The sequence below is a fragment of the Chrysemys picta genome, chromosome 9 (genome assembly GCF_011386835.1).
Source record: "Chrysemys picta bellii isolate R12L10 chromosome 9, ASM1138683v2, whole genome shotgun sequence".
NCBI lineage: Eukaryota > Metazoa > Chordata > Testudines > Emydidae > Chrysemys > Chrysemys picta.
In genome coordinates this window covers 61336388-61896317 of record NC_088799.1, presented here as the reverse complement: position 1 = coordinate 61896317, position 559930 = coordinate 61336388, and the positions used below count along the sequence as shown (strand labels likewise).

The window sequence follows — 559930 nt, the reverse complement described above, 5'->3', positions numbered from 1 at the left end:
CTCTTCCCCCATCCCCTCTCCTCCCACCAGAGACCCAAACTAGCTGAGATCTCTCCCCTCCAATCATAAAGACCGGGACCAGCCAGGAACTCTCTCCCCGTCCCCCTTGTATTAACTTAGATGAGTGGTTCTCAACCAGGGATATGCATTCCCCTGGGGATATACAGGGTTTTCTAGGAGGTACATCAACTCATCTAGATCAGTGGTTCTCAGCCTGGGGGTTGTGACTCCCAGGGGGGTCGCAGGATGGGTTTAGGGATGATGCAAGTGGAGGACTGGTGTTAGGGGGTGGCAAGTAGGGCAGTTGTCCCAGGCTCCACGCAAAGCTCAATTACATGCTTCAAGCCCTGGGCAGCAAGGCTTGGGTTTCAGACTCCTGAAAGGGGTACAGTAAGCAGGAAAGGTTGAGAACCCCTTAGATGGAATATATAGGCCCGGAGAGTCAGAGGTGTTGACATGATCTGTCATTGTCCAACATTAAGCAGTGTTAAACATGGTTTGGGGTGTGATATACAGAGACATCAGCTGCTTAGTGTCTGGGCAAACATGCCATTAAACAGCCTTGTAAACTTTTATTAAAGATCCAGAAAAGGAAAAACAGTTAAAGCATTTGAAATGTAAAGTATCAAGTAAGCCTTTCATTTTAACAGCATACCTTGGCCCCATCCCTTTTCCCTATAGCTGGAGAGAGTTTTTAGCAGGAATCCCCTGCCCCCCTTGTTTGACAGTCTCTTAGGGGTTTTGAAGATGACAATTACTCTCCTTTTTGGGGAAAAAAAGAAGTTAGGTAGAGATGGGCTGGGGTTGTTGATGTTGTTAAAGTTTGATCCCATTTCCTAGAAGAAAAAACATGACAAACATACAAAAGAGGAGAGAAAAGAACAGCAAAGATAGACAATGCAGCTTCTGCCTCTGGTGTTGACTCTCACTTATAACCTCATTGCTTGAAAATCAGAGGCCCAGCACATGGTTTGATCAGCTACTCCAAGACCTGGCAAACTTGTAACAGCATTGGACTGTTTAGGGCATTGCTTTTAGCTTCCTCTTTCTGGTCACTGGCTCACAGTAGTGTTGTAACTTATACAGTCTTGGCTTGGCCAGACTCTCATTAGACAGAAGGAAAAAAAGAGGGATAGGAAAGAAAAGAAATAAGGTAGTGAAGGAAAAGGACACGTTGTGGGGCAGAAAAACAAAGTCTTACAACCCAGCCAGAGCCAGTGGATGTGGTGATGTTATCTGGGTCCTGCTGGCCTGGTTTGATCAGGACATCTTTCAGGATTGGTATAAAGGTCTAGCATCTCAGCTGGGCTGGTGAAGTTCACTCCAATAGCCAATTTTTCTCCCCCAAAGTCTCTTTAAGGACTCCAGAAGGGAGTGATTGATGGAATAGCCCGTCCTTTCATTGTTTTGTCCATCAAGTAGGTCTAATCTCTTGTGCAACAGTTTTAGTGCATTGATTTTTGGTCTCTTGCAAGTTGCTGTTCTTGTTTACTAGGCATGATCTTAACACAGTCTGAGTTATAACAACAGGCTTTTTTGTTTGGATTAGTTCAGTCTTGCTGTCTGTCCTTTGCATGTTTTCCTATCAACAGTTGTTGATATATTGTGACATTTTATGAACTTACTCACTTCTTACATTTTGACTCACAATTAGGGTAAATTTGTAGGCCCAGTTATCACACCTCCCACTGGTGAGACCCAAACCAGCTTCTCCTTCCCCTCCTCACCCCACCAAAGAAACTGGAACCAACCAGGCCCTGCCCTCCCCTCTCTGTCAGAGGGCCAGGGAAGGCTGGGACCCCTGGTTCTTCTGCCAAGTTGCCCTATCCCATACTTGCCGAGCCCAGTGTGACCATTGCAGCTGAAGGCTCCAACATCTGCTCTGCTGCTTCCCGAGCATCAAAAGTAATAGGCTAGGCTGTGGCTGACACATGCCGCTGCCTACAGCTGTATGAGTGACCGCACCAACCATCCTCTTCCTCCCTTTAAACCCAGTGCCCCCTAACTCCAAGCAAGGCTGGCTGTCAGGAACTGAAGCTGTGACAAAAGCAAAAGTCTCCAGAATATTGACAGATTTATTGAAAAGTTGCAGTTTAGCAACTTGTCATAGTAAAGATTGAAAAATCTTCATGAGAACTAAAAAGTTGCTAGATTTAGTGACAAATTCTCTAAATTGGGAACGCTGCCCCAGGCCAGGCAAAGACCTGGTTTCTGTGCATGATACTGTGTTTGCTTGCTGGAGAGACCTTCCTGTGATGAATGGACATAGCAACAGGTACTGATCTCTTTCTGTGTACCCACACAGGGGGCTTCTTGGCCCCCTTGCTCCACAGGCATCCTCTCTCTCCGAATAGCCAACCAGAGCATCAACATTCCAGGCCCCATCACCCCAGATAACCTCTCACCACATAGCTACTTTGCTCTAGTTTCCTTGGCTTGTTGATTAGCAGCACTACAAAAACATGCCAGTGGCTGTTTAGTGAAGCCCTCCCTGTGAACCCATGTAGGCCCTATTGGTGCATTTGTCTGGTTGGTGTAGCATATCAGGATTTGGACACCCAGTTCTCATTAGATGTAATGGGATTCGGGCAGCTTTGAAAATCACCTTGAATATCTAAGGTCCCCCAATTAATATTGAGCACTGGATTCTTCATTGCTGACATGCCAGGAGAGGTTGTAAGATGGGGTGATGGTGATGCATTTAGATAATGGATGTAGATGACAGCAGCTGCACTGAAAATCAGACTGAAAAAAAAACAACAGATTTTGAGGCCAGAGATTTATTCCTCAGATTCATTATTTTTAGCAGGTGATGATCTCACCATTGCTGTGTTTGAGTCACCAAGCTGTGAGTAATGTGACTGACACCAGACCAGGGAGCTGCAGCAGGGCCCCTGTGCTTGTCTCCTAGCCCTAGACACTGAGGTTCTGATGCTACTGGGATTGCTCAGTCTGCTTGTTTGCTTGACCTCCCCAGAACGCTCCTCCACAGCACAGCTGATTTAGCAGCAGGGGCTAGCTCCAGGCTCAACCTGAAAGCAGCAACTTCCTTTCTAGAGTATGCAGGGCTAGGGGCTTAGGCATTTTTGGTCACTAGACTGTCCTTTTCCAGGGGGACAAGGTGGGTAAGGTAATATCTTTTATTGGACCAACTTCTATTGATAAGAGAGACAAGCTTTTGAACTACACAGAGCTCTTCCTCAGGTCTAGAGGAAGAGCTCTGTGTAATTCAAAAGTTTGTCTCTCTCTCCAACAGAAGTTGTTACAATAAAAGAGATTACCTAACCCCCCTTGTCTCTCTAATATCCTGGGACTGACATGGCTACAACACTTTTCCAAAGAAGCGGGAAATATCTTAATTCAGATTATTATCGCAATGTTCAATTGGAAAGGATGTCCCCCATATGCTTTAGAGAAAAGAATAAATCACCCTCCACAGCAACAAATGGGACACCTGGAACATGGGCAGCTGTGTAGCAGCAACAGTACAGGATAGGAAGTAAAGAAGAACCTTGTATTTATCTAAAACTGAAAGGGAACATTAGTTAAATTCATAGATTCCAAGGCCAGAAGGGACCATTGTGATTATCTAGTCTGACCACCAATGCAGGCCAGAGAACTTCCCCCACAATAATTCCTAGAGCAGATCTTTTAGAAAAGCATCCAATCTGGACTTTAAATTATCGGTGATGGAAAATCCACCATGGCCATTGTTAAATTGTTCCAATGGTTAATTACCACTTGTGATAAATGAAGTGGGAGGGGTAGCTCCCTTTTATGGACCCAGTCAGCCAGTTAGCTATAAAATCCCTCTTAGTAACTGTTCTCTACTTGCTTTACCTGTAAAGGGTTAAAAGCATCACTGTGATGCATAGGTAAAAGGAATTGAGTGGGCACCTGGCCAAAAGAGCCAGTGGGAAGGCTGGAACTTTTTAAAATTAAAACAAGACTCCCCTTTTGTCTGTCTGTTGTTGTTCTTGGGGAGAAGCAGACAGGGAGCAGCAATTCTGTAAGAAGCTCTGGGCCAGGTAGGAAAAATCATCAGTATCATACCTAGAAACTATGCATCTAAAACCCCAGATATGTAAATAGATTAGGAAATGTCTAAAAAGATCGATTAGGTTTATCCCTTTTATTTTTTATGGCTTGTGTATTCCTCTGTGCTAACCCTAGGTGCTTTTGTTTTGCTTGTAACTTTTAAGCTGGACCTCGAGAGCTATTTTTAATGCTTAAGTCTTATATTTGCTCTTTTTAAATCTAGCAATAGCCTGAGTTTTCAGATGTATTTTCTTTCTTTTTAATAAAATGTACCTTTTTCAGGAACAGGATTGGAGTTCTGTATCTTAAAAGGTTTGTGCATGTGGGGTTTTTTTTATCATCTGGTGGCAACAGCTGATTTTCTTTGTTTTTTTCTTTCTCAGCTCTTCCCTGGGGGGCGGAGGTGAGTGAAAGGGCTTGAGGGTACTCCACAGGAAGGAATTTCCAAGTGCGCCTTCCTGGGTCCTCAAAAGGTTTTTGCACTTGCGTGGTGGCAGCATCTACCCATCCAAGGTCAGAGAAAAGCTGTAATCTTGGGAGTTTAATACAAGCCTGGAGTGGCCAGTATTCATTTTTAGAATCCTTGTGGGCTCCCACCTTCTGCATTTGAAGTGCCGGAGTGGGGAATCAGCCTTAACACCACTGTTAAAAAGTTATGCCTTATTTCCAGTCTGAATGTATAGTTTTAACTTCCAGCCATTGGATCATGTTATACCTTTTTCTGCTAGACTGAAGAGCCCATTATTAAAGATTTGTTCCCCATGTAGGTATTAATAGACAGTAATCCAGTCACCCTTTAACTGTCTCTTTGTTAGTTTCAAAGAGCTCAATCTATTTAATTTATCACTATAAGGCATGTTTTCTAATCCTTTAATCATTCTTGTAGCTCTTCTCTGAACCCTCTGCAATTTATCAACATCCTTCTTGAATTGTGGATGCCAGAAATGGACACAGTATTCCAGCAGCTGTAACACCAGTCCCGAAGACAGAGGTAAAATAACTTCTCTACCCCTACTCAAGATTATCCTGTTTATGCATCCAAGAATTGCATTAGCCCTTTTGATCACAGCATCACACTGGGAGCTCATGTTCAGATGATTATCTACTCCCCCAAAAATCCTTTTTCAGAGACACTGCTTTCCAGGATAGAGTCCCCCATTCTGTAAATATAGCCTACATTTTTTGTTCCTACATGTATAAGTTTACATTTAGCTGTATTAAAATGAAAATTGTTTGCTTGTGCCCATTTACCCAGCAATCTAGATCAGTGACCTGTCCTCTTCATTATTTACCACTTCCCTAATTTTTATGTCATCTTCAAACTTTATCAGTGATGATTTTATGTTTTGTTCTAGGTCACTGATTATATCAAATAGGATAGGGCCAAGAACAGATTCCTGCAGGACCCCTTTAGAAACATACCCACTGGGTGATTCCCTATTTCCAGTTTCCATTTTGAAACCTGCCACGTTATTTTTATATCTGTGATGGTCTGGTCAGTGAGGGGAATAATCCATACCAGTGAGGGGCTGTGTCACCACCTGTCCTGTAACACTGGGTTCCTCACTGCTTTGCTGCTGCAGCTCCCAACCTGGGATGCCCCCACCCAGCCTACAACCATGCAGATCACACCCTGAGTGTCTGTGTGTAGCTATAGCCTTGGTCCAGCAGCAACACATCAATCAATCACACTCTGGGTTCTACCAGCTTTGTTTACAACTAGCAAGATGACCCCAACACACTCCCAGTCCTGAATTTCTCGAAAACTGTGTGCACTGAAGTGTCCAGCCCTCTCCTGGACAGCTCAGAGAAATAATGAGGTTCATTGCTCCTGTAAAGAGAGAGAACCACATCACAGTTTACTATCTTAACTGGGAGTAAATACACCCTTCCCTTTAAACACAGGGCTGAGTTGGTTTATGGTAAGAATGAAATACATAGGATTAAGTGAGTTCATATACAAGGAATTAAGATAGTTACAAGTAAAACAAAATCTAATTCTGAAAGTCCAAAACAATCTAGCAAGGTACAATCTTTGCCTAAGTCGGTTTCTCACCTTTATTCAATTCCCAGAGATTTCACCCTCTCCTCTTAGTTAAAGGACCCATCTTTCTCATCTCACAAGAGCTCTGTTTCCATATGTCTATCTAGTGATGATTGCCAAAGGTGGCTTCTGAGTTGCTTATATTTTTCAGTGATGTTTGAGAAGGCAGGATGACCTCATGCTGTTCTTTCCTTTCTGTGGGCTTCCTATGCCCCTTTATGTAAATAGGACTTCCACTGTGCTTGATTTACATAGAATAGTGGTAAATAGTTGTGACATTCCCTCCTGTCTGGGCAAATTGTACAGCCTAATATAAATGAGTATCCATAATTCCTTATAGTGTTAATATGTACAGTTTACAATATTAATCACTGGTGTGTCAGCTTTCAGAAAATACTTCACTCTATACACATTTATAATATAGTAATATTGTATACAATCAGTTGCTTATCACTTGAGGTTCAGCCCTCCTGTCTTCATAGACCAGTAAGCCTTTGCAATGTAGTCTTTGAAAAGTAAAACCCAGACCAAGCTTCTCTCCTCTGATGGGTGTAGATGCCAGGTTCTCTTCTCCCCTGCTTGTTATGTGTGAGGTTTGCCTCCACCCCTTGTTAGCTTGATGACTGTTTATGTGATATGTAACTATGTTCTCATTATCTTCAAAGTGTTTTGGAAATAAATATCCAATGGAGAAACCACATTCCTTTGTTTAGGGTAACTCCTCTTTGACTAGCCAACACATTTGAAGAACTATAATTTCAGTTTATGTCCATAATTTTGCATTAGTTGCTTGCACCTACATTACACAGTATTAACCAGTGAGTTATGAGCTATCCAATGACAATCTGTATCTAAAAGGTGTCCTGTAGTAACAATAGTGAGTTGGGGTACACTGGGCTGGTCAGGCCAACTGAAACTGACTGCTAAAGAGCAGAATGCCACTTTCCCTCTGCCCTAGGGCTGTTCTTAATGTCACTATCATTCTAGTTTTTTGTTTGTTTGTTTTTTAATCAAAATGTCATGCAGAACCAGAAAGAAGCTGAAGATTTTATCCTGACAGGAATCCTAGGCAGAGCAATACGTGCAAGTCAGCCTGTCCTGCACAGAGAGGGCATTCAGCTGTTGTAGAACAGCTACAAGGATCCCTCTCACCAAAGCATCAAGGAATCAAGTCTCAGGGCATGACAGCAACATGCCCTTTAAACTTTACCTACGGTTAATCTTTTACACAGTGAGATGAACAGCCAGCCAGCCTGAGGCTTTGCTGAGAGCCAAGACCCCATTTCTACAAGCATATAATTACTCTGAATCCCCTGTTGATAAGCAAAGAAAGACTCAAAGCAGACATCAGTGATACAAATTTTATTTTGTTAACATTAATTTATAGTGAAACAAGCAGGTGTCAGTCTTATACAGGCACAAAACCCTCCCCCCACAATATTAACCTAGAATGCACAGCCTCCGTTCAGCAGGGGCAGACATTTTTATTGTTAGCGTCTTGTGTGAACTCCAGTTTCTGCACTTTTCCCTGCTGCCTCTCCATATCCCGATAGAGCAGGGACTTCTGGGCCTTCAACCTGCAAGCCAGGCACATGAAAATCGACTCCACATTCTGACTCTCTTTGGGGTCCTTGGCTGACGTTTCAAACAAAAGCATGTTGTGAGCATCAGCGAATTTCAGGGCCACGCTGGATGGCACCTGAATTTGTTCTCGTAAGTCACACTTGTTCCCAACAAGCACCTTGGGGACGAAAGGGGGCACAGCATGCCCATTGCATTCCTCAATCCACATCTTAAGATTGGTGAAGGAAGCCATCTTAGTGACATCATAGACAAAGATGACGGCATGCACATTGCGGTAATAGTGTTCTACCATGCTCTTCCGGAACCGCTCCTGGCCAGCTGTGTCCCAGACCTGCACCTAGAAAACAAAGCACAGTGTGCCTGAGGCAGCCAAGATGTAGCCCACCCCCACGCAGGCCTTGGGTCCCGGGAACAGGCAGTTTCTTGTTTGGAGAAGCTGGGGGCACAGAGACTTAGGGCATTTCCTCCCAGTCTATATCATTCTCAATATGTACATAACCCTTGTTCAGCTTGATTAGTGAGGCTAGACAACTGCAGAGCTCCACATAGCTAATTCCCCTTCACCTCAGCTGACACTGCTGAGTCCAGCACATTTTGAGAGAAGTCCCTCCCTGGGCAGCCCTTTGCTTTACCTGCAAATGGTCCCTGTACTCTGGCCCAGAAGCCTTGGATTCCTTTGTCCTTGTACTGAGCATGGTTTGCTCCAGGCAAAGTGGTTGTCTGGGATTCAATCACTCTTGCTTAGCACCTATCTGGTAGGTCCTGTGAGCTGCTTTTTAAGAGAGAGTTTCCTCTTCTAACCATATTTCATTGCCATCTTCACCACAGCAATAATGTGCATAAAACACCTGGCACTTCAGAGGCATTTCAACACCAGACCAGGCATTACTCCACCTCCACCAGCCAGAGCCGTCCCTTGGGTAGGGCGAATTGGGGCAACCACCCCAAGCCCCATGCTTTGAGGGGCCCCATGCTTCAATAAAATCGGGACTGTCCCAATATTTAGCCCTTTGTCCCACGTCCCGACAGATTTATGCCATTTGTCCCGATAGTCAGGTGAAGTGAGTGGGGTAAGAACGTGAACGGGGAGGCGAAGGGCGGATAAGGAGGAGAGCGGCGGATGGGGGGGAGCCATGCAGCAGATGGACGGCGAGGAGACTAGCGGGGATGCAAGTGGTGGGCGAGGAGGTGGGGGGGAGGAGGAGAGCGATGGATGGGGGTGCACCCTGGACAGATGGCGAGGAGTCAGCAAGGACAAGAGCGACAGGCAGTTTGAGGGGGTGGGCGCACAGCGAGGAGACTAGCAGGGAGGCTGATTTGTCCCAGGCCCCACACCCCCCTAGGGACAGCCCTGCCGCCAGCATCCTATTGCAGAAGACGTGAAGAACCCTGTAATGCACCCAGACAATTGTACAGTGATGAATCTGGAGGGGGAAGAAATAGTAGAATTCCTTCCCGACCCCTGCAGGTGCACCCTGAAGCCTGGGATTTGATTATTTCTTTTTTAAAGCTGCAATAGCTGCAGACTGATGCTGAAACCATCTGGCTGCCTTGTCAACCCAGTGCCAATATCTGCAGCAGGGGAGTCTCAAGCTGGGCACACACTGGCAGAAAGCAAGCATATTTGTTCCTCATTTCTCTGCCATTCAGTTCCCCCTTGCACTCGAATCACGGGGACGGCATGAAAAGGAGGGGCTGCTCTGGGCTCATTGTCCTTCAGACCCTTCTGTCCCCACCCTCTCACACCCCCTCTTTTCAGGCTACCTAAGCCTCACTTTTCCCCTCTGACAGGAGGTTAGCCTGGGCTACTAACCCATCTCCCCTCACTGCTCAAGTGTAAGCAGCTAGGGGAGAACAGCAGGCTGGACACTTCCCAGGCCTGGAGCAGCAACACTGGCTTCAGGCCAACATGGGGTGTAAGTTGCACTAGCAAGAACACAGGGCTCAGGAACAAAGCTGACTGCAAACATTTTGACCAAGCTTTTTCCTGTCGAAAGATGCCGTTTTATCACCACTGAAATGGTTCCCTGGGTCAGGATGGACCAGTCAAACTGAGATGCAGAGCAGCCAGGAACAGCCCACAGTCCAGTGGGCAGAGCACTCCCTCAGGGAGATGGGAGGCCCAGGTTCAAATGTCTGCTCTGCCCAATTAGAAGCAGAGACCTGGGTCTCCCACATCTCAGGTGGGCATCCTGACCACTGGGCTATAGAGTGTCTCCTGTTGGAGTGTTTCACTTTGTATAACTAATTAAATACTCAGGCCAGAGAGAGGGACACAACAGCTCAGTGGTTGACTCTCGCCTGGTTTCTGAGCCTTTCAGAGTTGGCTGCACTGCTGTTCCCCCTTCAGAAGCCCTCAGACTGCTCAGCCTCCAGGGGTCACTCCCGCTGCAGCATGCCAAGCCTACCAATCTTCCCTTGCTCTCTGTTACCTTACCCATCAAATCAAAGTTTACCAGCCTTAACCATAGAGCTTGGATTACCAGAGTCAACCCCCTGGGCAGGCAGCCAGATCCAGTCCACATACCGTATGGATGTGGACTCGAGACGAGTTAACATTTTGCAGAATCTCAGCTTTCATTTAAAAAGGTAGTTTCTAGCCCACACATTTGCAAAGGAAATTCTGAAAACACCTGAGTGCAGCCTAAAAGCTCAGAAACCAGGAGTCAAAAAAACAAACAAACAAAAAAGCATTCAAGATTTTAAATTCTCATGATTTGGGGGCCTGGCATGTGATTTTGGAATATTTGGGGTTGTGATAGTGAAATGGTCATCTCCTATGGAGAAAGTTTGGTGCAAGCTGCAAGAAAAGGGGATTGGCACCCACACAGAGCCAGCTGCTCGAGGCCTGTTCCCAGCGTAGCCATTAAAGACAGACACAGCAAGGAGCATCCTACTGGGCTGCCAGTCCCATGCACAAGCTGCAGCAACTAACCCTGCCGTAGGCCTCGAGCCACAGTCACAGCAAGTGGCTGGGTCCACAGCTCTGCTCTGCAAACTGCCCTTTCCTGGGCCTACACCCCAGCTCCACAAAGCCCCACCTTCCTCAGTGGCAGGGTCTGGAGCATCTACCAGCTCCTTCCTACAAGTACTCACTATCACTCCCCCACACAGCTCTCTTGATCCAAATCTGGGCATACTGGACCTTTCCACAGCATTCTCACCTCCTCCTTCTCCACAGACCTTGGAACCTCCCAGGGGGCTGGTACATGGCCCCCACTTTCCCAATGCCCTCATACCTCAGCACCTCCAGTACTCTCTGCCCCTCCCCACCTACCAGCATGCTCCCTCCCTACCAAACCCTCATACATCTCCTGCCCTCCTGTACCTCTCCCCTCCCCAGCCCCCCCATGTCTTCATAGTTCCCTCTCCCTCAACCGCTCTCATCCACTTGTACCTCCCTGCCCCCCACCCCACACAATGCTTCACCAATGGCTTCAGACCTCCCAATCCCCTGGATGACCTCGTAGCACCCCTCCAATGCCCTCGTAGCCCCCCGTCCCCTCCAGTGCCCTCCTACACCTCTCCCCTCACCTGCTCTCATACCTCCCCGCCCCCTCCTGCCCTTCAGTGCCCTTGTACCAATCTCCACTCCCCTGCCCACAACCCCTCCTGCCCTCCAGTGCCCTTGTAGCCCCCACCCCTATAACTTGCTGCTCCACTCGCTGCTCTCCCACATGCCCTTGCCACCCCAATGCCTTTGCACCTTACTGCCCCTGCTCTAACTCTCCACCTCTGTCCCCCTCTCCACTCATGACCTCCTATCTCACTGCCCCCCTAGCAGATGCCCTCATCCCCATGACACTTTCATACCTTGACACCCCCACATACCTCATCAACCTCCACTACCCCCATAACTCTCTGACCACCTAGCTCCCCGCTCCATTTCTCTCACACACACCCCAGCCAACCTCCAGCCCTCTCGCCACACACCTCCACCCTTCTGCCCCTTCCTATACCCACACCTGCTCTTTGGCCTATGCACACACTGGATGTTTCACACCTGTAGTGCCCCCCTATCACTCTCTTTGTTCCCCTTCTCTCCCTCTGCTGCCGGTGCTGTGCCCCCATTTCCTTGTACCTCACCAACCCCACCTGTTCTCCAGCATCCCCCTCTCTCTGCCCCATGCCTTCCTGTGTCACCAACCTCCTGCTTGTTCTCTACCTGTTCCCCCACATCCTTACCAATCCCCTCACTCCCCATCCCTCACCGCCCCCCATCCCCTCCTCCCTTGCTGCCCCTGCTCCTCCATTCCCCCCAATCCCCATCTACCACTACCCCCCACTTCCCCATTTTCCCCTGCTCCCATCGCCACTACGCTCTGCTTCCCATCCCCCACTACCCTAACCCCCAATTCCCTCCTCCTTCGCTGCCCCTGCTTCTCCATTCCCCCACTCCCCATTTGCCACCACCCCCTGCTCCCTCATTCCCCACTCTCCATCCCTCACTGCCCCATCCCCTCCTCCTCCATTCCCCCCAATGCCCTCTGCTCCCCCATCCCGTCTGACTCCATCTCTTACCACCACACCATCCCCACAGTTCCATCCTCCCTCACTGCCCCCTGCTTCTCCCATTTCCCCACTCTCCATCTACGACTACGCCCTGCTCCCCCATTCCCCAACTCCCATCCAACGCCATCCCCCGTTCCCTCATTCCCATCCCCCACTGCCCCCTGCTTCTCCTCTCACCACCCCAACCCGCCAATTCCCTCCTTCCTCACTGCCCCTGCTCCCCATTCCCCGCCTCCCCCACTGCTCTGTTCCCCCAATTCCCTCCTCCTTTACTGCCCCTGCTGCTCCCCCCATGCTCCCTGCTTCCCCATCCCCCTCCCCATTCCTCCCCGCTTCTCCCGCGACCTTGATTTTCTCTCCCTCGATCTCCACCGTCTTCTCCCTGAAGTCCACGCCGATGGTGGCCTCGGTGCTGGCGGGGAAGGCGCCCCCGCAGAAGCGGAAGGTCAGGCAGGTTTTGCCCACGTTGGAGTCGCCGATGACGATGATTTTGAAGATGCGGACCCGCAGGTACTGCTCCAGTGAGGCGTCCAGCTCGGCGGCGGCCGGCCCGGAGGGCTGCATGCCGGGCGCTGCGCGGAGCCGGGCGGCGGCCCACACACAAAGGCAGGAGGCAGCTGCCGAGCGTGGCGGATCAGGTGGCTGATGCATATTCAGCGCGGCGGAGACCCTCCCCCTGGCCGGCTGGCGGGTGGGGCCGGCCGCGGGGCTCGCCCGACCCACGTGTTCCCGCAGCGCCTGCCTGCGGGCCAGCAGCCTGGCACCCGGGGCACCAGGCCCTGGCTACTCGCCAGCGGAGCAAGGGGCAGCCCCGGGCGCGGACTGCCACGCCCCCGCCTGTGCCTTGCCCGGGCCTCTGTCCAGGGCCGGCTCTAGGTTTTTTGCCGCCCCAAGCAAAAAAAATTTTGGCTTCCCCCCACACACTCCTGCCTCCCCAGCTCTGGGCTCCCCCCCACCAGTGCTGACTCCGCCCGCTCCCCCCTCGCTTCTAGCCAGTCCAGCGCTGGTAGGGTTGGAGTAAGCAGCAGGGCTCCCGGGCCGCGCCTCAGCCCAGGGTCCTTCCAGCCAGGGCTCCTGCCTCCAGGAGCGGCCGGGATCCAGGAGGGCAGAGCAGGGGGACCGCCCCGGCAGGGGACTGAGGAGCTGGGGCAGGGTAGCCCCAGAGGGAGCAAAGCCCTGGAGAGCGGGACGCAGGCCCCCCATGGCAGCGCCCCGGGCACCGGTCCCCACTATGGCCCCGCTGCTGCTGCTGCTCCTGGCCACCCTGCTGCAGTCCCTAGGCAGCTCAGACCGCTTTGCCCAGCCCCGGCTGCGGCACTGGGGGGTGGCCGCCTTGCGGCACCTGCAGGCAGCTTCCCCCACCCGGTGGCCCCCAGCCCGAGTGTCCCACGCTTGGAGCCCGCTCAACCCAGCCACAAGGTGCTGGCGTTGCTCCCCGACATGAACCACAGCGGTCCCAGGGTGCCCCCCCCACGCTGCTGCTGGCAGGGTTGGCTCTAGGCCACCCTAAGCAAAAAAAAAAAAAAATGCTGCCCCTGAAAATGTGCTGCCCCAAGCACATGCTTGGTTTGCTGGTGCCTAGAGCCGGCCCTGCCTCTGTCTGTGGGAGCCCAGCCCAGCAAAGGGCCGCCGCGGGCGCTCGGATGCTGTGGGCCAGGCCCTGTGCATACATATTGCAATCAAAGGCCCAGGTGGGAGAAAAACTCTTTTGCTGACCGGCTAGAAGAGCTCCCACCCAGGGCCCCGCTCTGACTCTCCCAGCCCAGCTCACCAGCAAAGCCCAGGCAGGCCTGATTATACTGGCGGGGAAACAAGCAGCCAAATGGGGCACACAAAGAACCTTCCCTTCCAGATCTCTCCAAAGCCCTGCAGGAAGCAGGAAAGGGCAGCATTCCAGAGCTGGTCAAGGATATTTTGCACCCTAGGCGAAACGTTCACCTTGCTCCACCCGCCCCCCCAACCTCCGAAAACTAGTAAACTTTGCATTATAAACAGCCTGTCAGAATGGGTAACGGCTGTTGTAATGTTTCTTTTTTACCTTTAAGGCGTTTCAGTTGTTTGCCACTGCCTCTGATGGTGTCCCATTCAAAGTATTACTATACTATTGTGCAAAGCTAAACAAGTCAGCCTTGCATTGCATCACCAGCCAGGTATCAGGGGGTAGCCGTGTTAGTCTGTGTCAAGGCTGTATCCCCACTTTGAACTTTAGGGTACAATGTGGGGGCCTGCATGAAGACTTCTAAGCTTAACTACCAGCTTAGCTCTGGTCCGCTGCCACCATCTCAAAGCTAATTCCCTTCCCTGGGAAGCCTTGAGAAACCTTTCACCAATTCCCTGGGGAATACAGATCCAAACCCCTTGGATCTAAAAACAAGGAAAAATCAATCAGGTTCTTAAAAAGAAGGCTTTTAATTAAAGAAAAAGGTAAAAATCATCTCTGTAAAATCAGTATGGAAAATAACTTTACAGGGTAATCAAACTTAAAGAGCTCAGAGGACTCCCCTCTAGTCTTAGGTTCAAAGTACAGCAAACAAAGATAAACACTCTAGTAAAAGGTATATTTACAAGTTGAGAAAACAAAGTAAAACTAAGACGCCTTGCCTGGCTTTTTACTTACAAGTTTGAAATAGGAGAGACTTGTTTAGAAAGATGTGGAGAACCTGGATTGATGTCTGGTCCCTCTCAGTCCCAAGAGCGAACGAACTCCCAAACAAAGAGCACAAACAAAAGCCTTTCTCCCCTCCCCAAGATTTGAAAGTATCTTGTCCCGTTATTGGTCCTTTGGGTCAGATGCCAGCCAGGTTACCTGAGCTTCTTAACCCTTTACAGGGAAAAGGATTTTGGAGTCTCTGGCCAGGAGGGATTTTATAGTACTGTACACAGGACAGCTGTTACACCCTTCCCTTTATAGTTATGACAGTCTGTATCTACAAAAACAACAAGGAGTCTGGTGGCACCTTAAAAACTAACAGATTTATTTGGGCATAAGCTTTCGTGGGTAAAAACCTCACTTCTTTGGATGCAACCAGCCAGGTTAGGCAGAGTGACAAATCCCCCTTGCCCCAAAGGGCCATTATCCCCTGGTGACTACTCCAAGTCTATAAAGCAGACTTTTAAGGTAAATACATTATTCTTTCAATATTACCCATGCACACATCTCACAAAGATTCTCACTGCCCTGCAGTGCCACACAAAGGACGGCTGTAGGCGGGAAGCAGCAGCAGCAGTGCGGCTTCTCCTGCCCCATGGTGAGCTACGCTCCCTGCCTGGCCCTGCTGCTGTGGAGGCTGCTGTTGCCCTGGGCTCGGGCCGACCGGCTTCCCCTGAGCGGCGCCCAATTCCTGCTGCTCTTGGCCGGCAGGGGCGGGGCCCCAGCCGAGCCCGGCCCCTTGCGTCTCCTCCGTGGCGGTGCCCCCCACCCGCATCCCCCCGGGTGGCCGCAGCCTGGGAGACCGAGAGAAGTAGCGACCCCCAGGCAAGCAGGGGAGACTCCGAGGTGAAGAGGCTGCTGGCATGGGCCGAGCGCTGGAGACTGACAGGTACCTGCCCCTAAGCAATAGTGGGAAAAAAAATGTGGGCACCGCTTTTTGGCACCCCCAAATCTTGGCGCCCCAGGCAGCCGCCTAGTTCACCTAGTGGTTACACCGGCCCTGAGCATTCCCCTCCACCTCCTCTGCAGGTTGCTGTGGGACCAGTCAGGCTGGAGCGAGGTGAACAGAGCCACATTTGCACAGCTTTCTTGACCACAGCAGCATGGCATCTAGCCAGCACTGGGCTGGCACCATCAGCACGTACCAGTTGGCACCCCTACCTGCTCTTCTAGGCCCAGTCTCTCCCGCTCAAGTGAAGCAGAAGCAGGGTAGGCAAGATAAGAGGCGGTCTGTGGCCGGAGGAAGGCTGACCCGGATCACGAAGCTTAGGGGGCCCCAACTCCCAAGGTTATATGCAGGACAGAGAGCGAAGTGACATTTACAGCAGACCAAAGTACAGACATGACTGTGTGCATCCAATACAGGAATTCATTCTGGGCACTGCCAACACCTGTGACAGACACACATGCTGGGTCTCTGCTAGAGGGACCATCAGCACATGCCTGGGATAGGTGTCATGGAGCCACAGGGTCTAGTCCAGACATGGGCAAACTACGGCCCACAGGAGCGTCCTGCCCAGCCCCTGAGCTCCCAGCTGAGGACCTAGTCCCTAGCCCCTCCCCCACTGTCCCCCCTCCCCCGCAGCCACAAGGGCCGCACTCTGGCCCGCTGCTCCTGCTGGGCAGCATGGGGAGCACAGCTGGCTCTGTCCAGGTGTCCCGGCTGCAAGCTGCTGCTGCTGGTAAGGGGTCGGGGGGGTCGGGTAAGGGAGCAGGAGGTCCTGGGGGGCAGTCAGGGAGGAGGGGGCGGTTGGATGGGGTGGAGGTTCTGGGGGGCGGTCAGGGGATGGGGAACAGGGAGGGTTGGGAGTGGGAGTCCCAGGGGCCTGTTAGGGGTTGGGGATGTGGATAGGGGTCCGGAAGGCAGTCAGGGAGCAGGGGGCGTTGGATAAGGGGGTGGGATCCCAGGGAGCAGTTAGGGGCGGGGGGGCCCTGGGAGGGGGTGGTCAGGGGACGAGGAGCAGAGGGTGGTTGGATAGGAGGTGGGAGTCCCAAGGGGGCTGTCAGGGGGCGGGGGTGTGGATAGGGGTCAGGGCAGTCAGGGAACAGGGGGCTGGGGGCTTGGATGGGAGTGGGGTTCCAGGGGGGTGGTTAGGGGCAGGGGTTCTGGGAGGAGGCGGTCAGGGGCCAAGGAGCAGGGGGGAGTTGGATGGGTTGGGGATTCTGAGGGGGGCAGTCAGGAGGTGGGAAGTGGGAGGGGGCAGGTAGGAAGCAGGGGCCAGGCTGTTTGGGGAGGCACAGCCTTCCCTACCCGGCCCTCCATACAGTTGCGCAATCCCTATGTGGCCCTCGGGCCAAAAAGTTTGCCCACCCCTGGTCTAGTCTATGCCCCAGCCTGTAACCAGTCCTTTGAGAGTGACCCCTTCAATTTGCTGGGCCTCAAGGACCCACATTTCCACAGGGGCAAGCCTATGGCCTCCAAGACTTAGAAACTAGGCCTTCAGGCACCAGCAATCCCTGTCTCTCTCCATGACTCCAGCCAAGCCAGACTCTTGCAGAAGGCTTGTACTGTGCCACTTCAGGGTTCAATGCTCTCTGTGAGTATTGGCAGCCACACCAGGCAGACTTTTCAAACAAAGGCAATGAGTTATTAGTCACTTGGCTACAGAATCTGACAATCCTGCGGTTAGCAGAGAGAGGAAAAGGTTAAGATAGAGTTCAGCCTGGCCATAGTCAGGCCAGGGCTCCCTTGAGCCATGCTGCCGTTGAAGCCATCTTGGCTCTCTGTCACTCTCCCTTTCTCCTCAGTCCCAGGTGAGAGCTCCCACCTCTCTCCCTAACACTATCTTATACCAGCCACCCGATACCTTTCAGTCCATCATCCAGCTCCTGCAGAGCCATACCAAGATCGCCTGCCAGAGAGTCCCATGGATAAGTCCCTTTTTGTGGACCCTTCATTGATACGGGTAAATTTCAGCCAGTCCTTTAATGACCCATTAATTCCATCCCAGTTACATGACACTACATCTCATGTATCCCGTTCTGTCCCAAGAGCAGCTTTTTCCCCTTTTGCACCTACTGGGTAGCAATGCAAGTACATAGGGAAACTGAGTCACATAGGAATTAAAAATATTACAGAAAATTCCCATTTCATCACATAGGGCATCTGAGGGCTTGTACCCACTACCACATATGTTGGTGTAATTTATGTCGCTCCTGGAGGTGGCTTATACACACCCCTGAGCGACATAAGTTATACCGACCTAAGCGCCGGTGTGGACATCGCTGTCCATGGGAGAGCTTCTCCCGCTGATATAGCTACCATCTCTCACTGAGGTAGAGTTATAGGCTGACAGGAGAGCTCTCTCCCATCAGCGTAGTGTCATCACCAGACGCAATACAGTGGCACAGTACTTCGAGTGTAGACAAGCCCCAAGTCTGATCCTGCCTCTGGCAGGTGGCTCCCCTGGACAATGCTGTCTCTGCCCTCTCTCCTTTCCCACTGTAGGCTCAAATTTCCATCATTGTTCTTGGATCCTTTCAGATAGTTTGGGGGAACCTGTCTCCTGCTCCTTGGTATGTGAGGAAGAGTCCCTCCACCTCTGCCCAGCTCCTCTGGGTTTGTGCCCTGGGTAGGGTCACTCTTCTGCCTTCAGCTGGATGCTCAGTCTAGCATGATTGATACCTGGAGAGGCATCTCACATTGGACACCTTGGCCCCAGCTCTCTTTGTATTGGAACATTTCATGTCACCTGTGCCCCCTCCCTTGGCAGGACAGCTGCTTTCCCCCCAGCTGCACAGCCTCTTGGCTGCTCTCCCCCTCACTCTGTTTCACATGATTAATTTATTCTTTCTTCCCCCTCTTCCTTCCTTGGCTTTGCCTATGCTGGGGATCTACTTCACTTACAGCCAGTGCCGGCGTATCTTCACCAGTGCAAACTGCCATTGCAGACACGGTGAAGCTGATTCCTAGGGGCCTTGCTGCCTGCACCACTGGCTGGCACCGAGACAAAGCTGAGCGCAGATAAGACCTTTGATTTCATCCTCCATTGCCCACTCTTTTATACTGGGGTCTTCCTTAGTGCCCAGGAGTCTCTGCAGTGCTCCTTCACTCCTCAATCTCCTGTTCCTTTCTCTTTGCCTGCCTTTCCCTCCACAAAAAGAAGAACAGGAGTACTTGTGGCACCTTAGAGACTAACAAATTTATTAGAGCATAAGCTTTACCCACTTCTTCAGATGCTGTAGTCCACGAAAGCTTATGCTCTAATAAATTTGTTAGTCTCTAAGGTGCCACAAGTACTCCTGTTCTTCTTTTTGCGGATACAGACTAACACGGCTGCTACTCTGAAACCTTTCCCTCCACAGCATCTCTGGGGGACACAGCAGCTGCTCTCTATTAGCACTGGTGAAGCTAAGTAGTGACTGCTGCCCGTAGGGGCCTAGCATGACTTCCTGGAGCAGTGCACGCAGGCTGCACTGCAAACTGTGCTAGCTAGATAGTGCTGCAGCCCTTCCCCCTCAACCCTGTGGCTTTGTGAATGGCTCTAACACCCTTCACTGTAGTCAAGGAAACCATGCTAGAACCCCGCTAGTAGTCATGGCTGTAGCTAGGAGGAGGATTCTCCTGGCCAGGACTCTAAATGCATACAGGAGCAGGCTGTTGAAAGGCACTCCGCTGCTGAAGGGATGTACACCCCAGAAAATGCTGGTGAAAAAGACAGTGCAGCTAAGAAGGGGATGGGCGAAAATGCTTTAAGGCATTCTTTGTTTGCAGCGACAGTGAGGAATTTAGAAGTTTCCAGTCACTCCCTTGGAGAATATCCGAGTACTCTGGTGACCCGTGCATTAGAAACACACCCAGAGGATTCTAACCGCCCCAGGGGAGTTTGATGCAGACTTTGACTGCAGGCTGCACTGGGAGAGCTGAGGGTACATCTCCACTATAAGAGACCCACAGCATGGCCTCAGCTGGCCCAGGTCAGCTGACCAAGCTTGTGGGGCTCAGGTTGCAGGGCTAAACATTGCAGTGTAGATGTTTGGGCTCTGGATAGAGCCCAAGCTCTGAAACCCAGGGTGGGGGTGAGGGGTCTCACGGCCTGGGCTCCAGCCCGAGCCCAATCATCTACACACCAATTTTTAGCCTCGCAGCCCGAGCCCCGCAAGCCCAAGTCAATAGACCCAAGCACTGAGATTCATTGCTGTAGATTTTTATTGCAGTATAGTCATACCCTGAGAGCCAAAGGAGTCACAAACCAGCAGGAACAAGAAGGGTCTAGTTATATAAGGAGCCCAGATGAGGCTTGGACAGAGCAGCGGCTGGAGCACTTCCATATGCTTCTGGGACGGCTTGTGGTGTGCAGTCACAGCTGTGAGGTAAAAAGAACAGGAGTACTTGTGGCACCTTAGAGACTAACAAATTTATTTGAGCATAAGCTTTCGTGGGAATGGCTGAGCCATTACAAACATTGAATCTATCTCCCCATGTAAGTATTCTCACACTTCTTATCAAACTGTCTGTACTGGGCTATCTTGATTATCACTTCAAAAGTTATACTTAATTGGCCTCTCAGAGTTGGTAAGACAACTCCCACCTGTTCATGTTCTCTGTATGTGTGTATATATATCTCCTCAATATATGTTCCATTCTATGCATCCGAAGAAGTGGGCTGTAGCCCACGAAAGCTTATGCTCAAATAAATTTGTTAGTCTCGAAGGTGCCATAAGTCCTCCTGTTCTTTTTGCGGATACAGACTAACACGGCTGCTACTCTGAAAGCTGTGAGGTAGATGCTTCATTGGACAAGACCCCATCTGCACTTTTGGGCTGCACATGCAGAGGTCTCACCTCACACTACAACTCTGATGAGTCAACAATATGCTATATTGGCTTCAATAAGTAGGGGGAATCTAACAATTCTGGAAAGATGCTGACAGACTGTAAGGAAATTGAGAGAAGAGCAACATGAAGGATCCTGAGGGAGCAATTTGTGATGAGATATTAAAAGAGTTAGATCTGTAGAGCTAGGGAATAGTTCCCTAAAGGTATCGGATATAAGCCAGCCAGATTCTGCCAGCTCTCACAATTTGATCATAAATCTCATGATATTTGGTGTTTTTCCTAAATCCCCAGATCCTGGAGTCAGGCAATTACGGAATAATCTGTTCTCACTTTTACAGTCCTTGTTTTGAAGAAAAGTTTTTAAACAAGATCCCACAGGCTCAGACACCAAAAGGCAAAGAAACAGAACCCCACCTTTGGGTTTGTTTCCTGGATAAGCACAAACCTTATGAGTTGTAAGCCAACCTCACAACTGCTGAGCACAGGGATAGGCAATACTGGGACTGCTTAGTGTAGAGCAAGGGGGTAGAATTAGGAGGAAAGGGGGGGGTGGGGATGATGAAAGGGAAAATACAAGCTGAAATCAGAAGACACCTTCCTACTGGTAGGCTGCAGAGACAGAAGCCCTAACATGGAAACGTGTTCCTGCCAGGTCACTGTCAGGAGTCATTTCAATTGGTGAATATTCTACAGGACATGGCCCTACTCTGACCTGGGGAACTGGCTGGGACCAGCACTTAATTTATGCCAGGGCTTAGCCCTGGCACCTCTAGGCTTGTGAGTTCATAGCTCCGGCACCTCTGGGCTTGCCACATCGGTTATGAGAGTAAAAAAATTGCTTGACCCCAGCACCTCTTTCATTACAAATTAAGCACTGGCTGGGATCCTCTGGATTTCTCCCCACCATGTTTTTCTGATCTCCCATGCAGTACTGCCAACCCCCAGCCCTCAAGAACCATGAATCAGACCTCACACAGTCATAAGTTTGGCTTAACAATAATGAGATTTTAAAAACTAATAAAGCTGTGATCCTGTTGATTTGCCTCTGTGTTTCAGCCATTAGAGGTCACATTTTTAAACTTCCCTGCATTGAGGAGGGCTAGAGACTTACTTTTTGTTTTAAAATGAAAGCTGAGATTCAGCAAATCCAGCCACATGCCCAGCCAGGTCCCCAACATTTCTACCATAATAGGTGAGTAGAAAAACCTTTGGGGAGGATGTCCCTTCTGGCATCTTCCCACCTCAGCAAGAAGCAGAACAGTGTTCTTTCAGGGGGATCCCATTAAACAGTGATGGTCCTAGACCAGGTCTGGATTTAGGAGATACACAGGAATCTCCAATCATTATCACGGGGTGACTGGCTCACCCTTGCACTGAAAGTGGAGAACCTCAGCAGTGCACAGGACTCAGCACAGGACAGCTGCACTCGCCCTTCACCTGTGGAAAGAGCCACAAGTGAAATGAGTCTGGAAGGTCTCATTCAAATTCCAATTTGTGCACCTTCTTAAATCACTGCATTGTGCAAGAGGCAAGCCCAGGAGCAAACTAGGGGTGGATTGTGCCCCTCATGACTGGGGTACATTAGCAGAGCTGCCTGGGGTCCCAGCCCTGAAACAGCAGGGGGCACGTGGGTCAGGACTGAGAGGCACGCGAAGTGCGGGAATGAGGTAGTCATATGCACACATTGATACCCCACCTGCATGGCAGCCTGCTCCCTGCCACAGGGTTCTCTTCCCTCAGACACCCTTTGCAAACTGAATGCAACCCTGTCAGCAGGGCCCCTTCCTATCCTTCTAGAACATCAGGACTTTGCTCTTTGCTAGCTTATCCACACATGGAGTCTCAGGTTCTCACTGCCCTGTGTGGGAGGGTCCTGGCAGGACCTCTGGGAGACCTGCTTGCCAATACAAGGCTGAACCCTGAATGGTAGCTCTCCCCACAGCGCAGGGGGAAGAAATGCTGGGACAGTCAAAGAAGGAAAAAATGGCTCGTGCTTAATATTGGTATGTAAATGGTCCAAGTTAGGCACTGCACTCACCCCTTCCTGGAATGAGAAAAGGTCTGGCTTTGCTGAGGAAGCTTCCTGCCAGGCTGGGTTAAGGGACAGCAGCACAATGGTTTGCATGAGACAAGGCCTTTAAATGAAAGCTGGAGATGGGAAAGGCAGCAAAGGTGGAGGGCCCAGGGAGCACCCTCCCAGCCAGGATCTCTTCTTGCACTCAGGGGAAGGGGATGGTTGTTTCTGGGGGATTTTGCTGTGTTACAAGGCAATCTTCTCGAGAGAAAGTGTGTTCTTGCCAGGCCAATGGCCCATGGGGAGCAGCTACCACCCATTGTGGCTCTAGAGGGTAAAGTGGGACTAACCCTGCCCCTGCTCAGACTCCCCCTGCCCTGCTCAGGAGAGTAGTGGCAGGCCCCTCCCTCTTTGGGTGGAAGGGTGGAGCAGCCATGTCTCTATCAGTCCCTGGCTCAGAGTGCGGCCACCAACTCTTGCTGGTGGCCGCACTGACTCTTTTTCCTAAAATACTTAATTAACTTTACAAAAACAAATAAATATAAACGCCCAAATCATTATAATTTATTGATGTAGGATTTGTTTGTTTTTTGCAGACACGATAAAAATAATGGTGTGAAAAGTGATATTTGTATGTTCGTTAGTATCACTTTTCACATCACATTTAGTAGCTAGCTGGGAAGCTGCTATAAGTGATATTAACAAACATACAAGTATCATCACTGCCTCCCAACTAGCTAGTAAGTCTGCTGTGAGAAGTGATACTTGCATGTTTGTTAATATCACTTTTCTCAGCGAACCCCAGGACAAATTAAGCCCTGGGTGGGGAGATGGATGCGGGGCTGGGAAAGGCAGTGGGGGTCCGGGGCAATGGGGGTGGTGATGCAGGGCAGCACATCCATGAGCAACAGGGAGGGAGGGGAAGAGGCCAATTACAACTGCAGCCTGGCCAAGGCTACAGAGCATGACAATAGACACTGGAAACTAGGCTTCATCCAATCCTCCTAGCAGCCCCACGTCCAGACTGAACAGCAGCAGTGACAGACTAAACATCCTGCCTGCACATGGCCTCTGGACAGATGAGCAACTGCCCCAGAGTACAATTTCATTAGCTGTACGATGGTAGTACCTTCCTGCATCTCTCCCACAGCATAACATCCCACAGCTCTGCAGGGCAATTGGTCAGACTCAGCAGGAAATCTACACTGCATGCGCTCCAACCCATCTGCAACCCCCAACGCAGGAGGATGAAGCTACTAAACACATGTAGGGGCCATTGTATCCCGAGGACAAAAGAAACTAACATTCTACAGCCATCAACAGAGCGCTCTTGCAGCTATCACTGCTGCCATTGATGCCAGCAGGCAAAGGCACCAGCCTCAGCACTGAGCCCAGCACAGGGGTGGAGGGATAGCTCAGTGGTTTGAGCATTGAACTGCTAAACCCAGGGTTGAGAGTTCAATCCTTGAGGGGGCCATTTAGGGAACTGGGATAAAAATCTGTCTAGGGATTGGTCCTGCTTTGAGCAGGGGGTTGGACTAGATGACCTCCTGAGGTCCCTTCCAACCCTGATATTCTATGATTTAAGCTTCAGCATCCAAAGCCCTGTGCAGAACAGCTGGCTACAGGGTTTGGCACAAACCCCAGTTCCCCTCACTACCCAGTCATCAGCCCTTGCCCTTCTCACTTCAACTCTCTCTCACACCTCTGACCTGCTAAGTCAGTCAGCAGGTCTGAGTGCCCCCAATGGCTCTGGGTCCTCTCTGCATAGAGGTGTTAGCAGGGAGGGATCTCACCCCAGAGAGGAGAGGCCACTCAGGGGGACAGGCTGCTGTGCTCTTGCCCAGATGTTATTAGTAGAATGACCACCCAACTCCTCACATTAATGAGAGAGGCAGACAGGGATGGAAAAGGAAACTAACTGGGTAAGAAGTGGGGGTGGGGTTAACTTTTCAGAGCCCAAATATTATTTAGAAAGGGCCGGCAGCAAAGATCTACGCTTTTAAAAAGGAGTCCGGCATTATCCTAATCCCTTTTCATGTCCCACCCGCACAGCAGAGCAAACAGCAGCAACATTCCAGCTCTGTGCTGCAATTCCAGTTCACCCTCCCCATGCTGACTGAATCAAAGAGCAGCTGAGGATGTTTACCAGCAACACCATCATAGAACACTCCACTCAAAACCCCACAAAAGACAACAGGCCTGGCTCATGCTCCTGGGGTTCTATCACAATGAGGTATTCAGGCCTCCCACTCTGGCAAGGGCATCCCAACCAGGAGGAGGCTGCATGAGACCCACCCCGCTGATGTCTGATCCAAGGAGCTGCTAACTTTTTTTAAAACATACTTAAACAGAGACAGATGTTCTGGGTGTCCCTGGAGGTTTTATTCACAGCAGTTATTTGTCAAGGTCTAAGGCCTTTGATTTCCAGCTGACGCCTTCTTGGTGTTTCCAGCCTAGGAAATAAGGCCCCTGTGTCAGGGCCAAGTCTTCTTCCTTCAAAGGGACATGGCTTTCCATGGTAGCGAGGCAGAAAGGTCAAGTCTGTGAAAGCCCTTTCCTCAAGCTTAATACCCAGCCTGGAAAGTAACTTGTCCGCAGTGGCTGGAATCACTGGCTGCAGCAGAATCCCATAAATCCGCAGACATTCCAGAGTCACATGAAGGACTGTGTTAAGCCAGCACTTCTCTGCAGGGTTGTCTCGGCACAGTTTCCAGGGCGTGTGTCTCTGGAAGAAGCCATTGGTCTGCCTCACACATGCAACAACAGATTCTAAAGCCTTGTATATTTGGAAGTGTTCAAAATAATCAGTCACTTGGAGAGGCAAGCGATCAACTGATGCTACCAGCTCGTAGTCCTCAGCCAAAGCCCTACCTGAGGCTTCCACATCCATGTGGTCAGAGCTCTTTCGAAAGCACGACTCTGAGAAATGTGGGTAAATCCCACTGGGGTTGATGCTAGGGGCTGTACAGCGGTTGAGAAGCCCCCCGAGCGCATCCGCCAGCTCAGAATTCACCAGCTTAATAACTTTCTCCTCATAATAGTCACAGTCTCGCTCAGGGACACCTTGCCTTAGCAGGAAGTACCTGAAGCCATCCACCGTGTACTGCTTGAAACATGCCACTGGATCCACCACATTGCCCAGGCTTTTCGACATCTTTTGCCCATGGACTGTCCAGTGGGAGTGCACATAGATCTGCTCTGGGGGATCAAGCCCCACAGCCATGAGTAATGCTGGCCAGTAGATGGCATGGAACTTGAGGATGTCCTTGCCAACAACATGGTGAGCAGCTGGCCACCAGGCATGGTGTGCATCAGGGTAACCCGCTACAGTCAGATAGTTCACCAAGGCATCTACCCACACATAAATGGTTTGTGTTGAATCACCAGGGACAGGGATACCCCACTGTAATCGGCTTCTCTCACGGGAGACAGACAGGTCTGGCAAGTCCTCTTCCAGCCATCGGAGCACCACCTGGTAGAAGGGCTCAGGGGAGATGACATGCCGATTCCCCTGGAGCCACTTCCGTAACGGCTCTTGAAATTCAGACAGCTTGAACATGTAATTCTCCTCTTTGGTCCAGTGCACCTGAGAGTGAGAGAGAAAAATGAATTACAACCAATACCCTTCACTACGTTCTACAAGAGACACCCATAGCTTTGTTAACATGGAGTTATGGTTGTAGACATCCAACAGTGCTTGGTGCCCTTTAGGCCCTCCCACTGCACAAGAGCTTAATTCTCAAAATTCGAACCTTGGAAAACCAGGAACTGCAGAGACATGGTGAGGGGCGGCTCTATGTTTTTTTGCGCCCCAAGCACGGCAGTCAGGCAGCCTTTGGCGGCACGCCTGCGGGCGGTCCATGGATTTGGCGGCGTTTCTGCGGGTGATCTGCCGGTCCCGCGGCTTCAGCATACCTGCCGCCTAATTGCTGCCGAAATCGCGGGACTGGCGGACCTCCCGCAGACACGCTGCACTTGCTGCGCTGGTGCCTGGAGCCGCCCCTGGCCATGGTCCCCATACATTTCTACTACAAGGACTGCACCTCTCCCTCTGCTATCTGCTTCTTATTTATATCACCTGTAAGTGACAACAGATGTTCACCTGGCACTGTTGTAGCTGGCATTGGCAAGGTATTTATGTGCCAGATATGTTAAACATTCGTGTGCCCCTTCATGCTTCGACTTGTAGACTCTATAATTCTACATTTGTAAGTTGCATTTTCACAATAAAGAGATTGCACTACAATACTTGTATGAGGTGAATTGAAAAAAACCTATTTTTTGTTTACATAATGTAAATATCTGTAATAAAAATAATATAAAGTGAGCACTGTACACTTTGTATTCTGTGTTGTGTTTGAAAGAAATATATTTGAAAATGTAGAAAAAATTCAAAAAATATGTATAACGGTAATAGAATACCAATTTAAATTTAACAGTGTGATCAAAACTGAGATTAAGCATGACTATTTTTTTAATCTAGCGATTAATTACAATTTTTTTAAATTGTTTGACAGCCCTAATTTTTACATATAGGAAGCTTTTCTTGGTGCTGAATGCTAGCTCTCAATACCTACAGTGAAGTGACATGTGATTTATGTGGTTATTGCCCTCTGTTTTGTCCCCATTTGTGCCCAGAGATTGGTATAAGAAGGTTGAGGTTTTAAAACCATCTCCTTTTAGAGTATTCTACATCTCCAAAATCCTTTGACTGAGGCTAGGTCTACACTACCCCCCTGAATCGGCGGGTAGAAATCAATCTCTCGGGGATCGAATTATCACGTCTCGTCGGGACACGACAATTGATCCCCGAATCAACGCTCTTACTCCACCAGCGGAGGTGGGAGTAAGCGCCGTCGACGGGAAGCCGCTATTCGCGTAGCTGAATTTGCGTATCTTAAATCGACACCCCCCCCATAGTGAAGACCTGCCCTAAATGAGTGCATATTTAGACAGCTAACTCTGCTGCAGCCCATGAACAGACTCATCAAATTTCAAGCTGATCTAACCATACAAGAAAATTCTAGAGAGATTTGAAACTTCAGCTTCTCTCTTGCTACATTAACTATGAAACTGCTGTTTCTCTTAAACAGGCGGTCTGCTGAGCATCGGTAAGGGGAGCACAGGGTGGGAAGGAAGACGAGAAAGCACCTGCACACCTGCCCTGGCCAGCGAGGCAGGGAAACATCGGGCCATGCTAAGAGGAGGGCAGGAAGGAAGGCAGCGCAGCTCAGTGTTGTACCTGATGGCCGCTCTCCAGCGAGACCTTGCAGGGGCGGCCCTGGGCATCGGGGCGCTCGGTGATCTGGCCCTGGGTCAGGAAGCACTCATCCGGGGTGCAGTACCAGCCCTCGTAAAAGTCCTTGTAGAGTAGCCCGCGGCCCTGCAGCGCCGCCCAGAAGCACTGCACCGCCCGGTGGTGGCGCGGCTCCGTGGTGCGGATGAAGTCGGTGAAGGAGACGGCAGCCCGGGAAAAAAGGTCGCGGAACAGGCCGGACACGTGCGCGCAGAGCTCAGAAGGAGACGTCCCGGCCGCTGCCGCCGCCTGCTGGATCTTCAGCCCGTGCTCGTCCGTCCCTGGAACAGCCAAGCGGGGAAGCTGGGTGCTGGGCCAGGGGGGCTGCAGGGCAGGGGTATCCGCCTCCCGTGGGCACTGCCCAGCGAGCACGGCACCGCCTGCTCGGTGGGGATGGAGAGTTGCCAAGTCCCGCACCCGCTGCCGCCGCAGGGATCCGCTCCCGGCCCGGGGCCGCCCTTAACCCGCTCCCGCGCTCTCTCCGTTCACCACCCCCGGCCCCCTCCCGCTCACCAGTGGCGAGGCGGCCCGGGCCCGGCCCCAGCAGGCCCCGATGTCGGTGCAGCGCGTCGGCCAGCAGCGCCGAGTAGAGGTGCCCGATGTGCGGCGGCCCGTTCACATAGAAGATCGGGGTGGAGAGAAGCCAGCGGCGGCCGGGCCCGGAGCTTCCCCACCGGAAAGGGGCCGGGAGCGGACGCCGCGGCGGACGGAGAAGGCAGCGCGCCGGTAACGACAGCATGGTCAGACCGGCGGCCGCACCATAAGAGACGGGGGCAAGAGCGACACTTCGCAGCCCTGCCCGCTCGCGAGAGATGAGTGACGCGACGCGAGACGTCTCCTCTCGCGGACCATAGCGCTCTGCGCGTGCGTCGCGGGATCTCCCAATCGGGGCGCGGCGTTGCGAGCGGCGCATGCGCCGAGGGCAGGCCGGGGTCAGTGCACAACGGAGTGGAGGCTGGGGCACGCTGCAGCCATGTTCCGCTGCCGAGTGGCCGCCGTGGCGGAGAAGCTGGTGCGGAGCCTGCGCTCCCTGACCCCGAGGCCGCGGGGCCGGGCGGCGGCAGGTGGGTCGGGGTGAAAGACCCCCGTTCCCGGCCGCCCAGACACCGGCCTATCCGAGCATGGTCACGATCTTCGCGGGGCGCCCCTGGGCCAGATCCCGCCCTACAGCGGCTCCGGGCCGAATTCCCGCTGCTTGCGGGAGCAGGGCGCTGCCAGTCCCTCGAGCCCCCGCGCCCTGGGGAGTCGAGCGGGGCCGAGCCCCGCCCCTGCCTGGTCTGAGGCCGGTGCTGAGAAGTACAGCCCGGCGCTATGCCGGGAGCCAGGGCCTCCGGGGAAGTGGGTGTGTGAAAGCCGGACGGCGGGTGGGGAGGAGCCAGTGTCTGCCTGGGCACTGCTACTAGCTGAACAAGGCGGCTGCGGGGCACCAAGGCAGAATGAGTTAAGCAAAGGCAGCCAAGGTAGTAGATCAGTTCATGGAGGGTGGGTCCATCAGTGGCTAGTAGCCAGGATGGTCAGGGATGCAACCCGTGCTCCAGACACCCGAACTCCTGATTGTCAGAAGCCGGGAGGGGAAGTGGGGTTGGATCAATTCAACTGCTCTGTTCTGTACACTCCCCTTGAACTTCTGGTACTGGCCACTGTCTGAGACCAGGTGCTGGGCTGGATAGACCATTGGTTTGACTGAATGGCAGTTCTTGTATTCTTACCCCTTCCTAGAACCCGATCTCATTGCTGTCAGCCAGCAGGGCTGAGGATGGTGACTAGGAGTTGGGCCTCCAAAGAAATATTTTAGGTGTGAAGTGACAGTCTTCTAGAGCGCCTTGCAGCATTGCCTGCTGAATGGCTTTCGAGTTGAGTACCTCCTAGTGGAAGAGACAGGATGTGAGTGAGTCCTCAAACAGTTATTTAAGTGTGGTGTGAGTCCTAGAAACTTTGAGTCTAGAACAGAAATAAAACCAATGGGTTTTAATGGTAAAAGTTAGAGGTTCTTAGCTGTGTTGCTTTTTACCCACTTCTGTGATCTTTTGCATCAGAATGTGGGTAGTGAAAAATAGCTTCCATGGCACCATTAAATGGATTCTTAGCACTACTGTGTTTATCACTGTTTATCGTCCTTGAGGTTGTGACATCTCTGTGTGAGGGCTGTTTAAGGATGTAATTTTGAGCTTTCAGAGCATGAGATTAGTGAATGAAGTCCCCTGTGCAACTTCCCATTCCATTAATCTAATTCTGTGTTGTAGGAAGGCCATCTTAATCTCCAGGATTGAGAGGTGAGATTGCTATTTCCTTACGAATGAACTATGAAGCAACACACACAGTGTGCATTTGCTTTCTACTCCTCCTTTGATAGAAGGACTTGAAGAGGATCTCAGACTTTGTTCTGCTTGTCTGTCCTTCATATTGGGAATATCAATATCTGCTCCTCGTTTCCTTCTTTGTTAGCAGTTTCTGGCAAGCTCCTTGGAGGAGGATGTTACTGATGTCACACAAGGCTATAACCTCAGCTTCAGCTCCCCATGCTCCAAAATGAGGTGGGGAAGGAATGCTGATTCTCAGACTGGAAACTGACAGCCTAAGACTATTGTTTGTGGTCTAAGAATCAGCATTCTCTCTTGTCTTCCCACCCCTGCTCTCTGTCAATAATCTGGTCCTCCAATGATCTTTCCAGAGCCCTTTAAGAAAGAAGGGAGAATCTGATGTTTCAAATATGGAAACTGTTCTAGAGTGGGGGGAGAGGGCTTGCATCTGTCTTTGAACATAATAAAGGAGACTTTAGGCTTCATAGTTTACCTTTAAGTGATGCCCAGGCCTTTGGACCTTGGTGCTTAGAGATCTCTTGGCTTGAATTCATCTTCTCTTGGTTTTGTTTTTGGGGACTTTTAAAGTATTCAGAGAGGTCTGCATGAGCAGTGAAATGAAAATGCCAGCAAAAATTTTTATGGCAGATCCTTGCATGGAAGCAAGTTATTCTACACTATCTGTCCTTGTGTTCTCCATTTACTTTTAACATCAGATGTTAACCTTTAAGGAAGTGGCATATTCTTTCTCTTCCAGCATATCTTTTGGTAGAAGAGATTTGCCCTGCGCCTCTCAGGTCACCGATTAAGATGAGTGGCCTATTGTTGTACTTCCTGAAAAAAGGGGGTTGTCTGTAAGCGAGGACAGGTCTGTCTCCCAAGATCTGTGAGAGTAAAGGATCATCTTTCAGGATAGGTTGTAGATCTCTGATGATGCGCTGGAGAGGTTTTAGTTGGGGGCTGAAGGTGACAGCTAGTGGTGTTCTGTTATTTTCTTTGTTGGGCCTGTCTTGTAGGAGGTGACTTCTGGGTACTCGTCTGGCTCTGTCAATCTGTTTTTTCACTTCAGCAGGTGGGTATTGTAGTTTTAAGAATGCTTGATAGAGATCTTGTAGGTGCTTGTCTCTATCCGAGGGATTGGAGCAAATGCGGTTATATCTTAGGGCTTGGCTGTAGACAATGGATCGTGTGGTGTGTCCTGGATGGAAGCTGGAGGCATGTAGGTAATTAATTAATTGGCCTCTCAGAGGTGGTAAGACAACTCCCACCTGTTTATGCTCTCTGTCTGTGTGTGTATATATATCTCCTCAATATATGTTCCATTCTATATGCATCCGAAGAAGTGGGCTGTAGTCCACGAAAGCTTATGCTCTAATAAATTTGTTAGTCTCTAAGGTGCCACAAGTCCTCCTGTTCTTCTTTTTGCGGATACAGACTAACACGGCTGCTACTCTGAAACTTTTCGTTGTACTTCCTGAGCATTGCCAAATTAATAGCCCAGAGAATCTTGTTAATTATCTTTTCATTGAAGAGTGGACATGTTTTCTAACAGCTACTGAAATAATAAATCTATAATTCTTTTAGAATCTTGTTGCCTTTTTCTCCCATTCCTCCTCTAAAGGGTGACAGATTTGAACTTTCAGCTTTCTTGATTTCCCCCCCCCCTTCTCTTCCTTCCTGAGGTGCATGACATGAGATAAGCACTATGCAATGTTGCCTCCTCACTTTCCCCATCTTGAAGTTTGACTCTTACTGCAAGGATGTAAACTGGAGAACTCTAAGTGGAAAAGGTGCAGCAGAGGTTTCAAGACTAGCCTTACAGTGCAAAGGGTGTGAAGTTTGCTTTGATGATAATGAAGGGAAATGGACACAAATATAGTCAGCTGGCCATAGTCCTGCTTTCCATGCGCTGCAGCCAATCCACTTCTGATATTCTGCTGCTGCCAGTAGCCTGGTAAACTCAAAATATCTTTTATATGTATGTTGTGTCGTTGTTCCATAGAAAGGAGCTACAGTTTTTATTTAAACTTTGAAACTGCAAGATGCAGATTCCATCATTTAGCGTAAGTGATCTTGCCTAACAAGACTGTTAGTGCTCTTCGTGGATGTTCCAGACTAGATAAAAATCTTTAGTATTCCTGAGTGTGTGAAATACTGCCAGGGAGGGAGAGCAGGGCTTTAGTTTCAATTGAGTGAGTTCAAGGGCAGTGAGGATGAAATTCAGCAGAATTTACTTTGACAAATGAAAGAGTATGTCGTGGAAAGCTGGGGGAGAGTCTCTGAGGAGAAGAAGAATGATGTTATCTTCTTATTTCTCAGCTCAACAATGAAACAGCCTCAGGAAGGTCTTGGGCCCATAGTCAGACTTGGAACCAAGGATGAACTGGGAAACTGACTCTTGCTTCTGCAGTTTCTTGTAGGAGACTTATGTGTGTTTCCCCTGACTGAAGCAAATGATCCTGGTTTGCTGTTTTGCTTTAAGTCTGATGATGCTGAATCCCACGCAATGGGCCAGGCTGGGAAATCCCTGTGTACTGACTGCAGGATGCAGGAGTTGGGGGATTCTTCTTTGTTTTTCCTCTTTTTTTTCCTGTGACCCACAGTCACAACCTGGGCCATATTCATCTAGACCTGTAAACTGGCTTGCAGCTGATTCCAGGCTGTGCTATTGCAGCTGCTGGCTTGAGCCAGAGGTGAGGGGTTTGGAGTGGGGCGAATGGGTATGGCACTAATGGCAAATGCAGAGGGGCAGTGTTCAGGAGGAGCTGACAGGGAACCAAGGTAGTCATGGTTTGGAGGTGTGGGGCAAATCAGAGGAAAAGCACTGTGCCTAGCTTCTTGGAATGAGGGGCTGGGAGGGGGCTCTGTAGGAGAAAGCAGACTGGTGCTTGGCAAGGACAGAGAGAGGCCAAGTGTTCGTTTATCCACACTGAATTTTCTGGATATAAAAATTAGTGTTTCCTGTGTGCACAAAAGCTTGTCCCTCCTCCATTGTTCGCTATCCTATGTATCCCTCATGCAGGAGAGGAAGCCCTGTTTTGAGTTGCTATGATCTATGAGAGGAGGGGGCGTGGGGTCCTTCCTCTGGGCTTTATATGCCAACCCAACTTAAACTTGGCACTCATTTAAAATCAGGGAAATTCCCAAACAAAGCTTGTTTTAATAAGTTAATGTTGAAAGTGTGTTCCAGTGGACTCCTCCCAAAATAAATCTTGACCAAAATTTGACACTGTTAGAAAAACCAGAAAATTAAAAATTCTGGAATTTAACTGATTCACGCCTCACTCTCACACTGCCCGTTTTACACCACCCAACCATCTTTAACTGTCCTTCTAAAACTAGTGAAGTTTGTGCAAAGGTCAAAATGACAAATGACTAGGAGTTCATAAAATCCTGTTTCTTATTCAGACTCCATTTCTATGGTAGTATAGCAGAGACACAGTGCAACACTACTCGCTACAAAACTTGCATTTGTTAGTTGCTACACATTATTGGTAATGGAGTTAAAAATACAAACTTGCAAGCTATACCCACAATTATATAACCCTTTAACACCATAGAGTCAGCCTATCTTATGACACCACAGATCAGTTGTGTTTCCACTCTATTTCACCAATACATCTCACTGAGAAAATGTACGGAACTTGGATGTAACAATGAACCTGAGACTCTACGCTTTGAAATATTTACTATCCATTGAATAAACAACATAGACCTAGCAGTCGAAGAAAACAACTTACACTTATTGGTGTAAATCAGGTAAGATAGTAAGTGATGACAGAACGATGGAGAAGATATGACAGTGGATCCCTTAAATGTTAACTTCCCAGACTATAAAAACCCTACACCTTTGAACAAAGAGGGTGTAATTTTTGGGTAGTAGATGGACTCTAAAGCACACTTTCAACTTTAACTCCTTTGTTGGAAAAAATCCCCCCAAACCTTCTTATTTGGGAGTAAATATTACGAGGTAACTTTTGGTCTCAAGCCCTGCCTAAATTTTGCAAATGCTTTCCATGATTGCCAGTCAGGTCCTCCCCTCTGCAGTCCTGAGAGCTCTTGTGTAAATAGACTGCTGCCAGTGTTTTCAGCACAGTGTTGTTAGACCTGCTGTGAACAAGATCAGGTGATGGTTTACAAACTCTGGTGATCTGTTAACAAAGTTAGGAGCCTCAGTGTAAACTGTTGTGGAGATGAACTGATGGTAGCTACAGCAAGACATTTTGGAAAATTTCTCTAGTATAGACACAGCTTGTGTGTGACTTTGAATTGGCTGGCCAGGTAGGAACCGGTCACTTTAGGATGCTTTCCAAATTTCTTGCATCGTGGATAAATGCAGACTTTGGATGGGAGCGCCTACATAGGACTTGCCAAACTGCGTCAGATCCATGGTCCATCTAGTCTAGTATCATGTCTCGAACAGTCACCAGCACCATGTACTTCAAAGGAAGGTGCAAGAAACCATGCAGTAGGCAGGTGCGGGATAATCTGCTCCCCTTGAATGTCCATCCTAAACCCTAATAATTAGAAACTGGTTTAAATCCCAAAGCAGGAGGTTTGATCTCAATTCCCACACTTTTTTTCTTTTTTACTGTTATTCTCAGATATCTTTATAAATGTCCAGTCCTTTTTTGAGTCTTGATAAGCTTTTGTCTTCAACAATATCCTGGGACAGTGGGTTCCACAGTAGATGTGTGAAAAGATAGTTTCTGTTGTCCATTTTGAGTTTGGCACCTTTCAATTTGTTTGAATGTTCCCTTGCTCTAGTGTTAAGAGAGCTTCTTGGTTAGGAAGCTTGGTCTCCCTGTGAATGTAATGGAAACAGTGGAGCAGGGAGCTCTGAAATGGATTTCTTCATTAGTTGGAGGGCAGGAGCTACAAGGAAGAGCCATGTGCTCTGGTATTAGACACCTAGTGTGGGTAGTGGTAGGGGTCCCTCTGATATCTGTAGTGATGAATTCTGAGTGTTCTAACCCTAGTTTTTCCTCTTCTGGCAGAGGCAGATTTTCACTTGTGGCTGTTCTTGGCATGGCAGTTTTTTGGGAAATCTGAATTAGTGTGCTCATAGCAAGTCTTGAGGCACATCAGACATGCTGAGGCCTTCTAGGTCTTGTACACATTACAGATTGTTGCTGTGTTTGAATGTGGTAGTGAAGAATTGAGTTAGCTGACACATTTTTCCTGGACTATCCTGTCAGCTAATTTAATTCTTCAAAGCCCTATTCAGACAATCACTGTGTGTCATGTAGACAGGGTTCTATAGGTGGCCAAGTAAAAGGAATCCCAAAGGATCAGTGCCTTGCTTTCAGCAGGAGTGTAGCAATGACCTTGGAAGGCCATTGGAGAATCTAGCAGCACACGTCCTTGAAAGTTGCTAATGTTTATACTGGTCACTGTTATGCAAATGTTTCCCTTCTACTCCCCTATTTTTCATGCTTACAAATTTAGGAAAATTCTTATTGTGTTCCTAAATTTTGCATGTTGATCTCTACCTAAAAGTGGCCTTTTCATAAATTGGAGCAAAATTCTTTCAGTTGATTTTGAAAAATTCCTTTTTCCTGTATTAAGAAAATCTAGCCACTTTTTTTAAAGAGAGCTATATAAAAAATGGCTGAAGATTTAAACTTGGCATTGGGACAGTCCTCCTTGAGAAGTAGTGCCTGTACTACACACAAAATACCTTGGTTTTGATTGAATAAAATAGTTTGAAAATTGCCTGCTAAGCCTTCACAAGAGAAAATTAAATTTCCATATGCACACTCAGGAGACATGGATTGTTCGCAGCTAGTTAGATACATGCACAGATTGGTTCAAGACGCTTATGGTGTGGCTTGTGAAGTCTGCACAGATTGGAAATTTTGCTAGTCTAGTAGTTATTAAAAGAATTTACAAGCTCTGTAAGCTTAAAATTAAAGGGAAAGAAGTGTGTTAATGCAACGTTAACAATACATAATTGACTGCTGCATTCACTGATGTGATCCGAATATTCCAACATTACTCAGCTGTGTTGCATTTAAGTACTATTTTCTCTTTCTCTCTTGTGAAATATCTAGGTTCCTAGAAGTACAGTATATGAAAACATACTGTATGTGTAATGTGGCCAAGTTAACTTTTGAATTTCCTGATGTTTTATTATCTTAACTGTGGTATAGTGTGAATACCATTTTTTGTAATATTTCAAATTCAATATAAAACATAATAGATACGTGTTTGATTCACAGAACTATTGGTTGACCCTCCCAAGCACCCTCTTCTGTGTCCTTTTCTCTCTTGTCTCCATTCACCTCTGTTGCAGTTAGGCCTCTCCAGATGCAGCCAAATTTTCCAAAAGTGGCCACTGATTTTAGGGGTCCAATGTCGGGTACCTGAGGCCAGACTTTCAGGGGTGCTTAGCACCTGTAGCTCCCATTGACTTCAATTGAAATATTGTGCTAGAACAGCATGTTATGGGACACATAAACCGAAAACCAGACAGGTGAAGGGGATCACCATACAGGCTTTGTCTGCCATGCTGAATAATTGCATTCCGATGGCCTCTCTTTGAAGTTGAGAGAGTTGATTGAGTTAATCAAGTTGGTCTCTCCCCTCACCTCCATGCACTAACAGCAAACTTCCTGAGATAGCAGGGACTGCTCTGTCAGGGAGACAAATGCCTTGCCCCTCTGCTGTACACTGCTTCTCTGAGATTAAGAAAGTTCCTGCTGACACCTTACGTGGGACTGTAGCTGTTTGGATCACCAGAATGAGGGCCATTGCCATTTAGTCCCAGTAACAATCCCCCTTCACTCTAGACAGTATCTTCTTTGTCTTCTGTTTGGAATTGGTTTTCATGTGGCGATAATCTGGGGTAATATACAGCATCTGGCATTAATGTTTGTAGGAAGCATGTCAGAGTTCTCATTTGTAATGATTTTCACTTGCAGTATGCAAGTCTACTGTAGGGAAGGCATCATGAGACTCTGTCCAGCCTGCTGTAGCAGCGGCTGCAGAATTTTTGGATGCAAAAGGCCACAGTGCTGGGTCTGTGTGCTGAGCTGTCCCCAGACCCCCAGCACAGAGACACCAAAATGAGAGCTGCATTGACAGTGGAGAAGAGTGGTGATTTCACTCTGGAAACTTGCAATGCTGAACTGCTACCAGTGAGTGGGAAATCATTTTGGAGTTGGAAAATCCACAGTGGGGACCATTAATCGTCTCCTGCTACTCAGGACTGTGACTTTTCGCAATGTGTGGGACATGGTGGATGGCTAGGCAGTGAGGGGTTCCCAAACTGTGGTGGGGCAAAAGAGCACACATGTATCCCTATTTTAGCACAAGTCCACCTTGCAACAGAGACGTCAACAGAAACAGTTCCTTTTCTGTGGTTAAGCAAGCATTGGTCAGTCACCGGGAATGCTTCACCAATGCCAGTGTAGGCTGGTCTGTGAAAGTACATGATGCTTGCATCTTTAAGAACGCAGGGCTGCTCAGAAAGCTGCCAGCAGGGTCTTTCTTTCCCGACTGGCAGCTTACCATTGGCAATTTTGAAATGCCAGTAGTGATTCTGTGGGACCCAGCCTGCTCTTTGCTCCCCTGTCTCATGAAGCTTACGCTGACCACCTCAAGACCACTAAGGAAAGACTCAGCAGGTGCAGAATGACTGTTGAATATGCTTGTGGTGGATTGAAGGGACGCTGGTGGTGTTTACTCACTAGATTAGATCTCACTGAGAAAAATATCTCAATGGTTATAGTTGGCTGTTGTGTCTTGCATAAAATCTGTGAGGCAAAGGGGAGGTGAAGCTGTCATGAGTGGCTGTCTGCTGACTTTGAACAGCCAGACATAGGGACCATCACAAGAACTGAGCATGGAGCTAGTGAGGGTTGCTTTAAAAGTGCTGCAGTAGGATGCTATTCTGGAGTGTTCTCTAGCCTTGAGCTGTGGGTGCTGCTAGGAATTGGGTGGTGCCTGCTGTCTATTTATAAATAGGACTGGCTGTTTGCCAGGACGTGCGTGCACTGTGATCATGTACATTTACAAGTACTGTGTGCTTTGTGCGTGTGGTGTGAAGTAATAAAGATAATCTCATTCTCAAAAAACAGAAATTTATTGAATTGCACCAACAGCACAGGAAAAATCAATGTGCAAAAAGCATGTGAGGCAGTACAAACGTTAATTGTAAATTAATGGAATGGAACTTGAAGATTGGAAAGGCAGCAAACATTTCTGCGCATTTGAATGCACAAATGTAGTCGATTGTGACTACATGTACACCAGGCGTGGGTCTCTCCGGTTAGAGTATCTGAAGTTGTGGTTTCCCTTGCTGTCCCCCAGCATGGAGTAGCAGGGATAAGGATGTGGCCCAGGATTCTATATGGTATGTAGGGAGCTGGAGCTGGAGTTCCGGGATTTTTGGACTGGTAGCTCACCAGGATCTGCAGCATTTGGGTTTGCTGCCTGAGAAGACCGATTACACCTTCGTGCATTTCCCTCTCCTTTTCCTACTGGGACTCTCGGGCCTTTCTCCTGTCCACTCTTGCTGTCTGCCACGTTGGCCCTCCAGGCCCTTTTTATCACAGTCTGATGCAGCACTGGATCTTGCTGGACATGTCCTTCCTGGTCCTCTTCTTTCTCCTCCTTGTCAGGGTCAGGCGTTCTGTGAGAGTGGAGGGGGCAGCCCTCAAAGCCTCCATGCCAGAATCTGCTGATAACAATAGTCAGATGTGCCATAGGGTTTAGAGCCACTACAGGAAGAGAGAGATTCAAAACTCCCTTCCCTTATTCCCATAAACACTTTTAATAAGACATGCTTATTGACACTTCAGCAATAGAGTGCCTGGGCACAGCTCCACTCTCCAGCCCTAGGCATGGTGAGTATGGCCCATCCGGGGCAAGATGGCAGGTTGGGGGGGGAAGGAATTTCAGTTGCATGAAACAATAAAATTTCAGTCCCTATTCTAAGGGTGGGTGGGAGCATGGAGCAGTGGCACTGAGTACTGGTCCTGTTTTCCACGAGCAGTGGAGGTTTTAGCTGGTATCTAACTGCAGAGTGTAACAAAGACGCAGAGGGAGCGGCTGCTACTGGCGTCCTGAAGCCACCCGGGTCTGTATGCTATTAGCCAGTTTACTGCAATGGTGCCAGCTGAACTCATCACACAGTGGTGTGGGAAAGCATCCTGCCACAGAGGAAGAAATAAGGCAGCCATCCCTAGAAACCTTCGGCAGAGGATTGCAGAGCATCTCTGTGAAAGTTTTATTGAGGGACATCCCTATGTACATAAAACCAAACTGCCCTGCCTGGCTCACCCTACCCCCCCCCCCCCACCTAGCCCAACAGGGAATGAAAAGTAGATGCCAATTCTACCTGTTTGTTTGTTGTGCCACTAACTCGTCTCGTCTGAGTAGAACAATGAAAAGTTGATACCTTTGTCTTGACTTGGGGATGGGCCGGGCACCATCTTTAAACATTGTAAGGAAAAATACATCCCCATGCTTACCTGAGGTTCCTTCCCCTTCAGCAGGCTCATCCATGTTTGGCTGGCAGGACTGGCTAGACTGGGGTGGAGTCTCAGGCAGGTCCTGGCTCATGACATGGCTAGGCTCCTCCTCAGCTGCATCTCCCCTGACTCCTCTTCCTCCTTACTGTTCATGACAGAGGGCTCTGTCTTGGGCTCCTCTGAGGTATCCATTGTGGTCTGTGGTGCACTACTGGGGCCTCTGCCAAGTATGGCATGCAGCTCATTGCAGAAGTGGCAGGTCTGTGGCTCAGCAGCAGATCAATTGTTGGCCTCCCTGGCCTTGTGGTGCATCTGACAAAGTTCCTTTGCTTTCACATAGCACTGCTGCCAGTTCCTTCCATACCCCTTTGCCTGCAAACCCCTGTGCCTCTCTTTGCAGGTATCCACAGTTCTGTGTCTGGTCCATAGCTGTGCTTGCACAGCCTCTTCTCCCCATAGGTGCAGGAGTTGCAATGCCTCCCGTGTACTCCAGTCAGGAGTGGCTCTGGCGCATGGAGCCAGCATGGTTGGTTGGGCAGTTGCATAGAGCAAGGGGAGCTGCTAGGTATACTTGCCAAGGTGGGCTATCAGGAAAAGGCATTTCAGAAATATGCAGGGGGCTTTAAGGGTGGTGGCTTTCAGTCTCTGACCCCTGGTCAGTGGAGTTTACAATTGTGACCAGGGTGATCACTGTTGCAGGGAATGGGGAATTGTGGGATAGCTGATGGAGGACTGTTAGGGTCAACATGGTTCATGCAGTGCCATCAACCTCAGTAGTTCAACCATGGCTCAACACTGGGAGGTGGTCTTACTATGTCACTGTAACGGGGTGCTGATGTCAGCTGGAGACTAATTTAAAGGTAGACACATGCACAAATAAGTTGACACAAGGTGACTTGCATCGACCTAACTTTGGCATGTAGACCAGGCCTTAGAACCATCTATAAGTTGTTAGAGAGCTCAGGGGGAAGCTTGACTTCTCACAGAAATACTCACCGGTTGCAGGGGAACCCTGCTGACCCCCAGCATGTGCAAACACAGTTGCAGCTAAGAGTTTGATCCCAGTATGGACAGGGTCTAAACTGTGCTGGAAATTCCTCTCCTGTGAACAAGCTATTTGGGCAGTACTGTATTCAATAACGGGGGGCTGTGAGGGAAGTTTGAATACAAATTCCAAAGACTGAGTACAGTAGCAGTTCCATTTTCTGCTGTTGAAGGAGGGGAGGTGGGATCTCAAACTTAGTGTAGTAGTCTCGCTTTAGCACAAAGTAATTCACTAGGGTCAGTCAAATGTGGTGTTGGGCTCTTCAAACAAGTAGCTGATTTACTTGGCTTTATAATACAGTTAATTACTTTATACCTTAAAATATTACTATGTATTGACAATACTTTGTGTTTTGTTTAAAAACATTGTGTTCCTTAGGCAACTTGTTGCAGCGATGGAATGTTCCCTTAAAACTACAGATGAGCAGACAAATGGCTAGCTCTGGTGCACCTGGGGGCAAAGGCGATAGTTCTGTTTTTGTCCTTATTGTGGGCTTATCAACCTTAGGAGCAGGTGCATATGTAAGTAGAAAGGCGGTTCATGAAAGAAGTTGCAACACAGCTCCTGTTAAATGATTACTTTCTCTTGCCTCCTTTGCCTCTTACCTCTGCTGTTCTTTCCTGCTTTGGAAAACTTCCTAGGAATCTGATGTCCAAACTGGAACTGGCTGCAAATTAACCAGTATTTTCTCTTGTCATTTCAGTTACCTTTTATCTTTACTAGAAAAACATTATTTTCTATATCCTGTGATTAACCACAGCTCTGTCTGTCTCTCTTGTATGTGATAATTAGAACATAGTTCTGATGGTTTATCCTTTGAGCAACAAACTTAATCAGGCCATTGCTTGCCAAATTTCTTTTTTAATTTCTAAGTTTAACTTCTGCATTTGTCCCAGTCTGATATTTATAGACCTCTTTTAACCTCCCTTTATGTAATAGAAAAAGAGCAAAATGGTTCAGCCAGGCTGAGGTGGTAAATCAGGTTCTAAGGCAAAGTGAATTAAGACACAAATAGCGTTTGGTAATGGAGAAGTTCCATTTTAAGGAATATGAATCTACTCCTTTGAAGTTCTGTTTCTTACAGAGAAGCATTGTGTATGTTTTTATCTACAGTTGATAGTCTTGATTTAAAACATCAAACACAAGTATTCCAAATACTTAGTGTGGCTATTGCCCTAATGAAACTCTTCACATAGATGGGGAGCCTGGGAAATAGAACTTTTGTTTGTTAAATTTGGGGGAGAAATGTGGTTTACCTATTCCTTTGGCTCTCAGGTGTGCTCTGCCACCCTCCTCCCCAATTCAGAGATGCCAGCTCCAACTGCCTGGCAAATGTGATCTGACCTCTGTCATGGATCTGCAGCCAGGAAGTAGAACACCTAAATGGGGAAAGGTCAGAAATAATTCTCCCCATCAAATTTTAGAATAAATAAGTCTGCCATTCAGGAACTTCCTGAATGTGAAAAAGCTTCCTTGGGGAGTAGAACCACGTGTTAAATTGTGTGCTCCTCTAGGAGGACTTATTTAGCAAGGAAATACTGTGGAAAAGTTGTTAGAACAAGGGGCTGGGAACAGTAAGACCCATGTCCATGGTTTTTCCACATTAGAACAAGCGTGTGGCCTGGGGGGTAAGCTGCTTGCCTGCCTAGTCTCCTTTCCTGCTGGAAAACTTCAGTAAAAATCAGACTCGAACTATAAAGTGAGTCCGGCGTGTGAACTGATGTTCCTTGAGAGATACACATACCCATCTCCTTCCCCAGCTGCACACAGGAAAGCAGACATTGCATCAGAGCGGAGCCTTTCTGGTTAGAAGATGTTATGTCCACTTTGAAATGAATATGCCCATAAGAAAGGGAAGAGGCTTTCATAGTATTTAAGTCCTGAAATGATAAATATGTATTAGCCACACTTCTTTTGACCAACAAGGTAACTGAAAACGAACCCTGCTTTGCCAAGAGCTGTGTGATGAAGTGTCCTCATTAATATTCAGTACTCTTTCCTTCTCTTTTCTTTCATTGCCTGTCTTCACCTACAGTTTTGCAGTGTCATCATCTAAGACCCCCATCTAGATCTCTAACGTCTACAGGTGTTCCTGGGAAAGATGGCAACAACCTAGTATACTACTTAATTGTAGGAGGAACAGTCACTGGGGCAGGAGCTTATGTAAGATGCTTGAACTAAATGCATTTTAGTGGGCGGGTGGGTGGGGGATACCATGGCATGATTTAAATCTTTGTGCCTGTCATATGTCTAATATCAAGTTAGTCATATAATAACTTAACTAAATCCTATGATAAGTGTCCTCTCTGGGGTTTTATTTAAAGGGACATTGTCAAATAGTATACAACTCCAAATTTGATCTGTCCACACAATTCAAGTCTCTGATGGGGAAACTTCCTGCTGAGTTTAATTTTTTGACACTGAATATCTAAAGTCAAAATAGCCAGAGCTTGTGTAGGACTGATTGTGTCTTTTGCTTTTCTTCATAGCCAGCAGGGAAGCAAAGTTAATTAACAAGTCACATTACCAGATTTATGTTGACATCATTGAGCTGGTGTACAAATAAATAGGCTTTGCAAAATTTGATTTTCATTTTTTATAATTTTGACCAATAATATACATTTTTATTTTTAAGTATTTTTTCCCCAATTTTTGTCATTTCAGATTTTCAGTTGTGCAAAATTATGGGGTGCCCAGACAATATTTTTCTTAATGATAGATATTGATATTCAAAAATTAAAACTTATATATATGTTAAAACACAAGTTGTCAACATTCCATCAAAGTATACAAAGTAAATATCCTTAAATCAGACTCATAGTTCTCAAGCAGCATTTGTCTTTGCCTATCTGTATATTTCAGTTATCTATGGACATACTTTTTCTTTGGTTGCATGTGTGGTGAAATTGACGTTTACCAACATTTACTGATGATCTAATCCTTCCAAGCTTACAAATAAGGAAGTAACCCACTAACTTCAAGCTCCATTAGAAAAAGGGGGGCAATTCATTTACCTACCTTTGTAATCATGCTACAGAAGGAGCATTAAATAAAGCACTTCTGTCAAATAGCTAAGAGAGTAGCTTTGTTTTTTTATTATAAGTACTTAGCAGTGTCCCTTTGGAAAACCTATCCAGAGGTAGTGCCTGAAATAGTTCGATCTAATATGTGTACCTATATGTATCTGCTTTCCTAAATGGTCAGATTTTGATTTGTTGTATGCTTCTTTTTTAACTCATTTCTCAACTTCACACTATTCTACCTCTCTCTAAAACACAGAGGTAGGTTTACAAACCTTGGGTTTGTACAATTGATTACAAGTAACAGTATGAAATGTTTTATGCTAATTCTTCTTAAACAGTACTTCTATTATGCTTGAAGTTTTGCTTCTATCCCAGAGATATGCTTTTGTCTGCCTCTGCTTTTTATTCATGTTCTGCATTAAGGTTGAAATAATTTGGATTTCATTTGAGACTTTACCTTACTTTGCTTCACTATGCAAAGCTTAATCTCGGAGATAAGTAAAGTTTGAACTGTCTAGGCAGTAGGAGAGATGCCAAAACATCAAGAGGCTTGTTAACTTCAGTTTAAACAGAGTTTGGATCATGTAATATTTTGCTAATAAACTGTTAAATGTCTTCAGTGTCATTTGTTTTTTGCTGTTGCAGCTTTAGTTGCCCTGACTGGCACATTGCACGTTGAAAAGATCCAAGTTTGTATGCAATTTTAATGCCCTCTGAGAAGGGTCCAAACCATGGTGTCTAATTATTGTATGTTAAATTTTAGCAGTTGCTTTTCCTTAGAGCATTATGAGAGATGCAGTGCATGTGGGATTTACGTAATCACACAAGGCTAGGCAATACCTTCAGACAGTTAATGTGCTTCCCTTTTATTTATTAGCTATCTGGTGGGGAGTGGGTGGGTGTGGGGGAATACCTTGCTATGATCCACTTCCAGAATGTCCCTTTCTCTTCCACTCCCCATGCACATGAGAGGTTTTTGAAAACTGGTTTTGGAATATATCCTCCATATATGTTCTCTGAATAAAAGTCTCCCAGAATACAGTCTGTGCTCACCTATCCTTTTCCTCAGGTCTCCACATATTCCAGGCTGACTTCTCAGGAAATCCCTGTGGGGAAAGGTGTTCAGCTGAAAGAGGTTCCAGGTGTTTAGTATCAAGTTCCTGACAAAAATCCATGTTCCATTGCATGGATGTGCTGACACTGACATCTTAGCAGCAGACCCTAGAAGTGTCTGAGAAACATTTAAAAGATCTCATGTGAATTCTTTTCTAAGCCAAGACAGTTAAGTTATTTCAGAGCCTCCAAGGCCTTTGTCTAGACTAGGATTTAAAGAGGTGTGATTTCAACTTGCTAACCTCATGCCTTTAAGTGCTAGCCTACACAAGGCTCAATTCCCTACAAGTTTTCCTTGTCTTGGGACTCAAGTAGTTCCTTGGATCTCTGCTTTTTCTGGAAGATTTTGTCTTTCCTCCAAGAACTATAAAAATACTTTTCTCCCTCCTTGAGACTCACAATGACTCCCAAGTGCTAACTGATAGGGACCATTGCACATTCCAAGCCAGTCATGCTGCCAGGTCTTCACCCAATGTTTTCTCCTAAATGAGACCGTACTCTATTTTTGCCTTGTTAAGACCATGAATCAAGGATTTAGCTCTGTCAAAGTTGGGCATCTTTGCTGCTTCACCAATATTCTTTAATCACAGTATCATTCCTGTTGTAGAAGATCAAACTCTCAGTACCTATGCTTTTTGTGGTGCTGATTTTTACAGGTAGTAAGCCACTAGACGGATTTAGATGACTTGGGACTCTAGCGTTAAATGTGTAGGCGTTACAGTATTTGGGGACAGCGTGAATATTTCACTCCTCCTCTGAAGACAGTGAATTTTTTTGTTTCATTGTGTTCTTCCATCTCTAACTGAGCAATCTCTCTCCACAAGCAAGGAAAAAAACATCACCTTGTTGTCCTCTTCCTTCACCCCATTGGCTTAGAATACATGTTGCAGTTCTCCAGCCAGAATTTCTCCTCTTTCTCTTTCCAAATAGAGAACAAAAATGAGGGGGGTTACAAGGCAGCCGTCTCCTGGCATCTCCCAACTCTGTTCCATGCTCAAGGGTCTTCTCCATCATAGATATGAATGGTCCTACTCAGCAGTCGTTGCCATCTTCCCCAGTTAGACTCTGGCTTGCCGCTTTAGAGCCCTATCCAGCTAGTCCAGGCTCTGCTGTGCTCTTCTGCTGTGCACTTGGGAGCTGCTTTGCTTTCTGTCTGCTTTTTCTTGCTGCAGCTTTGTGTACATCCTGTCTTCCTTCTCTGCTCCAGAATAGCTTTCTGCAGACCCAGTCACTTGTCCTGCCATGGCCTACCCTTGCAAAGAGCCTAGAGGCAGTCTGTATTGATGTCAAGAATTATAACGTTCAAAAAACAGTCAGAGAACACTTCAACCTCGCTGGTCACTCAACTACAGATCTCAAAGTCACAATACTCCAACAAAAAAAAATTCAAAACAGACTCCAATGAGAAACTGCAGAATTGGAATTAATTTGCAAACTAGACACCATTAAATTAGGCTTGAATAAAGACTGGGAGTGGATGGGTCATTACACACAATAAAACTGTTTTCCCACGCTATTTTTTTCCTCCCTACTGTTACTCGCACCTTCTTGTCAATGGTTGGAAATGGGCCATCCTGATTATCACTACAAAAGTTTTTTTTCTTCTGCTGATAATAGCTCACCTTAATTAATTACCCTTGTTACAGTTGGTATGGCAACACCCATTTTTTCATGTTCTCTGTGTATATATATTTTCCTACTGTGTCTTCCACTGCATGCATCTGATGAAGTGGGTTTTAGCCCACGAAAGCTTATGCTCAAATAAATTTGTTAGTCTCTAAGGTGCCACAAGTACTCCTCGTTCTTTTTGTATTGGTTGTGTTGCCTTTGTGGCAAGGCCCATACAATACAGTCCATCTTGGAACAAATCTTCAGCCCGACTCCCAGACATCTGCAGAAATTCTCAGTCCATGATTAGGAATGTACCCAGACAGTGGAGATGCTTCATCTCATGAATAGAACAGTGGAAAAATCTGAGATTCCTTAGCTACATGCATTATTTTGTAGACTTACCTACACACGCATGTGTTCTCTTTTAACAATGAGCTCCATTTTGCTTCATTTGTTTAATTGATGGCTCTTCTGAGTGAGCAGAGTGGACAAAAGCCTATCAATGAGTTGAAGCACAATGTTAAATTGATGCAGTGATATGCACATGGTAGATGCGTAACTGCCATCCACTTTTCTCCTCTCCAGGTGTACAAGACGCTGAAAGAAGACAAAGAGAGATTCAATGACCGCATCGAAGCAATGGCTATGAAATCCCAAGATGTGAAGTCCACCTCTGGTGTGTAATAGCCTATCATAGCTACGAGCTATATCCCAGTTTTTAGAGTCTCAGAAGAAAGGGTTTTTCTTAAAAGTGATCATGATCACTTGGGACATCTAAAACTAGACTGGACAAAACACTCTTCAAAGCCCAAGGTAGCACTAGGCTAGGACAGGAGAGCACTTGTCACCCGTTGGTGTGTAAGCCTTTGGTACACTCAGCCTTGTGCTTTCAAGCATGCACAGTGGCGCTAGCCGTCCAAATGGCTCTCTGTAAAAGGGCAAGAGGAAAGCATAGGGAAGTTTCTAAACACCTTTTCTTGGCCATCTGGTAGCACTGTTTAAAAAAAAAAAAAAAAAAAGCTTAACCATATTTCATGTTTCCTGGAATTTGTAGATCATCCCCTTCCATCACTTTGTGAACCCAGCAGCACTTTGTGGTCCAAGAGACACTTCCAACTCACTTTCCATTTCAGAAACTATATTTGCACAATTACATTTCCCAGTTTAATTTTTATACTGTCAAGTGTCTCCAACTGCTGCTGAAATGGCAGCTTGACACAAAGGCCCCTGCACATCTTTTAGAGCATCACTTCTCAAAACTGTGGTCCGTAGACTTCTTCTGGGCCAAAGAATGAAACCTCTTGAGAACTGGCCAATGGGGACTGTGGGTCCTGGGCAGTGAGAGGTAGGTTCATGAGAGGTGCTCTCTTATGAAACCAATAGGAAGAAAAAGTTGTTGATTCACTGCATTTTGGAGGATTTGTAGATTACAGCCAGAAGATACCATTAGATCATCTGGTCGCACAGGTCAACGAATTTCACCAGTTACCCTGGTATTGAGACCAATAACTTGGACCACAGCAGATCTAAGCCAGAGCTGGGGTTGGGGGGGAGAACTCTCTAGGTTAAATGTTGGAACAGCAGTCTAATGACAGAGGTTGTTACTAGAAGCTCTACCACCTTCATTGAGGGGAGCTTGCTGATCCTGAGGAATCCAGAGATTAACTCTGAATTGTGGCTTCCCAAGTGCATTCTTGTTAGTTTGCATCATGCTGAATTAAGTCTAGTATCTTGTCTCTTCCAGAAATGGGTGCTGCCTCCCAGGCCACAACAGGTGAGAAGGAATCCAGGAATCGCCCTGAAAACTCTGAACTCGGTTTTATTTCTGTATGCAGGATAGTCAAATGTTCCTTAAAACAGGGTTTGAATGTGTGTTGGAGAAACACATTCCTATGAGCTGGTCTCCATCTCAATATATGAGTAAAAGAAAACATCCCCCAGGATTTTTTCCTGGTGGTTTCAAGTATTCCATGTATTTGGATTACTTGCAAGCTGTGCACTAAATGCAAGAGCGAAATTTTGATCCTGCCTTTAAGTGATTCTGGTTTTAAAATGTAAAGATTTCCTACATCAAAGATTTAAAGCAGCCACTTGGAATTTGGCATCTTTCAAACATGTCTCTATGTTAAGTGCTAGGATATTACCAGGATCAAGTGCTGCTTTAGTGGCCTCATCTCCCTGGTGTTTGAGCATTTTGCAGGCTGTGTGACTTACACAGATGTTGCAGTACTTCACTTGCTCAGCATTAACCAGTTGTTTGATCCTGTAAGGTTCAAAGACATTGAATCTTTGATGCTTTGTCTGGAATAAACTACTATCCTGAGCTATAAGGAGAATGTTTGTCTTACCTGAAGCTTTTAAAGTTGCATGTTGAGTGCCAACAATAAGCTTTGTGGGTCCTTGAATATGCTGCAGCCACTTCACCCAGCTATGTGAATTTAAGCAGAGCTTTTTTTAATGGAGGTGTTCTAAATATAACAGGAGCCTTGATGAACATTTGAATAGCAGTCTGCCGCTAAGTACAGTAGCAATGCTCAAATGAGTAAGCAACTCCATTTAATGCCTAGTAACAGGATGTCCCAATGCAGTTCTAGTTCAGCCTCATTATGCAGGTTCCTTTAACTAACTCTCTTTTTTTTTTTTTAAATAGCAGAGCAGGGGTTGACAACAGCTGAGCAGGGAGGTGAGTGAGCACAAGCCCGACAACAGACGCTATCTTATTGGATTCTTTTGTTCTGTCCAGAATCCTCTGCTGTGCCTTAGATGTGTTGGCTCTGCAGGGTAACTGGGTAAAAACTTGATTTAGTCACTAAACTTAGCAGGCCTGACTGGCACGTACAGGGAGCTAGGTATGCGGAGTTAAGAAGCAGTTTTTCCATAGTATCTCTTCTGATGCTAACTACACCTTGAGTCCTTCATTGTTTCAGGCTGTTCCTTGGTGAGGGTAGCGTCTCCCAGAATGTCATGTGGGATTTGAGAAGCAGCCCTCTGGGTGAGGAGATGGGAAAGAGCAACCTTTAGTGAATATCTAAGGGACAGCAGCCCACCAAAGAGAGTTACCAGTATTTGAAATGCAAAAGGATGTCATGATTCTTTCAAGGGTGAATGTTATCCCTTTGCTGTTTGGGGGCAGGCAGTGTTCCTGGTGGAGCTTTGTTGCTGTATTCACAGCAGGCTGTCTGATATGTTGCTTTGCAGCTCCAGAGACAGATCCAAGTGCTCGCCCTGAATGTCCATCCCATGCTCCTTTTCTGCTAATTGGTGGAGGCACTGCTGCTTTTGCTGCTGCTCGATCCATTCGGGCTCGTGATCCTGGGGCTAGGGTAAGGGATGTGCACAGCTCTGCTCTAGAGTGGGGCATGTCTAAAGCCAGATGATATGCTCCCTTTAGAGCTTGTACATTTCATTCTGCCATTCTCAACTTGTAAACATAGTTGAGGTTGTTAATGATTTCCCACGTTAAAGGTGCTGATTGTTTCTGAAGATCCTGACTTGCCATATATGCGTCCTCCTCTTTCCAAAGAACTGTGGTTTTCAGAGGATCCGAATGTCACAGAGACTCTGCGATTCAAACAGTGGAATGGCAAAGAGAGAAGGTATGTGCCATCTGCATGCAGTGATTAATGGGAATTGAATTAATTGCTTAATGTCATTTTGAGTGACCAAACTATGCTCACCTGTAAGTCATTGGCAGCCTGCTTAGGTGCGTGAAGACCTCCGGGCTTAAAATTGAGCATATTTCCATGCACTTATCTTCACTATGGATGGACAGCCTATTGAGAATACATATCCCACCATGCATTGTGGCTAGACTGCTCAAGGAGCACTCTGTGCTGGTACATGTAGTTTTCAAGAGTTACATCTTCGTACTGAAGATAACAGCTGCAAGCTGCACTGTTGAGCTGCTTAGTTCACTATGTACACTGACTGCATCTAGTCCCTGGCTTTAAATGCTGAGATTGTGCACAGACTTGTCAATTGGAAGCACCAAGCAACAGACTATAAACCTAGGATGTTGCAGTGCTGGAGACCATTATGGTGAAGTGCCTGTGCAGCGCATGAGTGTCTTACTGTTGCCCTAAAGCTGTATCTTTCTCTGTCTTCAGGGAAAATACTGAACACTTTGGAGCTGGACTGTATAACCTCCAAGAAATGAACATAAAGAACTTGATGCAATTATGTGGTGCAAAGCTAACCTCCGTGCAATTTTGACTAGAGCTGTATGGCTTCCTCCATTGCAGAGCATTGCTGTACTAGTGCTTGATTTTGAACAGTATAGACATCCCAGTTTTATGAAACAAAATCCTTTCTGGAATTTGCAAGGGAAGCGTGTTAACATATCAGAGGTTGTTTTTCTCTTTGTAAAATCCTGTATGCGTTTCGATGTGTGGGTGCTCTTCCAGTCATTGAGTAGCTGCTAAAGTGGGAAAACCAGTGATACTGTATATATTGGAACACTTTTTTTTCTCTACAGTATATATTTTCAGCCACCTTCTTTCTACGTACCTGCTCGTGATCTGCCTTATATAGAGAATGGTGGAGTGGCCGTCCTCAGCGGCAAGAAGGTTGGTACAGCATTAATCAGTGTTACAACACCATACATTTACACAGTGCTTTACAAACAGGAGAGCTTACAGCCTAAGAGTCTGTCTACACTGCATTTTAAAACCCGCAGCAGCAAGTCTGAGCCCAGGTTGACAGGTGCAGGCTCGTGGTACGCACTAAAAACAGCTGTGCAGACATTTGGGCTGGAGCTCCAGTTCTGAAGCATGGCAGTGGGGTGTTACTGATGCTGCCAAGCACTACCTGACCCTGTGCTGGTGTGCGTAGTTAGCTTTAGGAGCCTCCTTGCAAGTCTCGTGGTTGGAGTGAGTAGGGAGCCTGGCCTCTTCCTTTGAACCTGGCTGGCCATTCCTTCCTCTGTACACCTGGGAGCTGAGCCCAGATGGCCTTTGGTTTCAGTGAGCCTGTCTGTCCCTGGAATCATAGCAGGTGCCTGATCTGCATTCCCCTGAGAGTCACTGATCATGAAGAGGAACAAGCCTAGGGAAGGTTCAGTCTGAGCTTCGAGCTACGGCCAAGTTAAAACCTCTTGTTAGTTCTGAAGCCATGCTCCCTCCCTGGCTTCCTTTCTCCAGAAAAGGGAGCGTCTACAGAGAAACCTTGTTCATGCTAATGTATCTTTTGTGGCTGCTTCTCTGCCTGGTAAACCTATGCCCACTGATTAGAGAGCCTACGGGACATGTAAACCGGAGCTGCTCTCTGCATTGTGCCTTGCAGGTGGTGCATATGGATGTTCGAGGCAATGTGGTGAAACTTGATGATGGAACCCAGATATCCTATGATAAATGTTTAATTGCCACAGGTAAGTTCCATGGTGTGTCGTCTTCCCCTGACATGTTAATTCTTGGGCTGCCGGTAATGTCACACACCATGTTGGGGAGGTTCTTTGTTCTCTGGGACGGTAATACAGAACCCTTCAGCTGATGGGGACTAGAACCGAGCAACCTTGTCTAGGACAGTTACATGGACAAGGATGTGCCTGATGGGAATCTGTCTGGTCCAGTGCAGTCCAGCTCATCCCATGGAAACCATGGGATGTCTCCGTGCTCCGCTGACTGTGCCACAGGACAGCAGGGGAGGCATGCTAAGCCATGCCCAGCAATCTGAGAAGAGACTCTCGAGAAGATATGGGGAAGGAGGTTCTTGTTTCAAATCTGACATAAGGCTGAGTGCCAAGCAAGGCTCAAGGTCCTGCCTGCCTGAGGAGTGAGGGGGAGGATCTAACTCCAATCCCCTCTGTGGGGCATTGCTGCTATAGCCTATGATTCTTAGTCCGGGCTGCCAAACTCTTCTGATGGAGAAGGCTGGATTCCCTTTTGAATCATAGTCAGTGGGCCAGGGTGTGACATTAGGACACAGTTCATGGCAGATCACCCATGATTGTGCAACCCCCCACCCCTCATGGTAAGTGTAGAATACTGACCTTAAGGTGGTAACTAAACTGTTTGTTGTTACCTTACCTATTATTTCATAAATGGAGATATCCCATCTCCTAGAACTGGAAGGGACCTTGAAAGGTCATCGAGTCCAGCCCCCTGCCTTCACTAGCAGGACCAAGTACTGATTTTGCCCCAGATCCCCAAGTGGCCCCCTCAAGGATTGAACTCACAACCCTGGATTTAGCAGGCCAATGCTCAAACCACTGAGCTATCCCTCCCCCCCCTTTGTTCAGTACCTTGCCATCTTTAGTGTTACTTAGTGGGAAAATCATCTGTTTGACCTGTGTTCCATTCCTTCCCAATCCTCCTTCCTGAGTTTCTCTACCTCTTTCCTGGTTTTCCTTCTTTTTTCTCCCCCTTCAATTTCCTCCCTGAAGCTGTTCCACTCCCTTCCGCTAAAATGGTTAGCCCTGAAATGGCTAAACGTTGACCTTCAGGGTGCCATTGTAAGGGTTTAGAGTTAGCCCCATTTACAGATGATGTATGTATTATATTGGTTACTTAAGAATTCTCAGTTATCACTCTGAGGTTGGACAGGTTCTTGTCCCAAAATCAGCCCCAGTATTATTAAAATTACTGTTCGGGGGGGGCCCCGATGTGCACAGCTCCAACACTCACACTTTAGGAGCCCCTCTATATTTACAGTAGTTTAACACATTTAGCAAAGTCCCAAACTCTCTAACCCAGCAAGGTAGGTAGAGATAATACAGACTCTCCATCTGAACATCCACAGACTCACACCTTCCTTGCAGAACAACCTGAAATGTTAGCCATTATCTTCTTCATCACCATCACCTTCCTCACCATCTCCAGTGGCCATCATCCTGGCACCTCTCATCTCTTTCTCACCCCGCACATAGGATGGGCTACAACTTGTATAATAGGTTATGCTGATGCCACTCTGTGTAATGCATATTCAGTAGGGGTTTCTCCCCTCTTCCTTGTTTGTATTTCCTCACCCTATTGATGTTGGGGTGCCCTTCTCCTATAGGTTAGTATATTCATGATCTCATTATCATATGTCAGTTCGTTGTCATGGCACTCTTGTGGTCAGACATCTGCAGATGTTCCCATCCTCTACAGCTGGTGTTAGCTCATGTTCCTGTGGTTGGCTGGTGTCATTATGGACAAACTTCCCCCTGACACACTCTGTTCCCAGTTCCCCAAAACTTAGGGGTGACCATTAGGCCATTGACCTGTGCCAAACTTCATAGGCCTCAAGCCTTACGCTAACTGCTGAAGCCGATGTTTTACAGGGGAGAGGCCTGTAGGTTCCTTGTGTTACTGCTGAATAAAATAAATACCACAGCTAGCTCTTTGGCAGAGGTCCCCAAACTTTTTACCTCACACCACCCCTCACTGTGTCCACCCCCCACCCTGTGGTGACGTGGCTCCGGGACGGAGGAATACATATAGGGGTAAGAGGGTCGAGGCTGGGGCTACATCTGGGGGCAGGGACGGGGCCAGGAGTGGAGCCCTGGATGTGGGGCTAGGGTCAGGAGAGGAGCCGGTGGGTGGCACTTCCTCCATGCCCCCCACCCCCCCACCCACCGGTGGTGTGCCCCACAGTTTGGGGACCTGTGCTCTATGGGCTACAGTTAACATCCCAATGAGATTAATGGAGGGCAAGGGAGTCCATCCCTCTGAATGCTTGTTTCAGGCTGTCTGCAGACTCAGGCAGACATCCCTGCATTGGTTACACTTGAGACACATTTAGAAAAGTTTCTTCACAAACAGGGCTGAAAACTTATGACCTCCCCACCCCAAGATTCTGCATGTTCTGAATGTCCTGAAGGCTGTGTAAATACATCAAATGGGTTGTATTTGGCCACGTTTGACACTTAACAGAGCACAGTATTTTGAGCTCTTTAGTGTTGTTCATACCCGCTGATGAATTTGTCAATTGTCCTTGTCCCATTTGACAATATTGATTTCTTCTGAACCCTGTGTTTTGAACAGAGTTGAGATGTACACGAGTGTGTCTGGTGGGAGGGGAGGAGCAGGGGGTGGAATAAGTTCTGCGGCCGTAGGAGCCCAAACCCAGATTCTGCAGCTTTGCCTGGAGGGCTAGTGCTCTCATCTGAGTGTTGTGTTGCTAGTTGTGTCTCCTCCTATTATCAGGTGGTTCCCCAAGAAATCTTCCTGCAATCGAGAGAGCAGGGAAAGATGTGCAACAAAGGCTGACGCTGTTCCGCAAGGTAATTCCAAGGGGCTTTTTTCCTTGTGTGCTCTCCAAAGCCTGTCATGATGGGGTTTGTAAAAAGCAACAGAGAGTCCTGTGGCACCTTAAAGACTAACAGATGTATTGGAGCATAAGCTTTCGTGGGTGAATGCCCACTTCGTCAGATGCATAATGGGGTTTGTTACCCTCAGCCTGTGCTAACTCTGCGCTAACTCGGATTCTTAACAGATCTTGCCCATCAGGGACTGGTCAAGGTCAGTAACTAGAAGGTCCCTCATACGGCTTTGCTGGCCACAAGCGAGCTGACAGGATAGCTGTGTTAGCATCCCAGTACCTTGTCCCCAGGAAATTAGAGCCCTTGCTTCAGGATTTTAAAGAGATAAATTAGGGTTGCAGTAGCAAGTAATTATACACTTCCTTTGCATAGGACTTTCTCATATCTCCCAAGCATTTCACAAGCAATAACGAATTGAGCACCCTCCAACCCCCAGGAGGGGAAGGGTGGGGTTATCCTTATATTAGATTGGAACTACAAATTAGGCACAATAAGCGTAAATTATTTTCCCACAGCCATATTGGTTGAGTCAAGATATACTGATTCCAAGTCCAGTGCAGTAAGCACAAAAGCATTCTGCCCTTGTCTTCTCTGGCCCAGATGGATTAGAGCAGAGGATTTAAAAGTCTAGGAAGATTCCACTAACCACGTGACCAGCTATCTTTGTTAGACAGTCGCAAGTGCACAGAAATTTCAGTTTCAATGGTGACTAAATGTGAGTGGGGGATGGAAAGTTACCTCCTTGGCTCTTGCTTCCCTCTCCTTAGCCCCAGTATGGTGTATGTCTCCTGGGTAGTATCCCATCCCTGCTTGCAGAGGCCTTTCCTATATACAGTTCTGTTCTTCCTTGATTAAGGGCAGCATGATTAATAAGTAGGGCCCTACCAAATTCACAGTCATGAAAAACACGTCACAGACAGTGAAATCTGGTCTCCCACCATGATATCTGATCTTTTGTGTGCTTTTACCCTATACTATGCAGATTTCATGGCGGAGACCAGCATTTCTCAAATTGAAGTCGCGGTATTGCCACCCTTACTTCTGCACTGCCTTCAATGCTGAGCGGCCAGAGAGCAGTGGCTATTGGCCAGGTGCCCAGCTCTGAAGGCAGCACAGCCAGCAGCAGTGCGGAAGTACGAGTGGCAATACCATACCATGTCATCCTTACTTCTGCGCTGCTGCTGGCGGCGGCTCTGCCTTCAGAGCTAGCATTCTGGCTAGCAGCTGCCACTCTCCAGCTACCCAGATCTGAAGGCAGTGTCGCCACCAACAGCAGCACAGAAGCAAGGGTAGCACTACCGCAACCCCCCCTACAATAACCTTGTGCTCCCCCCACCCCACCCCAAAAAACTCCTTTTTGGGTCAGGATTCCTACAATTACAACACCCTGAAATTTCAGATTTAAATAGCTGAAATCATGAAATTTACAATTTTTAAATTCCTATGGCCATGAAATTGACCAAAATGGACCATGAATTTGGTAGAGCCCTATTGTCAGAACAGAAATTTCTTTAGATTGACCCCCTACAATAACGGAAGGTACTATAATGCAAGTATATAAACTGATGCACCCCCATCCCTCAACTTGGAATGCTGTCCAGTTCTGGACACCCCAGCTCGTTGGAGACTGTAGAGATGGGAAAAGCAATGAAGATGATCAGAACCATGGAGAGATTTCCTCAAGAGGAGAGATCAAAAAGTTCAGAGAGGATACTAATAAAAGGATAGGATGGAGCAAGGAATTAAACCTGTAGATTTAATGACAGGCTGATGAAAGTGCCTGAGCTTTGTCTACAACTGCATTTTACCTTGTTGGTAGTATGGGTACTGTTGCACCATTGCTAGCAAACAGGTACAAAATTTCCTTGTGTAGACACAAGGAAATTATTGGCATCTGGTACTAGTCAAGTCAAGATGCTGGACATTTGGATTGATCCCGTATGCAATTCCAGTGTTCTTATGCTCTATGAAATTATAGCTAGGCATAGACTGAAAGGGCAGTCAGTCTGTGGTTCAGTGGAGAGTTGACAGTACAAAAGTAATACCCATGTTTGTTTGCAGTCCCTCCTCTTCCTGCTACTGGAATGGTGGAGGACGAAAGGCTGGGCTCAGTGGACTGCTGGTCTTGCTGGTTTAGGTGCATTGTGTCTGCAGCATTGGTGGTGTTTTGAAATCTAAATGGGAGGAAGTTGGGGCTCTGTTCTAGTTCAGTCACTGAACCAGTGATAAGGAGCCGTGCTGTGTGCTACCGATTGGCAGACCAGCTTTTAGTCCTGAACTCCTGCTGAGCGCCTGGAGGGGATGGCATACTCAGCTGGGGAAGGGAGAACGTGAGCAACATGGTTCTTGGTTGCTTTAGGGTGATATGTGGAGGCCCATTTGGAGCACCATTAATTGGGATTAGGCTTCTTGGCTGGAGGGGAATTGTTATGAGGAGATGGTTCACCCTGGGAGTGGGAACGATCTCTGTGCTCTGGATCGCTGCAGGTGGGTCAAATCAGACTGCAGTGGAAATTCAAGAGTTACTGCTGAAAGTACAGAAGGGGAAATATGTACAGCTGACTCTTAGCCCAGAGAGTGTTTCCTGTAATTAGAGTGTGGGACCGATTTCTTCATGTTCACAAATCATTTGGAGGGAGGTCCTAGAGCAAAATGCTATCTGCTGTTGTCACTGACTGGGGCATCTGAAATGGAAATAAATCTTCTTACAGATTGAGGACTTCAGAGCTCTAGAAAAAATTTCAAGAGAAGTCAAGTCCATCACCATTATTGGCGGCGGCTTCTTGGGTAGTGAGCTGGCCTGTGCTCTGGGAAGAAAGGGTGAGTGGATTGCACCAGGCCACTTGCTTCAGTCTCTTGCACGAGGCAGCACATGTGAGCCTGACACGTGAGACTGCCATATGTCAAGAAACCCCTGAGAGACCCAAGCTAGAAAAATCTGAGGGCTTGTCTATTCGAATGCTTAGTTTGCAGCAAGCTAGGGTGTGACTCTACCCCTTGCTAGCCTGCCTCTCTGAGTGGACCCTGCTGACGCGAATTAATGCTTCCTCAGTGCACTTTGGCCTACTTGTGTTTCAAAGTAAGGTAGGTGAAAGTGCACTAGGGAACTTTTAGTGCATGGCAGCAGGGTTCACATAGACCAGGGGTGGCCAACCTGAGCCTGAGAAGGAGCCAGAATTTACCAATGTACATTGCCAAAAAGCCACAGTAATACATCAGCAGCCCCCATCAGTCCCCCACCACCACCATCCCCAGCACCTCCTACCTGTCAGCAGCCCAACCGATCAGCACCTCCCCCTCCCTCCCCATCTCTCCTGCCCACCCCAAGCAGCTATTTTGCAGAGTACAGGAGCCTCTGGGATGGAGGGGTGAGGAGCAAGGGTGCAACAGGCTTAGGGGAGGGGGCGGGAAGGGCTGGGGGCGTTGGGGTAAGGGGTGGAGTGGGGCGTGGGCTGGGGTTGAGCAGTGGAAAATTGGCACCTGTAGCTCCAGCCCTTGAGTCAGCACCTATGCAAGGAGCTGCATATTAACTTCTGAAGAGCCACATGCAGCTCCGGAGCCAGAGGTTGGCCTCCCTTGACATAGACGCTCATTGTGCAACAGGCTAGTGTGGGGTAGATTTATACCCCAACTTGCTGTGAACTACATATTCGTCTGAACAAGCCCTCAGATTATATTCTTCCCTCTTCTCCCCCCACTTCTGGCCTTATTTTGGGAAGGGAAGGCGGGGGCTCGGGTTCCCTGCCAGTCAAGGCAGTTGGCCAGTGGAACAGATGTCTGATGTCTGCCTGCAGTGGTCCGGTGCATTATCACATGAACTCTTGGCTGGCTGGGTAGACTTGTGAGGCTCTCCATTGCCCCCCACACATCTCCTTAGCTAATGGTCCAGTAGTCCAGGGCCCCAGAGTATTTTGAAGTGCTTCCCAGTTCTTTGAGCCTGGCTCTCGTGGGCTTGCTGTCTGGAATAGCAGGCAGGTTTGAGTACATTTGGAGATCAGTGCTCCTTGTGGAAAGGTCAAGTTTGCCTTGTAAATGAAGCCCCACTCCAGTAATTCTCCCAAAGGCCTGTGAGCACAAGCCCAACACTGCTGGTTTGGGTTTTCACTAGCAAGTGTGCATACGTTCTTGAATATCTTCCTCACCTAACTTCTGCAGGTCTCCTAAGGAATAGGCCTCTCTGTGTGGATGTAATTCGCCCTTGGGGCAGTTAAATGGACACCGCTAAGACTGTTTTAGGCAAACACAATCTGTGTGTAAATCCAGTGTCTGATCCCACAGAGTGCGCTGGTGCCAGTCAGGGATCCAGACAGTGTCTGACTCCAAAGGCCAGAGACAGTTCCTTTGTTACTCACCTGTGAAGCGAACTCTGGAAGCCAGGACACAGGGCTAGAGTGACTTGTGTCTAGGAAATTGCAGTAATAAAGGACTTGAACTCCTTTTGTCTAAGCAGTGTAAACTATCATGAAACAAGCATAGAAACAGTTTTGCCTAGCTCCTCGTTATCCATGTGGTATAAAGGGGCTGCTCTCTGGGTCTCTTCACAGTACAAGCCACAGGGCTGGAGGTGATTCAGATGTTCCCAGAGAACGGCAACATGGGCAAGGTCCTGCCTGAGTATCTGAGCAACTGGACAACAGACAAAGTCAAAAGAGGTAAAGCTGTTCTTTAACCCCTTCCTTTCTTCAGAGCTCCTTCTCCTACAAGGTAGCCTGTGGGAGCAGTAGAGTAGATCCATCCTCACGAGTATTACTCTTGTAAAGTATATGACAGCAGCCCTCCTGGTGGTAGAGCACTACCGTCTCATAGCTCGTCCCCAGCGAAGAGCCTCTACCTTTTTGTCGGTGAACTCTTAGCCAGACATCTCCTTCCATGGGAATTGATGTCCTCACTGACACCTTTGATAGTGTCACTGATTCCATCTTTCATGCATGTGCTGTAGAATCTCTAATCTGATTAGGTTTTAGGCTTAGCTGGTTCTTCTCACTTGGACCTGATCATACGCTCCTTTGCATGCAGCTCTGGAGCTATGGCTGGACTTTTGACCCTCTCTGTGTCCCCTCTGAGGAATGTCCCTTCCCTCCAGAGGAGGGGGTCCTGCTTGAGCATTTGCCTAATACTGAGAGGGGATTTCTGGTGCAGAAGAGGCACAGGTTCGCTGCCAGGCAACCCATGAGCAGAACAGGACATGTTTTGTCTAGAACAACTGGTCTGTTTAGGTGGCACAAAACAGCCCTAAAGCTGGCTTACCTGGCTGCTTGAGGATTCCCTGGGTAGCACAGAGCCAGCATGGTGGGTCCTATGGCACCTGTCCTCCCAACCATTTGTGCAGGGGGCATGGTCGGGGTACCCTGTCCATGGCGATCTCTGTAATTGCCCTGAGGCTGTTCTAATTTGTGGCAGGAACAATACTAGCAGCCAGGTCGCCCCAGCATTCTGGGAGCAAAGTGTGGCTTCAGGACTTGACATCCTACCCCTCTCCTGAGCTGCATCGAACACAACGTCCACAGCCTGGGATTCTGCCTCTCGTTTTGTGCCTCAGCCATCTAGCCTGGAGTAAAACTTGTGGAAGAGGGAACACATCTTGCACAGCCTCCCATCTTGAGCAAACAAGGCCCTGTTTGTCCCTACTTGACGGGATTAGCAGGCCGAGCTGATAGGGTCTGAAGTACTTTTTTCTTCTTTGTCATTTTCCATTGAGAATAAGTTCTTGTTCTCTCGAGGGTTGGGATGGAGGAAGGAAGTGGACTGATCACCCAACCCGCTAGGGAGGCAGAATAGAGCTAATGGGCTTTTGGGCGTGGGGCTTAGCCACAGGGCATAGTGACTGACAGGGCTGGTCTGCTTCTCTTCCACTGGTCCTGGAACATCCCTTGTACGGTCTGTGGACCTGGCTGGAATGGAGCAATATCTAACCTATGTATCCATTATAGTGCCTGAGGACTGGAAAACAGAGCACCCAATCCCTGCATGTTTCTGTGCATGTAATTTGCATCTCCTTACAGTCAGTCACTTGTTGCTGTAGTTCCTGTGTTTCTAAACAATCCTCTTCAGACTCGTTATAGTGGAACCTCAGCATTACAAACACCTCGGCAATGGAGATGGTTTGTAACTCTGAACAACTCGTTATGGTTGTTCTTTCAAAAGTTTACAACTGAACATTGTCTTAATACAGCTTTAAAACTTTACTATGCAGAAGAAAAATGCTGCTTTTAACCATCTTAATTTAAATTAAACAAGCACAAACATTTTTATTACCTTGGCAAATGTTTTTTAACTTTCCCTTTTTTTTTTTTTTTTATTAGTGTACATTTAACACTATTGTATTTGCCCTTTTTTTTTTTTTTTTTTTGGTCTCTGCTGCTGCCTTGATTGTGTACTTCCAGTTCCAAATGAGGTGTGTGGTTGACCGGTCAGTTCATAACTCTGAGGCTCTACTGTAGTTGGTTTCCTTTCTGTTCACACTTTTACTCTGGACTCTGTGGATCCTGTGTACAACAAAGAGAAGCCAGTGTCCCTTAGCTGCTGAGCCATTTGCAATTCTGCCTGGTACAATCAAGAAGTGGTACATTGCTTGCATGTCTGCACCACACAGTTTGGCTTCCTCTGAAATCTCTGCTCTTCTCCCCCGGCCTCCAGTTGAGTGTTCTGTGTTTTGTTTCCAGAGGGTGTTAATGTCATGCCCAATGCTGTGGTGAAGTCCGTCTGTGTCTGTGGGAACCGGCTGATAATTAAACTGAAGGATGGAAGAAAGGTAAATGCTAGGAGCAGGTAGTGAGCCAGACACTTTGCAATGTGAAGAAGGAACCAGTAATGTAACCAGTCTGAATTTCTGTCTCCATCAGGTGGAGACTGATCACATAGTGGCAGCAGTGGGCCTGGAGCCCAATGTGGAATTAGCAAAGTCTGCTGGCCTGGAGGTGGACTCTGATTTTGGAGGGTTCAGGGTGAATGCAGAGCTGCAGGCACGCTCCAACATCTGGGTTGTAAGTGTGTGCAGGTGGAAGATTCTTCTTTATCTGCTGTTTATGTTGCAGTGAATAAGCATGTACGTAGAACTGTGATTACAAACCCAGTTTAGGTGAATGGGTGAATTGTGGGCTGACAATGGTAGAGAGCAGCAGCGTCTCAGCAATGAAGCTGTCTGGAGCCTTACCGGCAATCTTAGATAGCTCATTAATGCACGGTCGCTGGCACACCTTGTTCCTGTAGTCAGAACTGTGTGCAAACTTCTACTTGACAAGTATGAGCACTAAATGCATGAGGAATTGGCATATCCCAGTAACCCCTCACCTCTTTGTCTAATGCCAGAGGAGTCCTGTGTTAACACACACAGGTCCCTTTGGCAGGGAATCCAAACCTCCTTGAAGTGTGATCAGCATGACCACAAAACTATCTTAGTTTTCCCGGTTCTGGCAGAAGTGCTGAAGCCATGGAGACCTGCTAAATCGGAGGCTGTCCTGCAACCCTTTGTTTTCTTTCCCTTTATGGTTGGGCAACATCTCCCATCATTCTTTTTCTCTTTAACTTTCCTTTTCTCTTGTCCATTTTTCATTGTGTGCATCTCTCTTTAAGGCAGGAGATGCTGCCTGCTTCTACGATATCAAGCTAGGCAGAAGACGCGTGGAGCATCATGATCATGCTGTTGTGAGTGGAAGATTAGCTGGAGAAAACATGACAGGAGCTGCTAAGCCTTATTGGCATCAGTCAATGTTCTGGTAGTTTTACTCCCTCTTTCTATATACCTTTTGTCACGCTGTCCGGAGTGGCTTACAAGTATGAGTGTCAGCCTCAGGGCAGACTGTCACAGAGCAGGGCACGAGCCCCAGATTGGTTGTATGTTCTTTAATTAGATTTCCAGTAACAAGTGTGAACTCCCAACATACTAGTCTTACCATGGAGTCTCAGACAGTCCCCTTGGGCACGCCAGTCTAAAGCTTGCCTTTGTGATAGATAGTCCCTTACACCAAAAATCACAATAATATTCAGTTTACTCCCAGTCCCAACGGACTTACCCAGGTCAGTTGCACCCAGATCTCTCACCAAAGACCACCCTTGTAGCTAATACTGTAATGAACTAACTAAAGATTTATTAACTAAGAAAAAGAAATGAGTTATTTACAAGGTTAAAGCAGGAAATATACACACACAAGTTAGTCTTCCATTCCAAATGATAATAGAAACTTCTGTAATTAAAAACTTGAGATGTCCTTTAGGGCTCACCCAAGCTCAACTGTTGGGGACTCCTTGCCTAGGCTAAGAAACTCGCCCCTCAGAGTTCAAGCAGCAAAGGAATAATCAGTTCTCCTTAACAAGCCTTTTTATTCCCTTCCCCCAGCATTCAAGCTGTGATGGGATGAGGGCTTGGGCATGTCCCCTCCTCAGAGCTGTGGGGGAAACAATCAACAAGGCCTTATTCCACAATGACACATTTGGACACAGTAATCCTTCCTGATGGGCAGGGGATAACACCTCTTGTGGTGAATGAGTAATTCACACTGGGCAATGTTTCTCCCCTGCCTGGGGGGATTTACAGTCTGAGCAAATGTTTAAACATTACCTTGTACCATGGGAGCAGCTGTTCTAAGTAGGATTAATACATGCAGCATCCTACAAGCATTCTATTTTAACTGTACTAACCCACGGGCGAGCCAAACTGGGTCTAGCTCGGCATTTGTCAGTGTGTGGTGGCTAAAAGTTACTCTCCAGTCCTTTGCTGTGTTGCCAGACCAGGTACCGCGGCGTACCATGGCATAGCGCTCACTGTGGAGATCCTGTGTATTTGGCCATCCAGAAGCACATTTGATTGCTGAGTAGCTCTGTGAGGGGTGGTGCATTGCAATATTTCACTGTGAAGTAACAGGCAAGTTTGCTAGGTCATCCCCCCCCTCCCCTGTTGGGTTAGATCTACACTTGTCCATTGAGAGCTGTGCAGCCAGAGCCCCCTGCAGGTGCTGGCTGGCACCTCTAGTATTCTGCCCACCAGGTAACCCATCTCGGCACAAAGTTGTTCTGGAGAAATTGGATGTTCTGTGGCCTCAGGTTTCTTTTAAATCAATCAGATTGTTAAATGGCTAGTTAAGGTTTCAAACTGGGACACTGCAACGGTCTGTTTCTGTTTATTGGTAGGAGTGACCTGGGCCCTGACGTCGGATATGAAGCCATTGGCCTTGTAGACAGTAGCTTGCCCACTGTAGGAGTTTTTGCGAAAGCAACTGCGAAAGACACACCGAAGTCTGCAACGGAGCAGTCAGGTAGGGGAGCGGTGTTGCTGGAGGCTGTACAGCTGCCTGTAGAGGTGGTAATACGTGGAAGGATGTCATGTATTGAAGGCAGTCACTCCACTCCCCTGTGGCAGGGGTTTCAGAACTGCAGGCTGGCTGAGCATCAGGAGACACCTGCCCTTTGAACTTGGCTCGCCTTGAGAGTGCTTCTGGCCACACCACTCTGGAGAGGGGAGCAGCACCCTTGTGGTTGAGTTCTAGGCAATGTCGGTGTTCCTCTGGTCAGGTTGAGATCAGTGATCTGTGCATCTGGGGACAGCATTCTCCGTCTAAACAAAAAATAGAGAGTTTCAGCTTGAATCTCCTCTGCCTCATGCAGGAAGCAGTGTCCAACCTTCGTCCACCACAAGGCAGGTCATTTTGCTGCAGGGGATGAGCTCTGACCAAAGGTTTTGGGGGTGGAGGGGAGATGTAGGAATGCAGTTTAGTGGCTCACCTTGGTATAAAAATTGTTGGATAGCAATACTGGGGATGCTGCTGTGACGGCTCTCGGGATACCCAGGACTGAGAACCACATTGTTATCCCTGCCTCCAACATCAAGGAGCCTTGTGCTTGGCTGGGTGCCAGCTCCCTGCTAGCCATCCAAGCACTTTCCTCTGGGCTCTGCCAGCCCTTTAGCTTGCAGGGTAACAATAGGTGCATCTGAGTCCCTTTGAAGCGTTCCCCTGTGATAGCCAGCTCCTGACTCTGGCTGCTCACAGAATTACCAGGTCTGCTGTTCCCAAAGGAACACGGTACACCCCAGTGTGCATGATTCCACTCAGGATCAGCCCTTTGCTTAACATCACAGCACTTTGAAAACAAGAATAAGTTTATCACTAAAGACTAAAAATTCCAGAGGTAGTAAGTAAGGGTCTTGGAAACAAATGGTTACATATCAAACAAAATTGTACGGCACTTTCTAGAGACTACACTTAACGAACAAGTGACTCTCTTGTGTAAAGAAGCTTATTTCACCTAGGACATGTCTCCTCTTCACAGTGGTGCATTGTATTTTGCAACATTGCAGCTATTGGCATGGTCTGGATAGGCAATTCAGAGCTCTTATAGCAGGCTTTGCCTTGCAGACTAAAAGCTGCACTCTTGCATGACATTTCCAGTGTGCGACTCTCCCCTGGGTTTGGTGGGGTTTTTTTTGCTGTAGGGACTGGCATCCGCTCAGAAAGTGAAACAGAAGCAGAAGCCTCTGAGATTACAATCTCTGCCAGCTCTCCCTCAACACCTCAAGTTCCAAAGCAAGGAGAAGACTATGGCAAAGGGGTCATCTTCTACATCAGGGATAAAGTGGTGGTGGGAATTGTCTTATGGAACATCTTCAACAGGATGCCAATTGCTCGAAAGGTCAGATGTTTCCTTTCTATTGATGAGTGGTTGGGGCACTTGAGTTCACCAAGTGTCATGTATGCAGCATGTGTCGGCAGCAACCGTACATATCAGAGCAGCAGAATACATTTTCATAGTAGGAAATTGTGGCTAAGTACTAGAATCTAATGTACCTTCACCTGCGATGTCTTGTCCTGTCTTTAAAGCCAACTGGGAAATAGGTAGACAGGCTATTTTTGTAGGGAGAGTAACCCTATCTTTATCCCTTGCCGGACATTCTTTCTTGCCAGGGGACTGTCTTTTTGAATGGATCATAGGAATTGCCACAGCAGACCAGACCATTGGTCCATCTAACCTAGTTATAGTGTTTCCAGCAGTGGCCAGTAATAGGTGGTTCAGAGGAAGTGTAGGAAACCCCCTATTGGCAACTAGAAATGTGGACTCCACATACATAGCGTGTGCAGCCCTCAATGCCCTCTTCTGTCTCCTCAGATCATTAAAGATGGAGAGGAGCATGCTGACCTCAATGAAGTAGCAAAGCTCTTCAACATCCATGAAGATTGAGCCCCTGCTCCAAGACCCATCTGGCTGGGATGCATCGGTGTAAGTGGGGACGCACATGCTGCAGACTGAGAGCTCGCCCCGCCTCAGAGCGCTGACTCTGTGTTCCGAGTACTTTGTGAATATTTCCAGTAATCTAGAACTCTAACATTTGCACCAGTAAATAAAACCAGATTCTTCTAAATTCAAGGCCTTTTTCCTAAAGATGTGAGTTGTTGTGGGAAAATTAGTCACTTGTTGTTTGCTTCACTAGGGTGAAGGCAGTGGTGTTGTCTGCTCCCCTAACGTTCACATTCTAGCAGCCTGCAGAGCTACCACCTGGGATTGAGTGTACACGTTCACACAGTATTACCCTGGGTGTTTGGCACGTCCATCCTTCGCTTGCTTTAGGAGGGCAGTTCTTCAATTCTTGTGTTTCTAGAACTCCAGGCTACCATCCTGAGATGCTGGCTAAACTACTGCAAATTCAGATAGAGGACTTTATGCAGTAAGAGATGGGGAGAAGAATCTCAAATGTGTACTTAAAAATCACAACACAGAGTTCTTGCACTCATTATCAAATATGTGCTCCCCAGGCAAGTACTTATAGGCTGGGAACAAGTCATCCTTTAACCTCTTTTAAGCTAAATAGATTGAGCTCCCTGCATCTTTCACAGTAATGCATGTTTTCCATTAATCATTCTCATGGTTCTTCTCGGAACCCTCTCCAGTTTATCAACATCCTCCTTGAATCGTGGACACCAGAACTGGACATAGTATTCCTGCAGCAGTCACGCCCGTGCCAAATACAGAGTAAAATAACTTCTCTACTACTTGAGATTTCGCTGTTTATGCATCCAAGAACCACATTAGCCCTTTTGGATTGCACTAGTAGCTCATGTTCAGCTGGTTTGAGCCATGATGGATAATCTTTTTTGGAGTCACTGCTTCCCAGGATAGAGTCCACCATCCTGTAAGTATGGCCTACATTCTTCTTGGAGTAATTGCACATGTCCATTCCACTGTAGGTATGTACACCCCTCATGCACAGTTATTGGAGAACTTTTTTCCCTCAGTGGTACTTGTTGGGGCAGCTCAAGTGCCCTCTGCCATTCTGCACCACTGTTTGCAGGTATAAGAGGACAGAGCCACCCTCTCCTCTCCTTCAGTTCCTTCTGACCACCAGTGGTGGTTGTTGGAGCACTTCTGGTCTTGCTATTGCGAGTTTTTCCCTCACCCTTTGTATATTGTTTTTGTTCTCTTAGTAGTTAGCTAGGTAAAGAGCACAGTTAGTGCTTGTGATAGGTTTTAATTTTAGGTCCAATTTGGACCAAATTAGAATCTTGGTACCAGGATCAGTACTGTAGCCATACTTCACTTTCTGGGGGGTTTAAATTCTGCCAGCTTTGTGCTAAGACAGTGCTGGTCAGCGACCCCCCACCCCAGCTGCCTAAAATGTTTGGAGAAGTCCCACATTTTTCTAAAAAAAGAGAGAGCAGCAAGATTTAAGTGTCTCCTTATGGAGGTGGCATTCTGCTCTCCATCAGAGCTGTCAGGTTCAGAACATACTCCAAATGCTGCACCTTTGGTACAGCACACACCACCCAAGATGTCTTCAGCACCTCATTCTGTGTCTCTGGTACTGAAGAAAAGACGCACATCATCCCAGGACTCAGTACCCCATTCAGCAAGATCAGTGGTACCAAGGCCATCTAGAAACACAGACTCTGGAAGAGACTGAGGGGAAGCATTCCTCATCTAGAAAGGGGATAGTAGATGCTGGAACATGTGCCAGGTCCGTCGATGCTGACCCCTGAAGTTCCTATGCAAGATATCAAACCCAAGACCCAATTCCAGTACTGACTATGGCAGAGGTGTATGTAGCTGCTAAGAGAAGTACTCAACCTTTCAGTACCAGTGTTTCTGGGCACTGGAGTGTCTCCCTCCCTGCTAGGACCTCCACTCACCCATATCAATTGACTTACTTGAGGGTGCACCGATATCATCAGCTCTGCAGACAGCATTCTCTGATGACCAGGACCAGGACTGAGCAGCTGGAATTTACTCAGACAGCTCCTCCACCACAAGAGACAGATCAGACATTGCCTCAGCATCATGATGTGTCTTCTTCATCGCCAGATGAGGTTATGGAAATGGTGAGTGATTCACCACCACTAGAGGCTCACCACAGGCTCACCAAGAACTGCTTAAAAGGTTGGCCTTATTGTTAGACATTCACTCGGAAGAGGTCTGCAAGAAATCCCACAAGCTAGTGGACGTATTAACTTTGATGGGGCTCTCCAAAGCGGCACTCCCGATTAACAGAGCAATTCTGGAGCTGATCAGAACACTCTGAAAGACCCCTTCTTCCCTCCCTCCTATGGCAAAATGGGCAGAGAGGAGATACTATATCCCTTCTAAGGATTTCAAATACCTCTACTCTCACCCTCCCACAGGTTCTTTAGTGGTGGCGGCAGCTAATGAATGGGAGAGGCAGGGGCATTGAGCATCGACATCAAAGGGGAAGGAGTTGAAGAGACTGGACTTGCTTGATCGTAAACTTTATTTGATGGGGGCTGCAACTTAAAATTGCCAGCCAGCGAGCTCTTCAGCTCTTCTACATCACTGTGACTTCACTCTGTGGGAAAACATCATGAAGTTTAAAGACAAGCTACTGGAGTTCAGTGTGATGGTGGAGGAGGGCAAGCTGGTGACCAGGGCAGCTTGGATGCGACGGACCCAGCAGCTCAATCTATGGCATCAACCATATTTCTGAGTAGATGTTCATGGCTGCAATCTTCTGGTCTCCCTTCTGAAGTACAGCAGACCATCCAAGATCATCTGTCCTTTGAAAGTGAGAGGCTACATAGCATAAAGGATTCCAGGGTAACTCTGAAATCTCTTGGAATCTGTACATGGGTGACAGAGGAAGCAGTTCTGGCCCCAGCAGGCTCTCAGATATCAGAGTTTTATACCTTGGCCCCACGACCTGCCAAGACAAAGGTGCAGGAATTACAGGAGGCGATGAACTAAATTGTAAATAAATTAAATTGTAAATTAATGGAGATATCCCATCTCCTAGAACTGGAAGGGACCTTGAAAGGTCATCGAGTCCAGCCCCCTGCCTTTACTAGCAGGACCAAGTACTGATTTTGCCCCAGATCCCTAGTGGCCCCCTCGAGGATTGAAATCACAAGCCTGGGTTTAGCAGGCCAATGCTCAAACCACTGACCTCCCCTCTCCTCGGCTATAGCAGGTTCCTCTCGACCACCGGCCCAGTCTAAACACACATTTTGACAGTTTGTTGAGGGCAACATACAAGCTCTTACAGACCAATTGTTTATTCCACTTCCTCCATACTTGGACTCTCACCAGATAGGAGTACAGTGGGTCCTAAGCATGGTGGATCTGAGATGCTCCTTTCCTTTCTAACCGCCATTCCCGCCCTATCCCTCGTGAGGGGCCACACTCCTGAGACCATTCTTCAGCAGGAGTCCAATCTCTCCTTCTAGCAGGGGCCATAGAGCAAGTTCCTATGTTCCTCAGTGGGAGGGTTTTATTACCTCTATTTCCTTATTCCCAAAGCAAAAGGCTATCTTAGGCCTATCTTAGATCTAAGAGAGTTTAACAAGCATCTGAAGAAAATTAAGTTCTGCATGGTTACCCTAGCTTCCATCCTTCCTTCCTTGGAACACGGGGACTGGTATGCTGCCCTCGACTTAAGATGTTTATTTGCATATAGGGATCTGTCCAGGCACCAGCAGTTTCTCAAGTTCATAGAGCCCACTACCAATTCACACTGCTGCCATTCAGCCCATCAGGAGCCCCTCATGTTTTCACAAAATGCATAGTGGTAGTAGCTGCGTACCTTTTGGGATGTTGGGGAATCACACATTCTCCTATCTGGACGACTGGTTCATGAGAGGCTAGTTTGAGTCTCAAATAGTGTCCAGCATGACCATTATCCAATCCACCTTCGATTGCTCAGTCTGGACAAATCAATTCTGGAACCTGTGCAAAAAATAGAATTTATCAGAGGTCTCCCGGGTTCTGCGAAAGCCAAAGCATTTCTGCCTCAGTCAAGGTTCCAAGCGCTCCATAGCCTGGGCATGGAACTAAAAGCACAGTCCGTTACCACAGTGCACGCTTGGAATGGCTAGCATTGGTGTATGGTCCCAATCAACATTATCTAGGCAGACATCATCCAGTTTTGTCCTCCCTGGATTGGCAGACTTGGAAAGTTTGTATGGGAGTTCCCTTCCTTTCCGTGCAACCATGGGAACTCAGCAAATTCAAGGTTTGTGGTCTTCACAGGGTCTGAGGACTCTCATAAACATCAGGAAGCTACATGCTGTCCATCTAGCCTGCTCGGCTTTCCGTCCACGTACTGAGAGAGAGAAGCTGCTAGTGTTAACGGACAACATAGCAACTGTGTTCTATGTAAACAGTCAAGGAGGGGTGCGTTCATCGCAACTGTGCCAGGAGGCAGTTCTACTGTGGGAGTTCTGCATCACCAGCTCTATTCACCTCAAAGCTTCTTACACCTCCTAGGAGAGCAGAACACGGCAGATCACCTGAGCAGGTCCTTCTCCACTCAGCTGGAATAATCACTATGTCCAGATGTGGCCAGCCCCTTCTAGCTGCGGGGGGCTCCCCAAATGGAGCTGTTTGCAACAAAGGCCAAAAGAAAATGCCATCAGTTCTGCTGTCAGGGAGCAGGGGACACCGCCTGGGTCGTGGGCAGAAACTTTCCTGCTACCATAGAAGAACTCCCTGCTGTATGCCTTTCCTCCATTACCATCAGTGTACAGAGTCTTGTTCAAGACCAAACAGGACCATAATTACCTCATACTAATAGCACCAGCGTGACCTTGGCAATCCTATTAGTGTTGTCAGTGAGAGCTCCGCTGCCTCTCCTGTTGGCTCCAAATGTGATTCTCAGAACCATGGCCATCTGCTCCACCCCACCCTGCAAGCCCTTCACTTGAGAGTGTGAATGCTTCACGGCTAACCCAATTAGAAAGGGATTGCTCAGAAGCCGTTAAGAAATGCTTCTGAGTAGCAGAAAGCTTTCAGCTAGGCATACGTACCTGGCCAAAGGGAAACATTTTTCTGTCTGGTCTCTCCAGTTCAAGCTTCCATCACCCACATTTTGGGCTGTCTGTTGCACCTAAAACATCAAGGTTTGACACTTCTATTAAAGTACAGTTAGCAGCTATTTCAGCTTTCCACCCTTCAGTAGGTAATAGACTGCTTTTTTCCAGCCCCATAGCTATCAGATTTCTAAAAGGGTTAGACATGTTATACCTACTGGTGCAAGAACCTGTGCCCTCATGGGATCTCCACCTGGTGCTAGCAAAATTAACGGGACCTTGGAAACTCTTGCGTTTTGCTCCCTACTCCATTTCTCTGTGAAAGTACCATTTCTGGTTGCAATAACCTCAGCAAGGAAAGGGAGTGAATAACGACCCTTTTCTCAAATCCTCCTTATACAGTTCTCCGTAAGGATAAAGTTTACCTCTGCCCTCACTCAAAATTCCTGACAACTGTGGTTTCCTTTTCCTACAATAACTGGGCAGTTTATTTGCAAACTTTCTTCCCAAAGCCTCACACACAGAGATGAGGAGAAACTTTATTTGTTGGATGTGAGAAGAGCTTTAGCCTTCTACTTGGACTGCACCAGGTCCTTTAGATCTCAACACCGTTATTGCAGTTGCAGACAGAGTGAAAGGCCAACTGGGTTCCACTCGGAGGATTTCCTCCTAGATTTCTTCTTGCATTTGTATGTGTTACTAATTAATGTCGCACCATCTGCTAGGGTCATCTGACTAGATTGGAAGCCGCTTCGGCAGCTTTCCTGGTGCACATACCTATTTGAGACATTGGCAAAACGGTGACTTGGTCATTAGTGTATCCTTTTGCTGCTCATTATGCCATTTCCCATCAGTCCAGCAACACCACCAGTTTCAGGCGGCATTTCAGAGAGCAACAATTGCTGTTCAGGTAGACTCTAAGCCTGCCTCCATGTGTAGCTGCTCATGTGTCACCTACAGTTTAATGGACATATGCAGTCACGCAAACTAAAAATGGCTACCTTCCTTTCCATAACTGTTGTTCTTTGGATGTGTTGCAAGTGTCCATTCCACGACCCACCCTCCTTCCCTTCTCTATTGAATCTATCCTGTAAGAAGGAACTGAGGGGAGTTGGAGTGGCGCTATCCTCTTAGATCTGCGCCAAGCCACACTGACAACTGCCACTGAGGGGAAAAGTTCTCTAACTCTGCATGAGACACATGTACACTTACAGTGGATTGGACCTGGGTATCACATCTGGAAGAACAACAATCACAAAAAGGTAGGTAACAATTTTTAATTTGTTCCTAGATATATCCATCTACATTTAGCCATTAAAATGCATATTGTTTGCTTTCCCAGATTACCAAGCGACCTATCCTCATCATTTACCACTCCCCCACTCTTTGTGTTGTCTGCAAACTACTTCAGTTGTGATTGTTTTCTCTTCCAGGTCATTGACACAGATGTTAAATAGCGTAGGACCAAGACCCGACCCCTATAAGACTGCACTAGAAACATGCCCACTCAATGATGATTCCCCGTTCACAATTACATTTTGAGACCTATCAGTTAGTCGGCTTTTAATCCATTTAATATGTGCCTTGTTAACTTTATATTCTAATTTTTTAATCAAAATGTTGTGGTACCAAGTCAAATGCCTTACAGAAGTCCAAGTAAATGACATAAACCCTATTACCTTTATCAACCAAATTTGTAATCTCATTTAAAAAAAAAATCAAGTTAGTTTGACAGGATCTATTTTCAATAAACCCATGATGATTGGCAGTAATTATATTACCCTCAAATTCTTTATTAATCAAGCCCTGTATCAGCCATGTCATTATCTTGCCAGCTATTGATGTCAGACAGACAAGATTCAGAGTAGCAGCCATGTTAGTCTGTATCCGCAAAAAGAACAGGAGTACTTGTGGCACCTTAGAGACTAACATATTTATTAGAGCATAAGCTTTCGTGGACTACAGCCCACTTCTTCGGATGCTATAATTACCCAGGTCATCCTGTTTACCCTTTTACCCAGTTGCTCCATTAGCTCAGTGGCTCTCAACCTTTCTAGACTACTGTACCCCTTTTGGGAGTCCGATTTGTCTTGCATACCCCCAAGTTTTACCTCACTTAAAACTACTTGCTTACAAAATCAGACATAAAAAGACAAAAGTGTCATGGTATGGTGCTACTGAAAAATTGCTGACTTTCTCATTTTTACCATATAATTATAAACTAAATCAATTGGAATATAAATCTTGTACTTACATTTCGGTGTATAGTATATAGAGCAGTATAAACAAGTCATTGTCTGTATGAAATTTTAGTTTGCACTGACTTCGCTAGTGCTTTTTCTGTAGCCTGTTGTAAAACTAGGTAAATATCTAGATGAGTTGACGTACCGCCTAACAGACCTCTGCGTACCACCCCCCACCCCCCCCCGGGTTACGCATACCCCTGGTGAGAACCACTGCTTTAGCTCACATGTCAATGTGGTGGATCTAAAGGTTCCAACCCTGTTGAAGGAATTTATTTTTTCAGTTTGCTTTTTAAAAACCTAGGAATTTCCCCACACAAGCCAAACAAAAGCTCTACATTAAAAGAACATGCAGGTTGCAAAGTGAAGCACCTGCAAGGTAGGAAATGCTGGAATTAAGGCTGCCTGTTTAACCTTCATTTGCCCCCTTTTGAATGTCTGTGTTGCTATACAGGAGCTTGAGCTGGAATCCCTTTGCCCTGCTGGCAACTCACTTCCCTGCCTGGTCTTCGACACCCGAAGTCTCAGCCTGATCTCGCTGTACCCAGTTGCTGGGGGAGGCTGGGGTGTAATTAGGGCTGAGGAGCTGTATCTTCAGTTTAATCTCCTCTCTGGTTGGTGATTTTTCTGGTTTTAGACTGAAGGGAACCTGCAGATTTTGTCACTGTCATTGTCGTTGTTGACCCAGGACCGCTGAGCTATTGAACTCTTCAGCATACTCTTCCACAGCAAGCTGGACAAGCAACATAACCAGCTTGGTAAGGAAGGGAGATGCTACATTAGTGAGAGAGAGCAGTTACTGGGTACCTGGGAAGGAGGAATGTCAGACAGGAGCGTGTCTGGTTCACAGGGTGTGATGGGTTGGGTCACAGAAACCACCTTGGGACTGCCACCTGATGTGCTGAGACTACCTCTGAGCCCGTTTTCCCTGCCAGCTTGGGGCTTCAGTACCCTGTCTTGTTGAGCTAGACACGTTAGCCTGCTGCAAACACAGACCCAGGTCTGAACCACATCCCCCAAAAGCTTCAGCCTTAACAGAAAACAGCTTAAGAAGTGCTTCTGTCTCTAGCACCCAGACACCCAGCTCCCAGTGGGATCCAAACCCCAAATAAATCCATTTTACTTTGTATAAAGCTTATACAGGGTAAACTCATAAATTGTTTGCCCTCTAAACCACTGATAGATATGCACAGCTGTTTGCTCCCCCAGGAATTAATTACTTGCTCTGGGTTAATAAGTAAAAAGTGATTTTATTAAATATAAAAAGTAGGATTTAAGGGGTTCCAAGTAAAAACAGACAGAACAAAGTAAATTACCAAGCAAAATAAAACAAAAACACACAGGCCTAAGCCTAATACAGTAAGAAACTGGTTATAGATGAAACCTCACCCTCAGAGATGTTCCAATAAGCTTCTTTTACAGACTAGACTCCTTTCTACTCTGGACCCAATCCTTTCCTAGGGGATTTCTCATGACTGCTGCCCCCTCTGTTCTGTTCCACCCCCTTCTATATCTTTTGCACAAGGCGAGAATCCTTTGTCCCTCTCTGGGTTCCCACCTCTCCTTCTTAATGGAAAAGCACCAGGTTAAAGATGGATTCCAGTTCAGGTGACATGATCCCATGTCACTGTAAGACTTCATTACCTACTTGCCAGCGCACAGGTATATGGGAAGACTTACAAGTAAACAGACCATTTACAATCAATTGTCCTGGTTAATGAGAGCCATCAAGATTCCAAGCCACCATTAATGGCCCACACTTTGCATAATTACAATAAAACCTCAGAGTTATACTTCATATTTCTAGTTTCAGATACAAGAATGATACATTTATACAAATAGGATGGACAAGCTCAGTAGATTACAAGCTTTGTAATGATACCTTACAAGAGACATTTTGCATGCAGAATATTCCAGTTACATTATATTCACACTCATAAGCTTAGTTCTATAAAGCATTATGGGGTGCAACATCACACAGGAATGTTTGGTCATGGAGGAAATTAGCTGCCAAATTCTTAGAACCCCTCTCTGAAAGCTCCTGAGCCAGAGGGGAGGTGGCAGCTAACTAGAGGAAAGCAGCTGTTCTGATTCTCAGAAAGGAGAAGCAGTGTGATCCTGGCTAGAGCCAGCTGGCAGCTAGCCCTAGAAACTGACAGAACTGTGGAGTTGGGACATAGACTGCGGAGCTAGGGGCCCTCCTGGTTTAGGGTCCAACCACTTTTTGTCTTGCCAGGTGCAAGGTACTGAGTTGTTTTTCACTTTACATGTAAAAGAATCTGCCATGCTGCAACTGGCACGGGTTCTGCGTGCATCATGCCCAGGGGCACCAGCAGGCAGGCAGCAAAGTGCTGCTACAGCCAGAGGCCACTCAACACAGTCTGCCACCCCAGGCCTGGAGCTAGAGCAGGGGTTCTCAGGACACATTTTTTGGTAACTTCAGAGTGAGGCCACCAACTCTTGCTGGTAGCCACTCTCACACTTTTTCCTAAAATACTTAATTAGCTTTAGGAGAAACAAATAAATATACACATATACATGTCCAAATCATAGTAATTTATTTATTGCTAGCCCAACTCCTGCTTGCAGCCCCAGCAGCCAACACCAAGGAATTGCATCCAGGAACAAGAGGGAAGGGGTCGGGCCGCTGCTTTGCCCTCCCCCTCCCCATCACAGCCCAGGAGGCTGTGGCTGCAAGAAGAGGCTCTGGTAGCTGCATTTGAGAAATGCTGAGCTAGAGTGACCCCTGCTGGAGCAGCCTGGCATGTTGTGTTCCCATTGCCCCAGGCAAGAGGGGTGGGTGGATGGCTTCGCCCACCCCATCTCCCCTTAAACCTCGGGGTGATTGCGCAGCTAAGTTCCCCCTTACCCCTGGCCCCGCTGTGGGAGGCAGGAGCTGCTGGTGAGGTAGATGGAGTGGAATGCAGACAGGATAGTGGAGTTCTGTGCCCTGAGCAGTGTTACAAACTAAACCAGGGAAATTAACCAGGGCTTGGAGGAGGGGAGAGTGGGAGCAGCGATACTATCCCCAACCTCACCCCATGACAGCCCAGAAGGAGATGCTCCTCACAGTAGATTGTGCAGATGCTCAAATGCGACTGTGTGTGCTTCGCAGGGCTCATTGGGTTGTTGCTCTTGGGTGTATTTTTCCAGGGACTCTCCACCTGCAGGTCACTGCATTTTCAGTTTGCTGCTGTGCTGTAATTTAGAGAGGATCCCTAAGTGCTGTTAGTCCAAAGTTGTGAAATCTCTGGCCCCTAAGTCAATCAGCTGTGAAAAGCCCCAGCTTGCAGCAGAGGGGCTGTCTTGTGACCCAATCTACAGATTATGTATTAATTCTATTGATTACTTAAGAATTCCCCATTTTAACGCTCTGAGGTTTGACAGGTTCTTGGCCCAACATCAGGCTGAGTATTCTTTAACTCAATGTTCAGTGGGGAGTCCTGCTGTGTACAGCTCCAACACTCACACTTTAGGAGTCCCTCTATATTTACAGTAGTTTAATACATTTAGCAAAGTCCCAAACTCTCTAACCCAGCAAGGTAGGTAGAGATAATACAGACTCTCCATCTGAACATCCACAGACTCACACCTTCCCTTGCAGAACAACCTGAAATGTTAGCCATTATCTTCCTCATCACCATCACCAGTGGCCATCGTCCTGGCACCTCCCATCTCTCTCTCACCCCGCACATAGGATGGGCTACAACTTGTATAATAGATTATGCTGATGCCACTCTATGTAATGCATATTCAGTAGGGGTTTCTCCCCTCTTCCTTGTTTGTATTTCCTCACCCTACTAATGTTGGGGTGCCCTTCTCCGATAGGTTAGTATATTCATGATCTCATTATATATGTCAGTTTGTTGCCATGGCACTCTTGTGGTCAAACATCTGCAGATGTTCCCATTCTAAAATATCTAAAAGCTGGTGTTGGCTCATGTTCCTGTGGTTGGCTGGTGTCGTTATGGACAAACTTCCCCCTTACACACACTGTTCCCAGTTCCCCAAAACTTAGGGGTGACCGTTAGGCCATTTACCTGTGCCAGACTTTATAGGCCTCAAGCCTTATGCTAACTGCTGAAGTCAGTGTCTTACAGAGTACAGGCCTGTAAGTTCCTTGTGTTACTGCTAAATAAAATAAATACCACAGCTAGCTCTATGGGCTACGGTTTGCAATTCAAGTTTGTCTATGAGGAAGCCTGGGGTTGAACAGGAGCTGCTAACCTAAATTAAAAGCTAACTGCCATTTTAACCCAAGTGAAGAACATCACTTTGCTTGCAATGTAGACACAGCTGGAGTGCTGGCAGTATGCTGTGCAGCCCAGCAAGGAGGGGCTTTGCAGCCACAGGCTTGTCCAATAGAGCTGCCATGTGTGACTCAGCTGCTCTGTATGGTGTGTACCATCCCCAGTCAGAGCAAGAGGAGGGTGAGGTCCTAGAGTGACGCAGGAGTGCGGAGCTCAGCCATGTCTGCAGCAGCTTTGATGAGTCTAAGGGGACTTCATTTATCAAGTTCAGGACAACACCACAGGGGGTGTTGGTCAGGAAGCCACTTGGCCACAGGCCTCTGGAGCTGGGATCTGCTTCCAAAGCTGGTAGAGCCTAGGCTGCAGATGAGCAAAGATGATGTTGGGTGAGCTTCCCCCTGGCACTTGCCACCCCAAATTATTCTCAAGGGTCCCTGAACTTATAGGTGCTGGAGACAAGGGAGGAGGGGCCCTGCCCTCCCACTTTTAAAAACCTGCACTTCAGACACTGAGTCCTTAACACGCCCAGGAGGGGGAGTGCAGTGTGACCAGGAGCCAGGATCTGCTCTGTGGTAGGCCGTGTACCATGGCAGTGGTTGCTCCTCAGCACCGGGGACCGGCCAGGGAAGCTGGATGGACCCATCAACTGAGGGCCTTGGCTGGCCAGCAGGGAGCGTAAGGGGAGAGCCTAGGGTGGTGGGAGGGGCCCCAAAATACCCACCTCCCCCCCACTAATGGGACCCCATAATGCCCCATGGCCCGGGAAGCTGTGCAAATATAATGAGCCCGCATGCCCAGGAGCTGTATGCCAGCAGCTCCGGGGAATGAACCAGACTGTCCTGTGGCTGGAGCAGGGCCTCAGGCTGGGTTTCCCTGGGGTGGTGCTGTCATGATGGGTGCCGCGTTTCACCTCTAGGTGGGACACTTCACTCGCTAGCCGAGTCGGCTACCCATTGAGAGGCCCCCCCAGCTGCAGGTTCCGTCAGCACAGCCCCAGCTCTCTAGCACACCAGCCAGCAGCACAAGGGGAACCGAGGCCTTAGCCATGCGGGCAAAGCATTCTCTCCAGAGGGGAGACGGCTCTGGAGCCAACCTCCAGAAGGAAACAGAAGGAGTTGGCACTCGGGGAACACTGCAAGGTCTCCCTCTTTGATAGAGCCTTGGCAGCACTAGCCGGAGGTTTCACCCCTCACCCAGCACAGGCCAACCCCACCCGCTCCAGCCCCAGCCTCCAGGAAGTCCATGTAGGCCTTCCCTATTGTCACTCTGTGTTCCAGGAAGGTGCTCAGATCCTGTGGTTGGTGAGGCAGATCCTAAGGTAGATGGACTCCTGCAGGGACCAGAGGCAGCAGCAGCAGCAAAAACCCTGAAAACAGCATTGGCTTGGCACTTTATTAGGCTCCCATCATCCAGCTCACCTGGGCAGTCCCCACTTCCAGCCAGCCCACACCAATAAACCCACTTCCCCTCATTGCAGCAGCTCCATGGGCTTGGACAGCCATAAACAGGGGCTGCGGGCTAAATAGGAATGTGGACCTGTAAGGGAAGGGGGGGGGACAGGTGGGAGCCACACTCCAGTGTGTGGTTTGTTCGACCCTGACACTTCTTTCTGTGGTGTTCCGGTATGGCCAAGGTCGTGTTCCCCCTGCCCTGCACGCAAGGCCTGGCCCAGTGCAAACAGCATGGACAGAGCCTGCTACCTGCTGTCTTCCTGCCCTGACTGGGACTCTCCCCTCTGTGGCCCCACAGAGAGCATCTCTCTGATATGCCTGCACAGAATCTGTCAGCTACTCATGCCAGTGCCTGCTCCACATAGGAGCTCAGACTGTGGATTTGCTCCAGCTCCCTTTGCCCATTAATGCTCTTGGTGACATTCATGCCCTTCTCACTGAGGTTACTTTCTCCGGCCCCCTTGCTGCCCTGGTTCGTGTCTGCCCCCCCCTCGCAATCGCCCTCTAGGTGCTCTGGCTGCCTGTGTTGCTCACATGCTGCTACCCTTTGCAATAGCCTTTGCTGGTCAGAGTGGGGAATTGGGTGGGGTGCAGGAGGGGGGAAGAAAGGCACGTGGCTTAAAGGCCTTGGATCTCAGCAGCGAAGAGGGCAGGAGTCGGGCTGACAGGATCCAGTGCTACTGCATTGAACAGAGCAATACTTGATGTGGGCTCCTGTGTGCTGGTAGTCAGGTATGAGTGTGCATTCTGCCCCTATAGCTGGCCAGGCGCTGCTACTGATACGTCTCAGAGAGTTGGTAGCTGGGCACTGGGTTACTTCAAATCCAGCATCCAAACAACCCCAGGGGATCAAGCTGGGCAGCAGCTTTAGGGCTCTCACTGGTGGGGTCCAACAAGGCTGTCTCCTTTGCCCCAGCCACGTTAGCATCTCCCTGCAACCTCCACGCGGCCCATGAGATGTCATGGCCCCTACTACAGCAGCATGGAAGCCTCCGAGAACTAGTCAGAGTCACACTGGGATGGAGTTGAACCCAGCCAGGTGGAGATGTTAGTGATGTGAAGAAAGGGTCTGCCCTCTAATCACACCCTAGGGGCACACCTGGGCACATTCCTGCTTCAAGAGGACAGGGCCCTGCAGCATGTGCAGAGTGTAGCTCAGAGTTCTGGCCTCCAGCTCTGACTTGGCTGGAGCTCTGCTTTAGCCCTGGGTTTTGTGCTGCTGTGTGCAGAGATTCTGTGAGGGGGCCGGATGCATTGTGCACATTCTGCCCTCTCACTCACTGTGCATGCTGAGTCCCCCACCCCTCTGTTTTGCACACTTGGTCCCCCTCACTCAGTTTGCAGCTTAAGGGCACTAGCTCTTGGCCATGATGACAGCTGCAGCTGGGTGACTAGGGCTGTTTCCCCATCGCACTCTCCTTCCCTCGCTGTGGATTACAGTCATCCGGCTCACCTGGTATTTGCATGTCTGCAGCGCTTGTCATTGGCGAGGGGAGCCAGAGGCGGGCCCCGGGGACACGCCCGGCTCGCTGACTCACTTGCACAAGCCCAAGTTGTACTTCTCCTTTTTGAATGTCACCACTTCCCCATCCTGCTCGGACAAGATTGCTCAGGGAAGCCCTCGCTTCCTGCACAGCTTCTGGGGCTCCAGGGACCACGCACAGGAGCATGGCCGCGTGCCCTCAGGTACATGGCTGGGAGACAGTGCTAGGTGGGCGGGATTTGCTCCACTGAGACCTTGCTGGGTGTGAAGGGTGCCATGGGGGCAGGTGCTGAGGTGGGGACAGGCTGGGAGCGTGGGCGGCCAGCAGGGCTTTCTTGGGGGCACTTGGCCAAGTATAGCAAATGTGGCTGGGATCCTTTGCTCATGTGCCCTGCCTGGGGCAGAGCCTGCTATTAACCAGGAAGTGACACAACCTGCCCTGCAGCCTCTGGCACTCGGAACATTAGCATGTGGGTCCTCACCCATCTCCAGCCCTGAGGAAACTCACCTCAGAGCAGGCCACCTCCCCCCAGGACAGCCACACACCTGGGTTCACTGTCCTAGTCTCACTCCCTACACCCAGGGGTATGGGCATGCTCCCTCCTCACCCCCCAGGAACCTGCCAGCCTTGCTCCCCCACACCTATGCTCACCTGTGCTCCCCACCACACATGCTGCAGCCTCACTAGCTGGCCTGTATGTTCACAGGGACACTCCTTGGCTGGAGCACCCAGCCTGCCCCTCCTGTGGGTTAATGTTTGACAATACATTGAGTCAGTCACTGTAATCAGCGCCCCAGGCGGGAGGGCCGTTCACCTTGTACTTGGGAGATGGGGGAGTCCCTTCCCCATGCAGTGAGCCGGCTCTGGAGAGGGGTAGAGGATGAACGAGACTGGCCAAGGCCTGCCTCAGCCTCTCCTCCAGGTGCAGTTGTATGGGAACCGAGCGCCGTGTTGCTGCCCCTCAGAGCCCAGTGAGGGCTGTATGCACTCAGTTGTTTGGGCCCAGCAGGGCTTGGGCTGGGGCTGCCCGGGCAGGGCCCTGCCATTGTTGTCTAAGGGAGTGGCTTGTTGCAGCTGTTCTTGGCATTGCTAGGGTCCCTTGTTTGTTTGAGGGGCTGCTGAACACCCTCCCAGCGAACATGGCCCCAGCTTTCACTGACCAACTGCACAGCAGCCCAGCCCAGCACCAGCTGTTCCGGTCCTGGGCACTGGACGCAACTGCTTTCAGAGCTGAGTTTGGGGCTGCACCTAGGGTGACCAGATAGCAAATGTGAAAAATTGGGACAAGGGGTGGGGGGTAATAGGAGTCTATATAAGAAAAAGACCCAAAAATCGGGACTCCCCTATAAAGTCGGGACATCTGGTCACCCGAGCTGCACCGGGCCTAGCTTTGAGCCCAGCCTGGAGCTCATGAGCAGCTGGGAGGGCAGGAGCCATCACTCAAGGGCAGAGTGGTTCTGGCTCCAGAGCCTTCTTAGCCAGAAATTCTTGGATGGGAGCAGCAACAGCAGTTCTGCTGCACACGAGCCTTCTCCTCCATCTGATAGCAAGAAGGACTCCCTCCAGCCAGCCCCTGGAAAGGCCCGAACATAACAAAGGCAGGTACCTCCTAGTAATGGCTTCCAGGCAGTGTCAACATCTTGCAGCCAGCCCCCTACAGCAGCTAGCATCACTCATGCCTTGCTGTGGTTTGAGCAGGGAGGGGTTCCTGACAGCAGCCTACTGCTGCCAGCACGGATAGGAGCCCTAGCGTAGATGGCTCCCCTCCACCCCCATTAACACTGTGTCCCGTGCAGCTCCCCAACCCCCCACCATGATTAACACTCTGCCTCGTACAGCCCCCCACTCCCATGGCATTATATAGTGGCACTATATTTGCTGTATTATTATCTATCTCTTTCCTAATGATTCCCAACATTCTGTTTGCTTTTTTGACTGCTGCTGCACATTGAGTAAATGTTTTCAGAGAACTACCCACAATAACTCCAAGATCTTTCTTGAGTGGTAACAGCTAATTTAGACCCCAGCATTTTAGATGTATAGTTGGGATTGTGTTTTTCAATGGCCATTACTTTGCATTTATCAACACTGAATTTCACCTGCCATTTGGTTGCCCAGTCACCCAGTTTTGTGAGACCGTTTTGTAGCTCTTCACAGCCTGCTTTGGACTGAACTATCCCAATGCTGTCCTGCTGCGGGGGCTGATTTCCAGCACCTGCCTGCTGGGCTCATCTCTAAACAGGGCTGGCTGCTCCCCAGCCTGCTCCTTCACTCTCACTCTGTGACCCTCTCCCCAGGGGGAGGCGCTGTCTGTAAGGACTCCACATTCCCCGCAGAGCACAATGGGAACACCCTCCCAGCCAGGCATGGTGTGCTCTTCCCACTCCTCGGCCTTAGGCGCTGTCTCAGCCACCGCCCGCTGCTAACACACAGCAAATGCCTGGAGTGTCCCCATCACAGTTGCAGGGTCACCACTATCCTGCTTCCTCCATTCCCCTAATGCTGGCTGTGGAGGGCAGAACACAGGGCCAGTCCCTGCTCACTCCTCGCCATCCGTCCAGGAGCTGGGCTCCGAACTCCTGGCTCTAGGATGGAGACATTGGCTTGGCTCTGCTGTTTGGAGGCAGCGGAGCTGCTGCCCGATTGGAATCGTTCCTTTTCCTGTGTGGTCGAGTCCAGCCCATGTGAGGCAGTGCTGGCAGCGCTGAGTGCGTGATCAATTCCTCCTTCGTTAGCACTGTCTGTCTGAAATCCCACAGCTGTGACGTGAGGCAACGGTCCTGCAGCAGCAAACTCCCAGCTCAGCACTGCTCCGAGCCCCGGTGCAGCAGCTAAGGGGCGGAGTGGGAGGAGCCCTCGCTTGTGCTCAGCAAAGTAGCTGAGAGCTCATTGCCCTGGGTCTCAGAGCCGCCCCTGCAGGTATAGCAGTGTGCTGTGTCCACAGTGCCATACCGAGTGTACAGCTACTCCAAATCCCCCACCAAACATGGCCACTAGCACCAGCGTCTTGGCTGAGCTTGCTCACTTTGACTGCATGGGGCAGGGGCTTTCTCACAGCCCGGCTCTGAGGTTTGCTGTTGCGCTCGGCGCAGACCACAATATGCAGTCGCTCCCCTCTGTGCTTGGACCTTTGCCGATGGTATGGCCTAAGCTGTCCATGAGCCCAGCCATCCACATCAGCTGCCAATCTAGGCACTCAGCTCTTATGGCAGGGGCCCAGTTCCCAGGTGCACTCCGGCAGCACAAAGCAGCTGGAACGCCAGCAGGTCCGTCCCACTCAGGATTTCCCCTGTGTTGTATGTGAGGTGGCTGCTCCTGTCCACACACACTCACCGTCACCATAACTTGGCCGCAAGAGGAGCCAGTCTCTGCTGTTAGGTTGGCCTGCAGCTCCCTGGAGATCTGAGAGTCTGTTACTCTGAGAGCATCTCCCCTTCTAGGCCGTCTCACAAGCCGCTCTGTTGTGGGAACACAGTATCCCTCAGAATGGGACTCCCAGGCCTAGCAGCCTTTCCATGGGGTCCCAGCTCTTAGCCATGCACCTCTGCCCAAACCCCAGCCCTCCCTCCTAGGGGGGCAGTGGTAGCCCTGGGAACAAGCACCGCCCTTAACAATAGCACCATCCTTTTATCTAACCCAGGTCATGCCAGGAGCAGAGCCAGGTCAGGATCTCTAGAAAGGTTACACAGACTCCCTCGCCCCCAGCTAGACACACATGGACTCTCTGCCCCGCACCAATGCAAATGCCTCCCGTCCCGGGTCAGTCCAAGCCAGGTGCTGCTGGGTGGGTGGAGTTCAGGATGGTTGGTCGGTTACAATCCCTCATCTCCAGGATGAGTTTATGAAAGTCCCCGTTTGCCAGCAGCTCCCTTCCTGCCCTTGCTCAGGGCGCCAGCTTCTTTCCCTCCTGTTCCTGTGTCTCCTCTTTCAGCCCTTCCCCGTCCCGCCCAGTCTGCTCCTCGGCGCCACCCCCCACGGGTCAGAGTTAATTCTGCGGGGTTGGCTGGCACTGCCCTCACAGCCGATCAGGTTTGTGCAGAGTAGCAGGGAGGGGGAAAAGAGGGAGGGCAAGGAGCTCCACACTGCGCTGATGTTAAATGCCACCAGGAGGCGCTCTCCACTTCGCTCAAACGCACTGGGTGGCTGGAGCAGTGACAGGTCAGGAGCAATGGAAGGCAATACTGCCTGCACATCCCTAGAGTGAGCTGGGACATGCAGCCCCTGAGCCGGTCCTTCTGCAGGCTCCTTGGCTGCCCAAGCCACCTTTGGGCTGCCTCTGTTCTTGGGCAGCCAGGGCTTGCTCAGCCTCCGAGCGGCTCTACCTTGTGCTCAGGCTGGTCCATGGTTCCTGGGAGTAGAAGGGGGCAGTGTAGAGACCAGCTGCCAGTCACATGCTCACTGAGGAGTCCCTTATGCCTGGGCTCTCCTGAGTGGGAGGGCAAGAACTGCTACCTCAAAGGCCCCGTTATGGTGCCAGAGCAGGCAGGGGCTTTAGGGTAGCAGGGTAGCAGACTCACTGAATAGTCTCTTGTGCACCCCTTGTAATTCTTCTGGAACCCTAATTGGAATTCTGTTAATCAGTGGTGGCTGGGCCCTCTGCCCCCTGGATATTCTCTGGGGTGTGTGAGGGAGTCACAGAGCACATGCCCAGACTGCCCGCATACGGTGCATTTACTAACACCTTGACATGCCCCTGCCCCATATGGCCATGTACCAGCATCCAGACACTCTCAAACCTGCCACCGCGGATGCATCCCTCCCTCTGGCTGCTGTGAAACTTGCCGCCTCTGGGGTTGCAGCCAGGCAGGCGAAGCCCCCAAGGTGGAGCCTGAGAGCAATAAAAATAGCTGGGCTGCTGATTTTCAGCGACAGCAGTGCACACAGCTCTGTGTTTAGGGGAAAATATCTCCCTTTATGGGGCTCGCAGCCCAGATGCCGCAGCATTGTGCTAGGCCAGAAAGTCTCAAGGCAGAAGAGCTCAGCACCCGTGGGCAGCCAAGCTGAGCTCTTGTGAAAGTCTGACTCCAAGTGACCATAAAGAGAAATGAAACCGACCATGCTCCTCTTCTACCACAAAATGCAAACCCGAAACCAGCCCCATCGGTGAGGAAAAACACGTGGCTGCCTGCCCTTCTCTAAATAGCCTAGCTAGAACCGTGCTTAGAGCAAGGTTCTTCTGACAGCACACACTGGCTGCCCTCCTCTCCCCTGTCCCTTAGAGCTGGTCCTCCTCTACCTTAGTGCTGTCATTCACATCTTGGCTAAGGTGACCACATTTTCCAGATCAAAAACAGGGACACTTTTGTGGCAACCTTAAGAATCCCCACAACCCTCACCTCAGCACCTTTCCTGCCAAAGGTGAGCTGCTCTGCGGGGCTCTGGCATTGGGTAATATAAACACATAGCACAGGCAGGAACACGCAATGTTTTTTTTAAAGTCCCAGCTCCTGGGTTCAGGTGAAACTAAAAATCTCAGCTTGCATTAGAAAGTCAGTTTCTAGTCCTGGTGATTGCAGAGAAAAGCTGGAAACCGTGACCCAAGAGCAGCCTGAAGCTCACATATCAGAAGGCAAAGAGAAATACGCAACATTTATTATTTTAAAGACAGGCTCATGAGTTTTTGGGGCCTGATTCTTGATGTTTGATCACTTGGGATTGGTGACATGGCACAGAGTACACAAAATATATTAACCTCTGCCCCCAACTTCTCCTTTAAGAGAACCACACATGGCAGATGCCAGTCATGGGATGCAATGCACTCTTGGCTGGTGCTCAGAGAGATGGAGTGTCTGTACTGAATAGAACAGAGCAGAGCCCCCAAGTTCCCAAGGTTTGTCTACACTGGCCTTTTCTACCTCTGGTTAGGCGTTTGCCAGTTAAGTTGAGGCAGGTAACATGTTGGTAAAGGCTAGTGTGGACACTCTGTTGATGTCTGCGTGTTTCCCTAGGGCTCAGTCCTGGGACTGGAGACTGGATTCTTCCTTCTGAAACCTAAGAAATCAAATGCAAAGAACTGTGTTAAGGCAATATATATATATTGGATCTTTGAAAAGAGCCAGTTTTCAAATGCTGGAAGCAAAATTGAGTGTGGGAGGAAAAACATTTTCTATTAACTTTTTATTCAATTTTTTAATATATATATATATAAAAACTCAAAGATAAACTATACAGAAATGTCTCATAATATATTAACCATTTGCTAACTAACCTTAGCTATATTTGAAACAGTTAATTATATCTGTAATATGAAAGGTTAAAATATAAATCAGTTATTTGTATTGCACATGCACAAAATTTGTTTATAAAAATCCAGCTAATTAAAGAACTATTATTAAATTAAGATAAAAAATAGAAGCAACATTCAGAGGGAGATAGAACCGAGGAGGAAAGGAAGTGGACAGAGAGGAGGGTGAAGCGAGGGGGGTGGCATGCATTTAATAGGGTCATTCAGATACTTCCAGGGAAGCATCCCATGACTCTGAGAATTTTTCTTGGGTATTTCTGTTACGGTATATGATGCTTCCCATCTTAGGCCATGATCCAGTCCTCAATTGTTGGTTGCTTTTTGGATTTCTATTTTTGTAGTACTAGTCCTTTAGCAATTTTTAGCCAAAGTTTTTCAGATTTATTCAGCTTCCTATTAACATCCATTAGATTTAAAATAACAAGTTTAGCTTATAAGGCAATTTTATTTGATAGGAAAAAATTAACTGCAATTAATTTCTGCCCAAAACATACAGATGCAGGAGCATTCCCAGAACATATGGGATACGTTAGCACCTGCTGAACCAGCGCCAACATTTGCCTGGCTTAGTGGCGCTGGTTTTGAACAGTCAGAGATGGGTGCAATGCAGCCTCCATATGATTTTGTGCTGGATTAAGCTTAAACAGAGAGCCAAGGAATAGGTCAGAGCATTGGCTAAAATTTGTTTCCATTGATTAGGAAAGAACAATTGGCCTCGTTGCTCCTCCCATTTATTTTTTAGAGAATCTGTGTTTAATTCAGATTTGCTGGCCAAGTTTATACATAGTGTTACCATAGGACAGGGGTCGGCAACCTTTCAGAAGTGGTGTGCCGAGTCTTCATTTATTCACTCTGATTTAAGGTTTTGTGTGCCAGTAATACATTTCAACGTTTTTAGAAGGTCTCTTTCTATAAGTCTATAATATATAACTAAACTATTGTTCTATGTAAAGTAAATAAGGTTTTTAAAATGTTTAAGAAGCTTCATTTAAAATTAAATTAAAATGCAGAGCCCCCCAGACTGGTGGCCAGGACCCAGGCAGTGTGAGTGCCTCTGAAAATCAGCTCGCGTGCCACCTTCGGCATGTGTGCCATAGGTTGCCTACCCCTGCCATAGAACTTGGCAATATGGACAATATTTGGAGAAATGAAAGCCGTTCAGGTGGCTCAGGGGTAGTGTAGGGATGGGGGCCAAACAAATGGGAGATTGCATGGATGTATTGCCATTCATATTGTCAAAGGGAGGGAGGGAGGTATCATTTTCTATAAATTGGCTGATGGTCAAAATCCCTTTCCTAATCCAATCTGGTTGAATGATGGGGTTGCCTGCTAGGCAGAGTTTTGAGTTACCCCTGATAGAGGCCTTGGTGTGTAGAAGGGGGTGAACTTTAACTTCAGCAGACATCGTACACCAAGTGTTTCTGGCTGCTGTAATCTGGTTGGTAATAGTTGCTCTTTAGGGAATCGGTCATAATCCTAGTGCAGTGCACTGGAAAGGGGTTAAGGAGTGACCAACTAATTTTCCAGCTGGAGACCATCAGGGGCTCCACAGCACGAGGGAATGAGGTGCTGTGCTGCTTGGATAAGAATTATTGCCTGATGTTGAAGTGCAAAGTTGGGAAATCTGAACCCACCTGTATTGACAGGGAGCTGTAATCTGTGTAAGGAAATTCTGGGCTTGTTGCCAGCACCCCATAAAGAAGGGCCTGGAACTGGTGTGGATTTTGGTAAAATAAAAGGAAGGAATATGGCTATGGAGGGAGGTCAGAATCACAGGGATCCTGGGCAGGCCATTCATTGTAATGATGTTGGTTTGTCCTCAAAAGGGGAGATGCAGTACCTGCCACCTGTTGAAATCATTTGCTAATTGCATGATTAATGGGGCTAGATTAACCTGGACTATGTTTTTAATTTCCTTAGGGAACAGATGCCAAGATAGCTGATGTTTGTCTGTTGCCACCTAAATGTCCCTATAGGAGATCCACTTCCAACTAAATCCAATGCGATCTTCATTGCTTTCAACTTATCCCAAGTGATCTGGTAACCAGAGAATTTTCCAAAGTTATCTATTGTTTTTAGGATATTTGGAATAGATTGATCCAGATGTCGTCTGCATATAGAAGGATTTTTGTCTCCTGAGACCCTTATTTGATCCCTTGTCATTCCCTAACTAGTACTGCAAGTGATTCTAATGCTAAATTGAAAAGGAGGGGAAGAGGGGGCATCCATATCTGGTTCCCTGAAACCAGGGGCGGGGCGGGGGAGGGGGGGCGCTATGCTATTTGTTTGAGTACAAGAGTTGGGATTGGAATATAACAGCTTTATCCAGGAAATAAAGAATTTCACCATCCCAAATTTATCCAGGGTAAGCAACAGGTATTGTCACTTCACTCTGTCAAAGGCTTTCTCTGCATGGAGTTAAATGATTGGGTTGGAATTTCTAGAATGCCGGTGGAATGCCATAACGTTAATCAACTGACGTTTGTTACCTAAACCAGGCCTTTTTAAAATAAATCCCACTTGATTGGGGTGAACCACATCATTCATTACTTTTTCAAGTCTCTTAGCCAATACAGGTATTTGTGAAAGCATTTTTGTATAGGTACTGATTAGAGAGATGGATCTGTAGCTATTACACTTTCCCACATTGTTACTTTCTTTAAGTAGTGCTAATTAGGGCTTCCCTCACAGAAAGCAGCACCATACCTTTCTTTTTGCGCATCTTTGACCATATAGAATAGCTTAGGAGCTAGCATTTCTTAGACTTGGATAGAATTCTGTTGGTAGGACACAAGGGCTGAGGGTCTTGCTCAGACTCATTAACTCCATGGCCTTAATTATTTCCTTTGATTGCAAGGGAGAGGCTAGTCTGGCCTACTCCTCTTTTGAGGTTTGTGGGAGTATAACAGTTTTAACACAAGTATTCAGTTCTTCTGGGTCAGGTGGTGAATCATTACAGTAAAGAGCCTGGTAGAATTTCAAAAACTGATCACTGATCTTTTTTTGATTAGTAGTAACCTGCCCTGGTGCTGATTTTGAGTCATACTATTTGTGACCTTTGACCTCTCACTTGTAATCTGTATATGAGAAAACTCCCTGCTCTCTCCCCAGACTCCCAGTATGTTTGTGTGAGTCTAACAAGAGTAAATTCGGCTTGTGCTGAAGTCGATCTATTTCCTTGCTGCCAAAGGTGAATTGTTTAAGATTTCCTTGGGTGGGACAGTTTGCACATTCTAAAACCAGAGCTGGAGTTGTTTGGTTAGCCTGGCTGGCTAGCCCTCTTCCTGTCAGCTGAATAGGCAGCGGTCCTGCCCCTAATAAAAGCTGTTAGTGGGTGTGACTATCCAGATTAAGGAATAGCTGTGTCACCCCGGCCCTCTCACCTGGAGTGCCATTTACCATGCCTTGCTGCTGAAGCCTCCAACCTGGACTGCTCACAAACAGTCTCCAGCATGTAAGTCACTCCTAGCCATGTCTGTGTGTGTGCGGCAGCCAGACAGCCAAACCTTGGCTCTTATCAGCCTGGGTTATGCTGCAGGGTGACCCCAACACATCCCCAGTCCCAGATCTTCCCCCCATAAATGTATGTCCTGTACTGCCCAGCCCTCTCCTGGACAGTAGAAACATGTTAAGTCCATTATTCCTTTAAGGGAATAATATGCACACAACTTGTTACCCCAAATGGAGTTACCCAGACACTTCAGCTTGAACACACTGGATTAGACAAAACAGTAAAACAAATGTATTAACTACAAAGAGAGAGATTTCAAGTGAGTACAAGTAATGAGACATAAAAGCCAGAAATAAATCTATGATACACCTATAAATCCATGGTACACCCAGATCTTGAAGACTGCATGCAGATGTGGTCGCCCCATCTTATAAAAAATATACTGGAATTGGAAAAGATTTAGAAAAAGGCAACAAAAATTATTAGGGGCATGGAACAGCTTTCATATGAGGAGAGATTAATAAAACTGGGACTGTTCAGCTTGGAAAAGAGATGAGTAAGGGGGGATATGATTGAGGTCTACAAAATCATGACTAGCCTGGAGAAAGTAAATAAGGAAGTGTTATTTACTCCTTCTCATAACACAAGAAATACGGGTCACCAAATGATATTAATAGGCAGCAAGTTTAAAACAAACAAAAGGAAGTATTTCTTCACACAATGCACAGTCAACCTGTGGAACTCTTTGCCAGAGGATGTTGTGAAAGCGAAGACTATAACAGGGTTCAAAAAAGAACTAGATAAATTCACGGAGGATAGGTCCATCAATGGCTATTCCTAGGCTCTGTTTGCCAGAAGCTGGGAATGAGCAACAGGGAATGGATCATTTGATGATTACCTGTTCTGTTCATTCCCTCTGGGGCACCTGGCATTGGCCACTGTCGGAAGACAGGATACTGAGCTAGATGGACCTTTGGACTGACCCAGTATGGTTGTTCTTATGTTCTTAAATGATTACAAGAAAAATAAAGATAAAACACTCATGCCTAACTTAACAAACTACATGAAATTCAAAGCAAAGGTTTCTCATCACATGCTTTCAACAGTCTTACTGACCAAACTCTGTAGATCAGGACCCTTCCCCCAGAGTCCAAGAGCTGCCTCCTTTGTCTCTTGAAGTGCAGGGAATGCAATAGGTGGGGAGAGAAAGAGGGGTGCCTTGGGATGTTTGTCCCTCCTTTTTATAGTTTCAGTCCCCCTCTTGAAAAACATTTCCAGATGAGATCCAGGAGACAAAGAATGTATGTGGAAGGATGTTCCCTGCTGTTTCTTCTTCACCTGTTTGAGCTGCCTTTGTCTTCCCTTCCTGCTTGAAGTCTCTGCTTACTGCATAAATGCAAATTAAGGCAAGCACACCTTCCTTTCTTTAGGGCAGACCTGTTTGCCGACTTGTGTTTGGGCAGGGCTGTGGGATTTGGAACATGTGTTAATAACATCATGCAGGGGAATCTTATAACTTCACATACAATGTTGCCACATATGTTTTACCAGGACAATACATCCAGCAAATTATCAGTTTTCAAATGATACCTTACAAGGCATACTTTGTACAAAGATTATTACAATAGTGAGGAGGATGTGAATACAGGGGTGTTCCATCATACACAAATGTTTATCTTTCAAAAGAAAGGAGTTCAGTCTCCAGCTTTTACAAGTCCAATTTGTCTTGGCAGTGGAAAAATTTATTATAATTGTTGCATGATCAGAAACCATGATACACTTGATTTAATTATTAAGTACTGAGTCCACCAGATTCATAGAAATCAGGAAGAAATCTATTAATGAATATGTGGAATGTAGGAAGGAAAACCAGTAAAAGCCTTTGTTGCAGGGTTCTGCAACAGCTATACGTTTTTAAACCCTAATTGCACAATGTATCTTGTATGTTTCTAGCATGGGATTGTGTATGCTAGAGTCTGCCTCACTTGTCTAAAAAATGGTCCAACATCTTATTAAAATCTCCTGCTATGATGAGTGATTCTAGTGGGATATTAATTAATTTGGCAAAAACTTGTTTTAAAGAATTTGGATCCTCTTTATTGGGTCCTTCTGTATTAATCAGGGCATACACAGCGTCAGAGATCTTAGCTCTCATCAGCAAAAATCTACCTTCTTCATCTTTGTTTACATATAGAATTTGTACAGTGAGTCTTTTGTGAAACAATATTGCCACACCTTTGGCTGCAGAGGAGAAATTGTTAAACACTGCTACCCCCATCCACCCGCTCTTAAATTTCTCTGCCTCCCAGTCATTAAAGTGGATTTCTTGGAGGATGATAATATCTGCTTTCATTGTCTTTAGGTGGTTGATAATTCTTTTTCTTTTTATCAGGTGATTCACCCCTTAGATGGTCCAGGAAACACAATTTATAATATTAGCCAGAAGGAGTGTTTAGGTCAAAGATTGCTTTCTCAAGTGCCTGAATTGTGTCCTTGCTTGGGCCATTGTTAGCTCCATGTCTAGGCATGGTATATCTGGGTTCCCTCTCTCCATCCCAGGGACATGAGGGAGAGGGGAAAAAGGCGAGGTAGGGAAGACCAGGAAAGGTAAAAGATTAGGTGTGATGTGGGAAACAGATAGGAAAAAGAAACAAAGTGGTCAAAACTGACCAAGGATCACTTTAAAATACATGATTCATATCAAAATGTAAATAGGACCTAAGTCCAGGAGGTTTACCAAGGTTGGCCTTGTCACTCAAATGTGAGGGAAAAAATTAGACAAAACAATATGAATTATAATTAGGAATTGTATAAAACAATTTTTAGATGCCCAAAAAGATCACAATTCTGCTATCACATAAAGCCTCTTCCATTAAAAAAAGTCCTCATTAAGAAAGAAAGTGAAAGCACCAATAACAAATACAAATAAAATACAACAAATGGAAAAATGAGGACTCTGATAGCAAATGTACAAATCAGCAGTTAGAAAATGCAGACAATTGACAAAGAACACCAAAGGAATCAATGAAAAATCTACAGCCAGTGGGTTGAAGGACAATAAGAAAGAATTTCTGGAATCCATCAGGAACAAAAGAAACCTAAGAAATGCTATAGAACTGTTACTGGACAAGGCCATTAAAATTGTCACTAATGGTGCAGAAAAGGCAGAAGAGTTCAATAAATAGTTCTGTCTATAGAAAGAAGCAAGATGATGTACACCTTACAGTGACAATGAAATACTTTCCATTCCAATTGCAACTAGGCAGGATGTTAAACATCAACTACTGAACTTAAAACATTTTTAAATCTGCAGGATCAGATAACTTACACTCAAGAGTTTTAAAAGAATTGGCAAAGGAGCATCTGAGACATCGATAGTGATATTTAACAATTCTTGGAATATTGGTAAGTGCCAGAGGACTGGAAAAAAGTTAATGTCATGCCTGTATGTAAACAGGGTAAATGGGATGATCTGGGTAACTACAGATGAGTTAGCTTGACATTGATCCTGATCCATAAGTATCTAAATATGGAAAATATGGAGGAGATCTCTGAGAGCAGAGGACTCTTTAATGTAGCAGACAAAGGCAGAATAAGATCCAGTGGCTGCAAACTGAAGCTAGTCAGATTCAGACTAGAATGGGGCACAGCAAATGTTTAACAATAAGAGTAATCAACCACTGGAACAACTCATCTAAAGATGTGATAGATCTTCTATCACTTGAAGTCTTGTCATCAAGCCTGAGTGTCTCTTTCTGAAAGCTCTGCTCTAGTTCAACCCAACGTGAGGGGCTTGTTACGGGAATCCCTTGGTGTACTTCTCTAGCCTGTGATAGACAAGTCTGACTAGATGATCATAATGGGTCCTTCTGGCCTTAAAATCTTTAGGTGAATTCCTGACCTTTTGGAAATCCATGGGGGGTTTCCATTGACTTCAATGAGGCCAGGATCTCACACTATGAGATTTAAGGCTGTACAACTGGGTGCTCAGAAATCAGGAGATAGCAAAGTTAAGGTTGAACACACAACCTTACTCTGTGTACGCAGTATAGTACAGTCTGTAGGGGCACAGATTATTTTAGATGCACGCTTTTCTACTGCCTTAGATGCACACCTCACATGTCTCAGGTACAGACAGTGGCAAAGTTAATTTGGGGTTGGTCAATCTATGCTCTGAGATGGGAGGTTTCTCCCAGGCTGGGGAGGGGGTTTGACCCCCAGGCTGGAAGAGTTGTTCCCAAAGCAGGGAGGATTCTTGGGGTGCGAGGGTGCCCCATGCAGAGATCTCATTGCTGTGTTACATCCAGGACTCAGTGGATGGAAGAGCCACATGTTTCTGTGAGAAACAGCCACGTGTCGTCCCCCCCAGCCCATCTACCACTGACAATCTGTAAAGTAACCATGGCCCTACGCATGCTGCATGTTCTGGGGTGAGATCTGCTGGGAGCTCTCCCAGCTGAGAGACAGTCTGGCCCCCCAAATGGGGATTTCATTGCACAGGCCCTCCTCTCCTACACAAGAAGTGGAGCTTGCAGGCACAGGCTGTGCAGGAGGAAAGGGCTGTGGCTGAGCCTCTTTCTGAGCCTCTTCCTGCCTGGTCTGCACAGCCCTGTCTGAAGGCTCCCCAACAGGAACACAGCGCAGCATCGTAAGGAGTTTGCCGTCATGTGTGCGGTCAGCAGGGGAGACGTCCCGCAGCTGAGGCATAGGTGAGTGCTGTGAGCTGGAGGCTTGGCACAGAACTTCACACATGGTCATGCTTGCCGCTGACAGAAGCAATGGGTTGGCTTGGTGCTTGGATGCCTTAGGGCTGCACTCAAACAGCTGCACAGCCCCTGCCAGGGCCGGCTCCAGGGATTTGGCCGCCCCAAGCAGCCACAAAAAAAAAAAAAAAAAAAAGCCGCGATCGCGATCTGCGGCGGCAATTCGGCGGAAGGTCCTTCGCTCCTAGCGGGAGTGAGGGACTGTCCGCCGAATTGCCGCCGAATAGCTGGACCTGCCGCCCCTGTCCGGAGTGGCCGCCCCAAGCACCAGCTTGCCAAGCTGGTGCCTGGAGCTGGCCCTGGCCCCTGGGACCCCATCTGCAGCAGCGATGTAATGTCCTGCCAGGCACTTTGCATCCTGCCCCCCAAGGATGAGTTCAGTCCCACGGGTGGTCAGGGCAAGCCCCCAGAATCACAGAAATTAGAGCTGGAAAAGCCCTTGTCTAGGGAGACATCCAACCCATTCTCCAGTGGCCATGGCAGCATTGCTCTTCACGGTACATTTTCTAGTGTCTCTCATGTAAACCCTCTTTTAAACCCAGCCATGGAGCTTCCAGCCCTTCCCTCCATTAATGCATGTCCCTGACATGAGAGATGGGCTGGGGGCATGGATCTCCTGCATATAACAACGGTACATGTGGGGTTGTCTTGAAGGAGCTGCAAAGGACAATGGTCAGAGGTAGAGCCCTTCACAGGATGGGAGAATAGCCCCCTGCACCAGCCTAGGTCCCTGAATCAGGCCCCTGAATGGCTGACCTAGAGGTGAAAGGCTCTTACCCCATCTCTGAGCTGCCCCTGAGCCAGGCTGAGTTGAATTGGCCCTGGGGAGGTGAAAGGCCCAGCCCTCATCTCTTGCAGCACCCACTCCTCACAACATGTGTTTTAAATGCTTGATCCTAGACAAATGCAACTTGTTACCATCCGCCTGGGAGAAAAGTAACCTGAGACCCAGCTATTCAGCATGGCAGAAAAGGGGGGAACAGGAGTGGCAGGAGAGCTGGACACAAATCCATGGTGTGAGTGTGGGTGCTAAGGTAGATCACTGTGGTTCTAGGCTGCATGCTGAACAGAGAGACTGCCTACCGTGGAGCAGGGTGGCCAGAGTCCCAGCTGGGGTGTTACTGCCCCTCTCAGAACCAGAAACGAACCCATGCGAATTAGTGGGAATGCGAGGGTGACGAACTCCTAGTTTCTCTGATCTGTGCAGAGAGACTAAGCGAATTCAGCCTGGCTACCCAAAGGCTATCAACGCGGAAAAGGAAGCAATACAAGGCAGTTGGGCAGTAGTGTTTCTAATGGACCCATCACTACAGTAAGTAGGTGCCAGAATTAGGAGCAAGGAGACGAAATCAAGAAAATGAACATGCCGCTGAATCTCAAGGGGAGGCTTCCTGCTTGGGAGAGTGGGATAGAAGCCCCACTGTTTTGGCTTTTTAAAACTGGAAACTATTCAGAGACAAATACTGTCAGTTAGGCGGGACAATCTATTTTCCTCAGAAAAAATCGCAACAAAACGCAGTCTATCTAGGAAACCATTAGATTGTTGAAGTTAAAGTTCCTATATCAGCCTTAACTCTGCCCCTCATCCCAACCACCGAGGAGCTAGATATTCCGATGACATGATCCTCACTCACACAAAAGAATTGTCGTTCCTGCAGTATGGCCTAGCCACATCTTTATTACAGCAGTGTCCCAAAGCAGTGCTCACTGATAATTTTTTCAGTTTGATTCTCTGATGGAAAAGACTCTTTGTAACACTCTGGCTAAATGTACGGCAGGGAACATCTGCAAGCCTCTCTCCTGGTCTCACACCACTGTTCTGCCACCAAGGCTAGATCCACAAAAGGATTTAGGGGCCTAATTGCCATGTTAGGAGCCTAAGTCCAAAATGTAGAACCTCACAACCCCTGCTCAGCTGCTGCTTTGCCCTAGAGGTGTGTAAATTCCCATGACACCTACGTTTCTGTTGGTGGCATGCACAAAGCTACCTAAATTCTGCTGCCACTGAGCTGCCCAGTGTTTAAGCCCTGGTGGGATCCTCAAACTAGAGGTTCCTCCGCCTAGCTGGCTTGCAGAGCCCCAGCCAGTAGCAAGGAGGCTTCCTTGGAGCACACCTACAGAATCAGCCCCTGCACCAAGCCCCTCTGCAAGCCATGCTGGGATGTGGGAGACCCAGGTTCAAATTCCCAGTCTGCCCGAGTCAGAGAGGGGACAGTAACTTAGGTCTCCTGTCTCCTAGGTGAGCCCCTTGCCCAATTGGGCACTTGGGGGCAGGTCTCTCCCTGTTGAAGTTGTTCCATGGGGTATAGCACAGAGCAAGTGTCACTCCTGTGTTTCTAACCGCACCCATGAGCTCTGATTGGCACAGCTCCCGAGGTGTGGGTCATGGAAAACTGCCACCCCCTACTGGTGCTTTCTAAAGAACATCAAGAAATGTCACTGAGCGGTCTGAGGAATGGCCCTGCCATAGAAATGAGCTGCAGCCAGGTGCTGCACATGGGTCACGTGAGGTTTGGAAGAGACAATGGTTTTCACATGGACAGGACCAGTGGCTCCAGAAGTGCTGAGTGAGGCCCCTGCAGGGTCAATGAAGTTTGTTCCCAGCCATTTCCAGGCCTTGTGGTAGAGCCGTTCCCAGAAAGAGACGCTGCCATTTTTTAAGCTCTAGAACTCAAACCCCAGCTTGTCAATGAATGGCAGCTTTCCCAAGGGACCCCCAGGAGCTGCAGTCCCTGAAGTGTCCCAGGAGACCCGGCAAGAGCAGGCTTAAAATGGAAGTGTGGTAGAACCTAACCTGTGTAGTCCCTGCTCCCTGCTCTGGGCCCAGAGAGCTTTGACTTCTATTAAATGGTGCCAAACGCCAAGCTTGGGCCCTACCAGCATGGCTGAGGCCTGTCTGGCAGGTCCTGCCGTTGTCTCTCGGGTCTGCGTATTGGGTGTCCTGGTGATATCTGGTGCACGGGGTGCAGGCAGCAGAGTGCTGGGGGCAGTTGCCTTAAACACTCCTACAGCACAGACTTGGGGACTGCACTTACATTTCCAAAAGGAGAGGAACCCTGCAATGCCAGCCTGCACTGCACAGCATCAGCTCTCCTCCCGGGCTCCTCTCAGCCATAGTGTTGGAGCTGTGGGGCACAGATCCTGCAAGGAAAAGCGAGCCGGAAAATCAGGAATCTATTAAAAATAGAGAAAAATATCAATGGGCAGTGGTGTGTGCAGGAGGCTCAGGGCATATGCACCACAAGGGCATGTGCAGGGGGCTCAGAGCGTGTGCACCACGAGGTCTGAGCAGGGGGCTAAGGGCGTGTGCACCACCAGGGCTGAACAGAGGGCTCAGGGCGCGGAGTGCTGTGCAGGGGGCTCAGGGCACATGCACCATGAGGGCTGAGCAGGGGGCAGTAGCGGTGTTTTTATGTAATACCGGTGTATAATGTGCAACAGGTGTGTGTGCAAGAGACTCCTAAGAGAAGCATGTGGGCATCATAGGGGGTGAGAGCTCCAGACAGCGGGGCCTGGGGCTCTTTAGGCTTTGTGACTTTCCCAAGGGGACAAAGCTCAGCATGTCACAGCTGGAGGCCTCTGGAGGGAGCATGCTGTGAGTACTGGCTTACCTGCTTACACAGGCGTGCTTGGTGTCATGATAATAAATAAATGGAGATATCCTATCTCCTAGAACTGGAAGGGACCTTGAAAGGTCATTGAATCCAGCCCCCTGCCTTCACTAGCAGGACTAAGTACTGATTTTGCCCCAGATCCCTAAGTGGCCCCCTCAAGGATTGAACTCACAACGCTCGGTTTAGCAGGCCAATGCTCAAATCACTGAGCTATCCCTCCCCCCTGATGTGGACTGGTTACAGACATTCCACCCCAGAGAGAGAAATAAAGATGTGTTCTCTTTAAGAAACTTGAATGGACTGCCTACTCTGGCTGTTCTCTGCTCAGATAACATATATGACACACAGCGCCACAGTTAAACATTCCCTTCCATCTTCCCCTTTAAGTTCTACATCCCCACCATTTTCAAAATTTACTCTCTCGCTGGCTTTGAAGTTCAGGAGGTATCAGTCTAAGTGTCTCTGAATCGTAAGGGTTTTCTAATGACAAGACCTGAACGAATAACAACTTGGTCCTCTGTCTGTCCATTAGTTGTAACGACTGGCTCTGGTCGATTTGGAATCTTTGAGTCTTCTTTTTCTTATTCTGTACCCGCCATCTGTAGCATTTGCTCTGTTGATGGTTCTTTAGGAGGAACAAACTGTAGATGTCAACGGTTTCTGTTAAACTCTTCACTGTTGGTCTCAATCACACATAATCTGAGTGATTATTTTTCTTTATGACAGCTGGACTTGTCCATCCTTTTTCTCCTTCTAGTTTGACACGAACATGGTCACCAGGTTCTAGACCTGACAGGTTGCTGAGTGACGTGTTATTAAAGTGTTCAGAAACTCTTGTTGCCCTGTTAGCTGATGCGGCTACTCTCTTCATGTCTGGGCACTTTGTAGCTAGGTCTTTTTCCGAAGTCAGTGCTGTAGTTCTGAGTTGTCTCCTCATTAGGAGTTGTGCTGGACTATATCCAGTAGCTGGTATCAGAAGAGCAAGGAATGGATCGTCCTGCAGTAGGATTTTCTTGGCAGTCTGTACAGCTCTCTCCGCCGCTCCATTCACTTGCGGGTAATGTGGGCTGCTAGTAATACAATCAAAATGACATTTCATTTGGAATGACAAATTCTGCTGCAGTGAATTGTGCTCCATTGACCGTCACTAGTTGTTCTGGAATACTGAAGTGAGTAAAAGTGCGCTTCAGTTTTTTTATACCATTGCAACATATTTTGTATTTCATGTACATTATTTCTACATACCTGGAAAAATAGTCCACTCTATGGTTCAGCATTGTCTCCTAAGCATTGTCTCTTATTTGTACTGGATCTAATTTCAAAAGTTCAATATCATCAAATATTGAAGAACTCTGTTGAGTTCTTCATCCTGGTTGCCATGCTGTGGCTGAGAAGGTTGTTGGTCTTTGATCCTTTGATCACATGCATTCTGAATGTAAAGCTTTTATCTTGTAAGTTGTTTCTGTGGTGAACTGGCCCATGCAGTTCAGAATATCTCCAGGGCTAGTCAGAGCTGTGTCAGGTGACTTCAGCTCTGGGAGGGGCTGAAGGTGATTGGAAGTCCGTTCTGAGATGACTGTGACATGTGCTCCTGAGTCAATTTTAAAGTCAATAGTCTTTCCATGAATATTTAGTTTCACTCTCCAGGTAGGCTCTGTGTCATCACACACGATAGAGCCCGGGAACAATATCTTCCTGACTACCTTAGTATGGGGAACAGCTGCAAAATGTCCATATTTTATGAATTTATGACATTTTGCACCTTTGGCTAGACATACATCTCTTGGGCTATGAATTTTCTCACACTTTGTGCATTTAGTCTGAAAGTCTTTGTAGTTAGCCCAGAATTTCTCCCTCGTTGCCTCAGGGGTTTTATGATAATGACTTCTAGCACTTCTAGCTGCTTGTTTGCTGCTTCTAAGCTAGTTTCTGGTTTGTCTAGTTTGTCAAGTTTGTTTTGCTGCCACAAGTTCATAGTTTGCTTTGCTATTTGAATAGCTGTGTGTCTGTTTTTAATTGTAATGTCTGTTATGTCAGTATTTAATTGTAACTGCTGTGACCGACTATCATTTGTAAAGCCAATAACCAATCTATCTTTAATATTTTCATATTTTACAGGCCTCAAATCACAGTTTTCAGCCAATGCACGTGAAACTCTGATAAAAGATTCAACAGATTCCCCAGTTGTGGAATTCTGTGGTGAAAACGTGCCCCTTTATAAACCACATTTCTCTGAGGCGCAAGGTGTGCATCAAACATAACCAGAACCCTTTCCCAGTCATCTTTGTGACTGTCTTGGTAAAGGTAAATGCTCTGCCAGCTCCCTCATAACATACTTTACGGAGCATACCTGGATGTCTCCAGTGTTCTTGTGGAGTTTGGTTTCAACGTGAAATCTTGCAAAATATTGCTTCCAGTCTGTCCATTGTGAAGGTCTGTCAAAGCTGAAGTTTCCTGAAGTTGAAGTTCTCTGGCATGTTGGTGAGAGCGACCCTGCAGCCTTTGTTGCTGCTTTCCTTCTGTTTCTGTTCTCTGGCACTGGCTAGGCTGCCTTTACCTTTGATACATGTCATGTATCAGATAGTGACTGGTTACAGAGCTTCCACCCCAGAGAGATACTTGAAGATGTACCCTCTTTAAGAGACTTTAATGCACTGCCAGTTAGGGCGGTTCTGTGCTCAGATAAGGTATATGATACACTGCCGGGTGTCCAAATAGTCTGGGGGACACTGATTTTATTTGGCTAATCGGGAGTTCTGCTAATCAAGACAGTAGGAGCCACTCAGCCATAGGGTGGCCTTTCCCGCAGTCCTGGCTAGGAGTCTCTGCTCTACCCTGCTCATTCATTCCCATGACAGCAGGACTGCAGAGGACTCCCTCCCTGCAGAGCCAGTGGCACCTGATCCCTGCCAGCACAAGGTGAAAAGGGAAGTTGTGCTTCTGGTGCGGCAGAGGAAAGACCCCTGGCCAGGACTCTGCTCTGCCCATCAGGACTGCAGGCTTCCCTGCACCTTGTACCTGCAGGGATCTGGTGTCATCTATCCTGCAGCAGCACAGGAAACCTCTCTAGCTCTACTGTTACACAGTTCTGCTCACTCACTTCCATGACAGCAGGGCTGCAGAGGGCTCCCTGTGCTGCTGGAGGAGCCATTCAGCAGCAGGGTGGTCTCCCCCTGGCCGGGGGCTTGTCCTTCTCCTCCTCCTTGCAGTCCTGGCTGGGGTCTCTCTGTTACCTGAACCTCTGCATTAGCCAAATCCCTTCCTTGCTCCCTCTCCGCCATGAAATGCATGCTGCAGAGGGCATGTATCATGTGTCTCCCTTCCTTGGCCCCCCATGAGATCCACACAGCAGATAGGGCTGCCAACTTTCTCATTGCACAAAACTTGCCCCATCCTCTGCCCTGCCCCTTCTGAGGCCCCACCCCCACTCACTCCAGCCCCTCCCTCTGTCACTCACTCTCTCCCACCCTCACTCACTTTCACTGGGCTGGGGTAGGGGGTTGGAGTGTGGGAGGGGGTGAGGGCTCCAGCTGGGAGTGTGGGCTCTGGGATGGGGCCAGAAATGAGGGGTTCAGGGTACAGGAGGGGATGAGGGCTCCGGGCTGGGGCTCGGTTTGAAGGGTTGGGGTGCAGAAGGGGGCTCTGGGCTGAGACCAAGGGGTTTGGAGTGAGGGAGTGGGTTCAGGACTGGGGCAGGGGGTTGGCGTGTGGGAGGGAGTGTGGGGTGCAGGCTCTGGGAGGGAGTTTGGGTGCGGGAGGGAACTCAGGGCTGGGGCAGGGGGTTGGGGTGCAGGAGGGATGTGGGGTGTGGGCTCAGGGAGGGAGTTAGGGTGCGGGAGGGTGTTCTGACCTGGGGCAGGGGGTTGGGATGCGGATGGGCATGTGGCGTCTGGGAGGGAGTTAGGGTGTGGGAGGCAGGGCCGCCCAGAGGGGGGGGGCAAGTGGGGCAATTTGCCCCAGGCCCCACAGGGGCCCCACGAGCCCTGGCCCGGCGGCGGTCCGGGTCTTCGGTGGCATTTCGGTGGCGGGGGGCCTTTCAGTTGCTCCAGGTCTTCGGCGGCATTTTGGTGGCGGGTCCTTCAGTGCTGCCAAAGACGTGGAGTGACTGAAGGGCCCCCCGCTGCCGAAATGCCGCCGAAGACCCGAACCACCGCTGGGTGAATACAAGCGCCGCAGCTCCCCCGCTTTGCCCCAGGCCCCCTGAATCCTCTGGGCGGCCCTGGTGGGAGGGGGTTCTGACCTGGGGCAGGAGGGTCGGGGTGCAGGTTGGAGTGCGGGGTCTGGGAGGGAGTTAGGGTGCGGGAGGGGATTCCAACATGGGGCAGGGGATTCGGGGTGCAGACTCCGGCTGGGTGGTGCTTACCTCAGGCGGCTCCCAGTCAATGGCCCAGCAGGGCTAAGGCAGGCTGCCTGCCTGCCCTGGCTCCGCATTGCTCCCGGAAGTGGCCCGCATGTCCGGCCCCTAAGTGGAGGCACCACCCCTGCAGCTCCCATTGGCCATGATTCCCGGACATGCCAGCTGCTGCTGGGAGCCGCCTCAGCCCCACTGCGCCGCCAACCAGACTTTTAGCAGTTCGGTTAGTGGTGCTGACTGGATCCGCCAGGGTCCCTTTTCGACCGGGCATTCTGATTGAAAACCGGACACCTGGCAACCCTAGCTGCAGAGGGTATGCTTTGCATGTCTCCCTTCCTTGCACCTCTCCCCTAGGGTTGCCAACTTTCTAATCACACAAAACCGAACACCCCTGCCCCGCAGCCCTGCCCCGCCCCTTCTCTGAGGCCCTGCGCCCTCTCGCTCCATCCCCCTCCCTCTCAGAAGAGGGCTGGTTTGCGGGGGGGGAGGGGTGAGAGCTCCAGCTGGGGGTGTGGACTCTGGGGTGGGGCCAGTATGCGGGGTTTGGAGTGAAGGAAGGGGCTCTGGGCTGAGGCGGGAGAGGGTGCGGGGGGGGGGGGGGTGAGGGCTCTGGCTGGGGGGGGGGCTCTGGGGTGGAGCTGGTTATGAGGGGTTTGGGGGTAGGAGGGGGTGAGAGAGGGGATTGGGGTGTGAGAGAGGATTCGGGGTGCAGGGTCCAGGGTCACTTACCACATCTCCTGGGAAGCAGCCACCAGGTCCCTGCAGCCCCTAGAAGCATGGGTGGCCAGGGAGGCTCCGCGCGCTGCCCCCACCCCAAGGGCTGGCTCCGCAGCTCCTATTGGCTGGGAACGGTCACCAATGGGAGCTGCGAGGGTGGCCAGGGAGACTCCGCGCACTGCCCTTGCACCCGCAGGCGCCGCCCCCGCAGCTCCCATTGGTCGTGGTTCCTGGGCAATGGGAGCGGTGGACCCAGCCCTCAGGGCGGGGGCAGCACACAGGGCCACCCTGGCTGACCATGCATCTAGGGGCTGCAGGGGGCACGTATTGCTGTCTCACATGCCTCGCATGCCGCAGGACAGAAGGGATTTGGATAACGCAAATGTCCTAATAAGAGGGTTTCAGATACATGGCACTATACCATATCATGCATGGTGCTACCTAGTGGCTAACCATTCTAATAGTTCAACATTAGGGGGGAGGGGAGGAGGGATAGCTCAGTGGTTTGAGCATTGGCCTGCTAAACCCAGGGTTGTGAGTTCAATCCTTGAGGGGGCCACTTGGGGATCTAGGGCAAAATCAGTACTTGGTCCTGCTAGTGAAGGCAGGGGGCTGGACTCAATGACCTTTCAAGGTCCCTTCCAGTTCTAAGAGATGGGATATCTCCATTAATTTATTTATTATTTATTTATTTCCATTCCAGTCGAGGCCCAGCACGCAGCCCTCAGATGCTGTGGCTGCTTTGCAGCTGGCACGGTTGTGCTGATGTGTAAGCCTTGGCACTTGGCAGAGGTGCACAAAACTGCTTTTTTCTACTCTATGGAGTCCGGATGCGTTTTGCCATTTGTCCTGCTGTGTTGTGTTTATCAGGGATTCGCCCCAGAGCTGCAGCAGGGGGTAAGGTCTGCCCCCAGTCGCCTCCTTTTGCATGAGATGGTTGCTAGCTCAGCTATCCCCTCCAGCTTTGAGCTGTCTCTGCAGGAGGCTGTAAGGTGACAAGTTTGCTGGATTTCGGTTTCAGTTTCCTAGTGAATCTATTTTGAGGCTGACGTTTCTATTTGTGCCTGGGAGTAGAGAGTGCAAACATGCAAATACAGAACACAAAGCACTCTGCTCAGCCACCGCAATCTGGGCAGCCTCTCCTAGCACAACCCCCCTCGCACACTGCAGGCCTGTCATCAAAGCAATAGCGCACAACCTCAACTGCATGGAACAGACATGGGAATAGCTGCACTCAGCAGCAACAGCAGCTTTATTGAACCTATGCACTTAGGAACAAGGCTCCCTGCTCTCATTGCCAAGAGATACTAATTCTTTGCTCTGACACAGCACTTTTCATCTGTAGCTCTCAAAGCGATTTACAAAGCAGGTCAGCATCCTTATCCCCCTTTTACAGATGGGGAAACTGAAGCACAGAGGGGTGCAGTAACATGCCCAAGATCACCTAGCAGGCTGGTGGGAGAGCTAGTACTAGAACTCAGCTGTACCGTGTACTCATTTGGTGCCTTATCCACTAGGCCACACTGCTTCCCTTGTGTTATAGCAGGGCGCCAGCTGGGCTGTTGCTAAGGCTGAGCATGGCTTCCTGTTTAAAGGTGGGCTCTACATGCTCTAAAATCCACATGCTGACTTGGATTGGCTTGAAATTTGTTATGCCTCATGGTAGGGGCAGATTAAGATCCACATTTGGGTTTATTTGAACAAAAGGTTCCTGTGTTATATCCCCTCCAAAACCAGCATTTTACAAAATCATCTTGTTCTTCTACCATTTTTTGCACACCCCTGGGGCTCAAACAAGGGCTCAGTGCTTCCCCAAATTGATCTTGGTCACAAGGATTTCTCTCTGCCTGGACATGATACCCACTGCCCCTTTGGGGAAGCGATAGAGAAAGTCAGTAAGTGTAAAATTTGTACCCTGAGGTGCCAAACTGCTGCACCTACAAGTGGAATGCACCTGTGGGCATTGAATTGAGAGGCACCCACGCGTGTTTGAGCCCTGGCCTTGGCAGCTCTCAGGGAACGGGTGTGGGGCACCTTGCTCTCTGCCTGCACTCTGCAGGGGGTCTGGGGGGAGCCTGGTCCCGAGATGAAAATGTCTGGTTTAAGAGTGCAGAGTGTGCTGCAATTCCCCTGCAGACTCTGCTATAACTTCAGCAGTAGTGTCAAGGAAATTAGCACTGATTAATAGAGGGAAGACGAACGACTGTAGTAAGCAGTTAGGGTAAAGAAATCATGTTTCCTGAATATTGGGATTGGTTTGTGATGCACTGCCCCCTGCATGAGCTGCTCAGAACAAGTTCCAATTCTTATCACCCTATTTCATAGAAACATAGAATATTAGGGTTGGAAGAGACCTCAGGAGGTCATCTAGTCCAATCTCCTGCTCAAAGCAGGACCAACACCAACTAAAACATCCCAGCTAGGGCTTTGTCAAAACCTCTAAGGATGGAGATTCCACCACCTCCCTAGGTAACCCATTCCAGTGCTTCACCACCCTAATATCCAACCTAGACCTCCCGTACTGCAACTTGAGATCATTGCTTCTTGTTCTGTCATCTGCCACCACTGAGAACAGCCTAGCTCCATCCTCTTTGGAACCCCCCTTCAGGTAGTTGAAGGCTGCTATCAAATCCCCCCTCATTCTTCTCTTCTGGAGACTAAATAACCCCAGTTCCCTCAGCTTCTCCTCGTAAGTCATGTGCCCCAGCCCCCTAATAATGTCCGTTGCCCTCCGCTAGACTCTCTCCAATTTGTCCACATCCCTTCTGTAGTGGGGGGGACCAAAACTGGACGCAATACTTCAGGCGTGGCCTAACCAGTGCCGAATAGAAGGGAATAATTACTTCCCTCGATCTGCTGGCAATGTTCCTACTAATACAGCCCAATATGCCATAGGCCTTCTTAGCAACAAGGGCACACTGCTGACTCATATCCAGCTTCTCGTCCACTGTAATCCCCAGGTCCTTTTCTGCAGAACTGCTGATTAGCCAGTCAGTCCCCAGCCTGTAGCGGTGCATGGTATTCTTTCTTCCTAAGTGCAGGACTCTGCACTTGTCCTTGTTGAACCTCATCAGATTTCTTTTGGCCCAATCTAGGTCACCCTGGATCCTATACCTACCCTCCAGCATATCTACCTCTCCCCCCCCAGCTTAGTGTCATCTGCGAACTTGCTGAGGGTGAAATCCATCCCATCATCCAGATCATTAATAAAGATGTTGAACAAAATTGGCCCCAGGACTGACCTCTGGGGTACTCCGCTTGATACCGTCTGCCAACTAGACATCGTACCGTTGACCACTACCTGTTGAGCCCGACAATCTAGCCAACTTTCTATCCACTTTATAGTCCATTCATCCAATCCATACTTCTTTAACTTGCTGGCAAAAATACTGTGGGAGACTGTATCAAAAGCTTTGCTAAAGTCAAGATATATCACATCCACCACTTTCCCCATATCCACAGAGCCAGTTATCTCATCATAGAAGGCAATCAGGTTGGTCAGGCATGAATTGCCCTTGCTGAATCCATGTTGACTATTCCTGATCACCTTCCTCTCCTCCAAGTGCTTCAAAATGGATTCCTTGGGGACCTGCTCCATGATCTTGCCGGGGACTGAAGTGAAGCTGATCAGTCTGTAGTTCCCCGGGTTCTCTTTCTTCCCTTTTTAAAATATGGGCACTATATTTGCCTTTTTTCCAATCGTCCAGAACCTCTCCCGATCGCCACGAATTTTCAAAGATAATGGCCAATGGCTCTGCAATCACACCAGCCAACTCCCTCAGCACCCTTGGATGCATTAGATCTGGACCCATGGACTTGTGCACGTCCAGCTTTTCTAAATAATCCTTAACCTGTTCTTTCACCACTGAAGACTGCTCACCTCCTCCCCATACTGTGTTGCCCAGTGCAGCAGTCTGGGAGCTGACCTTGTCTGTGAAGACCAAGGCAAAAAAAGCATTGAGTGCTTCAGCTTTTTCCACATCATGTGTCACTAGGTTGCCTCCCCCATTCAGTAAGGGTCCCACACTTTCCCTGACCTTCTACCATACCTGTAGAAACTCTTCTTTTTACCCCTCACATCTCTTGCTTGCTGCAACTCCAATTGTGCCTTGTCCTTCCTGATTACACCCCTGCATGCTCTAGCAATATTTTTATACTCCTCCCTAGTCATCTGTCCAAATGTCCACTTCTTGTAACGTTCCATTTTGAGTTTAAGCTCACCAAAGATTTCACTGTTAAGCCAAGCTGGTCGCCTGCCATATATGCTGTTCTTTCTGCACATCGGGATTTGTTCCTGCACCCTCAATAAGGCTTCTTTAAAATACAGCCAGCTCTTCTGGACTCCTTTCCCCCCTCATATTAGCCTCCCAGGGGATTCTGCCCATCAGTTCCCTAAGGTAGCCTAAGTCTGCTTTTTTGAAGTCCAAGGTCCGTATTTTGCTACTCTCCTTTCTTCCTTTTGTCAGGATCCTGAACTCAACCATCTCATGGTCACTGCTGCTTAGGTTGCCACCCACTTCTACTTCCCCTAACAATTCTTCCTTGTTTGTGAGCAGCAGGTCAAGAAGAGCATGGCCCCTAGTTGGTTCCTCCAGCACTTGTACCAGGAAGTTGGTGCAAAGCTGGGGAATATTGGGGGTCAGAGCAGTGATGGAAATGTGGAGGTTGGGAAAAAGGCCTGGAGATTGCGAGGACAGGGAGGCCTGGGGAGTGCAGGGGCGGGGAGCATGTGGGGGAGTGGGGCCTGGGGAGTGAAGCCTGGGGAATGTAGAGGCAGGGAATGTGTGGGGGAGTGGAGCCTGGGAGTGCAGGGGCGGGGAGCATGGGGGGCAGTGGGGCCTGGGCAGTGCAGGGTCAGGGAGTGTGTGCAGGAAGTGGAGGCATGGGGATGGTGGGGAGGGGGTGGTCTGGGAATTGCGGGGGCGGGGATTTTGGGGGGGGAGGTGAAGGCCTGGGGACGGCAGGGAGGGGGAGGCCTGGGAATTTCAGGGTGGGGAGTGTGTGGGGAGAGGGGGGCCTGGGTAGGGTTGCCAACCCTCCAGGATTGGCCTGGAGTCTCCCGGAATTGGCATTGATCTCCTGGTGACTATTGAAAGCAATCTGGGAGATTTTAAGAAATGACATTATGTCATGTTGGGGGGACATTTCTCCTGGAATAGCTTCAGTCAGAGTTGGCAATCCTAGGCCTGGGAATTGCAGGGTCGGGGAGCATGTGGGGGAGTGGGGCTTGGGGATGGCGAGAAGGGAGAGGCCTGGGAATTGCAGGGGTGGGGCGTGTGTGGGGCAGGTGGAGGCCTGGGAATGGCGGGAAGGGGGAGGCCTGGGGAATGCGGGGGCAGGGAGTGTGTGGGAGAGTGGGGCCGAGGGAGTGTGGAGGCAGGGAGTGTGCTGGGATGGGGGATGCCTGGGGAATATGGGGGCAGGGAGCATGTGAGGGAATGGGGCCTGGGGAGTGTGGGGGTAGGGAATGTGTGAGGGTGGGGGGGCCTGGGGAATACATGGGTGGGGAGCATGCAGGGGCCTGGGGAGTGTGGGAGCAGGGAGTGTGTGGGGGGGTGGGGGAGGCCTAGGGATAGCAGGAGTGGGGCCTGGGGAGTGTGGGGTAGGGAGTGTGCGGGGGTGGGGGAGGCCTGGGGATGGCAGGGAGCATGCGGGGTAGTGGGGCCTTGGGAGTGTGGGGACAGGGAGTGTGGGGGGGGGTGGGAGGCCTGGGGAATATAGGGGTGGGGAACGTGTGGGGGAGTGGGGCCTGGGGACTATGGCGTGGGGAGCCCTGGGGAGCTGACAAGCTGCTCCCTCTGGCTGGCTCCCGCACAGCAGAGCAATAATGTCTCTTTCTCTCTCTAGCAGGCCCTGGCCTGTGGTGACATTGCTCAGCATGCGGCGGTAGCCGAAGGGATCCCTCATCCAGATCCCTGGGCTGGGCCAGCTGTGCGGGGCAGCCTTTCCCTGCAATCCCTATGAAGCTGAGGACACCTGCAGTCCTGTCACACCGGCTCCCCCAGGGCAAAGGCACCACTGCTCCCTCCATCTCTCCTGCTGGTGTCTGTCTCTGATGCTGGGCCATGTCGCTAGCTGCCCACCCCACTGATCTGGGGCTTGAATTTGCCAGCAGCAGCTCGGAGGAGATACACCAGGTAGGGTCCAGGGGTGGATGCATGCGCTCCACTCCCATTCCTACACTGTCTGCAGTGGCAACTAGCCTCACTGGTGTGTCTGTCTGGGGGCAGGAGGATGCTATGAAATGTGCAAGGGGGAGCTAGTCCTAAATCCCTGCCAGGGGGAGGTAGTTTGATCAAACCCTAACCCCGCTGGTGCTGTTAGCAGGGGAAATGAGGGCCAGGGTTCCTCCTTGAGAGTCCAGTGGGAATCAGCCAGCTGAGTTTGACTCTGAGCTTGGGTGCTCTGGGGCTGAGTCCTATAGCGGGATCTTGCCTTAGTGCCAGGGGGTAGTGTTTGGCAGGGAATGGGTATTTGTACAATAACTTGTCCCAGCTGGAGTTCTAAGCATCCCAGAGCCCTTTCTCTTGGCTCAGGGGCGCATTTATTTTTCTCCCAATGGGCCTTGTGGGCAGGAGTGAGAAAATCTAAGACAGAAGAATGGCTCCAACCAAATACATGGAGGCTATAGGAAAGAATTAAAGAAGAGTTCAGCGTGAATAAGCTAGCAGTAAAAGAGCTATTCTGCAGCAAAACTATACAGCAAAACAAAGATGAGGAAGTTGATAGATCATCCAGAAGAGACAAGAGAGTGGATGGCTACCAAAGTAAGAGAAGATGAGGAATTGTACAAGAGAGGGGATTCCTAATATCTGAACAACTGTTCTCAAACTGTTGTAGCTTTGTGAAGCCCGAGATGAGAGGATTTTAACCACAGAGGAAGGACCGAGCATTTCATGTCCAGGCTGTGCTTAGTCAGCCAGAACTACTAATACACATTGTGAGTTGTGAAGAAACAGTGGACTTACCCATCTCATTAGGAGTAATTGCTTTTGAAAAAACAAGTAAGGCCATAAGTCAACTGAAGAGGGGTAAAACCCCAAGCTGTGGTAAGATACATGGTGAAATGTTAAGTGCTGGAAAGGAAGTCATGGTGAATTACATGTGCAGGCTGTATAGCATGGGTTGGGAAAAGGAGACCTGTCCTAAAGATAGGAGAAGAGGTGTCACCTGTAAAAATCCCTAAAAAGGGTACCCAGCCTTTTTCTAATAAGTGGAGCAGGGTGACATTTCTCCCTGTACCTGGAAAAGTGTTTTGCATGATAATTTTGAATAGGATGAAAACTGCTGTTGACAAAGTACGCAGGAATGAACAGGCTGGATTTTGATCTGAAAGGTTCTGTTCAGATCTGGTTTTCACCTCCAGGGGAGCTTACAATACCATCAGAAGGTTTTTACTTCATTGCTTTCACAAAATCATTTGACAGTGTTCACAGAAAAGCCCTCTGGAAGATCCCAAGATACTATGGAATTCCAGCAAAAATTGCAAATTGATAAAAGCTTTGTATGACGAGTCTGCATGATGGAGACACAGAACGGTTTAAAATTGTTATTGATGTAAGGCAAGGCTGTGTACTGTCTCCACTTCTCTTCTGCATTGTCTTAGACTTTGTAATGAGATGAGTGATGGAGAGACAGGAGATAAACTGTGGATCCTAGAGTTTGCAGATGACTTAGTCATATGGATACCAATGTGGATGGAACACAAAGACTCTTTATGAGCATAAATGTAAAAGCTGCCAGTCAGTATTTGTATCAGTATGCAGGAGACCAAGATTATGGGGATAGCAGAGAATGCTGATGATATTGACACATGTATGACTGATGGAGAAGAGTATGAAAGAGTTGATGACTTTGGTTAACTTGTAAGTACAATATCTGCTAATGGCCAGGCCATTAAAGGAGTGAAGGCAAGAACTGACAAAGCCAGAGAATCATTTTCTCATGTTTTAAACATCTGGAAGAGTAGGAAGATACATTTACACAGTGAAGGCAATGCTATTCACTAGGAGGGTGGTGAAACACTGGAATGCGTTGCCTAGGGAGGTGGTGGAGTCTCCTTCCTTGGAGGTTTTTAAGGCCCGGCTTGACAAAGCCCTGGCTGGGATGATTTAGCTGGGAATTGGTCCTGCTTTGAGCAGGGGGTTGGACTAGATGACCTCTTGAGGTCCCTTCCAACTCTGATATTCTATGATTCTATGATTCTATTAGAGAGACAAGGTGTGGGAGTTCATATCCTTTATTGGACCAACTTCTGTTGGTGAGAGAGCCAAGCTTGTCTCTCTGGGACCAACACAGCTAGGCAGGTGTAAGCCACCTGGGCTGGGCAGGTGTCGCCTGTTACAGCAAAGACCCAGCTATGGTATATGGGGAGGGGAGGTGGCGGAAGCAGGCCAAGCACTCCTGGGGGCTGACAGCTGCTGCAGCTGGAGCCAAGGGGCTGGGAGCTGTAGACAGACTCAGACTGAGCCAGGCGTAGCAGGAGGGAGCACTGCACTGTCCACCAGTGGTTGCCTGCAACTCTGCAGCCCCTGTTCCAGGATGCTTCTTTAGGAGACACAGTGCTGCCCTCCAGTGGCGTGTACCCACATCTCTCTTGCTCTGGCCAGTTTCTGCTCTCAGCTGTGGTGTGGCCAGCCAGCCTGTGAGGCCCTTACTCTTCAGAGCAGTGCTACTGGGTGCCAGAGCAGGCCCTGTTCCTGCATCTCTGGAAAGGGTCAGGACTGCTCTCGCAGTGACCCAACAGGAGCATGTCATGCAGCAGCCAATCCAAGCACTGGCAGTCTGGAATTTGTCCCCAGTTAGGCATTGCTAGGAGTGTGTGAGGTGCCTTACTGTGGGGTAGGGCTGCCATGATAGCTACACAGCCCAGCCATGCATGCAGAGGTGAGGGTGGGGGTTCTGTGCAGCCAGGCAGCAGAGCCGCTGCGGGGTGGGAGCTGTGCAGCGGCTTGGGGTTCCTTGTCCCTCCTTCCAACCCAGAGAATGACTGTCTGTTGCATGGAGCGCAATGCGTTTCAGGGAGGGCCGCCTGCCCCTGGAGAGGCGTGTTTGGAATGTATGGGTGTCGCACTCTGTACCTCAAAGCAAAACCCTGGAACCCCCATATTAATCACTGTCATGTAACTGTGATATGTTTTGTACAAAGCATGCCATGTAAGATATCCTAGGAAAGGTCATGATCTGCTGAAACCCGTTGTTCTGTCCAAATATCTCTCGTTAGTGTGTATGAAGCTATGAGATTTTGCTGTATGGTTGTTACTAAAATGTGTTATAAGTTTGCTAGTGATATACAAAGGATCCCCTCCCAGGAGGGTGCTCAACTACCATTAATCAGCAAGGGAGTGTAATCAAGGGATTTACAATTCAATGAGGGCTGCCCAAGCACCACACAATGGAGACTGCTCAACTCTATGACTCAGTTGCACAAGACCACACCCTGGGGATTGCCCAGCCCAGTGACTCAGCAAAGCCCACCAGGATATGTCTGCGCAAGTCTTCTAGGCACATGGACTGAGGATAAAATTAGGGAACAGCGGCGGCATGCCTTGGTCTTTCTCCTCCCTCACCTATGCTGGAAGCAACAGGAATGCTGAGAAGACAAAAAAACTTTAATTGAGGAGACTGGTCCAGGCTTAAGGGAGGCCTGTGTATTAAGAACTGTAACATCCAGTGGGATGAGAAAATTGCTTGATCCAAATACTGCCTAGTGTAATAAGGTTTAAGATTTAGATTGTGTGCTTATCTTTTATTTTCATTGGTAACTATCTCTGACCCTCTTATGCGTACCACTTATAATCACTTAAAATCTATCTTTCCGTAGTTAATAAATCTGGTTTATATTTTACCTAAAACAGTTTGGTTTGGTTGAAGTGCTTGTGAAATCTCAGCTCAGCTTACAAAGGCTGGTGCATGACCTCTCCACACTGAGGGAGGGGCAGACCCGGTAATAAATTTGCACTGATCAGGCTTTTGACCAGGGCAAGATGGTACAGCTCTGGGGTGCAAGGCTGGGGTGCTGGGGGGAATTTGCTGGTGGCTTTCTCTGTGTGATTCGTGAGTGGCTCAGGGAGCATTCGTGCAATCCAGCTGGGCGTGGGGCTCCCTCTGCTCTTGTGCTGAATGATAACAGCACCTGGAGGGGGTTTGCTTCTTGTCACTAGCAAAGCATTGGGAGAGACAGCCCAGGCTGGAGAGTTAAGGGGGCACAGCGGTCCCACAGTTCCAGGTTGCACCTGAGGCATCCCATCACACTGGCTGGCCCTGAGATCTTGGGGGAGGAGGGAGGTGCTAAGCATGCTGGGGAATGGTCTCAAGCTTCACTTTCTATGATGTATGTCTGTCCCCCTGCAGCTCGATGACCCACTAGCCTTTCCTGCCTCACTGGAGGAGCAGTTTCCCTGCACTGACCTACTGTATGTGTATTCGGGGCTGGAATTGGATGAGGTGCCCAGTGGCATCATGGCAGATGGGCTGCTGGACAAGCACGAGCCGCAGGTTGTTGGGGACAGTGTCACAGTGCCAGGTGGGTCACACGGGAGTAAGGGGGAGGAGGGTGTTTCATCCATTGCAGATCCCCTAAGACTCCAAAAGCTAGGCCTTTGCTGAGACCCAGCAGAGCTGAGCTCAGGGATCTCCCCTGGTGTGCGGAGCCAGTCTAGCTCCAGCCCTGCATATGATGCTGCAGCTAGCAAGCTGCATGTTTATGCACCACCATCTCCACTGGCAGGGGCAGTGACATGGCTCCAGCCTTGATGGGGTCAAGGAAACTTTGTGTAGCACTGCCTGCCAGAGTTTGCATGGAGCCTGCACCGAGAGGGGGAATGGCTCCATCATCCCAATGGAAACAATAGGTGCTGCTGGGGGCTGGGCTCTTTGGAAAGCCTGGCAACAGCTGGGTGCCACAGGGTGGTCCCATTCCCCCCTGAAGTGAGGGGGGGCTGACACAGGCTGTTTCTCTGCAGGTGACGCTGAGCAGCCATTACCCCCCATTGCAGCTGGCGAGAGCCTGCTCTGGGTGGAGTCACCCAACAACATCTTGGATGAGAAGCGCCTGCGTGAGTCGCCTTTGCTGGGCAGTGGCCCTCCCCTCTTAGGTTGTGGTGGGGACAGAGCTGGGGGCCCTCCCCTCTCACAAGGCAGGACAAGAGCCCTTCCCCTCTCATGGGAAGAAGCAACTGGGGGCCCTCCCCTCTCACAGGCAGTACAAGGGCCCCTGCCCTCTCACAGGGTGGTGGCTGGGGGCCTTCCCCTCTCACAGGGGGTCTCTCGAGCATCAGGGCGAGATGGCTCTCCCCTCCCGTGGGCGGGGTAGGAGGGTTGGAGGGTGCTCACACCTAGATAGGGTCTATGTGTAGGTTAGAGGCCTTCTTTCAGCGTGGCTGCATCTTGGTAGGCAGGGGAGTTGCTGGCATGGCCCAGCCTGAGTGAGGATCCTGGGGGCGTGATGCTGATCTGGTGCCCCATGTTCAGCCAGGCTTCCCTCCCATTGTATCCCTTGTAGTTGGCGGCACTAGGGTTTCCCTGGACAGAGGGGCCTGCCCCCTGGGCCCAGGGGAAGCCAGCGGCCTGCACAGGTCTGGAGACGAGGAGAATCCCATGGCTGGGTCCACCAGGGAGCAGACAGGGAAGCAGCCCAGGAGGAAAGGTAACCTGCGTCCCCTAAATCCTGCGCGTGCTGTGCCCTCCTCTCCTTACAGGGCTCCTCGGGCCAGTGACATGTCCTGTTCTGTTGGCGGGGAGCACCTGGCGCAGAGCCAGCCTCCTCATTGGCATGCACCTGCCGCATCCCCGCGAGTCTCAGCTACCAGCCTTAACCCTGACCCAGGGCCCTGCCCAGCAAGCCCCGGGCATCCCATCTCCATCACCACTCCCTGCACTGCAGCTCCCTGCACACTGGCCAAACCAGCTGTCCTCCTGCCTCTCCGCCACTATGGGTCAGAGACACCATTATCTTGTATCCTCCCCACCCCCGCCCCATGGCCAGTGCTGGCCCCGCCCCCAGCCCACCGCCCCTGCCCAGTACTGTGCACCAGGGTGTGGAGACAATATCACTCCCACTAGCTGCTCTGGTCTGAGCCCAGCAGCATGGCCAGCCCTCTGTGCAGAGCCTGTCTCCATCACTGGCTGTGAGACTGTTAAGACCCAACCCTACAGTGCTGGCCCGTCACCCCCTCCCTCCCCTGGCACTGACACACTGGAGGTGGGTGTGGAGCTGTGCAGAACTGTGCTGGGAAGACAGCAACCCTGCTGTGGTGATCGCACGCTGTCCTGATCTTGAACAGCGGCAGTCTCACCGCAGCGGATGGCGGCTACATTTCAGTGGGGAGAGCAGTGATTCTGGGCTGTGCACACAGCAAAGTCCCAGCGTGTGTCCATGGAGAGACAGACAAACGTATCCACAGCCTGATAGTCACTGACAGAGGGAAGCTGCTCTCTGAAGTGAATCCAGGGGAGGTGCAGTGCCCAGGCCCCGCCCAGAGGATGCTGCAGGGGCAGGAGGTCCAGCGCCTGCTGTGAGAATAGTGATGGCCTGGGGAGACCCATGGAGAGGCAGGTTGGGTGGTAAGAGGGTTGGGGCAGTGCTCTTCCTTTCCCCTGTCTTCCCCTTGCAGGTCGCAAGCCGAAGCCCCCCCGCTGCCTTTCCCCCATCACCACCGCCCCTGGCTTTCCAATCTGCAGGAAGAGCAAGGACGGCAAAGGTAGTGAGCAGCACGGCGGGCCATGGAGGGGGGACAGGCTAGGAGATGCCTGGTCAGGCAGGGCCACAGCAAACAGCTCCTGTAGCTTGGCAGGGAGCAGACATGCTTGGCTCAGCACCCAATGGGGCAAATCATCAGCCAGAGGCTGCTGAGCGAACGGGAGATGCTTCCCGCCTGGCTGGGCCTCCTGGCCAGTCTGCCTTGGGGAGGGGGAGCCTGGCCCATACGGCCTGGCCCACCACTAGCCCGGCAGCTGCAGCAGAGTGCCCTTCCTCACCACCTAGGGATTCCTGTGGGGCAGCTCTCTGGCCTGTGGGGTGCAGGGGACAGACTAGTTGATCACACTGGGCCCTTCTCACCTTGGACTCTCTGAATGTAGCCCAAGCAGCTCCCCAGCCCCGGCAAAGCCTTTCCCTTGACAGCAGGACAAACTACACACAGCAGGGATGGCAGCCTGGGAAAGCTCTAGCCTCCAGCCCATGAGGGGAGGCCTAGTGGGACAGGAGCAGCCCAGTGTTGCTGTGGATAATGGTGACTCGCTCTCTGCCAGGGGCTGCTGGGCGAACTTGCTGGCTCTGCTAACGTCCCTAGACCAGTCCAGGCTCCCTGGGCCAGGAGGCTGCTCTGCCCTCTGCCCATGTCTGCCCAGGCGATGACGTTCTGTGCAGCTATATCCAGGCCTCTCCGCCTCCTCTTTGGTGCTTGAGCACCAACAGTGCTGATACTGAGAGGATTTCCCAGCAGTCTCCCCTGCGCTCACCTGCAGCTCTGAGCTGCTTAGCTGGTCTTGGCAGACACGTCCCTCCTGTCTGTGCCTTACACACAGTGATGGTTTCCTTGCAGCCAGGAGGGCTAGAGCCCATTGTGAAGGAGAGCTGAGACTCTGGAGCACGTCAGGTGGGAGTGGCCTGCACCCCCAGCGCACTGATTAACAGCTCTCCACTCTGCCTGGGCTGTGGACCTAAGGCCTACGTTCGTTACTGCTGCAGAGGAAGGGCACTCTGGCTAGCGATGGGGTGGTCTATGGGGCACTGGGCTGGCTCACGGGACTCAGTAAGGCCCTGACTCCTTGCCCTTAGAACAACAGGGGCTGCGCTGGGCTCCTCAGCACAGGGGGCAGTTCAGAGGAGAGGAGGGTCTGGGATGCCCCTTCCCAGGGCTGTGTACTGTCTGCCCCTCATGCCCGCCGTGCCCCCCCCCTCAGGTAATGCCCTCTACCTGTGGGAGTTCCTGCTGGCGCTGCTCCAGGACAGGAACACCTGCCCAAAGTACATCAAATGGACCCAGCGAGACAGGGGCATCTTCAAGCTGGTGGACTCCAAAGCAGTGTCCAGGCTGTGGGGAAAGCAAAAGAACAAACCCAGCATGAACTACGAAACCATGGGCCGGGCACTGCGGTAGGGCCCTCCAGCTGGGGGTTGGTTGCAGGGCTGGTGGCAAGAGGGGAGCGGTGGGGGGGATACAGTGTGGGGGGAAGCCGTGTGGGAGAGTGCAGCACTGATGGGATAAGGGGGTCTGTGCAGGGGCCAGGGTGGGGATGCAGGGGAGCGGTGAGGGGCGGGTATTGGCACTGGAGGAGGCGGGGGGGGGGGTTGTGGCACTGGGGGATGGGTAATTCTCAGTCTCATGCTGCGATGGTGTCTCCCCCAGGTACTATTACCAGCGTGGCATTCTGGCCAAGGTGGAAGGGCAGCGGCTGGTATATCAGTTCAAGGAGATGCCCAAGGACCTGGTGGTGATTGAGGATGATGGGGAAGCAGTGGGCAATGTGAACCCCAGAGCCAGCTGCTCAGCCACCAGGCCCTCTTCCCAGAGCTCCCCCCTCCAGAGGGCCATGTCCCCCACTCGCAGCAAGAGGGAGACTGCACCAGCGACCCAGCCTCGGGAGTCCGCAGCTGCACCATGTCCTGCCCCCAAGGTGCAGCAAGGGGCCAGCAAGCCACCCTCCCAGGCCGTGGGGTAAGTGCCTGGAGCAAGGGCCGGTTCTGCAACATGCAGGGCTGAGGAATGCCAGCTGTGCCTCAGCCCGTCTCCCTCCAACACAGCCCCTTGTGGATGCAGTGCCAGCCACAGGCGTGGGGGGCTGCATGGACCCTCTGGCCATGCAGTGCCTTGCCCACCATTGGCATTGACACTGCCTTGAGTGGAGCAGACCAGCCTTCAGGCCAGGGCTTGGCCTGGCCCTGGAGTCGGTGTTTGCCCCAGGGCAGCCCCTCACAGTGGCAGCTTGGTGGTGGTAGGAGGCCCGATGGGGGGATACAGTGAGAGGCAGTTTGGGGGGACCTGAGGCTGAGTGAGCCAGGGCAGAGCAGGGCAGGGCGGATATGGTGCATGGGTGACAATCAGAATGCCAACACTTCAGTGCCAGTGGAGGCAGGCACCACAGGGTCTTGGGCACATAGGCTCCAGTTTAGGGTCACAAGCACTGGGGCTGGTGCCCCAGCTGTGAGCGGAGGGGCGACATGGGGTGCAGTGGAGGCCTGGCTGGGGAGGAGGGGGGCAGGTTTCCCATCCCCCACCTACAGTGGTTGGCGGGACCCAGTCTGCACATTCACTCCAGCATGTGACCATTTTCCTTTCTCCTTCCCCAGCTCCCCGCTCCTACCCGGTCGCTTGGGGCTGGGACCCCTGACTCTGCAGCCCATCCCACTCACCACAGTGCTGGCCCTGGGAAACGCTGCCAGTTCTCCTTTTCCAAGCAGCACCCCTGCTCCGGACAGGCTCCCGCTCCAGCCTGGGTTCCCCATGAATGGGTTCCCCAAGCCACTGCCAGGCCCAGGCAGCAGTATCTCAGCAGCAGGCCCCCTCCTGCCTGCTGCCCCGCAGCACTCCTTGACTAGCCTGCTCCAGCCAATGGCTCTGACTGGCCAGCCAGGCACTGTTGTTGCCACCATCATTGGGACAATGGAGGCCAGTGGCAGCTGCCTGGCTATGCTGGATCGCCCGCTCCCGAGCCTGCTTTCCAGTGATCCTGCCACGCTCGCTGGCGTGCTGACAACACAGGCGTCGCAGCAGGAGAGCCTGCCTGGCCGTGCAAAGGTCCAGGAACTCCAGCCACCAGCTCTAAGCAGCTCCCAGGATAGCAAAGCAATAGCAGCCCTGCCAGCAGGAGGCACTGACAGCTGCACCCAACTCAGCTGCCCAAAGGTGGGCTTGACACCCGTGGTGGAACTGGAATTAGCCATCAGCTCGGAGGCAACGTTCCCTGGTGAGCAGATGGCTCAGCTCCTGGCAAAGCCCAGCTCTGCCCCAGCCCCTGCAGCGCTGCTGTCTCTAGGCAGTGGTGACATCAAGGAGGAATGCTGGGACGTGGTGTGAAGTGCGCGGATGCACCCTGGGCTCCAATAGAGGCAAAGGATACTGGGAAAGCTCAGTTCCCTGGACTGACAGGATCCAACTTAGGGCTGGGGGCTGCTGGGGCCAGGGGAGCCTTGCAGGCCGCATGGCATTTGCTTCTTGCCCTCACCCATTAAAGAGACATTTTGCACCAGACTGGCGGTGGGCTGTGGCAAGGCATCTTACCCAGGAGTTGCTATCTGTGGAGATGCCAGGCCCCAATATGCAGTGTTCTGGCTTGAGCCAAGGGGCTGAGCTAGCAGCTGGGCCTGGCCCTGAGTACAGATGCTGGAATGGGAGCTGCTCCCCATTATCCAGGAGGGAGGGAATTCAGCTGGCCCCTGCACTAGTGCTGCTGTAGGGAGCCAGAGGTGCTGCTTGCACTGCTCTAATTGCAGAGCTCCTGCGACCTGTTCTGGCCCTAGCACAGGCTACGGCCGGCCTGGCTCCTACCCTAACTCGTGGCCTGGGTACCGTGGCCTATGGGCCTTGCCGGGGTGGGGGCTAGTGAAAAGGGATGCCCCAGGCCACCTCTTATGCCCCAATACCCCCAGCACACTGAGCTGGGGGACCTCGCCTGCAATGCTGGCTTTATGGCCCCTTTGTCGCAGCGGTCACAGAGCAGTGCTGAATAGCAGCAGCCCCTGAGGAGCCTAGTGGCGTCCACTGGGACCCATGACTAGGCCGCTCGAATAGAGTAGCCTCATTTGTAACCTGGGCCATGGGAGTGGCTGAAACTGCACCAAGGGGGCATTGGTTGGATGTCTGCTTGGAGCGAGAGCAGCAGGCTGGGGCCTGGCCTCTGTGCCAATCAGGAGCCCATGCCTGGACACCTACTTCCTCTGCCCCCCAGAAGGCATTGCAAGGGGCCCAGAGAGCCAGGAAAGAGCAGGTTCAGGCTCCCACTCACACTAGCTTCATGGTGTTTCACATTCACATGCCCTATTCCCCTGCCCTGAGACAAGCACACACCCCCCGAACTGCTAGTGCCCTTCCCCAGCCCTGAGCATCCCCACCACTCCCAGCCAGGGGGCATGTAACCCTTCCATTACCCATAGCAAGTGGGCTGCGGGTCCTATCGATCATGCAGCAGGGGTGGGCCTGCCTGCCCAGCACTGTTCAGCCCTGGTGCCATGCAACATGGCAAACTGACTTTGGAAGAGCCTCTCCCCCGCCCACACCCCAAACTGTACATCCACTGGCCCCACACACACACCACAGAGTGACACCTGTCCCCTCCATGGGAGTGGCTGTGCTGGTGTACTCTGCTCCCAGCAGCTCGGTCCAATGCAGTAAGCCCTGGGAAGGGCCCTGGCACCCAGCCTGCTCTCTGTCTAGATCTCTGGGTGGTGCTTGCAATGGGGTGCCAAGGCCCCACCTGCCAGCTTCCCCATGGCCTCTTGAGGGGATGGCATGGGCAGTATGCACACATCCCTTCCCTCTTCTGTTCATAAGGACTGCCCTCCCAACATCCCTCCCGCCCCAGCTGCCCCTGCCCCATTGGAACTCTCAGGGTTGTTTTCTAAGCTTGCTGGAGGTGGGGCTGTAGCACCCTATGGACCTTTCCTTCAAGGTGCAGCTAGGAGACTATGTGCAATGCCCCGGCACCAGACCCTCTGCTTACAGCATCCCAAGGAGCTGCTAGGAGTGGTACAGCACCTGGCCTGATTCATGCCCCGGCTCCCCCCACTATCATCATCTATACCTGGGAAAAGGGTACGTGTGTGAAACTCCCTGATCGGCATGCTCCACCTACTGGGCCCTCCCACATGAATACACAGGCCGGAGACAGGAGAAAAGGCCTATCTTGCCCATTTCATTCCATTGCCCCTGCTCCCTACCACAGCCTGGGCTCAGTTCTTTCCCCTGCCACCACTGTTCATTAGGCCCTGGGGAGTAGACATGCCTGGGCCAAGGTCCTGGGGCTGGAGCTCTATGCCTGGGCCTTCAAACCCCATTGGAAGTTCCTTCTTATGCTACTCCCTACTGCTGCCCTGGCCTGGGAGCAGGTGCCCAGCAGCTTCTGTACACGTGTGCTGAGGTGATTACACACGTTGAGAGGCCAAGGCCAGTACTACTCTGGCTTGGGAGTAACAGCTCCTCCGTGGAGCTAGGCTGAAGCACAGCTGAAGATTTATAAACGCTGAGTGAGCGAGAGCCCAGCCTTGCCTTTTTGTGTCATCTCTGTGCACAGTTGCTGCAATGAGTAGCAGCAACTATAAGCATAGAAGGTGCCCCTCTGCTTGCACGGAAAGGAGCAGAAGGCTAAGGCACACTGGAGCAGGCTGCACTAAAGCAGTTTGGGCTACAGGGGCAGAGTGGTAGAGGTAGCACTTTACTTTCACTTGCCCCACCTGATCCCCTGCCTGGTGGATATAAGGCTTTATATATATATATAAGCACACTAGAGGAGGATGCTACCCTCAGGCAAGCAAGGGTGCAGGGCTGGGGTCTAACTCAGCTGTAACAAGGGGCTGTAGCAGTGGATCTCACAGTACAGACAGCAGGGAACAGTAGCTCACTGAGCACTGCACCGAGCCCAGGATCATTTCTCTCTCCACACCCTGCAAGCACAGAAGTTCTCATCCCAAGAACAGTACTTCCCCCCTGCCGCCACCAGTAACGGGACACAACACACACAGCGATAGAAGAGCCAGGAGGCAGAGGGCCTGATGCAGGTTTTTCTGTACATAAGTGTTTTTTGACACCACAGCCGGTTGTTTATAATAAAACAGAAATCAGAAAGAGCAGCCAGAATACACACCCAAAGGCAATAACCCTCAGCTTAAAAAAGGAGCTGTCTGATCCCAGGGAGGGGGAGGCAGACAGGTGGTGGTCAGGGGAGGCTACAACTGCCCGGCTGGGACGAAACACAACACAAAGAAAAAACCACCCAACACTCCCACTGCAGGGCAGGACAGGGGAGAGCCAGGAAACAGATTGTCCAGTCCTCAGCATCCTTGTTAGCACCTGTACAATAAAACTGTACCATCTACACAGCGGTGCAGCCCTGCTCTCTGCTCCTGCCAAGGGCAGGCACTTGCCCCCTCAGGCCAGCTCTCTGCAGTAGAATTGCTTCTCTGAACAGAAGAAAGGGGCACGGGCAGGGATGGAGGAAGGGGCCTGGCTGCATGCAGACACTGCGTCAAGGAGGATGGCCCTCTGGCAGCAGCAGGAGCCCATGAGGATGGGAGGCAGCTGGAGTCCCTGGCTGTAGCTTTGGAGTGGCTCTCAGGCTGCAGCTGCCCCTTCAAAGTAGCCCAGAAGAATCCAGAAACAAGCGATGTAAATGAAATGCATGAGACAGCCAGGCAAGCACCTGGGGGAGACTGAACCCTGGGCTAGAGAACAGCTCTCAGCTGGACTTGCTTTTGGGAAGGGAACAGCCCCAGCAGAAGGTGGTGAGGGAGGGGGCTGCCCACAGGCCCTAGAATTTAACCTGGGGACTGTTGTGAGAGCTGGTCCCTTTGCTACCAGGCCGCAGTGGTTCGGTCACTAGACAGCTAGCTGCTCATGGGAGAGCAGTGTCCTCCAGGCGCATCCTGGGCGAGGGGCCAGAAGAAGCCCTCTTCACCACAGCCCAGGGCTCAAATAATCACAGTGATACAGACTCAGCAGAAATAAAAGAAACATTACAAATTAAATACTAATTAAATAAATACTATGGAAGACATTGGGGGGAGGGCAGATTGAGAGAGAGGCGCGATTCTGGGGAAGGGCAGGGCAGAAGCATCCACTGCCCCTCACTTCAGAGCCCATGGTCCTACAGCCAGGAGGGCCCAGCTAAGGTAGCCCAGTGGGGCAGGTCCGAGCTTCCCAGCTGATCTAGAAGGGGACCTGTAGAGAGCTGCATCTGCTGCTGCTCATCAGAAAGGGACCCTGGGAAGTCCTTGGAGACAAGTGGAGTCTCTCCCCAGTCGGAGTTCAGGGGCCGCGAGGAGAGAATAAACAGCCAAAGACTCCAGGCCCCGCTGCTGGCATTGAAAAGGCTGCTTCCCATCAGTCCATATTATTGCCTCATGACGCAGTCCAATGCGGGGAGAGCTCCAGCCCCCGTCAGCTGCTCCAGGCCTGGAACTCCACTGCTGAGCCCAGGAGCTGCAGTAGCTCTGGCTCGTAACGCACCAGCTCCACTGTCTCTGCAGGGCCCTGGGGGAGCGGCTCGGGGCTCTCCGGCACCTCCTCCTGGGCCAGCAGCTGGCTCGAGGACACCTGACGCTGGAACTCCACCTTGGGCAGGGTAGCAATTTCAAAGTGTGGGAAGCGAGCCTGGAATATGCGGGAGGAAAGCTTCAGCCTTTTGAGAACGTCAGAGAAGAGAAACCAATTGCAGGGCCTGTGAGAGCAGTGAGAGGCACAGGTTAGTGAAGAGGGACCCGTTCCACATCCCCCCACCAGCACCACAGGGAACAGCCCAACCACACAGATCCAGCACAAGGCGGGCTATTAGTTGGTGTCTGCTAATCACATGAAAACTGGCTCCTCTGCACTTATCTAGGATAGAAAGGGAAAAAAGCTGCATAACAAGGGACTTTAATTTGAGTAACATATGCTGAAGGTCTCATGCTGTCAGGACTAAAACGTTCTTGGAATTTCTAATATTATAGACAACAATTTTCTAACTCAAAAAACACTGCAGCTAACACTGGGGAATGCTATGACAGACCTTGACAGAGAGGAACTGATCACTGAACTAAAATTAATGGTAACTTAGGTACAAGCGATCAGGACTTGATCACATTTATAACATGTAGGCAGAATAAGGTCCAGATCAGTGCTATATATAGCTGGTGCTTCAAAAAGGCCCAAGCTGACAAAGCTGAAAACAATTTTGAGCCAAATCTGCTGATAGGAAGAATTTATTCAGAAAAATGTGATTGATCATTAGGAATTGTTTAAGAAAGCTTTATTAGACTCCTAAAATATATATATATATATAAACAATTAAGGAAGAAGGCAGTATTGGTTTAAAAAAAACACCACAAAACTTGAAGTGAAAGCAACTATAATTTTTTTTAAAAAAATATGTATAATAAATAAAAGACAGGGGAAGCTGATAGTAACAAATATAAATCAGAAGCTAGGAATTGTAGAAACTTGATAAGGGAAGCAAAGACTCAAGGCAAAATCTATGGCCAATACAGTTAAGGAAAATGAGAGGGAGTTTTAAAAGTATAATAGGAACAAAAAGAATTCTAACAATGGTATTGGTCCATTAACTAGATGGAAATGGAATTAGCAATAATAATGCAGAAAAGGCAGAAGTGTTCAATAAATATTTCTGTTCTGTATTTGGCAAAAAACAGATGACATATGATTACACTCTTTCCATTCTGTTTAACCTTCTTGCTGGAGGATGTTAAACAGCATCTATTTAAGTTAGACATTTGTAACTCAGTAGGTCTGGATAACTTGAATCCAAGAGTTTTTAAAGAGCTGACTGAGGAGCTCACTGGATTGTTAATGTTGATTTTCAATAAGTCTTGGAACACCAGGGAAGTTCCAGAAGACTGGAAGAAAGCTAATGTTGTGCCAATATTTTAAAAAGGTAAATGGGATGATTCAGCTAACTACAGGCCTGTCAGTCTGACACTAATGCCCATATGATGGAGTGGCTGCTATGGGACTTGATTAATAAATTAATAAATAAATAATTAAAGGATGATAATAAAATTAATGCCATTCAACATGGGTTTGTGGAAAATAGATCCTGTCAAACTAACAATTTTTTTTCTGGTAAGATTAGAAGTTTAGTAGATAAACGTAATACTGCTGGTACTTAGATTTCCGTAAGGCATTTGACTTGCTACAGCATGACATTTTGATTAAAAACTAGAAAGATTAAAATTAACATGGCACACATTAAATGGATTAAAAGCTGGCAGATATGTGTCAAAATGTAATAGTGAACAAGGAATCATCAAGTGGGGTGTGTTTCTAGTGGTGTCCTGCACTGATCGGTTCTTGACCCCACGCTATTTAACATTTTTATTAAGGACCTGAAAGAAACCAAAATCATCACTGATAAAGTTTGCAGATGACACAAAAATTGGGGGAGAGGTAAATTATGAACACAACAGGAAGCGAGATCTGGATCACTTGGTAATCTGGGTGCAAGGAAACAACATGTGTTTTAATATGTCAAACTGTAAATGTATACACCTAGAAACAAGGAATGTAGGACATACTTCTAGGATGGGGACTCCATCTTACAAAGCAGTGACTCTGAAAAAGATTTGGGGGAGGTGGTGGATAATCTGCTGAACATGAGCTCCCAATGAGACTCTGTGGCCAAAAGAGCTAATGTGATTCTGGGATGCATAAACAGGGGAATCTCAAGTAGGAGTACTGAGGTTATTTTACTTTGTATTTGCCACTGGTGTGACTTCTACCAGAATCCTGTGACAAGTTCTGGTGTCCACATCAAAGAGAGATGTTGATAAATTGGAGAGTTCGGAGAAGAGCCATGAGAATGATTAAAGGATTAAAAAGCATGCCTTTGAATGACAGACTCAAGGAGCTCAATCTATTTATCTTAACAAAAAGAAGGTTAAGGAGTGACTTGATTATAGTCTATAAATACCTACATGGGAAACAAATATTTAATAGTGAGCTCTTCAATATAGCAGAGATAACACAATCCAATGGCTGGAAGTTGAAGCTATATCAATTCAGACCGGAAATAAGGTGTACATTTTTAACAAAGAGAGTAATTAACCATTGGAACAACTTACCAAGAGCTGTGGTGGATTCTCCATGAATAACAATTTTTAAATCCAGACTGGATGTTTTTCTAGAAGATCTGCTCTAGGAATTATCTGGTAGCAGTTCTATGGCCTGTGTTATACAGTACATCAGACTAGATGATCACAATGGTCCTTTCTGGTCTTGGAATCTATGAGGCTAGGGCCTCCCCTACAAAGCCACATTGAACAACCCATCCCCCACAATTCCAGAGCTCAAGAATTCAGGCCTGCCCTTGACCCTGTCTTGTCCTGGGAGTTGGAGCCCATTGCAAAAGGAAGAAGCCATTGGCCAGACTGGCTGGTGAAACTGACACCTTGCTGGGCAAGTGCACTTCATGGCCTAATTTCCACTGGAGCACTCACATGCTGGGCCACTGTGCTCCCCTCAGGCTTGAACTGGTTCCCTCCTGTTCCAGCCCAACACACGGAGTCAAGGAAGGGGAGGGGAAGTTCCCCTCCTCCCCCCCATGCACACCTTCTGGATGCCCCCAATTGTCCCCTGCTCATCCTCACACTCCCTCTTCCTGAGACAGATGCCCAAGACTTTCCCACTCTGAAAGTGCAGTCACTCCATGCCTTGCATGATCGCAGGGCTTGATCCTCCAGACCTCTCTCCCCACAAAGGAACAGGTCTTACTGCACATCCCCAGGTCCCCAAGCCCCATGTGGAATGACCCTGAGTGACTGGCTTTCATGCACCTGGGACCTGCTGATTCTGGGTTCTCCCTGCAAAGTAAAAGCAGCAGAATACTACCTTAAACTACCCACAACAGGCACCACAGCAGCTCCTCTTCCTGCACAGGCTCACCCAAGCCTATTGGCTAGTGTGAGCTGGACCAGGAAGGTGCATCTCACAACAAGCTCTGCAAGTCAGCCACCTCAGATGCTTGTGACCAAGTTGCACAGCAGAGCTCCCTGCCCCCAGCTCCAAGGGCAGATCTAGGACTGTCAGCAACAGTGTGATGCTGATCTCAGTAACTGATGTGATCCCTACGGATGCCACATCCCAAACCAGACAGTGCTTTCAGGATCAGAGCCAACAGCTGCTTTAAAGGGAGAACCTGCTAGGAAAGCACAACTCTGTTTGAGCATTTGATCCCTGCAGAGTTACCTGCAACCTCCCAGATTCCTATAACACACAGGATTTCCAGTTAGTCTCTCTCTGCATTGGTTCCCTTTGGTTACTCTTCACTGAGGCTCCTTGGGAACCCATGAGTAGCCAAGGGCCCAATGGCTATGACAGTGAATCTCTCTGGCAAGGGATGGCTGTACCCCAGCAGCAGTGGAACAACCTTAAGCTTCATCAATTCCCCACAGTACTTTCCCCTTCTAACCACTCTGGGGGCGGCGAGCCAGCCAGGTCCTTCTGAAGCAGGCACTGCCTGGAATGGATGAGGAGATATGGAGCAGTGTCATGGAAGCCCCAAATAGCTCACAATCCCCTGAAGGTAAATGATGAGCAGAAAGGATCCCCCATGAGAAGGGCCTCTGAGGATGGATATGAAATTGCCCAACATGGCACCTGAGACCTCGTAGTACAACCGTCCCCTTGCTGGACCCTCAGGGGCAGTTGAGTAGCAGAGCATGATCAATGAAAGACTGCCAACAGCAGCAGCCCAGACATGTGATGTGTCTGCACAGCCAGAAGATCACTGACCCTGACCCAGTCCTCTCTGTGAACTATTCCCAGGCCAGAAACTAGAATGATAGGGATCCAGGCCTGGAGGACTCCAGATTAACCCAGAGCTGTCTTGTCAGTCAGAGTGTAAAGCCAGAAAGGATCACCTTGACTGACCTCCTGTATATAACAAGCCACCAACACCACCTACCACCCACACACTGAACCCAACAACTGAGATGAGACCAAAAGTATCTCAGCCCACAGGAGACTAGACTGTTATGTGCTACAGGTAGAGAACGAGGGAACAAGGCACACCGTATCTGAGGCCCCTGCTCTGGCAGGGAGATGATTAAGTGAGAGATACCCAGATAATCCAGGCAAGTGACCCGCACCTCCACACACTGCAAAACAAGGCAAAACGCCCCAAAGTCACTGCCAATCTGATCTGGCAGAAAATTCCTTCCCAGCCACCTATGGCAATCAGCTAGACCCTGATCATGTGAGCAAGAACCAGCCAGCCAAGCACCTGAAAGAGAGAATGCTCAGTGCCACCTCAGAGCACTGGCCCACCCCATCCTATGTCCCATCTCCAGCCAAAGCCATCCCTGATGCTTTAGAGGAAAGAGATTTTAAAAACAGACAGAATACATGGACAGGGAAGAGGGAGAATCCCTTCTTGACCCCTGCAGATGGCTGTCTGAAGCCCTGAAGCATGAACTTTTAGAAACATAAAATAATCTAGAAGGGACCACCCCCTCAGGGCTACCAAGCCCATCCCCCACCATCAAAAGCAACCCCATCATACAATCTGACTCAGAAATTTGTCCCGCTCTCTCTAAAAACTAATTAAGTTGTTTGCTCCCACAACTTGTACTGGAAGGCTGTTCCCGAACCTCGCTACTCCGATGGTTAGAAACCTTCTTCTAATTTCCAGCCCAAATTTGTTCATGGCCAGTTTATACCCATTTGTTCTTGGGCTAACAGCATCCTTTATCTTAAAGAGCTCTTCTCCCTCCCTGGTATTTACCCTCCTGATGTATTTACAGAGAGCAAACAGATCCCCTCTCAGTCTTCTTACAGCTAGGCTAAATAAGCCAAACTCTTCCCATCTCCTCTTGTAAGATGGGCCCTCCATTCCCCTGGTCTTTTCTGCACCTGTTCCAGTCTGAATTCATCTTTCTTAATCATGGATGACTGGAATTATACACAACATTTCAATGGCATTAATACTTCCCAACCTCCACTAGAAATGCCTCGCCTGATATATCCTAGGATCACATTTGCCTTTTTTACAGCTGCATCACATTGGTGGCTCATAGTCATCCTGATTGACCCATTCATCCAGATCTTTCTCCATCTCTGCCATTTCCAACTGATGAGCCACAGCTTGTACAAGAAATTATTATTAGACCCTAAGTGCACTGAATTTCATCCCATTTCTGTCACTCCCATCTTCAAGTTTATTCAGATCTTCCTGTATAATGTTCTGATCCTCCTCTGTACAGAGGATGCCTCCCACCTTTGTATCATTAGCAAACGTCATTAGCACACTCCTGCTTTTCATGCCAAGCTCGTTAATAAAAACATTGACTAAGATTGGTCCCAAGGCCAATCCTTGAGGAGCTCCACTAGTAACCTCCCTCCTGTCCGATAATTCACCTTTCACAATAACCTGTTGCCTTCTTCTATTTAGCCAGTTCCTTATCCACCCTACAATGCTTGTACTGATCCCCATTCTCCATAATTTATTTAATAATTTCACATGGTACTGTGCCAAATGATTTACTGAAGTACAAGTATATTAGATCTGCTGCACTTCCCTTCTCTAAAATAATCAGTTATTGTCTCAAAGGAGGAAGTCAGGTTACCCTGGCATGATCTACCTTGCATCACATCCCCTCTACCGTTTAACTCCATGAATGTAATTTTCCTTTCCTTCACAATGTGTTCTAAAGCCTTGCAGGACTAACATGTATGTTATTGCCCAGATCACCCCCCCCACCCTTCTTAAATAGAAGTACAATGTTAGCTATTCTCCAGTCATATGGTACTACCCCTGAATAGACCGGTAAAGTCATTAATGTCTAGTGATGGCTTCTTGAGTGAGGGCCTGGCCCACAATTGTGTGGCTGGTAATTTAACCTCCCACAGGCAAGAATTAACCTTTATCAATCCAAGACCTGGAATTAGGTCCTAATCTCCCTCACAAACCCATATGGAATGGCCCATACTGCACACTTCCCTGCTGCTGCTATGGTCAACTTTGGTACATGTATTGTCATGTCCCCCTGGACACACATACATAAGACAGACTGGTCACTCCCAGCAATCGGACATACTGAAACAGACAATAGCAGACTAGCTACACCATCTTGTCTCTGACAGTACCCATGGCAAGATGCTAGAGGGTGGTTTAAAAATCCGTGGTGGTTTCTCTCTCATCAAGGAGCCAGACTCAGTGCATGGGAAAGTTTACTGGGCTTACCAAAGTGGTGTGAGCACTGGGATGCAATGGTGTGACCCCAAACTTGCTTCATCACATGGGTCTCATTACCATCAAACTCCTCTCTCACTTTAATTGCAAGAGGGTGCTAGTAGCTGGTCTAAAAAAGTGCTCTAGCTAGGTATTAGCAGTTGGTGATATTGTGAAACTGTCTGCCAGTTGCTTTGAGAGAAGACACAGCTACAGCACTGGTTTGTGACAGTGATCTCTAACACTGCATTGGAAATGAAACAGGACAAAAGCAAGCCAGCAATCAGCATGTGAGCGAAGATCTGGTGGTTTCATGGCCTGCCAGATGTAAAAAATAAATGTACACATGCTTGGGACGCTGGAAAATCCAGCTGTCAGCAGTAGTCCAGCTCTGGTGATGGCAAGAGAACGCTTGGCACTTCTGTCATTCCCAGGCACAGGCTTCAGTAACTTACACTTATGGGGAGTACAAAAAAATCCTGAGAAATTCCAACTGCACTCTGTGTTGGGTGAAGGTCCAAGTTGCACCCATAAACACTCTGAAGTCAGGGAAGCCCAAAGTTCGCACTGAGCTCACCTCAGTCACTGCCCAGCTTTCAAAGCTGTCAGAACAGCTGTATGATATACTGCACTATTGAAGAAATAGTATGTGCATGTCTTTAAGCCTCTATCATAATGCCTTATTACATGAGGGCTGGCGTCCTCTGACTTCTGGCTGCTAACTGTCCAGCCTTAATGAGCCCTGCATTTTCTGATGGAATTTCCTAGGTCTACAAAAAGGAAGAAAGGATGCTCCCATGAAACTTGTGAAATCCATTGTGGGAGCTCATTCTCTTGCAACCCTTAAGAACCATCCTTACAAGATAGGCAGGGATCGAGGAGGCCCAGTTCTCCTCTTGTTCCAAAGAGGAAAGTCAATCTGGAATTCACTGGGCTCCTCCTCAGTACACCTACTCCAGGGGTGCTTTGAAGCTGCACAGGGACATATTCAGGAAGGTCTCAGGCCCAACCTTTGGTATGAGTTGCTGGCCCAACACACAGACTTGATTTCAGGTGGGGAAATCAGAAAGGAAGGTCAAACCAGGCACCATTCAGCTCCTATCTTATTTTGAAAGAAAGCATCCAATGCAGAAGTCTTCCTGAACTGGGGTCTCTTCATCAGATATGTTAGGTTATGGGTTATGTAGGGTTATGTGCATAAAAACTATGTATCAAATTATTTGCAGCACATAATGACCCATGTGCATACCACGGCATGTAGTGAAAAGACTTCAATGTAAGCTCTTTGGGTCTTGTCATGCTGTGTTCTCAGGTAACAGCTAGCACACGAGGGCAGCCTCTGGGCAAGAGCAAACAATGTAGATGCCAAAAACTTCACCAGCTGAATTGTACTGGTTGCTCCCTCACAGCTGCCAGAGACCTCCCTCCTCCAAATGTAGTGTGATGTCCAAGTGCCACATTCACACCAGCTGTGGTCCTCCACGCAGTGCTTTACAGCAAAGTACATTGCATATACAAACAATACACGTACTGGACTGTATTGTGTCCATGTGGATCTGAGAAACTCTGCCTGGACTGGACAAGCTGGGAGGGAATGCGGACCGGGTACCAAAGGAAAGCTGGGCTAGTGCCCCTCCCAGTTTTTGTTATGATGCATCAAGAAAAGCTGAAGCATCCATTGCCGCCCACCAGAGTTTTTATTTCTACTTTATTTTAAGCATGAGAAATTCAGATCCTGTCTAGACTGATGGACTAAAGAACTAGTGCAATGGTGAAATCACAAGAGTGAAGAGAATAATAGCTGAGCAATTAAGGGAAAGGAGTTTTTACATCTTATAACAAAAATTGTACTATAACTAAATCAGTTTAGAAACTGGTTTAGTTTAACTGGTGCCAAGCCCCTTGTGTGGGCAGTAAGCTAAAGTCACTTTGAGGCCTCTCAAATGTATTTTAGAACATCTATACTTGGGGGCTGTACCACTCAACTACGTCAGAGCCTAACTGATTTAATTAAACAGTAGAGAGAGAGAGAGAAAACAAGGCTTAAGGCAAAAAACTAGTGAGAAAACCCTCATGTTCCAGCCCTTCCTTTATAAGTCAAAGAAACAGACACAATGCAGCAGGATAAACCCAATTTTTTAAACACTCCTTTGCATGGTCACTGCCAGTTAAAGCATGCAAGAAAAACGAGGGGCAATTGTTATGAAGATCTGCATGGTCTCATTTTGGCATCAGGGTGGGTGAAGCTCAGAATATGGCAGCCTGGGGGAAATACCACCACTTATTTCTGCCTCCTCTCTGTCCTCTGCAAACTAGCACTGGACACGTTTCCCTGTCAAAATTACTTAAACTGGAGCCTTTCAGCTTTTGCAATTGAAAGTTAAACACTAAACACTGCCACTTGAAATGTTTGTCTGCTATAACAGTGACCCACTCAGTGATGAGCAATGCTAAGGGCTTTTGAGTTTCTGGCTATCTATCCTGTCCATGAGCACATGTCCATTTAGACAGTAGGAATACGTAAATGGGGAAACATTCACATTTTTCCAGTAAGCAGGGACCGAAAGGGGAGTGATCATTTCTATGTTGCCTTTTTGTTTGTTTTTTGCAGTTTAAGCAAAATATTATAGTTCTATCAATAGCAGTCATGAAGAATTAGAAAGAAAAGTCCTTTTCACATCAAAAGCTAAGGTTTGCATGTCAAGGTGCATGCCATGAACTCAGAGTCAGGAAAATCCACCTATTACCACATCGCTGTGCTCCAGAATCTCAGCTGAACAATATTTCTAAGAGTACATTTATGCTAGAACATAAAAATGGCCATACTTGGTCTGACCAATGCTCCATAGAACCCAGTATCCTATCCCTGCCAGTGGCCAATGCCAGATGCTTTAGGGGAAATGAACAGAACAGGACAATTTGGAGTGATCCACAACCTGTTGTCCAGTCCCAGCTTCTAGCAGTTGGAGGTTTAGAGGCACCCGGAGCATGGGATTGGGTTCGTAAGTATCTTGGCTAATAGCCATTGATGGACCTATGCTCCATGAAATCATCTAATTCTTTTTGAACCCAGTTATAGGTTTGGCCTTTACAACATCCCATGGCAATGAGTTCCACAGGTTAACGGTGCATTATGTTTTAATCCTGCTGTTTATTAATTTCATTGGTGACCCCTAGATTCTTGTGTGATGTGAAAAGGCAAATAACACTCTCTTATTCACTTTCTCCATAGCATTAATGATTGTATAGACCTTTATCAAATCCCCCTAGTCATCTTTTTTCCAAGCTGAACAGTTCTAGTCTTTTTAATCTCTCCCCCTATGGAAGCTGTTCCATACCCCTAATCATTTTTGTTGCCTTCTCTATACCCTAATATATCTTTTTTGAGATGGGGCAATCACATCTGCATGCAATATTCAAGATGTGGGCATACCATGGACTTATATACAGGCATTATGATATTTTCTGTTTAATTATCTAGACCTTTCCTAATAGTTCCTGACACTGTTAGCTTTTTTGACTGCCGCTGCACATTGAGCGGATGTTTTCAGAGAACTACCCACAATGACTCTTTCTTGAGTGGTAACAGCTAATTTGGACCCCATCATTTTATATGTATAGTTGGGATTGTGTTTTCCAATGTGCATTACTTTGCACTTATCGACATTGAACTTCACCTGCCATTTTGTTTCCCAGCCACCCAGTTTTGTGAGACTCCCGTGTAATTCTTCACTGTCAGCTTTGGACTTAACTATCTTGAGTAATTTTGTATCGTCTGCAAATTTTGACACTTCACCATTCACCCCCTTTTTACAGATCATTTCTGAATATGTTGAGCAGCACAGGTCCCAGTACAGATCCTTGAGAGAGCCTATTTCCGTTTCTCCATTGTGAAAACTGACCATTTATTCCTACCCTTTGTTTCCTATCTTTTAAGCAGTTACTGATCCAGGAGAGAATCTTCCCTTTCATTCCATGATTGCTTAGTTTGTTTAAGAGCCTTTGGTGAGGGACCTTGTCAAAGGCTTATGGAAAGTCCAAGGGCACTGTATCCATTTGATCACACTTGTCCACATGCTTGTTGACCCACTCAAAGAATTTTAATAGATTAGTGAGGCGTGATTTCCCTTTCCAAAAGCCTTGTTGACTCTTCCCCAACATATCATGTTCATCTATGAGTCTGATTATAATTCTATTCCTTACTATCCTTTCAACCACTTTGCTTGGTACTAAAGGTAGCCTTACTGGCCAGGATTGCCTCTGGAGCCTTTTTTAAAAAAAATCAGCATTACATTAGTTACCCTCCTGTCATCTGGTACAAAGGCTGACTTAAGACATAGATTACATACCACAGCTAGTAGTTCTGCGATTTCGTATTTGAGTTCCTTCACAACTCTTGGATGAATACCATCTGGTCCTGGTGACTTATTACAGTTTAATTTATCAGTTTGTTCCAAAACCTCCTCCACTGACACCTCAATCTGGGACAGTTCCTTAGATTTATCACCTAAAAAGAATGTTTCATGTGTAGGGATCTCCTACATATCCTCTTCAGTGAAGACTGATGCAAAGAATTCATTTAGCATCTGAACAACAGCCTTGTCTTCCTTGAGTGCTCTTTTAGCACCTCGATCAGCCAGTGGCCCCACTGTTGGCAGGCTTCCTCCTTTTGATGTACTTTATTTATTGCTATTAGTTTGTGTGTCCTTAGCTGGTTGCTCTTTGAAGTCTTTCTTGGCCTGCTTTATTATACTTTTACACTTGATTGCAAGAATTTATGCTCCTTTTCCATTTTCCGCAGTAGGATCTGACTTCAAGTTTTTAAAGGATGTCTTTTTGCCTCTAACTGTCTCTTTTACTCTGGTGTTTAGCCATGGAAGCTGGAGGTGCAATACCCAACTTGAGTAGATGAATATGCGCTAGCTCTTATTGAGGTTGTGCACTAAAAATAGCAGAGTAGTCACAGCGGCAGGGGCAGCTGCTCAGGCTAGTTCCCCAGAGTACAATCCCATACATCTTAACTACATATTCAGGTGGTTAACCTAAGCTGCTAGAGCTACACTGTTAGCACGTTTATCTACCTGAGCCGGGAACTACACCTCCAGCTGTAGCGTGGACGTACCCTTAGAGGTTGGAATGGTTCATTCATCTCAAGGGGAAATTAGCACTGAAGCCTAACATAATGATAGTGTTAATATTAACTCATTTACTGCTGATTGCTTCAAATTGTAGGATAAGTATGGTTTCAGTTAAAACAATCTCCCAGGTGCCAAGTGGCCCAACTGTCCTCTCCTCAGCTGCCCTTGCGTATGTATAGGGTGCAGCTACATGGTGTCAACACAAAAAATCTGTGGCATATTGAAAAGAATCCAGGGCCCATGCTGGAGAATTCAGGTTCAGTTTGCCATGACAGATGCCTTGCTTCTAAGAGAAGCATAGTTTCAACCATAACTAGGGAGCCTTGACTGAGCCCTGTGTTAACACTTTTTGTGTTCAGAGTACTTTACATACATCAGCTGAGCCTCAACCCTGCCACCCACCCACACACAGTGAAGTGGGCATTGGCCCATTTCACAGATGGAGAAAACAAAGATGAATACTCAAAATTACAACTGCACAAATTTTTTTCAGAGAAATAGCGCCTCAGTTTTGGTAGTTTCAAAACTCTCCCTGAATTTGACACAAATTCATTAGTTTTGGCCAGAAATATTTTTCAGGCTCGATTCACAAACTGTGTGGGTCTGTCCCCACCATGAACTGAAATTTGTTTTTGATTTCCCAGGGTTGCCAGCCAACCGAAACCCCCCACTTAATTGCCCCACTCAACTCAAGACTTTGTTTACACTAGGATGCTTCCCCCCGTTGCTACAACTGGCACAGCTCCACTTGTGGGGGTGCTAGTATAGACAGGGCACTAGGGTGTTTTAAGTACTGTGTCACTTATACTTGAGCAGAGTCAGATGACATACATGATGATTAAAAAACCCAGCAGCATCCCAGAGACGAATCTACACAAGCTGCTGCTGTTACAGCTACTCTTGGGGCTGAACAGAAGTAAGTGCAGCTATGGAGGGAAAAACAAAGACAGGTTTCCTAGTGTATGAAGAGGACAGGTGCCTGAGCATGGCAAGCCAACAGTAACTAATTCCCAGCAGAAAGCATCTACCACTTCCATACTGTCCCACAGGGATATCCCTGCTTGTCTTCAACTGGCAATGTGCTTATGCCAGAAAAGACTGTTACTCACCATTGTAACTGTTGTTCTTCGAGATGTGTTGCTCATATCCATTCCAATTAGGTGTGCGCGCGCCGCGTGCACGATCGTCGGAGAATTTTCTACCCTAGCAACACCCAGTGGGTCGGCTGTGGAGCCCCCTGGAGTGGCGCCTTCATGGCGCTGGATATATACCCCAGCCGACCCAGCGCCCCCTCAGTTCCTTCTTGCCGGCTACTCCGACAGTGGGGAAGGGGGGCGGGTTTGGAATGGATATGAGCAACACATCTCGAAGAACAACAGTTACAACGGTGAGTAACCGTCTTTTCTTCTTCGAGTGCTTGCTCATATTGATTCCAATTAGGTGACTCCCAAGCCTTACCTAGGTGGTAGGGTCGGAGTGAGACATTGTTGTGTGCAAAATCGCTGACCCGAATGCAGCATCGTCTCTGGATTGCTCCACCAGCGCATAGTGAGCTGCAAATGTGTGGACTGACGACCAAACTGCAGCTCTACAAATGTCCTGGATCGGGACTTGAGCCAGGAAGGCGGTCGAGGAGGCCTGGGCCCTCGTGGAGTGAGCGGTGAGGCGCAGCGTCGGGGCGCCGGCCAGGTTGTAGCAAGCACGAATACAGGACATGATCCAAGAGGACAGGCATTGTGAGGAGACTGGTAAGCCTTTCATCCGGTCGGCCACTGCAACGAAGAGTTGTCTCGTCTTCCTAAACGGCTTTGTACGGTCAATATAGAAAGCCAGGGCGCTGCGTACGTCCAAAGAATGCAAACGCTGGTCTTGGCGAGTAGCGTGTGGCTTAGGATGGAAGACCGGGAGAAATATATCCTGGTTCACGTGAAACGGTGAGACTACCTTGGGAAGAAAGGCAGGGTGGGGGCGAAGCTGCACCTTGTCCTTATGGAAAACAGTGTATGGGGGCTCGGACGTAAACGCCTTGAGTTCAGAAACGCGCCTTGCTGAGGTGATGGCTACAAGGAAGGCTGTCTTCCAGGATAGGTACAGGAGTGAACAGGTAGCCAATGGCTCGAACGGAGGCCCTGTGAGCTTGGAGAGAACCAGGTTGAGATCCCACGTCGGAACGGGCTGGCATTGCTGTGGGTATATCCGGTCTAAGCCCTTGAGGAATCTAATGACCATTGGGTTAGAGAAGACCGAGGAAGCGAGTTCTCCTGGGTGGAAGGCCAAAATAGCGGCGAGGTGAACCCTGACTGAAGATATCGCCAAGCCCTGCTGTTTTAGGGATAGGAGATATTCAAGTATGAGAGGAATAGGCACCTGCAAGGGGGACGTGGCTCGCTGCTCGCACCAACAGGAGAACCGTTTCCACTTAGCTAAGTAAGTGGTCCGTGTAGAGGGCTTCCTACTTCCCAGCAGAATCTGCTGGACGGACTGCGAGCATTGCCGCTCTGCCCGATTCAGCCATGGAGCATCCACGCCGTGAGGTGGAGCGACTGCAGGTCGGGGTGACATAGTTGGCCGTGGTCCTGAGAGATGAGATCTGGACACAAAGAAAGTGTGATCGGTGTTTGAACCGAAAGCTCCAACAATGTGGTGTACCAGTGCTGCCTTGGCCAAGCTGGAGCGACTAGAATTAGCTGTGCCTGGTCTCTGCGCAGCTTGAGCAGTACCCTGTGGACCAGAGGAAATGGAGGGAAAGCGTAGAACAGGTGGTCTTTCCAGGTTAGAAGGAACGTGTCCGACAGAGAGCCCAGAGCTTGCCCTTGTAGGGAGCAGAACGCGTGGCACTTCCTGTTGGCTCGAGATGCAAACAGGTCGACCTGGGGAAATCCCCACCTCTGGAAGACGGAATAGATGATGTCTGGGCGAACTGACCACTCGTGTGTCTGGAAGGACCTGCTGAGACGGTCCGCTAGCGTATTCTGGACTCCAGGAAGAAACGATGCCGTGAGATGTATCAAGTGGGCGATGCAGAAGTCCCAGAGGCGAATGGCCTCTTGGCATAGAAGTGACGAGCGGGCTCCTCGTTTGTTGATGTAAAACATCGCCGTGGTGTTGTCGGTGAGAACTAACACACAACGGCCCTGTAGGAGATTGAGAAATGCCTGGCATGCCAGGCGCACCGCCATCAGTTCTCGAACATTGATGTGCAGGGCTAGTTGGGGTGCGGTCCACAGGCCCTGGGTATGGTGCTCCCCGAGGTGGGCGCCCCATCCTAGAGATGAAGCGTCTGTGACCAGGTGCAGGGAGGGTTGTGGAGCGTGAAATGGTACTCCTCCGCAAACCGCCTTGTGATCCAGCCACTAGGTGAGGGAGGTCAAGACTGAGCTCAGAACCGTGACCACCATGTTTAGGTTGTCCCAATAAGGACGGTACACCGATGATACCCAGGCCTAAAGTGGGCGGAGCCGAAGTCTGGCATGCCTGGTTACGTAAGTGCAAGAAGCCATGTGACCCAACAGGGCAAGGCACGTCCTCATTGTGGTAATCGGAAAGGCCCTGAGCCCTCGAATGACGCTTGTGACGGTATGAAAGCGACTGTCTGGTAGAATAGCTCGGGCACGTCTGGAGTCTAGGACTGCCCCAATAAATTCTATCCTCTGGGTTGGCTCTAGAGTGGACTTCTCGTTGTTGAGTAGAATGCCCAACTCGTGGAATGTGTGTACTATTATGTGGACGTGAGCTTGAACTTGCTCTCTGGTGCAGCCGCGTACCAGTGTCTAAGTACGGAAACACCTGTATGCCTTGTCGACGAAGGTATGCTGCCACGACAGCCATACATTCTGTGAACACTCTGGGGGCCGAGGACAAGCCGAAGGGAAGGACTGCAAATTGGTAGTGCACCTTGTTTACCACAAATCGCAGGAAGCGCCTGTGGGGCGGATAGATCGCTATATGAAAATATATGTTGAAAATATACGCCCTTCATGTTGAGGGCGGCGAACCAGTCTCCAGGATCCAGGGAAAGGATAATGGTCCCCAATGATACCATGCGGAACTTCAACTTTACTATGAATTTGTTGAGTCCGCGTAAGTCTAAGATGGGTCGCAGACCCCCCTTTGACTTGGGGATCAGGAAGTAGCGGGAATAAAACCCCCTGCCCCTTAACTCTGGCGGAACCTCCTCTATGGCCCCCATAGAGAGGAGCCCAAAAACCTCCTGTGTAAGGAGATGCTCGTGAGAAGGGTCCCTGAAGAGGGACGGGGAGGGGGGGTGGGAGGGAGGGAACAAAGAAAACTGGAGAGCGTATCCCCTCTCCACCATGCGAAGGACCCAACGGTCCGAGGTTATAAGGGACCAAGCACGGTGGAAACGGGAGAGGCGATCCCGAAAGGAGGGAGCTGGATCCTGGGTAGTGGCTGGGGCGCCGTCCTCGACCGCACCTTCAAAAGTTCTGCCTAGGGCCTGAAGGTGGCCTAGGCAGCCCCTGGTTCTGACCGGGTTGAGGGCCGGTCGACCTTCGCCTACCACCTCGTCCCTGCCTTCTGGCGAAGTCCTGTCTCGGATGAGGCGGGGGAGGGTAGAACCTTTGAGGCTGGGGCCCAAAGGGTCTGCGCTGGGGCCCTGGGACATGCATCCCCAGGGAGTGCATGATCGTTCTTGAGTCCTTGAGGCTCTGCAGCTGAGAGTCCGTCTTCTCCGAGAACAGCCCGTGGCCCTCAAAGGGTAAATCCTGCAGGGTCTGCTGCAGTTCCGGCGGCAAGCCCGAGACCTGGAGCCAGGAGACTTGCCGCATGGCGATACCTGAGGCCAGCGTCCTCGCAGCCGAGTCCGCTATGTCCAAGGAGGCCTGTAAGGAGGTCTGTGCCACCTTCTTACCCTCCTCCACTAAGGCCCCGAACTCTTCCCTTGAGTCTTGGGGAACCAACTCCTTAAACTTCCCCATAGAGTTCCAGGAATTAAAGTTATAGCGGCTCAAGAGCGCCTGCTGGTTAGCCGCTCTGAGTTGCAGCCCTCCCGCTGAATACACCTTATGCCCAAACAAATCAAAGCGCTTAGCGTCCTTCGATTTGGGTGCTGCAGCCTGCTGGCCGTGACGCTCCCTTGCGTTGACCGATGACACCACTAGTGAACACGGTTGGGGATGAGCATATAGGTACTCATAGTCCTTGGAAGGGACGAAGTACTTCCTTTCCACCCCTCTGGCTGTGGGTGGAATAGAGACAGGAGTTTGCCATATTGTAGTGGCATTAGCCTGAATTGTCCAAATCAAAGGCAATGCCATCCTGGATGGGGCATCCGCCAAGAGGATGCTCACCACCGGGTCCTGTACCTCTACTATCTCCTCCACCTGGAGATCCATATTACGCGCCACCCTATGTAATAGGTCCTAGTGGGCACGAAGATCTATCGGGGGTGGACCTGTGGCGGTTGTGCCCGCCACCGCCTTATCTGGGGAAGATGAGGAGGATGCCTCAGGTGGCAAGGGGTCTAATGGCGGGTCCTGCTCCAAGGGTCCCTGAAGCAGAGCATCGCCTGCCCCTGGGTCCAGGGCCTCAGGTGGTGTAGGCACGGGAGCCTCCATGCCCCCTGGGGGAGGGCGGGAGATGGTGGCCTCCGGGGCCCTGGGCTCAGAGCGTGCCGAGCGAGAGGCTGATGGTGGAGCCCCCTGCGCCTGGTGATATGCCCACGGGGTCCAGAACGACCAGTGCGTAGGTCCCTGTGCAGGGTCCTCCGCCACCTCCTGCCAGCGGCCCAAGTCAGCCGCAGCAGCCTGCCCCTGAGGAGGGTATGCCGATCTCGAGGCCCCATCGGAGGAGCGAGACGCTGATCTCGAGGGCCAAGGCGGTGCCGAATGTGTCGAAATCTGCTCCAGATGATACGGTGCCGATCGGTGCCGGTCCGGAGGTGATCGGTCCCTGCGCGGTGCCGGTGAGCGGTACCGGGATCGGTGCCGGTAGCCATGTCGGTGCTGAGATCCGGATCTGGACCTGGATGAGGATGACCGCGAGTAGACATGGTACTGGGAGCGGCCCCTTGAACTCGAGCGGCGCTCGTACCGGTGCCAGGAACTAAGTCTGGAGTCCGATCAGTACCGATGATCGTGACGGTGCCGAGACGTAGAGCGGTGCCGCGACGAGGATCTTGGCCGCGAGTACGACCGGTGCCGAGGCGATAGTCGGCGCCAGGACTGCGAGCGGCGTTGGGACCTGCTCCGAGACCTGGAGCGGTGCCGTGAGTCCACGGCCTGAGACGGCGGGCGCACCAGGGCAGGCTTGCCCCTGGATTGCACTGCGCGAGGAGCCGACGGTGCCGGTGGTTGGGGCGGTGCTGGCTCCGTGAGAGCAATAAGGTCTCTCGCCGTCGCGAAGGTCTCTGGGGTGGACGGAAGACAAGGCTCCACCACCAACCGAGGTGGTGATCCAGTCCGCACCGGACTCAACGGCCGCGGTGCCGGAGTCGACGGTGTAGCAGGCACTTGCTTCTGGTGGTCCAAAGGTGGACGCGGCTCTACCCCCAGCACCGGGGTAGAGGACAGCAGTCTCCTGCGCCTTGCGGATTTCTTGTGCCCCGGAGACAAGGACCGGCGCCGAGGCCCCTGTGGCGGGCGCGGTGCCGAAGGAGGCCGGTGCCGTGAGGCCTTGTCCGACTCTGCCCGCGGTGCAGTACCGGTCGGTGCCGCAGGGGCGCTGCGCACCGAGGCACTCGGTGCTGGGGCTGGACGAGCTGATGGAGGATCCGGGCTAAGTGCCGCCTCCATGAGGAGCTGCCTAAGCCTAAAGTCCCGCTCCTTTTTGGTTCTCGGTCTGAAGGCCTTACAGATCTTACACTTATCTGTCTGATGGGACTCTCCTAGACACTTCAGACACAAGTCGTGCGGATCACTCGTGGGCATAGGCTTAGCGCAGGACGCGTACGGCTTAAAGCCAGGAGTCTTGGGCATGAGCCCGGCTATGTGCCGGGGGGAAAAGGGGGGAGAACAACCCCCTTAACCCCCGCTAACTATTTACAACTATTAAAAAGTAAGATGAATAACTATCTAACACTATACAACAAATATAACTACAACTATCTACAGAAATAACAGGATAAGCTAGGGAGAGTGGAGAACAGCTATGCACAGTTCCAACGACCGTCAGGGGTGGTAAGAAGGAACTGAGGGGGCGCTGGGTTGGCTGGGGTATATATCCAGCGCCATGAAGGCGCCACTCCAGGGGGCTCCACAGCCGACCCACTGGGTGTTGCTAGGGTAGAAAATTCTCCGACGATCGTGCACGCGGCGCGCGCACACCTAATTGGAATCGATATGAGCAAGCACTCGAAGAAGAAAGATTAAAGATTGATAGGCCTTGTGATTTTATCCCAGCTAATCTAACTGTAGATGTCAGTCATATACATGCATTTACTCTAGCTATGAAATGTATCCATCTGTTTGCCTCAATGTCCTGCAGCAGAGAACTCATCAGGAAACTCATATATTGCATCCTATGTAGTTCTTAAAAGAACGTCACTTCAAAAAAGATTATTTCTTAAGTATTTTGAAATGACATGTCTTTTAATCCAGTGCCTCCTGTGCTTGTTTTATGAAAAAGGGTAAATAAGAATAACTTTAAATTTGTAAATGTATCCCGAAATATCTCCACTGAATTCTTTACAACACTGAAACACACTCACCTTTGGAGCAGGAAGTCAGAGCTGTAAAAGTGTACAGCAATACTAAACAAGAGTTTAGGACAGAAAGTTCACAAACAAATGAACTACAGGGGGGAGGGATAGCTCAGTGGTTTGAGCATTGGCCTGCTAAACCCAGGGTTGTGAGTTCAATCCTTGAGGGGGCCACTTAGAGATCTGGAGCAAAATCAGTACTTGGTCCTGCTAGTGAAGGCAGGGGGCTGGACTCGATGACCTTTCAAGGTCCCTTCCAGTTCTAGGAGATGGGATATCTCCATTAATTCTAATTCTACAGAAAATGTTGCTCTCATCTGCATTTTTCATTCTTTTATAGGCTTCAGTCTGAGCTCCTTCCTAAACCACATAGCCACCCAAAAGTTCATGATTTCTGACCTCTTATTTGCATCTTTGTTTTGGGGTTTTGTAAGGCTTGTGTCCTCCCTTCCATTCCCAAACAGAACAATGGCCAATAATCTATGCCTTTATGAGACAGCTCCGTGCAGTGGGTAGAGAACCAAAATGGGACCCAAGAGACTTGAGTACTATTCCTGGCTCTGTTACCGACTTGCTGCATAACCTTGGGGAACTTGGAACCTCTCCATGCCTCCACCGCCCAACTGTCACATAATGGTAACGTTTGCAGTGGTGCTAAAGCTGTGTTGGTCCCAGGATATGAGCGACAAGGTTGTTGAGGTAATATCTGTTATTGGACCAACTTCTGTTGGTGAGAGAGACAAGCTTTTGAGCTACACAGAGCTCTTCTTCTTCTGACCTGAGGAAGAGCTTTGTGTAAGCTCAAAAGCTTGTGTCTCTCACCAACAGAAGTTGGTCAGATAAGGATAATGACATTTTGCCCACCTTGGCAAAGTGCTTTGAGACCTACCAATGGAATATGCAAGGTATGTGCAAAGCGTTAACATTCTCTATTGGGATGCTACAATGCCTGTTACCTAGGTGAGCAATCACCTAAGGCTCTCAAAAGTGCTCAAGCAGGCATCATCTCTTGCTCAATATAGAGTCAGCCCATGTACACTGCATATTGCTCTGCCCCCTTCGGAGGACAGCCTGGTGCCTACTTCCACTCTCAGCTAACCCTGAGGACTCACGTTCTCCGTTCCTGCTCCCATTTCTCAATACGCTCACTGGGTCCCCAAATTTGTCAGAAATTTGCTCTGCCCAGGAGTTGCTATACAAAAATAGGAAGTAACACTCACCCACGTGAGACCGACACCTGGAGGTTATAGCAAGGAAGCAGGGGCTTGTCTGAGAACTCAAACATGAAGCTGTCTGATTCTTGCTCCTCTTCCTCCTGATCAGAGCTTCCGGGAGGGTTGAGCAGAAGGTCGCACCCAATCCCATCCTTCCCCTCTGAAACAAATAAATTAGGTGTTGGCATCTCCCATACTTTCATTTTTGCTGGTGCACAGTGTTTCCCTAGGAACAGGGGAGGGGATGGAGGGAGGAACAGAAAATGTTCAGCACCAAGAGTGAAGCTCAGAGTCCCTGGGCAGGAATCTGGGCTTGGTGTCTTACTGCACATTTCTGCTCCCAGCCCACTACAGCTGGTGTTCCAGGTCTCCAAAGAGGAGGTTTCACCTGCTATATTGTGATCTGTGTCACAAAGGTACCACCAGACAAATGAAACTCGCACTGCTGGGTGCAAACTCTTCTGGAGGAACACAGCAACCCACTGCCCTGAACAGCCACTGCTAGAAGCCAGGCTTCAATTGGACGTGTCTTTACTTTAGTGCCAATGTATGTGCATCACAGGCTACCAGATCAATGTGGCATGACCGAGAAACCAGTCTGCAGGGAAGTAGGGGGTACATGCGACTCAGAACTGCAGTGCACCAGAACTGCAGGTCAGGAGTGAGGGGTGCTAGCAAAGGGGCATGTGGAGGAAACTGGCATGTCTGCCCAAACTGCCCAGCTCTACCCAGTGCAACTAGCGTCTCACCTGCACAAGTACAAAATACCACAACAAATTCAGAAACAAAAGCCAGTTGAATCTCACACTTCCTGTCCACCCCAGCATCTCCCACTGGAAGGGCTCAGCCGCAGGGATTGCCCAGTAACTCCCTGCCATGATCTGAATCAAATGGTAGACTTGGGAGAACCAGCTGAGTTCCTCCCAGAGCTCCTTCTCTCGTCCCTCCCTGCAGTGCTGGCTCAGGACTGTTCAGTCAATAACATCTTTCCTGAGCCCATGCCCTCCAGCCATTACTAGACCAGTGCCACCAGATTCTGCCTGAGCCTCTGGCCCAGTCCCATGGTTCAAGCTGGAGCACTGCAGTGGGCTGTGTGCAACAGACAGCTGATTACTCAGCAGGACAAGTTGCAGTGGTGACTCTGTCCTGTGGCTCTTGAAAAGCTGGGAAAAGTTACTCTCCTTACAGTAACTATGACTCAGATGTTTTACCCCCACAGATCCCATTCTGGGCCCTATGCACATGAGATACTGCTGGCCAAAAGAGCTATATCTGTTGGGGCCACTCATGCCCCTGCATGCCCTCAAGCCCCTTACCCGAGGACATAAAGGGCTCAGTGGCCCCAACCTCCACTCTGTTCTTTCACCAATACAGAATCCCCAAGGCAAAGAGACTCCACAGTCAGGGGAAGGGAGCGTGGATGGTGGGATCTGTGTAGACAAAGCATCCCAAAGAACCAGTTACTGTAAGGCAAGTAACCATTCTTTCTTCTTTGGGTATTTGCCCACATTGATCCCACTTTAGGTGACTGGCAGGCAGCTGTCGCTCTAAGGTGATGGGTGCCAGGAGTCCTATTTGAATAAAATCTGTAAGAATGCCATGCCAAACTGTGTATCAGATCTAAAGGCTGACACTAAAGAACAGCAGTTTATAAAGGAATGTATGGAGCTCCAAGGAGCTGCTCTACAGATTTTGAGTACAGGGATGCCTCTTAAAAAGGCTGAGAAAGTTGCCTGAGCTCTTTCAAAGACTTTAAGGTCAGAAGGGACCATTATGATCATCTATTCTGACCTCCTTTATGGGGGGAAGGAATAGCTCAGTGTTTTGAGCATTGGCCTGCTAAACCCATGGTTGTGAGTTCAATCCTTGAGGGGGCCATTTAGGGATTTGGGGCAAAAGCCTGTCTGGGGATTAGTCCTGCTTTGAGCAGGGGGTTGGACTAGATGACCTCCTGAGGTCCCTTCCAACCCTGATAGTCTATGATTCAGTTCACTAGAAATGCTTATGCAGTCTGACATCCATTTTGAGAGTCTGTGTCAAAACAGCCAGTCCTCTGGACTTATCACCAGAAGATAAATTGCCTGGGTGATCTGTGCGATGGTTTCGTCTTCTTGAGGTAATATAAGATAGCTCTTAAAATATCGAAGCATCTGCAGGGGACGAGTGAGGTCTTGGAAAGAACACTTGTAAGAGAATAAACTGATTAAAGTGAAAGACCGAGAGCATTTGAGGCAGAAATTTAGAATGAGAATGGAGAGTAACTGTCCTTATGGAAGGTGGTCCTACCATCGGTGCTTGGATTTTTACTCAGTTTGCGAGTAGAGCACCAATATAAGAATGTTGTCTTAATAGACAAAACACAAAGAACAGGACGATGTAGGTTGAAACCGAGGCTCTGAGATAGGAGTACTACATGTATGTCTAAGGGAGGGGAAAAAATCCTTAACACACAGAATAGCCCCTTCCAAAATTTGGTTACTGGAGAACCAGGGAAAAAAATGCATCCCTGTATTGGTGATATTGCTACTGAGAGAACTTAACAGAACTTCTGGAGAAACCTGAAAGCTTCAATGACAGACAGGTAATCTAGGAGGATAGGAACAGACACCCACAGGAGGAAAGTTACGGTGGGAAGCCCATACTGAAAATGTTTCCATTTGGCCCCATAAGCCTTGAAGAATTTTGGCTCTGAATGAGAATGTTCTGTACCTCTGCTGAGCAACATCTACCTTCAAGCTCAGCCAGAGAGCCTACAATCCAGTAGATATAGAGACACTGGATCTGGATTTAGAATAAGATCTTAGTCCTGGGATATTATGTCCAGAGTGACTGTTAGCTTGAATTGCAGTTGAATCAATAGATGTACCATCTCTCAGTACAAAAATTGTCATGCCCATGCCAGGACTATTAAGATGGCTTGAGCCCTGTCTAGTTTTATTTCCTTAAGAACTCTGTGCATCAGAGGGATCGGGGGGGAAAACCCTTAGAGCAGATTCCTGTCCCAATGAATCAGAAATGCATCTGAGAGGGAGCCCGGACTTCTTCCTCCCCTGGAGCAAAGCATGGGACATTTGTTGTTTAGACTGGTTGGAAACAGATCTATGATGGGAAGGGCCCACTTCTGAAAAGTTCTCAAAAGAACTGAGTCCTTGAGGGAACATTCATAGGAAAAGAACATTTTCTACTGAGTACATCCATTGCATTATTTTGGAAGTCAGATAAGAGTAGGGCTACGAGATGGACATGATGCTGAACATACCATTCCCAGAGGAGAATGGCCACTAGACAGAGAGGGGGATATTTTGCTCCTCGTTGCCCGTTCACAAAGTGCCCCACAGTAGTACTGGATCAAAACATGCACTGGTACCCTGAAGCAGAGGTAGAAATGCTCTGCAAATTGGACAAATGGCCTCAAGTTCTAGTATGTTTATGTGTAGTTGGGATTCTGTAACTGGACCATAAGTCTTGGATTAGCAGATGAGTTAGCTGTGCTCTCCCCAGCCCTGTTTGGAGGCATTTGTCACCAGACTGTTTGTGGGATTTGGAGATGCAAACATCAATCCCTAACAGCCATTCTGATGAATTCTACGAGATTAGTGCTGAAAACATGCTCTCACAAGAGCAGTCCCTGAAAAAGGATGGGTTGGAGGGCAGGGATTAGGCACGGATTGGAATTGTATCTCATAGCCCTTCCGGATGATTTCGAGACCCAGCAGTCAGTAATTGCAGCCAATGCATCAGAGAGGCAAATGCCAAATGGAGGGAAGAAATGCCTGATTTGGTCCAGGCATTCAACCATGGCATCAAACTTGCTGCCTTGGGCCTGCTGTGTTGTGAGATGTTACAGCAGAACCCCTTTGCTTCTGATAATAAGGCCTCCTCTTAAAGGTTTCTGATGGTCCCTGGTGTTAAAAATAAGAGGAAGGAGGCATCTATCTCACTTGGTGCTGTGGTTTGAATGGTTTCCTTCTTTGGGATGGGGTGTAAAGGCCTAGGCAATGACGCATCAGTTTGGAATCTTTCGATGAGTGCAATGCTTCATGTTCTTTAGAATTAGAGAGGCCACGAGCGTCAAAGGGTAAATCCTCTATTGGGCTGTCTGGAGCCCAAACACTGTACACATAGTGTCTGCAGTTACCATTGATCTTGTGACAGTGTTGGAGGCATCAAACGCAGCTTGAAGAACCACTGTTGCAATTAGCTGTCCCGCTAAATATAGAAACTTAAGTTCAACCCTAGAATCCTGTGGAATTTCACGCAAGAACTGGTAGACCATCCCTCTGGAGACAATCATACTTGGGTAGCAAAACCTGGCAGTTTGCAATACCGGCTTGAAGGCTAAGCAAGGAATAGACCTTCCTCTCAAATAGGTCCAACTTCTTTGGGTCTTTGTCTCGAAGAGTAAAGCTTGGCTGACTGGCTGCTGCCCATGCACAATGAACCTGAAACCAGGTGAGTATAAAGTTCTCAGAGCCTTTACTTGGAACTTGAAAGCAACAGCCTGCTCTTTTGGAGGTAGCTATGATGGAGGCCAAGGTCTGCCAAAGGGCCCTGGCTTGATCGAGAATGCCTCCATTAATGGCTGTCACCAAACAGCCTTCATAAACAGTGTGCAATAGAATCAAACATTCTATGTGACCATTCTTGTAACACCTGAAGAGGAATTTCTAAGGTGTCAGCGATCCTCTTCAGAAGGTTCTGCAAGGCCTTAAAGTCCTTGACAGTGCAAGGTACCCTAAGGCTTAATAACTTCATAAGGAGAAGAAGAAGAAATAGCTAATAGAACCAAAGGGTCACCCTAGCAATCCAGGTTCTCTCTTCATTCCAGAATTCTTGAACCAGGTGTTGAGAAGCACTTTGTGGGGTGGATGAGATGGTTGTGATACAGATAAATCTCCTAAGGTGGATCTAACTACAGGAGCTTTAGAAGAATATGGAGTGAATGGAGGTGTGGGCTCCAGGGAGGTCATATGGCCAGGATTGCATCCCATATGGCATATGGGGCCAAGAGGGAGGGATCCAACAATTCTGAGATCTTCCTGAACTGTCTTGTATGAGAAGAACAACATCTTGAAACTCTCTTCTCAGGGGCTCCTTCACAAGTTGACTGAGGAGAAAAGGAGGCAGCGCTAGGCGATGGACTTCTGTTATAGATTGAAAGTGATGAGAAGGTAGAAGAATACACCTCTTCTGAAGGAGGTGCTGATCTTTGTGGAGTTGAGGAAAACTGTGGAGAACCTGATACTATGTGATGCCACATTGAAACTGAAACCGAAGATATTGGGTGCAGTGAAATCTTCATTACTGGAACTCTTGGCTCCAGTATCAATGAGAGATTTATTGACAAGGGAGAATTATCAAGTAGAGGAGATACCAGCTCAGGTCTCCAGATATGCTGAAAACAGCTGACTTCAAGATCTGCGATATTGATTGCATAGATACTGGAGCAGAAATTGTCACCAATGCTGGTCTTTTGCCACTGCACAGTGCTGGAACAATTTAAGTGAGCGACACAGAAGATGACACCCAAGATAGACGAAGTGGTGGTAGCTGATGTGGACTGGTGCTGAATTGGTACCAGAGTTGTCGTAGCCAGCAGGTCAGGATTTAGAAGACAGAGCCTGCACTGAGTCAGATGAGGGGTATGTTTTCACTCTGTTTTTAGCTAGTATTGGGGATCGTGATAAGTGCCAGGACAGTTTCAGATAAGTTTTTTTTTTCCTGTCACGGGCAGCAGGAGCCACAGACTCACCTGAGGGGATCTGTGCCAGATAAATGCCTTTGATAAATGCCCAGTCTTTCTGAACACAAAGAGACTTGAGATCTGGGAGCAACCTTACAAATAGAAGCAGCACTGACTTAATGCTGTCATGGAGTGGTGGGGGCTTCTTTCTGCCAAAGGATCTCAGAATCAGACCCTCTCTTCATGGAGTAATCTAACAAAAATAATTTTAAATGTGCATCTCTAGCCTTTGGAGTTTGTGTCGAAAAAGATACACAAATCGAGCACTAGACATTTAAAATACCCATCATTTAAAAGAATGGCTGCTTCGCAGTCTGGGCATGACTTAAAGCCTAGAGCCTTAGCCTCTGCAGTACCTTGCAAAACTCCCTGAAGGAATAAAAAGGTTTTGTCGTCTTTATTTTGCTAATGGACTACCAAAACATTAACTATAAAAACATCATCTGCACTAAGAGTAACAAGACGTTACAGATACAGGGTAGTGAAACACACTGAGGCAGTTCTACCTTGCTGCCATGGTCAGCAGGAAGGAAGTGAGTTGTGGCTGGGGCCCCTTGCCCTTTATGCCTTCGGAGGAAGAGCTCAAGAGCATGCAGGGTACATGCATAGCCCCAACTAACGCTGGACAAAAGAAGCTAATCTCATGCTCATGGGGTACATGTGACCCTAGATTGGGATCCGTGTGGACAGATATTTGAAGAAAAAGTCCCTTTCAGGAACTAGTAGATTCTTGAGTCAGTGATTGGTGTGAAACTACAGCAGATCACATGCCAGTGAGGGCTTCCTGCTCATTTTCTCCTTCTATACATGGGTTGGGAGGGAGGCCCACAGGCTTAGCAAGTCCCAGCTTGTGTGACCGTTGTCCAGTCCTCATTCAGCAGCCACACCACACTCTGCCCTGCAGGGGGAGATATAATCAGCTGAACTTACCCAGAACAGAGCTGCTGTAGAAATCCCATGTTGTTCGGGGGTCCCCATCAGCACGCCCTTGGAGATCCGAGAGGTAATCTGCAAGAGGAAAGCAAGGAAGGGAGGCACCCATAGAGCAGCTATACAACATTCTCATCCTTTCATCAGCAAGGCTCTTGGGGGAAGCAGCAGAGAGCTGAAGTGACTCACTCCTCCCTGCAGCCCAAGGCAATGGTAGACAAGGGACCACAGTTCATGAGGAATATGTCCTCCAACCTCCAAAAGGGTGACCAGGGACTGCGAACAGGAGAAAGAAAGTGTGTGTGTGGGGGGGGGGGTAGAAGAATAACTCTAGAACCCATTAGAGTTAAGGTAATAGCTATTTGGAAGGGGTGGTTCCAAGCACACACACAAGAATTTAGTTAAGTCTAGAGGAGCACATGGGCACAACTTTCCAAAACCACAGGAATACAAAGGTACCTATCATCTTGAATCTACTGAGGAACAAAAAGGAGCTAAACGGAGTTTCAGGCAACACCTGTGTCATCCTGTTACAGTTACTTTTTTTAACTGTTTCTCTCTGCCTTGCTTCTGTGCAAGACCCATAACAGGAAAATAGCAACACCAATTCCACACAAATAGCACAGGAAGCAAACAGACATTTTACTCTAAGCGTGCAGTCACAGTGACCTGAAGCATTATTGCTAACAATGGCAGGTAAACACTCTTCAGAGGGAGTAATTTTAGAATTGAGAACATCACTTCTCAGCTGCAAAAGTGTGTGTTAATGGAGCGTTGAAGTTGCATAGTAAAGGCAAGAATTGCCAGTTAGGTTTGAACACACATCAGCTCTGCCCTGCATTAGGATACTACCTTTAGTTACATGACACAGGTTCTTGCAGATGGTTTTGTGTCTATGATTGGAGAAGGATTCATATCCTATATTGTAGTATTTGAGAAACAGTATAGACTGGACTGGGCACCAATGTGCACCGGGGCAGAAGTATGTTTATTCAATCCACCTTTGCTCTGGCATCCTCTGATGACTGAGTGTCTAACTATGGCCCCTGAATACTGCCATGCAGTTTTGTGTTTAACACCTACAGCTTGTAAAGCATTTGGGTTCTTTTGGGGTGGAAGGTACTCTGTATAAACATCAAATCATTACCATGCCCCACTTACCGCTCAGGAACCGCTTCATCACCTCACTGCTGGCCAGTTTCATGGCTGTCTGCCCCGAGTAAGTGGCGAGTGTGGGGTCAGCCCCATACGAGAGCAGAAGCCACATGGTCTCCAGGTTGTCATTCACCACTGCATCATGGACAGGCCTGGCAAAGGACAAGAGAGTTACCATAGGAAAAGGAGGTCTGTGCAGTCCACAGAGCAAACAAACAATCTGCTTTTTGCTAGATGGCTATACTGCCAAAGGTTGGCTAGTGACACTGCCTGAAAGACTCCCAGACCCACAGCCCTGGCAGCTGCTGTCTCGCTAGCTTCTGCCCCAAACTCTCTGGGCTAGTAGTACTGGGAGCTAGCTTGCCTTGTGCCATCCTGTGCACTGCAGTTCACATTGGCACCGTGCTCTAGCAGAATGTGCAGGATGTCAATCCAGCCTCGTGCGCAGGCTTCGTGAAGAGCTGTGTAGCCGGCATTGTCACGGTGGTTCACCTCGCTGCTCTTTTTCTGCAGGCAGTAGAGCACCACGTCCTGGAGGAATGACATCACCAGAAGCCTGGTTACACAAACCACAAGAGAGGGGCAGGGCTCCCGAGGTACTCAGCAGCAAGCCCCAGCAGAAGGGGGTGGGTAAAAGCTGTTCTCGGCCCAGCACTCACCTTGTAGCCAAGCCGTGCTGCTCGCTGAAGGAGAGTCTCCCCAGCATTCTTGTTCACGATCAGCCGCCGAGCCTCAGGAGGGATGTGCTGGGTCATGGGCAATTCAGGAGAGTTTCCTGGGCTGGCCTGCCGTGACTTGCAGAGCGGCCACAGCTCCTGGGGCTTCTTCAAAGAGCGTGGCTTGGACTGATTCCAGTGCCCTTTCACCTGGAAAATACAGATGGAGGGAGCTTCCTCAGCATAGCCGGACAAGGCTGGGTCCAGATATTCCCTCCCCCCCTACACATGCTGGGTTGATGATCCCCCTTCCCTAGGCCTGGATCGTACCTTCCCCTCTTCACAGATCCCTGCCAGATGTTTTGTTTTACATTTGCGTTTTCCTGATGGTTTCTCAAGTGCTTCCTGGATGGAGGAGTTGTCCGGGTGATCCAGGAGAAAGCCATTTCGGAAGTCTGGGCGACCTTGGGACTTCCGGGGCGATGGGGAAAGCCTGCTCCTCAATCGCAGCTCTGAGCCTTTGCCCTGGGTACATTCCTTCTGCTTCCGGTACCTGAAATCTAAGGAGAGACAGGGTCCACAGGATGCGGAGACAAAGACTAGGGGCCCGACTTCCCTCTGTGGGTAAAGAACAGTCAGCCCCTGCAGGACTTCATTGGCCACATCTGGCAGCTTGGGCCAAGGTCCACCAAAGCCACGGTTACTCTGCCTAGAAGCAGAGTACAGGAGAATAAGGGTATACGGAGATGAACACAACACATTGAAAATGAAAGTGCATCAGTGGGATGCATGATGACAGAACGCCTTACTGGTCTGACCCTATGCAGGTCTCTAAGCTGAGCAGGCGTGGAGCTGGTTACACACTCACTTGGATATTCCATTTCTCCAGACAACGCGTGCCTGCTATTCTGCACTGGGACAGTACTCAGGAGAACAGAGTCTGATTTCTCATCCTGTTGGCATGTTCTCCAGTGGTTTAATAAAGGCATTAACAAAATCAGTATCCTGTAGCCATACTGCCAGAGGGTGTGATCTATTCAGATCTTGGAAGCTAAGCAGTGCTAGTGAGACACAACTAAGGGGAAAATAGGGAATCCTCTTAACCCCAGATGGCAGCTGCTATTCCACTTCCTGTACTGCTGTCCGTGCTGCCTTTTCAGTGATTTTTCTTATTTCTTCTTCTTAAGTGTAACATTAAGGCTGATTTTACATACACAGAAGTAGGGACATTCTGAGCTAAGGTTTCTCAATGGAAATGTGGACTCTTCCCTCCTACTATGAAATACAGGGTTGCTTGTTACAGAACCCCATAACATCAGGCAAGGACATGCAGTTTTATAACACCCAACAGTGAGGGCACAATTATAAGTGGAAGATATTAAAGTATGTGATGAGAAAATAAAGCCCTTGGGTGCAAAGAAGGTGAGAATAAAACCCCTGTGCACTGAGCAATGCACAGGCATTTGCAGTGCTGGCCCTTTTCCAGTGGGTAGAGATTAACAATTGCTTTAAAGTGGGCTGCAGGGGAACATGGTGACCCTATGTTGCCTGCAGAGTACTATTGGACTGCCTGGGTTAAAGGCTAAGCCTGAGGAGAGTCTGAGTGCAGGGCAAGGGAGTCACTTTGGATAAGTCACTTTGCTTCTCCACTTCTGCTCCATGGAGACAAGGCCACCTGCCTCCCAGGGGAATGCATGCACATGACAGTTATGTAAGGGCAACACAGGTGCAGTTCATAATTATAATTCCATAGGTAACATTTTCTCCTCCTACTTTGCAAAGAGATGATGGTTCCTCCACAGTGAAGGTTGCAACCAGCTGCCCCCACCAGCCTTATGTGAGTGGCCTCCAGCCCCTCCATCAATAACTTCGCTTGGAAACAATGGTTTGGCCCAAGTTGCCAAGCAAAGGACAAGTTTTCTGAAGAAAACTGGTCAAACTGCTCTCATCCATTCAGAAGGTGGTCTGGCTGCAGGCTACTTGACTTTCCCAGGCAGCTCCATCAGGCTCTCTCCATCACAAGTCATTAGTAGCTCCTGCAGTACCTCAAGGGCCATGGTAGTTCTTTCTCCCCTGCCCCAATCCCAGGTTTACACCCCTGGACATTCCAGCTGTATCATTTCCAGGAGCAGGTGGCTGGCTCACTCCCAGATTCATCATGCAGCTGCTGATAAAGAAGAGGCCCAAGAGCGGGAGCAGTTACTGTGCACTCCAAAGAGGCACTCCCCCCAGTACAATCACAGCAGCATTCTCCTGCCTGATAACAGCAGCCCCACAACAGGAACATATGAGCAAAGCCAGAGGGTATCAGCAGAGCAATGTACACACAAGCCAGGCCGTTATGCAGCTCCAGAAGCTGACAAAATTCACTGATTTCCAAAAGCTTCACAAACACCTCCACAGCACGGAAAGGAAGAGCTGGCCTGCAAAGCAGCAGACATCTCAAAATGCCCAGGAAAGAATCGGGGTGTGTGTGTGGGGGGGGGGGGGGGGAGCACGAGTGGCTACCTAGACTCAGGAGGATCTGCGTCACTGGCTGAGCCACAGGTGGAAAACTCAGGAGATGGTGAATGGAGAACTGGGGCCTGGAACAGGAGAAGATGGGAGGGGAACAACTGCAGCTTTCTATTACAGCCCTGAATGTGCACTGTGGGAAAGGATTCACCCCACAGATCCAGGCATTTTGCCTGGCTCTGTCACACCCCCTGGCTCCCAAGTCACCCTCTCTCTTAGGCGCCTGCTGGACAAAGCTTCCCCTGCTCCCTTTCATAAGCCTTAGAGCTTACTTGTGTATAAAGACAAATGGTTAGCTGTATGTGTAAAAGACAGTCTGAACTGTAATGGCCTCAGTTCCCTCTACTCCTGTCAGGCAGGCACTACCCTTGGATGCCTCTCCCTAGGGTCCACATTTACCCAGCGCAATTATACTGGGCCTCCTCCTTCCCTGCGCCCAGCCCAGCCTATGACTGTGGAGTGAGGTCAGTACCCAATTAACTCTGCCACATAATTTGGGGTTCCCTGCCCCATCATTTACAGTAATTATCCTGTAAAGGACAGGTGGCCCATCGCAGTGGCAGCACAATGGGGGGAATGGTCCCTGAACAGCAGTACATGCGGCCCATTGCCCATAGGATTGGAGCTGATGCTCTGGTTCTAAGCCAGAACTCTAAGAGCAGTGCTGGAACTGGCTTGGAAGAGGTCCTGCAGAATAGCCAGCTGGGCCAAGACCCTTCCCCTCTGCCAGTGCTGGTACCTGCTTTCGATTTCCGCCTCTTATGGGAGTAGCAGCTCACATGTTCCTCCTCTTCCCGCTCAGTCAAGTACTCCCCAGTCTGGTATTTCCGGCTCTTCTGCCGTCTCCTCTTCTTCCTCTTGACATGGCTGTCGTCGTCATCCTCCTCATTTGGGTCCCACAGCTGCCTTGGTGCCTCCACTCTCCAGAGCAGCTCCCGGGCCCTCCTCAGGTGGCAGCTACCCTTTTCTGACTGAGACCTGTCTCTGGCCCTGTGGCTATGATAGTGGGACATTCTGTGGGATTTCCTCAGCCTGCGGCGTTTCAAGGATGTCTCCTCCTCCTGCTCCTCCTCCAGCAGCGGTAAGATCTCCTGGCCAGTCACTTCGCACTCTCCTCTCACACTAGCAGAGGAGCCACCAACACTTCCTGCAGAGAGGACCACACAAGGTGTGTCCAGTGACTAGAGACCTCTCAACACAAGCAGAGCCAAAAGTGCCCACAAGAACACTCCCAGCTAGGAAACTGGGGACAGGACAGCCCCTCCTTAGTACCCCACAAGACCTTCCTGCCCCCAAAATTGACTGGATCATGTGGGCAGGGACATGTTCCCGCTCCCCTCACCCCCAACTCCCCACTGAATCAGTCACTAGACCAAGTTAGTAAAGTGCTCTGCTCCCATCTGCCAGGCACAGGGCTTGCAGTGCCTAGCAGACAGAACATCTCAGTCTCAGCCATACTGGCTAGCTGAATCTCCCTGGCAGAGGCTGGCCTACGGGGTCTGCTGCAATCACCAACCTGACTGACTGCGTGTCCGGCTGCTCAGCACCACTGGGATGAAGTCACGGAAATTGTTCTTGGGTTTCTTCTCAAGGTAACCTGGGAAGAGAGGAGAACCCTGAGGATTGACGCCACCAAAAAAGCTAATGGGGAATCCAGGAGCTGACAGAGGACTGCTGGCCTGGGAATGACAACACACTACATTATACCGGATCCCTACATTGGATTCTAACCTGCTGTATGTAGTGCCCAGCTCTGCAGCCCACAGCAACTCAGCTCCAGGAGAACTGGTAGCCAGATCTTCTGGCAGGCAAGGGGAGCAGAGTGCCAAGACAATGCTACAGCTTGGCTTTGCAAGGGAAGAACACTATTCAGAATTTGTAACAGTACCTTCCTCATGGCTGTCCCCACGATGCCTTGGAGATTGGAGCTCTGTCTTTGCTGGCCTCCTGCGCTTGCGCTTTACCCTGAGGCTATTGTGCTCATTCATGGATCCTGGGCCAATCCGGCTTTCTCGTTTGCTGATCTCATGCAAGTCCCCGCGATGCTTTCGCCACTGCAAACACAGGACAGATATAGGTTTCAGTCCAAGCTTCAATACAAGCATCATGTTGGGACAGCAGGAAGGGAAGGACCCCAGAATAGTGTCCCCCACTGCCAGCTGTATCAATACCTCTCAGTCCTGACCCACAGCTCTCCCAGCTACTCAGCTCCGCCAATGCCTTTCAATCCCAACCTGTATACTCTGCTATTCCAGTCATAAACCCAATGCCAGGCAATACTGAGATGCCTGGAATGAAAAGGCCCTTAGTGAGGTTCCCCAAACTCATCTCTTCACCCAGCTGCCAATCCTCTTGCTGTCCCAATGATGGGTTCCTCTTCCTCCTTACACTGCTGTCCCCTCCCCGCTTACTTTGGTTTTGACCCCCAATATTATTCTAGGAAGTACAGAGTCCCAGCACTAGAACTATCTGTGCCTGCCTCCCTCCAGGGGGCCGGTGACCCTCTTGAGTGGCTCCTCACCCACCTTCCATCCATGCAAGCTCCGGCTGCCCGACTTGCTTGGCGCCTCCTCTCCATCTTTGGCTCTGCACTTCAGTCTCTTGTGGGCCTGTTTGGCCCGCCCATCGTGTTGCCGTTTGGATTTGCAGCATAAGCTGCCTTCTTGTTTGATTTGGGCTGCTCCCTTGAGTTTGGTCTCAGGAAAGCCCTTGGGGGCGACCCCAGCTCGCAGACAAGCCCCAGAGGCAAATGGCACATCACATTCCACTTGCTCCTTCTTGACTCTGCACAGGTCCACCTGGTGCATACACTGGGGGGCCTCTGAGGCCGGTTGCTCCCGGGCCACCTCACATCCCAGCTCCTTGCGTTGACTCTCCACAGGTGCAGATGGCAGCTCACAGGCTGTTTGCAGGCTTTGCTGATTGACTACAGGCAGGTCATGTGACAGATAGGCAGCTAACACTTGGTTTTTAGGTTTTGAGTCTCCTAACTGCTTGAGGCTACAGCTCCCTGGGGGAGCCTCAGTCTGTACAACACTGTCTCTACCGGAGTCAGCCCCTGGTTCATCACACCCTTGGCTCCTGGAAGGGCTTTCTGCCTTCCCCTTTCCCCCCCTTGCATCCACAGTATTGGCCTGAAGAGATGGAGCTACAGCTATGGGGACTGGATTGATGGGCTCCTCACAGAACCTGGGCAAGGCCCTGCAGTTCTTGGCTTTGGACATGGCTTCCCATTCCAGAGACGGAAGTCTTGGCAGACCCTCTGGGACCTTGGGGACTGCCATGCCAGACTCTACAGGCTGCATGCTGGGAAACACAGGGAGCTCGCCTGCACCAGATGGCTTGGAGGGGCCACTCTGATTCAGGGGCAGCTGTCCGGTTGTGGAGATGCCAATTGAAAGCACAGGGGTCTGGTGATAGGGAGACCACCCAACAGGCAGAAGCTGGGGACTGGATGGTTTCCCATTAACTGGACATCGGGGGTAAATGCTTCCCTGACCAGGATTCCAGAGAGAGAGTTCTTTGGATTGGCACAACGAAGCCCCTGGGGCAACTCTGCCATAGAGGAACCGTCTAGCTGGGTCCTGCTGACCCTCCACACTAGCCTGGCTGCCTTTTTTCCCAGAGAGTGGCCCAACATTTCTGGGGTCTCCCTGATCGATGATGGAAATGGGCTCCTGTTTGGGGAGGTGCTGTGGGTCCCTGCTGAAGCTAATGCTGGAGTCTTTGCTGAGCAGTAGTGAGGCAGGCACTGGGTTGGCCACCCCCACGTAGGTGCCTGGAATGGTGCTAATCAGCGCAGTGGAGTTTTTCATCCAGGAGCCCTGCTCACCATTGCGCAGGAAGTCGGGAAAAATTACCAAGGGAGGGTTGGTGCCCAGGCATGAGGTGACGCTGCTACCTGCGCTCTGGGCTGCACGCTGGGACTTGGACAGGACCGTAGTGAGCACTGCCTTGCCACTGGTGTGCACCGGTGTTAGGATGGGCATGGGGGGTGTCTTGCGCTGGCTCGGCGGAGGCAGTTTCTGACGGTTGGATTTAGAGGACAGATCAAGAGGCATCTCGCAACATTCTGGGAAGGAGACCATTTCACGCTCCAGCTGTGGGGGGGACTTCAGCGGAGAAAGCGAAGTGGTGGCCCCTTGAGCAACCTGCTCTGGAGCACCAGAGGCCCTAGTGTGCAGGCCAGTACCTGGTGGGGGAGCTGCACTCCCACATGATGCTGTCAGGGAAGGCTGGCTGGGTGAAAGCGAAGAGCTCTCAATGGATGGAGAAGGGCCATCAACAGCTGCAGCAGCCTGTGTGCTGTTCCCACCTGAAGGTGAAGGGCAGCTCATCTGGTTCACCTCCACAGACACCACTTTGGAGTCTGAAGGCAAGGGCCTGGCTACGGAGAAGGTACAGGGAAATGAGCGCAGCTCAGGGGGCGCAATAATGCCTGGCGGGCCACGCTCCTGCAGGTAGGAGGGATGGACTGGGAGAGCAAGTGTGGAGGGGACCCCAAGGGGGCTTGGAAGAGGAGCCACACTGAGTGGCTGCCCACAGCTGGAGGGTGGGATATACACTAGGGGCTGGCTTGGGGCCAGAACTGCCCCGGGCTGAAAGGAGAGGGGCATTTTTTGCATAGCTGGGGCTTGAGATGTGGAAAAACACACTCTATTCAAGGTGAAGGTGGCTGGGGTGGATGCAAGGGTGTTGCAGCTGGAGGCAACCACAGGCAGGGTCTCCTCCACAGGCACTCCTGCCTCTTGTGTTTCAGCATTCAGGGTGCTCTTCTCTTTCCCAGCATGTTCACTGTCTGGAGCATTGGGACAGGCAGGAGATGCATCAGCCTGTTTGTCACTGTGAAGATCTGCAGGTGTCCAGGCACTGTCAGTGCTGCTGCTCTTGGGCTCCACAGCTCCCAGGACTGCGGGCTCCAGCTCTCTGCCATCTCCCTGGTTTGCCAGAGGGCCCACCACATTATCTTCTATCACTGCTTGTCCAGCACACTCTAGTTTCGGGTAGGGTTTGGGTGGCTGCTCTTCCAGCTTGGGCCCAAGTTTTTCCTCCACACTGCTAGTTGCATCCAGCCCCTGGGCATTGCTGCCACCGCTGACTGCTGTGAGCTCCACCTGCAATGAGAAAGGGAGAAGGGACTCCCTGGAAGCTGAGCCAGCATTTCTCAACAGGAAGGGCTGCTCCCTCTCGCCGCTAGGTCTCTATGGGACAGAGAGAAGCCCACAGGAAAGGGGAGCAGTGCTGCTTCCAGGCCCTGCACTCCTGCCTTCCACAGTCTCTGGCCCTGCACACCATGCTGTCACAAGACACTCGTCACTTGGGCCCAGGCCAGGGTCAAACTCCCACACATGGCCCCTTCCATCACAATCCTTGGATCCTCAGCCCAGCCACTCTGTACAAGAAGCTCACCTTGGAAAGGCTGCTGCTGACACAAAATTCCTGGGACCCCAAGTGCTGGGAGCTGCTCTTGTTAGACTCCTCATCAGAAAGCGGGGCTCTCCTATGACAGAGATGAGACAAGACAAGGAAGGCACAATGAACCCCAGAGGCACTCTCCTAGGCCACTGTTAGCTCCGTGCTGCACACAGGGCTGAGAGTCAGAAGGGGCTTGCTGGCCATAGGGGAGTGGGGACTCTTACCCTAGAGCCCAAATCCCTGCCTCTCCAGGCTCACCCCTGTGCTGCTTTCCAAGCTCCCAAATTCAGCACAGCAGGCACACCTTGGAGAGCCAGCCAGCCCAGAGCCTACCTGCACTGCCCTCAGGTGCACAGGTAGTGGGGGCCCGGGGATCCCTCTAAAGCCAGTTCTCGGGAAATAGCCACCAGGTAATTTTTAGGCTACTGCCCCTTTAAGAAGGAGATGGCAAGCACTGGCTTAAAAGTTCCACAGCAGTTGGGAAGTGACAGTTGGCAAATGAATCTGCAGAGTGGGGGATGGGGAGACCCACAAAATGACCACTACCCGAAGGGCAGGGAGCTGGCCCATCCCCCCTACACCAACCCCCCAGTGCTCCCCTCAAACTCCTGCCTGCCAGTCCTACCTCCCACCACCCCACGGGTGCTCCATCCCCCCCATAAACTGGCAGTCCCACCCTCCCCCAATCCTGCCCCCCAAAGCCTCCCATCTCTCAACCTGGCAGTCCCACCTTCCCCCAATCCTCCCCTCCCCCAACCTGGCAGTCCCACCTTCCCCCAATACCACCTCCCCAGAACCTGCCCCCCACCTGGCAGTCCCACCTTCCCTCAATGCTCCCCTAAAACTCCCCTCCCCGCTTACAGTCTCATCATCCCCCAACTCCCGCTTCTGACCACAGTCCCTCCCTCCCCCAGCCCTGCCCCATACAATCTCCCCAGGCCCAGTCCCGCCTGCCCCACACTCATTCAGAGTTCTCCCCCAGCCTCCTCATGTTCTTGTCCTGTCTTCTCCCCATTTGCACATTCTAGGTCTGCCCACCCCACAACCCCCCCCCCCATCTGCAACCCCCACCTTTCAATCCTGCCCTCCCCCCAGACTCACATTCCTATCCCACCCACCCTCCCAGTCTCTCTCTCACACCCACACATTACAACTGTTGTTCATTCCCCATCCACCAGGCATACTACCCCAATTCCTCTCACGTGCCCCCTCCCCCCCACAATCTTCCAGCCACACAATAACCAGTAACCCTGGTACTGGTCCAAAACCAAATCCCCCCCCCCCCCCCCCCCAGTAATTTTAATTCCACACCCATCCATTATTCCGGTCTTATCCCCCCTACACTCCACCCAGAACCATCTACACTTCTCACCTATAGTTTCTCTTCCCATCCGTAGGGCACTAGTGTCAGTCATGTCCCTGCTTCATAGACCCTTCAGATAGCTGCAGAGTCCTGTCACTGCTCCAGGAGCCTGAGCACATTCAGCTCTATCACTCCCCTCCAGCATCAAAGCAGGAGACACCTGGGACCTGGAGTGTGTGATTGGAGCTTTAACCCCTTATCCTTCACAAGACAGAAAGAGGGCAGTTCACTCCTTCAAACAAAGGAGTTCCCCAGGTGGAAAGTGTGAATTCAGAGTAAGGACCATGATCAAATCCAAGGAAAGGAGATATGAGGGGGAAGGCCAATGGCAACAATTGTGCACATGATATGGTCACACTGGAGAGATGCTTCTGCCTAAGTCAACATCTGAACCAGGAGCTGCTCCCATGAGAGAGAGCATGGTGCCCAGCACAGGGATCAATATCCTAGGACAGTTTGAGGCCTCACCCTAATGTTTTCTGTCTGCTGACACAACAGCCTGTGAGAGTTAACTACAGGGGAAGCCAGTGGGGGCAGAATAAACACTGTGATGCTGGTTGTCTTTTCTTTTCTCCCCTTGTGTGCTACCACAGGGATTAAGCGATGAAAACCTCCAACCCCATCGCTCCCATGTCCAGTACTGGTACTCTGCTCTCTTGGCCATCCTAAGGTTGCCCTCGAAGGGATACAACTGCTGAAGTTGTATGCTTGAGTAATGACCTTCAAGTTTACACATCCTGGTAGGGCAAGCATCCTGGTATTGGCCCATTACACCTGTTCCTTTTCAGATGCCCTCAGTATCATGACCTCATAGCAGCTCCCCCACCTCATGGCACAGCTATGTTACAAATGCAATGCCGGTCTTCCCCACACCTGCACTAGTTCCCTTGTGCTATGGCAAAAGCATAGCACCTCGCATAGGCCCCTTGCACCCTTCCCACCAGACATCATCCTTGCTGTTATTCTTTACAAACATAATTTGACATGGATTTCTTAAACCTGGATTTCCCGAGTTACTAAGGCCGCAAAAGGCTTAAGAGGATTGTTATTAATAAGGGAAGATCAGGTTTCTGCAATAGGCAGCAGCAAGATGCGAGGTGATGGGATGGGGGGCGGCTGGAATCGCAAGAGAACGACCCTTAGAACTAATGCCTGAGATAGGCTTTTAGTAGTTTGTAAACCAGGAAAACATAGCTCAGATGCAGAATCAGGTTCCTGCTTCTTGCCCAGTTTGCTAGCCAGGACGATGGAGGCAGGAGGGTGGAACATGCCCAAGGTCAGTGAGGTAGGATTTGTAGCCAGGCCATGTATTCTACCCAGCAGAGTTTGTGAGCTACTACCCAGCAGGCATGTATGTTCTGTTACTGCCACAGAGCTGGGCAGGGATGGAACTCCCCAGCACCTCAGGTCTAAGCTGGCCTCCCCAGTGTCCTCCTGTGAGACATCTAAATTGCATTAACTGTGATGCTGGGGGCTTTTGAAAACGTGCAAGAGCGGTATTGACAGTACCAGTGTGCCCCTTGCGCCCCGCCAGAAGGCCATGAAGCTGGAGCCTTGGTATGCCAGGAAAGGCAGAGTTAAGGGAACTTTTTCGACCCTGCCCCCACTGAAATGCTGAGAGGTGCCAAAAACCTCATGGCCCTTACCCCATCCTCAACTATTGTCCCGTGGGATCTCTGCCAAAAAGCAGCACAGGCCTTGAGCCCAGGGAGGCTCTGGAGTTGTTGGATGGGATAACTGAAAGCAGAGGTGTTAGAGAGCTGAGACCTGGGCCAGGCAGCCATCTCCGTGACAACAAGCTGGATAACTGGCACAGAGAGCTGCCTATGCACTATGCAGCAGAGCTGGGATCCCTGCTCTGGCTCCACCTCCTGCTCCAACGCCAATCCCGCTCCCCTCGGAGACAGAGGCAGGGACATGGCAAGGGCAGCAGGTGGAGCTAGAGCGCAGTTCCTGGCCCTGCAACAGCCCAGGCAGCTTCAACAATCAGGCCCAAGCGAGGGATTGAGCTAGTCAGTGAAGCCAAGCAGCTCCGGCATCCTAGGGCTCCAACAGGTGAGGGCAGCCTGCCTGCCAGAAGGGCATGTCCAACATCCCCCCTTGCCCCTCTCCCCCACACAGGAGACCACCATCCCGTTCAAGCTGCCACAACACCATTCCCCCTGCCTTGGAGGGGAAGTGATTCCCTTCCCCCAGGGCAGCACCTGTCTCAAAAGGCTCAGCAGATCAGTACACCCAGGCTGGTGATGCACAGGTTAATTGTTGGCTGGGAGCTCAGGCAAGGAGGTGAGCTGGCCACTCAGCTTCTGAGACAGCCTGAGGGCAAGCACCCCCTCTTGCTCCTGCCACTGTCTCAAAAGCCAAACTAGCAGCCTGCTCTTCTGAAAGCTAATAGAGATGCAAACTACATTGTTTGTCATATTGCTGGGGAGGGGAAGGAGGGGGAAGTACAGTGACTCTGGTGCAGGCAAAAAGGGCCAGAGTCAGCCCCGGAGACTGAGGTCTTCTCCTTAGCCCCAGAGCACATACAACCTGGGCAGTGGAGGAACAAACTGCACCCACACTGCTCACTGCCAGCGTTCCTCACCCTGGCCTTAGGGAAGCCACTTCTTGGTACAGAGACAGCTTAGGTTCCATGGTCCCTTAGCCTCTGCACTGAGACACAACCAGGAAGGGAGCCAGCTGGGACAGTGATTTCTGTGATGTGAAACCTTGTCCAGGAAGGAAATGGAATGAGTGTTCCTCCAAATGATTATCCCCTCCCACCCACCCACTTTACGTAGGGGCCAACAACTGGTTTAAAAAACAAAACAAAACAAAAAAAAACCCACACCACCATTCAGTTATGATCAACCTGGTTTGTCGGTCTTGATTTAATCTTGTATTTGGGCTGTTTGGTATTTCTGTTAAGGTGCCTAGACCCCTCAGTGCTCAGGTGCCTGAAACACTGAAATTTATTAGGATCAAGAAGTAGGCCTGCATAGTCTTTATCAAGGGGTAACTAAGCTGAGAGGCTGTACATTACTTGCCAAAATCTCCCTTACCCCACTGTTCTTCCGCCTATCTGTTGCAGCAGTTATCAGCATTCCTAATGCCTGAGACCCTACCATCCCAAATGCAGGACAGTCTGCACCACACACAGCTCATTTTAGTCCATATAACATGACCTTTCAAACCCTCCTAGAGCGTTTGCCACAGCTGAAAAAGCTCCACTGCATCCTGGCACCAGGGAGGCCACAAGCTGGCCACTTCTGAGCACAACACCTGAGAACTGCAGGATTAGATAGGTGCTAATGCTGTTGGTTCGGAGGGGACTGTCAGGGCAAGGAAATGGGACAGGTCAGGACTCCTGGAAGGAGCAGGTCCTGACCAACAGCTAATCTTCCCTAGTCCCTATCCTGTGGTGTTCATGCAACTCACCTATCCAATCATCTAATCCAGTGGCTCTCAACCTTTCCAGACTACTGTACCCCTTTCAGGAGTCTGATTTGTCTTGTGTACCCCAAGTTTCACCTCACAAACTACTTGCTTACAAAATTAGACATAAAAATACAAATGTCACAGCACACTATTAATGAAAAATTGCTGACTTTTTGTCTGTATGAAATTTTAGTTTACACTGACTTCGCTAGTGCTTTTTATGTAGCCTGTTGTAAAAACTAGGCAAATATCTACATGAGTTGATGTACCCCCTAGAAGGCCCCTGTGTACCACTAAGGGTACACATACCCCCGGTTGAGTACCACTGATCTAATCTGCACTGCCCATGCAAACGTACTGGAAACACTTCTCAGTTCCCTAGCCTGTACTGTCCACGTAGCCCTCTTCCCAGGTCCCAACCTGTCAGGCTCTATGGCAATCAGCTGAGAGCACAAATCCGACAAAGTCAAAGAGGAAAGGTACCGCGGGTAACAACAACGCCATGAGCAGCCTTAACACCAGGGTAGCAAGGCAACAAGCAGCATCCTGGCGCCATACAGCTGGTGGTTCTTGCCCAGAAAGCAGAGAGCCTCCAGTATCGTTCCCCTGCAAGCATTAGACCCTTTCTTTTCCTTGGGCATGGAACACAAGGACCATAAAGGAGACATGACTGCCTAATGCATCCTTGTCCTACCCCTGTGCTCCTTATGAGCTCAGCCCTGAAGCAATAGGCTGATCCTGCACTAGCCCCAAAGAGAACGACTAAACAGGATTCAGTATGCTTTCTGCTTCTAGCCTCTCCGATTCCCTGACCCAAGCTCCCTGCTTAAAGTCTTTCCCCTAACAAGCCACCCACGCACCTCACCTCTCCTCGTTGAGGCCACACATGCAAATCCGCTCTGCACTGGTCCAGTTATGCACCCCACTGTAGAGAGGTGCTGTAGAGATCATGACAGCTGCTCACCACTAACCAGGACCTGCTGGGGCTCACGGGGCCACTCCGCCTGCAAAGACAAAACAAAGAGTCAGAAGCTGTTCCCTGGATACTGCATTCAATTCCATTCCTTGGAGTTCTCCAACGAAGATGTGAGTCTGTGGTACAGTTCAGAGAGGTCATCTGCATGCCAGATCACTGAGAAAAGGAGAGGGCAACACCTCCTCCTTACCTGCCATCTGCAGGTTCATTTCCATGCAGCTGGGGTACATCGTTTGAGCAGCTACAAGTCTGTTTGCAAAGAGCCCTCAGGAGAGGAGTACACTCAGGGCAGGGACAATACACAAGGCTTACACTCATGCTAGGATTTTTCACCAAACCCATTCAATCTGTAGTAGGACTTGGCCTCCCCCAAAAGCGCTCTGTGCAGACACCTCTTCATCCCCCAAGAAGGTCTCCCAGACACAGCAGGCAGGCAGAAGGCAGCTTTACCCAAGACAACAGACTTATAAAACCACAGAATTGTCCAATCTTTTATATTTCTTTATCAGTCACCACCAACCAGCTCAGGAGACAATTGTACAAAGAGGAAGATGACTGTTCAGGCAATCAAGTGCCTAGGGTACACCTGCATGGAACCAACGCGGAGTATGTGTGGGGCACTGCTTGACAAACTTTGCAGGGCTTTCATCACTAGAATTTCACTTTACTATTGTTAGGAAGTGGCAGGCATTCTTAGGGGTTAGACACAGAAAGTAGAGCAGAACCCTGAGATTTGTGAGTCAGCCAAGATGCCGGCCTCTGTGATGGAATTTGTCGGGGAAAGACATGCCTGCCATTGCAGTAGTGTTGTCTCATTGAGCACTTTAAGAGCAGGGCTGCTACTTGAGTCCCATCACTCAGGAGAATGAATTGAGCTAAACAGAAATAGAGCAATGAGGGAGGGGAAGGCTCTGAAGTGCATGGCCAGCAGGAGCAGGCTAGGTTAGACTGGGCAGGAGAGATTAAGGAGGCAGTGACATTGTCAGAAAGGTTCCTGTTTCGGAGATGTTACATACATGAAGCAAAAGAGGTACAAACGGGCAGCATCCTTGGGAGAGCAGAAAGGAAATCTAAAGACAGCATGTGATCCAAAGTCTTATATAGTTTTCTCTGTCATGACATGTCAGAAGGACACAAGCTCTTGGTAGGACAAGGAGCAGTCTAGTATCTGTCCACACTGGAATCAGTTGTATAGGGATAAGACGACTAAAGGTTTGAGGAATCAGATGGAAAGCTAAAAAACTGAAGGTGTTCTCAGAACATACTGCCTGCTCATTCAGTGCCAGGTATGAACACACTTGGTACACACAGGCACAGTCTAGGTCAGTGGGGTGTTTCTGGGACTCCTTTGGGAAGCGACAAGGGCCATAGAAGCAGGAGGAACCAGAGAAATACCAGTGTACTGGCTGAGGGGGCAGAGTGAGCCACAAATGAGGGAAAGAGTTTAGATGAGCAGGCAGAGACTGCAGAGAGGAGAAGCTACCCAGAAGTCAGGAAATGAGAGGAAGCAGCAGCCAAAATAAACACACCTGGAAAGGGAAGAAATACTAAGCAATGAAACATGTACCCCCGAAAACTGGGTTGTACCCAGAAAGAATGAAAGGTCACTTGGGGTGGGAAGAGGCGGAGTCTTGCAATGGTTGGAGAGAAATGCAAGAACCCAAAGGAAATAGGGGAACAAACAATCTGCGGGGATTTCACCATCCTGGACTGAACTGAAAGAAGGGAAAGGGAAAGCATATGACAGTGAGGGTACAATGGCAGCATAGACATTTTAGGAATGCTCCAAGAGAATCTTGTGTGAGAGTGGGGAGAGAGAGACATGTACCACTGTGCTAAACAGAATGGAAATTTGGGAAGAGACTGAACTAGGAAACCTCCAAGAAAGCACTGATGGGGCAGAACCATCATGGCTTGAAATTAAAGATGCCAAGAGAGAAGGTTGATAGCAAGATTTCACAAGCAGTTACAACAAACAGCACATTTTTGAGTGTATGAGGAAGAAGAGGTCAATGATGGAACCTGCAGGGTCTCTAGGAGAAAGTTAGAAACATGTAGGGACAGAACTGACATTGTTAAATGAATTCTTGATTTCTGTTATCCGAGGAGGATGCAAGACACATGTCAAAGGCAGACATTTCCCAGGGAATGAAGAAGAAATAGGGAGGGAAATTATAATCCCAACCAAGAGAAGGGATCAAGGCATTCAAATGTAGAGACAAAATAAAACACCTGACTCAGGTGGTTTCAAACCCCAATTCCACAGGAAGCAACAAAAGAATCAGAGAACCCTCAAAAAGGTGGACTGGAAGCAGAAGGTGCCAGGTGCAGAGATAACTCTATCTGAGAAACACAGGGCAGAGCCACCACTCCCTCAAGCTATTCTGGAATAACTCTGTAGATATACTCTAACTTGGGTTTATATCCTAGAGAAGACCAGGCAGTTGTATTTTTAATATGAGTTATCAGCTCAAATTTATGACTGTACAGGGATCTAGGGTTTAACTCGACCTGTTAACTCACGTTAAACTAACTGCCTTGTCTTCATTAGGATTGTAACTCAAGTCAGCCAACTTGAGTTAAGAACACTTTTTTTTTTTTAATAGTGAAAACAAGCCCTGAGTGCACTCTCCCTTCTTCCTAGCAGAGGACGCATCTGCACTAAGGCCTGGTCCACATACAGTTTTTGTACCAATTTAACTATGTTGATTGGGGGCATGATTTTCTACCAAAGCAGTTACATTGGTACAGCCCCCTACTGTGGATGCAATTATATCAGTATAAAGTTGCCTTCTACTAGTATAGCATATTCCCCATTCCCTTATGGAAATAAGCTATGCCAGTATAAGCACCCACATTAAGGATCTGTACTGCTTTAATTATACTAGTATAGTTTTTACTCACTTTACTGGTTCTACTTATACTGGTATACACACGTCCATGTATCAACAAGGTCTGAGAATTTTCGGAAATTCTCTGACCACTGCTATTGCACCAATCGGAACACTAGTGTAAAGCAGCTGCCAGCAATTTACCACTCTTTCATGCAAGTATTGCTCAGAGCAAATACCAGACGGCAGGGTGGTAAAAACACTGACAGACAGTCTACACTAGCTTTCCCACCATTGCTATCACCAGGGGAGCCACACTAAAATCCTCAGTGTAACAAAGAATTGTCTCCACTGGAGATTTGCCCAGTGGCCAGCCAGTGGTACAGGTGCACTGGTGCCATCCCTAGGGCAGACAGGCAAAGCCCCTGGGATGCAAGATTTGCACCATTACAGCACATCCTGGTTAAGTAAGGGTATGCTCCACCAGTGCCAGTAATGGCTCTGCTCGTCTGCACTAGGCACTGGGATGCATCTATACCAGTGGTTGTGACTGGTGCAAATCCCCAGTGTTAGCAAAGTGCAGGGCAATGATGTTCACTTCAGTGCCTAACTTGGACCATTTCAATGCTAACATTATTTAACAGAGCAGACTGAGAAACACACTCAGCTGGAGTTCAGGTACTTGAAGAACACTGTAAACCCTGTCTGCCTGCTGTCCCTCCTTTTCCCTCTGTGATGGGCTCTCAGCCACTGCTTTCTCTAAAGTTGGGCACCCTAGAAGTCTGCCTTGACTGGAAGGAGACTGGGAACCATCAACCTTGAAATTTTTCTTTTTGATTTCCCAGCCTGTAGCAAGAACTACTGAGGATGAGCACAGAGATACTTTTTTCTTTTTTTAAGGTGTTCTACAACTCATTTGGCCAGGGGGCACTATGGAATGCCACGAAGGGTTGCACTTTGACCCTGGAAACATATGATAGCTGAGACTGGATATTGCAAATAAAATTTATGACCAAAATGTGGAATACATTAAAAAGGGGTTTCAAAACCTAAGCCCAATATGATATTTCTATTATATTTTTAAACTCCAGTGGAAACCACTGTTTTGAACAAATCAATGATCATCTATATAGGATGCAACCCAGATGCTTCTCCTGAGATGCAGAGTGGACGTGCCTATTAAAAAAAAAGTTAAACTAACTTCACTAATTTTTAGCGAAGCTTAGAGAAATGCCAAAAAGAAACAAATTGCATCAACAGTAATAATCACGTTTACTTTTTAAAAATTTCAGTTTAACTATCTTTGATACCATTAGTAACCGAGGCAAAGAATTATGTTTACCATATGTGATCTTTGAGGTGACAGAGTGCCTTTGAAGTCCAAAATAAGCACAAATCCAAAGAGCTTCCAGAAATGTCCTAACACAGGGCTTCAGCTCCACCCACATTTCATACAAACCATTTAAACTAAACTGTTTGCAACAGAACTATAAAACCCCCTTACAGGGGTTATACATGGGTCTTGAATCCAACTGGAAAAAGTTTTTAAAAATGTAATATTGAATGCACACCATATCATGTTACTTACCTTAAAGAGTTTGGAAACTGTAGCAGTGATAAAGTCATACCAATTTACAGCCAAATTCAGTCCTGGATAAGCCAGGCTACATCTACCATAGTCTTCAGTAGTAACAGTTCATGTTGCATTTGGCCTGCAGAGCAGATGATAATCTGGATCTAAACTTGGGTCTTCCATTCTGTTGCCTAGTACAACCACTGGCTACAGCTGTGCTGAGCTTGTGTGCATGTATCTGCCTGTTCCAGTTTAAAACCACACTAACTCTGATTTAAGTCATTGCAGTGACCAACATAATACACAGAAACATTAAATTAAAAAAAATACATCCCTATTTGAACTAGGTAAATTTCCTGAAAATTTAGCAATTTTAAAAAAGTACATCTTCCCTACTGGCTAAAGCTACAGCTAGTACCCAAGTCACTGACTGCAGCCTAACAAAAAAGCCTGTCCCCGTGGAAGGCTATCACAGCAAATTCTTAAGGTGATTTTAAAAAAAAAGGGGGGGGCGCCAAAAATCCACCAAAAGGTGTAAAATCTTGGCAAAATCTCTGACATCGGAAGAAAACCACACATTGCACACAATTTTACAATCTTTTTAGTTTCCCCTGCCCATGACACGATACTATCCAAAAGCATGCTCCCCCACCCCCAGTTCAGTCCTACCCCCTCAAAGTCCTCCATTAATTTATTCCTTTAAGATTTTGTCTACACTAGATTCAGTTTGCTAAAATTTCTCATAGCTGCTCTTTGCAGAGATAGTTGACATGTTGGTAAAAGTACTGGCAAAGGATCTATACTGATGGCAGCAATAGTGGGAAATATTAGGGCAAAAAGCTAATGTAGATACAGCCTAAGGCCTCAAACCTGCAGAGGGATTCACATGGGCAAATCCTTTCATCCATGCAGATCCCATTGACTTTAACGGGACACCCCTCCCATCCCCCATGGACATATAGAGCCACAAGTATAGATTCCCTTGCAAAATCAGGACCAAAAGACTATCCCAACACTTCATATCTTGATACGACCCCATAAAAGTCTATCCTGGTGCTCTCTCAAATCCACCATAAAAATCAAAGTTAAATTAAAGGAATCAATGTCCTCCCCAATAAGCCTAACTGTACGAAAGGCAGCTCTTCCCCTGAATTTGGTTATGTCTCAATATTCATCTTGAATGTAGTGTACAAGAATGGGCCATAACATCTGGGAGCCCTCTCAGCAATTCCTCACTCCAAAACATTATTAATCACACCAGGAGCAAAGTGAAAGTAATGTTGAGTGTTAGCGTGGTTTAGGGCACTGCAGTAGGAATCAGGACACCTGAGTTCTGTTCCTAATCCTGCCATTGACCTACTATGTGACTTTGGGCAAATCCCTTTCCCTCTCTGTGCCTGCTTCCCCCTTATCTTTTGTCTGTCTAGTCTACTTAGATTGTAAGCTCTTTGGGGCAGAAACTGTCTCTGAGGCCTGGACTAAACATAAGAGTTTTATTGGCATAGATATGTTGGCTGGTAGTGGGCAGGGGGAATCACATCCCTAACCAATGGATCTATGCCAGCAAAAGCTCCAGTTATAGATAGTTATACTGGCAAGAAGTTTTACAAGTATAGCTTATTTAGACTGGGGAACTGCTTTAAGCGATATCACCTAAAGGACTCCAATGCAGAAAGGTCTTACTATACATTTGTACAGTGCCTAGCACAATCCTGATTAGGATCTTTAGACACTACTGTAATACCAATAAATAAATGTACTTAGTGTCACCCTCCCTTGACCAGGCCCCTCTTTGGGGTCTTGCCCGGAACAGTCCTCAATTCTGATATGAAGGCTCCTAGATGAATGGGTACTGTCCTCTTTCAACAGTTGGCTCCTGCAGCTAGGTTGGGGAGAACTGATGATACCTGGGCACCGCTGTTCTCCTCATGTAGATGGCCACTAATCTGACTTTACTTCCTACAGCACCAACCTCCACAGAAGGAAGCCCTAAAAAAAACAAAAAAACAAACAAAAAAAAAACCAACACATAAATTGCTAGCAGGAGACCAAACTCTGCCAACCAAGGGCAACCAACATGCCAGGACCCAGAGGACCTAATTGGCAAAATATGGAGTTGACTAGTCTCTTATCTTTACTAGTGAGGTTCTGCCAGCCTAGAGAGATTACAGAATCCACTGGGGAGCAAGATGAAGCACTACAGACTAGGACCTCAAGTCTCTACTAGGCACCCCCTATGCAAGAGATTAGGTCGCTGGGGCCATGCTGCGAAACTCCAGGAGCCACGTTATCCAGTCCAGTTGTCTAAGGAGCGAGGGGCCAGGTCCGGGTCTCAGCTGTGTAGTCCGTAGAACAACGTGCACATGCACGGAAGAGTCGGGAGCAACGCACGGAAGATTCCTACCCCACCCCCACCCCAAAGACGGGGCTCCTCAGGTCGAGGGGATGCACTCCGGCAGCTGGGGGTCCGTCCTCCGGCTAGATCTGGGAGCTGCAGGTGGTGGGGCGCGAAGCGAGGAAGGAGCGGCGGCTACACGCGGGACGCGGAGCCCGTCCCAGGTACGTGCAAAAGAGGCAGCAGCAGCTCCCCGCCGGGATCTCTCGGTGCCCAGCTACGCCGGCTCCAAGCTCGCAGCGCCTCCGCTGTCACAGCCTCCGCGATCCCCGTCCCCACCCTCCTCCGCTCCGGGATTCGCTGCCCTCCTCCCCGTCCCACTCCGGACGCTGCTCCCCCTCCCTCTCAGCCCAAGCCCCCAGCAGCGCCCGCTGCCCGGAGGGGGTCCCGGGACCGGTCTCCATGGAGACCCAGCCGGAGGCGATAGGTCGGGCCGCTTGCTCGGCCGCTCGCTCGGTCCGGCTCCCCGGTGGTGGGTGCGGGGCGAACGGGCCCGGGGTGCCCGGGCAGCGGGGGCCGGGTGTCCGGAGCGGGGCGGTGGGGACGGGAGGGGCACACACCTGTTCCCGAGCTAGGCGGGCCGCGGCGCTGCGGGCCGAGCCGGGCCCCTGCCCGAGGCGGCGGGTCGGACACTGGGCGCTGCGAGCGAGGGTTCGGCGGCGGAGACACTGGCAGCGGCAGCCGGAGTGTGAGGGCGAGAGGCAGCCGCCGCGGGGCCTGACGGGAAGTGTAGTCCAGCCGCCCGCCGCCCCCGCGCCCACTCGGGCTGGGCCAAGCCCTGGGGACTACAACTCCCAGAGTGCGCCGCGCCTAGCCCTGCCCGCACGGCTGGGGGGGGGTCGGGTGTGCAGAGCCAGCCGAGTCCGGAGAGGGAGCGAGTAGGAGGGGGCTCCGCACCCAGCAGCGCAGCGCCGCGCAGTCGGGGGAGGGGGCTCCACGCCCGGGGAGAGGCTGGGCCTCTGAGCGCTGCACCCCGGGGACGGGGGCCGAGTTCCAAAGCCGGGTCCGGGTCGGGGGGCTCCACACCAGGGGTGGGGAACCGCGCTCCACACCCGAGGGGGGTGGATAGGCGCCCCACGCCCGGGCAGCGGGCTCTACCCGGCGAAGCGGGCTAGACTGGACGGGCGCTGCCCAGGGGAGGGGGCGGGGTGCACAGCCACGGGCGCGACGTACACTAGGCTCGGGGGGCCACGGCCGGCCGGGCTGACAGGAACTTCTCCCCGCGCTGCTCGGAGCCAGGCGCCCCCAGCCGGAGGCGGATCCCGCGCCCCGGGAGGGCAGGCACGGTCCCCCCGGTCCGGGGACGCAGGAGAACTCTCCGGCCCCTCGGGCAGCCCGCCGCCTCGCCTGTGTGGCGGGGATGCGCGGCCAGGCGCCCCCAGCCGGCCGGGTTTGACCCGAGCGCCCCACCCGGGGAAGGGGTAGCGGCGTGTGGGCGGCTCACTTGCCTGGGGAGACGCGACACCGCCCCGCCCGCCCGCCCGCCCCGCCGCGAACCGGCCGGCACCGCCTGACCCGCCGCGTTCGGCCCGGCGCAGCCTGGCTGCGGACCGCAAGTTCCTCAGCCGCCGACGCCGCGCCCCCGCTCCGGGGCACCGAGCTCGCAGGCCGAGCTGAGGGCAACGCCCGGCCCTCCTCAGCACCCTGGGCAGCCCGGCCCCCGCGCCACGCCAGCGCCCTCCCGCGCCGCCTCCCTTCACCAGGGAAGTGGGGACCTCGCGCCCGGTCCCCCGCAGGGCCCTGTCCCGTGCATCTAGGGCTTTGCACCGCACAGCCCTTTTTCTTCTGCCCCACCACCGCAGGGCCTTGTCCCCTCTGCTCCCCCCCCCGCAGGGCTCTGCGTCCCCCCAGCACAGCCCTGTCCTCTCTGCCCCCATATCTGCGCAGGGCCCTGCTATTTCTGTCTCCCACCCCACCCTTGGGCTCTGCCCCTGTCCCCTCTGCCCTGTACCCATGCATAGCCTTATCCCCTCTGCCCCCTCCCAGTGAAGGGCCCTGCCCCCTCTACCCTAGGGCTCTGCCCCTTCACTGCACAGCCCTGTCCCCTCTTTCCCCCTTCCCCCACACCCAGGGCTCTGTCCCTGTACCACACAGCCCCGTTCCCTATGCCCTCCACCAGCACACTGCTCTGACCCCACACACCCGTCGGGCTCTGCCCGTGCACTGCATAGCCCTGTTCCCTCTGACCCCTACCCCAGGGCTCTGCTCTCCCCACTGCTCAGTCCTGTCCCCTCTGACCTCCACTGCCCCCCCCCCCACTCGAGGGTTCTGCTGCTGCACCACAGGGCCCTATCCCCTCTGCCCCCCACCATCGTCATACAGCCCTGTCCCTTCTGTCCCCTGACTCCAGGGCTCTGTTTTCCCCCCACTGCACAGCCCTGTCCCCTTTGCCTGCCACCGTAGGGCTCTGCCCCCTGCCACCAACACAGTCCCCCCTGCTCTGCCCCCTATACTCTGCCCCCCCACACACTTCAAGGCTCTGCCCCTGCACTGCACAGCCCAATCCCCTCTGCCCCCACCACCACTGCAGGACCTGTCCTCCACCACCACCACAGAGCCCCGTCCCCTCTGTTCTCCCTCTCCAGGGCTCTGCTCCCCCCCACTGCACAGCCCTATCCTCTCTGCACCCTCCACCATCGCAGGACCTGTCCCCTCCATGGTCTGTCATCCCCCTCCCCCACCTTGCCCTTGCACTGCACAGCCCTGTTCCCTCTTCCCCCCACACTGGGGCTCTGCCCTGCACAACCTTGTCCCCTCTGCGACCCCCTGTCCCTGCAGGGCCCTGTTCTCTTCTGCCCTTCTTGTAGTCCCTGTCCCCTCTGCCCTGGCCTTCACACCCCTCCAGTGCCCTATACCTTCTCTCTCCCTCTAGCACTCTGTCTCCTCTGCCCTGCCCCCTTCCTCCCTCTCACAGCGCCCTGTGCCCTGTTTCTTGTACTCTGAGCTACCTCCCCCACCTACTTCCACCAGAGACCTGTCCCTTCTCCCCCATGAGCTGCCCCCCCCCCCATTCAGTACACTGTCCCTTCTGCCCAGCTCCCCCAACCTCTTGTCCCCCTTCTGCTCTGGACCGTCTCTTCCCCATGTTGCTCTGAGTACGCTGCCCCTCCTGCCTGGGTCCTTTTCCCCTCCAGTGCCCTAGGGCCATGTCCCTTCATTTCTCCCCACACTCTGTCCCCTTTTCTGCCCTGGACTGGAACCTTCCCTTGTCTCTTCTGTCCTTGCCCTGGTGCTAGGAGCTGCACCCCTACTACATATTCTCTACACCCTGGGGCCATGTGCCCTTTCCCCCTCCCCCTGCCTTAGGGTCATGAGTCCCTCCTCAAACCCAATCTACCTCACCTCAGCAGCTGTGGGTCCTTGGCACCTCATCTGCTCCACAGCAGGGCTGTTGTCCCTTCCCCAGCAGCTGTGGTCCTCTACCATAGAGACCTCTGGCCCAGGATCCTGAGCCCCACTCCTTATGCTCTGTCTCCGCTGCTGTGGTGACATGATACTCCCCACCTTGTGCAGATTCACTCCACCTGGGAGCTATGAGCCACTGGGTTCATAGCCATCTGCTCTCTGCTGTGGAGCCGCGGTGCTACACCAATCCTTCTCTGTCCCAAAGCCATGGGCCCTTCCCCTCCACTCTGGCTGTGGACCTTTCTCTGGGTATCCCTCTCACTTCTTACTCTTCTCTGTGGCCCTAAGTGCTACCCCAGTGTCCCATCCCCTCTGCTCTGAGGCCATAAGTCTCTCTGTGCCAGGCCCTGACATGCTCTCCCCCCGAGTGCCCCATCTCCTTTGTCCTGGCAGCTGTAGGCTCCATCTGTATCTGTGCAGCGCCCCATCCCTCCAGCCCTGTGATGCCCAGTCCCCTACATCCTAGGGCTTCAGGTCCTTCCTCTGCTCTGGAAAGTCTGCTCCTCTCTGTAACATCCCCTTTTGCAGAGTTCTCTGCCCCTCGACTGTTTTTTCTCCAGAATGACAACATCTGTTGTCTTCACTGATCTGCATCATACATCCTGGGGTGAGGTAAGGGGCTGTTTCATTGAAGTGCCCCCGTAACCTGGGTAGTAACTAATGTCTCTACCCAAGAGGCGTATTCAGCTGGATGGTGGTAGAGGACCAAAGGAGCTGCAGAGAGAAGCCCATTTCCTATTCCACAGAGGAAGTGGGGGAGGCATCCACCAAAGGGGAACTGTGGGGAGGGGGCAGGCAGAGACTGCCTTGCTCCAGAGAGTAGCTGGATGAGGAGGGGGAAAGGCAAGAGTCCTGTGTGCTTCTGATGGGAACCCCATATTATCTCTAAGGGGAAATGAATTTTGCCAATTAGTCGCTGCCCTCAGGTTCCTGGCATGTTGCCAGGTGACCCTTAGTTGGTAGAGTTTGGTCTCTTGCTAGCAATTTCTGTGATATCTAGGGCTTCCTTCTCTGCAGTCGAGCACCTTAACCACTCAGCCACCGCACTGAAAGGCCACCTCCCATTCACCCAGCTGTAAAATGGGTGCCTAACCCATCTGGCTGGGGCAGTCAAAGGTGGTTGGACGTGATGCTGGTCATATCCCTACCTTGTGTACCGCTGGCTACGAAACTGACATGGCTTTACCACATCAGCCCAATGAGCTGTTGGCTTGGAAGAACTTTGAACTTTTGACTTCTGTGGAGGTAGGTGCTGTAGGAAGTAGAGTCAGATTAGTGGCCATCTGCCTGGGGAGAACAGCAACGCCCGAGTCTGCTTAATTCCAATCAATGTTGCTGCAGGAGCCAATTGTTGAAAGAGGCTGGTGCCCATTCACCTAGGCGCCTTCCCATAAGAACTGAAGACAGTTCCAGGCCAGGCTTCCTGGGCAGGGGAGACTGATATCCAGAATCCACATCTCTGGGGAAAATTATTTTTCATACTCATTGGTGTTACAGTAGTATCTAAAGATCCCAGTCAAGACTGAGATAGGCACTATACAAATGTGCAGTGACTCTGCCCAAAGAGCTTACAATCTAAATAGCCCAGACCGACAAAGGGTGGGGGGGGGGGGGGGAAGCAGGCCCAGAGAGGGGAACGGACTTGCCCAGTCTCACAGCCGGTCAGTGGCAGAAATGGGACTAGAATTCAGGTGTCTTGACTCCTAGTCCATTGTTATCTGGACCATGCTGTCCTCAGTCAAGGCAGGCCTCTTCGCCTAGGTCAAAATGACCAAAGATTTCAGCACTAAAGTCACTGGTCTCTGACAGTGACATGGAAAGGGGGCTGAACTACTATGGAGAATAACACAATGTACATAGGCTCCCCACGGAACCAACATTGCTGTTACTTTGCTTCTGATTTGATTAACAGTATTTTGGGGCAAGGGATTGCTGGAGAGGGCTCCCAGATATTGTGGCCCATTCTTATACACTGCGTTGGATTCCCTGATGCTATCCCTCTCGTTCCCTTTTCACCTTGAGGGATTACTTGCAACACACACGAGTTTATGCAGGGTTGGGGTAGGAAGACTGTTCAGTCATGTGTTGTCATGCTTCTAATTCAAGGCATAAAACACTGCCTAATACAGGGGATTAAGAGGAAGTTTACCCTATGGGCAATTTATTCTATAATTGTCCATTTCTGGGTTTTCTTACCCCTTCCCCTGAAGCAGCTGTGGGGGAGACAATATTGAGCTAGATGGAGCCGTGGTCTGACAATTCCTGGATTCTTATGAATGCAACGTCTGGTTCAGGGACTCTGTGCTGGGTTTCAAACTCCTCCATGGGGCTGGCGCTTCCTACCTGGGAGACTGACTCCTTTTCAACTGTGATCCCCAAGACAGCCTTTGGGGCTGGGGAATTGAGTGTAGGAGACAGAACTTTCAGGAGCTGGGCCTATGCTATCATGTGGCCTGCCCAACTGCTTTCTCTTCCCCTAGCCTGCCCCACTGCTTTTGCTATCTCATAGCCTGCCTCACCCCTCTAGTGTCCCTTGGATTGCCCCAATCCCTCTGCTGATCTGCAGCCCACCACCTCCCCTATGTTATCTTTGTATCACATCAATGAGAGTGTGGATTTAACAATTACATTCTTTTTATTCAAACATTACCTAATACAAACCAGTAGATGCAGCCTGCCTCTCTCTGATCTTGCAATCAAGAACCCCATCTTCTAAAATGGAGGAGGATCTTTGGTCTCACCCGACGTCATTGCATGACAGCTGCTCTACACATCCTCCCCTTCTCCAAAATTAAAATGTTTGTGAAGCTCTGGATGGGTGAGCTACAGGTCTCCTGTCACAGCCTTCCCTTTGAAGTAGTACTGTGTCTAGTCCATCTTTTGCAGTCTCTGTAGACTTTTTTGTAGGGCAGGAAATGTCAAATATTGCAGTGTGGCCGTGTTCTTGCCCTTTTCCATTCCAACCCTGGAGCAGTTCTTTCATATCTTTAGTTTTAGCAGACAGATTTTCTATGAATTTTCCCAAGAAAGTCATACCTAGGATCCTCCATAAGTCCTTTCTTTCTGGAACTGTATTTCACTGTAGGCTGGGCCATGTTTGCTGCAAATCTGGCTCTCTGTTCTGACTGCTTTGGAGAATTCTTTACTGGTCACTATTGCTCCTCTGGAAGCAACTTCTGCATGGCTCGAACCTGTTCCTAACTGTCTGGTGGAGGAGTTCTAGTTCCTCTGGGTGTAGGTGTCTCCGGACAGTGGGACTGCATTCAGGATGTTGCTCCTGTTCTTGCTGCTGCTTTTTGTCTCCCTGGGTGAGAAGGGGAGAAGTGCATCTCTTGGAAAAGGCTTCATGCCAAGAAGCTGCTTCCGAATTCTGTGTGTCTCCTTTAGGTTGAAATTCAGACTTTCACTTGGTCTCATTTGTGGATTCAGTGGCACTTAGCTCACTGGACTCTGAGCAGCCACTCTCCCGGTTCTGTTTAGCTGGCAGTGGCGTGCGCCTCCCCGTTTACCAGCAGCTGTGACCGTTAGTGTAGGGCAGGGGTGACCAACCTGTGGTTCCTGAGCCACATGCGGCTCTTCAGAAGTTAATATGTGGCTCCTTGTATAGGCACTGACTCCGGGGCTGGAGTTACAGGTGCCAACTTTCCAATGTGCCGGGGGGTGCTCACTGCTCAACCCCTGGCTCTGCCACAGGCCCTGCCCCCACTCCACCCATTCCCACCCCCTCCCCTGAGCCTGCTGTGCCCTCGCTCCTCCCCCACCCCTCTGCCCCAGAGCCTCCTGCACGCCATGAAACAGTGGGTGTGGGGAGGGAGGGGGAGGCGCTGATCGTCAGGGCTACCAATGGGTGGGAGGCCCTGGGAGCGGGGGGGGGGAGAAGCTGATGGTGGGGGGCTGCTGATGTATTACTGTGGCTCTTTGGCAATGTACATTGGTAAATTCTGGTTCCTTCCCAGGCTCAGGTTGGTCACCCCTGGTGTAGAGAATCATCACTGGCACTATCACTGGATGCCTTGGCTGCATTGCCTAGCAAAATGGTTGTATTTGTGGCAACTCTGCACCTTTTCCTTAATGCTGGACAATGTTTATGCATGTTCACTTCCACATCTCCCACATTGTCACCTGAGCTGTTTGTTACAAGGGTTTAGTGCCCTTCCTTGCATTCTCACTCCCATCCCTTATATTGCACTGTGTGCGAGCCCTCATCTATGGTTTATTGACTCAACGTTTCACTTGACACCTAAACTTATGATTTTGCCTGTCCTGCTGCTTTGCAGATTATGATTTTTTGAAAGTTTCTATGCAAAAACGTTTATGTCCCTTCTCAGCTCTGCAGCCCACCACCAGCCCCTCTGTAATCTGGGAATCTCTTACAGGCCAAAATTGCAAGAATGGCTCTTGAGCTTCAAGTCTGTAACATGCTCATCGGTACTTTCTTGTGCCTTTTGCAGGGTTAAGTGAAAGAGGAATCTTTCAATTGTTTAATTTTTTCTGGACACAAGATAAGTTTCAAACTGTGCTAGGACCTTTTCAAATGCTGTCCATGAAAACTATTACAACAGGCAGAGCTGGTAGTACTGCCTATTAAGGTTGTCTGACCTTCCCTGTCCCACACTGAGATGTAGGCAGTGCGACCTAGTGGTTGGAGCAGAATCAGAGGGCAGACCTAGAGGCATGATCAGAAAACTAGCCAATGGTTGGAGACAGGAACCAGAACAGAACCAAAGGGCATTTGTGGTCAGGAGACAAGCCAGTGGTCAGAGCCAGGAGTTAGGAATCAGGAGTTCAGAGGTAGGCACCAACTAGGGCTGGAGCAGAGCAGAAGGGTGGAGCAAGGGCTGAACAGGAAGCAGGTCTGGGGCAGCTGAGGGTGTGGAATACATTGATCAGCCACTGTACTGCTGTTGCTTCAGGATTTAAATGGGAATCTGATGGCTCTTCTGATGAATCAAGAACCACAGTTGCTTGTTGAGAGTCCATTGGGCCCAACCAAGTTTGTTGGGTTGCTAGCATGGGTGGCACGTGGAGCTCCCCTTTGGGGAGGTTAGCCCCAGCTCTGCCCCTTCTGCCCCCACCCCGGCCAGAGGAGCCCCAAGCCGGCCAGAGCCCCAAGATATCCCCCCACCCCCGCGGCCGGAGGAGCCCTGAGCCAGCCAAAGCCCCGAGACACACACACACATACCCCTCGGCTGGAGGAGCCCCGAGACCCCCACCCTTCGGCCGGAGGAGCTGGCTTAATCCCGAGACACCCCTGCCACCTGCCTAGAGGAGCCCCCAACTGGCTGAAGCCCCGAGCTTTCCTGCCCGGAGTCCCGGGCCAGCTGCAGCCTCCCCTCCCCAAAAGCATGCATCTCTTCTCCGGAAAAAGCTTTTGCTATGCCCCATGCAGGTTCCTGGGCGGCTGAGGAGGCGGTAGCACATACTGCTGCCTCAGCTGCCCCAGAACCTGCATGGGGCGTAATAAATCAAAAACTCCCCCACCAAAACCCTGCAACTGGGGTCTAGCGGTCGTAGCAGCGCCAGGGAAGGCTGAGCCTCCCCTGGCCTATACCAGCTGCCCATGGTTGCTAGGCAACCGAGCCTGGAGGCAGCTGAGTTCCTAACATCCCCCCACTGAAGGACTCTGTTTTCAGTTGCTTATAACTTTGCCAAACTTTAGTTTTACATGTTGGGTGTCTGCCTCAAGATGAATTGTTTTGGAAAGTTTCAACCAGAATGGTTCAGCCATTTCCAAGAATGAAGTTAAGGAAATGGATGGAACCAGAGAATGGTTCTGGCTATTGTCACCACAATTGGAAGCCACCTGGACTCTGGCCAGAGGAAGTGGGTGGACTGCTTGGCCAGAGCATGGGGCTGCGCACCCTGCATGTTCTGTGCTCTAGGAGGTGAGGGCAGCCTTGCCTCCTGCTTCTCTCAAGTGGGCTCTGTGGGAGGGTGCTCCCTGGCCCTCTGGAACTCATCATTGGGCCCCTCCTCTATAAGCCCCCCCATGCCACCTGAGCAGGTGGAACAACTTCCAGCCAATCTGCCTCCAAATCATGCCTAGGGAACATGTGTACATGCTTGTGCTTCACACCTTCCATTTCCTCACTCTCATGTCCCATGTGCCCTGAGGGAGAGGGCCTTTAGTTATGGAGGGGCATGTCCCTAGTATGTCAAATACCCATACCTGTTGGCACCTGTGGAGGGTGAGGAAGCCTGGTGGGCCAGTCTGTACTCCACTCTAGTTCCACAGCCTGCCAGAGATATTAGTTGGCAGCTCCACAGAGCCAGGAGCACAGGCATATGGGTGGAGATAGAACTGCTGGTTGTAGTGGAGCCCTTGGCGGTAGCAGAGGAACGCATGCAGCATGCACCATGCCAAGCTATGTGCATGGAAGGCATGTACTATTTGAATTACTGGGGTCAGGGATGTGCCAAATGAACAAACAGCAGAAGGAATGGGGTCAAAGGTTGAAAGGGATGCAATGGGAAAATTGAGCAGAGAACCCTGACGGCACCCACTGTTCCTCAGAGGGGTCTAGAGGCTCAGTGGATGAAGCCTGGAGGAACCCTGCCCAGAGGCATGATCATAGGAGGGAGTGGAAATAGTTGCAGAACACCCACCCATCCAGCTTCCTTCTCCTGGAATGGCAGATGGCCATCTTGACCAGCCCCAGGAGGAAGTTGATGAGGCAGTCTCACAGCTTTGTAGGGGCATGGATGGGGTTCTCATTGATCAGGAGGTGCAGGGAAAAGTGCAGCCAGAATATCAGTGAGAGAGAACCTTACTGGGGCTGCAACCTGACGCTCCCTACATAGATGTGTGCAAGGGTCTCCTTCTCTCCACTAAAGGGACAGGTGTCAGGGGAATTCATGAACTGCATCAGGTAACATGCCCGTGCTTACGGCCCCCTGGAGGATTCACCAGCTAATGCCCCTTGTGGGTCCTGGAACCAGAGTTCTTTGCCCTCCTTTAGTGGCAACAGGTCCTGCCACTTGCTGTTGGGGTGGAACATGGGGATGAGGAAGTGGATGGTATGAAGCATGAGCACAGATGGATGTTCTCTAGGTGCAGTTTGGAGGTGGCTTGGCTGGATGTCACACAGCCAGCTCAGGTGGCATGTTGGGTGGGTAGCTGGAGAGGCTTGCAGGGCGAATTCTGGAAGAGGAAGGGTGCAGATAGGTGGGAAGCCTCCTGCCTCAGGATCCAATCAAGTGAATCAGGAGGCAAGGCTGCCCTCACCTCCTGGAGCACATAACGGGACACGCAGGATGGACAACCTCATGTGTTGGCCAAGCATCACGGGGTTCACCCAGTCCCTCTGGCCATAGTCCAGGAGGTTTCAGATTCTGATGGCACCAGCCAGGACCATCCTCCAGTGCACCAAGGGAGACTCCAGCACCTGCACACAGAGATGGCAGTTGTGTAGCAGCGGTTCCATTAGGAAGTCTTCCCCCTTGGTGGCCAATATGGACCTAGTCACGGAATCTAGCTTCCAGGTCCTGAGGGCATCCTGATAAATGACCAGCAGCTCAGAAAGCTCTCAGGGTGTTATACATGAGACATCTCCCCTAGCAAATTCATGGTCCATTTTGGTCAATTTCACGGCCATAGGATTTTTTAAATTGTAAATTTTATTACTTCAGCTATTTACATCTGAAATGTCACGGTGTTGTAATTGTAGAAGTCCTGACCCAAAAAGGAGTTGTGGGGGGTCGCGAGATTATTGTAGGGGGAGTTGCGGTACTACTACCCTTACTTCTGCACTGCTGCTGATTTAAAATTTTATTAGAGAATGTTTAAAAATAGATGATATAGAGTGTTGAAACGTCAGTTATTAGTCATCGGGGGTAGCATACAGAGTATAGGGGGATGTTAGTATTTTGATATTGGATAGCACATAACACATACTGTCTGCAATATCCCCAATGGGGGGGTATAAGGTGGATGAATCAAGGTACAGTCAGCAAGCAGTGAGGGTACATCACTCATACAGGAATTACAGGCAATCACAGGTATAAATAAGCGGGCCGGGTAATGAGGATAGGATATCCCTCATATGGTGGAGTTCAGTTCGGTTCGGTGGGTTCAGGGCCGGCTCCAGGCACCAGCTTCTCAAGCAGGTGCTTGGGGCGGCCGTTCCGGACAGGGGCGGCAGTTCCAGGTATTCGGCGGCAATTCAGTGGACGGTCCCTCACTCCGCCTGGGAGTGAAGGACCTCCCGCCGAATTGCCGCCGCAGATCGCGATTGCGGCTTTTTTTTTTTTTTTTTTTTTTTTGGTTTTGGCTGCTTGGGGCGGCCAAAACCCTGGAGCCGGCCCTGGGTGGGTTCAGGGGATAAGGTCCAACAGAGGAAGTTTACAGGTCTCTTCCTCATTGTGGATGCACGAAGTCACGCCGGCTCACTCTCGATATTGGCGGTGGCCAGTGATGTGCTCTGTATAAATGTCTCGGGACCATCGGCCGAGAAGCTGATGGCGATGCTGCCTCCAGAGCTGGGCAGCTGGCGAGCAGTAGCTGCTGGCCGGGAGCCCAGCTCTGAAGGCAGAGCAGCCGCCGGTGGCAGCACAGAAGTAAGGATGACATGGTATGGTATTGCCACCTGTACTTCTGCACCGCTGCTGGCGGTGCGGCCTTCAGAGCTGGACACCTGGCCAATAGCCACCACTCTCTGGTTGCCCAGCTCCGAAGCAGTGCAGAAGTAAGGGTGGCAATACTATGACCCCTCTAAAATTATCTTGCGACCCCCTGCGACTCCCTTTTGGGTCAGGACTCCCAATTTGAGAAATACTAGCCTTCCCCCTGAAATCTGTATAGTATAGAGTAAAAGCACACACAAGACCAGATTTCATGGTCGGTGATGCATTTTTCATGGCCATGAATTTGGTAGGGCCCTACCCATGTGGAAAAAGAAGAGCTGACAGCCGTATTGGAGAAGGTGGAGGAAGACATGTGCCAGCACACTCCATGCTGGACTACATGCATGGAAGGTGCATGCCTATTGTGGTTACCTGGAGATGGTGGGCTTAAGCCTGCCCAATGTTAAAGGCTCTCTCCCTCAACTGAGGGGGAGGAGACATTGAATCCAGGCCCCAAGTGAATACCATGGACAACAAATGGAAAAAAAAAAGGCGGGGGGTAGGAGTGAAGGTCAAAGGGGAAAAAAATCCGGGATCTAGAAGGGGACACTGAGCAGAAAACCCCCAACATTCCCCACTGCTCCTCAAAAGGTGTCTAAGGAATCATTGGACACCGCCAAGAAGAACTCTGCGCAGAGGCATGACTTCACAAAGGAACAGAACTAGGCCCCACAGTTGCAGAGCACCCATCAATCCATCCATCTTCCTCCTCCTGGAGTGGTGGATGGCCGACTTGGTCAGCACCAGGAGGAGGTTGATGAGGAAGTCTTGCAATTTTGTGGGGTCATGGATGGTTTGTGCATAAATCAGGATATGCAGGGAGAATTGCAGCCAGAACTTCACTAAGGCCTCCTGGAGGAACCAGAAAAGGGGCTGCTATCTGATGCATCCCATGTAGATGTGCACAAGGGTCTCCCTCTCACCGCACAAAGGACAGGTGTCAGGGGAGTTCATGAACTGTGCTGGGCACACACCCATGCTCATGGCTCCATGGAGGACCTGCCAACGGTATCCCTGGCAGGCTATGGGACCAGAGTAGAGTGCAGACTGACCCCACCAGGGTTCCTTGTCCGCCTTGGGTGGCAGCAGGTCCTGCCTCTTGGTGTCAGGAATGGATGTGAGGGCAAGGGAGTGGATGGTGTGAAGCATGAGTATATACAGATATTTCCTGGATGCAGTTGAGAGATGGACCAACTGGATATTGTGCAGCCGACTAAGGTTGTGTGGCTGGGGAGGCTTGTGGGACACAGGGTTGATAGTTTCAGGAGGGCCAGGGCAAGGGGTGGATGGGGAGCACCGTCCAACAGGGCCTGCTTAAGAAAAGCAAGAGAAGCAGGAGGCAAGGCTGCCCTTACCTTCTGGAGGACATGATGGAGACACACGGTGGACAAGCCCATGCACTGGCCAAGCACAGCAGGGTCCACTGAATCCTTCTGATCAAAGTCCAGACTCTCGTGGTACCAGCCAAGACCAATTTCCAGTACGCCATGGGGGACGCCACTACCTGCACACGTAGATGGGGGTTGTGTGTGAGTATCTCTGTGGACCTGCTTGCAGAAACTAGCTTCTAGATCAGTGATTCTCAAACTTTTGTTCTGGGAGCCCTTTCACATAGCAAGCCTCTGAGTGCGACCCTCCCCCTTATAAAAAATGTTTTTAATTTATATATTGAACACCATTATAAATGCTGGAGGCAAAGCAGGGTTTGGGCTGGAGGCTGACAGCTCGCAACTCCCCACATACTAACCTCACGACCCCCTAGTCTAGGGGTCTCGATCCCCAGTTTGAGAACCCCTGTTCTAGATCCTGAAGAGGTCCTGGTAAAAGACTGGCAGCTCAGAGCAGTCACACTGGAAATCTCTCATGTGAAGATAGAAGAGCTGCTGTTTGGTGCCCTTGGAGGTGGCAGGGAAAGGTGTGCATTAGCACGCTCCATGCTGGACTATGTCTTGCAATATACTGGAGTTGGGTGGGAGTAGACCCACTTCCCCTCCAAAATGAAGGGCCCATCCCCTCAGTTCAGGAGGCGGAACCACTGAGACATGGCTACTATTGATTTCTGGAGACAACAAAAGTAAAAACAGGATCAGGTGTGGGATCAAAGTGAATAATGAGGAATCCAGAGTAGGACACTGCGCATTGACGGTGCCCACTTTTCCTCAAAGGTGTCTGAGGAAGCAGTGGATACCATCGAGAGGAATGTTACCTGGAACCATGATCAGGTAACAGACTGGAAATAGGCCCCACAATCGCAGAGTATGCCCCTCCCCCCATCCAGCTTCCTCCTCCTGGAGTGATGGTTTGCTATCTTGGCCAGACCAGGAGGAGTTGATGATCACGTCTCACAACTTTGTGGGGCCATGGATGAGGTATGAGTGCATCAGTAGGTGCAGGGAGAAATGCAGTCAGAACCTTATTAGCAGGTTCTGGAGGAGCCACAAGAGGGGCTGCAATCGGATGCACTCTACATAAATAGGCAATTCTTGATTTAGTCCCTAGTGGGGCACAGGACCTGGTCCAAGAGGTGAATATAGCTGAACTGCTCTGTAATAGCAACCATATCATAATTAAATTTAACATCGGGGGGGTGGGGGGAGAGAATACCAAGACGCCCACCACAGTAGTATTTAACTTCAGAAAGGGGAACTACCCAAAAATGAGGAAGTTAATTAAACAAAGGGAACAGTCGCAAGAGAGAAATGCCTGCAAGCTGCATGGAAACATTATTAGAAACACCATAACAGAGGCTCAAACTAAATGTATGCCCCAAATAAAAAAAAAGGTAGAGGACCAAAAAAAAAATTCCACCATGGCTAAACAGAATTAAAGAGGCAGTTAGAGGCAAAAAGACATCCTTTAAAAAGTGGACATTAAATTCTGAGGAAACTAGAACAGAGCATAAATTCTGGCAAGTCAAGCAGAATTAGGCAGGCCAAAAAAGAATTTGAAGAGCAACTAGCAAAAGACTCAAAAACTAACAACACACACACACAATTAAGTACATCAGAAGCAGGAAGGCTGCCAAACAGTGGGGCCACTGGACATTGAGGTGCTAAAAGGAGCACTCAAGGAAGACAAAGCCATTGTGGAGAAGCAAAATGAGTTCTTTGCCTCCGTCTTCACTACAGAGGATGGGAGGGAGATTCCCACACCTGAGCCATTCTTTTTTAGTGACAAATCTGAGAAACTGCCCCAGCTTGAGGTGTCATTACAGGAAGTTTTGGAACAAATTGATAAATTAAACCCGGGGTTCTCACAACACATTTTTGGGTGGTCTCAGAGTGTGGCCACCAACTCTTGCTGGGGGCCACTCTCACAATTTTTCCTAAAATACTTACCGGTAATTAACTTTAGGAAAAACAAAGAAATATGCACATAGATATGTCCAAATCCTTGTCATTTATTGATGTAGGATTTTTTTTCAGACTCCATATTAAAAATAACGTACAGTTGTCTCTATTTTTTACTGAACATAAACAGAATAGAAACACAAATAAGGTGCTTTGCACATTCTTGTCCTTTTTCTTTTTTTAATGTAAGAGTTGTTGAGAGTAAGTCTGTTGTGAAAAGTGCTATTAACAAACATACAAATATAACTTTTCACAGCAGATTTACTCAGTCCCAGCAAACCTGGGGACAAATTAAGCCCTGGATGGGGAGGTGGGTACGGAGGCAGCTGGGACTAGTGGCAATGGGGCACTGGGGGAAGCAGCTGGGCCCAAGCCCACCACTGCAGGGCCAGGGAACAGAGGCTAAAGCCCCTTAGCTGGAGCCTGCCACCCGCCACCCCAGGGCTGAAGATGACCCCACTGCCCCCAGGAAGATGAGGAACTCACTGGTTGCCTGCTCCTCCAGCTTGTGTGTCTCCAGAGGGGGGCAGGGCCCAACCACTACTGATGGCCTTGGAGGAGGGGCCAATGCTTTGTGACATCCCCCCACTCTCCCCATCTCTGCCCAGGAGGCTGTGGCCACAAGAAAAACCCCAGGTGGATGCATTTGAGAAACACTGGATTAAACAGTAATAAGTCAGCAGGACCAAATGGGATTCACCCAAGAGTTCTTAAGGAACTCAAATATGAAATTGCAGAACTATTAACTGCCATATGTAACCTAGCACTTAAATCAGCTACCAGATGACTGGAGGATAGCTAATGTGACGCCAATTTTTAAAAAAGACTCCAGAGGAAATCACTGCAGTTACAGGCCAGTAAGCTTAGCTTCGGTACCAGGCAAATTGACTGAAACTATAGTAAAGGACAGAATTATCAGATACATAGATGAACATGATTTGTTAGGGGAAGAGTCAAAATGGCTTTTGTAAATGGAAATCATGCCTCACTAATCTATTAGAATTCTTTGAGGAGGTTAACCAACATGTGGACAAGGTTGATCCAGTGGATATAGGGTACTTGGACTTTCAAAAATTCTTGACAAGGTCCCTCACCCAAGGCTCTTAAGCAAAGTAAGCAGTCATGGGATAAGAGGGAAGGATCTCTCCTGGATCAGTAACTGGTTAAGAGATAGGAAACAAAGGATAGGAATGAATGGTCAGTTTTCACAATGGAGAGAGGGAAATAGTGGTGTTGCCCAGGGATCTGTACTGGAACCTGGGCTGTTCAACAGACTTAAATGATCTGAAAAAGGGGTAAACAATGAGGTGGCAAAGTTTGCAGATGATGCAAAATTACTCCAGACAGTTAAATTCATAGCAGACTGCGAAGAGTTTACAAAGCATTCTCACAAAACTGGGTGACTGGGCAACAAAATGGCAAATGAAATGTGGTGGTTAATAATTGCAAAGTAATGCACATGGGAAAACATAATCCCAACTAAAATATAAAATGATGGGGTCTAAATTAGCTGTTATCAATCAAGAAAGATCTTAGAGTCATTGTGAGTAATTCGCTGAAAACATCCACTCAATGTATAGCGGCAGTCAAAAAAGCTAACATTGGTAGGAACTAGGGCTGTCAAGAGATTAAAAAAATTAATCACAGTTAATCGTGCTGTTAAACAATAATAGAATACTATACTGTATATATATATGGGTGTTTTCCACATTTTCAAATATATTGATTTCAATTACAACAGAATACAAAGTGTACAGTGCTCACTTTATTTTTATTATAAATATTTACACTGTAAACATAAATTGTATTTTTAAATTCACTTAAGTACTGTAGTGCAATCTCTTTCTATGAAAGTTGAACTTACAAATGTAGAATTATGTACAAAAAATGCATTAAAAAACAAAACAAACAATGTAAAACTTTAGAGTCTATAAGTCCACTCGGTCCTACTTCTTGTTCAGCCAATCACCCAGACAAACAAGTTTGTTTACATATGCAGGAGATAATGCTGCTGGCTTCTTATTTACAGTGTCACCTGCAAGTGAGAACAGGCATTCGCATGGCACTGTTGTAGCCAGTGTGGCAAGATACGTGCCAGACGTGCTAAAGATTCATATGTACCTTCATGCTTCAACCATCATTCCAGATGACATGCACCCATGCTGATGATGGGTTCTGCTCAATAACAATCCAAAGCAGTGCAGACCAACGCATGTTCATTTTCATTATCTGAGTCAGATGCCAGCAGCAGGTTGATTTTCTTTTTTGGTGGTTTGGGTTCTGTAGTTTCTGCATTGGAGTGTTGCTCTTTTAAGACTTCTGAAAGCATGTTACACACCCTGTCCCGATCAGATTTTGGAAGGCACTTCAGATTCTTAAATCTTGGGTCGAGTGCTGTAGCTATTTTTAGAAATCTCACATTGGTACCTTCTTTGCATTTTGTCAACTCTGCAGTGAAAATGTTCTTAAAATGAATATGTGCTGGGTCATCATCTGAGACTGCTATAACATGAAATATATGGCAGAATACAGGTCAAACACAGAGCAGGAGACATACAATTCTCCCCCAAGGAGTTCAGTCACAAATTTAATTAACGCATTTTTTTAATGAGCGTCATCAGCATAGAAGCATGTGCTTTGGAATGGTGGCCAAAGTATGAAGGGGCATACAAATGTTTAGCATATCTGGCACACAAATACCTTGCAATGCTGGCTACAAAAGTGCCATGCGAACATCTGTTCTCACTTTCAGGTGACATTGTAAATAAAAAGCGGGCAGCATTATCTTCCGTAAATATAAACAAACTTGTTTCTCTTAGCGACTGGCTGAACAAGAAGTAGGACTGAGTGGACTTGTAGGCTCTAAAGTTTTACTTTGTTTTGTTTTTGAGTGCAATTATGTTAAAAAAATCTACATTTGTAAGTTGCGCTTTCATGATAAAGATATTGCACTACAGTACTCGTATGAGATGAACTGAAAAATACTATTTATTTGGTTTATCATTTTTACAGTACAAATATTTGTAATAAAAATAATTTAAGTGAGTACTATACATTTTGTATTCTGTGTTGCAATTGAAAGCAATATATTTGAAAATGTAGAAAAACATCCAAAATAGTTAATAAATTTAAATTGGTATTCTATTGTTTAACAGTTCAATTAAAACTGCGATTGCCATTAATTTTTTTAATCACGATTAATTTTTTTTAGCTAATCATGTGAGTTAACTGCGATTAATCGACAGCCCTAGTAGGAACCATTAGGAAAGAGATAGGTAATAAAAACAGTAAATATCATAATGCCTCTCTATAAATTCATGATATACTCACACCTTGAATACTGCGTGCAGTTCTGGTCACCCCATCTCAAATCAGATACATTAGAAATGGAAAAGGTACAGAGAAGGGCAACAAAAATGATTATGGGTTTGGAGCAGCTCCCATATGAGAAGAGATTAAAAGACTGGGACTGTTCATCTTGGAAAAGAGATGACTAAGGGGGGGAATATGATAGAGGTCTATGTAATCATGAATGGAGTGGAGAAAGGGAATAAGAAAGTTATTTACCCCTTCACATAACAAGAACCAGGGGTGATTCAATGAAATTAGTAAGCAGCAGGTTTAAAACATAAGGAAGTAAAGTACTTCATACAATGCATAGTCAACCTATGGAACTCATTGCCAGGGGATGTCATGAAAGCCAGAAGTATAACTGCCAGATGCTGGGACCAGATGACGGGATGGACCCCTTGATAATTGCCCTATTCTGTTAATTCCTTTTGAAGCATCTGGCATTGGCCACTGTCAGCAGACAGGATACTGGACTAGATGGACCACTGGTTTAACACAGTGTGGCTGTTCTTATGTTCTTAAATAAAAAGAAAATAACCTCTACTCCTACTCAGGATTTCCCTGTTTATGCACCCCAGGATTCCATTAGTCCTTTTGGCCACAGCGTTACACTGGGAGCTCATGTTCAGCTGATTATCCATCAGAGCCCCAAATCTTTTCCAGTCACTGCTTCCTTGGATAGACTAGAGTTCCCCTGTAAGTATGACCTACATTGTTTGTTCCCAGTGTATACATTTACATTTGGCCATACTAGAATGCCTATTATTTGCTTGTCCCTAGTTTTCCAAATGATCCAGATCACTCTGTATCAGTGATCCGTCCTACCCCAATTTTTGGGTCATCTGTAAACTTTCAGTGATGATTTCTTCCAAGTCATTAATAAAAATGTTAAATAGTGTAGGGCCATTTAACTCCTTCTTATTGTCCTTACCTCTGCTGAGCATAGAATTTGCCTTTGCTTCCATGATAAAAAAATTGATAATTCCTACCTTCTGATTTATCATCATTACCAACTTCCCCTTTGTTCTATTTGTTATATATAATTTTTTATAGCTGCCTTCACTTCCCTCTGAGCCAGGTTGGTTTTTTTTAAACCCATACAGTCTGCTTCCTCAACTGTGGGATTGTAGTTTTTGGGCAATCTGTAAAATGGTGATACTATTCCCTCACCTCACACAGGTGAAGATACATTAATATGTTTGTGAAGCACTCAGATACTATAGTGATTAGCACCACAGAAAAGCCCATGAGCAGGGTTTGAGTAGTATGCAGTAAATAAGGCAAGGGACCATGCACTGAACAGCAAGGATACAACAAAATATTGAATAGCTCCTCATTAAATAAGTGGTGACATACTATTTTTTCCAGAGGAGCCTTGCCTCATTCAGAGCACAGGGTGGATGAATAGTTCATTTAAAGACTGTATTATAATGCTTGGGTATAAGGGGGGAGGGAGAGGAGATTAAGGCTGCATGAGCAACCTTCATTTTGGCTGTGTGTGTGTGTGTGTGTGTGTGTGTGTGTGTGTGTGTGTGTGTGTGTGTGTGTGTGTGTGTGTGTGTGTGTGTGTGTGTGTGTGTGTGTGTGTGTGTGTGTGTGTGTGTGTGTGTGTGTGTACACAAAATAAATATCTAGGGCCTTTGCACCAGCTACAGTTAAGGCCTCTTTCCTAGCACCACTTATTGTGTTTCCATCTACTGTAGTCAGATAAAAGAACCACCTATTTTTGAAATGCTTCCAAGATTCCCCCACTTTTTTGTCTCCAAACCTTAATTCTGGGGCTGGTTTCAGCCACCCACCCATCCATCCTGGTTGTGTACATGTCAAATCCCTCTGCTCCTGGTATCCCATGTTGTTCTTTGTATTACAGTGATGAGAGCTTGCAGTTAACTATTTTTATTCAAGTATTCTATGACCTAGAAAGCAGAGACTGATGAATTCTGCAGCCTGCTACTATGTGTTCCGCTTCTCATAGTCTTGAGCATCATCTGGTCCCTCTGCTATCGCATAGTGCAACCCACCACCAACAGGGTTGCCTGCTCCCATGATTATAATCACAAATCTTGCAATATTTGGTGTTTTAAAGCCCCAGCTCTCGGAGTCATGGGATTACATGAGAATCTCAGCTTTTAGTTAAAAAACTAGTACATTTCTAGCCTTCCTGGGTGTGAAGAAGTGCTTGAAAACCTAAAGGCTCAGAAGCCAGAAGGCAAAGAAAAAGAACCCATATATATTGTTTTCTTTTTAAGTCTCTAGATTTTTTTTAAGCCCAGCACCTGATTTTTGTAGCTTAACTCATTGTTTTTGAATGGTTGGGATTGGTGATGCTGCCCCCAGCCTGCTATCCCCCAGCCTACTCTGCCCCCTTTGTTTTCCAGTGGCCTGCTTCTGTCCCTGTCCCACACACACCACACCCTGCTTCCCTCCCTGTCCCACCCTGTCTTCTCACCTATTCTAGGCCCCAACATGCCTCCCCCGTCTCAAATGGAAGAAAGGGGACGTTGATAGGAATTGTAAAAAATTGAAAAGGGAAGCCAAGGGGACACAAGGAGAAACCTAAGGCCAGTAGAGTTAAGGACATTAGGGGGAAAAAAAATCCTGATAATGGTATTGGTCCATTACTAGATGGAAATGTAGAGTTAAGGACATTAGGGGGAAAAAAAATCCTGATAATGGTATTGGTCCATTACTAGATGGAAATGGTAGAATTAGCAATTATAAGGAAGAAAAAGTAGAGGTGTTCATTAAATATTTCTGTTCTGTATTTGGGGGAAATAAACATGGCAGTTTTATATGGCAATAACATTACATTCTTTTCTTTCTACTAGTATCTCTGGAGGATGTTAAACAGAAGCTATTAATATTACACATTTTTAAATCAGCAGGTCCATATAACTTGCATCCAAGCACTTTAAAAGATCTGGCTGAGGAGCTCACTGGACCGTTAATGTTGATTTTCAATAAGTCTTGGAACACTGAGGAAGTTCCAGAAGACAGGAAGAAAACTAATGTCATGCCAATATTTAAAAAGGGTAAATGGGATGACCCAGGTAGTTCTAAGCCTGTCAGCCTAACATTGATAACAGGCAAGATAATGGAGCGGCTGATATGGAACTCGATTAATAATGAACAAAAGGAGGGTAATGTAATTAATGCAAATCAACATGAGTTTATGGAAAATAGATCCTATCAAACTAACTTGATATCATTTTTTATGAGATTGCAAGTTTGGCTGATAAAGGTAATAGTGTTGATGTAATAGACTTAGATTGCTGTAAGGTGTTTGACTTGATACCACACAATATTTTGATTAAAATACTAGGAAGGATATAAAATTCACATGGCACATATTAAATGGATTAAAACTGGCTAACTGATAGGTGTCAACATTTAATTGTGAATGGGGAATAGTCATCAAACGTGTCTGTTTCCAGTGGGATCCCACAGGGATCAGTTCTTGGCCCAACGCTATTTAACATTTTCATCAGTGACATGGAACAAAAACAAAATCATCACTGATAAAGGTTGTAGATGAGACAAAATTTGGGAAGTGGTAAATAATGAAAAGGACAGAGTGGTCGCTCTGCTGAGAAGAGCACTGAGGGAGGGGAGAAGGGGGTGACCCTGCAGCGGAGAGGGATCTGGGGAGAAGAGTAGGGGAGTGGCCCTGCTGAGGAGAGGGTCCCGAGGAGTATTGTGAAGCGATTTAGACACTCCCAGCAGAGGGCTCCTACCCCTGCCTGACAGCCAAAAACATAATTAAAAAAAATTAATAGGCCACAATGAGAGGAGGAAAACCTAGAAGAGGGAGGCTCTGGGGAGGCAGGAGATTGCCAGGCCATGGAGGGATGGGATTAAGGTCAAGAAGGTGATCCATGGGCAGCTCTAATGTGCAAACTTGTCCAGGGGATGAGGATAGGCTGGTTGGGGGCATAGGAGACCAGGACAGGCATAGAAGGGGGACTAAGCAAGGCAGATTCTTTTCCCTACATAGTAACCTTAAATATTGAAATCCCCATCTGCTTTCTCCAGATTCCACCCAGGGGGAGCCACTGCCCCAAACAGCATCCCTCTCATGGACTCGCCCTGTTATTGTTTGGGAATTCTCATAAATGCTTGAGCTTCTTCTCACTCTTACTGAGATGTTTGCCTCAGTAACACCCGGTGGCAGCATATTCTACAGGTTATTTATAGTCCAAGCAAATAAATAAATAAATAAATAAATAATTTTAAAAAACCATTTCCTTTTGTCAGTTTTAAATGTGCTGCCTTTTCATTCCATCCAAAGCTTTCTTATCTTTTGAGACAGGTCAAATAGGCCTTCTCTGGACCCTCTTTTATTGCACAGGCCTCTGCACAGCTCCCTCACTCTTCCTCACAGATGAAGAAATTCTAGTTTTTAAATCTTCATACGCAGGGGCCTGGTCCTGTCATGACCATCCTTCCTGATGCCTCATCACTTTTGCTTCCTTTCTCTGAACTTTCTGACTCTGAGGTTTACAGATTCAGAGATTTGAAGGCCTGGAGGGGCCATCTACTCTGATGCAAGCCGGAGAGTCCACCCTGCAATTTCTACATCAAACTGAAATCTGTCGCCAACCAGAGGCGCAGGTACACAGTTGCAGTGCTGGGAGGGAATTCCATTGCTAAATCAGTTGTCCCAGTTTCTCTCCCCAGCCAAAGTCAGAGGAAAACACCTGCTCCCGGCCCTGTAGCACAAGAACCACTCAAGCTGCAGTGGCTTCTTTATTCCTGACGAATTTCAGAGGCTATTCCTGCAGGACCCACCCATCGACCCATACACACACACACACACACACACAGTCCTCTCTCTAAGCACAGGTTCCTCCAATGGCTGCCAGTCCAATCTCCTGCTCAGACCAAACTCTGAGTCCTCCCCTAAGCTCATGGTCACTTGAGATCAGTCAGATTTGACACACCTGCCATTGTGATTCTCTCGCTCACTTCACAGCAGCCAAACTTCACTAGCCTCTTCATCCTTCACCTGGACTGCCGGCTGGCTAGGACTCAGTGCTTGGCTGTGTGTGCACCACCACACCTGGCATTAGAACATGCTCCTTGCTGGTATGGGAAGTACTAGCCTCCTTCACTGAGGCTCCTCTGCTCTGTAAACCTGGTTTTGACGTAGCCTGGAAAGTAGGCCAGTAAGAGCGAACTGCAGCCGATTGCAGCACTCTCAGGGGACGCTCTGTGCTTGTGCATCTAGAGGAAGGCATGTGCATTAATAGATCCACTTCTCTCTGGGGGTTACCACATGCAAGAGGAGACTTATGTAATGGTGCAAAGGGTTGTTTTTCATTTGCTCTCTAATTACAGAAGCTCCTTTACCCTCCGAATTTCACAACAGAAAAATCTGACTTATCATACAGCACCCAACACTGCTGCTGCAATCTTCTCTGCAGCCAGCAGCCTGGCTGGCACAAGAGATGAACAAGGCCTGACTGTGCCACAGTAAGGACAGTGCTCTAGAGCAGGGAATTCCATGCTGAGGGGACAGCTTGGTGATCTAAAACAGGTGTTTGCCCAGTGGGAAAATAGTGAGGTGTTAGGACAGCCAATTTCCAGCAGAGAAAGTATGTTCTTGCACAGAAGACTCCCTGTCACAATAGTGCTGACATGGCAGATTTCCTCCCAAGGAGGTGTGTACAGCTTCTAGTCTAATCAGGTTCTTATATCATGTCCATCACCATGGTGTCTGAGTGACTTCCAGCTCTGCATTAAGGGATGCAACTAACAGCTGTCAGATGTGGTTCTCTACTTATTCTTTCTCTCTGCAGGGGAAAGTTACCTGTGGATTTTATTTTTTTATTAAACAAATATTAATCTCTGTCCTTTGTGATGTGATTATAGAAGGCAGGTGGAAGGAGTGTGACCTGCACTTGCAATGGAAGGTGATGAGGTTTGCAGGGGGAATTCATTCCAGTGTGTAACCAGTTCCAGAGAAAGCTCTGTCCCCTACTCAGACAAGTCTTGCCTTGCGGTGGGTGGGGCCTGAGGAGCAGTGCTGCGACTGTGGTGCTCTGTCTGGAGCTTTAGGGGATCTGCTAGGTAACCTGGGCACAGGCTGTGGAGCACCTTGAGAAGCAGGACCGGTATCTTGATTTTGACATGATGCCTGATGGGAAGCCAGTGTAGAGAGTGAAGAGCAAGTCTGACGCGCTTGCAGAAACCTGTGTTGCTGAGAAGACACATTGCAGCATTCTGTACAAGCTGGAGTTTCCTGACAGCTTGTGGCTCCACATCCAGGTATATCACATTGTTACAGCCAGCTGGGAGAGAGCAAAGACATTACTGAGGCCAGATCCTCATCCACTAGGGTGGGACAGGAGCGCTTCGCTAGCCAGAGATGGCAGGATGTTACTTGCAGACGCTCCTAGACGAGCACTTAGCATAAGTGAGTAATCTAGAGCACTCCTAAAGTGAGGATGGACGTGATACAGTGGTGGACATACACCTTTAGCCAGAGGAGATGACACTGCTGCCAGTTCCTCCAACGATGACAAAAATAGGTTAAAAGAGGAAGCAGCCTGCATCCTGGGGGGCTGCATGACTGCTGGGCAATATTTACTGCCACAGATGGTGAAGGACAGATGGAGCTGCCTGTAAATGCTAAATAGGCCTGGAAAGAGAATTGACCCTTGTAGGACTCCCCCAGTGAGAAGTCTGGGTGCAGAGGTGCAATTTCCCCATCACTGCCCTTTCAGTGTATCCCTCCAGAAGGGCTCGCACCAGTTCAGTGCATTCCCCTAGACCTCGATACATCCAGGAGCGGGGGTTCTTCAGCACTAGTCAGGCAATTGCATGTTCGAAGGCGGGGCGGGGGAGAAAGGGGAGGAAGAGTCTCTTCCTCTCCTGATTGAGGAGTTGACTGTCTCAGCGAGGAGGGGCACCGCTTGCTCAGGATTCTTAAATCAGCCAGAAGGCAGATTCACAGGTCAGGTCTCTTTCAGTGTCCAGTACACTCACTGGTGTAAATGAGCAAAACTCCAGGAATGCTAGAGGGCTTTTTGTAGGGTGGTGGAGGGGGCTTGGATCCATGTGGCCTGAGGAGCCTTCCCAAATGCAGATGAACTTCTCAGCTCTCTGCCAAGGCAACATAACAGGATCTAGAGCTGGCATTCAGGTCCGGGAGATGGTGGGATATTCTAGAACCTATGTCTCCATCCACATCCTGACTTGGTTTGGAACAGAGCTTGCTGGCATGTCTATGGAGAGGGTCTCCATCCTGGTGCTAGGATACCAGCTGGGCTCTACCCATGAGGCTGCAATGCTGTTCTACAGCAAACTAGTTTTCATCTTCCTATCTGCCAGGAGGCCGAGGCTCTGAGAAGGGAAGTGGAACCTTGTTTGCTAAGCGGAGGAGGGTTCTCATTTCTCTGAAGGCTGCCGCTCTCTGGGTGGGAGTTCTTAGCTTTCCCATGTCTGAGTGACTTTAGTTTTGTACACATGTAATTGCTGAAGGGGTCTGAAGAACAAACTGTCACGAGCTGCCATTTGGGGGGCCTGTGCAATACTGGCTGGGGGTTCTTGCTGACCGGCAGCTGCAGACTTTCTTTGGAGTCTGACAAGTTTCTGATCCAAAACAACATCTCTGCTGTCCTTCGCTTTGGTTTAGCTCAGCTAGGGCAGGGGAGCTCCACTGCAATGGAGACTGAAGGGCAGGATTCTCTGGAGTCTCCTACAAGTGCCCAGATACAGGCCTTGTCATGTCCGCACAGGCACACGAGCTGCACAGGACCCACAAGTCCCCTTGGGATAGGAACAGCAGGTCCTGACCCACAGTAACTGCGGGTCCTCATGATGTTTGCCCAGGTGCATCCCACTTGTGCACATGGGTTTGGAACATTTTGGCCACCAGTCTCTTCTGGGCTGTCCATGCACCCGCCTGTCCTCACATCCCTGCCCCAGGAGACGAAGGGAGAGAAGCTCCAAGCACTAGTGACCACTCTATTTGCTCACAAACTCAAAAGCCAATAGAGAAAGAGCTGAATTCTGAAGGAGCAGAAGAGGAAGGCAAGATGTAGGATCCAAACGTCTCAGAAAGCCATCATTAGTGAAGGTAAGTTACCGCTCACTTTTTGGCACATACTGTCCATGTGAACTCCACTCGTGGTACTTAACTAGCAGTTCCCAGACCAGGGGGTGGAGTGGCCAAAGAGTCCTAGCCAAAGAGAGTCTGTAGAACAGCTGTCCTGAACTGTGGTCTCACTTAGAGGCCAAGTCCAGAGACTAGTGCTGGGTGAAGGTGTGGACTGAGCTCCATGTTGCTGCTCTGCAGATTTCCGTCAGAGGAACACCCCTGGGCACATCAGTGAAGCTGCGTTGGGCCTAGTAGAGGGGATCCTGGTACCTGGGGAAGGGACAGGCATGCCAGTTCATAACGGAGTTGGACACACTTATGATTGCCAGCTAGTATTCATGCTGTTGGGGCAGGGAGTTGGGGTCAGGGTGAAGGATCTGCAGGATATTGGGCCAGGATGCTGGAGAGTGGAACAGGAGACTACAGACAGCCATAGCAGGTCTGTGAACCAGAACAGTCTCACCCCAGAAGGGACTACGCAACACTATGGCTGTGTCTTATCTGCCCTTCTTGAGACCTCTGGGGATGACAGGTGTCTGGACCCTGTCTTGGGAAAGGTAAATGTCACAGAGCACATCACTTACCACCAGACTGGTGCCGCCTCCTGGTCACTGTGCCCACTCCTCTGCTTACCTTCCAGGCTTCCTGCCATCAAACAGCTGTTTGGCAGTGCTTAGGACTTTCCAGGAGGGAGGGGGGAGGAGAGGGGACGCGTGAGTTCAGGGGAGGAGGCAGAGAAGAGGGGGGAACTTGGGGGAAGGGGTGGAATGTGTGCGGGAAGGGGGCAGGGACTTTGGGGAAGGGGTGGAATGGGGGCAGGGCAAGGGCAGTGCAGGGGCAGGGGGGTCGAGCACCCACCAGGAACAGTGGAAGTTGCGCCTATGGTTCTGGGGAGTAGCTCAAGGCTGACACTCCCATCCATGGCCGGCACCTTATCACGCCTTCTCCGTAGTCTGCCTGCACCCCCTCTCGCAGCATCAGGAACTGCAGTGTCCTCTTCGTGGCTCAGGCCTCCAGCCACGTCACTGGCTGTATTTAGCTCATAGTCTTGACATTTCCCTAGCAGTGTTCCCTCTAATTTTTCCCACCATAGGCGCCAACTTCTAATGGTTCTGGTGGGTGCTCAACTCCCCTCTGCCCCCGGCCCCGCCCCGACTCCACCCTTGCCCCGCCCCCTCCCACCACCATTCAAACCCCTTCCTCAAAGTCCCCCCCAACTCCGCCCCCATTCCAACCCTTTTCCCAAAGTCCCTGCCCCAACTCGGTGGCCGGAGGAGGAATTACATCACTTCCCGGCTGGAGCCCATCGAAGCTGCAGCGCCCCCTCGCAGGGAAACGGGTTAACAATCGGTTCTAAAACTGCTTCAAAATTTAACAACCGGTTCACGCGAACCGGTGCGAACCGGCTCCAGCTCACCACTGGCCCCCCTCCCTGCCCCTATTGGACTCTTTCCCCAAATCCCCGCCCTACCCTCGCCCCTTCCCCACCTCCTCCCCTGAGTGCACCACGTTCCCACTCCTCCCGCTCCCCTCCCTCCCGGAGCTTGCTACAGCTGTTTGGCGGTGACAAGGGCTGGGAGGTAGGCAGAGGAGCTGGGACACAGCGTGCTCAAGGGGGGAAGGCAGAGGCGGGGGGAAAGGGGAACTTGGCTAGGAGACAGCACCTATGTTTCCCATCCATGTGCAGAATGAATTTTGTTATGTGCACCAATATGGAGGTGATGTGGCAGGGGTGGGGCCGAGGGGTTCAGAGTGTAGGAAGGGGCTCAGGGTTGGGGTGCCAGGGGCGTGAGGACTCTGCTCTGGGGTGAGGCTAGGGATGAGGGTCTCAGGGCTGGGTCAGAGAGTTGGAGAGCAGAGGGGTAAGGGCTCCAGCTAGGGGTACAGGCTCTGGGATTGGGTCAGGGATGAGGGGTTTGGGGTGCAGGCTACCCTTGGGCTACAAGGGGGAGAGAGGACTCCCCCCAGCTCTCTCCCCCAACAGCAGCACCAGGTAGCTATTGATGCTGCTCTGCCCTGAGGCTCTTCTTACGTGGGCCTACTGGGTCCTGATTGGCCGCTCCTCCACAGCCCCTTCCCTATTGGCTGCTTTTCGTGCAGCTTCTCTCGGCTGTTTTTAACCCCTTCTCTGCCAGTGTACGGCGGATGCCCCATCATGGTAAACTCTTGTTGTTTGGACTCCAGGATGGGCACTATGACCCCCAGAGTTTTGGAAAACACCAGGGTGGATTTCTTGTCATTGACTTGCAGGCCTAGGGTCTGAAACAGGTCAGGGATGGTGGTTAAAGCTGATGAGACATCCAGAACGGATCTCCCCTGACAAAACCAGTCCTCTGGGAGTGGTTAGCTGTGCACCCCCAGAAGTCTGAAGCAGGCTGCCACCACTGCCAGGCAGTGCTGGAGGCTCTGAAGACATATGGAGACCAAAGGGCCATGCTCTGCGTTGGCTCTGTTGGTGTAGGCACTTTGTAGAAGCTGGATGGAAGCATATGTGAAAACAGGAATCCAGTGTCCTGGCCCCACATCTCAAACTTGGGGGTCCACAGGGGTTGCTGTTTGCTAGCACCACCCTGCTCCCACCAACCAGCTTGCTGCTAACTGATTGAGGGGGGAGACATGAAACCTGAAGCTACCTCATGGAAGCCTTCCCTGTGCCCTGATTGGAGGAACACCAGGACTGCTGATTGATCAGGGCTTCCTATTTAAACCCAAAGAGCAGCACAGGAAGTTGTCTGCACAACTGGGCTCTTCTTGGCTGCTCTCTTGGAACTTGGCTCCTGTCTTGTTCCTGGTCCTTGTCTCTAGACTCTGACCCTTGGCTTGACTCTCTGACTTCAGCTCCAACCACTAGACCTGGCTGCCTATGTTCCAGCCTGGAAACCTGGAGGCCAACAGCTGGAACCAATCATGGGGGCTAGGAAAGGGACGATGGAGGGGCATCACTGTCCTGAATTACATAGGATGGGTCTGTGTAGAAACCTCAAGTCCATTGAGGGTACAGCCCTCCTTCCCTTTGGGATGAAGAAACAACATGAATAGAAACCCTTTCCCCTAGATTCCTGCATTACCTCTTTGATGTCTCTTGGCTGGAGGAGGGAGGCTACCTCTGCCCTCAGCAACATCTCATGAGAAGGGCTACTGCAGAGGGATGGGGAAGGTGGATGGGAGAGGGCAGGGTCATATGTCTCCGTAGTCATGTGTGGGGATGCTGGGGTGGTGTTGGGGAGGGTCCCTCGCTCAGCTCTGAGATGTCCGCAGAGTAAGACATCCCATGGTAGAATGAACTTTCACCTCAGTGTTGCAGGGACTTCAGCGGGTACTGATCCTATGGCACCAAACCTAGGCCTGGCACTTGATGGCAGGAAGTGGGGCACCTCAGCCATGCCAGGAACACTGCCATAGGCAGCCCTGGAGGCCATCAGCCTCCCATCCTGGGGTTGTGACATTGGGGTCCTTGCTCAGGGCCTGGGCTTGTGATGTTGATTGTGCCAAAGGCAACTACACTCAGGTGGTGAGCATTAGTGCATCCAGAAGCTCCTGAACAGGGGTGGGCACTGCCCTGCTGGGGCCTCAGCAGCAAGGGGAGGTGTGGGTCTCATGGCTCCTTTCTATCCTTCCTGCCTGGCTCTGAGGGGGAAGCTGGTGCCAGAGGTTGTTCTGGGAGCAAGTTTCCTGCCTGTTGTAGGAAGTCAGCACTGAGAGGGTGCAGTCAGCAATGAGGCTGCAATGCTAGGTCCCCAGGACATTGACCAGCCTTCAGATGGGGTCAGGTTTCCTGCCTGCAGAAGACCAGAGGCTCAGCACTGGGCTGGAGCCCTGTCTCTCCAGTACACAAAGGGACTGGTGCACTACAGCTGAGGGGCAGTCTTGCTTGGTGGTCTCCCTGTGCCCTGAGTCCAACAGCCTATCACTGATTGCCCAGCAAAAGTAGAGTCAGGCAGCTGTTCCTGGCGCACTAGGGCCTGCTAGTGATGACTTGGCAGATGCAGCAGCTCTGGGGATATGGCCTGCTCCCAAGCAGAAGAGGCTTCTGGAACATCTGTCGGTAGCTAGTGTGAGGCCCTCACATGCAGAGCAGGGCTTCGTGCCTGAGGTCCTGGGCTCAGCCAGGAGGTGAGAAAGAGGGACCTCAGCACCCTGCAGCTGGTACATGGCTAAAGTGAGTGCGTGTTGCCAAGAGGGCAGACCAGCTGCCAAGCTGTGTGGTATGCTTGGTAAACGAGCCAGGGATGCTTCTGACAGAAGGGTCTGCTCTTGGAAGGGGGCAGGCAACACTGGATTCCTACTTGCTGGGTTTGCTCCCCCACAGATGCTGCTGGTCGGAAGGTCTCATATGGGGTGCACACCCAATCAGTGGGGTTCACATACACAACACTCAGAGAAGAAGGTCTTGTTTTCCTGGCAGGGAATACTGAGGCCGGGATACTGGGGCTTTCACCTTCCCAGTCTTAACAATTGCTCTGGAATTGTTGCCTCTCTGGCCACCCCCAGACATAGGTTAGTGTCTCCTCCAAAGGCTGTCTTTATAGACAACCCTGCTAAGGGAGGTGTGTCAGTGGCAGAAAGGGGGCCTAAGATGAAGGGGTGAGGCTGCTGTGAGGAAAGCCCATTCCAAGCCGGGCTTGTCCGGGCCGGGCCAGGCTCAGAGGACAGAGGGGTGTGTTGCCCAGTGTGGGGAGGTTGCTCAGGAAACCTCAGTTTACAAAAGAGCCAGAAAAGCTTCAGAGGAAGTGAGCAGCCTGATGGTGGGAGCAGGGCCGTGCCATGGTGGCAGGGGACACCTGGAGCTCACTGAGCCAGAAAAATGTTACCATGGGGAGGCGGGAGAGATGACCACTCTAAATCTGGGATGGGGCATTGTGTCAGGGAGGCAGGCAGGCTGGTTGCACAGTTAAAGCCAGGAGCCAACGGGCCTCCCTTAATCATGGGTAAGTGCAGCTGGTGAACTAGGGGAAGTGTTTGAAAGGTGCAGCCAGTGGGCAACGGAGCTGCTTGCCAGGGCCAGTCCGGCCAATGCCACCAACCCTCCAGGCCCCTGAGTTCCACCTAAGCTAGTGTGAAGCTTATTGCTAATGGTGCTGTGCTACACACAGTGCCACGTGTCGCCACACAGCTCTGTGGTGACAAGCTGGGCAGTCAGACCCTTCTCTCAGCCCAGGTTCCCTGCTAGTGGACCCTTCCCCCACCAACGTATGGTCAGGACACGTGCCCCAGCACCTCGTCCCTGCATAGTGCTTTGGGCGGGGGGGGGGGGAGGGAGGTAACCATAGCGGGGTCCTTCCCCTGCCAATTTCCCAGGGTGGGGAATTAATGGTACCCTCTGTTAGGAAGATGGGGGTTGCTGAGCAGTAGCAGAGCAGGCTCTTCCCAGCCCAATCCCGTTTCCAACAGTGGCCAGGACCAGTTGCTTGCAAGGAAGGTGCAAAATGCCCTGATGTGGGTGGTTATGGGATAACCTGCCCCCTGGGGCGTTTCTTCCTGACCCCTCAGCTAGCCACCAGCTTGTGGTGTGAAGTAGGAGGGTTCCCACCCCATGGTGCCAGAAGGCAGCATGGTCCAGTGGAATGGACATCGGGTTTGCAGTCAGGACTCCTGAGTTCTGTTTGTGGTTCCGCCTGTGACCTTGGTCAAGTCAAGTTTCCCCTCTGCCTAGTCTGTAGACAGTCCCGGCTTTAGGCCGATTCAGGCAATTCCCCTGAATCGGGCCCTGCGCCTAAGAGGGCCCCGTGCCCTTGCCGCCACCGGTACGCAGTACCAGGGCGGCTGGCTTCTCCAGGGGGCAATTTAAAGGGCTTGGGGCTCCCAGCAGGGGCTGGAGCCCCAGGCCCTTTAAATTGTCACCGGAGCTCCACTTCTGGAGCCCTGGGGGCTATTTAAAAAGTCGAGGGCTCCCCTTGCTTCTACCTCCCCGGTCCTTTAAATAGCTGCTGGAGCCTTGCCGCTTCCCCAGGGCTCCCTCGGCTATTTAAAGGGCCGGGGAAGTGGCAGCAGGGGAGCCCCAGGCCCTTTAAATAGCCCCCAGAACCCTGGGGTAGCGGGGGGCTCCGGGGGCTATTTAAAGGGCTGGGGCTCCAGCTACCTCTGCCACCCCAGTCCTTTAAATAGCCGCTGGAGCCCCACTGCTTCCCCAGGGCTCTGTAGCTATTTAAAGTGCTGAGGCGGTAGAAGCAGGAGAGCCCCTGCCCTGCCCGCAGCCAGCCCTGCTGCACCCCCTGCCCTGCCCGCAGTCAGCCCCTGATGCACCCTCTGCCTGCACCAGCCCTGCACCCCGTCCTGCCCCCAGCGGCAGCCAGCCCCTGCTGCACCCCCTGCCCACAGCCAGCCCCTGCTGCACCCTCTGCCCGCACCAGCCCCACACCCCTGCCCTGCCCGCAGCCAGCCTGTCTCCAGCCAGCCCTGCACCACCCCCTGCCCGCACCAGCCCCTGCCTGCAGCCAGCCCCGCACCCCCTGCTCTGCCTGCAGCCAGCCCCACACCCCCTGCCCTGCCCGCAGTCAGCCCCTGATGCACCCTCTGCCTGCACCAGCCCTGCACCCCGTCCTGCCCTCAGCGGCAGCCAGCCCCTGCTGCACCCCCTGCCCACAGCCAGCCCCTGCTGCACCCTCTGCCCGCACCAGCCCCACACCCCCTGCCCTGCCCGCAGCCAGCCTGTCTCCAGCCAGCCCTGCACCACCCCCTGCCCGCACCAGCCCCTGCCTGCAGCCAGCCCTGCACCCCCTGCTCTGCCTGCAGCCAGCCCCACACCCCTTGCCCTGCCTGCAGCCAGCCCCTGCCTGCAGCCAGCCCCACACCCCCTGCCCTGCCTGCAGCCAGCCCCTGCCAGCAACCAGCCCCGCACCCCCTGCCCTGCCCGCAGCCAGCCCTGCACCCCCTGCCCTCCCCACAGCCAGCCCCGCACCCCTTGCCCTGCCTCCAGCCAGACCCTACCTCCAGTCAGCCCCTGCCCTGCCTCCAGCCAGCAATGTACATAATATATCATTTTGTTATTATTTATATAGTTATGGAAAGTAAATAATACATGGAAGAAATGAAAGGGGTTTTTTTTTAGTCATCCCTGCCGGGGCCCCGCTGAAAATGTTTGAGTTGGGCCCCGCACTTCCTAAATCTGGCCCTGTCTGTAGATGGTGAGCTCTTGTGATTGCCCCTGTAGCTGCTGGCAACACAGGGCTCTGATCTAGGCTGAGGCAGGGGCCGTCTCTCCCTATGTCTGGGCCATGCTTGGCAAAACAGGGCACTGCCCAGGTCTTTGTAGCACCTGGCACAATAGAGCCCCTACGGCTCTTGTCTAATGCAAACAAGGTTTGATTCTGGGGGGTGCAGCGGTGGCTGCCTGCCCTCCCTGTATAGTACACGCGACACTCCTCACGCAGCCTGTGCCTACCGCTAAGGGCAGGGGCTGGGCAAGGAGGAGGCATCAGAGCCAGGCAGGGAGAGAGGAGGAGGAAGGGAACCAGCGGCCCACTGCAGGGGCAGCAGTCTGTGGCCCCAGGCGAGCGAGGCGTTGCAGGGCTGGGGCCAGCTAAGGGACGTACCAGGAAGAGAAGAAAGTGAGAGATCAGCCCACGAAGCTCCGCCGGCGCAACCCAGCAGGCAGAGTGCAGGGAGCAGCCGCGCGGGGCTCGGAAGGAAGGAAGGAGAGGAGAGGGGAAGCAGAGAGGAGGGCGGGGCTGCGTGTGTGTGTTAGAGAGAGAGCGAGGTATAGGGTGTGTGGGGGGGAGGTGCTCTGTGTGAGAGAGAGGCGCGCCGTGTGTGTGTGTGTGTGAGAGAGAGAGAGAGAGAGAAGCACGCTGTGGGGGTGTGTGTGCTGTGTGTCGGGGGGTGCGCTGTGAGTGCCCTGTGTGTGTGAGCGTGTTGCTCTGGGGGGGGCGGTGTCTGTGTCAGAGAGGCACACTGTGTGTTGTTGAGTGTGGGTGTGTAGGGGCATCTGGAATGGTTGTAGACCCCACTGTGGAGGGTGCCTGTGGTGCTTGAGAAGGGAGCAGACAGTGTGGGCAACAGCCTGGCAAGCGTAGGGAGGAGTGGAGGAGGGGTCTGTGGCACGAGCAGGGCAGACGCAGGCTGGGGGAGGGGTATAGTGGCATCTGGGAGGCCGGCCACCTTGCTGCAGGGCACTGGATAAATGACCTTCCCTCCTAGCCCCACCCTTAAAGTTGCAGCTAAGCCTTCGTCTTCAGCAGTGCAGGGGTAAGAGCTAGCATGCAAAGTGGCCCACCCTGTGCATGGCAGTGGGCTAGCACTTGCACTGGCCAAAGCATGCAGCCAGCGTGCAGGGATGGCCAGGGCCTGGCTCCCACCACAGGGAAAGGGCAGGCAGGGCGCACACACTGCAAAGCCCCCAGGGCAAGGCTGGCAATCAGCAGAGTCTGCCCTCAATGCCCCCTGACGAGGCTGTGCCGAGGACCCCTGGTTGCATGGTAGCAGTGCGCTCCCTGCCTACTGCCCTGAAGCTGGGCCTGGCGAGGCCTGGGGGTGTTCCCAGTGGTATCATCCTGTGGCTGAGCGCAGACAAGGGGCAGGTGGGATCAGCCTCTTGGGACGCTGCTCTGGAAGAAGGCTCCAAGCAGCGCAGACCTTGGCACTGTATCTGCAGTGCAATCTCTGATTGCCCTAAGGCCAATGGGGTTGGCTGTTCTTCCAGTACATTGGTACTGACAAGAGAAGCCAGGCAAAAGAGACGAGTGCTGTTGACAGGTGCCCTTCTCCAACACCCCAGCCTCTGTGCTACACCCCAAACTGGGGATGGTTTAGCTTCCCTATCCCACAGCGTTACCACGATGGGCCATATTCTACAGACAGATGCTAGCACAACTCCCTTTTGGCTTCAGGAAACGTGCTCAGGGCTGGGAGCCGGCCAATCAAGGGCTCTAAGCTTGCATCCTCCACACTGATGGCTGTTCATATTTCCATGTATTTCCCAACCCCTACTCTCAAGCAAGGGCTCCTAGTGATCCCATCCTTAAGAACCATGACTACTCCTCTGCCCCTGTGCTACATGTGGGGGGTAACATGCATGCAACCCAGGACTGCCTCCCCCCTGCCCAGCACCACCACCTCCCCTGCCATTCCAATACTTTTTAAACAAGGGATGCTCCCAGTGGTTTGATGCTGGGGAGTGGGTCCCCCATGCTGTGGAGCCAGATTTCCTCTGCCAGCAGCAGAGAGGAACAGGGTAACAAACTTGCTCCCCAGCCGCCCATGTGGCATGCATGACTGGCACAGCCCAGTCCCCCTCAGAGCCAGCTCCCCCTCCCAGCCAGGACATATGGGTCCGAGGCCTTTGGAAGGTTGCTCTGATCAATGTTTTCCCACCAGCAGAGTCACAGGGTGCCCACAGCCCCAGCTGGGGAAGAGCCACAAGGCAAGGGCAGGGGGAGAGCACAAGGGGCCACACCCAGTTAAGGGGGCTGGAGAAGAGGGCCCCATGGAGTGCACCTGCTCCTCACACCCAGGGTCTTGCCTCATGTTGAAAAGGTTTGCTAGAATCAAAGGCTACCCAGTCAGAGGAGACAACAGGGCACGAGGCTCTGACCCCCACAGGTCTGTGCTGCCCCAACCAGTGGCCATGGTGAAGGCTGGGGCATATGACTTATGAGGAGAGGCTGAGGGAACTGGGGTTATTTAGTCTGCAGAAGCGAAGAGTGAGGGGGGATTTGATAGCAGCCTTCAACTACCTGAAAGGGGGTTCCAAAGAGGATGGAGCAGGCTGTTCTCAGTGGTGGCAGATGACAGAAAAAGAAGCAATGGTCTCAAGTTGCAGTGGGGGAGGTCTAGGTTGGATATTAGGAAACACTATTACACTAGGAGGGTGGTGAAGCACTGGAATGGGTTACCTAGGGAGGTGGTGGAATCTCCATCCTTAGAGGTTTTTAAGGCCCGGCTTGACAAAGCCCTGGCTGGGATGATTTAGTTGGGGTTGGTCCTGCTTTGAGCAGGGGGTTGGACTGGATGACCTCCTGAGGTCTCTTCCAACCCTAAGCTTCTATGAAGACATTTCAGCTCACAGAATACTTGTGTGGGGAAAAGCCCAGAGCTCTGATGGAGAAGAGGGGATGGGGTGTGTGAATGCTGCCTGCTCTGCACTTCACCCACTCCAGTCCCCCAGCAAGGAATGCAGGAGTGCAGGGCAGCTGCCGCCCACACCCCTGCAGTCCCTGGCCACTGGCTGTTCAAGGGCAAGCCAGGACACATGCAGTGCTGTGATGAGAAAGGGTGGGGTGGGACAGTACTAGGCTGAACAGGAGCTGTAAGCACGGCAGTGTGGAAGGTTAGAGCAGGGAGGCTGGGCTGCATAGAGGGGAGGTACCCTCTCCCACCCCCTGCCCCAAGTAACAGGCTAAGGCCAGAAAGGTCCAGTGTGATCATCCTGTGAACTGCCCCCAGATAATTCCCATAGCAGATCTGTTAGAAACACAGCCAGTCTGGATTTAAAAATGGTCACTGAGGAAGGATCTACCACAGCCCTGAGTAAATTGTTCCAAGGGTTAATTACTCTCACCAGTAAAAATTTACACCTTAGTTCCAGGCGGAATTAGTCTAGCTCAGGGGTGGGCAACCTTTTTGGCCCGAAGGCCACATTGGGGTTGCAAAACTGTATGGAGGGCCAGGTAGTGAAGGCTATGCCTTCCCAAACAGCCTGGCCCCTGCCCCCTATCTGCCCCCTGACTGCCCCCCTCAGAACCCTCAACCCATCCAACCCCCCTCGCTTCTTGTCCCCTAACTGCCCCCTTCCAGGACCCCTCGCGACCCCACCCCATATCCAACCCCCCTGCTTCCAGTCTCCTGACTGCCCTGACCCCATCCACATCCCCGGCCCGACAGCCCCCCTCCCCGACCCCACGCCTATCCAACCCTGTTCCCTGACCTCTATCCACACCCCCGCCCCGAAACTCCCACACTTATTCACCCCCCCCCCACGTTCCCCGTCCCAACCGCCCCCTGTTCCCTGTCCCCTGTCTGCCCCCCAGTACCCTCCAGCCCAGGGGGGGTACCTCAGAGCAGCATGTCTGGCAGCCGTGCTGCCCGTCTGGAGCCAGACACGCTGCTGTGCTGCTCGGCAGGAATGTGCAACCACGCCACCCAGCACGCTGCCTGCACGGCGGCGTGGCTGCAGGGGAGGGAGGAAAGTGGGGGAGGGGCCGGGAGCTAAAGGGCTGGGTAGGATGGTGGTCCCGCAGGCCGTAGCTTGCTCACCTCTGGTCTAGCTTCAGCTTCCAGCCACTGCATCGTGCTATACTGGTGTGCTAACCTGGAGAGCCCACTATCAAAGATTTGGTCCCCGTGTACGGTACTTATCGGTTATGATCAAGTCACACCTTTAGCTTCTCTGTGTGAAGCTAAACAGACTGAGCTCTTGGAGCTTGTCACTGCACATCAGGTTTTCTAATCCTTTAATCGTTCTCGTGGCTCTTCTCTGACCCCTTTCCAACTGATCACAGTCCTGCTGGAGTTGTGGGAACCAGAACTGGACACAGGATTCCAGTAGCCAGCGCACCAGTGCCAGGTAAAATAACCTCTCTGCTCCCAGTCGAGATTCCCAGTTCATGCATCCCAGGATTGCATTAGCTTTTTTGGCCACATATGGGGAGCTCATGTTCAGCTGATTATCCACCATGACTCCCAAACCTTTTTCAGAGTCTCTGCTTCCCAGGACAGAGTGGCCCACCTTGTGCATATGGGCGACACACTCTGTTCCCAGCTGTGCACATTTACATTTAGCTGTATTCACATGCATATTGTTTGCTTGCACCCAGGTTATCAAATGAGCCAGAGCACCCTGTCTCCATTCCCAAATCCTAGCCTGCCTCCATACCAGGAGGGACTGCCCACCCTTCCCCTAGTATTCCTGCTCTGCTCCCCCCGGAAAATCCAACTGTCCTATCTGCAGGGATGGGGTGTAACACAACATCAGCTAGAACAGGTGAGCCCAGCCAGACCTGGCCCTCACTTGGGGACGGAGGGAGCAGCATTGGGTGGGACAGCCTTGCTGCTAGCAGCCAAGCTCTGCTCTCCTACAACAGACTAGTTCAACTCCCGCCCCCCTGCAGCCTGCCTGGAAGGGCCCAGGGGTGGGGGCGAGGCGCAGAAACTGCACAGAGGAGCCTACAGCCAGGGCATTTATTGGGGAAGGAGCTTGGTTCCAGATGAATGCAGGCCACTGTGTGGGTGCAGGACAGTGCCCCTGCCTCTGGGGCAGGAGCATGGCACAGTGTCCTCTGCCCTTACCTAGGGCCAGCCTGGCCCACTTGCTCACCCAGCAGCTCCTAGCCCTGCCAGGGCCTGGCCACACACTTCACAGCCACCCTCAGTCTCTGCGCTGCCATGGGCAGCATGACCCCTCTGGCCTAGCGAGCCTTCTTGTGGGGGCGCTGGTGGTGCCTGGAATGCTGAGGCGTGGGCACCAGGGCAGCGCTCCCTCTGCGGGTGGGCATGGTGCTCTGGGGGCTAGCGTCCTCAGCAGATATGGGCTGGATGATGTGGCCTGGCTGGGTGAGGATGCGGGGGGCTGTCAGCTTCTGGAAGGCTCGCTGTGTGTTCCACGTGGGCCCCACTGGCGCCCGGATGCTCCGCTCAAACTGCTGGCGGCGGTCGAAGGGGAAAGGGACCTCATTGACCTGCCAGAGGGGGAGATACAGACAGGGTCAGCACCCTGTCCTGGCACCAGACTGGGTATGGCTGGTCCCGCTAGGGCAGCCAGGACATGCTAAGGGGGTCACTAGAGACCCACACTAGAGGGAGAGCTGCCTGCGCTGGGCTCCGCATAGGCTGGATCTTCGCTCCAGGCTCCCACTACCCCAGTATTCAGGGGTGGTGGGGACTCAGCCCCGAAGCAGAGGAGAGCCCAGCTGTGATGCTGGCTGCTGCAGGGAAGCTGTGGTGTCAGTGCTGCTCCTGCCTGCTGCAGCTGGAACCCTGGCACCCCCACACAGTCAGCTGAGGCCAGGGCTCATGGAGGTTTGGTGCGACTGGTCCTGGGAGGGAAGTGATTCCTGAAACAGCCTCCTTGCTGGCCAGAGCGCCTACCCAGCCTACTCTAAGCCTGTGCACTGGAGCCACTGTGGTTCTAGTTGTCCCCACAGTGCCCTTTGGTCTGTCTGAGGGCCAAACAACTCCTTCCTATCCAGGGACTCATCAGGGAGAAACTAACCTCTCCAGGACCTGCCACCAGGGCAGTCAGGGTTCCCCTTACCTGGTGTGCTGCAGCCAGGATGTTGCGCTGCTGGCTAATGATGACATGGGGCAGGTGCTGATCTCTCCTCGGTGGCCCCGACACCGGCTTGATGAGGAACCTGAGAGACAACGAGACAGATTAGGCTGCAAGGCTCCAGTGAGGGGCGAGACATCCCCCCATGCCCTGGTCTTGCCTGTACGTACCGCTTCCTCTTCCTGGCACTAGGCCGCAGCCCCGTGCCACCCCACTCGCCCCATCCGGGTAGAACCAGATCCATGGCCTGCGGCTTCCCCGCCTGCTCCACCTTGCGCTTCTCTTGCAGGAAGTCAGCAATGACATCATCCCCCGCAAAGGCCTCCTTGATCACCAGCCTCTGGTCTGCAGCCTCCTCCTCCTGCCAGAGAGAGATAAGCACCCATGGCACCCGCCTACCTCCCTTCCCAAGACAGAGACCAGCACCCATGGCATCTGCCTGCCCCTCTCCCCCTGCCTGAGACAGAGATCAGACCCAGGGCACCCGCCTGCCCTCTCCCTGAGACAGATTAGCACCCATGGCACCCACCTGGCCCCCTCACTAAGACAGAGATTAGCACCCATGGCACCTCCTCCCCTCCCCACTCCTTATAGCAGCAGGCAGCACGGAGCCCAGCTCACCTCGTCCTGCACAGAGACCGGCTGGGCAGGACACTGGATCACGTGGGACTCCCCAGCCAGGACCGCCTGCAGATTGATCATCTTCTGCTTAGGTGCCTTCTTGGCCGTGTGGCCACCCCCAGCACTGCCCTCTTCCTCTGACTCCTCCAGTGTCCCGGTGGGCCAGGGCTGCTCCTGCTCTTCTGCCCCCTCCTCCTGGCCCAAAGCATCTATCTCCTCCAGCGTGCACCGCCTGCCCCGCTGCTCGGACAGCAGCGGCCCCTCCAGCCCCTGGGCAGGTTGTTCCACTCCAGGATCCGTCTGCACATTTGACAGCAGCTCTACAAACAAGTGTTCCTCCTCCGCTTCGCCAGCACCTGCAGAGAGCACTGGGTGAAGGACAATACTACCCGCTGTGGGTATAACAGGCCCCAAGGATGGCATGGGGGGGCCCAGCAGGCTGATGGGTGAGAGATGCTGCTCCTCCCAGAGCAGCAGGGTGGCAAGGGATTCACACAGCCTCTCTTCCAGCCCAACCAGCTCCTGACAGATGGTGGTAAGGCGGCTCCAAACCTGACTCCTGTCCTCCCACCACATCGGGCCCAGGGCCTGCCCACCCACCCCCCCCAACCTCCTCCCCCGACATCCAGCCCTGGGCCTGCCCACTCTCCCGACATCAGGTCCCGGCGTGCCCACAATGGGGCTCCGGGCTCCCGACATCTGGCCCCAGCCTGCTCACCCTTGGGCTCTGGGCTCCCCGCCTGTTGCCGTGTACATCGTCTTTGCTCAAAGTCTTGTAACAAGATCTCCTCCTCTGACACCTCCTCTCCCTCATTCCCAGCATCCTCTGGGGCAACAGACTCTCTGGGGTCCTTGGGATCCTCCTGCATCCCAGAGTCCTTTGCTTCACTGCTGGGTTTCCCCAACATCCAAGGGTTGGCTCCGTCCATGCTGGGCTGCACCTCATTGATGGAGTCCGGGAGGAGGCCTTCCCCAGCCACGTCGCCCTCCTCTTCGCCCTCTGGCTCCATAGGCACTTTCTGGGTCAGCTCCTTGTTCCTGGCCAGCTGCTCCTGCATGGCCTTGCGGGCCTGCAGGGACATGGGAACACATTCACAGCCAGGCCCAGAAAAGCCCCCACACTGCCCCCAACACAGAGCCACCCTTCCCCCAACAGCTCCTCACCTCCAAGTTGTACTTGGCCATAATGGCTCTGGAGCGGGCCCATTTCCCCTTGTTCTGGTGCTTGAGGCTCATCCTCTCCTGGGGAGGGAAGAAAGCAAAGAGAGGCATCAGCAAGGGCTTCTCTGGGGGGCTGGGGAATCTCAGGGTGCAGAGAGTCCCCGAGGCATCACCTCAATCCTGCTTCTCTCCATCTCCTCCAGCTTTGTCAGGGCAGCCTCGGGGTCTAGCTTCCGCAGCACCTCAAACTCTTTCAGGGCCTTGCGACTCATGCCCTTCTGCAGCACTCGGTGGTACCTGCGCAGTGAGAGCAGAGCAGCCAGAAGGTGAAGGCGCCAGCCGAGCTGCCCTCCCACAGCAGGAAGTGAGAGAGCTCACACTGGCTCATCTCTAACCCGCCCTGCACCTGAGCTCCAGGGCAAGTGGAACCCAGGGCTCCTAGCAGGCCCCCCAACCTCCCCACACACTAACACCTGCATGGCCGGCTCCTTACTTCTTGCTCTTGATCTTCTTCTCTCGTCGGGCCTTGGCCTCATAGTAGGACTGCAGGGCACGGGCCTTCTGCAGCTCTGCCCGGCGCAGCTGAGCCTGAAACACACAGCACAGGGTGACGGCCAGCTTCAAGGGGGGCCTGCACCCCAGGGGGGCACGGACAGGGAAGGCATGGCCCACTCACCTCCTCCAGGCTCATCGCCCGCAGCGAGGCCTCTTCCAGAGGCGTCAGCAGCGGGTCCGTCACCGGCTGCTGCGTCTTATGGAGAAGACTGAAGATCTCCTGCTCCAGCGGCGTTCGGGTCTTCAGGACAAGGAAGGCAGCAAGTGAGCACATACAAGGTGTGCAAGGGCAACCTCATTGGGATCTCCCCGACCATGGGCTCTGGCCATCCCACCCACAGGCCCAGAGGGAGGGAGGGATTCCTTTCTTCCTGCGGGCCCCAAGATTAGCAAGGGGAGCCACCAGCCAGTCTTAGCAGCCCCACCTCAGTGAGGGCTCAGGTGACGCCCCACCTCAGTGAGGGCTGCTAGTCACATGGGAGCCCCCAGCCTCAGCCAGCTCCTCACCCTCAAAATAACCCAAAGGAGTGGGGGCCATTTCACCATAGCTCCTGGGAGGCGATGGGGAGGACACAAGGCGGGGGGGACGGGGGGGACACACACCAATTGAACCCAAGGCTCCGGGGGTGAGGAGGGGGCACCCAGACAAGTGTACTATAGATCACTGGGCAATTTCCACAGAAGGGTCAGGGAGACATCCCCATTAACTGCCCCTATCCCTTTGCCCTATCTGGTCCCCACTATTGTGGGGATTTCAGGGTGCAGGATCGGGACCCCCAGGTGGTGGGGGTTAGGTGGGTGGGGACTTGGGTCTGGGGACTTCCTGAGGCCAGTCTGCTGGGGCAAAGGGGGCACAACAGCAAGAACCTGCCGCTTTCACAAGGCTTTTGGTGAAAATTCAACATCAGCCCGGGGCTGAAACCAAGCCAGGCCTGGTGCGTGGACCAGCCACCCCCAGTCAGTACATGGGGTGGGCACCCCCAGAATACCAGGCACAGCTAGAAAGCCTCCACTATCAACACAGGGCACTGCCCAGCAGCGCCCTGAAGGCTAGTCTTGGCCATGGTCAGAGAGGCAGAGGTGAATGACAAAACCCAGCAACCCCTGGCTCAGTCCCCAGTCCAACCCCTCGCCCCCCAACACTCCCCAGCCAGTGCCCCAGAGGAAGCCCCTGCGCCCCAGGGAACACAGGGGGGAGATGGGATGCAGAATGTCCATCTGACAGCCCTTTGTCAGCCACCCAGGCATGTGTGCTCAGAATCCAGAGGACACCTTTCATCTCAGCCAACAGCCAGCACCAGAACACAGCCATCTCTGTGGCACTACGCAGCCGCTGCCTAACATGCACAGCAACATGCACAGCTGCTCAGGACAAGAAGCGGCCAAAGCCAACCAAAACCACAGGAGAAATGTGGGGACTGAATGGGAGGGATTCCCTGTGGCAGTGTCTAGAGAGGACTCCCGGGTGATTCCCCCCCCCCAGAGAAAGCCCTGGGACCCTGGGGGAGCGAAAGGCTGATTTCCCACCTCATCTGAAAGAGGCTCCTCAGAGCCCATCACATCACTGGGACCTACCTGGGCCTCCTGTTGTGGGTGCCCCAGAGAGCCAGACTCTCCGTGCACAGCACAGACCCATTTCTCAGCTCTCACTTTTACAGTCCTAAGAGTCCTTCTTTGGGGGGAGAATTTTACAAGCAAGCGTGCAGTGGTCAGCGAAGCCTTTGCATTTCCCTTGGACTGCTCGGCGAGGCCAGGCCCAGAGAACCCCTTCAGCCCTTGCACTGCTGGCAGGGCAGTCACAGCACGTGCTTCCCTCTGGACTGGAGGCCGTTAGGCCCTGGTGCTGAGCCTTACACACAGCTGGCTATGGATTCCCCATGCATTTACCTCACTAGGGACTGGGACTGCTGGAGCAGTCTCCTGCCTCACCGGGGACCAGTGCTGCCCCAACTTGCACTCTGCACAGGGGGAATGTTTGTGGAAAGGCTGCAATGGTCTCGCAGTTTGGGGGAAGGGGACCCCACCCCAGTGGAAGGGTCCCTTGTCACTGGACAGCTCCAGCACTGCAGAACTTGAGGGAAAGAGTGGAAATCTTGTTAGGGAGAGGGTCTTGCTGGGGTGGGAAGAAGGCAGAGCTGGGGGGCTGCGGACTTTAACAAGGCAGCCCCCTCCCACTTCCCTGTCCCATCCCAGCAGGTGCTGAGAGCAGCTGAGCAGTATTCAGCTGAGACTGTGGTGTCAGGACCCTGGGTTGAGGTCAGGAACTTAGCAGGAAGAGAAGGGAGCTGCAGAGAGAAAGGACAGCTCTGACCTGCTCCCTCCTTCCCGAGTGAGGCCCCGGACAGTTTGGAATCTATTTGGCCCTGGGAAGGTTGAGAAGGAGACTACTCAGATTTAGGGGGCAGAGAGTAAGCCAGCAGAGCTTGGGATGGCCACACACCACTGCCCCCCAACCTTCACCGTGCACGCCTGTCTGCACTGCAAAGTGCTGTGCATCAGCTACCAGTGTGGAACGCGGGGCAGAACATGGGGAGGTCAGCTCCAAGTAGCCCAGCTGTGTGTGTGCCCAGCCTCACACTGAACCTTCCCCCGGAAGCTGCATGGCTTGCCATGGCCCTGCTGAGCTAGCATAAAAGCACAGACACACACACCCCGCATGCCGGAGCTGGCACTGCCCCTCGTTCTCACCGTGTCTCTCAGCTGGCTGGTGTGAAGTTCAGGCCTGTCTGCCACAGCAAGGCTGGCCTTGGGCTCGCCCAGTGCTCAGAAGCCTAATGCGCTCCTGCTCCACCAGTACCCTCAGGGTTGGGATCAGGCACAAACCACCCCCAAAGGGGCATAGACACCTGTGCTGGTGCTGACACCTCCCCTCCCCCGACGCCATGCAACAGCACCCACCTTCCAGCTGGTCAACACCTCCTCGATGGGCGCAACCCTCATCTGCTCCTGCTTCAGGGGGAAAACCAACTGCTCCGCTCGTCGGTTCTGCAGAACCACCTGCTCCCACTTGGCAACGGCCTTCGAGGTCTTATTGTAGGCAGCTTCCCTCACAACCTGCAGTCACAAGAGAGAGTCTGAGAGGACAGAATAGGCCTCAGGTCTGCGATGACACCAGGCGCCAAGGTCTGGATAGCAAGGAAACCCAGCAAGTAACCCAGATGGGGAGAGGCACTCAGCTCAGCCACACAGGACTGAGACCAACCATCACTGGTTATCTCCATGGCTGCCCCCTGCTCACTCCCAACTCACTCCCACCCTGCTCTGCCCTTGACCTACCCCCATCACCTCAGGCACTACTGGCTCAGCCGGGATGGACGGACAAACAGACTCTTACCCGCTCTGACTCTTCTTTGCTGAGTGGCAGCTCCACGGACTTTTTCTGCTTGACTCTATTCAATTGCTTCTTCACAATGCCCAGGGAGGACGAGGCCCGGATGGACCCCAGCAGCTCAGGCAGGACCAGCTTCTCCCCGGCACCTGCAGGAACCAGTGCAGTCAATGCAGGCAGGATGTCACAGAGCTCCCAGCAGAGGGCGCCAACAGGGAACCATCTGCTGGGTTCCTGCGCCCTCCCCCTACGCAGCCCATTGCAGGCAGCTTCCCACACCACCACCTTGGAGTAAGGATGAAGTGACCCAGTTAAGCAGGGGGACCCCTGCCTGAGAGCTGCAGAAACAGTTTGGAGAAAGGCTCATCCCATCCCATCTTCTCCCCCACCAGAAGGAACACACCTTCGCAGCTGAGGTTGAACTCGGACACCTGCAAGCTCGCTTCTGTGCGTTCAGCCAGCTTCCCCCTAGAAGAGAGGAGGCAGAATATATGGGGACCCCTGGTGTGCAGTCCACCAGCACCCCTGCCCATGCAATGCCCCCACTCCTGGTCGCAACAAGCAGTCCAAACGTAGAGGAGCCAAGTGCACCACAGCCCTCCCAAAAGTGTGAGAGAATGTGGGATGGGGGGGGGGGGGGAGGCGAGCACAATGTTCCCTCTAATTTTTTACATCCATGTGCAGAATTAATTTTGTTACGTGCACCAATATGGAGGTGATGTGTGGCGGGGATGGTGCCGAGGGGTTCAGAGTGTGGGAAGGGGCTCAGGGCTCGGACAGAGAATTGGGATCTGGGGGGTGAGGGCTCCGGCTGAGGATGAAGGCTCTGGGGTGGGGCCAGGGATAAGGGGTTCGGAGTGTGGGAGGGGGGCTCAGGGCTGTGGCAGAGGGTTGGGATGTGGGGAGGTGAGGGCTCTGGCTGGGGGTGCAGGCTCTGGGGTGGGGCTGAGGATGAGGGGTTTGGGGTGCAGGCTGCCCCAAGGGAGAGAGGACTCCCCCCAGCCCTCTGTCGCCACAGCAGCCCGGGGAGGGGCACCTCTCTCCCTGGCGCGGCCCTTGATAGTCTGCTGTGCAGCCATGCAACTTAGAGAGAACTTAGCCCGGGGGCCCCCGTAGCCCCGCCCCTGGCCAAGCTGGAAGCCTGAACGGGCCGGAGAGCCCCCTCCTACTGCCTGAGGGGGGCGGGGGGCAAAAGAAGCCCTCTGCCTGTGTCCTGGGCCCCCTGCCCAGGGCAGGTGGAGGGACCCAGGCTCCCCACATCTGCCTTCTGGCTGGGGGGCATGCCTCGGAGCCGCAGCCTGCCCATGATAAGAGTCGGGCAGGCAGCTGTGGGGAGACGTGGTAGACCCTCCACCTGCCTGCAGTGCGGGGAGGCCCCCAGCCTGTGTCCCCGCCCAGCCCGCGACTCCACAGCTCCTCACTGCTGCCCGCACAGCTCTTACCATGGGCGGACTGCAGCTCTGAGGCCTCCAGCCAGAGCCGGGTCGACAAGAGCCACGCGGGCAGCTGTGGTGAGCCGGCACGTAGATGCGGACTCTCCATCTGCCCTGAGCTAGGCGGGGACATGGGCCTGGGGCTGCTCTCAGACCTCCTGCAACTCAGGCAACTGGAGGGTCCACCACAGCTCCCCTCAACTGCCCGGACTTCTTGGCTCGGCTCCACGCTGGCCTGGCCAGGGCAGTGGGGCCTTTGGGGGCGAGAAGGGGGGGGAGGAGGGGAATGGGGTGAGGTCTGCCTCAGTGAAAAGTGGACATGCCAGGCCCCTCAACTTTCAAAAAGTGGGAGGGCCCTGGCAATGTGGCGATCCCCCCCGGTTCCTGCACCACTGAGAGGAGGCCATTCCTGCATCTTAGCAGGGGGGTAGACTTTATGACCCTTGCGGTCCTTTCTGACCCTCTTGGTCTATGGTTGTGATGGGGGCATGTGGGGCAAGCTGCCTCCCAGACAACCCAGGGGCCTAGGGGCCTTCGCTGCTGCCACACTTGCCCTGAGCACAGCGTGGGAGCCATAGCAGCCTAGACACGAATGTCTAAGAGCCTCTGGGTGATGAGCAAGCGTGACCCCGACACTCACCGCTTCCTTCCAGTGAGGGAGCTGATGGCCTCCAAGAGCTGACTATGCCGCCTCTCCTCATTACCATCCCCCTGGCACACAGGAGACAAAATTAATGCAGCCCGCACTGGCACAGCCCGCACTGGCACAGCCCTTCGGCACCTAGCCACGAGGAGTCCCTTCAGTCACCAGAGAGGCTCTGCCCTGCTCCTACAGCAGGTCTGCAAGGGGGGCAGCGGGCTGGCCTTCAGTTACAGGCCTGATCCCTGGAGCGGAGTGCCCACAGTGCCCACTTCTGGCACAGTGCCCACGTCACCAAACACAAATGTAAGCTCAGCCTGAGGCCCCACCACCACCACATGTCTTGCTCCCACTGCCTCTCAAGTCCTCCCCGGGACCTCCCTCCACTACACTGCCACCTTCATACACCCACGATGACCTGCCCCCCCCCGGCTGTCTCGCTACCTGCCCCATTCTACCTCACTAATTTTACTACAACACAAGAGAAGACAATAGAGCTCACTGTATTTACCCCCCAGGGCAGGACAACGCTCCCGCCCCCCGTGGGAGACCTGAGCCCTCCTGTCAGCAACAGCCTGGCATGCACTCGGGGTAAACTACCAAACGCAGCCATGCCTTGAGGTCACTGCCCCAGTGCTGGGGCGCAAGAGCCTCTCCTACCTCATCCTCACTGGCGCTCACAGGGTGGTCGCTCCGGAACAAATCCTCCTCTGCCATTGGCCACCCCAGGAAGATGCTGCAGGGGAGACACGAGCTAGGCTCAGGCTTGGTCCCCTTGGCACAGGATCGCACAGGCTACGGGGCCAGCCAGGTCCTGCGGGACAAGCTACCTGGGAAACTGGCACTTAATAGACAGCACAAGCCTGCCAAGGATGCTTTAGTCAGAGATGGGACCGGGACCAGGACCAGGCCTAGGGTGACCAGATGTCCCAATTTTTTAGGGACAGTCCTGATTTTTGGGTCTTTTTCACATTTGCTGTCTGGTCACCCTAACCAGGCCCCGACTCCACCCCGGGGGGGACCGGGAAGTCCGGCTCCCTCACAGTAGCCCAAGGCTACTTCATCCTCCCCGCGGCAGGGCGGAGCCAGCAGAGCCCGTCGGGGACAGGCTGTCCCCAGACACCGCGGCAAGCCGGAGGAGAAACCAGCCCCCAGGCCCCTCACCTCCGCCGTGCGCCCAGCCCGGCTCCCCGCCCGGCCAGCACACGTGGATAGGAAGAAGTACTGCGGGACGCAGGTCGCAAAGCGCCGCACTTCCGCCCCTCACAGAGCTGGCGTCACCGCGAGCCGCGGCACTTCCGCCCCGCGCTGCGCACGTTAGCTCTGGCTGTTGCCATGGCAGTGGGGTCATGGGAGGCCTGGCTGGGCTGGTACTTCCTGCGGCCGGCGCTGAGCGCTCGGACCCGGCCCGGGGGAGCCAGCGTGCGGCCCCTGGCGCTGTGTCCCCGGGGCACTCGGCCCCGGCACCATCCCCCGCCCGGGGTGACCCCTCCTCTCCCAGCCTCGCCGCCTCTGGGACTCGGCCGGCTCCTCGCGTTGCGCCCCGTGTGGCCAGCCAGCCCCAGCCCGGGGAGCGCCCAGCCCCGCGGGACGCGCTGCTAGCGGCACGGCGGTGGGACTGGCGCTGACCGAGCTGGCGGCGGCGCTACTGCTGTGGCCGAAGAGCGTTTACCAGGAAGCCCCTATGGAAAAGGATAAACCATTTGTGCATCAGTCACTCGGCCGAATTGCCTCTACTGGGGGAACCTCTCTGGGCCCAGGCAGTGGGGTCTCCATTTTATTTTGTATCTCTTGGGGCCCAGGCAGCCCATTCAGGCTGCACCCATCTAGGCCCCGTCCGACTTGGAGAACGGGTTAAAAGCAAGATGCTAATGGATTCAGAGTGAATTCAGAGAAAAATGTTAGACAGTTTCATTCATACCCCCTGGATCCAGATGCACAAAAGTATTTCCAACCAAATCCATCAATCTTTTTTTGGCCTGAACGGCATGTTACCCCTACAGTGTTAGATGATCCCAGTCAGGGTCGGCTCCAGGCACCAGCTCAGCAAGCAGGTGCTTGGGGCGGCCAACGGAGAGGGGAGGCAAGTCTGGCTCTTCAGCAATTCGGCAGCAGGTCCCTCACTCCCTCTCAGAGCAAAGGACCTGCCGCCGAAGAATGAAGCGACGGCGGTAGAGCTGCCGCAGATTGCGATCGCGGCTTTTTTTCTTTTGCTGCTTGGGGCGGCAAAAGCCCTGGAGCTGGCCCTGATCCCAGTGGCCATCTCCTGCACCTTATCAAGAAGAGTCTATGCATGGGACTAGACCTTCACCAGTTCTGTACCAGGAGGACATTCAGTTGTCTGATCCAGCGCACACAGATATTTGGGGATTGTTTGTCCCATTTTTATCACTAGGAGTTAATATCAGACAGGTGGATCCTGGAAGTTATTGCATATGGTTACACAATTCAAATCAAGACCCTTGCCCCCAACAACTCACCCATTTCATCTCTGGGCAGAGATCAAAGTCATCTCATTTTGTTAAAGAACAAGTTTTGATCTTTGGTGCAGTTAGGAGCGATAGAGACAGTTCTGCAAGATCACAGAGGGAGGGTTTATACTTGCATTTTCTAATTTAAAAAAATATGGGGCTTTGCCCTCTTTTGGATTTAAGGAAATGAAATATTTATATAAAGAAATTTTGTTTCTGGATATTAGAGAGAACTTCTATAATCCTTTCACTTTGTCTTGGGGATGAGGTTGCTGCTTTGGATTTAAAAGATGAGTGTTTCCGTAAAACAGTATCATCTGAAATACCTCCTTTTCATGGTATGAGAGGTCCATTTTCAGTACAAGGTCCTCCTTTTTTCTTTATCCATAGCTCCTCAGCTGTTTACAAAATGCCTGTTGGTAGTGGCAGTGTACATAAAAAGGCAGAGTATGTATGCGTACCCATTCCTAGATGACTGGGTAATAAAAGCATCATCCAGGGAAGACATTCTAATACACCTCTACCTCGATATAACGCTGTCCTTGGAAGCCAAAAAATCTTACCGCCTTATAGGTGAAACCGCGTTATATCAAACTTGCTTTGATCCGCCGGAGTGCACAGGCCCCCCGAGCACTGCTTTACCATGTTATATCCAAATTTGTATTATATCGGGTCGCGTTATATCAGAGTAGAGGTGTACATGTAAATCAAATATTTTCTCTCTTTACCAGTCTGGAATTAGAAATAAAATGGAAAAAGTTGTGTTTAAACCTTTTTCAAAGGGTCTGCTTTATAGGGGTCATAGTAGAGTCTACTGGAAAGAGGTTTTCTCCCACAGGAGATATATATAAAATATATAATCCTCCAGTTTCTATAGCAGTCAGTTCCCCTTTTTCTTCAGTTCCTGGGTCTGTCAAACACAGCAGTGCCACCATATGCTCATCTTCAGCTGAGATATCTTCAGCACTGGTTAGGAACAAGTTACAGACCAGGTTTGCATAGCATGCATCACAAAATAGTAATTCCACAGCAGGTGTTAATGTCACTCATGTGGGGGACAGACACTCAAAAATACAATGAAAGGTACACTTCTTAATTCTCCTCCACCATCAGTAACACAAACCTCAGAAAAACAACGGAGGAGTCTGGTGGCACCTTAAGAACTAACAGATTTATTTGGGCATAAGCTTTTGTGGGTAAAAACCCCCACTTCTTGAGATGCATGGAGTGAAAATTACAGATACAGGCATAAATATGCTGGCACATGAAGAGAAGGGAGTTACCTTAAGGTAAGTCTCCCCTATCGCTCCTACCTTAAGATAACTCCCTTCTCTTCATGTGCCACTATATTTATACCTGTATCTGTAATTTTCACTCCATGCATCTGAAGAAGTGAGGTTTTTACCCACGAAAGCTTATGCCCCAATAAATGTGTTAGTCTTTAAGGTGCCACCGGACTCCTCATTGTTTTTGTGGATACAGACTAACACGGCTACCCCCTGATACAAACCTCAGATGCAGCTACACTATGTTGGGGAGCTCATCTGAAAAACAATGTTAGGGCTTATTGGACACCCCAAAAAAATGTACATATCAGTATTGTTGAACTGAGAGCCACAAGACTAGCTCTAAAGTCCTTCCTATCTCAAGTCTAATACAAAGTACTTCAGGTTGTAACAGACAATGCGATGGCGCTACATTATCTGAACAAACAAGGGAGGGGAAACTTATTCTATAAAATTATGCCTGGAGGCAAAGAGGCTTTGGAAATGGTGTACAGAACATGACATTCACCCAGTATCAATTGGTGTAGGGGTGTGTGAATGGGTTTGTGGTCCACTCCCTAGTGGTCACAGTCTCTGGCAGTCGCTTCATCCAGTGATTGCAGCCAAAGGGGAGGTAGGGGAACCTGGACCCTCCTGCTCCACCGGGTTCTGACCCAGGGCCCTGTGAGACTTGTCTGGTGCCTTGCACCCTGAGGGGCCGCAAGTCAGCCTCCCTGGGTCACTTCCTACCTCCCCTTTTCTTGCACTGGGGGCTGCAAGGTGTCCACATAAGCACCAGTTCGCAGGTTGCCTACCCGTCTCCAACCCGTAGGAGCTGCTGCTCGACAAACATTCCTTCTCCCAGCCTGGGACTGGCTATGTCCTGGTCCAGAGCCCCCAGACCAGGTCCTTCTCCCTACCCTGTCTGGCCCAACTGAGCCACCTGGCTGGTTGGCTCCCTTTTCAACCCCACCTCCAGTTGGAGCATGCTCGGCAAGGGCGGAGGGGTGAAGCCTCCTGTGCCCAGAATTGCTCTTTAATCCTCTGCTGTCCAAAGAAGGGTTTTACACTGTGTCACATGGGGGAACAAAACACGCTTGCAGATTAACATGTCAAATGCACAAATGGTCTGTGAAGGAAGTAGTAATAACACACCTCTCCAGTTTATGGGGGAATCTGATAATATACTTGTTTGCCTCCAGCAGCAACAGGAACGGTCAAAAATTTTGCTCCAGAGCAGGCAGAGACAAGGAATCAATATCAGGTGCATTTCTGATACACTGGTGTCAGGGCTTAATGTAACCATTTCCCCTCAGTCAGAGAGTGATAAACAAACAACAGGATAAGGCCAGAGTGATTTTAATAGTGCCAGCATGACTGAGGGTATGTCTACACTACGGGATTAATCCGAATTTAGATAATTCGGATTTGAGAAACAGGTTGTATAAAGTCGAAATGAGTGCGGCCACACTAGCACAGTAATTCGGTGGTGTGCGTCCAAGTACCGGGGCTAGCGTCGATTTCTGCACCGTTGCACTGTGGGTAGCAATTCCATAGCTATCCCATAGTTCCCGCAGTCTCCCGCGCCCATTGGGATTGTGGGTTAAGATCCCAGTGCCTGATGGGACAAAAAACATCGTCACAGGTGGTTCTGGGTACAGCCTCACTTCCTCCCTCCCTCCCTCCCTCCCTGCATGAAAGCAACGGACGGCAGACAACCATTTTCGCGCCTTTTTTCCTGGGTGGGTGAACACTGCAGACTCCATACCACGGCAAGCATGGAGCCCGCTGAGGTCAAGACAGCACTCATGAATATTGTAAACACCTCGCGCGTTCTCGTGGAGTTTATGCTCAGCCAGGACCAGAAAAACGAGGAGAGGAGGCAGCGGCGGCGGCAGCGCAGCGACAAGCATGATGAGGACATGGACACGGACACGGACACAGAATTCAGTGAAACCACAGGCCCCGGTGCTTTGGAGATCATGTTGTTAATGGGGCAGATTCTATCCATGGAACGCCGATTCTGGGCAAGGGAAACAAGCACAGACTGGTGGGACCGCATAGTGTTGCAGGTCTGGGACGATTCCCAGTGGCTGCGGAACTTTCGCATGCGTAAAGGCACTTTCATGGAACTTTGTGACTTGCTGTCCCCTGCCCTGAAACGCCAGAATACCAAGATGAGAGCAGCCCTCACAGTTGAGAAGCGCGTGGCGATAGCCCTGTGGAAGCTTGCAATGCCAGACAGCTACCGGTCAGTCGGGAATCAATTTGGAGTGGGCAAATCTACTGTGGGGGCTGCTGTGATGCAAGTAGCCAAAGCAATCACTCAGGTGCTGCTACGAAAGTTAGTGACTCTGGGAAATGTGCAGGCTATAGTGGATGGTTTTGCTGCAATGGGATTCCCTAACTGTGGTGGGGCAATAGACGGAACCCATATCCCTATCTTGGCACCGGAGCACCAAGCCACCGAGTACATAAACCGCAAGGGGTACTTTTCAATGGTGCTGCAAGCACTTGTGGATCACAAGGGACGTTTCACCAACATCAACGCGGGCTGGACGGGAAGGGTTCATGACGCTCGCGTCTTCAGGAACACTACTCTGTTTAAAGGGCTGCAGCAAGGGACTTACTTTCCGGACCAGAAAATAACCGTTGGGGATGTTGAAATGCCCATAGTTATTCTTGGGGACCCAGCCTACCCCTTAATGCCATGGCTTATGAAGCCATACACAGGCAGCCTGGACAGGAGTCAGGAGCTGTTTAACTACAGGCTAAGCAAGTGCAGAATGGTGGTAGAATGTGCATTTGGCCGTTTAAAAGGTCGCTGGCGTTCATTATTGACTCGCTCTGACCTCAGCCAAAGAAATCTCCCCATTGTTATTTCTGCTTGCTGTGTGCTCCACAATCTCTGTGAAAGTAAGGGGGAGACCTTTATGGCGGGGTGGGAGGCTGAGGCAAATCGCCTGGCTGCTGATTACGCGCAGCCAGACACCAGGGCGATTAGAAGATCACACCATGAAGCGCTGTGCATCAGAGAAGCTTTGAAAACCAGTTTCATGGCTGGCCAGGCTACCGTGTGAAATATCTGTTTGTTTCTCCTTCATGAAAACCCTCCCCCTTTGCTGACTGATTTTCTGTAAGGAACCCACCCTGCCCCTTCCCCCAGCTTTCTTTCAAACCAAATAAAGTCACTATCATTTAAAAATCATTTATTCTTTATTAATAGATTAGAAAAAGAGGGAGGGAACCCAGGTGGTATTTGGGAGGAGGATTGCTGGGAAGGAAAAAGCCACAAAGAAAAGGTTAAAAAAATGACAGCCTTTTGCTTGGGCTGTCTACTGGGGTGGAATGGGAAGGTGTACGGAGCCTCCCCCCCCGCGTTCTTACACGTCTGGGTGAGGAGGATACGGAACATGGGGAGGGTGGAACGGGCTGAAGCGGCAGTCTGTTTTCCAGCAGCCGTTCCTGAACCTCCACCAGACGCCGGAGCAGCCCCAGCGTTGCATCCTTCATCCTCTGGTCTTCCTGCCGCCATCTCTCATCTCGATCGTCTCTCCTCTCCTCACGTTGGTCCCTCCTCTCCTCACGTTGGTCCCTCCTCTCCTCACGTTGGTCCCTCCTCTCCTCACGTTCACTGACTTCTTTCCTATACTTTGAAACTGTTTCCTTCCACTCATTCAGATGAGCTCTGTCACTCCTGCTGGATTGCATAATTTCAGAAAACATCTCGTCTCGCGTCTTCTTCTTACGACGCCTTATCTGTGATAACCTTCGGGATGGAGGAGGGAGGCTTGAGGAATTTGCAGCTGCTGTAGGGAGGGGAAAAAAGAGAGAATTGTTTTAAAAGCTACATTTTGAAGAACAATGCTTATACTCTTTCACGGTGACCAACACTGTTCACATTACATAGCACATGTGATTTCTGTGCAAGGTCGCATTTTGCCTCTTAATGCTGAGTGCCTGTGGCTTTGCTGCTAGAGATCACAGGTCTGGGCAACAGAATTCGGCTTGCATGCGGCCATGGTAAGCTTCTGCGCCGTGCTTTCCCACATACCAAGCATAGCTTGTAGAGTGCTGCAGAAGCCTGGCCAATCTCAGCCAGTTGGGGGGGGGGCAGTGTGGTGGGGCTTGTCTGTTAACATTCAGCAGCACCAGAAAACAAACTAACCCCCCCCCCTCGCCATGAATTCTCTGGGATGATCACGGTACCCCTCCCCCCACCGCGTGGCTGGTATCAGGGAAGATCCCTGCAGGCACCAAACTACCCCCCCCCCCCCGCCGCCGCCCCCCCCCTCGCCATGAATTCTCTGGGATGATCACGGTACCCTCCCCCCACCGCATGGCTGGTATCAGGGAAGATCCCTGCAGGCACCAAACTACCCCCCCCCCCGCCGCCGACCCCCTCCCTCGCCATGAATTCTCTGGGATGATCACGGTACCCTCCCCCCACCGCGTGGCTGGTAACAGGGAAGATCCCTGCTAGCCAAACGCGAAAAACTCAGGGCCAATTTCCCATCTGCGCTTGGCTAACTGCAGGGAAGGATTTATTTTCCGCCACAGGCAAACAGCCCAGTAGGAACGGCCACCTCTGTCCCCTTAATTAAGTTCCCGTATTTCAACCAGGTTACCAGGAGTGATATCACTCTCCTGAGGATTACACAACAAGATAAAGAACGGATGTTGCTTGAATGCCAGCAAACACCGGGACCATACGCTGCCAGGCTTTGTCAGGCAATGATACCAGATTACTTGCTGCAAGCATGGCGTGGTCAAGTGTCCTACCATGGAGGAGGGAATAAAGATGCACTGCCCAGAAACCTTCTGGCAAGGCTTTCGGAGTACCTCCAGGAGAGCTTCATTGAGATGTCACTGGAGGATTTCCGCTCCATCCCCAGACACGTTAACAGACTTTTCCAGTAGCTACAGACTTTTCCAGTAGCTGAACTGACCGCGAATGCAAAGTCAGGCAAAGTAATCATTAAAAACCGTTTGCTTTTAAAACAAGTTTTATATTTTAAAAGGTAAACTCACCTGAGGTCCCTTCCATGGGGTCAGAGTCTTGGGTACTGGCTTGGGAGGCTTGGGAGGGTACTTCAGTCGGGGTGATAAAAAGATCCTGGCTGTTGGGGAGAAGGGAGTGCTGTGTGCTCTCTGCAAGCTCATCCTCCTCCTCCTCCTCCTCCTCTACCCCATCGGCAGAATCCTCAGGCGTCGAGACTATCCCCGACCCAGAATCCACGAACAAAGGTGGGGTAGTGGTGGCAGCCCCCCCAGAATTGCATGCAGCTCGGCGTAGTAGCGGCATGTCCGCGGCTCTGACCCGGAGCGACCGTTTGCCTCCTTTGTTTTTTGATAGGCTTGTCTGAGCTCCTTGACCTTCACGCGGCACTGCTCAGAGTCCCTATTGTGGCCTCTCTCCATCATGCCCTTGGAAATTTTTTCAAAAGTTTTTGCATTTCGTCTTTTAGAACGAAGTTCTGCAAGCACTGAATCCTCTCCCCATACAGCGATCAGATCCAGTACCTCCCTCACGGTCCATGCTGGTGCTCTTTTTCGATTATCAGCCTGCATGGTTACCTGTGCTGATGAGGTATCTGTGGTCACCTGTGCTCTCCACGCTGGGCAAACAGGAAATGAAGTTCAAATGTTCGCGGGGCTTTTCCTGTCTACCTGGCCAGTGCATCCGAGTTCAGATTGCTGTCCAGAGCGGTCACAATGATGCACTGTGGGATAGCTCCCGGAGGCCAATACCATCGAATTGCGGCCACACTAACCCTAATTCGAATTGCTAAAATCGATTTTGGCGCTACTCCGCTCGTTGGGGTGGAGTACAGAAATCGATTTAAAGGGCCCTTTACATCGAATTAAATAGCGTCGTTGTGTGGACGGTTACAGGGTTAATTCGAATTAAAGCTGATAAATCCGAATTAAAGTCGTAGTGTAGACCAGGCCTGAGAAAACTATGGTATCCGGACTTGATTCACCTGCCAAAAGGATTAATGGAGCCTCTGCCACTGCCACCGCACTTGTCGCAACAGACAAGGATGGTCTATCGTCCAGATCTTCAATCCCTTCATTTAACTGTGTGGGGAATAAGACTGTGGCAGGGCTAGAGAAAAGTTGTTCGTTAGAGGTGCAGAATGTACTGTTACATTCTAGAAAAGAGTCTCAGACTCATAGACTTTAAGGTCAGAAGGGACCATTATGATCATCTAGTCTGACCTCCTGCACAACGCAGGCCACAGAATCTCACCCACCCACTCCTGTAACAAACCCCTAACCTATGCCTGAGTTATTGACGTTCTCAAATCGTGGTTTTAAAGACCTCAAGGTGCAGAGAATCCTCCAGCAAGTGACCCGTGCCCCACGCTGCAGAGGAAGGCAAAAAACCTCCATGGCCTCTGCCAATCTGCACTGGAGGAAAATTCCTTCCCGACCCCAAATACGGCGATCAGTTAAACCCTGAGCACGTGGGCATGACTCACCAGCCAGCACCCAGGAAAGAATTCTCTGTAGTAGCTCAGATCCCACCCCATCTAACATTCCATCACAGACCATTGGGCATATTTACCTGCTAATAATCAAAGATCAATTAATTGCCAAAATTAGGCTATCCCATCATACCATCCCCTCCATAAACTTATCAAGCTTAGTCTTGAAGCCAGATATGTCTTTACCCCCACTACTCCCCTTGGAAGGCTGTTCCAGAACTTCACTCCTCTGATGGTTAGAAACCTTAGTCTAATTTCAAGTCTAAACTTCCTAATGTCCAGTTTATATCCATTTGTTCTTGTATCCACATTGGTACTAAACTTAAATAATTCCTCTCCCTCCCTGATATTTATCCCTCTGATATATTTATAAAGAGCAATCATACCTCCCCTCAGCCTTCTTTTGGTTAGGCTAAACAAGCCAAGCTCTTTGAGTCTCCTTTCATAAGACAGGTTTTCCATTCCTTGAATCATCCTAGTAGCCCTTTTTTGTACCTGTTCCAGTTTGAATTCATCCTTCTTAATCATGGGAGACCAGAACTGCACACAATATTCCAGATGAGGTCTCACCAGTGCCTTGTATAACGGTACTAACACCTCCTTATCTTTACTGGAAATACTTCGCCTGCTGCATCCCAAGACCGTATTAGCTTTTTTAGCGGCCATATCACATTGGTGGCTCAAGTAAATGCTATAGTCATAAATGGAAAAGGGTTTTGCTGTGGATTTTTATGTGTGATCAAGATCCATTTACAGCACCACTTAATTGTAGAGTATTTGTTGTATCTTGAGAATGCATGTCTTTCTTTATCTTCAGTTAAGGTTACTCTCTCATCCTTATCGGCATGCCGTGTACCTGTGGAGAGTAAATCAACTTTTACTAATGGTACAGTCAAGACATTTTTTAAAAGCTTTAATAACTTATACCCCTCCCCCCATAAGATACCCTTTGCCCTCTTGGGATCTGAATTAGTTCTGTCCCATTTAATGAATCCTCCCTTTGTACCTTTGGGGAGCTGTTCTTTATTCAGTCTGTCTCTCAAAAGAGTATTTTTGATAGTGATCATGTCGGCAAGGGGTATAAGTGAATTACAGACCTGAATGACTATCCACCATTCACTGTTTTTCATAAAGACAGATGGGTTGTAAGGATCCATGGGACCAGAACCCAGCTCTGCAGAGGGGCCAGCACAGCAGCTGTTCCCACATCACCATTATGAGGGCATGCAGAGCCACTTCCAATGAGCACTGGGGAGATTAGGCAGGAAATACCATCCAAAGGGTCAAGAGTGACAGCACCTTGCAGCCCTCTGATTGGCCATGTGCTCTATTTAATCCTGGAGGGTGCCCCAGGAAGTTGTCTGGGCAACCACATAGATTTCTGGCCTGCTGCAACTCCAGACCACACCTTTCTTTCTGATCTTCAATGTCTGGTTACAGCATAGGCATGCGCATGGGGTGTGCCGGGTGTGTCCAGGCACACCCTAATGCAGGGGTGGGCAAATGGCTCCCCTCTCCAGGCGCGGCAAGCCGCGGGGTCTGCGCTCCCTGGCTGGAGCGCCTGGCTGAGCGCAGCAAGCTGCCGGCCCCTCCCCCGCCTTTCTCCCTCCCCATGAGTCCTGCCGCTGCGCGCACAGCGCTCTGGGGGCCAGGGCTGCACGCTCCCGTGGGGCAGGGTTTGGTTCCACGGGGAGGCAGACACCTACCCCCTCTCCTGGAGCCATGCTGCCCCATGTGCAGTGCTCTGGGGGCCAGGGCTGCGTGCGCTCCCGCGGAGCACTGTTTGGCTCTGCGAGGAGGCTAGGAGCCTCATCTCATGCCATGGTAAGGAGTCTGGGGCCAGGGGGGTTGGATAAGGGGTGGGGGGAGTCAGGGGTGTGACAATGCGGTTCTGGCGGAACCCAACTGAGAGTGCCAACTCAGGACAAATTGCTCAAATAGGGCAGTTATAACCCAAGGCTGGGGTTTTTCCACCTCTAAGGCAACCCAAACCAGCCAGACTAAGACTTCGGTCTCCCCCACTGGCTAACCACAAGTCTCACAAGCAATCTCCTTAGACACTCCAGTTTCCCAGTATTACCACCAGTGCCACACGTTATGGGGACAAATAGTTATAAAAACCAATACCCCAGTAAAAGAAAAAGGTTCTCCTGATCCCAAAGGACCAAGCCCCAGACCCAGGTCAATGTACAAGTCAGACCTTACCCACAAATCACGCTACTGCCAATCCTTTAGAATCTAAAATCTAAAGGTTTATTCATAAAAGGAAAAAGATAGAGATGAGAGTTAGAATTGGTTAAATGGAATCAATTACATACAGTAATGGCAAAGTTCTTGGTTCAGGCTTGCAGCAGCAATGGAATAAACTGCAGGTTCAAATCAAGTCTCTGGAATACATCCCCAGCTGGGATGGGTCCTCAGTCCTTTGTTCAAAGCTTCAGCTTGTAGCAAAGTTCCTCCAGAGGTAAGAAGCAGGATTGAAGACAAGATGGAGATCAGGCATCAGCCTTATATAGTCTTTTCCAGGTGTAAGAACACCTCTTTGTTCTTCTTCGAGTGCTTGCTCATATCCATTCCATTAGGTGTGTGCGCGCCGCGTGCACGATCGTCGGAAGATTTTTACCCTAGCAACACCGGCGGGTCGGCTGTGGAGCCCCCTAGAGTGGCGCCTTCATGGCGCTGAATATATACCCCAGCCGACCCGGCGCCCCCTCAGTTCCTTCTTACCGCCCCTGACGGTCGTTGGAACTGTGGAGCGCTGCTTAGCTGTTCTCCACTTTCCCTAGCTTTTCTTGTTGTATCATAGTTGTAGTTATAGTTATAGTCTTAGAGTTTGTTGTAAGTTAGTTAAGTAGTTGTAAAGTTGTTCTAAATAGTCCAGGGGGTTAAGGGGGTCGTCTCCCCCCTTTCTCCCCCGGCCGCGGGGCCGGGCTCATGCCCAACGCTCCCGGCTTCAAGCTGTGCGCCTCCTGCGCTAAACCTATGCCCACGAGCGACCCGCACGAATCTTGTCTGAAGTGCCTGGGAGAGTCACACCAGACAGACAAGTGTAAAATCTGTAAGGCCTTTCGTCCGAGAACGAAGAAGGAGCGGGACTTTCGGCTCAGGCAACTTCTGATGGAGGCGGCTCTTAGCCCGGACGCTCCTTCCACGAGCAAGGCCCCGGCACCTAGCACCTCGGTGCGCAGTGCCCCGGCGGCACCGGCTGCGACGACCACGCGAGTGGCGTCAGACAAGCCTCCCCGGCACCGGACCTCGTCGGCACCGCAGACACAGCAAGTGCCTCGGCGCCGGTCCTTATCCCCAGGGCATAAAAAAGCCCATAAGACGGGGACATCAGTGCCGAAGACGCCAGTTCCCCCAGTGTCGGGGGTAGAGCCGCGTCCACCGGTGGAGCAACGGAAACAGTTGCCTCCGGCACCGTCGACTCCGGCGCCGAGGCCGTTGAGTCCGGTGCAAATAGCGTCTCCCCCCAGGCCGGCGGTGATACAGTGCCTCCCGTCGACTCCAGAGACCTTCGCGGCGGCGAGAGACTTAATAGCTCTCACGGAGCCGGCACCGCCTCAGCCACCGGCACCGACTGCACCGTTGACTCGCCCGGTCCAGTCGAGGGGGAAACCTGCTTTGATGCGCCCACCATCACAGGGGCTGGAACCTCGGCACCGGTCCAGGTCCCGAAGCAGGTCCCCACGCCGCTCGCAGTCCCGGCGCCGAATATCGTCTCGGCACCGGTCGTACTCGCGGCCAAGATCTACTTCGCGGCACCGCTCCACGTCTCGGCACCGCTATGATCGTCGGCACCGATCAACGTCGAGACGTAGTTCTCGGCACCGCTACGGTCGGCGCTCGACGTCGAGGGGTCGCTCCCGGCACCGGGCATACTCCAGGTCCTCGTCGAGGTCCAGATCCGACTCCCGGCACCGACGAGGTCATCGGCACCGGTCGCGGTCCCGGCACCGATCGCCGGCACCGCGCGGAGATAGATCATCTCCGGACCGGCACCGTGCGGCACCGCAGCCCACCGGGATGGTTTCATCTCTCTCGGCACCGCCATGGCCGTCTAGATCGGTGTCTCGCTCCTCGGAGGACTTGTCGAGATCGGCATACCCCCCTCAAGGGCGCGCCGATGAACAAAATTTCGGCCACTGGCAGGAGATGGCAGAGGACCAATCTCATGGACCATCTCACTGGTCGTTTTGGACCCCGTGGGCATACCACCAAGAACAAGGGGCTCCAATACCATCGACCTCTCGCTCGGGTCACTCGGTTAGAAGGGCCCCAGAATCCACCATCTCTCGGCCTCCGCCAGGAGGCATGGAGGCTTCGGTGTCCACGCCACCCGACACCAGGGACCCAAGTGCAGGTGATGCCCCGGCCCAAGAGCAAGGGGATCAGGACCCCCCCTTGGATCCGGTACCACCGGAGGCATCCTCTTCCTCCTCTCCGGACGAGGCAGTGGCGGGCACTTCATGTACGGGTCCCCCTCCGATAGATCTTCGGGCTCACCAGGATCTCCTGCGTAGGATGGCCCGTAATATGGACCTGCAGGCGGAGGAGATAGTGGAGGTGCACGACCCGATCGTGAACATCCTTGGAGCAGATGCCCCATCGAGGGTGGCGTTACCTCTGATCCGCACGATCCAATCGAATGCGGATACGATATGGCAAACTCCTGCCTCCATTCCACCCACAGCGAGAGGGGTGGAAAGAAAATACTTTGTCCCCTCTAAGGACTATGGGTACTTGTACACCCACCCCCAACCGTGCTCACTGGTGGTGGAATCAGTGAATGCACGAGAGCGCCACGGCCAGCAGGCTGCAGCGCCTAAATCAAAAGAGGCTAAGCGGCTCGACCTGTTTGGCCGTAAGGTCTACTCAGCCGGAGGGCTACAACTGAGAGCGGCGAACCAACAGGCGTTACTGAGCCGCTACAATTTCAACTCCTGGAACTCTATGGGGAAGTTTAAGGAGTTGATTCCCCAAGAGTCCAGGGAAGAGTTTGGAGCCATGGTAGAGGAGGGCAAGAAGGTGGCTCGGACCTCCTTGCAGGCCTCCTTGGACATTGCAGACTCAGCGGCGAGGACCCTGGCTTCGGGCATCGCTATGCGCAGGATCTCCTGGCTTCAGGTTTCGGGTTTGCCTCCGGAGCTGCAGCAAACCCTACAAGATCTGCCTTTTGAGGGGCATGGATTGTTCTCGGATAAGACGGACTCCCGCCTGCAGAGCCTCAAGGACTCGAGAACAATCATGCGCTCCCTGGGGATGCATGTTGTGGGCCCCCAGCGCAGGCCATTTAGGCCGCAACCTCAGCGCTTCTACCCCCCCCCGCCTCGTCAGAGACAAGACTCGGCCCGGAGGCGAGGGCGAGGTGGTAGAAGAAGGTGGACCGGCCCTCAACCCGGCCAGAACCAGGGGCCACCTCGACCACCTTCAGGCCCCAGGCAGAACTTTTGAAGGTGCGGTCGAGGACGGCGCCCCAGTCATCCCCCAGGATCCAGCCCCCTCCTTTCGGGATCGCCTCTCCCACTTCCACCGTGCTTGGTCCCTTATAACTTCGGACCGTTGGGTCCTCCGCACGGTGGAGAGGGGATACGCTATCCAGTTTTCTTCTATCCCCCCCTCCTCCCCCCCTTCCCCGTCCCTCTTCAGGGACCCTTCTCACGAGCAACTTCTTATACAGGAAGTTTCTACGCTCCTCGCTATGGGGGCCATAGAGGAGGTTCCAGTGGAATTAAGGGGCAGGGGATTCTACTCCCGTTATTTCCTCATCCCCAAGTCCAAAGGAGGTCTGCGACCCATCTTGGACTTGCGCGGACTCAACAAATTCGTAGTAAAGTTGAAGTTCCGCATGGTCTCTCTGGGGGCCATTATCCCTTCCCTCGATCCTGGAGACTGGTTTGCCGCCCTCGACATGAAAGACGCATACTTTCACATCGCAATTTACCCGCCTCACAGACGCTTCCTGCGATTCCTAGTAAGCAAAGTGCACTATCAATTTGCAGTCCTTCCCTTCGGCCTATCCTCGGCCCCAAGAGTGTTCACGAAATGTATGGCTGTTGTGGCAGCGTACCTTCGTCGGCAAGGGATACAGGTGTTCCCGTACCTAGACGACTGGCTGGTACGCGGTCGTACCAAGGAACAAGTTCGCGCTCACGTCCACATAATAGTGCGCACATTCAACAAGTTGGGTATCCTACTCAACAAGGACAAATCCACTCTAGAACCTACCCAGAGAATAGAATTCATCGGTGCGGTTCTAGACTCCAGACGCGCACAAGCCGTCCTGCCAGACAATCGCTTTTGCACCATCACGAGCCTCATCCAGGGACTCAAGGCCTTCCCAACTACCACGGTGAGGTCGTGCCTTACCCTCCTGGGTCACATGGCTTCATGCACGTACGTAACCAGGCATGCCAGACTTCGGCTTCGCCCACTCCAGACCTGGGTGTCATCAATATACCGCCCACATCGGGACAGCCTGAATATGGTGGTCACAATCCCGAACTCGGTCCTGACCTCCCTCACATGGTGGCTAGATCACAATGTGGTTTGCGAGGGGATGCCGTTTCACGCCCCACAACCCTCTCTGCACCTGGTCACAGACGCTTCATCTCTGGGTTGGGGCGCCCATCTCAACGAGCACCATACCCAGGGCCTGTGGACTGCACCTCAGCTAGCCCTACACATCAATGTTCGGGAACTGATGGCGGTGCGCCTGGCGTGCCAGGCATTTCTCAATCTCCTACGTGGCCGCTGTGTGTTAGTTCTCACCGACAACACCACGGCCATGTTTTACATCAACAAGCAAGGAGGAGCACGTTCGTCAATTCTATGCCAAGAGGCCATTCGCCTGTGGGACTTCTGCATCGCCCACTCAATCCATCTCACGGCATCGTTCCTCCCTGGAGTCCAGAACACTCTGGCGGACCGGCTCAGCAGGTCCTTTCAAACGCACGAGTGGTCTATCCGTCCGGACATTATACATTCCGTCTTCCAGAAGTGGGGGTTTCCCCACATAGACCTGTTTGCATCTCGAGACAACAGGAAGTGCCACGTGTTCTGCTCCCTGCAAGGTCGAGCTCCGGGCTCCCTCTCGGATGCGTTTCTCCTTCCCTGGAAAGACCACCTGTTTTATGCCTTCCCTCCGTTTCCTCTGGTCCACAAGGTACTGCTCAAATTGCGCAGAGACCAGGCACAGGTAATTCTGATCGCTCCAGCGTGGCCGAGACAACATTGGTACACCACGCTGTTGGAACTCTCGGTTCGGACACCGATCCCGCTTCCGTTGTATCCGGATCTCATCACGCAGAACCACGGCCGGCTGCGTCACCCCGACCTGCAATCACTCCACCTCACGGCGTGGCTGCTCCATGGTTCACCCAGGCAGAGCAACAGTGTTCTCACTCTGTCCAACAGATTCTGCTGAGCAGTAGGAAGCCCTCAACACGGACCACATACTTGGCCAAGTGGAAGCGGTTCTCCTGTTGGTGCGAACAGCGAGCCACGTCCCCGTTGCACGCACCTATCCCTCTCATTTTGGAATATCTCCTCTCCCTAAAACAGCAAGGGTTGGCGATATCTTCAATTAGAGTTCACCTGGCCGCTATATCGGCCTTCCATCCAGGGGAACTCGCGTCCTCGGTATTCTCTAACCCGATGGTCGTTAGATTCCTCAAGGGCTTAGACCGGATGTACCCACAACAACGTCACCCCGTTCCGACGTGGGACCTCAACCTGGTTCTCTCCAAGCTCACAGGTCCTCCATTCGAGCCACTGGCCACCTGTTCACTTCTGTACCTGTCCTGGAAGACAGCCTTCCTCGTAGCCATCACCTCAGCAAGGCGCGTTTCTGAACTCAGGGCGCTTACATCCGAGCCCCCTTACACAGTTTTCCACAAGGATAAAGTGCAGCTTCGTCCACATCCTGCCTTTCTCCCTAAGGTGGTTTCTCCATTTCATATCAACCAGGATATATTTCTCCCGGTTTTTCACCCTAAACCACATGCTACTCGCCAGGATCAACGTTTGCATTCCCTGGACGTGCGAAGGGCCCTGGCCTTCTATATTGACCGCACAAAGCACTTTAGAAAGACGACGCAACTCTTCGTTGCAGTGGCCGACCGAATGAAAGGCTCACCGGTCTCCTCACAACGCCTATCCTCCTGGATTACGTCTTGCATCCGGACTTGCTACGACCTGGCAGGTGTCTCAGTACCACACCTCACCGCTCACTCCACGAGAGCCCAAGCTTCCTCGACGGCTTTCCTGGCGCAAGTTCCGATCCAGGACATTTGTAGAGCTGCGGTTTGGTCGTCAGTCCACACGTTTACAGCTCACTATGCACTAGTGCAGCAGTCCAGGGACGATGCTGCCTTCGGATCAGCAGTTTTGCACACAGCAATGTCTCACTCCGACCCCACCGCCTAAGTTGGGCTTGGGAGTCACCTAATGGAATGGATATGAGCAAGCACTCGAAGAAGAAAAGACGGTTACTCACCGTTGTAACTGTTGTTCTTCGAGATGTGTTGCTCATATCCATTCCAAACCCGCCCTCCGTCCCCACTGTCGGAGTAGCCGGCAAGAAGGAACTGAGGGGGCGCCGGGTCGGCTGGGGTATATATTCAGCGCCATGAAGGCGCCACTCTAGGGGGCTCCACAGCCGACCCGCCGGTGTTGCTAGGGTAAAAATCTTCCGACGATCGTGCACGCGGCGCGCACACACCTAATGGAATGGATATGAGCAACACATCTCGAAGAACAACAGTTACAACGGTGAGTAACCGTCTTTTCTTAAATTACAGCAACATGGAGTCTGGAGTCACATGGGCCAGTCCCTGCATACTTTGCTGAGGTACAAGGCGTATCTGCCTTCTCTCAATGGGTCCATTGTATAGCTGATGGTCCTTAAGGGGCCATCAAGCAGGCTAGGCAGAGCTAATCTCAGCTTGTCTGGGATGTCACCCAGAAGCATAGCATAAGTTTGCCATACAGACAGTATAGAGCCAATATTCATAACTTCGACTACAAAACTGATACACACATATAGACAGCATAATCATAACCAGTAAACCATAACCTTGTCCTAGACACCCCATTTGACCCCCTTTATACAAGATTTGGGTGCCACTACAGGACTTTGGTTGCAACAATGATCTATATGGTCCCAGTTTATGTCAATAACGTCACACCCCCAACGCAAAATTGATGCAGGAAGGGATGACACAAACATCACTGACTGCATCCCAAGAGCTCCCCATCCTGGGTTCTGTCCCACTACAGCTAGTATTGGGTTAGAAGCCATACCAGTGTATAACAGAAATGGTTTATCAAAATTATGTTCAACCACATGATTGAACCTCTTTACAAACTCAAGGTAACACTTAGTTAGAAAAATAGTGGATTGGATCTGCTCTGGCAGCATGGTTCCTGTATGTGTCATGTGATCTTGCCAAGAGCCAAAGAAAACTGCTATCTTATCCATACAAGCCCGGGCCAATGTCCGGAACCCAATTAACATCGAATAAATGCAGATATCAATGTTCTTCATAGTCCAGGACTCTTGGCATTTAGCCATGAAAGCAATATGGTAGTGTGCCTCAGTCTTCCTTTTCATACAGCACATTAGGTCTGGACTGTCCTTTCCCCTGTGAAAAGTTCCCATATTGTTTATATGCATTGCCTGTGAAACCCCAGTGTAACAAGGCCTTTTAACATAACGTGTGTTTTCATGTATTCCTTTTAACATGTTTAAGGAATTCTCCAAAAGATTAGGCACATTGTATATTTTTACAGTTTGTGGCAATAGCAACACATTAATTACAAAATCTAGCAATAACAACAAGTTCATTGCAAGTGTCCATCTACAGTCATGTTTGTCATGCCACCCCTTTGGCTCAATACCATTGGAGTTTGGGCATTTTAGGGTTAACCTGCGGCTTCCCTTTGCAAAATTCAGTTTTCTCTTTCCTCCTTGTCCTGCAGGATCAAACCCTGATTTCTCTTGCTTAACAGAATTCACTGGCTGATGGGGTGGGCCCTCTTTGCTAACAGCTATTAGCAAGTCCTTCCTTTCCCAGCCAGGCAAGTAATTTACACTACCCCAGACCAGAGCCAGTCCACCAGTTTTCATATTCGTAACTGCTATCATCTCCAAGGCTGGATTCTGTCTTAAAGAGATACCACACAAATCCAAAGAGTCTGCGGGTGAGAGTTTGCTTCCTCTCCCCCGCATCCTCAAGCATTTAGCCATAAAACTGCTCTGCTCTGACACATCAGTAACCAAATCTGTCCTCAAACCCTGAAGCACAAACTGCTCATTTAAAGAATCAGAAAGGAGACATTCCTGTTCCAACACCATTGTCTCCCCAACAAGTTGGCCCCACACAGCCACTTGGTTATAGGGATGCCTCAATTCCTTAACAACTTTTACTTCCTCTGAGACCTTCTCAAAGCTACCCACACTGGATCTTTTACAAGGAAAGTTAGTGGATCCCTTCACAACAGACAATTTTTGGCTGCTAGGAACTGAAACTTCCTTGATTAAATCACTCTCACACCCTTCAATTGCAGGGAACTGCTTGCACCGAGTACCATGAGGATTCCTTTCTCCAGGAGCTTTTCTAAGCAGCAATTCACCCCTCACAGAAATTCTGCCCTTACCCTCTTCACCTAGGGCTTGCTCTAAAGGCACACTTTCCTGAGCAACAACAGACTCTGTCTGGGTCTTACTTACATTCAGGATCACCTTTGGCCCATCAGGCAGATCTCTACACAATCCCCTTTCAGGCGAACCCATAGACTTCCTAGATAAAAGGTTAGAAATACTTCCCTTCTCTTTGCCACACACAAGCTTAGGAATTTTTTCCTTTTTGCTACAAGTTGTTAAACTGTCGGTAGGTAACACAACCAAATGACCTTTCTGCTCTCCTTGTGCCCTGGCTAGGGTATCACCCTGATCAGACAGAGTTGTTACACCCTTCTCCAACCACACATGAGCAACAGGCAAAATACAAGCACCAGAATTGTTTGGTCTCTGGGATTTTGCTAAGCCACTAACTGGATGCAACCTAGTTACGGGGCCATTCTCCCCAGCAGATGCAAACTTAGGACCATTCCCTTCCTGGGCTTTAGTTGAATCCAGAACCAACTCTGAGACAACTAAATTACTCTCAACCATCACAGGCCGAAAGGCACCTTCTGTCTGCTCCACAGACAAAAAAGAGTTGGAGACGCATTTTCCTTTACTAGACATACTGTTTGGGATTTCATTTCCCTTGTCCCAGCACACCGGGCTGTTCACAGACAACTGCTTGGAGACTGGGGTAGCTTCCTCCATAGGCAAGTCAATACCCCTGACAGACACAGGCACATTTCCTTCACTGTCACTATTCTTCGCACAGGAAACAGATAAGGTATAGGGACACTCATCTTCCACTTTCCTTGCCTTCCCAAACTGCTGACTAGATAAAGCCATCAGCTCACAAGACTGCCTAGGCTCATCCAAAATTTCCTGGTTCTCCTCTCCCTTCGCTTGATCTAATTCCAGATTTACTTCTGAGACATTAGATAGACATTCAGAAACTTCATTCACAGCCGAACAGCTACTTTCCAAAGACAAACTTTTGGAGAAACCCTCCATAGGCACAACCTTAGGATCAATCCTCTCTTGTGCCTGGTTTGTATTAACTTGACTGACCATAGCTTTAATATCATTTCCAATCATAATATCCTTAGGGATTATGTCTTTTACTCCCACAACCATGGTGCCCTCCAATCCCTTCCATTTCAGGTGGATTTTAGCCAAAGGCACCCTGACAAAATACTTAGATAAGGCTACAACAGTTACATCTTCACCTGGCAAATAATCTTCCTTCCTGACAAGACTTGCTTTAACCAGAGTAATATCTGCTGCGGTGTCCCTCCATGCCATACACCTCACTCCATTCACTTCTGCACTGCTAATAAACTCTGCGTTATTTCCCCCATATTTAGCTTTAATGTGAGTTTTAAGGTCAAATCCTTCAGAGACAACAGAAACAGCATTTGCACACAGGGCACCAATGCTGGGCTCTGTGTGGCTTGCCTGTGAGTTTACAACAACAGGGTTGGCATTGGCCGTGGCATTTGGGGTTGCTGGTTTTGGGCTGCCCTTCAGTGTCGGGCAGTCTGGTCTCATGTGGCCCAGCCTACCACAGCGATAGCATGTAACCTGCTGGGGATGTGAGTTCCTACCCTCCGGGCCCCCTTGAACTCCTTTAGAAGAGTCAGGTTTATTTTTAAATCCTTCCCTCCTCTTGAACTGGGGAGAATGGTGATCAGTTTTCCCCGGGGTTTTACACCCTTCTCGAGCCCTGTTTTGGGTATGGGCATCCGCAATCTCCGCCGCCCGTAGGACTGACTCAGGGTCCCTGTCACACACCGCTGCTCTCACATTGTCAGGCACAATGTCTAAGAACTGTTCCAAAGTTATTAAATCCAGCAGTTTTTCAAAACTCCCATGAACCTTGGCTCCCATAACCCACTTTTTAACAAAACCCATCAGCTTATGAGCACATTCTACAAAAGTACAATCCTTAGACATTTTAAACTCTCTAAACTTAACTCTGTAAGATTCAGGAGTAACCTTGAATCGCCTTAACACAGAATCCTTAAACCGCTCATAATTTAATGCTTCTTGTTCCCCCAAGTCATTAAACACCTCCCTGGCTTTTCCAGTCAGTCTGGTTAGCAGGACAGGCATTCGCTGACCCTCAGGGATCTGGTACAGATTGCAGAGGCGTTCAAAGGTAGACAAAAACTCCTCTATATCCTCAGTATCATTGTAAATGGGACACATCCTTTCCCAGTTTTTCTCATGGCGGGGGGGAAGTGGAGTACCAGGTGGGGATGACTTTCTCCGCTCTTCCATTACTTGGAGCTGAAGTCTGGCCGTCTCCTGTTCAGCAACGAGCAGCTCTAGACGTCCCTTACGAGCTCTCTCTTCTCTCTCATCAGCCTCCTTCTTTCTTTGATCAGCTTCTTTCTCTCTCTCAGCAGCCTCTTTCTCTCTCTCAGCAGCCTCTTTCTCTCTCTCTCTTTCTAACTCTGCTATTTTTTGCTTCTCCAGCAATCGAAGATCTGCTAGCTTCTGTTCATGCTCAAATTGCAGTTGACTTGTCACCCTTTGCATCCTAATTTTTTCTGCATCTTCTGCAGCCTCAGGTAAGGGCTGTGCTCTTGCCCCCTGATCACTGGCTATTAGCAGATTTCTCAATTCTTCCTTTGTAGCTTTCTTTCTAAAGCTTATCCTCTTTTCTGAACACAAATTTTCCAGGGCTTTTTGCCAAGTCCCTCATATGCTCTTTGCTCAGCCATTGCAGCAGCTCTTTAACCAACAAAACTCTCAATCCCAAAATTCAAATTTGGATAGCGTGGGGTTCTGACCCAAAGCTTAATTGACCTGGTTCTGTGGATCCAAGCACGACTACGCCACTGTGACAATGCGGTTCTGGCGGAACCCAACTGAGAGTGCCAACTCAGGACAAATTGCTCAAATAGGGCAGTTATAACCCAAGGCTGGGGTTTTTCCACCTCTAAGGCAACCCAAACCAGCCAGACTAAGACTTCGGTCTCCCCCACTGGCTAACCACAAGTCTCACAAGCAATCTCCTTAGACACTCCAGTTTCCCAGTATTACCACCAGTGCCACACGTTATGGGGACAAATAGTTATAAAAACCAATACCCCAGTAAAAGAAAAAGGTTCTCCTGATCCCAAAGGACCAAGCCCCAGACCCAGGTCAATGTACAAGTCAGACCTTACCCACAAATCACGCTACTGCCAATCCTTTAGAATCTAAAATCTAAAGGTTTATTCATAAAAGGAAAAAGATAGAGATGAGAGTTAGAATTGGTTAAATGGAATCAATTACATACAGTAATGGCAAAGTTCTTGGTTCAGGCTTGCAGCAGCAATGGAATAAACTGCAGGTTCAAATCAAGTCTCTGGAATACATCCCCAGCTGGGATGGGTCCTCAGTCCTTTGTTCAAAGCTTCAGCTTGTAGCAAAGTTCCTCCAGAGGTAAGAAGCAGGATTGAAGACAAGATGGAGATCAGGCATCAGCCTTATATAGTCTTTTCCAGGTGTAAGAACACCTCTTTGTTCTTAAATTACAGCAACATGGAGTCTGGAGTCACATGGGCCAGTCCCTGCATACTTTGCTGAGGTACAAGGCGTATCTGCCTTCTCTCAATGGGTCCATTGTATAGCTGATGGTCCTTAAGGGGCCATCAAGCAGGCTAGGCAGAGCTAATCTCAGCTTGTCTGGGATGTCACCCAGAAGCATAGCATAAGTTTGCCATACAGACAGTATAGAGCCAATATTCATAACTTCGACTACAAAACTGATACACACATATAGACAGCATAATCATAACCAGTAAACCATAACCTTGTCCTAGACACCCCATTTGACCCCCTTTATACAAGATTTGGGTGCCACTACAGGACTTTGGTTGCAACAATGATCTATATGGTCCCAGTTTATGTCAATAACGTCACAAGGGGACAGGGAGCAGGGTGGGTTAGATGGGGGTGGGATCCCGGGCAGGGGTGTTAGGGGCGGGGGGTCTCTGGAGGGGGCAATCAGGGAGCAGGGGGGGTTGGATGGAGCATGGGAGTCCTGGGGTCTGTCAGGAGGCGAGGGGTAGATAGGGATCAGGGGATAGGGAGCAAGGAGGGTCCTGGGGGGGCAGTTAGGGTGGGGAGGCCTCTGGAGGGGGTGGTCAGGGGACAAGGAGCTGGGGGGGATTGGATGAGTTGGGAGTTCTGTGGGGGGATTGTCAGGAGGCAGGGGTGTGGAGAGGGGTTGAAGGAGGCAGGGAGCAGAGGGGGTTGGCTGAGTCGGGAGTTCTGGGGGTCCTGTCAGGGGGTGGGGAGCGGTTGGATAGGCAAGGGAGTGGATAAGGGTCGGGGCAGTCAGGGGACAGGTAGGGGGTAGGGTTCTAGGGGGGCAGTCAGGGGACAAGGTGCAGGGAGGCTTAGATAGGGGGTGGGGTCCTGGGGGGCAGTTAGGGGCAGGGGTCCCAGTAGGGGGTAGTCAGGGGACAAGGAGTGGGGGGTTGGGGGTTCTGAGGGTGGCAGTCAGGGGGCAGGAAGTAGGAGGGAGTGGATGGGGCGGGGCTAGGGCGGGGCTCCCTGGGTGCACACCCTAATGAAATGGGCTGTGCATGTCTATGGGTTCCAGCCTGGTGCTATCTCTGGTCTCTGACGCAGCCTGACTCTGACCCTAACTCTTTCTTATCAAGCCCAGTTCTAGTAATTACTCCAATCCCTGCTTACTGACTACTGCCTTGTGGCTGTCCTTTGCTTGTGGACACCAGCCCAGCTGCCCCGCTAGGCCAGACTGCCGACGTCATGCTCCCTTACTCACCCTACGTTTTTACCAAAAGTGATTTCCAATTTTCATATAAATCAGAATATAATTTTACCGGTTTTCTTTCCCAAACCTCATACTCATGATAGGGAAACTAAATTACACAGGCTAGATGTCTAAATAAAAGGACAGAGTTTTTTTCACAAGACTAAACAATTTAGGCACTCCCCAAAATTGTTTATAGTTTATGGAACGAAGAACAAGGGGAAAGCTATTTTTGTACAAACACTTTCTCAAGGGGTTAGATTAGCTATTTATGAAGCTTATAAATCAAAGGAGGTATAGTACCCATTCCTCAAAGGATGAGAATGCATTTGACTAAATCAAAGGCAGTCTTTATGGCTTTCTATAGACCATTCTTTTGGTAGAGACATGTAGACTAGCACCATGGAGTTCTGTTCACACTTTCTAAACATTACTCCTTAGATTTGGAAGCTAGATCTGATGCAAAATTTGACAAGGCAGTCCTGCAGTCCTTGTTTAATTAGGACTCTGTGGTCCCACCATCCTGGGCCAGAGTGCTCTTTATTAATCTATCCTATGAGTGGGAGTGTGCAGAGGTCACTCAAAGGAGAAATGAAGGTTATTTACCTGTAACTGAGGCTCTTTGAGATGGACTCTGCATAGTTACACTCCCAGCCTACCTCTCCCCATAACCTCAGCGTCCTCCTTACTGGGAAAGGACCTGAGAAAGCTGGAGCTCCACGCCTCTTTTATACCCTCGCCGGGGAATGTTTGACGTTCACTGAAGAGAGGGGCCAGGGAGCTGGGTGAGTGCTCCTATGGCTACTGCTAATTAGAATTCTACCATTCAGAGCATCTCATGAGTGTGCATCCGCAGCATCGATCTCAAAGACCCTTGGTTATAGGTAAGTAACCTTTATTGTCATGGTTGGGAATCCACCTAGTTGCACAGAAAGCTTCCTGGTGTCCCTGCTAGGCTTAAATAGTGCTCCTGGACCAAGGATCCTGGGAGCACCACCAATCAGGCCCTCTGTAGGTGGCAAATCCTATGGTGCTTGGCCACACAAGGCTCACAGCCTGCAGATAGCTGCGGTGCCAGAGCTATTGGGTGGTGTCATGTATGCAGCAGTCTATCAGGGACCAGCAGACCCAGATTCCAGCCCCCAGGGATCCTCACACGTAGCCATAGTAATGCCTGAACTGCAAGCCTACCTGATAATTACAACTGCCTAAATGCTGGCTCCTACAAACAACATTCCTCTTTCATTTAAAAAAAACTGGAAAATTCAATGGAAAAAAATGCATTAACCTGAGTGATGGCTGTCTGTCTGGTTGTATCTCGTGGCCTTCCATAATTCAAGTTCAGTAAATCTCAAACTTATGAACACTAGGAAAAATAGACTTAAGGTACATGCCCACACAACCATAACTCTGCCCCCTTTGGGTGATGTCCCAATACACCCATCATACATACTCACACTCTGCCTTTGTATTGTACTGAACAGGAGCAATCTACTCCTGCCCTACTCTCAAACTCTTAGCACCCTCCACAGAAAAAACACCACATCTGCTAAATTTTACAACCTCTTCACCCCCTTTTACCATGCCTTTTTATGCACATGATGCCAAATACTGTATTTTCATTAACCTATCATTAAACCCATAGAACACACTCATCTTCCACCTAACTGGGGACCATCCCCAGTGTCCTGCTACTGACACAACCTACATAACTCAGCACTGACATGAGGCATCCTGGATTCCCAAGGTACATGTGCACCTCTTTCCTTCTGTCACTCCTTCTCCCCCCAGAGGGGCACAGCACAGCCCCTCAAAGATCACCTCAGATCACAATCACAGCTCTGACAAAATGTTCCAAATTAATCCCTCCCACATTCAGTACAGCTACACCTAACACTGAATGCAGCTGGAGTGCAGGCAGATAATTCCCAGTCACTATTGCCAGCTCCAGGGGGAAAAGTTAAGGTTACATGGGCATTTACCTTAACTCTGTATTTCTTGGTTTTCAGAAAGGAAGGTTCCTTAACTGGACAGTGACTGGAGTTCTTCAGCATGTGTTATCCATATGCACATTCCACTTACGTGCTCTAGGCACCTGAGTCCAGGGTCTTTTTTCCCCAGCAGTGTCCACTGTGGCCGCATGTATGCCCTGAGCGTCCTCATGCCCTCCACCAATTGCATACAAGGGTAGAGCAGGCTGTAAGCATGAAAGGGGGTTAATTGTACAGATTTGCAGGGTTGCCAGTTAAATTTATAGCTGAAGTCTAACAAACTAGATTTGCCAATGAGATTAGTAGTGTTATAGCCCATATTCAAATATTAGAAGAGATTGGTCCAAAATGGACTAGTTTAGTATATCAAAAGCAATTGCTTAAAGTTATGTTCAGGTCTCTCTTAAGCCAATTTGTTTAGACTTGTAAAGGAGGGTGTGAACCAAGCACACTGTGTTGGCAGTAGGTGAGGGTACACAGTTGCAATCTATACCCAAGGACTTGCCTAGACATGCCCAGATGGGCATGTTTACCCTGTGATCGCCATCTTCATGATACTTTACCAAAGAGGCCATGCGTGGTGTCCGCGGAAAGCTAAGAACTCGCTGGTTGCCATGGATATTGTGGGATGTATGCACAGAACATACTTTAAGAGTTATGTGATACGTACAATATTGTGTTCCGAAGCTGTTGGAGATGAAATTGGTTACCAGGGATGAGTGCTTCTCAGAGCTAATTCAGTCAAGAGTGAGAACAATTGACATCTGACCCAGCCTAGACAAGTGTTTACAGTCTAGGCCAGGTGTGGGTGTGACACTTTTTGGGGTTATCCGAGGTGTCCAGGGTGAATTACTACCAACTGCTTACAGCACAAGAGAGCCTTGTCTGTGTCCACCAAGGGAAATCCCAACTCTGCTCTGGGCTCTGCTAGCCCCACTCTTCCTCTCTACAGGTTAGCAATTTACAAACCCCACTTCGTTACCCTTGAGTGCCCAGCTCCTTGTTTCTGGATGCCAGGAGAGTACACTGATCCGCTGTCCCCTATGTGCACCCCAACTTATCGGTTTCACCTCAGTTCAACACCCATCCTAGCACAAGGCACTTAAACATATCCAAATCAAACTGAAATGCATTTAACAGAGCTTGAGATAAAGGTTAAAAATAAAAGCCAGTATAAGGATTTGAAACACAAAGTTACAGGTAAAAGAAAACAAAATGTAATATGTAGCCTATCCTTATTAACAAGTTACTTGCCTGTCTAATCAGGTATTTTTCACCCAATGGTCAGTTCCTACAGCTTTTGTCCAGTCCAGAGAGCTGGGATCCACTTTCCATGAGATGCTCCATCTGGCAGAGTCTTTCCTCTGTAATGGATAACATCTTGTACCCTTTCTTCTTCCTTCATCTAGTTACAGACTATTATCTCTTAGCCCAGGGATTCCCCTAATCAGAGACTTTTCCTGGGATCCTTTGTCTTTGTAAATGTTCATACCTGCATCTGGTTCAGACAGTAAACACAGGGCTGGCTGCTCCATGGATGTTTATTGTTTTCAGTGTTGATTGAGTCATCTCTGAGCCCTGGTCTACACTACAGCGTTATGTCAACGTAAGGCAGCTTATGTTGACCCAATTATATCAGTGTACATGCTACAGCCTTGTTCCCACCAAAGTAGATGCCCCAGTACACCGACATAATAAATCCACTTCCATGAGAGGTGTAGGGCTTATGTCAGTGTAGTTAGGGTGACACAGTGTCTCTGTACACAGAAGGTTGTTGGCTGTTGGCTGTCATTCTTGTCAATGCTGGAGCTGTGAAACTGACAAGAAAGCCCTGGCTGGCAGCTCAGGCTGCTCCCCGGGCTCCAGGCTCCCCGCTCTGAGCTGGGCTGCCACCCAGGCTCCAAGTAGGGTTGCCAACATTCTAATTGCACAAAACCGAACACCCCTGCCCCTTCCCCGAGGCCCTGCCTCTTCCCTGAGGCTCCGCTCACTCCATCTCCCCTCCCTCCGTTGCTCACTCTCCCCCACCCTCACTCACTCATTTTCAGTGACCTGGAGCAGGGTGTTGGGGTGCAGGACGTGGTGAGGGCTCCAACTGGGGGTGTGGGCTCTGGGGTATGGGCCAGGGATGCGGGATTTGGGGTGCAGGAGGGGGTTCCAGGCGGGGGCTGAAGGGTTCGGAGTGAGGGAGGGGGTTCCTAGCTGGGGCACTGGGTTGGGGCGCAGAAAGGGGTTCGGGTTGCAGGTTCCGGGAGGGAATTTGGGTGTGGGATGGGGATCAGGGCTGAGGCAGGGCGCAGAAGGGGTTTTGGGGTGCCAGATCCATGCAGCACTCACCTCAGGCGGCTCCCCACAAGTGGCAACATGTCCCTCGACTCCTAGGTGGAGGCGTGGCCAGGCAGCTCTGCGCGGTGCGGTCTGCCTCCACCTCCAGTTCCTGGCCAATGGGAGCTGCAGAGCCAGCCATCGGGGCAGGGCAGGAGCAGCGCACAGAGCCCCCATGGCCGTCCCTCTGCCTAGGCACCAAGGGACATCTCATCATTTCCAGGGAGTGGCGTGGAGCCAGCAAGGGAGCCTGCTGCCCATTGGAAGCCCGGCTGCACTGAGGCTTCAGCTCCCCACTCCCCGCCAGAAACCCGGCTCCCTCCTGGGAACCTGGCAGGAGCCTGGGCTCTGGGTGTAGAGCTCCCCACCAGGAACCTGGACAGCTGCAGAATTACTGTTGGGGAGCTGTGCATGGAGCTGAGAGCCTGAGCTCTCAGGCAGGGACAGTGGAACCTTCCCAAAAGTGGGGAGGCCAGGCCCCCTTGCCCCTTCTGTGCCCACCTCCCTCCTTCCACTGAGGCCTCACCCCACAGCCAGGCCAGCAGCTGGAGCCCGGACAGGGATCCTGGGATGCTGTGGGGAGCCATGGACCCTCCATCTACCCTGGGTGGGGGGACATGAGCTGGGGGCTGCTCTTCTTCAGCCTCCCACCCCGGGCAGGTGGAGGGTTCATAGCTTCCCACAGCTGCCCAGGCTCCCCAGCTGGGCTCCAGAGCCTCCAGCTGCCGGACTGACTGGAGGCCGGGGCCTCGGGGTAGCCGGGGGAAGAGCAGGGGCAGAGGGCATGGCCCGTGGAGAAAAGTGGATGGGCCAGGCCTGTCCACTTTCAAAAAAGTCCCCCCTATTCTGGTGCCCCTGCTCTCAGCCGCCCACACTGCTGCTCTTAAGTTGGTGGAAGCCCAACCACGGACAGAAGCAGGGCAGTCTGGACATGAACCACCGCAGTAATTACTGCAATAGCTGTAAATTGACCTAACATAGGTAGTCTTTTTGTGTACACATGCCCTGAGACTCTACTGCCTCAGGTGACAAGATTCACTTCCAAACGTTTTGGAACATAATATCCCACAGGGATATACATTTGTTTTCTGCACAAACATCTTGCAACAACCAGGACAATCAGCTAGGTCTTAGCTTTTGGCACAGACCACACACGGCCCCCTTCAGTGAAATATTAAGAAGATCGTCAGACACAGGCCTAATATACTTGCTTGGGCATGTCAGTGTCACAGCAGGCTTGGTCCTTTACAAAGCACAAAAGAGTCCAAAAAAAGACCTTGAATAAGAAGACCATCAGCGACAAGCAGAAGTTAACAAAATGCCCTAGTTATGAAAATAATCAAAAGGTCTGGAACAATATAATTGAAGAAAGGAGGGGACAAGATGGCATCCATTACAGAGGCAACCCTCTGCCAGCGGGAGTGTCTCATGAAAAGTGGATCCCAGCTCTCTCAGCTGGACAAGTGCTGTACGGACTGGCCATTGGGTTATAGGTGCAGGCTTTAGATTGCATTTTATATTTTTCTTTTATCAGTAGCCATGTGTCCAATCCTTTTACTGTCTTCTCTTTGAATCTTTATTGTGAGCTCTGACAAATAAACGGGGATTTGGTTTTACCATAGACACAACTCAGTGCAGTGTGTTGAGGAGAGTGCTGAAGGGAAGCTAGTGAGCTCGGGGGGGCACTGCTTCCATGGAGGCAGCAATCTGCCTGCATTGTGGGTGCCCAGAAGTCGTGAGACTGGGCACTTGTGTGTAACGAAGTGGGGTGTACAGGCAGGTGGAAGGGACCTGTGCTCAGTTCAGAGCACAACTCTGGGAGTATCTATCGCCATAGATTTAGCCATAGGTTCTCTCTGCTCTGCCCCAAGGACTCACTCAGGGCTGGGGTTTGCAAATTGGCAGCCTGCAGAGGGAAGGAGTGTGGCTTGCAGAGCCCAGAGGAGGCACTTGCGGTGCCAGCAACCAGTAGTTTGGGCAAGTTCCCCCAGTGGGCACAGACAAGGCTCCCTTGCACTATAAGTAGGCGGTAATGATTCCCCCTGTACCGCTGGGGTAGTCCCGAAAGGTCTCAGTAGAGAGTGTCGACTTACTCAAGAGAACATTCATTTATTCATGTTAAAGAACAGAAGGGGAAATACGATCTTTGAGATTAAATCTCACCACTTCTTCTTATCCTCTTAACCCTGGAATGGAGGAAAGTCCTTTCTACAGGGCTGCTCTAGGCACCTGTGCGCTGAGAATTCTGCAGCTTCTTTGTGGGTTGAGTCAACTCTGGGGTCCCACATGGTGACTTCAGCTTTATATATTTCAGGGCTTGTTGGAAGGGATAACCCTCTGATTTCTAGTGGCCATTTGCCAAATTGCTCTCAGCTTTTATCCATCTCTGTGTTTCTGCTGCTTCCATCGATATCCAGTAGATGACGTCCGTGTGTAAGAAATGTCTTCAATGCTTCCTTTAGTCGGAGGGTTTAATTTGTTTAATGGACTGTATTTAATAACTTACCCTATTAATTTGGGATTCCCTTTTAAAGTAATTTTATTTATTATTCCAAACTCATACCAGTCACAGAGCCACAGGACTAGTGCTTGGACGAGCAGCGGCACAGGAGGCAGCAAACAGGGTGGCTAACAGGGGAGTTTGAGTGGGAGGGCAAGGGGGAGGGAGGAGGGCGCGGCGTGTTGTGTGCTCTGTGTCCCCAGGTGCTGTGCGCAGAGACTGCAGCAGCCATGAGCCAAGCAGCAGCAGACAGAATGCAGATGGCTGCATGTGGAAGCTGTGGTATGTATCTAGTCCTAGCAGGGGAGCTGGAACAGAGGTATGTTTGCATGAAGTGTCGCCTTATAGCGTTACTGGAGGAAAAGATTCAGGGGTTGTAGATGCAGGTAGATACCCTAATGGAGTTTAGACGGGGCTTTGAGCAGCTGATGGAGGACAGGCAAGGAGGGACTGAAGGGGAATGCTCAGGGGTGCAGGTGGGAAGCAGAGGTAGAGGACAGTGAGGGGGGAATGTTAGGGGGAGAACAAGGACAGTGGAAGCATGTGACCGTAAGAAGCAGGCCAAGGAAAAGGAGGGCTAGTGAGGGGGAAATAGAACTCAGGAATAGGTTTGGGTGTTTGGATGTTTGGATAACGAGGTGGAGGGGCAGCAGGGGGTGACTGAAGGTGGGAGGGTGAGGAAGAAGAGAAGAGCAGCTAGTCCAATAGAGAGAGGGGAGGAGTTGATGGAGACAGCACAAAACCTGGGCCCCCGGAGGATAGAGGAAGGCATAAGGGGGAGTATAAGGGAAGATAGGAACAGACACAGGTCAGGACTAGAGGGATCAGAGACTGGATTAGTAGATCGCACTGTTGCCAGGCGACGGCAGGTGTATGTAATTGGGGACTCTTTACTGAGGAGATTAGACAGGCCTGTGACCAGGGCGGACCCAGAGAACAGAAGGGTGTGCTGTCTACCGGGCGCAAAGATATGCGATGTGGACCTGCGGTTGAAAAGGATCCTAAAAGGAGCAGGTAAGAACCCCTTGATAATCCTTCATGTAGGAACGAATGACACAGCTAGGTTCTCGTTAGAGAGAATCAAGGGAGATTATGCCAGGCTGGGGAAGACGCTCAAGGAGATAGAGGCTCAGATTATCTTTAGTGGGATTCTGCCTGTTCCTAGAGAAGGGCAGCAAAGGGCGGATAGGATTGTGAGAATAAATAGTTGGCTAAGGGAGTGGTGCTATAAGGAGGGCTTTGGGATGTATGGCCACAGGGAGGCTTTCGGGGACAGACAGCTGTTCTCACGGGATGGACTTCACCTGAGTAGGGAAGGAAATAGACTTCTGGGAGGGAGGCTGGCTCATCTTATCAAAAGAGCTTTAAACTAGGAAGTTTGGAGAGATGGTTGGGAGATGTACAGTTAATCTCCACGCCAGATTCCAACATTGAAAAGGTGAGTGATAAGATAAGAGGAGATATAGCCGGGGAGATGGGATTGGACATAAGAAGGAGAGGGGGGACGAACACAAACAGGCCTGTAACATATTGCGTTACTAATGGGAGACAGGCTAAACGACATACATTAGGATGTTTATACACCAATGCGAGAAGCCTAGGTAACAAAATGGAGGAATTGGAGCTCTTGGTCTGAGAATTGAAACCGGATATCGTAGGAATAACTGAAACGTGGTGGAACGGCAGTCACGACTGGAATACAGGTATGGAAGGGTATGCGCTGTTTAGGAAAGACTGGAACAAAGGTAAAGGTGGGGGGGTGGCATTGTATGTCAATAATGAGATAAGCTGTAAAGAAATAATAGTTGATGGAATAGATAACACGGAGTCCGTCTGGGCAATACTCACACTGGGTAAAAGAACTACTAGAGCCTCTCCAGGGATAGTGCTTGGGGTGTGCTATAGACCGCCGGGATCGACCCAGGATATGGATAAAGAACTATTTAATGTGTTTAGGGAAGTAAATACTAATAGGAACTGTGTAATTATGGGGGACTTTAACTTCCCAGATATAGATTGGGGAACAAACGCTAGTAGCAATAATAGGGCTCAGATGTTCCTAGATGTGCTTGCTGATCAATTCCTTCATCAAGTGGTAGCTGAACCGACGAGGGGGGAGGCCATTTTGGATTTGATTTTGGTGAGTAGTGAGGACCTCGTTGAGGAAGTGGTTGTAGGGGACAACTTGGGCTCCAGTGATCATGAGCTAATTCGGTTTAAACTAAATGGAAGTAGTAACAGAATTAAATCAAAGACTAGGGTTTATAATTTTAAAAAGGCTAATTTTAACAAATTAAGAGGACTGGTAAGGGAAGTGGATTGGGCAAACGTATTAATGGATCTAAAGGCAGATGATGCCTGGGATTACTTTAAGTTAAAGCTGAATGAGCTGTCGGAGGCCTGTATCCCAAAAAAGGGAAAAAGATTAGTAAGCAAGAGATTTAGACCGAGCTGGATGAGCGACCATCTCAAAGGGGCGATTAGGAAAAAACAGAAAGCGTACAAAGAGTGGAAGAGGGGAGGGATCAGTAAGGAAACTTACCTTAGTGAAGTCAGAGAATGTAGAGATAGAGTGAGAAAGGCCAAAAGCCGTGTAGAGTTGGACCTTGCAAGGGGAATTAAAAGCAATAGTAAGAGATTTTACAGCCATATAAATAGGAAGAAAGCAAAGAAAGAAGAAGTGGGACCGCTGAAGACTATGGCCGGAGAGGAGATTAAGGATAATCTCTAGGCATGGCACAATATCTCAACGAATATTTTGCATTGGTGTTTAATGAGGCCAATGAAGGGATTAGGAATACTAGCAGTGTGACAGAGGAGGATACAGGAGGGGGGATTACCGTATCCGAGGTAGAAACGAAACTTGAACACCTTAATGGGGCTAAGTCGGGCAGACCGGATGATCTTCATCCGAGAATATTGAAGGAATTGGCGCGGGAAATAGCAGGCCCCTTAGCGATAATTTTTAATGAATCTGTAAACTCGGGGGTTCCATTAGACTGGAGAATAGCTAATGTGGTTCCTATTTTTAAGAAAGGGAAAAAAAGTGACCCGGGTAACTACAGGCCTGTTAGTTTAACATCTGTAGTGTGCAAGGTGCTGGAGAAAATTCTGAAAGAGAAAGTAGTTGAGGACCTTGAGGTTAATGGCAATTGCGACAAATTACAACATGGTTTTACGAAGGGCAGATCGTGCCAAACCAATCTGATCTCCTTCTTCGAGAAAGTAATGGACTTATTAGATAAGGGAAATGCGGTGGACCTAATATACCTTGATTTCAGTAAAGCGTTTGATACTGTACCGCATGAGGAATTATTGGTTAAACTGGAAAAGATGGGGATCGAGATGAAAATCCAGAGGTGGATAAGGAATTGGTTACTGGGGAGAATGCAGCGGGTCGTATTGAAGGGTGAACTGTCAGGTTGGAGGGAGGTCACCAGTGGAGTTCCTCAAGGTTCGGTTTTGGGACCCATTTTATTTAATCTATTTATTACTGACCTCGGAACCGATTGCAGGAGTGGGCTGATAAAGTTTGCGGATGACATGAAGCTGGGAGGCATTGCCAATTCGGAGGAGGATAGGGATATTCTGCAGGGAGACTTGAATGAGCTTGTGAATTGGAGTATCAGAAATAGGATGAAATTTAATAGTGAAAAGTGTAAGGTGATGCATTTAGGGATGACTAACAACAATTTTAGTTACAAGCTGGGGATGCATCGGTTAGAAGTAACGGAGGAGGAGAAAGACCTCGGGGTCCTTGTAGACCGCAGGATGACTATGAGTCGACAATGTGACGTGGCGGTGAAAAAAGCCAATGCGGTCTTGGGATGCATTAGGCGAGGTATATCTAGTAGGGATAAGGAGGTGCTGGTTCCGTTGTATAAGGCGCTGGTGAGACCACATTTGGAGTACTGTGTGCAGTTCTGGTCTCCCATGTTTAAAAAAGATGAACTCAAACTGGAACGGGTACAGAGAAGGGCCACTAGGATGATCAGAGGAATGGAAAACCTGTTGTATGAAAAGAGACTAGAGGAGCTCGGGTTGTTTAGTCTGACCAAACGAAGGCTGAGGGGGGATCTGATTGCTCTCTTTAAATATATCAGAGGGATAAATACCAGGGAGGGAGAGGAATTATTTCAGCTCAGTACTAATGTGGACACGAGAACGAATGGATATAAACTGGCCGTGGGGAAGTTTAGGCTTGAAATTAGACGAAGGTTTCTGACCGTCAGAGGGGTGAAATATTGGAACAGCCTTCCGAGGGAAACGGTGGGGGCGAAGGACCTGTCTGGTTTTAAGATTAAGTTAGATAAGTTTATGGAGGGAATGGTTTAATGGAAAAACATGATTTTAGCCAAAGGAATACCGAGCCATGGCAGGTAAATAGTATAATGGCTAACACGGGTCAGGCTGGAGACTCTTGCCTACATGCTCGGGGTTTTACTGATCGCCATATTTGGGGTCGGGAAGGAATTTTCCTCCAGGGTAGATTGGCAGAGGCCCTGGAGGTTTTTCGCCTTCCTCCGCAGCATGGGGCAGGGATCGCTAGCAGGAGGGTTCTCTGCCAATTGAAGTCACTAAGCCACAGGATTTGGGGACTTCAACAGCAGAGTCAAGGGAAGGGGTAGGGACGGCTTTGTGGCCTGCAGCATGCAGGGGGTCAGACCAGATGATCATAATGGTCCCTTCTGACCTTAAAGTCTATGAGTCTATGAGACCCCAGCCTTGGAACAGTCTCTGGGAGAACCCCTTTAGTGTGTCAGACCCCCTAGCGGTCTTGCTCTTCCTTCATGGTAAGCCACTCGACTTCACCACCTCCTTGGACTGAACCTCAGAGCCTTCAGCACCCCTGCTTCCTACCGTAGGGTGACCAGACAGCAAGTGTGAAAAATCGGGATGGAGGTGGGGGGGTAATAGGAGCCTATACAAGAAAAAGGCCCAAAAATCAGGACTGTCCCTATAAAAATGAACAGGAGTACTTGTGGCACCTTAGAGACTAACAAATTTATTAGAGCATAAGCTTTCGAGGGCTACTGCAGTACTTCAGCATTCATAGCAACTCTCAGCCAGCATTGTAAAGACAGCCGGGTTTATTAACACAGCATAGAAAGTCCTTGCTTAGCAGGGAGAAAAGAAAGTTACAGCATATCCATTCTGGTTAGTCCAGAGCCCCAGCCAAGCGCTGTGCCCCCCTTGGCTCCCGTTCTGTCCCTCTGTGTCCTCTTTGTTCAGGATCTGGGGGCCAGTCCCACCTGGCCCCTCCTCAGGCCCATGTTGTCCAGCTGGTCCAACACAGCTGGCTTCCTGAGGAGGGGTGAGCCATCCATGGTTGCTAGGTACCAAAGTCCTGGTGATTGGATTTGCCATTGTCTTAATGGATTCTCCATTTACATGGGGGCCAGACCAAGACAGCGAGGTGCCATTCACACCTGTGTCAGAGCCTGCCTGAGAATAAACAGCTTTTCCCAACCACCACATTAACAACACAGCATATGGGAGAAACTGAGGCACACACAGTATTCATACAAAATATTTACAGAAAATTCCCGCTCCATCACAATCCCATAATTAGATGATTATATCTTTTAACATTCCTTCTAGGAATACAATATACAATACAATATCTAACTTCTAGGATACAACACCATTTCCCAAGAAAACGTCCTCCCTTAGAGTCTTCTAAATCTAGTGGACACGACCCACACCGTCTTTGATTATATCTAATAATTTTAATTTCATACCTTTCAAGGCTTATCATAGGATATGAGACAATAAATTAGGAACAAGATGGATTATTTACATAGAGAGATGTATATCTAGTTCATAACCCAAACAAATGCACAATTTCTAAATTGGGGTGAATAATGTATATTATTCTTGCTGTAGCAAGAAGTTTGACCTCTGGAACTTTTCGTTTTTTGGGGCACCGACCAAGCTATTTAAACCTACATTTTGTTTTCCTCTCTTCTTATTCTTAACATATAAAATACAAGTATCAAAGGGGTAGCCATGTTAATCTGTCCACAAAAACAATGAGTCCGGTGGCATCTTAAAGACTAACAGACATAAGCTTCATGGGTAAAAAACCACTTCTTCAGATGCATTGAGTGAAAATTACAGATACAAGTATAAATATACTGGCACATGAAGAGAAGAGAGTTACCTTACAAGTGGAGAACCAGTGATGACAAGGCCAATTCAGTCAGGGTGGATGTGGTCCACTCCCAATAATTGATGAGGAGGTGTCAATATCAAGAGAGGGAAAATTGCTTTTGTAGTGAGCCAACCACTCCCAGTCCCTATTCAAGCCCAAATTAATGGTGTTAAGTTGGCAAATGAATTGTAGCTCTGCAGTTTCTCTTTGAAGTCTGTTTTTGAAGTTTTTTCTGTATGATGAGTTTGCCAGCAGCTTTAATAGGTTGGTTGTTGGCATTGTCCCCTCACGCTGGCTTTTCCATCTCCTTGATTTCCTCTCCTTGTAGTAGAACGAGCTGATGGAGACCTGCTTCTTCCCACTGTGGGTGGGATTCCCACTGTACAAGCGCAGATTGCTTGGGGTCTCCATACGGATCTTCATCGGCGTGATCAGGCCCCTGTGATAGGCTGATAAAGCCAACAGAGATCTGGATTAATTCCTCTCATAAACAGTATCCCTGATGAGGCCACGGCACACCTGGTGGCTGAGCTTTGTAACTTTGTCCTCATCCACTACCATTTCAGATTTGGGGACAACTTATACCTTCAAGTCAGCGGCACTGCTATGGGTACCCGAACGGCCCCACAGTATGCCAACATTTTTATGGCTGATTTAGAACAACGCTACCTCAGCTCTTGTCCCGTAGTGCCCCTCCTCTACTTGCGCTACATTGATGACATCTTCATCATATGGACCCACAGGAAGGAGGCCCTTGAAGAATTCCACCTGAATTTCAACAATTTCCACCCCACCATCAACCTCAGCCTGGACCAGTCCACACAAGAGATCCACTTCCTGGACACTACAGTGCAAATAAGTGATGGTCACAAACACCACCCTATACCGGAAACCTACTGACCGCTATTCTTAACTACATGCCTCCAGCTTCCATCCAGGACACATCACACGATCCATTGTCTGCAGACAAGCCCTAAGATACAACCGCATTTGCTCCAATCCCTCAGACAGAGACAAATACCTACAAGATCTTTATCAAGTATTCTTAAAACTACAATATCCACCTGGGGAAGTGAGGAAACAGATTGACATAGTGAGATGGGTACCCAGAAGTCACCTACTACAGGACAGGCCCAACAAGGAAAACAACAGAACACCACTGGCCATCACGTACAGCCCCCAGCTAAAACCTCTCCAGCACATCATCAATGATCTACAACCTATCCTGGAAAATGTTTACCCCATTTGTTTGCATGTATTATTTCTATGTCTGGAGTTAGGAGAATAAGATATAAACTTACGTTACTGATGTAAACATGTTAAGTGGAACCCATTAAGGGTGCTTCAGAATCAATGAACTGTGAATGGGTTTGTTTACCTGTAAGCCTTCCAATGTACGTGTCTTCCAGCTACTAGGTAATGAAGAAGGAGGTCTTACAGTAACATGTGATCATGTCACCTGAACTGCAATCCATCTGAAAGCTGGTGCTTTTCCATTTAGAAGGGGGGCAGGATCCAGAGAGACAAAAGATTCCTGTCTTGTGCCAAAGCTATAAAAGGGGGTGGAACAGAACAAAGTAGGTTGCCAGTCATGAGAAATCCCCTAGCTACCACCTGAGCTGGAACTAACAAGGACTGTACCAGGGGAAAGGATTGGGCCCAGACTAAGAAGGAGTCTAGTCTGTGAAAGAAGCTTACTGCAACATCTCAGAGGGTGAGATTTACCTGTATTCAGTTTCTTAAATGTATTAGGCTTAGACTTGCATATTTTGTTTTATTTTGCTTGTTACTTTGTTCTGTCTGTTATTACTTGAAACCACTTAAGTCCTACTTTTTTATACTTAATAAAGTCACTTTTGTTTATGAATTAACCCAGAGTAAGTTATTAATACCTGGGGGGAGCAAACAGCTGTGCATAGTGTTATAGAGGATGGACAATTTATAAGTTTCCCTGTATAAGCTTCATACAGAGTAAAATGGATTTATTTGAGGTTTGGATCCCATTGGGAGCTGGGTGTCTGGGTGCTGGAGACAGGAGTACTTGCTGAGCTGTTTTCAGTTTAGTCTGCAGCTTTGGAGCACGTGGTTCAGACCCTGGGTCTGTGTTGCAGCGGGCTAGCCTGTCTGGCTCAACAAGACAGGGTTCTGGAGTCCCAAGCCATCAAAGAAAATGCGCTCAGAGGTAGTTTCAGCACATCAGGTGACAGTCCCAAGGGGGTCTCTGTGACCGAACCCGTCACACTAGGCAGGGAGCAAGAAGGCTTATGCAGGGCCTTGAGTCTATCGGGAGAAGCTCAGAGCAGGAAAGGAAGCTGGCAGGGAAGAGAGTGAGAAAGGATTGAATAAGGACTGGGAATGGTTGAGCCATTACAAACATTGAATCTATCTCCCCTTGTAAGTACTCTCACACTTCTTATCAAACTGTCTGTACTGGGCTAGCTTGATTATCACTTCAAAAGTTTTTTTCTCTTACTTAATTGGCCTCTCAGAGTTGGTAAGACAACTCCCACCTGTTCATGCTCTCTGTATGTGTGTATATATATCTCCTCAATATATGTTTCACTCTATATGCATCCGAAGAAGTGGGCTGTAGTCCACGAAAGCTTATGCTCTAATACATTTGTTAGTCTCGAAGGTGCCACCAGTACTCCTGTTCTTTTTTCCTTTAGTAATCGTCCACATGCCCATTTCACTTCTTGTGGCTCCCAACCAGTGGACCAAAGCAACGTAGTCTTAGGAGAATAGGGATTGTAACACTGCTTTCCTGAAAGCAGCATCTGATTTGGAGGCTTTGTTAGGTAAAAAGCAAGTCCTTACTCACCTCTCCAGCACCCGAGTTCGTGCGGAGTTGGTATGGGGCTCACAATCTGTCAGAGACCAGACACCAATTCGTTGATCAACGGGCTCACACTATCCTTAGCTTGAAAGGCTTCAGAGTAAGTGTGGCAAGTTTATTAGGGGTGAGCATCAATATTTATACACAGAAGTAAACAAAGTGATTAACAGATCATAATGGTCATGTATAATCAATCAAGATTCTACAGGATAAAACAGGTTAAAATGTAAATTCAGAAAGAGAAAAGGGGAGATGGCTACTTAAGGGGAGTGGGGTGTCATGGTTCGCAGGTCAGAGCTTTGATTAAAAGTTCAGACAGAGACATCAAGTCTGGGTTAAGTTTAAGCTCATCAAAAGTTCAGACTCAACATTCCTCCATTTGTAGCTTTGGGATAACTATTTACCAAAAGCTACACCCCATTTTAAGGAGCCAAGGGCCGCTTGGCAATTTCAGCCTGGGCCAACTCGAAGAGAGTAAGGCCCTTGGCTGAAGTAGGAAAAGAATAAACTGACCCACATGAGTCTATGAGGGAGGGGACACACTGAATACAGCAACACAGTATTATAAGGATTACTATGGCCCCAACAATACCCACCAAGAGTTTTTTAACCCACCCAAATCCAGGCAGCCAATTCCATAAGGCTCCCCACCAATCATAAGGTGGCTGGCCAGAGGAGTAGTTCTTAGCCATTTCCCTTAGATGTTTGGTACGTTGAAAAGTGTCAGAGTAGGTATCATTTACAAAAACACAGCATTCTTCATTTATGAGGCAAGTTCCTCCCTGGGCTGCTAACATTATGTCTAAAGCCATTCGGTTTTGCAAAGCTAACTGGCGCAGCTGGGACATTTCCCCGGCCTGATTCTCAAATAGGGTCGCAGTTTCATTGGTTAAAGATTCTAGTAGTCCCTGTAGACAGATGACACCACCCCTCAAGCTAATGAGACCAGCCCACCGCTGCCACGACAAACCATCATGGATATTAATATCTCTGAAGGTTTCACGGATGTTACGAACGTGGGGAAAATGAGGGGGAGTGAGGGAGATGCGAGAAGGCGGTGTTAGCCACGCTAAATAACATGACCCTGCCCAATCAGGGGAGAGAAAGTAATAAGCTTTGGGCCCGCACACCCAGTATGTTCCATACAATGCGTTTCGGGTATTCCATTTCTCAAAGTAGGAGGTAACCCACCACCCGTTGGACCACTGTTCCCCTGGTAAAGCAGAAGGGTCGTTGTGCGAACTGCAGAGGCACAATTTGGTAGTGGTGTTTTCAAAGGGCAGTGTAGTACTGCTTGAGCAGTTGTAGAAGGCAATCGTATGTCCCTTAGCAATTAGTTGGACACCCTCGTGATCTGAGCAGGGCTTCTTAAAAGCTGACTCTGAAGGCTTGCCCACCCATGAAAAAGTTGGATCGGGGTGAGGGATCCACATATGGGATAAGTGGAATGCGCAAGGCTTGAAGCCAAGATTTTTACTAAAGGCGGTGCCATTAAAATACATGTTGCATTTACTTATTCCCACAAAAGTTGACCCCTTTTCTTTAACAAAACACAGTGATCCTGTCTGATTGGTTACCCTGAGATATCTGTTAATTGGCACTCCTGTTTTGTCCCATGTAAGATTGTGTTGGACTGGATCTTTTACTCTAGCTGGTGGCATCCAAGTCATATTAGCAGTGGTCAGGGGAATGGGTGTGAAGGGGAGTCCCTGTTCTGCATTTACTGGAAATTGAGTACATACCCAGCAATTACTTCTATTTCCTAAAATACGAGTTTTAACCTCGTGGGAATATCTAATAAAAGCATTATCTTCATAAGCAGAAAATAAACTAAAAAGGCATAATAAAAAACATACAGTTGTCAGAATAAAAGGTCCTCTCATTTTTGCCGAGTCAATTTAAGTCTGATGTCTGAAAGAGGTAAGCTGGTCCACTGGTCGGAGGCAGTGTCCTCAGTGGTGGCAAGAGCTGCTGGTCCGTCACTGTGGTCCACTACGGCTGGCTTGACGTGGGAGTGGTGGATCCAGGATTTGCGTCCTTCCAGGAACACTGCAGTCTGGGTTGTTAAAAGAACCTGGTGGGGTCCAGTAAACCTCGGCTGGAGGGTGTCGCCACGAACGACCTTTTTGGCCCAGACGAAGTCCCCTGGTTGGAACGGGTGGATCTGTTCTTCCAGCGGCACGGTCTGGGAAAACTGCGAGGCTTTCCAAAGGGTACGGAGGCGAGCCTGTAGGGACAGAAACTGGCACGCGGTCATATGATCCCCTCCCAATAGTGAAACATCAGCACGTGGTAGCGCCCCGCCTTTGAAAGGGGGGTGTCCATAGAGCAGTTCAAAGGGGGATAATCCCAATACACGGGTTGGGCGAGTACGAAGGTGAAACAGGACCAAGGGAAGTACCTGAGGCCACTTTAACCCTGTTTCCTGACAGTATTTAGCCAATGTAAACTTAAGCTCCCTATTCATACGCTCAACTTTCCCGCTAGACTGGGGGTGGTAGGGTGTATGAAAGGAGTGTGAAATGCCCAGTCCTTGTTCTAAACGGCCAAGGACATGACCAGTAAAGTGAGGTCCGCGATCTGAGTCAAGCATGAGAGGGATGCCAAAACGGGGTACAATGTCTCTAAGGAGAATCTTCGCCACTGTGGCAGCAGTACAATTAGCAGTAGGAAAAGCTTCGACCCAGGAAGTCAGAGGGCAAACCAAAACAAGGAGGTGCTTTTTCCCAAAAGCCTTTGGCATAGCTGCAAAGTCAATTTGAAGATGTTGAAATGGAGCAGCAGGCGGAGGTCTTCCACCCTTAATTTTGTTAAGAGGCGGAGCAGGTCCATTACGCTGACATGTGCTGCATGCTTTCACTATTGACAGGCAGTAGGGTTGAATGCCTGGAGCATACCAAAAGCGAGCGATGGTGTCCACAAGGGCGTGCGTGCCGTAGTGACCCCCCTTATCATGGTGCCAGCGAACTGCCACGGGGTATGTGGAGCGAGGGAGGCAGGCTCGGCCATCCGGCATAAGCCAGGTCCCTTTGACCAGAGTGGCTCCGAGGCTCTCCCACGACTGTAGTTCAGCAGCGGGTACTGGTACGGGGTGCGGTGGAGTAGGAGGAGGCTGCAATAGCCAACGTGGGCATGGCTAAGGGTAAGACGGCAGCCGTCTTGGCGGAGGCGTCAGCCAGGGCATTCCCACGGGTGACGGGGCTATCATCTTTAGTATGGGCCCGGCAGTGAACTACAGCCAGGACCGAGGGTTCTTGGAGGGCATCCAAAAGCTTGTGGATGAGGGGGAGGTGCTGAATGGGTTTACCGGCAGCTGTCTGGAAACCTCGAAACTTCCAGAGGTGGATGTGACAATGCACAACTCCAAAAGCATACTTGCTATCAGTAAAAATGGTAACGGTCTTACCAGCGGCCAACTGGCAAGCTCGGGCCAGGGCATAGAGTTCGGCGGCTTTGGCTCCCCAGTTGCCTGACAGTGAGGCGGCCTCTTGAATGTCCCATTCAGAGGTGACTGCATAACCGGTGAAACGCTTGCCATCAACATAGAAGGAGCTTCCGTCCGAGAAGAGGATGCAATCAGGGTTGTCCAGTGGCACGTCAAACAGGTTGTCCCTTATCTGTAAGATGCTATAAACTACTTCCACACAGTCATGCTGATCCTGGAGGACTGGCAGGTCAGGAAGCAAGGTAGCTGGATTAAGGGGCCCACACCTTTCAAAAATTAGGTTAGTGTCTTCTAAGAGTTCGGCCTCTAGCTGTTGCTGATGATGGGCTGAAAAGACTTGGGTTGTGCCCCTACGCAGAAGGGCTGACAAGGCATGAGAGGTCCAAACCGTGGTAAAATGACCCAGGGTCAGGCTCTTTGCCTTTGTGATCAGCAGGGCAGCTGCTGCCAGAGTCCGGGTGCAGGATGGGGTTCCCTGAGCGACAGGGTCGATCTGCTGAGAGTAAAAAGCAAGCGGGAAATGGTGGGGCCCGCTCAGCTGGGTAAGGACGCCACTAGCAATTCCGCCCCTCTCGTGGACAAAAAGGTGAAAGGGTTTGCTGTAATTGGGGGGGCGGAGAGACATGGAGGAGGCCACACTGTCCTTGAGTAACTGAAAGGCTTGGATTGTGTCCGGGGACCACTGCAAAGGGTCAGGAGCAAGGTTAGCAGTGAGTCGGTGGAGCGGTTTGCTTAACTCCCCGCAGGACGGCAACCAGGGGCGACAGAAGCCAATTAATCCTAAGAAACCTCGAAGTTGTTTCTTGGTGTTTGGCAGAGGGCAGTTTTGGATAGTCTTTATGCGGACTGGGTCCATTTGTCTCCCCTCTGGGGTTAACAGGAAGCCCAGATATCGGACCTTCTGTGAGACCCACTGAATCTTGTTAGGGTCTACCTTGTGGCCTCTGGTGTGTAGGTATAATAAAAGTGCCTTACCATCGATGCGGAGGGCAGCTTCTTCGCGGTTACCTAATAGGATGTCATCTACGTATAGGACTAACGTGGATCCCTGCGGACTGGTGAAGCCTTCCAAGTCGTGGCGGAGGCATTGGCTGAAAATCGTGGGGCTGTCTCTGTAGCCTTGAGGAAGTCGTTGCCAGACATAACTTTGTCCCTCCCAGGTGAAACCAAAGAGATACTGAGAGTCTGGGTGCACAGGAATGCTGAAAAAGGCTGATTTTAAGTCAATAACAGTGAACCACTCAGCATCCCAGGGGATTTGGCTGATGATAGTAGCTGGATCAGAAACTACTGCATGAAGAGGGACCACATACTGATTAACAACCCGTAGATCCTGTACAAAGCGCCAACGAATAGGGTCTCCGTCCTTTTTAGGAGGCTTTTTGACAGGCAGTATAGGGGTGTTACAGGGAGTGCGCTGAGGGCGGACTAGCTTTTGTGCAATGAATCCCTCGATAATGGGGCGGATGCCCTCCCGGGCTTCCAGCGACAGGGGGTATTGAGGGACTGACGGGGGGGTTAAGGAGGGCTTCACTTGAATCCTTACTGGCTCTGCCGAAAGGAGCAGGCCAACATCAGTGTCAGAAATTCCCCAGAGGGTTAAAGGCAAGTCAGTGAGGTCAGGGGAGAGAGGGGGGGGGTTTCCCAATTACCCTGAGTTGGGGCCGAATCTCCTAACACTGTCATCAATAATCCTATCCCTTCAGGAGTGCAGGTTAAAGTAGCCTCAAGCTTACAGAGTAAATCCCGGCCCATCAAAAGGATCGGACAAGCTGGGGAAAAAAGAAAACGGTGAGAAAAACATTTATCAGCATAAATAACATTTAGAGGCAAAGTGAGTCCCAGAGACTGTGGGTTGCCCTCCACCCTAGTTGCAGTTTTAACCTCAGAGGATAGCCAGGGAGAGGGGGTATGATTTAAAAGAGAGAAAGTAGCTCCAGTATCAATGAGGAAGGAGACAGGCAGTCCTTGGACTGAAAGGGTTAGACGAGGCTCTTTGCTGGGAGGGGAGAAAGTGAGGAAGGAGCCGGCTAAAGACATTAAGGAAATAAGACCATCACATTGTTTGCCTTCGCCCCCGGGGTACCGTCATTGAGGAGGCTGAGTTTGCTGCAGCTGCTGCTGTTGCCCGTAGTTGATCCAGGCCTGGGGAACGGGCTGAGCTGGTGGTGCAGGGGTGTATTCGTCCCTGGTGTAAGTATCTGCGGATGCGACCGGACCCTCTGGGCGTCCCCAGGGGAGGGGTATGCAACGTGCTGCATCTGCTTGATCTTTTGCCTAGTAATTACTCCTCCCGAGGTGTGCCCTTCCATTTCCCCCTTATCCCTCTGCAGAGATTCCGATCTGGAGTCCTGCAGATTCCCCTCTGCACCTTGGAGAGAGTCCCCCTGCGGAGGAATAGGGGCAGGTGCAGTGGGGACCAACTGACGAGTCAAAACACGCCATGGTTTACACCAGAGGTTCCCAAAGTGGGCGATACTGCCCCCTGGGGGGCGCTGGAATGATCCAGGGGGGCAGTAATAGCCTCGGGTGCAATTGGGGGGCGTTGAATAAAAATAAGGGGGCGGTGGAAGCATAAAGAAAGAATATAAGAAAATTTTGAAAAACCGTTCGTACATGTTTCATCTGTTGTGTAACATAGAGTTAAAGTTGTAGTGATTACTTTATTTTCCAAATAAATTCAAAAATTATAACCGATCAGGTGTCAAGTCCGCCAACAGCTCTTAACAAGCAAGTGTTGGCAGGCGAGCGTGTCGCGCATTGTCAGGAAGTCCAGCATGCATCGGCAGGAATATGTGCGTGTAATGACTTGTTTACAATACGATACTATAAATAGGCGACATGTATGAAATCTAATTTAGATTGTTTCTTAATTGTGTAAAAAGCGGTTAACAATAGTGCAATAAGTATTTAAATTTTTTTATTCATATTCAATACCTTCGATCTTTACGGATTACGGATCACATACAAAGCAAATTGTATTATTGTTATTTCAATAAAACAGCAATTTACATGTGAGTATTTTTATACATTTTCTTACATATCTACCGTACGTTTCTGTGTCTCTAGTGCTTACTAATAATAAAATCGTAGCAGGCTTGTGTCGGTACAGTACTATTTGAAGTGTACAGTCAATATATTTGTCATATTTTTTATTACAATATTAACGAAAACGGGAATGAAATCGTAAAAAAAATGTTAACTATTAACATTTATTTATATCTATCGAATCATCTGTGTTAATTGGTAAATAAGGCGTGTGTTAATAAGGAACAATTATTTAAATAAGGGCAAATTAAATTAAAACTATTAACTGATTTTTAATTGCATATTGATTATTTTAATTAATTATTTCTTGATAAATTTAGTTTGATATTTGACAGTTTAATATCAAATACATATATCTAATGCTGAGCAAAGAACAAAACCCAGTTTATTAGTTTCATTAGTATTTTAGTTTGGTTGTCTTTTGCCATCTTACGCAAAAACCACTGTATACCTGATGTCGTGGGCGATATTCTAATAACACATCTTTCTTTACTATATTGTAGGACGTAGGTAGAAATATAGATACATAAAAGAACACAAATTTGTCACTGCATCTTTCTGTTTGTTCGCTTAAAGAAGGTAGATTTCCAGGGGGGCGCTGAGTAATTTTTTTTCTGAAAAGGGGGGCGCTGAGTAATTTTTTTTCTGAAAAGGGGGCGGTAGGCCAAATAAGTTTGGGAACCTCTGGTTTACACCCTTCATCGAAATAACATGGAGGGGGTTCACTCTTGGGAGAATACCTGACTGCCATAATTTTTAAAGATTTCCACAGCTCTGCTGCTGTGTCCCAACAAAACCAGTAACATAACTGTCCCGGATGGTCTTTTTCGATCTGGCTCCTTACTCCTCTTAAGGCAGCCTGCTCGAAAGAGCCATACGAAGGCCACCTCATCTCCGGGTTGGCCAATACCGTGGTATACCCAGTCCAATTCCTTACACACAGTGTGTACAACTTCCTCCTAGACATTCCTGTCTGTACTGGGAGTTTCCCTTCGTTCCATAACTTATTTACAATCCCCAACGGACTCTCAAGAGGCACGCTAGTCCCTTGACCCATGGTGTCTGACAGGAGCCCTCCAACTGGCGTTTATCCTGCTGTCCAGTACACGACCCCTCAATATTGAATTGGCTGGGAGAAATCTCCCGTGGCGCCTGCCAATTCGTATATGAGTGGTCTGACCACTGGACAGAGGCACCACACCAGAAGGAAATCCCGGACGAGCCCCCAAATTGTTAGATAAAAAGCAAGTCCTTACTCACCTCTCCAGCACCCAAGTTCGTGCGGAGTTGGTATGGGGCTCACAATCTGTCAGAGACCAGACACCAATTCGTTGATCAACGGGCTCACACTATCCTTAGCTTGAAAGGCTTCAGAGTAAGTGTGGCAAGTTTATTAGGGGTGAGCATCAATATTTATACACAGAAGTAAACAAAGTGAGTAACAGATCATAATGGTCATGTATAATCAATCAAGATTCTACAGGATAAAACAGGTTAAAATGTAAATTCAGAAAGAGAAAAGGGGAGATGGCTACTTAAGGGGAGTGGGATGTCATGAGTAGTTCGTAGGTCAGAGCTTTGATTAAAAGTTCAGACAGAGACATCAAGTCTGGGTTAAGTTTAAGCTCATCAAAAGTTCAGACTCAACAGCTTCAGTGATAGCATAATGCTTCCTAAATGTGTGACTAGATCTCCAGGGGCTGGTTTGCATGGGTGCATAATAGAAACATTCCTCAAAGATGTGCTGTGAGACTGCCTGAGCTCTGGTGGCATGAGCTCTGATGGCTAGTCTACACTAGGCAACACTGAAGTGCTGCCGTGGCAGCTCTTTAACATGGCTTGTGTGTATGCGGCGCAGCACTGGGAGAGAGCCACCTCCACGAGGGGCGTAGTGACCAACACTGGGAGCATGGCTCCCAGCACTAGTGCACTGTCTATGCTGGCACTTTACAGCACTGAAACTTGCTGCGCTCAGGGGGGTGTTTTTTCACACCCCAGAGTGAAAAAGTTGCAGCGCTGTAAATTGCCCGTGTAGACAAGCCCTGAGAGAAGCAGAATGGTCACTCTGGCCAGTTACTAACCATCAGCTGACCACCCAGTCAGCTGTCCAATCTCTAAGATGAGATGGGTTTCCCTTTCATTCTCTCCACCATGCAGATGATAAGTCTAAGTGAAGAGTTAAAAGATTTTGTACTCTGCAAATAAAATGCTAAAGCCCATTTGACATTCAACATATAGAGCAGGGATGGGCAAACTGCAGGCTGGATCCAGCCTGTCGGGGCTTTGGATCCGGCCCGCGGGATTGCCACCCCCATGGTGCCGCGGGGCTAAAGCAGGCTCCCTGCCTGCCCTAGCCCCGTGCCGCTCCCAGAAGTGGCTGGCACTACATCCCTGTGGCCCCTGGGGGAGAGGGGGAGCAGAGGGCGCTGCATGCTGCCTTCACCTGCAGGCATCGCCCCCCGCAGCTCCCATTGGCCGGGAATGGGGAACTGCGACCAATGGGAGCTTCGGGGGAGGTACCCGCAGGTGAGGGCAGCATGCAGAGCCCTCTGCCCCCCCTTCCCCAAGGGGCTGCAGGAACCTGGTGCCGGCCGCTTCCGGGAGCGGTGCGGGGCCACGGAACCTGCCTTAGCCCCACTGTGTGTCACTGCTACCCTGGAGCTGCTCAAGGTACGTGGCATCGGGCCGGAGCCCGCACCCCAACCTCCTGCCCCGAGCCCCCTGCTGCACCCCACACCTCTCTTGCACCTCAACCCTCTTCCCTGAGCCCCCTGCCTCACCCTGCGCCCCAACTCCCTGTCCTGAGCCCCCTCCCACACCCCCTCCTGTGCTCCAACCTCCTGCCCTGAGCCCCTTCCTGCACACTGCACCCCCTCCCATGCCCCACACTCCCTTCTGCACCCCAACCCCCTGCCCCAGCCCTACATTCATGGTCCTGCATGCAATTTCCCCACCCAGATGTGGCCCTCAGGCCAAAAAGTTTGCCCATCCCTGATATAGAGCATAGCCTCCGTTTTACAAGTGGGTGGTTTAGGGAAAAATATAAGCAGATGAATCTGCTGGCTTAAATGGAAGTCTATAATGATCTTTGGTAAAAACTTAGATAAATTCAGGCTTTGATGGCAGACCTGCTTTATACCATGTCATATCCAGACAAGGAGTCTCTCAGATGACATCCTAACCCTTGTCACCGAGGTGATTGTAGCAAATGTTGAAAGCAATGTTTTCACAGACAAATGTAGTAATGAACATGTTACCACTGGCTCAGAGGGTGGGCCCATTCAAGTAGAGAGAACTAAATTGTGGTCCCATGAGGGGACTGGTGGAAACACCGTGATTAGATCTTTCAGAAACTTTACCACTCTTGGGTGAGAAACAACTGTATGTCCATCCACCAGAGAGCTGTGTGCAGAAATCACAATAAGGGGAACCTGATTGAGCTAAGTGACCCATCCAGCTGTTTCACTCCAAGTAAGTATTCCAGAATTTCTATCTGGTACCAAGTACTTTGTGAAGTTAAAGACTTCTGAAGGCAGCAAGAAGAAAACATGTGACTCTCACTAAGTAAGTTTGTCTTGTAGTGTCTTCATCACAGTTTAACAAGATATTTTGCGCAGGAGAGGAGTGGGACTCCTCTAAGTTTGAAATCCATCCAATAGCCAAGCCATGAGATGAAGGGACTTCATATCTGGGTGAAGGATCTTCCAGTCGTTTTGTGAAAGCAGGTCTGGAATCTGAGGCAATGTCTTTGGTTGGGAGATTGACAGGTTCACAATTTGGGGAACCAGAACTGCCATGGTCACGCTGGTGCTATTAATATCAGTTTGGTGGATCCCTGCCTGACCTTGCACAAGCCATGAAATCAGCAGGACTAGTAGGTATGTGTACATTAAAGTCCTCGACCATGAGATTAACAAGGTGCCAGAAACAGAACCTCCTTCCCCCCAAAAACAGAAGACCTGATACTTGTTGTATGTTGCAAATAGGTCTGCATGAGGATGGCTCCAATCTGTAATGATGTTCCAAAGGACCAAGTCTTTGGTTTCTCACTTGTGATTTGAAGAGAAGTGCATGCTCAGTTTGTCTGCTAGGCTATTCTACAGACAAGGTAAGTGTTAACCATTGAGAGGGAGAACTGATGCATAATTCACCAATTCCATAGTCTGCTTCTTGGCATAAAGAGGAAGATCTCACCCCACCATGTCTGTTGATATAACACATAATGATTGTGTGACTGTAGTGGGGTGAGCACCTGCTCCAGCCCTGAAGGGGTTTGAAAAGCCCTGCAGAGGGCTGGAGAAGGGAGCAAAACCCTGGCTGATTGAGGGAAGTGGCTGCAGCTGGAGCCATGCCCCAAACAGACTAACCGGGCCTTATAAGAAGGCCAGGGCAGCCAGAAGCTCAGCAGTCTCTCCTCTAGTTTTGGAGGGAGACAGGCCTGGCTGCTGGAAGGTTGAGAGGTACCTGGAGTGAGGCAGGGCTGGGGAAAAGCCACAGGAGCAGGGGAGCTCCAGGCTGGCTACTCCCCAGGCTGTAGGGCCTGGTTCTAGGCCCATAGAGGTACTGAGGGTGAAAGAAGGCAGCAGGCCAAACCCCCCTTGCCAGTGATGAGTGGCATACACTGCAGTCTGCCCCAGGGAATGGGGGCTAGTTGGTGACTGGCAGTAGCCTTACACTGAGGCAAGGTGGGGATAGGGGGTGGGGGTTCCCCTGGGTGGGGAAACCCTGAGGCTGAGGGGTTACTACCAGAGGGGCAGCACCCCAGAGAAAGGGGTACTGGGGTCCAGGAGGGACATGGGGCTAGCGGTAAGGTGGATCACTGGCCTGCAGAGGGCGCTCCTGGGTCGATGAGCTAATTCCTGGAAGAGACCAGCAGGAGGCGCCACAGGGGTGAGTCCACACACTCTTACAGTGACCCTGTATGGAACATGGTGACCACTTATTGATACCTTTGTCCGGCTTGTCCTTGTCCATCCCTCCACGAATGCAAGTCGATGCCACACCATTCTGTTTTGTTGTAAGCACGTTCTTTCCACTTCTGGCCAAAAAGTTTTGTCATGGGATCGGCCCAGAATGTTTTTGGTCTGCCCAATGGTCACTTGTGGTCTCTGGGGATCCAGTCATTGATGTGGGTTGTCCACCTATTGTCTTACCTGCAGACTACATGACCTGCCCATCTCTGCTTTGCTTCATACATTGCGTGCACTACATCAGTCACCCCTGTACGCCTTCTGATCTCATTCAGTATGTGATCACCGAGCGATATCTTAAACATTCGCCTTTCCATTACTCTGTGAGTGACAGTGAATTTTTCTTCCTCTGCTTTCATCGTTTATCATACCAGGCCTTTTGCTCTTGTTGAGAATCCTGTAGGTTTTCCTCGAGCAAGGGCTAGCGAGTCCTTAAGGGTGTTTTGCAGGTTGGTTACAAAGTCTAAAATATTAGTTCCTGGAGAAGATGTAACCCCCTCCATTGCTGCTTTACCAACTATAATGGCCCCTTAACTTTGTGGCCATAAACGGGTTCAAAGGATGAAAATCCCAAACTGGGATGTGGTACAGCTCTGTAGGCAAAGAGCAACTGCTACAACTCTAGGTCCCAATCATTGGAGTACTTATTCACAAATTTACACATCATGGCCCATAAAGTCCCATTAAACTTCTCCACTAGGCCATTTGTTTGACGGTGGTAAGGGGTGGCAACAAGGTGGTTCACCCCATTAGCTTCCCAAAAAGGTTTCCTGGTCCTGCCAAGAATCTGTAAGGATGTCTGAGGGACAACTTACCCTGGCAAAAATGTCTGCAATGCTTTTAGCCCCAGTGTTGCTTGGAGCTACTCCTTCCGGCCATCGGGTGGCAAAATCCATGAAGGTCAGTATGTATAGCTTTCCTCTGGGTGTCGTCTTAGGGAAAGGACCCAGAATATCCACAGCTACACACTGAAATGGAACCTCAATTATGGGGAGTAGCTGGAGAGGGGAACTGACCTGGTCTTGAGACTTTCCCACTCTCTGGCTGTTGTACTTAAAGTACTGCACAGGATCTTTTCAGGGGGAATAAGACAAAACACCACATTTATTAGTAATACATGTATTCATTAACACTGTATCATATGCATATAATATATTACACTTACACACAAACACACTCCGTCTTGTTGTTACCAATTAGTTGCTCCCCTTAACTTCACTGGCCAGGTGAGTTAGATGGGGGAGGGGGTGGAGCCGGGCTTCTGCCGATCCGGATTGATGCTCCCATGTTGACAAGACGAGACCCGGGGTCCTCTGCAAGACACCTCACTTTTATAATAGCTTTCCTCTTATGCAAATCTATACCAGATTCAAACTCTGTGTCTGTGTCCTTTGTGCTGCTTTCTTTTGTGTGTTGTCCCAATGCTGCAAAGAGGGTGTTTCCAAAAGAAGGTGCTTGCTTCTAACCCCCGAGGCCGTGGGTATGTCTGCTTGTCTTTAATGAGCCCACTTGACACGTTTTATTGTCCTTGGGTCTGGCTCCCAGCCCCTTTCCAACAGTTGAGGCTGTCTGGAGGTGCTGCCTTCCATGCTTTGCTCATCCACACCTCATTCATTCAACGGGGCAATTGATTAAGAGTGGGGGGGGGGGGGGAGAGCTCTTGTTCTACTGCTAGCAAAAAGAAATTTTTCTTCTATCTTATTCTATCCTTAGGGGCTATAATATTATACCAAGGGCAATGCAAAGTTTCTAAATGAGGCTTTGATACAAAGTCCCATGAAAACAGAGGTCACACTTGGGTAGACCCACCACAAGGTTATATGAAGAGGCACAATGCAAAGTCATATGAAAATTATCAGAGATTTATCTACATTGTCCCCCTTTTGACCTCTCAAGAACAATTCTTGAGTTGTCACCATATAAATTTTTTGTATTTGTTGCAAACAAACCAAACAATTATAACCAGGTGAATATAACTAAAACTATTACAATTGACTAAACACCAGATATAACAAACACAAATGCAAACAATTATAATTATAATAATTGGAAATACAACAAAACCATTACAATAATTGGGTACATTGACAAACAAAATGAGGCCCAAGTTTGATGCTGCAATAGCCATCAAACAATAAGTCACTGAGGTCAGGACCTTCTTAAGCACACACAACAAATAAGATTTTGTAGGAGTACCACAGTTGTTATGCAAGGTTAAGCTGATTTGGACTTAAACTAACATTCAGTTGCCAAAATGTTGCAGAATTTCCTATTTTTAACAGTTGTTTTCAAGAGGTTTCTGGGGACCTGAAAGATGGGGCCCTACAATCATGGGCCAAGGTTTTACAGGTTATGGGGGCCCAAGAACTACCCTTTAGGGCTTGGGGAAGTAGAACCAGAGTGCATAGAGGAAAGTGTGGAATTAACAATACAAGCAAAGGTAACTAACAATACAAATGTATTAATAACAAAAATTAACAACAAAATGACTATTAGAGAACCTAACAAAAAATAACCCTGATGCACTGGGGACCAAAGTCTTTTGGACACAAGGGGTGATTGATAAGTTGGATGGAGATGGGGGGAAGTAGAGAGAGGAAAAGACATTTACCCTGTCTAGTGTAGTATCCCCTCTCTCTCTGGACCCAATGCTAACACAGGAGACCACCAGAGACAGACACAGAACATGCAACACAGAACACTGAACACAGACTTTGTCATGACACTATAACCATGGTATTTTATAACTCTTCAGCTGGTACCAGCTCTTCTGATGTTCTGGTTCAGAGCCTGAAAGATAGAAGCTTGGAAACAAATTAGCACAGTGCTTCCACCATGGCAGAACCTACTTAGTCTCTGCCACAGTGTGTTTGGTACTTGGGGCTGCACAAATGCTAATTAAGTGGTGCATTTCTTGTGAGTGTAAATCCTCCCTTTCTCTCAGTAAAAGGGCGTTAACATTTTAACATAGGGGACATTTTTTCCCCTAATATCCAACCTAAACCTCCTCCATTGCAACTTGAGACCATTACTCCTTGTTCTGTCATCTGGTACCACTGAGATGAGTCTAGATCCATCCTCTTTGGAACCCCCTTTCAGGTAGTTGCAATCAGCTATCAAATCCCACCTCATTCTTCTCTTCTGCAGACTAAATAACCCCCGTTTCCTCAGCCTCTCCTCATAAGTCATGTGCTCCAGCTCCCTAATCATGTTTGTTGCCCTCCGCTGGACTCTTTCCAATTTTTCCACATCCTCTTGTAGTGTGGGGCCCAAAACTGGACACAGTACTCCAGATGAGGCCTCACCAATGCCAAATAGAGGGGAATTATCATATCCCTCGATCTGCTGGCAATGCTCCTACTTATACAGCCCCAAATGCCATTAGCCTTCTTGGCAACAAGGGCACACTGTTGACTCATATCCAGCTTCTTGTCCACTGTAACCCCTAGGTCTTTTTCTGAAGAACTGCTACCTAGCCACTCGGTTCCTAGTCTGTAGCAGTGCATGGGATTCTTCCATCCCAAGTGCAGGACTCTGCACTTGTCCTTGTTGAACCTCATCAGATTTCTTTTGGCCCAATCCTCTAATTTGTCTAGGTCCCTCTGTATCCTATCCCTACCCTCCAGCATAGCTTCCTCTTCCCCCCCCCCCCAGTTTAGTGTCATCTGCAAATGTGCTGAGGGTGCAATTCACGCCATCCTCCAGATCATTACTGAAGATATTGAACAAAACCGGCCCCAGGACCAACCCTTGGGGCACTCCGCTTGATACCAGCTGCCAACTAGACATGGAGCCATTGATTACTACCCATTGAGTCCGACGATCTAGCCGGCTTTCTATCCACCTTATAGTCCATTCATCCAGCCCATACTTCTTTAACTTGCTGGCAAGAATACTGTGGGAGACCGTATCAAAAGCTTTGCTAAAGTCAAGGAATAACACATCCACTGCTTTCCCCTCATCCACAGAGCCAGTTATCTCATCATGGAAGGCAATTAGGTTAGTCAGGCATGACTTGCCCTTGGTGAATCCATGCTGACTGTTCCTGATCACTTTCCTCTCTAAGTGCTTCAAAATTGATTCCTTGAGCACCTGCGCCGTGATTTTTCCAGGGACTGAGGTGAGGCTGACTGGCCTGTAGTTTTCCGGATCCTCCTCCTTCCCTTTTTTAAAGATGGGCACTACGTTAGCCTCTTTCCAGTCATCGGGAACCTCCCCTGATCACCGTGAGTTTTCAAAGATAATGGCGAATGGCTCTGCAATCACATCGACCAACTCCTTTAGCACTCTTGGATGCAGTGCATCCAGCCCCATGGACTTGTGCTTGTCCAGCTTTTCTAAATAGTCCTGAACCACTTCTTTCTCCACAGAGGGCTGGTCACCTTCTTCCCATACTGTGCTGCCCAGTGCAGTAGTCTGGGAGCTGACCTTGTTCGTGAAGACAGAGGCAAAAAAAGCATTGAGTACTTCAGCTTTTTCCACATCCTCTGTCACTAGGTTGCCTCCCCCATTCAGTTGGGGCCCACACTTTCCTTGATCTTCTTGTTGCTAACATACCCTTCTAATTACTCTTAACATCCCTTGCTAGCTGCAACTCCAAGTGTGATTTGGCCTTCCTGATTTCACTCCTGCATGCCTGAGCAATATTTCTATATTCCTCCCTGGTCATTTGTCCAATCTTCCACTTCTTGTAAGCTTCTTTTTTGTGTTTAAGATCAGCAAGGTTTTCACTGTTAAGCCAAGCTGGTCGCCTGCCATATTTACTATTCTTTCTACACATCGAGTTGGTTTGTTCCTGCAACCTCAATAAGGATTCTTTAAAATACAGCCAGCTATCCTGGACTCCTTTCCCCCTCATGTTATTCTCCCAGGGGATCCTGCCCATCAGTTCCCTGAGGGAGTCAAAGTCTGCAGACTGTCCTGAAGTCCAGGGTCCATATTCCGCTGCTCTCCTTTCTTCCTTGTGTCAGGATCCTGAACTTGACCATTTCATGGTCACTGCCTCCCATCCAATTTTGCTTCCCCTACTAATTCTTCCCTGTTTGTGAGCAGCAGGTCAAGAAGAGCTCTGCCTCAGTTGGTTCCTCCAGCACTTGCACCAGGAAATTGTCCCCTACACTTTCCAAAAACTTCCTGGATTGTCGTCTGTGCACCGCTGTATTGCACTCCCAGCAGATATCGGGGTGATTGAAGTCCCCTATGAGAACCAGGACCTGTGATCTAGTAACTTCTGTTAGTTGCCTGAAGAAAGCCTGGTCCACCTTATCCCCCTGGCCTGGTGGTCTATAGCAGACTCATACCATAGATTCTAGGACTGGAAGGGACCTCGAGAGGTCATGGAGTCCAGTCCCCTGCACTCATGGCAGGACCAAATACTGTCTAGACCATCCCTGATAGACATTTATCTAACCTACTCTTAAATATCTCCAGAGATGGAGATTCCACAACCTCCCTAGGCAATTTATTCCAGTGTTTAACCACCCTGTCAGTTAGGAACTTTTTCCTAATGTCCAACCTAGACCTCCCTTGCTGCAGTTTAAGCCCGTTGCTTCTTGTTCTATCCTTAGAGGCTAGGGTGAACAAGTTTTCTCGCTCCTCCTTATGACACCCTTTTAGATACCTGAAAACTGCTATCGTGTCCCCTCTCAGTCTTCTCTTTTCCAAACTAAACAAACCCAATTCTTTCAGCCTTAAAGGTTCTCAAGACCTTTAATCATTCTTGTTGCTCTTCTCTGGACCCTCTCCAATTTCTCCACATCTTTCTTGAAATGCAGTGCCCAGAACTGGACACAATACTCCAGTTGAGGCCTAACCAGCGCAGAGTAGAGCAGAAGAATGACTTCTCGTGTCTTGCTCACAACACACCTGTTAATACATCCCAGAATCATGTTTGCTTTTTTTGCAACAGCATCACACTGTTGACTCATATTTAGCTTGTGGTCCACTATAACCCCTAGCTCCCTTTCTGCCGTACTCCTTCCTAGACAGTCTCTTCCCATTCTGTATGTGTGAAACTGATTTTTCCTTCCTAAGTGGAGCACTTTGTATTTGTCTTTGTTAAACTTCATCCCGTTTACCTCAGACCATTTCTCCAATTTGTCCAGATCATTTTGAATTATGACCGTGTCCTCCAAAGCAGTTGCAATCCCTCCCAGTTTGGTATCATCTGCAAACTTAATAAGCATACTTTCTATGCCAATATCTAAGTAGTTGATGAAGATATTGAACAGAGCCGGTCCCAAAACAGACCCCTGCGGAACCCCACTTGTTATGCCTTTCCAGCAGGATTGGGAACCATTAATAACAACTCTCTGGGTACAGTTATCCAGCCAGTTATGCACCCACCTTATAGTAGCCCCATTTAAATTGTATTTGCCTAGTTTATCGATAAGAATATCATGCGAGACCGTATCAAATGCCTTACTAAAGTCTAGGTATACCACATCCACAGCTTCTCCCTTATCCACAAGACTCGTTATCCTATCAAAGAAAGCTATCAGATTGGTTTGACACTACATCAATACCATGACATCACCCTTGTTGCTCACACTTCTAAACTTAATCCAGAGACTCTCAGGTTTTTCTGCAGTTTCATACTGAAGCTCTGAACAGTCATACTGTTCTCTTACATACAATGCAACTCCCCCACCTTTTCTGCCCTGCCTGTCCTTCCCAAACAGTTTATATCCATCCATGACAGTACTCCAGTCATGTGAGTTATCCCACCCTGCCTCTGTTATTCCAATCACATCATAATTCCTTGACTGTGCCAGGACTTCCAGTTCTCCCTGCTTGTTTCCCAAGCTTCTTGCATTTCTGCATAGGCACTTAAAGCAGGACAATCAGCGAGTTATCTTCTCAGTATGAGGCAGGAGTCCTCTGTTCTTGTGCTTTCCTGATTTTCATACCTGGTTTACAGCTTTTTACAGCATAGTTTCAGCCCTGTCTCTGCTCTGTCCCCTCTCTGGAGAACAACGACAGACAAAGGGTATGTCTACACTACGAAATTAGGTCAAATTTATAGAAGCCGGTTTTATAGAAATCGGTTGTTGTATACAGCCAATTGTGTGTGTCCCCACATAAAATGCTCTAAGTGCATGAAGTTGGCGGACCGCGTCCACAGTACCGAGGCTAGCGTCGACTTCCGGAGCGTTGCACTATGGGTAGCTATCCCACAGTTCCCGCAGTCTCCACCGCCCATTGGAATTCTGGGTTGAGATCCCAATGCCTGAATGATGCAAAATAGTGTCATGGGGGGTTCTGGGTACATGTCGTCAGGCACCTCCCCGTCCGTCAGAGCAACGGCAGACAATCGATTCACGCCTTTTTACCTGGGTTACCTGTGCAGACAACATACCACGCCAAGCCTGGAGCCCGCTCAGCTCAGTTCAGCTCACCGTCACCATATGTCCTCTGGGTGCCGGCAGACGTGGTACTGCATTGCTACACAGCAGCAGCTAATTGCCTTTTGGCAGTAGATGGTGCAGTATGACTGGTAGCCTTCATCGGCGATCTGGGTGCTGGCAGACGTGGGGCTGCATTGCACACAACAGCAGTCCCTTGCCTTTTGGTAGAAGATGGTATATTACGACTGGTATCCGTCGTCATCGTACTGCAGTGGCTGTCAATCATGGGCAGTCTCGACGATGATGGCTATCAGTCGTAGTATGCTATTTTCTGCCAAGCGCCCAGTATTTTCTGCCAAGCACCCAGAAGATGCCGAGCGCTATCAGTCATGCTGCACTGTTGTCTGCCAGCTTAAGATGTAAAAACTAGATTTGTTCTGTATTCATTTGCTTCCCCCTCCCTCCGTGAAATCAACGGCCTGCTAAGCCCAGGGTTTTGAGTTTAATCTTTGGGGGGGGCCATTCTGTGTGACAGTTCATTGTGATTCTCCCTAATGCACAGCCACCTTTGTTGATTTTAATTTCCTGTACCTGTACGCCATGTCATCACTCGCCCCTCCCTCCCTCCGTCTGTCAGATACTAGTTTCGCGCCTTTTTTCAGACCAGACGCCATAGCACTGGGATCATGGAGCCTGCTCAGATCACCGCAGCAATTATGAGCACTATGAACACCATGCGTATTGTCCTGGAGTATATGCAGAGCCAGGACATGCCAAAGCAAAACCAGGACCAGCTGAGGAGACGATTGCAGCGCGGCGACGAGAGTGATGAGGAAATTGACATGGACATAGACCTCTCACAAAGTACAGGCCCCAGCAATGTGCAAATCATGGTGTTACTGGGGCAGGTTCATGCCGTGGAACGCCGATTCTGGGCCCGGGAAACAAGCACAGACTGGTGGGACCGCATCGTGCTGCAGGTGTGGGACGATTCCCAGTGGCTCCGAAACTTTCGCATGCGTAAGGGCACTTTCATGGAACTTTGTGACTTGCTTTCCCCTGCCCTGAAGCGCCAGAATACCAGGATTAGAGCAGCCCTCACAGTTGAGAAGCGAGTGGCGATAGCCCTGTGGAAGCTTGCAATGCCAGACAGCTACCGGTCAGTCGGGAATCAATTTGGAGTGGGCACATCTACTGAGGGGGCTGCTGTGATCCAAGTTGCCAGGGCAATGAAAGACCTGGTGATATCAAGGGTAGTAACTCTGGGAAACGTGCAGGCCATAGTGGATGGTTTTGCTGAAATGGGATTCCCAAACTGTGGTGGGGCGATAGATGGAACCCATATCCCTATCTTGGCACCGGAGCACCAAGCCACCGACTACATAAACCGCAAGGGGTACTTTTCAATGCTGCTGCAGCAAGCCCTGGTGGATCACAAGGGACGTTTCACCAACATCAACGTGGGATGGCCGGGAAAGGTACATGATGCTCGTGTCTTCAGGAACTCTGGTCTGTTTCGAAAGCTGGAGGAAGGGACTTTCTTCCCGGACCAGAAAATAACCATTGGGGATGTTGAAATGCCTATCGTTATCCTTGGGGACCCAGCCTACCCCTTAATGCCACGGCTCATGAAGCTGTACACAGGCAGCCTGGACAGTAGTCAGGACCTGTTCAACTACAGGCTGAGCAAGTGCCGAATGGTGGTGGAATGTGCATTTGGACATTTAAAAGCGCGCTGGTGCAGCTTACTGACTCGCTCAGACCTCAGCGAAAAGAATATCCCCATTAAGAAGAACAGGAGTACTTGTGGCACCTTAGAGACTAACACATTTATTAGAGCATAAGCTTTCGTGGACTACAGCCCACTTCTTCGGATGCATATAGAATGGAACATATATTGAGGAGATATATATACACACATACAGAGAGCATAAACAGGTGGGAGTTGTCTTACCAACTCTGAGAGGCCAATTAATTAAGAGAAAAAAAACTTTTGAAGTGATAATCAAGATAGCCCAGTACAGACAGTTTGATAAGAAGTGTGAGCATACTTACAAGGGGAGATAGAATCAATGTTTGTAATGGCTCAGCCATTCCCAGTCCTTATTCAAACCGGAGTTGATTGTGTCTAGTTTGCATTGTTATTGCTGCTTGCTGTGCGCTCCACAATATCTGTGAGAGTAAGGGGGAGACATTTATGGCGGGGTGGGAGATTGAGGCACATCGCCTGGCCGCTGATTACGCGCAGCCAGACACCAGAGTGGTTAGAAGAGCACAGCAGGGTGCGATGCGCATCAGAGAAGCTTTGAAAATGAGTTTTGTGACTGGCCAGGCTACGGTGTGAGACTTCTGTTTGTTTCTCCTTGATGAACCCTCCACCCCACCCCCCCACCCGGTTCACTCTACTTCCCTGTAAACCAAAGACCCCACCCTCCCCTCCCCTCCCCCTTCGAGCACCGCTTGCAGAGGCAATACAGTCATTGTTACTTCACATTCATGCATTCTTTATTAATTCATCACACAACTAAGGGGATAATTGCCAAGGTAGCCCGGGATGAGTGGGGGCGGAGGGAAGGAAAAGGACACACTGTAGTTTAAAACTTTAACTCTTATTGAAGGCCAGCCTTCTGATGCTCGGGCAATCATCTGGGGTGGAGTGACTGGAGGCCCCCCCCCCCACCGTGTTCTTGGGCGTCTGGGTGAGGAGGCTATGGAACTTGGGGAGGAGGGTTGTTGGTTACACAGGGGCTGTAGCGGCGGTCTCTGCTCCTGCTGCCTTTCCTGCAGCTCAACCATACACTGGAGCATATCAGTTTGATGCTCCAGCAGCCGGAGCATCGACTCTTGCCTTCTGTCTGCAAGCTGACGCCACCTATCATCTTCAGCCCGCCACTTGCTCTGTTCATCCTGCGATTCAGCCCGCCACCTCTCCTCTCGTTCATACTGTGCTTTTCTGTAGTCTGACATTGACTGCCTCCACGCATTCTGCTGTGCTCTTTCAGCGTAGGAGGACATCTGGAGCTCCGTGAACATGTCATCCTGAGTCCACCGTTTTCTCCTTCTAATCTTCACTAGCCTCTGTGAAGGAGAAACATTTGCAGCTGGTGGAGGAGAAGGGAGAGGTGGTTAAAAAAAGACACATTTTAGAGAACAATGGGTACACTCTTTCACGTTAAATTTTGCTGTTCACATTACACAGCACATGTGGTTTCGTTACAAGGTCGCATTTTTCCTCTTATATTGAGGGCCTGCCGGTTTGGTGTGAGAGATCACTCACGCAGTGCCAGGCAACAGATTTGGGCTTGCAGGCAGCCATGGTAAGCCACAGTCTTTTGGCTTTTTTGAACTTCTTAACATGTGGGAATGGTTTCAAACTGTAGCGCCCTCATTTCCCATACCAAGCACCCGTTGGGTTGGCCATTTAAAATGGGTTTGCAATGTAAAAGGAGAGGCTGCGGTTCCCGGGTTAACATGCAGCACAAACCCAACTAACCCCCCTCCCCTCCCCTAACACCCAATTCTCTGGGATGATCACTTCACCCCTCCCCCCACCGCGTGGCTAACAGCGGGAAACATTTCTGTTCAGCAGAGCAGGAACGGGCACCTCTGAATGTCCCCTTAATAAAATCACCCCATTTCAACCAGGTGACCGTGAATGATATCAGTCTCCTGAGGATAACAAAGAGCGATAAGGAATGGATGTTGTCTGCATGCCAGCAAACACCGGGACCATATGCTGCCATGCTTTGTTATGCAATGATTCCAGACTACGTGCTACTGGCCTGGCGTGGTAAAGTGTCCTACCATGGCGGACGGGATAAGGCAGCCCTCCCCAGAAACCTTTTGCAAAGGCTTTGGGAGTACATGAAGAGGTTTCAGAGTAGCAGCCGTGTTAGTCTGTATCCGCAAAAAGAAGAACAGGAGTACTTGTGGCACCTTAGAGACTAACAAATTTATTAGAGCATAAGCTTTCGTGGATTACAGCCCACTTGTTAGTCTCTAAGGTGCCACAAGTACTCCTGTTCTTCTTTTCATGAAGGAGAGCTTTCTGGAGATGTCCCTGGAGGATTTCCGCTCCATCCCCATACATGTTAACAGACTTTTCCAGTAGCTGTACTAGCCGCGATTGCCAGAGCAAATTAATCATTAATCACTAAACACGCTTGCTTTTAAACCATGTGTAATATTTACAAAGGTACACTCACCAGAGGTCCCCGGTGTGCCCTCAGGGTCTGGGAGCACGCCTTGGGTGAGTTCGGGGGTTACTGGCTCCAGGTCCAGGGTGATAAACATATCCTGGCTGTTAGGGAAACCGGTTTCTCTGCTTCCTTGCTGCTGTGAACTATCCACATTATCTTCATCCTCCTCTTCCTCGTACCCCGAACCCTCTTCCCTGTGTGTTTCTCCAGTGAAGGAGTCATAGCACACGGTTGGGGTAGTGGTGGCTGCACCCCCTAGCATGGCATGCAGCTCTGCGTAGAAGCGGCATGTTTGCGGCTGTGCCCCGGACCTTCCGTTTGCCTCTCTGGCTTTGTGGTAGGCTTGCCTTAGCTCCTTAATTTTCACGTGGCACTGCTGTGCGTCCCTGTTATGGCCTCTGTCCTTCATGGCCTTGGAGACCTTTTCTAATATTTTGCCATTTCTTTTACTGCTATGGAGTTCAGCTAGCACTGATTCATCTCCCCCTATGGCGAGTGTGACGGGTTGAATCACAGAAACCCCCTTGGGAGCTGCCACCCGATGTGCCAAGACTACCCCTGCTCCTGTTTTCCCTGCCAGCTCAGGACTCCAGCACCCTGTCTTGCTGAGCCAGACACTCCTGTCTGGCTCCAGACACAGATCCAGGGTCTGAATCTCCTGTCCCAAAGCTGCAAGTTTACCTGAAAACAGCTCACAGTAGTGTGCTTGTCTTTAGCACTCAGATGCCCAACTCCCAATGGGGTCTAAACCCAGATAAATCCGTTTTGCCCTGCATAAGCTTTAAACTCATAAATTGTTCGCCCTCTATAACACTGATAGAGAGATATGCACAGTTGTTTGCTCCCCCAGGTATTAATACATACTCTGAGTAAATTACTAAATAAAAAGTGATTTTATTAAATACAGACAGTAGGATTTAAGTGGTTCAAAGTAGTAACAGACAGAACAAAGTAAGTCACCAAGCAAAATAAAATAAAATGCGCAGATCTATGCCTAATCAAACTGAATACAGATAATTTCCTCACCAGTTCCAGAGTGCTCCCTTTTACAGGCTAATCTCCTTTTAGCCTGGGTCCAGCAACCACTCACACCCCCTGTAGTTACTATCCTTTGTTTCAGTCTCCTTCAAGTATCCTGGGGGGGATGGAGAGGCTCCTTCTTTAGCCAGCTGAAGACAAAATGGAGGGGTCTCCCACAGGTTTAAGTAGACTCTCTCTTGTGGGTGGAGACCCCCCTCCTCCCTCCTATGCAAAGCCCAGCTCCAAGATGGAGTTTTGGAGTCACCTGGGCAAGTCACATGCCCCTGCATGACTCAGTCTTTGCAGGCCGATGCCATTGTCCACATGGGGACAGGGAGGGACTCAGGCCCACCCACTACTCGGTCCCAGTCCAGGGAACCTGTAGATGGCAGCCATGTGCTGTGTCCCCTCCAACCCCTCAGTCTACTTCCCAGGGCCCTTCCCAGCAGCCCCAGCACCTTCTCTGCTAGCATTCTTCCTCCTGCAAGGCAGCCAGTTCTCCCTCTTTGAGCTCCAGGGAACAACTGAAGCTGCTCTGCAGCCCTTCTTATATGGGCAAGCCCAGCCCTGACTGGCTGCTCCTTGCAGCCCCTCTCTAATTGGCTGCCTCATGCACAGCCTCCCTAGAGCTCTATTAACCCCTTATGGGCCAGTGTGGGGGCAGATGCCACATCAAATTTAGATACTAAAGGATTGGCTGTCAGCATGGTATTTTGGGTAAGTTCCAAACTAGTATTGATCCATTAATGTGGCTAGTTCTTTGGGGATCAGAAGATGATTTTGTACAGTGAGCAGAGTTTTTAAATAATTTCTCACTTTACTGGACCTATTTGTTGATTGCATTCCAGTCTCTGGCTCCCAATAAAGGGAGCTGTGTAATTTATTTTTTTCAGCTTCTTGATAACCAGTGTGGGGATCAGAAGCACAGTTTGTGACTGTTTGGTGAATCTAACTACAGAGTTAATCATCCGTTTTGGGAGAATCTGCTCTCCTTTTTGAAGCCTGCCCTGATCTTGGCATTTTCAGTGTGGGCTAACCTAGGCACCTGTGGTCAAAGGTTGTATTGTCAGTCATTAACTGGACAGGTTGACCCTGGATGGAGGAAGCGTGGCTCTACATCTTTCATATGTTGAAGGATTTTAATCTGTCTGAGAGCTGAATAATTCTGACCTTTCAAAGGGCAAGTCCTCCACCATGTGAAGCCAGATCCCTGAAGTCACAAGGCCCTTATCCTCACCACTGCTGTAGCCACTGATCTTGAAGAGGTGTCTGCCACATCTAGAGCAGCTTGTAGGCTGGTCTTGGTGGCCATCTGTCCTTCAGCCACCAGTGAAGAGAACTCTTCCCTCACTGGAGGCACCTTATCTGCAAACACTGATTTTTTTCAAAGTTCACAAAATCATATCTGGCCAAGAGGGCCTGACAACTTGCAATTTTAGAATGGCAAATTTAGCTGATAAGCATGATTTACGGCCAAATAAATCCAACATTTGAGGCTCATCTTCCATTGGTATGGTCTTATTGTATTGCTGCAACTTTTCGACAACAGCTGTCACTACTAGCAAGGGTGGTACAGGATGTGTGTAAATTAGATCCCTTGGGTGTGTTCCTGGACTCTTCCCCAGAAATCTGCAAAGAGTCTGAGACCTTCTAAAGCATAGTTTGAGACCACTTAAAGTCATCCAGCCGAGGGGTGCTAGGTAAAACGCCTCATCCCCTGGTGAGGTCCTAGGAAATAATAGTGGGACACACAGGGCCGGCTCCAGGCACCAGGCACCCAAGCACATGCTTGGGGCGGCACCTGGTAAAGGGCGGCCGGGGGAGGGCGCTCCGGTGGCGCGGCGCTGGGGGGGCAGGCTCCAGTTGCGCGGGGCTCGGCGAGGGGGCGGTGTGGGCGTGGCGCTGGAAGGGGGTTCTGGGGGCGCTCGGCAGGGGGCAGGCTCCAGCGGTGCGGCAGGCAGCGCGGGGCTCAGCGCTTGGGGGGGTTCCGGCGCGTGGCGCTCGGTGGGGGTGCGGCATGGGCGTGGCACTGGAGGGGGGTTCCGGCGGAGCTTGGCAGGGGGCGGGCTCCGGCGTTGCGGGACGCGGCGCTAAGCGGGGGGGGGGGCGTCGCGGGGCTCGGCGATCGGGGGGGTGCGGCGCGGGCGCGGGCGCGGCGCTGGAGGGGGGTTCCGGCGGAGCTTGGCAAGGGGCGGGCTCCGGCGGCGCGAGGCTCGGCGCTCGGGGGGGGGTTCCGGCGGTGCTCGGCAGGGGGGCAGCGTGGCGCTCGGCTGGGGGGGGGCGGCGCGGTGCTCGGCGGGGGGGGCTGGGGGGCGGCGCTTTTATTTGCTGCTTGGGGCAGCAAAAAAGCTAGAGCCGGCCCTGGGGACACAACAAATCAGCAGAGTGATTGACAAGCAGACTGAGGACAAGATTGAGAGGCCTGTTCCTCAGGCACAAACTCAGTAGCTGATGCTATAGCGCAAGGAACCTTATGGGTCTGTCAGGATGACACTCCCCTCCATCAGGGGCCCATGGTCCCTAATAAGGCCACATGAGCATAGTTGGGTAAGTGCCTGGTGACCATGGGATAGGGAAACATATGTGCCCTAAGCAAACGTATCCATAAAATCTATCGTGGGAGGAGTCTCTGGATCCCTTGCGTGAAGTATAAGATTCAGGAGGAGACATCCTCGGGGAATATATGTGTGAGTGTTCCAAGCTATCATGGGAAGCTGTCGAGAGCAATGAGGAGAACATTCTAATTCAGTTGGTGGGGCAGTAGCTACAGCAGTTGATGGCAGAGCAGTAGCTGTACTTGGTACTGCCGTCAGAGGTGGTTGGGCCTGGTACCACATCAAGCACAGTGGTAGATTGCAATGGTGATTCCAGCTTTTGAGAGATGTGTAGATCGGCTGGTACCATATATGCTTTCTGTTTTCATTTGCAAAGTGTGAGGCTGAATGCAGGTTAAGTGGAACTTTATTAAACCCTGTGCATGGCTCAGGCTGGAAGTGGCTCAGCCACATGGACAAACTCCCCATGTTTCCTGTTCCACTGATGCCCCTCAATAACAGTCCCTCCAGGAAATACCAGCCCTCTGACTCTAGTTCCATTGATCATGATAGGTCTTTCCTATTTTACAAATCATTTTAATATATACATTGATGCCCAGATCCCTACCCCATGTCTCTCAAGTCAGAAGTTGCTAGCAAATAGCCAAATTGGAGTCTTCTCTTTCCCACCAACTCAGCTGGTTACGTAGTCTTTGAGATAGTTTGGTTTCCTCAACAGGCGACCACACCAGGAGTGACTCATCTCTGTCTCCCTGTTTCCGAGTCTAGCAAACTATTGCTGTGGAGTCTCCTTCCTCCTGTGAGATTAGAGAACCATTCAGAAGCCATCTCTCTGCCCAGTGATGATCTCTATAGGTTTTCTGGGTGCTGTTTGCTGGCTCATAAGTGCCTTCTGTTCCTTCGGCTCACTTTTGTCCCTCTTGCATAGTCACCATGTATGACCTGGGTGCTACTGTGCCCCTCACCTCTCCTTTAGTCCACTCCTTCAGGTGTCTCTATAATGGCTGGATTCTCAAGAAGAGCATGTCTCCAGGGCCCACATGTACTTGGCTGACCTGTTGTACTCTAGTGCCTGCTTTATGTGACTGTTGGCAACTTCTCTGTCCTTCTGGCAGCAATAGGTCTCTCCTCATTGGTAGCAGGGTTTTGGTCCTTCATCCCATCACTGCCTGCACTGCACTGCTTGGCATGACTATGATGCAGGATTCCTGTGTGCCAAAAATACTGACAAGGGGTCTGAACCAGAAAAAACAGTCTTGTGTAACAGTCTCTCAGCAGTTTTCACAGCGATTTCACTTTACCATTACTCTGTAGGTAAGCTGGGGAAGAGGTATAGGGGTCAAACTCCCATTTACACACAATTTCCTTGAATTGTTCTGAGGCAAATTGGAGTCTGTTGTCAGCGAATATAGTGTCTGGACTGCCAAAATTTCTGGGTTGCCAGTTACTGACTTGCTTCTTGTACCAGGCAAGCCATCGACTTCCCAGAAATTTCATTAGTAGTACACTGTAATCAAATACTACTTTCCACTGAAGGTAAATGAGTCCACTACCATCTTTTCCCATGGCTGGGTGGGCTGCTCATGTAGTAACAGGATCTCTTTCTGCTGGCAGTTATCACACGACTGGCAACTTTCTATCAAGGAGGAGAGTTGTGTATTCATTCCCAGCTGGTAGACACACTCTCAAGCCTAAAGCGTGATGTCACAGAAGCACCCGGGCCAATGATGTTAGGATTAACAATGTTCTGCATTTGTTTCTCTGTGCAGCTCTATTTTTACTCTGTTTTTCTTCCTTCCCCCGCTTTTAGAAGCAGCAGATTAAAACCAGCTAACAATCCACATAGCAATTTTGTGTTTGCCCACATTAACAAGAAAGGACAAGGAACAGGAAGTCATTCCAGGATCACTTTGCTTTTGAGGGTAACAGGGAAGTACACAAGGGATAACTGCCAATGCACTGCTCTGTTCGTGTTTCAGAGTGGTAGCCATGTTAGTCTGTATCAGCAAAAAGAACGAGGAGTACTTGTGGCACCTTAGAGACTAACATTTATTTGGACATTTGGGTTTTAGCCTACAAAAGCTAATGCCCAAATAAATGTGTTAGTCTCTAAGGTGCCACAAGTACTCCTCGTTCTTTTTGCTCTGTTCATGTGGCTGAGCTGCTCCCAGCCTAACTCCCCATGTTCCCATTCCACGGGTGCTCCTCAATAACAGTCTTTCCAGGCAGGACCGGCTTCAGGGTTTTTGCCGCCCCAAGCGGCGGGGGGGAAAAAAATGCCGCAATCGCAATCGCGATTGGCGGCACTCCAGCAGCAGCTCCACCGCGCCGCTTTCTTCTTCGGTGGGAATTCGGTGGCAGGTGCTTCCCTCCGAGAGGGACCTGCCGCCGAATTGCCACTGAACAGCCCGATGTGCCGCCCCTTCCCCTTGGCTGCCCCAAGCACGTGCTTCCTGGGCTGGTGCCTGGAGCCGGCTCTGTTTCCAGGGAATCCTAGCCCTCCAACAGCAATTCCACTGATCACAATACATCATTGACACCATAGCCAACAGTGAAGCTGGCACAGAGGTAATCCCTGGCAGGAACCTCTTCAGCGTGACAACCCCCTCAGAGTTCACTCTCAATGGGACAAGTCTCCTTGACTTCAACACCTCCTGGGAACAACCTCAGAGTCTTCAGCATCCTTGTTTCACGCTAGGAGCTCCCCGCAGTGAGTCCATCTGAATAGGACACCTGGGAAAGCCTTGCACACCCCCAAAGGGGAGCAATACAACCCCCTTCCTCAGTCAGCAGCGACTCTCAGCCAGCATTGTAAAAACAAAAGGGTTTGTGAGTTGTTTGGAACACAGCGCAGAAAATTCTTTGTTAGCACAGAAAGCAGGAAGTTACAGCAAAGTTCATTTGGGTTAGTCCTGAGCCCAGTGGCTCTCTCTCCTGACCGAGTCCAGAAGCTCTGTACAGCAGCCCATGGCCCACCTGTTGCCTCTTGCCTCGCCAATTGCCCTAACCCTAAATATTGATGCTAATTCTAATCCTCCCTGTACCCTTGATTCTAACCCTAAACTGTAGCCTAACTCTCATCCTGTCAACCTTGCCCTAGGCTTAAATCTAACCCTAAATTTAATTTAACTCTATCCCATAAGTCTAACTCTGACAGTAACCCCGACACTCCCCTTCACCTGACTCTAATTTCCTAAACTAACCCTCGCCCATGTCCTCTACCAGCTATTGCTAATCCTACCCTAAAGCTTACCATTCCCCCCACCCTGAAGCTAACCTCAGTGCTAAACCTCCCGCTAGCCAGAAGGTAGGGATACTGTGGGTACAGACTGAATTTATGACAATCTCAAAGGGAAAAAATACTTCTCATCACATTTGAAAAATCTGCCAAAGTGGATCCTAGCAGATCAGAATCCCACACTTGAGGAGCTGCCACAAAGAATGCTCTGCTGCCCACCCCATGACTGGGGCACAGACATCAAGAGCATTACACCTGGGGAACAGTGGGGACAATACCCTAATTGCCTTCAGGACTGAGCGTGATACGTTTATGGAGGGATTGGTATGACTAGACTGCCTACAATGGTATGTAGCCAGCTGATCTGCAACAGGTAGTAGCAAAGATCTCCAACAGCTGCTGATGGGATACTAGATGGGGAGGGCTCTGAGTTACTACAGAGAATTCTTTCCCAGGTGGCTGGCTGCAGGGTCTTGCCCACATGCTCAGGGTCTAACTGATCGCCATATTTGGAGTCATGAAGGAATTTTCCCCCAGGTCAGATTGGCAGAGACCCTGGGGTTTGTGTCTTCCTCTGCAGCATGAGGCAGGGGTCAATTGCTGATTTGAACTAGAGTAAATGATGGATTCTCTGTAACTTGAAGTCTTTAAATCATGATCTGAGGATTTCAAAGTAACTCAACCAGGGTTAGGGGGTTATTATGGGAGTGGCTGGGTGAGGTTCTGTGCAGGAGGTCAGACTCTATGATCATGATGGTTCCTTCTGGCCTTAAAGTCTATGAGCTGAGTGGAATTAATGCACAGAGTGAGGCAGTCTCCGAGGTAGCAGGGTCTCAGAAAGCCATTTTGGGCTTTCTAGATAATTATCAGCTCCTGGAACTAGATGGCAAGCCAGAGGAAAGAGCCCAGGAGTTGTGTGCTCATGGTCATCTCGCTCATTTTAACCCTACGTGGCCATTTGGCACTAGTTGCAGCTTCTGAGTTTTCTCCCAAGGAAGCTGTAAGAAGAATGAACTGCAATATTTCATCTTGCAGAGAACAAAGGTTACTTAATTTCCTGAAAAATCTGGACCAGTGACCTATGCCAAGTGGCGAGCAGTTGAGTGCAGCTCAGAGTGAGGTTTTATTTCCGTCTGATTTGCGGATAAGCTAGCTCAGATCTATGACATTCTTTGTGGCACTGGGGACAATTCTGAAGCAGAATGGGGAAAGGGGGCCTTCTTTTTTTGTTTGTGTCACTCAGGCTTACTGAAGGATGTCCTGAATGTGCTGGGGAAGGACTGCTTGGCAGCACCCTTTTCGTGATGGTCAAGCTGCAGGCCCTATGGCCAAGTTTTCACAGGTAGCAGGGTATGGCTCCAGATGGGTAGTGGAATCCTTGCCCCCATGCCAGTCTTGTACAGGAGGGTAGTCTTGGTGTTTGGTCCTTTCCACAGAGGGTGGGGGTTCCATATCTTAGCCTTTCCAATCTTACTGTTTGCTGAAGACAGGGGGATGGGAGAGAGGAGCCCACCGGCTCCACCAGGAGATTCCTGGGGTAAGACATAGCTGGAATCAGGGGGTTTGATGAGGGGCAGGGTGGCAGCCACACCTAAAGGGAGGGAGATGGGAAAGGGGGCAGCATATTGGGCAGGGGTACATGGGAGGATGGGGACATCAGCCATCCCAGGGGAGCTGGGTTGTGTAGAAGCCTCATTAGCCAGGCCCTGAGCACTCTGGTGAAGGGACAGAATGGCAGCATCCCCACCCCTCAGGGATGGGGAAAGCAGGAGGAAACAGAAAGGGCTGGGAACTGCCTGCTACAACTGCTGGGGGAATGGACTGTCCGTCAGCCTGGGCAGCAGCTCTGATAGGCTGCCTTTCCCCATTGCCCTGCCTGCTGAAAACAGGCAGCCAATCAAATGGGGGTTCCCTGCAGACAGGGCCGGCTCCAGGCACCAGCTTGGCAAGCTGGTGCTTGGGGCAGCCACTCCGGACAGGGGCGGCAGGTCCAGCTATTCAGCGGCAATTCGGTAGATGGTCCCTCACTCCCACCAGGAGCGAAGGACCTTCCGCCACATTTCTGCCGCAGATAGCGATCGCGGCTTTTTTTTTTTTTTTTTTTTGGTGGCTGCTTGGGGAGGCCAAAACCCTGGAGCCGGTACTGCCTGCAGACCCTGGAGTTGACGGCTCTGAACTGCATGGGGCCTGAGGCATGGTGCTCAGCCCAGAGCTTTGGGGGTCTGTTGGGTAACTTGGGCCCAGGCTCTTGGGCACCTTGAAGATGCAGACCAAGATCTCTGCCCCTCAGGCCTCCCACAGTCCGTAGACCCTGTGCCCCACCCCCGGACTCCTGCCCCCCATCCACTTGCCCCTATACCCAGGCCCCTACCCCCCAGCCCCTATGCTGCACTGCCTGGGCCTGTGCACCCCCATCCCCTAGGCTATGCCCCCCCGGCCCTGTGCCCCCTAGCCCCTGGGCTATGCTCTGGCCCTGTGCCCCCAGCCCCATGCCCCCATCCCTGGGCCCGTGGCCCCACCCGTGTGCTGCACCGCCTGGGCTGCGGGCCCTGGGCCATGCCCTCCATTTCCTAGTCCCTGGGTCGCACCCCCGGACCCCTATCCTGGGCTCCCCCATCCCTTAGGCCGCGCCCACGGGCCCCTCATCCCCTAGCCCCTGAGCCGCACCCCCATCTCTGATCATTTCTCTCTCTAGGACCCAGTGATGTAAGATCGGTGTGGAGGTGAGAGTGACATACGTCTCAGCCAATAGGAATGTGTTCCAGGTATTGGGGCGGAGCGTCAGGTCGAGCCGGGCCAATGGTAGCCGCTGCCGCGCCCTACCTCATCTGGGTGGCCCTTTCCGAGTCTGAACGCCGGAGGGAGTGAGCGCTCCGGCCCGGCCCGGCCCGCGGAGTCGGCAGCGTGACCGGCCGCCAGGTGAGGAGACTCTGGGGCCGAGCAGGTCGGAAGGACGGCAGCGCGGTGGGGGTGCGAGGCGGAGCGGCTCCTGATGCCTGAGGAGGTGTCACAGCTGGGGGGGGGGAGCGGGTTGGGGGAGAGGCGGGTGGGGGTTACGGCTGAGGAGAGGAGGGGGGGGTACGGCTCAGGAGTCGGCGGGTCGCGGTTGGGGTGAGGGGAGAGGTGTCACAGCCAAGTGTACCCAGTTGTGTGGGTGTGTGCGTGTGTGGTTGGCTGAGTCTGGGGGTTGTGATTTGGCTCCTGGCTCCTTAGACGGAACAGCCTTGCCTGGGGTGCAGCAGAGCTCCAGTCCCTGGAGTCCTTGGCTCAGGGCTTAGAGGCCATTAGAGTGAGGCCTGGAATTTCCCGTTCCAGTGGAGGAGGCATTTGGCTCCCACCCCCATCCTCCGCTCCAACCATTGTGCTCCTTTCCTCAGGTGAAAGGCTCTGCAGGGGCCGAGGTGTGTGCTGCCACTCTCCCTGCTCTCCTTTGGATCCAGCTTGCCTGGCGTGCGGTATCTATAGATGCCTCTGTACTGCCCTGTCTGGCTGTGCAGCAGAAAAGTCCAGAGAGCCCTGTGTGGTATGGTGGGTTGACTCTCCTTGTGAGCTGGGGAAGACAATAGTTCCTATCTCTGTTGTCTCACCCACCAAATCTGTGGTTTTTGTTTTGCTGTTTTTGTTTATTCCCTTTCTCTGTTTTTCTCTGCTGAAGGGGCTTTGTGCAAATCCAGGATCTGCATGTGTCGGAGTCCATGTGTAATGTAGCTACACAAATGGCTTTATAATTGTCCTCCATATCTTTAGCTTTCATTTAAAAACAAATTCTCCGCCCAAGATGAGTGTGTGAAGTGCTCCCTTCCCTTAACTGGGTGGGGGATGGACCTGAAACCTAATGATGGCAGCTTAAATGTAAACATTGTTAACTAACGAGGTACACACCGACGCTCTGCTCGTTGGGGCCCTGGGTGCCTGGGACCCATGTAACGAACGCGTGCTGAGGACCTGTGGGGTGGGCCGTCATTACGTGCGGCTCATGAGACACCTAATGGTCTCGGACGCTATTCGTTGGTCCCGGGACATCTACGCAGAGCACATCACCGGCCACCGCCAATACCGAGAGTGAGCCGGGGAGACCTCGTGCACCCACAAGGGGGAAGAGACCTATAAACCCCCCCTGCTGGACTTTATCCCCTGAGCCCTGAACCTAACTGAATCCCACCACGTGAGGGTCACCCCATCCCCATTACCCAGACCACTTACTTATACCCATGACTGTCTCTACTTTCTATATGGGTGATAGACCCTCACCGCTTGTCGGCTGTATCCTGATCCTGCCTGCCGGTTACTCCCAGCCCCCATTGGAGACATTGCAGTCTGTATATATTATGTGTGCTGCCCAACCCCAAAACACTAACATCCCCCTATACTCTGTATGTTACCCCCAATGACCAGTAACTGATGCCTCAAATTTTCTGTATTTATTTTTCAAATTTTCTCTGCCACTTAATGTACTTAGCCAGAATGTCCACTGCAGTGAAAGATATTTGGGTAGGGAAGAGTCTAGTGCAGAAACTGCTTATTACTGAGATGAGAAACTAGAAGTTCCAACTCCTCAGAGTTACTCCTTCAGCCCTTTCACAGGAGGCAGGGAATGAAGGGCTACATCTTCTCCCACATGCTAAAGGCATCCCCCAAACATCTTTTACAAAGCAGTTTTTATTGGTAATATCAAAATAATGCTGCAAACTAAAAACTTGATGGTGATGTAAAACAGTAATATAATATATTTTTAAGAAACAGGAGGAGGATGCTATAATGATTGTATTTTCATATTGAATTAACTATAAACCTCAGTTCTACATTTATTTGAATCTGCCCCAAAGTGTCCAGGGTGCAACACCAATATGCCCTGCAAACCAAGAGGCCATGTTCCTAAGAAAGTTGGGTGTGAGGCTCCTCTCCTGCAAACTTCAGGAGGGGGGTGCTGTGGTTGGCAGAGAATTAGAAAAGCAGTAGATGAGGGAAGAATGGATAGATCAAAGAAAATCCAACAGTTCCACCCCTTATGTGTTTAGTGTGTAAATCTTTGTAGCTAAAGTAGCTTTAGCTATGTGGCACACACCAGTCTTTATTTCCTCTATGCACCCTGCATTTTTAGCCAGTTGAGGATAGTTGTGATGGGAAGAGAACTTGGGGAGGGTCTTTGCTGCCTGAATCCACATGATTCATGCAACACATAATTAAGGTCTAACATGTTGCATGGGGGTACAGGGTCTGAGTCATCTTAGAGGGGCCATAATGGACCCATGTTACCAGGAAACCCCACCCCAGACTGTAAAGTGTAAGTAGTGTGGTCTGCTGTCTAAGGTCCAGAAGGTGGGAGTCAGGAGACCTGGGTTCTAATCCAACCTCTGCAACTGCCTAACTATGTGTACGATCTTTAAGTAATGTGAGCTCCATGGCTGAAAGAGGGAAGAGAGAAGGGATGGTTTGATGTCTAGGGGCATGGGACTTGGACTTGGGAGATCTGGGTTCTATTCCTGGCTCTGTCACAAATTTCCTGCATGTCCATGGGCAAGTCACTTAATTAGTCTGTGACTCAGTTCCCTGTTTGCAAAATGGGGATAATACATCCCTACCTCCCAGGGATGTTGGATATAACTTCACTAACATTTGTGTGATGCATGTGTATTTTAGTGATGGGGCAATATAAGTACCTAGACAAAGTGCAAGATATTAAGATTTCTCTACAAAGATATGCTGTGTGCCATGACCGCATGAGGGTGGATATAAAGGCGGAACTCCAGAGCTACAAAGGCTGTCCTCTCCCCATTAGGCAAGGCTGACAATTTCTGTCAGCTGCAGATATCCTGCATAGAATGACTCAAACTGTGAGAGCTGGTTGTGTGTGGCGGAGCTGGATTTGAGGTGGTGGGAAGAATGTTGTGCCTCTAATTGTAAATTGAGCAGCTCCTTTGATCCATGTGCTGTTGGAGGGCACTGCTGCATAGCATCCAAGCCCATGGTGATGTCCTTGTCTCTCATCTCTTTAGTGGCCGTGGCTGGACTCTTGATGATGCTGTGTTTTTCAACGAGGGTGGAACAGAAGCTGGACTTTGGTTGGTTGCCCTACGCCCTGTGAAGGAGCAGTCATGTCGGTGATGGTGGTGAGGAAGAAGGCGATGCGGAAATGGGAGAAGTTGCCAGGCAGGAACACCTTCTGTTGTGATGGTCGCATCATGATGGCCCGGCAGAAGGGCATCTTCTACCTGACGCTCTTCTTAATTCTTGGCACCTGTGCCCTCTTCTTTGCTTTTGAGTGAGTTCATGGTGGGCTGAGATCCCTGCTTTTGGAGGGGTTTATGGGGCTGAACTGATTGCCATAATTTGAGGGCGAGGGAAGGAATTTGCCCCCTGTCCAAGGGGCTTGTGGGTTGGGATTTGGGTTAAGGAAAGAAGGAATTTCCTGCCAGCCTCAGGTTCTTTTTAGGACTAGCTAGTATATTGGGATTTTTGGTGTAGCTCACCAGATTAAAATCCAGTTTTTGCAGGGAACCTGCTGGGTTCTGCTCAATTTTTTCTGAAAGCTAGAAATCTCTTAGGGAGTCTCAATTTGTGACATCAGACCATTTATTGGAAAGATAGAACCAGTAAGTATGTGAGGTTTTGGGCTCATCAGGGTTGTGTCTTTGGTTGTGCATGACTCTGTATTACTGTGGTGGTACTCTTACGATTAGTATAGGCACAAAAGTTTTGCTGGTTTAAAAATGTGTCTTAGTTAAACTAGTGTAACTTGATTCGTTGTCATTGTATTTCTCTCTCCTCTCCCAAGATGGGAGTGTGCTGGCAGTCCAGTCTGGTGTGAAGAGGGTTGCTGGAGGTGCCACCTCGTTGGCCAGTGTGGTGTACTGTGTCACGGTTACTGTGAATGGAGTGAAAGTTAGTTGGATCTATGTGGCCTGCATCGGGGAAGGAGACTTAATGGAAGAGGGCTCAGTTTGTGAATGGCTTGTGATTGTCTCAAGATTGTTACAACTCTCTGCTGTCTCTTGAGGGCTCATTTACAGCTGCTTTCTGGGGGACTAGCTCTGCTGAGCCTTGCCTCCTTCAGAGTATTTGTGATGCTGGTAGGTATCTGATTGTCCTGAATGATACTCTGGCTAACATGATGGGCTTTACAGATGTCTTTGAGCTGATGGGCCAGTGCATGCTTTAGAAAGCAGAGGAAGGGGGGACCTCTTGAGATCATTTTCTGCAAACAAGCAACATTGCCACTTCTAAAACCTGCTTGTTTGCTGCAGATGATGTGCAGTGTTTGGCAAACAAAATTTCCACTCTGTAACCTAGGCATTTATGGCTTGCTCGTTCACTGGCCTTCTAGACATGTCACCCAGTTAGGTATCTTTTCTTGACTTCTTCCTCAAAACTTTACCTGAACCTGGCTTGCTCCTCTAGATAAAGGATATGGCTGAAATCCCTTAAGTGTTGAATGGCCCTTCTGGAACATCCTATAGAGAGATTTGCCAGGTCTCATGTGTCTTAGCAGTAGCAATGAAGGGACTGTCGGGTCATAGACAAGTTTGGACCTGTGAAACTAGGGTGACCAGATGTCCTGATTTTGTAGGGATAGTTGTGATATTCGGGGCTTTGTCTTATATAGGCGCCTATTACCCCCCACCCCCATCCTGATTTTTCACATTCGCAATCTAGTCAACCTATGGGAAACTGGCTTCTCTGCTTTGTTGACACTGTCTGTTTCTGTACAATGAGTGTAATGTAAGCATGACATTGAGAATCCGGACTTCTGAGTTCTAATCTTGGCTCTGTCACTGACTCAGACTGTGTCCGTAGGCAACGATACTTACCTCTCTTTATTCATTTCCTCCCTGTAAAATGGGCTAAGACTTCCTGCCTTGCAAGGTGTTGTGAGCATGAATGAATGTGTATTAAGTGCTGCTGTTGTGTAAGTGCTTATTATGATGGATCCCTGCAGAGTCTGGCCAGCAGTGGAAGAGCAAGCCATGTTACTCTGCCTCGCACACTCTGCAGGCAGTCACTATTATTGGTGATGGTGTATTGAGGCCGATTGAACCAAGCTTATGTTTGACTTTTAAATGTGTAAGATGTGTAATTACCTCCCCTCTACACACTCAGGTGAACAGAGGCCTATGGAGGGCTCCCTTCAATCCATCCCTGTCAAGAGAATCCATGAGACACACCTCTCAAGGGCTGTTTGCCCTGCTCTCTTGTGTGGGCTTGGAGGGGGGGGGGGGGGGGGCTCAGGGCAGTCTAGCAGCGTTAAACTTTCCTGTGCTCTGGGGAGATGCTGGGACGTCTTTCTCTTTCTGCAGTAGTTCGGAGTTTCTCATTTAATGCTATAGCTTTTGAAGAAAATTCCATCTGTTAACAGGTAATTGTTTTGAAGAGAGGGGATGAATGTCATGGGCGGAAGTGGCTTTTCTAGTATCTCCTGACCAGACCCACACTAATGAGGGGTGTGTATGTTTTGAATGCACATTTAATTCAGCCGAAGCATTTGTATGGTCACACATTAGTTGGAAGGTAAGCAAGCCTTTGGAATGCCTGGAATGGGGAAGTGTCAGATGTAGTTTTTGAGCCAGCAGTGCCTTGTGAACTTTGTCCTCTGCAGGCTGTCCCTGGGCAGAACCAGAACCCCTCAGCTTGGCTCTGATTAATGCTTTTGACTTGTGGGTTAATGTTTTCAACACTTCCCTCTTTTAGTGTCTTTGTCGTCCCAATCAAAAAAAAAAAAAAGGGGTTAAATCCCAAATGCTGCTGTCTTGCTGCGTTTCTGGTCAAATGACTTGCGGACAGATCACTCCCGTTTGCAAAAATTCTTTGCATTCTTCTACTCTGAGGACCCGAATGTTCTCTCTGGAATGACACAGGAGACTGGCATTTGGGCTACCCAAAGTGTCCTTTTGAAATTGTGCTGAAGCAATGTAAGTGTTCACGGCAACTCCTCAGGCAATGACCTGATTGTCATTGCAGACAGCTCTGTGAAAATCTCCATTCACCATGTAGGGATGACAAAAAAGGCAATGTTAGGTTGAAAGGAATAGATTGAGATCCTGAAAATAGTATTGGAGGCCATCCCTTTGAGTGATATGGCATTGTAATATATTCAGAAATTGGGGTCCAGAGATGGGTGGCATGGGAATCCTTCTAACAAAGAGAGCAGCTTAATAAAGGAGAGAGAAATAAAAGGGGAAATGAGACTTATACAAACGCATGAATATGATAGAGAAGGTAAATTGTGCACTTGTATTTATCCTTTTTCATAATATAGAAATTAAAGGACAGCCCACGTAATTGATAGGCAGTAATTTAAAAGCTGTTAAGGATGTAGATTTTTATACAATACATTGTTAGCCTGTGGAACTCATTGAGACCAAGCATTTAGTCAAATTCTTCTATTAATTTTGTTGTCATAGATTGAGAATATTCCCAGTTACATTAGGGAAAATGTATAAGGAATACAAACTTTCCTGCTTCAGAGGCTGGTCTTGATAACTGTCATGTATTTTTTGTACATGGTAGGTTGCAGGGCTGCTACTAGCAGGTCAGGCTTCTGTACCAGCTATGGACTGGCCACAGAGCTTCCTTCCCAGAGAGAGACACTAAGGTCCTTCAATGTTCTGTGAGGTATGGTTGAAGAAAGCTTAATAAGGTGTTACACACATGGCCACCTTCTGTCTGAACAATATAATGTGTCTTAACATTCCATTACATTTCCCCCTTTAAGTTCTACATTCCTACCATTTACAAAATTTGCACTATCTTTGAAGTTCAGTATGGATCTGTCTGTTAAGTGTCTCTGAATTGTACTGGTTTTCTAATTACATTACCTGAATGCATAACAACTTAATCATCGGTCTGTCCATTAGTTGCAACAACTGGCAGTGGTAGGTTTCGAGTCCTTGAGACTTCTTGTTCTGTAGAGTTTGCTCTGTTGATTGTTCTTTCTGAGGGACATACTGTAGCTGTTGACAGTTTCTGTTGAACGCTCCATTGTTGGTCTTGGTCTCACATGATCTGGGTGCTGAATTTTTTTCTTTACGACCATTGGAGTTGTCCATCCTTTTTATTTATTTATTTATTTATTTGCATGTGTAGGTTCCTTGAAGGCTATTAACAGATCCTCCAGAGGTTGCTTTCTCAGAGATGGGATACTGGCTTCAATGGCTCTCTAGTCTGGCAATTCCTGTGGTTACAGAGGGAGGCCAAAGCCTAGGGAAACACTGGGGCATTGCCTTCATTAGGGGAAAAAAAAGGAGTTAACTAACTCGAGGTAAAATAAAACTACCTTATTTTCACTAGGATTTTACCTCATTAATTACCGTGTTAGCTAACACAATTAAGAACTATATGTCTGCTGATAGCCCTCCAGGGATGCAGGCAGATAACCAGCCAGAAGACCAAGGTCCAGTGCAGTCTGAACTGAAAGACAGCCAAGGTGCAATAACCCTCTAGTATGGCACTCGGGGGCTGTGAGGGGTATAGGTAAAGGAGTGAAGTCTTCGATGGAGATGCCCAAGAAGCTAGTGCAACTTAGGGCCAAACCTGTATGGGCAGATCAAGATTGGGGGCACCTGGACATCAAAAAGGGGCCACCCCATTGGGAAAAGCCTTACCCACAACTTGGGATATACCTTTTGTCTAGTCCCTGGGGTCTGCTTTTCATGTGCACAACCAGGACAACTACACTGAGATTGCCCAACTGTAGCTATAGTCCAGTCTGGAGGGCAGAAATCCAGATGCAGAAAAGGGCCCCTGCCAACCTGTTTGAACCAATATGGATTGATGGGAAGGCAGTTACTGGACTGGTGGAATTGGGGTATAACCAGATCCTAGTGAGGGACCAATTAGTTGGTTTGGTGACATCCTGAAAGAATAGGGTGGCTGACTGGCTGGCTACCTGATGGACAGCTCACTTGCACAGACAGAAGCATTTTTGGAACCATCAAAACTGGTGGGGATAGCGGAAGAGGAGGACTCTAGTGAAGGGACTTCCAGCCAAATCAGGGGACCTTCAACTCCCTGAGTCTCAGGAGGCTAACATTCTAGTCCAAAACACCAGGTTTGTCCAAGAGCAGTGAGCTGATCAGATGCTAAGTTGGGCTGTGATGAATGGAGTGGTGATAGATCCCCAGTGGCTAAGGCAGTGGCTGTACTTTAAGGTCAGGGATGAATGGATTTACAGCCTTGAATGAAATGGGCAGATGGGAGGTAAGAACTCAACTCCTAGCCCTGGGAGTTAAAGACAGGAAGTCTTACAACTAGCCCATTCAATTCCCTTTGCAGGACGCTTGGGGAGGGGAAAAAACCATCAGTTGGGTAGTGGTCCACATCTACTGGCCCAATGTATGCAGAGATGTCTGACTACTGTGCCTCGTGCCAATTAGCCATTCTTCCAAAGCACCCCTTAGTTGAGTACCCTTTTGAGATAATAGGGATGAACTTCATGGGACCCCTGAAAAAGAATGCTGTGGGGGGTATCGGCACATGCTGGTCATCCTTGACTACGTGACCTAATATCCCAAAGCCACCCCCTTGCACTCTACAAATGCAGCTACCATTGTGGTGGAACTCATAAAGCTCTTTGTCCAGATAGCAATACCACAGGAGATCCTGACTAATCAGGGAACTAACATCATAGAATGTCAGGGTTGGAAAGGATCTCAGGAGGTCATCTAGTCCAACCCTCTGCTCAAAGCTGGACCAATCCCCAGACAGATTTTTGCCCCAGATCCCTAAATGGCCCCCTCAAGGATTGAACTCACAACCTGGGTTTAGCAGGCCAGTGCTCAAACCACTGAGCTATCCCTCCCCACATCATGTGCTATCTTTCAAGCTCCTATATGGCTGGCGGTCACAGCGTAACCTAGATCTGCTTTGCAAAACCTGGGAAGAGCAAGGGCCACAGATAATGAACATAGTACATTATGTTCACCAGCTAGGAGAAATTTAAGACTTTAGGACAGTGGTGTGCAACCTGTGGCCCATGGGCTGCGGGCCGTGAGCAGATGGTTACTGTCTACAGACGGTTACTGTAAACAAACTGTCTCTCGGCCCGCCAGCAGGTTGCCCACCACTGTTTTAGGGGTATTCACCAAAGAAAATCTGCTAAATGCCCAGTGGGCCTGAAAAAGCCTACGATTGAGGGGCCTGATTGTGGTGTTCAAACCAAGTGATTGAGTACTATTATTGCTGCCTAGCTCAGAATCCAAATTACTGGCCTATGGCAATGGTCATTTGAGGTGGTGAGACAGGTTGGCCCTGAGGTCCGGCAGCCAAAGAAAAGAAAGGAAAAAAAAAAAACAAAAAACCCACATATATACCTCCAGAATCATTTTAAAAGCCTGGAAAGTCTTCAAGGGGCTTCATAGCCCTTTATCCTTCGGATCCTGAATTAGGACCCCAGGCACCCTTGACCCAAACAACCAACCCTGTACAGATGGGAGAGATGCTTCAACCCAAATAAAAAGCTGAGGTATAGCATCTAGTTGACTCATTCCCCACTGAGTTCTCATCCTTACTAGGACCGGCCAACTTGGCATACCACCATCTTGATATGGTGCTGTGATAATGTGCCCGGGAGACTCCCTGGACTCTCCCCTGTATAATGTGGGACACAATTTGGGATGAACCACAAGCTATGCTTACCCTGGGAAGAATCGCACAGTGAATGGAGAAGCCCCATTGTGTTTGTGCCAAAGCCAGAAGGCACAATACCTTTCTGCATTGATTTTTGAAAGATCAGTGCAGTATCAAAGTTCAACACACATCCAGTGCCAAGGATAGATGAGCTGTTGGAAAGTCTGGGAGCTGCCAGATATATAAGTGCCTTAGATTTCACAAAAGGCTATTAGTAAATACCCTGGACGCCAGGATCCTGGAGGGGTGTGTGTGAGGGACCTGCTTTTTTCACGCCCTTTGGTTTATATCAGTTAAGAACACTGCCCTTTGACCTTTGTGCAGTCGCAGTAACTTTCCAGAGGCCGATGGACAACATTCTGCAGCCATATAGACAATACACGCTTGGATAATTTTACAGCCAAGATTGGGTTAGCCATGTAAGACAGGTCTCAGCAGTTCTTTTGTCCCTCACAGTTGCAGGCCTGATGGCAAACCCAGCAAAATGTAAAGTGGGGAACTGCAAGGCCATATATCTAGGCTATACTATTGGAGAAGGCAGAGTATAACCACTGGTCAACAACGTCCAAGCTTTGGCAGCCTGTCCCAGCCCCATGACAAACAAACAAGTATGGTGCTTCTTGGGACTGGCCTGGTATCATTGCTGTTTGTCACTGTTGTAGCTCCGCTCACGTATGTTGTAAAGGTTGGATGTTCAAAAAAGGTTCAGTGGTCTGAGTCCTGCGATGAGGTCTTTAAGACACTAAAGGATTATATGGCTCAGAAACCAGTTCTTTATTAATCTAGACTTCTCAAAAAGTTTTATATTACAAACACAGGCCTCAGAGGTAGAGCTGAGGACAGCTTTCTCAAGAGGTTGAGGGAGAACACCCATACTGTACATACGTCAAAAGCTGTACCCCAGAGAGAACCTACTCTGTCATTGAGAAAAAGGTCTTGGCAGTGAAATGGGCCATGGACTCCAAGGTATCGTCTGCTGGGGACCCTTTTTCTCTGATCATAAACCATTTAGGTGCCTGAACACCATGAAAAACACCAATCCAAGGATAAAGTGCTGGTACCTGTCCCTACAACCCTATAGCTTCCAAATATTCCATTGGGCTGGCAAGGTGAATCGAAATGCTGAAATTTTTAATGGGATGGTGGAGATCCAAAAACCAGCTAACAGCACTCTGCCCCCCAACCCCAAAGGTGTGTGATGAGATGGATAAACTCCACAACAGATAGGAAAGGTTTAAGAAGGTGCGCTGGAGTGGCCCTACATATCTGCAAGTCCTATCAAGAATGGAGGAGTTCAAGAGTGGGAAAGCTCAACTGAGCAGTGGGCAGCTCTGAGTGCATGTCTAAGCTGTGAGCTAAGGATGTGATTCCTCTGCTTGTGTACATGTACATTAAAGCTGTTTGAACTAGCCTGAGTATAAATAGTAGTGTAGCTATGGTAGCACGGGTAGCGGCAGCAAAGGCATGGCTGAGCCGTGCTGAGTACATACCCACCGGTTTCAGGCTGGTTTGTACTCCGCACAGCTGACCTGTGCTTCCCACTGCCTGTGCTACCATGGCTACACTGCTATTTATACTCATGCTAGCTCAGTGTGTGCTAACATATGCATACACATCCCTATCTCGTAATGTAAATGTAGCCTGAGAGCAGGGCAGAGTGCTGGGCCTCCCTGCTCTCACGGAGAAGCCTGGCGGAGGACAGAGCCTACCCCCGCCTAAAAGGAGGCCCAAGTCATCTGAAGTGAAGGGGGCTATATCATATTCCTCTGCTGCTGACCCAGCCTGTGGCCCATTCATGTCCCCTCTGAAGGAAGAGAGGCCAGCAGCCCAGCTTGAACTGGCTGCATGTTTGTGTTTATTTTCCTACTCCTCAGTTGCTTTCCCCCTATGACTCAAGAAGGGGTGAGCATCCAGAGGGAAGCAGCTAGAGGGCTGAGGCTGCATCCCTTTTAAAGTGCTACTGGGCACCCCCACTTGAGCAACTGTACCACCCCCATCAACACTCCAAGTGGGTTCTGTTGAAGGACCAGAACCCTAACAAGGCTAGTTCATATTGTCACTCATGCTGGGGGGAGGTTGGTAATGTGGGTACTGGTGCCTTTCATTACACATGCTCCCTTGTGTTGCTCCCCAGGTAACCTGGCTGAGAGTGTCTCTGTCTACTCTGTGTTAAAAGGAAATGCTTAGTGCACTCTTGCTTTCTGATACTCTGAATCTTGCACTTTTTCTGCCCTGTATAATTTAGAAGCAACAGTGACTGGGCTGCATGAGAGGATGAGCTCTCCCATTGCTCGCTGTACTGCTTCAAACCTGAGGGGGGAATGGCCCTGACGTTACCAAACACCCTCATTCTTCCTGTAACCATCTGACCATATACCCAGAGCAGATACACAGGCCTGTCTCCAGTGGGGAGATTTGGTTCAGGCTCAAAGTGCGTATAGATAGAAGCTTGGCTTGTGGTGAACCAAAATGTGATGAAATGCTTCTCACTTTTGTAGCAGAAGGCTGCAATAAGTGGAGTTTGCATGTGGATCACTTTATGGATCATACTTTCAGCTTTGTGGCCCTTCTACTGAGGGTTTGATTTAATTCTCCATGTGTCATGCATTATTGGGTGGTGGGGGGAACCTATGGGCTTCCTCCTGTGGCCAAACTAATCCCTCTGACTTTCCCCAGTGAAGTAATTATATTGTGTAGCTGAGTGGATAAGGTATATTTCAAAGTGAATTCATATCCTGCTGAGGCGAGGTCTATAGAACTTGTCTTCATTCTCCCCTGCCCCCATCAATGAGATATAAGTGAAATCATACCAGTATTATAAAGCAACAAACAAAAATCTGGTCTAAAATAAGCTGTTTCTGAATGTAGCTGTCTTTCTGCACGTCACTTCTTCATATGCCTGAATGCTTTCATTTAGCATTTTTATGTAGGTGGTGTTTTAGAGCCTTTGAAGGGCATGCTCCAAATTCGTCTCTGTCCCACATGTCGTGGTTACCTTTTGGCTTCTTCCATCATATTTCTTTTCTGTGGTGGTTCATCTATCAGTTTGTTGCTCTGACTGCATTTCCGCTCAGCACAAGTACCCCTAGCAGTGATGCTGCAGCAGCACAGGCTTTAATGTGAGCTGCGCAAGCCGGCCTGGGACCCTGGGCGCTTACTTGAGTGGCTAGCCTGTCCTGAAGTCTATGCTGCCATAGCTACAAACCTACCAGTACCCCGAGCTAGACAGACTAAAGCTAGTTTGGATATGTATGTCTACTCATGCTGCCAATCGCACCTTGGATTGCACTCTAGACATACCTATGACTCCTATACTGAAATCATGCAGGGGAATTTGCGATTCTAGAGCTCACGCATCAACAAGGGATGAGAACCATGTTCTCAATAGAAACCTTGATATGAATTTATTAGGCAGAAACCAGCCTATCATCTGTGCAAGCTGTCACCTTTTGGGAATCCAAAATGAGACAGTGGCTTGGCTAAACAGAGAAAATATAACTCCAATAACTAGCCAGTAAACTAGTGTCTGGCTAGGTGTCCTAGAAGACCAGCTAGAAATCCCTCCAGTGCTTTGCAAGGAACTCTCAGACAATAGGAACAGACAGTAGCACACAAATACCAAAGACCTTCTCTGCCTTTCCTTTTCTTATTAGGGAAAGCAGTTCAAGCAATAAACCACTAGATGGCAACAGTGTAGGCTGTTTGGAGCTGGTAGCCACTGTAGAGGCATAGGTCACTCTGGCAGACACATCACCTATTATCATGGATCAAAAACAATCTAGGAGACAGGAAGTAAAGAGTAGGAATAAATGGTCAACTTTCATCAGGGCAAAAGGTTAGCGGCCGGGCCTCGAGTTTCCATGCTACAGCCTATGTTTAATATATTTACGATCTGGAAAGCAGGGGGTGAGCGGTAAGGTTGCAAAATTTGCAAATGACACAAAGTTACTTAGGTTAATCAAGTCCAGAGAGGACTATCAGAGGGACCTAACCAAGGTAGGGGAAAGAGCAATACAATGGCAAGTGAAGTTCACCATTGATAAGTGCAAAGGAAGAATGTCTGTTTTATACTTCAATGCGTCACTGTAGAATCTGAGTGCCTTCCATGTAAAATCAGAAGCAAAGTCCCTAGAGGACTTCATGGAATCTCTAGCACTTCTCCCTTTTCAAGTTCAAGACTCTGCTTGGTGGTTTTGAACTCTCACATCTTACATGGTTCTAAATTAACTGTATCGACTTTGGAAAGGGATCTGGCCATCACTCTGCTGAACGTGCAGCTGTGGTCAAAACAACAAATAAGCTGTTAGGAGGCATGAGGTATGGGATGAAAAGTAGTACAGAGTATTATAGAGCAGTTATATAAATTAATGATGGAACCTCATCTGGATTACTATAAACAGGGCTGGTCACCCCATCTCAACAAGGAGACTGCAGAACTAGAAGGGGTTCAGAGAAGAGTGATGAGAATGAGTAGGCATCTGGAAAAGTGCAGGAGAAAGATTAAAAATATTGGGGTTGTTTTCCTTAGAAAGGTGATGATTAAGAGGGATCATGATACAAAATATAAAGTAATGGTCTAGAGCAGCGGTTCTCAAACTATGGGGCGGGCCTCCCAAGGGATGCACAGGAATGTGCTAAGGGAGGCATGAGCTGTAGGCCCCCCCTTTCTGAGGGGAGGAGAGAGCTCTGGCTTGGGCTCTCCTTCTTTCTCCCCCCACATCCCTTACCAGGAGACAGCTTGGGCTCAGGCTCTCCTTCTTGCACGCCCCCTTCCACTACCAGTCCCTCACCTGGAGGACGTGGCAGGGCTCCAGTTGAGGTGCCAGCTGTCAGCCCCAGGGTGGCAGCAGCAGTACAGACGTAAGGGTGGCAATGTGGCTTTTCACATTTAACGTTTAACATTGCCACCCCACCCTTACATCTGCACTGCTGCTGGCGCAGCACTGCCTTCAGAGCTGGGCACCTAGCTACCAGCTGCTGCTCTCCATTCTGCCTGGGCAGCAGTATATTTACTTGTTTTGGCAGGGGAGCGTAAACAGACACACAAAGAGTGGGGGCCGCCCGATCAAATAAGTTTGAGAACCACTGGTCTAGAGAAGAGATATCAGGAATGTTTGCTCTCCCTGTCTCATAGCACAAGAACAAAGGGACGTTAAATAACTGAAAGTTGGCAAGCTTAAAACTGATAAAAGGAAAGACTTTGTCCCACGTTGTGTGATTAGACTGGGCACTCACTGCTACAGGAGTTCATTGAGGCCAAGAGCTTAGTAAGATTCAGAGAGGGACTTGATGTAGAAAGAGGGTAGATACCATTGTTTTAAAAAAAATGTTTTAATTTAAACCCAATTTTTTAAATTTACATACATTTAAAAAAGTTATATCCTATGTTAAGTCAAGTTTACTATAATCTATTAAAATCACTTAAATAAAATTTTAATAAATCAAGCAGAACATGTTTACTGCTGAAGTTTTAAAGAAAGTCAAAGCGCTGAATTAGTAGAAGTTACTGGCTGAGCACCTGAAAACTAGAGTTTGCTGAAGTGCTACACCAGCTTTTGACAGGAGTAGTTTCTTCTGCAGCTGCAGAGAATGGTTCCTTCATTTCAGTTTATCCAACTAGTTCAGTTCAGTTGTTGAGAAAAGCATTGTGAAAACGAGGAAATACAGAGTTAAGGTAAAGGTCCATACAGTCTTAACTCCACCCTCCTGGAATTGGCGATAGCCACTAGCTGCATGAACTCCAATTGCATTCACGGTGTAGCTGTATTGAATGGTAGAGAAATTAGTTGGAGCAGCTTGGAAGAGCTGTGATTGTGATATGAGGTGATCTGAATGTCTGTGGCCCTATGTGGGTATATTTGAGCCCCTCTCCTTGACCCCCTGTGTGTGTGTGACAGAAGGAAAGAGGTGCATCTGTACCATGAGAGATCCAGGATGTCCATATCAGCACTGTGTCAGTAGCAGGGCACGGGCCTTCTTGCCATGGGGGTATCAGCAGTTAGTTGGAACATGTGTGGCCTGTGGGTTTAATGATAGTAAGTGAAAGTTCAATGTGTGATAGTATGTACATATGGGTAAAGGATTTGAAGGAGTTGTATAATTTAGGCTACTCCACGAAAAGACCCCCGCATCTACTAAGTGTATGAGTGTAGGGAGCTCCTGTTCAGTACAGGGCAAAGGCAGACTGTGTGTGTGTGTGTTCTGGGCTTATTGGGACATTGCTCAAAGAGGGAAGAGTTAAGGTTGCGTGGGTGTGCACCTTGACTCTGTACTTCCTGGTTTTCATAAGTTTGAGTTTTACTGACCTAGACGTTCTGGAAGGGCATGAGCTATCACTGGGCAACCTTCATTCTGCATTAACAAATTCTTTTGCCATTTAATTTCCTAATTTTTTTAACAAAGAGAAGGGTTGGTAGGAGGTAATGGTCATGTAGGCAGTTGTAGTTATCATGTAGGAATGCAGCCCAGATGTTTTTGTGGCCAGGTGATGATAATACCTAGATCTTACTTAAGGCTAGTAGCCTTAAGGAAGGAAACATCATTATTTTAATTGTAGAAATGTGTGAACTGAGGCACAGAGAGATGAAGTCTCTTGGCCAAAGTCATCCAGCAGGCCAGTGTCTGAGACTGGGACATGGGTGGTTGTGCCTAGGGGTTGGATCAGGAGTTGGTAGCCAGGAATCAGAGCCCAGGATCGCAGCTGGGGTCAGAGCCCAGGGTCAGAGATGAAGTAAGAAGTCAGGAATCTGAGCCCAGGGTTAGAGCCAGTAACCTGGAGTGAGGCAAGGCTGGGGGCAGGGCTGTGTCAGGCACAGGAAGAGGGCTGGAACAAGGTGGGAGCAAGGCTGGGACAAGCAGGCACAGGAACTGTCACAGCCATGGGTGAGTGCTTTGAGCAGCTGCCAAACTGCTTCTGAAGTGGAGAGCTGGTTTGCTGACTTCCACCCAATCAGGCGGTGTAGACAGTCAGGCAGCCTACTACAGGCTAGCTGCACTCATTAGGTTGCCCGGAGACTGGCTCTGCTGCAGGACCTGATTCCTGACAGTACTCCCCCCACCGAAGGGCGCCTGCTAGGAGCCTCATGGCCCGTTTCTCGGGGTACTGCCAGTGGAACTCTCAAATATGTCCAGGGCATGAATATTCTCTCCCAGTTCCCAAGCCTACTTTCCTGGATCATAGTCTCCTCAGCCTACCAGTTACTGGCTTCCCCTAACTCGCCAAGAGTCAAGGATTTGGTGGACCAAGTACTCCTTCTGTCTGCAGACCTGTGTGTGGTGAGTTGATCAATTTGGGTATAGGATCCTGTTTTACAGCTTTAAAAGGTGAAATGTGAAAGATGGGTGGATTTTCAAGGACTCTGGCAGCTGTAACCTGAAGGCCTTTGGGTTTAACCGTTCTTTAATATTTTAAAGAGCCCAGGTATTGGTAATCTAGTTTGGCAGATGGGCAGAGAGCCATACCTTGTCCCCTATGGCCAGATTGGGGCCACCCTAACAGTTTTGGTCTGCCTGGTGTTTATAGGCTTCATTGGTGTACTGGAAGTATTCCTTGATCTCCCAGTATAGGTCACTTGGTATAGGATGGAGGCTAGTTCACAGCAACTGGCACTGGGGAACTTACCAGTAAGTCTGAGAGGAAGTGGGGGTTAAAGCCATAGTTTGCAAAGAATGGGCTATGTTGGACTGAGGTGTGGATTTCATTGTTAACACGCAAATTTGGTGTGGCACGGTAGGGGGAACCAGTTGTCCTAGTGGTAACTCAGAAAGCAGCAAGGATACTGTGCCAAGTTTTGACTCTCTGTTTGCCCATGAGTCTGTGGGTGATAGCTGGGTGAGGCAAGGGATTCAATGCCAAGGAGTCAGAATGCCACCAGAATCAGGAAATGAGCTGAGGTTCCCAGTCCTATACAATATCTACTGGTAACCTGTGGTTGCAGAAGACATTGTCCAGGACAAGCCGAGCCATCTCTTATGTGGTAGGAACAGTAATGGTATGGAATGAAGTGTGCCATCTTTGGTAGGAGGTGGGTGGCAACCAGGATTACTGTGTGTCCCTGAAATGTGGCAGTTCTATAATGAAGTCCAGAAGTCCACTGATATAGTAGACAGCTATGGAGGCATTGGCAGAGGCTGGAGGAGACCTAGGAGTTTTGATGGTGCAGTCTTGGTTCAGGCACAGAGGTTGCAGGACCTTTTATATAAACCTTGATGTAAGATCATTGGCCTGGCCACTAGAAGCAACTTGAGATCAGATTCCAGATCTAGAATTGGCCAAAATGGCCCACAAGTGGCAGATCATAGCATGGCTTCCCTACCTGAAGCCTAGGTTGCCCCTTCAGAACATAAATACAACAGTTGCGACAGAGTTCTGTTGTTGGAACTTGGAGTTAGGTCTGGTACCTGCATAATTCAGGGTCTGGCAGATCTGGGTTGCGAATGGGTCACCAGGGAATGGAAGGAGGATGTCAGACTGTTGTTGATCATTCCATTGACAAAGTTGGACACCATGAGCATAGTGGAAGAGAGCTCTTCACCGGGTTTGAGATATTTGTCTTTGCGGGATAGAGCATCTGCCTTCCTGTTTCTTGTCCGTGGGCGAAAGGCTACCGCAAAGTCAAAGTGAGCAAGTCTGGTGTTGGTTAAGACGTTTAGTAGTCTGTAGGTATTCCAGGTTCTTGTGAGCTGTCAGGAGTTTGGACTGGGATTTAGGCTCCCTCTAGTAGGTAACTCCACTCCTTGAAAGCCACTTTGATAACCAGTAGCTCCTGGTCCCAAATATCATAATTTTTTTCCTCCTGGAGTTAGCTTTCCAAGAATAAAAGGCTCAGGGGTGGAGATGGTTGTGGGGGGCCCCCATGATAGATAAAACTGCACCAATGCCAAAATTTGAGGCTTCTGCTTCAATCCTAAATGGTTTAGTGGGATCTGGGAGAATCAGGATGGATGCTGAGATGAACATCCTCTTCACCCGGTCCACAGTATCTCAGTCAGCCTTTGATTGGCTGAACTGGTTCCCCTTTTGCGGGGGTGTCATTATGGGTGCAACCAGGCTAGAGACTCGCCTGTAGAAACTGGCAGATCCCAGGAATTGCTGCACCCCGTGTACACCCTTGGATGAGGCCCAGTCAGATATTGCAGCCACCTTATGTGGGTCCATGGTGAGTCCCTCAGGCATGATGAGAGAGCCCATGAATTTTGCCGTGTCCTTATCAGACTTGTATTTCTTAAGCTTCACATAGGTATGGTTTTGGAAAGTCTCTCCAAGACTGTGCAAACATGATGATTGTGGAGATTCAGAGAAAATGAGGATGTCATTCAGCTAAGTTTGAGTTTGGAGAGGGAGTGAATGCACCCCAGGAAACCTCTGCTCCTGGCTAGATGTCAATGGGCTAGATGTAGCTGCAATGGGGTGGTAGGGTGTCAGCTTTTTGTCAAACCTGTCAACATAATGTTGATATTTAACAGGGTTTCTGGGGTCCCCTTCGGATTGTCTTTGTGTCTCTGGAGGATTGTGTAAGCTGCAAAGGGTTGCTGGTCCCAGCTCGGCTCTTGGCAAACAGGATTGTCAGCAAGACGGAGAGTCAAAGTATACTGTGCCTGATCACCGATGGATGCCAGATGTCAGAGCCAGGTTACCTGGAGTGGGGCAGGAACAAGGCTGGAACTAGGCAGGAGCTGGACTGGGAACAAGCTGGCACAGGAGCTTTTGCAGTTGTGGAAGAATGGTTTGAGCTGTTGCTGCTGGGTTTAAGATCTGGTCGTCTGACTCTTTCCACCAATCAGTCAGCCTTCTACAGGCCAGCTGTCCTCTTAGAGTTGCCTGGTGACTGGCTCTGCTGCAGGCTCTGCTTCCTGACAATCAGTGTCAAAGCTGGGAATAGAGCCCAGGTTTTAGTAGTCCCAGTTCAGTGTTCTCTCTGCTAAGTCACACTGCTGCTATGTGTTTCTTAAGTGCCCCCCAATCCTGCAGGTGTATGGCTATACTACGGAGACTATACTGACATTGCTATGCTGCCCTAATCCCTTAGCATAGATCAGGGGTGGGCAAACTTTTTGGCTCGAGGGCCACATCAGCATTGTGAAGCGCTATGGAGGGCCGGGTAGGGAAGGCTGTGCCTCCCTAAACAGCCTGGACCCTGCCCCCTATCCGCCCCTCCCACTTCCAACCCCCCCCCCCCCCCCCCGCTCCCTGTCCCCTGACTGCCCCCAGGACCCCCTGCCCCTTATCCAACCTCCCGCTCCCTTACTATGCTGCTCAGAGCAGCAGGAACTTGCAGCCCGGCCAGAGCAGCCACGCCACCCATGCTTCCCAACAGGAGCGGCGGGCCAGAGCACTGTCGGCGCTGCGCGCTGAGGCTGCGGGGGAGAGGGGACAGCAGGGGAGGCGCCGGGGGCTAGCCTCCGCGGCCGGGAGCTCGGGGTTGGTCCCGCGGGCTGGATGTGGCCTGCAGGCCGTAGTTTGCCCACCTCTGGAATAGATGCAGCCTATACTGCTGGAAGGGGTTTTTCCAACAGTGTTGAATGAAGTTATCTAGGTTGATGGAAGCAGCTATGCAGACCTAGCCTCTGGCATAGACTTTGTGTGTCACGGCCAGGGGTGTGTCCTACCCCTGCCCAATGTAGCTATCTCAGCCTAGCTTTTAATTGTAGATATCAAGCCCTAGCTGTAGTGGGATGGGGATAGTGGTCGTTCTTTTTGAGTGTGTAGTTGATAACCAAGTCTGTGGGAAATCTCAGGCATGGTGTGTGTCCCAAGAACTTGACAGTTTCATTACTGGTGCTTACGGTAACTTTTAAGCATGTGAGAGAAGACTGTGTGTCTCTCGTCCAGTTCACCCTCTCCTTCCCAGCCCATTAAGCTATTAGCATTTTAGAAGCTAAGTGTGCACAAAAAGATTGGTGGAATCTGTGAACTTCAAAAAAAGCTAGTTTTGGGGGGTGCAGGTTTGGGAGGGGAGCCTGTATCATAGGAACCTCTTGTCCAAATGACCTCCGATTTGGATCACTAAGCCTACCCTGCACCACCACAAAGCACAGCAAATTTCAAGACTAGCCAGGTAAGCATGCAGATTTTAGAACACTTAGAAAAATTGTCCTTTAAACAGAAAAATCCCACAGTCTTAACTGAAGCAGAGAGGCTGTTCTGCTATAATATGAAATGTATCAGCAACTGCTTTGCTATAGTCAAAGCCCCAGCCCAGGATAATCCTGAAAGCATGGGAGGCTCAGAGGTGATGGTCTCAGCTGAATGAGAACACTCCCTATAGCCTGAAACAATAGCTCAGAGATGTATGAACTGCTCCATTCTCAGCTTCTCACCCCAGCAGTGATTCTCAAACTTTTAGGGGTCAGGACCCATTTGTAAATGTTTACGGCTTGTCTTGACCCAGTAAATAGTCTGGGGGTGAAGGTCCTGGAGTGGTTTCGCTCGGGTCCTTCCCGGCACTCACCCCACATTGGCAGTTCCTAGCTGGGCTTGTGTCTCCGCTCTGGGTGTCGCAACCTCCATGGTTGCTGCATTGCTAGGTTCTCTCCTCCCTACCCCCCCACCCCCACCAACTGGACCAAATTTGTGAGAGTGGAGTTGTGACCTGGCCCATGGGATTGCAGTCCTACCCGGACTCCTGTCGTCATGGAGGCAGGGCCAAACCTGAGTGGTGCTAGGACTCCAGAGGTTGCAGTGTCTGGAGCAGGGAGGCGAACCCAGCCAGCCCCATGGGACACCCTTTGAAACATTCTGGTGACCCAATTATGGGTCCCAATTCACAGGTTGAGAAACCCTGTGCTTGTGCATGCTCCAGTTATGCCTGGCTTCAGCTCCCCACCCAGTAGGGTAGGGCTTCCCCAGACCCCAGCTCACATGGGGGCATGGAGAGAGTTCAGACCAGTCCAGAAAGGCAAAGCCCCTCTAGAACCGGCACACATGAAGGGTGAGCAATGGAGTGGGTCAGAATCCATAGATGGGCAGGGCCACCCCAGATCCTGGCATAAACACGAAGGCTTAGGACCCCCCCAGATTTTGGCATGCACACTGTAGAGAATGTGGAGCTGCGGCACGCCTTGCCCCTATTCTCCCCCAGGTCCCCTGCCACTCACTCCCTTGTCCCCTTCCCATGTCCCTCCCCAACCCTTTACCTCCCGTAGGGCAGGTCTACACTTCCTGGTCCGGCCGTAAGCAATCGATCTTCTGGGATCGATTTATCGCGTCTTGTCTAGACACGATAAATCGATCCCGGAAGTGCTCGCCGTCGACGCCGGTACTCCAGCTCGGCGAGAGGAGTACGCGGCATCAACGGGGGAGCCTGCCTGCCGCGTCTGGACCCGCGATAAGTTCGAACTAAGGTACTTCGAATTCAGCTACGTTATTAACGTAGCTGAATTTGCGTACCTTAGTTCGAAGTGGGGGGTTAGTGTGGGCCAGGCCTTACTTACCTGTCCTTATTTATTCTCCTCATTGCAGCCACATTGCCTCTCACCCCATTCCCTCCCACTCCTATGCCCCATAAAATGTCACTCCCTTCCCAGCAAGCATTCACGTTTAATTCTTTTCACAAAAACACTTTGATTACATGCCCCAAAAAACAAACAAAAAAAAAAACCTTGCCGGAGAGTTTTTAGTAATATGTCCTCGAGCCTTTTGCCCAACTTGGGGCTTGAATTGACACTGGCTGTGTGAGTCAGGTTCGAAGGACTGCTGCTTATCCCTTTGACCCATCTAGTTGGTGTGAAACTTTCAAGACTACAAACCCTGATGGGCCCCTCTGTTCAGGCATGCTCAATGTAATTGGTTTGGCGCAAGGACCCAGGTCTAGTGCGGCAGACTGAAGACGCTCAGCCACACTGCCTTTTGGACTGAATGTGCCAAATCTGTGCTTGGCTAGTCTGTCTGTAACCAGCAGACTATCCTTTCCTTCCAAAGCCAGGTGCAGGGGTCTGGAATCTCAACCTTCTACTGCGGTCTAGCAAATAGTTATGTAAGGCACTTGCAAAGTACATTTAGCCCAGTGGCTCTCAAACTTTTTTTACTGGTGACCCCTTTCACATAGCAAGTCTCTGAGTGCGACCCCCACCCCTATAAATTAAAAACACTTTTTTATATATTAAACACTATTATAAATGCTGGAGGCAAAGCGAGGTTTGGGGCGGAGGTTGACAGCTCGCGACCCCTCGTGTAATAACCTTGCGACCCTCTGAGGGGTCCCGACCCCCAGTTTGAGAACCCCTGATTTAGCCCAGGTGGTAAGAGAGGCTGTGGTGTAGATCTGAACGTGCGTGTCAAATCCTGCTGTCAAACCATGTCGGGAACATTGTGGTTCCATATCAAATAATTTCCATATTGCCAGTTCAGTTAAAGTTGCATTGAAACTTCTATTTAAAGTCTTCCCCCAAAAGTCAGATCAACCTTAACATTGCTAGGTCAGGGGCTTGACGCAGGTGCCACAGTATCCCTTCAGGCAGAGCTACAAATAGAGTCCAGGTCCCTCATATCAGAACAAACTATTGTCCGCTTAGCTTTCGGAGAGGCAGCATTGCTTAGGCCAAATGTGTGTGTTCAGCTAAGCTGCTACAAATGGGCTACTCCTGCGTCTGCAAAGCACTCTGAGACACACAGGTGAGACTGCCTAACTCAGGCCTGGTCCACACTAACCCCCCACTTCGGACTAAGGTACGCAAATTCAGCTACGTTAATAACGTAGCTGAATTCGAAGTACCTTAGTCCGAACTTACTGCAGGTCCAGACGCGGCAGGCAGGCTCCCCCGTCGATGCCGCGTACTCCTCTCGCTGAGCTGGAGTACCGGTGTCGATGGCAAGCACTTCCGGGATCGATTTATCGCGTCTAGACAAGACGCGATAAATCTATCCCAGAAGATCGATCGCTTACATCCGGACCAGGAAGTAAAGTATAGACGTACCCAAAGAGTTGCATGTGATGACATTTGTGTGTAGGGAAAGAGAGGAACTGCAGGAAGAAAAAGGATGGTCAAGGCATTGGGCTAGGATTCAGAGCTAGGTTCTGTACTGACTCCTGCCACAGGCTTCCTATGGTATGATACGAGGTCACTGACACTAGAATACATGGAGGTGGCCGCTAATTTTTCCTTATTTATTCAGTGCCTCAGTTTCCCCATCTGTAAAAATGGATCATATGTTCCACCTCACAAATGGTGTAAGTTCACTAATATTTGTGAAGCACTCTGATACTGTGCTGAGGGGGGCCATATAAGTACCTAGTTAGATCATTGGCCCCTTTTGTGAGCCTTTGGGGGCCACCCCAACCCTCCAGCCTTGCACTCATTAGGGACTCACCAGCCGTTCTGAGCCTTAGGAGCAGTGCTGCAAGTAGAAATCATTTCTTGCCGGTACTGCCCTCATGGGAGGGACACAAGGGGGGACACGTGACCGCCCCACGTGACCCTCCATGTGACTTCTCCCTGCCCTGCCCCCAGCCCGGGGCCCCCACTCTCTCCCCGTCCCCTCCAACACACACCCTTTGTATATACAAACATCAACATGCTTAACTACTCACTTTCCCCCAAATATGTAGTATTTGGTCTGTTTATATGGAATATGGGAGTTGGGTGAGGAACCATTTCAGCATATGTATGACTTCTTAAAAAACAAATTTTAAGTAGAACTATATCCTAAACTGCTTTATGGTATTGTACCCAAACATTGCATTTCAATGGGAGATTCAACTTCCTTTATAGCGGTGGTTCCCAAAGTGGGGTTCGCAGAACATTTCAGGGGGTTCGCAAGAAAAATTTCATTAATGGTGGCCAGAGGACTCTGCTGGGACCCGTTGCAGGGCAGACAGCCCGAGCCCCAGGGAGAGCGGGCAGTTTGAGCCGGCAGCCTGAGCCCCTCCCCTGTCAGCCAGGGAACCGGCAGCCCGAGCCTTGGGGAGAGCAGGGCTGGGCAGTTTGAGCCGGCAGCCCCAGCCCTCCCCTGTCAGCGGGGGAGCCAGCAGCCCTGAACCCAGCACTCCATGCAGGGTGCAGGTGGCAGCTCGGATCCCTGTCCTTGTCAGGCAGGGGAAGTTTGCATCCAGGGCAGTCAGCAGGGGGCCACGCTGAACGTGGGGGGGTGGTCCAAGCTAATTTGTCCCTCCCAGGGCACCTTCCTCAGTGGAAGAAAAGCTGTTTGGGAGCCAAACCAGCCAAAGGACGTTGTAGCCAATGTAGGAGTGTTAAGGTGTCTCAGTAATTGTCCTTCTCTCTGGAGTGCTGATTTGCTTCAGTGAGTGAATCTTCTCAGTTTCTAGTTTGTTGGTTGTTAGCAGTCTCTCTGTTACTTTTATTAGAACTTTTGTACACATGTTCAATGGATAAGTGGCTGAAAAAGGAAAGTGTAAAGACGCTGGAATCAGCTAGTGTTTCCTCAAGTCCACACTGTGGAAAATCTAAGTCTAATGATCATGATGGTCCTGGAAAGTCACTTACAAAGAAAAGAAAATATGACGATGATTATATAAAATATGGCTTTACATGCATTGGTGATCAAGAACATCCAAAACCACTGTGTGTGATTTGTGGTGATGTTCTAGCAAACAGCAGCCTCAAACCTTCTCTACTTCAGCACCATTTAGAAACTAGGCATCCTGCACAACTCGACAAGCCTGTTGAGTTTTTCAAGCAAAAATTAGCTGAGAAGAAAAGTGACATTACCAGTTTTATATCCAAAGCAAGTACTGATAATGTAAATGCACTTAAAGCGTCATACCGTGTGAGCTACCGAGTAGCAAAAGCATCAGAAGCCCATACCATAGCAGAGAGCTTGACTGGTCCATGTATAAAAGATGTAGTTCATTGCATGCTCGGAGAAAAGGCTGCAAAAAGGATTGACATGGTACCTTTGTCCAATAATACGTTGTCACGAAGAATTAATGACATGTCAAATAATGTAGAGACCACAATTGTACATAGAGTGAAAAATAGTCCATATTATGCTATACAGTTGGATGAATCAACTGATGTAGCTAATCTAGCTATTTTGCTACTGTTTGTACGTTATGTGAATGAAAGTATGGTTGAAGAAGACTTGTTGTTTTGCCGACCATTGGAAGAACGTACAACTGGAGAAGATATCTTCAGTATGACTAATGCATATTTTCAAGAAAAGGAAATAGATTGGTCTCATTGCCTAGGCATTTGCACTGATGTGGCCACATCAATGATGGGGAAGTATTCTGGATTTGTAGCTCAAACAAAAAAGGTTGCATCAAAAGTCTCTTGGACTCATTGCAGCATCCATAGACAAGCCCTTGCAACAAAACGCATGCCAGAAGGACTGAAGGAAGTGCTGGACAATGTAGTGAAAATGGTGAATTTCATAAAATCATGGCCAACAAATTCCAGAATATTTCACATACTTTGTGAAGAAATGGGTAGTATACACTTCTGTGTGTTGACCCATACTGAAGTTAGATGGCTCTCAAGGGGTAAAATCCTTGTGTGCTTGTTTGAGGTTAGAACGGAAATCCTAGTTTTTTTTTCAACAGCCACCCTTTCCACCTTGCCAGCTGTATGGAAAATAATTTCTGGCTCCAGAGCCTAGCTTATTTAGCAGATATTTTCTCAAGAATTAATGACCTAAATTTATCTCTTCAAGGCCTCAATATAACAGTTTTCAATGTGCAAGAGCGAGTTGAATCCCTGATAAAGAAGTTGCAGTTCTGGAGAAGTTGTTTGGAAAACAATCAAACTGAGTGATTCAGTAATCTTCATGACTTCCTGGTAGAACATAAACTTCAGTTGGATCAGTGCACTAAAACCAATATAATTGCACACCTAAAAGGACTTTGCACAACTTTCAGGGAATACTTTCCAGCTATGTCAGGCGATAATGACTGAATTCGCAACCCTTTTGATGATACCACTTTCTCAGCACAGATATTAAACACCGAGGAAAAAGAGAAATTGATTGAGATCTCCTATGATTACGAACTGAAAAGGAGTTTCAGAAATCTATCATTGATCAACTTTTGGCTGAGTTTAAGAAACGAGTACCCCTTTCTGGCAGAAAAAGCTGCTGCAGTTTTGTTACCATTTTCAACAACATACTTATGCGAGAAAGCATTTTCCTCGTATGCACATCTGAAAACCAAATACAGAAACAGACTTGATGCTGAACCAGACCTTAGACTTTTCTTTCTCCAGTGGTTCCAGACTTCCAAGAGCTATGCAGAGCAAAGCAAGCGAATCCATCACACTGAGGAAATTTAAACTTAAATCCCTGGAAATATTCATTTTTAGGAGGGGGTTCACGAGATGTCACAATTTAGTGAAAGGGGTTCGCGGGCTGTTAAAATTTGGGAACCACGGCTTTATAGGAACAGAACAGACTCCTGAAACTCTTACCAGTCCACAAAAGTGGTCCATAGTCATGCAGATAGTCCTATTGTCTTCAATGGGATTGATCAAATGATTAAGGGGTTACAGGATTAGGTTCCAAGTTTGTAAATGGTTCTGGACGAAACTGACAATGCCTGAGCTGTCAGATCAGAAGGAGCGTCATTCGAATAAAGGTGGGCAGATGTGTGATAAGTCTTAGCTCTGTTGCTAAGATGAGGAATGTGTTTTCAGCAAAGTTCTTGGCAGATTCCTGAGGCAGCTGGTTTAAGGCCATCAGTGTCCGGCATTATAATCTTCACTTATAGTTCTCTCACCCACAAAGCTGGAAAATGACGCATTTGTTTTCTTTGTTTTGCTGCTCCAGTTCGTTAACAAAATGAATGTTAGACTAGTTTGGCTGCAAAGAAGAATTCTTTGTACACTGGGGACAATGCCTGATTCCTGTCAGGCTGCAGAACTGAGCTGACATCAGAATTCAAAGATCCTCTGGTCAGTGCAGGCAGAGGCATTTCTCTAATGATCTGGACTTGATGTGATGCAGTATGGATGTCATGGATAATTCAGACCAATGGGGAGAAACAATCAAAAACACTGTTTAAACACCTTCCATCTCCCACCCCCCACCCCCCTGTCCTCTTGAGGATTCTTGACCAATTTAACAGCACAATACATATGCTAACCAACTTAAACAAACCCTTTGTTTAAGTTGGTTAGCATATGTATTGTGCTGGTAAAGCCATATAAAGAATGAATGCCCTCCCTAGCCATGTTCTGCTCCGGTACCCTGTATGTGCTAAAAATTTCTTGCCCGTACTGCGTACTGGAGCATACCACCCTACTTGCACTCCTGCTTAGGAGGCTAAAAAGAGCCAACCCTCCATGAGACTTACGCCATTTTGATGCTTTGGGTGCACACTAGTCTCTTTCTTGGCACCCCTAGAGATGGCAATAGGAACTGGGGGCATCATAGTACCTTATCCCACTCTAACCAGAAACAAATGTTATTTCCGCTGTACCCAACGCAATGACAAACCAGACTCCTATTCACACAGTCCAGCTGGATCTTCAGTGTGGCCTGTGCAGGAGCATTGATATAGGAAGCACTTGCAGCCAGCTACTGGATATGACCCTGGATGCAGCGAACAGCTTCTCCTTGGTTTCCAGCTGCATAATTCTAAATAAAGAGGCTAACGTGTATGTGCGCCCGGGGGTGGGAGTGGTGGGTGTCCTACAATTAGGCCATGTCAACATTGAGAGAATTTGTAGCAGAGTAACTGCATCATGACTGAGCAGCTACACTTGCCTAAATCCTGCTTTGTTCCAGTATAGCCTGTCTACGTGGGGAGCTTGCACTGATGTAACTAAACTGATGGCATGACTCTGGTGCCAATTTTCATGTAGACAAAGCCTTAGTTTCCTGCACCTTAGGCAGACATTGCCCACTCCAAAACCCAGTAGCAGGTGGTGGCATCCCAACAAGGGGGAGAGTTAAGGTGTTACTCCACATACTTCACAACCTTAACTGTGCCACTCCTGATTTTCGTAAGCTTGTGGCTTGTGTGTTTGACAAGAAATTACAATCTTGGGGGGGGGGGCAGGGGTGTATGTAAGGAGATGTGAACAGAGTCTTTCCTGCTTTTCTCTTGTTTGAGTGTGGAGCCTGATGTCTCAAAAGGGTACAGGGGGAGCAGAAGGCCCTGTTGTGCAGCAACAGCCCTAATGAATTCCTTTGTAAGTGACTCCCCCGATAACGAGTGCAGGGCTTGGGAATATTATTGGAGTTACTTTTCAAGCTTTGGAGTAAACTCTGGGTGGTAAGCAGGAGAGTTCAGTGAAGCCAGTCGCCTCCAACCTTGCTCATTCTGTCCTGAAACTTTTGGGCTCCACTGTTCCTCCCACCTCTTAAAGGAACAGGGCTCTAGGAAGGGTCCGCTTTAATATATTTCTATTGTTTTAGTCATATTCTTTCTGGACAGCCAGTGCCTTCTGAGTGCATTGCAGTCCTTCACAGGAGAAATTCCCAGGTTGATTGGTAAGGAGCTGGCTGGTCACAGGGTTCTGGTTGTCCTTGGTTCCAGCTGAGAGAAGAGATGGGAGATGGAAGTATTTACTGCATTAAAACTAAGAATACGTTATCACACTTCCCTGTTTATACTTTCCATGGTAACACTTGTTGTAGCTGCCCCAAAAGTGTTATGCCCTGGTGACTGGGATGGGATATGGACACCGATCAGTCTCTCCAGATGTGATCCTCTCAGCGATCCATTGGAGAACTACTACATGGCTGCGTCTGGGCTCTGAGACCTTCCCAGGCTTTGAAGAGAGAGTTTTGTCCAGGCTGTTGTTTGGTTTGATTCAGCACCTCCTTGCTTCTCTCCCTCTGTAGGTGTCGCTACCTGGCAGTTCAGCTGTCTCCAGCCATCCCTGTCTTTGCAGTAGTTCTTTTCCTGTTCGCGATGGCTATGCTCCTGCGGACAAGTTTCAGTGATCCTGGTGTGATCCCCAGAGCCCTGCCTGATGAGGCAGCCTTCATTGAAATGGAGATTGGTGAGTGTCAACAGAATCTATGCCAGAGTACCTTCCCCGAGGTCTTTGTGAAGGAGAGTGAGTGCGCTAGAGCCTGGGTTGGTGTGGGAAGTTTGCTGGGGGGCATATCTTCACTACTGACTCTGTGATAGAAGAGTGAGTGTGCCTGGAGAGTGGCTGTGGTGCTCTACATGTCTCTCAGCCCTGGAAGCCCCCCGCTCTCCTCCCCCCCCCCCCCCCCATCCCCGAAGTACCTATCCATCAGCTCACATGTGTTCTCTCTCCTGCTGTGCTGGGTTTGCCCAGGGAATTCCCCTCTCCCTCCCCAACATCCCACTCACTCCCATGATAGAGAATGGGAGCAGGGAGATCAAATCTGGGTCGTTCTCTCTCTTCCTGGAAGGTGATGTCAGGCGCAGGTACATCCTAGCAATTGTTTGCCACTGTTCCTTCACTCAGCAGAGTCCTTGGCATCTCTTCACCTGGCCCCAAGTTCTTAGAGCTGTGAACAGAGCTGCTGCCGATGGCTCTGGGCATTGCAGGCTCTCCTGGTCTTGGTGTTAATGAGATGGAACAAGCAGTTAGTGTTGAAATGCAGTGGACTTTGATTAACAATTCTGGTGTCTGATTGGCTTTTGCTTTCAGAGGCCACCAATGGAACTGTGCCACAGGGTCAGCGCCCGCCCCCGCGTATCAAAAACTTCCAGATCAACAACCAGATAGTGAAGCTGAAGTACTGTTATACGTGCAAGATATTCCGCCCCCCCCGTGCCTCGCACTGCAGCATCTGCGACAATTGTGTGGGTGAGTTAAGAGAGCACAGTGCCCTTGCCATGGGGGAGACCTCAATCCAGCACTCAGGCCTTGCATGTTAGCATCTGGGACATAGGAACTACCAGATGGGATCAGATCGAGGGTATATTTAGCCCTGTAAATCCTGTCTCCACTAGTGGCCAATCCCAGCTGCTTTGAAGGAAAACCACTCAATAGCAGATGGGGGATAATCTGCTCCCTATGAAGGTCTCATTCTAATCCCAAATAGTCAGAGATTGGTTTAAAATCTGAAGCTGGAGGCTTTATCTACCTTCCAATACATTTTTTTTTTTTTTTTTTTTTTTTTTTTAGCATTAACTATTCTAACTCTGGATATTCTTGTTATCCATGTAATTGCTCAGTCCCTCTTTGAGTCTTGCTAAATTCTTGGCCAACAACTTTTTGTGGCAATGAGTTCCACAGTTTGTGTGGCATAAAGTATTTCCTTCTATCAGTTTTGAATTTGAGATTGGATGTGAAGCCCAGTGATGGAGGCTAGGACTGGGAGCTATTTTGTGTGTGTATGTCGTGGGGGGGGGGAGGGGGGAGAACAGATCAGATGAGGAGCAGGAAGCGGAAATGGGACTGGTGGCTGGGCAAGGAGACTGGGACTCGGCTGAGAAGCCTGAGGAGTGGAGAATGGGACCAGAACGAGGTGCCAGGGATGGGGAAGAGACAGGACTGTGACAGAGACAGGTTGCGGGGGACAGGGAAGAAGGTGGCAAGCTTGTGGGGAGTGGGCAGAAGACTCCATGCCCACTAGAGTGCGCTCTGCTCCTGTGTCTGTAGTAGAACCCAACATTCCTGAGTCTCACCATTCTGCTGCTGTCAGAAAATATCTGTGAAACTCACTGGCAAAGTGCTTGTTTGTTTTCTTCCCCATCTAGTGGTGGGCCAAATACAGAATAACAACCTACTATTGCTATCGATTACTCCATTAGCTCAAGCAGCAGAGTTCTGGGGGGGTGGAACTAAAGGTTCCAACCCTGCTGAAAACCCATGTAGGTATCAATATGATGGAACTTATTTTCAGATTGCTTTTTAAAAAACCTAGGAAATTATACATACAACTTCTGTTAAAAGAACATTAAGGTTGCAAAGTCAAGCAGTTGAAAGATAGGAAATGCCACAATTAAGGTCAGCTGTGTGCATGCATTATGGTAGTTTTTAATACTATTTTGGGTGCAGGATCCCTGCCTCATTCAGTGCACAGGATGGATGGTACTCGCTTAATGGGCAGCTATTCAGTAGTTTTTCTCATTGCTCAGTGAATGTCCCCTGTCTTTTTTACTGCATGCTGTTCAAACTCTGCTTTGGAGACAGAATTACTAATTTTTGTGGGGCCTTTTCTGTAGCACTCATCACTACAATATCGGAGTGTTTCACAACCACTGGTTTGACTTCCCCACACCCCATGAAATGAAGGGGTGGGATTATCCTAATTTTACAGATGAGGCTGAGGCACAGAAAGATTAAGGTCAAAGGTGTCCACTAATTTTGGGTACCCAATTTGAGGCCTCTAGGGCCTGATTTTTTCCAAGTATTTAGCACTATGCTTTGTATTGTTACCCCCTTTTGACCAGAGTGGCTAGTCAAACTTTGGGGCCCTGTGGGTTTTTCCTACTAGGAGGGAAAATCTTGTTTATTTACAAAGATTCATAGACTTGAAGGCTGAAAGGGACCATCATGCTCATATAGTCTGACCTTGTGCACATCGCAGGCCACAGAACCTCACCCACCCACTCCTGTAATAGACCCGGAACCTCTGTCTGAGTTACTGAAGTCCTCAAACCTTTATTTAAAGACTTCAAGTTACAGAGAATCCACCGTTTACACTAGTTTAAAGCTGCAAGTGACCCCTGAGTCATGCGGCAAAGGAAGATGAAAAGCCCCCATCGGGAATTCCTTCCCGACCCTAAATATGGAAATCAGTTAGACCCTGAGCATGTGGGCAAGACTCACCAGCCAGACACCTGGGAAAGAATTCTCTGCAGTAACTCAGCCCACCCCATCTAGCATCCATCACCAGCCATTGGAGATATTTACTCCTGGCACTCGCAGATGGGCTACATGCCATTGTAAGTAGTCTAGTCCTACCATCCCCTCCATAAACTTATCATGCTCAGTCCTGAAGCCAGTTAGGGTTTTTTTGCTCCCCTTGGAAGGCTGTTGCAGAACTTCACTCCTCTGATGGTTAGAAACCTTCGTCTAATTTCAAGCCTAAACTTGTTGATGGCCAGTTTATATCCATTTGTTCTTGTGTCCACATTGGCACTTAATGCCTCTCTCTCCATGGTATATATTCCTCTGATGTATTTGTAGAGAGCAATCATATCTCCCCTCAGCCTTCTTTTGGTTAGGGTAAACAAGCCAAGCTCTTTGAGTCTCCTCTTGTAAGGTAGGTTCTCCATTCCTCGGATCATCTTGGTAGCCCTTTTCTGAACTTGTTCCAGTTTGAATTCATCTTAATCATGGGAGACCAGAATTGCAAACAGTATTCCAGATGAGGTCTCACCAGTGCCTTGTATAACAGTACTAACACATCCCTGTCCTCTAATGGAAGTACCTCGCCTGATGCATCATAGGACTGCATTAGCCTTTTCAATGGCCACATCACACTGGCAACTCATAGTCATTCTGTGATCAACCAATATACCATGTCTTTTTTCCTCCTCCTCTGTCACTTCCAACTGATAAGTCCCCAGTTTGTAACAAAAATTCTTGTTCTTAATCCCTAAGTGCATGACCTTTTACTATTAAATTCCATCCCATTTCTATTACTCCAGTTTTCAAGGTTGTCGAAATCTTCTTGTGTGATATTCTGGTCCTCCTCTTTATTAGCAACACCTCCCAACTTTGTGTCATCTGCAGATTTTATTAGCACACTCCCACTTTTTGTGTGAAAACCATTAATAAAAATGTTAAATACGATCGGTCTGAAGACCAATCCCTGAGGAACTCCAGTAGTAACCTCCCTCTGGCCTGACAGTTCACTTTTTAGTATGACGTGTTGCATTCTCCCCCCTAACCAATTCCTTGTCCACATTTCAGTTCTCATATTAATCCCCATCTTCTCCAATTTAACTAATTATTTCCCTTGTGGAACTGTATCAAATGCCTTGCTGAAATCCAGGTAGTTTCGATCTGCCTCAGATCCTACCCCATTTACACTGATGTTCACTGTGTTAATCATCAGTCACTGCTAACTTTTTTGGTGAAAATTGAAACAAAAAAGGCATTTAATGCTTAAGCCATTACTGTCTTTCTTTCCTCATTGAGTAATGGGCCTACCCTGTCTTTGGTCTTCCTCTTGCCTCTCACATATTTGTAAAATGTTTTCTTGTTACCTTTTGTGTCCCTACCTAGTTTTATCTTGTTTTTTGTCTTGGCCTTTCTAATTTTGCCCCGACATGCTTTTTTTTTATATTCATCCTTAATAATTTGACTTAGTTTCCACTTCTTGTATCACTCTTTTTTTGGTTGTTGAAGATCTCCTGGTTAAGCCAAGGTCATCCCCCGTACTTCCCATCTTTCCTATGCATTGAGATGGTTTGCTCTTGTGCCCTTAATAATGACTCTTTAAAATGAAGCAGCTGTTCTCTTGGGGAAAAAAATAGTATGATCATGGAATTAAATACTGTCATATACATAGGTATGCAGGAGGCAAATTAAGGTTGCACGGGCAAGCTTAATTCTGACATTTCCTAACTTGTGAGTGTTTGCCTTTGCAACCTTAATAATGTTCTTTTAAAGTTGAGTGAGTGTGTGTGTGTGTGTGTGTGTGTGTGTGTGTGTGTGTAATTAATAAATATATCCTCCACCTTTTATCTGCAATAGCTGTGATCTGCACACTGTGGGATGCTCAGAGGATGAAGGGGAGCAGTTGCTGATTTTTGTAACTGAAATAGACACTAGGTTAATGGGGCTGAGTGGGTTATATCTAAGGGCTGGTCTACACTGCGGGGGGGATTCGATCCAAGATACGCAACTTCAGCTACGCAAATAGCGTAGTTGAAGTCGAAGTATCTTGGATCGAAATTACCTGGGGTCCACACGGCGTGGGATCGATGGCCGCGGCTCCCCCGTCGACTGTGCTACCGCTGCTCGCTCTGGTGGAGTTCCGGAGTCGACGGTGAGCGCGTTCGGGGATCAATATATCATGTCTTAACGAGACGCAATATATCGATCCCGGATAAATCGATTGCTACCCGCCGATACGGCGGGTAGTGAAGACGTACCCTTTTACTGGAAACAAACAGCAGTGCACTCTGGGAGCAGGAACAGCAGTGCTCAGTACACTTCCCATAGAGCTGAATACCCAACTAGAAGTGACCTCTCTGCTTCAGGAGCACTCTGCTCAGTGGAGGAGCTTTGTTAGCCCCTTTGCCTGGTTTCGTTGGAGGATGGGGTCTCTACCTGGGGCCACGCTCAGGCCCGTGTATTGACCATGCTCTCTGTCTTTGTGGTAGATGGAGGGGGTCCTGAAACTCTTCAATTGTGGCATGCGGTGTTGGTCTGGAAAAGGCCAGGTATCCCCACACTAGAGGCCTTCCTCTTCCAGAGCTGCAGCATGGGGGAGTGTTTTCTGTGCAGAGGAGTGGGTTAGGAAGTGTTCTTCCCCCTGGAGACTTAGCTTGGTACAACCTGAGAGCGCTTTGTGCTGATGGAGGCACAGGAAATGGAAGCCCCTTGCCTTGGGCTTGGACTTTGGCTTCCCCGGCTGTGCTGGTGGGATGTGTTGGCAGGGCTTGGGTGCCCCTGCCTCGCCCCACACTGCAGGTGTGCTGACGTCCTTCTCTTGCTCCCCCAGAGCGCTTTGACCATCACTGCCCCTGGGTTGGGAACTGCGTGGGGAAGAGGAACTACCGCTACTTCTACCTCTTCATTCTCTCGCTCTCGCTCCTCACCATCTACATCTTCACCTTCAACATTGTCTACGTGGCGCTCAGTGAGTCCTGCCGGCGGGGGGATCAGAGTGGGGAGCTGTGTTGTCGGGGTGGGGAGTTGGGTCAAGATCAGCACAGAAAATCAATAGATTGGAGGAGGCATGAGGCCTGTCTTCCTGGGCAGCACTGTACATTAACCTCTCTCATTTGTGTTGCCCAGAGTCCATGAAGATTGGCTTCCTGAACACGTTGAAAGAGACCCCCGGAACATATCTTTCCCCGCTGCGTGGAGTGTACCTGCCTCTCCCACCCCATACCCTGGTGAGGGAGGGAGGGAGGTGTGTGTCTGAAAAGCAGCCACAGCCCTTGTGTGCAGCATCTTCTCAGGGGCTTTCTGGAGGCTTTCTTTTTAATTGGGGGGTGGGAGAGGAGCAGGTATATATGTTTAGGGGGAGCAGAGGGGAGCGACACAGTGTCATGGAGCAGGGTCAGTGGAAGATAGATGCTGTGCCGTGGGGTTATGGATCCTTAACCAGCTGCTCACGGTACTGGAGGTGCTTATCTGTTTCTTCACCCTCTGGTCAGTGGTGGGGTTAACTGGATTCCATACCTTCCTGGTGGCTCTGAATCAGACGACCAACGAAGACGTGAGTGATGTTCCCCACTCTCTCCTGTCTGTCTGCTTGCCCCTCTCCAGCTTCTCTTCAGAGCCATCTCCGCTCCCCTTCCCCCCACCCTTTCTCATCAGTTCATCACTGGGTGAATTCCCCTCGCACGCAGCAAGGCCAAACCCCAGGTATAGGCTGGGGGGTGGAGGGAGAGCATACATCCAGGGCAGCCCACGGGTTCACTGCTGCCACAGGCCCCAGAAATGCAGTTTAGGTCAACCCAAGCTTATTCTGAGGCCTCCTTGGGTCTGCTGCTCATGAATGGGGAGGGCCCAAATCCCCTCTCTTCAGCCCCTGCCCAGCCACTAGATGCACAAGGAGTCTGGGCCCCCACTCTTCAGTCCCCAGGGGGGTAGGTTCGTGCTAGGGCTGATGGTCTCCATGTGTCAGCAATGGAAATAACAGGGTCCAAGCCCTGCTCTGAGAGGCAGCCAGAGCCCAGGTGGCGTGTAACCACGATGAACAAGGGGCACATGTGCAGTGCCCTGGTGCATCAGTCAGTGGAGCTGAATGCTCGAGAGCCTTGGTCTGGCAGGGAGCTCACACCCCATCCCTTTGGGATGTTCTCTGCTTGCAGATTAAGGGGGCGTGGACTGGGAAGAACCGGGTGCAGAATCCTTATAGCCATGGGAACATTGTGAAGAACTGCTGTGAAGTGCTGTGTGGGCCCCTGCCCCCCAGGTAAGAGCTGGGGAGCAATCACAGGCCTGCCTGGGACTTGGGGTGGGGTGGGCACTGGGTCACAGATGCGAATGTCTGTGGCATAAGCCCTGGCCTTGCCAGCCCATTACACAGTGGGGAACTGTTCAGCCATGTGTGGCTTCCTCTAGGAGAGAGGGGGGTGGTGTCTGTACCCAAAACCTGAGGGAGAGGGGGCCTTCTGTATGTGCCTGTAGCGAGGTAAGTTTGTGCTGCACTTCATCCTTCCTCAGCCAAGGGGCAGCTCCTCTCCCCAGGGCTGTCGGCCTGGCAAGAGACTTTGTCCCGGGGAGCTGGCCTCTGCTCCTGGCATCCCAGCCTTACCTTGAGGTTTCAGGCCTTTGCTCAGGAGTTAGGTGCGCTGTTTCACATGGGGCTCTGGTGATGGCTGGGGAACAGAGGAGCTTCTGTTTCTGTAAGCCATGCAGCGAGAACAGAGACTGTGATGTTCGCCCTCCCTGGCAGCCGCCTTGTTCCTGTCCTAGCTGCAGGGATTGCCTTGGGCAAGGCCAGACTCTGCCCTCAGGCCCTCCACAACCCCTCTTCCCCCCCTCCCCCCCCCCTGGTCCTGCCTTGGGCGAAGCAGGGTTGTGCCCTCAGCCTCCCCACTCTGTTCCTTGCAGTGTTCTGGACAGACGGGGCATCTTGCAGCAGGTGGAGAGTGGTGCGCAGGGGGAGAGCAGCACTCGGGGGCCCAGCACTCAGGAGCCCAGCGTGCCGGAGAAGAGCAGCACTCAGGAGCCCAGTGCTGCTCAGGTGCTTGGTGCGCAGGTAGTGGGCAGCGTTCAGGAGGGCAGCAGCAGTCCCACACGTCAAAGTGCAGTAAGTGACCCTCTTTCTCCATGCGGCGAGATGCCCTGCACTCCTCTCCTGCTGGTGATGGTAGCCATAAGCTCCAGTTCTAGCCAGGAGGAAGAAAGGGGCTGAGAACAACCTTCAGTAGGGGGAGTGAGGCAACTGTTCTTAGAGTAAAGCTAGGTCCTGAGCTGAGGGACCTCCTGGAAGGAGTCTTTCTGCAGAGATGATGCTGGCAGCGGGGGTGTCTGTGATGGGAGGAGAGCAGGGTGGCTAAAAAGAAGCTTCCAAGCAGCCGGGCTCCTTTGCACTCTCTTATGGCACCCTGAAGGCAGGTGTGGTCAGCTGGGGGCTGTTATCCTGGGAATCGCACCCTGCAAGTGTTGGCACTGGGCACTCACTGCAGTAGGAGGAAGCCATGGTGTAGTGAGCAGGGGGCCCAGAAGCCTGGACCCTGGCCTGATTTATCACTCGTTCTGGAGCCTTTTTTCCTCCCCACATTTCCATCTCTGGGTGAGGGTGTTATGGCAGCACCTGCTTCTGCAGGGCAACTGTATCTGTTGGAAGCCTGAGTAATCCACTCGTTCCCAGTTCCCTGGGCCCCTTTCCTCCTCTCTAACCCGGCTCCTCCACTTGCCTTGCAGCAGCACTCGGTGGTGCCAAACCTGAACTGGGAGTGTAACCTCACGAGAGAGAACAGTGGCTGAGGGGGCTGCTGGGCTCGTTGGAAGGACGGGGGTAGGCAGGGGCAATTAGTTAGTTCCCTCTTCCACTCTTCACCCGGCCCCTCTAACCTTGGCCTGCAGGTGAAGAAAGGCAAACAGGAGCCTGAAGCCATTGTTGGCCATGGGGGAAGCAGCAGGGAGAGAGAAGGGTGTTGAAGCTACAGGACAATGTTGGGGCAGGAACAAGTAGGGACAAACTGTCCATGAACAAACTGAGTTTAATGAGCAGAGGAAGGAGGCTCTGGAACAGCCTCTTAGTCAGAGCAGTGGGGCGAACAGCCCAGCTAGTTTTACAACGGAGCTTGATCAGTCGAACAGGATTATATGACAGGGTGGCCTGCAATAGCTGGGTCTGAACTGATTGATGCAGGAGGGCCCTTCCTGTCCTTCGTTCCCATCCCTGCTGTTGCCTGTAGTTTTGGAGGGAAAGACACACTGTGGGTTTGGGAGTGTCTGCTCCATCCCATTACTCTCTCTCCTCTTCCCAGGTCCCCATGCTGCCGCTGAGCCCCACTGGGATGCCGGAGGAGACTCAGCCTTCTGCTGTGGAGCTCCCAGCACAGCCCCGGGATGATGGGCCAACCGAGCACTAACCTCCTTTCAAGCAGAGAACATTGTTCTGTCCAATCAATGCCAGAAGTGATTACCAGGCGGAGAAGGCCGGCTGGCTGGCAGGCGAGCAGACCACCCCTCACTGAGGGGAGCAGATGGGCTGGCTGGCAGGTGATTCTTCATGGCCATTTTGCTTTAGTCTTTATTCACCTCGATTGTGGACAGGAGTGCGCCTGGCCCAGGTAATTGCCAATGGATTCTAAGAGCGAGCAGAGCATGTCAGTCATTGGTACAGACCTTTACCCTTGCAGCTGGTCTCGGTACAGGCTGAGGTAGGACTTCTTGCTCTGCAGTTGGTCCTTAGTGCTAAATGCTAGCCTGGCCGTGGTCCTCTCTTTCTGCCTAGCAGTCGTCTCTGACATTGGCAGCTGCCCTGCAGTGGAGCGGCAGGATTGAGGAATCATGATGGGAAGGTGACTGTGACCGTGGCAGTGTTTGTCTCTCTCCCTCCCCCTTCTCCCTCCATCTGTGGCATTATTTTATTGTTTAAGGTGGTGGGGTGGCCAGGAAATACTGTCTTGTGTGCCAAGAGGGCCAGAAACACCTGGGCAGGCATTCCACCTGGGGATGGTTTTCTGTAGCTTCCTTCCCAAACTTCCCCGTTAGTGACTAGCAGGCATTAGAGGTCCTTGATCAGTCATGGAGTGGGCAGCCTCCTTTTCCCTTTGAGGAGTGCACCTTTCACTGCAGGAGTGTGTGGGGAGAGCAATGCCAGGTGCAGAGCTCGCTACTCTCTTGACCCTGCATCAGCTGCAGAGCAGTTGCACCAGGGAATCGTGAGGGAAGAGCCCTCTTGGGTCATGCAGTCTGTTCCTGGGGCCAGGGCAGGATTTGTTCCCTAGTGCCTTGTCGACTCCTGTGTTTGCTGCCCCAAGCAATGGGGCTTCCACCCCTTCCCTGGGGAGGCTGTGCCCCCATTGAAGTAAATGATAAAAAGCTCTTTCCCGCTCTCTGCCCCGGTTGGCTCTGAACTCCCTTTGTCAGGGGTGCCTAGGCCTTGCTGCAGTATTCCAGGGCCCCTACGTGCTTTTCCACCTGCAGCAGCTCTGGCTGCGAGGGGTTCCACCAGCTGGGGCAGGGGATGGGCGGGCCGTTCACAGGGGCTGTTGCCTTGGGAGAAGGCACTCTTTGGAGCCTGACTCCTTGCTCCTCCTGTCTGCATGAGCCGGGCTCCCAGTCTTAGCTCAAAGGCTGCTTTGAGCCAGCTCAGCCATCTCCTTTGTGCCATCTTCCCTCCCCATCTCCCACCAAGAGATGTTGAGTGGGGCTAAAAGGAGGAGCCCGTCTGTGGCAACCCCATGCGCTTCCTGGGGAGGGGTGTCCCCTGCCTGCCTGTCTGTTGGAATTCCCAGTCTCTACCTAGGGGGAATGCCTGATTCTGCTCAAGAGGGCACTCTGATTCCCCTCCATTTGTGGTATGTCCTAGGGTGAGACCCTGGTGTGGAGGGAAGAAGGAATTGGGGTTACTAAGGTGTCTGACCTGCTTCTCCTCCAAGCTTGAGGCAGGAGCCCCACATTTACTGGCCTGTTAGTAACTAGTTCTCAGAACTGTGTCTCAGCTGGCATTGGAGGTGATCCTAGCATGTGAGACCTGCACTGTGCCCTGTCTCCCAGCACTCCTCTTACAGCAGGTCTGTGCTGAGAGTCCTGAAAGGCAGTGCTCTGCAGAGTAGCAGGGGAGGTTGGAGCTGCCCTACCTCTCTGGCTCGAGGGCAGCACTGTTGAGATCTGGGAGCAGGGTCCTTCCTGTTACTCCCTTGGCTGTGGGGCCCGGCCTCTTGTCCCCTTAAAGCTCCCGCTCTATGCTGGCTTGATGCAAGTGGGATGGCCAGAGGCATTCCCACTCTTCCCCTCCCCCCCATCTCTACAATTGAGCACAGTTCAAAATTGCTGCCTCCTTTAGCTCCAGCTGGAGTGTGTTGTCCCCTGGAGAACTGTCCCCTCTTCCCCTGCTGGAAGAGCACAGAGGAGGAGCCTTGAGTCTGGCTGGCCCCTCTGAGATCACCGACCCTGTGCCTGGTTCTGGGCTCTCCACACCCCTCCCCCTGGAAGACTTAGTCCTGTGGGTGGGACTTGTCCTTGCTGCATAGGCTCAGCTCTCTGCCACTCCAGTGGTGCTCCACTCCCTGCCCATGCTAGAGCCCTCTGCCTGCTGGGGACTGTGTTGAAGGCTACAGCCAAACTCTTCCACCTGCCCCCAACATGCTACTGACCAAATCTCAAAGTTGTTGCAAAAAATGTATTTTTGTTTTTACTAATCTATTTTCTAATGTATTGTGTCAAACTCTGCCCACTGGGGGGGGGAGGCCCCCTCTGGTGCCTCTTGCACCGTGGCTCCTTTTCTGATCCGTTAAGTTTCTCAATGAAGGAAGTTTTTTTGTGTTTTGGATTTTTTAAACAAATGAAGGAATCCTAATCAGTTTGAAAGCCTCTGAGATGTGGTCTCTTCCTGTGTATGTCTGTCTGTCAACTCTCTTTCCTGAGGCATCCCTTACTCCGGAAAACCAGAGGGGCTGGGCCCTGTTTGTAAAGAACCATATTTTCAGATTTTACTCTGTATGTGTTAATGTGACTGGGGCAGCTCAGGACCCTTGTGGGGAGCCCTTGGCAATACCTGGCTGAAGAGAAAGTCAGATGGTTGGGCTGAGCTTGTGGGGTGGGGTTGAGAATGATCTTGTGCTAGCTGCACATGTGGGATTGTGGAGGAGAAAATGGAGCAGATTTAAAAAAAAAAACGTTCTGAAGAGAGTAAGAACAAAGGCTCCTGGACCTGTTGTAGAAGTGGGGAGCCCTTTTGCCAAGAAAAACTTACATGCTGGAGGGTGGGAGGAAGGCAGCATCCTCTCCACCTGGGGTCTGTCATCCAACTGGCTGAAGCCCAAGGAAAAATGGCCTTGTACTCCCCTCCCCCTGAGAGAGGGGAGATCCCCAGGTTCCCGAGCCCTTTCGCTAAGCCTGTGGTGCAGGCAGGAGGCCGACATACAGAGTTGCAGGTTAGATCATGTTTTATTGGGGTCAAGCACAAGCAAGTGAATTCAACACCCAAACCTACATTACTGCAACAGAAAGGCAGAGATTTTACAGGCACAGGAGTCCTGGAATTCAGGGCTAAGCTTGCCACAGACACAGGGCCAAAGGTGACTGCTGTAAGCAGATACATCTCCCATCAGCATTAGTGGGTGTTGTAGCCCTTTACTCCAGGACTGGAATTGGCCCATTACCCAGTCACTAAGCATATTCTGTGGGTAACAGCATATGGGTGCAGCTCCAGTGCAAGACGATTTCCTGGCCTTTTAACATAAGCTAACCGAAGAACTCTTGGTGCAGTGCCATTGTGCCAAAGCTGGCCCAGCCCTTTTGCCCTGGAACAAGCCCCAACTAGAACCCAACCTGCTAGCTTTCTAAAGCCAGGTGGGCTCTTGCTACTCTTAACGCAGCACCCTCTTGCCTCTGTCGGCTGCTTCCATAATCTATGTGCCCCAACCAGGATTTGGTTCCAGCATTTCTGCTGCCCCAAGCAAAAAAAAAAAAAAAGCCGAGATCGGCGGCGGCAGTTCAGCGGCAGGTCCTTCGCTCCTAGAGTGAGTGAGGGACCTGCTGCCCCCAAATTGCCGCAAGTGTCGCCCCTCTCCCTTGGCTGCCCCAAGCACCTGCTTATTAAGCTGGTGCCTGGAGCCGGCCCTGGCCCCAACGCTGCAGTGTTAGTCTGTCAGGGACAGCCCTGAGCAGGGGTCTGAGCTCTGTAGGGAAGACATGAATTCTTGTTGGGGACGCCCCTGTTCTCTTTTGCACAGGGGGCTCTTGCTGCTCAGTCTCCGGGCCCATAACTGCTCAAGGATCGTTTCAAACAAACCAACTCAGTATCGGCTTCCTCTGGGCACACTGGGTGTGTGCCTTCCCAAGGCAGCTGTTCTGATGCACAGCACCTGCTGCAAAGTGAGGACTCTGCCCACACGAAGGCAGAATGGACTGACACTGGGGAATGCTGTGAGCACAATGCAGGGCCTTTCTGACACAGAGTGCTGCCTTTCCTTCCACCTTCCCAAACAAGTTGCCGCTGGCCTGAGCCAGGTTGGCCCCAGTGGGCGTGGCAGGATGGAGCGATGGCTTGGTCAGTTGCTGCAGTGAGCTGGCCCAGGACTTTGGCAGGGGGGAGCTGCTGCAGCCTGGCCGTATTTCTAGTAACTCAATGTTCTGTGATAAGGAGCAGCAAAGCCCCTGGAACCAAACCCTCTGCTTTTTGGCCAAGCTGGTCCCCACATGGCTAGGCTCTGCCCCGCAAGGGACTCGCCCCATGCTGAGAAATGCCAGCTTGGGAGGCTACAGACTCCTGCTCTCAGCGCTTACTGAGTCTTGAGTGGTGAGGATCCTGTGTGGCACCCATCGCCCTGTTCTGCTGCCTTTCCCCCCTCCACCACCCCCAGACTTGCGTTAGAAACACAACGGTCTCAGTTCTTGTTTGGTGCCCGGCTCCCTTGCCTTGTTAGCAACAGATCCTAGGTTACCTGTAGCCTCCGTCGCAAAGAGCCTCTGATGCTTGAAAGCTTCAGCTGCAAGTGGGCATCTCCCATTGCACAGCCCTCTTGGCTAAACTGCTTGGCTTTGCATTGCCCAGGAGCTTCCTGGATCCTTCCTATTCAAAGGGTGTCCTGCTGACTGAGGCCTCGGCCATTTGGTAAGGCCAGGCAGAGGGTGTGGGCAGATGACGGTGGGTGCCAGGCAGAGGGGCAGGCAAACACCCGTTCGTGGCTAATGCACAGGCTCTGAGACTGGAGTTTCTAATGGAGAGGCTGGAGGATGAAGGCTGAGCTATTTGCAGAAGCAGGTCCTTTGTCTTTGACAGGAGCGCAGAGAGGGGTCCTGTGCAGTTCCCAAAGGGGAGAGGTATCCTGGGGTGGGGACCTCGGCAGCTGCCCCGTGGAACCATAAAACAGCCCCAGCGTCTTCCCCTGCAGGGCTCACGTGACTGTCCCGAGCAGGGGGTGGTCACCTGTGGTCCAGGAATCTCCCCAGATGTTGGTCAGGGGGTAGAGAGTGCCCTTGGGGTGTCCTGTCCTCCCTGCTCTGCAGGCTAAGTCCCTGAGGTGGGGTAGTGCTGGGAAGGTTGGGGCAAGGAGGGGGCAAGCTCAGAAGGACTCTTCTAGAGAGAAGGCCTGAAGTTGCTCCTTTGTGCTGTTCAGCTCTGCCTCGTCCCGGCCGCTCTCCAGTGTCTCAGATCCTTCGAAGCAGCCCGAGTCGCGGGGAATGTCCCCTTTGGGGTCTGAGGGGGAAGGTTGCAGCTCCGAACTCTCTCCTTCCTCAGCCTCACTGGCCGCTGCATGGGGGAGAGAAGCCAAAATGTTAGAGGCTGGAGGGCATGGGCTGCTTCCCAGGGAGCTCTCAGCAGGGCCCAGCTTGCCCTTGGCTGGGCCAAGCTGGGGGTGGGAGGGTGAGGCTGCTCCCTGCATGCTCAGGGGCTGTGCAGAGGCATTCTGGGTAACTAAATGTGACTTGCTCTAAGTCTAGCCAGCTGCACTGGGTGAGGCCCCTTGGCTTATTCTGTCACCTGTGCTGCTTCTCCCCCAGAGGCACAGAGCAGCTTGCAGCTGGGATGTCTCCTGGTGGCTCACCCTTGCTTGACACTGGGGTGGCTCCTTGGCAGAGCAGTTGCCATGTGGGATGTAATTTGAATACTGGCTGTGATAAAGTGCAGGACACTCCTGGCTCTGGCTGCCAGCTGGGGCTGTGTAGGGGAAGTCTGTCCTAGTGGCTAAGAGTCAGTGGATACAGCGCACCTGCAGGCTCCTCTGCTTCCCATGCCTTTGAATGGTGGATGTCTGCCCAAAGCAGCAGGTGGATTCCAGGGAAGGGCCAGACCTGGCTTGGAGCTTACAGGCTGTTTTAGAGCAACTGCCCGCAGGGGAGGGGTCTCTGGGTGCAGGAAGGTAGCAGAGCAGGTGTCTGCCTCTTACTGTCATAGTCCAGCAGCAGGTCAGCAGCTGTGAGCAACTTGGCACGATGCTGGGGGTCCATGATGTTTAGCTCATTCAGGTGGGTCTCCCGCAGCTCCTTGAAGTCCTCCAGTGTCTGGTAGCCATTCAGTAGCAAGGTGGAGATGTGCTCCTGGGGACAGAGATAATCAAACTCACACAACAGCTACGCCTGTAGAACGTGTATCCCTGGGGACACTCATCTAGCCTTTGTATGCCTCTGCTGAGAGCTTCACCCCGGGCAGGCTAGGGCTCCAGGATCTTGGCTTTCATTTAAAAACCCTGTTCCTAGCACATGGGGTTGCAGAAATCCCCATGCAAAGAGGAATAGTGTGACCACTGCAGTGAGTGGGTACTGAATGGCCCTCTTACTCCAGGGGCTGATGCTGGTTTTATCATGGCCTTTCACCCTTGTTAGTATTATCTATTTCATTGCCAATTTGATTAACAGGAACATTTGTAGGTTCCAGGGCCAGAGGGGCCCATTGTGATCATCTAGTCTGCCTTCCTGTACAGCACAGACCAGAGAACTGCTCCAGGATAATTCCTAGGGCAGATCTTTTAGAAAAACATCAAGTCTTGATTTTAAAATGCTCAGTGATGGAGAATCCACAATGACCCTTGGTAAATTGTTCCAATGGTTAATTACTCTCACTTAAAATTTATGCCTTATTTCTAGCTTGAATTTGTTTAGCTTCAACTTCCAGCCATTGGATTGTGTCAGATCTTTCTCTGCAAGACTTAAGAGTCCGTTATTAAAGATTTGCTCCCCATGTAGGTACTCAGACTGGGATCAAGTCACCCCTTAACTTTCTCTTTGTTAAGCTAAACAGATTGAGCTCTCTGAGTCTGTTTCTAAGGCAGGTTTTCTAAGCTTTTAGGGTATGTCTACACTGCAATAAAATATCCCATGGCACTGAATCCCAGAGCCTGGCTCAATTGACTCAGGTGTATGGCTAAAAATAGCAGAGTAGACTTGTGGGGGAGGCATCTACATTGCTCTTTTTAGCCCCACAGCTCCTTGGCCAGGCTCTGAGACATGGTGCCATGGGTCTTTTAGTGCAGTGTAGCTATATCCAGTGTCATTCTCGTGGCTCTTCTCTAAACCTTCTCCAGTTTTCCAACATCCTTCCTGAACTGTGGACACTAAAACTGGAGACAGGATTCTAGCAGTGGTCACACCAGTGCCAAATACAGAGGAAAAATCACCTCTCTGCGCCTACTTGAGATTCCCTGTTCATACATCCCAGGATCACATTAGCTCCTTTGGCCACAGCATCATCATGGGAGCTTGTGTTTAGCTGATTAGCCAACACAACCCCAAATCTCCTTCAGAGTCCCTGCTTCCCAGGCCAGAGTCCCCCATCCTGTAAGTATGGCCGGCACTCTCTGTTCCCAGATGAATACAACATGTATTGTTTGCTTGTGCCCAGTTTACCAAGCAATCCAGGTCACTCTGAATCAATGACCTGTCCTCTTCATTATTTACTACTACCCCTATTTTGGTGTCGTCTGCAAACTTTTTGAGTGATTTTTATACTTTTTTCCATGTCATTGATAAAAGGGTCAGATAGGAAAAATACCTGTTTACAGTTACATTTTGAGGCCTATCAGTTAGCCAGTTTTTAATCCATTTAATGTGTGCCATGTTAATTTGATATCATTCTAGGGTTGTTGTTTTTTTTTAAATCAAAATGTGCAGTACCAAGTCAAATCCCTTACAGAAGTCTCTTACATCAACATTATTATCTTGATCAACAAACTTGTAATCTCATCAAAAAAAGATCTGTTTTCCATAAAGCCATGTTGATTTGCATTAATTACATTACCCTACTTTAAATTTCTATTAATCAAGTTCTGTATCAGCCACTCCATTATCTGGGTGGGATCAATGTCAGGCTGACAGGCCTATAATTACCCAGATCATTCCATTTTCCCTTTTTAAAAATTGGCACATTAGTTTTCTTCCAGTCTTCTAGAACTTCCCCAGTGCTCTAAGACTTACTACAATCAACATTAACACCCAGCTAGCCCCTCAGCCAGTTCTTTTAAAACTCTTGGATGCAAGTTATCTGTACGTACAGATTTAAAAATGTCTGACTTTAATAGTTTCTGTTTAACATCCTCCGCAGATACTAGGGGAATGGAAAGAGTGCTATTGTTACCACATGATGAGGCTATATCATTATTTATCCTCAGATACTGAAACCTTCTGCCTTTTATACATTATTATTGATAATTCTACCATTTCCATCTAGTATGAACCAATACTATTATTAGGATTCTTTTTGTTCCTAATATATTTGAAAAACTCCTTATTGTCCTTAATTCTGAAGGCAATTTATTTCTCCTTGTGTCCCTTTGCTTCCCTTATCAGTTTTCTACAATTTCTAACTTATTATTTAAATTCATTTCTATCAACTTCCCCTTTCTTCCATTAGTTATATATTATAGATCAAGCTGATGTGTTTATTCCACAATCCCAACTGCCATGCATTTTTTCTCAGATGCCAGAATTTCCAGCTGTCCCTGCCTGGCTGCCAAAACCTCCTAGCAGTTTCTACTGCATTGTTACTCACTATCAGTCTAATCTCTGATGGCACCTTGAGATGAAAATGTGAGGGCAGGTGAAAACTGAATTTAATCTAAACACTAAATTAACTACCTAATCAATTAATGCAGAGGTGAGGCTCCCTAGTGCTGCCTTGTACCCCCCAAAGTATATACCAAGAATGGTTAAACTGAAACCTCTATAAAACAGCAAATGAAGAGTTAAGGTAACACAAACTTAAACCTCTGAAAATCAGGAAATACAAACTTAAAGGTATGCCCCCCGCAGGCCACCTTAACTCTGCCCCCTGGAGCTGGCAATAGCCACTGGGAAGGGTTCAGTAAGGGGGTGTGTGTGATGATAATGAGGAATGAATGATTAAGTGGACATGCCATAGTTTGTTTTGTGGTCTATAGATGAGAATTGCAGCATTTTGATGCCATGTACTGCAGCCGCATTCCCTGCGTTTGGTGTGGCTGCACTGAATGGTGCAGGGATCAGATGGAGCAGGTTGGCAGAACTGTTGCTGATATGAGAGATGAGCGAGGCTGGGGCTGGTGTCGGTATCGCTGCTCCCTCAAGCCCTGCCTCCCTTCCTGGGCACGGCTGGCATCCCCATTCACCCCCCCACGTTCCTGCGCACCTCGCTTTTGCCAAAAAAGTCAGGATGGCTGGGACAGGGCTTAAGAAAGGGACTGTCCTGGCCAAAACAGGACATATGGTCACCCTACTGCTGGTGCCTGTGTGCAGGTTGCCTGTCCTCCCCTTCCCCAGAGCCCGCGGCCAGGCTCTCACCTCTAGGTTTATGCGCTCCAGCAGCTCGTGTAAGGTCTTGGGCTTGGGCCGCTTGCTCTTGCTCTGCACACGGCTCTTGCGGGCTGGCACCGGCTCCTCGGGGATGATGTCCACATAGATGAACTTGAAGGAGCCCACTCTGTTGTTTAGCATCCCCGTCCAGGTGCCCACGGGGGGCTTCTCTATGATCCCGATGATGTCCCCTTTCTGGGCCAAACATGAAGAGGAATCCCTTTGAGAATCTCTACCCCTGGGCAGGTGGGACGGGGCTGGGCTTGTCCGACCTGTGCTGTGGTTGCTGGGTCTGTGCCCATGGGCTCCCCTAGCAGCGGCACAGGTAGGAGCTGGTTGGGGGCCTGGCCCCCCGCAGTACCGCTGACATGCTGTGGGGGGCAAAGGCGCTGGCATTTGTTCCCTGGAGCCCGCCTGCGGCTGTGAGCCCAGGGAGGGTTCCCACAGTTGGGGGTAGGTGTCATCCTCTCTCCTACCCCTGCAGTGAGGAAGGTGAAGGCCGGGACTGCCTCTGCCAGACTTTTTTGCCCCACATTTTCCCTATTGGCATCACTGGTCAGCTCCTCTGGTGCCAGATGGGGCTCAGCCAGGTGCTGGTGTTTTAGTACAGTGCCAGCCAGCTGCTCGGGCGTGGGAGCGCCAGGGGAGACCCGACTTGCTAAGCCAGTGGGAGCACACAGCAGAGATTGAGGCAGAAGAGCTGGACCGAGGCCCGGTATCCGTGGGTGGAAGGTGGCTCTAAGCATCCTCTCTGCCTCTGGGAGTGAGAGACTGGTTTGAGGCTGCTTGCCCTGATGCCAAGGCTGCAGCATTCCCAAGAGCCCATGTAGCACCCTGGCCTAGCCTGGGGAAGGCTGTCCTAGTGGTTAGAGCACTAGCTTAGGAACTGGGAGCCCCTGGTTCAATTCCCTGCTCTGCCACAGAGGCCCCATAGGACCTTGGACAGGCCCATTAGTCCCTCTGGGCCTTGATCCCCCATGTACGTTGGGACTACGGCCCTGCTGCTTGGAAGGTGGGAGGAGAAACCCATGCGATCCAGTTGCACGATGCTCAGGTGCTGTGATGAGGGGGGGCAGAGTAAGGTCTGACCCTGACCCAGCCCCTCCCCCCTTCTCCTGGGAGGACGGGGAAGAGGCTAGGGTCATTTCAGCAGCTCTGTGGTGCTCTGGGACTGTGCCCCTGGGGAGCCAGCTGTTCTCCAACTCTGTTGTGCTGCAGGATTGACTATAGGGCTGGGTGCTAGCTCGGCTACAAGGCTGAGCTTTCTATGGCCTGTTAGCCAATGGTGGTGGCTGGCGGGGGCAGCAGAGCCAGCACCAGAGCTAACTTCCCAGCAGCGGAGCTCTGTGCTGCCCAGGGAGTTGCCAGGAGGGGCCTATCATCAGGGCCGGCTCTGTCGTCAAACCCATTCCCCCCCCCCCCCCCCCCCCCAGCGAGGCAGGGGAGGGCGCTGAGCCTGACCATGGGCCCGCAATCCCCGACCGGGCCGAAGCGCCGGGGGGGAGGGCGGCGAGCCCGCCGCGGCTCCGCTCTCCCCCGCAGCCAGAGCGCCGGGAGCAGGGCGGAGAGCCCGGCCGAGGCCCCGCTCTCCCCGAGCGGCCGGGGGGCAGGCGGCGAGCCCGCTGCGGCTCTGCTCTCCCCGGCGGCCGGAGCGCCACGGGGAGGGCAGCGAGCCCAGTCGCGGCCCCGCTCTCGGGCGGAGCGCCCCGCCGCCCCCCTCCAGGCGCCGCCCCAAGCACATGTTTGGTGGGCTGGTGCCTGGAGCCGGCCCTGCCTGCCATGGGGGACAGCCTGGGCTTGTGCCTTTGTGATGGTTACAAGGGGTGATCCTGCTTGCTGCAATGTAGGCCCTCGCAAGACTGGAGAAGGCTCTCCTAGCAGCTGGGCCTGTCCAGCCCCTCAGCCGCAGGGTGTTTATGCCAGGCCCGAAGAGGGGTGTTAGTCCCAGTTCACACTGCCTGGTGCCTTGTGGCATGGGAGTCGCATGGAGGTCGTGCCTCATGGGAATGACACATGAAGCGCTGCCGAAGGAGACCTGGGCCCTTCCTGTTCTGTTTTCATTTGCACTTGGAGAAAGGACAGCTATCGTAAAGGCCCAGCCCCGGCCCCAGAAGCTCCTCCAGTTGAGCCAAGGAGCGCTGGCTCCATGACTTGAGCCTGTTGAGGCAAGCGAGCAGGGATCGGTGGTGGTGGTGTGTTCAGTAACAGCTCTTTCTTTCTGCACCCACATTCCTCCTTTCTCAGCCGGCCAGGCCTTACTCACCCGCAGCTTCAATGAGTCCTTGTCGTAGGGGCTGGGCGTGAAGTCTGTATGGACCCGGGCTCTCCCGCAGAAAGGGCCACTGTAGGGCAGGCTGGGCTCCTCCAGCCTCACGCTGTCACGATTGCTGCCTGTGGTGCAGGGACTGGTGCAGCCCAGTTCACTCCCTGCAGCAGGGGCAAGATGTCAGCCTCTCCTGCTGAGCCAGCCTGGCCAGGAATTTTGCTTCCCTTCCCTGAGAGCTGGCCCTGCCCAAGGGCAGCCTCTGACTGTGGTAAGTGACTGTGCCGCTGTCATTTGCGCTGGGCTTAGGAGTTTGTTTCTACTATGCCTGCCACAACCCTCCAACTCCCAACGAGCAAGAGCTCCAGTGATACGTGTGAGACCTACACCTAACACAAGCTCGGGGTGCCCCTCCCTCTCCCCCCCCCTCCCTCTCCCCCGGTGGGCAGAGCTGGGTTTCCCTGCTCTGCAAGGGACCATCACCGCCTGGGCGCTGCTGCTGCCTGTTCTCTGCACAGTGAAGGAAAGCGCAGCTGCTTCTCACAGCACGGGGTCAGGAGGCAGGACGAGGCTGCTGAGGGCCCGACGTGAAGTTCTGCCGCCCAACATCACCCCCACAACTCCATGAGCAGTGTGTAGGGCATGTAGGGTAGCCAACTTTCTAATCACACAAAACCCAGCACCTTGCCCCTTTTCTGAGGCCCCGCCCCTCGCTAGCTTCACCCCCCTCCTTCTGTTGCTCTCAGTTCCCCACCCTCACTCACTTTCACCAGGCTGGAGTAGGGGGTTGGGATGCAGGAGGGGGTACGGGCTTTGGGCTGCGGGGGTGGACTGGGGGGAGGCTGGGGCTGAGGTGCTTGGGCTGTGGGAGGGGCTCCAGGCTGGGGCAGGGGTTTGGGGTGGGAGTGAAGGCTTTGCCTTGGGGTGGGGCCAGGTATGAGGGGTTTGAAATGGTTGCCAGGTCCCTGCAGTCTCTAGGCACAGGGGCAGCCAGGCAGCTCTGTGGGGTGCGTGCTGCCTTCACTCCCGCAGGCGCCATCCCCCACAGCTCCAACCGGTGCTGCCAGAGTCCCTTTTCGACTGGGCGTTCTGGTTGAAACCAGACACCTGGCAACCTAAAGGGCACATATACGTGCGCTGCAATTACAAACCCGTGCCAGTGAATCTGAGCCCGGTTCTGCACACAGCTCTAAGGCCACCTGTGTTCATGGTTGGGTGCCAGCTGTAGAAAGGGCTCTGCAGCCTGGGGGTGTGGGGGGAGCCGCAAGGTCTACTCAGGAGCCTGAAAGTGTGGCTCTGAGCCTGGTTACGGCAGGTTAAAGGCAGGGGACATGCACTCTAGGTGAACTGAGCCAGCCCCGCGCCCCTGCATCCATGGTAGTGTGAGCGTCCCAGCCATCTCTGGCTGCACTAGATGGGTGTGGCTTCTCCTACCTTCGCCTGGGGCAGCTCGCCAGCCAGGGCTCTGCCCCAAGCAGGCTGAGGCCAAAGGGTGGCGGAGGTGTCGGCCCTCATGCTGCACTGTCCCTGGGGCAGGCAGCAGGGGCCAGAGAGTGACAGAGTGCTGTGTCCATGTGGGCTAGGCTGAGACTGCTCTAGCCTCTGCCCTTCCTGCTGGGGGTGGGCCCTCTCCTGCCTCCACAGGTCCCTGGGGAGAGCTGGCCATGGGAGGGGAGCTGGGAGCACGGCGACATGTGAAAATGCCCCCTCCCACTGAGCAGCACGGCCCTTGCGCTCACCACTGGATGTCTGGCGGCTGAGTGGTGTGTGCACATCCTCTTCCAGCTCCACATACGACAAGGGCATCTTCTCGAGGCTTGGCTCCTCCAGGCTGCCGTCCAGCGACATGGGAGACATGGAGCCCTCCTCCCCCACTTCTCCCTGCAGGTAGAGGCCAAGGCAATTAGTGCAGGCTGGGGCAGAGGGGCTGCAAGGCTGCAGCATGGCTGTGCCAGAGGGGCTGGTACTGTCACAAAAGCAATGTAACAAGGGCCCCGGCTTGGCTTCCTGCGTCCAGCCGCCTTGAGCACACGGGCTAGCTGCTACAGAAAGGAGCAATGGGAAAGCTCCAAGTGCCATCACCATCTGGAATCCCCAGACCTGGGCCTCCTGGGGCTTGAAAACGGGGTCCAGGTATTTCAGACGGGGGTTCTCCTGGCAGCAAGTGATGCTGAGAGGTGGAGTAAAGAGGGGCCAGGGGTGTAAACTGTTCACTTTCCTGGTTCACTTGCTTAGAGGGGGGGGTCCAGGTCAGTGGATGGGAAGAGTCCACCTAGAGCTGTCAGCGCCTCCCCCCAACCCCCAATCTAGTCATTCCGTTTCCTCTGCCTGTGTTCGGATTGCTGTGGCCCAACAGCTTCATGCTGTCCACCCAGCCTTCAGTGGACACGGGCTAGTCACGGGGCAGACGAAGAGTGCTGGGTAAGTTTAAAATCACTTTGCTACAGAAGTTTCAGATGACCCTTGTTGCTTACAGAAAGGGACAGCGAGGGGCTCAGAGAAGGCCTGCTAAGAACTAGTCTAAAGTTGCAATGAGCCGGGCGAGTATATCAGGGAGGGGATGGCTGGTATGGGGAGTACACGCTCCAGGATGTAGACACTGCTCTTAGAGTTCAAAGAATGGCTTAGCGAGCGGAAACCCAACCCGATCCAAAGCTGGGCACAGAGCTATGGGAAGCCAGCCTGGGGCAGAGGACAAAGGTGAAAAGAGGTTGGCACGAAACAAGCTCTGGAGGTGGGGGCAAAGGTGCCCAGCCCATGGGGAACCTTGGGCCAGTCAGGTGAGCCCGAGGAGGGGAGGGGACAAGCCAGCTCATCTGACGGGTACTTGTCCAGTGAAGGGTGGCAAGCAGCAGAGCCTGAGTGATCAAATAAACTGTGTTGCACTCTGTGGATGAGGGGAGTCAGACCCCAGGCACAACTACCCTGGTCACCATGTAGCCACTAGCCCGTACCCTGCCTCAGGGGAGCTGGTGAGGTGAATGAATGGAACAGTGGTTCAGGAATAGTGAGATACAGACTGGCTGAAGCACCCTCTGCCCCAAATACAGGATAACTAGGTAGCCTGAGCCAGCCGGGGAGTCCCCTGCCCACCACCATCTGCATGTGGGTGCTATCTGTTCTTATGCACCGGGGCAGAGCAGGAGTTGTTTCCACATGCCTGCACTGGAGGCATAACTAAGAGGACCTCCCTCCCCCGCAGGGGTTTAGAGGTCAGACAGGCAAGAACGTTCGTACTCGAGTCTCGCTCAGAATCCCACAATTCCTAAAAGGAGCAGCAGTGAAAGTGTTGCTATCACACTGTCAGCAGTAGGCCCCAGAGTTAACTACCCTTGGGGAGGGAGTTACTGGGTGGGCTGCCCCCTGCAGGCTCAGGCAGGCCCTAGCGCATCAGGTCATGTTCATGAGGTTTTCTTTGCAATCAGAAGGGCTGGGAACTCTGCTTTGGGAAATGAAAATCTCGATTGTACAGGAGCCACCAGAGAAGAGCCGGGCTGGCAGTCAAGCTGGCACCAGCTCTGTCTCAGCTCGCCCAGTGCCCCATTTCTGTTCTGTGGGTTCTCTGAGTTCCAGGTCTTTGTCCTGTGCTGACACCCGGGGATCTGAGCTCAGAGACCTGGCACCGTGCTCCTTACCTTCCCCTCAGCCAGCGCCTTCACCGCCATCTTGCCCATCTTCCTGTTCATGGTGCGGGAGATGACAGCTCTCCACTTCTTGCCCAGCTTCATGCCACTGCTCTTCCCAGTGTCATCAGGAGGTGCATTGGCCAGGTCATCCTCAGGAATCTGCAGAGACAGTCACAGCTGGCAGTGAGGGATGGGGGACAGCCAGAGAAGGGAGTGCTCTGCTCTTCTCTCTGCCCTCTGCCCCTCAAACCAAGGGAGGATGAGCCAGCTGGGCTGCCGCCTGGGGGATGGGAGGATGCCCTGAGCAGAACCCTCCACAGGGAAACCTCAGTGCCCCACATGGCTGAGCCCAGGCACTTGAATGTGGGGAAGAGGCATGTCTTCAGTGAGTCCACCTGTGCCACACACTGTCCCTGTGTTGAAAGGATGGGGGTGCGCCCAGCAGGTAAGTGCCAGCTTGGGAGCAGTGCCACGCAGAGAGCAGTCAGTGTCGTGGGCACCTCTGACTCTTCTGAGAAGCTGTCTACCTAGAACAGGGGTGCAGTGTATGGACCATATGCGTCTGAGCATGGAGCGGTGGGTGGGGTGAGGCTGGGCTGGGGCTATATGGGCCCGAGGTTGCAGCAAGCAGTGAGTGGGGCAAGGCTAGACTGGGACTATATGGCCCCAAGAGGGCAGTGGGTGGGGCAGGGCTGGGGTTATATGGGCCTGGGGCAGGCAGGGACTGGTGTGGAGCTGGGACTGGGCAGGAACCAGTCCCCCCCTGTGATGGGGCTGGAGGGGTTTCCCTGAGGGCAGGGAGTGGGCACGACATATGGCTAGGGTAGGATGCCCATGGGGCCTGGCAGCCCGTCACTGCAGTCAGTTGCTCCCTGCGGCACAGATACTCACATTCTCCTCCAGGTTAAACTCCTTCTCGCTCACCACGGGGGAGCTGGGCTTGGCCTTGCCGAAATCCTTGAAGCTGCTGGAGCGCTGCAGGGAGAGCTGTGAGGGAGCAGGGGGACAGCATGAGCCAGCAAGCCCCCTCCCGCTGAGAGCCGCCTGCTGCCCAGGGCCTCCTCCACCCCCCTGCTGAGAGCTGCCTGCTGCCCCGGGCCTGCCCCCTCCCGCTGAGAGCCGCCTGCTGGCCCACCCCGACATGACAGTCGGCAAGGGCCTCTCCATTCTGCGGTGTTACACTCTGCCCTTTCCCTGGAGCCTGGCCCTCACTGCAGGCCGGGAACAGACCAGGACTCAGCAGATCTGTCCCCATCACGCAAGGCCCTTTCCCACTTCCAGCATCTCGCCTGGCCCAACCCTGGCTGGAGGACTCTCCCATCCTGCAGGAACTGCTCCGACATGGGGGTAGCTAGGGCCATGATTGGCAGGTCAGACTGGTACCAGATACAGGCTGCCCTCAAAACTCCCTTTATTGGAGGGCAGAGGCACTGTCTTCCAGGGCAGCCCACAAGGCGTGGCCAGGTGCAGCGGTGGTGTGCTCAGATACAGTATGAGCCATAGTGCCACCTCGCAGCTGCGCTGTACAATACAGTTAATGTCCATTCCGCTGTCCCTCCTGTCTCATCCTCTCTCCCCTGCCCTGATTGCTGCTTCTTTTGGCACCAAGCCCCATCCACTGCCACATTGGTGGCGGGGAGGGCATGCCCTGGGCCCTGCTCCCTTTAGCTGGCTAAACACACAGCCACAGATCCTCTGCCCTTTGCTTGGAGACGCACCAAGTGCTTTTTAAGGCGCCTCAGATCATGCTCAACGGCTGCACTTTAGACAGAAAACATGCGGCCCATTCCCAGGGTCACGTTCCCAGGCTGGAACAGGCTGCAGTTTGCTGGGCTCTGACCCTTAGCCAGCCCCTTCCTCACCACCTGCTGCTGCCATGAAGTGGCTGCTGGGCCTGCAGGACCCACACTGCTCCAGGGAGTTTGTAATCTAACTCCCTGGGCCCCCTCTCATGCCTGGGTATATTTGTAGTCAGTGGTGTAAAACCAGAGGATGTGAGGGGAGAATCAGGCCCAAAGAGGAGGAGCTATCTGGATCTGTCCCTCCAGCAGCCCCATCCGTTGCTGGCTCCAGGGTAGCTGCAGCATCCGTGGCCTGGCACTGTGTGGGCAGGGTGTGCTCCCTCTCCAGGCTAATCATCCTGTGTGGGGACGGGTAGAGCCCCGCACACAGGTCTCTCCCAGCCTGTGGAACCATCCTGTCACCCGGTGTAGGGTAATCATCTCCTGGTAGGATGGTGCCCAGAGAGCTTCTCTGGCAGCAGACCCAAAGCCCAATGGCAGTGCTGCCCAACTCCCACAATGCTCTAGTAAGGGTTGCAGTCGGTGGTGGTTTCCTGAAGCCCCAGTGCTGGGCGACAGGTGACTCTGGGCGACTCTCTGCTCGCCTTGACACAGAATATGTGTCCAGATGTTCAGGCTTTTCCTCTTCACACAGCAATAATAATACAAAGGGAACACATGGGTATGGAGGGGTGCAAATATCATCTTAAAACAGCCTAGTCTGTTGGGGATTGTTGCCCCCCACTAGAGTGACCTCCGATTCCAGCCAGACTTCGACCCCGATTCTTGCCTCTCGATTCTAATCTGGTACCACCTCTGATCTCTGGTCTCCAACCCTGGCCTGACTCTGAGCCTGACTCTTATTTGACCTGGCCTTGCGATTCCTCCAACTACAGCCTGGTGACTCCCATCCCTGATGAGTAGACTGCAGCCCAGCTGTGACCACTAGGCCAGACTGCCTACACCTGTTCCCTTACACACTAGGGCGGTCACAAGTTACTGGGGCTTTGTTGTAGCTCTGTGTTTTCAACAGGCATCACTGGTGTAGTATGTCCTGCAGAATGTGTGCTCAAGAGCTGGTTTACATGTCAACTCCAGGGCATGCTCAGAGTCACATCTACCAGAGAAGGCAGAGGATCGGTCTATGATGTGTCACTTCAGGTCTCCATCAATTATTACAGGTGTTTCTTTATGGAGATTTTTTTTCTCCCATGTGAAAACTGAGCAGTAGGGTGTGACTATGTGTGCCCATTTGATCACCCTATTCCTTAGGAACATCTGTCTGTAGGAAACAGGGTATTAAACTGAGAAGTGGAGGTGGGAGAAGGGTTGAAAGACCCGAGACTAGATGGATGAACATTCTACAAAATGATTTGATTAATGGAGTTTCCGAGGAACTGCTTCAAGGCAGGCTGGAATAGAGAAGAAGAATCGAAGAGCCGACCTAATATAGAAAGAACTAAGGTTAGAAGATGAAGTGATTTACTGCAATCACAAACGTATGCCCTATAAGTGATCCAGCATAGTCAACATGGAGTCACTGCCATGGCATAGCTGATGACTTCCAAGGATTCAGTGGAGCATGTTTAGATATCTCACCATGTTGCCATTTCCTCTTTCTGTGCATCAATCTCCAGCCACCACACACTCTTGGCCAAGACTCTCTTTTCCAGTCCCAAATGGCCTCGTGTAATTCTTGGAATACACGGGCCCTGAGCTTTGTAGGAATAACACTCTGGTGCCACACATTAGGCAACCTTGAGATACTGTTCCCTGTGAGCAAAGAAAGCTGGACACAGCTGTTTTTGTGCATGAGTCCATCTACCAATTGTAATGTCAGACACTTTCCTGCTGTCCCCTGGCATTTGTTGCAGGCAAGGTTTCACTTTGTGCTATATAGAACATATCAACTGTCTGGTTCAGTTCAGTATTCCTACCTGCAACTTCCAATGGCCAGTGTGAACCTCAGGTGCTGACTTTTTTTTCACCAGTGGATGCTGCGCTCCCTCTCCAACCCGAGGCCCCGCTCCGCCCCCTCCACTGAGGCCCTGCCCTTGCTCTGCCTCGTCCCGCCCCTGTTCTGTCGCCTCTGATCTTCGCTCACATGAGAAATCGCTTCTCCTGTTTCACGTAGGGAAATGTCACCAGCTGATTTTACAGGCAAAGATGCACCACAGTATGGAAGGGCCCCTTTGGATACCAAAAGCTTTATGGCCTCATGAAAAGCCATGGGGTAGTCTGGGGACCAGCACCCTCTCTGTCCATTGTGTCAGAGTGCACTTAGGGGCTGTCCTCTGTCAGGCATACAACTCTCTTAACTCTGCAGTTTAGCGGATGCTGTTTACAGTTAGCTGTTACCTTCACTTTAATAATGCCCAGAAAATGAGGATTTCTCCCTGTGTGTTTTTAGTAGCCCCGAGATTTTCTACAACTTCACCACTTTAAATTGTCTCTAATAATCCTGCTCTAAAATTAGACACTGCGGACCCCTGTACCAAGCTCAATTTCCTACTCCTTCCACTTGTAAAGAAATCCATCCGTTATGGTCTTCCACATTTAACAGTTGTAGTGATGCTGTAACATTGTCAATGGACTCCAGGCTGCAAACTGATGAATGTTCAAATCTCTGGCATTGCCCTCAGGACGGGGCTGTTGTGTTGACCTGCACATTTTCTCTTCAGAGTCCAATTTGTTGCAGTTTTTGTAGGGTTTGTTCTTGACCCAAAGAGTCACTGAAAGACTCTTTCACACAAAGAAATAATAGGGTCTGGGTGCTCTTCAGGTTGTACTTCCTCCTTGTCCCCCACTTTAGTTGCTGCACAGATGATATGAGGCTGTCGAAGCTCCTTGGCATCCTTGTAGCTGTGCCCATTGATACAGTAACTTCTACTGCAGGTTTTAGGGTCAATTCAGTCTCAGTCAATAGCTGTTCTCAGATTGCTTCATTGTGCATCCCACACACTAGCCAGCCCCTTAATGCATCATTGAAACTTGCTCCAAAGCAGCAATGCTGTTAATGGCCTTAATTCAGTCACGGAATCTGGAATCATTTCCTTCCCCTTTTGATTCTGTTAATAAAAGCAGAGGCTCTGCAATACCCAGTGGCTTTGGGGAACAGGGGATCTTGTAGAATCTCAACCACTGCTTTGGCTGCAGGCTTACGCAGAGCTGTTAGGCTATGCAGCATGCAATATGTTTTGGCCCCATTGCACTCAGTAAAACCCCCACCTTGTTTCGTCATCTCTCATTATAGGTGGGCCAGGCCTTTGCTGAGCTCCCAAACAAGTCAATTTTCCCCAAACAGCCTTTAACCGCTACATGAGCCCGTCACTCATAGTCACAGTAGCTGCAATTTCACTGTCACTCAGCCCCTAGTGTCCTGTGTTCCTGGATCAGGGTCCCATCCTCACCACCAGTCACTGCAGGTTGTGCTCTTTATACAACATTGGTCATATGAACGAGCCAGCTGGGCATGGTGGGCTCCAAATGGCCACACCATGCCAGGCCTCCTTACACACGTCCTGCTGCTCTGGCTGGTGGCTGGCAGTTTCAAGAACACAGACGGCACCAGTAGAGAGCAAAAACTATTTAAAGGGATATGACCCTATTCCCATATGCTCCATTAGCCTTCTTGGTTAAAGAGAAAGCTTGAAAACATGATTCCCAAAGGCCCAAAAACCAGAAGGGGAAAAACACAGACACACGTTATTATTTTTTAAAAGTCTCAGGATTTTTAAGCCTATCTCAGGATTTTGGGGTCTTGCCCCATGATTTGGAACGCGTGGGGTTGGCAGCACTGCAACGGCTATACCTGCAAAGTGAAACTGTATTGCCAAGGGAGTGTTTGTTCTCTAGTGCATTGCACGCGTGCCCTGCACTGTACTGAACCCACTTGGCAGAACAGGCTGTGGGAATGGTAGGGGAAGGCGCATCCCTGGGCATAAAGGGAGGGTTGGGCTGACTCAGGTGTCAGGCCACGTCTCTGCACAACCACACAGTATGGAAGGCTGTCCGCAGGGGAACACAGTGATTTTGTTCAGAATCAGCACAGGGAAAGGGCTGGTCACAAATGCAAGCACTTCCAAAGAGGCTGGCGCAACAGCTGCTGCCTTAAGGCTCTCCCACTTGCTGTCACTTCCGCAGGCATTGATGGGACCCCATGGAAATCCTGGCCACAGGGTGGTTGCCATCACAAAGCACAGATTTGCGTGGTGCCAGCACAGTCAGTCAATTAGTTGCTGTAAGCCCGCACCTGCTGGTCTCACCCCTTGGACAGTCTCTGCACTGGTGATCTAACAATACCCAAAGCTGCCTGATCTGTCCTGATGTTCCGAGATCCTGCCTGCTTGGGAGCACCTGGGAAAGCCAAGCCGCCAGGCTGTCCTCTGCAATGGCTGGCTGCTGCGATCAAAAAGCCCCACAATCCTGGCAGCTGGCAATAAAAGTCTTCAGTCCCTGGCAGGTGTGAGCAAAGGTCCTTGTTCCCTTCTGTAATGTGTACGTACCGGAAAATAAGACTTTGCCAGCTTGTATGAGGGGCTGGAGGTGAGCCTGGAGTGATGATCCTGGCTGTATAGTGAGCCTCCTAGCTGACAGCTGTGCTGTAATCCCTGGGTTTGCTCAGCCCACCCAGCATACCCAGGAGTTCTCTCTGTACTTTGCTCCTCCAGGGAGGTAGTGAAGACAGCCTGGAGGCTGTGGGTTTCAGACCCCTCACCACTACAGTGCCTCCTCATGGCAGGGTGTTGTGTAGCAGTTCTCTCCCTGCCTAACGCCCCCCTGCCGACAGCCGCTCTGGTCCTCTGGTAATCTGCCTCTTCCTGCCACTCAACTCTCCGGTCAGGTCACAATTCAGTCCTCTCCTTCTAGGGTAACAGAAAGTCCAATTTCCTCACCAAAGGGTCTTTGGCCCTACTCTGGGTTGCATGGTGCTCACAACCTTCACCACGGTTTATCCCTTCTCAGGACTCCCAAGGCTTTCCTCTGGGTCCCCTAATGAAAATCCCAAACTAAGCATAGAGACACAAACCAATTTCAGCCCTCCTCAGCCTGGGCCTTGTCTCCCTCTTTGCTGTACTGTTGCTCCACAGGGCACCTCCCAGGGCTCTCTCCCTGGTTGTCCAAATCCTGCTACTGGGGCTGCTCTACTCTCAGGGGCTGCTTTCTCTCTCCTGGCCTCCTGCCAGGATTTGCCCCCTCAGAGGAGGAACCCAAGGTCACCCCACTGGCCCCATGGAGTGACTGCAGAGTTCCTCACTCTCTACTGCCACAGCCCCTTTCCACTCTCACCTTCCTGCCTGTGTGAGCCTGTGCCACCTCCAGGTGTAGTCAGATAAGTGGCCTCTCATGCCTTTATTAACCCTTTCAGGGACAGTGTGGGGTACATGCCCCATCAGCGCAACCATAAAGGCTAGGGACTTGCTTTTAACACCCGCCCCAAAAAAAAACTCCAGCTGGGTCCGAAGCCCAGTGACATGGTATTTCCAGTTGTGTGGAAATATCCCTGGCTCACACATAGCACTGTCAAGCATCTGGTGTATTACTATAAATAATACCATAAGCTGGGCTGCATGGAGCTGTGCAGCACCTGGTTCGGGAACAGTGTCTGGGGTGCATTGGGGGAGGAGGGGGAGTGAGCTGTCAGCCCAGGGCCCAGCTGCAGGCTCAAGGGCAAACGAAACACTAGCATTGGGGGAGAAGCAGATGGGCAGGGGACAGCGGTGGTGCATGGCGGTTGGGCCTACCCTGCAACCTAGGAGCAAGCCCATCATTTCTGTAGAATTTAAGCATCTAATGGGGGGGGGGGGGGGGGAACCAGCAAATAGCATTTCCAGTTTATCTGCTCACAAAAAAACCATCCCTGTGTTACACTAACACACAGCTGTCTCCTGGAGTTTGTGGATAACCTTAAATGAGAGCTCTGAGAGGCGGGAATGGCCCCATTCATCTCAATGGGGTTTTAACACTGAAGCTAGAAGGTGACAATTTCAACCACATTGGCTATTTTACAGCCTCTTTTTAGAAAAAGTATCAAGCTAATGTGCCTCTCCATCATTGCTGGAAGGAGTCTGTGTGTGCCACTTGGGGGGATTTTACACACTGGACTAAATAACCAGAGCTTTAGAAAGTGACCACGAGATGGTTGAGTTCAGGATCCTGACAAAAGGAAGAAAGGAGAGTAGCAAAATACGGACCCTGGACTTCAGAAAAGCAGACTTTGACTCCCTTAGGAAACTGATGGGCAGAATCCCCTGGGAGGCTAATATGAGTGGGCAAGGAGTCCAGGAGAGCTGGCTGAATTTTAAAGAATCCTTATTGAGGGCGCAGGAACAAACCATCCCGATGTGCAGAAAGAATAGCAAATATGGCAGGCGACCAGCTTGGCTTAACAGTGAAATCTTTGGTGAGCTTAAACTCAAAAAGGAAGCTTACAAGAAGTGGAAATTTGGACAGATGACTAGGGAGGAGTATAAAAATATTGCTAGAGCATGCAGGGGTGTAATCAGGAAGGCCAAGGCACAACTGGAGTTGCAGCTAGCAAGGGATGTGAAGGGTAACAAGAAGGGTTTCGACAGGTATGTTAGCAACAAGAAGGTGGTCAGGGAAAGTGTGGGACCCTTACTGAATGGAGGAGGCAACATAGTGACAGATGATGTGGAAAAAGCTGAAGTACTCAATGCTTTTTTTGCCTCGGTCTTCACAGACAAGGTCAGCTCCCAGATTGCTGCACTGGACAACACAGTATGGAGAGGAGGTGAGCAGCCCTCAGTGGTGAAAGAACAGGTTAAGGACTATTTAGAAAAGCTGGACATGCACAAGTCCATGGGTCCAGATCTAATGCATCCAAGGGTGCCAGGGGAGTTGGCTGATGTGATTGCAGAGCCATTGGCCATTATCTTTGAAAATTCGTGGCAATCGGGAGAGGTCCTGGACGATTGGAAAAAGGCGAATACAGTGCCCATATTTTAAAAAGGGAAGAAAGAGAACCCGGGGAACTACAGCCTCATTTCAGTCCCCAGCAAAATCATGGAGCAGGTCCTCAAGGAATCCATTTTGAAGCACTTGGAGGGGAGGAAGGTGATCAGGAACAGTCAACATGGATTCACCAAGGGCAAGTTATGCCTGACCAACCTGATTGCCTTCTATGATGAGATAACTGGTTCTGTGGATATGGGGAAAGTAGTGGATGTGATATATCTTGACTTTATCAAAGCTTTTGATATAGTCTCCCACAGTATTCTTGCGCGCAAGTTAAAGAAGTATGGATTGGATGAATGGACTATAAGGTGGATAGAAAGCTGGCTAGACTGTTGGGCTCAATGGGTAGTGATCAACAGCTTGATGTCTAGTTGGCAGCAGGTATCAAGCAGAATACCCCAGGGGTCGGTCCTGGGGCCGGTTTTGTTCAACATCCTTATTAATGATCTGGATGATGGGATGAATTGCACCCTCAGCAAGTTCGCAGCTGACACTAAGCTGGGGGGAGAGGTAGATACGCTGTAGGGTAGGGATAGGGTCCATAGTGATCTAGACAAATTGGAGGACTGGGCCAAAAGAAATCTCATGAGGCTCACCAAGGACAAGTTCAGAGTTCTGCACTTAGGAAGGAAGAATCCAATGCACCGCTACAGTTTGGGGATCAACTGGCTAAGCAGCAATTTCTGCAGAGAAGGACTTAAGGATTACAGTGGACGAGAAGCTGGATATGAGTTAGCAGTGTGCCCTTGTCGACAAGAAGGCCAACAGCACATTGGGCTGTATTAGTAGGAGCATTGCCAGCAGATCAAGGGAAGTGATTATTCCCCTCTATTCGGCACTGGTGAGCCACACCTGGAGTATTGCATCCAGTTTTGGTCCCCCCCCACTACAGAAGGGATGTGGACAAATTGGAGAGAGTCCAGCGGAGGGCAACGAAAATTATTAGGGGGCTGGGGCACATGACTTACGAGGAGAGGCTGAGGGACCAGGGGTTACTTAGTCTGCAGAAGAGAAGAGTGAGGGGGGATTTGATAGCAGCCTTCAACTACCTGAAGTGGGGGGGGTCCAAAGAGGATGGAACTAGGTTGTTCTCAGTGGTGACAGATGACAGAACAAGAAGCAATGGTCTCAAGTTGCAGTGAGGGAGGTCTAGGTTGGATATTAGGAAACACTATTTCACTAGGAGGGTGGTGAAGCACTGGAATGGGTTACCTAGGGAGGTGGTGGAATCTCCATCCTTAGAGGATCTTGACAAATCCCTGGCTGGGATGATTTAGTTGGTGTTGGTCCTGCTTTGAGCAGGGGATTAGAGTAGATGACCTCCTGAGGTCTCTTCCAACCCTAATATTCTATGATTCTATGAAAACCAGTGCAGTGAGTAGCTGTATTTTCCTTTGAGTGCACTTCCTCCAGCACCTGACACTTCCTGGGAACTCATGGCCCTGCAGCCTCATCTGGCTTTGTTTGTGGGATGTGGTGAGTAAGTAGGGCTGGGTCAGGCTACAGTTTGATTATGGTGACAAGAATTTAAGTTCTAGGCTCTTGGGCTGAGCAGCTCCTCTGTATAAGCCGGGCACTTTGCGGGGCCAGCACCAGGTGACGCATCTGTCAGCAAGTCAAAGGGGACACACACGGGGTCGGCGCTAGGGGTCAGCATCTGTCAGGGAGTCAGATGGGACATGCATGGAGCTGGCATTATGGATCAGCATCTGTCAGGGAGTCAGATGAGACATGCATGGGGCTGGCATTACGGATCAGCATCTGTCAGCAAGTCAGATAGGACGTGCATGGGGCTGGCACCAGGGGACAGTGTCCATTGTTGAATTAGAGGGGATGTGTGCAGGGCTGGCACTACAGGGTGGTGTCTGTCAATGAGTTGGAGCGGACACATAGGAGGACAGCGCTAGGAGATGGTGTCTGTCAGTGAGGCAGAGTAGACACGTATAGACCCTGAGTTAGGCAGCCCATCTGTCGGTAAGTCAGAGAGGACATGCACAGGGCCAGTGTTAGGCGACCCATCTATCGCTGAGTTGGAGGGGATGCGCGGGGGGCCAGCAGTAGATTACCTGTCAATGAGTCTGTTAGTGAGTCGGAGGGGACATGCAGGGCTGGTGCCAGGCGACCTGTCTGTCGGTGAGTTGGAGGGGATACGAGGGGCTGGCGCTAGGCGACCCGTCTATCAATGAGGCAGTGGGGACACATGGGGCTGACGCTAGGGGACACGCGGGGCTGGCGCTAGGCCACCCGTCCGGGAGTGAAGCGGAGGGGGCAGGTGCTGGGAATGCCAAGTGCCTGGAAGAGCAGCTGGAGAAAGCCTTGGCAGGGGATGGCGCTCACTGGAAGTAAAGGGGGGTCAGGCAGGAGTTTCAATGCCAGTAGCAATGGGGAAATGGAAAGTGACTGACTAGCGTCAGTAAGAGGCTCGGCGAGGGTGATGGAACGCAGGGTGCCAACAGCTAGAGAAGGAAAGTAGGGCCGGAGGACTAAGAGCCTAGGCCCCTGAGAGGAGGGGAAGTGAGAGTGGAGGGTGGGGCAGTGAGAGGGGAGGGGATGCCCAGCGAGGCCTGCTGCTATGATGCTGCCTCAGCCTGCCCTGCCTTCCCCAGAGAGGGCCTGTTTCCATGGTGAGAGGAGGAAGGATGTGGTACTTCCCAATGTCTCATTCACTCTGTGCAGGGCTGTTGCAAGGGCCTGCTGTGTCAGACTGGAGGGACAGACTCTCCGCAGAGTGCCCCAGACGTAGCAGGGGAGTCTAGCACCTGCAGGGGTGGGTTGTCGTTCCTGGGCCAGGACAGCAGTGGGGGGATAGATATTTCCAAGGGCTGCTGATTGCACGAGGCTTGTAACCTCCCATGCCATGTGGAAACCAAACCCTCATTTAGCCCTGCACAGACACTCCTGAGCTCACTGCCTGCCCTCAATATATCACCTCCAAAGTGGGGCGATGCCCACATTCATCTGGCTGAGGTCAACATGAATAGTGGCTTCCTCTTCCTCATCCTCTCCCTTGCAGAGCTGCCCACTCTCACAGTGTTGGGGGAGGACAGATTTGGGTTCTCATTAGCTCCTGATTTGTTGTCTTCAAACTTGTGAAATGTTGCCCTTATCCAAAATGACCGCCTTCTCCTATTCCTCTCAATGGGACTAAAGCCAAAGCTCCCCTCAGCCAAGATAGCTGCCGTTTTCCTACAGTCTTTGCCGATGACAGAGAGGCTCCTACAGGGATTACGGGGAGGAGGGGGATGTAGTGGGTACTCTTCCAAGCTCCGCCCATACAATAAGCCCCACTCACTCACGATGCCAGAATGAGGCGCTGCTCTCAGTAGCTACCGAAAGGTGATAATGTGAGCTCTCTGCACTCCATGGGACCCTTGGGCTGGGCTCCCTTGTGGCAGGAGGAAACAACAAGTGGTGGTATCTCCCAACTCCACCTGCTCCTACCTCCAAAATGAACCATCACTCAGTGCAGGCTGCTCTCCTTGCATGGGCACTGAAATAGTTCAGTGTTGACAATGACAACATCAGCACTGACATCTGACTTACCACCCACTGAAATAAGTGGGGCAGATCATACCTCAGAGCAATTGTCTCAGGCTCTCTGCAGACTCAGGCAGACATGGCTGCATCAGTCATAGAATCATAGACTATCAGGGTTGGAAGGGACCTCAGGAGCTCATCTAGTCCAACCCCCTGCTCAAAGCAGGACCAAACCCCAGACAGATTTTTGTCCCAGATCCCTAAATAACCCCCTCAAGGATTGAATTCACAACCCTGGGTTTAGCAGGCCAATGCTCAAACTACTGAGCTATCCCTCCCCGGTTATGTTCAGGTCAAGTTTTATGTCACAACCGTAACTGCTAGAGAGGCACTATTGTTTAAATTGAAAGCTGAGACTCTGAAGAACAAGAGGGCAGCCTGGGGAAGATGGATACACTGCAGTACCATGTATCAGCCTAATGCTAGCCCCGGACTTCCCCTAGTAAAGATGGCCACTATCCCTCATTGTTTCCAATAGAGCTGAAGCCAGGCTGCCTCAGAGAAGAAGGTAGACCCTCAACGAGGCCCAGGCAGGAGACATAAAAATATGGAGGTGCCAGGAATGAGCCTGTGACGGCAGCCAGGAAGGGGGAGTGCGTTAAGAAATTGGAATCAGAGGCATGGGGAGTAGGAGGGAGACTGAGGGAGATTACACCTTGGTGGGGGTGGGGTTCTTGGGGAGGTTGGTTGGGGTTTGGGGTTCCTGGGAACCATAGTCGGGGGCAGGGTTCCTGGGGAGATTAGATACAGGTGGGGCTCCTGGGGAGGTTACTTAGGTGATGGGTTCCTGGGGCGATTATATATGTGCTGGGTTCCTGGAGAAGTTTATCAGGGCAAGGTTCCTGTGGAGGTTAGATAGGGGACAGGTTCCTGAGGAAGTTAATTGGGGGTGGGTTTCTGGGGAGGTTAGTCGGGGTTTGGGGTTCCTGGGAAGTGCAGTCGGGGGCAGTGTGTCTGGGGAGATTAGATAGGGGACAGGTCCCTGGGGAAGTTAATCAGGGGCAGGTTCCTGGGGAGGTTAATCCTGGAGTTGGCTGTGGCGTATTGAGGACTGTGTTGGAATTGCAAGCTATCACTTTTAGAGTGGAGGTTTTCTTGGTCTTGCTTGCAGTCTAACGGACTCTGTAGGGAAGCGTGTGATCAGAGTCACTCTGGAAAAAGCCAGAGTAGAACAAGGTGGGGTAAGTAGTGTCTCCTGCCTTAGGGAGCAGCCTGGTTTCTTTCTCTCTGGTTTTGATTACCGTGTGTGATCTGTCTGGTGTCTAAGAGTAAAAGTAGTGCTACACTGCACCCTTCCAGCAGGAGTATTTGATGTCTTTATCTAACTTCTTTGTGTGTAGGTCATGAACAACACTGGGGAGGCATGTCCTGGGGAAAATCCTTTGTATCACTCTAATGGCTTGTGGCGATGCTTGTAGCCGCCCCTATGGAGATGGGTCTGGTGCTGTGTGTGTGCTCTAGGCAGGCCCTGGAGCCAATATGAAAGGCCTGCGCTGGCTGCACACCAGGCCCCCTGGCCTGTCCTCATGACTGGCCTAGCATGGCCACTGCACCCCATGGGACTCTGCTGGATCAGGGAGATCCAGGCTGCTTGACCCTGAAGTGTTGGGGAAGGGGTACCAATGGCCAAACCCAGGAGCCCTGTCTCCTTCAGCCTCCTCCTGCCTAAGGTTGCTCCGTGCTAGCTGGTGTTGAGCACTCACTGGAGCCAGTCCTTGCAGGCTGCCAGAGGAAGTGGTTAGCAGCACGTGATCAGCTCAGCCTAGAATTGCCTGCACCACAAACACCTTGAAGGGCTTTGATCCATGAGCTAAAACCCTGGTGATGTTTCTGCAAAAGTTTCTCACCAGCCTGAGAGCGGACCAGATACTGCTCTCTGCAGACGCAGCCCAGCCCTTCAGCACCCTCACAGGAAGGAAATGACAAGTGCCATCCCCCCCACCCACAAATGCACAAGCAGGGGTTTTCACACCCCTGCACTCAGCGCTGGGCAGGAGCCACATTCCAATGCACTCGTGCCAGGATCGTTCCAAGACTGGACTCTGCTCTCACTCACATCAGTGCAAACCCAGGGGATCTTCATGGACTTCAGTGACATTAGGCAGCTGAAGTTGGCCCCCCAGCCTTGAAATGTGGCAGTGCCTACAGCGCAATGCACTAGTGCTGGGATCTGCTAACTCCCAGCTCCAACTCATATGATTCACCCTCCTAGCTCATCTGGTGCCTGGGGCCACCTCCGACCAGCAAGCGAAGGCAAACTCCACAACCCAGGGCCCCAGCAGCAGGATTCATCCTCCTCCCTCACTGTCACCATGGGATCCCAATGCCAGGTCACTGGCCCCTGGAGCAAGAAGCCAAGCATTGGATTTTCACCCTGCACCGTTGTCAGTTCTGAGCTCTTCAGCCCCATACAGGTCTTGGCAAATGAGAGCGAGCTCAGAGAAGAGCAACCCCACTGATCAGGTGGGGTTGCGAAACCAGGAGCAGTGGCCAAGGAGACTAGCAGTGCAGCCGAGTGCTACCTGAGGGGGAAGGGAAGGGTGGGAGAGGGGGATCTAGGGAGATGCGTGGAGAGCAGCTAAGTAGATGCAATGGGGAGACACAAGCAGAGGAAATGTAGGCTGAATATCAGGAACATTTTGCTTGCACTGGAATAGTGTCGTTCCCCCAGAGAGGTGATGGGGGTCATGGCTTACCACTAAGCAGTCGAGCCTGGACCAAACCCTGGAGACATTCCTGCAGCACCCAGGGAGTGGGATGAGTGGGACCAAAGGCTGAGAGGACTTTGCCATTTCTAATTCCTGTAGCTCCACAATTCACTGCCAGCCCCAGACATGGCAGAGGGTCTTTGTTCAGACTAGTCACCCTCCCACCCACCATCACGGGGGGGTCTGCTCTCAGCACAGTCCTTCTGTGGGGCGCAGGCTGGCGCCGTCCACCCCAGCAGGGTCTGATGAGAGACCATCCCTCTGTGGAACTGGCTGGATCGGTCAGCTCTGCCAGCGTCTAGTGTCAGGGCCATGAACCCTCAGGCAGCATGGAGCTGCTCAGAGCTTGGACCTGGGGGAGGGGAGAGACTGAGAGAGCCTGCAGCTGGTGGGCTGGTCACGGCTGGGCTGTGGGCTGCCCTTTGCTGGAGTGGGCAGAGGCACTTCTCACACTCACCTTCTTCTTCTGCGCCTGCTCCTTGTCGCTGGCATTGGATGGCTTGCGGCGCAGCATGGCGCTCTCTCCAGAAAGGCTGGAACAAGACAAGCAAGGGGAAGCCTGAGCCGCGGAGCACAGCACCCGGCGTGTCACTTACTGCACCCGCAGCCGAAGCAGACACGGAAATGCACAGGAAGCTGTGGCGTCACATGAGTTGCACTTACGGCAATTGCTGCTCCAGGGCAGCTGGTGCTGGGGGAGGAAGAAGGAAGTAGCTTGAGAACGGTCTCCCTGCCATGGAACCCGGTGTCCTGTATGCCAGGGAGGGCACTGCCCATGTGCCCGGACACAGCCAGAGGATTCTTTCCGTGCCTTCTCAGCAGACAGTGCTACAGATATTCATGACCAGTGCATTCCCCCCCAGTGGCTGCACAGATCCCTCTGTGGGGAGCCTCCCCTGAACCAGCTCCAGATTGGTTTATACATTTCTCCAGAAGGGCTGGAGGTAGCCTTCATGCAGTGGACTCCTGGTATTGTCCACGTGAGCACCAGGCAGTTGAATTCTGTCCACAACCATTGCTTGGGTTTTTGCAGGGTTTAACCTTAGTCACCTTTCAGCCAGTGAAACAATAACCACCTGCTTCACAGCTATAGAACATTCATAGACATGAATGCAGATAATCCCCCCCATGTTCTGCACAGCGCCGCTTTGGCCATCCCCAGTGTGCGACTCTGTTCCTTGCACAGATGGAGTGCCTCCTGCATGCACTCCTGTAGGGCCACTGTGCATGGACGGGGCAGTGATTCAGAGCACGTGTCCTGCCTTGCAGTCATCCTGCCCTCAGGACTCCCGTGCTATAGTGGTCTCGTCCATGCCAAGAGTGGGGCAGCTGGGGTAAGGTCTAGTAGCAACCAGGCCTGCAGAGCTGCCAGGCAGCAGACACTCAGTAGCAGCTGTAACCAATTTGCGCTCCACTGCTGTGGACACAGACATGGGAAATCCCACCTCAAGGGGTCTGACAGGCAGCATAGCTCCTGACTGGCTGCCTGCCCTATATAAATCCCAGGGGCAATCCAGAAAGTGTCCCAGGAAACTGTGTGGGGCTGGAGCACCCATGGAAAAAAAGTAATGGGTGCTCTGCACCCACCAGCCACCCGCCAATCAGCTGTTCGGAGGGCCTTGCCAATCAGTTGTTTGGCAGTGGGCAGAAGGTGCGGGGGAGAAGGGGTGGAGTAGGAGTGGGAAGAGGCGGAGCAAGGCTGGGGCAGAGGTGGAGCACCCACCCAGAAAAATGGAAGTTGGCATCTGAGGTGTGGATCTCCTCTTACGCTGCCTACTTTTAGTGACTAGTCTCCAACACAATGCAATGAAGCAGCCCAGCTCTACCAGTTCCAGTGAGGACTACACAAGGAGATTAAGTTCGTGTGGAGGCCCTGACCAACATAGATGCCTTTGTCTACCTTGTCATATGCATTTGACAATAGGCTCAGTTAACAATGTGAGGAAAGTAAGGGGTCTGTGTTACCACCTGGCCGGTGCCCCTCAATACTTGTCTTCAACCCAGAACCCCAAACCCATATAGCTGGATAGAGCCCGCCACCATGTGACCCCAAGGAAAGACTGCTGCCACTTCCGTGGGCTGTGTTTCTACTGTGGAGGGTCCGGCCATACTCTTGCCAACAGCCATCCTGAGTTCTAGCACAGGAAATCACCAGGCCCAGGCCCAGGCCCAGTACAGGAGGTTGGCCTGGGTGAGCCCCAAGATAATGCCCCCCTACTCCTCACCAAGGCATGCCAGGTATGGTGAGCACTTCCTGCACCTTCAAGTCCAGGTCTGACTCCGTGTTCCAGGGAGCCTTGCTGAATTGCCCCAGAGTGGGCACCAGTGGATTCTGGGGCAGCGGACAACTTCATAGATGCTGATACGGCCCAAGCCCTGGTATTCTGGTTCAACCAAAGATTGTCCCCAACCTAATGGAGACTATAGATAGCTCTCTCCTGTCAGCTATCTGGCCATCCCTCTGTGGAACTGGCTGGATCGGTCAGCTCTGCCAGCGTCTAGTGTCAGGGCCATGAACCCTCAGGCAGCATGGAGCTGCTCAGAGCTTGGACCTGGGGGAGGGGAGAGACTGAGAGAGCCTGCAGCTGGTGGGCTGGTCACGGCTGGGCTGTGGGCTGCCCTTTGCTGGAGTGGGCAGAGGCACTTCTCACACTCACCAGTGCCAGTGACACTGGAGACAGTGCCTCTGGGAGTTGCTGTTCAGGACCATCAGGAGGTCATTCAGTTTGGAATGATCTGCTCACCACACTTCCCCAAAATCGTTGGCATTTCATGGCTGGTGACTCATGATCCACACATCCTTTGGCATGAGCACGAGGCTAGCTTCTGCTCCAAGTTCTGCCAGCAAGTCTGCCTACCCGCACTGTCTGATGAACCCGAGAACCAAGACACGCCCCCGCGGTCCTGGCCATGGGTCAGGTGGGACAGTCACTAGACTTGACTCCAGCACTTCTCCCTCCAGTACAGCGAGTACAGTGATACCTTCAAAAAGAAGAATGCTGACACCCTATCATCACACCGTGATTATGACTGCCCAATTGAGCTGCAGCAAGGTGCCAGGGTGTCGTTTGGCCATATCTGTTGTTTGGCCATATTTGGCGAAGATAGAATCAGAGCTGGCAACATTCCAGCACTTTGTGAATGAGGTCTTCCATGGCATCCTAGACCAGCACAGTCTACCTGTAATATCCTCATCTTTTCTGAAGATCCCAAACAACATACCCAGCATGTCCGGTTGGTCTTGGAATGGCTCTGTCAACATGCCCTGTATGCAAAGCTGGAAAAGTACAGCTTTGACCAGTGTCCATGGTGTTCCTGGGCTATATCCTGTCCCCTGATGGCCTCTGAATGGACCCCAAGAAGGTGGAAACGATACTGACCTCGGTGTCCCCCCAAAACATCAAGGAGCTGCAATGCTTCCTGGGGTTTGCTATTTTTATAGACACTTCATCTCAGGGTTGTCAGGCCAAATCACCCCATTTACAGAGCTTCTCTGCAAAAACACCACCTTCATCTGGTCTCCGGAGGCCTAATAAACATTCAACCAGCTCAAGATGACCTTTACCAGTGCCCAAATCCTGGTCCATCTTGACCCAGCACAACCTTTCATTGTCGAGACCGATGCCTCCAATGTGGCAATTGGGGCCATATTCTCTCAAAGGCATGGTTCTCAACAGCGCCTCCACCCTTGTGCCTACTATTCACAGACGTTCACTCCAGCTGAACAGAATTATGAAATTCTAAATAAGGAGCTTCTAGACATCAAAGTGGCCTTTAAAGAGTGATGCCACTATCTGGAGGTCCAGAATAGTTTGCTCTGTGTCAAAGGCCCCTTGTATGGTCTGCCAGGACCCCCCAGTTAGAGATACTACAGCTCTGTCATGACTCACCATTAGCAAGCCATCTGGGCACCTGTTTGGCCATCTGCGCCTTCTGGTGGCCCCGAATACGCACAAACATGCACTCATATGCTGATTCCTTTAAGACATGCACCTACACCAATAGACTGCACTCGAAACCCCTGAGCACCCTAATGCCTTCCAAAACCCCATCTAGACCCTGAATGGCCATTACCCTAGACTCCATACCCAAGCTTCCCATCTCTAACGGGCACATTCTAGTCCTCACTGTGGTTGACCAGCTGACAAAAATGGCCCAATTCGTCCCCGCTGCGCACCTGCCCTGTGCGGAAGAAACGGCCCAGCTCCTGGTGACTCATGTCACCCATCTCCATGGACTCCCACAGCAAGTCACAACTGATTGGGGTCCACAGTTTGTGTTGCAGTTTTGGCATGAACCCCTACAATTGTTTGGGGTCTGCACTTACACATCCATCGCACATCACCCACAAACTGATGGTCGGTCGGAACGAGCAAATCAAGTGTTACAACAACACTTGTGGTGCTTCAAGAATTTCCACCAAGACAACTGGTCGAGCCTCCTACCCCAAGCAGAGTTTGCTTACAACACCAACCACGTTGTCACTGGGCAGAGTCTGTTCTATGCAACCTGTGGCTTGCACCTGGCCATACCTGTCATCTCCACCAATCCCATGGCTGCTAATTGGGTGCAGCAGATCCATGAAGTCCAAGAAGAACTCAAGCCTCATTTGGATAAGGACAAGGAGGACTACATACAGTGTGCCCATTGCTGGTGCCAGGAAGTCCTGGCATTCACCATCTGGCAAAAAGTGTGGCTTTCAGCCCAAAACCTTTACACCAACTGGCTGTGTTGTAAACTGGACTACCGATACCTTGGCTGTATTCCATCAGCCAGGTAATCAACCCAGTGACCAGAAAGCTTTGGTTAAACAGATCCCTCAAAATATACCCAGTTTTTCACGTACCCTTGCTAAAACCCTACATCAATGGCCCCTTTGCTCACTGGGCTCAACCATTGCCTCTTCTGGTGTGGAGCCAAGGATGAGTATGAGGTCCATGAGATACTGGACTCAAAAATCAGATGCAGCTCCCTCTTGTACCTTGTTGACTGGGAGGGCTATGGCCCAGAAGAGTAATCATGGGAGCCTGTGTCCCAAGTCCATGCACCTGATCTCATGGCAGCCTTCTATGCAGTCCATCCAAACAAACCCAGGCTGGCACCTCCTGGGTCAGGGTGTAATGTAAGGTCCTACAGGTCTAGAACCCAGGCCTGAAGAACTGCTAGGCAGCTGACATCACCAGACTGCCATGCAGAGGCAGCTATTACTAGCTTGTGCTCCACTGCTTATGATCTGCTGTGGACACTAACAAGGGGAAGTCCCACTTCAAGGGATCTGACAGGCAGCAGCCTCCTGGCTGGCTCCCCTCCCTATATAAACTCCAAGGGTATTCCAGGAAGAGTCTGGGCAACTGTGTGGCTATCCTGTAGCAGCCATGACTATGCCTGCTCTTGAACTCCTGGCTTTGACTTTTGCTTGATTAGGACCTTGCCTCCTGACCCAGACCCTGACTTGGACCTTGGCATCGACCCTGATTATGAACTCCTCTGCTACTCCCAGAATCAGGTTTGCCCCTGGTCTGACCTTTGGCCCCAACTGCCCTTGTTGGGATCCTGACACCTGGGGTGGAACAATCACAAAGCAAGGCAGGCATGTCACATCACTGTCCTTTTGTGTTGCATGGTTAGTGATGGCTGGGCTCAAGGGGTAAGAAACCACTGGGCCAAAGACTGCATGGGTTTGTGAGGGGCACAGGAGAGCACCATGTACAGTTCCTTGTGCCCACATGTGAACACTTGGGGAATCTGCTTGGACAATCCATGAAACTTGGATGAGAGTATGAATTCTCTGTATGTATCTTTACTAAACTGCAACCTCCATTTCAAATGTGCAGCCCCTTTGCCTTCTGCATTGTTTGTGTGCCTTCCTGTTGGACTGGAATCCAGAGGTGGGTGGCAAAGGGTTAGTGATGGAGGGGTGTTAGCTTAAGTGTCTGACCACTGGAATGTAATCACTCCAGACAAAAGGTCCCTTCTGGTCCCTTCCCAGAGGACCTTGCTTAGCAGGGGAGAGGTTGCCTAGCAATGGAGTCACTTAGTATGACTCCAGTCATGTGTTGAAGCTCCCAGGGACTCACCTGATTGAGGGATTGGAGGGCCATTGTAGCACCCGCTATCCACTGAATTACCTCCTTTAGTGCCAGTCTCCTTATGGGTTCTTCTGGATCCTGCGTCCCTCTCCGTAAAGGGTAACTTCCTTATTTTCTTCCCATACGAATTTATGTGGCAGTACCTCCACCCCACTTGCTCCTTCCTGGCAGCATCACCAGGGCAGCTGAGGAGGAAAATTCTGACCACAGGGTAACCCCCACTTTACTTGCTGGATAGTTGAAGACTCCCAAGAAATAACCAACACACACAATATATTCAACACAGTCATTATATTAAACGGGAGATAAATATAACCGGGTAAAACAGTACTCTCAGGTGCCCACGCTGATAATACCTGTGAAGTTCCCCAGTCACATGACCTGATATAGCAAACGTACCATTAGTGTTGCGCTGACACATTCACTTTGTAGGGGCCCTTGATGGCCTGTAGCCATGAATCTTCTGTGTGTAAGCCGGGGAATGGTACCACTATTGTGGGGAACTCTTCTGGCTTATACACTACCCTGGTGAAATGGGCTAGTGAAAGGATCTGAGTCCTTGCTCCCACTTCCTTTACTCAGAGGCCTGCCTGACCTTGAGGGCTCCCCTTCCACTCTCCTGTGTGGCAGAGTCCTCGTAATCCCAACAAGGCTGGGCTAGGGTGTCCCCACCCCAGGGTGCTCTCTCCGCACTGGACACTTCCTTGACCCACTGATCATTACATACAGTTCAAAGCAAATACAATTTATTAAACAGCAATTAATTAAAAAAAAGGAAAAAATAGGAAAGGTTAAAGGAAAACACATCACCTCGCTTTGCAGCATGGGAACATCACAACCAGCGTCTCTGGAATGTAAGGGAAGTTCATTCTGTTCCTCACACGTCTCAGGCCCCTTCTCAGGCCCTAGCTGTGCTGCAGGGATGCTGAAGGTTGGACACTTGCTCTGGTGGCGGCCACATGCCTTCAGGCTCCAGGTGGCAGGACCCTTCTTCCCAGTGTCAGCCCCCCCGTCAGGGTTACGATCCCCCTCCAAGTCTGGCCTGCCAGGCGTCTTGGCTGGGGTGTCTCCCTGCGCTGGGCCCGTGCCACTCTGCCTCAGCTCCAGCTCCACTCTGCCTCAGCACGGCTGCTGCTCTGCCCCCAGCTCCCTGGGCTGCTTCTCTGGCCCCTCTGGCTCTGGTTGCTACAGCTCTGCTTCCAGCACAGGTCTGCTCTGCAGGCTGCTTCTGTGACTCTGCTCCCAGCACTGACCTGCTTCATGGGCTGCTTCTCTGACTCTCTCTGGCTGGCACAGCTCTGCTCCTCAGCTCAGCTCGGGACCCTGCTCTCTCCCTAGCTTGGTCCCACTCTGCCTGATCCAGGCAATTCCAGCTCCCACAGAGGATGGGACCCTGCTCCCCCCCCCCCCGACCTCCTGACTCCCTCATTGGCCTGCCTGCCCTGTCAATCAGGCTGACCTGGAGCATTGGCCTCTCCCCATTGTTCTTGGGGACTGTCAGTCTCAGGGTCCTGATTTCCCATCATCCCTACCCCTTCCTTTTGGTACTGGCAGCTAGCCAAAACATCCCCACTGCGTTTTAGTAAGGGGCCAACAGTCCCCTTACATGTGTAGCAGTTAGCAACATGGCTGACTGGGTTCAGTACAGCACAATAGATTCAGGTGGGATAAGATAGTGAGTCCCTCCACAGGTTTAATAGGTAGCAGATAACAAAATCCCCAAACCCTCACCCCTGGCTTGAGGACAAAGTTCGAGGTGTGGGGGTCTCCCAAACAGTCTATCTAACTGAAGGATGGTGACTCACAACTCAGCGAATGAGCCTCAGGTTCAGAGGTGGCTCTGGGTTCCTCAGTCACTGCAGAGGGGCTGATCTCTGTTGGCAGGAGTTAGGCTGCTTTTGGTACCAGGATTTCCCCTCCCCACAAAGCGGTGCAGGGCTCAGGGTGCAGGTTACAAAACTCTACTAAGATCTTAGTGTTAGTCTCCCACCCCAGTGCTCAGACACACTCGCAGCCAGAACAGAGCTCGCCATGTGGTGACTGATCTCACCTAGGGAGCTGCAGGGCTAACCCAGCTGGTCTGGGCAGGGGAAGTTTTCCCAACAAAGCTCTACAAACTGGAAGTCGCCTTGAAGAGGGAGAGGCCCAAGCTGAGGGATGTTGCTGCCGGGCCCCAGAGGCCAGTTCTCAGGGGGACCCTGCAGGCAAGCCTGGGCCTCACCATCCAGGGCCAGCCACAACATTTTGGCACCTGAGGCGGGGAGCTCAAATGACGCCCCCATGCGCCCTCACTTGGGCCAAAACTTCGAAAGGTCTCAATTCTGCCTTCTTCCTGTTCTACTCCTCTCATGGTACAGCTCTGCTACCTACCCCAATAAAGGGGAACTAAAAACTTAAAATGCTTTGTTCAAAAATTTTAAGTAACACTTAAATTTCAAACGCCTGAACAGCAAATGTAACTTTTCTTGTCTGCATAGTAAACACTGGCATTTTTATCTGCTTGAATAATCAAAGTGATGCTTTCTGTGCCTTCTTGGTTGCAAGATTTGAATTGCTTTCTGAGTGTCCACAGTCTGGGCCAACTCATGCTCTATTGAGATGGTTGCAAGGCCAACCAGCCTCTACTGTGTCATTGTGGAGCGTAGATGTGTTTTTATTAACTTCAGCTTGGAGAAGCTGTGTTCTCCACTGGCAACTGTTACAGGAAGTATTAGAAGTATGCACAGAGCAACAAAAGCATTTGGAAAGAGGGTGGTCATCTTATTTGTGCACATATATTCCAGAACAGCCTTTGGAGTCGATCCTGCTGAAATGTATCTTGAAAGGGCTTTCAGTTCATCACCTAAATCACTCGCATCAATATCACACATGTCATCATGTGTCAACACTGTCTCTAGTGCCCTGCATTGCTGGTGTAGGTCTTCTTCGGGTATAGTGAGGAGTTTTGGAATCATACAACATCCCAAATATACTGCTGTGTTCCTTGAGCTGCATGAAATGTTCTTCAACTGACTGTATTGTACAATCTAGCACCTGATTAAAGAATTCAACTTTGAATTGTTGTTTGGGGTCTCTTATAGGATTATCCCGTGCCTTGTAATCAAAATGTTTTCTTCTTCGGTGACTCTTGTATTCTTGAATGAGTGGGAAAATAGCTTCAGTGGGAAGTTCCTCTGCCAACTTCTGTGCACTCTTCAGAAAGTTTTGAAATCCCTCATCTGACCAGTAAGACTGTAGGTGTGACTTAGCTTTTTCCAGTTGTTCCATTGCTCCAGATATATCAAGGTCAACACCTTGGAGTCTCTTCCTTATAACATTTATTTCAAACAGTATGCCATGCCACAACACTAAGCCACACAGAAATTTGAAGTTATGTATGTTTCTGGTGATTCCATTTCCCTCTGCCACTGTTCTCCCACGAACAGTTCCTGTCATAGCATTATCCTCCATAATGGCAACTATGGCATCATCTAGCTTCCCAATTTGGTGTTTGATAGGCTTTATCACCTCCACTCGACTTTCCCATTGTGAGGCACTCAGTGGTTTCAGTGTCAGAGAAGATGTTCCCAGATGTTGCTTCAAAATTTGCCATCGATGAGTTGATGCAGAGAAAAATACATACATGCTTTGAATTACATTAAAAAAATCAGCAGCCTCACTAGAAGCTGATGCTGCATCACTGACCACCAAGTTCAATGAATGAGAACTGCATGGGACAAAAAAAGCTTGAGGGTTTAATTCTCGGATCCGTGTCTGCACTTCTCTGTTCTTTCCTCTCATGTTGGCACCATTATCGTAGCCTTGACCTCTCATGTCAGCTATCGCAATTTCCGTATCTTCCAGCTTTTTAAGAAGCACATTTGTCATACCAGCTCCTGTAGTATCATCAATGTCAATAAATTCTAGAAAATGCTCTCTGATAGTGACCATTGCAGGGACATTTTCACTAGGTTCTGTTGTTGTTACAAAATGCACCATTAAAGTCATTTGTTCCGTATGGCTGATGTCAGGTGTGCAGTCCAGAATAACAGAGTAATATCTTACTGACTTCAGATCTGCCACAATCTTGTGTTTGACTTTTGTTGCCAGGAACTGTATGATCTCATTTTGAATTGTTTTTCCAAGGTAGTGGTGTGTGTACATTTCTTGGGTGGTGACTCTTCTTAGATGCTCCTGGAGTACAGCATCAAACTCAGCTATCAGCTCCACAATTTTAAGGAAGTTTCCATTGTCTGGCACATACAGCTGATCTGAAGTGCCACACAGTGCTAGGTTTTGGGTAGCAAGCATTCTCACAATGGCAATGAGCCTTTTCAGAACGTTTTGCCAGTAAAGAGACTCTGATGCAATCTTCTCTTAATGCTGATCATCTATGGTGGCCTTTAACCTTAGTCTCATCTCAAGCTCTTTCCACCTATGGAATGCTCTCTGGTGATTTGCTGCCTTCTCATGGCATACCAGATTTCTAGCCAGATTTTTCCAGCCCTTTGTTCCTGTAGAACCCAATGTGGCTGGAATATTAGACTGGAAGAGTTTCCAACAAAAACAGTATGCAGCATTCTGGGTTTTTCAGTACATAAGCCATGGCCTCTCCACTTTGTCACCATTGGGGATTTCATGCCAGTAATGTGTTGGATGGAATCTTCTATTTTCATTGTCTTTGGGGAACATGAAGTTTTTCACTTGCTGTGGCCCATGCAGTACAAGTCCCTCAGGCTACTGCTCAAGTGGGTCCACAGTCCTGGATCATCTAAACTTAAGGAACTAAACTCAGCAGCAGCTGTTTCTTGCGCCTCCACCACACTCTTCTCTGATCTACACTTTTCTTCAGGAATGTGCATGGTTACATCCATTTGAGATGGAGATATGGATGCTGCAGTAGCTGCCGGGTCACCTGCACTCTGAGTAACTGGAAGATCAGGCATCTCCTCACCACTCACATCCTCACTGGGGCCAGAAAGCTCACCGTGAATATTTGTGTCTATGTATCTCAGGAGAGCTCCTTCCTGCTTAGATAGAAAAGCTTCCTTTGCTTTCTTTCTTTTTCTGAATGCTGCCCCAGAGGGGCGTTTTCTTCTTTCACTCATGACTGCTGTTCAGTGCCAGCTATAGTGGCTCTCAACACTCAATTGAAAGGGACAAATAAGCAGGCTGGTAGCAGGGTCTGAGTGAGGGAAGATATCAGCATCTTAAGGGCTTAACTGGCTCCTATTACTTCAGTTGACTGCCTGTTCTCATCAAGTGGGTTCAGGGAAGCAGCAGGAAACAGGAAGCTCCCTGAGAAGCTGGTGTCAGGGTGACCAGACAGCAAGTGTGAAAAATCGGGACAGGGGGTGGTGTGTAATAGGATCCTATATAAGAAAAAGACCCAAAAATCGGGACTGTCCCTATAAAATCAGGACATCTGGTCACCCTAGCTGGTGTTAATCAGTTCAGGCTCCTGGGGGTGATAGAGAGGTATATAAGAGGCTCCTCCTCCTCTCTCTCTCTGCAGCTCCTGCTGCTTTCTGTTATTCCCTCTCACCTTTTCTCCTGCCTGCCTGTTATGTCTCTTGTGCCCTCCTTCCTCCAGCACAGCACTCCACCATCTCTGTACATCTAGAGCAGAGAGAATACATATACACCAGCAGCAGACACAATTTTCTACACTCTGGGTCCTAGTGGCACCCCCCCACCCCCAGTCTGGCTCCTAAGGCTGCCACCTCAGTTCGCCTCATGGTAAGGCCAGCCCTGTCACCAGCCCCCACAGCCAGCCCTGCCCTTTCCCTGGCTGGCTCCAGCTTCTCCAGACTGACTTCTCTCCTCTCCAGAGCTCCCAAGGCAGGCATCTCACTCCCTATTGGTCAGGCTAGCTCTTCTCAGGCTTTCCCTTGTCAGTCATTAGACTCTGCCCCCTCCTTTCTCTCAGGCACTGCCCCTCCCTGAAACGGGCGCCCTACGATCCTCCCCACACCAAGGGGATCCTGTCGCTCTGAACAGTGTCTCTCCTAGAATCATAGAAGATTAGGATTGGAAGAGACCACAGGGCCTTAAAAACCTCTAAGGATGGAGATTCCACCACCTCCCGAGGTAACCCATTCCAGTGCTTCAACCCCCTCCTAGTGAAATAGTTTTTCCTAATGTCCAACCTAGACCTCCCCCACTGCAACTTGAGACCATTGCTCCTTGTTCTGTCATCTGCCACCACTGAGAACAGCATAGCTCCATCCTCTTTGGAACCCCCCTTCAGGTAGTTGAAGGCTGCTATCAAATTCCCCTTTACTCTTCTCTTCTGCAGACTAAATAAGCCCAGTTCCCTCCACCTCTCCTCATAAGTCATGTGCTCCAGCCCCCTAATCATTTTCGTTGTCCTCCGCTGGACTCTTTCCAATTTGTCCACCTCCTTTCTGTAGTGGGGGACTCAAAACTGGATGCAATACTACTCCAGATGTAGCCTCACCAGTGCCTAATAGAGGGGAATAATCACTTCCCTCGATCTCCTGGCAATGCTCCTATTAATGCAGCCCAATATGCCATTAGCCTTCTTGGCAACAAGGGCACACTGCAGACTCATATCCAGCTTTTCATCCACTGTAATTCCCCAGGTCCTTTTCTGCAGAACTGCTGCTTAGCCAGTTGGCCCCCAGCCTGTAGCAGTGTGTGGGATTCTTCCGTCCTAAGTGCAGGACTCTGCACTTGTCCTTGTTGAGCCTCATCAGATTACTTTTGGCCCAATCCTCCAATTTGTCTAGGTCACTCTGGACCCTACCCCTACCCTGCAGTGTGTCTACCTCTTCCCTCCCCTCCGCCTCTCCCCCCGGGCTGCCAAGCAGACTCTGAGTCTGCCCATGGCCCCTTCGTCCCAGGGACAGCGCCCCCTCCCCAAGTTACACCCACACAAAGTCCCAGGGACTAGGCGAGCTTCTTGGGAGTTATACTAGGAAGGGCAGAACCTGATCTCTTTGCTCTCTTTGGCCGTTTCCCCCAGTTTAAGATGTGACGCTGCTGCAGGAGCCAAATGAGGTAGGCCAGCTGCTTGGCCCACTGACCACAACCAGGTGCTGATCAGTATGTGGCTGGGGTAAACTGTTCTCCAGGACTTTGCCTGGGGTCACAGGACCATTCACCTCTACTGGGAAATGTCATGGAAGCTGGAGCAGGCAAGCTTGAAGCAGACTCCAGCCCAATGCTGGAAATGCATCAAGTACTTGAGGCTCCTGCACAGGAAGGCCAAAGACTCAAACAGTTGCTCCAGGAGGGCTCGTTGTACATGCCCATTCTGTGATGAGCTGGACTGGGTGCTGCCAAGTGCTCCCAGCACAGAGCCTGGAGTGGCTCATGTTCCCCTCCTCAACCTGACTGGCCTGATTGTCCAGTGGGAGGCCGATGAAGACCCGGGTGAGGAGGCAGCAGGGACCATGGAGGATGCCCCAGAAGACCCAGAGAATGAGAAGCATGGAATTCTGCACCTCTGCCCAGAGCAGTGGTTGCAGAAACCTCCTTGACAAACCCGAGGACATTGAGCCGCAGCAGGAACCAGAACTCCAGGCTGGTAAATTACAATGAACCCCCACCCTACCTGCCAATCTCACTCCTCCAGTGCTACATCCTTGGTTTTCAGCCCAGCCCCTACTCCACTTCAGCCCTTAAATGGCTCATGGCTATAAATCAATGGTTTTTATTAATTTCTGATGAGCCACTATTATGCATCTGGCAGAGGCTCTAAAACAGATCTAAAACAATCTCTGCACCTCTACCTGCATTTATTGTCCGACTGGCAGCGATAGTCCCATGGCCACGCAGACTGGAAGAAGGGAGGGGATGGGTTTAGAAAGGCCCTAGCTGGGGATGGCACAGTTGAAGAAAAGTTTTTTTTATAGTTTTGTCTAAAGTTAGTAACAGCTGTCTCTTGTCTGTTGGAAGATTATACAATTCAGTGTACAATTCCTCTCCCCTCCCCACCCCAGCGATCTTACCAAGGGGAGAGGAGGGATGGTGGGGAGGGGAGAGGAATCTAGGTCCAGGAGGGGGAAAGGGGAACGAGAAGGGAATACTTCAGTTGTCTGAGGAAAAGTTAGTCACACCTGTCCTTTTTCCCTTGGAAGATTACAAAATTGTTACCGTCTCTGTCCCTGCTGTCTGGCCTCTCCCCCACATTGAGCTATGTTGCACAAGCTAGGGCAAGTGGGGGTTGGGAAAGGATCCGGTCTAGCAGTTGGATAAACACAGTGTAGTGTTGTGACATTGTTTTGGGGGTTACCTGAGGTGTCTGGGATGAATTAGTACCAGCGGCTTTCAGCAAGAGAGACCTGCTATGCCCCCGCAGGGGAAACTCTCCCCTGCAACCAGCTACTGGCCACAGAGGCGCTCAGCTCCAAGCCCCCGCGGTTTCCCTTTGCAGGCTAGCAATGTACACGCCTCACTTGGTTACACTCCAAGCGCCCAGTCCTCTGTCTTCTGGACACCTGCAGTGTCCACTGATCTGCTGCGTCAATTCACTGGCTTTCCCTCAGTCCAACGCTCTCCATAGCATGACACTTAGGCCCTGTTTACACTGGCAGGTTTCTGTGCAGTAAAGCAGCTTTCAGCGCTGTAACTCCCAAGGTGTACACACTGCCAAGCCACTTAGTGCACAGAAACTGCACAGTTGCAGCGCTGTAAAAAAAACACCCCAATGAAAGGCATACAACTTTCTGCATCGGGGCTACAGCGCTGCAGTGCCAGGGTAGACACTGTGGTCGATTACAGCGCTGCAATTGGACTCCAGGAGGTGCCCCACAATGCCTGTTCTAGCCTCTCTGGTCATTAGTTTGAACTCTACTGCCCTGCCCTCAAGTGACCAACCATCATCCCCAACCCATAAATTCCTTTGGAATTTTGAAAGTCCCCTTCCTGTTTGCTCAATGACGCGTGCAGTGGTCTCAGTGCATCTTTCCAGGTGGCCATGCCTGCTCCACACACCAGGCAATCCTCCACTTGGAGCAATGCCGAGGTGCTGGACCTCATCAGCATTTGGGGAGAGGAGGCTGTCCAGTCCCAGCTGCGCTCCAGCCGTAAGAATTATGATACCTACAGACAAATTTCACAATGCATGACAGAAAGGGTCCATGACTGGGACACACTGCAGTGCAGGGTGAAAGTGAAGGAGCTTCGGAACACCTGCCACAAGGATCGGGAGACAAACCGCTTCTCCGGTGCTGTGCCCATGAGCTGCCGGTTCTACAAAGAGCTGGACGCGATACTCAGCGGCGACCACACTTCCACTGCAAAAACCGCTGTGGATACTTTGGTGGCTCACATTCCAGTTGAGAGTGGATTGAGCCAGGAGGAAGAAATCTTGGACGAGGATGTGGAGGGGGACCCAGAGGCAGAGGATGACTCGGAGGTCAGAGATGCATGCAGCCAGGAGCTCTTTTCTACCCCAGAGGAGGCTAGCCAGTCACAGCTGTCAGATGTTGGCGAAGCGCAAACAGGAGAGGAGGCCCCTGGTAAGTGGATTTGATTTGGGGAATTGCTGAAGCGAATTGTTGGGGGCAGGAGGGTTGCAGAAAGCAGGCTTGTCTCCCACCGCATGCCTAGTCTGAATGGTGGAACAGGCTGTTGATTGACTCCCTCACTTCACGGGAATCTGCCGCAGATCTCCAGGAAACTGTCATGGAGATACTGGCAATCTGCTGCCACAGGTTCTTTGGCAGAGCTGCTTTGTTTCTTGCCCCATTAACGGTAACTTTCTCGTGCCACTGTGCCGTCATGGAGGTGGGGGGGGAGGGAGGAACCATTGCTGCACGCAGGCAAGCCGCAAAGGGGCTAGGGCGGAAGCCACAGTCTTGGAGAAGACCCTCCCTTGATTCCCTGTTCACCCTCAGGAGCGAGATATCTTCCATAATGATCACATCCTGTGGAAAGTGTGGGGACAAGAATGATTATCAGGCCCCCCTACAGTACTGGCTCTCCCCAAGAGCCACATGCCCAGTGTACAGCAGCATCCGGGAAGAGTGATTTACCCTGCCCCTGTGGCTACTCACCATTTTGGGGGTCTTGTGGCTCATGTGGGGTCAGCCAGTTAGTGACAGGTGTGTGAATACTGGCTGTGTTTTAAATCAGTGAATCAGTGTTCTCTGTGTTGCAAACAATACTGCTTCTGTAAAATGTTGCATTTAAACTTCACAGAGATGACCTTTGGAGCCCAGCCTCTCTCTTTGTTATTGGCAGGACAGCGAGAAGAGGGACCAAAAGGAGAACACGGCATGCCAGAATGAAGCCACAGAGTGGCTCTTAAACGTTATGAGTGCCAAGCAGACTCTCTCCTCCGGTTGTTGTTTTTTAATAAAAGAATTGTGTTGGTTTGAAAGCAATCTTTATTCTATTAATTGAAAGCAAACAGATCCCTGCAAAGCAACAGACAATTGTTAATCCTTCATATTGCATTGTCTGCACCAATCACCTCCTAGCATTACAAGAACTGCACTCCCGAGCATAGCAACAAATATTAGTGGCTTTCAGCTTCAAATTGCTGCCTCAAGGCATCCCTGATCCTTATGGCCCCGCACTGCACCCCTCTAATAGCCCTGGTCTCTGGCTGTTCAAACTCAGCCTCCAGGCACTGAGCCTCTGCGGTCCAGCCCTGAGTGAAGCTTTCACCCTTCCCATAGACTCATAGACTCATAGACTTTAAGGTCAGAAGGGACCATTATGATCATCTGGTCTGACCCCCTGCATGCTGCAGGCCACAAAACTGTCCCTACCCCTTCCCTGGACTCTGCTGTTGAAGTCCCCAATCCTGTGTTTTAGTGACTTCAATTGGCAGAGACCCTCCTGCTAGTGATCCCTGCCCCATGCTGCGGAGGAAGGCGAAAAACCTCCAGAGGCTCAGCCAATCTACCCTGGAGGAAAATTCCTTCCCGACCCCAAATATGGCGATCAGTGAGCATTTAGGCAAGAGTCTCTAGCCTGACCTCTGTTAGCCATTATATTATTTACCTACCATTGCTTGGTATTCCTTGGCTACTATGTTTTACCATTAAACCATTCCCTCCATAAACTTATCTAACTTAATCTTAAAACCAGACAGGTTCCCTTCACAAATATTATGGAGCATACAACACGTGGCTATAAGCATAGGAATATTGTCATCAGCCAGGTCCAGCTTCCCATTGAGGCAGCGTCAGCAGGCCTTTAAATGGCCAAAAGCACACTCAATAGTCATTCTGCACTTGTTCAGCCTGTTGTTGAACTGCTCCTTGCTGCTGTCAAGTTGCCCCATGTATGGCTTCATAAGCCACGGCATTAAGGGGTAGGCGGGATCTCCCAGGATCACAATGGGCATTTCGACTTCTCCTATGGTGATCTTCTGTTCCATGAAGAAAGTCCCTGCTTGCAGCTTCCTGAACAGGCCAGTGTTCTGAAAGATACATACATCATGCACGTTTCCAGACTAGCCTGCATTAATGTCTGTGAAACACCCACGGTGATCCACAAGCACCTGGAGAACCATTGAGAAATACCCCTTGCGATTAATGTACTTGGTGGCTAGGTGGTCTGTTTGTGCCATCTATCACCCCTCTGCAGTTAGGAAGCCCATTTATGCAAAGCCATCCACAATGTCACACACATTGCCCAGAGTCATGGTCTTTCACAGCAGGATGCGATTAATGGCCCTGCAGACTTCCGTCAACACGAGTCCAATTGTCGACTTTCCCACTCCGAACTGGTTACTGACCGATCGGCAGCAGTCTGGAGTAACCAGCTTCCACAGTGCAATCGCCATGTGCTTCTCCAACGGCAGGGCAGCTCTCATTCTCGTGTCCTTGCGCCGCAGGACTGGGGCGAGCTCATCACACAGTCCAGGGGTCCCCAACCTTTTTTGTCTGGCGGGCGCCAGACGACAAGCCACTGAGGACCGTGGCCGGCGGATGAGCCTCTGCCAAAATGCCACCGAGAAGTGGCAACGTCAATAGGCGTCACCACCGAAATGCCGCCGACCAGCAGTGTCATCCAGAGGCGTCGCTGCTGAAATGCTGCCAGAAATCAGTGGCATTTCGGTGGCGACGCCTCTGGATGACACTGCTTCTTGGCGGCATTTCAGCGGATGCTCATCCGCAGGCCAGTACGCAGGCACACATAGACGCACCGGCAGGCACCGTGGCACCCTCAGGCACCACTTTGGGGACCACTGACACAGTCCCATGAATGTGGCTTTCCTCATCCGAAAGTTCTGCAGCCACTGCTCATCATCCCAGATGTGCATCACGATGTGATCCCACCACTCAGTGCTTGTTTCCTGAGCCCCAAAGCAGCGTTCCACTGTGGTCAGCACCTCCATGAAAGCCACAAGCAATCTCGTGTCATAGTTAGTACGCGTAGCAAGATCAATGTTGCACTCCTCTTGTCTTTGTAGTTTAAGGAATATCTCCACTGCCACTTGTGATGTGTTAAGTCAGAGCGAGCAGCATATTGGTCAACAGTTTGGGATCCATTCCTGCCACCCGAAGAGGCAGGGCGCGCAGTACACAAACCATTGAAAGATGGCACCAAATGTGGACAGAAGCACAGGGATTTCTGGGATGTGAAGCAATGCATCACGGGGCATTGGGACAGGACCCAGGATGCCCCATGACTCCCTCTGTCTTCCCACAACTCTTAGTGACAGAAGAGGAAGAAATGCTCTATGGGATAGCTCCCCAGAGTGCAATGCTCCAAATACTACTGCACATGCCACAAGTGTGAACACACTATTGCGCAGGCAGCTGTCTTTCACTCTATGCATCCGAAGAAGTGAGGTTTTTACTCACGAAAGCTTATGCCCAAATAAATCTGTTAGTCTTTAAGGTGCCACCAGACTCCTTGTTGTTTTTGTAGATACAGACTAACACGGCTACCCCCTGATACTTGACACAACAGCAGTTTTCCTTCTGCGCTCTCTAAGCGGCGCTGGAACTCCCAGCACTGTAACTCTGCCAGCGTAGACATGCCCTTAGGCAGGTTTATAGTAAAACTGAATTGCCCACATTACAGTGCGGCCACAGCTGCACTGTGACGTGGGCAGTGTAGTCATGCTTTATCATGGGGGAGAGCTCTCCCAGCGATAAAAACTAACCACCCCGAATGAGCGGTGGTGGCTTTAGGAGCGGCTCCCGGCGATAAAACACTGTCTATATTAGCACTTTTCAGTGCTAAAACTTTTGTCGCTCAGGGGGTGTTTTTTCACACCCCTGAACGACTGAAGTTTTAGCATTGAAAGTGGCAGTGTAGACACAGTGAGAGCTTGAGATAAAGAGTCAAGTAAAAGGATTTGGAGACCTAAGGTTAGAGGTAAAAGAAAAACATAAAATGCACTTTATAGCCTGTACTTATTAACAAGTTGAATAAGGCATTTCTCACTCCCTGGTTAGTTCTTGCAGCTCTTATCCAGTACAGAGAGCTGAGATCCACTGTTCCTGAGACACCCCCACTGGCAGTCACTCCTCCGTAATGGATAACCATTTGGGCTATTTCTTGTCCTCTTATGCAGTCACAAGCAACTGTCTCTTAGCCCAGGGGGCCCACTCTTCTGAGAACTCTGCTGAGGTTTGTTTGTCTTTGTAAGTCTCCAGTCTGCATCTAGTCCAAACAGTAAACTTAGGGTGCCTCTGAGGATATACATTGTTCTTATGTTGATTGGGTCAGCTCGCAACTCTCCCTCCTCAGGTTTCCCTCCCAGTAGATGAGGAACATAATATCCTGCATAAACAACAAGGAGTCTGGTGGCACCTTAAAGACTAACAGATTTATTTGGGCACGAACTTTCGTGAGTAAAAACCTCACTTCTTCGGATGCATAGAGTGAAAGTTACAGATGCAGGCATTATATCCATGTGTCAGTATATAATGCCTGCATCTGTAACTTTCACTCTATGCATCCGAAGAAGTGAGGTTTTTACTCACGAAAGCTCATGCCCAAATAAATCTGTTAGTCTTTAAGGTGCCACCAGACTCCTTGTTGTTTTTGTAGATACAGACTAACACGGCTACCCCCTGATACTTAATATCCTGCATGTTACATAGCTCTTAAATTGTTTCACATACAAACATCTCACAATAATCATGACAATCAGCTACTTCGTAGCTTTTGGCAGAAATCTCACACGACCCCTGTGGTAAAATACTGTGAAGATGGTCGGACACAAGGCTAATATGCCTGCCTGCCTGTGTTATAGGTGTCACGGACACCTATGCAGTGGACAGGGGAGGGGCTTGTGGGACTGAATGAAAGAAAGCTGTACATATACATGTACCTATACATGTCACCATTGTTAGGCAGGCACAGGGGCAAGGTTTTCTGGTGGGGGTGGGGTGGAGCTGTTTTCTAGTTTGCATCTCCCTTTGCCTAGGAACTCCTTCTGCTAGCTGAGAATATTGTCAGTCCAGTCAAATTACTTCCCAGTCCTGTGAACAAATTTCACAACACTTTAAGGTCAGAAGGGACCATCATGATCATCTCGGGCACATCTCAGGCCAGAGAATCTCACCCAGACCCACCCACTCTTGTAATAGCCCTTAACCTCTGGCTGAGTACCTGTAGTCCTCAAACCTTAAAGTTACACAGAATCCACCATTTACACTAGTTCAAACCTGCAAGTGACCTGTGCCACATGCCGCAGAGGAAGGCAACCTCCCCCTCCCCCCAGGGTCTCTGCCAATCTGACTTAGGGGAAAATTCCTTCTGGACCCTAAATATGGTGATCAGTTAGACTCTGAGCATGTGGGCAAGACCCCCCAGAAAGACACCTGGGTAAGAATTCTCTGTAGTAACTCAGAGCCCACCCCCTCTAATGTCCAATCTCCAGCTGTTGGAGACATTTATAATAGCAATCGTGGATGGGCCACATGCCACTGTAGGCAACCTCATCATACCATTAACTTATCAAGCTCAGTCTTGAAACAAAGTAAGGGTTGTTTTTGTGTTTTTTTGCCCCGTTCACAGGCGCTGACTTTCAGCTTTCCCCAGGGGTGCTCCACCCTCACTTGGCCTGGAGGCCCTGCCCTCACTCCACTCCTTCCCCAAGGCCCCACCCCTGCCCCACCTCTTTCCACCCACTCCCTAGCACCTTCCCCCACACTGCCGAACAGCTGATCGGCGCTGGGTAAGAGGCTGTGACACATGGCTACAAAGGGGTAAACATCTTGCAAAATAAATAACCTTCAAAAGACACGTGGGGAGATAATGTTTGTGGTTTTGTGTATTTACATATATATGAGTATGGTAGACAATGTAATCAACAGTCCCTGTCTATGCTGTATTCTGATAATTCAGAGGTCAAAAGAACATCCTATAGTGTAAATGAATTGTAAACACAGGATATTTCAGTATTCATCTTTCTTTGAAATGTCCTGTGAATGGTGGAGAAAGGAGCAAATGCCCTTATGTTAATTGGTATAGCTAAGTACCAGTGATGGACCACCTTCAAAATCATCCTAATTACCTTTTGTTCCCTGAGGAATTCCGACTTGTCAAAAGACATGAAATTGCATAAAAGATCCTTGGGACCTGATTCTGTCATCTCAGATCTGCTTTGACTTCATCAGGGGAAGTTTGAGTCGCAAGACTGAGGTCGCAGTTATGCTGGTATGCCCTGAATATGAGTTTTGGACATTGGACTATGACCTATGAACTGAATTCTAAAGGAACTCTTTGTAACTACGAAGCTCACCACCTCTACTATGAATCTGCACCTCAATGAATTGAACTCATGTCTGTATGTATATTGATATTTTAACCATACTCTTGTTCTTTTGTTTTTTAATAAATTTTAGTTTAGTTAATAAGAATTGGCTGTAAGCGTGTATTTGGGTAAGATCTGAAACATTCATTAACCTGGGAGGTGATGTGTCCAATCCTTTGGGATTGGTAGAACCTTTTCTCTCATATGATGAAAAAAGATTTACAGAAATGTTCATCATATTTGACGTGGGTACCTGGATGGAGGGCTGAGGCTGGATCACTTTAAGGGAACAGTGTTGTTTGGACTTCTGAGTAACCAGTAAGGTAATAAAGAAGCTGTTTTATGCTGTCTTGGTAAATCTAGGTATTGGAATATCCACCAGCTTTTTGGGGATTGTCTTCCCCATTCTTTGCAGTTCACCCTAATTGAGTGACCACAACTGGCTCCTCACTAGGACCTCAGTCACAGTAGCATAGTCATGCTTGGATACACATTACCACAGGTTAATTGGGTTTTTGTATCAGAACCACACGCTTGTCAAAATTTAATTTTGATATTGGAGAGTTTAAGGGTTAAAAATCAGTTACAGTGAGTGACCCATAATCATGATCCTGACAGAAAAAGCCTGGAAGAATTGTGCTCACAGAAGGGATTGTCTTTTAAGAAAAAGGCCCCAGAGCAGGAACTGAAAAATCTGTTAATTGCCAATGATAAGGAAGCAGACCCAGCAAAAATGCTTGCAGTGAGAAATCAGCAGCTAGAACTTGAACAAAAACAAAAAATAGCTGATATGGAAGGAGAAGCTGCTGAAAGAGAATGCATGTGTTTTGAACATGAACAAAAAATGGCATTTATTCAATTGCAGGAACTAGAAGCTAAGGCAAAAGTAGACAGACAAGCTCCAACTCAAGAGAATAAAGGAACAACAGGAACAGTAACAAGCTGGTGGATATTCCAATACCTAAATTTACCAAGACAGCATAAAACAGCTTCTTTATTACCTTACTGGTTACTCAGAAGTCCAAACAACACAGTTCCCTTAAAGTGATCCAGCCTCAGCTCCTCTCAACAGCAAAGATGGGGATAGAATCTATCCAGTTTGTAACAATGTTAGTATGTTGACTCTAAGCAGTTGTCTGTGTGTAACCAAATTTACCCCAACACTGCCATCTTTTATGTAAATGCTTTTACTGTGAGCTCAGGTGACGGTAACCCCATAACTTGTGCAGAGAATGTAAAAGTCAATGGTCAAAGCTATTTAGGGCAAATTACAGCTTCTAACATCCCTCTTGTTAAAGAAGATTTTGTCAAAGAGGAAGATTACTTACCAAATCAGAGTGTGACTATTTTAATCCTTGTGACGCTCTGTACCTCAGGGGAACACCCAGCACCCTCATGTTCATCCTTGTAAAATGATTGTGTGGTATCCAATGCAAAGTTTGTTATGTCGAGTGTCTTTGGAAGGCTTGTGATGCACTGAGCATTGTTGTTATAGTAATTGTTGTTACAGTAATGTTATAGAATGTTATAGGTTATAATTTCATGTATATAGTTATGAGGCTGAAAATGTGTCTTCATGGCTTAAAATAAATCCAGGCAAAAACTCTCCAAGAGCAGAGAGGCAGTTCACACCTCAACAGGGCATGTATGGGACAAACACAGCCCAGCCTCACAGGAACAAAGGAAGCTGGCCTAGGTAGCAACAAAAGGATCTGTTGGACTCTTGAGTGAGTCACCCCCCTTCCTTTGTTCAGTTTGGGACTGCGATGAGGTAATGCTCACCTGACTCTGAAGGGGTGGAGCAAAGCCAAGAGGGAAGAAAGAACATGATAAAAGGAAGAGATGTTTGCCATGGTCGCGCTCTCTGTTCCACCTCCATCTACAGACACCACACCAAGCGACTGAAGCACTGATCAAAGGGGAGAGCTTGGCTGAAGGGCAACCAGCCAGCCTGTGGTGAGAAGCATCTAAGTTTATAAGGGCATTGAAAGTGTTAAGATCAGCTTAGAATGCATTTTGCTTTTATTTCATTTGACCAAATCCAACTTGTTATGCTTTGACTTATAATCACTTAAAATCTGTAGTTAATAAATCTGTTTATTTATTCTACCTAAAGCAGTGCATTTGGTATGAAGCATGTCAAAGACTCCCCTTAGGATAACAAGCCCGGTACATATCAATTTCTTTGTTGAATTGAGGAATTTATATAAGCTTGCAGCGTCCAGCGGGTGTAACTGGACACTGCAAGACGGAGGTTCCTAGGGTTGTGTCTGGGACTGGAGATATTGGCTAGTGTCATTCAGTTGCAAGTAGCTGGGAGCAGCTTATATGCCAAAGGCTGTGTGTGAACAGCCCAGGAATGAGGGTTCTCACAGCAGAGCAGGGTAAGGCTGGCTCCCAGAGTCAAGGATTGGAGTGACCTAGCAGATCACTGGTCCAGATAACACCAAAGGGGAACGTCACAATCCTCTATGAGTTTACTTTACTGTAAGTGTGCCAGAATCCATCTTGAATGGAATGGTGTTAAACATAAAGTTATAGCTGGTGTAAGGAAGTTATTGCCTAAGGATCTTTTGATTGGGGATGATATTAAAACTTTGTTCAGTCAAGCTGATGACATAAACCAGTCACAGGAAAGAAATACTCCTGAACCTATGTCTACTAGGGGCAAGGATTTGCCTATGGAGGGTTTCTCCAAATGTTTGTTATGAGGAAGATAGCTGTTTATCTGTGCAAAGAAGCAGTGCATATGTGGAAGAAATTTCTGAGTGTCTGTCTGGTATCTCAGAAGTGAATCTGGCATTAGATAGGGCTCAGGGAAATGTTTCTCTGAAGCAGATTAAAGTTGGTGATCAGGCTAAAGCCCTAACTGAGGAAGGAAAGGGTACAGTCTTGGTAAGGGATGGATTGTTGGCAAGGTTAGTGGAACATGAGTATCCCTACACCTTATCTGTTACCAGTGTGGAGAACTGTGACAGTGAAGGAAATGTTCCTGTGTCTGTTAGGGGTAATGACTTGCCCATGAAGAGAGCTACCCCAATCTGCAAGCAGTTGTCTGTGAATAGGCATGTGCGCTGGAACAAAGGAAAGGATATCCCAAGCTGCGTGTCTGTTAAAGGGGAATATTTCTCCACCTCTTTTCTGTTTATAGAGCCTATGATGGTTGAAAATTTATCAGTTGACCCAAAGTTGATTCTGGATACAACTAAAGCCCAGGAAGGAAGTGGTTCTAAATTTGTGTCTGCTAGGGATGATGACATTGTAACTAGGTTGCATCCAGTTAATGTCATAAATAGCTCCTGCTGCTTCTATTTTGCCTGTTGCTAGTATGTTGCTGGGTAAAGATATGACAACCTTATCTGATCAGGGTGATATCATAGCCAGGGCACAAGGAAAGCATGAAGGTGATTTGACTGTGTTACCCACTGACAGTGTGGAAACTTGTAACAAGAAAGAGAATACTTCTAATCTTGTGACTATGAAGTCTAGCAGTTTACCTGAAAGGGGGTTTTGTGAAAATCCTCCTGATGGGACAGAGGTGATTCTGGATTTAAGTGAAACCCAGAAAGAGTCTGTTGTTGCTCAGGAAAATATTCCTTTAGAGCAAGCCCTAGATGAAAAGGGTAAGGGCAGAATTTCTGTGAAAAAATGGGTTGTTGCTTAGAAAGATTCCTGAAGAAAAAAATCATCAGGGTAGTTTTTCCAAACAGTTTGCTGCAACTGATGGGTGTGGAAGTGATTTGATTGAGTTAACTCAAGGTGAATCACTGTACAGAGAAAGCAAGAGTTTGTTTGGAAGACTTCTTCCAGTTCCTAACTGCCAGAGTCTTTCTGAGGTGTATAGATCCACTGACTTTGCTTTAGAAAGACCCAGTGTGGATAGCTTTGAGAAGGTTTAAAATGAAATAATTGTTAGGGAATTTAAACGGCCCTATAAGCTTAACCAGCTTGTTGGGGAGACAAGACAATGTTGTTGGAACATGAATGTCTCCATGGTGATTCTTTAAGTAAACACTCTGTGACTCAGGTACTGAGGAAAGATCAGGTTACTGGTTACTGGGTTACAAGGATGCAGGGCAGTGCAGGCAAACTTTCATCTCTAGATATTTTGGATATGACTTGTAGTCTCTTAGTGGACTTGACATTGATTCCATGTGGAAGCAGAGGTTGTAATGGAAGGATAAAAGAACCTTGAGTCTAACATCGTAGTGAAAATGGATGGTATCTCTTTAAGACAGAGTCCAGCCTTGGAATTGATAAAGCTTGAGGATCTGAAAACTAGTACACAAGCTAGTGTTTGTGTTAATGCAAAATTACCTGACTGACTGGGGGGAGAAAGACTTGCCTGTAGCTGTTAGCAAAGAGGACACACCCAGCCAGCCAATGGATTCTGTTACACAAAAGAGTTCAGATTTTGACCCTACTGGACAGGGAGGAAGGGAAGGATTAAACCTTGCAAATAAAAGCCACAGATTAATCCTAAAATACCAAAACACCAAGGAAGAAATTAAACTGAAAGCCTATGTTAAGGAAGACCCTGAGGTCAAGAGAAAGCTACAAAGATTCAAAAGGGGTACTGAACAAGCTGACCTAAAGAATGATTTGTCTAAACCAAAGGCTTGGCATGGCAAAAATAATTTTAAATGTACACATGATAGAATTGACGTTAATGTTATTGCTAATTATTGTAACTAACTTGTTGCTGATACCAAGAATTGTAAAAATGTACAATGTGCATGGTCTTTTGGAAAAGTCCTTGAACAGGTTAAGAGTGGTATATAATAGAAACCCTTATAATTTTGCTGTTTGGTTTAACAAGAACACACTTTGTGTTAAAAAGCCTAATGATGTTCAAGTTTCACAGCTAATGTATAGATGTATTTCTAAAACTTTCCACAGCAGAAAAGCCACTACCAGCTTGAACTGCTGTGCACAAAGGGAAACTCAGGTACAACACCTCACAGTCTTTATGGCTGAATGCCAGAGTAAGTGCCCTCTGAAGAACGTTAATGGCTATGTTAACACATAGACCAAACCCTGGAATCACTAAAGTATTTCACGAAGTATGGATTAAGTTTTTGGCAGGGGCAAAAGCATGCATCAGTAATTTGGCTTTACAAAGAATTCAATATAAACACAGCTCATATCTATGTTGGAAGGTACTTAAGTAGCTCCAGGAGCTCCACTTTCACCCTTCCACACCAGTCTCACGTTGGGGGTGTGACGCATGGCTAGAAAGGGTTAAACATCCTGCAAAATAAATAACCTTCAAAAGACATATGGGGAGATAATGTTTGTGGTTTTGTGTATTTACATATGTAGACAATGTAATCAACAGTCCCTGTCTAAGCTGTATTCTGATAATTCAGAGGTCAAAAGAACATCCTATAGTGTAAATGAATTTTAAACACGGGATATCTCAGTAATCATCTCTCTTTGAAATGTCCTGTGAATGGTGGAGAAAGGAGCAAATGGCCTTATGTTAATTGGTGTAGCTAAGTACCAGTGATGGACCTCCTTCAAAATCATCCTAATTACTTTTTGTTCCCTGAGGAATTCCGACTTGTCAAAAGACATGAAATTGCATAAAAGATCCTTGGGACCTGATTCTGTCATCTCAGATCTGCTTTGACTTCATCAGGGGAAGTTTGAGTCGTAAGACTGATGTTCCAGTTATGCTGGTATGCCCTGAATATGAGTTTTGGACATTGGACTATAGCCTATGAACTGAATTCTAAAGGAACTCTTTGCAACTATGAAGCTCACCACCTCTGCTATGAATCTGCACCTGAATGAATTGAACTCATGTCTGTATGTATATTGATATTTTAACCATACTCTCTCTACTTTGTTTTTTAATAAATTTTAGTTAATAAGAATTGGCTGTAGTGTGTATTTGGGTAAGATCTGAAACATTCATTAACCTGGGAGGTAATGTGTCCAATCCTTTGGGATTGGTAGAACTTTTTATTTTATACGATGAAATAAGATTTACAGAAATTTTCATCATATTTGACATAGGTATCTGTATGGAGGCCTCAGGCTGGACCACTTTAAGGGAACTGTTGTTGTTTGGACTTCTGAGTAACCAGTAAGGTAATAAAGAAGCTGTTTTATGCTGTCTTGGTAAATCTAGGTATTGGAATATCCACCGGCTTTTTGGGGATTGTCTACCCCATTCTTTGCAGTTCACCCTAATTGAGTGACCACAGCTGGCCCCCACTGGGACCCCGGTCACAGAGGTGCTGGAAGGGGGAAGAGCTGATTGGTTGAGCCTGCTGAACAGCTGATCGGTGGTTGGCTGCTGGTGGGTGCTGAGCATCCACTATTTTTTTTCTGTGGGTGTTCCAGCCCCAGAGCACCCACGGAGTTGGTGCCTATGCCCCTGCTGCTCCCCTTGGAAGGCGGTTGCAGAACTTCACTCCTCTGAAGGTTAGAAACTTCCCTCTAATTTCAAGCCTAAACTTGTTGACGGCCAGGTTATATCCAGCATTGGCCCTTAACTTAAATACCTCTTTTCCCTCCCTAGTGTTTGTTCTCTATAAATACATCAGAGGGATAATCATGCCATTTTGTAAGGCTAAACAAGTCAAGCTCTTTGAGTCTCCTCTCATAAGGTAGGTTTTTCATTCCTCGGATCATTCTAGTAGCCCTTCTCTGCACTTGTTCCAGTTTGAATTAATCTTTCTTCAACATGAGATCAGAACTGCACACACTATTCCAGATGAGGCCTTACCTGTGCCTTGTACACCTCTACCCCGATATAACGCTGATCTCCGGAGCCAAAAAATCTTACCGTGTTATAGGTGAAACCGCGTTATATCGAACTTGCTTTGATCCACCGGAGTGCGCAGCTCCTCCCTCCCCCGGAGCGCTGCTTTACTGCGTTATATCCAAATTCGTGTTATATTGGGTTGCGTTATATCGGAGTAGAGGTGTATAATAGTATTAACGCTTCCCTGTCTCTACTGGAAATACCTCGCCTGATGCATCCTAGGGTTGCATTAGCCTTTTTTATGGCCACATCACATTGAAGTGAAACTAGATATTCTAGTGTGACAGAATACACTCCTGTATTCACACCCTACACACTATTGTAATCTCTGTACAAGGTATGCCTTGTAAGGGATCATTTGAAAACTCATAATTTGCTGGTCAGTATTGTCCTGTTAAAATGTGTGGCAACACTGTATGTAAAGTTACAAAATTCCCCTGTATGGTGTTAACACATGTTCCAAACCCCACAACCCTGCCCAAGCAGAAGAGATTTGTTTTGAACAAAAGAGTGTGTTTGCCTTAATTTGCATGTAAGCAGTAAACAGAGTCGGCAAGCAGGAAGGGGAAACAAAGGCAGCTCAAACAGGTGAAAAAGAAACAGCAGGGAACATCCTTCCACACAAACTTTGTCTCCTAGTGCCCAGCTGGAAATGGGTTTTCAAGAGCGGGAACTGAAACTATAAAAAGAAGGGGTAAACAGCCCAAGGCAACCCCCGCCCCACCCCCGTGTGTGTCCCTGTTTGTCTGGCATAGGAAAACAGCTGTTGGACTCTGAGTGGTGGGGGTGGGGTCCTGACCTGAAGAGTTTGGTCAGTAACCATGCTGGAAGCATGTGGTGAGAAATTTTGCTTGACTCTAATATAGCTTAATTTAGGCCCCAGTAAGCAATTTATCTTTATTTTTCTTGTAACCATTTCTGACTTTTATGCCTCATTGCTTGTACATACTCAAAGTCTAGCTCTTTGTAGTTGATAAACCTGTTTTTATTGCTTTATCTAATCCAATGGGCTCAAGCTGAAGTGTCTGGGTAACTCTATTTAAGATAATAAGCTGGCATATTATTCCTTTTAAAGGAATAATGGTCTTAATATATTTTGCACTCTCCAGCTGAGGGCTGGGCAACACAGGACATACATCTCTGGGGGCAGACGGAGGGCTGGGGGTGTGCAGGGCTCACCTTGCAGTGTAACCAAGACTGGTGAGAGCCAGAGTGTAGCTGGCTGGAGCGGTCCTGGGGGGAGCTACTTCAGCAAGGCATTGGAAGGTACCCAAGGTTGCAGGGCAGGGGGGACACAGCCCCTGCTCCCCAGCCTAGATTGTGCCCTGGTATGTCATATAGAGGGATAATGGAAACATGGTGGACTAGTAGTGATGACTGCAGCACAGGTATTGAAGGGTGTGTGTTGTTCAGTAAAGACAGCCGTAAAGGTGGTGTGGCATTGTATGTTAACAATGAGGTAGACTGTAAAGGAACTAGAAGAGAAGGAATGGATAAATACAGGAAAACACATCTTTCCATGGGGCCTCGCCAAGGGGAGTTCGCACTGCATTCTCTCACACGGCTCCCTGCGCCCTCAGGTTTCTTTATACTGCAAGTTCCGCAAGGGAAACCAAGGAGGAGAAGTGACTTGCCCGAGGCTCAGCGGCAAAGCCAGGAAGAAACCCAGGTCTCCTGACTCTCAGTCCAGTGTCCTATCCATGTGACCCTGCCACCTGCTTCTCCGGGGCTGATTTGACCTATGCCAGGTACCACGCCAGCCCCTCGAGCAGCATGGCATCTGGAAGGCACAAAGATGGCTTAGAGCCATCCCTGCCTGGCTCTGAGAGGGGCAGCATAGAAACTGTCCCAATGTCTTCAGGGGGGTAACTTCCCCCTTGCTCTATTAGCCCCCTTCTTCCCATCTCTGCTGTCCCTCCCTTTCTGCTGGCATCCGCAAGCCCATCCCCTCTACGCTGCTCCCCCTCACACGTGCCATGCTCTCCCCTGCCCCTCCCACTGCAGCCCATCAGCTTTGCCACTCTCAAGAGATCAAAAATCATGAGATTGGCCCTCCAAATCATGAGATTTTAAAAAAAGATTACACTGGGGGGGAGGGTTGCTCCATCTTTTGATGAACTCCCCCTGACCATCTCTAGTGTGTGTGAAATAATTAGTGGGGAGTCAAGGAAACAGCCACCCAGGCAGGAGAGCCCATTTGGTCAGGGCAGCCAGCTGTGGGGCAGGTGGGTCTCCCTGCTTCCTTGCGTGCCTTTAGGCTCCCAGCATTATTTACAGGGAGCTGGGATCCCTGGGCTGCTTTAAAATGGCTACAACAGTGCTATAGCCAGAGTCCATGTCAGGGGCCTGGTTTTCAGGGGCATTCTGCCCCCCCATCCCCAGCTGCCACTTTAGCAAAATAAGGGATGTTAAACTGGGTGGAAACAGAAAGAGGCTTCTGGGATTCCCCATGCACTGGGGGAGTGCCCACTGGCATGGCACTGAACTATGGGATCTCTGCTGGCCTGATCCCAGGCCCGTTTCAGGAGGTGGATCAGGGCAAGGCCAGGGAGAGCTGTGTGTGAGAGCAGCCCTGAGGCTGCTCTAATTTACATCAGGGCCAGAGGCTGCTCTAATTTACATCAGGGCCAGGAAGGACTCTGCACTTCCCCAGAATACATGGGACCTAATTTTCCATTACCCTGGTCATTTGCAGTAGTGCAAAGTAGGTGTCAATCACTATCGTCAGGATGGCAGCATTCACGCCCACTGTGCACAAGATGCGAGGCCATGGAGTATGAGGCCCTGAAGTACAAAGGTGGCTTAAAGCTACCATAACACCCTGTCTCAAATACAAGGACAGAGTGATGGAGAATCAGGCCCCAGGTCTCTACGTCGCCTGAGGGGTACAAATCTGGGCCTATACCAGAGACTGAGCTACCCCAACCGTGGCAGGCATGGGAGAAGGCTAAGGAAGGGATGAGCCTTGGGAAATTAGCAGGGAGGTGGGAGAGGGCAGGCCATGCCTGGAAAAGTGGGAACTGGGGTGGGGCTGGCAGTCCAGCAGGGGGACACTAGTGGGCTCTAAACTAAAGGCAGGCCTAGGAAGTGATGACACAATGCTGCTATGTAGGGTGAATTTGGAGTCTGTCCTGTCAGCCAGCCTGGGTTCCACATGGATCCAGGCTGGCCACACCAGCTTCCCCCTCCACAGAATTCAGTGCTTCCATTGACACTTGCCCTTTGGCATGCTGTTGTGCCCCACGCCTGGACATGGATGCCGAGGTGCATGCAGCAGTCCTGCACACATGCTCCCCCCCAGCCCTGCACACACCAGCACTACACATATACACGCACCCACCAGTGCCACAAGTGCTTGCACGCAGAAGCCCTGCACAGGTACCTCAGCTCAGTCCACACACCAGCGCCCCTCCCTGCATGCATCAGCCCCACTAACGCAAACACACATACCAACCCTGCTCATTTGTGCATGCCACAGCCATGCACACAACCCCACTCCTGTGCACAAGCCTCACACCCCAAAGGCACAGCAGCCACTGCACAAGGGGAAGCTCTCAACCCCCTGCCACGAGGTTAGTTGTTTTTAATCACAAGCTAAAAAGGAAGTGAGGTAACAAGACTGAGGGTGAGAAAAACATACAAACCACAGACTGCCTAGAAGAGGGGCTGGGAGACTGGCTTACGGCTGGGGGGTTAGACATGGGCTGGGCGGTTGGGGGTGTAGTATCCCTCAGGCCTGTCTGTCAGGCAGGAGCGTAGACACCAGAGAGGTGATTGCCAGGGTGCCCAGGGAGGCGGCCACCAGAGTGCCCCGTGAGAAGGGCTGTGTGTTCCTCCTCAGCCACTCGTACTCCTCCTCCAGCTGGCGTCTCTGCAGCTCTGGTCCCACGCGCTGGCGGATGGTCTCATAGTAGGTGTTGAGATACTGGATCTGCAACCAGACAGGAGAAGGCCATGAGCGGTAGGTGTGATGGGCAGCTCCAGCCTGCCCCGAGAGCACCCACTCACCTGGTCCTCAGACAGGAAGCTGATGTTGATGAGGTTCCGGTCATAGGGCACCAGAGACACCACCTCGAAGGTCAGGTAGGCCTTCTCCCCTGCCCCATGCTGCAGCAGGAGAGAGAGAGTGAGGGTACTGAACCCACCACCCTCACCAGGCTGCTGTTTACACTCTGCCAGCCCTCCTGAGCTCTGACCTCCTCCTCCTCATGGTGTGTCATGGCCCCAGAGCCACAGCCTCTCCTATCTGCCACCACATCCCTCACTTGCTGCCGCGTGTCATGCAGTGTCTAGCTCTGTGCCACATGGTTAGTACACTGGCATGAGAGACACTCCCCACTCCCCTGTGGCCAAGGGAAAGGTGCACAAAGCTAAAAACCCACATGTGGGGGTTTCTAATCCCAGCGCCTCCTCCACTGACTGGTCTCCGTGCCCTTCACTACCTGCATCCTCCTCTCTCCCCCCACCAAAGCATCTCCCCATTTTGCAGATGGGACAAGGTCACTGTAGACCCCCAGTCCCAGCCCCTGGGCCAGCTGCCTTGTAAATGGCTGGGCTGGAGCAGCTCCCTGTGTGACACATTGTCCCACCCATGGCTAGAGCTCACCGCGGTTTGTGAGGCTGCTGGTGGGCCCTGTGGTGTCACTCAGGCACTAGAGGCACAGGCTTACAGCTGCCCCGAACTGGGTGCACCTGGCTTTGCTGTCTCTGGTCACTGGAGAGGAAGGCTGGCCCAAGGGTTTGGCATTAGCCAACATGGGAGACCTGGGAGTCAATTCCCTGCTTTGCCACACACTCCCTGTGTGACTTTGGCTATGTCCCTTAGCTGCCACTGTTACAAGCTCTGATTTGGGTGGGTCACAGCCTCTCCCCCTGCAATTAGCACCCAGGCCTCTCCCACATGTGAGCCAGTGTGGACCTCCCTCCCTTCCCTCTAGCAGTGGCAAGAAGACAGAGCATTTCCCTACTGTTGGTAACCGCACCCCCCCCACACACACCCAGCCCAATCGGGGCGAATGGGGCATGGCTTAGTGCAGAGGCCAGTGCCTAATGGGGATGCTCAGTGTTGCTTATCTGGGGCCAGCAGGCAGCATGGCTGGAAGCAGGGCATGCAGGGCCTAGCAGAACAGCCCTTCCCTGCAGGCAAAGTAGGGGAAACTGCTCCTTCCTCTCTTCCAGCCTGGCCTCAGGGAAGGGGCCAACTGGCCAAGCCTTGCTGACCACTCATGGACAGCCAGACTCCCTGGAGCACATGTGTACAGCCAGCCCTGCAGCTCTCTCCAAGCAACTCTGTACTGGAGCTGCTCAGCGCTCAGGGACTCCAGAGCAAATGGGCTCAGGGGACAAGGAAAAGGGGGTTCCCCTGGTGGCTGGTTCTGCAGACTCCCTGGGACCTCTCCAGCCCATGCATCATCACCGGTATCTGACCCAGCAGGGGCATCCCCCTACATACAGCTCCAGGGAACCATCGTACAACTGGACTCCGCTATCAGTGCTGCGTGAATGGGACTAGACATCAGCTCCCTCTCCGCAGCCTGTGAGTCACTGCAGTGACAGCTGGGAGCAGCTCTGGGGTGCTGTGGCTATTTTGTCAGTCATGATTTTTGGCCCTTGCCTGAGCTATGATCCCTTCACTCCCCTTCCCTTCCCAGGGTGTACTTGTGAAAGGAGCCATCACACCTTTCCCACTGCAGGCCCCTTTGCTGATCCCAGTCTGGGCTCTGCTGTGACCTGGCCTGGAAACAGCTCTGCTCCCTGTCCTCTTCCTTTCCTAGCTCTGACTCCTTCCAGTGCCTCGCTCCCCTTGGCCCCAGTCCAGCCCCCAGCCCAGTGAGCTGTGCTGAAGAACTGCCTTCCCAGCAGTGCAGCGTCACTGCCATGGATCCGGTCCCACCTACATAGTGGCTCCCTTTCGGGATCCCACCATGTTCCTTTCTCCAGCTCCTGCTCCTTGCTCCCTGGCGTTGCCCCTCCGCTCACTCCCAAGCCGACTCGCCCATGCCTTTCCACACCTCGCTGCCTGTCTGGGTCAAGCTTACAGGGCTGTTTCTCCACTTCCTGTGGCTGGACGGCTGAGACAGATGTGATTGCATTGAGCAAGAGGTGCCTACCCTGTCACAGCTCACTGCCTCTCCCTTCCGACGTGGTTCCATTTGCCACACTTCCTACAGCCCTGTGTGGCCTGTCCTGCTCTCACACCTGGGGCTGCCAAGCCTCCATAACACCACCCAGGGGTGAGGGCTACTCCTCTCGGCTCCTGCTCTGCACACAATGTGCTCTGAGCTGTGATCGGCTCCATCCCAGCCCGCGCCGCACCCTCCACGTCCGTGCTGCAGCCTCTCTCAGGGATGCTGCCAAAGTGGCACCGAGTTCACTGATACTGGTGCAGCCCCATGTGTGGATCCCTTATGAGGCTTAGAAGACCCACGCTGACTCAGTGGCATTGGTTTAACACATGGCTTTAAAATCACCCTGTTGGCTAGCACCAGGAGACCAAATCCAGCTGGACAACTATCTGGTCTCCCTGGTGCCCTGCCTAGCGCCCCCCCTCCCACCAGGTGATGGGTGCAGCGGGGCACAAGGGTTTTCATCTTGCACACATGCCATGGGGCCCCATCCCACCTCACAGACCCTGGCACACACAGCCGGGCCATGCTGATCCTGCAGCCAGCAAGCTGAGCTCTTTGATGATCTGCCCAAGAACATGAATAAGTCCACACTCAGTCTCCTGTGTGTTCAGAGATTCACAGGCCAGAAGGGACCATTGTGACCATCCAGTCTGATCCCCTGTATCGCACAGGCCAGAGACCTGCCCCAGAATAATTCCTAGAGCAGATCTCTTAAACATCCCTGGCCTCACACACCCTTCCCCAAGTCATTGCTAAGCGGCTGGTAGGGAACTGTCATCAGCTGTCTCCCAGCTAAGCCCTCAAATCCCTTTGCCCTCACCCGGTCTCCAGGTCTGGCCCAGCTCTCTAGAACTGAGGGAGAAAGTGGGGGGAAGGAGGGGAAGGGAAGGTGGCTGCCGACTGATGATGCGTCAGCAAGGCCTGTCCCATCGAGGCAAGGAAGATGAGTCACCTTGGTCTGAGCTTCCACCACCAGTGCCACGTCTTCAATGCGGATTCCAAACTCACCCTCCTGGTAATAACCGGGCTCTGGGGAGCAGACACGGGGAGGCCAGTGAATCCAGAACCCTGACAACCCTGTAACTGGGGTCTTCCACACACCCTTGGGATCACAGAGCTCCAGCTGCATGATCCCCACTTTGCCAAATACCTCCAGGCCACATGCTAGACACCAGGGCCCTGTCCCACAGCACTACCCCACACCCCCTAGCCCTGGCAAGAGCCTAGGACTGCCATGGGAATGCATGGGGTCTGGGAGATTTCATGAAGGGCGATGCTCCCTGAGATTAGAAGGCACAAGAGCCCACGTCTTGGGGCACAGGGGTATTGGAAGTTCCCGGGGTGTGGAGGGGCGGGGGTTGTGAGGGACACACGTACCTATGGACGTGAACATCCCTTTGACCAAGGGCATGTTGTTGGACTGGAATCCCACTGGCCCTGCAGGGAGAAGATGCCAAGTTTATTTCTCCTTCTGGATGCTGGAGCAGGATGAGCCCTGAGACTGGAGACATCCACTCCCTCCTCCACAAGTAGGATCTATTGGAGAGATGGCTGCACCTTCCACATGCATAGGGCCTGGGGACCTGTGCTTATCGTGCATCTACCCAGAGCCCAGCATGCTTAGCAACCCTCGCTCCCTGGGACCCCCAGACGATTCCCTCCACTGGGCCTCTCAGGCCAGCCAGGCATCCGGCAGGCTGAGCTGCTACACTGCCCAGCCATCGGTATCCTCCAGGCCCTGTAATGACAGGTGCTGTGCTCCCTGGGGCCATGACGAAGTCACTGGGCAGGTGTGGGGCATCCAGTTGCCAGCAGGGGATTGAGAATTCTCGGTGGGCAGCCACCACTGGTGTAGGGCGCCTCTATCCCAGACACTGGCCGAGCAATGGGAGCAGGGAGACAGGGGAGAGGCAGAGCTGTTGGCGCAGCTCCCCTGTGCCTGTCCAGTCCAAACGCACAGGGATAGGAGTGAGAGCCAAGAGAGCACAGGCCCTTGTGCTGTTTCCCTTGGGGACAGGCAACCAGCAGAGCACCTACACTCATGGACAGACAGAAAATTGCCAATGCCATGGCCAGTCCCGTGGCCGTAGTTGAGTCCAACCTCCCACAAGGCTCGGCGTGCGAAGGCCTCAACCACTCTCCCTGAAACACAAAAAGCCAAGAAGTCCTGAGAGGAGAAGCCATGCCCATCCCCAGTGTGCCTGCCTGCGTAGCAGAATGCTAAACTATATTATACTGTTCAGCCACTGGGTGTCGCTGTGTGTGTACTACCTTGTTTAAGCTAACCTTAGCCATACCTGGCAGAGCACTAAAGGATCTTACTGTGACCAGGGCTGGTGTGTCTCTCTCTGGGAAGGAAGCTCTGTGGCCAGTCAATAGCTGTACAGAAGCTTGACCTGCTAGTAGCAGCCCTGCTGCTATGTACAGGAAGTACATGACATGGTGTCAGAAGTAAACTAATGCCAGAGAAGAACAAACAGAAGGAAAGATTGCAAACAGAAGGAAAAAAGGAGGAAAGGTTGCAGGATCTCATCCACATGCCATTCTTCAATGCCCCTGAGAACTTCAGCTTTGACAAATGGACAGACTGGAAGCAGTATTTTGGAAGATTTCCAATTGCTACAAATTTATTTATTAATTAATCTTTAATTTACACTGTGGGGAAGCAGACAGAGCATATCTTTAAATCCTTTGACTTTACTGAAGCCAGTCACAAAGATGACGAAGAAAGGGCTCTGGCTATATTTGATGCATACTTTATACCTCAGCAAAATGTGGCTCATGAAAAAGCACATTTTCACCAGAGAATTCAAGGACCAGGGGAAAATGGTGGATGTTTTATAAGAGCTCTGCATGCATAGGCTGAAAACTGTGATTTTGGAACTGCAAAACATGAAAATATCAGAGACAAACTGGTTACGGGGGTAACAGATAAAAATCTTTCATAGCAGCTACAACTGAAGCTGACTAGCTGTAGCTACAGATAACAAAGCACCCTGAACTAGTCAAACAGCAGAACAAAAGGCTGGAGCATCTTCAGAAACCTGAAACTAGTTTAGACACTGGTAACAGACACCTGAGAGCACTAAAAGCCATTATCATAAAACCCCTATCCCAAGAGATGATGCATGTCCAGTCAGAGGCAAAAGATTCAATACATGCACAAAATATGGATAGCACCAAAGCAGTGAAATTGAATATTCATGGCAAGACTATTGACTTTAAAATTGACTCAGGAGCTGAAGTCAGTCATCTCAGAAGGGACTTACAAAACCTGACTAGCCCTGGAGGGATTCGGAACTGCATGGGCCAGTTAGGGTGACCAGACAGCAAATGTGAAAAATCGGGACAGGGGATAGGAGGTAATAGGAGCCTATATAAGAAAAAGACCCAAAAATCGGGACTGTCCCTATAAAATCGGGACATCTGGTCACCCTAGGGCCAGTCCCCCACAGAAACAACTTTCCAAGACAAAAGCTTTGCATTCAGAGTGCACATATGAGCAAAGGACCACAGACCAGCAGCCTTCTCAGCCGCAGCATGGCTGCCAGGATGGGCCTAGTGAAGAAGGTGAAAGAACTCGACTGACTATTTGGTGATATTGGACTTCTGAAAGGGGATCCGGTACAAATAACTTTAAGAGACCATGCTGAACCATATAGTGTACGTACAGATCGCAGGATTCCCATCCCGTTACTTCATAGAGTGGAAATCGAGTTAAAGAGAATAGAGTGGACTGGCATAAGCAAGAAAATCTCTGAACCAACGACATGGTGTGCTCCAGTGGTGCTGGACAGCAGACCAATCAAGGCTCTTTCTGAGCTGCTGCTTGCCTGCTATGCAAACCCCCCAGACATTGCCTGTTATTTTTTAAATCCCCCAGGGACAGAGAAAGGAGAATCAAAAAAGAGGCTGTATCCAGGGAAACCCGGACGTCTGGTAACCTAACTTCTAGCACTGGGTAACTTCCCCCTCAAAGTGAAAGGAGCTACAGTATTCTCCAACCTGAATGCCTCAAGCAGATTCTGGCCAGTTCCTTTAGCCAAAGGAAGTGCTAAACTGACTCCACTGATCACACCCTTTGGGGGACTCTGCTTTCGAATGTTACCTTGTGGGATTCCCAGTGCACCTGAAAGTTTCCAAAGAAAGATGGCAGAACTGCTAACAAACACAACACAAATGGAGGTGTAGGTTTCATGGATGATATTATGGGTCTTCGATAGGAGAACACAACAAATCCTGCAACCAAGGTCTAAGCCTAATCAGTCAGTCTGGACTGAAGCTAAACAAGGAAAAGTGCATTTTCACCTACCCCAAATCAAGATTTTGGGACAGACAATAAACAAAGATGGAATCAGTCCTAGCCCTGAGAAAGTGGAACCAATTCGAGAATAGAATGCACCAACGAATGTACCAGAACTAAGACGAGTACTGGGGATGGTACATTGCCCTGGTCAATACCTACAAGACCCTTCTGCAGAAACAACCCCCCCAATTGAACTGTTAAAGTCCAACACATCTTGACTGTGGGGGCCAAACTAAGAAATTGCCTTTAAAAAGGTAAAAGAAATGATCTCAACAGCTCCAGTTCTCAAGTACTACGATGTGAACAAACTCTCAATGGTCGGTGCAAATGCAAACAAGCTACAGCCTAGGTGGTGTACTATTGCCACAACATGGTTCTGAGCAGAAGCCAGTTGCATTTTGCTCTCTCACTCACAGAAGCAGAAAAATGGCAGGCACAGATTGAAAAGGAGGGCCTGGCAAGAACATGGGCATGTGAGAACTTTCTCAGATCTCTGTGTGGACTGGATTCATTTACACAGGTAACAGACCAAAACCCCCTGGGAAACATCATCCATGGAAAAGACCTGGATCAAGCACCACTGAGATGCCAGGGCTCTTGGGCAGGTTGATCCATTTGAAAAGCCAACTCTGCCCCAGAGCATTGAATCTCAGGTTCTCCCCAGCCTTGTTCTCAGCATGGGGCGCAGCCAGCAATCCCAGGGCAGGGCTGTGCCCAGCTTGGCACCTACCTGATGTTTCGGAGGGGAAGACAAGCCTGGCCAGGTCGATGTTTCCCATCAGCACTCGCGTGTATGCTTCCTGCGTGGGACAGAACGAGTCAGGGGCCACCTGCAGCATTTGTCGTGGCTGCGGTGATAGCAATGCAGGGGGGCAGGGTGTCCATGCAGACCCACAACCCCTCTTCTGCATGGCATCAGAATTGCTCTGCTGGGGGTCCTGGGCCCTATGACTGCTAGCAGCTAATGGAAACTCTCCTCTAGCGAGGTGGTGGGGCCTGTGTTTCTGCAGCAGGGGAAGGTGGGCATGTCCCAGCTGGCGCCATGAAGTCTCAAGGCCCATGGAGTGTGGTGTTACCGCGACTGTGAAGCTCAAGCTGGCTGTGGATTTGAACAGGGTGCTGTCCTGTCCTGCTGCCTCTGGGCCCTCCAGGAGCTGGTGTCTGGGAGCCGAGAGATGGAAAGAGGAGAGGGCCCTCATTACTGACACAGCCAGGGAGTGGGGAGCCCTTGCCATCTCCCCCACCAGAGATGCACATCAGTCCAGGACTGTGGCACACAGTGCCTGGGACCCAACCGCAGGCCAAGGGCAAGGGGTCCACATATGGGCATGCTCAGTACCTTCTGGAAAGGGGTGGGCTCTCCCCAGTGGACAGTCCGGGTTATGTCCGTGGTTCCGTCCCTGCAGCAGAAGGAAAAGTCATAAGCATCCCCAGAAGCCGGGCCATGACCTTGTGAGCCTGGGACTCCCTGCCTGCAGAGCGCTGAGCCGGTCCCTCTGCCAGAGTGCAGAGCAGCTCCTGCCCTTCCTCCTGCCTGCTGTGGGACCAGAAGGGCACAGGGCTGGGCACGCCGTGGGGGAAGACGGCTCAGTGTAACCACCATGGTTTGCCTGTTTCTGGACATGGTTAATGCTGTTCTTGTGGGGACTGAGCTGAGGCAGCACGAACATGAGGCCAGGCCATACTCACAGATATTGTCCTCCGGAGTCCGACAGGTACATTTCATCCATAGACAACTTCCGGCTGCTGACGTTGGATGGACTGAAAGGGAAAACCCCCACAGTAATCAAGAGATTCCACTAACAACTCCAGGGGACACCCCAACAGCTGCCTTGTGTGCATGCTCATGTACACTCACATACGTGCTCACATGCTACAGCGGGCCAGTCCGAGGGCGTGGAGAGACAGATAGAAATGGGAAAGCTCTGCAGGCTGCAGGTCTCCTTCCCCTAAGAATGCCCATCTGTCCAGGTGTGCACCCAGCCCTCCTCACCACAGCATCAGAGCACCCCACTGTGTGGCAGCAGGGCCCCCCACACGCCATGTGTGCAGCGGGGAGCTGAGGGGAGCATGGCATTCAGCTCTGAGAGGGCTGCAGCTGGCTTCCCTCTCTAGGGCAGGGAGCCCCACTACCTGGCCCCAGCTCCTGGGGCAGTTCTGTCTCCTGCCCTGCTGGCTGAAAGATTCCTGGTCCCGTGGGCAGTGGGTGGGGGGAGGTCCCGGTTGTGGAGGGCACCAGGGCCCGTCCCAGTGGCACTGATCCCGTCCATGGAGAGGCTGCTCCATTGGTACCTGTAGTGGGCCAGCGCTGCGTTGAGCCCACTGGCAGAGATGGTCTCGAAGCTGGCGCCCCTGCAGTGCTCCTTCTCTCTGGAAAGGAGAAAGGATCCCAGGAATGCGGGAGGGATGAGACAGTGCAACCAGGCCTCTGGGGGCGAGGAGGGGGCTGTGTGGCTGCCTCCAGGGACTGGGAGGGCAGGGGGCATGGCTGGGCCCTACAGACCCAGGAGGGGCCAGATCAAGCCCTGGGGAGGGTGCAGCTGGAGTGTGAGGAAGGGTAATCTAGTTGGGCCCTGGCACTTGGTTCTCTGGGCTCCCTCTCCCCCCCACCCCCGCCCGCCCCCAAGCCATGCATTCCTTCTTCCTCTTGGTTCCCGGCCTGGGGGTGGTCTGGGGAAGGGAGGGCAAGGCAGGCTGGGGCTCGCCCTGGCCATCTCCCCCCAACACATCTCTCCTGGGGCCTGCTCTCCCCTCAGGTGGTGTACAGCTGCCAGGAAATGGAAGGGTGATCAGCCTATTTCTTCCAGCACTCAGCTCTACGACACCATCAGACTTCAACATCCCCTCACCACTAGGGGGCGCTGTTGGCCTATATAAACCTGGCCAGTGGAATGCTGGCCATGGGCACCCTAATGCCTGCCCTCCATGCGGCACTGCCCCAACAGGGCACAGGGGTCTGTAGGAGTCCCTGTGCGGTCGTGGCCATGCCCTGCTCACCGTGGGGGGCACCAACACAGAGCAACTCCCTCCCTGGTCACTAAGGGCTCGTGCGGAGTGTGGGCCCCAGAGCCAGATCCTGCCGCATGGGCCCATCTCCCATGAGGTCTGTGGCCCAGTCAATGTCCCATAGGGGCGGGAGTGGGAATTGCCAAGCTGGAGCCCGGGCAAGGGTCACGCTTGTACTGACCTTCGTAGCTTGTCCACATACCGAGCGCCGGAGAATTCATCCACCAACCCCTTGGGAACGTTCTTCTCCAGCCAGAGCAGGTACTGGATCACGGCCACGGCGTCCCGCACCTGGGGGCGACCCGCCGGGAGCCTGATTCTCCCAGGTGAGAGAAGCACCAGGCCCTTTCCCATGCCAGCCAGTCCTCACCCCCAGGCCAGCCCCTCTGCAGAGTGAGAGCCAGCTCCTGCCAGCACTTACATGGGCTGCTCTCAGCAGCGTCTGCTCCTTGGCATTCTTCACTGCCTTGGTCGTCATCACGGGGGAGTAGCTGCTTTCCACCAGCTTGTCCTGCAATGGGCAGGATGGGCCAGGTGTCAGCTGGCCAGAGGAACGAGGCTTGCCAGCCATGCTGCCCCTGAGTGCCCTGTGCATGCTGGGAGCAGGGGGACGGCTATTCCCCCGAGCTGCTGGCACACAGCAGCACAGCTAGAGCCTGTGGCGGCTCCAGGCCCTGTACGTACCACCTGGCAGAAGAACTGGCTGGTTTCTGGGGGGGCAGTGGATTGCGAGTCACACACCTGGGGCCTCTCACCCGCCCCACACACACACACCCAGGGCCTCTCAACCCCCTCCCCTCACACACCCGGGGCCTCTCATCCCCCGCCCCCCCCCACACACACCCAGGGCCTCTCAACCCCCTTCCTCTTACATACCCAAGGCTTCTCAACCCCCTCCCCTCACACACCCAGGGTCTCTCAACCCCCTTCCCCTTGCACACACGGGGCCTCTCACCCCCTTCCCTTCGCACACCTGGGGCCTCTCACCCCCTCCCCTCACACACGGGGGCCTCTCACCCCCACTTCCCTCGTATACCTGAAACTTAACCCCCCTCCCCTTGCACACGCAGGCACATCACTGCTGTCCCCTCCTTGCATGCCAGCTCCTTACATGGGTAATGCTACCCCTGGTGCCCCTCACACAGGCAGATTTGCCAAAGCCACACCTAGCCCTGGGCTGGCTCGGCCTGTCCTGCAGACGCGGAAGAGAGGAGGTGGCAAAGGCCTAGCCCCTTGGTACCGGGAGAGCTGGGGCCAGCGCTCACCTGGGGGATCACTCCGTAGAGCCCATAGGTCGTGTATTCCGTCCCGATCCAGACCCGGACGTCTCCCTGGGCATAGGCCTGCACGCTGGCTTGCACCTGGTCATACTCCTCCACCTGCACGCACAAGGGCCCCGGGCACTGTGCGCTCAAGGACTGCAGCGCCTCCGTGCTCAAGCGGTTCCTGTCCACAAACAGACTGGGGGGAAGGAGCTCAGCTCAGCTAGGCTCAGCTGCGGCCCCCACCACTGTCCAGATTGGGGATGTGGGCCAGTCCTTGGAGGATTCACGGGCTCAGAGGGGATGGGGCAGCTAGTACGGTCCCTGGGGGACGTGCTGGGGCTCAGAGGAGCTGGGGGAGCCAGCCTGATCCCTGGGGGACACTCTGGGTCTCAGAGGGGCTGGGGGGCCAGTAACGAGGGATGTGCTGGGGCTCAGAGGGGCTGGGAGAGCCAGCCCAGGCCCCACGGGATGTGTGGGGATGGGGAACTGCTCTGTACCTGATGTCTGATGTGGTCAGCAGTGCGTAGGAGAAGAAGACAGGGTTGTACGAGATGTCATCTCCTCGGAGATTGAAGAGCCCTGTAGGAACAAAGGTGTTATAGACCCTTCCTTGCACACCAGGTTGCCTACCCTGCCCTGGCCTAGCGTCGCTCCCCGCTGGGTTCCTGGGACAGTGCTGGCAGAGGGTATGGGCACGAAGTGACACTAGAGTGGTGCCATCGGTCAGGACCAGCACAAGGGGCGCGGATCTCACCCCTGTAACATTGAACAGCCAGGCCAGGCAGGCAATCTCGGCTTGCTGCGGGATGCCCAGCAGGGAAGCTGCTCTGAGTGGTGCTGAGGGCATTGGAGCAGTGTTGAGGGGCTGGGAGGGTCTGAGGGGTGTTGGGGGCAGTGGGGGGCTGTTGGGGGGCTGGGAGGATCTGAGGGGTGTTGAGGGCACTGGGGGGCTGTTGGGGGGCTGGGAGGGTCTGAGTGGTGCTAAGAGCCCTGGGGGGACTGTTGGGTGCTGGGAGTGGCTGAGGGTTGCTGAAGGCACTGGGGGGCTGTTGGGGGGCTGAGCGGGTCTGAGTGGCGCTGAGAGCAGTGGGGGACTGTTGGGGGGCTGGGAGGGTATGAGGAGTGCTGAGGGCAGTGGGGGGCGTTGGGGGGCTGCAGCGCTTACAGGCCGTCTCCTCCAGAGCTGACAGCACCACGGCTGTGGGACTCCTGGAGTGCTTCTCCATCTGGCTCCGGATCCCGGACACTTTCTCCTGCCAGGTGCTGCCTGAAAGGACAGTGGGGGTCAGGCATGCGAGTCAGGTACATGCAGGGCCCCCTTGTGAGCCCCTGGCCCATCCCTGCCGGGCTGGAGGGCATTCGTTCCTCCAAAGCTCTCTCTGTAGCCTCCCATAAATGCTGTGCCCTCAGCGAACAAGCCAAGGACATCCCTGCCTGACCCAGCCCAGCCAGACTCTTCCAGGGGAGCCCAAAACATCTGGAGACCTCCGGGGAGCACAGGCACCTCCCTGGGGCCAGCTGTGTGCGTGGCACTCAGACTTCTACCCTCCATCAGCATGAACAGGTACACCCTGCTGACATCCCGGCATGCCCGGTAGCACACAGGTGATCACTCCCCAGGGTCACCAGCAGGGGGCGCCAGAGAATGGGCTCACGTGCCACGCCCACCCGCAGGGAGCGAGTACCGACCTGTGAAGGTCTCTGGCAGGAGGTAGATCTTGCTGGTGGGCGAAGGAGGCCGCTGCGTGCCCCACACCAGGTCCACAAGGTTGTCCTCGATGGGAACCAGGGTCCTGCTGGAACCCTGCAGAACGTGGGCGTAACTGTTCCAGAGATCTGAAAAGGGATGCTTCTGTCAGTTAGGCTCTGAGATATGGTCAGTCTGCTGCGCCCTCCCCAGGCACTGCTCCGGCCAAGGCTTCAGGGGTGAGAGCCAGGGCAATGGGAGCTGGGCTGCAGTATCAGGCCCTCCACCCCCTGTCCTAGGCCTTAGGGGCAGGTACTGTGGAATGGGAGAATGGATGCTTGGCTCCTCAGGGCAGGTAGGAGATGCAGGGAGCAGGGGCGATACCAATGGAGAAGAGGAAGGGATCCAGTCCAATGTTCTCGCCAGCGGGAATCTCCTGGAGCAGCCACTCGCCGATGGAATCAGTCCAGACTGCAAGACAGGGCACAGCATAGTGGCACGCGGGTTCTGGGGGTGAGGGGAGATGGGCAGGCAGGGAAGAGAGAGCAGGGCCAGGCGTGGGGGCAGGTGGCATACCTGGAGAAAGGCTCACAGGTCCATAGCTGCTGGGCTGCCAACCTGGCTCTGCCAGGAGCCCAGGGCTCTGAGTCACTGCTAGACTGGCAGCCTCATGGTACCAGAGGCTGCTGTGTGCCAGGCCGGGTTTGCCCGCAGCTGTGGAGACCAGGGCTCCCCAGTGAGAGGCTGGGACTCCCCAGCACTAGGCACTCATGGCAGCGGCAGGGCACAGAAAGGCTGCTGAGGCCCTGAGACTGAGGGCGGTTCTGGGACTGGAGTGGGCAGCAGAGGTCGGGCTTGGCACAATCTCCCTGCCCATCGTAGCTACTGACCTATCTTCTGTAGCTCCCAGTTGCAGTCCATCTGGCGCTCAGCCTGGGTCCAGTACCGACTGTCTGTCCACAGAGCCGCCTTCTTTGTTGTCACTACCCCTGTCCCTGAGACGGGAGAGGAGAAGGCTCATTAGCCCGGCCTTTGCAGACACCAGTGGTGCCAGTCAGGGGTGCTGTGGGGAGGGAATGCCCCTCCCAAGGGGGTTGAGGGAGGACCTAGTGGGCGCCCTGTTATGGGGGTGGGGCCCGGAATTTGCTCCCCCAAGGAGTCTGTGAATTGGTGCCACTGGCAGGCACGACTCACTGCCCCTTCCCTCCCAGAGGGGTTCTTGTCAGGACAGTTGCTGGGGGCGGGCGACTCAAGCAGGGACCCGTTAGCCCCAGTGCCTAGTGCTTCACTTGCCCTCTTGCTAATGCAGGGAGGGGCTTGCGTGGCACTGCACGCTGGCCTGTTCTGCAGCTTCGCACAGAACAAATGACCCATCTTCCCAGCCTGCCTCTGCGGCGATGGCAGTGGGCAGCAGGATGGTGCCATATGCCAAGAGCTGGCGGGCGCAGATCGCAGACCCATAGCCCTGGAAGGGACCTCAAGGGGTCATCTACCCCACCCCGCTGCGTGGGCTTCCCCTTGCTGGGACTCCCACCTGCCTCCAGGGCAATAGGGACATGGGAAGCACCCATGTTCTCACCGGCCCCCCAGGGCTCCTTGCCCCGCGCCAGCACATGCCCCCCTCACAGTGAGTGATGCTGTAACCTCAGTGCAGTGAGCCTGACAGGGGAGCCTGTTCCCGCGGTTCTGCCTGCTGCCCATCAGTGCCCGTCCTCAGCCCCCTTTCTCCTCCAGATACCGCCCAGACAGGTGGCAGCAAGACAGCTGGTTCCAGGAGGCCCCCATAGCCTCAGCAGTGCATGGGCTGGCTTCCCCTCGGCAGCTCGGAGCCCCTCTCTGGCTAACAAGGAGTGCAAGGGATGGCCGACCCAGGGTCTGTATGCTACGGAGGGGGCAGGTCTGTCCAGAGCTAGGTCTCAACCACCCCTACCCTGGCTGGGACGCAGTCAGCTGGAGAGCTTGGGGCCTGGTTACTTTGTGGCCTGGGCATGGAAATGGTCCCCTGCAGGTCAGGGAGAGAGCACACAGGTAGAGGCGCCTTGTTCGGAGGGGGAGCTGTGAGGGGATGGGCCCACCAGGGACATAATGAGGGTGCAGCTTGGCTAGAGGGCCCTTGGGGTAGGGGGATCCACAAATGGGGGGCGGGGAAGGTGAACGGGAACTCAGACAGGCTGTGGAGACGCGCTCACCTGCAGATCCCGTGAAGCCACTAATCCACGCCAGCCGTGCATCCCGCTCAGCAATGTACTCGCTCTGGGACACAGAGAGACATGCCATGACAGCGCATGCCTGCCCCCTCCCCCCTGCAGAGACATGCCATCACAGCGCACGCCTACCCCCCACGCAGAGACACGCCATCCCAGTGCACGCCTGCTGCTGCACTCAGAGACACACCATCAGGGCGCACGCCTGCCCCCCCCCGTGATGTAGTGGGGATTTTCCCTTGTTAATGTTGTATGTGAACCTAAGTGAGTCTTACTGTTGTGCATGAATGCTGTGTGTGCCTCAGTTTCCCTGTGTATTGCACCAATGTCTAGGTCAGAGGTGGGCAAAGTACGGCCCGCGGGCCACGTCCGGCCCGCGGGACCGTCCTGCCTGGCTCCTGAGCTCCTAGCCGGGGAGGCTCGCCCCCGGCCTCTCCCCTGCTGTTCCCCCCTCCCCTGCAGCCTCAGCTCACTGTGCCGCCGGGCAGCTCAGCACCGCGGGGGTGGGGGCAGGGGAGAGCAGGGAGGGAGGCTCACCCACAGCCTCAGGGGAGCAGGCGGGAGGTGTGGGCGGCAGGAGTGCAGCGAACGCGGGTGGAGGACTCAGGAGGAGCACTGGGCGGCCATGCAGCTGGCCGGAGAGAAGCAGTGCGGCTGCCCCTGCTCCTCCTGAGTCCTCCGCCCATGTTTGCAGAGCCACATTCTGAAAGGGGCTGGGGGTGTGAGTTTGGACAGGGGGTGGGGTCCCAGGGGGGCGGTTAGGGGCAGGAGGTCCCAGGAGGGGGCGGTCAGGGGACAGGGAAGGGGGGCAGTTAGGGGCAGGGGGTCCCAGGAGATGGCGGTCAGGGGACAGGGCGGGGGGGTTAGATAGGGGGTGGGAGTCCCGGGGGGCCTGTCGGGGGCGGGGATGTGGATAGGGGTCAGGGAGGCAGTCAGGGAACTGGGAACAGCGAGGTTGGATAGGGGAGGCGGTTAGGGGCGGGGGGTCCTGGGAGGGGGCAGTCATGGGACAAGGAGCAGGGGGGTTGGATGGGTTGGGGGTTCTGAGGGGGGCAGTCAGGGGGCAGGAAGTGGGAGGGGGCGGATAGGGGGTGGGGGCCAGGCTGTTTGGGGAGGCACAGCCTTCCCTACCCGGTCCTCAATACTGTTTCACAACCCCGATGTGGCCCTCAGGTCAAAAAGTTTGCCCACCCCTGGTCTAGGTGGTGGGAATAAGGGTGTGTGTGACTTTTGCGGGGGCTGCTCCGGTTGCCTGCACGGATGCAATGGCTGCCCTTCGTAACCTGAGACCCACGCGGGGGGGAGGGGAGGGCGGGGACTCTTGGCCCAGGAAGCAAAACAAAGGCCATAGGCGGAGCAACGGGCAGGGCAGGGGCCAGGCAGCTGGAAGCAAGTCAGTCACTGATTTCTGTGCTAACAAATTCTGTCCTACGCTGTGTTCCTGTCGACTAATAAACCTTCTGTTTTACGCTGGCTGAGAGTTACTGCTGACTGCGGAGTTGGGGGTGCAGGGCCCTCTGGCTTCCCCAGGAGCCCTGCTCGGGTGGACTCGCTGCAGGAAGCACACGGTGTGGAAGGGGATGCTGGAAGCTTCGAGGTCAGACCCAGGAAGGTCAAAGCTGTGTAAGCTTCTTGCCCTGGCGAAAAGAAGGCTCCCCCAGAGTCCTGGCTGGCTTCCTATGGAGTAGTTCCAGAGCATCACCCCGGTGACTCCATGACACCCCCTTGCAGAGACACCTCAGGACAGTGCACACCTGCCCCCATGCCCCACGCAGAGACACCCCAGCACAGCGCACGCTGCCCCCACCCCCACGCAGAGACACCCCAGCACAGCGCACGCCTGCCCCCACCCCCCACGCAGAGACACCCCAGCACAGCGCACGTCTGCCCCCCACCACGGACACACCATCACAGCACACACCTGCTCCCCCGAGACACCCCACACAACACACGCCTCCCCCCCCCACAGCCACCCCAGCACAGCACATGCCACCCCACCCCCCACTCCTCCAACACCCCAGCACAGCGCTGCTGCCCAGGGACCAGTGCACTGAACAGCCCGTACACTGGCAGACACCAGCTGACCAGTGGGACTCTGTCCTACAGCCCCTCTCCCCAGCAAGGCTCAAGGCCCTGGGGGGCAGAGGCAGTGCACCAAGGGGAACAGGATCCAGGCAGGGGAAAGGGGCAGAAGTTTGGGCCAGAAGCGCTGGGCCAAACAGCTGCACTCCCAGGGACAGGCAACGAGGGCCTGAGCCGCAGGCAGGCAGGCACTGTGCAAAGGTGCCCATTCCTGATCAGGGTACAGCAAGTGCTGGGGCCCCTGCCCCGGGGCATGGAGGGTGGGGTAGATCCTAAGGCGGGACAGAGACCCAGAGACTGGCAGCCTGAGCCTTACCATGTGTGCATCGGTGGCTGGGACGATGTAGGCACTGATGTTGTAGAACTGCATGCGCTGGCGCAGGGCATTCAGCTGTGCGCTTGTGTCTGTCACCGTGGGGGGCAGGAACTGAGGTCACAGAGAAACAAACTAATGAGGGGCCGATCCCCAGGGCAGCCCTCCGCCCTTCTGGCCTTCCGCGGGGGCCCTGCGCTGCCAGCATGGAGAGCCGGAATAGCGGGGACGTGCAGCTATACTGAGCACTCTGCTCCCGTGTGCTGCCAGGCAGCGCAGCATGTCAGTGAAACCACCCAAGGGCTGGCTGGCTGCTCCCTGGGGCCCATAACAGAGTGCCCTGGCAGCATGTGGACCCTCTGATGTGGATTGCCTGCACTCGGGGCTCTGGGGCTCAGAGCTGAGCACAGAACAGGACAGAGACAGTCTTCAGAAAGGCAGGGAGGCGCCCCTGTGTTGTGGGGGGCTCGGCTGAGGCTCCTCCCACCAGCCCCTTCTTCTCAGGCGCCAGCTGGCTGCCCTTTGGCTATGCTGCCAGGGCATGTGGATCCCTCGACTGGCACTGAGAAGCAGGGAGAAGGCTGGAGGCTGAGAAGGGCAGAGAGGAGGGAGAAGGTCTGGGCCCGAGAGAATCTGGCTAGTGGGGGGTGCAGACAGGCCTGCCCTTACGGGGGAAGATCTTACTGGAGGGGATGTGGTGCAGTTTCTGATGTCACTTGTGGCAGAGCTGCTTTGCTTCGGCCATCCCATGGCACAGCCTAGGAGCAAGGGACAAAACCACGTCAGCAGCTGCTAGGATGCGCTCCCCTCCCCAAATCACTGAAATCCCTCCTCCTCATTCCCTGCCATGTGTTGAGGTGCCCCTCAAGCCCCGGCACCGTGAGCCCAGACCTCCCTTCCTCTGCAGAGCATGGCAGCTCAGCAGGCCATGCAGAGACAAGGAAGATGCCAGTGCTCTAGCAGTGGGCTTGTGGGGCCCAGAGCCAAGAATCAGGGCCTATCTCCATGTCACACTAGTACGCAGCAAAGAGCCTGATTGTGAGAAAGACTTCCCTCAGCCTGGAGACAGTACAAAGCCCATGCTGCAAACGCTGGTGATAGCTGATGCCTTTCCTAAAGCTCCAGCTCCCGGAGTCCTGTGAGTTTGGAGAATCTTAGCTTGTGCTTTGTAAAATATCGTATGTTCCCAGCCCATGTGGTTGTGGAGAGAAGCCAGATATCATCGTCCGAGTGCAGCTGGAAGATTCGGAAACCAGGAGGTTTACATTTATTATTGTTTTCAGCCAATCTCATGATTTCCTAACTCCTTGTTTTTGAGTGCTTGGTTTGGTGACACTCAAACCCAGGACCTGGCCTGGCATCTGATCAGTCTCTACCACTGCCCCCTGCAGAAGAGCAGAAGCAGAGGCTGTGTTCACTCCCCTGCCCTAAAGCAGAACACGAGCTGGGTGTCCTGCGTTCAGCAAATAGCAAATTCACTGAAAAATGCATGTTTCAGGGCCCTGAACCTGTTCAAGAATTTGCATTGAATTCAGCCAGTCGTTTCAGCCCCAAAAAGAAATATTTTGAAAATGTTGACTCAGTCAGTTTCAACAATATCAATTCAAAACAATGTTTAAAATGCTTTGTTCGACCCAGTTTTCATTTAGTCAAGAAACCAGTTCTCACTGTCCCAAGGTTTTTTTTCCTGTTCAGCCACGAAACTCCCAAATCAATGATTTGCTCAGCCCAAGTGGAACAGAGCTGTGGCCTGAGCGGGGGGCAGTACCTGGGACAGAGCACACCCTTGGGCTGGGCTTCGGTGCTAGTGTGGCACCCAGCCTCACCTCGGCAGTAGATTGCTTTCTGTTGGACATGACCAAGTTAGACTCCAACTCAAGTTGCTTAAATATTTTAGCATCAGGGTGAAATGTTCAGACATTGCTGACTGTAAGTGAACTAGGTACGTGGGGTAGGTTCACACAGCGTGTGTAGGGTGTGTGTGTCTGTGTGGTACATGTGTGTATACTAGGGCTGTCAAGCAATTAAAAACATTAATCGCGATTAATCGCACGATTAAAAAAATTAATAGAATACCATTTATTTAAATATTTTTTGATGTTTTCTACATTTTCAAATATATTGATTTCAATTACAACATAAAATACAAAGTGTACAGTGCTCACTTTATATTTTTTTATTACAAATATTTGGACTCTAAACATTATAAACAAAAGAAATAGTATTTTTCAATTCACCTCATACAAGTACTGAAATCTCTTTGTCAGGAAAGTGCAAATTTCAAATGCAGAATTATGTCAAAAAAAAAAAACCTGCATTCAAAAATAAAACAATGTAAAACTAGAGCCTACAAGTCTACTCAGTCCTACTTCTTGTTCAGCTAATCGCTCAGACAAACAGGTTTGTCTACAAGTTTGTTTACATTTGCAGGAGATAATACTGCCTGCTTCTTGTTCTACAATGTCAAGTATCAGAGGGATAACCGTGTTAGTCTGGATCTGTAAAAAGCGACAAAGAGTCCTGTGGCACCTTATAGACTATCAGATGTATTGGAGTATAAATAATTTATACCTGCCTCTGGAAATTTCCACTACATGCATCTGATGAAGTGAGTATTCACCCACGAAAGCTTAGGCTCCAATATGTCTGTTAGTCTATAAGGTGCCACAGGACTCTTTGTCGCTTGTTCTACAATGTCACCTGAAAGTGAGAACAGGTGTTCTCAAGTGTTCTCATGACACTGTTGCAGCTGGCGTTGCAAGGTATTTATGTGCAGTTACACTAAAGATTCATATATCCCTTGATGCTTCAACCAACATTTCCGGGAACATACGTATATGCTGATGATGACGCATTCTGCTCGATAACGATCCAAAGCAATGTGGATCGACACATGTTTCATTATCTAAGTCAGATGCCACCAGCAGAAGGTGATTTTCTTTTTTGGTGGTTTGAGTTCTGTAGTTTCCGCATTGGAGTGTTGCTCTTTTAAGACTTCGGAAAGCATGCTCCACACCCTGTCCCGATCAGATTTTGGAAGGCACTTCAGATTCTAAAATCTTGGGTCGGGTACTGTAGCTATCTTTAGAAATCTCACATTGGTACCTGTGACGGGCTGAATCACAGAAACCCCCTTGGGAGCTGCCACCCGATGTGCAAAGACTACCCCTGCTTCTGTTTTCCCTGCCAGCTCAGGACTCCAGCACCCTGTCTTGCTGAGCCCGACACTCCAGTCTGGCTCCAGGCACAGATCCAGGGTCTGAATCACTTGTCCCAAAGCTGCAAGTTTACCTGAAAACAGCTCACAGTAGCATGCTTGACTTTAGCACTCAGATGCCCAACTCCCAATGGGGTCTAAACCCAGATAAATCCGTTTTACCCTGCATAAAGCTTATGCAGGGCAAACTCTTAAATTGTTCGCCCTCTATAACACTGATAGAGAGATATGCACAGTTGTTTGCTCCCCCAGGTATTAATACATACTCTGAGTAAATTACTAAATAAAAAGTGATTTTATTAAATACAGACAGTAGGATTTAAGTGGTTCCAAGTAGTAACAGACAGAACAAAGTAAGTCACCAAGCAAAATAAAATAAAATGCGCAAATCTATGCCTAATCAAACTGAATACAGATAATCTCACCCTCAGAGATGCTTCAGTAAGTTTTTTCTCAGACTGGACACCTTCCAGGCCTGGGCACAATTCTTTCCCCTGGTACAGCTCTTGTTGCAGCTCAGGTGATAGCTAGGGGATTCTTCATGATGGCTCCTCTCCCCTTTGTGTTCTCTCCCACCCCTTTATATATCTTTTGCATAAGGTAGGAACCCTTTGTCCCTCTGGGTTTCCACCCCCCCTCACTGGAAAAGCACCAGGTTAAAGATGGATTCCAGTTCAGGTGACATGATCACATGTCACTGCAAGACTTCATTACTCACTTGCCAGCACTCACATATACAGGAAGACTCACAGGCAAATACAGCCATCTGCAGACAATGGTCCTGGTTAATGGGAGTCATCAAGCTTCCAAACCATCATTAATGGCCCACCCTTTACATAATGACAATAGGCCCTCAGAGTTATATTTCATATTTCTAGTTTTAGATACGAGAGTGGTACATTTATACAAATAGCATGATCACACTCAGTAGATTATAAACTTTGTAATGATACCTAACAAGAGACCTTTTGCATGAAGCATATCCCAGTTACATTATATTCACTTATCATATTTTTATAAAAACATATAGACTGCACAACGTCACAGTACCTTCTTTGTGTTTTGTGAAATCTGCATTGAAAGTGTTCTTAAAACGAACAGCATGTGCTGGGTCATCATCAGGGCTGGTGCAAGGATATTTCGCGCTCTAGGCGAAACGTCCACCTTGCGCCCCCTCTCCGGCCCGGGGAGCCAGGGCCGTCCCTAGCTATTTTGGTGCCCTATGCAGCCCCCCCCCCCCTCCGCGGGGGGGACTGTGTGGGGCCCCAGGCTTCCACGGGGGCGAGGGGGGCTGTGTGGAGCCCCGCCCCAGGCCTCCACGGGAGGGGGGGCTGGTCCCAGGCCTCCGTGGGGGAGGGGGGCTGGCCACTTCCTGTGGGAAGTGGAGTGACCCGGCCCCAGCCTGCTCCGCTCCCCTGGCTCCCAGCCGCGCCGCCAGCGAGTGCGGGGGGTGGTTCCCCGCTCCCCCCAAGCCTGGGAGCCAGAATAGGGGGAGCGGAGCAGGCTGGGGCCGGGTCACTCCACTTCCCGCAGGAAGTAGCCAGCCCCCCGTCCCCCACAAAGGTCTGGGGCCAGCCCCCCCCCCGCTCCCCTCAATGGAGGCCTAGGGCCCCAGCCTGCTCTGCTCCCCTGGCTCCCAGGCTTGGGGGGAGGTGGAAGGAGGGGGAACAACCCCCCCAGCTAGGGCCGGGTCGCTTACCATGCGGTGAGTGCAGGGTCGGGCCTGGCTGCAGTCTTCAGGGGAGTGGGGGCGGGGTTGGGGCAGAGCAGGGGCAGGAAGAGGCGGGGCTGGGGCAGAGGCCATGGGGCAGGGGCGGGGAGCCCCCCTGCAGCAACTCCCCGCCCCCCCTCCGCCCGGGAAGCCCCCCCCCCGCAGCAGCTCTCAGCCCTGCGGCGCCCCCATGCGGCAGCTCTCCACCCGGGGAGCCCTCCCTGCGGCAGCTCCCAGCCCTGCGGCAGCTCCCCACCCCTCCCTCCGCCCGGGCAGCCCCCCCATGGCAACTCCCCGCCCCAGCTCACCTCTGCTTTGCCTTCTCCCCTGAGCACGCCGGCGCCGCTCCACTTCTCCCACCTCCCAGGCTTGCGGCGCCAATCAGCTGTTTGGCATGGCAAGCCTGGGAGGGGAGGAGAATTAGAGCGGGGGCGGCATGCTCAGGAGAGAAGGTGGAGCGGAGGTGAGCTGGAGCGGGGAGCAGTTTCCCTGCACACACCCCCGTTACTTGCTGCGGGCAGCCCTTCCCGCGCCCCCCTGCCCCAGCTCACCTCTAGTCCACTGCCTCCCCTGAGCGGGCTTTTTGGCGCCCCCAACCACTCGGCGCGCTAGGCAGCTGCCTAGTTCACCGAGTGGTTGCACCAGCCCTGGTCATCATCAGTGTTCCCTCTAATTTTTCCCACGATGTGCGGAATGAATTTTGTTATGTGCACCAATATGGAGGTGAGATGTGTAACACATCACCTCCATATTGGTGCACATAACAAAATTCATGTGGTGTGGGTGGTGCCAAGGGGTTTGGAGTGTGGGAGTGGGGCTCAGGGCTGGGGCAGAGTATTGAGGTGCAGGGGTGTGTGAGGGCTCCGGTTGGGGGTGTGGGCCAGGGATGAGGGGTTTGGAGTGCAGGCTACCCGGGGGCTACGGCATGGAGAGAGGACTCCCCACAGCTCTCTCTCCCCGCAGCAGCACCTGGGTTACGGGGTGCGGGGAGGAGAGGCGCCTCTCCCCCAGCTGGAAATAAGGTGTAAATTTTAACACTGAGAGTAATTAACCATTGGAACAATTCACCAAGGGTTACGGTGGAGACTCCATCACTGAACATTTTTAAACCCAGACTGTCTGTGTTTCTAAAAGCTCTGCCCTAAGGATTATTGTGGGGCAGGTCTCTGGCCTGTGCTATACAGGAGATCAGACTAGATCACACTGGTCCCTTCTGGCCTTGGAACCTATGAGTCTAAGGCTGTGTCTACACTGCCACTTTCAGCACTAAAACTTTTGTCATTCAGGGGTGTGAAAAAACACACCCCTGAGTGACAAAAGTTTTAGCGCTGAAAAGCGCCAATATAGACAGCACTTTTTCACCAGGAGCCGTGCTCCTGGCAATAAAGCTAGCACCGCTTGTTCGGGGTGGTTATTTTATCGCTGGGAGAGCTCTCCCCCGGCGATAAAGCGTGACTACACTGCCCATGTCAGAATGCGGCTGTGGCCATGCTGTAACGTGGGTAGTGTAGACACCCTAAGAAAGGAGAATAGTGTTCTTACAGATTCTAGGTTTAAGGGATTATTCTTGGAACTGAGATGTAAAATAAGGCAGGGAGCCTGCAGGGTCTGAGGAGCACCTGGGACAGCACCTGTCTACAGGTAAGAAGACAGGGCAGAGAGAAACGTATCCCATGGGATACAGAAGGGCCAAGGTTTAGATAATGATACTGCTTTTGGGGGCTGGGGGATTGGAAATGTCCCCCACATGGGGTATCCTTCCACTCCCCTTGCTGATCTTGAGGAATAGCTTGAAGATGCTCTTCCAAGGAGCACATCTCCCCAGCTGTGTTGTTGTTTCCATGTCACTGTCCAGCTGGCAATTGTGAGGCGCGAGCTCCGTGAGCCGTATGGATTTCCCAGCATTTCTGGGACGCGTAGATTTGATCCCCAGAGAGCAAGACTCAGCTTCAACAACATAAAACTGCACATCAAATAAAAACTGTGCAGTGTCTCACACTCTAAACATGAGCCAGAGAGCACCAGGATTGCAAGAGAGAGTTCCTGGAATCAGCCAGAGCATGAAGGTGTTTACAGCCGTGAGAGGGAGACTGACTGCAATCAGGGATTCTGGACTCGTTCAAGGTTTCCAATAAATACGTTTTCCTGCATCCAAAGGAACCACAAGCACCTCAGTCCCAAGAGAGGTGCCTGCACCGGAGACCAGAACCAGAGGAGTCAGAGCAAGGTGCAGAAATCTGGAGAGGTTGTGGGCGGTGCAGATGGGAAGGGGAACAGAGTAGAGTCAGGTCGTCCTCCATGTACTGGGGGAGCAGAGCGGACGGTTGTGACAATTGGGCTGTAACTTTTCCCTGCTTTGGAATTTATCATGGAAACTAGGTCATGTTAGTTTCAATGAAGAACGTTATGAACAGGTGCAAGAGAACCGCAGAGACACTGGGTTAGTCGGAACCAAACAGGCCACTTTGATGTAATCCAAGGAATGCTGAAATGATGCTAAGTAAAATCAGATGATGATGTGGAGCCAAAATTGGGATGTTGGATATTAGGCCTAATTGGTGGAGAAAATAATGAGGGGCTGGACCATTCTGCCCACCCTACCCTCTGTGGGTCCTTAAAGAAAGGAAAGATGGAATGAAGACAGAAGAGGAAGAACAGATGGAGGCTACTGGAGCAAGCTTCACCATCATAGGTGCCATCCCCTGCCCCCGTTTCCTGGGATCCTGAGCCTTGGTCATCCTACTCCTGAGAGATGTCCTGACCAGACCGAGCCAGAGGGAGGAACCTAGCTGACATCGCCACCTCTCTCAGCTCCAGCTGAATTACCAGCATCTGGGATGACAGTTTTACCACCTCTTGACACTGTCAAAAAAGGGCTATTCTGTATAAAATCACCTTTTACAGCAGCTCATGCCCACCTCAGCCAGCTTCATCTCTTTCCCCCCAAAAGACAGGCTCTCCCCTACTCACTGTGTATCGGGGGAGGGGGAGCAGAGAGGAGGCCGGGCACTCGCTGTCTATCTGTGGGCGGGTAGAGAGGAGGCCAGGCAGTCGCTGTGTACTATTTACTATGGCTAAACATAAATGTGTCCAAAGAATGCAGACCACATGTACAGACTCTATCCTGGGAAGCAGTGACCGTTACAAAGATTTCAGGGGGTGGATAATCAGTTGAACATGAGCTCCCAGTGCTACATTGTGGCCAAAAGAGCGAATGCATTCCTGGAATGCATAAACAGGGAATCTCGAGTCGGAGCAGAGAGGTTATTTTACCTCTGTGTTGGGCACTGGTGCGACCGCTGCTGGAATCCTGTGTCCAATTCTGGTGTCCACAACTCAAGAATGATGTTGATAAACTGGAGAGGAGTCAGCCAAGAGCCACAAGAACGATTAAAGGATTAGAAAACCTGCCTTATGGTGAAGGGGCTCGATCTATTTAGTTTAACAAATCGAAGGTTAAGAGGTAACTTGATCCCAGTCTATAAGTACCTCCATGGGGAAGAAAACAATCTAGCAGAGAAAGTTATACCACGATCCAGTGGCTGGAAGTTGAAGCTAGACAAATTCAGATGGGAAATAAGGCACAATTTTTTATCTGTGAGAGTAATTAACCACTGGAACAGTTTACCAAGGGTTGTGGTGGATTCTCCATCACTGACAATTTTTAAATCAGGATTGGATTTGTTTCTAAAATATCTGCTCTGAGAATTATTTTGGGGCAGTTCTCTGGCCTCTCTTATACAGGGGCAGAGGGGTCAGACTAGATCAAGGGTGGGCAAACTACGGCCCTTCAGATGTTTTAATCCGGCCCTCGAGCTCCAGCCGAGGAGCGGAGTCAGGGGCTTGCTCCATGCAGCTCCCGGAAGCAGCAGCATGTCCCTCCTCCAGCTCCTAGGTGGCCATGGCCAATGGGAGCTTCAGGGGCGGCGACTGAGGACAGGGCAGCCCATAGAGACACCTGGTTGCGCCTCTGTGTAGGAGCTGGAGGCGGGACATGCCGCTGCTTCCAGGAGCTGCTTGAGGTAAGCGCCACCTGGAGCCTGCATCCTTGACCCCCTCCTGCGCCCCAACCCCCTTCCCCAACCCTGATCCCTATCCCGCCCTCCAAACCCTTCAGTCCCAGCCTGGAGCCTACACCCCAGAGCCTGCACCCCCAGCTGGAGCTCGCACCCCAACCCCCTGCCCCAGCCCAGAGCCCTCTCCCGCACCCTGAACTCCTAATTTCTGGCCCCACCTCAAAAAAGCCCGCACCCCCAGCCAGAGCCCTCACCCACTCCCGCACCCCAACCCCCAATTTCATGAGCATTCATGGCCCTCCATACAATTTCCATATCCAGATGTGGCCCTCGGGCCAAAATGTTTGCCCACCCCTGGACTAGATGATCACAATGGACACGTCTGGCCTTGGAATCTATGAGCCTATGAGCTAGGTAGATCTGCAGCATCATGGGAGGGTGGGCAGGAACTGCGATTAATGGGGACTTGCTGACCAGCAGACCCTGCCTGGAGCTTACACCCCATGCCATGGTCCTCCTAGAGACTCTGGAACAGGGCTCCCTTCTGTTGGATGCTTGAGCCATTAAAAAACTAAGGAAATGACTGGACAAAAAACATTGTTAGTATGAGGTTAAGGTTCAGAGCGTGCCCACAGATTGGTCAAATTAGGGTACAAATCCTCACAAGAATGGTGTGATTATCAAAAACCAACCGGTAAGCAGCCAGGCTATTCAGAGCCAAGGTAACTTTACAGCGATGCAAACATATCAAAGCATGCAAATCCACAGCAAAAGAGGGCAACCCACCTTGTAGTGGTACCCCTAGGTGATCAGAAATGGAGCCAGGTTTAGCCATTCGCCACAGACCAAGATCTTCACACAAAGCTAGAATGGCCCATGCACAGGACCAACAGCTGTATTCTGCAGATTCCTGCTCAGATACACAGCTGACTCCTGGAGGCTGCCGTTCCCCACACTCTGCGGCTTACTCAGGGGCTGGTCCTGACAGAGGCTGCTCAGCACAGCACAGGATCGGATCCTGCCAACTCCACAAGCCAAGATGCTCTCTTGGCTGAGTTATCGACTGAGCCTCTGCTTCCAGAATTAGAATCGCTCTGAGCTTAGTTTACTGCTGCTGGGATTTTAATCTCTCTTGCTCTCATAATGTCAGTCACAGCAGGCCACCAGGGCACGCTCCAGATCACTTGCCATCTGCTTGTGGAGCTGCCCAGTTGGGCCACTGATCTTCCCTGCACAAGTCCAGGCTGCACTGACCAGCACTTTGGGGTTGGAAAGTCCATTGCACATGCCCACAGCTTGACCTTTAGTCAGTCTGTCATGCAGGGCCCACAGGTCAGTGCCCACAGGAGCAGGGCCAGCTTTAGGCCGATTCAGCTGATTCCGCTGAATCGGGCCCCGCACCTAAGAGGGCCCCGCACCTGTCTACCCCACCCCTGCCCCCAGCTCACTTCCCCATCCTCCCCTCCCCTGAACGCTCCACCCCCCTGCTCCTCCCCCTCCCCTGCTTCCCACGAATCAGATGTTCGCGGGAAGTCTGAAAAGAAGCAGGGGCAGGCGGGAAGCAGCAGGTAAGCTGGGGCGGGGGGGCGCAGCGCGGCCCAGTCCGGCCCCAGCCGAGCACCCCCAGCCCCGTCCCCAGCGGCCCTGGCTCGGGCCCCGGGGCACCGGCTCCGGTTCTGGCCGAGCGCGCCGGCCCGGCCCCGCGGCTCTAGCCCGGCCCCGGCCGAGCACCCCCGGCCCAAGCGGCTCTGGCTGCGGCCCGGCTCGGGCCCCAGGGCACCGGCCCCGTGGCGCCAGCCCGGCCCCTGCCCAAGCAGCTCCGGCCCCGGGGCACCGGCCCGAGCGGCGCCGGGGCTGAGCACCCCCAGCCCCAGCCCGAGCGGCTCTGGCTCCGGCCTGGCTCGGGCCCCGGGGCACTGGCCCCGGTTCCGCCCGAGCACCCCTGACCCGGCCCTGCAGCTCCGGCCCCAGCCCAAGCACCTCCAGCCCCAGTCCCGGGGCACCGTCCCCGGCCCCAGCCGAGCGCACCGGCCCGGCCCCAGACCTGGCCGAGCGACTCCGGCACGGCTCCGGCAGCGCACCCCCGAACCCGGCCCCAGCAGCTCCGGCCCAGACCCAAACCCCGCGACCACGGCCGGCCCTGCCGGAGGGACAGGCCCCCGGGGCCAACAGGAGCTGGAGTACTCCATTACAGGTCTGGGGGATGGGGGCAAGGAGCAGCAGTACTATTGCCCTTTCTAAGAAGAAAACCTCACTTGTTTTCTCTGGGATGCCGAGCAAAGAGACTTGCCTTAATTTAACCCTAAACTTCCGACTCAATCCCGAGACAGGTAAACTTCCTACTCAATCCCAGCCCAAGGCAGTGAAGGGAAAGGCTAGACATTCGATGGGGTGAGGAGGATAGATTAGATAGATAGGCAGGCTCAGGGGGAACAATGGTTTGTCCCAGGCTCAGCCCGTCTCTCCAGGCTGGTGCCATCTGAATGAAGATTCTAACCAACATACCAGAAAGGAGAAGCATCCAGGCCCATGTGGTCCAGCGAGAAGAGGGCATGTTTCCTTGGCAGTCCGGAGCCTTCTTCTGCCAGGTGGGATCAAAGAGCCCAGGTCTGAGTCTCTGTCTGACTCCCAATCCCCCTCCTGTACCCGCTAGATAGCAATTCCTTAGTCAGCAACAGGCAGGAGGCTGGCTTTCAGAATCTTTTCACTTCCTCTGTCCTCCAGTTCAGATTCTTGCCACCAGATAAAAGCAAACAGATAACACAGCAAGGGACAGGGTCCCAAAGTCCAAAGATCTGCCCAAAGGCAGCAGCAGTGACAGACAGTATCAGAGAATCCAGCCTAGGCCTGCTCCCCTGGCACACTCCTGGGTAAGGCTGGGGCTTGAAAAGGACTGGAAAAGAAGCAGCATATGGGTATGTGCCTTGCTTTGCTCCTGCCGGCTCTTTTGAGGGCCTGAAAGGAGATATGTCTGACCGAGTGTTTACGCTAGAAAGGTCAGGGATACGGGGTCTCCCTGGAAGTCTCACAGACCCAAAGATCTGGCGTAGAGGCACCCTTTGCTCTCAGCTGGCAGGAGTGGGGCGCAATCCTTCACATTCAGACGTTTAAGGTCACCAGGTTTACGAAAGCCGGCAACATTTAAGGGCTTTAAACAACCTAAGTGAAACCCCTCCCTTCTCAAGTGCTCAGCTTGCAGTTCCTTGAGAGATTATCATCCTGAGTTCCCCAACTGGCCACAGAGCCTTTTAGAAGAAAGAAACAAGGGAGACAAGACCCAAATGTATACCTTAAAGAACAAGCAGCAGACAAACAAACCCCTTTGCAGGCCCTCTTTTTGCATCATAAAAGCCACACACAAGGGCACAGAGCCAATTATTTTCCTTTGCAGCTGACCTTAGTCCAGGCCAGAGGGAGGCTGTGGGGCTCAGGTGGGACCGTGCCAGAACAGAAGTGCAGGAGACAGATGGACCTTCCTTTCCTTCCCCCAGTCTCCTGGCCTGTTTGGGGCAGAGGAGGGCAGGGCTTGGGCCCCACTCACCCCAGTGCCTACTCTTACACTTTCCCTTCAATTTTGGTACTTTTTGACAATTGCAAGTTAAACACACTATGAGCCTGACCCACTCTCACCCCTACTACTGCAGCCAGTCATTAACATGCACAGCTAGGGCTGAGGGATGTCCTCAGTGGGAGGAGTGACCAGATCCAAGGCCCCCTGGCTCTCGGCCACTTCTTGTTCTCCGGATAGTTCCTGCTGCAGGAGTCAGGTAGGCTGTGTGGGGAGCTGTCTCCTGGAACCTGCGTTTGCTGCTCCTGGTGCAGGAGCATAGTCAGTAACACCCCAGCACACCAGAGTCCTCGCTGGCTTTACTCAGATATTGTGTGAGGGCCTCCCATAGGGTCAACTCTCAGGGCTAGTGATGACCTTGGTGCGGAGGGTGTAGCTGTGACCTGGGCAGGTTATCAGCCACTTGCTGAGTGGAATTTATCCTTCTGCCTGACCTGCCTGGATGTGACTGATTGCCAGTCTTGTCGCTGTCTCTCTTCTGGCGCAGCTTCCTGGAGCACAACGCCGCCTGCGGTGCCTAGCTCGAGGAGCACGTTAGATGTTGGCACTGGGGTTTTTAATCTGTCTGACCATGAGCCTGATAAAGAATCAGGGTGTGCCAGGGCCACCCAGAGGATTCAGGGGGCCTGGGGCAAAGCAATTTCAGGGGCCCCTTCCATAAGAAAAAGTTGCAATACTATAGAATACTATATTCTCGTGGCGGCCCCTGCGGGGCCCGGGGCCTGGGGCAAATTGCCCCACTTGCCCCCCCCTCTGGGCAGCCCTGGGGTGTGCTGCAACAGCCTAACAGGGATAAGCATGGATCTGCTGAATCTAATTTCTTATCAAGCTCTTTGCTACCTTCCTCCTAGCCCATTAGTCAGGGCTTACTGTGGCTGGCGTTAACACAGCTGTCAGAACCGCTGAGGACAAACATGAACTGTGGGCCACTCCCCGTCATTCACTCCTCTGGGCTCCGCTCCTGCACTGCCTAGGAGGAAGAAAGTAACCGCCAAGGCCCAGGCCTTCCTTCAGCTGCATTGGGAAGGAGAGAGGCAGAGCTCCAGCTCCCCTGGGGCAGGGGAGGGAGAGGCAGCGAGGCATCTGGAGGAGGAGAGAATGCAACAGGAGAGTGGCAGGGGAGGCATAGGGAATGCATGGAGCAGAGAGAGCACTCAGTGGGCAGGGCCAGCCAGCCATGCTCATAGGGTGACCAGACAGCAAGTGTGAAAAATCAGGACGGGGGTGGGGGGTAATAGGATCCTATATAAGAAAAATACCCAAAAATCGGGACTGTCCCTATAAAATCGGGACATCTGGTCACCCTACATGCTCAGCAAGTCCACGATGGAGGGCCCGGCAAAGACACAGCTGAGCACAGCCACATGCCATCGGCTTCCAGCAGCTGGAACATCTCACACGCCTCCTGACAGCCCTCCCCGCCCTTCCCCCTGTTGCCAGAGCACCGCCCTCCTAGCCCTCACCCAGCGTGTTCCCCTCTCCCAGCCCTGGTCTATGGCAGGCCCAAGAGCCTGAGTCTCATAACCCATGTGCCCAGCACAGAACTAAAGCTCTTGGGAAACATGCCCAGTTTCCTCCCCTAGCCAGCCACTGGCCAGCTGCCTGTGCAGAGCACTGCTGGGGCATGCAGCACACAGAGCCGTGCAGCTGTCAGAGCGCTCCGAGGGCCCCCAGCAGTTATGGAAACATAATAACGGCTCATAAAATGACATTAGAGCAGCTTATGCAGCGAGCCAGCTCCAGGACATGGGGGAGAGTCGGCTGCTCCCATTCTCCCCTTGTAGAGCAGGGGCATTGTGAACCATATCAGCTCCCTGCTCCCAGCCGCAGTTGTGCCCTGAGGGGATCGTGCCTGGGGGCAGGCCGGGGTGCAGCAGAAAGTGCCTGCAAACCCAGCACGCATGAATTCTGGGGAGTTGCGGGGGGCTAGTCTGCTGGTCACAGGGGGTTACCGGGCCCCTCTGCCTGTGTCTGTTCCAGCCCCAGCTTCCCAACCTGGCTCTGCAGCTCAAGCTTTGAGACTCATGCTGTGAGCTTTGAAGGTCTGTGGTTCAGTCACCGGTGTAAGGCCAGGAGGGTGGTCGTCACATACCCACACAGCCATCTTCCCACTGAGCTCCAGCAGGCGTCTCAGCTCCTATCCTGTTGCTGCTGAGGGGTTGTTGGCATGGCACCTGTCTCTGCCAGCTGGGGTCTATGCTCTCATTAGCCCAGGGAGCCGTGGCGAGGCGTTGCAGTTGCCCTGGAGTACGCTGTGCCCCCCTCACCTCTTCACCTCCTGAAATCCCTGCACGTCACCAACCTCAGTATCCAGGAGGTGATCGCAGCACCCTCGTGCTGGAGCCGGACCTGCTGGCACAGCCCTGCCTCCTGTGGCGACCAGCGAGACAGCAAACGAGCTGGCAGCACAGCCAGGGATGCTCCTGTCATGCTCCAGCCCCACTTTGGGAAGCCATGTGCGTGCTGGTCAGTTAGCCTGGGGTAGTACCCGGAACAAGCACTAGCATCAGTCACCTGAGCCCAGCGGGAGGGGTCCACTGAACCACTGAAGAGCCTCTAGGGCGTGATAGTGGTGTACGGCGTCCACTGAAATCAGTCTCTCCTTATGCAGCTCAGTGCATGGGTACATCCTTGTGTGTGCCAAAGCCCTGAGCACACTGGCTAATCCCATCCTCTCGTCTCCCTTCCATTCCTGGGTCATGGGCACTAGTGTAACTAGCGGGGTGCAGGGGAAGCAGCCGCTTCCCCCGCCTTTCCAAAAGCGGCCGGAGGAGCGAGTGGGGGGTGCAGGCTGGCGGCCCGGCAGCTGCGGCCGGGACAGAGGAGCGAGGGGGGCGGGAGGCCCAGGCTGGCGGCCCACAGCACGGCCTGGCAGCCGCGGCCGGGCCAGAGGAGCGAGGGGGCGCCCAGGCTGGCGGCCCGCAGGGCACGGCCGGAGGAGCGAGAGGGGGGGCCACGGGGGTGGCACAGCAGGGCCAGAGGAGCCATGGAGGGGGATAGTCGGTGCGGCCGGAGGAGGAGCCAAGGGAGCGTGGCCAGAGGAGGAGCCAAGAGGGGGCGCCTTTTTTATCTTTGCTCCCCCTCCTCTTAAAAGCTGGCTACGCCACTGGTCATGGGTGACTGTCCCAGAGCCCTGGCAATGGCCAGGAGCCCACCCTCACCCCGGGCACCTCACCAAGTCTGCAGAAGCCTTACATACTGCCCTCGCTAGTTACGCAGCTGCGCTGGGCCTACCTTGTCTGGGATGCACACTTGAGAAGCTTGGTGAGAGATCAACAGCACATGCCCAAAGCGCAACGCTAACAGGGTCACAGCTTGGTCAATCTAACCCACTTCCCCTCACAGCAATGAGAGCCTCCACGCCTCAATGAAGACATGCAAGTCACACCCCGTTTTGGCCCTTCCCCATGGGAAATCCATGCTCAATGGCAGTTAGCACCCTTTGGCTCAGATTTTGTTACCAGGAGACACATACAGCTGTGCACATAGACACACACTCAGCATGCACACAAAGTTGAACAAACACACACACAAGTACTTATGCACACACACGCATGCACACACATAGCTACACACACAAAAACACAAACTGATGTACACCCCCCAGAACTGTACACACACAGCATGCATACAAAGCTGCATGCACACACACCTGCGTGTACATGCACATACACAGAGCTACACACACACACACAGATACACAGAAGGATACAGACCCTCTCCCCTTATAAATAATCCCTGTTGTGAAGGCTCAGTTATTGCCAGGAAGCAGGGCCTTCAGCAGAGCCAGTCTCCAGGCCACCTAACAAACGCAGCTGGCATGCAGCAGGTAGGGTGGCCAGGTGCCCGGTTTTCCACCAGAACACCCAGTCGAAAAGGGACCCTGGTGGCTCCGGTCAGCATTGCTGACTGAGCCGTTAAAAGTCCGGTCAGCGGTGCAGCAGGGCTAAGGCAGTCTCCCTGCCTGCCGTGGCTCCGTGCGGCTCCAGAAGCAGCAGCATGTCCCCACTCTGGCTCCTACACCTAGGGACAGCCAGAGGGTTCTGCATGCTGCCCCTGCCCCAAACGCCGCTGTGCAGCTCCCATTGGCCAGGAACCACAGCCAATGGGAGATGCGCGGGGCAACGCACAGAGCCAACTGGCTGTGCCACTGCGTAGGAGCCAGAGGGGGTAGCCGCCTGTAGCCTGAACCCCCTCCTGTGCCCCAACCCCCTGCCCCAGCTCTGATCCCCCTCCCACCCTCTGAACCCCTCGATCCCAGTCCAGGGCACCCTCCTGTACACCAAACCCCTCATCCCCAGCCCCACCTCACAGCCTGCACCCCCAGCCAGAGCCCTCACCCTATCCCTGCACCCCAACACTCTGCCCCAGCCCTGATACATTTCCTGCCCTTCAAACCCCTCGGTACCAGCCTGGAGCACCCTCCTGCACCCCAAACCCCTCATCCCCAGCCCCATCCCAGAGCCTGCACTCCCAACCAGAACCCTCATCCCCACTGTGCCTCAACACCCTGCCCCAGCCCATAGCCCCCTCCTGCACCCCAAACCCTTCATTTCTGGCCCCACCCTGGAACCCATACCCCCAGCCCGAAGCCCATACCTCCTCCCATACCCCAACCCCCTGCCCCAGCCCGGAGCTGCCTCCCGCACCCTGAGCTCCTCATTTCTGGACCTACCCTGGAGCCTGCACCCCCCAGCCAGAGGCCTCACCCCCTCCCATGCCCAACCCCCTGAGCCAACCAGCCCAGTGAAAATGAGTGAGTGAGTGAGCACGGGGAGAGCAAGCAACAGAGGGAGGGGGGATGGAGTGAGCAGGGGGCTGGGCCTCAGAGGAGGTGTTTGGTTTTGTGCGAGTAGAAAGTTGGCAACCCCAGCAGCAGGCTGCCTGATTGGCTACGCTGCTGGCCTGGCTGGAGCAGTCAGCAGACCAGCTCTTAAGCCCAGCAACAGTAGCAGGTCAGTGGCTGCTCAAAGCATTCACCCATGGCTGCGATAGCTCCTGCTCCTTGCCCCCCCTCTGCTTCTGCCTTGACCCCAGCCTACGCCCGCCTTAGCTCACTTACCCAATCCTGATCCTCAGCTCCGACTCCTTTGGCGCTGACTCTCAGCTCTGATTCCTGGCTACAAACTCCTGCTCTAACCACTGGGCCTATCTTCTGCTCCAGCCACGAGGCACGACCACCCACTTCCTGGTCATTGACAGCTTTCAATAGAGGAGGTTTTGGATAAATTGATAAATTAAGCAGTAATTCGTCACCTGGACCAATACTCACCCAAGAGTTAAAGGAACTCAAATATGAACTGCAGAACTAGTAACTATGGCATGTAACCTATCACTTCATCAGCCTCGGTACCAGATGACTGGAAGATAGCTAAGGTAATGCCAATTTTTAAAAAAGGCTCCTGGCAATTACAGACCTAACTTCAGTACCAGGCTGTCACGGAGTCCCCGGGCGATGCTCTGGAGCTGCTCCCCACAAAGCCAGTCAGGACTTTGGGGAGCCTCCTCTCCCATGGAGCAGACTGTCTTCAGGGCAAGAAGCTCACACGGCTTCACCTCCTGGGTCGCTCCTGGTAACATTCAGCATATGCCCCTCCGTGCGCTTCCCACAGCAAGTCCGCCCAGGCAGGGTCCTGGGGAAGCCAGAGGTCCTGCACGCACCCACACTTCGCAGTCAGATGTGACTCTCAGCCAGCCAGTAAAACAGAGGTTTATTAGATGACAGTATCACGGTCTAAAACAGAGCTTGTCAGTCCAGCGAACAGGACCCTTCCGCCGGGTCCATTCTGGGGTCCCGCGAGTGAGACACCCCCGTCTGCCCTCACTCCGTCCTTGTCCCCAGCCAGCTCCAAACTGAAAACCCCCTCCAGCCCCTCCTTTCTGGCCTTTGTCTCTTTCCCGGGACAGGAGGTCACCTGATCTCTTTGTTCACCTTTAGGTATTTCCTTGCAGGGGGGAAGGGCCCTGACCATTTGTTGCTAGGAGATAGAGTGTCAGTGATTTATGCACACTGGCCTTTATCCCACCTCCTAGAGACTGGGTAGGGGAAACTGAGACACCCACACAGTATTCAGAGGAAACATTAAGAACAGTCCCACTTCGTCACACAGGGAAATTGGTTGAACTAATAAAGAACAGAATTATCAGACACACATTTTAACACGCTATGTTGAGGAAGAGTCTACATTACTTTTGTAAAGGGAAATCATGCCTCAGCAATCTATTAGAATTCTTTGAGGGTATCAATAAACATGTGGACAAGGAAGATCCAGTGGATATGGTGTATTTGGAATTTTAGAAACCCTTTGACAAAGACCTTCACCAAAGGTTTAAAACCAAAGTAAGCTGTCATGGGACAAGAGCTTCTCATGGATCAGTAACTGGTTAAAAGATAGGAAACAAAGGGTAGGAATAAATGCTCAGTTTTCAGAATGGACAGAAGTAAATAGTGATGTTCCCCAAGGATCTGTACTGGGACCTGGGCTGTTCAACATATTCATAAATGATCTGGAAAAAGGAGTAAACAGTGAGGTGGCAAAGTTTGCTGGTGATACAAAATTACTAGGGCGGTCAAGCAATTAAAAAAATTAATTGCGATTAATCGTGCTGTTAAACAATAATAGAATACCATTTATTTAAATATTTTTGGACGTTTTCTACATTTTCAAATATATTGATTTCAATTACAACACAGAATACAAAGTGTACAGTGCTCACTTTATTTTTTATTACAAATATTTGCCTATAAAAAACAAAATAAATAGTATTTTTCAATTCACCTAATACAAGCACTGTAGTGCAATCTCTTTGTCATGAAAGTTGAACTTATAAATGTAGAATTCTGTACAAAAAAGCCCTGCATTCAAAAATAAAACAATGTAAAACTTCAGAGCCTACAATTCCAATCAGTCCTACTTGTTCAGCCAATCGCTCAGACAAACAGATTTGTTTACATTTGCAGAAAATAATGCTGCCTGCTTCTTGTTTACAATGCCACCTGAAAGTGACAACAGGCATTTGCATGGCACTGTTGTAGCTAGTGTCGCAAGATGCCAGATGCACTAAAGATTCATATGTCCCTTCACATTTCAACCACCATTCCAGAGGACATGCGTCCATGCTGATGACGGGTTCCACTTGATAACCATCCAAAGCAGTGTAAACCAATGCATGTTCATTTTCATCATCATGAGTCAGATGCCACCAGCAGAAGGTTGATTTTCTTTTTTGGTGGTTTAGGTTCTGTAGTTTCTGCATCAGAGTGTTGCTCTTTTAAGACTTCTGAAAGCATGCTCCACACCTCATCCCTCTCAGATTTTGGAAGGCATTTTTCAGATTCTTAAACCTTGGGTTAAGTGCTGTAGCTATCTTTAGAAATTTCACATTTGTATCTTCTTTGCATTTTGTCAAATTTGCATCCGAAACTGCTATAACAAGAAATATATGGCAGAATGCGGGTAAAACAGAGCAGGAGACATACAATTCTCCCCCAAGAAGTTCAGTCCCAAATCTAATTAACGCATTATCTTTTGAACAAGCATCATCAGCATGGATGCATGTCCTCTGGAATGATGGCCAAAGCATGAAGAGGCATATGAATCTTTAGCTCATCTGGCACATAAATATCTTGCAACGCCAGCTACAACAGTGCCATGTGAATGCTTGTTCTTACTTTCAGGTGACATTGTAATTAAGAAGTGGGCAGCATTATTTCCCATAAATGTAAACAAACTTATTTCTCTTAGCGATTGGCTGAACAAGAAGTAGGACTGAGTGGACTTGAAGGCTCTGAAGTTTTACATTGTTTTGTTTTTGAGTGCAGTTATGTAACAAAAAACATTTGTAAGTTGCACTTTCATGATAAAGAGATTACACTACAGTACTTGTATGAAGTGAATTGAAAAATACTATTTCGTTTGTCATTTTTACAGTGCAAATATTTGTAATTAAAAATAATATAAAGTAAGCACTGTACACTTTGTATTCTGTATTGTAATTGAAATAGATATATTTGAAAATGTAGAAAAACATCCAAAATATTTAGTAAATTTCAGTTGGTATTCTATTGTTTAACAGTGCAATTAATCACAATTAATTTTTTTGAGTTAATCACATGAGTTAACTGCGATTAATCGACAGCCCTAAAAATTACTCAAGATAGTTAAATCCAAAGCAGACTGCGAAGAGTTACAAAGGGATCTCACAAAATTGGGTGATTAGGCAACAAAATGACAGATGAAATTCAGTGTTGATAAATGAAAAGTAATGCACATTGGAAAACATAATCCCAATTATACATACAAAATGATGGGGTCTAAATTAGCTGTTACCACTCAGGAAAGAGATCTTGGAGTCATTGTGGATAGTTCTCTACAAATATCCGCTCAATATGCAGCGGCATTAAAAAAGCTAATAGAATGTTAGGAACCATTAGGAAAGGGATAGATAATAAGAAAATATTAATGCCATATAAAATATAAATCCATGTGACGCCCACACCTGGAATACTGCGTGCAGTTCTGGTCGCCCCATCTCAAAAAAGATATGTTAGAATTGGGAAAAATACAGAGAAGGGCAACAAAAATGATCAGGGGTATGGAACAGCTGCCATAGGAGGAGAGATTAAAAAGACTGGGACTGTTCATCTTAGAAAAGAGATGAGTAAGGGGGAAATGACAGAGGTCTATAAAATCATGAACGGTGTGGAGAAAGTGAATAAGGAAGTGTTATTTACACCTTCACATAACACAAGAACCAGGGATCATCCAATGAGATTAACAGTCAGCAAGTTTAAAACAAACAAAAGGAAGTATTTCTTCACGCAACGCACAGTCACCCTGAGGAACTCATTGCCAGGGGATGTTGTGAAGGCCAAAAGTATAACTGGGTTCAAAAGAGAATTAGATAAGTTCCTGGAGGATAGGTCCATAAATTATTATTGCCTGGGACGCATCCCTGTGCTCTGGGTGCCCATAAACCTCTGACTACTAGAAGCTGGAACTGGACAACAGGAGATGGATCACTAAATAATTGCCTTGTTCTGTCCATTCCCTCTGAAGCATCTGGCAGAAGACAGGACACTGGGCTAGATGGACCAATGGTCTGACCCAGTGTGGCCATTCATCAGTTATGTTCTCATGAGTTTGCATGTAACAATGAAATCTATGCCTCGATCCTGCACAGCCCATTCTTTACAAAGTATGGCTTTCACAGCCACTTCCTCCCAGACTTGCCTGTAGGATCCCCAGTACCAGCCACTGCAGATTTAGTCTCCCACCTACTCTGGGTGCACTAAGCGCAAGAAACACCTGCAGTCTGCAAAAGATGCCTATAAACACCATGCAGACCAAGACCGTCAGGCTGCTCCCAGTCTGGCCATAGGGACAAGGTGCAGCTCTCTGCTCAGAATCTTAAATTAAGCGGCTCATCCACTAAACTAGACGACCAATACCTGGATTACAGAACAGGTAAACCCCGTGTTTACTGCTGCCCGAATCCTTGAAGATCCACCTTGCATTTCACACCTCATTCTTAAAGCCCTACACTGAGAACCCCCAAACCTCTCCAACCTACCACTGACACCCATAATAGTCCGTGGACAGGTGGAGCACTTTGTCCACCGAATCCTTGATTCTCAGCGGGTCAAGGCAGGCTCCAGTACCTGGTGGACTTGGAAGGCAACAATCCGGACGAGTGATCTTAGGAACAGCTAGAGAACATCCATGCTCCAGGCTTACTGTGAGAGTTCCATTGAAAGTGCCTTGAGAAATCAGACCCTGAGGTCCCAAGGAGGTGCCCGTGCGGGGAGTGCTGTCAGGAATCAGGTCTGTAGCAGAGCCAGTCACCAGGCAAGCTAACAAACGCAGCCAGCCAGTAGTAGTAGGCTGTCTGATTGGCTACGCTGCTTGATTGGCTGGAGGAATCAGCAGACCGGCTCTTAAGCCCACCACCAGCAGCAGTTCAGCAGCTGCTCAAAGCATTTGCCCATGGCTTTGATAAGCCCTACTCCCACCTTGTTCCAGCCCTGCTCCTGCCTAAGCCTTACCCCCGTCTTGCCTCACACCAGGTAACCCGGTCCTCACCTCAGCTCTGATTCCTGACTTCTGGCTCCTGCTCTAACCACTAGGCATGACCACCCATGTCACGATCACTAACAAACACTGCATGTCCCTGCTGGGAGGTGAGCTGTATAGTGTAGGGCTATACTGCAGCACTGGTCCTTTCTATGAGATTCTGCCATCCTCTGTTATGTGAGAAGCCCACCACATGGTGATGCTGCAGGCACTGCATGTCAGAGCTCCTGAGTCTCCGAACAAACACAGCGCTCATTTATTTGCAGGACTCGCTCTCCCCATGGTATGTCGAACCTGGCCAAACCACGAGAGCGGAGGCCCAACAGGCAAACATTACCACAACACTATAAACCAGTGGCTTACACAGGAGCCAGGGAAGGGGTGGAGCTGTCCATGGAGAATGCAAATGCAGCCCCAGCCACGTCCACAGCCACAGCCACATTGCGGGGGAGAAAAATGTGCAGGCATTAGAAATGCTCCTATCCCAGTGCACCCCCCAGCCTCTGCCTGAGACCAGCGGGTGGGGGGAGTTATGGGTTGGTTATTCAGTTATTGGTTGGCTTCTTCTGCAGCCTCAGCTTGCTGCTGGAGAGAGGATATTGGAGCAGAGGGCTCCTGCTCAGGGCTAGTCTGAGCATGCTCCTGTGTTACAGAGGCTCTGATTCTGAGCTGTGCTTTTATGGTGGTGGTGGTGGTGGCGGGTGGCGGCGGCGGTGGGCTGGGGAGGGGAGGGGAGAGAATGTCTTTTAGCCAGCTTTGCACCTTGTGTGTAAGCTAGAACAGTTCCAAGAGCTGCTCTTACTTATAACAACTTTGAACGGCATCTATGGGCTACTCTGCTGGACCAGAGTAACCAGAGGGCGGAGACTTCATGTCATGCTGCCTCATGTCCTGCCCAGAACCCCTCACACCTCTGCACTGGGTCCCAGAGCCTGGGCTCCAGGTCAAGCCACAATGTCTACACAGCAATTTTACAGGCCCCGCAAGCATGAGTCAGCTGTCACAGGTCAGCCACAGGTGTTTAATTGCAGTGTAGACATGCCCTATGGCTCAGTGTTGCCTGGGAAGCCCCTCTATGTTCATTGGTGGATGGGGTAGTCAGGATATGTACATCCTCTTTTCAGAATCACATCTTCTAGGATAAACTTCTGATTTCTTTGCCTGTTCAGTGAGGTCCATTTGCCCACTCTTTGCAATGCCTGGTTTAGCACCTGATGCTGAAATATGCTTTGGGAATCAATTGCTTCCTTGCCATAGTTGGGGGATGTCTGCTCCCAGAGGTAGGCGCTGCCAAAGGAAGCATTGTTCTATGGACACCCGGCTACCTCAGGAGTGGAAAATTACTGTCAGGCAGGCTGCTAAAAGGGCAAACAGTCCCAGTGAAAAACGCTATTGAATGTGCTGCTAGGTAGGAAAAGCAGCTCCGAAGGGGCTGGATAAAACACCATTCCTCCTGCTGTCTGTGCTCTGAAATCATGCCTTCCAACACTGTGCTTGGCTACTGCTGATAGCTGATTCCAGCTGCAGCCAGCGCAGCATGACATCCTCTTTAAGTGGCTGTTGTACCAGAGTTTGCCTTCAAATATTTTTCATCACATCAGAAATGAGCAGCAGAAATTGGCCTTTTGCTGGTAGTTTGATGTTCAGAGCAATGACAGGAGGGGAAACAGCTGCCAAAAGTGCAAGCTCACAACTCCACGGCGACTCAGCAAGTTCTTTAATACTCGCCTTGGTTTCCTTCATAAATGTTCTCCAGGCATTAAAGAACAATCTGCAGGGCAGAGCCTGCCCCACAACTGCAGAGTGTTACAATAAATAGCTTCCCCATAGGGGACGCTGTAGTATGATTAGGTCTAGGCGCATAGGCTGTGTTTGCGCTTTTGGTGGCATATAGGAGGGTACACAAATTGCACACACACACACCAGCGTGGGTATAAATACCAGTGTAGTCAGTGAGGCACAGCTTAGATGAGTAAAGACCATGGGCATTGGGAGGGCATGGGGGACATTGCGCTGTCAAACTGCAAGCCTTGGGCAGGCACAGAATTTGCCCCCCCCCCCCCCCAATGTGGCCCCATTGGCCTGACTGGAGCTGTCCCCTGTCCAAATATAGAAGTCAAACTCCACCTATGGTAAAGACCATACACTAGATACACCAGAATCTGGGGGAACGGGGGGAAGGGGACAGGGCCGGCTTTAGGAAGTGTGGGGCCCGATTCAAATAGTTTTGACGGGGCCCCGGCAGGGTTGACTTAAAAAAACAAAAACAAAAAAAACATAAAAAAACCACATGGGGCTTGTACTCACTGGGCCGCGCTCCTAGTCTTTGGCGGCGGGTCCTTCACTCGCTACGGGTCTTCGGTGGCACTGAAGGACCTGCCGCCAAAGACACAGAGCGCCGTCAGGTGAGTACAAATTAAAAAGGCGCCTCTAGCCAGGGAAGGGATTCTCTGCCACTTGCCCCCCACTCTGGGCGGCCCTGCCACTCGGTGCGGGGCCCTCTTAGGCGCGGGGCCTGATTCGGGGGAATTGGTGGAATTGGCCTAAAGCCGGCCCTGGAAGGGGATGTACCTTACATGTTCTCTACACACCCAAGCAGTGCCTCCTCCATCTACACTGCTATTTTTATGGGGAAGCAGCAGTGAAAGGGTCAGGCAGTAGCAAAAGGCTTTGACCAGGGGGAGGAAGGGGGCAGGGAAAGGCTCTGTCAGCTCCTTGCTGTCAGAGCCTTTCCCTGCTGCCTCCCCCTGCCAGAGCCTTTCACTGATGTATGCTCTGCAGGGTGGATGCAGCCTGCTTTTCATTGTGGTGCGTAGCTACATGTACCCTACATGCTGCTGCTGTGTGGACAAGTCATTAGATAGCCCTGCTTTCGGGGAAGTGCTTGAGAGAAGGCAGTACATGTGGAGGAAGGCAGAGACTGAAGGTTACACTGTGCTGGTGTTCTCTTTTTATGCTCTCACACAGAATGTGGTGTTAGAAGTGAGTTGGCTCCTGCAGGTACATAAAACCAGAAACTTCATGTTGGAAATACTGAGGGGGAAAAGAGAAAAAACAAACAAAAACAAAGAGCAACCACTAATCCTGGCAGCATACCAGGTTCCTGTCCCTGAACAGATGGACAGGAAAAGGGGATGTGTTTAGCAATGGGAAAACTATAACATTGAAACAGGGCTGGATAGAAAGGGGAAAAAAATAAGAGCAGCCATCTACTAGTTGTAATGGGTGAAGCCTGCCAACTGCTCCAGCAGCATCTGGATACACCAGCAGCAGACTGGGGAGGACCCATGTAAAATCCTATAAGTGCTTCAAAAGCATTTTAACCTACAAAATGTATCAGATATGAAAGGGATCTTTTCAACCAGTGTAATCCAGAACCTGGGGAGACAATAGGTCAGTCTATTGCCAAACTGCGCAAAAGGGCTGACTCATGCAATTATCAAATCTTAAGAGCTGACAGATTAGTTAGGGTTACCATTCGTCCGGATTTACCCGGACATGTCCTCCTTTTTTGTTCTAAAAATAGCGTCCGGGGGGAATTTGTAAAGCACTCAAAATGTCCGGGATTTCCCCCCTCCCCTGGCAGAGCAGAGCGAGCAGCTGGGAGGGCTACAGGAAAGTCCCGGGTTGGACTCCCGAGCAGCTGTAGAGGAGCCGGATCCGCCCTGCATTCTGAGCAGGCAGCTCTCCCCTGCAGCCCGGTCCAGCAGCACTGTGCAGGGCCAGGGACCGGGTTTTGTTGTGCTGGGGAGCGCAGCCATGTGTCCGGCTCGGCTCGCACAGAGCCCAACACCCTGTTCTGAGCAGCAGGGTAAGGGGGTCAGGGGGTCGGAGAAGGGGCAGGGAGGTTCTGGAGGGGGCAGTCAAGAAACGGGGGGGGGCTTTTTGGGTGGAGTGGAGAAAGTTTTGGGCAGTCAGGGTACAGGTAGGGGGTAGGGTCCTGGGGGGCAGTTGGGGGGGGTCTTAGGAGGGGGCAGTTAGGGGACAAGGAACAGGGAGTCTTAGGTAGGGGTGGGGTTCTGGAGGACAGTTAGGAGCAGGGGTCCCAGGAGGGGGCAGTCAGGGGACAAGGAGCGGGGGGGTGGGGGGCTGGGAGTTCTGGGGGGGGAGCTGTCAGGGGGCAGGAGTGGGGAGAGGGATCGGAGCAGTCAGGGGACAGGGAGCAGAGGGGTTTAGATGGGTTGCGAGTTCTGGGGGGGGCTGTCAGGGGGCAGGAGTGCGGAGAGGGATCGGAGCAGTCAGGGGACGGGAGCAGAGGGGTTTAGATGGGTTGGGAGTTCTGGGGGGGGGCTGTCAGGGGGCAGGAGTGCGGAGAGGGATCGGAGCAGTCAGGGGACAGGGAGCAGAGGGGTTTAGATGGGTTGCGAGTTCTGGGGGGGGGGCTGTCAGGGGGTGGGGAGTGGTTGGATGGGGCGTGGGAGTCCCAGGGGTCTGTCTGGGGGTGGGGGTGTGGATAAGGGTTGGGGCAGTCAGGGGACAAGAGGCAGGGAGGCTTAGATAGGGAGTGGAGTCCTGGGGGGCAGTTAGGGGCAGGGGTCCCAGGAGGGGGCAGTCAGGGGACAAGGAACGGGGGGAGGGTTGGGGGTTCTGGGGGGGCGGGAAGTGGGAGGGGCAGGGGCGGGGCTCCTCCCGTCCTCTTTTTTGCTTGCTGAAATATGGTAACCCTAGATTAGTAATAGGGACAAAAGATACAGGAGCTCAAATAAGAATGTTCAGAGAGCCCACACCAACTGTACCAACAGCTACAGACACAAACAAAACTGGTGAACAAGCTCACATGTGGCACTAACACCGAGATAATTCACCAATAGCCAGGGCTGGCTCTAGGTTTTTTGCTGCCCCAAGCAAAAAGAAAAAAAAAACCTCCGGGAGTGCAACTACGGAAGCAAAAAAAAAAAAAAAGGTGTCCAGAATGCCGCCCCTGAAATTGTGCCGCCCCAAGCATGTGCTTGGTTTACTGGTGCCTAGAGCTGGCCCTGCCAATAGCATAGGGGAAGCATGAAAATTCAGAGAAAATACATCCAAAATTGTGCAAAAGCAAATGTACAAATACAAAGCGGAGAAGAGAAATGAATTGCAACAGAAAACCTGTGGATACAGTGGAGAAAAACATGATAATGCAAAATGCTCTACATGTGAGGTCACAACGGCGTGCACAGGTATGACGTTATTAATATGATCTGTGACCATATAGATCATTGTTGCAACCAAGGTCCTATAGTGGCACCAAAACTTGTACAAAAGAGGTCACGTAAGGTGTCCATGAAAAGGTTATGATTTGCTGGTTATGATTATGCTATCTGTATCCATGTATCATTTTTGTATTTGAAGTTATGAATATTGGCTATGTACTTGTATCTCAATGTGTTTGATTCTAAGCAGCACCAGTGAAGCATTTGGCCAGTTTATTGAGAAGAGACTCTTCAGATTAAGTGCCCAGTCAAGAAACACTTAACTGACAATGGACCTTGGGAGACTCCAAATACTTAACTGACAATGGACCTTGGGAGACTCCAATCCACATATGAGGAGTCTTCCAGGGAACATTCAAGGTAGTATGGGAGCAATGGCTGCTCTACCTGTAAAGAACTGAGTCATGCATGTACATGTGACTTGCCCATGTGACTCCAAACTCCACCTTGCTGCTGTGATTTTCCACAGTAAGAACAAAGGTGTCCTTCCACATGGCAGAGGATATAAAAGGCCCTGGAAACTCCTCCATTTTGTCTTCAATCCTGCTTCTAACCTCTGGAGGAACCTTGCTGCAAACTGAAGCTCTGAACAAAGGACTGAATAACCCATCCAAGCTGTGGATGTACTCGAGATTTAATTTGAGCCTGCAGTTTATTCCATCACTGCTAAAAGCCTGAACCAAGAACTTTGCCATTACTTTATGTAATTGATTCATTTAACCAATTTTAACTCTCATCTATATTTCTTTCTTTTTATGAATAAACCTTTAGATTTTAGATTCTAAAGGATTGGCAACAGTGTGATCTGTGGGTAAGATCTAACTGGTATATTGACCTTAGGTGACCAGACAGCAAGTGTGAAAAATCGGGACGGGGGTGGGGGGTAATAAGCGCCTATAGAAGAAAATGCCCCAAATATCAGAACTGTCCCTATAAAATAGGGACATCTGGTCACCCTAATGACCTGGGTCTGGGGCTTGGTCCTTTGGGATCGGGAGAAGCTTTTTTCTTTTACTGGGGTATTGGTTTTCATAACCATTCATCCCCATAAGGAGTGGTGATACAAGGGAACTGGAGTATCTGAGGGAATTGCTTGTATGACTTCTGGTTAGCCCAGGGGTGGGCAAAGTACAGCCCGCAGGCCGTATCCAGCCTGTCAGGGCTTTGGATCCAGTCTGTGGAATTGCCAACTCCATAGCGCCGTGAGCCCCACACCGTTGCTGCAAGCGGCCGGCACCACATCCCTGAGGCCCCTGGGGAAGGAGGGGCAGAGGGCTCCATGAGCTGCCCTCCCCTGCAGGCACCGCCCCCCACATCTCCCATTGGCTGGGAACGGGGAACCGTGGCCAATAGGAGCTTCGGGGGAGGTACCCGCAGGCGAGGGCAGCGCGTGGAGCCCTCTGCCCCCCCCCATCCCCGGGGCCGCAGGGACGTGGTACTGGCCACTTCCAGGAGCAATGTGGTGCAGGGCCAGGGCAGGCAGGGAGCCTGTCTTAGCCCCGCTGCCACCCCGGAGCCACTCCAGATAAGCGGCGCCGGGCTGGAGCCCGCACCCTGCACCCTGCACCCCAACCCCCTGCCATGAGCCCCCCTAAGCCCCTACCCTGAGCCCCCTGCCGCACCCCCTGCACCCCAATCCCCTGCCCTGAGCCCCCTTGTACACCCCGCACCCCTTCTGTGCCCCAACCCCTTGCCCTGAGCCCCTTCCTGCACACCGCACCCCCTCCCACAGCCCGCACTCCCTCCCACACCCCAATCCCCTACCCCAGCCCTACATTCATGGCCCTGCATGCAATTTCCTCACCCAGATGTGGCCCTCTGGCCAAAACGTTTGTCCACCCCTGGGTTAGCCAGTGGGGTAAAACTGAAGTCCTCTCTGTTTGGCTGGTTTGGTGTGCCTTAGTAGTGGAGAACCCCAGCGTTGGGGTATGACTGCCCTGCTCTAAGCAATTTGTCCTGAATTGATACTCTTAGTAGTGTCCCGCCAGAGGCCGCATCGTTACACCAACTCTACCAACAGCTACAGACACAAAGCTGGTGAACAAGCTCACATGTGGCACTAACACCGAGATAATTCAGCGAAAAATACACCCAAAATTGTGCAAAAGCAAATGCACAAATACAAAGCAGAGAAGAGAAATGAATTGCAACAGAAAACCTGTGATACGGTGGAGAAAAACATGATAATGCAAAATGCTCTACATGTGAGGTCACAGGGGCATGCACAGGAATAAAAATTTGGCCGCTTTTGGGGGAGCATTTTCTGTGCCCCACCATGGCTGGACGAACTGGCTCTCTCCGCCCTGGAGGAGTTCTGTGCCCCCACTGCTTGGGGGGCCATGTGCTTCTGCTTGCCCCCCTCCTTGCGCACACCCCTGTGAGGTTATATGCAATAATTGTGGCCAAAAAAATCATTATCTCAAAGCTTGCAAACAATAAAGCAAAGAAAAAAATTCACCATATCAAGGAATCAAGCAGTGACTCAGAGCATGAGATTTTGCATGTATATGACATTAATGCAATGTAAAACAGCAAATATAAATGGTTTGTAAAGCTCAGACTTGCAGCAGTTGCAAACACAAGGGAGCAGAACACAAACGAACTGGAAACTGAATGCCAGATAGACAGAGAGGCATCAGTGAATGTGCTGTGCTCAAAGACTTTCTTAGCAATGTGCAAGAGAAGAAAGCAAAATTGCAACCAAGCAAAGGTAATTAAAATGATGTAGGTTTCAGAGTAGCAGCCGTGTTAGTCTGTATCCGCAAAAAGAACAGGAGTACTTGTGGTACCTTAGAGACTAACAAATTTATTAGAGCATAAGCTTTCATGGGCTACAGCCCACTTCGGATGTATATAGAATAGAACATATATTGAGGAGATATATATACACACATACAGAGAGCATGAACAGGTGGGAGTTGTCTTACCAACTCTGAGAGGCCAATTAAGTAAGAGAAAGAAAAAAAAACTTTTGAAGTGATAATCAAGATAGCCCAGTACAGACAGTTTGATAAGAAGTGTGAGAATACTTACAAGGGGAATCATAGAATCATAGAATATCAGAGTTGGAAGGGACCTCAAGAGGTCATCTAGTCCAACCCCCTGCTCAAGGCAGGACCAATTCAATGTTTGGAATGGCTCAGCCATTCCCAATCCTTATTCAATCCTAAATTGATTGTATCTAGTTTGCATATCAATTCCAGCTCAGCAGTCTCTCCTTGGAGTCTGTTTTTGAAGTTTTTCTGTTGTAAAATAGCCACCCGCAGGTCTGTCATTGAATGACCAGACAGGTTAAAGTGTTCTCCCACTGGTTTTTGAGTATTATGATTCCTGATGTCAGATTTGTGTCCATTAATTCTTTTGCGTAGAGACTGTCCAGTTTGGCCAATGTACATGGCAGAGGGGCATTGCTGGCACATGATGGCATATATCACATTGGTAGATGTACAGGTGAACGAGCCCCTGATGGTATGGCTGATGTGATTAGGTCTTTGATGATGTCACTTGAATAGATATGTGGACAGAGTTGGCATCGGGCTTTGTTACAAGGATAGGTTCCTGGGTCAGTGTTTTTGTTCAGTGATGTGTGGTTGCTGGTGAGTATTTGCTTTAGGTTGGGGGGTTGTCTGTAAGCGAGGACAGGTCTGTCTCCCAAGATCTGTGAGAGTGAGGGATCATCTTTCAGGATAGGTTGTAGATCTTTGATGATGCGCTGGAGAGGTTTTAGTTGGGGGCTGAAGGTGACAGCTAGTGGTGTTTTGTTATTTTCTTTGTTGGGCCTGTCCTGTAGGAGGTGACTTCTGGGTATTCGTCTGGCTCTGTCAATCTGTTTTTTAAAATTATGTAATGGCATGAGCATAATAACCACTAGAACAATGTAAATTACAAGCAGAATACCAAGAAAAAGTACAGAGGCTGAAACCTCAAGTAATACAGACAGCACAGAAGCCACTGCTTTCAAGTTAAAATAAGTCAATTCATGACCTTAGGAACATTAATCTTGGGACAAATGATTCAGACAACAGACACACAAGCAAAACAAAAGCCACACCCAGAGCAGACAATGTACGGTGGCATCCATGCAGCAAAGCAAAGCTGCTAAAAGATTACAAAGATGTTCCTGAAAGATTGGGATGTCTTCCAGGGATGTTACACCTGGAAATGGATCAATAGATTCTAAGGCCAGCAGGGACCACTGTGGTCATCTGCTCTGACCTCCTGTCAGAGAACTGCCCCCAAATAATCCCTAGAGCAGAGCTTTTAAATCTTAAAAATGGTCATTGGTGGAAATTCACCACAACCCTTGATAAATGTTCCAATGGTTAATTACTCTAATGTTAAAATTTTCCTTTTTATTTCCAACCTGAATTTGTCTAGCTTCAACTTCCAGCCATTGGATCATGTTAGACCTTTCTCTGTTAGACTGAAGAGCCCATTATTAAATATTTGTTCCCCATGTAGATACTTATAGACTCTGATCACATAACCCCTTAACCTTCTTTTTGTTATGCGAAATAGATTGAGCTCCTTGTGTCTATCACTATAAGGCAGGCTTTCAAATCCTTTACTCATTCTCATGACTCTTCTCTGACCCCTCTCCAATTTATCAACATCCTTCAATGACATTGAACTAAGCTAAACCAGTTGAAATGAGGGTGAGACCAGTGTAAGTGCATCTACATGATGGGCTTGCACCAGTTTAAACTGGATTGGTTTAAATTTAGTTTAGTTAAACGGATGCCACTTTTCTAACCTAAGGCAGGCCTGTGTGGAGAGCAGAGTGCAGTGGAGCACTGTGAGGCCTGTGGTCTCTTCTCTTCTGTGGGAGTGAGTCCCAGAGCACAGGCCCAGGCGTGGGGAAGTTCTGTCTCCTGCACAATTTGCTGGTCCCGTAGGAACATGGCTGTTAGAGGAGGTCATGCTGAGAGCCAAAGGATGGAGGGTGTAGGGTAGTGGGGAGAGCTGGGATCCCAGGTACCAGCATGCAGTGCAGGGGCAGGCTCCTGAAGGGGATTTACACGTAAGGCCAACCCTGACCAGAATGCTGTTCTCTATGGGGAGTCAGTGCAGAGCCCGAGGGTGAGGGGTGCGCAGGGCACTGGGCTGCTCCAAGAGTGGGTAGCACACAGATTGCTCCTGGAGCATGAGTTGATGAGCATGTATCGGGGAAGCACCAAGGCAGGCTCTCTGTGCCCGCCGTAAGCCATAGACAGCCATAGGCAGCAGGAGAGAGCTGCCTAGGCACTTTCCCAGCACATGCAGTTCACCAGCCAGCAGTCCGTGGGAGGAGCTCAAAGGGCATCCAGGGTGGAGAGGGAGAATGCTGTTAGCTCATCTCACTCCCAGCATGGAGCTGCCCCGGTTGGCACTCAGTATTCAGATTGGAAAGGGCTGGCTTGGCAGCAAATCATTCCCTGTAAACACAGGTGCCCGCAGCCCGCACAGCGCAGATTAAAGAGCCAGTGCAGAGGAGGATAAAAATGCAATGCCTGAGGCCAGGCGTGTTCGTCTGAGCCAGTGCAGCGCAGTCTCCATGTTAGCCTCTCTCTCAGCTCTGCTGTCATTTCGCATGTGAAGCAAACCCAGCACCTACTGTGTCCTGGGGGAATGATTGTTGGCCAGAACAAACAGTCTACCCCTTCCATGTAGCACCACATGATACTCATGCCAGCTGATCTCAGAGCACCAGGGTCTAGTGACGCAGATATTCAGGAAAAGCTTGGTGTAGCTGCAGCCTGGCTGAAAAGGATGCAAGTCCCGTCCCAAACCCAAACTCGAGGATTGGGGAGGGGGGCTAGAGAAAAAAAACATGGCACTTTACACTGCACCCCCTGCAGAGCACACCCTGCCCTGGCATCCGCCTCATGGGACCTGCCAACCGCTTGTGCCCACTTCTTCCTGTGTACGCCAACGTGCAGAGAGCACTAATGCAGGGTGGGGTCAGTGCAGAATGGGTGTGCAGCCTGGCTGCTGAACCATGTAATGCTGCTAAGTGGGCAGCCAGGCTCAAGGCTGATGAGGGGAGAAGGTGCAGCCAGGCTGAGGGGCGAAGGGGCAGCTGGTCTGGGGGATGATAGGTGAGGGGCAGCTGGGCTGAGGGAGAAAGGGGAGGTTAGCCAGGCTGAGGGGTGAAGGGAGGAGAGAGGGCAGCCGGGCTAAGGGGAGAAATGGGGACAAGGGGCAGCCGGGCTGTGGGGAGACGGGGCAGCCGGGCTGAGGGAGGAAGGGGAGGGCAGCTGGGCTGAGGGGTGATGAGGGCAGAAGGGGCAGCTGGACCAAAGGGTTATGGGGGAGGGGCAGCCGGGCTCACAAGGTGACACAGGGTCAGCTGAAAAGAGCAGGGTTGAAGAAGGCAACACAAAGATGCTGGCACTGACCAGGCCAAGCTCTGGTGTCTGGCTGATGCGCCAGGAACTCTTCTGCACAGAGGCAGGGTAGGTCGTAAGAACCCTCCAAAACTAGCAACAGAGGGTCCTGTGGCACCTTTAAGACTAACAGAAGTATTGGGAGCATAAGCTTTCGTGGGTAAGAACCTCACTTCTTCAGATGCAAGTAATGGAAATCTCCAGAGGCAGGTATAAATCAGTATGGAGATAACGAGGTTAGTTCAATCAGGGAGAGTGAAGTGCTCTGCTAGCAGTTGAGGTGTGAACACCAAGGGAGGAGAAACTGCTTCTGTAGTTGGATAGCCATTCACAGTCTTTGTTTAATCCTGATCTGATGGCGTTAAATTTGCAAATGAACTGGAGCTCAGCAGTTTCTCTTTGTAGCTACAACATCACCGGCTCATTCATCTGCACGTCCACCAATGTTATATATGCCATCATATGCCAGCAATGCCCCTCTGCTATGTACATTGGCCAAACTGGACAGTCACTACGCAAGAGGATAACTGGACACAAGTCAGATATCAGGAATGGCAATATACAAAAACCTGTAGGAGAACACTTCAACCTCCCTGGCCACACAATAGCAGATGTAAAGGTAGACATCTTACAGCAAAAAAACTTCAGGACCAGACTCCAAAGAGAAACTTTGGAGCACTTCACTCTCCCTGATTGAACTAACCTCGTTATCTCCATACTGATTTATACCTGCCTCTGGAGATTTCCATTACTTGCATCTGAAGAAGTGAGGTTCTTACCCATGAAAGCTTATGCTCCCAATACTTCTGTTAGTCTTAAAGGTGCCACAGGACCCTCTGTTGCTTTTTACAGATTCAGACTAACACGGCTATCCCTCTGATGCTTGACTCCAAAACTAGGGTATCAATGAAGCTTCAAACTGATCTGCAGATTTAGAGAGGTCCAGGCCAGAAGGGATCCTTGTGATCATGCAGCCTGATCTGCAGAGCAGCCAGAGACCCCAGTGAGTTCTGCAGGGAGCCAGCGCGCTGAGCCCGCGCAGTAGCAGCAAGTCAGGTGGGTGAGGAGTTAGCATGCAGACGAGGCTGGAGAGGCAGCACAATGATGTCCTGGAAGTCAGGAGAACTGGGACTATTCTCCACTGGAACATTTGGGCTGGTGTGCTAAAAATAACAGGGTAGCTGGGTGGCAGCTCAGACTAGCCACCTGAGTACATACCTGCCCGGCCCCTTTGGATACATACTTGGGTGGCTAACATGTTCTCCTGCCTAGCACAGGTATGTCTGCATGAACTGGGAATCACACCTCCCAGCTTGAATGTGGCTGTGCCCCTAGGCACGGAGCAGACACGGTTAGCAGCCTGCAGGGTGCTGGTCCCTCTGAGCCCTTTCCCCTGGGCTGAGGCAAGTCCTTCACCATCTGAGGCCTGAAGCTCAGCCTTCCCCTGGTGGGGCAGGACCTGACATATCATTTTGCTTCAGTTAACCCCCTCCTGTGTTACCTCCTTAATACCACTAGGTGGTGCTCCAGGTGCACCAGAATCACAATTAGAGTAACACGGTGCTGTCAGGGTCAGGGTCAGGTGCAGGACCTCTCAGGGCTAGGTTGGCTCTCCTCCTCCTGCCCGTGTGTGTGTGTGTGTCTGTGTGACGTTGGCGGCTGCACACCGCACTCTACCAGCCACTGCACTGTGCGCTGCGGAGCAGAGGTGGTGAGGCTTGGCAGCACCTCTCCCCCCCCAGTGAGACGGGGGCAGCATCCGGGAGTGTGGGGCGCTCAGCCAGCACCACGCCAACCCCATGGGCAGGAGGTGGCAGCAGGGCTGTCTCAGGTCAGGGAAAGGGGCCAGACGGATTGAAAAGTGACTCGACCCTCTCAGGTTGGGTGGGCTTGGAGCCGGGTCAGGCTTAGCCCGGAGCAAATGTCTGTAATGCAGGCTCTAAGCACACGGGGCTGGCTCTGTGCAGTGCCACAAGCTGCACCCATCTCGCCCTGAGCCCTCAGCTCCAGGAGGCACAGAGGGGTGCGATTTGCACATGTTGCTGGAGTGCGACCTGCCAGCACTAGTACTGTCGACTGTGCCCCCGCCATGGGCAGCCCTTGGAGCAGGCAGTCAGAGGCTACGGAAAGGCCACTATTGCGGTCTACTAGCTTCCCAGTGGAGTAACCAAGCCCCCTGGGGTGTGGCCCATAATCTGGCAGGAAAGCCACCTCCCAGGCCTGCTGGGGCCAGCTCCAGCAAATCTGGCCTCCTGCAAAGCCATGCAGCTGGGGCCCCAACGAGGAAGCCCAATATTCAGCGTGCAACCTTCTCCTGCCCCCTCTTTGGGCCCAGTGGGGATCAGACGGCTCTGGTCCCAGAAGCTGCCTTTAATTGTTATGGCAACGAAAGTTTCTCAATGATGTGAAGTGAAGTTGCCTTGGCAACAGGAGGCCGAGGTTTATTTCCACCGCAATAATTAGTGAAAAGTGCAAACGAATCTCTCCCTCCCCCCTTCATCGCTCCCCCAGGCCCCTGCCTGGCTGCTGTGTAGGGGGCTGGGCTTCCGCTCAGCACTGAGACTGTGGAGAGCACACTGGGGGCGCTCCCTCTCCTCTCTGTCCTGACAGTTACTAACTGGGCCTTGGGCTGCTGGACAGGACCAAGGCTGGCGGGGTGCTCCCTGGGGACTCCCTGGGCCTGGGAGGCGGGCACAGGCTGAGGGAGAGCCCCATCCCCTGCCAGCTGAGCCACCCCTGTGCATGGGACACTGGTCTGTGGGCAGGGCTGGCTATTCCACCCATGGAATGAAATCCATGTGTGGGCTGCATAGCCCGCGGGCTGTATCCGCACTTACCGCCCGGGCAGGGATCATGGCCCCGGGGGCAGAGGGCACAGACCCTGCATCCACAGCCTAGAGCCAATTATTTGAACCCTCCCAAGCACCACATTCCTGCACTTAACCCTGTGAGTGCCAGACAGGGGAGCCAGCTCCCACTGCACTCAGGACTCTCTCCTGGGCTGACTTGCCTCCCTGGGCCCCTCTGGGAAAACAAGGCTGAGGAAACAAAGCCTCCCCGGAGATCAGACACTCACAGGGCCCACTGAGCAGCAGGAGAAGGGAGGCTAAGGATGTTGGCCAGGGCTGGGGGCTGAGGAAATGCAAAGCAAAGGTAGCAAGTCAATAATGTCCCAAGATCACATGGGGAATCTGTAGCAGAGCTGGGAAAAGATACTAGTGGTCCTGTCTCCCTGTCCCTGCTCTAACGCACCAGACTCCACATCCCTCCCTGAGCTGGGAACAGAACTCAGGAACCCTGACCCTAAATGTAAATGTAAACATCTAGCAACAAAGAATGGGGACCATACTTATATGATGGGGGACTCTACCCTGGGAGCAATGATTCTGAAAAAGATCTTTTTTGGGTGTGAGGAGGTTGGATAATCAGCTGCACATGAGCTACCAGAGTGCTGCTGTGGCCAAAAGAGCTAATGGGATGCTGGGATGCATAAACAGGGGAATCTCAAGTAGGAGCAGAGAGGTTATTTTACCTCTGGATTTGGCACTGGTGCAACGGCTGCTGGAATCCTGTGTCCAGTTCTGGTGCCCATAACTCAAGGATGTTAATAAATTGTAGAGGGTTCAGTGAAGAGCCATGATAATGATTAAAATATCAGAGGGGTAGCCATGTTAGTCTGTACCCACAAAAACAATGAGGAGTCCGGTGGCATCTTAAAGACTAATAGATTTTTTGGGGCATAAGCTTTCATGGGTAAAAAACCCCACTTCTTGAGATGCATGGGAAGAAGTGTTTTTTTACCCACGAAAGCTTATGCCCAAATAAATCTGTTAGTCTTTAAGGTGCCATCGGACTCCTCATTGTTTTTGAGAATGATTAAAGGATTAGCAAACCTGCCCTTGAGTGACCTCAGTCTATTTACCTTCACAAGGAAGGAGAAAGGGTGACTTGATCACAGTCTATAATACCTACATGCGGAACAAATCTTTAATAATGGGCTCTTTGTCTAGCAGAGGAATGTCTAACACAGGGGTGGGCGACCTATGGCACGTGACCTATGGCGAGCTGATTTTCAGTGGCACTCACACTGCCTGGGTCCTGACCACCAGTCTGGGGGGCTCTGCATTTTAATTTAATTTTAAATGAAGATTCTTAAACATTTTAAAAACCTTATTTACTTTATATACAACAATAGTTTAGTTATGTATTATAGACTTATAGAAAGAGACCTTCTAAAAACGTTAAAATATATTACTGGCACGCAAAACCTTAAATTAGAGTGAATAAATGAAGACTCGGCACACCACTTCTGAAAGGTTGCTGACCCCTGGTCTAACACGATTCAATGGCTGGAAGTTGAAGCTAGATAAAATCAGACAGGAAATAAGGTCAAATTTGTAACAGTGAGACTCATTAACCATTGGCAAAGTTTACCAGGGGTCATGGTGGATTTCTCCATCACTGATCATTTTTTAAATCAAGATCTAAAAGATCTGCCCTAGGGATTATTGTGGGGCAGGTCTCTGGCCTGTGTTAACCAAGAGACTGGATGATGACAGTGGTCTCTTCTGGCCTTGGAATCTCTAAATTTGTGACTCTCAGCCCTGTTCTTCAGCTACCAGCTCATCCTTCTAGCACCACAGACACGCACAGCACTTGACAGAGCAGAGCCCACAGGCAGCTCCACTGTCTGTGCTGAGTTCAGGGACAGCTGGGCCAGACTGTCAGTGCGGGGGATAACAGGTTAGGCACAGGAGTGTGAAGGGGCAGCTCAGCGCAGAGGAGGCTAGCACAGGACCTGGAGGGATTGGAAGGAGCCAGTGGCTGCACTGAGGGACAAGGACCCTGGGGGTAACCCTCAGGGCCCCACCTGCTTGCACTAGACCTGGTCCCTAGCCTCTTCCCTCATCAGGGAAAGGGGAAAGGGAACTCTCCCCAGCCAGTTGGTCACCCTCTCTGGGACCCCAGGAAACCTCTTCCCCATTAGGAGCATGAGAAAAGCCCCAAGGGATGTTTCCCCCCACCCAGTTCTCTCTGAGACCTGCAGCCTTGTCATGCTGATGATAGGAAGTGGCTATGCTTCTCCCCAGGCAAACTCGCTCTCACTGCATGGCCCTGCAGACCTCTCTGTAAGTGGGCAGGGTCAGGGAGCCCTGCAGCCCTTCTGCCATCAGGAGAGGGAAGGCAGGAAGGGAGTAGGGGTGCCCGACATGCTCTGTGGGGTGGCTGGGCAGGCAGTATGACCACCCAGGCCTTGGGATCTGTGCCAGGGAGCGCTGCTCCCAGCTGAGCCCCAGCCCTGCACCATCCCACCACCACATCTCCCATCACTCCTTCCCTCCTAGCCCCAAACAAACAACTGTCAACAGGACAAAACTCATCGGAAGGCGCGTGTCCGGTGGGGATCGAGCCAGCCCCGGGCGGCCACTCTCTCCCATTAGCAGCTTCCTCGAAGGCCCTTCAGATGGAGGTTTCCAGGCTGGTCTGGGCGTGTGGGGAGAGGAGACATCCTCCTTTTGTTGGCTATTGTTAGCCTTCCGTCACCTGCAGAAGCCATCGGATGACTCAGGCTGGTGCTATGTGTTTAGCAAACAGGATGCACGTCAGAGGAGGGGAGAGGGGCCAAGGAACACAGGAATGCGGAAGGGAATGGAAGGAGTTTCCTAGAATGCTGGGAGCAGGGGAGAGGGAGCCTGGTGTCCCCAGGCCTTTCTAGGGTGGGGGGTATTAGAATCATATCAGGAGCTGTGGGCAGCCGGGCAAGTGAAGGTCTGCCATATGGGATGGGCCCTTGCTGCGCTTTGAGCTGGGGAATGAACCCACATCTGATGCTAGCCAGGGCATGGGGGGGCACATACTTGGGAAGGACAATGCCCAACTATGAGCCCTAGGCAGAACTTTGTCCAGGCTGTGGGCTGCTTAACAACCAGATGCCAGAGATACAATTCCCTGATCTCTTGAGGCTGTGGGGGATCATATACTGGCTCCCCAGATCCCATGAACTCCTTGGAAAACAATCAAATGTAACCCCCTGGCTTTCTAGGGTGCTGGTCACTGCTATCTTCCAGGCACTGCCCTGCAGCCACCATTCCCCACGCCTGCCTGCATGGAGTTCAGACTGATCCAACATGATCTGATCCCTACAGCAGTGTCAGGACAGTGACAGTCCCGTCTCCCTGCTTGCCTCCCCTCTCTTCTAGCCAGATGCCTTTTACAGGACAGATAGTGCTAACGGTGGCGGGAAATAGCAAACTTCTGTCTGCCAGTCGGGAAGGACTGATCAGCAAACACCCAGAGCAGGCTCTAAGACCCCTCCATGGGCTGTGCTGGCCATACATTCCTGGGCAGTCTGTGCGCTGCTTCTGGCTTTGTGGACATGGCGGAGCCTGCAGCAGGGCTCGCTGCACTGATGACGAAGGTAACGTCCCCGGTCTCCAGCGGGTGATGGCCCATTGAAGTCAGTGGGAGTTGGTTACTGACATCAGTGGAGACAGAGTTTCCCCAACACCCCTGCCCCAGAAAGCTTACAGTTGCTCCATTGGCTGCCTAATGGTTTGGCGTGGGAACGACATTGGAAAACACTGGCATACACGAATCCTCAAAACATTTCAGGTGGCCCCAGGCTGCATGCTTGGATCAAGCTGAGGGACAGCCAGACTGAACAAGGCCTGTGGGAAACAGCAAACCATTAACCAACTCCCCGAGGAGCTCTGGGGCAGGCCAGGGTGCTGCAGGGTTGTGCTAGCTGTGATGTGGGGCATGCTGGGGAGCTGCCATGGGCATGAGCTACCCAGCCCGGCATCACAGGACTCGTATATATGGAGGGCTGTGATGACTGCTCCGCTCTTGTGCTTTGTGGGGAGTTCATTGGCACAAAGGCATTTGTTTGTAACTCATTGCAGGGCACCTTTAAAAGGCTCTGAGCCCATGTGTGCCCTCAGTTCCGTAAAGTGCTCTTTGTTCAGGCCCAGAATGGAAATGCAAGAGCTCATCAGCTCCTGTCCTGTCTGACATCCTACCGCAGTACAGTAATTCCTCACTTAACATTGTAGTTATGTTCCTGAAAAATGTGACTTTAAGCGAAACGCTGTTAAGCGAGTCCAATTTCCCCATAAGAATTAATGTAAATGAGGGGGTTAGGTTCCAGGGAAATTTTTTTCACCAGACAAAAGACTATATATATATATATATATATATACACACACACACACACACACACACACAGAGTATATGTTTTAAACAAACAATTTAATACTGGTACACAGTGATGATGATTGTGAAGCTTGGTTGAGGTGGAGGAGTCAGAAGGTGGGATATTTCCCTTACTGCTAAATGATGAACTAGCAATCGGCTGAACCCTCAAGGGTTAACTCTCTCACTCTGCAAGGCAGCATGAATGGAGGGAGATATGCGCATTTCTCTTAAATACACTGCCTTGTTAATTAGATCAGCTTGCTGAGACAGAGCTGCTGCAAGCTCCCTCCATCCTGAGCCCTGTTCTATGGAAGATGGGGTAAGTGGGGTGCAGGAGCAGGGGGGAGGGGGACACCCTGACATTAGCCCCCCTCTTCCATCCCTTCCCCCCCGCCCCAGCACAGCAATCAGGAGTCTCAGGGAGCAGCTCCAAGGCAGAGGGCAGGAGCAGCACATGGCAGTGCTGGGAGGGACACAGCTGAACTGCAGGCAGCTACTGCACAGGGAACTTAGGGGAGTGAGGAGCTGATAGGGGGAGCTGATAGGGGGCTGCCGGTCCACCCTGGTTCCAAGCCCCGACCAGCTACTGCAAGGGGCTGCTCTTCCTTCAAGCAGTAGACAAAGCAGGTGGCTGCCAAATGACTTAGAAGGGAGCATTACACAACTTTAAACGAGCATGTTCCCTAATTGATCAGCAACGTAACAACGAAACAACGTTAACCGGGACGACTTTAAGTGAGGAGTTACTGTACCAGAATTGCTCAGCAGAAGGCTCTCACTGGTGGGGGGGTTGTATAGGGCCTCTGCATTTCCATGTTTCTGCCTTTGCGCAGCTTGCAGAGGCTTATGCTGGGGCTGCAATCTGACCCCTCCTGCCCTGTCTAGCTGGTGCTCCCTCAGTCTGCTTGGTGCTTCTCTTGGGGCTCTCTTGGGAGCTGTGTCCTGCTGTGTAGTTAGTGCGGAAAACTACAGAGGCCCTTGTTCTTCAGGATCTTTCGAACAGGCTCAGTGCAACACAGGATCTCCTGGACTGGAGCATGAGACCTTGCCTCAGCCACAGGCAGGATCATCAAGGTCCCTGAAGTAGGCGCCATGGCCAAGCCCAGCTCTCTGGTCGATAGAATCTGTTTTAACCGTTCAGTGGGCAAATGGCAGTGACACGACCGCTGAGCCTGGGAAGTCACAGTCATCCCAAACCCCTGCTCATCACACAATATACCCAGACAATTCCCTTAATCTCAGCCCCCGGGGGATGGTCCAACCAGCCTCTCTAGAGCCAGCCAGTGCAGCCCAGCTGTGTGTGTAACCATCGCACCTGGAAGGGCCCAGGGGACCATGAGGAATATGGTCCTGAAATAACTATGTCCTGCATGGCTGATGATAGTCTTGGGCCTTTGCGGTGGGCCCAGGGCAAGGGGTGGAGTCTCCCCTGAGAGATGGCTGTGGCTGTGGGATGGTGCATTTGGGAGAAGGGGACCCATAATATAATATATGGAGATATACCTATCTCCTAGAACTGGAAGGGACCCTGAAAGGTCATCGAGTCCAGCCCCCTGCCTTCACTAGCAGGACAAAGTACTGATTTTTGCCCCAGATCCCTAAGTGGCCCCCTCAAGGATTGAACTCACAACCCTGGGTTTAGCAGGCCAATGCTCAAACCACTGAGCTATCCCTCCCCATGGGCCACCCAGCACTCAGCCACTCCCATTGAGAACACAGGGGAATCCACCCCTGACAGGGAGCACTGGAAAATCCCCTAGAGAGAACACTGCAGACCCACACCCTCTCCCCCCCACCCACTGGGAACACTGAGCCATGCAGGGCTGAGAGAGCTTGTTCCACCACGTCACCCTCCTCAGTCCCTGTGAGGAGGGGAGGTGGAAATCCCATTGCTCTGCCTAGACAGCTCGGCTGGGAAGGACAATCCCCTCATGGGGGGAAGATGCTAGGAAACCCCTTAACTCAGCAAAGCTGGAAGGAATGGGAACCCCTCAGCAGCACACAGGCTCCAGCCCTGGAGGACAGCTCCCCCAAGCGAGGCGGTTACTGGGGGTGAGCAGACATGGTAGGTACAGGATGCCAGTCACTCCCGGTCACAGGACCCAAGGCCAGAAGCCTCCCCAGTACTGGGGACACAAAGCCAGAAAGCTAGGAAATGGCAAAGCCAACAAGCCCCAAGGAAAGGTCCCCCCAGCTCAGTCTCTGCTCTGCACGTGTCCAGCAGTGGAAACAAACTGCACAAGAGCCATGTGCCGAGCGGTTCGTTCATCCCATGTAAATGTTAGATGCTGTGGGAGGTGGTGGGGATGGTGTCATTTACCTTGTTGCAGCCTGTGTAGCTGGGAGCGTATGGTGGAACTCCAAGACAAGGTCCAGGGGCAAAGGGTGAGTGGGAAGTGAGGCTGGAGTAGCTCTGGACTCTCAGCTATGGGTTTAAAGAGGACGCCTGCTCCAGTTGTATGATCTGGGATGATTTAGTTGGGGATTGGTCCTGCTTTGAGCAGAGGGTTGTACTAGATGACCTCCTGAGGTCCCTTCCAATCCTGATATTCTATGATCTGTGGAGTGTTGATGGGAACCCGTCTTACGTGGGGCCTGGCACACAAGGAGGAAGGTTTCAGATCTGGAACGGGCCCTCTCAGCCTGGCAATGACCCTCTTCTTCAGTCATGTTTTCTAACTATTCATTCTGTCATATGAAAGCCCTGCCCCCACCCTCCCATGCTCCCTCGTGCACACTCACTCCAGGGGCTGCCATTCTGGGGATCCCAACACTGCAGAGGGTCGCACACACTTTGTGCAGAGAACGCATCCTGTTTTGCACAGAGGATTGGGGGAGGGCACAGCCCCTCCCAGGCACTGATTAGCCCTATGGTCACTTCACCAGGAGCCAGTTCAAGAGGGGAAGAGTCATGTGCAGACAGAAAAATATGCCCAGCAGGAGGGGAGATGCTACGTGGGCAGCCGTGCCAACCTCATGCTCAGCTGGTTGCCAGACAGCACTGGTGGTGACTGTGTCAGCCCTGGACTATTGCTGTAGTGAGCAGGGCAGTTACTCACTGCAAGCGGGGGCCAGCAGGCCGACTGCATATGTGTCTGGGTGAAGTAACAGTGGCTTCCCAAGGGAGCTGGGTGTGGAAATGGATTCCAGCAAGGGCTGACGTGCGAGATGTGAGGAGGGGAGTTGTGGGAATAGGTCACCCCTGCAACATTGTGCAAGGAGCGTGGCTGGCAGACTTCCTTCGCTGGAGCACGCCTGGGATGGCTGTGAGGGAGCGTGTCCAAGTAGGGCTGGGAATTGTTAGTGAAAGGGGCTGGAACCCAGGAACCAGCTCCTGCCCAGATGTGGGGGTCAGAGAGTTGAGTCTGCTGCTCGGAAGGGAAGTGACACTAATCCAGACCAGCCACGCTCTCCTCCCTGTCTGCTAGTGCCAGTGTGCGGCCGCCACCACCACCACCAGCCCAGATCTCAGCCCGGGGCAACTGCAGGGCTGAGGGCACGAGAATAACTGAACTCAGCCGCTGGGGAGCCAACACCTGTCCAAATGTGAGTGCCGGTGGGGGGCGGCTCTGTGGGCATGAGGGCAGCATTTATGGATGTAGCTATCGGGGAGAGGGGTATCTGCAGGCATGTTTCTGTGTGTGTGTAACGAGAGGCACAGCTGTGTGTGTCTAGCCATGTGTGTCAAATGAGAGGCATGGCTGTGGGTGTCTAGTTGTGTGTGTGTGTAACAAGAGGCACAGCTGGTGTGTCTAGCCGTGTGTGTTTGTGTGTGTGCGTGCACATGTGTATCTAGAGGCATGGCTATGCATGTCTAGGAGTGTGTGTGTGTAATAAGAGGCACGGCTGTGCGTGTCTAGCCGTGTGTGTGTGTAACGAGAGGCACGGCTGTGCGTGTCTAGCCATGTGTGTGTGTGCACATGTGTATCTAAAGGCATGGCTGTGTGTGTCTAGCCGTGTGTGTGTGTGTGTGTGTGTGTATCTAGGCATGGTTGTATATGTCTCTGTTAGACTCGGTGTGGCCCTGGAGCCAGGGCTGTGTGTGAGGGTGCAGGAGAGGCTGGAGGTGTGAGCGGATGCAGTTGCATCGACTGGCCTGTGTTCAGAAGGAGAGCTGCTGCCCCATCCTCTGCTCTGACACCGAACCTTTCCCTGTGAACAGCCTGGCACTTGGCACCTGCATTTCCAGAACTGGGGGCCCACGTCAGACCCCTGGAGAAGTGGACGGATTTTCAGTATGGCAAGCCCCCAGCCACAGTGAGAACTGCGAGGGCTCCCACCTTGGAGACACTCACCCTGCCAGATGGGTCCCTTTGGGCTCTCACCAGAGAGGGAACTAACAGCGACTGTGAAGGGCAGCTGGGCTGCTGGGGACGGGTGCAAAGAGCGCAGGCAGAGGGGAGAGAGGGGAGTGGGAATTCTGTCCTCCAGCAGGAGGGCTGCAGCACAGAGCCATGTGCTGCAACACTCAGCTCTGACACTGATCTTTCACACTCCTCCCAGGGAACCCACTGACCCAGGGCTCTCCTGCCTGTCGGGAGGGCAGAGAGGGGGCGACTGCTAGGGGGGTTCCTGCTTTTAGAAACCCGGGAGCACTCAGACAGTGCTCTTGGGACATATAAGCACCCATACCGCCAGTGAGTTCTAATCCTCAAAGAGTGGATGGGGGAGTAGCAGCTGCCTGCCGGTTAAGGGAGAAGCCCCTTTAGCACCACAAAGCCAATAGCTGATACATCTAGCAGAGTATTTATCTCCCACAAAATCATCTGACAAGTGAAGGCAGCAAAAACCAGGGTTACATGGAATTTTTAAGCTTCTGTCCCTCCTCCATCCCTTTGAGCAAACAGGAAGTAACTTCAGGCAAGGGCAGAAGCGAATGTCTGTGCTAGGACAGAATAAGGAGGGCTCATGGAGGAGGTGGTCAGGCTGGCAGCGGTGAGAGACGTCCTTTGGAAAGTGTTATCATCATTAGTGAGACACAAGTGCTTCTCAGCAGTTCAGGTTTCACCAGGTTCCATTATAAACCCTCCCGATCAGTTTCCATAGAAATGTTATTTTGGCCTTCACAGTTTGTGGGTTCTCTCTGAGTGGAATTTTCTTTCCGGGTTTGAAGCAAATAGATCAAAGCACTTTGGAGTGAGGAGACTTTACAATTTTTCCTCTTGTAAAACTTGGGTCTAGGCGTTTTCCACCCCCATTCATTAAAAATGACTTGGACGTCAGGCTTCCTGCTCGCCTCCCACGCCATCCAATATCGAGCGTTGGCTGCGTACAGAAACAGAAACAAACACAGTTCTTAGAGCTCATCCCCGTGACATCTTAGCTCCCCAGCATGGACGCCAATATGTCACATGCTGAACAGCAAGATCCTGGCACTGAACCAATGGTATTAAAAAGTCCTGTGTGGCACCTTTAACAGGGACAAGCACCCACAGCTGGATGGCAGAGACAAGTGGTCTAGAGACGTGGGCTCCCCAAACCTTTGTGTATAAAACTCTAGGCATTGAACAGTCCCTTTTCTTCCTTCTTGCCATGCCACTGTTCCTCTCCTCAGACCAAATCCTTCCCTCCACACACACCCAATGGGATCCCCAAGGCCTCAGTCCGTGTGGAGCTCGGCAGCATGGCATGGACTGACGCACATGGAGGAAGGGTAGACCCAGGACTGCTACAAAATTAGACACTAAGATCAAAAATGTGAGGAGTTCACTGATTTAGGATGCCCCCCGAGGCACCGTGGGCCTGATTTTCTAATGTGCTGAGCACCCAGAGGTCCCACTGCCTTCTACTGGAATTGGGGGAGCAGCACCTCTGAGAATTAGTCAGGCCTAAGTTGGGCCCCCACATATGGAGGTAGCTAAAATTAGCGGCCACATTTGAACTGTTGGCCCTACTGTACCTGAGTCAGAATCTCCACTGTCCTTCCAACAACCATGGTGCTCAGCCTCCAGGATCCAGGGGCAAGATGGGCCCCCACTCTGTCCCATGGCACAAGATTGTGCAACGGGCAAGAGACAGCTGGGACACGCACTTTTCTTCTGAAGCCTCAGCGCTGCAAACAGGCTGTGATAGAGCATGGGGACGAGCCACGCTAAGGGCTTGTCTACACGCGATAGCAGCACCGCAGTGGCAACACCTCATACGCCGATGGGAGGGGTTCTCCCATTGGGGTAGATACTCCACCTCCCCGAGAGGTGGTAGCAAGGTCAGCGGGAGAATTCTCCCCTTGACTAAGCACTGTCTACACCGGGGCCTAGGTCTGTTTAACCACGTCGCTCAGGGGTGTGTGTGGATTTTTCACACCCCTGAGCAACATAGTTCTACTGACTTAATTCCTCATGTAGGCCAGGCCTGAATTTAGTCACCTGCACTTTTCTCACAGCTCAGGATCTACAGAGCAGGAAGCCTACAGATAATTCACTTTGATTTCTCACCTCTCTTCTCTAAGCCCATAATGTTTCCCTGCTCCTGGGCTGTCTCATTGGAGGTCCTGAGAGGAGACAGTCTATCTGCATTAAAGAGCTGCTCTCTTTCAAGGGTAAACATGCAACTCCAGCAGCTTTCACACTGTTTGCATGCACCTCATCATATCTACACAAAGGCACTGGGCTCATGCAAACCAATGCACTGGGCCCAGATCCAGCACCCAGCCCAGCTCCTGTAGCACCTGTGCCGGGAAGCACTCCTCCCACCATTCCCTGCATGGCAGCCACACTCCAACCAGTGGCAGAGAGGCAACAGAACAATGCATCTTAGTCCTATTGGAAGTGGATACAGCAGCCTGGATGAGAAGTGGATGTGACCATCTGATGACATTGTTTGTACCCAGGGCTTTGGTTGCAAGTTACCAGATGCTCTGGTCTTAGCCGGGGGTCTGCACATGTGCAGACAAGATAGGCCAGAATGTAAGAAGATGCTTCCTTGCCCTCTCCCTGGCTGGCACAAGAGCACTGCTCCACACTGGGCCCTGCTTCTGAGAACAACTGATTCCACAACTGGAGCTTTGGGGAAAGTTTAAGTCTGAGACTTTTTCACCCTGCGTTAAGGGCTTCCTGCTCCCAGATTCAGAGAGGGGTGTCCAGTGGGTCCAGGCCTGATGCATGATCCACACTCGGGACTCTCTATGGCTCTGCAGTGCAGGCCCTCTGTGGGGGGAGGCAGGGATGTCTGGTGGGGTTACAGTTGGATGAGGGAGGGGTCACCAGGCTGGTGAGCCCATGGACAATTAGCCCTTCTGCTGATTCTCTTTGGGAAGGTGACCAGTGACAGAGCCAAGGTGGGAGCCCTCAGAGCAGTGGGCAGAAGGCTGAGGCCCGGCTGCAGCATCGTCATGTCCAGGCTCCCAGAAACCCTGTGTCAGGCTTAAAAACTCACATGCCAGGATTAAAAGCCACGAGCAGTTTTCAAACTGCAGCAGTTGCGTTTGGATAGCTGCCTGCTGTGTTGGGTGCCCGTCGCTCCCACTCACTGCATGGGTCCCCCATCCTGCCCAGTGTAGTGCTGGGAGTGTATAGAATCATAAAATCAGAAAATATCAGGGCTGGAAGGGACCTCAGGAGGTCATCTAGTCCAACCCCCTGCTCAAAGCAGGACCAACACCAACTAAATCATCCCAGCCAGGGCTTTGTCAAGATGGGCCTTAAAAACCTCTAAGGATGGAGATTCCACCACCTCCCTAGGTAACCCATTCCAGTGCTTTTCCACCCTCCTAGTGAAATAGTGTTTCCTAATATCCAACCTAGACCTCCCCCACTGCAACTTGAGACCACTGCTTTTTGTTCTGTCATCTGCCACCACTGAGAACAGCCGAGCTCCATCCTCTTTGGAACTTGCCTTCAGGTAGTTGAAGGCTGCTATCAAATCTCCTAAAACTGATGCTCCAGATGAGGCTTAAACTCACAACCTCAGCATCACTCCATGCAGCACTGCTTTATAAGTACTGTGTGCTAACCCATTGCACCACTGGAGCCCGCTTTGTGTACAGCAGAGCATGGGATCTCCTGCCTCCCCCAGATTCCCCCAGCCAGGGCTCGGAGATGAACACCAGCGATGGCAAGACTCGCGAGGAAATTGGGAGAGCTGGCAATACTGTGCTGGAGGCAGCCCTGCCCGCCGGATATCCTGCCCAGCACCAGCCAGCGCCCGTTGCACAGCTGGACACGGGCACCCCTGCTTGCTGGGGGCAGGCGCAATCACACCGGCCATGGTAAGAATTGGGAGCCTTTCGCACTGTGGGGTCCCACAACTGCTCCAGGGGCTTGGTCTGGCACCGGGGAGCCCACAAGGGCTTCAGTGCAGATGGAGTCTAAGGGCCTGAGCTGACACTGAAGTCAGTGGGCTTTGAAGCAGAGCCAGAATGCCTGGGCGACATGTGCCAACCCCCCTTCCCCCTCCACCATTGTATCCCTTGATACCGGACACTCCAGGCAGCTGATCTGTCACAGCACCACCTGTGGCATCATATCCTTCCTGCAGGAGCAGTCCCTCTCTTCCTGTTTCTCCCCCCAGGCTCTCAGCACACTGGAGAGACACCCATGGAGCTCAGGGCTCCAGTTTGATCTCCTTTGTGTTGCTGTTGTGCGTGCCTGTGCTGCAGATGTTTACAGCACGGCAGGACCTTGGCAGCACCCATCAAAACATTTTCCATCACGGCCCCTCTTCCCCTGATTTTCACCAGGTGTCAGACTGGAAAAATAACTCTCAGCATTGCCCAAGCTCCACCCACATCCCAAACTCCGCCCACTCACCACACCAAAAGAAGATGGTATCTTTCCATCTGTGTTCCCCTCGCTTTCCTTCCATGCTCAGTATGCAGTGATACCCACTGACAGTTGCCTGTTTCTTTGTGGTGAGCTTTGACCAACAGTGCAATATTTCACAATGCTGATATTTAAAATACTACCATTAGGTATCATAGAATCATAGAATATCAGGGTTGGAAGGGACCTCAGGAGGTCATCTAGTCCAACCCCCTGCTCAAAGCAGGTCCAATCCCCAACTAAATCATCCCAGCCAGGGCTTTGTCAAGACTGACCTTAAAAACCTCTAAGGAAGGAGATTCCACCATCTCCCTAGGTAACCCATTCCACTGCTTCACCACCCTCCTAGTGAAAAAGTTTTTCCTAATATCCAACCTAAACCTCCCCCACTGCAACTTGAGACCATTACTCCTTGTTCTGTCATCAGGTACCACTGAGAACAGTCTAGATCCATCCTCTTTGGAACCCCCTTTCAGGTAGTTGAAAGCAACTATCAAATCCCTCCTCATTCTTCTCTTCTGCAGACTAAACAAACCCAGTTCCCGCAGCCTCTCCTCATAAGTCATGTGCTCCAGCCCCCTAATCATTTTTGTTGCCCTCCGCTGGACTCTTTCCAATTTTTCCACATCCTTCTTGTGGTGTGGGGCCCAAAACTGGACACAGTACTCCAGATGAGGCCTCACCAATGTCGAATAAGGGGAACGATCACGTTCCTCGATCTGCTGGCAATGCCCCTACTTATACAGCCCAAAATACCGTTAGCTTCTTGGCAACAAGGGCACACTGTTGACTCATATCCAGCTTCTCATCCACTGTAACCCCTAGGTCCTTTTCTTCAGAACTGCTTCCTAGCCATTTGGTCCCTAGTCTGTAACAGTGCATGGGATTCTTCTGTCCTAAGTGCAGGACTCTGCACTTATCCTTGTTGAACCTCATCAGGTTTCTTTTGGCCCAGTCCTCTAATTTGTCTAGGTCCCTCTGTATCCTGTCCCTACCCTCCAGCATATCTACCACTCCTCCCAGGTACCAGGCTAAGCACCCTGTTGAGATGAATAGGGCAGTTCACACTGCTCACAGCTCTTGCTTCAGGCTCTCTGCAGACTCAGGCAGGTGTCACTACATTAATTGGACTTGCTTCCAATTTTTGAAGGTTTTCTGCAGTCATAAAGGCTAGAAGCTTCAGATTTTTAAAACTGAAGTGTAGGTTCTGAAGTACGAGATGCATTGTCTTGCCATGCTGCCATGACCCAGCCCAATGTTTTTTTCACACTCATTAGCCCCTGAAATCTTTGAGTCTGAAATTTCCCACCATGGGTCTTTGACAGAAAGGGCATTTTGTCTGGAAGCTCCGGCTCAGCCCCTCCTGTTATTTTTGTGTTCAGTGGATGGATAAAATACACCCTCTCCATGTGAGGAAGTCTATAGCTAGCTGCACACACTGGCAGAGGTCAGAAAGCAGCCCCTTGACCTGGACAGAGAAGCAGGCCTTTGCTTGGTTTGAAGGGAATGAGGTTCTTAGCAAGTGAAAGAGGTGCACTGCGCATGTGCAAGGTATATTTGGTCATGTCAGGAGAGCGGTTAGGACCCAGAAGTGCAGAACACCCTCCAGCCTCATTGGCTCAGTGGGAACTGCTGGTACAAAGCACTTCTGAAAATCAGACCCTTCAAGGCAGAGGCACTCCATATGCATGCACCCTAACAAAGGCTGGATCCAAGTCCCACTGGAGTCAGACTGACTTCTGCTGACCTCCATGTGAGCCCTTTGATAAGGAGCAGTTAGTGCTGCATCCAGCAGGGTTTCTAAGCTGTCACAAAAGCATGTGACTGGGGCACCACTGCATACTAGCAACTGCCAGATGCCAGGACAGTCTCTGGGGCCATGCCTAGGTTAGAGCTGGCTTTACGCTATCTGGGAGGGAAGGATCAGCTGAGACCCCTGCCACTCTCTTGTCCTGGGCTGGGAGCAGCTTGACTGGACCAGAGAGTCCGGTTCTGTGTTACATGGAGAGCAGGGATCATATGCTAAAGGCTTCTTTAGCCTAGCGCAGCAGTTCTCAAACCATGGGTTGGGACCCCATTTTAATGGGGTCACCAGGGCTGGCTGGCTGGCTTAGACCTGCTGGGGCCTGGGGCTGAAGCCTGAGTCCTACTGCCTTGGGCAAAGCCGAAGCCCAGTGGTTTCAGCCCTGGGTGGTGGGGCTCAGGTTACAGGCCTCCTGCCTGGGGCTAAAGCCTTTGGCATTTGGCTTTGGCATCCCAGCCTGGGGCGCTGGAGCTTGGACTTTAGCTTTGGCCCCCCACCCAGGGTGGCGGAACTCAGGCGGGCTCAGGCTTCAGTCCTCCCCTCCTGGGGTTGTGTAGTAATTTTTGTTGTCAGAAGGGGGTCGCAGTGCAATGAAGTTTGAGAACCCCTCCTCTAGCAGTTAAAGGCACAACAAGATCCAATGGCTGGAAGCTGGAGCTAGGCAAATTCAGACTAGAAATAAGGTGCACGTTTTTAATGGTGCGGGGGATTAACCCTTGGAACAACTTACGTAGGGATGACCGAACCCCCAAGCCAGGTAAAGAAGGGGGAAACTCGCACACTTGAAGTCTTTAAATCAAGATGGCATGCCTTCCTGAAAGACAGGCTCTAGCTCAACTATAAGCTATGGGCTTGATGCAGAAACCACCAGGTGATTCTCCAGCCTGGGTGATTCAGGAGGTCCAACTAGAGGACCTTAGAGCTGCGTTCTGCCTTCACGCCCAGAACACCATGAATCCAGGTCAAGGCAGATTGCGCTTTTCCCCAGCTCTCTGTTCTGGCTTCAGAAATAATGCTCTTTAAAATCCATCCTCTTTGGCCCAGGACACCAGATTTCTGTCACTTGAGCCCTCATGATTTTCTCGTGCTGGTCTGACTGCATGCAGAGTGTTTGTGATTTCCAAAGGGGAGGGAATAAGAAGGTGGAATTCCTGGATTATTCTGTCTTCGTTCCATTCACTAGTAGCCACAGCTGCCTTGGCTTTAGAATACAGTGGCCAAACTGGGTTTCCCTCACCAGCAAGTGGGCTGTCCCAGACATCCCTTGGCACTCGTCTCTTCTCCAAGCCCTAGAGGCTAGGACGAGTCGAAAGGAGATTTGTTCTGCCCTAGAGTTTTTGCATTAGAAAAGAGAAAAGATGCATCCAAATGTGGAGGACAATAGACATGTGACTCTAGGGTGAGCGTTCCCATTGCACAGCCAGCTGCTGGAGAGCATCGCCAAGTGCGGTGATACTCGGGGTGAGGGGCTGACTGGGACAATGCTGGGCCTTCTTCACGAGACATGACACTTGAGGATACCCCCTCTTCAACTGAGCAAAGTCGGTAGCCTCTCTCTGTCATGACCATCTAGCTCGTCCCCTTTTATTCACAGCTTAATAGCAATGTTTGGGGTAAAGGATCACATCCCAGAGGCTGCATGAGATGCAGCCGAACATATTCCCAGGTCCTGTCAGAGCAGCCAGGCCCCCAGACAGAGACGTGCCTCACAAAGCTGGATTTGGCTCTGGAGGTATTTCAGTCTTGCTGCAGCTACTACTCACCACGGACCTGTGGTCTGTGACTCACAGGAAACGTGTGCCCTTCTGCACTTCACTGTGTGCTGCCTTTCCTGGGAAGTGAGTGGTAAGTGTGTCTGATCTTCCTGGCTAAAGGAAGGTGGAAATGGTGGAGTGCTCACTGGACCCCAGCAGGGCAGCACCACTGCACCTTCAAGCCAGGCCGTGGGTTAGCAGCACTCCTCCAAGCTGGGGGGGCAGGGGCATAGGGCAGCACTGCTCCAAGCTGGGGGGGGTGTCATGGGCAACACCGAACCCCCAAACCTGTAGAGAAGGAGAAAACTCTCCCTCAGCTTTCAACAGAGGAAGGGGAGCTTCACTCCTCCCCCCTACTCCCCCGCCCTTTATTCACTGCTGATGATAATGTCACAGGCCTTGGTGCTCATGGGAGGGTTTCGTCTCCAAACACAGCAAGAACCAACCAAGCACATTCTTGAACTGTGCTTAAAATTACAGTAACTCCTTGTCTTTGCATCTAGCACCAGCACTTACAGATAAAAGGGAATCAGGAAGCAAGGGGCCATGAAATGACTGAGGCCACATGCCAAGGAGCCCTGACACTAGCCAGAGGGAGCCTGGACGCTAGCCAGAGGGAGTGCTGATTAGCAGGTAGCTACCCCAGAGGTTTTGGCTTCATGAAAGTAACTTTTGAGGAATGAAGCAAGGAGCCATCTCCTGGGAAGCAGCGCTGCTGACAGCATTACTGATAGGCCAGGTGCCTGGGAAGGATGGAAGCTCCCAGGGGAACACTAAGGAAATGCAGGAGACGTTGAACATGGAAGAAAAACAGGGGGAACAAAAGCCCAGAGTGGTTAGCAGAGAGGACTTGAAGGGCAAGAGGGAACTCCAGGGAAGCAGAGTAGGAGTACAGCAGGGGAGATCAATGGAAAGCTAGGGAGGCAGAATGAAATCTTGTCAGCTGAGTGCCCCAGGAAATACACCCACTGTACAAAGGCTTGAGTGGTGGGAGGAATTGCAGGGCTGAAGCAGTGTCACCACAGAGAGAGGAAGATGGCGAGGGAGCAGAGCTGCTCAGCATTTACCCTGCCTCAGTGTTTCACACACTCAGTGCTTGAGCTTGAAAGCTCAAGAGGACCTGGGCGGGACAGGAGAAGTCTGGGGAAGAGGCAGGTGAAAGACTAGTTACCAAAGACCACAGTCTGGGGCCAGAATGGGATTGCTACCGGAGCACTCCGTGCAGGATTTGGCCATTGCCAAGATCTACAGAGATTAGCAGGGCCAGGTGAGATGCACCTCAGGATAGCAAGGGAACTGCGCTCTCCTGGAGGTCCCAGACAGCTGGGAATTGGACTCACTAACTGCAATGGGAACAGCATGAGGATGGAAGCCTGCGTGTTGATCTGGGACCCATAGGAATCTGAGGAAGGGGTTCAGAGCTGCCAAGCGCATGACACTAATGCTTCTCACTGCCCGGCCCCCCATGCTCATGCCCAGCTGTGCCACACAAGCCTAGCAGGAGGCAGAACGCTGCAGTTCTTCCCACTATACATGCTAGATTTAAAAAAAAACAGGAGTACTTGTGGCATCTTAGAGACTAACAAATTTATTTGAGCATAAGCTTTCATGGGCTACAGCCCACTTCATCAGATGCATAGAATGGAACATATAGTAAGAAGATATATATACATACAGAGAACATGAAAAAGTGGAAGTAGCCATACCAACTCTAATAAACTAATTAATTAAGCTGAGCTATTATCAGCAGGAGAAAAAAAACTAGATTTCAGGTGACCACTGGTCCGTCCCTCTCTGCTCCCTCTGCTGGCAATGGGGATGGGGCTACTGAAGTAGGGATGGAGGAGGGTAGGGTACAGTCAACAGGGAGCACTGGGATCCCTGCTGTGCCCCAACAGCGCTGGGTGCTGTGCCAGGCTCTTTACCTCCCACCCAGCTCCATGGTTCCCTTCCCCCAACACTCCAGACCCACATCCCCAGCAGCCCCACCCCAGCTCCTCTCGCTACTCCAGGACCTCAGTATCAAAAAGCGTCACACATGGAGCTGCCCAGCAGGAGGCAGACTGGCCCAGTGCCACACAGGCTGGGTCATGGGAAAGCAGGGACACTGTTTCAATATGGTCCCTGTGAGAACCTGCTGCACTGCAACCACAGGTGGCAACTTTTTTCTGCGCCAGTGGGTGCTTGCGCCCCTGGCCCCGCCCCGACTCCACCCCTGCCCCAAAGTCCCCACCCTAACTCCGCCCCTCTGTGCCCCTATTGGACCCCTCCCCAAATCCCCGCCCCAGCCCCGCCTCCTCCCCCAAGCGTGCCGCATTCCCTCTCCTCCACCCTCCCTCCCAGGCTTGCCACGCGAAACAGCTGTTTCATGGTGCAGGCGCTGGGAGGGAAGGGGGAGAAGCAGGACGCGGCAGTGTGCTCAGGGAAGGAGGGGGAGCGGAGGCAGAGGGGAGCTGGAGCGAGGGGGGTGGGGCGGGGTGGGGTGGGGAGTTGCCGGTGGGTGTAGAGCACCCACCAATTTTTCCCCGTGGGTGCTCCAGTCCTGGAGCACCCACGGAGTTGGCGCCTATGACTGCAACAGTGACCTACTTACTCCTGGGGGCATGCTGCGCCACTGCACATGCACAGAATTTATGTCCCCTGAAGATTTCTTTGCTTCCCTGCCGAAAAATAACTTTCCGACAGGGAAGCAAAGGGAAGCCCCAAGAGCAGTCATGGGGCCCTCTCCAGCAGTATGTTTCTGGTGCCCAGGGCAGCTGGCAGAGAGGTAAATCACTGTGAGGCAGTGAATGGGACTGGGGAAGACCCAGCTGGTGGCTCCTACCCTGTGCTGGGCTCAGCTGTTAGTCCCAGTGGGACTTCCTCTTCCCCTGCACGGCATCCGGGGCCATGTCAGACACCCCCCCAGATTTCTCCCCTGGCTGTAGGAAGCTCTGCAAACTCCACCCCACAGACACACACTTCCTGCACCCATTTCTCCTCATCTGCAGTGGGAGGGATCCCTGTACAGGGAGCTGCTCCCCCATCCGCCCAACCCCAATGCAGCCAGTGGCCTGTGCTCCCCAATGCCATGCTTGAGCCTCCACATTTATTTGACAAATAAAATTTGCAGAATTTTAAAGAATTTTAAAATATTGTGTGCAGAATTTTTAATTGTTTGGTGCAGAATGCCCTCAGCACAGGCGAGTCCTTTACAAAGGGTACAACCCTCGCAGGGAGGAGAGGCATCGCTGCATGGGCACCTCTGGCCAGCCGCTCCCTGGGCATAGTGCAGGGAGGGATTGGAAAGAGAGACATTGTCTCCCTACAGTCCAGCCCCAGAAAGGGGCAGTGTGTAACTGCTGGGCTTTGGGCAGAGCCAGAACCAGAATCTGATTCTGAGTCAGAGTTGGGTTCCTGCTTGCTCTAAGGGCAGAATCATGGGTCCCAATCCATTTGCTGGCAGAGATTACTTCTCCCTCTCCCCTGGCTCTGGTGCACTCCCTGGCTCTCTGAGCGTGAAGCCAGGGCTCCAGCCCTTTCCCATCCCTGCTCACCCAATTGGGCAGAATATAGCAGCCTGACAGCTGCTACTCTCCCAGCATATAGGTTCAGCAAGGTGGGTAGCCTATGCAAGGGAACATTCCTGCTCCTCTGCAGGCACCCAGCAGGGCTCACGATTGAGGCTGTCGCTGAAAGAGGGGCACAAGTGACTAGGCTGAGATTTAATGCAGCTGACTGCAGACACCATGCTGAACAGGGAGGACAGGGAAAGCACTGACCACAAAGCGCTGCTGAGGAGCCGCTGGGCAAGAAATGTAAGGCTGTTGAAATACAGGGATGTTCTAGAATCATCACAATCCGAACTAGAATAGACATTACTGCTGGGCATTGACCCCACCCGTGTCCAAAGCAAGACGGGTTCCTGCTGTGAATTAGCTAGCAGTGGGGCTGGGTGAACTATTCATTAGGAATAGTATTTATTATGAATTTAGTCCTGGTTTCGATTAGCAAATCATTTGTGACTTCTGCAAATGTAACTGTTATTTGGAAGGGTTGGCCTGATAGTGTATTTGACACATTTCAGCCTGCAGATTGTTTGCAAACAGTTCACTTTGAAGAGTCAATATTTGATATTCATTATTTTTGCTGTGATTGGTCTCCTAAGCCACAGGACATTGTTTCTGCTTCATGATTGGATGACTGAAAGTTTTTAAACAATAGTGAACGACCAATGACAAATGAAAAGTGCTCATGCTAAAATTTGTGGCCTTTTGGGGATTTGCTCACTGAATGCTTGCCAATAACGAACAGCATGCATGGCTCTTTGAAAAGGGCTGGGCTCCTGGCTAAAGCGCAGAATTGGGTCTCAAGACATCTGGGTTCAATTGCTGGCTCTGAATCAGACTTCAAGTGTACCATTGGACAGGTCACATGGTCTCTCTATGCCTCAGGGGCTAACAACACTTCCCAGCCATGCTGTGAAGATAAATTCATCAATGTTTGTGAGTTTCTGAGATTCTAAGGTGATGGGGGCTTAGAAATAGCTAGATAGAGGGAGAGAAACACATTGACTTGATGCTTCTGATTCCACCAATTCTGTCACCGAATGATTTGTTCAGTTTAGTTCTCTACATCCCAAGTGACGAGAATCTACCCAGAGTAGAGTCACATTCAGGCCTACACTTACACGGCTGTAACTCTGTTGGCCCTGATCCTCAGTAAAGACATGTGCCACGAAGATGTGAAATGCTCCCAAATCAGAATGCTTTCTGCACCCCGACCCCAGCTCTGCACTCCTTTTGCACACATGAGGTGTTGCGGTGTACACAGTGCCAGACAGTGGAGGATCTGGCTCATTGTGTTTAATGTTATTTCTCCTGATTTGTAGCAATGGAATGGTGCTCAGAACCGGGCCCATAGCATATACAGCACTATGCTATCATATAGGTGCTGCCTCAGTAAGGCCACTGGAGCAAGCATTCAAGTATCAGGGGTTAGCCGTGTTAGTCTGTATCCACAAAAACAACGAGGAGTCTGGTGGCACCTTAAAGACTAACAGATTTATTTGGGCATAAGCTTTCATGGGTAAAAAAAACACTTCTGAAAAGTGCATCTGAAGAAGTGGGTTTTTTTACCCATGAAAGCTTATGCCCAAATAAATCTGTTCATCTTTAAGGTGCCACTGGACTCCTTGTTGTTTTTGTGGAGCAAGCGCTGAAAACAGACACAGAAAACTGGGAAGTGTCTGTCTGCTGCATTCCCCATTCCCGTGGACAAGCCTAGGATCAGGGCCCTACCCTGCACTACAAGCTGGTGACCCTCCAGCAACTGAAGGGGCTCTCTATGGACCTGGAGAACCAAGGTCAACACAAAACAGAACAGTCATTCAGGGAGAAGTATATTCTGTTGAGCCACTTCCCTGCCACCCAGGGAGTTGTTTTTCTCTGGGGGAGGGGGAGGGAATGGTATTTGTTGCCCCATTTTCTACCCTTCCTTTTGGGGAGGCCAGAAGGGTTGCTCTGCTGGGCCACCTCTGGGGAATGACTGAGCTCTTGCCTGCCCACAGGAGCCTGCAGCCCACCCCTTGCCCCATCTTCCCCAGGTGCGCTATCTCTCCTGCTCCCAGGGCTATGGGGGTAGTGGAGCATCACCTACTTCTCACCTGCTGATCTCACACCCACCAGACTGGGGTGCAGAGTGAGGCACTCTCACAGGGATGCTCACATACCATTGCCTGAGATTCCCCTGCTTTCCCACGTGCTGAGCATAAACCAATCTCATTTTAGGGGCTGCCTCTCCCGGCCCTTGAACCGTGTCTCATCATTCCCACTCCTTCACTGCAGGTGTGAAACACCCACTGAAGGGAACTACTGCTTAATTTGTGCCAGGGCTTGCCAGGACTGAACCGTGGCACCTCTGGGCCTGGCAGTTCAGAGCCCTGGCACCTCTGGTCTTGGTGAATCAGTTATGAAAATAAAAAAATTGCTTGAGCCCCAGCACCTGTTTCATTACCAATTAAACACTGCAGGGAGCCCTGCTTGGGGAGTGCTGTACCCCCAGCCTGTCCAGGTGAAGATGATGAGACGGGGACCAGGAGCGGAGGATCAGGTCTTCTCTGTATGTATGTGGGTGGGGGACAGAATTTGACACCTATAGAGAACACAGGGGAATGTTGATTTGGGAGCCCTGTGGGCTCGGGGTGGGGCAGGGGGCACACACCGAAGGGAGAAGGAGTTCGAAAAACTGAGGCCTAGACCAAGGGTCCCCCAGGGGGTCGGGCTCCTCTCGCAGGCAGGATCCTGGGGTCCCCAGCCCGGGTCGCTCGAAGTCCTTGCGCAGGGAGGTGGCGGGCGCGCAGCGGGCCGCGCTCGGGCTCTCCAGTGCCCCAGGGCGGGCGCGGCCGGGCTGGCCGCGCCCCCCTCCGTGCGGTGGGTGCTGGAGCGAGCAGGGGAGGCCCCTCGCCAGCCTCCGCGGCCACATGACCGGGCGGGCCGGGAGCCAGGCGCACGGCTCGGCTACAAATGCAGCCCCCGGCGCGAGCGGGTGCATTCGTCGCCGCCGCCGCTTGGCAGAGCCCAGCCCCTCCCCGCCGAGCGACGCGCCCGGCTGCAGCCCCGGTCCCACCATGAGCGTGCGGCGCTGGCTGCTGGCGCTGCTGCTGCTCTGGCTCGCCCTGAGCGCGGGCTCCGGAGGTGAGTGCGCCGGGGCCGGCCGCAGCCCCCGCCCGGCTCGGCTCGGCACTTGTTGCACAGGCCGGACTCGGGAAGCGGCTGGCGCTGGGCTGCGGGAAGCGGCCCCTCTCCTGGGCGCCGGGACACCTGTGGCAAGCAGCGAATCGTACCAGCCCTGGCCGCGCTCAGCGCCCGGCCTCGGAGCCCGGGGCTCTCCGTCCTGCTTCTCCTGGGGGCCGAGGGCTGTAATGGGCACCGATCTGCCCAGCCTCTCCCCCAGGCCCACAGTGCCAACTGCTCCTGCCAGCTCTCATATCCAGCTGGATCTGCTCAGTTAACGGGCATGGCCGTGTGTCTTCCTAACCAGCAGCAAAGCAGCCCCCTGCTTGGTCTGATAGCAGCTCCCCTGCCAGGGTTCCTGAAGGGTGATGGGGCGCAAGGACGTGCTGTTGCTGGTGTGGAGCCAGAAGGGGACATAGCAGGGCAGGGGGGATGAACGGGGTTGTCTGTGCAGGGATGGGAGTGTGGGATGAGAGCACTGGGCTTCCCCACCAGGCTGCCCTGACCTTGTCACTACCTGCTCCCTAAGTGGTACGTCTGACCTGGGCCCTCGCCTCAGGCCCATGCCCCCTGGCGATCCTGCAGGGCAGGAGGGGACCTGTTGCAAGAACAGACTTGCCATAGGAGTTAACTTTCTGTGCAGGAACCAGAACCAGTGACAGACGCTGACTCCCCCCTACAAGGGGAAGGCAGGAGCAGATGAGTGGTTTGGCTTCAACAGCTCTATTTAATTGGTGAATGTGTCTGGTCAGGAAAGTGAGGAGATAATAGCTGTGGCTTGAGGTTGGACTAGCATGGGGCTTGCTGTGCATGCTTCCTGCACAAAGCTGCAGGGATAGCTCTGTCGTGACCACAGCACCCCCCCAGCAGTCTGGCCTTTGGCCCCCAGCCCTTCCCCACAGCTCCCCAGGCATTCCATTCCCTGCAGCAGTGACTGCTAATTATCTGGCAATGTGATGTGGCTACACTGCACTGCTAGGGACTAGCCAGGGCCCACAAACGCAGGTCTTTTGGGACTTAATGCATCTCTTTGGAGTCACAGGCTCATGCTTTAAACATAGCAGCACAAAGGCTAAACTTACAAGGCAGCAACAGGGTGTGTGTTTATCGGACTGTCATGGGAAAGAGCTTCCAGATGACATGGGGTTAAGTATCAGGGGGTAGCTGTGTTAGTCTATATCTCCAAAAACAACAAGGAGTCTGGTGGCACCTTAAAGACTAACAGATTTATTTGGGCATAAGCTTTCGTGAGGTTTTTACTCACGAAAGCTTATGCCCAAATAAATCTGTTAGTCTTTAAGGTGCCACCAGACTCCTTGTTGTTTTTATGGGGTTAAGTGGCATTGCAGATAGCTGTGGGGTCTCAGGCTGATCTAGAGAAACTCTGCTTAGTGTGCCCTTGAGCCAGCTGAGGCAGAAGGGGAGAGAACACCTGATGCTGAGTGTCAACGGATCCCAGGAGAGCTGCCCACAGTGACTCTCAGCCAAGATCAGCTCAGTACGTCTCCTGTTGGCACAGCTAGAGAGCTGGCTCCCTTGGCCTTGGCTAGTGTAACCTCTGCCTGTAGCCCACAGGTGCCAGTTTGAGCTTTGGTGGCTGTAATGGGCAGGATGCCCATATGGCAATACCAGCTGCCAGACTGGCACCCGCCCAGCTGCATCTGCTGTAGTGGCTGCCACTTACCAGGTGCCACTGGGCTTGTTCAGGTAGGCAGGAAGCTCGTTCCCAGATCCCTGGCATCAGAGTGGAGGTGGGGTTTCAGTGTGCAGAGGGCATCTGATGCCCGTTTTTGTATCCTTCCTGTTCACAGTTGCTCCCCGGGCTTTCTGCCATTGTTCTGGTGCTGTCTGAAATTCTCTCCCAGTTCTTACTTCCTTCCCTGCTGGAGCAGTGAAGGGTGCATCCGGGGAATGCATGGAGCAGAAGCCTGCTGTGCTCCAAACGCTGGCGCTGTCAGGCTGTGGCAGATTTTGTATGCAGCTAATGAGATGCTTAAAAGAAAAACAGGTGCTTATAAGCAGTGCTGGTGCTGGTGGAAGGTGTCTGAGTGACAGCCCTGGAGGCTGAAAGCTTCTGTGTGCGCAGAACAAGTGGACAGGCAGCAGCAGTACCAGCATCTGAGAGCGGCAGGAGGAGGCATGAAAAAGGTGGGGCAGGTGCAAGGGGTTCTTGTGTGAGGCGCCCAGTACGGAGCAGCCTGGGAATTGGTAGGCAGGTGGAGAGCTGTGGTCATAGTCTGGCCCAACGCCTCGGAACCCCAACCAGGAGGGGATTTCCAGCCCCACACATGCTGTAGACCAGCGCCCTGTGAGTGGGATGAAAGGGTTATTTCCCCACCATGAGCTCTGCTGTAGGGCTGGGACCGCTGCTGCAGACTGTGCATCCATGAGGGGAAAACACCTCAGCTGCGCCCGAGGTTTCTGTGCCAGTGCAATGGCCCTGCCCTTGCAGGTGCCGCCTCAGGGAGGGGTTCCAGACTGTGCAGCGCATTGGGGGGGCTGCAGGAGCAGCAGGGCTGTGCTGAACAGCACAATGGCCACAGCCACAAGGTCTCTGCTCTTTCCGGCCCTGGGCCTCAAGCTGCAGCCAGGAAAAGCTCCAGGACCCCCTCCATCCATGAAGGCAAAGGAGGGGGGTCGGGCCAGGGAGTCATGCTGTGCCCTCAAGTAGTGAGTGTCTGGCTAAGGGGGGTTGGGGTCCCATGGTCCAGTTACTGTGGACTGGCCCTGTGGCTCTGGAGGTGGTGAGCCCCCCTCCCTCCCCCCCCCCCCCCCCGCCAGCCGAGCAGACCTGCTGCCGGGCGGGGGAGAGCCTGCCCAATGATGCTAAGCCAGAGCACCTCAGATGGTCTAGCAGGGCAGGGTCTGGCCCTGGCAGTGGAGATGCAGGCAGTGCCAGCCTGACCCTGGCTGGCATGTGGGGCAGAACACGCCAAGTTAGCCTGGGAGCTAATCAACACCTCACTGATGGAGCCTTGTTGACAGGAATTGGCGGCTCTTCCTTCCCCCTCTGTCCAGCACAGACAAAGCGCTCTTCATGGTGATAACAAACCACATCCTGTCAGAACCGCTGGCTGGAGAGCCCAGCAAAACAACGCCACATGGACAGGGCAGAGCACATCTCAGCTGCGGGAGCCTGTGTGCCATCCGGCAACCAGAGGGGCTGGAGCCTGGGACCAGGCCAGGGCTTGGGAGGGCCACTTGCCGCCCCCCCCCCCCCTCCTTTTCTCTGCCTCAGGCACAGAACCATGGCACCAGCGGCCTTCTGGAGATGTGGCTGTGGGGAGCCCTGGCCTCCATCTCCCCTTTCTGGCTAAGGTTGCCCAGGCTGCCTTCATATGACTGTAATGGGGAGGGGTCTCCCTGGCACAGGGGAGGGCAGCTTACCCCCACCTGCTCCCTGCCTCAGATCAAGCTCCAAGCTGAGCTGTCTAGGGGGTGGGGGTCAGCGTTGTAACGGGATCATCCCAGGGCCCAGCCTAGCCTGCATGGGGCTGCATCACAACCCAGGACCTCTTGCAGACTAGCTGCTGTGTGACTGCCCAGGGGATTAGGGGCAGCCTAGAGCCCTGGTGCCTGGGAGGGGACAGACTGCTTGAATTCAGGGCATTTCTCACTGGATTAATCGGCGTTTCCCAGCGTGGTGGAATGGTACAGAGGAATAATGGGTGTGTGTGTGCCCCCATCCCAGCTCCAACACCAGGTGTCATTAGTATAGATGCAGACTCCACCCCACAGGGTCTGCTGAGACCCTGGGATCAAAGAGTGCAGGGAATTGCAAAGTGTGTGATGTGGGTCTAGGCAGGGCAGGGAAGCCTGGGGTGGGGAATGGTGGGGTGCAGGGACAGCCCATGCGAGTGGCCTGAAGGGAGGGCAGTATGTGGTGCATGTACATGGAGGCTGCATGTTTGTACTCCACACTATGAGCGAGTGGTTGTGCAGTGGTGCAAGCAGGCACAGCTGCTCTGTGGGGCTGTGTGTGCAGTTAGATATGTGGGGTTCTCAGGCAGGCTGCCCCAAAGCCCCAAGGGGAGGGAGGGAGGGAGACTGGTACTGGTGTCTGCGTGGGGAGGAGTGGCGGCTCATGGTTACTGGTTGGGGGCGGCTGTGTGCAGGGCAGGGGAGTGGAATGCAGAGCCTGTGAGTGTGAGCATGGGCTGAGGCTGCTATCTGATCCAGGGATACCAGGAGCCCTGGCTGCTGGCATGAACTGTCCCCACTTGCCAGAGAATTCCCCATGGCACCATGCCAAGGGCTGTAAGTGACCTGGCCAAGTCACTCCAGGAAGCACTCCACAGCCTAATGGCTCCTGCTGGGGGTAATCCAGGAAACGGGCTGCACACTCTGGGCCCATTTCCATCACCACTCTGTGCACCTTGCCTTGGGCGATGGGCAGGTCTGGCTGGGATGCTGACACCCAGTAGGGATGTGCCACCTGTCGGTGACCCTGGAACCACAGCCTGGGCTGAGAAGGCCCAAGGGGCTAGTCTGGAAGCGAGAGCCAATATCCCAGGAGGCTTCCAGCCAGAGGCAGCAAATCCAGCCACTGAATCCAGAGAGAGAGTGAAGAGTGCAAAGTAACCAATTCCTGGCAATGGCTCTGAGAGCAGTGGACTAGTTACTAGCCACTGGCGTTCCCTGGCTTATCCTGTACCCGAACCCAGAGCAGTGACTAGACTGCCCTGGGGGTAGAAGTCTGTTGAGGGGGTTCCCTAGAGGAGCTTCCCTCCCTCCCAGGATACTCTGCAGAAGACTGGGAGGCTGCTCTCTGCAGCTGGGTGCCCTGGGCTCTGCCCCTGCTTAGAGTGAGCTGACTGGGGGAGTGGGCTGAGATGCAGCACTTGGTTTTCTGCTATAGCCCAATGTGGTGGGGGCTGAATTCCAACCCTGGCTGGAGAGGGACCATGCCTGGGATGGCCATTGGCTCTTCCCATAGGAATCTCCCCTCCTTTGTGGCACTGGGCAGGATTCAAAGGCCAGGAAGAGAGGAGGAAATGCAGCAGGTCCCTCTCCCTGTGGGTGGGAGAAGCAGCAGGAAATGGTGACCTGCTCTGCTGTGCTTGGGCCAGGTTTGATGTGCAGCCAGTAATGGTGGGGGGAGATGGGGCTCTGCTGGGGTTAACTGTCCCAAGGAAGGCTGGAGTCCTAGGAGGGGATTTCCAAGAATATCTCCCCAGCCCTGCCGCAAGATACATCCTCAGGAGGAAGGAAATGAATTGGCCTCAGTGAGGGGCTTCAGCTGATCCCAGCCCACCCCTGAGCAAGGGAGCTGAGCTCACTTTCCTTCTCCAGAGGATAGTCCTTCTGGCAGGCAGCTGGGGAAGCAAGCCCAGCAGGGCGTGACAGAGCCAACTCTGGGAGGGGCCAGCCCTGCCCAGCCCCCATAGAAACAGCCCCTGGCTTTGCCCATCTCACCTTGAGTGGGATGGGAGGGAGAGGAGGCCTCTTCACACAGACATGTGGACGGTCTGTGTTGGGATGGCTCCGGGCAGGTCCTTCCATGATAAATGCACCAGGAAAAGGTTCAGAAGAGGGCAACAAAAATTAGGGGTTTGAAACAGCTTCTATCTGAGGAGAGATTAATAAGATTGGGACTGTTCAGCTTGGAAAAGAAATGACTAAGGGGGGATATGATTTGAGGTCTATAAAATCATGACTAGTAAATATGGAAGTGTTATTTACTCCTTCTCATAACACACGAACTAGGGGCCACCAAATGAAATTAACAGGCAGCAAGTTTAAAACAAACAAAAGGAAGTATTTCTTCACACAATGCACAGTCAACCTGTGGAACTCTTTGCCAGAGGATGTTGTGAAGGCCAAGACTATAACAGGGTTCAAAAAGGAACTAGATACATGCATGGAGGATAGGTCCATCAGTGGCTATTAGCCAGGATGAGCAGGGATGGTGTTCCTACCCTCTGTTTGCCAGAAGCTGGGAGTGGACGACAGGGGATGGATCACTTGGTGATGACCTGTTCTGTTCATTCCCTCTGGGGCACCTGGCATTGGCCACTGTCGGAAGACAGGATACTGGTGTAGATCGACCTTTGGTCTGACCCAGTATGGGTCTTATGTTCAGCAAGACAGAATGTAGGATCTGAAAGCCAAGGAAGGCTGGAGTCCTAGGAGGATTGGCGGGGGCTCTGAATATAGGGTTCAGGAACCACTGAGCTCTGGGAGGCTGGAGCCTTGGAACATGCCAGGCCTGCTGTGTGTGACTTGAGGGGTTTTGTGGGCAGGGGTCTCTGGCACTAACCTGCTTCCTTTGTGTGCAGCACCATTGTCCGAGGTGCCAGATGGCAGAGACCTGGAGAAAGGGAATATCCGGAACCTGGTGCACCCCAAGGGGATGCGGAATGGAGCAGGACACCGGCAGAATGGCTGGCGAAAGTCCCGGCGTCCAAGACCCCGTCTCTCCCACAAGGGCCCCATGCCTTTCTAGCGCAGGTAATGGGTCTTTCCATGGGAGGGTGGGGGAGCCAAGTGGGACCAGCCCAGCACAGTGTGGCAGGGCATGTCTGGGGAGGTGCAGGCATGTGGGGGAAGCACCACAGCTGGGAGAGCAATCACAACAGAGTACAAGTGCTCCAGCTACAGGCCTCATCCTAGCCCTCTGACACTGAACACCTGTCTTGGGCTGGGGACAGTGCTCAGGGCTGCTGTCCATAGAGCAGATGTGAATAGAATCCGTCCCCAGTGGATGCAGTGCTTCAGTCCAGCTGCTCATAGCTACCAGGGTTTGCGCTAGAGGGAGTGGGGTCCCCTGAGATTATCCTGGAGGTCATAGCTGCTGGAGTATCTGCAGTTGGGGGCTGGGGGGGCTCCCCCAGGACCATTCGCTTGGTTATAGAATAGAAAGCCAGATGTGATTTTTCTGCACTCCTCAGAATGGGCTCTGGGGGCAGCCTCTTAAGCAGGAGGAGAGCTTGGGTTTGTGTCCCTATCACAAAGGTGCAGGAGGGAGCTGCGTGGGGCTGGATTGGGTGCTGGGGGGAGGGGTCAGTCTCCCAGTGGGGGCTGTTGCCTCCCCTGACTTGTCTCCTTGCCTCTGTTGACTTGCAGGGTTGCTGTTGGCCCCCTGAAGGCCCATTCCCATTGTCCTCTCTGCTTTATAGACTGGTTTGCTTGTCACGGAGTCCTGAGTGCGGCGCTCCTGCCTGCTGAGGTGGGCAGGCTCCTCCTGTCCACCAGCCTGTCATGCAGCCGCCCCGGATGGAGCTGTCAGCACCTCGACCTCCCTCCCCCCCCCCCCCCCCCCCCCACACACACACACATACAGAGACACAGACCCACACACGCCCAGTAGGCATCTCCTCGCCTTGTCTCTGCAGACCCGGCACCCAAACTGGGTGCAGACGCTGGCATCTTTCCCCTTTCCCTGCTGATGGCTGGGGCGGATCCCTGCCTCTTTCCAGCCCTTGGCAGAGGGGACACTGCCCAGGGCTCACTTTGACCTAGCCAGCCCCATAATCCTGAGTGGGTCCCTAACACAGCTCAGGACAGGAAGGGTGCCTGGCTGCCAGCTCCCTCTGTCCTCTTGGCTGTCTCTCTCTCACAAAAGCAGCAGGACCGCAGACTCCTGTGCGTGGGGATCTCTGGGCTGAGGGGATTGGGCTGGGTTGCCCTTGCTCCCTTGGTGTTTCCATGGGGCGGGGAGGAAGAGCACTACTGTAATGAGCCTGCCTGGTCTCATTGCTGTCTTGGCTTCTTGTTAGCCTGCCCAGAGGCTGGGCAAGGAGCATGTAGCTCCAGTGCAGCTGGGGGAGGGGGGTGTCATGTTAGGGGTTGGGAGCCGTGTCTGGCATGAGAAGGCCAATGGGGCTAAGAAGCACAGAGGGAGAAACTATTCTTCTGGGCTCCCTAGGCAATCCCCCATTAGTCCCATCCCCTCCACTCGCTAAAGAGCTGAGCACCTCATCTGCATGCGTATAAGGTGGTGTTTGGCTTGGTGGGTCTATTTATTCTTGTGGTGCTAAACCTGCACAGGGCCCCTTCAATGTCTTTGAACACCCCCCACCTTCCCCCATGGGAGATGAACCGGTCTGGTGCATGGTGCTGCAGAGATGGCCTGGTGCCCTGGCCCTTGCTCTGCAATGACTCTCCCAACTGCCCCTTGGCAGGGGGTGGGGGGGAGGGGGCTGCTGGGCCCAGAGGATCTCGTACAGCTCGACCTCGCCCAATCCCTCCCCACATGACTGTCTCTCCATGCCCATCCTGCAGTCTGTTTTGCTGTGCATGTGGCGAGGACAGCGAGAGCTGGAGGAGGGAGTGAAGGAGCAGCCCTTGGAAGAGGGGCTTTCCCAGGCGTGGGTGCTAGGATCTGAGCCTGGGAGGCCTGCTGCTTTGGAGTGCCCCTGGTACTGCAGTGGCGCTATGACACAGGCCCTGGGAGCGCCATCTCCTGGCAGGGTGCAGGGAGGGGGGGGGGGGGATCTAGCATCTGCACTGGCTAGTCTGGCAGGGAGCTCCCTTCCCCGAAGCTTCTGCACCAGGGGTTTACCCTTGCGGATCTCTGCTCCAATCACACTGAAGTCAATGGAGGGCCAGCTGTGGGGGGCATACCCCTCCCCAGCACTGAGCCATGGTGCCAGCATGGCTCCATGCGGTGAGGGGTGCCGAGTGGGTAGGCAGAGCTGGCTCTTGTGTAATGTTTCAGGTGTCTGTCAGTGATTCTTGTATAAAATACTAATTTATACCAAATGGGGATGCCTTATTCCAGACAAACCTGTTCCCTGTTGGTCACTGTTTTCTGCGTCTGTAAAGATTGGTCTGTGTAAATGTCTTTCTAATAAAGTTATGATGACAATAAACCCTTCTTTTAGGAGGTCCAGGCACTGTTTGTTCCCTTCTCCCTTGGGATGGGGGTATGTGCGATCCTGAGTGTCACAGCCCCCGGCTTAGCCTGGACACTGCAGAGCGCCCCCAGGGCTTCCCATCTGTAGCTTGCAAAGGGCTTTCCCCAAGTCGGTCAGGACCATCCCCATCGCACAGTGGGAAGCTGTGTGGGACAAGGCCTGGAGGGAATGGAGTAGTGAGGGGCAGTTAGGTTCTGATCAGTGGGCAGTCATGATCAGCTCCAGGGTGGTGGAATGTAACTGGGGCCCTGCCCAGTGCAGGAGACAGTCTGTCCCATCACCTTAGTCCCCTCCCAGGATTTACTGTTGCTGAGCTCGCTGGCGAGTGCAGGGGCACCAAGGGGTCTGGATCCTGAGTGGAGGCAGTTGGTTCAAGCCCTGTTGTCCTTGCCTGCCTGCCTCAACCATGCTGCAGCCCCCTTTGAAGTCAGGGCAGTTATGTGAATTAACCCTCTGCCTCCCCTTTGTCCTGTGGAGGCTTATGCCTGCCTTGCCAGGAAGCCCTTAACTGAATTAGGAGGGCTGTGATGCTGGTTTAGATCCCCATGCAGACACTTGAGCCCAGAGAGAGCTCTTTTAACCAGGTCTCTGGGCTAGCTGTGTAGTGGGTCATTGCTCCTTGCTCTGAGCCAGGAGCTTTCCTGTTTCCCCAGTAAGTCATAAAAAGTTTTCTCACAAAACTTTACAGCTGCAAGTGCCACTGCAGCCCAACCAGTGGGGCTGCTTTGTTCTTCCCTGAAATGCAGCTGCTGGGGCTGGGCAGTTCTTTTGAACAAGAAGGGCATATCTCACTCAAAGTGGGTGGTGGAGGATTTAAGGAGGCAGAATGGAACTACCGGCACTGGAGGTGACCCAATGCATCATCCCAACAGTGTTCTAACTGCAGGAAGCCACCTTGAGGCTGGTTATGCTTAAGGAGTATGCGGGTGTTTATGACAGCGCATGTATTTCTGGGGGGGGCTATCCATAGGCTGCCTCATCAGAACTAAAGTGACACTCCAGTGTCAAGAAACTCATGGACTTTAATCATAGAATATCAGGGTTGGAAGGGACCTCAGGAGGTCATCTAGTCCAACCCCCTGCTCAAAGCAGGACCAATTCCCAACTAATCATCCCAGCCAGGGCTTTGTCAAGCCTGACCTTAAAAACCTCTAAGGAAGGAGATTCCACCACCTCCCTAGTAACCCATTCCAGTGCTTCACCACACTCCTAGTGAAAAAGTTTTTCCTAATATCCAACCTAAACCTCCCCCACTGCAACTTGAGACCATTACTCCTTGTTCTGTCATAGAGCCATCCTCTTTGGAACCCCCTTTCAGGTAGTTGAAAGCAGCTATCAAATCCCCCCTCATTCTTCTCTTCTGCAGACTAAACAATCCCAGTTCCCTCAGCCTTTCCTCATAAGTCATGTGCTCCAGCCCCCTAATCATTAGTCCTCACTCCCCATTCACCTATGCAGGATGTTATTTCCAAGCCCCTACTGCCCTATCCCAGGCAGAAGAGGCAGGATATGTGTGCAGAGGCACATACCGGAGGGTACTCTCAGGGGCTGAATGTCTGAACCTGCCCATTGGCTGGGGTGGTGGTAAAGAAAAAACAGGAGCATCACAGACTGCTGTAGAGAGAGTTACTCTCCTGTTAGGCCAGCAGAGGTGTGGCAAGGGCACAAGGAAAAGGAGTGGGCTCCAAGAGGGACAACAGAGGGATGAGGCTGTGGGACCGAGAGCTGGGTGGAGTGACAGATGTAGACCCATGGGACTGGAAGGGACATCTAGTCCAGTCCCCTGCACTCATGGCAGGACGTTTGTCTAACCTACTCTTAAAAATCTCCAGTGATGGAGATTCCACAACCTCCCTAGGCAATTTATTCTGGAGCTTAAACACCCCAACAGTTAGCAAGTTTTTCCTAATGTCCACCCTAAACCTCCTTTGCTGCAATAAACCCATTGCTTCTTGTCCTATCTGCAGGGGTTAAGAAGAACAATTTTTCTCCCTCCTCCTTGTAACAAACTTTTATGTACTTGAAAACTATTATCATGTCCCCTCTCAGTCTTCTCTTTTCCAGACTAAACAAACCCAATTTTTTAAATCTTCTCTCATAGGTCATGTTGTCTAGACCTTTAATCATTTTGGTTGCTCTTCTCTGGACTTTTTCCAATTTGTCCACATCCTTCCTGAAATGTGGCACCCAGAACTGGACACAATACCCTAGTTGAGGCCTGAGTAGAGTGGAAGAATTACTTCTTGTGTCTTGCTTACAACACTCCTGCTAATACATCCCAGAATGATGTTCACTTTTTTTTTCAACTGTTACACTGTTGACTCATATTTAGCTTGTGGTCCACTCTGACCGCCCAGATCCCTTTCCGCAGTACTCCTTCCTAGGCATACACTTCCATTTTGTATGTGTGCAACGGATTGTTCCTTCCTAAGTGGAGTACTTTGCATTTGTCCTTATTGAATTTCACCCTATTTACTTCAGACCATTTCTCTAGTTTGTCCAGATCATTTTGAATTTTAATCCTATCCTCCAAAGCACTTTCAACCCCTCCCAGCTTGGTATTGTCCACAAACTTTATAAGTGTACTCTCTATGCCATTAGCTAAATCATTGATGAAGATATTGAACAGAACCGGACCCAGAACTGATCCCTGCGGGACCCCACTCATTATGCCCTTCCAGCATGACTGTGAACCACTGATAACTACTCTCTGGGAATGGTTTTCTAACCACCTTATAGAAACTTCATCTAGGTTACATGCAGGGTGGCTCAGGGAGTGCTAGGGTTGCCACCTCTGAGCAGGACAACCACCTGCCCCTGCCCTACCGCATACCCTCTGGAAACCACCTCCCCCCCCCCTTCCCCAAGACCCCATCTCCCATCCTGTCTCCTGCTCCCAGGGCTGCCCTGGGAACTGACCTCACCAAACAGAATGCAGCACGAGCCAGATCCACCCAATTCCTGCCCAGGGTGACCCTTGCAGCTGGTATGTACGTGGCAGCCACTGGGCGCTGCTGCCCCTAAGCTCCCCCTGTCCTGCTTGCTGCTCCCAAGCCACTCCCTCCCCGACACTCTGAACCCAAGCACCCTCTGCACCCACGGTGTAGACAGTAGGGCTGGGGGAGCCATTGGGGGTGACTGACAACAACCAGGGCTGGGCTGGGAGGACTTACAGGTTTCCTGGGACAGCTACCTAAAAAAGGGAAACTCCTGGGAAAATGGGGACAGGTGGCAGCCCCGGCGAGCGCCAGAAACAGGAACCACTCAGGGCAGCAGGGACAGGTGGCAGCTGAGCTCGCTGGCGGGGGCAGTTGGTTCAAGCCCTGCTGTCCTTGCCTGCCTGCCTCAGCCATGCTGCATTCCCCCTTTGAAGTCAGGGCAGTTCAGTGAATCAACCCTCTGCCACCTAGTAGTGGATTTACCATGTCGCCACTTGCACCATGGCACCGGGCCCACACTCTAGGGGGGCCAAGGCCAATTCTTCTCCGCCCCCCGCTCTCTCCTGCAGGGGGCAGAAGCTTGGTGCTGCTGGCAGTGCCACCCCTCCGTCCCATGCAGGCCCATACCTGCCTTGCCAGAGCTGAATTAGGAGGGCTGTAATGCTGGCTTAGATGTCAATGCAAACACTTGAGCCCAGAGTGAGCTCTTTGAACCAGGCAGCTGGTCTAGTCATGCTCCTCCCACTTCTGCCTGTAGCATTTCATTTTAGAGAGACAAGTGGAGAAAGGTAATATATTTTATTGAACCAACTTCTGTTGGTGAGAGTGTAAGGACTGAGGCCTTTTTCTTTAGTAAGTAGCAGCAGCCGCCACATATGGACAGCAGCAGCCATGAGCTAAGAAGCAGAAAGTCACACCCTCACATTCCATCTAAATTACATCAAAACAGTGTAACATCGGGCTGGTAAGAAGGCTCCCATCCAACAGTACCCACCACCATCAGATAAAGAAACAGATCTTAAGATCTTTAAAGGAAACTTTGCTTGATAGCGTTCTGTCTGGCAAGAAATCACTTAGCAACCGTTGTGATTGTGAAATCTCTACTTCTATTGTTTTGCCTTTGTGGTCCCCACTTCCCTATTGTTTATCTGTAGGGTCTCTGTCTGATTCTTTCATTGTTTCTGTCTGTTGCATAACTCATTTTGCAAGATTTAAATCAACTAAGGTGGTGGGGTCTGACTGGGTAAAGAATTGTTTAGTAGTAGGCTAGGGTGGGTGAAAAATACTATTTTATAGGACTTCAGTTTTAAATGTTTGGTTAAGATATAGCTAAGCAGGACACAAGTTTCACTATATAAACAGGGTCCAAAGGGAAGTTCTTTGGAATCTAACTCCAGGACACAGCCCAAGATCAGAGCTGACAGACCTCAACACCCTGCCAACCATGTGGTGCAGAAGCTGGAGTCCCCAGATGACCTGACCCTGACGGGCCACCAGGAAAAGTTTGTCTGCCTTATTGGGATTGGTGAGCATTGTATGCTTAGCATGTGCATTCTGTTTTGGTAACTGTTAATAAATAGAGGATAAGGATTGTAATGAAGCAGCCTCTAACGAGACACAACTCAGAGTATCAATTCAGGACAAATTGCTTACAGCAGGGTAGTTACAGCCCAAAGCTGGAGTTCCTAGGCACGCCGAACCAGCCAAGCAGAGAGGACTTTGGTTTTACCCCACTGGCTAACCAGAAGTCATACAAGCAAGTCTCTCAGATACTCCAGTTCCCTTGTATCACCACCACCACCACTCCTTATGGGGATGAATGGTTATGAAAACCAATATCCCAGTAAAAGAAAAAAGGTTCTCCTGACCCCAAAGAACCAAGCCCCAGACCAGGTCAATACACCAGTTAGATCTTACCCACATATCACGCTGTTGCCAATCCTTTAGAATCTAAAATCTAAAGGTTTAGTCATAAAAAGAAAGAAATATAGATGAGAGTTAAAATTGGTTAAATGGAATCAATTACATACAGTAATGGCAAAGTTCTTGGTTCAGGCTTGTAGCAGTGATGGACTAAACTGCAGGCTCAAATTGAGTCTCTGGAGTACATCCACAGCTTGGATGGGTCATACAGAGCTTCAGTTTCGAGCACGGTTCCTCCAGAAGTTAGAAGCAGAATTGAAGACAAAATGGAGGGGTTTCCAGGGCCTTTTATGTCCTCTGCCATGTGGAAGGACCCTTTGTTCTTACTGTGGAAAATCACAGCAGCAAGGTGGAGTTTGGAGTCACATGGGCAAGTCACATGTCCATGCATGACTCAGTTCTTTACAGGTAGAGCAGCCATTGCTCCCATACTACCTTGAACGTTCCCAGGAAGACTCCTCATATGTGGATTGGAGTCTCCCAAGGTCCATTGTCAGTTAAGTGTTTCTTGATTGGGCACTTAATCTGAAGAGTCCCTTCTCAATAAACTGGCCAAATGCTTCACTGGTGCTACTGAGGCCTGGTCCCCACTAAGTCCCCACTTCGGACTAAGGTACGCAAATTCAGCTATGTTAATAACGTAGCTGAATTCGAAGTACCTTAGTCCGAACTTACCGCGGGTCCAGACGCGGCAGACAGGCTCCCCCGTCGATGCCGCATACTCCTCTCGCCGAGCTGGAGTACCGGTGTCGACAGCGAGCACTTCCGGGATTGATCCGGGATCGATTTATCGCGTCTTAACCAGACGCGATAAATCGATCCCAGAACATCGATTGCCTGCCACCGGACCCTCCGGTAAGTGAAGACGTACCCTTAGAATCAAACACATTGAAATACAAGTACTTAGCCAATATTCATAACTTCAAATACAAAAATGATACATGCATACAGATAGCATAATCATAACCAGCAAATCATAACCTTTTCATAGACATCTTACTTGACCTCCTTTGTACAAGATTTGGTGGCACTATAGGACCTTGGTTGCAACAATGATCTACACGGTCACAGTTTGTGTCAATAACGTCACACCCCCAACACAAAACTGATGCAGGAAGGGATGACACAAACATCACTGACCGCATACCAAGAGCCCCCCCCATCCTTGATTTTGTCTTACTACAGTTAGTATTGGGTTAGAAGCCGTATCAGTGTACAACAGAAATGATTTCTCAAAGTCACGTTAAATAACATGATTGAATCTTTTTACAAACTCAAAGTAAAACTTGGTTAGAATAACAGTGGATTGGATCTGCTCTTGCAGCATGGCTCCTGTATGCATAGGCGCCGACTCCAGGGAAAAATTAGTGGGTGCTCTGCACCCACCAGCAGCCAAGCTCCACTCGCCCCCACCTTGCCTCTTTCTCCTCCCCCCGAGCGCACTGTGTCCTCCCCCTCCCTCCCAGTGTTTCCTGCCCACTGCCTAACAGCTGTTTGGTGGCATTTAGGACTTTTCGGGAGGGTGGGGAAGGAGTAGGGATGCGGCGTGCTCAAGGGAGGAGGCAGAGAAGAGGCAGGGCAGGGGCAGGGACTTGGAGAAAGGGGGTGGAATGGGGGTAGGAAGGGGGCAAGGCTGGGGTGGAAAAGGTGGGGTGGGTGGAGACTTTGGGGAAGGGGTGGAATGGGGGTGGGGTGAGGGTGCAGGGGCGGGAGGAGGCGGTGCAGGGGCAGGGCGAGTGGCAGGGTCGAGCACCCACCGGGCAGAGGGAAAGTCAGCGCCTTGGGGTATGTCTACACTACGGGATTAATCCAAATTTACAGAATTCAAATTTTGGAAACAGATTGTATGAAGTCGAATGTATGCGGCCACACTAAGCACATTAATTTGGCGGTGTGCGTCCATGTACCGGGGCTAGCGTCGATTTCCGGAGCGTTGCACTGTGGGTAGTTATCCCATACCTATCCCATAGTTCCCACAGTCTCCCCCCCCCATTGGAATTCTGGGTTGAGATCCCAGTGCCTGATGGGGCTAAAAACATTGTCGCAGGTGGTTCTGGGTACAGCCTCACTCCTCCCTCCATGAAAGCAACGTCAGACAACCGTTTCGTGCCTTTTTTCCTGGGTGAACACTGCAGACGCCATACCACAGCAAGCATGGAGCCCGCTCAGCTCAAGACAGCAGTCATGAACATTGTAAACACCTCGTGCATTCTCGTGCAGTTTATGCTGAACCAGGACCAGAAAAACGAGGCGAGGAGGAGGCGGCGATGGCAGCGCAGCGACAAGAGTGATGAGGAAATGGACATGGACACAGAATTCTCTCAAACCGCGGGCCCCGATGCTTTGGAGATCATGTTGTTAATGGGGCAGATTCTATCCGTGGAACGCCAATTCTGGGCCCAGGAAACAAGCACAGACTGGTGGGACCGCATAGTGTTGCAGGTGTGGGACGATTCCCAGTGGCTGCGGAACTTTCGCATGCGTAAGGGCACTTTCATGGAACTTTGTGACTTGCTGTCCCCTGCCCTGAAGCACCAGAATACCAAGATGAGAGCAGCCCTCACAGTTGAGAAGCGAGTGGTGATAGCCCTGTGGAAGCTTGCAACGCCAGACAGCTACCGGTCAGTCGGGAATCAATTTGGAGTGGGCAAATCTACTGTGGGGGCTGCTGTGATGCAAATAGCCAAAGCAATCACTGAGCTGCTGCTACAAAAGGTAGTGACTTTGGGAAATGTGCAGGTCATAGTGGATGGCTTTACTGCAATGGGATTCCCTAACTGTGGTGGGGCGATAGATGGAACCCATATCCCTATCTTGGCACCGGAGCACCAGGGTACCCAGTACATAAACCGCAAGGGGTACTTTTCAGTGGTGCTGGAAGCATTGGTGGATCACAAGGGATGTTTCACCAACATCAACGTGGGCTGGCCGAGAAGGGTTCATGATGCTCGCATCTTCAGGCACACTACTCTGTTTAAACGGCTGCAGCAAGGGACTTACTTCCCGGACCAGAAAATAACCGTTGGGGATGTTGAAATGCCAATAGTTATCCTTGGGGACCCAGCCTACCCCTTAATGCCATGGCTCATGAAGCCATACACAGGCAGCCTGGACAGGAGTCAGGAGCTGTTCAACTACAGGCTGAGCAAGTGCAGAATGTGGTAGAATGTGCATTTGAACATTTAAAAGGTCGCTGGCGATCGTTACTGACTCGGTCAGACCTCAGCCAAACCAATATCCCCATTGTTATTGCTTCTTGCTGTGTGCTCCACAATCTCTGTGAAAGTAAGGGGGAGACCTTTATGGTGGGGTGGGAGGCTGAGGCAAATCGCCTGGCTGCTGATTATGCTCAGCCAGACACCAGGGCAATTAGAAAAGCACACCAGGAAGTGCTGCGCATCAGAGAAGCTTTGGAAACCAGTTTCATGACTGGCCAGGCTACAGTGTGAAATTTCTGTTTGTTTCTCCTTGATGAAAACCCGCCCCCTTTATTGACTCATTATCTGTAAGGAACCCACCCTCCCCCTTCGATCACAGCTTGCTTTCAAGGGAAATAAAGTCACTATTGTTTAAAAATCATTTATTCTTTATTAATTGATTATAAAAAGAGGGAGAGAACCTGGGTGGGGTTTGGGAGGAGAATCGGCGGGAAGGAAAAGGCCACTAAAAAAAGGTTAAAAAAAAGACAGCCTTTTGCTTGGGCTGTCCACTGGGGTGGAATGGGAAGGTGCACGGAGCCCTCCTTCCCCCCCCCCCCCCGCGTTCTTACACGTCTGGGTCAGGAGGCTATGGAACATGGTGAGGGGGGAGGGGGGTTATACAGGGGCTGTAGCGCCAGTCTGCGATCCTGCTGCCGTTTCTGAAGCTCCACCAGACGCCGGAGCATGTCTGTTTGCTCACGCAGCAGCCCCAGCGTTGCATCCTGCCTCCTCTGATCTTCCTGCCGCCACCTCTCATCTCGAGCGTCTCTCCTCTCCTCACGTTGGTCCCTCCTGTCCTCACATTCACTGGCATCTTTCCTGACTTTGAAACTGTGTCCTTCCACTCATTCAGGTGAGCTCTTTCACTGCAGGTGGATTCCATGATTTCCGCGAACATCTTATCTCGCGTCCTCTTTTTCCGACGCCTTATCTGAGATAGCCTTCGGGACGGAGGAGGGAGGCTTGAAAAATTTGCAGCTGCTGGAGGGAGGGAAAAAAAGGAGAGAAGTTTTTAAAAAGATACGTTTTACAGAACAATGCTTATACTCTTTCACGGTGAACCACACTATTCACATTACATAGCACATGTGATTTCTGTGCAAGGTCTCATTTTGCCTCTTAATATTGAGTGCCTGTGGCTTTGCTGCTAGAGATCACAGACACAGGTCCGGGCAACAGAATTCGGCTTGCATGCGGCCACGGTAAGCCATTGTCTTTCGGCTTCTGTGCCCTCCTTTCCCACATACCAAGCAAAGCCCATTGAGTGCTGCAGTTTTCCTGTTAACCTTCAGCAGCAGAAAACAAACTAACCCCCACCCCCATCCAATTCTCTGGATGATCGCTTTACCCCTCCCCCCACCACGTGGCTGGTATCAGGGAAGATCCCTGCTAGCCAAACGCGAAAAGCTCAGGGCCAATTCCCTCCCCTCCCCCCCCCCCCGCGCTTGGCTAACTTCAGGGAAGGATTCCTTTTCAGCCACAGGCAAACAGCCCAGTAGGAACAGCCACCTCTGTCCCCTTAATTAACTTCCAGTATTTCAACCAGGTTACCATGAGCGATATCACTCTCCTGAGGATTACACAGCGAGATAAAGAATGGATGTTGCTTGAATGCCAGCAAACCATACGCTGCCAGGCTTTGTCATGCAATGATACCAAATTACTTGTTACTAGCATGGCATGGTCAAGTGTCCTACCATGGAGGACGGAATAAGGCTGCACTGCCCAGAAACCTTGTGGAAAGGCTTTTGGAGTACCTCCAGGAGAGCTTCATGGAGATGTCCCTGGAGGATTTCTGCTCCATCCCCAGACACGTTAACAGACTTTTCCAGTAGCTGTACTGGCCGCGAATGTGTCCCAAGTCCTCAGGGCAAAGTAATCATTAAAAAACGCTTGCTTTTAAAACAAGTTTTATATTTTAAAAGGTAAACTCACCTGAGGTCCCTTCCATGGGGTCATGGTCTTGGATACTGGCTTGGGAGGGTACTTCAGTCAGGCTGAGAAAAAGATCCTGGCTGTTGGGGAGAACAGAGTGGTGTGTGCTCTCTGGAAGCTCGTCCTCCTCCTCCTCCTCCTCTTCCCCGTCCGCAGAATCCTCAGGTGTGGCTGATGAGATTACCCCTGCCTCGGAATCCACGGTCAGAGGTGGGGTAGTGGTGGCGGCCCCCCCTAGAATTGCATGCAGCTTGGCGTAGAAGCGGCATGTCCACGGCTCTGACCCGGAGCGACCGTTTGCCTCCTTTGTTTTTTGATAGGCTTATCAGAGCTCCTTGACTTTCACGCAGCACTGATCTGAGTCCCTATTGTGGCCTCTCTCCATCATGCCCTTGGAGATTTTTTCAAAAGTTTTGGCATTTCGTCTTTTCGAACGAAGTTCTGCTAGCACTGAATCCTCTCCCCATATAGCGATCAGATCCAGTACCTCCCGTACGGTCCATGCTGGTGCTCTTTTTCGATTATTGGCCTGCATGGTTACCTGTACTGATGAGCTCTCTGTGGTCACCTGTGCTCTCCACGCTGGGCAAACAGGAAATAAAATTCAAATGTTCGCGGGGCTTTTCCTGTCTACCTGGCCAGTGCATCCGAGTTCAGATTGCTGTCCAGAACGGTCACAATGGTGCACTGTGGGATAGCTCCCGGAGGTCAATATCATCAAATTGCTGCCACACTAACCCTAATTCGAAATGGCAATATCGATTTCGGCGCTACTCCACTCGTCGGGGAGGAGTACAGAAATCGATTTTAAGAGCCCTTTATTTCAAATAAATGGCTTCGTTGTGTGCAGGGTTAATTCGATTTAACGCTGCTAAATTCGAATTAAACTCATAGTGTAGACCAGGCCTATGCCTGTATGTCTCACGTGATCTTGCCAAGAGCTAAAGAACTTAGCTACTTTATCCATACAAGCTCTGGCAAATGTTTGGAACCCAATTAAGTCACTGTAGATATTAATGTTGTTCATAGTATAGGAATCTTGGCATTTTGCCATGAAAACAATATGGTAGTGTGCCTCAGTTTCCCTTTGCATGCAGCACATCAGGTCTGGAATGTCTTTTCTCCTGTGAAAAGTTCCAAAACTTTACAGGCACTAACTGTGCAACATCAGCATTACAAGGCCTTTTAACATAAAGTGTGTTCTTATGTATCACTCCTAACATGTTCAAGGGATTTTCCAAAAGATTAGGCACATTGTACATTTTTACAGCTCTTGGTGATAGCAACACAATAGTTACAAAAATTACCATTAGTAATAACAACAAATTCATTGCAAGTGTCCATTTACAATCATTTTTGTCATGCCACACCTTTGGCTCAATACCATTGGGGTTTTGGCATTTTAGGGTTTCCCTGTGGCTTCCCTTTGCAAAATTAAGTTCTCTTCTTCTTCCTTGTCCTGTAGGATCAAACCCTGATTTTTTTTTGCTTAACATAATCCACTGGCTGATTGGGTGTGCCCTCTTTGTTAACAGCTATTAGAAAGTCTTTCTTCTCCCCTGTCAGCCAGGCAATTTGCATCCAAACAGACAGGAGCCGGTTCACCAGTTTTCATATCCTTAACTATCAGGGGGTAGCCGTGTTAGTCTGTATCTACAAAAACAACAAGGAGTCTGGTGGCACCTTAAAGACTAATAGATTTATTTGGGCATAAGCTTTCGTGAGTAAAAACCTCACTTCTTCGGATGCATAGAGTGAAAGTTACAGTGGCTGGCTCACTACAGAAGCAGCTTTTCCTCTCCTGGAATTGACACCTCCTCATCTATTATTGGGAGTGGACTACATCCACCCTGATTGAATTGGCCCTGTCAACACTGGTTCTCCACTTGTGAAGTAACTCCCTGCTCTCCATGTGTCAGTATATAATGCCTGCATCTGTAACTTTCACTCTATGCATCCGAAGAAGTGAGGTTTTTACTCACAAAAGCTTATGCCCAAATAAATCTGTTAGTCTTTAAGGTGCCACCAGACTCCTTGTTGTTTTCATATCCTTAACTGTTACCAATTCCAAGGTTGGACTCTGTCTTAAAGAGATACCATCCATTTTTACTAGCAAGTTAGACTCAAAGTTCTGTGGTCCTTCCATTACCAACCTCTGCTTCCACATGGAATTAGATGTTAATTCCACTGAGAGACTACAAGTCATATCCAAAGTGTCTAGAGATGAGTATATCTGCCATCCCCTGCATTCTCGAGAGATTAACTACACAGCTGTTCTGCTCTGCAGACTCAGCTACCCAGTCTTCTCTCTGAACCTGAGACACAGACTGTTCACACACAGAATCTACATGAAGACATTTCTGTTCCAACAACATTGTTTTCCCAACAAACTGGTTAAGCACAACCACTTGGTTAAAGGGCTGTTTAACTTTCTTAACAATTTTCATTCCATCTTTTCAAGTGATCCACACTGGATCTTTCAAAGGGAAAGTCAGTGGATCCATTCACAACAGAAAATTTCTGGCTGTTAGGAACTGAAACTTTCTTGATCAAATCACTTCCACACCCTTCAGTTGCAGCAAACTGCTTGCAAAGACTACCCTGAAAATTTTTCTCTTCAGGAATCTTTCTAAGCACCAGTTCATCTTTACCTTGCTCCACAGAAGCATTGCTCTGCTGAGCCACTACCAACTCCTGAGTTTCACTTACATTCCGAATCATCTTTGGCTCATCAGGCAGATTCCTATGCAATCCCCTTTCAGGCAAACTGCTAGATTTCATAGTCAAAAGGTCAGAAGCATTCTCCTTCCCTTTGCCACACCCAAGCTCAGGAAGAATCTTTTCCTTCTTGCTACAAGTTTCCAAACTGTCAGTAGGTAACACAATCAAGTCACCTTTATGCTCTCCTTGACCCGGGCTAGGAAATTATCCTGATTGGACAGAGTTGCTACACCTTTATCAGGAACACATTAGCAACAGGCAAAATACAAGCACCAGAATTGTCTGGTCTCTGGGATTTTGCCATGACACTAACTGGTGCAACCAAGTTACAACGTCATTCTCCCTAGCAGACACAAACTTAGGACCATTCCCTTCCTGGGCTTTATTTGAATCCAGAACTAACTCTGAGACAACTGCACTACCCTCAACCATCACAGGCTGAAAGGCACCTTCTGTCTGCTTCACAGACAAAGAACTGGAGACACATTCTCCTTTACCAGACACACAGCTTGGGATCTTCTTTCCCTTATCCCAGCACACAGGGCTGTTCTCAGACAACTGCTTGGAGACTGGGGTAGCTCCTCCCTCCATGGGCAAGTCAATACCCCTAACAGACACATGAACATTCCCTTCACTGTCACAATTCTCCACACAGATAACAGATAAGGTATAGGGACACTCATCTTCCACTATCCTTGCCTTCCCAAACAGCTGCCTAGACAAAGCCATCAGCTCACAAGGCTGCCTAGGCTCATCCAGACTTCCCTTGCCTTCCTCTCCCTTGTCCCAGCACCCAGGGCTGGTTACAAACAAATACTGGGAGAGTGGGGCAGCTTCCTTACCAGGCACATTGCCACTCCCAACAGATAAACTGCTGCTCTTCTCACTACACTGAAACAACAAGGAGTCCGGTGACATCTTAAAGACTAACACTAACTAAGATTTATTTGGACATAAGCTTTCGTGGATAAAACACCTCACTTCTTCAGATGCATGGAGTGAAAATTACAGATGCAGGCATTATATAGTGACACATGAAGAGAAGGGAGTTATCTCACAAATGTAGAATCATTTGTGAGGTAACTCCCTTCTCTTCATGTGTCACTATATAATGCCTGCATCTGTAATTTTCACTCCATGCATCTGAAGAAGTGGGTTTTTACCCACGAAAACTTATGCCCAAATAAATCTGTTAGTCTTTAAGGTGCCACCAGACTCCTCGTTGTTTTTGTGGATACAGACTAACACGGCTACCTCCTGATACTTCACTACACTGTGACTGAGCTACTTCCAGCTGTGACAATGCGGTTCTGGCGGAACCCAACTGAGAGTGCCAACTCAGGACAAATTGCTAAAACAGGGCAGTTACAGCCCAAGGCTGGGGTTTTTTCCACCTCTAAGGCAAACCAAACCAGCCAGACTAAGAGGACTTCGGTCTCACCCCACTGGCTAACCGCAAGTCTCACAAGCAATCTCCTTAGACACTCCAGTTTCCCAGTATTACCACCAGTGCCACTCGTTATGGGGATAAATGGTTATGAAAACCAATACCCCAGTAAAAGAAAAAAGGTTCTCCTGATCCCAAAGGACCAAGCCCCAGACCCAGGTCAATATACAAATCAGATCTTACCCACAAATCACGCTGCTGCCAATCCCTTAGAATCTAAAATCTAAAGGTTTATTCATAAAAGGAAAAAGATAGAGATGAGAGTTAGAATTGGTTAAATGGAATCAATTACATACAGTAATGGCAAAGTTCTTGGTTCAGGCTTGCAGCAGCGATGGAATAAACTGCAGGTTCAAATCAAGTCTCTGGAATACATCCCCCGCTGGGATGGGTCCTCAGTCCTTTGTTCAAAGCTTCAGCTTGTAGCAAAGTTCCTCCAGAAGTATGAAGCAGGATTGAAGACAAGATGGAGATGAGGCATCAGCCTTATATAGTCTTTTCCAGGTGTAAGAACACCTCCTTGTTCTTACTGTGGAAAATTACAGCCAAATGGAGTCTGGAGTCACATGGGCCAGTCCCTGCATACTTTGCTGAGTTACAAGGCGTATCTGCCTTCTCTCAATGGGTCCATTGTACAGCTGATGGTCCTTAATGGGCCATCAAGCAGGCTAGGCAGAGCTAATCTCAGCTTGTCTGGGATGTCACCCAGCAGCATAGCATAAGTTTGAAATACAGACAGTATAGAGCCAATATTCATAACTTTAGCTACAAAACTGATACACACATATAGACCGCATAATCATAACCAGTAAACTATAACCTTGTCCTAGACACCCCATTTAACCCCCTTTATACAAGATTTGGGTGCCACTACAGGACCTTGGCTGCAACAATGATCTAGACGGTCCCAGTTTATGTCAATAACGTCACACCAGCAAATCACAGTTACTCTTTTCAGGTTCACTTTTACAAGCTGTACTAGCCGACAATCCATCACCCATCAAAAATCTACCCTTTCCTTCCCCAGTCAGGTCTTTAACCTGACCATCCACTTTAATCTGCTCCTGAGAACCATTTTCCTGACCAATGGGCTCTTTCTGTGCTTGATCTAATTCCAGGTTCACTTCTGAGACATTAGACAGACATTCTGAAACTTCCTTCACAGACACACAGTTATTTGCCACCTTTTCCAGGTTAGAGTCACTCTCTCCCTGGCCATAGCAAAAATGGTTAAATACAGACAACTGCTCAGAGTAATACAACATACCAACATTGTTATTAACTGGACTTTCAAGATGATACAGTTTCTGCTGTTCTTCCATTGCTTTTTTGACTTGGAGCTTAAGTCTGGCAGTTTCTTGTTGCATCTGGCGAACCCTCTCCTCAGCAGCCAGCAGTTCAATATGCCCCCTATGAGCCCTTTCCTCTCTTTCAGCATCTTCCTTCTGTCTTTCAGCAGCTTCTTTTTCCAGCTGGGCCAAGACTTGCTTCTCTCTCATTTGAATTTCTGCCATTTTTTTATTATGTTCAAATTGCAGGCTGTCTCTCAGGGCAGTTTCATTGCTTCTGCCGATTTTTTCTGGCTCATGATCTTTAACCCAACCAAACTCTTAATCCCAAAATTCAAATTTGGATAGTGTGGGGTTCTGATTCAAAGCTTAATTGACCTGGTTCTGTGAATCCTAGCACGACAATGCCACTGTAATGATGCTGCCTCTGGCGGGACCCAACTGAGAGTATCCATTCAGGACAAATTGCTTACAGCAGGGCAGTTACAGCCCAAAGCTGGAGAGAGGACTTTGGTTTTACCCCACTAGCTAACCAGAAGTCATACAAGCAATTCCGTCAGATACTCCAGTCCCCTTGTATCACCACCAGCACTGCTCCTTATGGGGACGAATGGTTATGAAAACCACTACCCCAATAAAAGAAAAAAGGTTCTCCTGATCCCAAAGGACCAAACCCCAGACCCAGGTCAATATACCAGTTAGATCTTACCCACAAATCACGCTGTTGCCAATCCTTTAGAATCTAAAATCTAAAGGTTTATTCATAAAAAGAAAGAAATATAGATGAGAGTTAAAATTGGTTAAATGGAATCAATTACATACAGTAATGGCAAAGTTCTTGGTTCAGGCTTGTAGCAGTGATGGAATAAACTGCAGGCTCAAATCAAGTCTCTGGGGAGTACATCCACAGCTTGGATAGGTCATTCAGTCCTTTGTTCAGAGCTTCAGTTTGCAGCAAGGCTCCTCCCGAGGTTAGAAGCAGGATTGAAGACAAAATGGAGGGGTTTCCAAGACCTGTTATATCCTCTGCCATGTGGAAGGACCCCTTTGTTCTTTCTGTGGAAAATCACAGCAGCAAGGTGGAGTTCGGAGTCACATGGGCAAGTCACATGTCCATGCATGATTCAGTTCTTTACAGGTAGAGCAGCCATTGCTCCCATACTACCTTGAATGTTCCCCAGAAGACTCCTCATATGTGGATTGGAGTCTCCCAAGGTCCATTGTCAGTTAAGTGTTTCTTGATTGGGCACTTAATCCGAAGAGTCCCTTCTCAATAAACTGGCCAAATGCTTCACTGGTGCTACTAGAATCAAACACATTGAGATACAAGTACATAGCCAATATTCATAACTTCAAAAACAAAAATGATACATGCATACAGATAGCATAATCATAACCTGCAAATCATAACTTTTTCATAGACATCTTACTTGACCTCCTTTGTACAAGATTTGGTGGCACTATAGGAGCTTGGTTGCAACAATGATCTATACAGTCACAGTTCATGTCAATAATGTCACAAGGATATTACTGTGTAAGAGTACGCCTTGAGTCCTAGGAATTGAGTAAGGATGGCCCTGAACCCTAGGAACTGGGTAAAGATGGGGGTGCCTAAATTAACTGGGTTATGCCTTGAGCCCACGGAAGGGTAAAGATGAGGTGCCCTAGAGTGTGCATGTAACAAGAGAAACTAGCTTTTGAGCTTACACCAAGCTCTTCCTCAGCTCTGGGAAAGGTCCCAGAGTGTAACAAGGTGGAGCAGATTTGTAAGCGTAAGGATCATTTTTCTATGTCAGTTCATTCAAAAGTGTAGTGATTGTTGGTGTGGCATTTAGTTCACAGGATGAGTACACCACATGTTATGTCAGGCATGTGCAGGGCCCATGGATTTTGAAAGGTGTGTTGTGGGGGGTGTTGATCATCACATCAGGGGCACTATATCTGCGGGCTTTGCATCCTCCACCTCCCTAGGTAAGCCATTCCGGTGCTTCACCCCCTTCCTAGTGAAATAGTTTTACCTAATATCCAACCTAGACCTCCCCCACTGCAACTTGAGACCATTGCTCCTTGTTCTGTCATATGCCACCACTGAGAACAGTCTAGATCCATCCTCTTTTGAACACCCTTTCAGGTAGTTGAAAGCAGCTATCAAATCCCCCCTCATTCTTCTCTTCTGCAGACTAAACAATCCCAGTTCCCTCAGCCTCTCCTCATAAGTCATGTGCTCCAGCCCTCTAATCATTTTTGTTGCCCTCCACTGGACTCTTTCCAATTTTTCCACATTCTTCTTGTAGTGTGGGGCCCAAAACTGGACACAGTACTCCAGATGAGGCCTCACCAATGCCAAATAGAGGGGAATAATCACGTCCCTCGATCTGCTGGCAATGGTCCTACTTATACAGCCCAAAATGCCGTTAGCTTTCTTGGCAACAAGGGCACAGTGTTGACTCATATCCAGTTTCTTGTCCACCGTAACCCGTAGGTCCTTTTCTGCAGAACTGCTGCCTAGCCACTCGGTCCCTAGTCTGTAGCAGTGCATGGGATTCTTCCATCCTAAGTGCAGGACTCTGCACTTCTCCTTGTTGATCCTCATCAGATTTTTTTTGGCCCAATCCTCTAATTTGTCTAGGTCCCTCTGTATCCTATCCCTACCCTCCAGCGTATCTACCACTCCTCCTAGTTTAGTGTCATCTGCAAACTTGCTGAGGATGCAATCCACACCATCCTCCAGATCATTAATGAAGATATTCAACAAAACCGGCCCCAGGACCGACCCTTGGGGCACTCTGCTTGATACTGGCTGCCAACTAGACATGGAGCCATTGATCACTACACCCTTGAGCCCGATGATCTAGGCAGCTTTCTATCCACCTTATAGTCCATTCATCCAGCCCATACTTCTTTAACTTGCCAGCAAGAATACTGTGGGAGACCTTATCAAAAGCTTTGCTAAAGTCAAGGAATAACACATCCACTGCTTTCCCCTCATCCACAGAGCCAGTTATCTCATCATAGAAGACAATGAGATTAGTCAGGCATGACTTGCCCTTGGTGAAGCCATGCTGACTGTTCCTGATCACTTTCCTGGCCTTGATGTGCTTCAAAATTGATTCCTTGAGGACCTGCTCCATGATTTTTACAGGGACTGAGGTGAGGCTGACTGGCCTGTAGTTCCCCAGATCCTCCTCCTTCCTTTTTTTAAAAAGATGGGTGGTAGGTGACAAGAAGTGGTGTGTGGTCAGTGGGGTTTGTTTCTGCATGGGAATTAGTTCTCTGGGGTTTGGTAAAGGCAGTTTTAAGTGTGTTCAGATGTGTACCCTGGACTTTCTCTAAGGAACATATTCTGTGGTATCTGAGTGCCCGGCTGTAGCTAACAGATTTCCTCCTATGTTTGGGGTGGTTACTGGATCTGTGGAGGTAGGTGTGGTGACCCATGTGTTTCTTGTATATAGTTATGTGTAGGGTTCCATTGCTGAGGCTGATCATGGTGCCTAGGTGTGGGAGTTCTCTAGAGGGAGTCTGATGGATGGTGGTGGTTGAAGTTGTGGTGGAAAGCTCTGAGGGAGTTTAAGTTGTCTGTCCAGAGGATGTAAATATCATTGCTGTATCTCAGGCATATCATTAGTTTTGTGGTGCATTTGTCCAGAAATTCTTCCTCAAGGTGGCCCATGAAGAAGTTGCAATATTGGGGAGCCATCCTAGTACCCACGGCTCTGCCCAAGGTTTGGACAAAGTATTTGTTGTTGAATGTAAAATGGTTATGGGTGAGGATGAAATGGATGAGTCTGGCGCTGTGTTTGGGGGTGGTATCTGAGTGTTGTCTTGTAGATAGTTGAGGCAGGCAGCAATGATGTCATTGTGAGGGCTGTTGGTGGATAGGGAGGTGACATGAATGATAGCGAGGATGGTGTTCTGAGGAAGGTTATTGCAGAGTCTCTGGAGGAAGTCAGTTGTGTCCTGGAGGAAGCCAGCCCTTTGTGTGGTGAGTGGTCCAAGGATGGTTCTATGAGTCCCCATATCCCTTCAGCAAGGGTTCCATGGCCAGATATGATGGGTCTGCCTGGGGTCCCTTGTCTGTAGAAGGTCCCTGGGGTAGGTTCATGGGGATGAGGTTGTCGAGTTCCTGTTGGAGTGGTTTGGAGAAGGATTCAATGATATCCCTTAAATTCCTGGGTGGACTATCGTGTAGGGTCTCTGAGTTCTTTATAGTAGGCAGTGTCGGAGAGTTGTCAGTTGGCCTCATTTGATGTAGTCTTCATGGTTGAGGACTACGATAGAGACAATCACTATGCTCTCAAATGAACTCAAACAGAAAAATTATAAAAGACAAAAACACCCTATCACCTGTGGGCCAACACTTTTCACAGAACGATCATTCCGTATCTGACCTCTCAGTCTTTCTCCTCAAAGGAAACCTGCACAACACCTGCCAAACATGAGCCTGGAAGTTTAAATTCATAACTCTGATAGACACTACAAATCATGGACTGAATAGAGAGACATTGGATTTATGGCTTTATTACAAGAACCTATAACCCACTAACCTCCTCTGTGCTATGACTGCAGAGGTGCTAACTTCACCATGAATGGTCTCTTGCAACATGTGTTAACTCCTTATGCTTAATAATCTGTTCCACCTTGTGTTTAGCTGTGACACTCGTACCTCTCCCAAACCTGAAGAGCGCCATGTAAGCTTGAATGAATGCTTGTCTCCCTCACCAGCAGAAAATAAAAAATATCACCTCACACACTTTGTCTCGCTAATATCCTGGGACTGACACAGCTACAACACTGCAAACAACATTTCATTTTGTCACAAAACAACTTGTATTTGCTGAGTCAGTGACTCTTGGCTACAGTCCGGAAGCTGCTGTTCACTGACATTCCTACCTACCATCCTCTGGGGCTTAAGTGCTCACAAACAGCGTGTGAAGAAAGGACAGGCTCGACGGCCAGGTTCTAAGTCAGGGTCTGTCTACACTTAAAGCATTACAGTAGCACAGTGGGAGTGCTGTGCCTGCGCTGCTGGAGCACTTCAGCATAGACACTCATAGCAGCGGTGGGAGTGGGTCTCCCATCGCCGTGGTTAATCCAGCTCCCCAAAAGGTGGTAGCTAGGTTGATGGAAGAATTCTTCTGTTGATTTAGCGCGGTCCACACCGGGGGTTAGGTCAGCATAGCAACATATTCACACCCCAGAGAGCTGTAATTATGCCAATGTCAGTTTGTAGTGTAGACCAGCCCTCAATGAGCTATACACAAAGATGGCTGCTCAAAGCAGAGAGTCTGGGCAGGAGCCTGGGACTCAGGAGGAGACCTGGAGTCCATTCCCTTCTCTACCACAGACTTTCTGTGTGGCCTTGAGCAAGTCCCTTAGCCTCTCTGGGCCTCAGTTCTTGAATCTTGGCCCTGCCCTGACGCCCAGGGGATGTGAGGGTAAATGCATTAGGTTGTGACGCACCCAGATCCCATGGTAAAGGGGGCTGACTAAGAATTGTTGCTCCTTGGCCCAAGAAGTGAGGGGCTTTGCTAGGTTGTTTCCGTCAGGGGGAGAAGCTGATGATGAGTCAGGTATTTCTTTGGCACAATCCCATTTATTCACCAAGCACGTCCTCAAATGTTGCTCTCCCTGATCACAGCAGGAACAAACAGCTGCAGGCAGTTTCCTGGCTCATACTTCCCAACCCTGCCTTTCCAGCCAGTCCTGTGCCCCCAGGAAGCTCTGTCTGTGCTCCCTCTCAGAGCCATGCTCATGGCTGTCTCTCTCACACATACACGCCCCGACAAGCAATCCCCTAGCCACCGTATTTGCAACCAGGCTCATGGAAACCCTTAGACCGTATGGCTTAGTCCTGCTCAGGCTTCATCCTCGGGCTGACTGCCTTGGGTGGTAGCATCTATTGTCTCCAGCTATCTCACTTCCTCAGGGGGCTTAACTGCTCCTTCCAGTTATCTTGAAGCAGGGTGGTTAGCCCACTCCTCAGCTTTAACCAGGTCTTTGGGGCTGGTGGCTGAATTTATTTGGACGTCACAGTTAAATAAATAATGTCCTGGTTGCTAACTTTGCTGCCTTCTGTGTGCAGATTATTGTTTTTATGACAAGTTTTTTTAAATCGTGCCTTACATGTGTGTAGTTATGTATGCCTGGTGTTTTAAAATACCGCTGTTGCCTTAGTTACCAGCATCTATGGCTCTCTAGTGAAACGTGCACTGAAGATTCACCAGACAGGCTTGGCTGTCCCTAGCAGGGTTGGTGTTGATTAAAGGGGATTCCACAGTGTGCGACTGAAAAAGCCACCCCGCCATCCTAAAACCTGACTGTACTGATGGGGTTGTCACCACGGATGTCAGTGTGTTCCCAGGCACCTCTGGCCAAGAGGAATGCAGCTTAGCCTGTGATCCTGGCCTAGCAGCCATCTGGCAATGAACATACTGGGGAAAGTGGGTCTCAACCTGACTCGGAGTCGGCCATTTGCCCAGCCCCCTTACCTTTGCCGTCAGAGTCAAACACGTGTGACTGATTCCAAAGCTACCCCTATAAAATGGAGAGGGCATGTGGGTGGGTGTCCGCTGGGAGGCTGGCAGAGAACGCTCAGCCCTGAAGAGGCAGGGAGTGCGGGGAATGAGATTTGCTTTTTTCTAGGCTATAATAAGATTTTTAACACCTCCTCCCACCCCGACTGCCTTTTGTGACATCCTGAAAACTACAGAACTTTCTCCTCAAGGGACACCGCTCTTTTCCTGTTCTGAGCACAGACTTAAGGGTCAGCACACATTCCTGCAGCCGCACCTGACACAGTGGCTCACTTCAGCCCACTCCAGGCCACTGGCTTTTCACTTCATAGAGGCACAAAGTTTGAGCTCACACAGGACCATGAGACCTTAAGCTAGCGCAGCTAGCGCAGCCTCCTATATAGCACAGGCCATTCATTTTCAGCCTTCCAGCTATAGTGAACCCACTAACGTGTGTTTGACTATTGCTCAGTGTCACAGGCACACTCAGGCAGTATAGCACCTCTGTGTTGGCCCATCTTCTCAATATTTCACCCAAGGGGCTGTGTGGGTCTCCACCAAAAGCTAACAGTTTGCTGGTACTCAAGGCTATTTGGGGCTGTTTGTCCGGGAAACATTTTTAGAGTTCTGTACCATGTAGAACCTTGGCTTCTAAAACTGGTGGGGGGTGAAACTTGTCCCCTGCCGCAGGCTGGGTCTCAAAACTGAGAATAATCAACAGCCCTTGATTCAGCCCAGCCCTGTCTGTACAGCCTGGGGCAGACGCAAACTTGATTTCACAGACAAAGGTCTGGGACTGTAACAGAGAGGGAAAGAGGGGAACAAACATTATCCATTACAAAGGCAACATTCTGCCAGCAGAGACGTCTCATGAAAAGTGGATCCCAGCTCTCTGGACCAGACAAGGACTGTACAAGCTGACTATTGGATGACAAATACCTTATTAGACTGGAAAATAACTTGTTAATAACTCTAGGTTAACCATTCTCTTTTACCTGTAACCTTACTTTCAAATCCTTTTATTTGTCTTTAGTTTGAATCTATCTCAAGCTCTGTTAAATAAACTGCCCTTTTGTTACTATTGACATCTACATGCCTTGTGCTAAGTGGGGTGTTGAATTGAGGTGAAACCAGGGTGCACTGCTTCACTGGGGGCAAAGGTGTCCAGAAGACAAGGGACTGGACACTCAAGTGTAACAAAGGGTGTGTGTAAACTGCTAGTCTGAGTGAGACAGAGCAGGGCGAGCAGAGCCCTTGTGCTGCCAGCGGCTGGCAGAGTTGGGAGGCATCAGTTGTGGGCACAGATAAGGCTGGAAGCTGGAGGCAGTGATGTACCCCACACACCTCCAGGAACCCTGAAAAGTGTCACACCCACCTTTCCAAAAGGCAGCCAGTTTGGATCTGAAGACCTCAAGAAATGGAGAAGTCCATCACGTCTCTTGGAAGCTTGTTCCAATGGTGCCTTATTTCTAACCTGAACTGGTCTGGTTTCAGCTTCCAACCATCGGTTCTTCTTTTGCCTTTCTCCGCTAGATTAATGAGCCCATTAGTACCCAGTATTTTCTCCCTGTGAAGATACTGGTGCAGCATAGTCAAGCCACCTCTCTACCCTTGTTTAGATACACTGACTAGATTAAGCTCTTTAAGTCTTTCACTGTCAGGGCAATTTTTCCAACCCTTGAATAATTTTTGTGACTCATCTCTGCATCCTCTCAAATTTGTCAATATTCTTTTTAAAACTCGCACACGAGATCTGGACACAGTGTTCAGTATCAGTCTCACCAATACCATACAGAAAGGTCACATCTCTTCCCTGCTCCTCCACACTGCTCCTCTGATTATACACCCAAGGATCGTATTAATCCCTTTTCCGACAGCATCGCTCGGGGAACTTACGTTGGCCTGCTTGTCCACTAGGACCCCTGGATCCTTTTCAGAGTCACTGCTGCCCAGGATACAGCCCCCCAGTCTCTAAGAATAGCCTTCATTCCTTGTTACTAGATGTATAACTTTGCTTTTGGCTGTACTCATAGGATCCAAGGCCAGAAAGGATCATTGTGATCATTTAGTCTGACCTCCTGTGTGACACAGGCCAGAGAGCTGCCCCGCAGTAATTCCTAGACCAGAGCTTTTACAAAAAAATCCAATCTTGACTTTAAAATTGTCAGTGATGATGAATCCACCTCAGTCCTGGGTAAGTTGTTCCAGTGGTTAATTACCCTCCTTGTTAAAAATGTATGCTTATTTCCAGCCTGAATTGGTCTAGCTTCAACTTCCAGCCATTGGATTGCATTACACCTTTCTCTGCTAGACTGAAGAGCCCATTACTAAATATTTGTTCCCCATGTAGGCAGAGGCAGATTAGGAGTTTGTGGGACCCTGGGCCAGAGCAAGTGGAGGCCCTTCCCCACCCCTTCCACCTGCAGTCCCCCCTGCCCTCCTCCAGTGCTCCTGCTGGGGAGTTGGGTCAGGGTGCAGGGGTGCCCATTTTTCCAGGGGCCTCCCAATTGGCTGGGGCCCCTGGGCATGGGCCCTATTGGCCTATCTGCCACTGCATGTAGGTATTATAGACTGATCAAGTCATCCCTTAACCATCTCTTTGTTAAAATAAAGAGACAGAGCTCCTTGAGTCTATCACTATAAGGCAGGTTTTCTAATCCTTTAATTCAGTGGTTCTCAAACTTTTGTACTGGTGACCCCTTTCACACAGCAAGCCTCTGAGTGCGACACCCCCCCCCCCTTATAAATATATTAAAACATTTTTTTAATTTAACACAATTATAAATTCTGGATGCAAAGTGGGGTTTGGGGTGGAGGCTGACAGCTCACGACCCCCCATGTAATAACTTTGCAACCCCCAGTTCAGCAGGGGAGAGGGGGTTCACCCACACACCCAGCATGGCCACACCTGCCCAGAGGCCTGGGTCACACACACCAGCCCACACCCCAATCACTGCACCTCGGTGCCCCAGGGACACGTTTCCCCCCCATGTAGCCTCCACCCCTGCCCACCCTGGTCCTCGCATACCACCAGGGCCAGCCTGAGAGCAGGCTCTGGATCCTGTGCCACCCCACCCTGAGCCACTGCACCCCTCTAACACGCTCCATAGTCGGCGTGCTAATCCCACGTTGGTGGGGCCAGAGGCAGCAGGACCACAGCAGCCTGGCCCAGGCCAGCTCAGTGCCAGGATGGAACACTCAGCACTGCAGATCCACCAGACGCAGCCACGGCACTTGTCCTGCCCTGGGGAGCGACAGCTGGGCGTGTAGGGGGCTAGCATCCCCGGGAGAGCAGAAAATGGAGCCAGGCAGCAAAGGACGAATGACAAAGAGGTCAGGCCAAAGCCGCCCCAGCAGCTGCACAAAACTCCCCCAGGACAGAGAGTCCATGGTCCCACGTACCTGGGGCCCCTCTCACTGCTACATCCCTTTAGGACAGGCCTGCACAACTCGTAAAGCGGCGAGGACCATATTACTCCAAAGAAAACAACTGAGGGCTGAACCCCCCCAAGCGCCGCCAACCCCCCCCCCAGCGCCACCCAGCCCCCCCGAAACACAATACCCCCCCAGCACCGCCTGCCCCACAGAAACAACCTCCCCAGCGCCGCCGAACCCCCCCCCGCACGCCATCTGCCCCACGTAATTAAACCCTCTTCCCCAGCGCCGCCCCACCGAAACAGCAGTATTGAACCTCGGTAATATGTTATAGCGGCCCCTAAGGTAGTATAATTAAGATAAAAGAAAAATGTCTTTTTGCTAGAAGTAGAATAAGATCTTCCCCCCCACTTTGTAATCGATTGCCCTGTTGAATGAATGAGGTGTGAATGAGAAAGGCGTGGAAGGCAGGCACCTCTGGACAGCTGCAACGCTTGGAGAGGGCAGGGCCAGCTCTAGGATTTTTGCTGCCCTAAGCAAAAAAATTTTTGGCCGCCTCCCCTTTCTTTTTCATGCCCCCGGCCCAACCCCAACTCCACCCCTTCCGAACCCCTTCCCCAAATCCCCAGCACCGCCTCCTCCCCTGGCGTGCCGCATTTCTCCCCCCAATTGCTTCCTACGGGCCCCCCGTGACATCCCGCCCTAGCTCACCTCCACTCCGCTTGCTCCCCCGGGCATGCCGCCGCTCCTCTTCTCCCCCGTCCCTCACAGGCGAGGGAGGGCGGAGAAGCGGAGCAGCAGCGTGTTCAGGGGAGCAGGCGGAGCAGAGGTGAGCTAGGGTGGGGGGGCGCAGGAAGTAATGGGGGGGTTAGAGGAATCGCTCCCCACTCCAGCTCACCTCCGCTCCACCACCACCGCCTCCCCCGAGCGCCCACCGCTCGGCTTCTCCTCCCTCCCAGCCTTGCTGCGCGAAATAGCGGTTTCGCACGTGGCAAACCTGGGAGGGAGGGGGGAGAAGCGGAGCAGCGGCGCATTCAGAGGAGCAGGTGGAGCGGAGGTGAGCTAAGGTGGGGGGGTGCAGGATGCAACGGGGGGGTAGAGGAACCACTCCCCGCTCCAGCTCACCTCTGCCGCCTCCCCCGAGCGCCCCGCCGCTTGGCTTCTCCTCCCTCCCAGCCTTGCTGCGCGAAATAGCTGTTTCGCACGCAGCAAGCCTGGTAGGGAGGGAGAAGAAGCGGAGCGGTGGCGGCGTGCTCAGGGGAGCAGGCGGAGGTCCATTCCCCGGAGTCGGCACCTATGATGGCCGGCGCCAGAATGCCGCCCCTAGAAATGTGCCGCCCCGAGCACCTGCTTGTTTTGCTGGTGCCTGGAGCCAGCCCTGGGAGAGGGGATGGAAGCAAGACCAGATCAGTAGAACAGTTCAGCAACCGACTCACCACTCGCCTCCTCAGCTCCCTTGCCCCGGCTCGCCTACTCACCCTCCGCCACTGCCCGCCCACTCACCTCCTCAGCCCTCCACCCTCCCGGCTCGCCTACTCATTCCCTGCCACTGCCCGCTCGCTCACCTACTCAGCCCCCCTCCCTCACCCGCCGCTTGTCCACTCACCCCCCCCCCTCTGCCTGTGGGCCACACAGTGAGCCCATCTACTCAACCCCCGCGGGCCGCACAATGAGCCCACGTGGGCCGCATGCGGCCCCTGGGCCGCATGTTGTGCAGGCCTGCTTTAGGAAGTGGTAGAGGCATCTGGACGCTGAGCACTGGTCCCTCTGGTGGCACCAGCCGGGCACTGCTGGGAGACACTGACTGTTCCCTCCATGGGGATGGGTGAGATCCTTCACCCCCCACTCCAGACCTGCTCCCCTCCCCATCGCTGCACCAGTCACTCTCCCACTCCCTCCCCCCATACTGGCTGTCACCCAGCACAGCCTGTGCGCCTGGCCCCGGGGGCAGTGACAAGGGCCAGAGGGGCCCAGCCAAGCAGAGGGCAAGGGACTCTGTGCAGGCAGGGTGGGCCCCAGCAGGGCCCGGGGAGCAGCTCCCCAGCATTTGGGCTGGAGCTGGGGGGGCGGGGTGTCTCTGTAGAGGTGGGGCTTAGCCACTGCCCAGCCTCTCCAGATGCAGCAGGAATGCTGTGGGCACCCAGCTCCCCTCAGCAGGCCCCAGACCTTCCTGGCGGAAGGGACTAACCTTCCACGAGCAGGAGCACCCAGAAAGCAGGGGTGTGCCTTGCCCTCCGGCTCCCTCCTGGCGGAATGTTGCCTTGCCGTGCTCATAGCTGGGAATGAACCCTGACCCTGCAGCTGGGAGTCTGGCTCCACAGCTCAGCTTGGGCATAGCTCAGGCACAGCCCCCTCTCCTCCCCACAGGCAGTACACTCCCAGCCGCAGCAGCCCCAGCCACCACCTTCCCCAGCGTTCCCTCGGCCCCACTGTGCTCTGTTTGCTTGACATGGGCCTTCTCACCCTCTCAGCTGCAGGGGGCTGGTGACTCTGCCAGGATTCATGTGCCAGGCCTGTGTTGGTGGCAGGTCCTGTGACGGGGCGCAGAGGCCACGCGTGAGGTCAGCAGGAAGAGGGTTAACACTGCCCCTGGGAGAAGTGGACAGGCCACATCTGTAGGGTTCAGTGCAGTGACTGGGGGCTGGCCACAGGGGAGTCAGCTGGGCCCAGCCGGGTGCATATCATCTCCCAGGCCCTAGGAGAAGGCTGTGCTAGGAGTCCATGCCCCCATGCACCAATGCATCCCACCACTGCTGCTTGCTGGCCCTGAGCATGCCCCGGGCAGCCTGCAGGGAGCATGGCCGGTCATGCCAATCATGCAGGTCAGGCTAATCTTCTCTCAGGTGCATGGCATCTCGGGGGCCTCCCAGCAAAGCAATCCAGTCTGGGCGCTGGCCGAGTCCCTGCCTACCCCTCCCCCATGGCCTGCAGGCATCTCTCCTCTTGCATCCCAACCCCCAGGTGTCTGTCTAGGGGCTGGGGGTGGGGGAGGGCAGCCTGGTGCTGGGGTTAGACTGGAGCTTGCTCTGGCCCTGTGGCAAGGATTTCTGCAGGCCCTTGGGACCCAGCTCAATCTTGGTACTGACAGGCCCAGCACACCACATGCTTCTTGGGAGAGCTAGACCAGGGTGGGGAGTGGTGGGGGCTTGGTATGGTGCATGGCAGCAGTCCAGCCCTCACGGGGATCCCCATGGCAGGGCTGCCTCTGTCTGGAAAGGGCACCAGCACCGCCAGCTGCCATCATTCGGTCTCCCATAGGTAAGAGGCTGCTGTTATGTGGCATTCTATATGCATCCGAAGAAGTGGGCTATAGTCCACGAAAGCTTATGCTCTAATAAATTTGTTAGTCTCTAAGGTGCCACAAGTCCTCCTGTTCTTCTTTTTGCGGATACAGACTAACACGGCTGCTACTCTGAAACCTTTCGTTATGTGGCAAGTGATTTTTAGAGCCATTCCCCACCACCAGCCCCATTTTGCTGGGTCCAGCTTCATCCTGGGCTGGGAGGTGTCTGTGCTGCTGAATTTGGGGCCTCGTATCTCCCAGGCCCCGTGGTGGCTGGTGGTGCAGGGAGATGCTGAGTCGGCTGGGGGAGCAGGGCGCAGCGAGAGCTCTTTCAGCAGAGATGCTGCTGCGTGCGGAGGGGAGGCTCACAGACAGCCCTGCCCTTACAGCAAGTCAGCAGCACATCGCAAATGTCTGTCAGGCTGCGCAGAGGCAGCCATGAGGCGCAGGGATGCCCGTCTCTTGTGCAAGGCTGCAGGGCCAGCCCCTGGCATACATGTCGTCACTGTGCCACCAGCTGGTGGCAGGCGGAATACTGGTGGGGGAGACAGCTCTCTGCCAGCTTCCTCAGTTTCCTGCGCCATGAGGGAGGCTCAGGGCTAGTGCTGGGATGGATGAGTGCCTGACTTTGTACACCCAGCCTTTCGGTGCAGGAGGGCCCACACCAGGGCCCTGGTGCCAGGACTCGCACTTAGCCCCCAGCATGCTGGGATTTACATGGCTCCAGCACATTCTGGCTCTATCTCACATCTTTGTCTCAATCTCCTTGAGATTCCTGCCATAGTTCTGGCCTTTCCCGGCCTGGAGGGTGCAGCCAGCCCGTAGGGGCAGGGATGGGCAGAGCCCCGGCAGGAATTCTGAGCATTGCAGCCAGACAGGAGAAGGAGGGAGGTTGCCAAAGAAAACCCCTCCCAGCTACACTCTGCTCCCTGAATCCCTCCTGCCCCCAGGAAAGCAGCCCCAGGGCGCTGCACGGGCCTGAGAAGGAAACTGAGCCAGTGCTGCTAGAGTGGGCACAGCTCTTGCAGCTCCACCCAGCGCCATGTGCCAAGGGGCTGATGGGCAATGGGGCTGGGGCTGCCTCAGGGACGAGCAGTGGCTCTCCCAGCTATGCCCAGGCGCTCAGCTGGCTGGAAGGGTGGGTGGAAAGGAGAATGGGTATGCAATCTGATGGCCGGAGCCAGAGGTATGGAGCTCAGACTCTCGGGTTCCTATGGTGATGACACCGCAGTGTAGTTACCTTGGGATGCACACAGATCCAGAACTGCCCTGATGCTGGCACCCCACAGCGAGCCCCCCCCCCTCCAATGCCAACACCCATCCCCAAGTCCCATGCCCCAGTGCACCTGACTCATCCAACCCCCTGTGGCAAAGGCCCCATTCTGAACCACCCCACGCCCCAGTGCAAATGCCCCTCAGCCTGCACCCCAGGGCACTGCCAGCCCCAGCCCTCCCCTGCTGCCAGCATTGCCCATGGCCACAGGGGGGAGGGGAGCAGGATAAAGTTCAGGGCAGGTCCACAGGACATCACTGGTGCCATGAGCAGTATTGCCAACCCCAAAACGGTCAAAAATCATGAGTCAGGCTCCCCCAAAATCATGAGATTGTGTAAAACTCTCAGCTGTGTGTGTGGGGGGGGGCTTTGTATTTCCCTTCTGCTATTTGAGCTCTAGGGTGCCATGGGGTCACAGCTGGAAGCTTCTCCACAGCCATGAGGCCTAGAAACTTAAAGAAAAAGTAAGTGTGAAGGCTGAAATTGTCAGATCCACTTGACTCCAGGAGCTGGGGCTTTAAGGAAAACAAGAATTATCATGAGACTCATGACACAATCATGAAAGTTGGCAACACTGCGGAAATTCATAAGAAAAGGCAGATGTGGACCAGGCCTTTCACTCACAGGGCAAAAGCCCCTCTACCCTATGGCACCCCCCAGACCCCCCCAGGGTCTGCTCCTCTGTCCCATGGCTCCTGCCAGGCCCTCCAGGATCTGCCCCTCTGCCCCACGGTTCCCCCCAGACCCTCCAGGGCCTGCCCCTCAGCTCCCCCACCAGGCCCTCCCCCCCAGGGCCTGCCCCTCTGCCAGTGAGAGGGATGGAAATAGCAGCTCCAAGTCTGGCCCAGAGTCGGAGGCCAGGCCCAGGGTTTTCCCTTTGCGGGGCCTCCTGGGCTCTGCCTCTCTGCTGAGCAGGATCAGCCTGTAGGATGACCAGACAGCAAATGTGAAAAAACAGGACAAAGGGTGGGGGGTAATAGGAGCCTGTATAAGAAAAAGCCCCAAATATCGGGACTGTCCCTATAAAATCGGGACATCTAGTCACCCTAAGCCTGATCCCCATTCAACCCACCCCTCTCTCTGCACTCCCAGTTACAGCTGGTCTGCCCCAAGCACCACGCAGCCGAGAGCCAGCCAGCAAGGGGACATTTGCTGCATTTACCAGTCTAGCTCCCTGTCGCTCTACAACCCGGCCATCCCGGGGTCCTGAAGCAATGTGCACAGTGCACCTGTGTAAGAGGTGCAGACTCACCCCTGCGGCACCTCCTGCTGGTCATGCAGGGAATTAGTTCTCCACCTCTGAAACGCCCTCCGCAGGCCAGTGATCCACCTGTTCTCTCCTTCCCAGCTCCTGTGTCCCTCCCAGGACCCTGGTGCCCCCTTGCTCTGGGTGCTGCCCCCTGGCAGTACCCACACGCTAGGTCTCCCCTCCCAGGGGAACCTGTAGAACTGATGAATGAAATTGTTTTTAATTGTTCACTTTATTAATGTAACTTCATAAGTAAAGTTTTATGAATGAAACAATATTCATTCATAAAACCAGTTACCCCAATAACTGGTTAATTAACAATTAAGATGCTTGTTAAGAGCCATAGCTGTTCAGTCAGCTGCCTTTGTAAGTTTCACGATCAATCCAATTCCTGCTTAAATCACTGAGACTTGCACTGTTTCAGTATTGTAACTTCTGTTCACCATTTATTACACTTGCCTACAGTGTAACTTCTGTTCACTGTTTGCCATATTGTAATTCAAACCCCATTTTAAAATGCTTACTCCATTTTGTAAGGGCTTGCTGCAACCTTCATTTTTGCAAACCCTGCTGTAATCTTATTAGTTTAGATGTGTGAATGAGGTATGTATGGATGATGGAATCAACCTCCAGCCCCAGCCTATCCTGATTAAATTGAGTTCAAACACCAAGAGCTGAAGATGCAGACAAGAGCCCTAACAAAGTAAGAAGAATCCACCCTAAAAAGAAAAGGTACAATAAAAGGAAGATCAAAGCCCGGTCCGAGTCTGAAAGTCATGTCTGCAATTGACGGGTGATCAATCACCAAACCTGGAGGCAGCGTGACACAGCAAAACCTATAGACTCTGGCTTCAAACTAAAGCCTACAAAAAGGATGGGTGAGATGGAAAACTTTGGAGGAGGGTAACATTCTGCTGCCAACATGGAAGGGCATCAGTGCATGCCCACCAGAGACCCAGCTCGTCCTTGTGCCCGGCTTTCCTGGCCAGTTAGCCACCACAAGCTACAAACCCAAGCAGGACTGGTAACTATGCAGCAGCTGCAGAACATCTGGTGTGTGTGTATATATAGGTATTAGGTATAATGTGTGTGTGTGTGTGTGTGTGTGTGTATAAGGATTAAGATATTAGTTATTGTCACAAATCAAATTGTTATCATAATAAATTGGCATCTTTATCTTGTCCCCTTTAATAAGATCCTGCTAGTTTTTATTGGTATAACAAACCCCCACCCACTATCCCCACCTTGCCTCAGCACTAGGCCACTACCAGTCACCAACTAGCCCCCACTCCCTGGGGGAGACTGCAGTATAGGTCACTCATCACTGGCAAGGTGGGTTTGGACCTGCTGTCTTAGCCTAGCACTGGGCTACCCTCTACAACCCCCAGTACCTCTTGGCCTTCCACTAGGCTGCAGCCTGGGGCTAGCCAAGCCAGACCAGGCCTCCCTAGCTTGCTGCAGCCAGGCCCTTCTCTCTGAGTGCAGAGAGAGACTGCTGAGTTTTTGGCTGCCCTGGCCTTTATAGGGCCAGCTGAGTCTGTTTGGGGCGTGGCCCCAGCTGCAGCCACTTCCCCCAATCAGCTCAGCCTAAAAGCTGCTTTCTCCAGTCAAAGTGGACCGTAGTGTGGTTACCACCCTGCTACAACCTGACACTCCCCCGCCCCTGAAATGCAGCTGCCTCTGGAGGGGACCGGAAATTGCAGCCCCTGACAGAGCCCAGAGCAACAGTGCCAGACCCGGCTGGGGACTGATGAGCCAGGATGTGTTTGCTCTGTCTGGTCCCAGGCCCTACAGAGAGTCCTGAGAGATTGTGTTCAGAGCCCTGTGCCTCCAGCCCATCAGCAAGGCAGCAGAGCGCCCCCTGGCATCAGGCTGGGGTGTTAGCGCAGTACTGAGAGATAAGGGGTCACCTATTGCAACTCCACACGCACTCTTCCTAGGTCTCACTCAGCCCTTCCTGCCTGCGCTTGCGGGGCTGAGGGGCTAACACAGCAGAGTAGGACTGAGGGGCTGAGCTGCACTGAGTACTGGCTCAGCCTGCGGGAGATGAGTGGGGGACAGCGTGGCCAGCCCGGAGCAGACTGTGCAGACAGGCCAGCTGGGCCCAGGCCTTGCCCTGCAGTGGAGGCTCAGCAGGAGGTGGGAGGCGTTCGCTCTGGGGAGGGCTTGCAGCCAGGGTGTGTGCACAGCTCTGCACTGGTGCTAGCATACTTCGCTGTCCTAGTCCCTGGCAGGTGACAGGCCTGGCGGGGCCCTGGGTTTAAAGCTGGCGTGTCTCAGGGTGGGTATGGCAGGGCTTGTATGCTTGGCACCCTGAAGGCTTGGACTGGGAGAGGCTGAAGGGAGCTGCTCTCAGCTTGCTGAGGTTTCTCTAGTCGGGAGCACTTGTGTTACAGTTACCATAAGATGGCAGCACAGCCTGGTGGTTAGAGCATCGGAGAGGAATGCAGGACCTCTGGCTCCTATTCCTAGCTCGGCTAGCAGCCTCCTCTGAGATCTACTCCTGAGTGAATTCTGTGACCCTGCACAATGCAGAATTTTGCAGAAATTAACGTTGTGTGTGCAGAAATTTCTTTCCCCCACACAAATAGATCGAAGACACTGCTGGGCGCGGGGGGAGGGAGCGGGGAGAGCGGGGAGTGGAGTTCCCTGCATGCCCTGAGGGAAGGAGACAGCGAGCAGGAAATGCCGTGCAAGCTTGGGACCCAGCATCAGGTTGTTTCTCCCTCTGGATCCCTGGGCTCTGAGGGTAGGGGGGCGGGTGTCTGGGCTAGGGGGGCCAAAGCTAGGCTCTGGGGGGTAGGGTGGTGAGTATCTGGGCAAGGGAGAGCGTGGCTGGGCTCTGGGGTATGTGTGTGTGTTTGTGTGTATCTGGGCCAGGAAGCCCCCACGGTTGGGCTCTGGGGGCTAGGGGGGCACATGGCTGGGATGGGGGTCCCCACAGCTGGGCTCTGGAGTGAGAGAGATTGTGCATGTCTGGTCCCCCAGGGTGGGCTCTGAGGGGGGGGAACCACCCTCCCCAGCGATGGTGACCCCATGCGCCCTTCCCCAAACTGAATGTATCCAGCTGTCCTCTCCCCCCCGCCCCCTCCTCCAAACTAGACTCATCCCGCCCCCCTAGACAGATGAAGGTGCCCCCACTCCCTCCCCCAGACTGGACCCATCCCGCCCCCCTACACAGACAACGGTGCTCCCCGCCCCAAACAGGATCCATCCCGCCCCCATCCCCAGGCGACGGCACCCCCCACTCCCTCCCACAAAATTGGACCTGTCCTGCCCTCCTTCCCAAACTATGGTGCCCACCCACCCACCCCATCCCCCAAACTGGACCCGTCTGGCCCCCCTCCCCTGATGGTGTCACCCCCTGCTCCCAAACTGGTCCCGTCCTGCCCCCTCCCCAGACTACAGCGCCCCCCCCCCCCGTGCCCTCCCCCCATCCCAGATGACGGTCCCCCGCCCCTCCCCCAAACTGGACAAGTCCCACCCATCTCCCCAAACGAAGGCACCCACCTGCCCCCCCTCCCCAGATGAAGACACCCCCCCGCGCCCTCCCCCAAATTGGACCTGTCCTGCCTCCCTCCCCAGATGACGGCGCCCCCCGGCCCCGAACAGGATACATCCCGCCACTCTCCCCAGATGACAGCACTCCCCTGCCCCCCTCCCCAGCTAACAGCACCCCCTGCCAGCCCCCAAACTGGATCCATCCCGCCCCCCTTCCCAGATGATGCCCCCCACCCCTCTCCCCCCAGCCAACTAAGGTGGAGGTGTTCAGAGATTGGCCTGCTCCCCAGACTAATAAACAGGCCCAGTCCTTTACTGAGATGACGGGGCACTACCTGAGGTTTGTGCCCCACTTTAGCTCTGTGTCAGCTCCCATCACTGAGTTATGCAAGAAGGGTAAGCCAGACAAGCTGGTCTGGACCAGGCAGTGCCAGAGAGCTCTCGGGGACTCTCTGCACACTGAAGGAGGATCCGGTCAAGAGCCCGGTGCTGGAAAACCCAGACAAGCCCTTTATGGTGTTCACCAATGCCCCAGACACAGGGCTGGGTGTGGTGCCGATGCACACTGATGCAAAGCGGGAGAAACACCCATCATGTACCTGAGCAGGAAGCTGCTGCCCTGGGAGCAGAGCTATACAGCCATAGAAAAGGAATGCCTGGTCCTGGGGTGGGCTTTTTAAATGCTGCAGCTGGATCACTTTGGGCACCACTTCATTGTGTACACTGACCACTCACCCTGCAATGGCTGCACCAGATTAAAGGGGCAATGCCAAGATCCTGAGATGGACTCCGTCCCTCCAGGAGTATGCAGGGGTGAAAGTAGAAATAGGGACTTACCGGTATGGGGCTGGGTTGGAGCCGGCTCTGGCCTCCGGAAGGGGCGGGGATAGGGTGGTCAGAGCCAGCCCTGGCCCGACCTATACCGATAAGTGCCCTCCCCTGGCCCCGTCGGGGTAGCAGCGGCAGCTAGGGGCTCCAGCAGCAGTTTAAAGGGCCCAGGGCTCGGCCGTCGCTACCGCCCCCGAAGACATTTTTTCACTTTGTCGCCTCTGTCACACTGTTGTGGTGCAAATTGGCTGCCAAGTTCCACCCCAGAAGCAGCTGTATTTCAGGCTGGGATGAATGGTCTCTCTGTCTGTACGGATGTATTCTATAAAGCACAACGCATGAAGTGCTTCAATGGCAAGTACTGGTATCCTGCTGGCATGATAGCCAGGGCACCATGATACTGTGTTGCATTGTTTGCATTGTTAGTTGTGATGATGCCTCACTGCAGGACACTATTGTGTGTCCTGGGGCACAGACATTATGTGACACCATCACAATGCACTACATTAACATGCAGCTCTTTAATGGCTCATGCTCATGGGACACAGGACATTTACAACAGTAGAATCATAGGACTGGAAGGGACCTCAGGAGGTCTAGTCCAGTCATAGAATCATAGAATCATAGAATATCAGAGTTGGAAGGGACCTCAAGAGGTCATCTAGTCCAACCCCCTGCTCAAAGCAGGACCAATTCCCAGCTAAATCATCCCAGCCAGGGCTTTGTCAAGCCAGGCCTTAAAAACCTCCAAGGAAGGAGACTCCACCACCTCCCTAGGTAACGCATTCCAGTGTTTCACCACCCTCCTAGTGAAATAGTTTTTCCTGATATCCAACCTGGACCTCCCCCACTGCAACTTGAGACCATTGCTCCTTGTTCTGTCATCTGCCACCACTGAGAACAGCCGAGCTCCATCCTCTTTGGAACCCCCCTTCAGGTAGTTGAAGGCTGCTATCAAATCCCCCCTCATTCTTCTCTTCTGGAGACTAAACAATCCCAGTTCCCTCAGCCTCTCCTCATAAGTCATGTGCTCCAGACCCCTAATCATTTTTGTTGCCCTCCGCTGGACTCTTTCCAATTTTTCCACATCCTTCTTGTAGTGTGGGGACCAAAACTGGACACAGTATTCCAGATGAGGCCTCACCAATGTCGAATAAAGGGGAATGATCACGTTCCTCGATCTGCTGGCAATGCCCCTACTTATACAGCCCAAAATGCCGTTAGCCTTCTTGGCAACAAGAGCACACTGTTGACTCATATCCAGCTTCTCGTCCACTGTGACCCCTAGGTCCTTTTCTGCAGAACTGTTACCTAGCCATTCGGTCCCTAGTCTGTAGCAGTGCATGGGATTCTTCTGTCCTAAGTGCAGGACTCTGCACTTGTCCTTGTTGAACCTCATCAGGTTTTTTTCGGCCCAATCCTCTAATTTGTCTAGGTCCCTCTGTATCCGATCCCTACCCTCTAGTGTATCTACTACGCCTCCTAGCTTAGTGTCAAACTTGCTGAGAGTGCAGTCCACACCATCCTCCAGATCATTAATAAAGATATTGAACAAAACCGGCCCCAGGACCGACCCTTGGGGCACTCCGCTTGAAACTGGCTGCCAACTAGACATGGAGCCATTGATCACTACCCGTTGAGCCCGACGATCTAGCCAGCTTTCTGTCCACCTTACAGTCCATTCATCCAGCCCATACTTCTTTAACTTGGCGGCAAGAATACTGTGGGAGACCGTATCAAAAGCTTTGCTAAAGCCTCTCTAGGCCACAGCTCCACTGCTCCTTTTTGGGGAAGGGCTGTGGTAGGATCCTGAAGCCACCAGCAGGGGGCCCTCTGAGCCTGGTATACCCCATCACAGTTGCTTTTGAAACTCTCCCCCAGGTTATTTAATAAAATGTTTGACAACTAATGAATTATATTTGGTTACACAATAAGGTACAGATCCTCAGCTGGTGTAAATGAGCATAACTCCATTGAAGACAGCTGTGCTGATTTACACCAGATGAGGATCTGGCTCTAAAGGCTTGTCCACACACAGAAGTTGCATCAGTTTAACTATAGGTGTGATGTTAAACTGATTTAGTTATACAGATTCAGCTGTGTGTGTGGACACTCTTCCATCAATTTAAATCTGGCATGTATTGGTTTAGGTTGCACATGTAAGACCTGGTCTATGCTGAAAAATTAGGTCAACTTAATTATGTCGGTCAGGGGTGTGAGAAATCCACACTCATGGGGCTGAAACTGTGCTGAAATAACTCTTGATGTAAGCGCAATTATGTCAACAGAAGAATGCTTCCATCAGTGTAGATGCAACTTCCATCAACCTAGCTCCCCATGCTTGGGTGTGGGTGTGTGTTCCTACACCAACAGAAAACCCCTTCTCTTGGTGTAGGCTGTGCCTACACTACAAGATTAGGCTGGCATAGCTATGGCAATGTCAGTGTAGACATACCCTGAATTAGCAGGGAAGGTTGAGTAAGGACCTACATAAAGATTTGGCCCTAGCTGATTTGGCACCGATTTGTTTAAAGACAAGAGGCTGATCGTTCCACCTAGCTCCGTCCCCAGGCAGAAGATCAGCAGCCTCCCAACCATCGAGTGCAATCCAGGAGCAGCGTGGGAGCCCAGACAATGGGTGTGTTATGCACATCTCCCACATCAGCTGTGCCGGGAATCCACTGAATCACTATCTATGGAGCCACTGAAGTCTCCCTACCCTCTTCTGTGGGGTTTTCACCAGAAGGGGGCAATTTGGTGACTGCTGCAGATGGGGGCGGTGCCAGATATACTATAGGCATAGGCGTGCGCACAGGGTGTGCAGGGTGTGCCCGGGCACACCCTAATGCCCATGGGCCGGATCCAGATCTGGCCCCTCAGTGCTTTGAATCCGTCCCGCGGGATTTGCCCCTGTGGTGCCGCAGGCCCTGTGCTGCTTTCAGAAGCAGCCATCAGGGCACCATGTCTCTGGGGCCAGGGGGTTGCTCCAGGCACCGGCTCCCGAAGCTCCCATTGGCCGGGAACGGGGAACCGCGCCCAATGGGAGCTTCAGGGGAGGTACCTGGAGGCATGGCAAGGGCAGCGTGCAGAGCCCTGTGCCACCCCTCCCCGGGGCTGCGTGGGGACGTGGTGAGCGGTGAGGCATGGGGCACTGGCAGGCAGGGAGCGTGCCGCTGCGGGTAAGCGGCGCCGGGCAGGGCCGGAGCCCGAACCCCTCCTGCACCCCTCCTCCCTGCCCTGAGCCCCCTGCTTGCACCCTGTTGAGCCAGGCTCCCCTTCCCCAGGGCCGGGCTGGCTGCTTTAACAGCCCCATGTGCTCACTGCCAGCCTCCCACCCGGCAGCACCAACACAGCCGCTTAAGGTGGCCTGCGGGGGTGCTGCCACAGCCCCCCCTCCCCAAGGCAGCTGCCCCCCTCCAGCGCCCAGGGTCCCAAACCCGCCTACGGCTCCCCGCGCTGGCCGGGGGCCCGGGCACCACCCGGGGGGGTCAGGCCACCCCTGAGCCCAGCCCACCTTAAGTTGGACCCGGGAGCCAGCAGGCCCGGGGCAGGGGGTGAGCCCGGCCCACAGGCCCCCCCGCAGCCTGGCTGCGAGCTCAGCTCCCCGGCGCTATACGGGGGCTCCGGCCCGGCACCCTCAGCCTTGAGTCCAGCCCTGGGAGCAGCCCGGCCCCTCTGCAATTCACCCCGGCTGCCTCTGCCCGGCCTGGCCCCAAGCGCCCAGCCCGGCCCCCTCTGCCCGGCGCCCGAGCCTGCCTGCCCGGACGGGGGAGCCCAGATCCCCAGCCCCAGGCCTGCGTGCAAACAGCCTACCCTCCTGCACCCCAACTCCCTGTCCTGAGCCCCCTGCCTGCACCTCTCACCCCAACCCCCTGCCTGCACCTTACCCCGGAACCCCCTGCCCTGAGCCCCCTGCCACACCCTGCACCCCAATCCCCTGCCCTGAGCCCCCTCCTGCACTCCGCACCCCTCCTGCACCCCAACCCCCTTCCCTGAGCCCCCTCATACATCCCACACCCTTCCTCTGACACAATCCCTTGCCCTGAGCCCCTTCCTGCACACTGCACCCCTCCTGAACCCCAGCCCCCTGCCCTGAGCCCCCTGATGCACCCTGCACCCCTCCTGCACCCCAACCCCCTTCCCTGAGCCCCCTCATACACCCCACACCCCTCCTCTGCCCCAATCCCTTGCCCTGAGCCCCTTCCTGCACACTGCACCCCTCCTGAACCTCAGCCCCCTGCCCTGAGCCCCCTGCCACACCCCGCACCCCTCCTAAACCCCAACCCCCTTCCTGAGCCCCCTCATACACGCCACACCCCTCCTCTGTCCCAATCCCTTGCCCTGAGCCCCTTCCTGCACACAGCACCCCCTCCCACACCCCGCACGCCCTCCCACACCCCAACCTTTATGATGTTCGCCTTTAAAAAAAAAATTCCCTGGGTGCACACCCTAATGAAATGTGCTGCGCACGCCTATGACTATAGGGATGGTGAATGCTGTATAGATTCCTAGTATAAGGCAAAATTGTGACTTTGCCACAAGACTTGAGCAAGGGGCAGCACATCTGAGTCTCACTATAGTCCTTGCAGGGAAGTTTGCTCCATAGGGAAGCAATTTACACCATCCCTGTCACAGGCACAGATTACTTCCCCCTCCACAAAAAGAACAGGAGTACTTGTGGCACCTTAGAGACTAACAAATTTATTAGAGCATAAGCTTTCGTGGACTACAGCCCACTTCTTCGGATGCATACAGAGTGGAATAAATATTGAGGAGATATATATACACACATACAGAGAGCATAAACAGGTGGGAGTTGTCTTACCAACTCTGAGAGGCCAATTAAGTATCTGGGGGCTTCCACCTCCACAGAGGCTCAGTGGTGCTGGTTGGTGCACTGGGGGAGAGCAGAACCAAGGCTCCGCCCGTGCCCTTGCCCACCTGTGCAGGAGGGAAAGGAGCAGCCCCGAAGAGGCTATCGCATGCAATATGGGTAGCCTGTGCAGGGGGCTGGGGGGCGCTTTACATCCCTTTACTGGCCTGTGCAGGTGCCGAGGGGGAGTCAGAATATGGTTCTTAGATTAACAGCTGGGCAGCCCCCCTAGGCCCTGCAGGGTGGTGGGGGAGATGATGCCCAAACCCAGAAAAGGAGAAGGGTGAAGAAGATGAAGACTGAATGATGGGGATAACAACTGTCCACTAAAAATAAGGATGATGATCCTTTGCTAACATAAAGCACAGTGTCAAAAGAGGCCTGCGCCCACCTAGCAATTTTGGGGCTGCTGTATTGGAAAGGCAGCCAGGAAGACTGTTAGGAAAGCAGCAGCAGCAAAGGGAACGAGGAGGGGACGTGAAACTGGCAGGAGCAGCTGGGTAGCTCACTTTTAGTATCTGCAGCGATCCAGGCTGGGGGAGAAGATTCACTCATGTAAAGGGTGACGATATGTCCTGTTTGGGCTGGGACAGTCCCTTTTTTAAGCCCTGTCTCAGCTGGCCTGATGTTTTAGGCAAAAGTGGGCATTTGTCCCGTTTGCTCTCACCAGCTGAGCACCAGCTGGGAAGAGCAAACGGGACAAATGCCCACTTTTGCCAAAAGAGTGCAGTGTGATCCCTAGTGGGCCACAGAGAAACCTGCAGGGGGAGGGGAGGATGTGCAGCAATGCTAGCCCTGCAAAGGAGGAAGGGATCAGGAGAGTGGCTGAGCCTGGGCCAGCCGCGCAGGGGTAGGCAGGAGGAGGTCTTGGGCCGGCCCTGTGAGCAGAGGGTAGAGGGGGGCCTCAAGCAGGCCCAGTGTGGGTGGGCGTTGGAGGGGCTCAGGCCAGTCCCGCACGCAGTGCAAGCCCCTGGTGCTCTGTGTGTGGATGAGCAGCGTGAAAGGTCCAAGAGCGGCAGACACTGAGAAGGGGGTATTTGTTGTTCCAGGTTCCTGTACAATTGCAGATGTAGCTGTGCACTTCGCAGCAGCAGAGTGGGCCCTTCCGGGTGAGTGGCAGCGGGAGTTCTACCGAGACACAATGATGGAGAACTATGGGAACGTGGTCTCTCTGGGTAAGGACTTGTTTCTCCTCATGTGTTAGAAGCTGCGAGGGCTGGGAGTCCAGGCCTTGCCTCAAGTTTTCTCGTCATCCCTTAGACTTCCTAGGGCTCAGCTTCTGTAGTCCCCAGAATCTGTCATCCCCTCACTCCCAGAGCCATGCCAGCAGGAGACGGGACAGGCCAGCGTCCCTAGTTTCATAACATTTACGGGCAGATGGGATCATTAGATCGTCCGGTCTAACTTCCTGTGTGTCACATGCCCTGACATGTCACCCCAATACCCCTATTTTGAACCCTGTGACTTCAGTTAAACTAAAGCCCTTGAGATATTACACTATTGTGAATCACAGACAGAGAACAGGAGCAATCCAGGCATCACCAGCACCCAAGGCCCCTGCAATGAATCATAGAATCATAGAATCATAGAATATCAGAGTTGGAAGGGACCTCAAGAGGTCATCTAGTCCAACCCCCTGCTCAAAGCAGGACCAATTCCCAGCTAAATCATCCCAGCCAGGGCTTTGTCAAGCCGGGCCTTAAAAACCTCCAAGGAAGGAGACTCCACCACCTCCCTAGGTAATGCATTCCAGTGTTTCACCACCCTCCTAGTGAAATAGTTTTTCCTGATATCCAACCTGGACCTCCCCCACTGCAACTTGAGACCATTGCTCCTTGTTCTGTCATCTGCCACCACTGAGAACAGCCGAGCTCCATCCTCTTTGGAACCCCCCTTCAGGTAGTTGAAGGCTGCTATCAAATCCCCCCTCATTCTTCTCTTTTGGAGACTAAACAATCCCAGTTCCCTCAGCCTCTCCTCATAAGTCATGTGCTCCAGACCCCTAATCATTTTTGTTGCCCTCCGTTGGACTCTTTCCAATTTTTCCACATCCTTCTTGTAGTGTGGGGCCCAAAACTGGACACAGTATTCCAGATGAGGCCTCACCAATGTCGAATAAAGGGGAATGATCACGTTCCTCGATCTGCTGGCAATGCCCCTACTTATACAGCCCAAAATGCCGTTAGCCTTCTTGGCAACAAGAGCACACTGTTGACTCATATCCAGCTTCTCGTCCACTGTGACCCCTAGGTCCTTTTCTGCAGAACTGCTACCTAGCCATTCGGTCCCTAGTCTGTAGCAGTGCATGGGATTCTTCCGTCCTAAGTGCAGGACTCTGCACTTGTCCTTTTTGAACCTCATCAGGTTTTTTTTGGCCCAATCCTCTAATTTGTCTAGGTCCCTCTGTATCCGATCCCTACCCTCTAGCGTATCTACCACGCCTCCTAGTTTAGTGTCATCTGCAAACTTGCTGAGAGTGCAGTCCACACCATCCTCCAGATCATTAATAAAGATATTAAACAAAACCGGCCCCAGGACCGACCCTTGGGGCACTCCGCTTGAAACCGGCTGCCAACTAGACATGGAGCCATTGATCACTACCCGTTGAGCCCGACAATCTAGCCAGCTTTCTATCCACCTTACAGTCCATTCATCCAGCCCATACTTCTTTAACTCGGCGGCAAGAATACTGTGGGAGACCGTATCAAAAGCTTTGCTAAAGTCAAGGAATAACACATCCACTGCTTTCCCCTCATCCACAGAGCCAGTTATCTCATCATAGAAGGCAATTAGGTTAGTCAGGCACGACTTCCCCTTCGTGAATCCATGCTGACTGTTCCTGATCACTTTCCTCTCCTCTAAATGTTTCATAATTGATTCCTTGAGGACCTGCTCCATGATTTTTCCAGGGACTGAGGTGAGGCTGACTGGCCTGTAGTTCCCCGGATCCTCCTTCTTCCCTTTTTTAAAGATGGACACTACATTAGCCTTTTTCCAGTCATCTGGGACCTCCCCCGATCGCCATGAGTTTTCAAAAATAATGGCTAATGGCTCTGCAATCTCACCCGCCAACTCCTTTAGCACCCTCGGATGCAGCGCATCCGGCCCCATGGACTTGTGCACGTCCGGTTTTTCTAAATAGTCCCGAACCACTTCTTTCTCCACAGCGGGTTGGTCACGTTCTCCCCATGCTGTACTGCCCAGTGCAGCAATCTGGGAGCTGACCTTGTGCGTGAAGACAGAGGCAAAAAATCATTGAGTACATTAGCTTTTTCCACATCCTCGGTCACTAGGTTGCCTCCCTTATTCAGTAAGGGGCCCACACTTTCCTTGATTTTCTTCTTGTTGCTAACACACCTGAAGAAACCCTTCTTTTTACTCTTAACATCTCTTGCTAACTGCAACTCCAAGTGTGATTTGGCCTTCCTGATTTCACTCCTGCATGCCTGAGCAATATTTTTATACTCCTCCCTGGTCATTTGTCCAATCTTCCACTTCTTGTAAGCTTCTTTTTTGTGTTGCAATTGGTTGGAATGGCAGGGAATTGGTTACGGGTGATCCGACCAGGCGACCCTCGCCCCATGCTGCAGCGGAAGGTGAAAAACCTCAATGGTTCCTGCCACTCTGACAAAGGGGAAGATTCCTTCCCAACCCCACATCCAATATCGGTATGACCCTGAGCTTGTGAGTGAGGGACCAGCTGTGCATCTAGAGAGAGGATTCTCTGGACCACCTCAAACCACCAGCCCACCCCAACCAAGATCCCATCTCTAGCTGTGGCCAGATCTCTGATGCTCCAGAGGAAGATGGAAAAATTCCCTAGATTACAGTTGAGCAGGGGGAGTGGGGGAAAAATCCTTCCTGACCCCTTCAGGTGCCTGGCGGAAGCCATGCAGCTGGAGGGTGGATTATAATCATTAGTGTCCCCAGAGCACAGCACTCTGCTTGGAAGAGGAGCCTTCTGAGTTTCTTGCCTACTGCACTATTCAGAAAGTCTCTAGCTGTGTTTTTGGGTGGGGTGGGGAGCTAGGGAATAAACACTTGCTCTGTGCCAGAGTCATAAAGCCTCTCAGGGTGGGGTGGAGATACCCTGACCCTCGGACAGGGGCCAGTCACACTCACACGGAAAAGTGCCCTGTATCCTGGGACCGGGGGTTTCTGAACGTCCCGGTGGGCAGTGGTTGCCATGGAAACCCAAAGAGAATGTTTAGGGTTGCAGTGTAAAGCTGTGAGTCAGAGGGGAAGCGAAAACAATGAGGAGTCCTTGTGGCACCTTACAGACTAACAAATTTATTTGGGCATAAGGGGAAGCGCTCACTCTGGGATGGATGGATGGGGGAATTCTGGTTAATTCCTGCAGGGAATGGCCCTGAACACTTGGGGCCTGTTTAACTCTGAGATCCCCTTTTCTCGGTAGGCCTTATCTCTGGTTTCAGGATCCAGTCTAGCGATGGGGGGTCCCTGCACTCCTGGACTGTGTCTCTTTACACGGAGTGAATGAGTGTCCCTGCTACAGGGAGTCAGTGTACACACTGCAGCGCTAACACAGCTGATCGCTCGGGGTTAACACTGTCATGTCTGGTTGCTGTGCAGCCAGGTTAGCTCTCGATTCCATCGTCCAAGCCAGGGCTGGGCAAATCTTTTGGCCTGAGGGCCACATCTGGGTATGGAAATTGTATGGCGGGCCATGAATGCTCACAAAATTGGGGGTTGATGTGCGGGAGGGGGTGAGGGCTCTGACTCAGGGTGTGGGCTCTGGGGTGGGGCCAAAATTAAGTTCAGGGTGTGGGACGGGGCTCCAGGCTGGGGCAGGGGGTTGGGGTGCGGGGGGGGGGATGAGGGCTCCAGCTGGGGGTGCGGGCTCTAGGGTGGGGCTGGGTATGAGGGCTTGGGGGTGCAGGAGGGTGCTCGGTGCTGTGACCGATGGGTTTGGAGGGGGATCAGGGCTGGGGCAGGGGATTGAGGTGCGGGAGTGGGTCAGGGGTCCAGACTCCAGGCGGTGCTTATCTCAAACAGCTCCTGGAAGCAGCTGCATGTCCCCCATTCGGCTCCTACGCGGAGGCATGGCCAGCCAATGGGAGCTGCGGGGGGCAGTGCTTGGGGCGGGGCAGCATGCGGAGCCCCCTGGCTGCCCCTATGTGTAGGAGCCGGAGGGGGGACATGCCGCTGCTTCCGGGAGCTGCATGGAGCCATGGTATGCACAGAGTGGAGAAAGCCCCAGACCCCGTTACCCAGTGGGAGCTCGAGGGCTGGATTAAAATGTCTGAAGGGTCGGATGTGGCCCCCAGGCCATAGTTTACCCATCCCTGGTCCAAGCGTTTCCCAGCTCAAGTCTGCATCCCAGAGATGATGCGGTGGGGGGGAGGGCATGGGGAGGTCAAGTGGCCCCCCCAGATTGGCCTGCCTTCTCTCCCTGCACCTCCCCCCATACCTTTGGATACATTGGCTGCTCTCCCTGGCAGCCAGGTGGGGAGCAGGACTCTAGCTCACTCGGCCCCAGTCCCCCCAGCATGGCCCAGCCCACTTGCCAGGGACAGGGGCCGAGCGAGCCAGAAACATGCTGGGGGGAAGCGGGGAAAGACACTCTGGCTCACTCAACCCTGCTCCTGGTTGCAGATACAGGGGTTGAGCGAGCCGGAGCCCCACTCCCTCCTGCTGGCAGCCGAGCCCAGGCTGCCTCCCAGCCAGACTCTCTCAGGCAGAAGCGGCTCTGTCCCGCTCCCTGCCCGGCTACCAGGGAGAATGGGTCAAACTTGCTTGGGGGGGGGGGGGGGGGGAGGCACAGGGAGAAAAAGACAGACCCCCCCCCAGGCCCCTCCCTCCCTGCAGGTAACATGGGGTGGGGAGAACGTGCGGCCTGGGGCTGGGCGGGGGCGGTGACTCGGCAGGGGAGACACGTGGGGTGGTCACATGTCCTCCCTTTAGCTTGTGCCCCCCCCCAGTCGTACCTTATGTGGGAGGGTGGGGGGTAGGGGGAGGGACAGTAGTGGCCATGCAGGGATTGTATTTAGCCCTCTGAGTTGGAGATAGAGGGTCCACTGGCATTTAACAGAGGCGCTGATGTCTTAACAGGGGACGTCAACTCCCCTCACAGACACTTCGCCCCCCCAAAAGGCTTCTGTGGTATTTCCCCAGCTGTGCGGATCCCACGTCCTTGTGAGCACAGGAAGGGTGGCTGGGGTTAAAACAATGGAACAATGAATGCTGAGACATTTGGCAGGCTGGGACCTTACCTGTTGACTTTCCCATGAGCAGGGATTCCCATTCACAAACCTGAAATCATCTCCTGCCTGGAGCGAGGAGAGGAGCCCTTTGTCGCAGCTGCCCAGGATCTTGAGGAACCAGAGATCCTAAGAGGCATCTACACAGGTGAGCGATGGGATAAATCACCTCTGAACCCATCAACGAGTGAAATGAAATGTTGGGACCCTGGGAAAGTGGTATGAACGCCCCCAGCTCTGCCTTCTTTTGTGAGCTCTGCAGAGGCAGGTCTCAGCTGGAGATGTGCAGTGTTTGCCTTGGCTCTGAGCAGCCCCTTTCTGCCTGGGGGGATTTGTCCCCTGAGTACCAGAGATTTCTGGAGCCGTAAAACATAAACGTAGAGTCCTGAGACCAGAAGGGACCATTACGCCCATCCAGTCTGGTCTCCTCAATCACCCAGGCCAGAGAACTTCCTCTGGAGAATCCTGCATCCTGCCCAGTGGCTAGTGACTGAGCCAGAAAGGATCTTAGGGATCCAAAGAGAGCGAGAGACCCCTGCAGCTACCCCCGACTCTTTCACCTTCCCTTCACTATTCCCTTTCCTACCTGTCCTCTCCCATCTCCTCCCCACGGCAGATTGATGTTGTGGGGTTTGTGCCCTAGGAGCAGTGGTTATTGGTTCCTATTCCCGAGGTTCCCTGTCTCCCACCAGCGGGGGACGGTTCGTGCCCAGACGGCCTCTTTATCCCAGATGATGACAGGATTTTGTCTCCAACTCTAGAGTCCTCACACACTGAGAATCCCAACTGGAGAGCAAGCGAAGTAGTGGGCACTCTCTGGAGCTGCACAGAGAGAAACCCCCTCCGTGCACTGACTGTGGGGGGCATCAGAGGTGTTGCATCAGAGACACCCTTCCAGATAGAAGCCAGCAGGGCTGCGTCCTCTGGGCCCATGGGGCCCCATCCCACCAGACACGTGCTGCATCACACGCTATTCGAGGCATGTGGGGTCAGCCGTGAGCTGTGAGCTCGGGGGAAGGGGGCACATTCCTGGGGTGATTGATTGCTTGGGAATCATGTAATGGGAGGCATTGGAGTGGAAACCAGAGAAGGAGGATTCCTGGCTAAACCACTGGCCCGCTGGGTGACCTTGGGAACGTCACTGCCCTGCTCTCTGCCTCGATTTCCCTATTGGTAAAATGGGGATAATGTTACTGACCTTGGTAAAACACTTTGAGGTCTAGTGATGAAAACCACTAGATAAGAGCTGGGTCTTATTATTATTTTATTTTATTATTAAGGAGCAGCATCTTGGGCTTATTGATCATTGCTTCGGTGCCAGTGATCATGACTTGCATTTGTCATGTGCAAACAGAATAATGTCCAAACCAGTATAATTATATCTAGACTTAAAAGGGCCAGTTTCACAAAGCTGAAAACAGTGATGAGTCAAATGAGCTGGGAGAAAGGATTTAATCAGAAAATTGTGAGTGCTATTTTGGAGTTGTATAAGAACGTTGTACTAGATGTCCAAAAAGCCAAAACTCCCCAAGCAAGAAAGAGGGCTACACAAGTGAAAAAAACAAACAACCTGGCTTATAGGAGACGTGAAAGCAGCTAGAAAAAAAAATACTGTGGCATACTGTGGGGCCATGCGGGTACCCATAGCAGTGCCACTGACTTGAAGGTTTAAGTTGTCCCCAAATCTGAAATAGTTGTGAGTGAGGACAAAGTCACAAAGTTCAGCCACCAGGTGTGCCATGGCCTCATCAGGTATACTGTTCCTGACAGCTTGTAGTCCATCCTTGTGTGGAATATTGGTGTAAAGAGCTTCTACATCCATGGTGGCCAGGACGGTGTTTTCAGGAAGATCATCAATGCATTGTAGTTTCCTCAGGAAGTCAGCGGTGTCTCGAAGATAGCTAGGAGTGCTGGTAGCATAGGGTCTGAGGAGAGAGTCCAAATAGACAGATAATCCTGCTGTAAGAGTGCCAATGCCTGAGATGATGGGGCGTCCAGGATTTCCAAGTTTATGGATCTTGGGTAGCAGATAGAATACCCCTGGTTGGGGCTCTAAGGGTGTGTCTGTGTAGATTTGTTCCCATGCTGTAGCAGGGAGTTTCTTGAGCAGATGCTGTTGTTTCTTTTGGTACTCCTCAGTGGGATCGGAGGACAGTGGCCTGTAGAATGTGGTGTTGGAGAGTTGCCTGACAACCTCCTGTTCATAATCTGACCTGTTCATGATGACTACAGCACCTCCTTTGTTGGCCCCTTTGATTATAATGTCAGAGTTGTTTCTGAGGCTGTGGATGGCATTGTGTTTTGTACAGCTGAGGTTATGGGGCAAGTGATGCTGTTTGTTCACAATTTCAGCCTGTGCACATCTGCGGAACCACTCTGTGTAGAAGTCCAGTCTGTAATTTTGACTGTCAGGAGTCCACGCAGAATTCTTCCTCTTGTAGTGTTGGTAGGAGGGTTTCTGTAGGTCAGTGCTCTGTTCAGTGGTGTGTTGAAAATATTTTTTGAGTTGGAGACGGCAAAAGTAGGCTTCCAGATCACCTCAGAACTGTATCAAGTGAGTGGGGGTGGTGGGGCAGAAAGGAAGTCCCTGAGATAGGACAGACTCTTCTGCCGGGCTAAGTGTGTGGTTGGATAGATTAACAATATTGTTGGGTAAGTTAAGGGTACCACTGTTGTAGCCCCCTGTGGCATGTAGGAGTTTAGATAGTTTACTGTCCTTTTTCCTCTGTAGAGAAGTAGTGTGCGTTGTAAATGGCTTGTCTTGTTTTTGTAAAGTCCAGCCACGTGGAAGTTTGTGTGGAAGGTTGGTTTTGTATGAGAGTCTCCAGTTTTGAGAGCTCATTCTTGATCTTCTCCTGTTTGCTGTACAACATGCTGATCAGAGGATTCCTCAGTTTCTTTGAGAGTGTGTGGCACAATCTCTCACCATAGTCAGTGTAGTATGTCGATTGCAATGGATTTTTTACCTTCACTCCATTTGGTATGATGTCCATCTGTTTGCACTTGGAGAGGAAGATGATGTCTCTCTGTATCTGTGCGAGTTTTTTCATGAAGTTGATGGATTTCCACTTCATAGAATCATAGAATATCAGGATTGGAAGGAACCTCAGGATGTCATCTAGTCCAACACCCTGCTCAAAGCAGGACCAATCCCCAACTAAATCATCCCAGCCAGGGCTTTGTCAAGCCTGACCTTAAAAGCCTCTAAGGGAGGAGATTCCACCACCTCCCTAGGTATCCCATTCTAGTGCTTCACCACCCTCCTAGTAAAAAAGTTTTTCCTAATATCCAACCTAAACCTCCCCCACTGCAACTTGAGACCATTACTCCTTGTTCTGTGATCTGCTACCACTGAGAACAGTCTAGATCCATCCTCTTTGGAACCCCCTTTCAGGTAGTTGACAGCAGCTATCAAATCCCCCCTCATTCTTCTCTTCTGCAGACTAAACAATCCCAGTTCCCTCAGCCTCTCCTCATAAGTCATGTGCTCCAGTCCCCTAATAATTTTTGTTGCCTTCTGCTGAACTCTTTCCAATTTTTCCACATCCTTCTTGTAGTGTGGGGCCCAAAACTGGACACAGTACTCCAGATGAGGCCTCACCAATGCCGAATAGAGGGGAATGATCACGTTCTTCGATCTGCTGGCAATGCCCCTACTTATACAGCCCCAAATACCATTAGGCTTCTTGGCAACAAGGGCACACTGTTGACTCATATCCAGCTTCTCGTCCACTGTAACCCCTAGGTCCTTTTCTGCAGAACTGCTGCCTAGCCATTTAGTCCCTAGTCTGTAGCAGTGCATGGGATTCTTCTGTCCTAAGTGCAGGACTCTGCACTTGTCCTTGTTGAATCTCTTCAGATTTCTTTTGGCCCAATCCTCCACTTCATATGGCTAAACTCAGTGTCTTGCATGGTACCAAGTATCAGAGGGGTAGTTAGTCTGTATCCAAAGAAACAAATTACAGATACAGGGATAAATATATATTGGCACATGAAGAGAAGGGAGTTACCTTACAAGTGGAGAACCAATATTGAAGTCCAATTTAGTCAGGGTGGATGTGGATGTGGTCCACTTCCAGTAATTGATGAGGAAGTGTCAATACCAAGAGAGGGAAAATTGCTTTGTCTATAGCCAAGCCCTAAGATATAACCACATTTGCTCCTATCCCTCAGATAGAGACAAACACCTACATGATCTCTATCAAGCATTCTTAAAACTACAGTATCCACCTGGGGAAGTGGGGAAACAGATTGACAGAGAGAGACGGGTACCCAGAAGTCACCTACTACAGGACAGGCCCAGCAAGGAAAATAATAGAACACTACTGGCCATCACGTACAGCCCCCAGCTAAAACCTCTCCAGTGCATCATCAACGATCTACAACCTATTCTGGAAAACGATCCCTCACTCTCACAGGCCTTGGGAGGCAGGCCAGTCCTCGCTTACAGACAGCCCCCCAGCTGAAGCAAATACTCACCAGCAATTACACACTACACCACAGAAACACTAACCCAGGAACCAATCCCTGTAACAAACCCCGTTGCCTACTCTGTCCCCATATCTACTCTAGCAACACCATCATAGGACCCAACCACACCAGCCACACCATCAAAGGCTCATTCACCTGCACATCTACTAATGTGATATATGCCATCATGTGCCAGCAATGCCCCTCTGCCATGTACATTGGCCAAACCGGACAGTCTCTTCATAAAAGGATAAATGGACACAAATCAGACATCAGGAATGGTGACATACAAAAGCCAGTAGGAGAACACTTCAATCTCCCTGGACACCCAATAACAGATTTAAAAGTAGCCATTCTTCAACAAAAAAACGTCAAAAACAGACTTCAAAGATAAACTGCAGAGTTACAATTCATTTGCAAACTTAACACTGTCAATTTGGGCTTGAATAGGGACTGGGAGTGGCTGGCTCACTACAAAAGCAATTTTCCCTCTCTTGGTATTGACACCTCCTCATCAATTATTGGGAGTGGACCACATCCACCCTGATTAAATTGGCCTTCAACATTGGTTCTCCACTTGTAAGGTAACTCCCTTCTCTTCATGTGCCCATAGGTGCCGACTCCATAGCTGCTTTGGGGCTGGAGCACCCACGGGGAAAAATTAGTGGGTCCTCTGCACCCACCAGCAGCCAATCTCCCCTCACCTCCCCACCCCACCTCCTCCTCCCGCCCTGAGCGCACTGCATCTCCGCTCCTTTGCCTACCTCCCAGCATTTCCCACCCGGACAGTGCTGTTTGGCAGCGTTAGCATGCTCCAGGAGGGTTGGGAGAAGCGGGAATGTGGCGCACTCAGGGGAGGAGGTGGGGAAGAGGCAGGGCCGGGCTGGGGATTTGGGGAAGGAGTTGGCAGGGTGGGGGCAGATTTGGGGCATGGACTTTGGGGAAGGGGTTGGAATGGGGGCGAGAAAGGGGTGGGAAGAGGCAGGGCAGGAGTGGGGCCTCATGGAAGGAGTGGAGTGGGGGTGGGACTGCGGGAGGGGGGTGTCGGGCACCCACGGGAAAAAGGGGAAGTCAGCGCCTATACATGTGCCAATATATATTTATCCCTGTATCTGTAATTTTCACTCCGTGCATCTGAAGAAGTGGGTTTTTTTACCCACGAAAGTTTAACCCCAAATAATCTGTTAGTCCTTAAAGTGCCACCAGACTCCTCGTTGTTTTTGTGGATACAGACTAACACGGCTACTACTCTGATACCATGCAAGTCTTTTTCAGAGTCGCTGCTTCCCAGGATAGAGCTCCCCATCCAGTAAGTGTGGCCTGCATTCTTTGTTCCTCGATGTATATTTGCACTTGCCCATATTAAAACACACATTGTTTGCTTGCGCCCCGTTTACCAAGTGATCCAGACCGCTCTGTATCAGTGACTTGTCCTCTTCGTTATTTACCATTCCTCCAATGTTTGTATCATCTGCAAACTATCAGTGATGATTTTTTGCCTTCTTCCAAGTCATCGATAAAAATGTTAAACAGCGTGGGACCAAGCTCCAAGCTAAAGGGGAGGACATATGACTGCCCCACATGTCTCCCCTGCCAAGTGACACCCCCCCACCCACCCCCGCCCAGCCCCGGGCTGCCACGTTCAGGGCCGGCTTTAGGAAGTGCGGGGCCCGATTCGAACAGTTTCGACAGGGCCCCGACAGGGATGACTAAAAAAAAAAAAAAAAACCACGTAAAAAAACCACGTAAAAAAACCACGTGGGGCTTGTACTCACCAGGCCACGCTCCTAGTCTTTGGCGGCGGGTCCTTCACTCACTCCGGGTCTTCGGCGGCACTGAAGGACCCGCCGCCGAAGTGCCCCCAAAGATCCGGAGCGAGTGAAGGACCTGCTGCCAAAGACCTGGAGCGCCGCTGGGTGAGTAAAAATTAAAAAGGTGCCTCTAGCCAGGGAAGGGATTCTCTGCCACTTGCCCCCCACTCTGGGCAGCCCTGCCACTGGGCGCGGGGCCCTCTTAAGCGCGGGGCCCGATTCGGGGGAATTGGTGGAATTGGCCTAAAGCCGGCCCTGGCCACGTTCTCCCCATCCCATGTTACCTGCAGGGAGGGGCCTGGGGGGTTCTGTCTTTCTCTTCCTGTGCCTCTCCCCTGCCCCAAACAAGTTTGACCCACTCTCCCTGGCAGCTGGGTAGGAGCGGGACAGAGCCGCTTCTGCCTGAGAGAGCCTGGCTGGGAGGCAGCCTGGGCTTGGCTGCCAGTGGGAGGGGGTGCGGCTCCAGCTCACTCGGCCCCTGTATCTGCAGCCCGGGTGGAAGGCAGCTCACTGCCGCCCCACTTGCCAGGAACAGGGTTGAGTGAGCCAGAGTCCCCCAACCCCAGCATGTTTCTGGATCGCTCGGCCCCTGTCCCTGGCAACTGGGCCAGGCCATGCTGCGGGGACTGGGGCCAAGTGAGTTAAAGTCCCCTCTTCTCCCCCACATCCAGACGAGCCCAGACAGGGAGTGGCCCCGCTGTCTCCCAGCCAGGCTCTCAAGCAGATGCGCCTCTGCCCTGCTTCCCGCCCGGCTGCCAGGGAGAGCAGCCAATGTAGCCAAAAGTACGGGGGTGGGGGGAGGCACAGGGAAAAAGATAGAGCCCCTCTCTCTCCCTGCCCCAGGAAGGCCAATCTGGGGGTGCACTTGAGCCCCCCATGCCTCCCCTCCACCCCCGCATCACCTCTGGGATGCAGACTTGAGCTGGGAAACGCTTGGACAATGGACTCAAGAGCCAACCTGGCTGCACAGCAACCAGACACGACAGTGTTAACCCCGAGCGATCAGCTGTGTTAGCGCTGCAGTGTGTACACTGACTCCCTGTAGCAGGGACACTCATTCACTCCGTGTAAAGAGACACAGTCCAGGAGTGCAGGGATCCCCCATCGCTAGACTGGATCCTGAAACCAGAGATAAGGCCTACCGAGAAAAGGGGATCTCAGAGTTAAACAGGCCCCAAGTGTTCAGGGCCATTCCCTGCAGGAATTAACCAGAATTCCCCCATCCATCCATCCCAGAGTGAGCGCTTCCCCTTATGCCCAAATAAATTTGTTAGTCTGTAAGGTGCCACAAGGACTCCTCATTGTTTTCGCTTCCCCTCTGACTCACAGCTTTACACTGCAACCCTAAACATTCTCTTTGGGTTTCCATGGCAACCACTGCCCACCGGGACGTTCAGAAACCCCGGTCCCAGGATACAGGGCACTTTTCCGTGTGAGTGTGACTGGCCCCTGTCCGAGGGTCAGGGTATCTCCACCCCACCCTGAGGGGCTTTATGACTCTGGCACAGAGCAAGTGTTTATTCCCTAGCTCCCCACCCCACCCAAAAACACAGCTAGAGACTTTCTGAATAGTGCAGTAGGCAAGAAACTCAGAAGGCTCCTCTTCCAAGCAGAGTGCTGTGCTCTGGGGACACTAATGATTATAATCCACCCTCCAGCTGCATGGCTTCCGCCAGGCACCTGAAGGGGTCAGGAAGGATTTTTCCCCCCCTGCTGCTCAACTGTAATCTAGGGAATTTTTCCACCTTCCTCTGGAGCATCAGAGATCTGGCCACAGCTAGAGATGGGATCTTGGTTGGGGTGGGCTGGTGGTTTGAGGTGGTCCAGAGAATCCTCTCTCTAGATGCCCAGCTGGTCCCTCACTCACAAGCTCAGGGTCATACCGATACTGGATGTGGGGTTGGGAAGGAATCTTCCCCTTTGTCAGAGTGGCAGGAACCATTGAGGTTTTTCACCTTCCGCTGCAGCATGGGGCGAGGGTCGCCTGGTCGGATCACCTGTAACCAGTTCCCTGCCATTGCAGAGGCCTTGGGTGCTGGTGATGCCTGGATTGCTCCTGTTCTCTGTCTGTGATTCACAATAGTGTAATATCTCAAGGGCTTTAGTTTAACTGAAGTCACAGGGTTCAAAATAGGGGTATTGGGGTGACATGTCAGGGCCTGTGACACACAGGAAGTCAGACCGGACGATCTAATGATCCCATCTGCCCGTAAATGCTATGAAACATATTAGACAAATTAGAGGATTGGGCAGAAAAAAACCTGACGAGGTTCAACAAGGACAAGTGCAGAGTCCTGCACTTAGGACGGAAGAATCCCATGCACTGCTACAGACTAGGGACCGAATGGCTAGGTAGCAGTTCTGCTGAAAAGGACCTAGGGGTCACAGTGGACGAGAAGCTGGATATGAGTCAACAGTGTGCTCTTGTTGCCAAGAAGGCTAACGGCATTTTGGGCTGTATAAGTAGGGGCATTGCCAGCAGATCGAGGAACGTGATCGTTCCCCTTTATTCGACATTGGTGAGGCCTCATCTGGAATACTGTGTCCAGTTTTGGGCCCCACACTACAAGAAGGATGTGGAAAAATTGGAAAGAGTCCAGCGGAGGGCAACAAAAATGATTAGGGGTCTGGAGCATATGACTTATGAGGAGAGGCTGAGAGAACTGGGATTGTTTAGTCTCCAGAAGAGAAGAATGAGGGGGGATTTGATAGCAGCCTTCAACTACCTGAAGGGGGGTTCCAAAGAGGATGGAGCTCGGCTGTTCTCAGTGGTGGCAGATGACAGAACAAGGAGCAATGGTCTCAAGTTGCGGTGGGGGAAGTCCAGGTTGGATATCAGGAAAAACTATTTCACTAGGAGGGTGGTGAAACACTGGAATGCATTACCTAGGGAGGTGGTGGAGTCTCCTTCCTTGGAGGTTTTTAAGGCCCGGCTTGACAAAGCCCTGGCTGGGATGATTTAGCTGGGAATTGGTCCTGCTTTGAGCAGGGGGTTGGACTAGATGACCTCTTGAGGTCCCTTCCAACTCTGATATTCTATGATTCTATGATTCTATGAAACTAGGGAAGCTGGCCTGTCCTGTCTCCTGCTGGTGTGGCTCTGGGAGTCGGGGGATGACAGATTCTGGGGACTACAGAAGCTGAGCCCTAGGAAGTCTAAGGGATGACGAGAAAACTTGAGGCAAGGCCTGGACTCCCAGCCCTTGCAGCTTCTAACACACTTGCCCCAAGGGGACCCAGTGCCCCTGTTCCCCCCACCAGGTGCCCCCGGGGGGAGGGTCCCAGCACCCCGGGGGGGGACCCCACAGCCCAAGGGGCCCAGCACCTCTAGTCCCCCACAGGTTGTCCTCAGGGAGGAGAGGGGACCCAGCGCCTCCGTTCCCCCCCATCAGTAGGGTTACCATACGTCCGGATTTTCCCGGACATGTCCGGCTTTTTGTGCCTCAAATCCCTGTCCGGATTTGATATAAACTGGGATAATATAGATCATTGTTGCAACCAAGGTCCTGTAGTGGCACCCAAATCTTATATAAAGGGGGTCAAATGGGGTGTCTAAGACAAGGTTATGGTTTACTGGTTATGATCATGCTGTCTATATGTGTGTATCAGTTTTGTAGTTAAAGTTATTAATATTGGCTCTATACTGTCTGTATGGCAAACTTATGCTATGCTTCTGGGTGACATCCCAGACAAGCTGGTGTTAGCTCTGCCTAGCCTGCTTGATGGCCCATTAAGGACCATCAGCTATACAATGGACCCATTGAGAGAAGGCAAATATGCCTTCAGACTCAGCAAAGTATGCAGGAACTGGCCCATGTGACTCCAGACTCCATCTTGCTGTAATTTTCCACAGTAAGAACAAAGAGGTGTTCTTACACCTGGAAAAGACTATATAAGGCTGATGCCTCATCTCCATTTTGTCTTCAATCCTGCTTCTTACCTCTGGAGGGACATTGCTACAAACTGAAGCTCTGAACAAAGGACTGAGGACCCATCCCAGCTGGGGATGTATTCCAGAGACTTGATTTGAACCTGCAGTTTATTCTATCGCGGCTGCAAGCCTGAACCAAGAACTTTGCCATTACTGTATGTAATTGATTCCATTTAACCAATTCTAACTCCCATCTCTATCTTTTTCCTTTTATGAATAAACCTTTAGATTTTAGATTCTAAGGGATTGGCAACAGCGTGATTTGTGGGAAAGATCTGAGTTGTATATTGACCTGGGTCTGGGACTTGGTCCTTTGGGATCGAGAGAACCTTTTTTGTGTATATTGGGATATTGGTTTTCATAACCATTTGTCCCCATAACGAGTGGCACTGGTGGTGATACTGGAAAACTGGAGGGTCTAAGGAAAATGTTTGTGTGACTTGTGGTTAGCCAGTGGGGTGAAACCAAAGTCCTCTTAGTCTGGCTGGTTTGGTTTGCCTTAGAGGTGGAGAAACCCCAGCCTTGGGCTGTAACTGCCCTGTTTTAGCAATTTGTCCTGAATTAGCACTCTCAGTTGGGTCCCGCCAGAACCGCTTTGTCACAGGGGGGAAATCCCCAAAAGCCGGACATGTCTGGGAAAATAGGGACGGAGGGCCCGGCGGTGCGGGGCCGGGGGCCGGCGCGGTGCTCGGCTGGAGCCGGGGCTGGGGGCGCGGGCACTTGGCCGGGGGCCCGGGCACTTGGCCAGGGGCCGGTGCGGTGCTCGGCCAGGGCTGGGGCCGAAGTCGCAGTGCATGGCTGGAGCCGGGGCCGGTGGCGCGGGCACTTGGCCGGGGGCCTGGGCACTTGGCCAGGGGCCGGTGCGGTGCTCGGCCAGGGCTGGGGCCGAGGTCGCAGTGCTCGGCCGGAGCCGGGGCTGGGGGCGCGGGCACTTGGCTGGAGCCGGGGCCGGGGGCGCGGGCACTTGGCTGGGGGCCGGCGCCCCAGGGCCCGAGCCGGGCGGGAAATGCTGGGGCCAGAGCCTCTTGGCCTGGGCCGTCCAGCCGCCAGAGGGAGCCGCTCGGCCAGGGGGGCCGGACTGGGCCGCCACAGCCCCAGCTTACCTGCTGCCTCCCTGTTTCAGGCTTCCCGCGAACATTTGATTCCTGGGAAGCAGGGGAGGGGGAGGAGCAGGGGGCGGAGCGTTCAGGGGAGGGGGCAGAGTTGGGGCGGGGCTGGGGACAGGGAAGGGGCGGAGTTGGGGCGGGGCCAGGGCCCCATGAAGTGTCCTCCTTTTTAAAAATTAAAATATGGTAACCCTACCCATCAGGTACCCGGGGTGGATGACGAGGGGACCCAGCGCCCCCATCCCCCCCCTTTGCCAGCTGCCTCGGTGGGAGGGGAGGGAACCCAGTGCCCCGGTCTCCCCGCTAGGTGCCCCTGTCCCCGTGTGCCACACGGGGGAAGAGGGGACCCAGCACCTCCATCACCCGGTGTCTCAGGCCGGGAGGAGACCTGAGGGGGTGGTGCTGGTCAGGCCCAGTTGTGGGAGAAGGGGTGCAGGCTTAGCTCAGTTTCAGGGTTGCGGGGTGGGGTGGGACATGCCCAGTTTGGGGGTTGCAATCTGGGTGGCGGTGCAGGATGCATCCAGTTTTCGGGCTGAGGTGGGGGGGCGGGATGGGTCTAGTTTGGGGGCTGGGGCGGGGAGGGGCTGCAGTCATATGGGGATGGGGGCGGGGAGGGGCTGCAGTTATATGGGGACGGGGAAGGGATGGGTCCAGTTTGGGGGAGAGGGTAGGGGGCGCTGTTGTCTCAGAAGGGCAGACGACCCCCTCCGCCCCTTGCCAAAGGAAGGTGGGACACTGAGGCCTCCCTTCCACACAGGGTGCGGGGCTGTGCCACTCAATCCTCCCTCAGAGGTGGGGAAAGGAGGGATGGGATTGGGGCAGAGGGGGGACCCCACCTGGCAAGGGCCTCCTCCCCCAGAATGGCCCTTAAGACAGCCAGTCCTAGAGCATCATAGAGAGGCTGGGTCACAGCACCCCCTGCAGGCTGACACCAGCACAGGCTAGTTTCTTGCCATGGCATTGTCCCTCCCTCACCCAGCGCCTCCCCTGCTGCTAACAGCCAGTGTCACTGCACTGGGGCAGGCTAGAGGCAGCATGTGGAGGCTGGCGACCCAGGCAGGCTGTCTCTTGCTGGAGGGCTCGCTCTAGTTGACACAGAGGCTGGCTGGAGGCACGAGTCCCTGGTCCAGCTTGCCTGGAGCAGGGAGTCTCCCGGGGCCTTCACAGCTAACCTCTGCACCACGCAGCTGCTGCTCAAAGTCCCATTGGCTGGAGCACGTCACTCAGTGCTCCCTGCCTATCAGTCTTCCACATGGAGGTACAGGGTTCCCCAGCTCTGACACTCCCTGGCCTGAGAGCTAGTGGGGCAGGCCCTGGTCCCTGGTGCCCGCCCTGCTCTGGGGGAAAGGGAGCTGGTGGGGCAGGCCCTGGTCTGTGCTCTGCTCTGGAGGAAAGGGGCAGGACCTTGACCTGACCCCTCTGGAGCTGCCTTAAAGCAGTGGTGTCCCGCTCCTATCTGCATGTCCTGGGGCGCCCCTCAGTCCCCACCGAGTCCAGTGGCCTGGCTGTGGCTGTCTGTGCTGCAGCCAGGTTGCTGTGCTCTCACTTGGCAGCCTGTACAGAGAGTGTGAGCCTAGCAGGCATATACAGCCCCCCGCTATCCGGGGGCAGGACACAAGGGGTTTCTGCGGGCTGGGTTGTAGGGTACATGGGGGCTGCCAGGGGGCAGCCTGGTAGAGTGTCCCATAGGACTGAACATCGTGCGACCTTGGTCTCTGTCCACCAGATACACAGCTGGACTCTGACCCGAGCTGTGCTGTGTTTGCCTGCACTCAGCCAGGGCGCGGGAGGACCAAGGCTGGGATTGTCCAGCAGGAGTGGGACGGAAAAGGTTCCCCATGCGGGAAGCCCAGAAGGGAGCGCTGGAATCTCTGGCCTTTCCTGGCCTGGCTGTCCACCCGCAGCCCTGCTCCACTGCATCTCCAAGGCCGAGCAGATAGGGCCAGCTCCTCCTGGCAGGGCTCTTCCGAAGCCCTTGGCTTCCGCACTGTGCTTAAAAGCAACTGAGCTCCACTTTTCCCTCTGCTCATGGCTTCCTGTCTGCAGGGGCCAAGGAGCCACATCCCACCATGGGGGGGGAGGCAGGCTCAGTGCCAGTGCCCTGAGACAGGGAAAAGCTTCCTATTCAGAGCATAGTGGGGCACTGCCCGGGCAACGGGGCTGGCACCAGACAGCAGCACCTTTACTAGGCATCACTGGCATAGACCTGTCGGCATACTCAGGGCTGTGCAGGGGCATGCAATGCCAGGCAGGTGCTTGGCCTGAGGGCACCCACAGAGACCAACAGGGCCCAGCCAGGGAAGACAGAGGAATTGGCACATGCCGGAGGAGAGGTCTTTCCAGGCATGGGGGGCACAGAGATGGGGCCTTAGGAGACTGGCGTGGACAGCACATGTGGACCAGGAGGAGGAGTGGACCACACTGCGGGAGGCAGAGCCAGAGGTCTGTGGAAGGGAAGAAGAGCAGCTGGAACCCAGTGCAGATGGATGCCCACAGAGACATGGCCAGAGAAGTGGGCGGGAGGGAGACCCAGCAGCTGTGGTTCAGGGTGGCTATCGATAGGCTCGAGAAACAGGAGGGTCGTACAGAGCAGAGAGGGGATCTGAGGAATCAGCCCAGAGGTGATGGCTGAGCCCAGGAGTTAATGGCGTGGGAAAAGGGCAGAGTGCAGGAGAAAAGACGGTTACTCACCGTTGTAACTGTTGTTCTTCGAGATGTGTTGCTCATATCCATTCCAATTAGGTGTGCGCGCGCCGCGTGCACGATCGTCGGAGAATTTTCTACCCTAGCAACACCGGCGGGTCGGCTGTGGAGCCCCCTAGAGTGGCGCCTTCATGGCGCTGGATATATACCCCAGCCGACCCGGCGCCCCCTCAGTTCCTTCTTGCCGGCTACTCCGACAGTGGGGAAGGGGGGCGGGTTTGGAATGGATATGAGCAACACATCTCGAAGAACAACAGTTACAACAGTGAGTAACCGTCTTTTCTTCTTCGAGTGCTTGCTCATATCGATTCCAATTAGGTGACTCCCAAGCCCAACTTAGGTGGTGGGGTCGGAGTGAGACATTGCTGTGTGCAAAACCGCTGATCCGAATGCAGCATCGTCCTTGGACTGCTGCACTAGTGCATAGTGAGCTGTAAATGTGTGGACTGATGACCAAACTGCAGCTCTACAAATGTCCTGGATCGGAACTTGCGCCAGGAAAGCAGTCGAGGAAGCTTGGGCCCTCGTGGAGTGAGCGGTGAGGTGCGGTGTTGAGACGCCTGCCAGGTCATAACAAGTCCGGATGCAAGACGTAATCCACGAGGATAGGCGTTGTGAGGAGACCGGTAAGCCTTTCATTCGGTCGGCCACTGCAACAAAGAGTTGCGTCGTCTTTCTAAAGTGTCTTGTGCGGTCAATATAGAAAGCTAGGGCCCTGCGTACGTCCAGAGAATGCAAATGCTGGTCATGGCGAGTAGCATGTGGTTTAGGATGGAAGACCGGGAGAAATATATCCTGATTGATGTGAAACGGAGAGACCACCTTAGGAAGAAAGGCAGGGTGTGGACGAAGCTGCACTTTATCCTTATGGAAAACTGTGTAAGGGGGCTCGGATGTAAGCGCCCTGAGTTCAGAAACACGCCTTGCTGAGGTGATGGCTACGAGGAAGGCTGTCTTCCAGGATAGGTACAGAAGTGAACAGGTGGCCAGTGGCTCGAATGGAGGCCCTGTGAGCTTGGAGAGAACCAGGTTGAGATCCCACGTCGGAACGGGTTGACGCTGTTGTGGGTACATCCGGTCCAAGCCCTTGAGGAACCTAACGACCATCGGGTTAGAGAATACCGAGGACGCGAGTTCCCCTGGGTGAAAAGCCGATATGGCGGCCAGGTGAACTCTAATTGAAGATATCGCCAAACCCTGCTGTTTTAGGGAGAGGAGATATTCCAATATGAGAGGAATAGGTGCCTGCAACGGGGACATGGCTCGTTGTTCGCACCAACAGGCGAACCGCTTCCACTTGGCCAAGTACGTGGTCCGTGTTGAAGGCTTCCTACTGCTCAGCAGAATCTGTTGGACAGAGTGCGAGTATTGTTGCTCTGCCTGGGTGAACCATGGAGCAACCATGCCGTGAGGTGGAGCGATTGCAGGTCAGGGTGACGCAGTCGGCCATGGTCCTGAGAGATGAGATCTGGACATAATGGGAGCGGGATCGGTGTCTGAACTGAGAGCTCTAACAGTGTGGTGTATCAGTGTTGTCTCAGCCACGCTGGAGCGACCAGAATTACTTGTGCCTGGTCTCTGCGTAATTTGAGCAGCACCTTGTGGACCAGAGGAAATGGAGGGAAGGCATAAAACAGGTGGTCTTTCCAGGGGAGGAGAAACGCATCCGAGAGAGAGCCCGGAGCTCGTCCTTGTAGGGAGCAGAACACGTGGCACTTTCTGTTGGCTCGAGATGCAAACAGGTCTACCTGGGGAAACCCCCACCTCTGGAAAACGGAATAGATGATGTCCGGACGAATTGACCACTCGTGCGTCTGAAAGGACCTGCTGAGTCGGTCCGCTAAAGTGTTCTGGACTCCAGGGAGGAACGATGCCGTGAGATGGATTGAGTGGGCGATGCAGAAGTCCCATAGGCGAATCGCCTCTTGGCATAGAGTCGACGAACGTGCTCCTCCTTGCCTGTTGATGTAAAACATGGCCGTGGTGTTGTCGATGAGAACTAACACACAGCGGCCACGTAGGAGATTGAGAAACGCTTGGCACGCCAAGCGCACCGCCATCAATTCCCGAACATTGATGTGCAGGGACAGCTGGGGTGCAGTCCACAGGCCCTGGGTATGGTGTTCGTTGAGATGGGCACCCCAACCCAGCGATGATGCGTCTGTGACCAGGTGCAGAGAGGGTTGTGGGGCGTGAAATGGCATCCCCTCGCAAACCACATTGTGATCTAGCCACCAGGTGAGGGAGGTCAGGACCGAGTTCGGGACCGTGACCACCATGTTCAGGCTGTCCCGATGTGGGCGGTATACCGATGACACCCAGGTCTGGAGTGGGCGAAGCCGAAGTCTGGCATGCCTGGTTACGTACGTGCAAGAAGCCATGTGACCCAGCAGGGTAAGGCATGACCTCACCGTGGTAGTTGGGAAGGCCCTGAGCCCTTGAATGAGGCACGTGATGGTATGAAAGCGATTGTCTGGTAGGACAGCTTGTGCGCGTCCGGAGTCCAGGACTGCGCCGATAAATTCTATTCTCTGGGTAGGCTCTAGAGTGGATTTGTCCTTGTTGAGTAGGATGCCCAACTCGTTGAATGTGTGCACTATTATGTGGACGTGAGCTCGAACTTGCTCTTTGGTGCGACCGCGTACCAACCAGTCGTCTAGGTACGGGAACACCTGTATCCCTTGTCGGCGGAGGTATGCTGCCACGACAGCCATACATTTCGTAAACACTCTTGGGGCCGAGGATAGGCCGAAGGGAAGGACTGCAAATTGATAGTGCACCTTGCTTACCACGAATCGCAGGAAGCATCTGTGAGGCGGGTAAATTGCAATATGAAAGTATGCGTCTTTCATGTCGAGGGCGGCGAACCAGTCTCCAGGATCGAGGAACTTCAACTTTACTACGAATTTGTTGAGTCCGCGCAAGTCTAAGATGGGTCGCAGACCCCCTTTGGACTTGGGGATCAGGAAGTATCGGGAATAAAATCCCCTGCCCCTTAACTCTAATGGAACCTCCTCTATGGCCCCCATAGATAGGAGCGTAGAAACCTCCTGTATAAGAAGTTGCTCGTGAGAAGGGTCCCTGAAGAGGGACGGGGAGGGGGGGTTGGAGGGGGGGGATGAAGAAAACTGGATAGCGTATCCCCTCTCCACCGTGCGAAGGACCCAACGGTCCGAGGTTATAAGGGACCAAGCACGGTGGAAGTGGGAGAGGCGATCCCGAAAGGAGGGGGCTGGATCCTGGGGGATGACTGGGGCGCCGTCCTCGACCGCACCTTCAAAAGTTCTGCCTGGGGCCTGAGGGTGGCCTTGGTGGCCCCTGGTTCTGACCGGGTTGAGGGCCGGTCCACCTTCTTCTACCACCTCGCCCCCGCCTCCTGGCAGAGTCCTGTCTCTGACGAGGTGGGGGGGGGGGTAGAAACGCTGAGGCTGGGGCCTAAATGGTCTGCGCTGAGGACCCGCAACATGCATCCCCAGGGAGCGCATGATTGTTCTGGAGTCCTTGAGGCTCTGCAGACGAGAGTCCGTCTTATTGGAGAGCAACCCATGTCCCTCAAAGGGCAAATCCTGCAGGGTTTGCTGCAGTTCCGGAGGCAAACCCGAAACTTGGAGCCAGGAGATCCTCCGCATAGCGATACCTGACGCCAGGGTTCTCGCAGCCGAGTCTGCTATATCCAAGGAGGCCTGTAAGGAGGTCCGAGCCACCTTCTTACCTTCCTCGACTAAGGCCCCGAACTCATCCCTGGAGTCTTGGGGGATCAATTCCTTGAACTTCCCCATAGAGTTCCAGGAATTAAAGCTATAACGGCTCAGGAGCGCCTGCTGGTTAGCCGCTCTGAGTTGTAACCCTCCGGCTGAATAAACCTTACGGCCAAACAAATCGAGTCGCTTAGCTTCCTTCGATTTGGGCGCTGCGGCCTGTTGACCGTGGCGCTCCCTTGCATTCACTGATGACACCACCAGTGAACACGGCTGGGGATGAGTATACAGGCACTCATAGTCCTTTGAGGGGACAAAGTACTTTCTTTCCACCCCTCTGGCTGTGGGTGGGATAGAGGCAGGAGTTTGCCATATCGTAGTGGCGTTAGCCTGGATCGTGCGGATCAGGGGTAACGCCACTCTGGATGGGGCATCCGCCGAGAGGATGTTTACAATGGGGTCCTGCACCTCCACTATCTCCTCCGCTTGTAGGTCCATATTATGCGCCACCCTACGTAATAGGTCCTGGTGCGCCCGAAGATCTATCGGGGGTGTACCTGTGCACGACGTGCCCGCCACTGCCTCATCTGGGGAGGATGAGGAAGATGCCTCAGGTGGTAAGGGATCCAAGGGTGGGTCCTGGTCCACTGGTTCCTGAAGCGTAGCATCACCTGCCCCTGGGTCCAGGACGTCAGGTGGTGTGGGCACGGAAGCCTCCATGCCCCCTAGAGGAGGGCGAGAAATGGTGGACTCTGGGGCCCTTCTCTCAGAGTGCCCCGAGTGAGAGGCTGAAGGTGGTGGAGCCCCTTGAGATTGGTGGTACGCCCACGGGGTCTAGAATGACCAGTGAGAGGGACCGTGAGCAGGGTCCTCCGCTATCTCCTGCCAGTGGCCCATGTCCTGTTCCTCGGCCTGCCCCTGAGGGGGGTATGCCGATCTCGATGCCCCATCGGAGGAGCGAGACACCGATCTCGAAGGCCATGGCGGTGCCGACCGCGCCGAGATAAGCTCCGGGGGATACGGTGCCGCACGGTGCCGGTCTGGAGACGTTCTGTCTCTATGCGGTGCCGGTGAGCGGTGCCGAGATCGTGATCGGTGCCGATGACCGCGTCGGTGCCGAGAGTCGGACCTGGACCTGGATGGGGATCTCGAGTAGGCCCGGTGCCGAGAGCGGCCCCTCGACATCGAGCGTCGCTCGTAACGGTGCCGAGAACTACGTCTCGATGTCGAACGGTACCGACGATCATAGCGGTGCCGGGACGTAGAACGGTGCCGCGACGATGATCTTAGCCGCGAGTACGACCGGTGCCGAGGTGATATTCGGCGCCGGGACTGCGAGCGGCGTGGGGACCTGCTTCGGGACCTGGATCGGTGCCGTGGTTCCAGCCCTTGAGATGGAGGGCGCATCAAGGCAGGTTTCCCCCTGGATTGCACCGGACGAGGGGCCAACGGTGCCGACGGTGCCGGTGGTTGGGGCGGTGCCGGCTCCGTGAGAGCAATCAAGTCTCTCGCCGTCGCGAAGGTCTCTGGGGTCGACGGGAGACACGGTACCAACGCTGGTCGTGGTGGTGATCCTGTCTGCACCGGACTCAACGGCCTCGGAGCCGGAGTCGACGGTGCCGGAGGCACCTGTTTTTGGTGCTCCGTCGGCGGACGCGGCTCTACCCCCGGCACCGGGGGGGCCGGCGTCTTAGGGACGGCAGTCTCCTGCGCCTTACGGGATTTTTTTATGTCCCGGCGATAACGATCGGCGCCGAGGCACTTGCGGTGGGTGCGGTGCCGAAGGGGTCCGGTGCCGTGGAGGCTTGTCCGACGCCACTCGCGGTGTCGGGATAGTCGGTGCCGCCGGGGCACTGCGCACCGAGGCGCTTGGCGCTGGGGCTTGACGCGCCGATGGAGCGTCCGGGCTAAGTGCCGCCTCCATAAGGAGTTGCCGAAGCCGAAAGTCCCGCTCCTTCTTGGTTCTCGGTCTGAAGGCCTTACAGATCTTACACTTATCTGTTTGATGGGACTCTCCCAGGCACTTCAGACACGAGTCGTGCGGGTCACTTGTGGGCATAGGCTTAGCGCAGGACGCGCACTGCTTAAAGCCGGGAGCCTTGGGCATGAGCCCGGCTACACGCCGGGGGAAAAAGGGGGAGACAACCCCCTTAATCCCCTTTAACTATACAACAACTGTTAATAAAGTAATTTAAACAACTATCTAACTATATACAACTAGAACTAGAACTATAACTATCTATAAACGGAATAAGCTAGGGAGAGTGGAGAACAGCTATGCCGCGCTCCACAGTTCCAACGACCGTCAGGGGCGGTAAGAAGGAACTGAGGGGGCGCCGGGTCGGCTGGGGTATATATCCAGCACCATGAAGGCGCCACTCTAGGGGGCTCCACAGCCGACCCGCCGGTGTTGCTAGGGTAGAAAATTCTCCGACGATCGTGCACGCGGCGCGCGCACACCTAATTGGAATCGATATGAGCAAGCACTCGAAGAAGAACAGAGCTCTGTGGGCACTGAAGGAGCCCCTGGGCACTGGTGCCCCTGCCAGGAGAGCACAGTGAGTCACATGCTTAAGGGGAGAGTCACTGTCAGCAGAGACCCAGAGAAGGAGGCTGGCGGCGTGGCCATGAGACAACCAGGAGGCCAGCAGAGCTGGTGAACCAGCCGGAGTGACGCCAGGAGAGGGCAAGGCAGATGGCAGGGGGCTGGGGAGAGACAGAGGGAAGCCATGCCCAGGTGCAGGGAATGGGATGGATTGCCACAGTGGAACCCCCTGCCAAGGGGCAGCATAATGTGGGTGCTGCACCCAGGGGGGCAGGTTTAAATGACTCACTGCAGCAGAATGCAGATTAGCGGCAGCGGCTCCGTGCTGGGGGGTGGGGGCTGATCGGATGGGATGGGCGCTCGTCTCTGAGGATTGTAGAGCAAAGAGGGATTAACACAGGAAACAGCTCCAGGCTTCCACACCATGTACTCACACACAGTGTGAGCATGCACACACACATACAGGTGCACACCTGTAAGTGCACACACACACACCATGAGCACACATACACACACCCCTTTGTGAGCATGTGCACACACACACACACACACACACACATCCCTCTGTGAGCACACATGCCCACACACACATGCATGCCCCCATGAGCATGTGCATGCACACACCCATACCCTGTGAGCATAGGCATACACACACACATACACACACCCTGTGACCACACATACACACACCTCTCTGTGAGCACACATGTCCACACACACGACACCTTGTGACTGTGAATGGATGTGAGCACACACATACACACCCTATGAGCGCACACACACCCTGCGAGCGTGGGCACACACACGTGCATGCCCCCGTGAGCATGTGTATGCACCACGCCCTGTGAGCAAACACACACATACACACACCGTGAGTGCAAAAGCCCCCACCCCGTGAGCTGACATGCACACACATGCATGGTGTGAGCACACACAAACACACCCTGTGAGCAGACAGACAGGCACACACGCACCTGGTGAGCACATGTACAGTTCCACCCTGAGGGCACATGCACACACACACACACCCCTTGTGAGCATGTGCACATACGCACACACCTCCCCCGTTACACACACACATACACGTGAGCTGGTCCCATGGCCCCAGGGCAGGCATGCAGCCATAGCTGCCGGATGCTGGTGGGCCTCCCCACAGGGCTCATTCCCTGCTGTGCACTAGCCCTGCCTGAATCAGACTGTGAGCAACGTGGCTCCAATTCTCATTCCATTTCCTCCCAGTCTGGGCCAGGGCCGGGGGGGGGGGGGGGGGGCGGCGAGCAAAGGCCCAGGACGGGCTGGGGCCTGATTCTCCTGCAGTGGCACGTGCCCCAGCTCTGTCATACTGTTGGCAGCTTGCCAGGAGCCCAGGGCAACCCCACTTTAGCTGTGAAATGCCTTTTCAGCCACACAGAGGTGGCAGCCTCAGACCTGGCTCCTCCCTGAGAGGGGAGCGCTGCATGCTGGCTGGGTCAGCAGCAAGGAAAGCAAAGTGCCCACTGCACCATCAGAGGGGACAGGCCTAGCTTGGGCTCAGTCAGAGACCCAAAGATGGTGTGGGGGGGGGTCACACCTTGACTCTGGAACTGTCCTGGAACATCCCTGGATTAGCACAATACAGGAGAGAGATGTCAGAGGGAGCTGGTCCCAGCGCCCGAGAGACTGGGTCACAGCATCACCTACGGGCTGGAACCAGCGCCCGAGAGACTGGGTCACAGTACCCCCAATGGGCCAGAACCAGTGCCTGAGAGACTGGGTCGCAGCACCCCCTGTGGGCCGGAATCAGCGCTCCAGAGACTGGGTCACACAGCACCACCTACTGCTCCCCACAACTCTGATGCCACAGCCCGCCTGCATCCCAGGATGCCCCATAGATTCAGCCCTTTGCAGCCACCAACACTCCCCTACCCCTTGGTACCAGAACATTCATGCCAGAGCTAGCCCTGCGCTGCCTGTGCTCCAGCCAGACCAAGGCCCTTGTCCTGATTCCCTGCCACAGTGATGGCTGGAGGCGTCCGGATGAGTCCATGGCTGGCCACTGCCTGACTCCCACTGGAGGCTCGACTGGGAAGACTGGTTGTTCCGAGGCCATGAAGTCTTGGTGGGATTCGCTGGTACAGGACCGAGAGGAGGCAGCCCCACAGAGGAACCGGGACCAGGCTGCCAGCTGCCTGCTCCCTTGGTGCGGCCATGCACCGCCCTGCGGCCCCTCTGGTGCGTCCCGCCTGCTCTGGTATTTCCTCTCCTCAACCCAAGGAATGTGGCTGGCGTGCAGAACAATGCCTGGGTTCCGGGATGCTGGCCAGGGCACCCAGCTGCTGCGGGGGGCCAGGAGTGGCCCTGCAGGAGCCCTGCAAGGAGGTGGCAGGAAGCAGCTGGAGATGACTGCCTGAGGCTTCCTGCGGCAGGACGCGCTCGGCTTTCTCCACTGCCGCCCCAGCTGCTCTCCCTCCTACGCACGGGGTGCCTGGGGAGCAGAGCAGGGCAAGGCTGAGGAGAGTATTCACCTCATGCTCCAGGCTCTGGGGACCAGCTGGGGCCCAGGCAATGGGCAAGGCCCCTGGAGGGTGGGCTGGCCCCGCTCAAGCACCCAAATCTTTAGCGGGGACGTCCTGGCCAGTCAGGCTCCCAGCTCCAACATGCAACTCTGTTCTCTGCAGCAGGGGCTTAGTCAATGCCCATCACTGCAGTGTCTGGGCACTTTCCACCATGACTAATTTTCCAGGCCCATGTGCCCTGGGGCCCAGTGCAGCCCCATAAGCGGCTGGCAGGACATTGCACAGGCAGGGCTGTGCTTGGTGGGGACGGGCACATGGAACCAGAGTTTCCCAAGAGCTCTGCCCTCATTTAGGCAGTAAAACGGGGCCAGATGCCCCGAAGCACCCAGCTCGCTGGGCCCCTGGTGTGCAGCTTCTAGCACTTACATGATGGCTGACATCTTGGGCTACTCCAGAGGTTGTTGCCCTGGCAGTGGGTCATGGCTGGGGCAGGGGGCTCTGTAACGGGGGTCCCAGCTGAGGCGAGGTGCTATGAGGGGTGGGGGTTCCCAGCTGGGGTAGGGGCTATGTGTGGGGAGGGCCCAAGCTGGGGCAGGATGCTGTGGGCAATGGGGGGGTGCCCCGCTGCAGCGGGCTATGGGGTCCCATCTGGGGAGGGGGCTATGGGGTGTGGGGTCCCAGCTGGGGTAGGTGCTAAGTGTGTGTGTGTGCCCTAGCTGGGGCAGGGTGCTGCAGCAACGTGGGGTCGCAGCTAGGGCAGAGGGCTGGGGGGTCCCAGCTGGGGCAGGGGCCTGGGGGATGAGGGGGTCCAGCTGGGGTGCTGTTCTGAGCGCAGTGCTGGGGCTAGAGTGGGTTTGTCCTTGTCATCAAGGCTTGTTCACATAGGCCGTTTGCCTGGGACAAGCTGAGGGTGGATTCAACCCCCTGGCCTCACCTGGCCTCGTGCTGGCTGGCCATAGCTCCCCAGGGCGGTTTTAGTTTTGCTTGCAGCTTGCCAAGGGGTTAAACACGGGCATGAAAGCTGCTCAAGGTCCCTGGGGCCAGTGGTCTCACATGAGCTCAGGCCTCAGCCCAGCTGTTGGGGTCCAGGTGTGTTCTAGGCCCCTGACTCTTCAGCCCATTTGCAGGGGACATCTGCCGTCCCCAGACCTGACACTGAAGCTGGCTGCAGAGATGCTCCTGGGTGGCAGGGCAGGCCCTGGCCCAGACTGACCTCCGCCTCGGAGCCACACAGCAGCTAGGAGCACCTGGCTGTAGGCCAGCGAGTGGCCTTTGTGGGCAGTGCCAGGTGAAGGCTGATGAGCGATGCTGCCCCCTGAAGCTCTGCACAGCTCCCAAAAGCAGCAGCATGTCCCCCCTCCGGCTCCTACGCATAGGGGCAGCCAGGGGGCTTCGCATGCTGTTCCCGCCCCAAGAGACAGTTCTGCAGCTCCCGTTGGCCAGGAACCATGGCCAATGGGAGCTGTGGGGGCAGCGCCTGTGGACAGGGCAGCGTGCAGATCCGCCTGGCCATGCCCCCAACTAGAAGCTGGATGGGGGACATGCCACTGCTTTCTGGAACTGCTTTCAATAAGTGCCACCCAGAGTCTGCATCCCTGACCCCCTCCCACCCTCCAAACCCCTCGGTCCCAGCACAGAGCACTCTCCTACACCCCAAACTCCTCATCCCCAGCCCCACCCCAGAGTCTACACCTCCAGCCAGAGCCCTCACACCCTCCCGCACCCGAACTCCCTGCCCCAGCCCAAAGCCTCCTCCCATATTCCAAACCCCTCAGCGCTAGCCTGGAGCACCCTCCTGCATCCCAAATCCTTCATCTCCGTCCCCACACCAGAGCCCGCAACCTCAGCCGGAGCCCTCACCCCCCCACACACACTCCAACCTCTGCCCCAGCCCCCTCCCGTATCCCGAACCCCTCATTTCTGGCCCCACCCCGGAACCCGCACCCCCATCCCAGAGCCTGTACCCCCTCCCACACCCCAACCCCCTACTTCAACCCATACTCCCTCCCATAATCCAAACCCCTCGGCTCCACCCCCAGGCCAGAGCTCCCTCCTGCACCCCAAACCCCTCATCCCTGGCCCCACCCCACACACCCAGCCGGAGCCCTCACCCTCTCTTGCATCCCAACCCACTGCCTCAGCCCGGAGCCTCTGCCCGCACCCTGAACTCCTCATTTCTGGCCCCACCCCAGAGCCAGCACCCGCAGCCAGAGCCCTTACCCCCTCCCACACCCCAACCCCCTGAGCCAGCCCAGTGAAAATGAGCGAGTGAGTGAGGGTGGGGAGAGCGAGCTACAGGGTGCAGGGATGGGGTGAGTGGGGCGGGTCTTGAAGAAGAGGCAGGGTAGGGGAAGGGCCTCGGAGGAGGGGCGGGGCAGTTTTGTGTGAGTAGAAAGTTGGCAACCCTACCACCATGGGGCCTGCAGCTTGGCCTCAGGGTTTGCTAGGAAGGGGGGTAGGGGATTGACTCAGCCCTCAGACCAGCAGGAGCCATTCAGCCAGGATCTTTGCCTCCCACCCCAGCCCAGCCCCTGGGCTCCACGTGCAAAGCAGAGGCTGGGCACGTCTGGCCTGTGCTGCTGGCCCAGCCACTGCCTGCCAGGGCACAGGCTCATGCCATGGCCAGTATCTGCCCAGGCTCTCCTGCTGTGAGGGGGCAGGTGCAGCTCTGCAGCCCGGACTCCCCGTGGAGTTCAGAGCAGCCTGGCTCTTGGAGAGCCACAGAGAGGAGAGACGGACATCCCACTAGCCCAGGCGCTTGTCAGTGCTGGACTTGCCCCAGTGCCAGGGTCTTCCCTACACCGGGGGGCACTCAATGGGGCACTGTGCATGACCCGGCTGAACCCAGCTGCACCAGGGCTCCCAGCCGGGGGAGTGTTCTGGGAAGGATGGAGGAGGCCTGCCCGGGGCTCTCTGCAACTGCTTCTCTCAAACCTCAGCAGGCTCAGGGCATGCAGCCAAGGGGCAGGGCCGGTTTGCTGGCAGCTCTCCCTGCTTGGCGGAGAGGGCTGGGGGCTGGATCATCTAGTGACAGGGCCTTGACCAGGGCAGAACCCTGCTGTGCTGGGTGCTGTATGCACGGAGAGCAAAGATACGGCACCCTGCCCCAGGGCACTCACAGTCTAAGGCAGCTGGACTGCTCCAAACACCAGTCACACCATCGCAAGAGCAGCCAGCACCAGGGTAGACTGGTGTGGTGCAAGGGGCAGGCAGTGGGTGCACTGAGGGAGTGATTCTGCCCTGCTGAGCGCATACAGGACCTACCTGTGGGGGTTACATTGGGGCGTGGTGTACAGGAGATCCATCCAGATGATCCAAGTGGGACCCTCTGGCCTGTGCCTCGAGGGGCCATTGCCAGGCTCCATGCCATCTCCAGCTCAGTGGCAGAGGGGGTGAGGGGAGCCAGAGCACAAATCCTGTGTCTGGGCGCTGAGACCCAGTGTGTGGACCTGTGCAATGTCCCAGGGGCTGCAGTGGGGCTTTAGCTCAGACGGATTGGGGAAGGCAGGCAGCTGGGCTGTGAAGCTGCTGCGCTGCCCAGCAGCAGGGGCTAAGGGACCAGGCAGGCTAGGAATATGCAGCTGCTTTCCACTGAATCGGGGCCTTACCTTTGGCTGAGTGTAGGGGGAAGGGAAAGTAGTGCTCTTGTGCCACCTGCTGGCTGCGCGTGGAATTGCTCTTCTCAAGTCATACCCCCCCCCCCGCCCACTCCCAAGGCCTCAGCTTCAATATCTCACCCCCGTGCCCTGAGGTCTCCACCCTCAACGCTCCCCCACATGCACCTACAGCCCCCCAGCCGGTAAATTAATCTGTAAATTGAGAGATTTGCAATGCGGGGGGAGAAAAGGGACAGTTGACTAAGTCAGATTTCAGCAGCCTTCGAAGTGCCCTGGACCTGATTCCCATTGCAGCTGGGGAGAGGGCAGAACAAGCCCTGTCTCTCCAGCAATGGCCTAGCCTCCCCTGCTGGCCTGACCTCATAGGGGAGGGTGCTCACGTGATGGGCACCATGCGCAAAGGAGCAGCCTCATGCACGAGCCTCCTGGCCACAGTCCTGCAGTGTGGCACATCAGCCATGAACCGGCAGCTCCTTCAGCAGCAACAGCGACTCAGTTCTCTCTGTAATGTGCCACTCACACCCATGCTGCTGGGTGTGATACGACATGTGCCTTGCCACTAACCACAGCACAAACCAAGCAAAGACAACGGGAAGCTGAACAGGAGAAGGAAGGTTCCCCAGCGCAGGGCTGGGGGCCCCATTGCTAGGGCTGGTATGAACTCAGCGACTAGCGAAAAACCTCCATGGCACCACTCCCAGCTCCCACACCCATAAAATCCATCAGCTGGGCCCATGGTGCTGGTGGCACTTGAGGAGACACTGTGGAACGTGCTGCCACTTGGGTCTCCAAAGCAGGTGCTCCTTTGAAACATTCTAGCTTACAAAGCTGGGGCCCAGCCATCTCTGGGGTGAGCCCCAACCCCCACCCCGCTTAGCATAGCAGCTGAGCAGCCTTCCCCACAGATCTGGAGGTGCATGGGCTCCATGAAGGCAGTGGGGACTGCACGCGTGTGAGCAACAGCCTGGGAGGCAGCGGGCAGTTGAGTGGAGTGCTGAGGCTGCTGCCACTTTGGGCCATGCCCTGTGGCACTTTGCGGGAGTACCCAGGGCTGTGGGGCACCTTGCTACTACCTGCCCTTTCTGCAAGGGAGTCTTTTCTGTGCCTGCTGGGGATCAGCTCCCTGCCACCACCACCCACGGGCAGCACCCTGCTCCTGATCCACTGTACACTTGCCCAATTCCAAGCTCTTCTGTCACTAAAGGAACAGCACACCTGTCATAACTATCAAGGGAAGGGCAACAGCCCTCCTGCGTACAATACTATAAAATCCCTCCTGGCCAGAGACTCCAAAATCCTTTTACCTGTAAAGGGTTAAGAAGCTCAGGTAACCTGGCTGACACCTGACCCAAAGGACCAATAAGGGGACAAGATACTTTCAAATCTTGGTGGGGGGAAGGCTTTTGGTTGTGCTCTTTGTTTTGGTGGGAGTTCGCTCTTGGGACTAAGAGGGACCAGACATCAATCCAGGCTCTCCAAATCTTTCTGAACAAGTCTCTCATATTTCAGACTTGTAAGTACAGCCATGCAAGGCGTGTTAGTTTTATCTTTGTTTTCTCAACTTGTAAATGTACCTTTTACTAGGGTGTTCACCTCTATTTGCTGTAACTTTGAACCTAAGGCTAGAGGGGGGTCCTCTGGGCTCTTTAAGTTTGATTACCCTGTAAAGTTATTTTCCATCCTGATTTTACAGAGATGATTTTTACCTTTTTTTTTAATTAAAAGCCTTCTTTTTAAGAACCTGATTGATTTTCCCTGTTTTTTAGATCCAAGGAGGTTGGATCTTGATCCACCAGGAGTTGGTGGGAGAGAGGAGGGGGGATGGTTAATTTCTCCTTGTTTTAAGATCCAAGGCATTTGGATCTGTATTCAGCAGGGAATTGGTGAAGAGTTTCTCAAGGCTACCCAGGGAAGGGAATTAGCACATTGGGAGTGGTGGCAGCAGACCAGATCTAAGCTGGTAGTTAAGCTTAGAAGTTGTCATGCAGGCCCCCACATCTGTACCCTAAAGTTCAGAGTGGGGAATGACCCTTGACAAAGTGGGATCATTTTAAACCAAAAGCCAGTAAGATTTTTTTCCCTCCTTTCTAGCTGCTTGGAAAGCAGAGCTGAAGGTAGATGCATATTTTATCTATCCTTGCCTGAATGCAGAGGTGTTAAGTTTTTTTAACAAAGGTCTTTATTAAGAGAATGGTTCAAGCAGTGAGCAAACAGCTGGCAAAAGAAATTTACAAGCTGAATTGTTTTTTTTTCTTTCTACCTCTCGGGGATAGCTAGTTAGAAAGTCTCTGTTACCTAAGCAGCCCTGAGCTGAGTGCATCCCAGTTTCAGTGAACTGCAGAGGGGTGTGGCCCAGCACAAGAAAACAGGAAAATGACTACCAGTGAAGCAGCTAACAAACTAGAACTGGCCAGATTAGAAGCAGAAGAAAATGAAAAGAAACATCAGAGACTGCTCCAATTAAAAAAACTCGAGAAAGAAGCTGCTGAGAGAGCTATGGAGCAGAGAGAAAAAGAGATGGAGGAGAGAGAAAGAGAGAGAAAGCATGAACTGGAATTAGCAAGGGCTAGGCAGAATAATCCAGCCAACCCTAGCAACCCCTCTCCAGGTACCGCTTCCCATCCCAGAAAATTCCCCACCTACAAGGCAGACGATGATACTGAGGCCTTCTTAGAAAATTTTGAAAGGGCCTGCCTTGGGTACAGCATCACTATAGACCAGTACATGGTAGAGCTGAGGCCGCAGCTCAGTGGACCCTTAGCAGAGGTGGCGGCTGAAATGCCTAAGGAACACATGAACAGTTATGAACTTTTTAAAAACAAGGCCAGAATCAGAATGGGGCTAACACCCGAGCATGCCCGTCAGCGGTTCAGAGCCCTAAGGTGGAAACCAGACGTGTCATTTACCTGACATGCCTACCACATTGGGAAAAATTGGGATGCCTGGATATCAGGAGCAAATGTTAAATCTACAGAAGAGTTGCCCTTCCTAATGCAAATGGAGCAGTTTTTAGAGGGTGTTCCTGAGGAAATAGAAAGGTACATCCTAGATGGGAAGCCCAAAACTGTAACCGAGGCAGGGGAGATTGGAGCCAAATGGATGGAGGTGGCAGAAAAGAAAAAAACTAGTAGCAGTTGGAGCGAATATCAGAAGGGGCAACCCGAAACAAAACCTTGCCACCGGGGACAACCCAAGGCTCCACCTACATCCCAAGGGAAACCCCAGACGCCTTCTCACCCCACCACACCAGTCTCCACCAACCAACATCGCCCCGGTGGTACCTTAGCAGGGCGATGTTTTAAATGTAATGAACTCGGACATATACAGGCCCACTGCCCCAAGAACCCCAACCGATTACAGATCATTACACCACAATCACACCAAAGATCCCCAGGCCCAGATGCCTCTCTCATACCCTCGGAGCGAAGGGAAACCTTGAGAGTGGGCGGAAAGAAGGTTATCGCGTGGAGGGACACTGGGACACAAGTGTCGACTATCCACCAATCCCTAGTGGAACCCAAACTCAACAACCCAGAGGCTCCGGGGACAATTCAACCTTTCATGTCACACTCTGTAACCTTGCCTACAGCCAAGTTACATGTCCAGTACAAGGGCTGGTCAGGAATGTGGACTTTTGCAGTCTATGACAATTATCCCATCCCCATGCTGCTGGGGGAAGACTTGGCCAACCATGTGACGCTAGCCAAGTGGGTGGGAATACTCACCCGCAGCCAGGCTAAGCAAGCTTTCACCCCATCCCTGTTCCTGAGCCGTCCACCAGGGCCCCATCTGTGTTACCAGAGACCCAGACAAAGGTGGTGGAACCAGATCCCCTGCCAATGACTGCAACAGCCGTAGTGGATCCAATCCCAGAGACCCAGCCAAAGCCAGTCCCAGA

General features: G+C 51.3%; 12 protein-coding genes, 2 long non-coding RNA genes and 1 other non-coding gene across 64 annotated transcripts; 5 read left to right on the top strand and 10 right to left on the bottom strand.

Moving 5' to 3' along the window:
- Positions 1-7429: 7429 nt before the first annotated feature.
- RAB33A (RAB33A, member RAS oncogene family) lies at positions 7430-12948 on the bottom strand. Its single transcript, XM_005310927.5, has 2 exons — positions 12524-12948; positions 7430-8003 (listed from the first exon to the last, which is right to left on the bottom strand). The coding sequence occupies exons 1-2, from the start codon at positions 12827-12829 to the stop codon at positions 7548-7550; spliced, it is 762 nt and encodes a 253-aa protein (XP_005310984.2). The 5' UTR covers positions 12830-12948; the 3' UTR covers positions 7430-7547.
- A 12035-nt stretch (positions 12949-24983) lies between these two features.
- Positions 24984-28832, bottom strand: MARS2 (methionyl-tRNA synthetase 2, mitochondrial). The gene is made up of 3 exons (XM_005310926.4): positions 28433-28832; positions 27866-28200; positions 24984-26209 (listed from the first exon to the last, which is right to left on the bottom strand). The coding sequence occupies exons 1-3, from the start codon at positions 28830-28832 to the stop codon at positions 25025-25027; spliced, it is 1920 nt and encodes a 639-aa protein (XP_005310983.2). The 3' UTR covers positions 24984-25024.
- Positions 28833-28843: 11 nt separating this feature from the next.
- AIFM1 (apoptosis inducing factor mitochondria associated 1) lies at positions 28844-66076 on the top strand. Of its 23 annotated transcripts, none has more exons than XM_065556349.1 (19): positions 28844-28983; positions 41119-41261; positions 42776-42903; positions 47073-47163; positions 48232-48261; positions 49141-49170; positions 49686-49810; positions 49953-50083; positions 50962-51052; positions 51768-51852; positions 54611-54687; positions 57438-57546; positions 59271-59378; positions 61389-61477; positions 61569-61709; positions 62299-62441; positions 63853-63977; positions 65153-65349; positions 65824-66076. In XM_065556349.1, exons 4-19 carry the CDS (start codon positions 47127-47129, stop codon positions 65893-65895), a joined length of 1590 nt encoding a protein of 529 aa, XP_065412421.1. In that variant the 5' UTR covers positions 28844-28983; positions 41119-41261; positions 42776-42903; positions 47073-47126; the 3' UTR covers positions 65896-66076. The 23 variants fall into 23 exon arrangements, with proteins under 23 accessions (XP_065412421.1, XP_065412420.1, XP_065412426.1 ...); XM_065556348.1 differs by having other exon boundaries at positions 49138-49170; XM_024111696.2 differs by lacking the exon at positions 42776-42903 and having other exon boundaries at positions 28850-28983.
- Positions 66077-80431: 14355 nt separating this feature from the next.
- On the top strand, positions 80432-119726 carry ELF4 (E74 like ETS transcription factor 4). 5 transcript variants are annotated; one of them, XM_065556359.1, is made up of 10 exons: positions 80457-80594; positions 88557-88676; positions 109383-109672; positions 113889-114060; positions 114500-114592; positions 115039-115182; positions 116150-116236; positions 117441-117633; positions 117887-118195; positions 118828-119726. In XM_065556359.1, the coding sequence occupies exons 3-10, from the start codon at positions 109601-109603 to the stop codon at positions 119552-119554; spliced, it is 1797 nt and encodes a 598-aa protein (XP_065412431.1). In that variant the 5' UTR covers positions 80457-80594; positions 88557-88676; positions 109383-109600; the 3' UTR covers positions 119555-119726. The 5 variants fall into 5 exon arrangements, with proteins under 5 accessions (XP_065412432.1, XP_065412430.1, XP_065412431.1 ...); XM_024111695.3 differs by lacking the exon at positions 88557-88676; XM_065556361.1 differs by lacking the exons at positions 80457-80594; positions 88557-88676 and adding an exon at positions 110376-110475 and having other exon boundaries at positions 109534-109672.
- Positions 119727-122239: 2513 nt separating this feature from the next.
- BCORL1 (BCL6 corepressor like 1) lies at positions 122240-174694 on the bottom strand. 5 transcript variants are annotated; one of them, XM_042853360.2, is made up of 15 exons: positions 173953-174091; positions 172905-172986; positions 166483-166621; positions 160829-160919; positions 157945-160533; positions 157308-157473; positions 156936-157016; positions 156159-156566; positions 153236-153465; positions 152909-153115; positions 152614-152780; positions 152256-152401; positions 151095-151172; positions 144428-144581; positions 122240-123908 (listed from the first exon to the last, which is right to left on the bottom strand). In XM_042853360.2, exons 3-15 carry the CDS (start codon positions 166566-166568, stop codon positions 123629-123631), a joined length of 4683 nt encoding a protein of 1560 aa, XP_042709294.2. In that variant the 5' UTR covers positions 166569-166621; positions 172905-172986; positions 173953-174091; the 3' UTR covers positions 122240-123628. The 5 variants fall into 5 exon arrangements, with proteins under 5 accessions (XP_042709294.2, XP_065412413.1, XP_005310972.2 ...); XM_065556341.1 differs by lacking the exons at positions 172905-172986; positions 173953-174091 and adding an exon at positions 174566-174694; XM_005310915.4 differs by lacking the exon at positions 172905-172986 and having other exon boundaries at positions 173953-174092.
- Positions 174695-179413: 4719 nt separating this feature from the next.
- Positions 179414-222470, bottom strand: UTP14A (UTP14A small subunit processome component). Of its 4 annotated transcripts, none has more exons than XM_008175172.4 (16): positions 222325-222465; positions 221821-221896; positions 221161-221231; positions 219491-219555; positions 219094-219236; positions 218658-218813; positions 215881-216000; positions 215698-215792; positions 215378-215501; positions 215208-215285; positions 214762-215113; positions 214044-214399; positions 213593-213783; positions 213408-213507; positions 186775-186923; positions 179414-180101 (listed from the first exon to the last, which is right to left on the bottom strand). In XM_008175172.4, the coding sequence occupies exons 2-16, from the start codon at positions 221875-221877 to the stop codon at positions 180017-180019; spliced, it is 2142 nt and encodes a 713-aa protein (XP_008173394.2). In that variant the 5' UTR covers positions 221878-221896; positions 222325-222465; the 3' UTR covers positions 179414-180016. The 4 variants fall into 4 exon arrangements, with proteins under 4 accessions (XP_008173394.2, XP_042709297.2, XP_005310968.2 ...); XM_042853363.2 differs by having other exon boundaries at positions 179414-180178; positions 222325-222464; XM_005310911.5 differs by lacking the exons at positions 179414-180101; positions 186775-186923 and adding an exon at positions 212322-212832 and having other exon boundaries at positions 222325-222470.
- Positions 222471-224782: 2312 nt separating this feature from the next.
- On the bottom strand, positions 224783-534475 carry LOC135973526 (uncharacterized). The gene is made up of 3 exons (XR_010590413.1): positions 534043-534475; positions 260838-260975; positions 224783-224914 (listed from the first exon to the last, which is right to left on the bottom strand). It is a non-coding gene; the product is annotated as an uncharacterized LOC135973526 (long non-coding RNA).
- Positions 283212-287141, bottom strand: LOC135973376 (uncharacterized). Of its 2 annotated transcripts, none has more exons than XR_010590182.1 (2): positions 286626-286842; positions 283212-284501 (listed from the first exon to the last, which is right to left on the bottom strand). XR_010590182.1 is itself a non-coding variant. In XM_065556338.1 (2 exons), the coding sequence occupies exons 1-2, from the start codon at positions 286006-286008 to the stop codon at positions 283909-283911; spliced, it is 996 nt and encodes a 331-aa protein (XP_065412410.1). In that variant the 5' UTR covers positions 286009-287141; the 3' UTR covers positions 283212-283908. The 2 variants fall into 2 exon arrangements, 1 of the variants encoding a protein (XP_065412410.1); XM_065556338.1 differs by having other exon boundaries at positions 285606-287141.
- ZDHHC9 (zinc finger DHHC-type palmitoyltransferase 9) lies at positions 295176-336539 on the top strand. 10 transcript variants are annotated; one of them, XM_024111691.3, is made up of 11 exons: positions 295201-295331; positions 295790-295935; positions 298409-298674; positions 324772-324932; positions 325557-325715; positions 330535-330672; positions 330831-330879; positions 331155-331257; positions 331856-331959; positions 332601-332799; positions 333986-336539. In XM_024111691.3, the coding sequence occupies exons 3-11, from the start codon at positions 298508-298510 to the stop codon at positions 334088-334090; spliced, it is 1185 nt and encodes a 394-aa protein (XP_023967459.1). In that variant the 5' UTR covers positions 295201-295331; positions 295790-295935; positions 298409-298507; the 3' UTR covers positions 334091-336539. The 10 variants fall into 10 exon arrangements, with proteins under 10 accessions (XP_008173391.1, XP_065412409.1, XP_065412407.1 ...); XM_024111690.3 differs by having other exon boundaries at positions 295790-295940; XM_065556333.1 differs by lacking the exon at positions 295201-295331 and adding an exon at positions 295360-295416 and having other exon boundaries at positions 295790-295940.
- On the bottom strand, positions 337097-371439 carry SASH3 (SAM and SH3 domain containing 3). Of its 2 annotated transcripts, XM_042853366.2 has the most exons (9): positions 371229-371439; positions 364787-364862; positions 350217-350312; positions 349335-349484; positions 347439-347580; positions 345700-345863; positions 343425-343631; positions 340061-340211; positions 337097-339423 (listed from the first exon to the last, which is right to left on the bottom strand). In XM_042853366.2, the coding sequence occupies exons 1-9, from the start codon at positions 371285-371287 to the stop codon at positions 339236-339238; spliced, it is 1233 nt and encodes a 410-aa protein (XP_042709300.2). In that variant the 5' UTR covers positions 371288-371439; the 3' UTR covers positions 337097-339235. The 2 variants fall into 2 exon arrangements, with proteins under 2 accessions (XP_042709300.2, XP_065412403.1); XM_065556331.1 differs by lacking the exons at positions 337097-339423; positions 340061-340211 and having other exon boundaries at positions 342871-343631.
- On the bottom strand, positions 396439-436207 carry XPNPEP2 (X-prolyl aminopeptidase 2). Of its 6 annotated transcripts, none has more exons than XM_042853372.2 (21): positions 436037-436207; positions 414548-414621; positions 413867-413977; positions 411454-411517; positions 410155-410259; positions 409649-409735; positions 409267-409413; positions 408743-408844; positions 408075-408156; positions 407578-407773; positions 406734-406823; positions 406494-406603; positions 405599-405676; positions 404996-405067; positions 404646-404706; positions 404037-404106; positions 401038-401142; positions 400378-400437; positions 399953-400029; positions 396881-396979; positions 396439-396803 (listed from the first exon to the last, which is right to left on the bottom strand). In XM_042853372.2, exons 2-21 carry the CDS (start codon positions 414611-414613, stop codon positions 396603-396605), a joined length of 1983 nt encoding a protein of 660 aa, XP_042709306.1. In that variant the 5' UTR covers positions 414614-414621; positions 436037-436207; the 3' UTR covers positions 396439-396602. The 6 variants fall into 6 exon arrangements, with proteins under 6 accessions (XP_042709306.1, XP_005310962.1, XP_023967453.1 ...); XM_005310905.4 differs by lacking the exon at positions 436037-436207 and adding an exon at positions 425313-425685; XM_024111685.3 differs by lacking the exon at positions 436037-436207 and adding an exon at positions 425313-425685 and having other exon boundaries at positions 406515-406603.
- On the bottom strand, positions 463075-463168 carry TRNAI-UAU (transfer RNA isoleucine (anticodon UAU)). The gene is made up of 2 exons: positions 463131-463168; positions 463075-463110 (listed from the first exon to the last, which is right to left on the bottom strand). It is a non-coding gene; the product is annotated as a tRNA-Ile (tRNA).
- Positions 473923-483047, top strand: APLN (apelin). The gene is made up of 3 exons (XM_005310904.4): positions 473923-474190; positions 480508-480679; positions 481295-483047. Exons 1-2 carry the CDS (start codon positions 473977-473979, stop codon positions 480672-480674), a joined length of 381 nt encoding a protein of 126 aa, XP_005310961.2. The 5' UTR covers positions 473923-473976; the 3' UTR covers positions 480675-480679; positions 481295-483047.
- Positions 483204-496660, top strand: LOC135973375 (uncharacterized). Its single transcript, XM_065556328.1, has 2 exons — positions 483204-487551; positions 489997-496660. The coding sequence occupies exon 2, from the start codon at positions 490029-490031 to the stop codon at positions 491112-491114; it is 1086 nt and encodes a 361-aa protein (XP_065412400.1). The 5' UTR covers positions 483204-487551; positions 489997-490028; the 3' UTR covers positions 491115-496660.
- Positions 497056-512516, bottom strand: LOC135973374 (uncharacterized). Its single transcript, XR_010590181.1, has 3 exons — positions 511848-512516; positions 510617-511697; positions 497056-499844 (listed from the first exon to the last, which is right to left on the bottom strand). It is a non-coding gene; the product is annotated as an uncharacterized LOC135973374 (long non-coding RNA).
- Positions 534476-559930: the final 25455 nt, after the last annotated feature.

Coding starts and splice junctions, on each gene's coding strand:
- ZDHHC9 (XM_008175169.4), top strand. CDS start 298,508: ATGTCGGTGATGGTGGTGAGGAAGAAGGCGATGCGGAAATGGGAGAAG. Junction 330,673..330,830: donor CATTGTCTACGTGGCGCTCA/GTGAGTCCTGCC, acceptor TGTGTTGCCCAG/AGTCCATGAAGATTGGCTTC. Junction 330,880..331,154: donor TTGAAAGAGACCCCCGGAAC/ATATCTTTCCCC, acceptor CCAGCTGCTCAC/GGTACTGGAGGTGCTTATCT.
- SASH3 (XM_065556331.1), bottom strand. CDS start 371,287: ATGAACTTCCCTTACATTCCAGAGACGCTGGTTGTGATGTTCCCATGC. Junction 364,863..371,228: donor TTCCCATGCTGCAAAGCGAG/GTGATGTGTTTT, acceptor GTCTTGTTCCAG/CCTTTCTGGAGAGAGCGCCA. Junction 345,864..347,438: donor CAGCCGCCAGACATCCAGTG/GTGAGCGCAAGG, acceptor CCCCTGCTGCAG/GGAGTGAACTGGGCTGCACC.
- UTP14A (XM_005310911.5), bottom strand. CDS start 221,877: ATGGCAGAGGAGGATTTGTTCCGGAGCGACCACCCTGTGAGCGCCAGT. Junction 214,400..214,761: donor GGGGAGCCCAGAGCCCAAGG/GTGAGCAGGCTG, acceptor TGCTCTCTGCAG/GTGCTGGCGAAGCGGAGGAG. Junction 213,508..213,592: donor AGTGCCAGGAAGAGGAAGCG/GTACGTACAGGC, acceptor GTTGTCTCTCAG/GTTCCTCATCAAGCCGGTGT.
- LOC135973376 (XM_065556338.1), bottom strand. CDS start 286,008: ATGAAGGACAGAGGCCATAACAGGGACGCACAGCAGTGCCACGTGAAA. Junction 284,502..285,605: donor GGGCACACCGGGGACCTCTG/GTGAGTGTACCT, acceptor CTCCTCCACCAG/CTGCAAATGTTTCTCCTTCA.
- BCORL1 (XM_065556341.1), bottom strand. CDS start 166,568: ATGATCTCTACAGCACCTCTCTACAGTGGGGTGCATAACTGGACCAGT. Junction 153,116..153,235: donor GGATCTGTGAAGAGGGGAAG/GTACGATCCAGG, acceptor TGTATTTTCCAG/GTGAAAGGGCACTGGAATCA. Junction 123,909..144,427: donor CAGGTGTCGGTCTCACGTGG/GTGAGTGTTACT, acceptor CTGCTCTCACAG/GCCCTGCAATTGGTTTCTCT.
- ELF4 (XM_065556358.1), top strand. CDS start 80,481: ATGTCACCACTTCCCCATCCTGCTCGGACAAGATTGCTCAGGGAAGCC. Junction 114,593..115,038: donor CTTGGATGAGAAGCGCCTGC/GTGAGTCGCCTT, acceptor TATCCCTTGTAG/TTGGCGGCACTAGGGTTTCC. Junction 118,196..118,827: donor CCACCCTCCCAGGCCGTGGG/GTAAGTGCCTGG, acceptor CTCCTTCCCCAG/CTCCCCGCTCCTACCCGGTC.
- XPNPEP2 (XM_005310905.4), bottom strand. CDS start 425,361: ATGCCCTCTTCTCGCTGGACCACATGGGCCTGGATGCTTCTCCTTTCT. Junction 406,604..406,733: donor CGCTGCTGAGAGCAGCCCAT/GTAAGTGCTGGC, acceptor GGTCGCCCCCAG/GTGCGGGACGCCGTGGCCGT. Junction 404,707..404,995: donor GACTCCGGAGGACAATATCT/GTGAGTATGGCC, acceptor CTTCTGCTGCAG/GGACGGAACCACGGACATAA.
- LOC135973375 (XM_065556328.1), top strand. CDS start 490,029: ATGAAAGCAACGTCAGACAACCGTTTCGTGCCTTTTTTCCTGGGTGAA.
- AIFM1 (XM_005310916.4), top strand. CDS start 28,893: ATGTTCCGCTGCCGAGTGGCCGCCGTGGCGGAGAAGCTGGTGCGGAGC. Junction 51,053..51,767: donor CCGTCCTCAGCGGCAAGAAG/GTTGGTACAGCA, acceptor TGTGCCTTGCAG/GTGGTGCATATGGATGTTCG. Junction 61,710..62,298: donor CACGCTCCAACATCTGGGTT/GTAAGTGTGTGC, acceptor TCTCTCTTTAAG/GCAGGAGATGCTGCCTGCTT.
- MARS2 (XM_005310926.4), bottom strand. CDS start 28,832: ATGCGCCGCTCGCAACGCCGCGCCCCGATTGGGAGATCCCGCGACGCA. Junction 28,201..28,432: donor CCCGGGCCGCCTCGCCACTG/GTGAGCGGGAGG, acceptor TGGCTGTTCCAG/GGACGGACGAGCACGGGCTG. Junction 26,210..27,865: donor CGCTGGAGAGCGGCCATCAG/GTACAACACTGA, acceptor TCTCACTCTCAG/GTGCACTGGACCAAAGAGGA.
- RAB33A (XM_005310927.5), bottom strand. CDS start 12,829: ATGCATCAGCCACCTGATCCGCCACGCTCGGCAGCTGCCTCCTGCCTT. Junction 8,004..12,523: donor TCGAGGGAGAGAAAATCAAG/GTCGCGGGAGAA, acceptor TTTGTTTTCTAG/GTGCAGGTCTGGGACACAGC.
- APLN (XM_005310904.4), top strand. CDS start 473,977: ATGACCGGGCGGGCCGGGAGCCAGGCGCACGGCTCGGCTACAAATGCA. Junction 474,191..480,507: donor CCTGAGCGCGGGCTCCGGAG/GTGAGTGCGCCG, acceptor CTTTGTGTGCAG/CACCATTGTCCGAGGTGCCA.